The 576,716-nt window shown below is 34.0% G+C and overlaps 14 protein-coding genes and 1 long non-coding RNA gene across 23 annotated transcripts in view; 9 read left to right on the top strand and 6 right to left on the bottom strand.

Annotated features, from left to right (window-relative positions):
* The window catches only part of LOC128994438 (probable cytochrome P450 305a1), an 18,579-nt gene extending 1,086 nt beyond the window's left edge, over positions 1-17,493 (bottom strand). The window contains exons 1-8 of the mRNA XM_054419008.1: positions 17,228-17,493; positions 13,637-13,891; positions 8,886-9,004; positions 4,815-5,099; positions 4,519-4,630; positions 1,886-2,066; positions 1,263-1,380; positions 649-787 (exon numbers count right to left, since the gene is read on the bottom strand). Coding sequence (XP_054274983.1) covers positions 649-787; positions 1,263-1,380; positions 1,886-2,066; positions 4,519-4,630; positions 4,815-5,099; positions 8,886-9,004; positions 13,637-13,891; positions 17,228-17,324 — 1,306 coding nt within the window. The 5' untranslated portion in view covers positions 17,325-17,493. The remainder of the gene's footprint in view (positions 1-648; positions 788-1,262; positions 1,381-1,885; positions 2,067-4,518; positions 4,631-4,814; positions 5,100-8,885; positions 9,005-13,636; positions 13,892-17,227) is intronic.
* Positions 17,494-18,751: 1,258 nt separating this feature from the next.
* On the top strand, positions 18,752-55,904 carry LOC128995640 (small subunit processome component 20 homolog). Its single transcript, XM_054420656.1, has 37 exons — positions 18,752-18,796; positions 20,276-20,559; positions 21,503-21,836; positions 22,284-22,399; positions 23,401-23,503; positions 25,018-25,296; positions 27,095-27,327; positions 28,606-29,056; positions 29,499-29,883; positions 30,469-30,628; positions 30,756-30,980; positions 31,269-31,445; positions 32,095-32,220; positions 32,549-32,715; positions 32,975-33,119; positions 33,675-33,867; positions 37,342-37,439; positions 38,122-38,351; positions 38,978-39,347; positions 39,983-40,172; positions 40,739-40,930; positions 41,402-41,535; positions 41,944-42,082; positions 42,647-43,284; positions 43,678-43,933; positions 44,754-44,921; positions 45,440-45,680; positions 47,342-47,532; positions 48,116-48,286; positions 48,836-49,078; positions 49,606-49,755; positions 50,083-50,265; positions 51,590-51,881; positions 52,414-52,658; positions 53,703-53,852; positions 54,691-54,963; positions 55,703-55,904. The coding sequence occupies exons 1-37, from the start codon at positions 18,752-18,754 to the stop codon at positions 55,850-55,852; spliced, it is 8,127 nt and encodes a 2,708-aa protein (XP_054276631.1). The 3' UTR covers positions 55,853-55,904.
* Positions 55,905-56,696: 792 nt separating this feature from the next.
* Positions 56,697-71,873, bottom strand: LOC128994948 (longitudinals lacking protein, isoforms H/M/V-like). Of its 3 annotated transcripts, none has more exons than XM_054419798.1 (6): positions 71,782-71,873; positions 64,463-64,633; positions 61,608-61,748; positions 58,740-59,411; positions 58,331-58,379; positions 56,697-57,937 (listed from the first exon to the last, which is right to left on the bottom strand). In XM_054419798.1, the coding sequence occupies exons 2-6, from the start codon at positions 64,631-64,633 to the stop codon at positions 57,672-57,674; spliced, it is 1,299 nt and encodes a 432-aa protein (XP_054275773.1). In that variant the 5' UTR covers positions 71,782-71,873; the 3' UTR covers positions 56,697-57,671. The 3 variants fall into 3 exon arrangements, with proteins under 3 accessions (XP_054275773.1, XP_054275775.1, XP_054275774.1); XM_054419800.1 differs by having other exon boundaries at positions 71,707-71,835; XM_054419799.1 differs by lacking the exon at positions 71,782-71,873 and adding an exon at positions 71,522-71,571.
* A 3,856-nt stretch (positions 71,874-75,729) lies between these two features.
* On the top strand, positions 75,730-83,667 carry LOC128995969 (uncharacterized). The gene is made up of 4 exons (XR_008490999.1): positions 75,730-76,230; positions 77,786-78,014; positions 80,017-80,153; positions 83,171-83,667. It is a non-coding gene; the product is annotated as an uncharacterized LOC128995969 (long non-coding RNA).
* Positions 83,668-110,096: 26,429 nt separating this feature from the next.
* On the top strand, positions 110,097-117,076 carry LOC128994370 (L-xylulose reductase-like). Of its 3 annotated transcripts, none has more exons than XM_054418901.1 (6): positions 110,097-110,262; positions 112,367-112,413; positions 112,662-112,870; positions 113,601-113,715; positions 115,409-115,616; positions 116,692-117,076. In XM_054418901.1, exons 1-6 carry the CDS (start codon positions 110,211-110,213, stop codon positions 116,793-116,795), a joined length of 735 nt encoding a protein of 244 aa, XP_054274876.1. In that variant the 5' UTR covers positions 110,097-110,210; the 3' UTR covers positions 116,796-117,076. The 3 variants fall into 3 exon arrangements, with proteins under 3 accessions (XP_054274876.1, XP_054274874.1, XP_054274875.1); XM_054418899.1 differs by having other exon boundaries at positions 110,260-110,332; XM_054418900.1 differs by lacking the exon at positions 110,097-110,262 and adding an exon at positions 111,049-111,121.
* Positions 117,077-120,527: 3,451 nt separating this feature from the next.
* LOC128995639 (N-acetylgalactosamine kinase-like) lies at positions 120,528-134,223 on the top strand. The gene is made up of 10 exons (XM_054420655.1): positions 120,528-120,601; positions 121,865-122,204; positions 122,733-122,931; positions 124,657-124,765; positions 125,235-125,392; positions 128,256-128,384; positions 128,609-128,749; positions 129,564-129,678; positions 130,593-130,782; positions 132,560-134,223. The coding sequence occupies exons 2-10, from the start codon at positions 121,873-121,875 to the stop codon at positions 132,747-132,749; spliced, it is 1,563 nt and encodes a 520-aa protein (XP_054276630.1). The 5' UTR covers positions 120,528-120,601; positions 121,865-121,872; the 3' UTR covers positions 132,750-134,223.
* A 14,270-nt stretch (positions 134,224-148,493) lies between these two features.
* LOC128994030 (RNA-binding protein Raly-like) lies at positions 148,494-483,202 on the top strand. Of its 3 annotated transcripts, none has more exons than XM_054418230.1 (13): positions 148,494-148,600; positions 161,570-161,604; positions 201,055-201,093; positions 259,067-259,115; positions 279,306-279,456; positions 327,864-327,971; positions 384,626-384,704; positions 426,363-426,380; positions 476,562-476,737; positions 477,915-478,049; positions 478,866-479,056; positions 482,199-482,315; positions 483,063-483,202. In XM_054418230.1, the coding sequence occupies exons 5-13, from the start codon at positions 279,312-279,314 to the stop codon at positions 483,138-483,140; spliced, it is 1,047 nt and encodes a 348-aa protein (XP_054274205.1). In that variant the 5' UTR covers positions 148,494-148,600; positions 161,570-161,604; positions 201,055-201,093; positions 259,067-259,115; positions 279,306-279,311; the 3' UTR covers positions 483,141-483,202. The 3 variants fall into 3 exon arrangements, with proteins under 3 accessions (XP_054274205.1, XP_054274207.1, XP_054274206.1); XM_054418231.1 differs by lacking the exon at positions 148,494-148,600 and adding an exon at positions 148,976-148,999; XM_054418232.1 differs by lacking the exon at positions 201,055-201,093.
* Positions 187,642-192,969, top strand: LOC128995637 (uncharacterized). Its single transcript, XM_054420654.1, has 2 exons — positions 187,642-188,740; positions 189,488-192,969. Exons 1-2 carry the CDS (start codon positions 187,642-187,644, stop codon positions 192,967-192,969), a joined length of 4,581 nt encoding a protein of 1,526 aa, XP_054276629.1.
* LOC128995636 (mucin-2-like) lies at positions 225,976-227,091 on the bottom strand. Its single transcript, XM_054420653.1, has one exon. It carries the CDS (start codon positions 227,089-227,091, stop codon positions 225,976-225,978), a length of 1,116 nt encoding a protein of 371 aa, XP_054276628.1.
* An 18,391-nt stretch (positions 483,203-501,593) lies between the features above and the next one.
* LOC128993873 (insulin-like growth factor 2 mRNA-binding protein 3-A) lies at positions 501,594-501,937 on the bottom strand. Its single transcript, XM_054417936.1, has one exon. The coding sequence runs from the start codon at positions 501,895-501,897 to the stop codon at positions 501,598-501,600; it is 300 nt and encodes a 99-aa protein (XP_054273911.1). The 5' UTR covers positions 501,898-501,937; the 3' UTR covers positions 501,594-501,597.
* Positions 501,938-503,743: 1,806 nt separating this feature from the next.
* Positions 503,744-504,106, bottom strand: LOC128995635 (octapeptide-repeat protein T2-like). Its single transcript, XM_054420652.1, has one exon. It carries the CDS (start codon positions 504,104-504,106, stop codon positions 503,744-503,746), a length of 363 nt encoding a protein of 120 aa, XP_054276627.1.
* Positions 504,107-512,772: 8,666 nt separating this feature from the next.
* LOC128994074 (protein henna-like) lies at positions 512,773-528,743 on the top strand. Of its 2 annotated transcripts, none has more exons than XM_054418310.1 (8): positions 512,773-512,864; positions 521,254-521,382; positions 522,188-522,362; positions 524,829-524,991; positions 525,658-525,854; positions 526,337-526,599; positions 527,379-527,608; positions 528,488-528,743. In XM_054418310.1, the coding sequence occupies exons 1-8, from the start codon at positions 512,838-512,840 to the stop codon at positions 528,648-528,650; spliced, it is 1,347 nt and encodes a 448-aa protein (XP_054274285.1). In that variant the 5' UTR covers positions 512,773-512,837; the 3' UTR covers positions 528,651-528,743. The 2 variants fall into 2 exon arrangements, with proteins under 2 accessions (XP_054274285.1, XP_054274283.1); XM_054418308.1 differs by lacking the exon at positions 512,773-512,864 and adding an exon at positions 519,008-519,109.
* Positions 528,744-529,090: 347 nt separating this feature from the next.
* Positions 529,091-556,057, bottom strand: LOC128994069 (circadian locomoter output cycles protein kaput-like). Its single transcript, XM_054418299.1, has 16 exons — positions 555,925-556,057; positions 555,212-555,256; positions 546,357-546,505; positions 545,881-546,062; positions 544,352-544,463; positions 543,880-543,975; positions 543,234-543,312; positions 542,032-542,163; positions 541,347-541,453; positions 540,046-540,193; positions 539,342-539,469; positions 538,326-538,456; positions 537,723-537,896; positions 536,884-537,057; positions 536,471-536,596; positions 529,091-533,720 (listed from the first exon to the last, which is right to left on the bottom strand). The coding sequence occupies exons 1-16, from the start codon at positions 555,978-555,980 to the stop codon at positions 533,592-533,594; spliced, it is 1,968 nt and encodes a 655-aa protein (XP_054274274.1). The 5' UTR covers positions 555,981-556,057; the 3' UTR covers positions 529,091-533,591.
* Positions 552,659-554,899, top strand: LOC128994070 (piggyBac transposable element-derived protein 4-like). Its single transcript, XM_054418300.1, has 2 exons — positions 552,659-552,663; positions 552,857-554,899. Exon 2 carries the CDS (start codon positions 553,275-553,277, stop codon positions 554,583-554,585), a length of 1,311 nt encoding a protein of 436 aa, XP_054274275.1. The 5' UTR covers positions 552,659-552,663; positions 552,857-553,274; the 3' UTR covers positions 554,586-554,899.
* A 3,052-nt stretch (positions 556,058-559,109) lies between the features above and the next one.
* On the top strand, positions 559,110-572,369 carry LOC128994972 (nitric oxide synthase-interacting protein homolog). Of its 2 annotated transcripts, none has more exons than XM_054419834.1 (8): positions 559,110-559,207; positions 563,379-563,567; positions 565,640-565,751; positions 566,225-566,330; positions 569,713-569,831; positions 570,233-570,420; positions 571,454-571,562; positions 572,242-572,369. In XM_054419834.1, the coding sequence occupies exons 2-8, from the start codon at positions 563,392-563,394 to the stop codon at positions 572,311-572,313; spliced, it is 882 nt and encodes a 293-aa protein (XP_054275809.1). In that variant the 5' UTR covers positions 559,110-559,207; positions 563,379-563,391; the 3' UTR covers positions 572,314-572,369. The 2 variants fall into 2 exon arrangements, with proteins under 2 accessions (XP_054275809.1, XP_054275810.1); XM_054419835.1 differs by having other exon boundaries at positions 559,140-559,207; positions 563,383-563,567.
* The last annotated feature ends 4,347 nt before the right edge of the window (positions 572,370-576,716 follow it).

The raw sequence follows: 576,716 nt of genomic DNA, 5'->3' as shown, positions 1-576,716 counted from the left end.
AATCAAATTGCTTGAAAAAATATCTTAAATTTATACTGTGTTCACTCCAATTTACTTCAAGAGAATACATTAAAACAAATAAAATATTATATAATATATAAAAAAAACTTTTGCAAAACTTATGACAGCTAGCCTGACCATACTACTGGACCAAATTACACACGGGTTGTAGGTACTAAAAGGAAGGTTATCGGTTCTATATGTGCAGGTTTTATTTGAACTCTTTAGAATAGAAGCAAAAGGAAACATTTTACTGTTGTACGTTCTTCTGATGTGAAATAAATTATTTGAACTCACAGATGCATTCATATAAGTGGCTTTGAAGGTGAAAGGTAACAGAATATGTCATCCTCCTGCTACTGTAGAAACATTAAAGTTGTTTCCTCTCACTTTTTCTATGCAATTGTAAAGTATATGAAAAAATAAGTTAAAAGTAAGAATAGGCCTCTGAAACTGAATGAATCTATTTTACTATTTTATCACCAATAATCTAGTGTACGTACATAAAAGTAAAATTAGTTGTTTATTGGTTATAAAGTGTAACATTTAAATATCCATGATGATATCCATTATTTCTCCTTTACATTGAAATGTGCACCTGCTTAGTTAATTTTGAGTAAACCTAATAAAAAAGTTGAAAAGACTCACCTATTCCAAATTGATACAGTTCGTCCATTAATTTTCTGTTCTCTTCCTTCAAGAAGCGATCAGGTTTGAACTCTTTTGGCTCTTCCCAGGTATTTTCATCATGGTGAATAGACTGTAAACTGAGCAACACTGTGGTATCCTGTAACAATGATATATCAACCACTTACAAAATTACAATCATAACAAATACAAACATTAACGTTAACTTTGTAAGCCCTTTACACAGTTTTAATAACTAGGAATGCCGTACCAACAGGATTACTGCCCAGTGTGATTAGTAACTTTGCTGCTGACATCCCAGGATTCTGAAAATGATTCTTGGGACAGTAGCTATAAAAAATCTTGCAAAATCAGTAAACTTGCTTAAATGTTTCTCCATAAAAAATTAAATTAAAACTACTTATGGTCCCCCATTATGGTTTGAATAACAGTACCACTAAGTACAAGACATGCAAGCATCACTGTTGGAAAACTAAAATTATGAAGCAATAAAAAAGTTGAGAAATAATGAGTATTTATAAATCTATTTCATTTTCTGTTCAAAATTAATAAGATTACAAATATTTTGCAACCCCTGCATTTTAGGGATAGTGTATATCGAGGTTTAAAATTACCTTTGGTATATGGTATTTTCCAAGCACTGTGTCCTTTAGAACTCTACGAGGACCAGCCACAGGCACCACATGAAGAAACCTCTGTGATTCTGCCAGCACTGCTTCTACATACGGTAATCTACAACAGTATATACAAACAGGTATGGGTTAATATTTTATCAACATATACTATAAATTCAGAAAATACACACCGACAAATTTAGAGAGCAAGCAATCAGTTTTTGCAGTGAGTTGCAAACAAAAGTTGTAAGTTAGTTTCTCTATTTGTGGTTGTTTTTCTTTACTTTGCTCAGTTTTTCATAATGGCCCCTATGATTCAGTAACCAGGCCCGAGTTTAGGGTAAATAGTGTTCTGGGTTGCAAACAGCTTTGGCTCCCCCACCACTATGATCTTAGGGCCTTCCTCTGGAAACTTATTAAAATGAAATAAAAAAGAAACATTTTGTAGAAATCAGCACACTTAAACTTAAGTGTTACCAAACAGAAAATCCTCATCAAAACAGACAACCTTCAAAATCTACACTAAAAGGTTAACCATAGTAATGAAATGAAATGAAATAATGGATTAATTGCATGAAATTAAATAATATTTTAGTAGCAACCAAAGTCAATCATGATGATACCTTGCTCTGTCTTCGAGTGATGGAATTGTTCTTTCTCCCAATGAACTTTTAATCTCAGAATAAACTCGCTCTTGTACATCTTGATTTTGGATCATGTGAAGGAAAGCAAAGGCTAAAGTGTTACTTGTTGTTTGGGAACCAGCAATGAAGAAATCAAGACAAACCATGATCAATTGATCCTCTGAAAAATAAAAAAACACATTGACATCATTAGTGTACAGTGTATATCTACAAATATGTGTGAAGGCCAAATACTAGGTTACTCCCGAACGCTCAAGGAATGTCAGTGTAAGATCTCAACTCTTTGGCATGGTGGTTCCACTTAATACATTTTCTGTGGTTTCGCCATGCACCTGAGAAAGAATCAGTTTTGAATGGAATATGTATATAGAGTCATAGGAAATTATTTGACACACTAAACCAATAGCAGAGCCATAGCATGACACTTTTACTGTTTTAAAATTTATGTTTGGGAGATATAGTTCTGCATTAGTCTCGATAGGTAGCAGCTCAGCTCATGGTAACAGGGCCCTGTACTGTCAGGGAAACAGTTGGAAAGAAAATAGGGATTATAGTTCCTTCCCTGCTTCACAGCACCCACAAAATGCAAACCAAGTGAAGAAGAAGAAATGAGAAGAATGTTTAGAATGTTTCGAGATTGATTTCACCTTCCTCCCAAACGACTTGAGACTGTAAATCCAACTTGGCACACTCCCTTCTTCCAATAAAACTCAATGCATCCCATAGCAGTGTGGAGCTTACCTATAAGCCTGCTGCAGTTTTGTATTTAACCAGCGATGAAATACTTTGTAAAACAAAAAAATTTAAGAAAATTTTACAAAAGAGCTGGGTAATAGGAAGCTGGTATTGACAATAAAAGCTATTTTTTAACACAATATGAGGTAAACATTTGTAGAACAACATTTTTAATGTACATTTTTTAGGGAAATAGCATGTAAAAACTATTTGTAATTTTAAACTTTTGTGAAAAACAACGTTAATTATCGTTGAAGATAAATATTACTTTTACATTTGACTTTGAGGAATAAAATTGAAGGTTGAGAATGCAAATTTATAGAGTACTGTAAGCAAAAAAGAATAGTTGGTTATTGATCTATTTCCCAAAAAATAGCCTATAGTAAAAAATCATTACAAAAGTAAGTTTGTAAATTATTAACTTTTGGAAAACAAGCCCAATCCACCAACAATACCTATTCAAAATACAGTGTGTCCACAAAAGATTAGTACAATTTCATATCTACGTCATTTAGTAATTTTTACCGTACGATGCTCTACCTGTGTGAGTCGTTTCGGCCACACACCACAATTTTGTTTTACACACAAAATTTTTGGCAAATTTGCTCGTCGGAAGAGATATTGTGACCTTAAATTTGAATTTTTTACTAGCAGGTATAGCTGAGGTTGGCAAACAAACTAACTTCCTTAATATCCTGACAGTACCCCTTATGACAGGGTTTACCCTTATTGTATGGTAAATAAGGGACATAGACTTCCAGACAAATTCTCAGTTGGTGAGTTTTTTTTTTCCTAGCACGCTGGGATTGTTTTTCACATTACTTCAGGCTAGACCTAGGGGTTGCGGCTTTATCACTTATTAGATAAAATCCATTGGTGACTTGGCAGGGATCGAACCCGGGATCACAGGAACAGAAGTCCCGCGCTCTAACCACTACGCCAGCTCGCTCCCCCAGTTGATCAGTTAAGGAAGACAATTATAAAAGCATTTCTCCAAGATTAAAACAAAATAAAAAAAACGATTTTTAAACGTGAATTTTAATGGTAATGGCGTTATTTGGAATCCTAGAGGAAGGCATTCATACTTATCCCTCTTAGTGCATCAACTGAGATGATTTTGATAATTAGACAATCCTTTATTTGCCCAATAAGGAGGAATCACACAGTGTGATGTCGAAAAAAACTAGAAATCCAGTATACCGACCTCATTCATTAAATGCTTGTCAACGTTTTCTATTTTAGGTCAAATACCTATTCGAATAAACAAATTCAGCAAAAAAATATCGTTAAAACTAAACGTTAGCATGTAACCGATACAACAAACAAATGTATAACATTGTGTGTTACAAAGTAACAGTGTACGGTAGCTAATGTATGGAATTGTACTAATCTTTTGTGGTCACCCTGTACTTACTACGATACTTTATTATATTGAATTTTAGCCTCCTTATCGCATTTAAATACTATAAATTGGTGTACCTGTATTTATGTGATCCAGTTTGTAGCTGTATGAGTTGACATATCTAGACATTATGCTCTCATACTTGATTGATCATTGATTGTCTGGGTAGTAGTCAAGTGGTTATAGTGCTCGCCTTCAAATCTGAAGGATGCTGGTTCGAATACAAGCAAGATCGTTTCCAGACCCAGATGCCATTTGCCATTGGGCAATGAATTAATGATGCTATCTAACAAAAAGGTCAACGTTAGATAGTCATGACCAGAGTTTGGACTGTTCCCTTTCAAAAAGTAAAAAATGCCACTGGCGTAAAGACACACAAAATAAAAATAAAAAATAAAATAAAAATACTCAGCTACAAACTGGATGGTATAAATGCAGGTATTTACAAGTTATAGTTCTAGGCCTACTTTAATACCTGAGAAGCTGGATGAATGATCATTTGATGAGCTTATCTCCTTCAGATAAGCATCAATAAAATCTCGCACATTATTATCTCCCATGTTATCCTTGTGCTCCATAATGGTTTTCTAGAAAAAAAGAAAATATCATTGCCATCAAATATCATTCAAATATTGTTTTAATGTATTTAAGAAGTATTTTTAAAGCTCCATTGTGGTTGTTTCTATCTTAAAACAAATAATAGATAAAACACTAGGTATTAAAGATTTGCTTGATAAAAGTGGTAGATCTATAAGAATTACGTAATTATACCTCTAAGAGCAACTTTAACTCGTTATTCAACGAGCAGATGAGGTTATATCCTGACCACTCGGGAGCGATGTAGGCCAAGAACGGAAGTTGACTGAGAATTCCACCGGCCATATCAAATGCTTTGCTTCGTAGAGCCATCAGCTCTAGTAGCCTTGTCAACTGAGGGTCGTCTGTAGAGAAGCGACTACCAGCTGTCATTGCCCACAACACGTTCAACACACAGGGAGCCAACAAACTGCTGAGAGGTGCACACGACCCTGCGTTGGTCAATAAGTTCAGCAAGTCCTGCAATAAAACGCAAAATTTAGTATGGTAAGCATCCAGGGCCGCAGCTATGAGGGACGTGTTTGCTGCGGGCGGAAAGTTTTGTGAGCGAGAAAATTGAGGTTGCTATATATAAAGTAAGAACGTATTTAAAAGTATTAATGTAATTTATTTTAACTTTACTATACAAAAAGTTTCTGCATACTAAAGTGGTCTAGCCAATACAATGAAAAGGGTTCTTTTCTTAAGTAAGAAAATATTTATATGATCCAGGTAGTGCAGGGATGGGAGCGGAGGACATGACTGCTCAAGGTCAAAGTCGTTCCCTGTATTTACAGGCGTGTGTAGAGTAGAGCGCCGCCGTCTGTGCCATCCAACCCCTGATCTACTCCTTGATTGACGTCTATATTTTTTATTAAATTGCTATAACTTCTATCTGAATTTGTGGAATTTTCTAAACCATCACAAGCAGAGGCAGATCCAGGAATTTTTTGTGTAAGAGACACACTTATATTTTTTATTGCTTTTTTATATCATCTATATAAATAAAATTAAAGTTTTGTCTGTACATTGCTCAGAATCATAAACTTTTAGGTTATTTTTATGTTTTATACATTAAAGAAACCGAAACAAGTCTCATCTAAATTTCTGTCTGTCTTCCTGTCTGTTACGGCCCAAGAGCCATTTTACGCGGCCTACTCCTGAAAAATGAGAGTACCTATCAAGTTCCAAATCATTTTAATGTATTCACTCGATTGGCGAGATTGTCTTTAGCCAATAAAATATGGCGTCACTACTTTGTAAATAAAATGACAGACGTTTAAAAACCCAATTCTGTGCGATTTTTTTAAAGTTTTCCCAATGTTCATCACATATTCATCTATGAAATAACAAACAGCTGTTCGAATCAAGATTATTTCTTCTAGCTGTCACTGATATGTTTACATTGAATGTTGTTTACAAATACCGCAACCAATTCCGATCACGTTTTGAAGACAAATCCACACCAAGTAAGATTAAAAACGTTTTTCCTTACATAAAGGATTTAATTAATCGCAAGTGCAATAACTTGTAGTGTATCCGTAAATGAAAATAGAGATTCTTTGTGTATAAAATTGTTCTTGAGTTTTGATAACCGGGGAAAAGACCTTGAATGAGTGTTGTATATGGCTGGGAAACTTACATTTTTTAAATAAACGTTTTCAGTCGAGACTCGGCACACGACCGACGCACGTCTATACATGTCCATAGTAAGAATAAAAGTTGGCATACCGTGTATTTATGTTTAACTAGCAGAGTACCCGTCCTTCGTACGGGGTTGGAATATAAGTATAAAATGCTTATTGCAGTTATACTCAAGCTTTGCGTTTGCAATAAGGGAGGACACAGTTTGATAAAATTTGTTTTTTTAAATTTACAGTATTCTATAGTAAAAATTACACATCTACCATAGCCATTAATGTTCTACCACTTCACCTAAACAATAGAGAAAAATAAATTATCAACAATTCGCAAAATATCACAAATTATTCATGACATGAAAAACATAAACATAACTGTAAACGATCCTACTTTGACGGTTCTCATTGCGAATCACAGTTTTTTGTTGCTGCTTAGTTCAAATTAGCTGTTTTCATAAATGCAAAAAAATATAGTGCTGCACCCTGTTGGTAAATCTTATAACTTTTTAATGCTTTTCCATATCATAGAACCAACTTTTTTAGTTGAAACAGCTGACTAAATTCTTTAATTCCCTTTAAATATGAATGCTCATAAGGTTAACATGGGGAATTACAGAGCCACTGGGGCGGAGCCCGAAAGGATTTTTGAGATAAGAATATGCCTATATGTTAATCGGGAATGTAAGCTATCATCATGCCAAATTTCAGCCCAATACGTCCAGTGGTTTATGCGTGATTGAACTTCAAACACACAAACAAACACACAAACTTTCACATTTATAATATTAGTAAGATTTGTCATGTGTATAAGTGTACAGTTCGTGTATGTGTTTCAAAAACTGAAAAACTCCAAAACGCACCTAATGGGGGGGGGGGGGGGGCTCAAGACCTTATATTAGGAATGCATCTCCTATTCTCCTGTAATCGGATACATTAGGATCGACCGGCGGACACAGGTAATTTAACCTTTTATTGATTGTCATACCGATCCGGACAACAACAAAAACAACATAAAATGATGTTATGTATAATAGTGTGGACAGCATATCTGAAAATGTGCAAACCAACTGCTGTTTTTATATATGAAAGTTTCAACTGAATAGTGAATACTAAAAGATCCTCGTGCGTAGAACGGGTACACAGCTAGTTTGAACTAAAGCAGCAACAAAAAACTGTGATTCGCAATGAGAACTGTCAAAGTAGGATTGTTTACAGTTATGTTTATGTTTTTCATTTCATGAATAATTTGTGATATTTTGCTAATTGTTGATAATTTATTTTTCTCTATTGTTTAGGTGAAGTGGTAGAACATTATGGCTATGGTAGATGCGTGTACTTTAGAATACTGTAAATTTAAAAAAGCAAATTTTATCAAACTGTGTCCTCCGGTGTCCTCCCTTATTGCAAACACAAAGCTTGAGTATTTTAACTGCAATAAGCATTTTATACATATATTCCAACCCCGTACGAAGGACGGGTACTCTGCTAGTACAGTATAAAAAAATTGGAATGAACTGTATAAGGGTTTAAATTAGCCCTATTTTTAAGGCTGGGTGTCGGTTTACTGGATTTTTTTTAACACCCAAAATTGAGGATTGGTAAAAAATGCCAGTGTTTGTTTATATTGGTTGTCACGCTACGATTTCGCCTCGGTCCTGGGTAACAAAACAACAAGTTTTTTGGTGTTCGCGACGATGTTCAAGATTCTGTCGCAATCGGGGGAGGTGATGATTACGTCTTGTCGATTGTGGTAATGTTCAGGATTTTGTTGAAATCGCGAGATAGAGGTAAGAACAGTGCCGAACTTACCACTAGACTGCAGCCTACAACAACTTTTTTAACACAACAAATTGTTTTCTAAAATTAATTAATGATTCGTCATACTTGTGAGTAACAATAACAATGTGCCTGTCATAGTGAGAAGTTATAGATTTTTCCGTGTTTGCAGTTAATGATAACGGTGTACTCGTGATGGCAGATGTTCACAATTTTCCGCCATTGCGGGGGATGATAACGATGTCCCCTTGATGGCAGGAAAGGTTGATGATTTTGCCGTGATCGAGGGTGACTTTAATCATGTTCACTTAAAACATGATTAGCGTCATGCAAGTGCAAGCATAGCTAAAAATCAGTTGGTAACTGGTAATGTTTGGTAGTCAGCTGAAGAACAGTGTCGATGATAATTAATAGGTATAGATGGAGGTCAACAATTTTATAAAGTAGCTAAAGTTTAGAAGTTAGCAAAAAATCAGTAAGTCCTGTAACAAGCTATAGATAGCTTTAGGTTACAATCTTCTTTTAAAGGCCCAGATGTGCATCTCAAGATGAATAAGTTAGTATCAAGTGCGATACAAGTACATTCTAGTATCACTTCGGTCACTCAATTATGGCATTACTTTTGTGTCTGAGCATTTCCAAAGTATTTTCTTGTTAGCAATTTGTTGTAGTTTGGGAGCTCCACTTATGTACTTTATGTAGGCCTACTTTGATTTATGTAATATCATTGACTTAGTAGTCAGGTACTATTCATAAATTATAAAGTTCATGAGTAGTGTAATAGTATATTTGAGCGTATTGATTTAGGTGTAAGTATTGCAGAAAAACTTGTTCCTTACTAATTTGTTACCTTAAGTTCCTCTACAATAAGAGATTCCATATGTGATTTTCCAAAACCAAGACTACGCAAATGTTTCACTGCGAAACTTCTCTGCTCCATCCACAAACTTCCATCGGTCATTGTTATTCCTGGAAAAGTATCCCGTTACAATATCATATTCGGTCAGTTCAACTGATTCTATAGTTATTTGTGCAACTAGTGAGAAAAGTGGGCAATTGACTCACTCGAGAGAAATCCTTACTCACGAGCCGTAGGCGAGTGAGGAATGGTTTCTCGAGTGAGGCAATTGTACTTTGAACTCGAGTTGCACATTATACTTTTCCTACAGTTACCATAAAACAAAAACATTTGTGAAGAAACATGAAGAAACATAACCTATTTTTACACAGAAGTTAACTTTTAAGAGCCGGCTGGAGCCAGCGAAAATTTCGCCTTTTGGCAGCGCCTGCAATACGTGAGATGCGGTAGCGCCACTATCGGTGGCCACTAGGGGAGTTACGTGCTCTAGCTCTATTGACAGAACTAAACCTAGGCTTCGAGAACAACAGACAGTGTAAACAAAACACTGAATAACCGCAAGGAACCGAGCAAGATAGTAACGTAGCCCTTCCTCGACATCATTATAAATCATAACAGCTGAATGTTTGTCGGGTTTGGTCGGGTCTGACCTGACCTATAGCTTGCTATGCCACATTGAAACAATTGTAGTACAAGTCATTGATATAACTTTGATAATACAAGATTGAATTATTTTAAAACCATTTTTAACAATGTTTAGATATAAGTTTTATTACAGTTATCGTTATGTATTTAAAAATCTGTTTGAAGCTTTTTCCTAAGAATGTTTGTTTGAGCGATTAAAATTTTATCAAAGATCCTAATAATTATATCAACCATTTTTAAAATCTAAGATTTGACTAACATACGTTTCAAAACAGTTTTAACAAAATAGTCTTTCTAAACAACACATGAACAGTTTTAACATTTGGTAAGTAGCTAGTCTTTCAATTGCTTTAAAGAGTTTTAAAAATAATTTCCTAAAATGTAAATACGACTAAACCGATATGTACTAACGTAAGTTACAACAAGTTTGACTAATCTTTAAACTAATTTTTAAATATAATTGATATTAAACGACTTGTCTGTCTAAGATTGTATAAAAGAACAGTTCATGTAATAAAAACGGTATGTACGTTGAACGATTTCAACACGTGTTGTTTAGTAAATTGTATTGTATTAAAGTGGGTAAGTATTTTTGTATCCATGAGTTAAATGTTATTTTAATCAAATTCGTTACAAATATGTCCTAATGTGAGGCATACTCGTATTCATTTTATTTTTAGTAAACCACATTATCATTCGTCACTAACGGATGATAGGGCAGGCCCAGCAGGTAGTCCCATTGTGTCCGTGCGAGTGAGTGGGTAAAGGGTCGCCTATTTTGTAACTTTCACATTTTTGCCAAACTGTACAGGCGTGTCTAGGAATCGAACGCTTCCTCTATTCGCATTGTACTAAAGCGAGCGCGGTCCAAGTATGACAAAATAGCCTATCTGTAGAACCCCATACAGGCAATAATGTCAGTAAATTCGTCTTGTACAGTAAAAACATATCAACATATTCAAATCCTTCGAAGAACCATCTCGCAAGGCATACTGCTGAAACTATAACAATGTTGTCTGTTTACACAACTGGTTTTTATTTTTAAAGTATACAAAAAATGCCACATCAGCCTAAAAAATGCTGTTCTCTTCTTGGCTTTTCCTTGAGCCTCCAAAATGTATCCAGGATTTCTATATTTTTTTATAATATTCATATTATATTATATTATTATATTATAATTTTTATAATCGGCATAGTCCTACTGTTTCGAGGCTCTATTATTTCTGGGAGGACGCAGTTCTAGACTAAACAATGCTACCTGCTAACAACCACAAAGACAATCGCCGAGATAGGGTAAGGAGGAAATCTATAAACAAATACAGATATTCTCTTGCACCTTTCCTGGAACTCCTCATTCCTACTGTCGGGGGAAAAGGTTAGACACTCGAGTTTCAAGCTCTACAGAAAAGTAACCAACTAACTTAGAAAAGCACGTAGTATATGTAAATTTTCGTTGTTTTATTCCCTGTGAAAACACAAATTTCTTAGCTTGTTTAGGAAATTTTTATGAAAGTCGGAAGGTAAAAACTGCCTGTTTTTAGAGTACCAAAAACCATCTTATGACTTTGAAAATTCGCACAATGTAAACTAAACGGCAGAACTTTATCAAACTTTAATACAATATGGAAACATGTAATTAATTCGTGTAGTTTCAGAATTTTTACTCGACCCAAAAAGTTTTTGTTGTAACTTTTGTAAATCAACTTTTTCTAAAAAACGGCAAACGCTAGAAAAAAAATTAAAAGCTTGTTTCGAAGGTGATTGTTTTTGTATTTGAAATACTGATACTGCTCAACCAAATTGTTACGCATGTTATCTATATAAATTAACAAAAAACTGGATGATCTCGCGCCTGCAAGGGGTGCAGACGGCATCGCCCGCTCAGGAATCCAGTGCAGTGTTGCCACGATGGACCTTGACCGAGCGTAAGGTGATTCACGCAGTGTGTGTCACTGACTGACTCACAGGAAATATCATGCTTTGCATTATTCTAAAGGGTCGAAAGTATTACCACCCCAATATAGGTGTTAAATCTGTTCAGTTTTGACCCAACAGTTCGCAGCCCATCTCTGCTCAGTGTCCAGGTGTTCAATTTGGCAACACTGTACGGGGTATGCGCCCAGTCAGAGCCGGTGGCGGTCTGGAAGTGCCGTATTCGGCCTCTGCACTATCCAAATTAAATGTTAACTTAATATGCGAAACAATTTGGTTGAGCAGTAGTAATATTTCAAATACAAAACCAATCACCTCCAAAACAAGCTTTTAATTTTTTTTCTAGCGTTTGCCGTTTTTGAGAAAAAGTTAATTTACAAAAGTTACAACAAAAACTTTTTTGGTAGAGTAAAAATTCTGAAACTACACAAATAAATTCATTATATATGTGCCTATATTGTATTGAAGTTTGATAAAGTTCTGACGTTTAGTTTACATTGTGCGAATTTTCAAAGTCATAAGATGGTTTTTGATACTGTAAAACAGGGAGTTTTTACCTTCCGACTGTCATACAAAATTTCCTAAACGAGCTAAATTTTTTTTGTTTTCACAGGAATACGAAGGATAAAACAACAAAAATTTATAGTATTGACTAGTATTGACATAGTATTGACTAAGATATGGAGGTAAAAAGTATAATTATTTTTAATTATAGTTCAATTACTTTATACTTTTATACTTTCTTATGAAATGGCGACCAGTTTTGCCCTATAGACGTAGAGACAAATTGAACTGAACTTGTACAATTTCAGTTTGCATCCGCTTCAGCAAAAGTGATTGGAATATCTGTCTCTGTCATGCTTGGGGTGTTTAGTTTCTCAAGACTGTGCGACGCTAGTGCACCCTAGCGTAAGACCGCTGAACTACCTCAGTCGCTTGTCCGTGTGCTGCGGGACCCTTGATGACAAAGGTTTTTTAAAACGATCAAATTAATTACTCAGAGATTTTATTTTTTAGATGTGGTACACTCAAACAAAAACTGAAATATTGTAGTTTGTGATGGTACCAATTTCAATTACAAATATTAAAATATATGTTAGTTACAGTTGAACTAATTTACCGATATCCTTATGGGAAATCAAATTACGTATTTCATGAATATAAAATTAAAAAACAACTTTATAATGGTTTATTATACTTTATATAGTAGGATATGTAGTGACAAACATTACTAGTGTTCCTTTTTTTTAGTAAATGTCTATATATTTCCTGAGATAAGTAAAATGTGTCGCCGCTCCATGTTAAACTAGCGGGCAGCGCTGAGCTCGGGCGAGCTGGCTCCCGCCGCCTCTTAATATAACATTTAATGTGAAGTGACAAATACAACAGTACAACAGCTGACCAGCTGATTTACAGCCAGTGCTGCCAACGTATTTCGCGCGCATACGACGTTGCCTGCATGTTACGCGCTCACTATTTCGTGCCTTCACGTTGCAAATCTGGAGTGAGACAATGTTAACATTGTCTCACTGGTGAGCGAATTGGCCACTTTGCTTTCTCAAATCAGTGAGAGAACATATACATTGTTAGGTAACTGTAGGAAAATTAATTTTCACTGCATATTTTTTTTATTGTCTTGCACAGAAAAAGAGGATCCAGAGAACACTTTCCTATGAAGTAGTTTATGCCACAATTGTTACATACAGCACCAAAGATCGTGCGCTCTCAAATACGCAAAAAGGGGAAGAACGGCAATGTGAGCCAGGAGAACGGAAGGAAAAGTCTCTGTTAATTGCTATAGCTGATTAAAAATTGTTACCGTATATAGAAAATTGGTATATTAACAATTTTTTTTAACAATGGCATAAAACTTTGCTTCTTCAAGTAGCAAGAGATGCCAAGCAAGAACTCTTAATTTTCTTCCGAAAGAGTCCCACTGTTTTTTTAATAAGTAATACATTTTTTAACATATTTAATTAAAGTAATGGTCACTAATAAACATTTTAGAAAATTCAATAGTCATACCTATAGGAATACCAACGTTAGGAGTGTGCTATATTCAGAAAGTAACAATTTCCATCTGGCTCTGGGATTTATTCTGTCAGCAAATTACCCCATCCAACTTACAGTTTTAATAAAAATGTTAAAGAAAGACACCACAATACCTTTTCTACTGCCCATGGTGCGAAGTCTGATGAAATAACTGTCTGGCCTGGCTTGAAATTCATCCCTTGTAAACACTTGCTTTACCAAATCTTTTGAGAACACCACAACAAACAAATCACTTCCTAGCTTGAGACCAAGAATTGGGGTTTTATACTTTTTTGATAAATAATTCAAAGCGTTGTGAAAGCCACCATGGAGAATACTCAGTTGCTTAATTAAAGATGAGTTTCCTGCCAATGGTAACCATGATGGCCCTGCAAGGATATGGAGCGTTATCGCTTATCAGACTAAATTATAATAATTAGGGTGAAATCTAATGATTTGTATTGTGATAGGATATTTAAAATAGGCTAGTTTAAAAATTAAATCTAAGTTTTTATTTACTTTTCCATGGTACCTTAAAAACATTTATTCAACTATAGTGCGTTCAAACAGCCGTGGCACCTGAGGGATTAGGAGACCCCAAGGGTTTCCAAGAGGTCTCCTAATCCGTCAGGTGCTACGGCTGATTAAACGCACTATAGTGTAGCCTACTCAACACCTGGATATACTGCATAAATTGACTGAGACGGTATGGCGTTGTCCTGTAATCCAGCAACTACTAGCTGTGTGATAGGTATGTGGATGCGATACTCTCTGGTGTGGATTAATGTCCGCATTAGTGAGTACTATGACTATCCGCAGTACTATCCTGATAATTTGACCAATTCGTTAATACCAAGGCAAAAATTTGGTTCGGATTCCGCTATAAACTGTACCCTTAGTTGGCTCACATCAACTATGACAATTTTGTTTGAAAACCGGTGACAGCTTTAAAGGGGCCCCCGCCTATCTATCCCATTTTAATTTTTTAAACCTAAAAGGTACATTTTTCTAAAAAAAGTATTAGAGTTAGGGATCTAACTTTGGTGTTACTGAAAATAGTGTATGTTAATGAGTAATTAATTACAGCTTATTATAATATCAATTGTGTAATTTTTAATTTTATTTTTAAACAGCTGTTTTTAATCAATCAAATCAAAATATAGTAGAACCTCTTTAATCCGAACCCCTGTAATCCGAACGTCCACTAATCCGAACGCCTCATTGCTGTACTCTATACACAGTACAGTAGTTCTTTATTGTATACTGTGTTTATTTATATACGTACCGTAATTATTTTAATTGTAATGTACAGTACCGTCCATTCCCTATGTTTACTACTGTATTAAATGAACACTGTATTTTACTTTATAAAGCATTTTTTACTTTTCCCTAGCTATTGTTATGTATAAACAACAATACAGGGGCGTCGCCTTGGGGGGGGTAGGGGGGGGAGCCTCCCCCCCCTAGAATCTGGGAAAGAGAAAAGTTGGGAATTTCCTTGCCACGAGTTGGGACAGTTGGGAAGTCAGATACAAGAAAAATATATTTTTAAACTAAACAAAATTTAAATATTTGCGAAAGGAAATCCATCAAAGATAAAAATGTCTTTGATTTGGACAAATAAACTTGACGCTTCTTTGATTTCATTTAACTTTGATTAAACAAGGGTAAACCATGGCTAAACACGCCTTATTTTAAGAAATCAATAATCAATTAGTGGTATAGCTTGTTGGAATTTCGTTTACGAGAAATTTTATTCCTTATTGGACGTATGTTGGCTACCTTGATCCTGTTCTGTGTTGATGATTCTGAATGATTCGTCTGCGAGTTTGAATTTTGAAATTGCAAGCGATTGTAGCTCTTCAGTTCAATTATGTTGTTTGTTACTGTTAACAAGAAATTCAAAAATATTTTTCACGTCAGTCACATGAAATATATTTTATACCTTTTTTGTGGTATTTGGAGCAGGCTAACTGACCGGAGTACTTGCTAATAAGCAGATTAAAATAACATTAAAGATAGGTTTTGTGTATCGATTAGGCCTACCTTTAAAACTCTTATTTTTTAATAGCCTAAATGAAATATTTATTCTCTGAATATATTTAAAAAAATCTACACAAGTTATTTATCATTCCTAATTAAGGATTTACACAAATGAATCAACTAATCACTCTGAAACAGATCTACGTGGACAAAACATAACCTAAAATTTGATGTTTGACTTTCACTCTAAGTTTGATTTTTGTCTAAATTCTAGTTTGATGAAGATGAAGGTTAACATTTTTATTGTATGTATAAGTTTATTATCAACCAAGTAGGACGTTTTTATTTTATACAAGTCTTATTTTAGGTTTATTCTTTTCTAGACTAGAATAATATTATTCACAACACTGATATTAATATTTCACATTACAAACTTGTTTAGGCCTAGGTACCCTAGTTGTAAGTTTTACGAAAGTTAAAATGTTGATCTTAACTTCTAAAAGTATTTTAATTTCATTATTTTGTACTAAATATTTTTTCAATACTAATTTGTACTAGGCTTATTTTATATCCCTAAAATTTTACACTGCTACGTCTGCTACCACAATGGTTTGTAAAGTTTTTTGGATTTGAAACATTACTTGTTCAAGTTTTTTGAAGTAATAAAATTTCATTATGAATTGGTAGAAGTTTTAGAAATTGAGTAATTTTGTATATATGTAAATAAAAACTAGCTATGTTTTGTTAATGCAAGTTTATAAATACTGAATTGAGTGTGACTGCAGTGTAGTATAATAATTTGTAGATTTTTAAAAATAGTACAGAAATTGATTTATAAAAAAAAAAATAGTTGGGAAATCTATGTTAAGCAGTTGGGAAATTTGAGGCTTCTCCCCCCCCCCTGGAATTTAACCAAGCAACGCCACTGCAACAATATGTTCTGTAATCCGAACTATTCAATAGTCCGAACTACCCCCGGTCCCAATTAGTTCGGATTAAAGAGTTTTTACTGTATTCTTTATTTGTAGTTTCGTCAAGAAATTACAATGGCGTCATACAATAATATAACTTAAAACTAGTAAGTTTACATTACATGGAATTTTATGGCTTAGTAGGCCTACATGGATGGATTGTGAAATTGCAAGAAACAGTGTTTAAGAGAAGACTGTGAAAAATTGTTATTTTAATGCAAGTGTTAAACAATATGCTGTGAAATTCAGTGCAAGTTATTTATTGATGTAGATGGGATTCGAGGAATTCCTTCAAGGAGTAAGCAGGTCTGTCTATCAGTCGCTTGTGAAGCTGTGTTTTCAGCGGTTTTTCCTTCAGTGACTGTGGTAGGACCTTTTTCTACTTTAAAGTGATTTTAATACAAGGAATGTGAGTACACAACCAACAGGTTTGAATGTGGATAGTGAGTTGCATAATAATAATAATAACAAATCAAGAATGATAGAAATAATGTCAGTAATTTAGATAAGTCTGATGCTCTGCTTGAATTACATTAAACAAGAGATAATTTAATGTTATCCTATACAAATATTAACTATAGTTTTAACAGTATATTTGAACAAAATACCAAATACTGTACCATTACATAATTCACATGGATGATAATATATGGTTATATATTTTAGCCTATTTTCAGTTTTAGAGAACTGAAATAGGCTACTACCAATAAATTTAGTGCAAAGTAGCCCTAACTGATTAAAACGAAATAAAACTATAAAAGAATTACGTACCTGGAGGAAACATAGGTGGTCTTGTTTTTCCTATTATTATGTAAAGAAGAAGTAGACAGCATAGTAATATTACTAGAAAAAGTGACATCCCAGGCATAATTGAAAACTAATCTGTACAAATATATTAATATAATACATTAACTTACACTCTGAAAATATATTTAATTTACAACAAATTAATTTTTTAAATTCAAAACATAACCTGATCACAGAGGAAGCGGAAAATTATATAATACAGTTCATAAGACCTTTGGTTGTCTGATATCACAGAGCTGCACAAGTGAGACAGCTGACTTGGATAACTAACTAGAGGCAGAGAAACAGGAGGAATGAGAATGTGGTCGAAATATCAATGAACTTCATCCTTTCATTGTTGGATCACAAATAGATCACGTGATCTCGAAGGTCTGACAAAGAGTATGCAAAAAGTACAAGAGTATAACATTATGTTGAAGTACCAGTATATATATTTCAAACTTTATACCTTGTGTATCATATAATATGAACTATTTATTTTTTGCTCCAATACATTTAATCATAGACTAACCAAACACAAGTAGACTTCTCATCCCATTGTAAATTTTGAAGCACGTTTTTCGTGTCTAGTTCATGTACGTGACACAAAGGCGCTAGTGTCGATGAAACTTTGTTTCCATTATTTTAGGGTTAATTTCTTGATTTGTGCTTTACTGTTTGGTTATATAACTAGGGGACAAGTTATTGTTTATGATTAGATCGTATTATTTGGTTAAACGAGGTTTTAAATGGCTGTAATAACGGGAAACAAATTGTAAACAAAACACGACCTCTACATAAACCGTACATGAACTAACAATAAAATTGTCTTCAGCTGTTCCATAAGGATGAGAAATCTACTAAGGGAGTATGGTTTTATCTATGATTTAATCTACGACACTACCACTACCACTACCACTAGTAAATACCGCGAATAAAAAAACATACTCCATCAATGATTTGTCATCTTTGGATCAAGTGGACACTTGTGACTTATGGTATTTTTATGTCTGGTTTGCAAGTGATTTTTTATATTTATTTGTTTGGCTATTTAACAAAATCAGAAGAATCATCTATAACATAATACTTTTTGTTTTCTACAAAGGTAAAAAATTCTGTTTCTGAACGACATGCTTTTAGGCGAAGTGTTATTTATTCACGAAGATTAGTGTGGGCTTTACTCACCTTTATTTTTGTCTTTGATGTCCGGGACTCGTCAAAACACACACACACATATATATATACAAAAAAATCGTCCACGGCATCAAAAGTCCGACGTTTCGCGTTGTAATAAGGTGTGTAGTATTACATTGACTACATAAATGTCATTTTACGTGGTGTTCCACAGTGTTCCATACTCAACGCTGCATGACACTCTCACTTATGCAGCTCCATGTTTAGTAAACATAGCTTGCTAAAAAGTAAATATACAATACAATACAGCAGCTGCGTCTGCAAGTGCGAGCTGCAGCGCTGCAGCAGGTTTATAGGTATAGGTTAGGTTAAGACATGTGTGATGTGTGTGTACTCAACTCGGCTCGGCAGTGTGAAAATGTCAGGTTAAAATTAAAAGGGATTTAAGTTACATATTGTCATTTTACTTAATTTTAACAAAATTAAGTTGGACAGCTTTAGAAATTATTATTTATTTTATAAATGTAAAGGGTTGCCAAAAACTGAATGACAGTTCAATAGGCTATAAAAATGAAGAACAAACCACTACGTCATAAGGATTCGAACACGTTTAAGGCAAGTTTATGTTATTTTCAAAAATATTAAGATAATTTTGATAGCAATTCAATTAAGAATATAGTTGGCAAAATTCGATATACCTAGGGGGTACAGGCGCAATTGATTCATCGGTTTAAGTTAGGCCTACTGTACCTTAAGTATAGGCTACTTATTTAAGTTTGATATTTTCATTCGGTTGTTTGGGATACCGCCTATGAAAGTCTACCAAAAAGAATACTTTTATATTTTGCTAATCGGCGTCGTGTATCAGCGTTTTTCCAAATTTAATCTAAAAAAACTTATTCAATTTTATTGATTTTGAGTTTGAATTAAACTTTATTGGAGAGGTAAGTTAACAAGTATAGGCCTAAGTTATTGATTCTATCAATAACCAACCTTAATTTTACCAAACGCAAAGGATACGCGTCCGGTAACCGTGCATTAGGCGTCTGGCAGTTACTGTCATAACCTAACCAACAAAACTTGCTGATAATGAAAAAATTGAATGAAGGTTAAATTCTGTTCATAAAATAAAATTATGCAAAAAATTCTAACAAAAGGTGTAGGCCTACAGTTAAGAAATTTAAAGCAAAATCTTTGACAAAAAGTTAAAGTTACCAATGGGATTCGAACCAGGGACCACTTGCATATCAGCCGAGCACTCTATCCACTACACCACGAACACTGATGGATGTACATCGTATCGTTGTGAAAATGCCGTTTTGGAGCCCCCACAACCCGGTGACGTCATTGCCGGACGCCTAATCCACGTCCGATTACCGGACGCGTATCCTCTGTACCAAAAGCCATACTTGGCACCCCCAAAACCATAATCCTCTTGGATCCTCTTGACGTACAATGGTCAGTCCATAATAATAAAATAATAACATGCTCAAACACCATGCAGAATAACACTATTACATACGGTATATAAAAATAAGTAAAAAAACATTTATAACTTAAGATAGGCCTATCAATTATAATTATCAATAACACAATTGGGTACGGTATGAAAGTTTTGCTGTTTAATTTTGCTAGCACCAAAATTGATAAGTCGCCTTAACTTTACAAATCAAAACAGTTTTTGCTGTTTTGTCTTTCTGTGCATGATTTAACTTTAAATCAAACTAGTCTTTATAATAAAAACTTAAAAAGATAAGTAGGCATCATTAGGACCTTTAACTTACAAGACATCATTTCATATGCCTGTTACGGAAATTTTCCCATTTAAACTACAAACAAGTTAGGCCTAAGTAGTACGGTTATTAAAAACATTATTTTTTATTGCTTTTTCCTTTTCAGTTCCAGCCATTCTCCGAACGGATAGCCAGCATTGATGTTGATGTATTTCACCGTGTGGGTCATTTGAATGAAACTGACGAAGAAGACAGTGTAACACATTTTCAAAAAACATTGCAAAAATGCAATGACCTCAACCTTGCTAAAAGCTATGAAGCTTTGAAGAAGAAAATTGGATATGACGTGCAAACTTTGCCTCAGTTATTGGCTCAGAAAGAGAGGATTGTTTCAGTTTTATCTGAATCACTAGAACAGGCTGATTCATTTTCCTTACAACCATGTCTTGAGTGAGTACTTGTCACAGTACAACTTATAATACTTAAAGTTCTTCCCTAAGCAGTTTAACACCTAGGATCATTAGGCCTTGGTTTACTATGTTAAATTAGAGATTTTGAATTTTTAAAATAACATTGAGTTTTCTAACCATAACTTATACTTGCCTGTATGGTTTACAATTTTATTTCCAAAATAATTTCAGACTACTTTTACAAATAGCCTTATAGCATAAGTATAGATCATACTCTGTGTTGCTGGTGTTAAAACAAATAATTGTTGATAATGGTAGATTTAACTCTGCTGCCTTGTTTATAAGTATAGATTATTATTATTAACAGTCGTGATGGGGATACAACCTAGGTGCGTATTTTAACCCAAACATGTGTGAAGGATGAGTGTAGAATGAAGTGAGATGCCTTGTGCAGCTTTGTTACTGACTAAAGATCAGCTGTTTCATTAGCCAGGACCATTCATTAAAAGACCAACGATCAAGCACAGCAGGGCTCATTGTATTGTAAGCTAACAGCTCTATTGAGTATTATTGTTAACTTTTTTAAGTAATTTTCAGTTACAGTTTTTCCACTAGTTAGCATGAGATTCCCTTAAAAATTTTGTGCGAAAGAGAATAGAAGAACAGATGGACTGGTACTATTCTTCAGAATTGAATCACTCAACAGAACATCAGTCACCGTTTTTAAAGCAGAGTTAATACTGTACACATGCCTAGATAGTCAACATACCCAAAGAATAGCAACATCACAGAATCTAAATGACCTCCTGCTCCTCTTACGTAGGCACACTTAACTTATTAAGTGTTCTAGTCAGTTTTACCATTGCACGTGCCTCATTGCAATCATAATAGTGCCACATGATATTTTATTTGATTTTTTATAGGTACTAGGAGAATCTCAAGCTCTATTAAATGTGTTTAAAGTTGATTTTATTATGTTTCAGATTGATTGTGGCTCTAGCACAGGACTTGAGACAAGAGTTTTATCCATTTTACTCAAATTTGCTCACAAAAATATTGAATCTTTTGAATACCAAAGACACCGACCAACTTGAATGGACTTTTACTTGTCTTGCATATTTATTTAAATATCTTTGGAGGTTCTTAGTTAGAGATTTGAATATTGTTTTTGAGCAACTCCTTCCTCTTCTGAGCTCTTCAAGGCCCCAGTGTATAAACAACTTTGCTGCTGAAAGTTTCGCTTATGTTGCAAGAAAAGTGAAGGATAAGAGAAACTTCTTAAAACTTGTGTTGAAATCAGTTATCAAATCTAATGACGTGAGTATCTCCCCAAGAACTTATTGTGTAGGCTATTCTATTTCATTGAGATTATCCAGCCTACAGAATATTTGAAGAGTAGACAATTTTTCTACTTTTTACACAATTTTTCAGTTTTCCAATCAGTCAATCAAGTCATTATGGTAAAGAGCTTTGCATATAATTATATGTAAAAAGTTTGGCTACATAACTTTACCTAAACATAGATGTTGTTCAAAGGTTTATTGCGGACATTTTCCATCACGAAAGTGAAACTTTCAAGAGTGTGTTCTCACGAAGTTTCACTTTCGTGATGGAAAATGTCTGCAATAAACCTTTGAACAACATTAACTCACCATCACCAACAATGAACTTCAAATAAACATAGATCTTTGGAAAAACATGCTCTAAGTAAATGGTTTTTGATAAATCTTTCTGCTCACAAAATCTTCATTATTGTTTTTCCAGGGGGTTCCTGGCTGTGGTAAGCTTCTGTTTGAGGTGGTCAAAGGTGTCCAGGGTCAGTTCCATAACTGTGCTCAGTCCTGGCTGCAGTTTCTGCTTCAGTCCCTGGAGGATGATGGGTAATTCATTAGGATTATTGCACACATCAAGCTTTTATGATGTCGTACAAATCCTGTAAAGATTAAGCAATTAATATTTTATTTGGAATCTTCATCTTTTTCTTCCCTTTTTTGTGATTGACAAAGTGTTCAGAGACCATAAAATATTTCAATTTTGGGTATGTATATCAATATGTTTTTTTATTGAAAAGACACCCACTGTAGGACTACATGTAAGCCTGCTCTGCATATAAAAAAATCTACTCTAGCCTAGAGCCCTGTATCAAGAATACGGTACCTAATCTTTCATCTAGTTTAGATTTTAAAAATGCACACCTAAGTTACCAATACAAGTTTAAATGCGGTTTTTCTTATTTATTTTAACTTTGGTTTTGTTGTGAACTGAAATCAAGATTAATGATTATCTTCTCTACATTCAAGCAAACACGATCATGAACTTTATTGTTGTATCAAAAAAGTTTGTGCTTCAACAACAGGGTAAAGATTATTTGTTTGGCCTTGTCTTGGACAATCACACTCTTTTATCTGTCAGGTTTACCCACTAAGGTCCAGTGCTCTTTTATTATTAAATGCATTGAATAACTTAAGATACATTTTTTGGAGACTGTTCCTATTTTTTGGCAAAACTTTAAAATTTATTCCAATACAAAATATCTCTATTTAAGCCTTACTAAAAGTATGCCATAGACTTTTTCATAGGCACTGTTCTAAAATTAAATATCTGTGAAATTTGTATGATTACTAAATTGGCGATCCACAATTATATGAAGGACTTAATTTTCAGTAGACAAATATTTTAAATATTTAAAAGACATTTAAATGTTAACCAATACATAATGTCTTGAGAATAACTTTTTTACAGTTACAAAGTGATTATAAAAAATAAAATGGAAACAATGGAATACTTTCTTTATTTTACCAGATATTTGTAAAGTAGGCTATTAAGATCAAAGACACCGTATAATGTCAATGGAATATGATCTTGACTGTTATTTCAACAGATTACCTTCACAAGTGCTGGTTGATATTCTGTCCGAAATGTTCACATGCATCGCAACTGGAATCCTCACTAAGTACAGCAAGATGTTTTGGGACAGTTTACAGGTATTCCTCAATTCATTTTATCATAGTACAGTCCACGAGAGTCTGCAGTTGAGGGAGGAGCCTATTTACCACGTGACTTCGAAGGAGCCAATGAGGATCTCTCGTTGTTGCTAAATCTAATAATACCAGCAGCTGATTTTAAAATATTGTTTAGTAAATTTTAATTAGTGTCGTCAACAGGCGATATGGCAACGTCACATTAGCCCTGTCTTATCATTGGCTGACGCCAACTGCAGACTCTCGTGGACCCTTAATTCCTCTCAATTCCTCTCAATACCTTTTAGTAATGTCTTTACCATTTATTAAATTTCTTCCAATGTTTCATATAGGCCTACAATTAAAAATTTTAAATCCTTTAAGCCCTAAGGCTCATATATCGACCATTTTCACTTGGCATAACTTAACAAAAGTGGCTGAAAACTGCACCACGTGCAGCTTCCTTGGAGAAAAGACTTATTTACAATAGGTTATGTACCTTTGTACGTACAGTAGTTTGGGGATTACTAGTTCCGGGTCATCCTGAGTAATCCGCAAACTAGACCTACTGTTTTAAGACTGATGACAGACAAAGGTACGTAACTTATCATATATTCATTTGTACAGTCATTAGTCAGTCATGGTGACAAGAATGTTTGAAAAAAATAAAGAAAACATAAAATCACTACACTAGGATGTACAAATTTAAATTGTCATTATCACAATAGACCGTTTGGTCTAATCATTTTCATAGGGTCAAAGACTACAGTCAGTTTTGGTTAGGTCATAGAATATCTGTCTTGGACAGGTTAGGTGTTCAAGTCATGATGAGACCCACCTTAAGTAAATAAACAGTGGATGGGTTAGTTGAAAGTCAATGATATGAGTGGATTCTTTGAGATGCACATCCAAACAGGCATTTTACTACTTTATGCTTATCCCTATTCACAAAAAATTGATCGATAAGAATATATGGATTTAGGTTGTCATAAGATGAAGATGTGTGATAGGCATGTTATAATCAATAAATGAGTTTGGGGCACACATCTTTAATCCTCAAAGGATTTTAGAAAGGCAGTTTTTTCACCTTAAAATCAACTAAAGAAGTAACTTAGGTCTGCGGCTTGCAATAAAATACTGTCGTACATTTTTAAAGAGATGAGACTAAGTTTCTAATGTTTAATAATGGTTTAATTTACCTCTGTCAATATGGTCCTTGCGTAGTTTGTCACTACTGCAGTTTCGTGCTCGTGGAGCACATCATCAGGTGAAGGTCACAAAAAGTTAAAACATTTTCCTTACGTGAAGGTCGTCAATTTAACACACCGAAACTGCAGTAGTGACAAACTACGCAAGGACCATATTGACAGAGGTAAATTAAACCATTATTATTGTTGCTGTATGGTCCAGAGGCTACCCATCATTCTAATGTTTGTTTCTAAACCACTCTACGTCCCTCATTTCCCCAATGATTAAATTTTTCAATAACAACAATCAGTGATGTTTACAACAACATATAGGGTTTTTTTCGGTTTCAGGAAAATATTAAAAGACAAGTATTAAAATTGTCAGAGGAGATAAGTGAAAAATGTTTGAATACTTTGAAGAACCTGTTACAACTCACTCTAGTTGTATTGAACTACAAAAACTGTGTTTTTCTGCTGAATCCTGCAGAATTTGTGAAGACAGTGACCCTGATTATTTCAGACAACTGTCCCTTGGATATTATGATGAAGTTAGTGGATGTTTCAAGAAATGTCCTTCTGTCTCCGAGAATCAGTTTGCCTCAAGATGTGAGCGTTGCGTTGATTCAAAAGGTAAGTTAAATTGTCTGCTAAACATTTTTTTAATAGTTATTTTTCACCCTAGGCATTGTGCAACTCAGTTTTGGAAGACTGTTCCAGATTAAACTGATTAAAAACATTTGACATTCTTGTAATAGAAGACTTACAAAAAGTTTTCCATGTCGTAAATCCATTTTTTCTACAGATAGACTACCTGACAAAGTGGGCTTTCTTGCACTGGTTTTAGCATGCAAAGTCACTGATTCATTTAACTTTGTAACACTCATTTTACTTTCCCGCATTCCAGTATTTTAACGAAACAACACAAAATAGTAGGGTTGTATTAGGCCTGAATATTGTATGCTTGGAAACATATGGGCAACACTGTTAAATCGATCAGCTGGTGCAGTGTTTATTTCTTATTCCATTTGACTATTTTCTAGGGATGGACGAGATTGGATTTTTAGTTCGAGACGAGACGAGACGAGATTTTTTATTTCTCATAAAATTTCGAGACGAGATCGAGACGGGATTTCCCTTCTCATACACAACGGGAAATGCACGTTCAAAATTTTTACCTGATTTTGTAACATTGTTAGATGAATGTTTAAATACAAAAATAATGTTAATAGGCAAGAATATTTACAATCTTTTATTAAAAAACATCAGCATAACATTTTTTTATTAATCACGCCTAACTTATTAATAATGCCTACGATTAGGAAACATAGTGATATCAGTTAGGATAGAGTTCAACTTATCCTAAAATAAAATAAATCATAAAATAAAAGCAATATTAATTTTTCTAAAATAGTTACTACTTGTTTTGACTTTTTATAGTAATAAAACATTCCTCACACTGCTTACACTTAACAAAACTTCTCATAAAGTAATATTATTAAAATAATTAAAGTAATATTTACATTTAAAGAATTAATTGAATAAGAACGCCTTCGCAAAGGAAACGCAACTACAACACGCTCCTGTATTGCGGGTATTGCATTGACTTTCTGCAGGCGTTTTTAATTTTTTTTTTTTTTTTTTTTTTTTTTATTCTCGTCTCGATAAAAATCTCGGACAAAAAGAAATCTCGTCTCGTGTAACGAGATTTAAAATTTCCCGAAAATTTCCCGAAATTTCGAGACTTGACCATCCCTACTATTTTCTTCTTTTTATGCCAGTGGCATTTTACGAGACGCCAACGAGAGATATAAAAAAAAAATGGTAAATGTTTAGTGGATGTGCCGGGAATTAAACCATTGATACAATGACTTAACCTATAAACCTTTTAGGTAGATTTACCAAAAGCTGACAGTATAAGGCTCTCTTGCCATTAATAATTATTAAATCTGTTAGGCTAATAGTAATAATAATCTTCTTGAATTCAGTTTTATTGAATCATTTGTTTAAACAAAATTATAATCCAATAGTTACAAAAATTACAAAAAGCTGACAGACATTAATTCAATGTTATTGTAAGCTAAGGTAAGTTAGTGTATTTGTATAATAGTATGGGGAAATTTAAAGGCAGACAGGTTTTATGGGGAAAATGGCATTTTACTAGATAAACTAAATTCATTTTAAAAATAGGCTAGGCTTCGACAGAAGTTTTGTCATGTTGTTTCAGTTCTAAGACAAGACGTTCTTTGGACACGTTTTCTTGTTCGGATTGGGAATCCGGCTTTTTCTCATGTTAAAACCGAGTTTAGGCCTACTAGAAAATTTTCCTCTTCCTTGGTGAAGATAGATTCTCTGCAAATTCTTCAACATACATAACATTTAATTGTTCCTTGATTTGTTTTACTGTAACCGAACATTTATACTGTTTTAGATCATATCTTCTGGAAACTGGGAAGCTGTTGTATCATTTACGAGTGGAATGTTACCTTACTCCGGTTTTGACAGTCTCATCCTTCCGTCTTTTCTCAAACATTGCCAGGATCAGAATTTTGATCAAGTGCTTCTGGAGTTAACAAGAATAGTTTTAAACAAAACACCACCATCAAAGTCATTTTCAGAGTTAAAAAACACGAGGCATTATCCTTTGCCATGTTCATTGAAGTGGTAGGTTGATTTTTCTAAGTGTTTTTTTTTTTTTATGATGTTACAAAAAAATGTAATTGAAAATTTGATTTATTAATGAATTAGTGCAGTAGTGTCAATCTAAATTTAGATTTTAATAGACTTGATATTGGCCTACTCTAATTTGTCTTTATAACATTTACAAGAAAGCACATTTAATAGCATCCCTAAGATGTGATGAATAATAATTATATATTAATTCTATTTGTACGTGGGTTATCCAGAAAGTAAAGAACGTTTCGCTATGACGCCTCTAGGCGCGCGCCGATCTCGTACATTTTGGTATGTGCGTACTCGGCAACTCAGTCGGCATCCAGCCGTGACAATTGGAGCATTCTAGCGCTGCCCGTTTTTTCACAATTTCAACTTAAGATGAGCGCTGCAATAAAAAATCCCGCCAGTTAAGGGGTGCGGTGAGTGATACGGTTTGTGTTGGCATTAAACTTAAAATCGATAGACATTTATCGCCAAGGGTATGAAGTTCAAGGAAAAAAACGTAATGATTGAAAGTTCTGAGAAAATGGTGCATTCAGATTAAAAATGTCCGATCTGACGCTCATGAGTCATGACGAAGCGAAGGGCGGACGCCGAGCATTGTGACTGATGGAACTGGTCACTAAAGTTGATGAAAAGGTTCGCAAAAACCGCCGATTTCCGATAACGGGTCTTTCGCTTTGTTGCGTGACAATTTTAAACAACAAAGTCCGTGAAAATTTAGGAAAAGTTTCGGTTTTAGGTGTTTTCCAACAAAAACCGTATCACTGACCGCACCCCTTAACTGGCGGGATTTTTGATTGCAGCGCTCATCTTAAGTTGAAATTGTGAAAAAACGGGCAGCGCTAGAATGCTCCAATTGTCACGGCTGGATGCCGACTGAGTTGCCGAGTACGCACATACCAAAATGTACGAGATCGGCGCGCGCCTAGCGGCGTCATAACGAAACGTTCTTTACTTTCTGGATCGCCTAAGTATATTGATAATGATAAAGACTAGATTTTCTGGGTGTATTTTTCTCTTTGTTTAGTTGTATTTTTCATAAGTAGACAGAGGTTCCTGTAGCTGTGCCAAATAATATTTCACAAGAAAAATGTACAACAACCTTTATTTAAGTAACGGGGTAAATTGAAATATCAACAACAAACAATAACCATAACATGTGTTAACACATTAAATACAGTTAATAAGCCAGCTGTCACTACAGTTCCTAACATGGAAGCTTTTGAGTACCCACCCATTATTCATTATGTGTTTTTTTTACAGGAGAGAAGCTATTACCCAAGAACTCTTAAACATTTTAAAATGTGTAAATCAAGCAGATATTGATACAAACTTGGAAAAACTCATCCAAGCTGTTACGGTTCTTCCTAACATGGCAAGGGATAGTCCAACTATGTCAAAAGAAGTGATCAACTTGGCATCCAAATTAACTAATAAATTAGTCGACTCGTTGAAATCTACCAGCTCTCCATCCAAAATTCTGTTTCTCATGCATCAGACTTTAAGTGCCATTTTTCTATTATCTAATAAGGGAGCTGTGGATTTGGAATTGGGCAATGTCCATGAGGTTCTACTTCCTATGATAAACACCAGTGTTTTGGCTCTTCAGACACTTGAAATCTACGTAAATATTGTCAAGCTGGGTGTGTATGAGAAGGATAGGGATAAAATGAAGTGCCAGCTTACTGAAAATCTCACCTCCCCTTTTCACCAGGTTCGTATCTTTTTTCTTACAAATTAAATTTTGTCTCTTAGATCTAGTGTCTGATTATTTTGCGGTTGGTAGTTGAAGTGAGGGATTGGATACAGTCTACTGCCAATGGTTTTTAGTTTTGTGCACACCTTATCAACATTTGCCCACAACAACAGTTGTGTGTAACCTTTATATAATTTTACAAACGTGTGAATCTCATTGGCAAAGAGAACTGTATGGACAGTTTCTATTTCATTAATTCTATACAGTTTCAGAATTAACGGTCTTGCTTTATGCTTTATTATTGTTTAGTAAGAGAAATAGTAATGATTTGATTGCCTAATATTTCTATTATGGAAGAATACAACAACCACAATTAGTTAGTTCATAAACTCTCAAATTATTAGTCATCAAAAATTATACACCAATACCATAAAATGTTTCAACAGTAACCATTTTTCAGATCCGATCCCTAAGTGCCAGTCTCTTGTTGTTTCTTGAACCAAGTAATGAGAGTGAAGTTCACAAGATATTGTCAACCATTGTAAAGGCAGAAGACATTGGAGCTACCATTCATGAGTACCGCGACAAACTTCGCCAACTTCAGATGTTGGAGTGCTCGGACGATACAACACGTCAGACAGAGTTTAGAATACCAGTCAACTACTTGCTCGGCAATCTCCACATCAACTTCAAGTTGTTGTGGGAACCTGTATCCAAGCTAATTGTGTCATATGCCAAGTTGATTCCATCAGCTGAGTTTTGGCCTGTGTTTCTAAATCAGCTGAACCTCGCCGTTGCTCAAGTTCAAAATGGTGTTTCGACCCTTGATAAACATGATTACGAGTGTAAGTAATCTTGTGTTGTTTAGTAGATTGTAAGTTGTACCAAACACTCAATGACATATAAATCACAATATTAATTAGTCTGTTTGACTGGAATGTTTTTACTGTAAACAATGACCTATTTTCCCTTATTTAGTGCCATATAGGTTCTAAGCTGCTATCTTTTAAAAGGACATATTTTCATGACAAAGAGGTATAATTCTTTTATCATTAGGATACAAGTGTGATTTTTGTAATCAAGTTGACTGTTAAAACAAGAAAACTAATAGCTGTTTCTCAAGATTTTCTAGCCGAGTGTCTATAATATACAGATTGTATGAAAAAAAATCTTAAAAAATGTTACGTTTTAAAAACATAAAATAATGAACAGTTTGCAGGTTGATTAGTCAACGGTAGATTCTCTGTGAGTTTAGCGTAAATGAAGCATTCTGATAGTGTTTCCCAAAAATTTGTTTAATAAGAGATTTTATTTTTTAGGACCATAACATCTTTTTTCTGTCTGATCTTAAAATTAAAAGAAACCATCATTTTAGGCTAGTAAAATTTCACCAAAAATATGAAAGTTAAAGGGATATTGTGTATTTTTAGGTGAAGTGTTAGCGGAGGCCAGCAAGCAGTTAGCCTCAGTAGAAGAGCGTCCAGACGTCTTTAACAGACGCATACTGCTGTGGCAGTTGATGACCAACTTTCCTGAAGTTTGTGAAGAGAAAAACAGGGATATTGTGGTGCTGTTCCTAGATTTTCTTAAGTAAGTCACCATTAAACTGTGTATAAATTTTACTTTAAAGTAGGTGTGTATATCCAACAATTGTAATTGTCTCTTTATGTTTGAGAAATCTGGATATCTCTAAAATTTTTAATAATTTTGTTTCAAGAACTGAATACTTTCGGCTCAGTCCTGAGGATGCTACTTGCTGGAATATAAAACAAGGCAAAAGAAAGACAAACGATGATGTAGATAAAAAATCAACAAAAGAAGAAGATAGCATGGAAGTTGAAAACATAAATGGTGATTTAAATGAAATACAGGATTCAGACGATGATGATGAAGAAGAGGAAGTTAAGAATGAAACAATAACTCCTGGAAGAACTGCATCAAAGTAAGTATAGAAATTAAAAATTCATGGTTTTAAACTGATTGTAAAATCTTGGTTTATAATCACTGTAGGCTTACGTAAAAATCACTGTATTGATGGTTATTTTTTGTGTGTAACTCATCTTACTATATTTGTGCATTTAATGCATATTTACACCCATTTTGTAAGAGTACAAACCAAATCCTTATTGCTTTGCTATCTAACGTTCACTTTTATAAGAGTATCGTTAAATAGTCCAATTATCAGTCTATTGTGCGAAATATTTTATTGATTTCTAACTTTGTCTTTCAGGAGTTTGCTGGCTCATCTGACAGTATTCAGCAAGCTACGGAACCCTAGATCAATGTTTAAGGAGCCTGAACTATACAAAACATATCTTGATTTCCTAAGCCACAAGAATCCAGATGTGCAAAAAGCCGCTTTGGATTGTATTATGACATATAAGTTCAAGTATCTCACTCCGTACAAGTGAGTATTTAGTTCTTATAATATGTAGTCAACTCTCTCCCTAAAAGATATGTAATAGTCTAGAAAGGTCCCCCTTTTGTTAACGGAAGATTATAATGTGAGTAATGCATTTAGATTTTTACTCAATAATGGGGTTGCTAGTATTAAACTATATAGAACAGTTGTAAACTTTTTTAAGAAAACATAGGTGAATGAGCCTGTAACCAAATGTTCTACTATTGAAGTTCTATTTTTGCATGGTAAGTGACATAAAAGTTGTTACAGATAACAACAAGTTGATATTTCAGTTTGGCTGGATTGAATAGTTTGTGTATGAGAATGGAAACAGTTTTAAAGCAAAAACTAAGTCATCATTTTATTCTACAATTTACAGCTTTTTTTAGTGTCTTTAGACAATTTTTTTTGTTTAATTTTAATTTGGATATCACTAATTCTTTTGAGAGAAACAAAGAATAAAGGAAGAGAAACAAACCCATTACATTTTTGTGGATATATTGTGGTTTGAATCCGTCCCCCTCACACCAAAGTCCTTCACGCTAACCACTCAGCTAGCAATTCACCCAACCTAAACGTAAGTGAGTGTTTAAACAAAGGAGAGTCTATTTCACAGTCGTGAATCTGTAATTAAATATTGCATGGACTGTTTCAGGGAGCATTTGTATGGACTGATAGATGACAAAACATTCAAGGAAGAAGTGACACTTTTCAGAATCGATGCAGACAATGAAATCATCAGGCCTGAACACAGAGCTGATCTGATTCCTGTGGTCATGAGGTACCTTAATTTTATTCCTAGTTTTCAGTCATCAATAAATAGGTCTATGTTTAAAAAAAAATTATTTTTAAAACATATTTGTTAGTTATGGTGAAAACCTTTATAAAAGTTTATTCATATTCCTATAAGTGCGATGAACGATGTTATGGGTAGCTATTTGCCTAAAAATCACAAAAAACTATAAAAATATAGCTATGTAGATTAAAGGATTAACTAGCAGATGCTTAATACGTTGTATGATTAGTTAACACAAGATTTAACATACTGTAAGCTGTACTAGGGCTATTGTTAAACATGTTGTTTACAATTAGTTTTCCCAATTTTACAGGATTGTGTACAGCAAAATGTTGAACAGAAGTGGTGCCAGGACTGGAAGTAAATCAGCGAAGCAAGTTAGAAGATCAATTGTTTTCCGTTTCCTGGCAGGATGTAAACACGAAGAACTGTTATTCTACTTGAAGATGGCTTTTAGGCTATACGCTTCTACAGTTCAAGGTTAGGGTGAACACTAGAGGCATGTTTTTGAGCTATAAAGTGGAATTTGTGAAATTATTAGCATTGATATTTAAAGAGTGGTAATTTTCCATCATGATTAGTACAGAAATCAAGTTTTGGGATTTGGAATCTGGTCTTTTCCTCAGCTGAGAAAATGTCCTCAGTACCTAAAATTTAACAAGATTGGTACAAAATTCAAGATATTTTGCCAGCCAATCAATAATTAGTTTGATTCTTATATTGATATTTTTTCTTGCAGACGATGCAGCTGCCATGGTACAGTCAGTGCAGTCCACACTAGACCTGTCGGCCATGGTGCCACCCAAGCGACTATTGTCTACTGTCAACCTTTTGATGGTTGTTTTATCTCAATGTGGATCTCTGCTATCAGAGGAAGCCTTGCGGTAAATTTGTACAGAGTGTTTTTTCTGTGTGTATCTATTTATTTATGGCCTAACTGGGCTTTTCTATGGTAAGCTAGCCTAGAACCTTTACTCAATTAAAACCAGTGTGTTGACAAGTTACCTTCCAGACTTTTGGAAACTCTCTCTGTCTCTCTCTTCTTTCTCTTTTGGAACTGAAGTGTGTCTTGTGTCAGTTACTAGTGTTTTTAAACTTTACCAATCTTTATTTTATGGATTTAAGTACACAATACACCCATATTTTTTCTACCCAATATATCTTTGTTTGTTTAAATTCTTTAATTGTATCAATAATAAATATTGATTTACTTTCTTTAGGAACTCAGTTACCTTCTCTATTCGATTGAAATTAATTTTGAGTTTGCTCCGTAAGTCATCCAATTAATTAATGACAGTCACTAGGTATAATAATTCCTTGTGCTTAACCATACCTTCTACAGATTTTCTCTCAATGTAACAATTTAGAAATAAATTTATCAATATTGTCTTGATACACTTACCATTCACACTATTGTTATATTTGGTTGTCTGTGACAGTTTCTTACTCCGTGTGCTGCTGTGTGTGGGAGTGACAGTGTCGTCTGCGCTGTCTCAACGAGAGGTTGTCCATGCAGGATACTTCAACATTCTCAAGAACATCCGGACAGCAGCGTTTGGTGTAATCATCAAGTTCTTCAGTGCTTTTGAGACATTCCCTTGGACCAGCCAAGAGCTTGATGTAGTATATAATGTGAGTATTGGAGATAGTTTTAGTTCTCATGGAAGTTGTTGTCAAGTCTAAGAAAACTCATAGTAACTCTATGAGTTAGTTACTCTATGAGTTAGTAACTCTATGAGTAGTAACTCTATGGTTGAGCTAATATTTCCTAAACGATGGCTTGTATTACCTTTTTTTTATTAACATTTCCATGATTTGTTCTCACTCAAAAACATGGTTTGAAGACATATTATTTTTATAATTTTTATTTTGTAATCCAACTAACACAGACTAAAGAAGATAAATTCCAACTAACCTAACCTTTACAAACAAGAATGCCATGGAGCCACTATCACTTGTGTAATTTTTTTATTTCTTTTTGATTTATTTCAGACTTTTATCAAACTAAGACATTCTCAGATTTATGATCCGTAGTAATTATCTAAAGACAACTTTTAACTTTGCTTTTAGTTAGTGCTTGAATGAGTTAATCTCTTCTTTTTATTTCTAACTATTTGACTCTAAAGCTTATTGACTACAACAAAGTATTATGTTATAGAGATTATTATTATTTATTATTCTGTAAGGGTTATCTGTAGATGGTCCTGCTTCAGAAGAGTGGCATGCTATTGTATTTATCTTATTATGATTTTTAGATTTCTGGTTGAGCTGTTTATTTGGTAATTCACCTGGCCCTGACCGAGTGTTAATCAGAACTTTAAAGACATACAATTGTATCCCAACAATATGTAATCTTACAAATATTATGTTGAAATTTAATTTAGTCCCAGAAAGTTTTAGGGAAGCAAAAACTATTTTAATATATAAAGGGAATGATGCCGCTGATCCTGCTAATTGGAGACCAATTTCAGTCTGTTCAACTCTTAGAAGATTGATAGAGAGAGTGCTGGAGAAAAGAACAAGAAATTACATAGAACTTAATGTCAACCAAAGAGGGTTTGTAGCTCAACCTGGAGCCTTCATAAACCTAGCCCTGGTCAATGGATGTTTACAAGATGCAAAAACGAATAAAAAAGACTGTATGATTGCTATGTTAGATGTTTCAAAGGCATTTGATTGTATTGGTCACGCACATTTAAAAAGATGTCTCCAATCAACAGAAATGCCTTCAATATTAAAAAACTTATTAATAAATTTAATACAAGATAACTATACAAGAATTAGGATTAAAAATACCAAATCTGAAAAAATTTTATTGAAAAGAGGTGTTTTTCAAGGGTCTCCCCTTTCTCCAATCTTTTTTAATCTAGCTATAAATGATATCTTAAATACTATTTCAGAAAAAGAAGTATCTAACAAATTTGGATATAACATTAATTCTAATTTAGACAATATTAGCATCGCTGCCTTTGCAGATGACATAGTGTTATTCTCTAACACAGAAAAATCAATGTCTAAATTGATTAGGACAACAAAAGAACTACGTTCTCAAATTGACCTTGATATTAATATAAATAAATCAAAAATAATTAATATTAAGAAAGGTAAACTTGTTGAAGAGGACATCTACATTGAAAATGAACAAAATGTTATTAAATTCAATACTCTAAAACTTGGGGAAAAAATTAAATATCTTGGTGTAAATTTTGAAAATGAAATAGTTTTTGATAGGTGTGAAGTTATACAAAACTTTCAAAAAGATCTAGAAAGATTAGTTGGAACTAATGTTTTAGGACCAAATCAGAAATTGAATATCATAAATCAGTACCTCTGGCCTAGACTAACATATGTTTTGCAAGTAACACCAAACGAATTAATAAGTATTACATTTCTTGAGGACATCGATAAAATTATTAGAAGTGCAGTAAAAGAAATTCTCACTCTACCAAGTGACACACCCAATTCTTTCTTATATTCCCCTAAAAGATTCAAAGGTCTGGGAATAATTCGAGCAAAATGGGAAAGTTCTATACAGCATATAAATATGTGTGTAATTCTAAAAAACGTACAAAATAGCCATGTAAACGAGCTAATAAACATCCCCCAAAGAATTACCATGTCACTTCAAAAACTTCAAATAGAAATTGATGATATTTTTACACATGATTTTGAATTTAAAGAGAAAAAAAGAATTGGTTTAAATTTGAGATCAAAATTACAGTTAAAAGAATTTGAACTTTGGTCTAAATTACCATGTAAAGGTAGAGGAATAGAATTATTCAAAGAAGTGCCTAGTAGCAACACATGGATATATTTAAAAAATGGCCTTACTACAGGAGAATGGATCACTTCATTAAAAATGATATCTGGTGTTGTACCAGTACGCAGTGTACCAGGGCGAAGCCAGGATGGAACCCTTTGCAGACATTGCAAGGAGCCTGAAACCCTTCCGCATGTCCTTGGCTCTTGTCCCTTTGGTGCCTTACTGCGTAATGCAAGACACCATGCTGTAAGAGCAATGATCGCAGAAGAACTACGAAAAAAAGGCTGGCAAGTAGTAGAAGAAATACATTGCACTGAAGATGGTGGATCGAACAGAAGATTGGACATTTTAATTTATGATACAAAATCTAAAAGTGGAATTGTAATTGATCCAACAATAAGGTTCGAAACATCAACAAATCAACCCCTAGAAGTAGATGAAGAAAAGAGGAAAATCTATAGTAAATGTGAAACTTATTTAAGAAACAAATATAATCTAAATTCTATATCAGTAATTGGCATAATGATTGGTGCAAGAGGAACTATTACAAAATTTTTTGACGAATTTTTAAAAAAATATAATCTTCCATCAAAATTAAAAAATGAAATAGTCATAAAAGTGTTAAAAGAATCATGTAAAATCATTCAAAATCATTTATATGGACAACGTTATTAATCTATGTTACATGTTATTTATATCGTAAATTTAAGTTTTTTTTTACTGTGTCTAATAGGCAAAGTTTATTAATAAACTCAGTTTTCAAAAAAAAAAAAAAAAAATCTATTTGTAATCTAATGTCTGCTTGTTTTCTGGTACTATGATCAAATAGTAAATCACACAGTGAAACATTTTCTCTAAAATCAGAGAAAATATTTAGTTTGAAATGAAACCGGACATAAAACCCACATCCAAGCAAGTACTTGGGTTTTAATAGGGTGAAATGTATTTTTGCTGTAACGAACACACACATTGACATTGACATTAACATTAACCAATTAAAATCCTTAAGAAAAATGTGTTTGGATTTCACCCACTTTTTTGGCTGTTTCATCTAGTACTTGTTAGGTACAATGATAAATACTCAACTAGCCTAGATAGATATGAAGTCTTATAAAAATTGTGTGTATTTTATTCACTATACCCTTAAAGTTCTCAATATAAAATAGCAAAAAGTGAGCCAAGTCCACACAAATTTACCAATTAATCACACGTCACTTGAAAGAATACCATTTAAAAACGCAAATCTTTTCTCATACAAATTTGAATCTTATACTTTTTTTACCTTATACACACCTACCTTTATTTTTACCTTTTTTAGTGTGACATGAACATTATGTTTGCAGGTGTTTGTCTGGCCTTACCTACCCAAGCTGCCAGTAGAAGGCATCCATAGTCCTACACCTTTGATGAAGCTCTTCATGGCTTGGAGTCAACTTCCTAGGCAAGTCATTAGTACTCACAGTTTATATTTTTAATTTTCACAGCGATTGTATTTCTTATTAGAATATTATTGAGTGTGTATGTGGTGTTAAAGTTCTTCAATAAAATGCCTATATTACAACAAAATTAAAAACCCCTTCCATGCGGGATCAAAGTTTGTTAAACCTCTGTTCATCTACTTTAAAAAAAACGAAGACAATTTTATACAATAATTTATAAATATATTATTAAAGACTAAAGAGTCATTTTTGCTCTTGTGAACTATCCCTCAACCTCCTTATTGGCTTGAATTTTAGTATAAATTTAATTTCATTAACTGTTAGTCAATTAGCCTAAGTTAAGTTACATAAGGTTGCCACTACATGTACATAACATGGTTTAATGGTTGAGTAGCTAAGTGGAGAAAGTGCTCGCCTTATAATCAGAAGGCTTCTGATTCGGATAAGAGTCATCAATGTTTTGATGGTTTGAAACTGGTTCCAGCTGTCATCAATCATTGGAATGTAATAAATTACAGAAACTGCTGGTCTTAGTCAGTCAGTAACAAAGCTACAAAAGGCATTTCTATTCAAAACTACAGTAAACTCATGCAGTGTTCTGGTCCTGCCTCAATGACACGATTTACTGATGATATAATCATAATGTTTCATGAATTCAGATTATTTGATGCGGCATCTTTACAGGTATTTCCCTCTTCTTATAAAGTACCAGAAGGACTCACCAGAAGTGACTCCTCTACCTTTCATAATGACTCTACTAACCTCCACTAAGACCCATGGTTCGGTTGTCAACGCCATAATGGACATTGTAGACAAGCTTGTAAACTGGGAGGACAACATGGATGAAGATGTACCTCCAACCCCACCATTGCTTATTAACGACTTGCTTGACGTGGACAGTTATGATATTCAAGGTGGGTTGTGTTTTTGAATAAATATAGGCTAGCCTAAATTCCTAGCTAAGCTAGGAAGTCCTAGTTCCTATGTCAACTGTCAAATGGAGAGGTTTCTTTACATCTATAAACATAGTGTAGTTTAAAACACTAGTGACAGGAAAAGTCTTATCTATTTTACCTACAAATAAAATGTTAAAATTATGACCCTGTGAGTCACATGCCATTACACCATCAAAACTGGTTTGAATTACAGTAGAACCTCTTTAATCCGAACCCCTGTAATTTGAACGTCCACTAATCCGAACCCCTCATTGCTGTACTCTATACACAATACAGCAGATCTTTATTGTATACTGTATTTAATGTACAGTACTGTTTATTCACCATGTTTACTACTGTATGAAAGAAACACTGTATTTTAATTTATAAAACATTTTTTTCACTTTTCCCAAAATAATTTAGATAAATTTTAGCCATGTTTTAGCTATTGTTATGTAAAAACAACAATATGTTCTGTAATCCGAACTATTCACTAGTCCGAACTACCCCTGGTCCCAATTAGTTCGGATTAAAGAGGTTCTACTGTATTACTATTACAAATACTAACTAACTTGGGTATTTGATCAAATTCCACGTTGTTTTAGGTCATACAAACTTTGGCAGCAGAATCCTGTATCCTCACATTCCGGCGGTGTTGGAAAGAATGAAGAGGAAACTCAGCCGACCTAAAGCAACTCTGGGACATCGAGACTTGACGATTCTCTCTCACGTGACCAGTCTGGTCCATGACTCCGAGACTAGTGAAACGTTGCTCTCCCTGATGATTCCTGTGGTCGGACGCAAGGCAGGGGCAGGCGAGCATGTCATCTGCCCTCTCATCACCACTGTTACCAACCTGATCACCAACGTGACTCACCCGCGAGGATACATTCGCAGTTTGGCACCACTGTTCGGCTCTGTAGTCGGGGCTGAACCTCGTAGAATGCTGTCAGCTTTGGTTAAGAGCATTGATGGGTGAGTGAGTAGTTAAAAAATAAATGTATTTAGATAGTGATAACTTTTGCTGTGTTGGTGGATTAACTTGCTGAAACGTCTTTTGGTTTGGTTGAAATTCATTAAAAAACTGTGAGTCTAATGATTAAGAATTAAAAAGAAAAATCTGGTGATAATTAATTTTTTGTAGTGAGTTTGCTATTTAAGGGTTTTACAGGCACCAACCTCTAATCCTCTAATGTAAACAAATACATTTTTACAAAAACAAGAGTTTTTAAAATTCAAAATCAAAACTTTAAGGTTAGTTGTGTATTATTCATCTTCACAAAGTTTTATGTATCACTGTGTTTAAATGACTCTCTGAGGTCAGGACAACTCTTCGCCAGGAGGAATTGATTGGCAGGTTACAGGTATTCATCAAATGCTAGAATCTTTAAGGTCTAACTAAGGTTAAGGTTTAAATAAACAACTTATTAAGGTACACAATAATTTAACTAATTTGGATAAAGTGCTTTATGGCTTTGGCTTGCCCCTGCAAGATACCATTACATTACCATACCAACTACCATTACCAACTAGCGATCGTTGACCAGATGTCTGGATTGATCTTGTCAGATAAAATTTACTAAGATAAGAAGTGTTTAATTTGTTTACAGTGAGGAGAATGGCCTGAATGCTCAACTTTTAGCTGATTTAAATGCCTGGAATGCCAAATGGCTTGATCAGCCAGATTTTGAGCGCCGCTTGGATGCTTTCAAGATAATTAGTCAATTAAACTCTGATGGTAAAATAACCATTGAACAAGGCGTGATTATTATCTACACGTGTTTCCACTTCATTAGAACTGTAAGTATAAGAAATGAAATGATGTATTTTTGATAGGAAGGTTATATATGATTGTGATGTTTTGCAAATATACAGTAGCCAAGCCATTGTTCTGTTATCACAGCTCAAACTAACTACTCATAAGTGGTTCTTATTGTTGTTTTGCATACATTTCTAAGATTCGTGGGGGATAGTTGTGCTATTAAAATTAAATTACTGGAAACATATTTATTGTCATGAGGGTTAACTGCACTTATGAAAGTAATAAAGAGCATTACTGTATAGGCCTACTTCATTTTCTAACTTTATGCTTTTTGTTATTTGATATATTCACTTATTTATTTGGATATTTATTGTGCCTGGTATGTTCAAAATTAGTATAGTATGTACTAGGTAGGAAAAACAAAGTAAAAATATAAAGAGAATTTAATAGTTCCTGACGTTTTTAGAGAGAATAGTGTAGCAGTAACTGCCATTTGAAATACATGAACAGTAGAATTGCACAGTGAATGCAAAATTAACTACAGGACTGCATTTACGGAAACAATTCTTACTGAACTATTGTGTTTTTTTTTTTTTTTTATCAGGAAAAAGACATGTCGCTGAAGGACTGCGCTAGTCAGTGTCTTCACAAACTTTGTCCGAGCCTGTGCCAACAATATCCTGGAGAATTGGAGTTCCTTGTCAATAAAACAATTCTGGGGATCCTAGCGGCTGGTCTTAGAGATAAGAGAAGTGAAACTGTCCAACAGGAATCCATCACTCTTCTTGGATACATGGTTTGTAATATTTAGTTGGCAAGGTTCATTTTCCTACAGTGCCTTAACAAGTCACTATTTCTGCCTTGACTATAATATAAGCTAATCCGGCATCTGATGGTTTGGTACTTTCAGGATTCGGGTTTTGGTCTAAAGGTATAATATTTTTTAAGCAATAGTTTGGCTGCCAGAAACAATCATCAGATGTCAGGAGCAAGTGGCAGACAGTGGTTAGACTTAGCGAGGTCATAGAATTTTTCCATTAAGAAAATTTGAAGGTAATTTACATCAAAGCTTGATTCATTTATGTAGCAAATTATACTAAAAGAAAAGACCAATCGTAGTTGTAAATTAAATGTTCACCACTCCTATGACATTATATACAGTACAAGGAATTGAAATTATATAAATATAACAGTGGACCTGTATAAGAATTTGCCACATAAGGATGTTATTGTATTCCAATATTAACAGAAATTATATTTTTTTCAGGCTCGAGAATGCCCCCAAGTCCATCCGGTTCTCCGAGACTTGTCTTTGTTGGGGAATAAAATTGATATGGAAGTGGACTTTTTCGAAAATTTACAGCATTTGCAACTGCATCGTAAAGTTCGAGCCTTGTTGAAGTGAGTTGATTGTTGATTCATTAAATGGCAAATGGGTTAAACTGGTTCATCATTTGTTTACAGATAAAAATTATCAAACATGTTGTATAAAAACAAAACTGATAAAACTGTAATTGATTCTTATTAATTTAACAGCATAGTAAATTATGTATGTAAAGATTTGTTTGGTTTTCCAGGCAAATGTCCTTTTTTCAACTTATTTTAGCCCTTAAAAATTAATAACTGATTTTGTGTTGTTTGGATGGTCAAACCAAAACTCAAATCTCAAAACTACTAAAAATTTGGAAAAATGTTTTTTTTTTAATTCAATGGAGGAGTTTCAAAAGTCATAACTCTAAAACCATGGCACTTAACATAAACTTAAATTTTAATTCGGACTTGACGATATTAATTTGATTCTGTTCACAGATTTTGTGATGTCTGCAAAACACTGTCGAAGCCACTCAACACACGGACCCTGACTCAGTTTGTTCTACCAATAATCTCCAACTTCCTTTGTTCAGAAAAATACCAGAATAAAAACACCATTGTGGATGCTGCTATTGAGGTAACGTACTGTGGATGATTATCAAACAAAATTTAGAATTTTAGCATTTAGCATAAATATGTGTGAATATTAGTTGTATTAATTCTTAGCCGACAATGATGGATGGAGTGTCAATGGAAAAGATTTTCCTTAAGCAGAAACTATGGGACTTCTTTAGTTCTGGAAATATGAATCTAGTCACTATATACATCCTTTTTTACAAAATTCCCTATAGAAAGATAGCCTTAGTCTTACCATAGAATTCATGGTAAAATCTAGGTCCTGCTCCACATTTGAGATGAAATTTCAAATTAATTCATTAGTATTTAAATTGTTGTTATATCCTAGACAAAATATTCCTCTTAAAACAGTTATGAAACAATAGAACATTTTTTATTACCTTTTTAAATTACTCACCTTTTTGGTATGTTCTTTGACATTTTTGTTACCTGTTGAGAAGTAGTAGCTAAGTCTTTAAAATATTTTTGTTTCATTGTGAGGCAAAAATGTATCAGTCAATTGATGAACTATGCGAATACATTTTTTTAAATATTTTACAACTAGTAATCGTGTATCTATTTTCAGGTTTTAGGAACTGTGTGCAAAATGCTTCCATGGCATCAGTATGAATTAGTTCTTCGGTTTTACTTAGGCAAGCTAAAAAGTTCAGTGGAATACCAAAAACAGCTTGTTAGAATAATAGTCATAATCTTAAACGCCTTTCATTTTGACCTAAGCAATGCTGACTTAAAAGAAACACCTGTGATTGAAAACATTGTGAAAGATTCCAAACCGACAACTGATGAGAATAGTGAGGAAAATAAGGAAAATGAGGAAAACAAAGAAGAAGAAGATTCACAAGAAGACAAACCTAAAGAAGATGATTTAGAGGAATTGTTAGACAAAGACGAGTCAATGATGACACAAGATGACACAGAGGTAATGGAAGTCCAAGAAGAAGTTGTACCTGTGATTGAGAGACAGATCGTTCTGAACAAGTCTCTTGCGACGAGAGTTATCTACACGATAAGAACGATCCTGCTGCCTCAGCTTCACAGAACGATAACAGCTCGTACTCAGAGTGATGCGATGCACAAAGTGAATCGTAAGATGGCTGGGCCTGACCGGGACGAGGAAGACATTCTGCGTGTGCCGATAGGACTGGCCATGGTGAAACTGTTGCAGCGACTACCTGAAGAGGTGCTGCAACAGAACATCTGTGGGTAGGTGGACTAACTGTAGCCAGTGTATTTTCCAAAGAGTATTTTAGTTAGTTGTTTGTTGCTGTGATATAAACGTTTGCTGTGATATCGATATAAGTTGTCCTTTTAGTTTGGTTTAGGCTATCTACTCCTTCACATTAGTTTGACGAGCTTGCCTTGTCTAGCGTGAAAAGACACTGCTACGGTTTGACTGTACTGGTAAGCTGTAGAATCACTGTACTATTTAGAACTCGGACTGTATAAAACACTGTCCAATAGTTGCTTAATCTTTTGCATATTTTCATGAAAAAACGAAAAGAAAAAAAACAGATTGTAGGCCTATATATATTCCTCCTATTAATCAGAATCCTACTATATTTGATCTAAATCCCTTCAAAATTTCCATGTTGACAGAATCCTGATGAAGCTGTGCACTTTCCTCAAGTCTCGTCTGGACAGTGTGCGACGCATCACCAGGGAGACTCTGCAGAAGGTGATAGTTACCCTCGGACCCAAGTATCTGCTACAGCTGGCACAAGAGATGTCTACCATACTGACCCATGGCTTCCATGTCCACGTCATGGTGTACTCTCTACACAGTGTGTTAGTGGCGGTGAAAGGTCTGCTGCAACCGGGGGATATAGACCCGTGTGTCCCTATCATACTGCAGGTAACATGCTAAGTTCTGTTGATTGATTATCGTATGTAGATTTCTTATTGAATGTTACAATCTTAAGTCATTTTTATTTGCATTAATGCTACAATATACAACATGGTGAGTTTTGAGACAGAAACTGATCATATGATTGGGCTTTAAATTAACTAGCTGTTACCCACGGGCTTCACACCGTTTGACTTCATAAGTATTAATAAAACTATTGATTGGTTAAGGCTTAAATAAACAAAACAGAGTACAGTAATACAAACAAATAATCACACCTGATTTTAATCTAAATATTTAAAAGGAAAAGCCCTCACTGGCTCACTCACTCATCACTAATTCTCCCACTTCCCATTTACCTAGGAGGCTGAAATTCGGTACACCGGATTCTTTGGGCGTTAAATATGAAAACTAAGTAGTTTTTATTCAGATCGGGCTTTCGGGCTCCGCCCCAGTGGCTCTGGAGTTTCTCATGTTAATCTTATGATTTTTCACACCTTAAAAGGAATTAATGAATCTTTAGGAAGCATGTTAAGAGTCAAATGATTCTGAGTGTAAAATAGGGTCTTTAGATGCATAATGTGCTCTTATTTGGATACTTTTTTGTTACTGTAGTAAAGGTAAAATTCGGGAATCATAGCAAGTTTACTGCTTCTTATTTTAAAAAGATCATCAAACCTAAACTAAGATATATCATGTAGACATTTGTTTGTATTCTAGTCCAAAACGTTGACTTTTGTTTTCCAATGTTTTTTATAGTTGCAATATTTTTAAGACTTGTTACTAATGTTTTATCTCTGAGCACACTCTTTGTAACTCTTGATTGCAGGCTTGTAGGACAGATCTGTTTGGGAAGACTGCAGAAGAGAAAGAAGTTAAGCAGATCGCTGGCAACCTGATGGAGGCTCGAGCAAACCGCAGCTACGACATGTACCACATTCTGGCGGAGTTTGTGTCACAGAAGAGTCTTATAAACTTGATTGTTCCTTTGAAAGAGGTTAGTTATTGAGTTGTGTTTGTGGTCAAAAGTTTTTTTCAAATTTGGAAGAGTAAAGTTATTTTAAATACCTAATAAGCTATTGCAGTTTTAGTGTGATTCATTCAATATAACTTAATTACAACTAACTTTATAATATTGGGACAAAAAAAACCTCAGGAACCTTTCCTAAAGACCAGATAATGGCAGATATAATTAGTATGAGAGAGAATTGTGCATCGTGGTAAGTGTTAATGATAAGATCAGAGCAGAGACTGGCCAGAAGGAAGACACCCATTGGGAATTATTAAGGATGAGGTAGTAAAAATCGTGCAAAAATTATGTTACGTTGGTTTCAACATCTCGTTGATTGGAGTCTCAGAAAACAGAAGTTTTTTTTAGAGGCAACTGGTTGGTGAGGCCCGGAACTGATTTGCAAGGAGTACTCTAAAACTGTAAAATTTCTATCATAATTTTATTTTAATCACTTTTGCATCTATTGTAGTTAAATTTGGTTTTGAGTTGATGAATTGTTGCAGGAGGTAAGCCGTACCCTGTCTCACAAGTCCGTCAACAAAGCTAGAGAATGCTTGAGACACATTGTACTAGGTTTGGTGGACAACAAGTTTGTTACAACAGAGTCACTGTTGATCTTTGCCTACGGAACATCGTCTGAGAGTGTCCCGGCATTGTTTTCCAACCTCAAGAAGGACCAGAAAGCTGACAAACCAAAGACAAATCTCCTGGAAGAGAGGAAAGACGTATTTCTGATTCCAAGTGGTGAGTAGTTTCAATCGTGTGTTGGTGATACATTATTCTGTTAAGCATACAATTACATCATATTAAAATCAAAACTGGAACTACGTTGCTAAAGTGCCCAGTAAATGTTGTGAACAATGCTTTTTCAACATACAACACGCAAATATTATTATACTGTAATAACAGGTATTCAGTCCAGTTCTTTTTGGTAAAAACGCAATACATGCTGCTCTCTGTGTCCGAAGCAAGATACAATCCGTAATACATGCATGTAACTTATGTTCTAGATTTATGTAAATAAAAAAGTGCTATGGAAGTATTTACGATATCTCTCAGATTAGATTTATAATTTTTTTTAGCAAGTTTATACTGATAACTTTTTGTTCTGCAAACAGAAAAAATATGTTTTTAGAGGTTACATAAAAATATTTCGGCAACACAAAATTGTCAATATTAAAGATCTAATTAAAAAATAGGTATTTACCTTCGTCTACAGCTCAAACTGTTGTAACTTGAGTTACGGCCGTTTCGGCATTATAATGCCATCATCAGACGTTGAACATTCAGCTGAAGTAGCGTCGTCATAGTTGAAACACATAACACGAACACGAATAACATTTTACAAGTAACGAAAACACAACGAACAGGCCTGTCGCACACACGGTACCGGTTGACATTGCCGCGATCAGAACTGGATGCCGCTTAGAATCCTGCATCGTTCTTTGCGTAGTGGTGTTATCAGCTGACCTTTGTACTCCTGCCTTTTGTCTCTTGTCCTGGTCTAAAATACTATCGAATATGATGTGTGATTTATATTGTAGTTTGTCATTTAATATTGTGTCATCAAAATTATTTTCTGTATAGGCTCTGTAAATTTTGTATTCTTCTAGTGTGTCCAATTTATTTCCTTTCTTGCTTGTGTGGAGTATATCGAGGCCAGTGTTCAGATCATACATGTCATGATTCTTGTCAACCAGGTGTTGAGCAAAGGATGATTTTTGTTTGTCGGCTCTTGGACATGGGTGATGTTCTTTGTACCTGGTTCCGAATGTCCGTCCAGTTTTTCCTATGCAAAAGCTCGGGCAACTAGCACATTTAATTTCCCACACAGCTTGCTGACGATGGCATTATAATTCCGAAACGGCCGTAACTCAAGTTACAACAGTTTGAGCTGTAGACGAAGGTAAATACCTATTTTTAATTAATATCACAGCTCAGGGGCTTAAAATGGATTTTAATTAAAGATCTATCTCATTTTTACTTTAAAGATGCATTTGTGGACGAATGTTTGGATATTGGTGTCTTGGTTGCCCAAAAGATTCTGAATATGAAGCAGCAGCAATGTTATGGGCTTGTGCCCCAGTTCCACCACTAATATTTATCAGTTAAGAGTTCAGTACAGTATATATTTTTTTTAATCGATCAGTATCAGCTCACCCCTTGCTCTGCTTCGTACATTCCACATAACAGGCCTGAGACCCAGGTTAATGAGAGGTTAATGAGACATATGCAAGGTTAAAATATAGAAATAACGATAAAACAAATTTTTTTGACAACAAACATTTTTTTCCGTGTAGTTTTTTGTTTTTTGTTACCTTACTGTTATTTGCATGTTATTTAACATCCTTTTTTGTTTTATGGACGGGACATAAATAACTTTACTTATGAAACATTTCTTTCAGAGCCTAAAAGCCGGCCTAGTGCACAAACCAAGCATTGCGTCCACACTAACGCTCACATTTTTGTGGAGTTTGGACTGCTGCTCTACTACTTTCTGTTAAAACGAGAGAAAATCAAAGGAGCAGATTACAGGCCACACTTGGATCCGTTGGTTAAGGTTTTGTCAGATTGCCTCAAGTCTGAACATGTCAAGGTAACTGAGGGTTAAATTATCTATTTAAATACGGTATTTTAATTTTGTGATCACCGACTACTTTTTAGTCTCAGAGATGTAGAACACATTGGTGTCAACATAAAAAGTCGGAAACGACTTGGGTTACTGGAAATGTGTGCTGGTGCCTGCTCTTTTTAAAATCATAATAAAAACTCCAGTCTGGAATTCTCTTATACCTGGCTAAATTGTATAGTTAAATACATGGTTAGTGTGATATGTTGACCATCAGATTTATCCAAATAAAATAATGAAATTTTATACTTTTGTAAATTAGAATATGAATTATAGTTATCTAATGTACCGTATCCTAAATATACTTGAAATCCTTTAAAACTAGGCATATTTCAATAAATATTCAATAAATATCAATATTTGGTTTTCCTTTTTTTGCCAAAGGATTTGCAAGAATAAATTGAAACCCTGCCGTTTTGAACATTTTTGCTCTAAAGCTTACATACTTTTGTGACATTAGGCAAGAATTTACAAAACTGAAAAAGGTAAAGAATGGGAATGTTTTGGCTCAAGGACCGCAAGACTTTTTCATATCTAAATCTTGTTCCAGATCACATCAATATCGCTGCAATGCCTCTGTTGGGTTGTCAAGTTTGATCTGCCCACTTTAAAGACAAAGTTGGAAGATATAACTGACAGTGTGTTCAAACTGCTGCACAAGTACGCGGCCGCTGGACTCAGTAAGGGAGATAACTTTGATCTAGTCATGGCGGCTTTCAAGGTAAAATTTGCCTGATTAAATAGTTATTGAAATTTCATAGAAGGTGTAATAGTATCTGGCATTTGACATATTTTACCCAATATAAAGATAATATGCGAAGTATTTTACTGTCAGTTCTGCGATCTCCAAGGAATAAAATATCTAGGTATTGAAAAACCACTAGGATCCTGGGTTTCTTTCGAGGTCAAGCCAGATTATGGTTGGTTAATAATGTCAAGTTCATCGTGGATAATATTAATACTCTAGATTCAAAGGTTGAAATACTATTTGCAAATTGTCTAGAGATAAGAACACTTAATAGGCCTAGTTCAAACTGTCATTCAAATTTATGACATTTTTATCTTGCTCAGGGGATTCTATTTCATACTTGAGTCAACATGGAGCTAACTTTAGAAGCTTTGAATTAAGAATTTAAATAGTTAGGTTGTAATTGTTGCAACTTGACAAAATTGTTAAATACTTAGTAGGCAAAAAATTTTTTTTGTGATTTCATAATTTTACATGTACACATGAATCCCATTCAAGTTCAAAATAACCAAAATGCTTCAGGTTGTGGCAGTTATAGTCAGAGATGTTAAGCACCATCAACTTTCACCTCAGCAACAGAGGACGTTACTGCTGTACTGTGAACAAGACATCCACGACTACTCTCGTCAAACTATCGCGTTTTCTCTTTTAAAAGCCATCTTGGGCCGAAAACTTCGGCTCCCTGAACTAAATTCAGTGATGGAAAAGGTGGCCAAAATCAGCATAACAGCGGACATCGAACATATTCGCCTACAAGCTAGACAGGTGTGCCAAATCAATCTAAATGTCTAAAAACATTATGGTTCCCTACAAATTAACATATGGATTTTCCTAAAGGAATATCTCAAATAAAGAAAAAGTTCTTGTCAAAAAAAATTTTACTTAGATAGGATTAGAACCATCAAGTCACAGCATTATCACATATCTAAAACTGTTGATTGGTGGGAATCAAACTTCCACCATCCAGACAGAAGTCGTGTGCTCTAACAACGAAAAACAAAACTAGCTAGTCCACATTAGTGATAATGATTCTAGTTTATGCAGTAAAATCACTCGTATGAGTTGCAATAATGTTTTCACTATAGGAGAATCTCTATTCTATCCAGTACTTGTATGGAATTTAAAAGAGAACAGTACTTTCTCCATATACTGTGTATAGGGGGAGAAAGTAAAAAAATGGGTTGTCAAATTTAATAATTTTGATAATTTTTGTTGAAAATCATTATTTTACAGCAGAACGATCTATGGTTAGAAGTCACCTCAACCTTTGTCTATTTTATCACTCTTTTTAGGTTTTCCATCAGTATCTTATGGAATACGCTCTGGGGAAGAAATTTGAAAAACATCTGACATGGTATTTGCAACAGTTGGAGTATGAACTTCAACCAGGAAGAGAAAGTGCTTTGGAAATGATCAAAACTCTTATAATTACCTTACCTGCAGTGAGTAAATTAATCTTGGAACCAGTAATTTAATAAAATTATGATTACCCTATAAATGTCATTAATATTATCAAGATATGTTTTATTGCCATTAATTATAATTCAGGACATGAATTAATATCAAAGGTATTCTCAATTTTGTCTTTGCATCATGTGCCCCAATGAAGCTAAACAAATGGATTTATTTATTAATTGGGCTGGGTGAGCGATAATATCATACCGCCAAATCTATATTAGTCATTATTTAAATTTCCAAGTAAAAACAAAATCACAACTCATTTTTATTCTTTTCCAACACAGTTTTTTTCACACCAGTTTATTTTCCAGGATATTTTGAAGGAACAGAGTGGGTTTATTTTTGTGACCGTGGCTGCAAGACTAGTCAATGATGATGTGCCAGTGTGTCGCAAGATGGCCGCAGACATTGTCACACTTTTGCTCGAGAAGGTCAATAACAACGTGAGGGAAAGCTTGTTTGATATCGTACTTCTGTGGATGCAAGATAAAAAGGTACATGATTTAGTTGGTTTTAAAACCCCCATGTGAGTATGATCAAAATAGACAAAAAGAATTAAATATAGATCGTCAGCTGTACTGCGGTTACCATAGGTTCTGGCACACACCGCTGGGAGCGCCATGTAGTTACGGCCTATGCTCTACGTAACTACATGGCGCTCTCAGCAGTGTGCGCCAGAACCTATGGTAACCATGGTAACAACTGCACGACTGAAAGTCTATTTTTAATTATTCTTTTTGTCTATGGTATGATCAGATGGTAGATGTTTATTTTAGTCTTGTTCAACTAACTGATTACAGTCTTTGGACATTTATGTCACTTTCAAAGTCCAGCCAAATAATAAGAAAATTTATGGGTAAGACAAATCACTTTGTTTTCAGCAGCAAGCTGCTGGATTATTGAATTATATGTTTATTAAAACATAAAAATACTAAGATACAGTTGTGGTAATAGATGTAGGTGTAGACTTCAGTGGTGCCAACTGTTGACATATTAAGTTGGATAATTTCCTAGCTGTCTAATGCCATTTTGTAAATAGGGGATCGTACATTTGACATAAGTGTCCTTACGAATTACACACTCATTGCACACTTGCAGTGGCCTGTTCATTAAATGAATAAAAACTAATCATACATAAGAATTACTTAAAAATTTGTCTTTGTAAAGTATTTATTGTCAATTTCATCGTACAAACAAAATTGTAGACCATCTAGAAGTTAACATATATTTAGACTGGGACCATGACGTCATCCTGTAATCCAGCTACTTTGAGGTCACGAATTGTGGATATTTAGGATATTTAGGCATGATCTGTGGATGTGATACTCCCTGGTGTGGATTAAAGTCTGCGCTATAGTTCGGCCGCTTAGAAAACGACCTGCGCGCTAATGCTAAACCAATGCTGGAGGAGGTCGCTTTCTAAGCGGCCGAACTATAGTGAGTACTACGACTATCCGCAGTACTATCCTGATAGTTAGACCAATTTGTAAATTACAAGGCAAAAGTGGTTCAGATTCCACTATAAACTGTAGGTCCCTTAGTTGCAATTGGCTGTAAGGGCTAATAAGTAACAGTACTGCTAAGGAACGTGTCGGCCTTAGTCAGTAACATCAAGACTACAAGATCGCGCCTCTCATCCTACATTCATCTCCATTCATACTTGGCTTCAAATACCTACCTTTTTATGCGTATGGTCGCCATTTCAGTTCAAAGTAAAGTATTAAAAGAATAGAATACTGATAAAATATTTTACATAATCTATTTTTTCATTTTTAAACATGTTCTTTGAATTTTCATTTCACGAAAAATCTTTTTTAGCTGCTACATCGCCGACTCGCAGTTCAGCTTTGTGGGCTTTTCGCATCACAGGAGAAAAGTGGCTTTGACCAACGAATTGATAAAGTTCTTCCTCTCATAGTGGAGCTGATGAAAGTTGAAATCAAGGAATTCAAACCTCACGCAAAAACAGATGTTGAAAAATTTAATATCAAAGAACAGCTGAAGGACCATCACTTGTACCAATTGTTGCATTTGATTGTAAAACTAAGTTCTTTATGTCCTTCCATGTTGACTGATCAGACTAATATGAAAAATACTCAAATTTTAGCAGGTAACAAATTAATTTTTACATAAAATTAGAAAATTAGGATAAAAAGTTATAACTTGTAACTTAGAAGAATGTGTAATAGTTTTGCGTTCAGACTATTGTTGTTGAATGCTTACTAAACATCTATTATTCCTCACAATATCAAGTATTTCTTTTCACACTGAATTATGGATGAATTTTTATGCAACAATGTATTGATCCAATATTATTATTATTGATCAAAATAACTCATCATACTCATGTGTACTTAAAAAAAATATTTTGGCCTAACTCTAAATCATGCCATTAAATGCCTTTTGAATAGAAGCAACTTGTTCATTTTATCTAAACGAATACTAGCAAACACTTCCGCAGCATCGTGATAATTTTGCTACAGTTCTTGGTAAGCTTAAGCATTTTTTCCACAATAAATTTTTGCCCAACTTAAGACTTTGTAGCAACCTTATTTAAATTCATGAATTGCATAACAGCCAAGTCACAATACTGAATACTGTGGTATTGTGTTGCGAGACATAATTGCTCTCCTATGTTGCAGAAGGTGCACAGACGCTGCTGGCCTATCCTCACGAGTGGGTGAGACTGGCGGCATCTCAGTTCATAGGCAAGGTGTTGAGTGTGATGACACCTACCCAGGTGGCCGAGCTGGCCAACTCTCCGCAGCAAGAGAGAGGGTTCGGCTACCTTCGCTGTGACACACGCAACACTCTCAAGAGTCTCATACTGGACCTCTGCTCTCAGTTCACTCCTGGCATTGAGCTCAACGAGAAACTGCTCATGCAGGTCATTACACTGTCTATTGATAGAACTAGACATCCCAATTCTGTCTTAGTTGTTGACAGTTTTAGAATAGACATTTTTAGCACAAAACCTGTATAAGACGAATGCGACCTCTATAAGACGTATTTCTCATGATCTTAACCTCCATAGTACGTAGTTTTCAAAACAAACAGAAGTTTGTCTCAACATGAAACCCCCACCCATCCCTCTTCCTTCCTCAGTCATTGTTTGGCAGGTGCCTGTGCACTGTGCAGTGTCCAGTAACCATTCCCTTGTGTTTTCCCTTGTTTTAGAGTTGTGCGTATCTTAAGTGTAAAGTAATGGCAGGGAAAAAGTAAAAAACAGCGCTAACAGTAGAGGTTAAGCGTAATGTTTTGAAGCATATGGAAGAAAACCCAATGAAGAAGAAAATCACCATCGCTTAGGAGTTTAACATCTCTCCTACAATGATTGAAAAAATTATACATTTAAAAATAGCTTTAGTAGCGGTAACAATGATTCAGAGTTTGCCCATAAAAATCTTATTTCATAGACGTTATATCAGAACGAGGAGAAATCTCTATAAGACGAATAACAGCAGTATTAAACCTCGAAAAAACAAAACTCTTTATTAAGAATACCTCGATAATACAAATTTTTCCCCCACCCCTTGGAATTTGTCTTATAGAAGGTTGACTGTACCTCATCTTAATCATGGTATGAGATCTGTGTCATCATCTGCTCCATTACATTCCGTTGGCCGAGCCTACCCATTTGTGCCCCACAGTAAACAGTCCCAATTGACCAGCTATTTCCCAACTGATTTAGATTTTTAATAAGGCTTCAGTTTTACCAGGTTCCAGTTTAACAAAATGTTTTAATATGGGATTAAATATACCTACTGGTGCATCTTTTATGTCTCATTGTCTATTATAATAACAATTAACAAAAACTAACAGAGGAAATTTTATTTTATTTTTAGACTACCCAGTTCATGCAACTACTGTATATTCTTTGTTGCCTTGTCTCATCACTCCTTCAATTTCAACGTTTTCCTTTTATTTGTAGACAATGAAGAATTTGATTTTTCTGGCTGAAGTGGTCCAACATGTTCACAATGACAATGCAGCTCAACCCTTAACATTGCAGTGGCTTGTACGAAGAATCAGGAAAGTCATACACTCAGAGGTTGTTCATGCACCGAACTTCACAATTCTGGTAAGTTATTTCATTTGTACGTACACAAATTATAGATTTGTATTTTTCTGTTGTTTTGCATAAATGTAAGGTTGTACAAGTCTAATGTCATTTTTATATTTAGGTGTATATCATGATATTTTTGACCTTAAAAACTTTCTATATTTTAATAATCTTGTTGAATTAGTGCTAGGATTTAGTTCGTGCCTTTTAGATTGTTATATATACCTTAGTATGGTCGCCATTTCATTAAAAAGTATTCATAAGAATGATATACAACCCTTTAAGGCAGAATTTTGTTATGCCTGCTCGGCATAAGTGTTAGTGCTGGTCATGATTTAATAATCAAAATAGAATTCAAAAATAAAAGTACCATGGAATTATCAATGCTTTACCATCAGATCAGGGGTAAAACAAATTTTTTTTAAGAATGTTGCTTTTTAATTTTCTTAATTTAATTTGAATTACTTGTATACGACAAAAGTTTGCATGTAAAACCGAACTTTGTACCTGATGTACGCTGGATAAATAAAGACGTTATTTATCTACTTTTCGCTACACTACAACGACTAATTATTTTGTTGAACATTACAAAACTAATAGCATTTTTCAGGTTCTAGTGTCAATAACATTTAATATTGCCTTTGGTTGAAAAGTTTTGGTTGTTGAAAACTAGAACATCAAATTCCAAAAAAGATAGTAAACGTTACTTTCGCATAGTAAACATTCTTTTGCCGTGGTAAACAATGTAATGAAGAATTTTCGTAGGTGATAAACATGTAACGAAAACAAGTCATTTCAACGTAGTGTTGCAAAAAAGTAGTTTTTATAGTATTAAGTTTAATTTTGCAATGTTCAGCGCACCATGTGCTACAATTGGCTGGCAGCGTTGGTGGTCAAGTTGGCCTCTGATGCTTGGAAACCTCACCTGCCTCTGATAATGTCACCCATCGTACGAGAGCTGCACATCCCTGACGAGGAGGACAAGAAGTCTCTGAAAGAGGCAGCAAAGGAAACCGCCAACATTGTGAAGAAAAAAGTCGGATCTGAGGAATACAACAGACTTCTTAACTCATTGACGACAAAACTGCAAATTCAAAAGGCAGAACGAAAGAAGGAAAGAGCTCAACTGGTAATGACTTCTAAAATTATTTTCTTATCAGTCTTTTAATTGTAGAAACATCAATCAAAATTCAAGCTAAACCCAGATTGTAACTCAAGTTATCACTGCTCCGTGTTTTGGTGGGATGATGCTCTAATGCGGTGGAGCTAGTAGTAATGCTTATAAAGGGCAATTTTAATGTTGTGACTCTAAATCATTTCTGGTATGTAAGGCACATTGCTAATGGCTGATTTAGGCTCTTACCACACTTGAACTTCCTGGTGTTGGAAACTACTATAAACAGTTCAAACTAAGATAATAACTAGCAGACTAAAGTGTTTCAAGGATAATTTGATGAGACAGTGCATTTATATCAGTTGGAATTGAAGCCTGTTTGATACTACAAACCTGGAAACCTTATCCCCCATAATGATTGTTTATCGTGTATCATTTAGCCGTGAACCCCTGTAATGATGGAGAAATGCTTTTAGTCTTCAACTATCATTCAAAAAATAATTAATTCTCCATAAGTTGTATGTATAATACTACACATTTGATACATTACTTGCTTAAAAGGACAAGGATAGTTTGCCACTGAGCATGCATTTTAAGTATTTTCTAGAGTTTGTCCTATAAACCACCAAAATATGTTATTCTAAAACACTTAATCAAGCAATTTAAATACCACCATTGTGGCGTCTCAAGAATCATATTAAGACTCCAGGTTTTCTTCAAACAGTGTAAGTGTTAATGTTTACCTCTGTAATAGGCTGTCCGTGAACCTGAAAAAGCTGCCAAACGGAAAATCAGCAAACAATTGAAGAAGAAGGAGCAAAAGAAACGCAAGATAGAAGGGGCTAAAAAGGGAAAACTAAAAAGAAAACCAAAACTTAAAACGAATGGTTTTGACAGCCCATGATGTTATATTTGTGTAAATCTTACAACTGATGTAATGTATGTAAATATTTCTGTACATAAATATTTTTATCAATTTACAGTCTGTTTTTCCTCTCTAAAACCTTGCATTTCACAAATACATTTATATTCCTAAACCTTAGACGAGTTACTTTGAACCTTCAGTGAGTGTTGATGGAGTTTAGGCTATAAAATATACACACACTCCAAAAATTATGAATAAACTGTATTGATCCATGTAATATCACAAACATTTTGTGAAACTTATCTATTGAAAATGTACAAAAACTTAACTTTAAACAATAACAACTAGTATAAACGATAACAAATAAGTAGAGTATAACTTATACTATTACAATACTGAACTCAATACTATTTTAATTGCAAAAAACATTAATGATAATACAATTCCACTCTTCAATAAGCTGATTGTGAAATATAGTAAATGTATACATTTAGTATTAGCAAAATGTCTGAAGAAAAATACAAATTAAATGGATTTACTGAAATTAGATACATATGAAAATTCATTGAAAACGCTTTTTGAACAAGTTATAACTAGCTAAAAAAGGTACCGTACTATAAATTGAAAGGCACTTTCTTTGTACCGTTATAATTAGGGCTTACTGCATTCTGGAAATAACCGAAAAAGCAATAAATTAAATTAAACCATCAAGATAATATTGTTTCTTTAAAAAGGTCTTAAATACAAAAACTAACTTTAAACAATAACAACTAGTATAAAAGATAACAAATATGAAGAGTATAACTTATACTATTACAATACTGAACTCAATACTATTTTAATTGCAACAAATATTAATGATAATACAATTCCACTCTTCAACAAGCTGATTGTGAAATATAGTAATGTCTGAAGAAAAATACAAATTACATATATTGTATTTACTGAAATTAGATACATATGAAAATTCATTGAAAACACTTTTTGAACAAGTTATAACTAGCTAGAAAAGGTACCGTACTATAAATTGAAAGGCACTTTCTTTGTACCTTTATAAATAGGGCTTACTGCATTCTGGAAATAACCGAAAAAGCAAAAAATTAAATTAAACCATCAAGATAATATTGTTTCTTTAAAAAAAGTCTTGAATATTTGTAATCTTACAAGTCTAACCTATGCAGTAACATTAAAAATATTACTCAGCACAAAAAATTATTTGATCAAAGTAAGACAACTGAATGCGGTATTTAAAAGAGCAACCCAAAATGTTGTGTAGTGTGTATGAACAATCAACTCATATGTTCAAAGCTATGGTAGGCTAACAACTTTTATGGGTCAAATTACCTCTGAATAATATAAATTATTTTGTAGCAGTTTTTCGAAGTGCTAACTAAACCTATATATTTTATACTGTGTGTCTACTTTTCTCAGTAGGTACCGGTAGATCCGTAATGCACTACAATAGTACAATAGCAAACAATGAATCAGCATACCAAAAACAGCCTCTCTTTGAACTATTGTAATATTTACTTTTTTATTTAATAATTAACTTTATACGAGTGACAGTTGACCAAACTTTTTTCAGAATGTATACACCTAATTTAAAATGTATGAGCCTAATTTAGGAATTAGGCTAGGCTCATGACTTAAGACAACAAATGTGACTTTTCTGAAAAATACTTCATCCTGGACACCATCTCAAGTTCCAAAATAATCAAGTTTTCACTAAATCCTAAAAGTTTCACTAGCAAATCTATGAACAAGAAGCTCATAAAACAAAAACGTCCTCTTGAAGTAACAGTTTTGCAAACTTAATAATATTGTAAAAAACAATTCTGAGATTTCTAGGTTTGGGCACTTACGAAGAATCTGAATCCCAGTTGTAGTAATCCAGCTCTCCAGCTTGTTTCCTCCGTAACCCTTCAGGTTGAGGTCTTTTCGGTGGGTATCCTCGCTTTTTGTATTCCAACCACAAAGTACGGTTGTTAACTTTGAACGTTTTAGCTGCCTTACAGAATCCCAATTCTCCACATCTCACTGCTTCCAAGGCCAGGCGGAAGTCTGTACTATGCTGTATGGAACTGTCCCGTCTTATAATACGTCTCGGTCTCGGTCTAAGGGTCGCTGAGAAATCATATACATTTTCAGATATTCTTCCTTACAGGTTAGTATCACATCTGATGTTGACAAGTTAGTTTTAAGATTTTAGGTCATAACAATTCAATAAATTTCTGCCAGATTTAACTGAACAATGTAAGTTCGGATACTTGTTACAGCTATAAATTCTTAAATTACTGGTAAAATTATATTAATTTGAATATCAAAAGTCAAAAGTAAATGAACTGCATAGGGCTACTTTACATTCCAATATTGACCTTAGTAGAATCAATGTTTTTGCAGTTACCGTTGGATTATGTTAAAAAAATTCTCCTACATGCACTACATAATACACATAGGTTTTTCTTCCAACTAGTTGCTGGATCAAGGGATTGTGCACATTAAGCTTGTAAAACTTACCTTCATTTTCTGAAGTCCTTTGAATTGGAATCTCACCAGTCATCTGAAGCTAAGAAAAATTGAATTAGACCTATATTAACTTGTATTAGAAATAGTTATTTGTGCAACTAGTGAGCCAAGTGGAGAGAAAAACTTTGGCACACAAGACTTGCCAAATGTGTCAATGTTTATCGAGAAAACAAGTATACTATTTACCTGCAGTTATAAGTTCTTGGGATATTTTACCTGGTACCGGTACACTTATTTTCTGTATTTATTTTCATTTATTTTTTTGTATTTTATCGTTAATAGTTTTATTTAAGTCACTGCAAATTTTAAACACATTTTTGGTAATGTACATTAAGGATGGGCAGAGACATGCATTACACTTATTACTTAACTTATTAAATATAAGTTTAAAGTGACTTACCACCACAGCGGCATGCTTGATTGATTCAACCAGTTCACGGTTAAACATTGCAGCTCTCACAACTTTACGTCTGATGTAGTCCCTTTTGGGTAGATTTTTCATAGACTCTGTATCTGAGTCAGGAGGGAACTTGTTCTTCTGAATTTTTTTATATTCTTCCATGAAATAAACATCACTCTCGTTTCCAGAGCTATCACCTTCACAATCCATCAAATCTGGTTCATCAACATTCGTGGAACTATCTTTTTCAGAGTTTATGTTTATTGAATTCATTGGCTGATTTTCATTCAAAGATTCTTTTTCATTCTCCATGACAATAATTGGTACTAAGACGTTCATTGCTTCGGGTTCATTATCACTTGCAGGATTATTGTTTCTTTTGTCCGTGATCATACTTTGAGACTTGCTGTTCAAGGTGGACTGCTCTCTCTGTGAACTTTTAGATTCTTGGTCACTCTTGCTTTTGAGATCATTATTTGAATCAGAAACACCAGTTTTATTTGACCCATTCTCTTTTGATGAATTACTCTCTTTCTCCATAGTACTTCTTTGAGACATGACAGTAGTAACTGCTTGCCTTTTGTTCATTTCTTTTTCAGAATGCTGACCACACCTTTTCTTAATTTTCTTAACTGCATAAATGAGACTTGTAACATGTAGTGTTTCAGCAACCTAATGGGTAGAAAACAAAAAAGTTACCAGTATGCAATTTTCATACATGTTTAAATTCTATCAAAATAAACAATAATGCTTCTTCCCAAGTTCTCAAAAACCTTAACCTCAGTTCCAGATAAAAGCTTGTTTAATATAAAAACACCGAGGAAAAGCTATATACATTAAGGAAAATAACAACTTGACTCATAGTCATAACTCGTTTTAATAAATTTATTCCTGCTATTGAAATCAGTGAAAGGCTATTTTAAATAATCTGACACAATCAACTATAAAAACAATGAAGAGTATATTGCACTTACTGGACTTTATTATATAAATGGGTACAAAACAATATACAGGGTGCCCTGGAACTCTCTATCAATATTTTACGGCATTGTTCGGTAGTAAGAAACATATCTTAATATCATATTTAAACTGTCCAGAAGTCCTCAGTTACTCACACAGCCGGCATGTTGTTTTTTTCACTTAATTATTGTTTTTTAAAAAGTGGTTAAAAGATACAAAATTTAATAAACTAGTTTACCTTGTCAAGATTCTTGCCAGATTCTTGAAATGTGTAGATATCTTGCTCGATATACATTTCGCTACATGTGTAGCATCGTCAGGAGCACAGTTTGTCACATTAGGCTATTTAACACAAACACTATTTACAAATATTTACATTTTCGGTCGGATGACGATTTACGGTAAAGTCATAGGAACACAGCGCGCGAACGCGTGCGCGGACCGGAGGCACTACATGTGTTACTATTTGACTGACAACTGGCTTTGGCAACCACAACGTAAACTAGTTTATTAATCATTCGTTCTTGAAGCTGGAATAATACACAACAAAATTTAAACTTTGCACTAACATTTATGACAACTAGACAAAGCTACAAAAAAATTATAAACATTTTTCAAATTCATAAAACGGTAAAAAAATAATCATAATAATAACATTTATTTAATACATAAATAATTTTACATAAAAATAATTTATAAAAATCTACGGTTTTTGAGTTATTTAAGAAACAGCCACCATTTTGTTTCTTGAGTTTGAAAGTTTTTCATAATTTTTTAACAGCTTTGTTTAGTTGTCATTAATGTTTGTGCAAAGTTTCTTTTTGTATCTTTAACCACTTTTTAGGGAAAAATAAGTGAACAAACATAATGGCGGTTGTGTGAGTATCTAAGGACTTTCAGACAATTTAAATATGATATTTTGATATGTTTCTTACTCAGGAACAATGCCCTAAAATATTGGTAGAGAGTTCCAAGACACTCTGTATTTACACTGTCTAATATTTTTTTTTAAGTTAACTCAACATATTTTTACAGTTCACTTTTAAGTGAGCTCTTTACACAGAGAATTATTGAGAATACGAATAACAACAAATCAAGGAACCTACATGCAGAGAAATCACAAAGCATGAACAAGTACCTAATGCTATGTTTTTAAAATTCATAATTAATTGCGAAGTAGGCTATAACTTTTAATTTTAGGTTATGAACTTTTCCTGCATCAATTTTTTCTACTACACTACGTTTTGGGACGTACGGAAAATCTTCCTGTTTTCAAGTGACTATTAATCTACACAAGGTTACCAATCCAACCTAACCTACTTCAAGTTTTCTCTCGACATTGATTACATTTGATAACCTAAAAAACAGTAGACAAAAACATAATGAAACTAAAAAAGACTGACTTACTTTAGGTAAATTAGGCTATATAGGGTGGTTAGGTAAATTTAGATTAATAGTTAGGCATACTCTCTTGAAAACAAGAGGAGTTTCTTATACCTGCTGAAACGTAGTGTAGTCAAAGCAATTGGGAAAAGCCCACAAACTTGAAATTTTCAATTCTCTTCATTGAAAAAAGAAAAAGAAAAACGCTCAATGCTCCTGTTGAGTGGAATGGGACTTTGATTATTTGGAAAAGAAGGTCGTGTAATACATGCAAGTTAAGCCTATGTTTTTTTTTATTATTTTTTTTTTAGAAAAATTATGATTTTGGTGGATATAATGTGATAATGATATTGATGAATAGCTATCTAGTGTGATTACAAATAGTTATTAAGCATTTGAATTAACAAAATTGATTTTAACCAAGGAAATTGCTTCACAATAGTATGACAATGTTAATCCTAGCCTTACTACGAGTTCAGAAAATTATTCATAAGCATCAACAGATTAAATAAATTCATACTTTACCTCCAATACATCAGGTATTTGTTTGTTATGTAAGATGAGTTTACCATGATACATGAAATCAACAATCATCTTCAAAACTGGGAACTTAACATCACTTAGAATGACAAATGGATCTTGGCATGGATTTTCAGATAGAATTGTCTGAAACATTACAAGGAATATTAATGTTAACACATCAAATAATGACTAAATCGTCTGGATCAAGTGATCAAGATAAGGAGTTTTCGACTTTCGGGAAACGGACACTCTGCCAACGCTGCTTCCTATTGTTTGTTGTAGAGAATAGGATTTAGGAAGCAAGTACCTGACCTCAGCTTGTGCTTTACCCAATAAATCCAATAATCCCCCAGAAATACTCCTGGGGTGGTAGAAACGCCGGGACAATAACATTGGAGCCAAACCTTCTAAGAATATTACTATTTATTACTATGACTAGAAGACTACTCCAATCTTAAGCATTCACGACTCAGGAAGTGACAACGGGTTGAGAATATCCGCCCAAGTAAACCTTGTTTTGTTTCAAGATTAAAAAAATATACAAATGACTACATAAGCAAATTTTGTTACATTTTATACTTATTTATTTTAATACAATATTTGATAGTGATTTTCTAAGAAAAAAACTAATGTTAATAACTAACCGTACTTGGAGAAGTACAAAATTTTAATCATGCTTCTTCACAACGATGCACTGGGATAGATGTGATAAAAAAACCTGTCGTAAAACAATTATCAAACTCAATTTATTATAAAACACAAGTGAACTATCCTTGAGTGGGGCTTAAAAAAAATAGTCAGGGCTTTAAGTCGAGGACATCAACTACTGTAAATTATTTAAATATTAATATTCGTTAGTTCATGAATAGGCTCAACATAGTTCTGATTGGTTAAAATGCCAATGTTTTGATATTAATTATTTGTTGTGTTTATCTTTGCTGTAATTGAAGCTTGCTGTGTTGCACACAATTTATTACCCATACCATAGATAAAATATACTCCCTTAAGCTACGTTTCCATTACTACAAGTCGCACGCACAAGTCGCGGCACATGTCGAAGCCATGTCGCGGCACATTTAGCACGTAGTTTATCATGCTGTTTCCATTCCAGGCACAAGTTTCGCAACTACAACTGGCAGACACGGTAGTTGCTCTGTTATTGTCATGTAGTGAGGTTCGGTGGCTGATTTTTTGTGTCCTACAAATCGCCATGAATGACATAACAGCCTCTACTTTTTAATATATGGCTGATGCATACAATGAAGTTAGAAGAATAAGACGAAAACGACCTAGACGGTGGATAAGAAGTTTTGTTGTTGCTAAAATACCATTGGAAGGCGCATTTAATTCATTGACAAGAGATTTGCGCGTACTAAGTGGCTTCAAAAGTTTCCTCCAACAAACTCAACGAAATCTGAGGTTATAATTACCTGTCATCTATGAGCATGCGGGAGTTCAGAGGACCTGCGCATGCGCGAGTTGCAGCCCGGCCGTTTCCATTCCAACTGAGCACATGTGCCCGCGACTCGGGCACATGTTTTGTCGCGCAGTCGGCAGGCACAAATTTGTGCCGGACACTTGTGCCAGGCTATTTCCATTCCTACAAATTCGGAGATTTGCAGCGGGCACATGTGCCCGGCACAAATTTGTAGGAATGGAAACGTAGCTTTAGTAGATTTGTCATCCTTATGGAACAGCTGAAGCCAATTTTATTGTTAGTTCTGTACGTCCAACTTCTCCTAGTTATATAACCAAATAGTAAAGCACAAATCATTAAAATAACCCTAAAATAATAGAAACAAAATTTTGTCTATTCCAGCGATCAGTGTGGACGTACGTGAACTAGACATGAAAAACAAGCTTCAAAATTTACAATGCATCCCACTGTAAATTTTGAAGCTTGTGTCTACTTGAAGGAGTCTACTTGTGTTGCTAATAATTAAATTAATTATATTTTATTTTCCAGAATTAAAAAGTTATATTACTATTTTCTTCTTTATGTTTCAATATTTGTCTATGCCGTACTTCCCTCTTACCAACATTTTACAACTAGTGCACCTGTTGCTCGAATTCGAGCAATTGCAAACTATCACAGGCGTTATTTCAAAACGAATAACAGTCATAATTTACGATGACTAAAAAGAGTCAACTTAAAGATAATGTAATCAATCACTCCACTCCAGTTATCGAAACTGAAAACAAACTCACTCCGAAAACTAACGCTCTTGTGTGTATTATGTGTTAACCATGAATAGCTGTAATTAATACAAATTATTCGTCTGTTTAAGTAAACAAAATATTTTCTTCATAAGAAATACATTGGGATTTTGATGGCCTGAGGGGCGAAGCCCAAGGACTTTTATTGTAGGAATTGGTGAAAGGGGGCGTCTCCACAAAAAATACTTAATTTTGACACATTGTTTCACATTTATAATTTCTATATAGCCTACTATGGTGTATTATTTATTAATATTAATTACAGTAGCCCTACACGTGAACAATATCAAATATAAATCTATACAAAAAATTGAACGAATAGTGTTTTTGGCCTCTCGGTACATTAAAATGAAAAAGTATATTGGTCCCGGCTTCAGGTCTTACCGTGCCACCTACGGTAATAGCTACTTCCCGATAGGGAAATTCGTTAAAACTGATGTCAGATTAAGGTATATGTCTGCTATTTGATTAGATTAACACTAACTAACAACCAACACTAATTAACAACCAAACACACAGAAACTTGGAAGTTAATTATAATTTTGTTCTATTAGGCTACTCTCTATTGTCTAAAGGATATTTTCATAACATTTTCAAAAGCATATTCGTACAGGTACTGTTTAGCTGCACATTTTACAAACCTTGAAGAAGGGACTGCATGAAGAGAGAACTGCTCTATGAGCTCTGATAATTTTGCCATCGGCAGAAAGAGTAAGGTCTGTTAATGTATCACTATCCAAAGAAATTTTAAGAAAGGAAGTAACTGATGCATCATGCTCCTTCCATTGTATAGATATCATTGAGTTACTCATCTGAAACAAAAAATTTAAAAAATTATGTTTTATTAGTCTTAAAGTTAGTAAAATTGTGACCGTTGAAATATTATTTAAAGCCCCACCACTCACGATAGAATTTTTTTATAAGTATAGTATAGAGTTGAGGCTGCTCTAATCTCTTTGAGAATTACAAGATGGGACACCCATCTTTGGGCAATGCGGTAAATAGCTCCAACTCTTTCCCGGCACAGTCCATCCAATATTCATTGGTCAACGCAAAGACAACAAGTATACAAGTAAGTAAGAACAGTTTGCATATGTAGTCTGTAAACTGACTTTTTAAAGTGTGAAGCATCTTGAACAATGGTAACAAACAAATCTAAAAACACTGAAAACAATTTGCAAACATTGTTTTTGATATAGGTCTTTCAATTGTTTAGCATCCACACCACACCAGAATTAGACCTGTAATCCATACTCTGTCCGTGCTTCTAGCGATGCGGAGAAAAAAACGCAATTTGGCTTGTGCATGTTATTTTTCAATCAAGTGTATACTCTTACAAAGTAGAAATTAAGTGGATGAGGAAGTTGGGCTACAATGCTACGGCCGAAACCTACTTTCAGACCTCAGATTTTTTAATGAACAAGTTTTTTTTAGACCTAAGTTACTCACATGACCGGAGATATTTAAAAAAAATTTCTCAAAAGCGCCTAACTACCAATTGGTTAAACAGACACTATAATATAATTACAGAGCTTTAGTTTCAACCAACGATTTAACTTGCAGTGGCATTGTGGTTCTTAGCAAGACGTGATTACTATGCACAAAGATCCGAGTATTGCTCAGAAAGGCTCAACTCCAAAATACGTGGCTCTGAAACACATATTTGGGGTAGTGCACAATCCTTCAGAGCAGTGCTTGAGTGGTGCACTCTTTTTGGAGTTGTTATGCCTTTCCGAGAAGTTTCCTGGAGTCAGGAACTTTCTTTTATGGACAGTTATTTTCAGAGTAATGCCGACACTGATAACACAAACGGACAGTGGGGCCAGAGTGGTTTAGAACCGGTTTCCTACGGGCTTCAATACTACCCCCAGGCTTCACCAGGAAACGCACGAGCTCTTTAGCCAGAATCGGTGAGGGAGGGGTAAACCTAGTCCTGGGAGATCTTGAGAGAGAGACCGTTCACAATTTGCTATTGTTTAAACACTTTTCCAAACAAACTCTGGTTTTGGTTAACAGAAAGTTGCATAACAGAAAAAATAAATTGATTTAGCCCTAGATTTGGCGGTCATTTTACTCACCAGTAGCGGGTATACTTTGGCCCTTTTGTAGTGGTACCATATATTTTGCCACAGAACAGTTATTTGTGAAATATAAGTACACACATATATATATTTTCTGTTTCAGTGATAAATGTAGAGTATGATGATATGAAAATAATTGTTCCTAGCAATGGGTTCAGGCGTAGTAGCAAAATGTTTGCAAATTTTCAGATTAGGCAAGTTAGAAATTTCAAAAGCAACCCACAAGAAAACCACAAAATAATTTTTTTCATATTTGTTCTAAATGTAAAGGTTGTGTGAAATATGATTCCCAATGTACCGGTAGATGTTTTTGAAATACTCATAAAAATGAAATTATTTTTAATATCTACATTTTTTTAATTAGCCTACAAAATTGTTGTTGTCATAGCCCTATATATAAGAAATAAATTGAATACAACAGTAAATATACATGATACAGAATAGGCTAATAGAAAAAAAATTCTTTCTGAAAATTTATAGTTATGTTAAGTTGAATTATAAAGTTTCTGAGTAATTGACGCCAGAATGTAAAATTTTGAATTTTTTTACAAAAACACAATTTTTAAGGCATTTTTAAAACTAAGTTACATAAAATTTGTTCAACTAACCTCAGATTCGGAGTTATATAAATTGTAGGGAATGTATTGTAGTTTCAGAATTTGTAATAATATTGTAAACAATTGTCGACTCGCCAAAAACAGGTGTTTTGGTGGCCAGGTGATGAAAACTTTCCACCGCCAAAATATATTATGAACTCTCTATTGTTACAACCTATGTTTCTTGCTACATAACACTCGCTCAATTATGTTTTATAAATGAAAATGAATCCTCAGAATCTCATCTTCTTTCTAATGGTGGTGTAAAAATGTTTTCATATTTTAATAATAGTAAAACATGACCAGTGCCACCAGGACCCCCAATTCTCTGTGGTCCCTACGAGACCAACAACACATCTACCGGTATTATACATATCTTACAATAAGTATACACTAAATGTGGTTAATGTCGGAAAAACCCCTAGTCTAAAACTGTAGGTCTAAGTTAAACATCAATAATTTATAATAAAATGTGTCCATAGACAAGGAAACTACAACAACTTACTTATTGCCTATTCTCTAAGAAGTTAACATGGGAATTTAAATTTAAATTTTTTAGAATTTTTTTCTGCAGCTATCAATTTTACAAAATTACTTCAATATTTTTAACTAGGTGGCGTTCGCAGAGGCATCCACAAAATTGAGCGGAGTCATCAATGGTTCATATTATATTGTTTTTGTCAGTCTGCAGTAAAAACAGTAGTTTTTAATGCATGCGTTGCGGGTCTAAAGTAGCATTTTTATTCTTTAGGGAGTAAAAATCGTTTTTAGCCTCTATGGAGTAAAAATCAGTTGTTGTCAACTCAGTTGTAAATTTCAATTGTAAACGATTGCATGTATCTAAAATATGTATCGATTCGAGCTTAGTAATCATTTTAACCTACAAAGTCTACAGTATCTTCCCATAGCATTTTGTATTGCACATACCGTACATTAATAAATTCCCACACTCAACATTGCTCACCTTTACTACTTCCTTCACCACCCCCTACGTCGTGGACCTGTTTCCCTCTCTTCCCATTGCATTTTAGGATTGCAGATACATCAATTGCATGTAATTGCCAAAGACGGTTCCCACACTCTGCACTGCTAGCCTTACTAATTGCTTCACCATTTCCTACGTCATAGACCTGTTTCCTTCCCTTCTCATAACATTAAGAATACAGATACATTTATCTAACTGCCCACACGGTTCCCCCACTCTGCACTGCCAACCTTTAATACTTCCTTCACCACGTCCTCCGTCGTGGGGCCTATTTCCTTGTCTTCTCATAGCATTTTAGGATTGAAGATACATTAATCTAACTGCCACAGACGATTCTCACACTATGCTCATACTTTACTATTTCCTAAGCCACTTCCTACGTCGTGGACCTGTTTTCATCACTTTCCATGTCATTTTAGTATTTTAGATACGTTAATCTAATTACCACAAACATTCCCCACACTCTGCACTGCTAGCCTTTACTACTTCTTTCACCATTTCCTATGTCGTGGGCATGCTTCCATCCCTTCTCATGGCATTTTAGCTTTGCAGATACATTAATCTAAATGCTACAAACGGTTTCCAGTTAACGGTACCTTAATCTAATCGTCATAAACATTTCCCACACTCCGGACAGCTCGCCTCGACTACTTCCTTCACCACTTCCTACGTCTCGGACCTGTTTTCCTCCCTTCCCATAGCATTTTAGGATTGCAGATCTCTTAATATACCCGTCATAAACAGTTCCCACACTCCGGACTGCTTGCCTTTACTACTTCCTTCACCACTTCCTACGTCACGGACCTGTTTCCCTCCCTTCCCATAGAATTTTAGGATTGCAGATACCTTAATCTAATCGTCATAAAAAGTTTCCATACTCCAGACTGCTCGCCTTTACTACTTCCTTCACTACCTCCTACGTCACGGACCTGTTTCCCTCTCTTTCCATAGCATTTTAGGATTGCAGATGCCTTGATCTAATCGTCATAAACAGTTCCCACACTCCAGATAGCTCGCCTTTACTACTTTCTTCACCACTTCCTACGTCACGGGACCTGTTTTCATCCCTTCCCATAGCATTTCAGGATTGCAGATGCCTTAATCTAATCGTCATAAACAGTTTCCACACTCCGGAAAGCTCGCCTTGACTACTTCCTTCACCACTTCCTACGTCGCGGACCTGGTTCCCTCCCTTCCCATAGCATTTTAGGATTGCAGATACCTTAATTTAATCGTCACAAACAGTTTCCACAGTCCAGTCCGAACTGCTTGCCTTTACTACTTCCTTCACCACTTCCTACAGTTACCCACCCCCCCTTCCCTGTTTCCCTCCCTTCCCATAGCATCATAGATTTGCAGATACCTTAATCTAATGGTCATATACAGATCCCACGCCCCGAACAGCTCGCCTTTACTACTTCCTTCACCACTCCCTACATCGCGGACCTGTTTCCTTCCTTTCCAATAGCATTTTAGGATTGCAGATGCCTCAATCTAATCGTCATAAACCTTTCCCACACTCCGGACAGCTCTCATTGACTACTTCCTTCACCACTTCCTACGTCGTGGACCTGTTTTCATCCCTTCCCATAGAATTTTAGGAATGCATATACCTTAATCTAATCGTCATAAACAGTTTCCACACTCCAGACTGCTAACCTTTACTACTTCCTTCACCACTTCCTACGTCACGGACCTCAAGCTAGTGTAGTCATTTGATTATATTTATGATCCATACCGTTTCTGTTCTAATATCTGTGGAATAATGCTATCTCTTTATTTACTGCATTCAAAAACAGCTGATCATATGTTTTTGTTTATGTGTCAAATACTGCTTCCATAAGGATTACATTGAATCTTTGAGACCCAGTGGGGCGGATTCCTGAGAGACTTTTTTAACGCCATATAGATGTTGGCACTCACCGATATGGTCTTTATCACCATGCAAAATTTGAAAACGATTGATTCAGCCGTCTAGGAGGAGTTTGCGTATTACGAAATGCATAAGAGTCAACGTATAAGAGCTTCGCTCGCTTCGCTCAATAATTTGTTTTTAAGCTCTACAAAGCATTTTAACAAAGAAATTGGAAAATTCTCTGTTTAGAGGGTCAAAAACAATACAAAACCTATTTTAACCTCAATCCAATGGTTCTATTAAGCTGGTTCTGGAACTTGTTTTAATACACTTGTTTGTTAAAAAACACTTATGTTTGAAACAAGTTTGTGCAAAATTTCACCAGTTACTGTGCTAACAGACACAAATGTGTATATACTTTCCTTGTTTCGTTATGAATTGAATGTTGCCAGATGAGTCATTCTTTTGCACATCAAATCGCCTTCAGGTAGGTTAGGCCAAGGTCAGGTCGCCTATTAATGATAACCCAACCTGACAAAACCGTAGCAGCGGGCTGTATACCTACAGTCAGTCAATTAACACATTCGCTGCTGACGACTCCGATCGGAGTCATGCCTTACTGGCACAGCGTACGTAGGACTCCGGTCGGAGTCACGGTGCTGTGTTATACAAGTTGGTCTACTGTGAGCTCCGCATTTATCGGGTATCAACAAAACTATGTCAGCATGTTGTGCTGGTCCTATATACTTTAATTTGGTGTAGGTTGGGTTTAGGTTGGTAGTGAAATTTCCCGTAAAAGTCTTGTTTTCAGGGATTTTCTCTCTTCGAGCCACATTACAAAGACATTGGCTACGGATCCAGGCAGTGCTGCTATCTGTGAGTTTTTCAGTGAACTACGACCACTCACGGGTTAACACAGCACCATTACCACTGCTATTTTGCCGCTGTCAAGCAGAAATATTTTGATGCTATTGCGTTTGCTGAATCACTGGCGCGCCGAGGCTCCGTCACATTTCCAACCGTCCCGCCAAAGGGATTCTCGCAGCGAATGTGTTAAAGTATGTTCTTTCCAATTATGTTGTTATTATTGGCCTCCGGTAAAAAATCTCTCAAAATAGGTTGCCTCCAAGTAATACCAAAGTAAGTTACCCTATTTTTTGGTGAGTTTAATGATAGGCCTATTTTATTACTTTTTAATTTTTCTTTGGTTGTCTAATAATTGTTGCATTGTTATTTAACCTAACTTATTTGTTGTTAGTTAGTAAGGCCTATGACTGTTTAGTTGATTCTTTACAAATGTTTCTAGACCTGTATAAATAAAAATAATTCAAAATAAAGCTGTCTGTAGAGAATCTCTTCATTGCGCTAACTTATTTCAAAGTTTTACCATGCATTTTGATACACTCTAAGTATTTTAACACCGCAGTCATCACCACAGACCAAGGTATACAAATTTGAATCTTACACATAGACCGGTTGTCACTTGGACCATGCACAACGCAGTTGTGCGACAGATATCTCTGTAGACCACAGCAGGGAATTTAGTGCCTTCAAATAGACCAAGCATTTTAATAACATTAGAACCCTGACGCAAATATGCGACGGCAGTCTATGGGTGGAAACCGGCCGTCGCATAGGCCTATGTGCGTCGCTGGTCCATGTGAATGAAAAATTTCGTACTAAGTTATTGCAGTAGGTAGTGAACGTGTTAAAGTCCAAGCAGAAGGCACAACTTGAAAAACTCAGTTATTCAAAGTTTTGTAGAAAACACTCAGTATTCGAGGGGAGAAATTCCTTCCTGTCATAACAGAAACTATTTGTATACTTATAGCATAGTAAGTTACCTAGTTTGTCTTAAAAACATGACAAGTTAACTTTTCACTTAAATAAATCTTGTAAGTTAAGTACATCTAATTATACGAAATAATTCAGAATCAAACCAAAATTAAAATGTTTTTTTATGTTAAAAGTAACTTAGGCCTGCGCAATAGGCTACATCTTCAGGCTTCTACTGTCTAAACAATGGACCATTTTCACTAGGTGCATGCGTTTAAGGGAGTCTTTTAGATGTGGTGTTATTTAAGTTAATGAGTGGTGGACGACCAATTGAACTTAGGGCCTATAAGATACAAATTGACAAACCAATACCTAGCCTTCAGTTCAAGGCAGTGAGAACCACTTACTTTCAAATAATTATAAGCTTAACACCAAATAACTCGCCACTTAAGACTCCTGTACCACTAAAACTAAATTAGAATCAAACTTAAATGGAAAATGTTCAGTAACGTTAGTATGGTGCAATCTTAGCTAATAAACACGCGTGTGAAAACTATAATCAACATGAACTTGTCTTGAAGCTCACACGTACCTACTGAGTACAAAAACAAAACAATGGAACCTACAACAGCCACAGTATAAAAATCATCAAAACAATACAACCTACCTCAAAAATAGAAAAATTGGACAATATTAACAAACAAAAACCGAGGACAAGGTACTAAAGTTAAATTACCACGGGGGCACGGAATACGGAATAGTGATGTGCGATACGTATCGTATCGTATCGGAATATCGCGATACGCGAGGGACGATACGATATTTCGATACGATATTTGAAAAACGATACGTATCGTATCGCCTAAAACGATATTTGTATTTATATCGGCACATAGAGCGATACGATTCATGTCAAAACGATATTTTTATGCTTTTTTGCGCAGGCCGAGCAAACTTCAAAATCTGTACTCTGTGGATGTGTAGTTTGAAATAGGAGTTTTTGACGTCTGTATTTTTGGTTTTTACTTGATAATGTACCAGTCCCATCCCAGTCCAGTCCATTTCCACTAGCGTGCTATCTAGCACTAGCAGTGCAGAGTGTGGGAACTGTCTGTGGCAATTACATTAATGTATCTCCAATCCTAAAATGCTATGGGAAGGATAGGGAAACAGGTCCAAGACGTAAGGAGTTGTAAAGGAAGTAGTAAAGGCGAGCAGTGTGGAGTGTGGAAATGGATTAATGTATCTGCAATACTAAAACTGTTTTCAGAGTAAACTAATGATTTTCCCCGAGCAAAGCTTGGTCCCCAGGTACTTATATACATTGCCGTTTCTAGGTTAGGTAGGGGAGGGGGGGAAACGATACGATACGTATCGTTTTTCGATATTTTTGACGATACGATTCGCGTATCGCGATACAGACGCCCGATTCGATACGGCGATACGATATTTTTTTCCGATGCGTATCGTATCGCTGTATCGCGATACGCGTCCGTATCGCCCATCACTAATACGGAATCACGTGTCTTTTTGTTTTGAATTTGTATGTAAACAAAGCATTAGATCCTCTCGATCCTCGCCTGGACAGTCCTCCTCAGTCCTCCTATCCAATCCAATCCAATGTGAGTGAATTTTGAATTGTGAAATGAGCTTGTGCTTGGTGCTGTGCTTGTAGGTTATCTGGCTGGAGATAGCAAAATGGCACTGGATTTCAAACATTAATTTTATCCATTTCATACTATGTATAGGGTAGGGGAGAAAGTACAAGTATTTATAATCTATAGTAAAAATGAGCCTTGGTTGGTAGTACCGTCGTAAGAAGTCAATTGCTTTTAGTTAAAAAAGTTAAGTTGCAATTTTTACCATGTTAACACGTTTTTAGCGAATTAATTTGAAGTATCTTAACAGGATGGTATTGGCATAGATAAAACATACTCCTGGACAGTCTATTTAGGGTAAGTCCGTGACGCTACCGACTGAGCCACCGACTCACTAATTAAAACAACATGTTGTAGGTTGTTATCAGTAAAATCATGTTTTGGTTAGTCTATGGTAAAATCTTAATACTGTACTGAAGATTATTATGTGATAGTTTACCACTGCAGACATCTTAAAAAGTTTTCCACATTGTAACAACAGCGTAACAAAAGAAGAGAGTCTTAACTCCTTTTGCCAAATTTATTTGTCCACGTTCACTTCAAACAGCATGCCATTGTAAAATAAATTATTTAAAAAAGCAGTTTTTGGCGAAAAACATTATGGAGGTTGTTCTAGAGGGAGTAATTTTTGAAGCTCATGGTTAAAGGACAGTTAGAAAGTAAATTAATGCAAAAGCAAAAGGCAATTAAAACACAAAATTATATCGGGGTATCGGTATTTTAAGCCAAGTATGAACGGAGATGAGTGTAGGATGAGTGGAACTGGAACGATCTTATTCTTGTAATACTTAATACTTTTCAATGAAATTGCGACCATACAAAGTAGGTATTTTAAGTCAAGTATGAATGGAGATGAGTGTATAGGATGAGTGGTGCGATCTTGTAGTTTTCTTAGTGGAGTGACTATAGGTCCGACATATTCCTTAGACATAGATGTTAATTAATAGCCCATACAGTCAATGGAAACTAATAAGGAACCTACACAGTCTATAGGGGAATCCGAAACACATTTACCCGACTGCCCTGTAACTAACGAATTGGTGTAAATATCAGGATGGCAATGCGGATAGTCATAGTACTATAAGAGTCATAGTACTATATTTTATAGTGCGGACGTAAATCCAACTACCCTAACCACACCAGGGAGTTTGAGAAGTATCTTATCCACAGTGCATGCCTATAAATATCCACAATTTGTGACCTCAATCACGAACACTGATGTGATTGTGTTCTATAAGAAAGAACACCTTAACCTTTGGCCAAGAGTATTTTTTTGTTTGATTTTCAAGTCCGGCTCCAGCTAAAGGGAGGGAGGGAGGAGAAATTTTAGTGCCGCAATGGAAGTGGCTGAGTTAGATGACAATTTAAGATGAGAATTGTGTTAATACGTAGTGAATAGGAATGTAGGTGAAGATTGATATTGGTGTAGGGTCATTTTCATTAGAGTCAAAGTTTCCAAAATGTATTTTGAGGGATTGAGGGAAGTGTAAACATTTGTGTTGAAGTAAAGTATTACCTGCAACATGTTCTTATTTTCATACCAAAGACCACCCTGGCTGCCCTCTTCTGGAGTCAGAAAAGGAAAGGTGCAATCTGCCAATGTATATTATTGTAATAATGGTGTTTCCGTATGAAATAAAATAAATAACATTCAAATTATAACTAGGTGTGTTATTGTATGGATATTCTTCGCATGTTGTATTAATCCAAATTTCAGATAACTAACCAACAAAAATGTATCGTAAATCTATCCATTGATACTGTAGGCTCATGGTTCTGTAATCTGTCCCTCCCCAGGAGGTCCCTCCTCCATCTCTTCTTGAAAAAGATTACTAACCCCTTTTGGGGTCGAGTTACGGCAAGGCTCGTGCACGGTAATGCATGGTGTGTGCTTTTTTTAACTGCTTTTAGCGAATTTCCCTATAGGGAAGTAGCTATTACCGTAGGTCTCATGGTAAGACCTAGGCCCGGGACCGATTTACTTTTTCATTTTGATGTCCCCAGAGGCCAAAAACACCATTCGTTTAAATTTATATATATATATATGTGTGTGTGTGTGTGTGTGTGTGTGTGTGTGTGTGTGTCCATCCGCACGATCACTTGAGTAATTTTTGTCAGATTTTGATAAAATTTGGTTTGAAGGTGTAAGGCGGGATAAACTCGAACGAGTTCGCGAACCAGCATGATCGGACTATTGGAACGGGGGTTTACGGGGGGTTTTATTGGGTAAAAATAGGTTTTTCCCATTTTTGACCCAAAAAAAATAAAATTTTGCAAAATCTTTTCAAACCATTTTGTAGAGCTTAAAAAAACAAATAATTTAGTATATTAAAGTGTTACTATGCGCCTAATGGTTACGGAGAAAATTCCAAAAAAATGTAAATTTTAAATTCCCATGTTATTCTTATGGAGAATGAGTAAACTGTTGTAGTTTGCTTGTTTATGAACATATTTTGATCAAATTTGGAAAATGTTTTTATTTCTTACTAACTATTAACATTTTACAAAAAAAGTTTTACCCTCCCTGATGCAGCAAACCTAAGAACCTGTTAAAATAATTCTATTTAAATAGGAAATAAATTTTAAATTTTTAAGTAGACATTTTAGTGTAGATCCAATCAGACATATGGAAATTCGCTTAGTCTGCAGGTTTGCTGCGGCCGGGTATTTGATTTTTTCCTCCAAATGTGCATGGTTTTAATCTGATTTATTTTACTTTTTATTTTGTCTGCATTTGACTTAAGCATGGTTTGATTTTATTGTTAACCAATATCTGATGATGGTTTTATTTTTATTTTATTGAATTATGTATTGACATAGTCTATTATGTAATGTTTAATGGCCAAATAAACAATTTGAATTTTGAATTTGAATTTGAATGGGCTCCATGGTGAAATATGGGAACCGCACCTTCACTATAACGTCACGCTTGAAGGGGTGGGTTCCATAATATCGACAACCGTAGAAATTGATCGAAACTGAATTATTCCCAGTTTGTCGACACTGGAATATTCCCACTTAACCGACATCCCAAATAACCGACGTCGCAAATGATCGACACCACAAATTGTCGACATCCCATATTGTCGACAATGAAATAGTTTCATTTTGTCGACACTGAAATAGTCCCAGTATATCGACAAGCACCCGTTCTTCGGAGCTACTCTTGAAAAGGAGTTGTTCTAATTCATCGTTCAGTTCCTCAACTCACGAGTCGCAATATTTGATTCCGAATTCCGATTTCCGACGGACATTTCTACATTTTATTGACTAAGAACTTTTATGTTGTAAATATTTATCTTGTTTATTTCTTTCCTTGTTTACAAGAAAATAGATGACTCGAGTGTTACAAACTATAGTTTTTAAGGAATAATGTGAAATAAGTTAATTTTTATAGGATAAAAAACTTAATCAACATGATAACTTAATAACATTAGTCCTACCAGACACTAACTTAGGTAAGTCACCAACAAGAACCTAAGATACAGCTTTTTCGTAGGCTAATTCTGGATCATCAAGCAATATTGTAGCAAATGTTTGAATAGGCATTTACCCCTAGGGGGTACAGTTTCTTAACTGGGCTACGCTAATATTGATTGAAACTATCGATTCGATTAGTAAACCTTCATGCGATTTTTTCACCATCAGCAAGTTTGGTTGGTTAGGTTAGGTTATGATAGATTAATTTTATAATAGATATATTTTTAAATGTCGATTATTAATCAATATTTTCAATTCGATAGTTTCAATCAATATTAGCGTAGCCCAGTTAAGAAACTGTACTCTCCCTAGGCTATAGGATAGCCTCTTTGGGTACAGTTTCTTAACTGGGCTATGCTAATATCGATTGAAACTATCGAATTGAAAATAGAGATTGATTAATAATCGATATTTGTTAATATATTTATTATCAAATTAAACTATCTTAACCTAACCAACCAAACTTGCTGATGGTGAAAAAATCGCATGAAGGTTTACTAATCGAATCGATAGTTTCAATCAATATTAGCGTAGCCCAGTTAAGAAACTGTACCCCCTAGGGGTAAAACCTTCATGCGATTTTTTCACCATCAGCAAGTTTGGTTGGTTAGGTTAAGATAGTTTAATTTGATAATAAATATATTAACAAATATCGATTATTAATCAATCTCTATTTTCAATTCGATAGTTTCAATCGATATTAGCATAGCCCAGTTAAGAAGCTGTACCCGTCTCTTTCCCACTGACCCAGTGTCAACTTTAAGAATTTGTTTAAGTTATGTAAAAATATTTGGCTGCACTTATATCGCATGAAGGTTTACTAATCGAATCGATAGTTTCAATCTATACTTATTAGCATAGCCCAGCTAACAAACTCTACCCGTATTTTGAATATTTCATTCCTTTAGTTAGGTTAGGTTTTACCCTAACTAACCAAACTTGATATAGGCCTAGGCCTAAGTTTATCAAATGAAATAATCAACATGACTGGGACGGGTGGCGTCGTCCTGTAATCCAGCTACTAGGAGGTCACGAATTGTGGATATTTATAGGCATGCACTGTGGATTCGACACTCCCTGGTGTGGATTAACGTCCGCACGAGTGAGTACTTACTACGACTCTCCCCAGTACTATCCTGATAATTAGACCAATTCGTACTTATAGGCCTATACCAAGGCAATAACTTAATGTGGTTCGGATTCCACTATAAACTGTATGTCCCTTAGTTGCCATTAGCTGTTTGGGCTATTAATTAACAGCTGTGTCTAAGGAATGTCAGTCTTAGTCACTAACAAGACTACAAGATCGCTCCACTCATCCTACACTCATCTCCATTCATACTTGGCTTAAAATACCTACTTTGTATGGTCGCCAAGTAATAAGAAAGAAAGTAGGCCTATTAAAGAAATACATTCATTGGAATGAGTGTAGGACGTAAACTTAAGTGCTGTCAAATATTCTAGAGCTGTTTGTATTTGGTGTAAGACTAGACTTGGATTATATTCATTCATTGCTGATGACTTCATTGTTAGTTTTATAGATGATCCTGGAGCAAAGGCTGTAATTTAACCTGAACCCAAATTGGTCTCTGTTTTAAATATTGTCTTGAACCAATAAGTTAAGAGGACTAACTGTTCTGGACGACATTGCCATCGATATCACTGCAGATGAGAGAGAAAGAGAGACCAGAGTTGTGTACCCTGGAGGCAATTACCATACTGCTGTGATAATGTTCCTTGGTCTAACCATAACTTAAGTGAGGTGAGTCAATATTCTTTCCCCTTTGGGATAGATTCTAGGCTGTTTGTTAACTAAGTAATTCAAAGTCCAAATCGGTATTTTGGTAAGTATTATCCGGAGGCTCACCAAAGGACTTGTGTTTGTTGTGTAGGCTTGTGTTTGGAGGAGTATTATTGGAGGAGCGCTGTACAGCGCTTTGCGGCGGTTAAGTTATGTTAGGTTGGGTTATCTATCATGGAAAGAACATTTTTATGTCCTAGGCCTACTGTCCATATTTGGGTGGGTTTATTCTTAACTGTACAATATCTTTTGTTTGAATTTTTTGCGTTTATAAATTTATTTTATGGACAGAATTTAACCTTCATTCGATTTTTTTCATTATCAGCAAGTTTGGTTGGTTAGGTTAGGTTATGACAGTTAGGGTCCGGTTGCCGGACCCGTATCCTCTGCGTAGATTTTTACGTACTGAATCCAAAGACCACTATTTTTCACTGCAGATGAATATTAGCCTACTGAAACGGAATAAATCACCGCTCAAAATGTTTGAATAGTCAAGGTAGAGTGGATTACATTAACAAGTGGAATGAACTGTGGGTGAAGTAATTTAAGCCTACAGCTGATTGTTTTCAACACCAAGCAATTGGAAGTGACAACTTTATTTAATAAATATGATTCTGTCTTTGCTCATAGGCCTATTGACGTCACATCAATTGGCCCCGATTAATATTAATGGCTGATCATATTTATCGGCGTTCCAATGCTCTAAGTCATAGCCTCCTCTACGTATTTTATAGGCCTGCCTAATGCCTACAATTGACTAAATTCTTTACCCTAGGGGAGCGAGCAGAACTTCAGTACCGGGCTCAAATCCTGCCAGATCCAGATGACCAATGGATTTTATTTATTATTTTTATTATTATTTTTTTGTGAACACCACAGCCCTAGACCTAGGCTGAAGTGTGAAATGTGAATTAAAATTCCGGACTAGTGCCTGTAGCGTCCTAGGACAAAAAATGTGTGTATACAGTTATCACATTCGTTATAAACTAATAACTAGGCGGCCTGTGTGCAAAATTACACATTTTAACATGATAACAGTAATAATAAAAAGGTTGTTTAAGTCAGTCATTCAAAGTTTTCAAAATGAAGCGCATGTGAATTATTTTTCCAACTTTCACCTGACAAAGTGGCCTTCCTTGCACTTATTATAGCACAGAAAGTTGCTAATTGCTGCATTTACTTACTTTTACCGCGTTCTTTTTTTGCCGCACTCCTGTATTCCAACCAAACAACACAAAACAGCGTGGTTTTATTAGACACGTATAATACATACGTACACTTGAAAATAAGTTGGCTACCCATTCAAGATATTACGACTACGATCAACTGGTACAGCTTACCATTTCACCAATGTTTGGATTTAACCTAACCTATAAACGTGTTGAACAGAGTTTGAAAGACTAATTATTTATATGTTTTATAATAACTGTAAGAAAAATATAATTTCTAACACAAGTGCAAACTGCCTTTGCTGCACTCGAGATACTTTCCACACTCGCCTACGGCTCGTGCGTTTAAACATTTCTCTCATGTGTAGCAAAGTGCCACTTCGCCCACTAGTTACTATAGTTTTTGGTGGAACATGAGGATAATATATAATCTGTATGCAAATTTATAGTTTTTTATAACAATTTAAATCCAGGCCCCTACTTAAAATTTATTTGGATTACATCTCGAAACATGTTGTTTGGAAATTACTTATAATTAGGCTATAGCTTGCATTTTTGCAAATTGGGAAATAACAATGAATTAATATTTGAAGCAATTTATTTTGTCTAAACCAAATTATTGTTACAAATTCTAATATTTTGTACTAACTTGACCCAGATTTGCTCAAACATTTTCCTATTAGCTGTGTACCTATTTGAATATCGCAAATATAGAAAGGAGTGTACACACTTGTATTATTTGTTAGACTAAAATTATTTGTATAACACTATTTTTTTGCAATATTTCTGTACAGAGCTGAAGCCTACCAGTAAAATGGGGGTGTTGTAATTAATATCCTCCGACACTGGAGGATACAGGGGAGAGGTGTCAGAGGAAGAGGAGATGGAGGATGGGGCCAGTAAGACTAAGATTGAAGAAAACTAACTTATGGTAAGTTTTGCCATTTACTTAAATTTAATACTTATAAATCCAGGGCCGTGTCCATTGCCCCGAAGCCTATGTCGCATAACCCTCCTGAATTACTAGTATTTAACACATTGCCCGCTTAAGACGTCTTAAGACGTCCTCAACCCTATTAAGAAATAGCGGAGGACGTCCTAAGACGTCCTTGTGTAAGGTTAAGCAAATGGTGTTACAGTTGTCCCCGTTTTCAAACTAGGGAATTGAAACTCTGTCAGCCCTTGGGGGACATATTGAGTATTACGTCATTACCGCCGCTTGCAGATCCGCCGCTCCGGTTGGTGGCACTCGCGGCGGAATTTTTGAATTAATTGGCCGAACAAAAGCAGCCAGTATGAGTCTAGTGTTTGACGGTGAACGTTACTACTTGCTGAGCGTGGTCTGTAAACACAATAGAAATCTGTTTTTGCCGCCACTCCTTAGTTCGGGCGTGCTGCGATTTTTTGCGGATTTTTAAGTTCGCGTTTGTTTTTATGTAAGTTTGCGCTTGTGTTTAGTCGTGTTTGGACTTTTTTATGTATTACGTTCCAAGCAGTGCTGCTATCTGTGGGTGTTTAACGAACTACGTCGACTCTTGTAAAGCAGGACATCGCCGCACGTTCTTTGCTATTCTTCAGACCGAAATTGGAAAGCCAATCACTCGCGGCAATCGGGTTTGTTCGACGCTGAGGGCTGCGCCGCACTGGGTTACGCCCGCCCTTTGACGTGCCGCAGCGAATGTGTTAACCAGCATTTTAACTGGAGAGGTGCCCAAAAATTTGCTTTTGTTTTTTAGGAAATGTAGGCTATATTTTTTTACACCATACAGTAATTATAATTATTTTGAATATGTCATTGTGTTTACATTTGGTTAGTACTGAAACAGCAATAATTTTAAGACAAATGGAAAAGCCCTGTCAACAGAAGCAGTTGAAACAAGTAGAAAAATTCTCATACATCAATAAGGTATTTAGTACGAGCGTGGTTCAATAAGACCTTAGAAAAATATATAATAACACAATTTTTTGTGATAAATTTGATTTATTTTGTTATAATCTCCTTTTATTTAGCTCTATACACTTATCTTAAAGTTCCGCAAAACCTCCTTCAAATGCTGTCCAAATAAATAGCACCCTACAAACATGAAAAGCCTTCAAAATACTCTTCTTTTTCAGTGATGACCTCATCATTTGACATAAAACGTTGCCCACCAGGTCAATTTGTTATCTTAAGAAATAAAAAAGGTCATTCAGGGCGTTTGACAAACAAAATTATTCGACGGTTTTCTTTGCCACCCTGTCAAGTGAGTGAGTGTTGGAGGGTGGTGGGAATGGTGTCGTCCCGTTTGCGAACAGTCCCGTTTGCAAACAAATTTTTGGCTGTGGGGTGAGGTACCTGGGAAGGAGTCCCGTTTGCGAACAAGTTTCGTTCTACCCTCAGTCAGGTAGTCTCCCGCACGTTAATTGTTGTCTTTCTGCTTGTAGAATACAAAGCTAATATTCAAAGACATTATCAGAATATCTGCTTTTTAGGCCTACTTTTGAATATTGATTGTATAAATATTGGTTATTTCATCGGCAGGAAACAAGTACAATGAATCAATACGAGCAGGGACTATTCTTTTGATTAGATTCATTAACTGTCTGTAACGAATATAAATAAAATGTGACATGTTTATTTATTCTTATATTTGATGGTTCATTGATTATTGATTTTATGAAATAAGTGAGATTGTATATCTGTTGTTGTATCTAACCCTAATTAATTATTAAAAATTTCGCTAATGTGAATAATTGTATTGAAAGATTTTGGTGTAAAAAATAGTGAAATTATAAAGTTCACATTTACTTGAATCATTTTAAAATTTTTGAACAATTAACATGTGTTAAGAGTAGGGTACACACCTTAAAAATTGAAACTTTTTCTCAAGGAGATAATTGACAAACATGTATATTTTTGCCATTTTGAGAGAAATATTGTTTACACCATTTGCCTTTTCACAAATTTTTAAATCCTAATTTCATATTACTACCCATAGATTAGTTATGATGTTTTCTAATCCAGAGGTAGCTACTACCTATCTATATTATAACTTTTGACACTTTCTGTAAATTTCACATTCTATTCAATGAATTACTTTTTATGAGCGTTTCATGGTCATGATATGTATATTTTCAACCAAGTTCCTCTTAACTTAACCTACCCTCGACATAAACATTGTTTGATGACGTTAAATTTCCTAATTCTAAGCTGATATACAAATATTTCAATTTAAAAACAACAATAAAATACCCCCACTGCAGCAAACCTGCAGACTAAGCGAATTTCCATTTGACTGATTTGATTTACACTGAAATGTCTACTTACAAATATAACATTTATTCCCGATTTAAATAGAATTAGTTTAACAAGTACTTAGGTTTGCTGCATCAGGGAGGGTAAAACTGTTTTTTTGTAAAACGTTAATAGTTAGTAAAAAATAAAAACATTTTCCAAATTTGATAAAAATATGTTCATAAACAAGCAAACTACAACAGTTTACTTATTCTCCATAAGAATAACATGGGAATTTTAAATTTACAATTTTTTGGAATTTCCTCCGTAACCATAAGGCGCATAATAACGCTTCAATATACTAAGTTATTTGTTTTTTTAAGCTCTACAAAATGGTTTGGAAAGAAATTGCTAATTTTTATGTTTTTTGGGTCAAAAATGGGAAAAACCTATTTTTACCCCATAAAACCCCCCGTAAACCCCCGTTCCCATGGTCCGATCATGCTGGATCGCGAACTCGTTCAAATAATCGTAGGTTTACACGTTTGTGCCAAATTTCATCAAAATCGTTGTCGTTGTTATGGTTTGTTCGTTATGTAGAGGTAAAATATACATTGTGTCTAATGGAGAGTTCTAGGGGATTAAAAAAAATTTGTTTTATTAAGGAATTCGTTATATTGAGGTTCGTTATATCAAGGTTAGACTGTATTAATTTTTGTTCTGTTATATTCCAGGCCTGATGACAGGGTGGATGGCAATGGAGGCATGGAGGTTGGGGGAGAGAAGGCTGAAGAAGTGAAGACAAATCAGTTTAGATTCATTATAATGATTAGTTTAATATTTATTTTGAATACCAGTATACTTTTATTTAAATTTTTTCTCATTTAGATTATTTAATTAAGAAAATTTTATTATTTTTATAAAGATGTTTTCTTAAATTTTTAATATTTGTTTGTACTTCTGCCTGGTAAAAAACAAAACTGTTTATTATGTTTGTTAAAATGATTAGCCTACTTCCACTAATGGACCTTGTCTTGGGTGAAAAGAGATATCTTGATATTTAACTAGCAGGGTGCCTGTTCTATCTATGGGCGGGGATCGTATAAGTCAGTTGAATTGAAACCTTCTTATATTTCGATATTTGGTAAATTAATCATTTCCAACTTTATATAGTATAGATCGCTATTTCTGTATTGATGTACTGAAATGAATAAAATTATATGAAATTAAATGTTGTTTTTTTTATATATTCTGATGAAACACTATTGATAAGGCATAACAATATTCTAAAGTTTATAACAGCTGATGTTTGTGTTTTTATTAATGATTTATTGTATTGTGACTTTTGAGTGGTTGAAGGATTTGTGGTGATTTGGTTTTAAGGAGATTGATGTTCCTAATTTTTTAAAGTCTATCTATATCTATCTATCTATATCTATATCTATCTTCTATCTATCTATCTATATATTAATAGGCAAGCATGTTTCTTTAAAACCTTTTTTCTCAGGTCGTGTGCATCGCAGAGAAAATCTACGCATACTGTTGGAAAGATATTTTCCTGTAGATGTGCAGAATGCCTCTAAAAATTAAAATAGGCTAACAAATAAGCACAAAAAATTAATTTGAAAACTTCAACAAATTAACATGGAGCATATGGGTTGCCATGATGGTGACGAAATAACAACAAAATGTAAACAGAAAATCAAAACAAATGGAAGAAATTCAAATCACATGTGTTATTTACAGTGTGGGGAGAAAATAGAGAAGTCTGTACGAGTTTCGACCACAGGACGACCACTAGTACTTATTTAATACGCAAGCAGGATTTTTGTGACAATTACTCCTCCGAAACTACTGAACCGATTGACATGTTTTTGGTGTCATTGGAAAGAGCGTAACGTGAAGTTGTGCAGGAAACTTTCTTTTTATCGAAATAATTTGAGAGTGAGGCCCTGGGGCCCTTTAAAGTTTCATATTTCTCCATAAGGATAACATGGAGATAATTTTTATTTACAGAAACATATGTTTGTTACTTGAAAATAGTCAAAGTCTACTACATAATAATTGCTGTGTATTATGACTCTTAATGTATACTACATTTCAATCAAGGATTGAGTACCTTAAAGTTTACCCATAATGGATCTTACTAACTTACTTTATTTTAATGCTGGGAATGTTAAAATTTAGTTGAGAATAAGTTACCATGAATTAGAAAACTTTACTATAATAATTTATGTATTTAAATCACAAATCTTTGACATTATTAATTGATTTGAAACTAAACAGCTGATCGACAAATCAAACAAATCACCTTCTTCATGTGAATAATATTATTACACAAAAATAGTTTTTTTTTTTAACCAATAACTTGATTCTTTTTTACTTGTGGGTGTATTTTGAGTTTGCAGTTATGAAAGCACCAAGCCAAGTAACTTTTATCTCATTTTCTTTATAAACTAACAGTATTAATGAATTACTACATGAACTTGAAAAGTCAGGTAATTAATTGTTATGTATGCCAAGGGGAAGAAGACTGGGTCCTCGAAAACAGACGAAGGCGGAGACACCCATCTAGAAAATCCAACTGAGTTTTTAAATATAGAGGTTTGTGGATTGCCAAGCAAGACACAGATTATACTAATAAAAGGGGGCAGTGGTTTTATTGATGAGGAATATTAATACATCAAAAAGGGCCTCATTAATGGCACAAGGCTTCATGTGATCAGAACGGTTGACAACTTAATAGAATGTAAAGTCTTAACTGGAACAAGTGAGTGGGGACATATATTTATTTGGAGGATAAAAATGTGCCCGTCTGAAACAAACTTACCTTTTAAAATGGGAAGATGCTAATTTCTGTTATCTTTGGCATTTGCAGCACAACCACTTTAATTAAAGGGCACTTTTGGTTCTACTGGAGAGTACTTTTGGTTATACCCAGACCAATTTAAGTCACGAGCAACTATATTGTATCATTGACATATATACCTATAGGTAGTAGTATAGGTAGTATATACTGTAGGTATATATAGTCAATGATTATATGTTGTTTTAATGTAAGGCTACATCTTTTAATAGGATACGCGTATTCGTTACGGAAAACTCTCACCAGGGTAATCTTCCTGAAGGTAACTTTAGGACTAAAATCATAGTATTCAAGGAAGTGCTTTCGTGATAAAAATATTGTTTTTTTAGTGTTCATTTTTATTTTAATAGTGTGTTTTCTTCAAGCAGCATTTTTATGAAATATGCTACATAGGCCTATTGGTTTGATATAATAAAATGTTTTGTTAAATGTGTTTTTAAAATCTTTAAAAATATCTACCCTATAACCTTACTCGCTGCCTATAACATACTTCAACTTGAACACTTATTAGGCTAATTTTATAAATATAATACACATACAGCTAGAAAATGGCTGGACTGCTTCCCTTCTAAGGCTTTATTATTACTGTATTTCATTTTCGACGACGAGTCAATATACAGGGTGATTGATATAAGTGTGCCAGCCGTTTTATTCGAAAACCATAAGAGATATCAAAAAAAGTTAAATGGTAAGTGCCTTGGACTTTTTATTAAAAAAATTGTAGTAAAGTCGAAAAAATTATTTTAGCCGCCATTTTTCCAATATGGCAGCCAACTTTGATTTTTCTTATGGAACACCCTGTATTTTATGATGTATTCTGGTAGAAAATGTAATTTTAAGACGATTTTATTCTTGTATTTTTTTTCCTAAACCTAACCGTTTCAAAGATAATAATGGTTTAAGTTGTAAAATTTTGAATGGTTTTCGAATAAAACAGCTGGCATGCTTGCTTAGGCCTTTATCGAAACTCTTTCTCATGCAGAAATTTCAAAACTTTAACCATTATTATCTTTGAAACGGTTAGGTTTATGAAGAAAATCACAAGAATAAAATCGTCTTAAAATTACATTTTCTACCAGAATACATCATAAAATACAGGGTGTTCCATAATAAAAATCAAAGTTGGCGGCCATATTGGAAAAATGGCGGCTAAAATAATTTTTTTGACTTGACTAAAATTTTTTAAATAAAAAATCCAAGGCACTTACCATTTAACTTTTTCTGATATCTCTTATAGTTTTCGAATAAAACGGGTGGCACACTTATATCAATCACCCTGTATAACCCGATGAATTTGTTTTCTAAATACCTATCTTATTTTGCGGGGCATTGAGCCGCACAGGTTCACTAGTACTTATTTAATACGCAAGCAGGTTTTTTGTGACAATTACTCCTCCGAAACTACTGAACCGATTGACATGTTTTTGGTGTCATTGGAAAGAGCGTAACGTGAAGTTGTGCAGGAAACTTTCTTTTTAGGGAAATAATTAGAGAGTGAGGCACTGGGGCCCTTTTAAGTTTCATATCTAATATATAAAATTCTCGTGTCACAGTGTTTGTCTGCAAACTCCTCCGGAACGACTTCACCGATCGTTATGAAATTTGGTGTGTAAATTCTGTAGGTATGCGAAACGGACGTAAACTATTTCCCGTTTCGAAATTCTTAAACGGGCTCCGCCCCAGTGGCTCTGGAGTTTCCCATGTTAACCTTATGAGAAATGGAATTAATGAATCTTAACAGCTGTTTCAATTAAACTAGGCATGCGGCCTCAGGTCCGCCAATTGAGCGGAGTAAGCAAGCTTATATAAACAAATAACTTTAATTTGTTTTCATGATTCAAATTGAATACATGATGACGTCATCATAACAACAATCCAATTGAATTCTCGTGGTTGGTTGGAAGAGTTGAAAATATGAATCCAGTCAGCTGTTTCTATTAGGTCATTGATTTTTACTTGTATATATGAGTAATAGGTTAGTCTACGGTAATAGTAAAACTGTGTGTTTGTAATATCATGAAGATAAGTATTATTTTGTCAATATCCTAATGTTTGTTTAGCTCCCATTTATGTAATAGGCCTATAGGCTTCCTTCTCATTTTCTCCAACTAAAATATTTAGCCAATTAGTAAACTTTGCTCAGCGAACAGAATGACAGAAGAAGGTGACTATATATAGCAATACCATAGTAATTATAATAATTAGCAAGTAAGTAAGTAAGTATTCAAGTAAGTATTAAAATCAAATATAAAAGACGTTTTTATATTAGGCTATGGCAATTTAATTTGAGAACCTGCACTGTGTTGATGTAAAAGCCTATTTATTGGGTTGTACTAAATTTTCAACCTGACATAAAAATGCCAACATGCTGTTCTGTTAGCTGTAATAATTCACCTTATAGTATTACGGAAAAAATAAGAATATTATATCACGCTTAATTTATAACTGGACTCCCATACAGACCAAGCAGTCTAGGCTCTACTTTTTGTAATCATTACCTTATTATCTTCATCTTTTACCCAAAAGGGATTGATGGCGTCAGACTTTCAAATAAAAAATATATACATTTAAACAAACAGACATAAATTACTGAACATATATTTACAACATTGGCATGTGTAATTGTAACTGTGTCTGTATATCTGCACAGAGAAAATTATTTCCACACTTATAAGTTATAAATTGGACAACACAAGATAACAAGTTTCGTTAAATATTTAATTATAATAAATAGCTATAACTGAACTTCTGTATAGGCCTAGCAGTCTAGGCATTAGGCCTACGCATCGTAATCGTAACTGAACAAGCCTAACCAATTATTTACACGCCTTAGTTAAAGTGGACTTCTATAAAATCCTAGGTAATTATTTATTTATTGTAGTCGCAACTGGACTTTAGTGTGCAAGCCCAGCAAATCACTGTATTTATTTAGGATAGGCTACCGTTAATAATATTTGAAAATACTTAATTCCTGCTTCGGAAATACAGTTTCTATAGTTTTCAATTTGAATACTCTCTTTTACTGTTTATAAACTAAGTACCTGGAGACCGAGCTTTGCTCGGGGAAAATCATTCCCCCCACTCTGCGATGCCAGCCTTTACTACTTCCTTCACCATTTCCTACGTCATTGTTTCCTTCCCTTCTCATAGCATTTAAGTATTACAGATACATTAATCTAACTGCCACAAATGGTTCCCACACTTTGCGATTCTAAACTTTACTACTTCCTACGTCGTGGACATGTTGTCATCACTTTCCATTGCATTTTAGTATTTTAAATACATTAATCTAATCGCCAACAACATTTCCCACACTCCACACTGCTAGCATTTACTAATTCTTTAACCATTTCCTATGTCTTGGACATCTTTCCATCCCATCTCATAGCATTTCAGTATTTCAATTTCAGATACAGAAATCGAACTGTTACAATTGGTTTCCAGTTCCCAGACTCCACAGTGCTCGCCTTTACTACTTCCTTCACCTCTTCCTACGTCGCGGACCTGTTTCCCTCCCTTCCCATTGCATTTTAAGATTGCAGATACCTTAAACTAATCCTTATAAACAGTTCCCACACTCCGGACTGCTCGCCATGACTACTTCCTTTACCACTTCCTACGTTTCGGACCTGTTTTCCTCCCTTCTCATAGCATTTTAAGATTGTAGATACCTTAATCTAATCGTCGTTAACAGTTCCCACACTCCGGACTACTCGCCTTTACTACTTCCTTCGCCACTTCCTACGCCGCGGACCTATTTCCCTCCCTTCCCATAGCATTTTAAGATTGTGGATACCTTAATCTAATCGTCATAAACAGTTCCCACACTCCGGACCGCTCACCTTTACTGCTTCCACCACGACTTCCTACGTCACGGACCTGTGTCCCTCCCTTCCCATAGCATTTTAGGATAACAGATACCTTAATCTAATCGTCATTAACAGTTCCCACACTCCAGACCGCTCACCTTTACTGCTTCCATCACGACTTCCTACGTCACGGACCTGTGTCCCTCCCTTCCCATAGCATTTTAGGATAACAGATACCTTAATCTAATCGTCATCAATAGTTCCTACACTCCGGACTACTCGCCTTTACTACTTCCTTCACCACTTCCTACGCCGCGGACCTGTTTTCCTCCCTTTCCATAGCATTTTAGGATAACAGATACCTTAATCTAATCGTCATTAATAGTTCCCACACTCCGGATTACTCGCCTTTACCACTTCCTTCACCACTTCCTACGCCGCGGACCTGTTTTCCTCCCTTCCCATAGCATTTTAGGATTGTAGATACCTTAATCTAATCGTAATAAACATTTCCCACACTCTGGACTACTTACCTTTAATGCTTCCGTCACGACTTCCTACGTCGCGGACCTGTTTCCCTCCCTTCCCATAGCATTTTAGGATAACAGATACCTTAATCTAATCGTCATAAACAGTTACCACATTCCGGACTAATATTTACCACAAAACTAATAACAACAATTAAAAGAAATAATCTGCTTGGAATAATTCAGTAAGGCCGCCAGAAATTATGCGAATCGGTGTATTGTTAATCAACGCTTAATGGTATTCATCGGACTCCTTTTCTTTTGTACTGTCTTTTGTAAATAGGCCATATGTGCATGTGCAAGCTGAGGTGCCAGTGGGTACAGAATGTCGAGTCGCATACGCTACGATTCTTTGTTTACATCTACGTTGTTATCTCGTAACCATCATGGCAACTCATAAGACTCATGTTAAACATTGCAAATTTTATGTCAGTCTTAAATTGTAAAGGTATCATCAAATTGAAATTTGTTTGTTTCGAAACATCAAAAATATTTGTCGAAATACCCCTGGTAAGTTTGGATTCAATATGTTCAGCCGTTATTGAGTTAATTGATTACATAGTTTGCATAAGGCCCGATCTCAAAGAGCTTCGCTCGCTTCGCTCGCTCCGCTCAACAAGTTGGTTCTGTTCTATGATGTTCAATAGCATTAAAGTTACAAGGATTACCAACAGGGTGCAGCACTATTATTTCTTTTACATTTAATTTGCAACCAAAAGGTGAGTGAGCGTAGCGAACGAACTTCAACCTGGAGGCGAGTTAGCGTAGCGAACGAGCTAACCTGAAGGCAAGTGAGCGCAGCGAACGAGCTCCAACCTAAAGGTGAGTGAGCGTAGCGAACGAGCTCCAACCCAAAGGTGAGTGAGCGTAGCGAACGAACTTCAACCAGGACGTGATTGAGCGATGCGAACGAGATCATCTTGAAAATTAAACGTAACGGTACTTTCTTTCCATCGGTCTGTCTTAGGCCGGGGCCACACTCATCTTATCTCGCTGAATTTTTTCCACGGGCGTTACCCGTGGGTTTGAGAGATACATTACGGTATATGGAGCAGGCCACACTAGAGTAAAAACGTCCGTGAACGCGTTTGTCAGTCTCGCTGGTTTTAGCAGCGAGACTGACAAACGGAATTGCACGGGTATTCTCTACTAACATCCCACGGGCGTTGTACGTAAAACTAGTCGCGGGGCATTGCGGCTTATGGGAGTGAACACACTCATCCTATCTCGCTGAACTTTTTCCACGGACGTTTCTAGTTTTAACCTGCCTGTTTTAGTACGTGGAGGGGGGGAGGCGGAAGACGGACACGGACGATTTTTATTGCCAGTGTGGCATGCTCTATCAGTCTCACTGGTTTGCCCAAAAAACCTATCTCGTAAGGCCGGGGCCACACTTGTAATTTTCAACCAGCGAGACTGTTTTTTTTTCCGTTTTCACGTGCGACGCACGTGAAACAGTTTGCCCGTGGCCACACTCGTCTTACGAGATAGGTTTTTCGGGCAAACCAGCGAGACTGATAGAGCATGCCACACTGGCAATAAAAATCGTCCGTGTCCGTGATACGCACTCCCCCCCCCCTTCCACGCTCTCTGTACAGGTTAAAACTAGAAACGTCCGTGGAAAAAGTTCAGCGAGATAAGATGAGTGTGTTCACTCCCATAAGCCGCAATGCCCCGTGACTAGTTTTACGTGCAACGCCCGTGGGATGTTAGTAGAGAATACACGTGCAATTCCGTTTGTCAGTCTCGCTGGTAAAACCAGTGAGACTGACAAACGCGTTCACGGACGTTTTTACTCTAGTGTGGCCTGCCCCATATACCGTAATGTATCTCTCAAACCCACGGGTAACGCCCGTGGAAAAAATTCAGCGAGATAAGATGAGTGTGGCCCCGGCCTAAGACGAGTGTGGCCACGGTCAAACTTTTTCACGTGCGTAGCACGTGAAAACGGAAAAAAACAGTCTCGCTGGTTAAAAATTACAAGTGTGGCCCCGGCCTTAGGGGAAACCTATAACTTAGGCGATACGAAGTTCGCCGGGTCAGCTAGTTTCTCCATAAGATTAACATGGGAAACAAAAATTGTTATGAAACTCCAGCTGTTGTACGAAATTAAAAGTGAGAAGAAGAACATATATTTTAATTGTAAAAAGTCGATAATTTTGCTAATTTAACAGTTTGCTACAAATATTTACTGACTTCGTTGAAATGAAATATTTACTATTTGAGTTTGGGTTAGCGTAAATATTACAGTGGAAAAAAGTGAGAGTTTTTTTTTAATATCAATTTATCCAGGCTGGATAAATTGATATTAAAAAAAAAAACTGCATTAACACTGTGCTGCATTTTTTAGTAATCGTTGAAAGAGCCAATTTGCAAATCATGGAAACATAGGAAAGTCATAAAACACCACTAAGGAGAAGAATTAGAAATAATGTTTTTTTATTTTTTAATTTCCTAATTGTAGAAAACACTAAAAAACAAGATCAGCTTTTGAAAAATGATAAGATATTTACAAGAAATTTTGATTATATCCATCTGTTATGAACATTTGAGTATTTCCATAATCTTTGAGTCGAATCTTTTAAAGTCATCAGAAATTATGACTATTATTCGTTTTACAATAATGCCTGTAATTCTTGGCAATTGCTCGAATTCGAGCAACAGGGACACTAGTCTATTACTTATTTAATACGCAAGCAGGTTTTTTGTGACAATTACTCCTCCGACACTACTGAACTGATTTACATGTTTTTGGTGTCATTGGAAAGAGGGTAACGTGAAGTTGTGCAGGAAACTTTCTTTTTATGGAAATAATGAGAGATTGAGGCCCTGGAGCCCTTTAAAGTTTCGTATTTCTCCATAAGGATAACATGGGAGATAATTTTTATTTACAGAAACATGTGTTTGTTACTAGAAAATAGTCAAAGTCTACTACATAATAATTGCTGTGTGTTATGACTCTTAATGTATACCTACTACATTTCAATCATGGATTGTGTACCTTAAAGTTTACCCATAATGGATCTTACTACTTTATTTTAATGCTGGGAATAGTAAAATTTAGTGGAGAAGAAGTTACCATGATTTAGAAAACTTCACTATAATAATTTATGTATTTAAATCACAAATCTTTGACATTATTAATTCATTTGAAACTAAACAGCTGATCGACAAATCAAACAAATCATCTACTTTATGTGAATAATTTTATTATACAGACATAGTTTTTTTTAACCAATATCTTGATTTTTTTACTTGTGGGTGTATTTTGAGTTTGCAGTTATGAAAGCACCAAGCCAAGTAACTTTTATCAAATTTTCTTTATAAACTAACAGTATTAATGAATTACTACACGAACCTGACAAGTCATGTAATTAATTGTCAGTTTACCAAGGGGAAGAAGAGTGGGTCCTTGAAAACAGACGAAGGCGGAGACACCCATCTAGAAAATCCAACTGAGTTTTTAAATATAGAGGTCAGTGGATTGCCAAGACACAGATTAGACTAATAAAAGGGAGCATTGGTTTTATTGGTGAGGAATATTAATACATTAAAAAGGGCCTCATTAATAGCACAAGGCTTCATGTGATCAGAATGGTTAACAACTTAATAGAATGTAAAGTCTTAACTGGAACAAGTGAGTGGGGACATATTTTGATTTTGAGGATAAAAATTTACCCGTATGAAACAAACTTACCTTTTAAAATGGAAAGATGCTAATAACCTTTGACATTTGCAGCGCTGTTCTTACCCAGACCAATTTCAGTCATGAGCAACTATATTATATGTTGTTTTAAGTAAGGCTACATCTTTTAATAGGATAAGTATATTCGTTACGGAAAACTCTGATCAGGGTAATCTTCCTGAAGGTAACTTTAAGGCTAAAATCGTAGTATTCATGGAAGTGCTTTTGTGATAAAAATATTGTTTTTTTAGTGTTCATTTTTAAAAGTGTGTTTTCTTCATGCAGCATTTTTATGACCCTCATGCTACATAGGCCTATTGGTTTGATTTGGTAAAATGTTTTGTTAAATGTGTTATAAAAATCTTTAAAACATAACTACCCTATAACCTTGCTCGCTGCCTATAACATACTTGAACTTGAACACTTATGAATTTACTAAATATAATACACATACAGCTAGAAAATGGCTGGACTGCTTCCCTTCCAAGGCTTCATTATTACTGTATTTAATTTTGAAATCGAGTCAATATATAATACGATGAATTTGTTTTCTAAATTCATGTGTTATTTTGCGGGGCATTGAGCCGCACAGGTTCACTAGTACTTATTTAATACGCAAGCAGGTTTTTTGTGACAATTACTCCTCCGAAACTACTGAACCGATTTACATGTTCTTGGTGTCATTGGAAAGAGCGTAACGTGAAGTTGTGCAGGAAACTTTCTTTTTAGGGAAATAATTAGAGAGTGAGGCCCTGGGGCCCTTTAAAGTTTTGTATTTCTCCATAAGATTAACATGGGAAACAAACATTGTTTTGAAACTCCAGCTGTTGTAGAAATAGCATGAGAAAATTCACAATGTTTACATTTGCTTTGACATTTAAATGTAAACAACCAGAAATTAAAAGTGAGAAGAAGAACATATGTTAATTGTAAACAGGCAATAAGTTTGCTAATTTAACAGTTAGTTTGCCACAAACATTTACTTACTCGGTTGAAATGAAATAGTTACTATTTGGGTTAGCGTAATTATTACAATGGGAAAAAACGAGAGAGTCTGATTAAATTGATATACTAAAAAGAAAACTGAATTAACACTGTGCTGCATTTCTTAGTAATCATTAAAAGAGACGATTTGCAAACTATGGAAACATAGGAAAATCATAGAACACCACCAAGGGGAAGTAATAGAAATAATGTGTGTTATAAACACTAAAACAAAATCAGCTTTTGACAAATGATAAGATATTTCCAAGAAATGTTGATTATATCGATCTGTTATGTACATCTTGAGTATTCCATAATCTTTGAGTCGAATCTTTTAGTCATAAAAAAATATGACTGTTATTCGTTTTAAAATAACGCCTGTAATACTTAGCAATTGCTCGATTTCAAGCAACGATATTGATACCAACTTAATATAGACTAATATAAAGAAGAGTTAAATTTTAAAAAATTGTCATTTAAATCTAATAATTAGTTTTTTTGTTGAAAATGTCAATAATAAATTAAAAGATATATGTAACTAAAGGAGATGAAGGTAAATAATGTATTTCAAAGTTTTATTCGAGGATTTGGTCAGTTTTCCGCATATCAGCCAACACAAGATTTAAAATTAATCAAAACCAAAATGGTGGTATCCACTACTTACCAGATTTAAAAGTCATAACTTAAATGTTTCTAAACGTTGAATTTTGTTTCTAAAAGCGTTGGGGGATGTGTAACTATTATATGCAACAGATGTAAAGATTAAAATGTTTCTGTTCTGTATCCTCTTCCCGTTGCAAAGCACGGGTACAACAGCTAGTAGTCTATAGAATAATATGGAATAGTAATAAATAAATTTTATAAATATTACTCTTGAGCTACTTTACAAAAGAAGATTCTCCACACTTCCAGTTTGTTTAGAAGAATCCTTATAAATAAATCAGCTGATTGAATTACTTAAAATGTGAAGAATATTTGTTGGAGACCGTTCGGGGAAAATCATTAGTTTACTATAAAAGCAGTCTTAGTATTGCAGATATGAATCCATTCCCAGACACTCTGCACTGCTAGCCTTTACTAATTCTTTCACAATTTCCTGTGTCGTGGACATGTTTCCATCCCTTCTCATAGCATTTCAGTATTGCAAATACATTATTCTAACTGCTACAAACTGTTTCCAGTTCCCACACTCCACACTGCTCACCTTTTCTACATAGCATTTTAGGATTGCAGATACCTTAATATAATCGTCATAAACGGTTCCCACACTCCGGACTGCTCACCTAGACTACTTCCTTCACCACTTCCTACGTCGCGGACCTGTTTCCCTCCCTTACCATAGCATTTGAGGATTGAAGATACCTTAATCTAATCGTCATAAACAGTTCCCACACTCCGGACTGCTCGCCTTTACTATTTCCTTCACCACTTCCTAGTCGCTGACCTGTTTCCCTCCCTTTCCATGGCATTTAATGATTGCAGATACCACAATCTAATCGTCATAAACAGATCTCACACTCCACACTGCTACCCTTGACTACAATGTATCGAGTAATCTTCAGTATAATCTTTGCTTAATAGTAACAACTGATGTTTTTCCTTTTTTATTGTATTTTGTAATTGCTAGTACTGTGGATAGACTACTTACAAGTCTTTTGTTTACTTTTTCCTTGTTATTTAATTCAGCCAAGATGGTTACTAAGCAACCCATAAGACTAATGTTAAAAAAATGTGATTTTTCAGTTTCATTTTTCTACGTAGTTAGATTTTTGTTGGCAGTTCTAACTGCAGTAAACTCGTTTTTAGGCCAGTAATAAACTATTTACAACATTTGAAGAAAATCGTCGGAGCCGTTTTTGAGATCTTGGTGCAAGCATACATGTATACATACATACAAGCAAACATTGTTCATATTAGAGTATGTATAGGATAGGATATTGGTAAGAAACCTTGTACCATTATCTTATTTTAGTTTTTATTTTAGCTGTAGTTGTACTGACGTTTTCCAGTAATATAACTGCATTTTCAAAATGCCATTTTGTGGAAATAAAAGTTCTTGATTCTTGATTGCGGTTATAGACGAATCTAAACAGTCAATCAGTTTTGCTGGAAGAACAGAAAATTTCTGGGGTTTAAAGGAGAAATATTGAAAACAGGAGGAGGAGACAATTAATAGGAAATATTATACGTATTAGATGAGTAGAGGAGATGCCTGGTCTCACAGTAAATCCAGGTACACAATCATACTTCGGGAGATGAATAATTTTTGCCAGATATATTAAGCAACTTAAAAAAACCATGAAGATTAATATACACATCATGTTGTCACAGTGGTAACAATCTGTCACCAAGGTAATCTTTAGTAAACCTACCTAAAGTCAGATCAAATAAATACGCGCAAGAAATGTTTACTGCTGGTAACAGCTTTAATTCGGGAAACATTAGTGGAAAACACAAAAAAATAAGGCCGGGTCCAAAAAATGCTAAAATATTTTTACAAGAAGCGCTTATTATTTCAAAGCACTATTAAATATCGTGAGTCAAAGGTAATAGAGTAGGCCTAAACAAACAATAAATCTTCATAAATAAAATTAGAGTTTAGTCTGTACATTGCTCAGAATTATATATTTTTGATTATTTGTACATTTTATACATTAGAGAAGCCGAAACAACTCAAACAAGCCTTATCTCAATTGCTGTCTATCTCTCCAGCACTATACAATGCCCGAGCGGAAATACCATTTTGATATCATAAAAGCTCACCCAACGATGTGAGCGTGAGCCTCCCAACGGCGTACTGTACTTTTCTGTACTATTCAGTATATTATGTATATTCAGTACTGTACTATTCAAATTGTCTAGGTCTAGTAAGGACCGTTTCCCGACTGTACGCAGGATATGAGCATGTATTGTCATTGACTAGTCAATTGTATTGTATATATTTGTTCCCTCATCTTTTCCTTAAAATACTCACATATGGTGGCGTCGAAATAATAACTCTACTTCAGTAAAGAACAAATTTAATATTACACCCTACAATATGAAATATTTTGTCCAACTGAAAAGAAGAGTGATATAATTTCGAAACCCCTTAATAATTGTACATTTAAAATTCAGCAATACAATTATTATTATCAATTATCAATTACAACATATAATTAAAGCTCCATATAAAGAATTGTGTCAGTAAAAAGGTCAGGATGGGTTTATTCGCCAAATCAATAAAACACGCAGTTAACGTAATCTGTATTGCTTTCATTTAACAATATATAGTAAGTGTACTATTCCTCCTGTAGTTGCCCGATTGCACCTATGGTCAGGGATTAGTACCTACGATTGCACCGACAGCCCTTTTTTGGGGTACCCGTTAATACTAATGTTTGTATACTTTTAATCTTTAAGTACGGTATTTAAATTATCTAACGCGGTAAAACTTTGTTTATTTGTTAAATAACAAACATTGTCAAGGTTGATTATACATTGCATGAAAAATACATAGAACCTAAATTGCTTCTCGCCAAATACACACCAAGCTTATACACATGTCTGGAAATTCTGCGTCAGCGAACTATAGCCATAGATGAACTAATATTAAAATTAGTACCTATCCTTATTAAAATTGAAGGCCTTTTGGTTGAATAAGGCCTTCATCAGGGAATTTTGGGTAAATCACAGACTCCACATACAGGCGTACGTAAACAGAGAGCTTCTTTCTAATTTTTCTTCTGGTCCAAGAACTATAAGTTGAATGGCCTTTGTGAAAAACGCGTAATATATGAATATAATTTGAGTAAAACTTAAGTGTTAAATAGTCGATGGTGTTACGTTAATTCAACTTTACAACTATCCTACCATATAATGTATACCATATACGAGAGAGGTCGTTCAGTGGCCAAAAACTCGACCAAAATAATCTATAAGGTACAGAGTTCTATATTTCCATCCGCACTGTAAATAAAACATGCGATTGGAATTTCTTCCATTTGTTTTGATTTTCTGTTTATATTTCGTTGTTATTTCGTCACCAGCACGGCAAACCATATTATGGCCCATATGCAGTTTTTTACTTTATTTAATTTACAATCAGTTCAAGTTGAACAATAAGCAAATGATATAAATAATCTTACTAAATATTATAAACTAGCTGTTTGCCCGTTCTACGTACGGGAATCTTTGAAACCTTATATTCAGAACAGGAGTTGGTTTGCATATTTAGTGTTCATTTTTCCAGATATGCTGGCAAAACTATTACTGTATAGGAATACCTTTAAACCTTCGCAAATACAATATCTGACTTTACACAACTGTCCTTGAAGCACCGTCAATGAGTGGAAATCTTTTTTGTAAGCTTTGGTACGATGATTATAATGACGGTAGGACGATGACGGTAATGGATTGGCTAAGGCTAAATAATGATTTTAAATTCAATTCAGCGAGACTACGCCCCTGATTTCAACTTTCCTCCCGCAGCATGGCTACACTGCTAGGTAAATGCTGTGATGTAGTCAGTATGTTGGAACGAAATTTCCCGTTCGAGCCCGGCTTCCAATGCGATGACAAAACGCTAACTGTTTTGATGATAATTGGAAGTCCGGCTCAAATTATGGGGAAGATTAACTAACTATACTTGTAAAGATAGAAGTTTAAAAAAAAACTATACACATTTAGTGGTCAGTGAAGCTGAAGCACATTCTAACTTTAATTATCAGTTATCGATGATCAATTATTTAAGACGAGGAAGTCACTGTGCGTATTTTAATTTAACCCAAATATGAGTGTAGGAAGTGGCGCGATCTCGTAGTCTTGTCAATTACTAAAATGCCGACTTGTTCCTGTACCTCCATATTTTACTAAGAATTAAGTGGATGCACTGTTTTATGTCATAACTTAAACTCTTTTTTTAACTTTATTTTATTTTACAATCTGTTCAGTACAACTGTGAACAATTAGTAAAAAGCATAATATAAGTAAATGACTTGACCAAGAATCTCCCCAGTGAAAGATCTTGGAAAAATAAATAGTCATGTAACTAACTCACTTTATTTACCTTTTTTCAAAACATTGAATAACGAAAAAACATATGATTATAATTAACAGAATTTAACAGGTGTTATGGAATAAGCTGTTCTCACAACAGTTCCTAAAGAGACAGCTGTTGATTAATAGCCCATACAGCCAATGGCAACTATGGGACCCACCATTTATAGTGGAATCCACATTTTTCAGTAACTATCCGTCGTTTTAACAACTGTATATCAAATGTGGTAACCCCATGTTGCACGAAATAAAATATGCATGTATTTTATTATTTTGTTGTTTATTTGGGCAATATAAAAGGTAATTATACCACAATATTATAGTCAATATAGGCTTAACATACGTATTTATAAATTTAAATAATTTTATCGTTGACATGTATATAAATGACTGGCGGGTAATTTTCTGTCAAACATGGTAAAACTATGCAGTAGTCTAGGTGGTAGAAAGAAAAAAATTTGTTGTTACACAAAATGTAATACTGTACTATGCAGCAAAATGCGCTTAACCGGTATTACAACTTTTGCAACACTTGCTGCAATGAACATATATGGATCCATATCAAATGGGGCCTAACATCAGGGATGGATTTGTACAACTACTGTATGTACTTTCATGTCCAAGAATTGGTAAACGTTTCTGGTTAACGTTCTAATCTAACGTAATCTCTTATATTTCTAAAACATTTTTTAATGAAACTAAATGTTTCATGCATATTTGTTAGGCTTATTATGGGTTAAACCAATCAAATCTATAATTTATTCGAGTATTTATAATAGAGCGTTAATGGAGTTGTGAAACTTGTAGCATTAATAAAATCGTACTATTTTAGCTTGTAGCATATGTTCCCTATTTCCGATTTTGCCAGCTCTATACTTCCTTGCACTTTTTCAATTTTATTTTAATTTTTATTTAAATTTGCTAGTTATTTTTCATAGTGTTAACGTTATCCGCTGTGGCTTCCTGGTAAAATTATTTTTCTCCTCCTTTTGTAAATGCAACTTGTCTATGTAACAATGTTTCGACTATAGAATATGGATGGACTGATGTACTCGTTCCTCACGCACAGGCTTTGCCTATGTGGGGATCTTCCATTATTTTTAAGAATTATTGTAATTTCTGTAACCATTTAATTTTCATGGATTAAATGATATTTGATTTGATTTTATTTTGATTTGTAATACAAGGAGGCAAGCGTTGATAAATTGAAGACTGTTCTGAGCAAACGGATTCACTGATTATTATTAAATAAACTACTTAGCCAGGAGAAATACCACTAAATATCAATGGATATATTTTGATAAACACATTAGCTAGCTATGTAAATGAATTTAATAGAGTTTTCCATTTTACCATACCATACCCTTTGCCAAAAATGGCTGCTCTGAGTTCTCAATGTGGTTTCTTTAAAAGATATTGTAAAAAACATTTTGGTGACTGTTCCATATAGGTAATACGCTATTACCATATGCGAAAAAATCTCTCATGGTCTCATGGCAAAAATAATCCGATCTTGATGAAATTTGTACAAACGTGTCGTGAAAACCTACAACAAATGAGTCCGCGAACCAACACATTTGGAATACGTGAATGTGAACGGGAGTTTATGGAGGTACTGTAATAAGAATAAGAGGTAAAGATTTTTACATGAGCATAATGAGTGAATTTCAAAACAAAATGTAAAATGTTAACCAAATGTAAATAGCTTATGGCATGCAGGATAAGGAATTTTGTATATATTAGCGAATTTCCCTATAGGGAAGTAGCTATTACCTTAGGTCTCATGGTAAGACCTAGGCCCGGGACCGATCTACTTTTTCATTTTGACTACCCCAGAGGCCAAAAACACCATTATTATACTGTATTATAGTGTACCTATTACTGTATTACTATATACCTATAGACTGGGAAGGGTGGCGACTACGCACTATCCACAGTACTATCCTGATAATTAGACCAATTCGTATATACCAAAGGAAAAAAGTGGTTCGGATTCCACTACAAATCTGTAGGTCCCTTAGTCGCCATTAGCTGTTTAGGCTATTAATTAACAGCTGTGTCTAAGGAATATGTCGACCTTAGTCACTAACAAGACTACAAGATCGCGCCATTCATCATACACTCATCTCCGATCTCCATTCATACTTGGCTTAAAATACCTTCGTTGTATGGTCGCCATTTCAAAGAAAAGTATAAAGTATATGTAAAAGTGGTTTATTCAAAGTTTCAATATTATATTTAATAAGCTTCGATGGAATGTCATCCCATCCGGCAGCTTAATTGCCGCTTTATAGTTCTCACAACATCGCAGAGTTCTCGCTGACATGTCTCAGGGAGAAAACCTTATCTGTGGCGTAAATGGCGTCATCGACCTCGGCTGGCCCGTCCGTCTTAATTGTACTCGCAAGTTGCGCGCCAACTGAGGCAAAGTAGTTATTGAAATTATTGCTGACAATTTTTATTACGTCAGGTCACAGAAAACAGGTGTAGCTGAGTCACCGTGCGCGCAGAAACCCTCAACTGGGAAATTTTCCTTTCTACTTGGGCGGCCCGCGACCTCATTCACAATGTTCCAGAACTTTCTTGAGTCACCGTTAGCTTAATCAATTTTAGTGTTATATAACCTGTATTTAGCTTTCTTTATCAATTATATTAATATGTTCCGGTATCTAGTAAACCTTGTCCGCAATGCGTGTTGAAAGGATGATGTCGGAGCTGCTTACTTAACTTATCTCGATAGCGTACCGGTATTGACTTTAGGAGCCCATTTTTAGTTATCCATGGTTTTAATTTAGAGGCTTTGGCTGATTTATTTTCAGTATATTTATCTAAAATTTGCCCTATAATCTTATTAAACATTTCTGAAACTTCGTCCACGTCTACCGAATTTAATTCCCATTGTTCCAATTGGATGAATTTAGTTCCACGCCAATGCTTTGCCAATTGATTGTCTTTGAAGTAAAATTTTTTATTTCTATATTTTTCGACCTGATGCTTTGCAATTCCAGATAGGTTGTAAAATGATCTGTTATTTCTGTCTCCAACACAGCCGAGGAAGCTGTGAAAGATGGTGGCAAAGTTATGAAAAAATGGTCAATGCATGTCTTACTAGCAGGACGTGTTACTTTATCAATGCAAGCAATGAATCCTAAGTCGGACTCGGACAGGATATCGAGGTACCGCTCTTCTTGTGAGTTAAAATTAGTTTGAATAATATCGCAATTCAAATCCCCTGCGTAGACATTTATCTGAGAACTTGTGTTAAGTTCTAACAATTATTGTGTTAAGTTCTAAAAATGATTTCAAGTTGTCGTTAAAAAATCTGTAAATATGTATTCGGACTACGGTATACACAAAGCAGGTTACATGTAGCTCCGGCCCAGTCGAAGGTCAAGGACAAGCTCGTAGCCACGCCACCGATTAGCAGCTCACTGATAACGAGTCATCGATGTAGACAACGATACCGTCACTTTGATTCAGATTGTTATAGCTTCTGAAAGTATTATAACCATGCATAAGATCACCCTGATGATTCAACCATGCTTCCGTTAGAATAATACAATTAAATCTACATTTAATACCTTGTAATAAAACTAGAAATTCGTCAATGTTTTTACCATAACTTCTTATGTTTTGGTGTAATATTTTAAAATCATATATAGCATTACAGTTGTTTGGTTTAAATTATAAGAGTTGAAACAATCAACGTTAGTAACTACATTGCAATGTATGAAGGGGGTGGTTGCTTCGTCCATCAAAGCTAATTTATTTACTACATTTAATGGGTTATTGCCGTCCGACTAGCTTAAATTGTGTATTTAGTGTCAAAACATCAGCGTTAAGAGGAATTTAAACAATCTGTGTTTAGAGCGACATATAAGAGAGTGTGCCATGAGACAATAATCATCAATTATAAACATAGTAAAAAATGAGAATCGAAAAAGTATTCTATGAGCTAGATTATTAGCTAAAATTTAAAAATTCATTGTTGTTTATTGTCTAACTTAGCTTAGGCACTAAACAAACTTTGGTAAACGCAATCACATGATTATTACAATAAGTGTAAAACAATAGGTCAAGTTAATAGGTAAACGGTTCAAATAAGACATTACGGCAATAAATGTTTCATACAACAGTTGATCTTTAGATTTTTAAATAAAATAATCGAAATAGATTAACACTTTTAATTAATTTACATTTCCTAACAGGAACTCATATAGCCTATTCTAAGTCATTTGACAAACACTATTTATTTTTCGTTAAACCGTATATCATTCAATTAGTCACTTAAACGAGATTATTGAAGTCATAATAGCTGTAAATGATTAAATTAGGAAGTTTTCCAGTTACTCTCAGTTACCAATGACAAAGGGACAGGATGAATGGTCCAAGATGAACTGACACAATTAAAAGTAGTTGATCAATTTGTAATTAATCCTACTACATCGTTGAGCAAATGCAATGTGTTTTATTAGACAACTAGTTATAATTTTACCATAGAAGATTATGTTTTTCTACTGCAATTTTTACGGTAAGAGATAGAAACGGTAAGAGATAGAAACGGTAAGAGATAGAAAGAAAACTTAAATACGTAAAATGTTTGTTTAAAAAGGACATTTCACATTATATTTAACTACCTGGCCCGACAGACGTCGTCCTGTCCTAATGTGGTTTTATGTCAAATGCTCGTTCATTTTCAATATGAGCTCGTTCGCTGCGCTCACTTGCCTTTAGTTACATTTTTTTATCAGAATTTATTTTTCATCACTCCTTAACGAAAGTAACTATTTTCGATAACAGCTGATATCAATGAAATTAGTCGTTTCCCAAGCTCTAATTTAGGGCGAGGGAAAATCGATCAGCTGATTTCCCCTCGCTCTAATTTTACTTTCCCTCGCTCTCAATTAGTTCTCCATTTATTCACTACGCGCGCCAGTGTTTTGTTACGGTTTAATTTAATGATTTTAATAAGCTGTATGTATTTTTAAAAGTTGTGTTATTCTTTTATTTTGATGTTTAAATAAAATTTATTGAGAAATATACGTAGATTTCTTTTTAGAAGATTTTATTTTATTTTGATGTTCAATCAAATTAATTGAGAAATCAAATTGTTTTAATATACCGAGGTCTGCTATTCTGTGTTTGTGTATTTTTGCGTCGTGATGAAAAGTATCGTTCATAACTCGTACCGAAAGTTATTATCCGGCACTTGCTCCATTATTCCCGTCCTCGGCTTCGCCTCGTACGTGTAATTGGGGTTCCCTGTGTTCGGCTTCGCCTCACACAAAAACTTGGGCGCGCGACGGAAAATGCCACTTTCGGTCCTAGTAATGAAATATACTATTACAATCTGGTCAAACAAATATGAGAACAATAAGTAAAACATTTATCAAAACAATGTCAGGAAGCAAGCACCTGTTCATCAACAAGTCTTGCCAAAAATTGGATCAATCATAAATATTTACAGAAATCTGTAGCTTAGGTCCAGCACATGCACAACACTTTTTAATCTGGTAATGCACTGACTATTGTCCAGCAGATTAGCAGCAAGACTGTTCGGATGATATTCTAATTTGTCTTGATACTTTTTGCTAAGGTCTGTAATTTCTTCTTTCACTGATTTAATTTTGAAGTCATTCCTAATTGTAGTGTTGGATACGAACCAAGGTGCGCCAATTCTTCTCAGTGCCTTAGCCTGAAATCGTTCAAGAATTTCGATGTTGGATTTGCTCGAGGTCCCTTAAAGTTGAATTCCGTATGTCCAAATTGGTTTGATCATAATTTTATACAGTACAATTTTCTTAGCCAATGATAATTTTGAATTCGTACCTAGTTAGTAGCCAATTGAGTTTACAAATGTTTAATTCCATTTGCTGTCTCTTGCACCAGATATGAGATTTCCAATTTAATTTTTTGTCAAGAGTTAGACCTAAATATTTTACACTGTCTGCCTCCGTTAAGGCTACATATTATTAATGGTTACTGGAGGATTGTACTCTGTTCTCAGAGTAAAAACAATATGTTTGGACTTGTTTTCGTTGACTTTTATCCTCCACTTTTTAAGCCAATATTGGAGCTCAGTCAAGGCTTATAAGAGTTATAACAATCAACGTTAGTAATTACATTGCAATGTATGAAGGGGGTGGTTGCTTCCAGAATTGCCTCCAAGGAACAACATGTAATATTTAACAACATAATGTAATATTTTATGTTACATTTGACAACAAATATTCGTAAAAGACAAATGGAATAGAAACCTATTTGATAGCTCTCATTTTTTTATGCATAGATTTGTTTTAAAAAATTAGGTTATCATTACAACAGCTGTTTCCTTAATTTAATTTAATCAAGAAATGACAAACATGGCATAGTAAACAAAATAAAACATTCTTCCATAAGATTAACATGTAAACTGCAAAGGGCGCCTTAGGACGCTACCCTTAAGGGTTTTTGAAACGGAAACAGGCTATTATGTTATTATAGTACCTAAGGAATATCCCTGTAAATTTTCATGCCAATTTGTTCAGTAGTTTTCTAGTTATAAACGCTGTAACTAACACAACTTTCTTTTATATATTTCTAGTTGGCCCGACAGACGTCGTCCTGTCCTAATGTGGTTTTATGTCAAATATTCGTTCATTTTCAAGATGAGCATGTTCGCATGGCTCAATCACGTCTTGGTTGAAGTTCGTTCGCTACGCTCACTCACCTTTTGGTTGCAAATTAGCTGTTGTCATAAATTGAAAAAAATAATAGTGTTGCACCCTGTTGGTAAACCTATTAATTTCTTAATGCTAATGAACATCATAGAATTATAGTTCGGCCGCTTAGAAAACGACCTGCGCGCTAATGCTAAACCAATGCTGGAGGAGGTCGTTTTCTAAGCGGCCGGCCTATAAATTCTTTAGTTGAACCAGCTGTTAAGAATCTTTAATTCCATTTAAATATGAGTACTCATAAGGTTAACATGGGAAACTCCAGAGCCACTGGGGCGGAGCCCTTTTGACGGATCTGCACCAAACTTCACACAAACCATCCTTGAATAATGCTTAATAATAACTGAAAGTTTCATTACAATCTGTCGATCGGTTTCGGAGTCCATAAAGGACAAACAAACATACATTGGATTTTATATATATAGAAGATTTGTTATAGGCCTAGCTTGCTATTTAACAGTTTTGAGTTTTCAGCTTTCTTCTATTCTTCAAATTCGAGATTTTTTTATAATTAGAAAATAACATGGAAAATGCCCTTACTACAAGTTATCTTAAAGAGTAGCTCATGAATAGGCTTGGAAAGAAATTTGGCGCTGTTCCGTTCAGTAGTTAGGGTATTACGGTAGTCAACTTCAAAGTCCTTTTGTAAAACGTTTTGATCCACCCTGTAAATACGGTTAAAGATAATTAAATTTTTTTGCACAAAAATGATCGGGGTGATTAGACCTTTAAATTGATGTATCACACAACCCATGTTTAAATTTGAAAATTTCTCAAAAAGCACCCCTACCCCCCAAATTGGGCCCTTTTGGGACATTTTTCAAAATTAAAAATTATTTTATTGGATTTTGCATGTCCAAATTAGGGGGAAATAAGAACAAACAAGTGTAAAACGCCTTGCCTTTGCACACAACAGATATGGAAAGTTTTCAAATGAACACCTGTATATTTCAAATAAATTTATGATTGAAAACACTTTGGATGGATACCATAATCATCCTCAAGCTAAGTTTGGCCTAGGTAGCAAGTTTTAACTAGGTACCTTCTTACACGAAAAAAAAAACAGTATAATGAATCATAATACAAGTGTGACAAAATGTCAAATTATTGTAAAGCCTTCAAACGGCAGAACACATATTATATACACAAGATAGTTGATAATAGCATTGACAAATTTGAAGGAGACTGCAAGCGCCGTGAATAGAAGTCGTTCGGAGTTAAAAAAAGAACGACTCTCATTATACTCAACCGATCTGTTCAGCAAGAGCTGTTCACCTTCAATTTGAATCTCCCGCTCTTTGTCGATCTGTTTTGCTTGTCGACATTTTGCGTGTCGATAAAGTGGGAAAATTTACACAACCGTCCCACATAACAGACATCCCACATAACCGACATCCCACTTTACAGACATCCCATATTACCGACACTGTCGACATTTTGAGTTGTCGACATTATGGGACTATTTCAGTGTCGATCTTTTGGGATGTCGATAAACTGGGACCCCACGGCTTGAAGCGTCCCTCGAGCCTCGAGCCTTGCGAGTTGCGGGACGGGAACTTGACCCCGCCTCGCTGTCGTGGATAGCGCTGGGTTCACAACGATATGGTAGTCATACGGTTAAGTATCGATCGTCGTAGTATGAAAACAAATACTATCGAATATCGTAAATCGATTGGCTTCCATAGCGCCAACCAACCAACCAAAACGTAAACAAACAAGTTTAGCTGCTAACTCATGTTTTCCAATTTTTATTTTATTTATAAAAATGTCATCGTATTTACTTATTAATTGTTTAATGTAAAACAGATTGCAAATAACACTTTGTTAAAAATAACCAAACCAACCAACACCGACAGGCTGAATTTTTATCTCAGGATTAGTGTTGCCTACAGTATTATTTTGAGGCTTCTGATTGGCTGAGGGAACATCATTACCGCGACGATACGGATGATGCCATCGGCCTCGGTGGTGTAGTGGATAGAGTGCTGGGCTGATGATCCGAAGAACCCGGGTTCGAATCCCACCCGTAGCTTTATTTTTTTGTATTGCATTTTTTTCATTATCAACAAGTTTGGTTGGTTTGGTTAGGTTATGACGGTTTAATTTTATAATTAAAACATTATGAAATTGAATTTGACCCATTTATAGTTTTATTTTATGAACAGATTTTTTCGGTTAAACCTTCATTTGATTTTTCATTATAAGCAAGTCTGGTTAGTTTGGTTAGGTTATGATAGTTTAGTTTTAGAATAAAAAAATTATAAAATAGGATTTCAGGCATTTATAATTTTATTTTATGAACAGAACTATTTTTTCGATTAATAAACCTTCATTAGATTTTTTCATTGTCAGCACGTTTGGTTGGTTAGGTTAGGTTATGACAGTTTAATTTCATAAAAAAAATATAAAATTGAATTTGAGGCATTTATAATTTTATTCTATGAACAAAAAAATTTGTCAATTACTAAACCTTCGTTATAGTCAATCAGAAGCCTCTAAATGACACTGTTGGCAAAATTAATCCTGAAAAACAAATTGTGCCACCGACAGACAGAAGGAGAGAAGACAGAGACAACAAAAACTACTAGCACTAGCCTAAAAGGAGAGGAAAATATTTGATTTAATTATGTTATTTAATTTATTCCAACATTGTTCCTTTTGATCAGTTTCATGGTGCATAGCATGGTGGAAGGTGCATAGTGCATTATTATGGAGGAAATATGCAAAGGTCATCTAAACGCTTTTAAAAGTAAGGGGGTGGTCATTTATCTGGCGTTAATTGCACAAGATACTGGAATATTAATTTTAAAATTCCTCCGTAATTTAAGTTCTTATATATTCATCATGCTGGTTATCAGTCTTACTGTAATTGGATAATAAACATTTTCATTGACAAATTTTATGCCAGGTTCAGATATTATGTTGTACTTATTTATTTGCATTCACTCTCACTGCAATATTGTGAATAAAATTATGGCCTTCCGTCGTCAAGGCCACATTATGACGATTGACGACAGACATAGGAGCAGCTGCAGCAGAAGGCACCAAGGCAATAGTTTACTTCCACCATGACATGAGACAGCCGGTGAGCCAGAGCCCAGAGCCGATACTAAAAAGTCGATGTCTGTCATCCAGTACAAAACAAGCTCGATATTTAACCGAATGGCTGAATTTTTATTTCAGGATTAGTGTTGCCTACAGTATTATTTTGAGGCTTCTGATTGGCTGAGGGAACATCATTACCGCGACGATACGGTTTATGCCAACGGCCTCGGTGGTGAAGTGGATAGAGTGTTGGGCTGATGATCCGAAGAACCCGGGTTCGAATCCCAGCCGTAGCTCTATTTTTTTGTATTGGATTTTTTCATTATCAACAAGTTTGGTTGGTTTGGTTAGGTTATGATGGTTTAATTTTATAATTAAAACATTATGAAATTGAATTTGACCCATTTATAGTTTTATTTTATGAACAGAAATATTTTTTTCGGTTAAGCCTTCATTTGATTTTTCATTATTAGCAAGTCTGGTTAGGTTATGATAGTTTAATTTTAGAATAAAAAATTATAAAATAGGATTTGAGGCATTTATAATTTTATTTTATGAACAGAAATATTTTTTCGATTAATAAACCTTCATTAGATTTTTTTCATTGTCAGCACGTTTGGTTGGTTTGGTTAGGTTATGACGGTTTAATTTCATAATAAAAAAACATATAATTGTTTTTGAGGCATTTATAATTTTATTCTATGAACAAAAATAATTTTTCAATTACTAAACCTTCGTTATAGTCAATCAGAAGCCTCTAAATGATACTGTTGGCAAAATTAATCCTGAAAAACAAATTATGCAACCGAATGCCTACCATATCGTTGTGAACCCAGCGCTATCCCGCTGTCGTCGGTGATAATGTTATAGCTCAGTGGGTGAGAACAGAACTCAGAAGCAGAAGAAGTGTTATAGAACTAGAACAGAACGGAATCAGCGAATCAGCTGATTAACTAAGATTAACCTTCAAGCTTAAAAAAAAAATCAAAAATCAAAAGCATTTTATTTTAAAACTTCCAAATAATCATGTACCCTACTGACTGATAGCCTCATCAAATTCCTTAGTAATATTGGTGCAAATTCAATTAAATTATTTCGCGTTAAGATGGAGATTAATTTTAAAAATAAAAGAGTACTTGTAACGGGAGCAGGAAGAGGTAAAATCTATGATATGCCTAGGCCTAGTGTTAATTTCCAACCCTAGGCCTAACACTAAAAGCAATATACGTAAGTTATAGGCTGTCCGTTCAATATTGATTAATCTTCTCATCTCTAGAGAATACCAATGTAATAGCAGTCATGAACAAAATAATAGTCTAATAGGTAGGCCTAGCCCACGATTACTTCTAGTAATCGTGGCCTAGCCCAGCCTTGGCCTATTAAGAAATATTTAAGGAAAAACTTTGATTTAAGAAATAATTGCCAACCTTTTTCCATCAAGAATAGGCGTAGAGTAGTTAAAAAAAACAATGTTTTTTCAAGATGTTTTGGGTTCTGGAATCAACTGATCAATGTAGCCTAATCATTGTCAATCAACACATCCATCGACAAAAAGGGTTTGGAACTCTTTCCCATAAGTCGGAGGATACACGTCCGGTAACCGGGCGTGGATTAGGCCTAGGTGTCCGGCAGTTACTGTCATAACCTAATCTAACTAACCAAACTTGCTGATGATTAAAAAATCAAATGAAGGTTAAATTCTGTTCATAAAATAAAATTAGAAATGCCTTAAATACTAAGTTACAGTTAAGAAAAAATTGCATTCTAAGCAAATCTTTGACAAAAAGTTAGTGTCACCGTTGGAATTCGATCTAGCCTAGATAGGCTACCTCTTGTTCATCAGCCGAGTACTCTATCCACTACTGTACACCACAAACACCAATGGCTGTACATCGTATCGTTGTGGTAATGGTGTTACGGGCCCCCACAACCCGGCATTTCGCCTATTGGGTCTGATGATGATTGGAGTGTCCAATCAAAATCGATCACCACTTACCATCTTTTTTGTACCATCTTGTGAGTAACAGTATAAGCGTAAATATGTGTTTTAAGTTTTATTCAAGTGTTATAAGACGTTTCTTTTATTTACTTCCTGTAAATTTAATAACACCTACAATGCTGATCAAGAAGCTATTTAACTAAGTTAGATCACCTATCCGGTCACCTATGACTATGGATCATGCTTCTAGATGTCCAATGAGGCGATTAACACTGTTACTTAATTACATTTATTTATCACCATAACTTAAACATTTTGAAGAAATAAGTTTAAAATGTTCTATCTTGTGCAGGGCCTACATTAGATTAGCTTAACACGTTCGCTACTGCAATAGTACGAAATTTTCCATTCACATGGACCAGCGACGCACATATGCGACGGCCGGTTTCCACCCATAGACTGCCGTTGCATAGACGGCTAGTCACATTAAAATAGGCTGCCGACGCATATTTGCGTCGGGCTTCTAATGTTATCAAAATGCGTATATCTTTGTAGTGGTCTATTTGAACGCACTGAATTCCCTGCAGTGGTCTACAGAGATGTCTGACGCACAACTGCGTCGCTTGGTCTGTGGATATGATGATTGATGACGTCATATAATAGTTGGAAAAACTGGTCTTTACCTTTCTGCATCACTGTATGTATGTATGCAGTATGTATGCTGCATTATCCTATGTAGCTTTTATATTTATTCAGTTATAAACTGTTCTTGAATAATCTGTTTATTTTTTTAACTTACTTTCACCTTAAAACACAAAAAACGAACTGTCGCATATATGCGACGTTTAGTCTATTTCAAGAAAACTATGATAATTTTCACTATTGTCTTCGCTGTAGACCGGGTGTCGCAAATATGCGACATTACAAAAGGTTAGAAAAAATACAAAAAAACAAGAATAATTGATTTATAAACACGATTGTAGCGTATTACAATGTAAATGATCACTGTTTTACAGGTTTTCGCCCGTGGTCTATGTGTAGGCCTACTGTTAAAATCCAAGTGACAGCCGGTCTATGTGTAAGATTCAAATGTATACCTCGGTCTGTGGCAATGACCGCGGCGTCGCATATATGCGACGCTCAGTAGCGAACGTGTTAACCTAGGAAAAACAATCCCCATTTAACTTGCAGTAGGCCTACTGTACAACCTAGTTTTGTTTGTGGCCATGCCACAAAGGATTCCAATCAAATGATGTTGGTTCTGAAATTATTAATTAAATGTACGTCGAGTCAATTGACTTTTTCAACTTGTATGTTTGCAGGTATAGGACGGGAACTATGCAAAAGACTGGTTGTATGTGGAGCTAAGGTGTGTACTTAAAGCTATTGTTTTTATTTGCACATTTTAGTATGGGTTACAAAATATGCAATCCACAGTTTCCTAATTAAATACGGTGTTAAGTAAAACCTCCATTGAGTTGTTTTAACATATTAATTAACTACAGTTTTAGTCCAAGTAGATGTCTGTAGGAAGTAAGTTTATTTACAAAAAACAATCATGTAGGCTATATTGAATTTTATAAATATTATTTATGTTTGAACTGTATTTGTGTTCAGGTAGTTGCAGTATCCAAATCAAAAGAGCCTCTGGATTCTCTTGTAGAAGAATGTCCATCAATTGAGGCTGTGCTGTTAGATATTGGCGCTGATTGGCACAAAACAGCTGAAGTGATTGAAAAACTAGGAACTTTCGACTGCCTTGTGAACAACGCTGCGGTGGCAATATGTTCTCCTTTCCTTGAAGTGAAACCAGAGGAAATTGATGAGTAATTGTTGATTGATTAAATACTAATATCTCTTCTACCTTAACTTAAGTTAGTGAGCTTTAAGTTAGTAACATCAACCCTGCCTCAGGACGAGCTCCTGAACAAGAAGCTGTGGTTCATATAGTAACTCAAGTTTGACAGGCTCTGAGGTAGGCCTGCCTACTAAACAAGGAGCATTAAAAAACCTACATGTGGCAGACTTGCCAATTTATTTCAATTCAATGGGTTAATTATTCCCCCAGTACAGTTTTTGCTAGTCAATATTACTCTGCACCATTTGTTGTGTTCTTGTTCCAGTAGCGATTAACAGAAAAATCAACACTCCCGTGAAGGGTGAATTTTGTTTTGCGATGTGGTTTTTTTGGTAAATCTAAACTGAAATCCATTTTCATTATATGAACATATAGACTTTTAATGTGAGCTTGTGGAGAAAGTCATTTAAGAGTGAGCATTGCAAGTGGTCGATGACCGACCAGAAAACTTCTTGAAGAAATAAAATGATTAGTGATCAGGCATCATGTGCGAATGAGTGTGTACGCATTCCCTCCCAGTTGTCACACTCCTCTGTCCAGCACCATGAAAGAGTTAAAAATCTCTGTTAACTTACCTTAGACCCATAAATTATGTTTAACACTAAATTTGAATTTTAATTCTGTATTTACATAAATTTCAAAACTAAGCTGCCACAACATAGAATAATCATCTCTAATCCTGTGTAATTTACTTTTAGAATGTTTAAAGTAAATGTGAAAGCTGTGATTAATGTAACTCAAGCGGTAACAAAAGGCATGGTCAAAGCTGGTAAAGCAGGCAGCATTGTTAATGTGTCTTCACAAGCTTCCAAGGTAGGCTTTTAAGTTAAAAATTTTTAGTTTTACAACAGGTCTATGTGATGGAGTCCTTTAAATATATATATATATACTAGCTGACCCCGCGAACTTCGTATCGCCTAAGTTATAGGTTTCCCCTAAGACAGACCGATGGAAAGAAAGTACCGTTACGTTTAATTTTCAAGATGATCTCGTTCGCATCGCTCAATCACGTCCTGGTTGAAGTTCGTTCGCTACGCTCACTCACCTTTGGGTTGGAGCTCGTTCGCTACGCTCACTCACCTTTAGGTTGGAGCTCGTTCGCTGCGCTCACTTGCCTTTAGGTTAGCTCGTTCGCTACGCTCACTCGCCTCCAGGTTGAAGTTCGTTCGCTACGCTCACTCACCTTTTGGTTGCAAATTAGCTATTGTCATAAATGTAAAAGAAATAATAGTGCTGCACCCTGTTGGTAATCCTTGTAACTTTAATGCCATTGAACATCATAGAACAGAACCAACTTGTTTAATTGAAACAGCTGTTAAGATTCATTAATTCCATTTCCCATAAGGTTAACATGGGAAACTCCAGAGCCACTGGGGCGGAGCCCTTTTAGGAATTTCGAAACGGGAAATAGTTTACTTCCTATTCGCATACCTACAGAATTTACACACCAAATTTCATAACGATCGGTGAAGTCGTTCCGGAGGAGTTTGCAGACAAACACTGTGACACGAGAATTTTATATATTAGATATATATTTTAATGAGAACTTACATTCTAGAGTTTTTGGAATATTTATATCTTTGATATTGAAAATGTTCACTGCGAGCAACAATGGTGACACATGTTTCTGGCTACTACATGGCTACTCGTCAGAACGCTTATTTTCTATAGAACTGAAGGAACAATTCTGTGGAACAATGCTGTGTTGACCTGTTTAAGAGATGCAATGAGACTGTAAAAGACTGGAAATGAGGGGTGGGCAGAAATCAGTATTTCCGATTCAGTTACTTAATCATATATAATGTAGGTATTAATCACCAAGCCATAATTTAAGTAATTTACCATGAGTGGCCAATTTTACTTGAAACTTAAAAAAAGCATAGTACACTTACTCTTTAATTCAGCATTATCAAAGTGACCCTTACGCATAAATATTCATTTGTGTCATACTGCAGAAAAAACCGCCGTTATTAATGCATGCATTGCGGGTCTAAAGTTCTATTTTCTAGACCCTATGAAGAAAAAAATCAGCTGTTATCAACTGAGTTGCTAGTTTCGATTGCAAACACTTGCATGTATCGATTTTAGTCAATTGTTGCCTTATTGTAAATAGTTTGACATATTGATAGTATAATGTGCATTAACACAATCGTAATAGATGAAACGATTAAATCACTTACTAAACAGCCAGCTGCTTGTTTTCATTAGCAAATTAAATTGAAAAACTATAAGAAGTAGTTTTGAGAGGTTATCTTTAAATGGAAATTATTTTAATTTTAGTTTTGTAACATAGTTTTTAAAATAATTGTGCAATATGACAAAAAATATAGGTAGTTCATTACACGGGACAGGCTAAAAGTGTCTTTTCAACTCGCTCATTTTGCGACCTCGGCTTTGCCTCGTTCGTAAGACTCAGGTCGAAAAGAGTCACTTTAGACCCTAGTGATGAAATACTACGGTATCTATTAGTTTAAATGGCTAAAATTTATATTCATTTTAAATGTAGGCAGCCTTGAAGAATCATACGGTTTACTGTGGTACAAAGGGAGCTCTGGACGCCATTTCTGGTGTGATGGCACTAGAACTGGGGACTTACGGTATCCGGGTCAATTGTGTAAACCCTACCGTGGTGTTGACGGACATGGGCCGTGAACACTGGACAGACAAAAAGGCTGAGGAAATGCTTGATAAGATACCACTCCACAGGTTTGCAGGTAAAGTATGCTAATATAACGCATCATTATCACATGTATAGTTTGTGACAGCAACAGTCGAACATTTATATTTTCTGTGTTCTGCCTCAAAACCACCTTGTGCCACTCTTGAGTTGTTTAGCTTACAAAGATTGGGTATAGAAGAGTTTTATCGTTTAACTCAGGATTTAATGATCAATTAATATTGGCGTTACTAAACAGATGATTGTGTCATTGAAACCCCCTTCTACTGGTTATGTATAACTTCCCCTTCTGTAATGAACTGAATTTCCTTATGAAATGAATACAAACCCTTTAAGAAAAGCAATGCCTTTGTTAAAAATTCAGTCTGAGAATAATTGAATTTTGGATAGTCCTTGCTGCGGCCGCTAGGTAGATTATCGGGAGCGTGTGTCCAAGTCAGCTGACTGAGTGAGAGATAGTGAGACAAAGAATTGAATTAGAGAGAGATAGAGTAGCGCGGCTGCTGCGCGAAGCTCATTTCGGCAGCAAAATTCCAGTCTATAACTATTCTCCATGAGCATTTTGCTTCTTAAAGCATTTGTATTCATTGGTATAACTGAACTAAGCTATCTTTAATTGTTTTACTCCCTAGGATGGTACCTACTAACTGTTTCTCATTCCCTAAACATGTTGGCCCAAAAGACTTTCTTGTTTGGTTTGGCTTCAGATGTTTCTGACGGCCAACTCAGTATCACATACATGCTTTAACTGCAAAGTTTTTAGCTACATAGCTACATAGAAACAGTTTTTTGCTTGTTTGCCCAGCGCTGTTCATTGTACACCGTACTGATGTTATGGGTTTATTTCCTCATTGTTGAGTCCCACTCCACAACTGAACTGCCCACTGCTATTATCTTGTTTACAAAACTACCCAGCTTTCAGAATTTTTGGTTTGGACAAGGGTGTGGTCCTGAAGTGTCTGACTGCATTAAGGTTTCCTGTGGTCTCTAAAGAAAAGTGCTGAAAACTTATTGACTCTTACCTAGTAAGTCATTGAGATAGGTTTTAATATTCTTGAAAACAAATTGGAATTCTTATCATATTCTTGAAATGTTGCCTTCAACTGTTTCAGAGGTGTCTGAGGTAGTAAATACCATAATTTTCCTCCTGAGTGATGTTGCTCCAATGGTGAACGCTGTCACACTTCCTGTAGACGGAGGCTTCCTGGCTTGCTAACAATACTTATGTTCACAAATACTCATATTGAACAATCAAGTCTTCCACTACGTTCTATTGATCATCAACTATTAGTGATTTTAATGCTTTTCCAGCATATTTAGATGGATAAAGTGTTAAATTTGGATTAGTAATCTCGGTAGAAAACCATAGTGTGATAAAAAGTATTTTGGTGCCTGTTAACTTCAAATATATTTTTGTCATGTATCAGTTACCAAAATGTAATTTTTCATGAATCTATTTTTATTATATTTTTTTATTAAAGAACATACTTGTCTTTTTCTTGATAGTTTTATTTTTTAACCTTGTGTGTGGTAAATACTCTAGAAGTCGTCAAACCCGGTACCGGTACTGGTACCTATATTATAAGTGTCAGGATTAGAAAATCAGATCAAGTGTGACATCATATAGACTCCAGAAAGTTAAGTTTTTAGTGTCATTGTTCAATCCAACTTCTTCAGCTGAACAAGTGAAGTCTGCATAAACCTTACACCAAAGATCTGGAAGTGCGGTATCTTTGACTGTATGTAGTAGACAAACCTTTTGATATATTGAGCTATTTTACTAGGCATTAACATTCAGACTAAAACAGTTACTGTTAGTCTAAGACCATTTTAAAGCATCTTACTTTCTAGGAATCTTTGATTTTAACTTGGTCTATAAATTTTCCCACGCAATGCCAATGTATACTTTAATTGGCATTGCCAGTAAGAAAGTGGTAAGTTAGAAACTCTTCAATTCAGTTTTAAGTCATGTTAGTTTCTTTTGACATTTTCATCCGAGGGAGGAGGGGGGTTCAAGGATAAATGTTATATATTTGGTAGTTGAGTTGTTATGGTGCTCACCGAGTACCGGTAATCCAAAGGTCTTCAGTTTGATCCTCAGAAATGTAGTACTAAGTAGCTGAAACTAGACCAATACAAGACTATAAGCTGTCCTGTCCTAGATCATTGGGCTTTTAATAAATGGCCTTGGCTAGTCACTTACTAGTCAGTAACAATTAAAGCTAAACACCGCATTTGTAGTTTATCCCTGAGGGTAGTCCCGGGCCTACCCAAAATTTGGTAGATATTTCAAAATTATAAAAAGAAATTTTATTATATGTAAATAAAGTGAAAGCATTAAACCCCATGATTTTGCATTCAAATTTTGAAATCACACCCTTTTTGCTCCACAAAGCCCCTCAATCAGTCAGGCCTACACCAAAAAAAATTCCTGGAGCCACCCCTGGTTCATTCATACACTCATCCTCCACTCATATTTGGGTTAGAATAGGAAAAAGCGCCCTCTTCTCAATTTACGAGCAATATCAACCCCAAACTTACACAAGGGGGTATTTTTAATACATGTAAGAGTTTTACACTGCTTTCATTACAGTCATTATATTCAATATAAATGCTGTTCCTGTTTTTTTATATTTTTTAATATCCGTCTTAGAAATCAAACAATCCACCATACTAGAGAGTAAGAAACAGACAATAAACCTTTATGTTAGATTTTATCTGAAAGTATGGTTGGTGAGTTTGGTAAACCAGTTTGTTTGAGCCCCAGGTAGTTTTACACATTCATTTTCATTATACAGTAGATTCTTTTTTTAATAACGGATAAAAGATTCTAAAAAAATACTTTTTAAGCACAACTAAATAGATATGGATAAATTAAGGATTTTTTAATACATGGCTAAGTTTATCATATATTAATATAGATCGAGATACCCCATGCCCACGGCCATGACTACGCCCTTTAACTACAGCCATAGACTAACCAACACAAATAGACTTCTCATCCCATTGTAAATTTTGAAGCACGTTTTTCGTGTCTAGTTCATGTACGGTGACACTGGGCGCTATTGTCGATGAAATTTTGTTTCTATTATTTTAGGGTTAATTTCTTGATTTGTGCTTTACTGTTTGGTTATATAACTAGGGGACAAGTTATTGTTTATGATTAGATCGTATTATTTGGTTAAACGAGGTTTTAAATGGCTGTAATAACGGGAAACAAATTGTAAACAAAACACGACCTCTACAGAAAAACGGACAGAACTAACAATAAAATTGGCTTCAGCTGTTCCATAAGGATGGGAAATCTACTAAGGGAGTATGTTTTATCTATGCTACAGCACAGCCACCTCTAATACAGTATTAGTGGTGGCTGTGCTACAGGCCGTGGCCTGGTAGAATTGGCAACGTCGCAAGTGGTGTTGTTTAGTGACAGACGTCCCATAAGATAACATGGCAGACAGGTGACATCAGCTTACTATTTCGCACCCACTTTATTGATTTAAATTTATGAACATAAATGTATTAAAATATCGAAAATAAAGCATACAGAATTGAAAACCGAAACAATATGAATTAAAAATCTATATATGTACATTTTAAGCGGAGTCAATATTGTCGTAAATAGGTACACAAATACCATTAGCTGCTTCCAAGCAAAACAGCTGTTACAACACCACTTGCGACGTTGCCACTTTGAAGGCCGCGGCCTAGAGTTAAAAGCGGCCGTGCCCACTGCCCATGCCCCATATCGGAAGATATATAATCAATGGTTTTACGCTCCTTAGGTTTTAGAGATTGAGTTGGTCACTTGGCTTGGAAAAAAGTAATTTTTGTAGAAGTAAAAGAACTTCGACGACGTCAACATGAGATAAGTGAGGAGGTTTAATTTTAAACGTCAACTTGAAACGTCGTCAACATCAACAAAACAAAAAAGGGGTAATTAATTAATTTATTTGTTTACGGTTACACCATTTTTCAGAGTTGACATGCTGATATTATATACGCGGTGTGGTTGGGCAATGGTAGGATTTGATTTAGGATTTATTTAGTTTCACTAACTTAGGCATATAAAATTGACTTAAAAAGATTAGAACCGGTATTATCTTTGATAATTGCATCTTTAGAAAACCATCGCTCCATGATAGCCTTTAGGCTAGGCCAAGGCCACACTAAAATACCCCCGCCGCAGCAAACCTGCAGACTAAGCGAATTTCCATTTGACTGATTGGATTTACACTAAAATGTCTACTTAAAAATATAACATTTATTCTTGATTTAAATAGAATTAGTTTAACAAGTACTTAGGTTTGCTGCATCAGGGAGGGTAAAACTGTTTTTTTTTTTGTAAAATGTGAATAGTTAGTAAGAAATAAAAACATTTTCCAAATTTGATCAAAATATGTTCACGAACAAGCAAACTACAACAGTTTACTTATTCTCCATAAGAATAACATGGGAATTTTAAATTTACAATTTTTTGGAATTTTCTCCGTAACCATTAGGCGCATAATAACGCTTCAATATACTAAATTATTTGTTTTTTTAAGCTCTACAAAATGGTTTGGAAAGAAATTGCTAAATTTTATGTTTTTTGGGTCAAAAATGGGAAAAACCTATTTTTACCCCATAAAACCCCCCGTAAACCCCTGTTCCCATGGTCCGATCATGCTGGATCGCGAACTCGTTCGAATAAACGTATGTTTACACGTTTGTACCAAATTTCATCAAAATCTGATCATTTTTGCTCGAGTTATCGTGCTGACGGACACATATATATATATATATATAAATATATAAATATATATATATATATGAATTTGAACGGATGGTGTTTTTGGCCTCTAGGGACCTCAAAACGAAAAAAAAAATCGGTCCCGCGTCCAGGTCTTACCATGAGTACTACGGTAATAGCTTATTCCCTATATGGGAAATTCGCTAAAAACGCTAGGCCTAGTCTATTGATAACTTAAAGACTATGCTTTTTATAGTGTGAAAATTTAAGAATCAGGTTGCTAAAGCTAGGTAAGTTAGGTTATGAATTACCTATTATTATTAATACTAATACTATTACATTCATTCATTGGTAAAGCATTGCGTACAGTAAAAAAGGTTGGTTCAAAGTCACCAAGTTAAGTAGTTCATGGGAAACCAAGAAAATAGTTTTTAAGAAAAGCTTGCATTCTGATGTTTAAATTAGGCTAATTTACATTTAACATTAGCCTGAACCATAATCTTCTTAAATTTAAGCTTAGCTTTCAGGAATAAGTAGGCCTAGGCCCTACCTACTAAGGATTTTTTCTCAATATGGGGTTTAACCAGTAATACAATTCAACATAGCCTAAAATGTACTCATTTTTATGTAAGTTAGGCCTGTAGGTACCCTAACTTATGCGATATTAGCCTATTGGAAGTCTTGTCATCAGGAGATGTATGTAGGGCCTAGGCCCAAGTAAACAGGCACTGTTGATCTTATAGGCTAATTTTATTTTTTTCAACGTTTACTTGATGCGTGCAGCACAATTTTGATTTCAGCTGCAGTCTTTTGATATGCACAAAATGAAAGCGTTCTATAGGCTGTCATGGCGTGACATCACTCTCTTCTCTTGAGGGAACATTATTAAGTTACTGCAAAAATACGAAGTGCAGCCATCGGTGATCGTGGTGTGCTGAATAGAGTAGGCCTACTTGGCTGATGTACAAGAAGTAGCCAGATTCAATCCCACCGGTGACACTAACTTACTGTCGAAGATTTTGCTTACAATGCGATTACTTCTTAACTGTACATCTTTTGTTAGCATTTGAGGCATTTATAATTTTATTTTATGAACACAACTATTTTTTCAATTAAGTTTAAGTTTAGTAAACCTACATTTGATTTTTTTCATTATAAGCAAGTTTGGTTAGTTAGGTTCTGTTATGACAGTTTTATAGACCTAATTGATGTAGTTAACAATATCCATTATTTAAATCTAACTAAGTCAACAAACAACAAAGAGTGACGTCTCAACCCTCAAGAGAAGAGAGTGACGTCATTGTACATAAAAGTATCAATTTGACTGATAACCAAACTTAAGTTAGCTTAATTTAACCAAAAACTAATCTTCTAAGCCTAAGTTAAGTTATATTGATTGTAACAATCGATAACTAATATATGATGGAGTAGGCTAAAATAAGCCTATGATCTAAGCTGTGCCAAAAAATCGACTAGGCCTAGTAATGATAAATTCATACATTAGGCCTAATCTAAATTAACTTAGGTAGGCCTATCATTTTTAATGATTTTAGCAGCCTCAATGGAGAAGCTCGGAAATGGAAATTGTGAACATGAAGTGCCGACATTAAATGATTTTCCTGAAGAATCAAGCCTAAGAAATCGTCTTCACCTGCTCAGGGAGAAGTTTTCTTGCAAATTTAAAGCTAAACCATCGTTATATCTACGAGTACCAGGGAGAGTCAATCTTATTGGAGAACACATAGACTATTGTGGTTACTCTGTATGTCCGCTGGCTCTGGAACAAGACATTCTTGTGGCTTTCTGTCCTTCAGTCCACGGACAGTTCCTCTCCATATACAATCAGGATGAAGAAAATTACAAGGAATATTCCACTGATACATTTGATTTCAAGTGAGTTGATTAAATTTCAGTAAGATTAAGTTTTTTTTTTTTTTTTTTTTTTTTTAATTTATTAGATTCCATAAAATTTTACTAGCTGCTCACAAGTACCTAATCAGAGAATGTTATAATAGGCCTACAAGTAGTAATTATCTATCTATATGTAAGCTGATAGACAGTAACTTACTGGTTTGAGACTAGCCTCTAGCCTTCTGCACTTCTGGATTTGTATGGGTGGGCTAACCTATTTTCTTTTTTAGGGTTGTGTTTACCCCAAAGGCATTTTTACTTATTTTCTTTAAGGGAATGGTCATACCAAAACACAACTTACCCAATCTAACCAAACATAAATCACCCTTAGAGGTGTCTAGATGCGATGTAGGGCTGATAGGCAATTTGTTAATGTAAGTTTGACTTACCACAACAGAAATGTTGGTGACCTAACCTTACTTATCCATTGTCAAAATAGGTGACTTACATTACTCTAACAAACTAACTCATCCATTATTTTTGTCTGATAATATCCCTGTTGATTCACAGGTTCAGTCTACCCACCACAGGATGGGCAAGCTATGTGTTGTGTGGAGTTAAGAAAGTGATCGAGCTGTTGGTGAGCCAGGGCAAGACTCCGGTCTCAATACAGATGGCTGTGGCAGGCAACATCCCTCCTGGGTCTGGATTGTCCAGCTCCAGCGCCCTTGTGTGTGCAGGGGCAATGGTGACAGCGCTAGCTAACAAGGTTACCTACCTTTACCACAGAGAAGTAAGGTATGGTACAGAGGAAACATCCAATGGGAACACCCCATAAGCAAGTTTAATCTGTGCCTTACTTCTCTGTGCCTTTACTTATCTTTGTAGTATTAGAAAAAGATACCTACCGGTAATACCAACCATGCCAAGGTCATCATGCTAGGAATTAAAAAAAAAACCATTGTTGCAGTCGATGTTTTTAACTAACAAGTACCTATCCAAAAACTATTGCTATCATGAGGAACTTCCTGCTAAGAGGAACCGATATACTGTAGCGAGAAAAAAAAATCAACACCTCGCCAAGTAGGCCTGTAAATCACGTGTGAGTACTTATCCAGTTTAACATCAACTGAATGTTTTGGCAATTTTTAAATTTTTGATTAGTTACAAAATATAAATTCCTATAGAACATAGCCGAAATAACAGTGATCGAAGTTAGTTTATTTATCTTTATATATTGGTTGGTGTATTTATAAAAAAGTTTATCACTACGTACACACTGAAAGATATCATCTAAATATATTAGAAATGGTGTTTGAAAATACTTTTTAGTTTCAAATATGTAGTCAAACCTAGAACTGTCATAGGCTAGGTCGTTGACCTCCAAGGGTCAATTACACTGATAAAGGATTCAGTCATTATGTAATCATATCTTTGAAACAACTCTGTCCTCTACAAAACATTCAGGAAGTTAATAAACTCTCCTACACACACAATTTTATATAATTGACAGAGGAAAACACATTAAACTAGCTCTGTTTGAATTCTCATACCAATGAGTTTCAATACCTGTAGATTTGTAATGAAAAACTGTCCAACTTTGGAAAGCAATAAGCTCTTTAACAAGTCTAGTTTACTGTTATCTTATCTTAATACTAGGTTACTGAAGATGGCAATGACAGTTATTTCAAGGCCGTTCGTTCAAGGCAATTGACATGAAAACCATGAAGTAAATAACTTGCTAGATAATAAAAAAGTAAATAACCGATGAAGATTCTAAGATGATCAGCAATATGTATTTGAGATTTTCTATCTAGTTGAAGAACTTTAAAGATGTTTGTATTTTTATTACAATTTTATTTTTAAATTTATTTGCTGAGTAAAAAAAATATCTCCTAATTAAAATAATATACTATAGGTGATAATTTTGAAATAACGACAATATTATCTAACCAAGATCTATTTTACTCCAAAAATTGTTAATGAAGCTTATGAAGTTGAAGTTTACCACTCTACGAATTGAATGTTGACAACCTATGCTGATAATTTCTCTTACAAATAAAGCCCATTTTTGTATTTACTTTTTAAACACTCCAAAGATATGGATCTACTCCCAATCAGATTTGTTTTGCCACTACTCTGATTTGAAACATATATATTCTCGTTGAAAACTTTTATTGCATTAGTGTACCATTCTTAAGTTATGTTGTAGGCTAGATGAATTAAATTGTTCTAAAATAGATTCCTAAAATTAACTTTTGGCTAAATATTTACTTTTGGACAAATATTTCTCGTTATAAAAATGTTTGAGGAATATTTCTCGCTATTAAATGTTGAAACCGAACAACTAATAACATACATAATGTAATTTTTGGATGCACAAACATGTGTCCATAAGTGAAACCAAAAATATGAGTCCCGACTATCCTAATACCACCGTACTATTTGTATTGAATGGTTTTTTTTGTTAACTGGATTTTACTGTTCCAAACAGTTGAACCTTTCCAGAACGGAGCTAGCAGCTCTAAGTGCAGAGGCCGAACATTATATTGGCACTGTAGGAGGAGGAATGGACCAGGCTATCATTTTTTTGGCCTCTGAAGGTAATTTTCTTGTTTGATTTATACATTTTAGAGGTTAAATATTTGTTTCTTAATCACACAATATCTACCTACCACCTACCAAAATTCATATTGTCAACAACTTATTTCATGCCGTTTTCCAATTATTGAAAATGCCTGATGCTAGGAGAGGCAAAATGAGACATAACTTAGGCACCCAAGTACACTTTATTGCTCACTAGATCTAGTCATGACTTGGCAAGGGTGTAGACTATACTATAGCCTTAGCAATCAGACCAGAGCACCAAATTTACTAAAATCTGTATTTTAACCTCCAAATAGTGTTAAAAATAGTTTTCAGCTTATTTAATTTTAAAAATTTTACAAGTTTTTTTTTGAGTCTGGACTCCATTTTCTGCAAGGGGCTTTCCATACCCCCAGCCCAGGCATGTGTGATAGACTACTCTAGAATCTTGTAATAAACTTGGGTGATAATGGTTTTTACTTGCAGGAAATGCCAAGCTGATAGAGTTCTCCCCGCTGAGAACAAGGGATGTAACTCTGCCAGTCGGGGCTGTGTTTGTGGTCGCCCATAGCTTGGCTGTCAAGAACAAAGCAGCCAGTAACGACTTTAACACTCGAGTAGTCGAGTGTAGGCTTGCTGCTCAGGTGAGATCAACATAGCTTTTGTGGCTTGGTTGTCATTTTGAGCAAAATTATAGGCTACTCGACAGTTATTGTTCAAATAATGGTGAATTAGTTCATTTAGACATAAAACCACTATACTGTCATCTAATTTTTAATCCAGTAGTAATCTTGTTTAAAAGTAGACTCTTGAATCTATAGATCTGACAGTACCGTCTTACTGTAAATGCTGAATTATTGAAAATTGTCTCCACTCAAATACTGAGTTACAAGGGCTATATCAGCCATTTTTATAATTCTAATGTGATTTGCCGTACCTACTGAATATGCCCAATCTCCGCTAAAGTTCTATAAACTCTACTATTTATACGTTACCAAAATCTGTCGAATGATTTTGGAATTCTTATTCAGACCCATCAAATGCGTGATTGTTGAATATGACCAAATATTAGATACTAGAATAGCAGAGCTATTCCAGTTGTAATATACAGTTGTGAAAATCTGGTGTGAAGTGTTTATTGCTGTAAGTTACTGTTTGATCAAAAATGTATAGTGTTATAAATGTTGTATAGTGTTATAGTGTTAAAATGTATGAATAGGACAATTCTTATTGCCTAAAATTCTTATGTGTTATGGTATTTACTTGGGGTGAATCAGTTTTTGAAGTTGGTTGTCGGTTTTACATGACATTCAGCAGAAATTTATCCATGGGATTTTGATCTTAGAATCACATTGTAAAGGTATCATCAACAATAATTGACTTAATTATTATGATGGAAAGAAAATGTCACCTTGATGTTATGACTAAAAAAAGCCCATTTTGTCACTTATAACAAGGAGTTGTTTTCAAATGTCTATTACATTTCTTATAGAGATGGACAGTTATCAAGTGTTTGAGATTTGAAAATATCGTTAGTTCCAGCGAGAAAGACTTCTCTCCAAGACTTTTTCAAACAAGATTATAAAAAAAAAAAAAAAAAAAATTAAGAGCGCCTTTGCAAAAGAAATGAACAACAGGACATTCCTATTGCGGGCATTTTATAGATTTTCTGAAGGCATTTTTAACTGTGTACATCTCAAAAATCGGTTATTCTGGTAGTATTTTTTTTATCCGTTATAACCCTGGTCCCATCTTTACCGGTTTTCTCATTTTTGACCCTCAAAACACAAAATTTCCCAATTTATCTCTAAACCATTTTAAAGAGCTTAAAAAAAAAACTCATAATTTAAATTTAGTATACCAAAGTGTTTTTGTACGGTTATTAGTTACGGGGAAAATTAAAAAAAATTGAAAATTTAAAATTCCCATGCTCTTAAGGAGAATATTCTAAAATGTTGTAGTTTGCTTGTTTATCGGAATATTTTGATCAAACTTGGCAAATATATTTATTTTATACTAAGCTATTAATATCTTATTAAAAAACTCAATTTTTAACCTCCCTGTAGCAGCAAACCTAGGCACTCTTTAAACCTAATGTTATTTAAATAGAATTAATTTAAAATCAATTCAGGCAAATGGAAATTCACTTAGTCTGCAGGTTTGCTGCGGGGGGGGTATATTTTTAATGTGAGATTTTCATAACCATTTAAGTTCCTGTAAACCTTTTTGTTATTTCGTACTCTCTGTTTGTATCAACCTTTGTAATAAATAATTAGTTATTGTACTTTAGTTGTTGTTTTATTAATATACAAATGCTTTCTTGTTATTTTTTTGCCATATTGTAAAACTGCTCACTTGAGTAATCTCATCTCGATTTATGATGAGAAAAAGAATCTTGTCTCAAATTTAAAACACAGTCTCGTCCATCCCTAATTACATATTATTAACCCTTTGCCCTCGAATTGCCAACAGTGCTGGCCTCAGCTGTTTCTGAGTCAGCTTGTCATTGTTTACGCAGCGCCGTGCCTCTCTGGTTGTACGGCCAGCCCTACTGGCCATTGTTGTTTCTCTTTAGGCTGGTCACCATTCTGCCAACCCAGCTACACCAGCTTGTATCAAGTATTTTGTTTTTGTCAACTATGGTAAGGGCTTAGGTTTTACACATTGAAACTAAAAATCAATTAAAATAAATCTAATATTTTTATGTTTTATTGAAAGCTAATGAAATAAGAAATAAAACTAAAATCAAAGTTTACTGCTTAAGTTCATACATAAAATATTTAATTTTAAAATTTGTCAAAAGAACTACTGTTGCTATTGAAACTATGTACGATTTCCCTTTCTTTCCCTATGAAACTAGGCCTTGAACTTATATTAACATTATTTATAAACATTTCTTATATTAACAGGTTAGTCCAAAAACCATTTCTAGTCATCCTACAGTTACACAATTAATAATATTTTATCCTGGTAAATGTAATCTCACATCACAGTTTCACATGGCAACAACACACTGACAGTTGAGGTTATTTTACAGTGAAAATGGCGTAATACAGAGCTGCAAACCTTACAAACTAAAATTTTAATATTCTGTGAATTGAGGTACAATCTCTGTTTAGTGCTGCAGCCTACAGGAGAACTAATAAACAATGTTAAAAAAAGTGTGTTGGATAGCCACCTATACTGGCCGGACAAGCTGACGGGGAAATTGGCTGTACGACCTGTGAGGCACTGTGCCGTGTAAACATGACAAGCTGATATAGAACGTAGCCGTGTCCAGCGGGGCTGGCCATTCAAGTTGAGAGGCACTTTTCTAAAATGGCTATGAGACCGCAAAGGGTTAATATTGATAGTAATTAATTCATTATTTGGGATTTTTTTATCTGTATGATTTGGGTAGTTATATATCCCACTAAAACTGTTAGTCAAATTTGGTATAGCATTTATCATTAATTTTTATGAGAAGTAGCACTGCATTATAATTTACATTACTTAGACATGTTTCAGGTTCTTGCCAAAATAAGAGGTTTGCCCTGGAAAAAATGCTTAAGACTTGTTGATATTCAAACTTCTGCAAAATTAACTCTCGGCGAATGCGCTAAGATGGTAAAAGAGCTTCTCCATAAAAATCCGTATACTTTTTTTTTTTTTTTTTTTGTCCTAGGACGCTAGGCACGAGCCTGGAATTGTTTTTCACATTACTTCAGGCTAGACCTAGGGGTTGCGGCATTATCACTTAGATAAAATCCATTGGTGACTTGGCGGGGATCGAACCCGGGACCTCAGGGACTGAAGTCCCGTGCTCTAACCACTACGCCAGCTCGCTCCCCAACATGAAATATTACTTAGACATGTTTCAGGTTCTTGCCAAAATAAGAGGTTTGCCCTGGAAAAAATGCTTAAGACTTGTTGATATTCAAACTTCTGCAAAATTAACTCTTGGCGAATGCGCTAAGATGGTAAAAGAGCTTCTCCATAAAAATCCGTATACTAAAATTGAGGTAAGTGACAAATTTCTTAAAAAGGTAAAACTAATTGAACTATTCCGATCAAATCTATTTCAAAACAAAAAAATACTTGGGAAATTTATTAAGGTATGTTGCTTTTTAACACATTTGCTGCAGTTGCGTAATGGCTGGTCACGGCCAGGAGAGAAACAGCCAATACGATGTGTAGATGAGTGTGTGGAAAATATTAAATTCAGTTTCATCCAATATAAAAGCCACAGTATAGCAAGTACTAGCAAACTTACTATGTTCCAATGTTTTTGGCCATAGTTGTACAAGAATCTAATCTAACAGATAGTAGCACTGAATAACATTTCTAACTGGCCCTCAGTACTGACTAATGCAGGGAAAAGGCTGGGGACAAATACCCAGACACACCACAAACAAAGCAAAGCCATACACTCGTAACCTCAAAATGGGAGCATATCCCATCCTTCTAGCATGAGTAGCTAGGCCAAACTAACCTATAGAAGTTTGCATTGCTCTGCCAATGGGCCAGTATACGACCCCCACTGGTGAACATGCCACACGCAATGTAGAAATATATGTAACGAAGCTGTGTGTGATAAGCTACAGTAAATGTAGCAAAGACTGCTTGGTTATCGATTCAAAAAATAATAGTCGATCGATCTAACAAAGCCAGTCATTCTAAATTACTAGTTCTAGGCAGTCTCCTTGACTGCTGCCATGTCAGTTGCAGTCTTTGGTCAGTTTAGAATTGATGCTTGCTATATATTTTTTACTTATCATGTTAGATCAATGATATGCAGTGCTTCAAAGAGTTAAGACAACATTAATTGTGTTACAGCTGTGCAAAATATTGGATGTGACAGAAAAGGAGTTGAATGAAATCACTCTGACCTCAAACACCGAACATGTTCAGCATTTCAAACTATTCCAAAGAGCACTGCATGTATTCCAAGGTAAGATTTCTCTGAATTTTTGTGTTTTAGAGAATTTTTGCAATATTAGTTGTGTTTCCTAAAGAAATCTAGATTAAGTTTTCATTTTGTAACATTTATTTGTCTTGCAAGAGTAGTTAGATTGTCCATGATGCATTTTTTTCTTTAAATCTTGTCCTATAAACATATAGGTAATATATCTGATGCATAGGTTACTTATGTTATTCTAATTTCATAGTTTTGAAGCTGAATGGATAGTGTTTGCACTTTTGCTTTGGTAATTTTGTTTAGGCAAACAAATATTACTTTCTTTACTAATTGAAACAAGGAGACATGCAAGGTTGTCTAAACTAGATTGTTCCTAACTTAATCAAATTAAAAGTGTTTTTTAAAAGCAGTTGAGAGCCTGGTTAAATGGGTAGTTTCACTTCTAATGCAAATACTAGAATACAAATACTTAAATTTTAAGCTTGGCATAGTGTCTCAATATACTGTATAGTTATCTACTAGGACAATATTTGTGTGTCATGGATAATATACCCGAATGGTGTTTTGCCATGACCTAAGAAATAATAATAATTTGTTTATTTTGAGTAGTTGTTCAACATCTTGCATTATTCTTGATGAGAAACTATGTTGGTATCCTCCACCAACACTCATTCATATATACATATTTATATATATTATTAAGACATCTAATAAACCTTGAATTCTGTGACAATCTTATAGTCAATACATTTATCTTCTTTTTGGTTTGGCCCTTCAAAATATTTTGTAGAATAATAAACTAACCCACCTAAAAATTTTACAATCGTAAAAATCAGACAAATAGCATAGGAGAGATATACAGCATTAAAGGTGTTAGTTCCCCAACCTATCTAAAAAGTGTAGAAAAAACCCCCGTAGTCAATATTGATTGCTGTGTGTTGATGAAGAGGCTCAAAGAGTGGCTGAGTTTGAGGCGGGCTGCAGAGATGGCTGTTCACTAGCCGAGCTCGGCCACCTGATGTCGGAGAGTCACGTGAGTCTACGTGACCTGTACGAGTGTAGTCACGTACAACTAGACAGACTAGTCTCGGTGGCCATGGCTGCAGGGGCTCTAGGTGCTCGTCTGACCGGGGCTGGGTGAGTTTGTGGTTTTACATTTAAAATTTTTCGCTCCACTAATTTTTACAGTAACAAATTTTCTAAAAAGGATTTAAACCTCAACATCTTTATAACACAATTTCACAACACCTATCATATTATGTTGCATTTCATGTTTGAAAAACAATGAGTTTGTTTTTAAAATGACTGAAAACCATATTAATCCAAGTTTCCAATAAGTTTTAGAAAAATTCAGTACTCCAAAGCTCCATTTTAATTCTGTAATTTTCTCCTCCAGCCTGAGGGTCGGTATGGTTGGCTGAAATATATTCCTCTGATTTGCTTTGTTTTAGAATATAATCTAGATGCTTTATCATCCTAACCAACACAGTAGACTTCTCATCGCATTGTAAAATATACTTAAGATTAGTTTAATGTCTAGTTCATGTTGGAGTGCTAGTGTTAGCAAAATTGTGCTTCTTATATTTTATGGTTAATTTTATGGTTTTTGCTTTACTGTTTGATTACCTATACAATTTGGGGGCGAGCTATTGTTTATGATTCGATTGTGTTATTTGATTAAGTTTAATTGAGGTTATAAATTACTAAAATAACAAAAACTGTCTAGCTGATACATAAGGATGACGAATCTACTAAGGAAGTATGTTTAATCTATGAGTATTGTATGGTATGACTGAGTATGGGAGTGTGGTGTGACGTACTGTACTAAGTTTATGTTTTTTGGCCTGAAATTTGAAGCCACTGTACAATGGCCATGCTTTGTATCAGAGATATTCTACGGGTTAGTTTGTTTTGTTTCTTTAATACTTTAATCTGAAATGGTGACCATCAATCCCAGTCCCAAAAACGTGAGCTCGCTATTTAATTTGATGTATATAATTCCTAATATAGTGACTTAAATTCCTAATATAGTAGTATTTTGTTAAGACCAGAACCAAGTAAATTCTTCAAAAAACTTGCAATTATACAATTTGTGGCATGGTATCCAAGTGATACTAGTGTCTAGACTGCCAGTGCAAGTCCCAGGAACGGCCGATCGGAGGATCGTGGATCAGATCATACCGGTGCATCAGCATAGCTTATCTAACTGTTCGCGGAAAATTGTTATATGTATCACTGTCGCTGTCGAAACGTATAATTTGTAGATTAAATTTGAATTAAATATAATTAAACTATCATAACCTAACCAAACTAACCAAACTTGCTGATAATGATAAACTCGAATGAAGGTTTACTAATCGAAAAATAGCTCTGTTCTAAAAATAAAATTATAAATGTCTCAAATTCAATTTTACAATCTTTTAATTATAAAATTAAACTGTCATAACCTAACCAAACCAACCAAACTTGCTGATATGAAAAAAATTGTTGACAAAAAGTTAGTGCTCCCAGTGGGATTCGAACCCGGCACCATCAGATTATCAGCCCGACACGCTATCCACTACACCACAAAGGCTCATGACTCAGTTCAGTATCGTTGCAGTAATGGTTGACGTCACGCCACGCCATCGGCACTGAGCGGTGGTGGGGGGTTTTTCGATCTGATCCACGATCCTACCGATCGGCCGATCGTAGGAGTTGCACTGGCAGTCTAGATGCTTATGCAATGAACATGTAGGCCCCATATAGTTTTTTATTTTTATAAAGGTAAATGTAAGAAAGTAACTAGTATCCACCACAGAAAGTTAGGGTTACTTTATGCAGGTATTTGGACCATCTTATGTAAAAGTGTGAAGTGTTTTAATGTGCCAGATCTGAAACTAGATGGTAACATATTGTGTAATGTAACTTTCAGCTGGGGAGGTTGTATTGTGGCGCTGACCACTGAGGATCATGTGGGAAAGTTCATTGACACTGTTAAACAACAGTTTTACGCAGACAACCCCCAAGTGGAGGGGCGGAAAACGGAAAATCTCATTTTTGCCACTCAACCAGGAAGAGGCGTTCAGGTCTTCAGACCTGAAGAGAACGAATTAGTTCACTAGTCAAAACACTCAGAGAAACAAATAATGGTGCCTTTCTTGTCTTTTCAGTCATTTTAGTTTATAGTATCACTGTTAGAAAACATTTTGTAGCTACATACTTAATAGGTTAGTTTATATGATGTCATTGAAAAAATTGTTTAGTGATAGTGTGACTATACTCCGTTCACAAAATTTAGGCGGTTTTAGGGAAATAAATCTATCCCCTCCACTTGAACCTACCTTTGAAAATAATAACTCAACAGCTGAGGTTTGCCAAAATATAAATCAGCTGTCCTATATTCAGTAAAAAAGTTGTGGGATAACTTTCCCTCAAACTACGTGTAAGCATTGACTATTGGATATCAATAGTCAAAAGTATAAGATAAATGAGGAAAAAAAATTAAAATTTTGTCAATAGATGAATTCATGTCCTGTTTATGTGTTCCTCAAAAGAGGTATCTAAGGAATGGCACAATTAGATATTTGCTGTATATAAGGTAATAGCAATCTGTCCCTCAACAAAATGCTACCACTATTACATCACGATTTATTCTCTATTGTCTTTCTTCAAATTTCAAGGCGAATTTAATTTGCTATTCAACCATCAAATCAAAGCTTTATATTGGAGTTCAATAAAGGCTGCCAATTTGGCTGCCTTTAAAAAAAAAATTCTCTTTAAAGTACCTTAAATCCTGCATTTCCTCGAGTAAGGAAAGGCATTTAAATATAACTTATAAGTAATTCAAACCTTATCAGTTTATTTTAATTTATCCACTTCAAGGTGTAAACACTTCAGTCTTGAGTACATTCTGTAGGTGCAAAATCCTTGTAATGGTGGAAGGTGTAAGTAAACATGACGTTTTATTATTTTTCTACCTCCAGTGAAAATGTTCAATATGCTAGCTCTGTTACTATCATATGTTCATAGGTCCATAACAATTTTTGGTTCTACAATTTCCACCTTCTTTAGCAGTATTGATGGAGTTTTTGCAGTGACTGCTTAACAGATTGTAGGCCTAACAGTAATAACTGGCTTTTAAGTTGAATTTTGAAGAAGTTGGAATGTTAATTAACTAATCTAAATACTAGAGTTTTTACTGACAGTCTTGTTTTCTATTCACGGTAACTTTTTAAACAGTAAATCGGTGCATTTTGTCTGAAGTTTCAATAGTTTTATGCGTCACTTCACTACTAAAAATCAAGGGAAACAAATATTACTCTACTCTGTCAGGCAAAACATTTTGCTCTAGTGGTAAAAACATCACAAGTATTGCTATTAGTCTTTCACTGGAGTCTTACAAGGTGAAGTCACAAAGTTCACTAACTATAGTGATTAATCGTGAACTCTGCATTCCTTAATTCCCTTTCATGCCACAATTGAGTGAAAATAGCCACTGTACAAGTATAATTTAGACATTCCATTAGCTTTATAGTTATAATAGCTTAATTTATATACATATCATTGATTGTGCCAAATTTGGAAAAAATCTGACTCTTTAAGTTTATTGTAATGCAATGAAGAGTATTTCTGAACTGTCTAGTCTTTTCTTTTAAACCTTCCTAAACCATTCTTACGATGCTAACAAACAATAAAATACTGCAATACTGTATAGTTACTATTACTATGGCAAGACCTAGACCCGGGACCGATTTACTTGCTTAATACTTTTATCTGAAATGGTAAGGTCCACCATTTTGTAAAACTAGTGCATTTATTCTGTACCGCATTGATATAGTGTAGTATCTAAAATTCTGTAAACCAAAAGCAGCTTTAAAGCTATTATTTTCATAATCCTTTGCTAATAAACCATTTCAAACCACAGTAAAGAATTCTAGCTAAATATATAGCTCCGAAGAAAGAAATTATTAAAAATATATATGAGATGTATGTCTAAGTACAAATAAATATCATTTCCATAATACAGGCAATATCAATTCCTTTTAGCACATAGTCTGTATCAGTCATGCGAGTATCCAAGTATATGATTAAGCCCATTAAACCCCTCATTACTCTCAAGACTTGCTTGCTATTCCTGGTTCATTATAGGCTCATTATCCAACATATCAAAGACACTATTCAATCTCTCTTGTATCCCACTTTATGTCAATTACCTACAATACTGCTTTAAGCCAAGTGTAGCTCCAAAGGCGCTTAGAATATGTTTATTCAACTGTTGTGGAACTTTGTAATTTTGATTGAGCATTTTTTAGCTCAAAACTGAAGATTTTCCATGATGAAACTGAAAAAAATAAATATGTCTAGTGTACTTTGATGTATTTTTTAACAGGGTGAATAAATAGTCAAGACACCCCATTTAATATTTTAAGTCTTAACTCCCTTCAAGTGACACCTTATTTTGAAGTGGATACTGCTTTTTATAATCCTGCTTGTTTTTAAACAGTAACCATTCAATCAATCTCATCAAGAAATGCGAGGAAAACTTAAAAAAAATATCTTCACATATTTAAGAATGACATGTGCATAATAATTGAAACTACACTATATAATTTGTTAATTTTAATTTCCTTCATAAGAGTCTAAAATGAAGCTACGTTTTGGATCTTTTAATATACAAGTAAGTTCAAAATATACTTCTTTAACTCATGAATACAAAAATTATAAACTGTATCAGCCATCTGACACATCATTTCTCCCATTAGATTGTCGAAAACCCTTGTGGGAATAACTATAAGATATTATGGGGAAAATCACAAAATTTGTAATGTAAAAAGTTTGAACATAATTTTTACAGCAAAAGGGGTTCAACTGTTTTGTTCAGAGTTCAAAAGAGCACTAAATATAATTCTAAATTGGTCAAGCTATTAAAAAAAACCGATTTGCCCGTTATTATTGGGTTTCTTATGGGAAAATAACATAGGTTGCAATAACTTTGGAAGTGTAATTTTTTACAGGAATGGGGGTTAAAGTACTGTTTTGTTAAGAACTACAAGGACTAAACATGAATTTTTTTAATTTAAAATGATTTTAAAATTAATATTAAACTTTAATCAAAATTATTTGATCAGTTTTTAACATTTTTTTGTCTTATGAGGAAACTACTATTAAAAATCAAAATTACACACACACCAAATTTCATCAAGTCGGTCCAAAGATGTGGTCTGTAGCTGTGTATACACCTAAACAATACACATACAGAAACAAACACACAAATATCACTTTCTAAAAGATGGAAAAACATTTTGGGTTCATGAAAGGGATACATCCGCTCAACCTCGAACATTTTGATGAAAACAATACTTTCTCCATATACGGGGAGAAAGTAAAAAATGTGTGTTAATCTAATTAATGTTCATTCAATAAAGCAGAAACCATCCTTGTAAAATAGCCATAGTTTTATCTAATAACTCATAATGAAGATATTGAGTAATACATTCTAATATAGTGAGTCGGTGGCTCAGTCGGTAGCGTCACAGACTTCGGGCCCAAGGCAGCGATGTGGGTTCAGATTCTGGTCAATGCCGAAAACATTTTATCAGTACAGATCACCTTTGTACTTTACCGGCTCACTCCTTGCTTTGCTGTATACAATCCACGCACGGGCGGTTAGTCTATGTGGAAGGGCAAATGCAAAGTTAAAAGAGGCCGCCAAACTCTTAAAAAACCCTCTTAAAAAAATTCAGAATAAAACATTTTTCACCTTAAGAAGTAGACATGCATATTTAAAAAATTGTATTATAGTAAGCTCAAGACAAGTAAAAAAGAAATTGTTGAAGCATCAATAACAAATTTTATTAAAACACAACTACTGGTACCAAAAACTTAATTTTACTCCCAAAAACATTAAAATCAACCAAAATAAACATTTACTACTGGTGTTTTTACTACACGCCAATTATGATAATTACAAAATGAAAATTCCCATTAACTTTTACACCATTAATCAATTGATTGCCAAAATCGCTAATGAGGGTAGCTTATTGTATTGATGCAGTTTAATTATGCTCTGTGGATGGGGAGGGGAGGTTTAAATGTCACACAGCAGCATTGCTCTTTGGTCTAACATTTGACAAAATGTCAGTAGACAAAGAGGCATTAGCCAGCCAAGTGGTCATTTGACCCGGAATATCACCTATTGTCATGTTTATGTTTTTTAATTTGAAAATGATTGCTCTCAGCATAACTCTTAGGATTTAAGAAGTCATTAAACACAGCCTTGCCATTACTGAATTATATTATGGTTTTTTTTTACCCCAATGAACAATTATAGTCAAAACAGTAGGATGTTTTGAAAATGATCTTTTTAGCAAACAGATGAGATCTACTTACAGTACTAAGCACTACAGTATTAAAGTACTTTGCAAAGATTTAAGTTATGATGCTACAAAACTAACATAAGTCCTTGCTAAAAAAACAGTATTACTATAGACTAATCAACACAAGTAGACTTCTCATCTCATTGTAAATTTTGAAGCTAAGTTTTTTTATTTACTTTTTTTGTGTTGACGTCCCCAGAGGCTTTAAAACCATCTGCATCCGTTCCAATTTGTTTTTACAGTATACAGGGTGTCCCGGAACTCTCTACCAATATTTTAGGACATTGCTCCTGGGTAAGAAACATACCTAAATATCATATTTAAATTATCCGGAAGTCCTTAGTTACTCACACAGCCGCCATTTTGTTTTTTTCAGTTATTATTTTTTTCTAAAGAATGGTTAAACATACGAAATGGAAACTTTGCACAAACATTTATGACAACTAGACAAAGCTACAAAAAAATATGACGATTTTTCAAACTCACAAAACAAAATGGCGGCCATTTAAAATTTTTACAAAATCAACGGTTTTTGAGTTAATTAAGAAACAAAATTTTAAATTGCCGCCATTTTGTTTTATGAATTTGAAAAATCGTCATAATTTTTTTGTAGCTTTGTCTAGTTGTTATTAATGTTTGTGCAAAGATACCATTTCGTATGTTAAACCATTCTTTAGAAAAAAATCAATAACTGAAAAAAACAAAATGGCGGCTGTGTGAGTAACTAAGGACTTCCGGACAATTTAAATATGATATTTAGGTATGTTTCTTACCCAGGAGCAATGCCCTAAAATATTGGTAGAGAGTTCCGGGACACCCTATATGTCTCTTAACTCGATGACTTGAGCAAAAATCAACCGATTTCAATTAAATTTGGTACAAACTTGTAAATCTATGTCTATTCAAACGAGTTCAACAACCAGCATGATCAGGCCATCGGACCGAGGTTTTATGAGGTAAAAATGGGTGTTTCCCATTTTTGACCCTCAAAACTCAAAGATTTCCCTATTTCTCTTTAAACCATTTTAAAAGCTTAAAAAACCACATAATTAAGTAGGCTACCTATATTGAAGTGTTTTTGTTCAGTTATTGGGTGCCGAGAGAGAGAAAAAAAAAATAATTTAAAATTACCCTGTGAATAAGTAAACTGTTGTAGTTTGCTTTTTTATGGATATACCAGCTTTATACTTTTTGATCCATCTTGGCAAATTTATTTATTTTGTACTAAGCTATATTTTACTAAAAAACACACTTTATTACCCTCCATGTAGCAGCAAACATAAGTATGTTAATCCTAATGTTATTTAAATATATTCAAGTGTAAATAAAATCAGGCAAATGAAATTCGCTTAGTCTGCAGGTTTGCTGTAGCAGGGTATTAATATATAAAAAGTAAACAATAAATTCTTTTTATAATTTTATTATTGTTTTCTGAACCCAGATGCCATTTTGTTATTGGTTTAAAATACATTATTGGTGCTATAAGGTGCTATCTAATAAACGAGTTAGATGGTAACTAAGTCCAGGGATTAGTACTTTTTCTTTGGGGAAAATTCAATGGTGTAATACGAACAAATCACAAAACAACAATAAAAATAAATAAATAAAAAAGTGAATTTGTAAGTTGAGGTTAGTAAGATTCTTTATGAATTTCAAGATCTAAAATCAAATAAAATCCTTCATATGTACAGTTTTTGATAGTTTCATGGTAATATACAGGGTGTCCCGGAACTCTTTACCAATATTGTAGGTCATTGTTCCTGGGTAAGAAACTAATCTAAATATAAAATTTAAATTGTCTGTAACGGTAGGTCCATTCGGGAGTCCTTAGTCACTCATACACCCGGCATTTAGTTTTTTTCACTTATTATTTTTTTCCAAAAAAATGCTTAAAGGTAGGAAATTAAAACTTTGCAGAAACATTCATGACAACTAGACAAAGCTACAAAAATTTAGAATAAGTTACCAAATTCATAAAACAAAATGGCGGCCATTTACAATTTTGTTTCAAAAATAACTCAAAAACTGTTGATTTTCCAAAAATGATATTTTATGGCAGCCATTTTGTTTTATGAATTTGAAAAATTCTCATAATTTTTATTGTAGCTTTGTCTAGTTGTCCTAAATGTTTCATTTTCATATGTTTAAAATTTGTTTATACAAAAATAATAAGTAAAAAAATAATAATAATAATAAGGCAAAAATAATAATAAGGCAAAAAAAAATAATAAGTGAAACAAAACAAAATGGCGGCTGTGTGAGTAACTAAGGACTTTCAGACAGTTTAAATATGTAACAATGCCCTAAAATATTGGTAGAGAGTTCCGGGACACCTTGTATATAATTAAAAAATTCAATTGATTTTATACAAAACTCACTAAAGCAAAGGGGTGACATTTTGTTGGAAAGTTATATTGGCATCTGTCAAGTGTCAGGTGGACGGTGGATATATCGAGACCAATCAACGGTTCAACAGACAAGAGTAGTGAAGACGGATGCCGTGATCGGCTCACCAGATGAATTAAACATCAGTGGTAAATAATTCCATCAGTGATCCATCTGAGATGGACAGAGGACACCCCACAAGCTGAACATCACAGCCTGCTGATACATCCGTTACTGATGTTGAGGTTAAGGTTGTATTGCATGTTAAGCTGCCACTAGTGTTTAACTAAAAAACATTGAATATTTATTATTACCGGTATTAATTTTTAATGTCCTCCCTTAACGTTTACACGCTAACATAACCCTTTTAGGTTTGCGCTGGCGTTGAACCTTTTTACATATTTATTCAGGTTAGGTCAAGAGGGTTGGCTATTGATTAATAATTGGTGATTGGCAGGATTTCAACTCAGGATTTTAGGGATCGTATATAGTATACACTTGACAGTGGCTGTCCCAGAATTTTATTTCGGGGGGGGGGAGTGGAAGTGACCACCGGGGGGGGGGGGGGGTCGGGGGGTATGGATATACCTCAGAAAAAGTGGGGTCCAGGGAAAAAATGTGGAATTAAAAGCCTAAAAACATACTTTTATACTTAGCTAATAGTATTTATGTTAGCAAAAAAAAAAAAATTCAAGGTGGGATATATCCCTCCCCCCCCTGGGACCGCCACTGATGCTCCGACAACTAGACCCCCACTAAAACCACTGAACTAAAATAAATAAAATGTGCATATTGATCACACATTTCTGAGTACAGTGACGGTTTTGTAGGATAACTATTAAATTTGTCATAAAAGTACACACTACTGTATACATATACTATGCTACACCCGTTATTCCTAATAAAACGCTAATTTTTAATTCAATAAAACTTTAAATATAAGCATTGACTATTGGGTAAAGAAGTTGTTGTATTAATAGTCAAAGATATAAGACAGTATGTAAACGTGGGTTTCAAATCAAAGTTCACAGGGGAAATATTTTTTCAGAATTATTTGTTCGTTACAGTTTTTAAAACGGGGTTGAAGAGGGGTGATATGCTGAGGGGAGGGAGCCCTTTGACGGGACTGTACCTGACATTATAATGGCCAGACTGTACGTAGTCAAGATTAGCAGCTAACAGTATCCTGCTTTGTGAAAAAATGTCCTCAAAGGCATACAGTCAATAACAAGCAGTGGAACCTTCTCATTAATTAATTTTCTTATTTACGGGTTTAGCTTAGTTAATTATTAGCTCAGAATAATTAAGTCTGTTTTGACACAATTGAAACGACATTGTCTTCAGTGTCTTAACCATTTATACAAATTTCCTATGATAAAAATTACGGTTCAAAACTTATTGTAACTCATGTTATTTTCCCATAAAACCCATAAAATTAAAAAAAATGGGATTTTTGGAGAAAAGCTGGTTTTGATCAAAATTAGTATAGTGTAGTCCTTATAATTCTAAAAAAATAGTACAACACCCCATTGCTGTAACAATTACGGTTCAAAAGTTATTGCAACTGTTGTGGTTTTTAACTATAAAATATCATGCTGTATTAACTCTCGCCGCTTATCCATGATAAAGGTTGTTGACGAGCTTATGGGAGAAAGTATGTGTCAGAATGCTGATACCGTTTATTTACTACCTAATCTTAATTTAAAATGTCCCAAATAATCTCATAAATATTTTATTATTGTTAGTTTTATAACAGTATACTTGGAAACGTATTACCAACATTCTATAAGTTTATAGCTAAGTCTCATAACATGGTAACGTTGAGTAATCCTGGTTGATATAGAAACGGGAACAAGATACAAAACTCTCCTGCAAACATAGCGCAATTGCTCAGTTTTGCGGAAAAGCGTTAATGCATAAAGAACAAACATACAGATTTAATTTGGCATGCATTTTGAAGATGTAATGAGTATGTTCGGTATTTACTCAGGGGAGGTATAGAAGAGGCTACGATGACAGCTGAGGGCTTCTTATTATCTGAGGGAACGCCATTAACGTAACAAAACGATCTTTAGCCATCGGCTTCGGTGGTCCAATGGTTAGCGTGCCGGCCTGGTTTACTGTAGGTCCCGGGTTCGAATCCCGCTGGTAGCATTAACTTTTTGTCCAAGATTTTTTTATTATCAGCAAGTTTGGTTGGTTTGGTTTGGTTATTACGGTTTAATTTTATTATTAAGTCATTATAAAATTTTAATTGAGCAATTTCTAGTTTTATTTAATAAACAGAATTATTTTTCCGATTACTAAACTTTTGTTATATTATTTCTTTATCAGCAAGTTTGGTTAGTTCGGTTAGGTTATGATAGTTTAATTTTATAATTAAAAATAGTAAAATTGAATTTGAGGCATTTATAATTTTATTTTATGAACAGAACTATTTTTGCGATTAGTATTAGTAAACCTTCATTGCCAAAGTGCTGTCTACTACAGCGCTGTTCACGGAGGAATTTTGAACTAAATGCCTCATTTGTACCTCCCCTAAGTCAGACCCGAGTATGTTCACTATGTTCTCAAAATGGAGAATTTAAAGAAGCATTTTTTTAAAATCGTGTCCTCCCCCATTGCAAACGCAAAGCTAGAGTAACTGCAATAAGCATTTTATACTTATATGCCAATCCCGTACGAAAGACGGGTACTCTGCTAGTTAATCATATTTTCAAGGATCAAGATATGTACTTTAACAATATTAATGTACGTACCTATAATAATATACAGTTTTTGTTCACTTACAATAAGAAAATTCCAAGAGGCAAAAAATGGTTGACAAAAACAACAAAGAAGTAAAGACCTAGTGATGGACTGAGTGGCGTAATTAATTGTCTCAAGTGACACTTAATTACCTCAGCGCCAAAAGAGCACGTCAAAAATTCAACAACAATGTAATCTAGCGAACCTTGCACCATTAGACTGGCTTAGTTAAGTGGAAAGTAAGTTTATTATCGGTATCAACTTCCTCATAATAAATCGGAAGAACGTCCTTTATATTATTGTTGTTTTAATATTTCCATATAAGTTATATTCCCTAAATCTAACTAGGATAAACATCTATCAAATGGAAGACCATGGCCATGAAACCGGGTACTGGTATAACGTGACATGAAGTGTATCAATTTGTTCGCTGAGGTAATTATTACAAAAACTGGATGATCAAAAGAAAGATACTGTATTTATAAAGTGTAACAAAAATGGTGTTAATTTTTTATGTTAAAAAAAATATTTTACGGGGTTTTTAACTAAAGACATAACATTTTTAATTAGGAGCCTCTAGTTAAAGACGGGAAAGAACGGTCGTGTATTAATTGTGCCAAAGAGTTCCTTAATTGCGCCAAGCCCTCAAAGGGTACCAAAAAATGTTCCTTAGCTGCGATAAGCCTAAGCCAGGCAGGGGAGATGCCGGCAGGACGAATTCGTTCTGCCATTAATTGCCATTAATGTCCTTGTTTACGTGTCATCCTAACCTAACCTAACCTACTCGATTATACAGTCAAAGACGGTTGCCACTTGGAACGTATCGGGTGGCTCCCTGGAGTAGTTGGCGCAATTCAGGAATACCCGACTACCTGACTCAGGTCAGTTGGCGCAATTAATGCCCGCCCGAAAGAACAGTCAGTGGTTGGGGAAATGGGTGTTGTCATGAAAGTCTACCTTTTATATCCTAAACGGAAATCCAATCTAGGGGTTCTCTACAGAAAGTAAAATACTTTCACTTAAGCATTTCTTACATAAATATAAGCTGAATGTGTTTAGGCATAATAGCTAGGGAATAATTAAATTGTCAGTGCATTTTAGCAAATTTCCCATACAGGGAATAACCTATTACCGTAGGCCTCATGGTAAGACCTGGATTTACATTTCGTTTTAATACCAGCAGAGGCCAAAAACGCCACCCGTTCAAATTCCTCATAGTATACTATTAACATCTAACAATAAAACACTTCATTAATTTCCCTGTAGCAGCAAACCTAAGTACCACTTGTTAACCCAATTTATTTTTAAATCTAGGGAATAAATATGACATTTTTATTAGGAGGTAAGAAATAAAATTAAAAATTCCAAAAATTAAACTAAAAATTACCATGTTATTCTTACGGGGGATAAGTAAACTGTTGTAGTTTGCTTTTTATGGATATATTTTGACCAAACTTGGCAAATTTATTTATTTTATACTAAGCTAATATTTTATGAAAAACTAACTTTATTAACCTCCCTGTAGCAGCAAACCTACTTACTCCTTTAAACGTCATGTTATTGAAATGGATTTAATCGAAAATCAAATAAGGAAAATGGTAGTTCGCTTAGTCGGCAGGTTTGCTGCGTTAGGGATATTGATACAATATTTAGCATTTCTCTGCCCCGAAAAATCTATTGAGAATTAAAACATTGAAAAGTAATGTTATAGTAATCCTACTCGTCTGGGTCCAAACAATACTTAGCTGTATTCATTTCGTTAAGTTGATTCAACTTATCAGCTGATGATTCATTGTTGCTAAGACGCAATCAAAACTGTATACTGCATAGTTAGTTCCTGTGGATTCTTGTCTCTGCGCGTAGGGAAGCAATGTTACAACCGATTTACTTGTAGTTTTGTTGTCTTACTAGTCACTTTAATGTTGTAGTACTTCTTTAAACGAAAGTTGATTGTTCCGTCCATGCAGTTTGCCATGGATTAAAATTGAATGAAAACTGTAAGTTGTGAAATTTTACATTTAACAGTAGTGATTTGTATTTAGATACTACAATCTAATCATAATTTAATAATTTTTAACTGCTTATAAATAATATATTGACGACGAACGCGTAAAATAATTATGATGGACAAGAACGTAATGGGAAGTAGATAATTAAAAACTGATGACCTCCTGTGACAGATTTTACGTCTTCCTGCTTGAAACTTACGTCATAAGCGTCGAAATCGGCCACCATATACACAACTTACACGACTTTACACGACTTTCGGATTACTTGGACAGAAAAAGGTAACTAAACCTCTTGTAGGAAAATAATAAATTGTGGACACGGACCGAACAAAAATAATTGTTCTCAATCTTATATATTTAAAAAATTGGTTTTTCTTTTCCTGGTTCGTTTGGCTTTTCTACTGGGCCGATTTTCATGATTGAGGTCTCTAAGTGAAGGTATGCACAGATTTTACATCAAACATAGACATATACAGTATATTTATCTACAGTCCCACTCGGATTATACGTAAACGAAATTGGCTCCCCATGTATTTCTTAAGGAAGTTAAATTTAAGTTTTCTTTTTCGAGTTCGTTTGGCTCTTCTGACCAACCGATTTTCATTATTGAGGTCTCAAAGTGGAGGTATGCACGCACAGATTTCACATAAAGAATAGGCATATATTTATCTACAGTCCCACTCGGCTTATACGTTAACGATATTTGCTCCCCATGTATTTCTTATGGGAGTTAAATTTAGGTTTTCTTTTCCGAGTTCGTTTGGCTCTTCTACCCAACCGATTTTCATGATTGAGGTCTCAAATTGAAGGTATGCACGCACAGATTTCACATCAAGAATATGGATATATTTATATACAGTCCCACCCCACTAATCTTATACGTAACGACGTACTGTATTGCTAAATAAAAAATCATAAATTTGGTTATTTATCGGGATAAAATTTATTTAAATGCGGTGGAGCAGCTTGGGTCCCGTAGTTTCAATTTATTAATTTCTTCAAATAAAATTTATAATTACATGGCCATTAGAGGTCGAGCCCTCATACACTGAGACATATCTTGTCTGAGAAACTTGTCATTCTTCTTTTTCTACATCTATGATAACATATTGATTATGTCTACCATGTAATGATTTTAAAATACACCTTCTGTCCTTTTTGGAGACTGGAAATCTTATAAGTGTCGAAGTATTGAAAAGATATAGATTATAGATATAGATATAGATTATTAAAACAAATATATGACACGCGAATTTTGTTTGTACGTCAACTGTAGTGTGACTAAATGTTGCATTGAATAGGAAATATTAATTCTAAAATATACCCTACACAGAAAACTTGCAGACTAAACGAATTTCCATTATCGGGGTGGATTTATCCTGATAATTAGACCAATTCGTATATACCAAGGCAAAAATGTGGTTCGGATTCCACAATAAACTGTAGGTCCCTTAGTTGCCATTTGCTGTATGGGCTATCAATTAACAACTGTGTCTAAGGAATATGTCGGCCTTAGTCACTAACAAGACTACAAGATCGCGCCACTCATCCTACACTCATCTCCATTCATACTTGGCTTAAAATGCCTACGTTGTATGGTCGCCATTTAATAAGAAATTATTAAGTATAAGTATTAAGTATTCCTACTAAAATATTCTCTTTAAACTGTCAGATCTATTTCCTATTTGAATAACATTAACTTCAATGAATACTAAGATTTGCTGCTGCAGGGAAGGTAATGAGGTGTGTTTGTTATCCAAATGCTGATAGCCCAGTATGAAATAAACAAAATTGCTAAATTTTATTAGATCCATAAACAAGCAAACTACAACAGTTTATTTATTCCCCATAAGTAACATGGGAATTTTAAATTTGAAGTTTGTCTGTGGATAGCAAACATTGTAACTTTCTATTACACGTAGGTATGAAACGCATTGGGAAGAGATCAAGTACAAACGTTAACACTTAACACCTACAGCAGCCACTTGTACTTGCTGATGAGGTCGGCGCACTTTTGTTTTATTATCATAATCGGCTCAGTGGGAGGTCCGGACCGAGACCTAACCCGCTTACTACCTCTCACCTTTTTAATCCTTGCTCGTTACAAATTTCTCCGCTGCGATGCTATATCCAGCTTAACACTCCCTTCCCCAGCTCAAGTTTCATTATACAGCATCATTCCGGTAGCCTAAGTTAGTTGTTGTCACATGTATGTAACAGTCAACTCAGCTTTTATAATTAAAAAAAGTTTGTTGATTATATCACCGAATATTAATTTAATTTTCATGATGGCATATCAAGAAATAATGGTGGCGTTAAAAATTTTAAGGGGCTTATTTATCCTGAACGGTATGAATGCCCTTAGCCCGGATTGATTTTCACATTACTTCACCCTAGGCCTAGGGGTTGTGGAATTATCACTTAGATAAAATGCATTGGTAATTGGTGGGATTTAAACCCGGGACCTCAGGAACCGAAGCCCCGCACTGTACCACTAGACCAGCTCGCTCCCAACAAATTTGCATAATGCATAGTAGTGCTAAATACGTTTGATGGATAGCATTGGTATTTTAACGATGTAAATGTTTTATTTTTATATGAGTATACACTCATATAGCAAAAAACATTACCGGAATTATTATGTTACAAGAAAAGATTAAGTCATGACCTTAAATAGTTTACTGAAATCTGCTTATAGGCCCAGACTTAAGCTTAGTTTTATCCCAGCATTAGGATTTTAATAAACATGTTTTACAATAGTGGCGTAACAAATCATGACCACATCTTTGAAAATTTACTTTTAGATGGGACCCCTGTTGGCCCAATAAAAAACATACATATGCAATTTGAATTTGTCTATTTGTTTATTTAGTGTGTTGCCTTTGGAGTTTTTTTTATGTTTTTTTTTATCAGACTGTTCAAAACCTTTCAAAAACGTAAATAGTTAATGCTTCAGAACTCAATATTAGATGAGAAGTCTAAACTATTCAAAGTCGATTGTGTAAGTAATCTGGTATTTTCATTTCATACTAATTTTTTTAAATATTTAAAGTCAATGTTACTGTTGTGATGCTTTTGCTAAACGTATCTTAAAAGATAATGCTTATTGGAGTTATGTCTATTATTTTCGTTAAGTATCGGAACTCTGTCCTAAAAGACTGTGTTTTAATGAGTCACAAAAATAAACATAATCACAGTTCTGTAAGTTCCACCAATTTCTGTATAGAATCTTTTCACCACCAAAGAAATCCCCTAGAAGTGATACGGTTAAGAGACGCAGGGCTGTAAGTGAGGATAACCACGGTTGGCAGTTGATGGTTGAAAGCGCTGTTCCAGAAGCTAATTATCAGCTGGGAGCAGTCACAGTCAGAACCATAATCCTCCATTGATTGGGCACGACAGTGATCCGGTCATTGTAGGGCTGCAGCGCTGCGGCACAAGCTTACCTTCTCTAATGTCATTGTAATGACGGCTCGTAGATATCATTACAATGAAGCCCGATATTTGATTAACGTCATAATCGCGTTTTAGTTTCAGGTCAATCCAGAACTGGTCGTTTTGCGTTATGAAATTTCTCCGTCATTGTCGTATTAATCGTGACATTGGTTCCAAACCGTGATTTTGGGTGAAGTATTAGTTTTTTCAGAGTTGTTTTCAAGTTTTATAACCTGAATCAATTTTTTACTATAAATGAATGATCTGCATTTAAGTTATTCATAAATTATTTTAATGTACACCTAATACTTTACTTGGGGTTTTATAACCTTGGATCATATTTCATAATATGCAAATCTCATTAAATCAGTTGTATATAATGTTTTACTTTTGTAAATCCTTTGCAAATATATGACTAAAAATCACCGTTTTTTCTGTAACCTGTACCTTCATTAAATTTATCAATTGAATAAAACAGTCATGTGACTGTTTGAGAGCTCACGGCTATATTCACCTTATAATATCTGTGAGTAATTGGACATAAACATAACATTCACATAAATTGATACAATAAATTGACGTTTTACTCAACCATATATATTTGTTAGTTAGTGAGTTTACCCATACCAACAGTATGTTAGGAAACTAATTGTTTTATTCACAGCTGGGAAGCTAGTTAGATCGCTAACTCTCGCGAATGTTACTGCGGTCGGACCCGGGAGAGTTAACTTTAAACAATCGTAAATCGGATTGTATCCGAGCCCGACCAATTCGCGGTTTATAAACACGCGATAGCTGTAATAAACAAACTCCAAAGTCCGAAACCCGCCTCCGACCCCGCGACGCCTGCGCCGAAGTGGTCCGAGTGTTGCCGACTGTGGCCGAGCGGGAGCGGCGTCGCGACGCGTTAGTTGGCCGCTAGAGCCCGACGTCGGTACGCGTACCTTTTATCGTGTGTTTCGCGAGTGACTCGTACTTACGTGCGATCTTTGAAAATCTCCTGGGTGAGATATTTTGTAGGTAAGAAACAAAAAGTAGTTTAACTTTAAATACAAAAATTTAATTCATCGGGAAATGTTGAATTGATAGCATTAATTAGCCCTGCCACATTCCTTTAGTATTTTTAGTGATTCTGCCGTAATGGATCGGCAGAGCGCCAGAAGTGGCGGACGCGCAAATTAATTGACTGCTGAAAGAAAGATGGCACTAGAGGGGAACCTCCTTCGGAATTCTGGTTGCGTAGGTCATACAAGACCATGTCGTTGTATTAACTGTAAAATGCATATTTAAGGTTGCTTGACAGTGTGGGACTTTTGGCTGAGAACTCTCGTATATCTTGCTTGACCGGACAGATTATGTGACGCATTTTGGAACGAACCGTGTGAAACTGGCTATGATTTCCGCAAGTTTACATTCAAGGTTGTTTATTTTGGAACTATGTTAATTGAAGCTAAGTAGGTGTAAAGCGAGTGTTGGGAAATGAACGTTCAACATAGAAGATTCCTTTGCCTGAAATTATAAACTCTTGGAGACAAGTTGTAGATCGTAAAATAATTAATCTCCATTGCCTAAAATAATTCAACTACACATTTCCATTTAAAACATGCGAAAGTCTTAAATCTATATCATGTATATAACTGTCGTAAACAGTTCTTTTACAGTTGAATTGCTCTTAAGTTTTACGCAAGTTAAAAGTGTTTCAATTTTATCAATAAGCAATTGTGAAGTATACATTTCTTAAAGGTACTTAACTGAATGATTTACTAAGACATTTACTAAATTTCTAGCATTTTACTGCGAAGAGACCGGAGGAAGTAGTAATTTACAATAATTAGTTCAAGTCCAGGCATTGAGAGCATATTGTTAAACAAGTTTCTTAAATCTATTTAGCTGATTTTGACCAATAAAATCTTAGTGTATTGAAAATCATGCATTCGAAGGTTCAAATAGACTAAAAAGTAAAGTAAAAACAAATTTCCTCTAACCATATAAGTAAACTAAGCATTTAAAACACAATAATCTTCAAAAAAGATACACATGTAAAGTACTGTAGTTCTGTTTGATATGAGCTAAAATGTAATTTTAAAAATAAGTGAAAGTTATGTATATAAAAATGTTCCGATGCTAAACTATACACTGAAAAGGCTATTCAGGACTTAATAAACAAAGGAAAATAGAAAATGTGCACGTAAAAGATAATTGGGATATATTGTTATACAAAAAGTTTCAGTAATTTCCACTTTAAAGAAGAAGAAACGCCTTATATCTAGCATTTACAGAGGAAGAGATACCATAAATTAAAAGGCTGCAACATCAAATTTCCTATTGATTAGAAGAAATATTCACTGCACATAAAAAACACAACTACCGTTAAAAATAGGTAAAAAAATTATATTTCCAGTATCGAAAGTCAATAGCTTGTGGCTGAACTGACTAAAATGTGGTTTTTGGTTTTAAGTGTGTCCGGTTTATAAAGAACTCTGTTTTGACTCAAATGTGTTGAGTAACGGTCTCTTTCAATATCTGTTTTTTTTTTTCATAACAATAATTTGGTACGACAAATCTTGAGTGTCCGACTGACTCTCTAGTTAAGAATGTATATTTCTTTGAATGACTTGCCACTATTAATGGTCTCTTGTTCTGTGATGTAGCAAGAGAAAATTTCTTTAGTTAGGATGGTTAAGAAAATCTATTTAGAAATTACAACGAATAATAATTAGTTTGATGAATATCTATGATAATTTTGTTATTAGTCTGAATTTGATGTAAAACCAAGACCTAAGTAAGTATCTTCCAGTAGACATTGTTTATGCCCCTTATCCTGTGGTGAGGCTAGTTTTGGTAAATCTTAGACAAATTAAAAAAGTAATTAATTATGTAATATTTTAGTCAGTATGGCTAAGAATATTTATCGAGAAATCACAATGATTTATAGGCTTCGTTAACATTTTATATACATATGAAAAATAGACATGAGACCTAAGCCCTAAAGAATTATCGTCCAGTAACTGATACATCTAAAATTATTGTCATTGCCCAAATAACATATAAAATAAAATACAGCAGACGGACTTTTCAAAGGCATTTTAAACGTTTAAACCGATAATTTTTATTTTTAAACATTTATGTTCTATACCTTTTATTTAATTTACTGTCATATAAAATTTAACTATCATCATATTTACCCTGATAAAACCAAGTTTTTATTTAAAACTTACTGTGGATTTTTATAAAAGAAATTCAATTCTATTCAAGAACAAACAAAACACTATAATTACTTTTAAGTTTAACTAGTTTTAAATAAACCCTAACCTTGTCATAAAATTGTTTAAGATTCAAAATTGTTTAAGACTTGGGCACGTACAGCCAGCATATGTCCTGTTTCTAGTAATTAACTAATAACAAGATCTCCATAGCTGTGCTTGCTTTTTTACTGCCAATAACAACGATATGGAAACTGAATTACCTTATTATTATATACTTTATTAAGTACACATATGTTTATTGTATTCATTACTTTGTTGGTTATAGCCTCTTTATCCATATGTCTGCTTAGCGTATTTCAATGTTTCATGGAATAATTTCTTCAGAATATAAATTCCCCATGTTTAACTAATCGACGTTTGAGAACTAATTAAATAATCAATAATAACTGTTACGTTGATGCAGGTTGCTATTATAAAATGAGGGAAATACGTCATAAGTCATCAATTCAAAATAATTGCATAAGTCAAATTAATTGCAAAAACACAAAAACGTAGTGCTTAAACAAATTGTGTACAAGCAGAACATGTGGCGGAGCTCTAGTGGCTATCACATTAGCATGTGTGTCCAGGATGGAATTGTTTCATCCCATATTTACATTCCACGGCTGTTTGCACTAATTTGTCAACACTTGATTTTGGCTTATGTTTCTGAAAGAGGTTGTCCTGTGATTTATCACTGCGTTACAGCATGTTTTCATTCACTGAGAGGTTAATAAATTAGACAAAAATATAGTGTGCTAATGAGTCATAATTTTATGTAGTTTACTACGTGTATTGCCCAGTGATTCTCTGGGTGCAGTTAAGTCAAAATGTCCGTTAATCTATGTATACAATTACAAGCTAGGGGTTTGTTTTACAAAGTAAATGTAATACAATGTCGGAAGGATTCCAGTTACTATTTGTGTACATTATTGTCTTTTACAAAAAAAAAAAAATCTTCACCCTATGTAACATTTTTATCTGGCATGAGTCTTAAACTAGCTATTTTAGGTAAAAGAGCAAAGTGCTTGTTCTACAATTCAAAGTATTCAGATTGATTCCGATGAAAATCTGTCAGCTTTTGGTCTAATTGTCATCTGACATTGTTCATTTACTATAAATAACAGGACAATCATTGGGACGAAACAAGGTCTTGGTTGTAAAACAAATATTTAAATATAATATTTTACGACTTTGCGAATATAACAATTTAACAAAAACAAGCTTAAAAACCAATTGAAAATCCACCCAATCACCTTGCAATAGCACATATAAAAATAGTAGAGCTTAAAAGCTATTTTATAAATTTATAAAAAAGTGATTACTTTTTAAAAAAGTAATCTGGTTGTAACCATTATTGTACAAATATATATTGCTACCAGTTTAAGAAATGTGTTTTTAAGCTGTTTACTTGTTATTACATAACAAAAAAATACTGTATAACGATTCGGTAAAATATAATGTTATTGCAAAATACATAATTTACAATATATAAAAAAAATTGATCTATGATCAGCGTCAATGCAACGGGATTTGTAAATTTCCGATTTGTGCTAAACATGTGTCAATGTTTGTCATACGAAATTGATTTAAACCAAAACGCTTACGTGTGACGTCTGGAGATGAAGAAGAAGAAATTATGACCGGAAATTGGACGAATTCGACAACAATATGACTGTGACGGTTTACATGATGTTTGCGGCGGGAAATGGAAAAGCATTTTGTCGACTGAGTGAAGGAATTATGTGGTTTGGATTGGATTTTCTGATTTAAACCCATTCAAACATTGTTGTTTCAATTCCAAACTAAGTAGATTGTATACATACATCTTACACAGTCCCAAGCTTGCGAGTAGTTTATCGCGGAATCTTGAAACACTATATTCTAATTTTTAGTAATGTTAGTGTCATAGCATTTTTGTGTGACATTCCATAACCACAGGTGACTTAAACGGTAAAACCCTACTAATGAGGGGAACAACAACACGTTATTGACAAACGCAAATAAGTAAAAAATATCAACCATGGAATATAAACAATACTTATTAGAAACTTACATACGTTCACAAGCTATTTTGGTAAAAAATAAAATATTTACTTGTTAACAAATATAAAAAACTTTATACTATTTTTAACTAATAAATCTTACAATTCAAACGATACATTTTAAATTTATATTCGACAGCTAATAAATCATTGAAGGAGTTAATGCAAATTTTAATAAAGGCGTGATATTGATTTGGGATTCTAGAGAAAACACTTTTAACTATTCCGCTTTACTTTGAAATGAATATACCTGCAATTAAATAGGCACTTGGTCAACAAAGTTTAACATATCTATCAAATGGACGGAATTTCATAAAATAATTTTGCTCAGCTGCAAATTGAAACGGATTGTGAAAGGTTACATATATTTGCGTAATTTACCTACAGGTCGAAAAAAAAATAGTGACCACCGTCACAGTATTGCATGTAAGGCTACAAATGATTTCATGTAAACGAGAAAGTTACATACTCCTGATACGAATTCCTCATTTTAAAGTTTTCCCATGAACATAGATAATAAAAGAACACCGTTTCTATTTTAATATTTTAGTGGTTTACAAACGAAACATCTGCTCCCTCCCCCAATGAGCGCACTGCGTCACATGTTGTCATTTAATAAATTAAAGCTCATTTACATTCTGTGATCATTGAATTATCTCTGTTTTGAACAACGCCTTCATTACTAAAAATTTGCAACATTAAACAATATTAGCGAATTACTCGTTGAGGTTGGGGCAGTAATCATAATTACCAGGTTTGCCAGTGTTTCATTTGTTGCCAAATATAGTTGTCATTTTATAATTCGAGAATTTAAAACACAATAAAACATCATCCTTTTAGTTGTGTATTTTTATCACCCAGTACTTTCTATAAGCAAAAATTGGGCGCGGATAGTGGCAAAAACATTCTGCATCAGTCCTGCTGGCCGGCCAATTACCAATGCTTTAGGTTATGTAATAAACTGTAATAAATTACACCTGGTGGTTCGGTACCTACCATATTTTAGGACCCTATCTATAAAAAGGTACAGGTTTTAGAGGTGAGGATAACATTCTTCTGTATCAGAGGATTCGGTTTGTTAACAATACGATAGTACGACATGATAATAATAGATTTACAGTATTTTAGATACCCAATTTTAATGTATCTCTGAACATAATATTCAAGCATATAAGTAACCAAGCACATTTGAATTATATCCTCGTGGACAATGTTTTCAATAATCAATTCTTACTGATTAAGAACTTGGGCTATAAATAAGTTATTCATTGTTACAAAAACTATAGATCTATCTATCAGGTAAAAATAGGTATGTCACTTTCCACAAAGCGGTAATTTAATTCACCGAAAAATAGGTCCAGGATACAAGTGACGCTTTGTGTAGCTATTTAAATATGTTCGTTCACCTCTAAGCTAATGATAACAATAACTAAACATAATTAAATCTAAATTATCACTAATTAAATGGCGATTTCAACATTCAAATAGAGAAAGATTATGCTATTACGGCATACAGAAACATAGTTTTCTTGTTGGCGAACAAAGTCAAATTAAAGTTAGCTCGGTCTCTTGGGACCAATTCCTATCCAGGATCATTAATTAAACATCCAATGACGAAGGTAAAGTTTAGTTCTATTTCTTTAAAGATCGTCTTAGGGAAAACGTAATACACCCATCACACTCTATCCAGCTATCCTTTAAAATCTATTCAAATACAGTCCAATATATTGATAAAGACAGACCTAGCTCTAGTACTTAGACCTAGCCGTTATAGGATTTGTTTGGTGGACAGAATGAACAGCAGGCTCACCTTATTGATGAAATTAGTTTATAAGTGCAGTATTTGTTCATTCTTATTTTTGGCTGTTAGCCTTTTTGGTCGTAGGAAGGAGCAAGAAAAAAAGCTAGACATCAAAAATTGAATTAACAGCCTTGGTAAGTTCCCTCTTCTTACAACTAGAATAGCTTACAACAATGCAAATACTGTAAAACTGACGTTATTAGTTTCAAAAATTCGTCGTTTTATGTTTTATAATCACTTTTAACTATTTTATTAGCTTGGTTAGTCTGGTGTTTATCCAATCCACAACATAATCATTTCTGAAACAAAAAATCATGTAGATTTTCGACCAGACCAACATAAAGACGGTAAACGAAATCACAGCTTTAGCAGCTATCACTATTACTGAAGCCCCTCATGACTAAGGGAGGTTGTAGGGTGTCCGATTTGTTGTTGTCAGCGGGCCTATGTGTGGTGTGAGGGGTGCGTGGCCCAGGGATACTTTTACTACTTTACTACCACTTAATACTTTCTACTTACTATTAAGTAGCTAAGTGTACTCTGATGGCGTAACGTTCATCGTCAACACATTAAGATGAATTCAGCTTAAAATTGATACAGGTTCAGTTTAATAGATGTTTAAACTAAGTGATGTTATAGACTGTTTCTTGGTAAATAATTCACGTGGTGTTTTTTCAGTATTGAGGGTGGTATACATAGGTTGTGGCAATCCCTTGCTGAAAATTGGGCGGTTACAATGTTTTATCGCCAAAGACCCAATATTAAAATGTGAATACAACCATAAATTAAGCCATATTATATGTGAGGATTGTATCTGTTATGTTCTGTCTTTCTGTATGCCTTACTATTAGGCCTATTGACAATTTGTGCCGGTTTGGCTTTTCATCATGCCAAAATGATGTGACCAAATTAATACGATATTTGAACTGAAATCTACGTATTAGAATTAATAGGACTTCGGTCCGATATCGACTTTGCCTTTGCCTCCCGGACCATCAATTTTACTATGTTAGATTATACAATATTAAAACTATTTAATTGAATGGTTCCAATGGAAAATTATTCAACTGAAACCATGGGACGGTATATCTATTTACGTAGTCTCTCTTTACATTTTAAAACAATAATTTATTCTGAAACACTGACAAATAATGTTAAGTAATGAGAATATTTCCCTTTAGTAATTAGTGGTAAAATCGAGATTCTTTAAGTATAGATTGTACTGTATTAAAAATGTTAATACTGTACATTACTTAAGAATTAATTATGTTTTTCCTTTTTGTATTCACCACGTAGCGAATCAATTGCAAGGTTACTAGATTTGTATAAATTTCAATGTGTACCAATCAATTGTCATTTACTTATAGTAACATGAAAATTTAACATGTCCTACGTTATTAGGGAATGCAAAAATAAATAAACCAATAACAAATTACCTCTTTACTGATTTTAACTAAACTGGGGATTAAATACAAGATATTATCGGGCAAGGGAGATATGATCAGAAAATAAATGAAACCGAAGAGCTAAGCGGCGGCTATGAGCCATTGATGTGTTTGGCTGAGCAGTTTAATTAAATTCGAGAGGGAACATGATTTACGTCAACTTTTCCAATATATTTAAGCTCGATGTTAAACCGATCATAATGCAACTTGTAAAAATATTTTTTTTAATTCGATGTTGATATTATATACAGAATAGTTTCTTTCAAAAAGTAGGTGACAGCTATTTGTTTTCTAATAGATGGTGAAGATTGTTTTTGAACTTCTGGGTCATTATCAAAATTGTAACACACAAATTGGTGGAATTTGAGGACTGAATACAATCACAAAACTAACAAGTGCAGTAATCACAAAACTATATTATAGTTATTCAATGGTTATTTTCATTTGGCGGTTTACCACACATTTAAATATATCAACTTATTTCACAAGAATTTGTATCTAAAAATAAATTTACTGTAGATTTTAATGACTACGTGGTTGATAATTTACAGAGATTTATTCCCTAAAATTAGGAAATAATTACCTAAACCACTTTTTTCCTTTCACCGACTCATTTTTCAAAAAATGGCTGTAAAAGATAAATTGGTTTCAAGCAAAAGCTTTTTAGGACAGGAAATTTCTGCGTTCAAGGAAATGAAAGACAGTAAAACTCTCTTTTACCACTGCCGTGCTTAAATAATGATTCGTTTGACGACAAGGATGAGTTTACTTGCACACTAATATCTGGTTACCGGGATATGCATGCACTATTGTTTTGTTAGGAAGTAACAAGTACTTTTAACAATACAAACGAGTAGCTTGGTCGAAGCATTGACTGTAGATCCATTGCTGTAAAGTATTTATTAAATTATCATGTTAAAGAATTTATTCCGCTCTCATGTTAAAGAAGAAGAAAGAACTTATTTCAAGTGAGTATGCACTTCGCCAAAAGCAAAAGGTAACTTTTTTGTAAAGTTGTATTTCCGTATAAAATATCATAGGGTGAAAAACTAGAGAAAGAGTTTAATTTTAATAGGAAATCACACTAAGAGAGCTCCTTCAATTTTTCTTTTATCTTTCACTATATTGTGATGTTTCTATCTATTTTGAAATATCGAGTATTATAGGGTACTTCCATATTTATCCATAAGGTCTTCATGGTCTATTAGTAATTAATAAATTCCATACAACTGTTCCTGAAAATGAGCATAAAAATATTTCTATTTGCACAATCCCCCATTTAGGCACAGAGAATACCTTTAAACTGTCTTCAAATGAAAGTACAACTAAACAATACGGTTTGGTGAAAAAATAATGGAAACACTCCATGCAGCTTGACACTAAATTCTTCTACAGAGCTCAAACATTAGCATTTATAATAAAAGTATAATTTGAATTTATACCTGAAAATCTTGTGGTTGGCTTACCTTCCGCAATTGAATTCAGGTTACATTTTTCAACTTTTTTGTCCTGTTCATTTTTATCCAGATTGTAAGCTGGATAAAAACCTGAATATCTTGCTTGTAACAGTAGTTACAAGCAATATTATCCCACAAACATGCAGTATGTAGTTTCCAGTATTGGTAGTTTAAGTATTAAACGAGTATTATCCACCAAGTGTTATAATCATAAAAGAATAAGTGAAAAATATGCATGTAGTCATTAAAAATTCATGACCTTACACAGCAAAGCAAGATGAATAAACAGTTTCCTTGTTGAGGACTTAAGACTCCTCTCTACACATTTTTTATTGTTGTATTCTCATAAACCGTCTTGTTGTGGACAGCCGTGCGTTTTTATCCAGGTTTACATTTATGTCTCACAGTAAAACACTTTGGTATAAAATGACAACTTTTATAATAAAATATTGTACATTTCAGTTTTAAACCTTAGCTGAAATGAATACTAAGTAGGTCTTTGTTTTGCTATATTATAATTTGCTGTGATATATATTGTGTATGGTATAATTTTTGTATATTATTCTAGTCAATAATGCTACTTATTGTGTATTAATGTGTAGTAATATATTTTTGCATTGCATTTAAACAGTTTTTAGAATTTATAAAACGCGTACTTTCTGTCACTTCTACCTTTAATAGTAAAATTTGTCGTTAAAACAGCAATAGCACGTTTTACTACACTGACTACTTAACTTTTGAGTTTGTATGTTGTCGCTTGTATTGCATGATGACTGAATTTCAGGATATTTCTTTAGGATGATTTAAGTTAGTTAAGTAGTATGTTGGTTTCATATAAATGCCAAATTCGTACTTTTCATCCAAACCAATGGGCCTATTTAACAATAATTAGCTACAGTATAAAGAAAATTTGTTCAAAACATCAAACAGTGTGTTCTTTGACCAAGAAACTGGCTAAAGTTGTATACCAAATTATTATCTAATTCAGTATTCAAAGTTCATAGTTATCTAAAAAAATTACCTTCGATGACTCAATCCGACTGTGTTAGTCAATATAATACAATAATAATATGTTATAGCTACTAATTTAACTGAGATTTGCAAAATACACTCTGGCGCTTCGATAATTTAGTTATAATTGTATTGCATTCGACATTTGTTTGAAGGTTGTAGATTTAGGTCAGCTGTTAATCATTTTAGTTCTAGAAAACGGTGCTTGGTGAAATGCTTGTGGCACTAGTAGGTGAAAAAGTAACAAAAGTCAAGTGAACAATTAATTAAGCCCTTAAATTAATTAATTTTCAGGGAAAATCTACGTACTCCTCATTTTTAATAATGATACACACAACAATGCTATTCTATAAAGGCTAACTGATGTTATGCAATATAAGTTACACCGTTGTACAGTCTAATGTTGTAGGGTTGAAGACATGTATTCAAGGTGTCATTACCTTGAACTATATGTTAATTATATTTGGAAGAGGGTTTAATAACTCTACAGTACCAATAACAACAGCTTCCTTGACAAAAATGGACAGAGAAAGATATTGTGTTTAAATACTCATCAACTAGAGACTGAGGCAAGGAGGACTGCGTTGAATACTGTGTGCGTGTTAGTTACACATCAAGTCTGTATAATGTAAATTTCATTATTGGTGTCATGCGAAGTAGTAAACCTATAAACCTAGATAAAGACATACTGTATTGTTAGCAGCTCTCTGCTGATGAAGGTGTTCAGGTGTTAAAATATCATTGTTTTGAGAAGTTTTTTAATGTAGAAATTTGAATGAAACTATAGATTTTTCACCACACTATGATGTTTTTGGCTGTATTAAATGCGTTAATTGGTGGCTACTAGTTACGTTTTGCTGGCGATGCCAGCTGTCATCGTAATTTGGGGACCGAGCTGGTTTTTACAGCCCGGGGCCGCAAAATCAGCTGTCCGCTTACTTACTTAAACATGAATGCATTTTAAATACACAATCAAAATCCATAGCATTGCAATAGAATTGTGTTATTGTCACCGTTGCCTAGCAACTATTTATTTTGATTTTTGCTGATTCCTGAAATTATTTCTTCACATAACCTTAAAGTTGTAGTTGTGTTGACTATCAGTGTGCATTATTATAGTGGCGAATAGTGTATTGTGGTATAGTGTGGTGAAAAATAGCGTTCGTACCACGGACCGAAATGGTTTTGCAGCTCTCGATCGATTTAAGTTCTCGACTTCGTCTAGAAACTATCTCGAGCTGGCAAAACCTCATTTTCGGCCCTAGGTACGAAATATACTTTCATAAGAAAGTATAAAAGTTAAAGTATAAGTACTATTTATTTGATTGAGTAAGAGAAGTAATAATGTGATCTTTTCAAAGTAAGGTTTGAAGATGAATTACTTTTTACCATGCCATAGTAACAGTTTGTATCTATAATAATAGATCCTGGTCAGAGAAACATCTGTTCGTAGTCAGCAGCACGGCTACTTATCAGATAATTCCTAATTCTTCATAAAAACTAATTGTAGAAGCAGTGCATTCAATGAGTGGCTTATTCTACTTAAAATAGATTGGCTACAGGGATATAGATGTGTATGCTTTGTTAACCAAAATGCAATAATTTGACGTAAAATAAGTGCCTACATTTGTATTTGGTGTTAATGTTTCAATAGTAAAATAACTAAGCAGGACGATTACTGAAACTGAAAACATCTACATAATGTACATAATCCTTTAAAATTTCTTACGTTAAAACCATACTATAACAGGTGGTAGATTCTGTAGTGACAGCTGGTTCATTGCATTTAGTTTTTTAACACATTGATTGTTGTTTGTTGTTATTATATTTGTTTTACCTAGTTACTTTAATAATGGTTGTTGTGCATTTTTATTGTATATGATTTGGTACCGCTAAAGTTTCCTGGGGATAGTAGCATCTTTCACCAATTTTGATCGTTGATTCCTTTTGCAGGTATAAATTTTCTTGAATGGGACAAACATTTGACAAACTCAACTTTAAATAGATGATGAGGGGAAAATAAAAATAGTTCATGTAATTGTAATCTCTATTATTTGCACAGTTGTTGACCAATTTAATAATTAATTAATCTGAGTGATTCAGCGTTTTGGTTCCTTCAACGGAAAAGTTTACGATAACTAATCTATTGTTGGCATCTTTCCTCACTTTTAATTTGGCTTGTTCGTGCCAGAAAAGTAAATAGTCTCCAACGTAAGATGAAATTAATGGCAAACAACCCAATGAAGTCTAAACAAACTCCCCCCTTGGGATATATTTTAAGTCTATTAATAACACAATATTACATAACACGATTTATTTTACAAGCAAAGTTTTCACGCTCAGAATGTTCAACGCGATTTACGTAAAACAAGATACATCGCGTGTAGGGTAACAAGCACCCTTAAACTTGATCAAATTGGCTTTATAATTTATCGTCCAGGGAATCCCGCAGCGCTTCTAGTGTGTTGTCCTGCAGCGATTAAAAAGTTGCAGATTTAAAGTAAATATTATACTTTCATTTTTTAATTTCCAAAAACATTCAACCTAGTAACCTTAGTAGCTTTTATAGCCCTGAAACCTATATTATTACGAAATAGTATAAATAGTGCCTAATTTATAACTGTAATTTGTGATTGTAAAATGTGATTCACTAGATATATCGATATCAAACAAACTTCAAACTCGTCCCTGTTGTAATAATAATGATCGCATGATTTTTAGAGGAGGAAGTTTATTAAAATAGACCGTTGTCGTCCTGTTCTTGGACTTACCCTTTTTATTTTTAAAATAAGAATGATTACAAATAAGGTGAGATACGAACTATCGTGTCACAGTATTTTCAGCCAAGTTAAAATCCGATTTGTGGATAAAGGACAAAGGAGGAGTGCTCGTTCTAGTCAATAAACCATACCATTCATGGTGTAATTTGATAAAATTAGTTTTTAGAAAATGCTTGTAGAGTTTAATTTTGTTTTTTGGTTTCAGATAATACGAGAAATTAAATCTCCTGCACTCATAAGGTAAGCAAATTAACCATCTTAACAGCGAGGTTATATTTAATACAGTTGGGTAACATTCGATATTACTTACATCATAAAGGATGGCAAACATTTTGCTACTAAAGCTGTGTAGTTATTTTTAGGGGTTTTTTGTGCTAAATAACCTAATACTTTCCCCAAAACAATTAGACGTTAACTAGATTATAAATATATTTTTGTTTACTAAAAGAAAGAAAACTTAAACGCTCAAAGGAAATTGGACAAAACAGCCAAAGTTCGTGTAGGCCTATATTTCATTACGGTGTCTAATCCCATCACTGGGTTAGGTCTGCAACTTACCCAAACCTTACTCGTAGCTCATATTTTAAGCAACAAAAGTTAATGTTTCAGTTATTAAAAATTTTATCCAAAATTTATTTATTTATTTGTTTTATTTTTACTGAAAAAATTAACTACTTACAGAGGTAAGTTAATAAATTACTTTAGAGTGTAACCTCCCAAAAACGAAGTCAGATTCAAGTTTTCAGTTCGATACAGTCCACAATCGAAGGCATGCTCCAATGCACATTCTAAACAATGGCTAGATATCACAACAGTTGTATTGTGACACTTCACCACACAGAGTCCGTATTGTGTACCTTATCTGTGGTGTTTGTCTTTGGCCAGCTATTGTAATTTTGTCGTGGACACTTCGTTTCCCTCTTTGATAACTCTGTATTCCACAGCTCGTTTTTAGATTGGGAATGTATTTGTTGGGTTATACTGTTGAGATTTTTCTCTTTTTCGTGTGTTGTTTGGTATGATTTATTATTTCATGTCCTAAATAGGTCATTGACGCGGCTGTTATATTTAGATAATCTGTAAAAACTGATTTTTGAATATCCCAAGTAGACGTATTTTCCTATTGAAAACTTTAAGTTAATTTTATTATAATATGATTAGTAATGTCTGTTGGTGTACAGACAATAGCTCTGTTTATTTTTATTTTTACAAATGTAATGTTTGTCTTTCCATTCTCTACAACAACACAAAAACTATGAGTCTCTTTCTCAATAAAAAACCTTATTTGTACGGTACTTTGTAGCCTATAGTCACATTTTTATGTTACCCTTTTTGCTATACGATATTAGGTTCAACATTTTTATTGCAGTTTTTTTTAGTTCTTATTATTTTAGCTATGATATTCATCTGAGTTAGTTTTTCTCGTAACGGATTTCAACTTTTGAGCTATGGTCGTTTATTCCCTTGAAGATTTTTTCTACGGGGAACTGGTTTGTTCGACACACAATCTATTGCAGGTTGTAGGATACAAAATGTAAAACACAGATGTAGTGATAATTTTACGCATGGAAATAGTAAATAGACAAAGTGATCGTTACCAACGTATACAATGAAATAAACTTGTTATTCTACCTAATATATTACAACCCCTTAGTAGGGCATAGAGATGAGTCGGTTGGTAGACCTGCGTGTCCAACAAGACAGTGCTGCCATCTTGCAGCGATAAATTCCCTCGTTGTGGTAATCACGCTACGGCTACAACGCTTGGCCTAAATGATGTTTAGGTATGAAATACATTTCTATACATAGGCCTATGATATGTATTTGAACACAGAACTTCCAGAAAGGAATCAGATATTTTAATATCACATGGCTACTTCATTCTTATTCTTATATCTTATACGTTAGTAGGCTATTAACAAGATGTAATATGTTTCATGTAAGTATTGTAAATAAATTATGCATGCTACGAAAGTATAATTTATTGCATATGGAATGGGTTTTTAGGTTTTTAGTTGCCAGCCCATTATCTTGATTACATTATCGGTCTTCATATATTCATTATTGTTGCTGCTAATATTTATTAGATTCCATTCACTTACATATAATCCATATATTTCAATTCCTCATTGTAAATAACGTTTGCTATTGAGAATATGCCTGAATAAATTAAGAAAATCAATAATTGCTAAATATGCATAAAATCTTAAAACCATACAATCCAAAATAAAACTGATAACATACAAATATGAAAAATTTACAAATTTTAAAAACACAATTTTAAGTATATGTATATTGTCCTTTTGCACATTGAACACATATACAAATTAAATTATTATTGTTACCTTACAATATCCGTTTAGTGTTGGTAGATAAACAACTACATGTTTCGTGGCGACTGCCACATCCTCAGGTTATTCTCTTCTTAGATTCGTCATCAATTTAAAACATAAAACACAGAACACACGTAGAAAAACACATTACATTAAACATTTATTTTGATACCGTCACGTTGCGTGCACGCGTTTGGTGGTAACAATAATAATTTAATTAATATAAAGCAATATCCAGAAGTAGGACAATGAATTCTGACATATACAAAATACCTAAGTTTGATTTAAAACCGTAGTACAGTAAAAATGCTAAATTTTGCAAATACTCGTTTATTATATGTTTTTTTTTAGCTATAACCATTAAAATCCTTTTAGGAAACGAACTATATGACAAATTGGATTTGTTATGCTTGTTTTTAAAGAAACAAAATGTTTATTATAATGTCCGGTGTTTAGGCAGTTTAATTGAAATGGCTAGTGCAGCCTGGAACTGTTCCAGTGTACTAAACTAATGTCAGTGTACGATTTGTAGTCATTTGTGTTAAATGTATCATTAACGGCCGCCGCGTCACACACTAATGATACATTAATACTCAACAATGAGCTAATGGCCGCCGAATTCCACTGAATTAAACCATTATTCTTCCGTAATTAGTAATGTTTTCCGTTTTTTGTTCAGCACCATTTTTGGGAATTCCTCATTTATTACCAGACGCTGGGACGAGAGTATTAAGACATTTTCCACCAGTCGTTAGGTCTACACAATAAATAAATAAATAAAGTTATATAATTAGTAAAGTAAATATATTTAAATAACATTTGAAGAAACACGTAAACTATCTATGGTTATTTTTTATTTATGTTTTGACTCATTCTACGCTTGTAAATGGAAAATATTTACAATTAAGTAATAATTGATTAAAACTTGGCAAAGGGATAAAGCACTGGCGTACTGTCGTAAAACGAAGTCTATTAAATACACATACATTATTTTGAAAGTAAATCTATCTCAACGTAACATTGAATCTTTACATAAATACGTTGACATAATTACTACATAAAAGTCCGTTGCTATCTTTTTACATTTAACTAGTCGAAAAATAAATCTTTTGTCTAACTTCTCTAACAATGTAACAAAGTAATTTGTATTTCTGTGATTTCGTTTTTTGTTGTTGAGGTTTGTTCGGATATTAGTGTTGTCTTGAGCCAGTTTGAAACACTTGTAATAATGACAGACACTCGCGAATGCAGACATTTTATTTTTAATTTTATTTGTACTTTTATGCGTCTTTGATGTTTTTAACGTTTTTATAAGAGAAAGGTCCAAACACTGGTCTTTTAACAACTATCTAATGTCGACCTTTGTTAATTAATTCCCCCAATTACAGATGGTATCTGGGTCCAGAATTGAAACCACTTCGGATAGATCTAGTGACTCTCAAAATTGAAGATAAGCATTGTAACCACTCACCTACCCAGATTTATATTTATTAACTTCATCGGGTTAAAACACAAATTTACTGAATGGAGAAAATGAGATATCTTTTGGTGGATGAAGAATATGGTAGAGATGTTTACAGTTTACAGTAATAACAGGGTGTTAGAGGTTTACACACAGGGGTTGTGGGAGGGGGTGTCACGTATGGGGGAGGGGGGGGGGAATGACGGTTGATATCTGACACGGCACACCTGTCAAGTAACAAACTCCTCAAACATAAAGTGCAGCATGAATATGAGCAGGGTTAAGTTAATGTCATTGCTCTTTATGTAGTGATGCATTTTGATAAACCATGCTGTGAAAAAAGTTGATTGTGTGGTAAACTGTAAAATTTGCTACGTCCAAACTAAACTAACAAATGTGTGACGGTAAATATATTAACCAATTAAATAAACAAGTTTTAAAACTGTTAGATCTAAATAGTTATCGTATACTAATAAGATGTAGGTGAATAGAGTTGTACACGAGTGCGCCTTCAAGCCGAGTTATGTGATATAGATACAGCTACTGTTTTGCGTCACAGCGTATACAGGCACTGCTTAAGAATGTGTACAACGTTACAGTATAATAATGTTGATTTTTAACTCATTGTGCGCCGAAATGAAGCTTGTAACTAACGTGAAATAGTCTATAGCATTTATATCACTTATTTATGTTCAGCTGAATTTCTTGCAGGATGAATTTTAGGCGTAGAGACCGCTGCGCTTTTTCGTCTTAGGGTCAAAACACATTACAAATTATACGTAAGCATGTATGTTTGTTTACGTTTCTATGAGAACTATAAGTATCGTAAACAATTATAGTTTTGATAATAGACTACATATTATGTAACATATACTGTATATTTCAATGTGTTTGCGAACCATCCAGTTAGACGGGTTTGACGGTGGGAGGGTTTGTAAAATCGATAATATGTTCATTTATTTATTGCTGTAGATTGATTTTCATTAATATGTATCTACGCAATTTGGAACTTTTCGTATTGAAAGCTTAGATTTGTTTCTAAACTTTATCGCAGGCCTCTAAAATTAAGTTGAAACTTCAATATTGTGTTCCTAGTATCCATCCTAAGCTTTAGACCGTGTTATATGAAAATCTCTCCGGAAACTCCGTAGTCATGTTCATGTTCCTTAAGTCAAAACAAACAAAAAATTTCGCATAAACATATGCCCTATGTCGCTTCGTTTTCCCTCTGTCGGTGTTTATGTATTTTTTATATAACTTTGGAACCACTGGAGGTACCAGCTTCAAACTTGGTACGGGTTTTCTACTTTATCAGTTGAGGGATTTCTAAATGTTTAAATTTGCAATGTTTTTCATCAACTATAAGGCTAGCCAGATCGTTATATACCATACTAGCGTAGCTAGCAGCTACGATAGCGTGCAGCTAGGTAGGGGTTGTTTACACCCTCATTGACCCGCCCCGTCTATATGTCTATCTTGATGATCTCATCATATAATGGTCAGTGTTTCAACACCACCATTGAAAAAAAATAGTTTCTATTAGACAACTGATGGTACGGGGGAAAACTTCTACAACATTTGATAAATTTGGTAGTGAATTAGGCTTCCAGTTTCATAAAAATTGTTGAATGTGAAAATTATATTTTTGAAAAGAAATCTGAAACAAGACTTGAAAAATATGGAGATTTATATGACTGTACAGTCAATAGTTTGCAAAATCACATAGCTTCTACTGAAAGTAATTATCCAATACCGATACAATGAAAGTTTTCCTTACTTGAGAAGTATATCCTGTTTTGGTGGATGGACCTTATTACGTTGGGCTAAGTATCACAAGGTAAAGTTTATTACATAGCTATTAGCACGGATTAAAGATTAGACTGAGTAGAGATAGATTAGAGTGTCTTCTCTTAATGTGCTATTGGAAATTGGCGATTGACAGGATATAAACCTTGGCGTCACGCGCTCTAACGTTTATATGTACTAGTAGAGCTTTCGTAGCTTAACTTGTACCGCAGTTAAACCGTCGATAAGTCAATTCAGAAAGAAATAGCGACATCAATACATTCCTATTAACAATCGGAGTTATTTGCATTTCGTGTTAAATCAATAAATATTGAATATGCCTATATAGGTTTCGTTTAGAATGCAGGAAAATTGCTAATTTACCGTAATAAATCAGTTGTATTTAGGTCAATGGAGTTCAAGAATGGTTGAAACAATATAGTAACCGGTTCTTCAAATGACTATGCTTATAGGCCTACATCATATTCGATGTAATAATGTTTTATCCTTTAACGGTATAAACAAATTTAAGTTACGCTATTTATTATAATAGTTTAAATTCACTTCTAACTTGCTTGCTGGATTTATACATAATCCATCCAACAAATGTTAAAAAGTCCCATTCAAATGAATTGGCTGTATAGTTGTTCTAAATATTAACTACTGGTTGCTAATCCCTCCACAACACAATAATTGAGAGATTAGTGATCGGCGAGTGGTGCAGATAGATAACAACACGGTTTGTGATATCACGCCGGGCTCGTATCAGCTTATCAGTAAAACTCAGCCATCCGTCCTTCCTGATCCGCCCTTATCTAGGCATCTGTGGAAAATCGTGCGTCAAAATTGAAACTGTACCGTTGGTTCTATGGAAGGGTAGTTAGGGGTGGGACAAAGAAAGGGTAGTTTTGTTTTGTGTTGTAAGTACCTCTTGATCTGTGTTTTGGGTGTTTACAGGGGTTTTCAAAAGTTCATAATGAGCAAAATTACACCTGGAACTTTTATACTTAACTCAAATTAAATTTTCATCCAAACCTATAGCTTGACAAATAGACGTGAAAATTTCAGGTTGAAAGAGATTGCAAACCGCCAACTCAACCTATCACCCAAAACCTAGTACTAATGAGACCTAGGGGAAAAGTGTCACAATCATTACAATTCGTTCGTAAGCCTAAGCAGTATTTATGGTTGCCTGCCATGCTAAACTCAACAATAAACATGACAGGTTTTTTACTTTCAACATTATTATAAACATTTATATTAACATTTTCCTTATATTTTTTGCATCATCACGTTTGACGCTATGATGTATGTTACTGAACGTACACAATTTTAAACTGATACATTTTAAACTGCTGAAACGTAGTTTAAAATATAAATTTTAAATGCAAAGACTTTTTTGGAACAAAGTACAATGTTAAACAATAAAACGAGAAAGTGGTGCAGCCATGACGTGATTGCCGCAATAAGGTAGATTTATTGTTGCAAGATGGCAAGACTGTCTGGCCGGACACGCAGGTCTACCAACCGAATCACTTAATGCGCTATTTTCTACGCTAAAACTAATATTTTTTTAGTTAAGGAAGTGCAGATATATTCTCTGTACGGTCAACATCGAAACTAAACATTATAAAACATTAAAAAAAATATAAAACCGGGTTTCGATGCAAAGATGAAGGTAAGTAACATAACATGATTGGCTACACATTAAATGTTTGAAACGCAAAAAACATAACTTTAGATTGCAAACATACTCATGTATATAATGTTATACTTGCATCTATTAATAGTCAGTATAATACCCAACCAAGACCACCTCATACCATAATGACTTCTACTCCCCCCTCCACCCCCCCGGATGAGTCAGGACATGCACACGCCTCTGGTCGTCTCCCCAGACACTAAATTATAAAGCCAATTTGATCGAGTTTTAAGCAGCTTGTTAGTCGGATCACGCGATTCGTCTTTCACAGCCATAAATCTTCGCTAATGTCTCTTTGTAAAATCCTACTATTTATGGTAGTAATGCAGCTTTGTTGGGATAAGACAAAAGTTTGGCATTTTAATTCTTATAACGCAAACGCGTTTGAAGTCTAACGATAATTTTAGGGCGAGCGTTAATTGCTCCAACTGACCTGAGTACAGGTAGTCGGGTATTCCTGAATTGCGCCAACTACTCCAGGGAGCCAACCGATACGTTCTTTAACTGCACCAAGTAGCGGCCCTCTTTGACTTATTATTGAGTAGGTTAGGTTAGGTTAGGTTAGGATAGGTTAAGATTAAACGTAAAAAAGGACATTTCTTCTTACCCGCACCTGGTTTGGGCTTGGCGCAACTAAGGAACATTTGTGGGGAGCCTTTAAGGGTTTGGCGCAATTAAGGAACTTTTTGACGCAATTAATGCACGACCTAGTTTTATTGACTGAAATTTAGTGGGTTTGCAATTTTATTCAACAAAGGTATGCAGGATTTTAATTAGTACCTAACTATGGGATTTATAATAATTAGACTGTAGTTGTATTAGGAGAAATTTTCCATCAACAATGTCAGCTTCTCGAGATGATAGAGAGGTCTGTTCTGACAACAGAGATCTACTGAAGTGATCAAAGGGTCTGACTGTTTGTTGGCTTCAATTGTTATAATTTTCAACTGATAAACATCTTTGGGACAGTACAAAATTGTCACTTGTTACACTCAACCTTGTGTAACACTTTGGAAAACCACTCAAAAAGTTTGATTTAGGTATCTTCGTGGCAAAGTTATCCAGAAACACGATTCAATAATAATTATTGATCAACCATCGCATTAAAGCCTTTCATTATACACCACAGTGCATTCCCACGAAAATGTTCTAGTTAACATTAATCTATGTATTATTTGTTTATGTACTATGGAAGTGGATAGGGACATAGGTATACTCATAGTAGCCAATTTCATTTTGGTATAAGAAAAGGTTGGTATATAAAAAGAAATGGTAATTTACAACACAAAAAAAAAACTGTCTACAACTCGAATACTTATAGGAATGGGGCACGGGATTCTAGTTCAGAATAAAGTGCATACTGACACGAGTTTTATGTTTACCTTTCAGTACAGGTTCTCCTTTCAATACCAATTAAAACTTTCCTGTGTAACCGAGTTCCTTGCGAAAATAGTTATTAATTAGATTAGCTGTTACCTAGAATAATAGTCCTGAATTCATAGGTTATTTTTACTAATCTGTATATTTTCTTCATTTATAGTTTCATCTCACAAGATTCCAAGTAGGCCTAACTATGTATAATGTAAGATAGCGTGCGGCTAGGTAGGGGATGTTTACACCCTCATTGACCCGCCCCGTCTATATGTCTGCTTTGATTATCTCACTATCATTTTAGAAAATGTATATTGAATTTGCTTTATAGAAGTATTGAATTTGCTTTATAGAAGTACAATTTTGATATTAAAAAACTATATGGCAATGTTAATGTATTGTATAATATACAGTAATTACCATACTGTACTGTACTGTACTGCACTGTACTGTACTGTACTGCACTGTACTGTACTGTACTGTACTGTACTGTACTGCACTGTACTGTACTGTACTGTACTGTTATCCTGGAGGCAAAGATGAATTAATTACCATAAAAAAGTGATGATGGTATATCGAGATATGTATTACTTATGACTTTTAAGCAAGTTTAGAAAAATCTACATTTAGTTGTTATTTTATTAGACAATTTTGACTTCGGATTAAATACTGTAGTAAAAAACTTGATTAAGAAAATAAAATAGCATCAAGTGCTACGTTTTTCCGTTTTGGTTTTAGACGGAAAAAGTTCTTTCTTTAAAAATATTACATACATTTTGAAATCCCGCAAACATTTTTATTTGATTTGGCTGTTTTTATTCTATAACTGTGACTTTCTATTATTTTCCTAGAATAATTTATGCAACTTGTCCGAAAACTCACAGTACAATCACTCTTGCCATTGAGTATACACGTCTATACTCAATTCTCTTACTTAATTTGATTATATCAAATTCGTATTTTCATAAAAAAAACAACCCTATGGAACCATTTTTACGAGCTTCTAAAGTGACTTCATGAATATCACTAAATATGTGTACTATATTTAAAATCCTAAATATAAATAGAAACTCAATAAATGTGGTGAATAGTACCCGCTAGATCATAATTCTTTGCAACGATGCTAAAAAGCATATGAGGGAACGCTGGGTCGTTCCTTTACATCTTGCAGTTTCCGAACCTCTCTGTGTATGAAACCGCGTTGCATTACAGGTAATGGACTCAGTTTTAGTTGGTAAACTGACGTAGTTGCAATAGCGTGATTGCACCTTGCACCGCGTGTTGATAAGTCACCACAACTTGGCAACATTGTCTAGTCCGACACGCAGACACTGCCAACAATATACTTACAAGTTATGTGAATCACTATGATAACCTACTTACACCTATTACCATTGCCTTTACCTTTAACATTGTCTAGTCCGACACGCAGACACTACCAACAATATACTTACAAGTTATGTGAATCACTATGATAACCTACTTACACCTATTACCATTGCCTTTACCTTTAACATTGTCTAGTCCGACACGCAGACACTACCAACAATATACTTACAAGTTATGTGAATCACTATGATAACCTACTTACACCTATTACCATTGCCTTTACCTTTAACATTGTCTAGTCCGACACGCAGACACTACCAACAATATACTTACAAGTTATGTGAATCGCTATGATAACCTACTTACACATTTACCATTGCCTTAACCTTTAACATTGTCTAGTCCGACACGCAGACACTACCAACAATATACTTACAAGTTATGTGAATCACTATGATAACCTACTTACACCTTTACTATTGCCTTTTCCTTTAACATTGTCTAGTCCGACACGCAGACACTGCCAACAATATACTTACAAGTTATGTGAATCACTATGATAACCTACTTACACCTTTACCATTGCCTTTACCTTTAACATTGTCTAGTCCGACACGCAGACACTGCCAACAATATACTTACAAGTTATGTGAATCACTATGATAACCTACTTACACCTTTACCATTGCCTTTACCTTTAACATTGTCTAGTCCGACACGCAGACACTACCAACAATATACTTACAAGTTATGTGAATCACTATGATAACCTACTTACACCTTTACCATTGCCTTTACCTTTAACATTGTCTAGTCCGACACGCAGACACTACCAACAATATACTTACAAGTTATGTGAATCACTATGATAACCTACTTACACCTTTACCATTGCCTTTACCTTTAACATTGTCTAGTCCGACACGCAGACACTACCAACAATATACTTACAAGTTATGTGAATCACTATGATAACCTACTTACACCTTTACCATTGCCTTTACCTTTAACATTGTCTAGTCCGACACGCAGACACTACCAACAATATACTTACAAGTTATGTGAATCACTATGATAACCTACTTACACCTTTACCATTGTCTTTACCTTTAACATTATCTAGTCCGACACGCAGACACTACCAACAATATACTTACAAGTTATGTGAATCACTATGATAACCTACTTACACCTTTACCATTGTCTTTACCTTTAACATTGTCTAGTCCGACACGCAGACACTACCAACAATATACTTACAAGTTATGTGAATCACTATGATAACCTACTTACACCTTTACCATTGTCTTTACCTTTAACATTGTCTAGTCCGACACGCAGACACTACCAACAATATACTTACAAGTTATGTGAATCACTATGATAACCTACTTACACCTATTACCATTGCCTTTACCTTTAACATTGTCTAGTCCGACACGCAGACACTACCAACAATATACTTACAAGTTATGTGAATCGCTATGATAACCTACTTACACATTTACCATTGCCTTAACCTTTAACATTGTCTAGTCCGACACGCAGACACTACCAACAATATACTTACAAGTTATGTGAATCACTATGATAACCTACTTACACCTTTACTATTGCCTTTTCCTTTAACATTGTCTAGTCCGACACGCAGACACTACCAACAATATACTTACAAGTTATGTGAATCACTATGATAACCTACTTACACCTTTACCATTGCCTTTACCTTTAACATTGTCTAGTCCGACACGCAGACACTGCCAACAATATACTTACAAGTTATGTGAATCACTATGAACACCTACTTACACCTTTACCATTGCCTTTACCTTTAACATTGTCTAGTCCGACACGCAGACACTACCAACAATATACTTACAAGTTATGTGAATCACTATGATAACCTACTTACACCTTTACCATTGCCTTTACCTATAACATTGTCTAGTCCGACACGCAGACACTACCAACAATATACTTACAAGTTATGTGAATCACTATGATAACCTACTTACACCTTTACCATTGCCTTTACCTTTAACATTGTCTAGTCCGACACGCAGACACTACCAACAATATACTTACAAGTTATGTGAATCACTATGATAACCCACTTACACCTTTACCATTGCCTTTACCTTTAACATTGTCTAGTCCGACACGCAGACACTACCAACAATATACTTACAAGTTATGTGAATCACTATGATAACCTACTTACACCTTTACCATTGTCTTTACCTTTAACATTGTCTAGTCCGACACGCAGACACTACCAACAATATACTTACAAGTTATGTGAATCACTATGATAATCTACTTACACCTTTACTATTGCCTTTTCCTTTAACATTGTCTAGTCCGACACGCAGACACTGCCAACAATATACTTACAAGTTATGTGAATCACTATGATAACCTACTTACACCTATTACCATTGCCTTTACTTTTAACATTGTCTAGTCCGACACGCAGACACTACCAACAATATACTTACAAGTTATGTGAATCACTATGATAACCTACTTACACCTTTACCATTGTCTTTACCTTTAACATTGTCTAGTCCGACACGCAGATACTACCAACAATATACTTACAAGTTATGTGAATCACTATGATAACCTACTTACACCTTTACCATTGTCTTTACCTTTAACATTGTCTAGTCCGACACGCAGACACTACCAACAATATACTTACAAGTTATGTGAATCACTATGATAACCTACTTACACCTTTACCATTGCCTTTACCTTTAACATTGTCTAGTCCGACACGCAGACACTACCAACAATATACTTACAAGTTATGTGAATCACTATGATAACCTACTTACACCTTTACCATTGTCTTTACCTTTAACATTGTCTAGTCCGACACGCAGACACTACCAACAATATACTTACAAGTTATGTGAATCACTATGATAACCTACTTACACCTTTACCATAGCCTTTACCTTTAACATCGTCTAGTCCGACACGCAGACACTACCAACAATATACTTACAAGTTATGTGAATCACTATGATAACCTACTTACACCTTTACCATTGTCTTTACCTTTAACATTGTTTAGTCCGACACGCAGACACTACCAACAATATACTTACAAGTTATGTGAATCACTATGATAACCTACTTACACTTATTACCACTCTAACACTTCACCATTACGAAACGTACTCCTTTTTTAGAGTTATTGTCCTTGGAGATAACAATTTTAAGCTAGTTTCTGTAAATTAACGTTCTAGTGTGTTTACGTTTTTTATTAATTTAATAATATTTTACTATGTTAAATATTACTATATACATATAAGTAATCCGTATATTAAGTAAATTGCCAAGATTAAAATACTACGACAAAGCAACTCTTAGCATACTCTACCTACATACCCTTGAAAATCAGAAAAAGATAGACATTAAACACATGATGCTTGACTTAAATTTCACAGTAGGCTCTAATTGCAGTATCTTAGGCTTGTATGCATATTTTTATCCGGCTCAACTTTAAATCGGAAGTTTAACAGATTCGTTTCTGAAAAAAGGATGAACCATTAAGCTATGAAAAATGCAGCTTACCAACATATTGCCGTTTGGAAAGAAACCATACGCCGGTTTGGACAGATCCCCTGAACAAATGTCCGTAGTTTAGATGCAACCCATTACTGAATACTCAATACTGTAAAACACATTAATCAACAAAACGTAGCCAAGTTTTCATATAACTTAAATTACAAAGATTAAATGATTCAGACCTGAAAAAAACTCATCAGTAAATTAATGTAAATCAAACGGCATTTCTAACAGCAGATTGACGTAAGAAAGCAACAACACTAAGGTGTAGATGAAAAAATCTATAAATATCATGGACTTTTTGCTTCATACTACGTACAAACTTGAATTTACTTTCCTGTACTATCATTCTCTATTTAACAATATGTCTACACACTGATAATCACGACCTCACACTTCTACTATTTAATAAAATTTACTATAAATAATTACTACTTATAACAATACATCCTTAACAATCAAAAGCTCTAACTACCACTTACTACCATTAACTTTCGCATTTGTTACTCACTAACACTCAGTACCATCTACAACACACTATTATTACAGTCTCCAAAAACAATATTATCACCATTATTTGATGAGGCTAAGACAATAAACAATCATCAGTTGTTTATTATGAGAAGTGAAGTCTTACTTGTACAATGTATAACATAACGTAATGTTGTTAGCCATTGCGATGCCAAAAGAGCTTTCAGCAATAGTTATGCGCAGAAATATGAATGTTGATTATGTTTAGGTTTGCAAAATCTTTATTGTGAGGTATGTCGACGGTTATTGTGGACATTTATCTGTTGCAAATAATAGGTGTAGCTGTGCCAAATGTTCCATTTATAGTCCACTACTTCCACATGTGTGTGAGTTATACAGGGTAACTATACTCATTTTGGCCGGCTCTCATCCTCGGGTAAAATTTATTAAACTCATTAATGACGTTAAAGAGTTAACTGAATGTCTTTGTTGTAGGGAGGAAAATTACTAACATAACTTGTGTTCTTGTGTTGAAAGTTTACACAAGAATAAAGTATGGAATATATACACAAGATGGTATACATAACTGTAAGCGACGCAGTTTGTATCCATAACATTACGCACGTGGTTGATGAGCCACCATGGTGTATGTATTATTTACAATGTATTACATAATATATTTGACTCACACTGAACATTACACGTATGGTGAATTTTATGGAGATTATTTTTTTTATTATATCATTAATGGATTTTATCTAAGGACAGAGACATCAACCTAAATTTAAATCTTGTCATATGTACAGCAATTTGTTTGATAAAATAATCCTATCGAAGTAAATAAAAGAAACTGACAAAACTCATCACATTAAAGGGCATTTCTTTGCTTGAGACCAAATATGTTAGTGCTACAAGTGACAATAAAAAAGTATTTTAATTCTATGAAAAACTTAAAATCTTTATTTGAGCTTATACTAATTATATACGAACTAAGAGATAGTACCCACATTGACAAATCAGGCCCAGCATCAATCCAATGTAATATTCACTATTCTAGTAAATAAGCTTATATAGCCGGCCTGTTTACAGTAAGCCTACACAGTGGACTTATAGCGAATATTTATCATTGATATATTCAACGTAGCATATTGCCCTTTTACAAACAATATGTTTTTGCTGAAGTAAAATTACGTCTGTTGGTGCGGTGTTATTATAATGGCGGTATTTTTCATAATTTTTAAGAGAATTTTAATTTTTTAAACTGTATTTGATTCTGTTTAAATCCCCCAATTTTACATGCGTTCAGAAAATTCTAGCTGCAACCATTTTAGGGAAGCCAATGGACCAGAAATATTGGAAAACTTTGTAATGCGGGAAATAAACATCGACTACGCCCTTCCTAAAGTTTGAAACGAAATGACGTTATGCAGACATTTGTACTGATTGTTCATGATACATTTTATAAATTAGTTTTAGTTTTTTGAAGACAATAAAAAAGGCTAAAATATATTGACCTACCAAAGCTGTATTTATTTGTTATATTTCATTATAAAACCTTCACGGTGTGTATATTTTGCACTGGAAAATATCTGGGCTTGAATACCAGTATAATTAATGTATATTTCCGTGTAATTCTATATATTTTTATAGATTTTAAGATTTTTTTGTAATATTTATTATTTTTATTAGTATAAATTTTATTTTATGCTCAATTTGGCACTTTAACTAATTACGAGTTTTAAGCAAATATCAATACTTTTTAGTTATACAGTTTACGCTGTCATGGATTGTTCTTTTTATTTTTGGAATAAGTTCACACCTATTTCTCGCATTTATCACTGATGATTAAATCTATACCCTAAAATTAACACGACTGTTACTGCCAGGAATAAATTAAATTACTGTATACGCTTAAAACTAACAATTCTGGAATTGATTATACACTCCCTTATACTTGCCCATCATTGTTTTGATATGAATCCAAAAGTTCGGCTCGAAATAGCTATGTTACTGCAACAGTTATAAAACTTTGGAATATACAGTTCTAGAACGATAGCAGGCGGAATTTTTGTTAAGGTTTTAAAGAGACATTAGCGAAGATTTATGGCTCTGAAAGACGAATCGCGTGATCCGACTAACAAGCTGCTTAAAACTCGATCAAATTGGCTTTATAATTTAGTGTCTGGGGAGACGACCAGAGGCGTGTGCATGTCCTGACTCATCGGGGGGTGGGGAAGGGGAGAGGGAAATGGTTGGGAACAAGTCATTATGGTAGGGAATAATGGTTATCATTGTTATATCATACAATCGTTTGTATGTATTTGAAATACCATAATCATCCTTTGCATTGACCAAATCAGAGAAAACGGCAAAGTTACAAATAACTGCACGATGTAGATTAGCCGATAACTGTTGCGGTGCATTTAATAATTTAAATAGTAAAGTATTTGGTTTTATTTTAAAATCCAACATCCTTCTTCTCTCAACCAGAATGAATAGTATATATATACCCTTTAGGGAAAGTTCATGTCAATTACTTTATTCAAGATGATTTTTTGGCGATATTTTCTTGGCAAAATACTCAAAAATGTTGCACTAGGTTCCTACTTTTCTTACTACAAAATATCGAAACAGTTTCTAAACTAAGAAATATTAAATGCATTAAGTATCGTATTTCAAAAGATTATACTAGACTCCATTGTATTGCTTTGTCATTACGTAGCTTTAGCACGTGAGGTAGGCCTACATTTTGGCATTCCTGTTTGTAAGTAATCACCCAATTAAACAAGGATTATTACTCATAGCTTGCTTGGGATTAAGTGTAAATACTATGTTATATACTTGTTCATAACATCATTAGGTTATTGCTTTTGATACTAATGTACACAAGGACAACTAAAATGGATGAAAGAAGAAGTATTGAATTAAGAAACCATGCGGTTTCCTAAAACGTTGAATAAAGTGGGCACAAGCACTAGATTTTCCCTTTTAAAATATATACAATAATCAGTTCCTACATTATTTAGCTCCAGTCATATAAACCCCCTTTCTGTTATATTTGAAGTAGAGAAAGTGTATAGGCCCACCACTCAAAATTCTACAAAAGGTTTTCAATATATTTACTGTAAAAATCACAGTTGTACAGATATTCAGAGTTATTTCTTAACAGTTCTTTTTTGGTTTAATTTTGTACGTTGATTTTTATACTGTTTTCCCTAACTAGCAAACCATTAACACTTTTGTTGCATTGTGGCGTTTATGATTACCAATTACATTTAATGAGAAGATTTTTAATGTGAAATAAATCGCCTTTTTGAGATTGGAAAACATCTAATTGATTTCTTAGACGACTAAGGTATCTAATAGGATATTTGAGACCAAAAAGACAACCGAATGGATATCTTAGAACACTGAAATGATGAGTCAATCAAGGTAGTCATATAGACGGGGCGGGTCAATGAGGGTGTAAACAACTCCTACCTAGCCGCACGCTATCTTGCAATACACAAGATAAAGATCTGACTAGGTTCATGGGTAATGGTATGATTTAAAGATGTAGTTGTTTGATTATATGGTTCTGGATTAGAAATAATAACTATTTTGGGCAAAAACTGCTAGGAACAACTAAAAAAATACCGAAGATTAAATATCCTCACTTGTGCATCCAACAATAAAACCATTATGACGAAATGGAAAGATATATTATTAAACTACTGCTAGTTCCTTGGTATTCCAAGGAAATATCTTAAGGGAAATATCCGAGGTAATCCAAAGAGATATTAGTAAATTAAACCCTAAAATAAAATGGAAACATTAGTTATTTACAGTAGAGCGTTAGAAGGCGAGGAACACACACTGAAACAAGCTTAAGATTTTACAAAAAGTGTTGGTGTAAGCTTAAACGATGTTTTATATGATTTGTTTGGAGTCAATAATTAGACTTAAATGTTACAAATGATTCGCAATGACAAACATGTTTTGTCTTTATAATATATGAGACACATTTGGTGGAATACGTGACACTATATATATGAAAATGTTAAAACACAACGGTCATCTGCATTTCTTTTTTAATCTGAAATAATGATCGCATATATTTTTGGTTAATTAGTTAGAATTCGGCAGTTCAACCAGCTTTGTTTGTTATTTCATAATTTTATTGGTACATAAACAACTATCCTTCCAGAAAATACGGATTCGCTATTTTGTATGTACCCTGAGATGATCACACAACAAGAGGTTCAACAGCTGCATACATGCTACACAATTCAACGTAAACTGATCTTCCTGTCTTACTGCTAATCCAATTATATCAGCTGATCTGTCTGTATGCGTCGTCTGCTACGGGCTTATACACGATAATGAGTTGCCGTTTCAAAGCGCTGAATATTCTAAATTCAAACATAGGCACTTTGTGCAGTTAACGTTCTCAGCCAATTTATTTGTTTGTTAATAGTGTTAAGTTGTTAATCAGTGGATAACTGTTAGTTTTTTTCGTGAGAAAACATTTAAAACTAATTATTCAGATTTCTTTGCTTTAAACATCGACTAATTTAAAACGATTATTTGTAGCTTTGTAGGAAAAGGTAGCCAGTCTTCTTTATGAATTAATAACAATCTATACCATATTCATACCCTACTATTCAAGTAATTTTTGGAGTTGGTATCAATTCTATTAAAAGTTGTTAAAACGTTGAGGAAGAAACGAAATTTGGATGAGATGCGATTCAATGAAAACCTGTGTAAGTGAAATAAAATCTCGGCACTAAGAAGGTTTTCACTTAAAAGTCCAATAAAACGCAATGTTCTCTCAAACACCTCGGTTTATAGGCCTATTGATTTTATTCTTGATCAAACTTTCAGTTTCTACTTTACGCTGGATGGGCCGTGTAGGATTTCAAGGGATAATCAATTTGTAAAATGGTATAGTTTTAAAGTAGTTTTAAGTAAAATTGTGTGTAATAATGAGTAAACCCCTTTTTGATTCTAACTTTAAGACGTACATAATAATACGAACGTGTTAAAAATACAAGATAGTCAATACAAAAACAAGACATTTCACCGTTCCCGTTAATAATTTCATCCTTTCTTGGACTAGAATGTGTGAAGTAAGTGCCTGTATTTCATTTATATATTTTAAAGCTCTCGTGAATAGAAAAAAATGATTTGTGTTGTTCAATATCTTTTATAAGCGATCGAAATATCAGGACACTAATCCATCCAAGATATTTCTTCAGTTAAACATAATATACAACACACAATATCTATGTAAAATTTAAACTTGAACACAATATAACAACAATGATACAAGAAGACTTTTGGAGAAAACATTTTTATATTGTATATTAAAAGGATATAACGTAGTGAAATTGTCCGTAATACATATAATGGATTCCACTCACGATACTCATAGCGTGTTTCATTTCCACTGAAATATTACTGGCTTCGTGCTGCTTAACATGTGTTTTCCCTAATATAATTACTCATTATTAGTCTCAATGTAATCTAACATTAATATGAGTAAATTTTTCGACATGAAAGAATTTCCTGATAAAGTAATATGACACAACTCGAGTTGGGTTTGACTGTGAATACTGGGTTTTTAAGATTACAATTGCAAAGGATAATTATTTTAATTTTAGTTTATGAACATTTTTCTATGCTTATTTTTAGCGTGGAAAAAGTCCATCAGATAGAATTAAGACTGTGGATACTTATCATTCATGGTCAAGGGGTTTCCGTTCTATCTGACGTCACTCTGGTTCGTTCTGGTTATGTCGTCATTCTGTAAAAATCATATGTAAAAATATTTTGCCAACTAATTATTCTAGCCATATGAAACTAATATTTTAGATTTGGAGGAATGCCTTTTTATTTATATTTCCCTAAGTAAATGAGTAGTTTTATACCAACCAAGTAGGAAGAATGATTTTTTAAATATTAGAAGTTATAAGTAATACATTAGGAGAAATTATGTATTTTGTGCGAGACATTATTATACTACATAACGGGATTTATAATAATTTGTAAATTGTTACGTACATTTAGCGTTCAAGCGTGAAATCCAAGGAGTTTAAAGTAAGTTTATTAATTTACCTGAGTTCATTAAGGCAAAAGGCGCTTTACTTGTGATTAATGACAAAGGCATAACAGACTGTAATCAAACTGCTTCTGGAAGTATTTTTTACATATTCTTTCCACAAAGGAAACTTGCGATTCTTAATTGTTTATCTTTTTAAATATTGCATTACTGTAGTTTAAACATTGGAATCAGTAATCGCCTAAAAGGTAAAAACAGACAAAAACAGGTAAAAACTGATTTAGCTTTTTGAATCCATTACAAGTATCTATTAAACTAATTAGTGATAAACAGCATTATGACTAAACGTGTCATAAGTACTACTACTCTCATCTTAAGTAAAGTACAATACATATATCGGGCCTGATAAGTGGTTGGTACTAGTAGAGTTTCTTGTCGTGTTTATATGTGCTTAGTAAAAATATTAAATATCTGTTAATATAAAAAAAATATATAAAATGTAGTTTACTTGAAAAATAGTGTAGTGGAATCTTCCTATTGGAATTCCCTTTGCTGTCCTTCCAAGCATACGGAAAATCATTCTGTTATGATTTATGTATCAATAAAAAATAAATCCAAGATTAAATCGTTACTGTTTTATCTAGATAGTTTTATGAATACAAATACTTTCTACGAAAAAGTGAATTTTTCCTATGCAGAGCTTGTAACCCTAAAGCCAATTGAATAATCAATTAGAAGCTGGGATAGTAGGTGTTTAGTGCATTGGCAACTAATCCCCCAGCATCAGTTAAGGCCGAATGTGGTCTTTGTTTGTTGGATTGACCTCTGATCCCTCTAATGGATTATACACTCACGCGTGTCGTGGTTTGTAATTTTTAGAATATTTCAGATCAACGGCTCAATTGAGATTTTTTACTGAACACAATACAATAAGCTCTTAAATAAATACTTTGTGTAGTATGACAAAGAATGTTCACCGCACGGTAAAAAGCATTGCTTTTTAAATCCCACTAATTTTCTGCTTTCGGTTTTAACCTCACTCGCTATTCTATTGTTGAACCAACATGCGTAAGTGTTGGTCGTAGTAATCATACTAATATTATAAATGTGAAAGTTTGTGTGTTTGTTTGTTTGAAGTTCAATCACGCATTAACTACTGGTCGGATTGTGTTGGAATTTGGTATGATGATAGCTCACATTCCCGATTAACATAATTCATACCTCATAATTCAACATATTCTTACCTCAAAAATCCTTTCGGGCTCCGCCCCAGTGGCTCTAGAGTTTCCCATGTTAACCTTATGAGTATTCATATTTAAAAAGAAATAAATAATTTTGCCAGCTGTTTCAACTACACAATTTGTTTCTATGATATTCAATAGCATTAAAAGGTTATACGGTTTACCAACAGGGTGCAGCACCATTAGGTCTTTATACAATTTATGACAACATTTTGAACCAAGCAGCAACAAAAACCTGAGTGTGAGAACTTTACTTCTTTCTATTGTTAAGGTGAAGTGGTAGAACATTGTGGCTATGGTAGATATTCTATACCTATACTATAGTATACCGTAGATTATAGTAAACCAATTTTTCTCAAAACGTGTCCTCTCTCGTTGCAAATGCAAAGCACGAGTATTTAACTAGAATAAGCATTGTACGTATACCAACCCCGTACGAAGAACGGGTACTCACCTAGTTAAATATAATTTTTTTATGTGGATACGCCATTAGCATTTAACTTTAACTCGCCATTTAACTCTTTGTTTAAGAGGATAGTTCAAACCATGCCACGTTAGCTTTTTGTGATACATCATAATTAATTAATTTATTGCTCAATAAAAAAATTTTCATCAAAAGGCGATTCCTCTTGGGATCAAACCTAAAACCCTTAGATATGAAGGTGCGCTCTATATCCACTCGGGTATACGAATTTCATTGTCACAAGAGGAAATTAAATATGTACGTTATATGTTTATTTAAATTAAAGTTTTGTCTGAAAACAAACAAACAAAGTCTTCGATGTTACATTTAAAACGTCAGAGTTTTTTTATCAACGACGATGAAGCATGTGGCCTGTTTGAGCGTTTTTACACAGTTGTAAAAAAGTAAGCACCACACCCTCCTGGATATTGAGCCGGCTTGTGTGTTCTACACTCAGTCAGTCATATAGAAGCTGCACCCAGCTCAAAGTTGAAAACTAAACCAGGCCAGAACTGGATATCCTATTATTTGCTAGTGACCTAAATACGAGCAAATCATGTAACCAAAAGTAAAGCTGTTATGTATGTAAACTAATATATGTACCGAATTATGTCATGAATCAACGGTAGACGGTAAACATAACATGCTGTATGATTTATGTTTTAATACATTACATATACTATTACATGATAGACATTGGATACTGAAATATAAATCGAATCTATAATGTCCAGCTAGCTGTTTTTCACTAAAAAGAATAAGAAACGAATTCCATAATGGAATGGGGCTACTATTGAATCGGTTAACCTAGTTTTTCACACCTTGCTAGCTTAAAAGGGCTTTTAAAAGTCAAAAATAAGTTATCACTTTACGATAAAAAAAATTGGAATATAAATCTTGGGTTTTACCAGTCGCACGTTATTAAGTGCTCAATCTAACTAATTTCTTAATTATTTATAAACCGGCTACAAATTTAACATGGAAATGGAATGCATACGTCACGCCCTTGCCTGTGTATAGTGAAAGCTAGATGATAAACGTGTATATTTTGAACATACAGTTCAGAAGTACAAACTAAGCCCGTCATGGGACACATGTCAATCTAATATTATTACGTTAAACCCAGTTGGTAGTTCCGTTACCTACCTAGGGACTTGTTATGGTACCGTTGTATGATCGAATTACCTATATCAGTATATGCAACCATCTCTAATATATGAGTGAAACTTATTAGGAGGAAACAGTTGTACGTTTGTTTATACAGAGAACTTTTGATACGTTACACAAAGCATTAATTAGCATTTCATAAATTCATTTACTTTTTTATTCCTAAATAGTATCTCATAATTTATTTGTGCTTTCTCATACGTGGTGAGCGTTACATATGTGTTAACACGTTACAATCCACTATCATTGTCTGTGAATATGTTTGTTGATACAGCAGTTGGTTGTAAGTGAATGTGTTGATATATTTTACATTTCAATCGGTAAAAAATGAAGGTTTACTAATACCGTGTAAGAAAGAAATAAAGTAAAGCACTTAAATAAAAAAAAAAAATGCAAATGGACCCCTCACAAAACAATTTAAAACCAATTTCGATGTATAATTGGACTTACTATGTGTTTGAAGTTTATTTACGGAGAAAGTAAATAATTGTTGTTCATTAGCATTTTGATTGTACCCTCTAAGAGGACTTTTAACTGGCCATTAACAGCCTTCCTAAACCTCTCCGGTGTGCCAGAGGTGGGTCGACTTGATGGCTCGATTAACTGCCAATTTGAGGGAAACAAACATGTAACTGCTCTTTGGGCGCCTGTTAACGCTCATGGACCCTAAACGTGCCTGACGTGAACTATCGGCTACGTGGGAATTGATACTGACGGGCAAAGTGTTAAGGAGTATCGGCACATTTTTCTTTGTTCGACTGTTTAGTTTTTAAAATTGATAGCGGGGAATAGAGGGTAAACATATTATTTATGTTTCACAATAACACAATGAAACACACCCTTTTTTGACATAAAAATATCAATCCATGCCAAATAACAATATTTTACAAAAATAATGTTTCTTTCAACTTAAAGTGGGACGATGCTTCCACGTTGAGACTCCTTTGACAAAAACTTAAAAAATGAAACCCAAACAGTGTTCGCTACTACCATAATTTGTCAACAATATAAAATCCAACTTTATGGAACCTTATGAGGTCACTTCCTTGTTTATTGCAAGTTAAAAATTCGTGCTTTCGAAAAACCACCCAAGGACGTGAAAAGATAAAAATCCTTTTTGTTCCAAATACAAAATACTCCCGCCGCAGCAAACCTGCAGACTTAGCGAATTTCCATTTGCCTGATTGGATTTAAACTAAAATGTCTCCTTAAAAATATCACATTTATTCCCTATTTAAACAGAATTAGTTTAATGAGTACTTAGGTTTGCTGCAACAGGGAGGGTAAAAACGTTTTTTTTATGTAAAATGTTTAAAGGTACTGTGGTTTAGTAAGAAATTAATGAATTTTCCCAATTTGATCAAAATATGTTCATAAACAAGCAAACTACAACAGTTGACTTATTCTCCATAAGAATAACATAGGAATTTTAAAATTACAATTTTTTTGAATTTTCTCCGTAACAATTAGGCGCATAATAACGCTTCAATATACTAAATTATTTGTTTTTTTAAGTTCTACAAAATGGTTTAAAAAGAAATTGTGAAATTTTGTGTTTTTAGGGTAAAAAATGGGAAAAACCTATTTTTACCCCATAAAACCCCCCATAAACCCCCGTTCCCATAGTCCGATCATGCTGGTTCGCGAACTCATTCAAGTTTATCCTGCCTTACACCTTCAAACCAAATTTTATCAAAATCGGATAAAAATTACTCAAGTTATCGTGCGGATGGACACACACACACACACACACACACACACATATATATATATATATATATATATCTATATATAGATATATAAAAATTTGAACGAATGGTGTTTTTGGCCTCTTTGGACATCAAAATTAAAAAGTAAATCGGTCCTGGGCTTAGGTCTTACCATGAGACCTACGGTAATAGCTACTTCCCTATAGCGAAATTCGCTAAAAGGTTCTATTTGCTAGAAATCAAAATATACACCCACAAAATAAAAATAAAATATCCTATCTATGATCGTTGTTTAAATGATCAAAACAAATTGAAATATGTACTACAAAGTACTGCGCATCCAAGGGAGATGCCGATCAGATGAATAAACGATGTCATGTCATGTCAGAGTAACCGAGTTATGTCTATACTACATGTCTGACCAGGACCAGACATACGTGTGTTGTGACTACACCAGTCCCTTGGTATCTGCTGGCTATTCATATTTGTGGTTAAATTTTAATTCACATCTACCTGTTACTTGATGTAAATTCCGTTTATTTGAGTTATATTCATTTCTACATGTACATACAAAATATTTATCGAAATAACTATAAAATTTAAAATGTAAAATTTGCTTAACATGAAACGTTCTGGGGGAAGCGGTTTTTTAGTGGTAGAGCACGGGACTTCGGCTCTAAGGTCCAGGGTTCAAATCCCACAAAATAGCAAATGGATTTTATCATGTGATAATGCCACATTGTTATTCACATTGTTATTTTTCTGCAAGTTTTATCTGTTTTGTTTGTTCTGCCTCTTTTACTGAAGTTTCACTCGGCTTTACTGCATTGCATCATTATTGTTCCTATACTGGTTTTGTTTTTCGAATCTCTCGTTTTGTCAACTTGTTTAGATAGTTTGTTATTTATAGTTGTTACTTATAGTTTGTTATTCATAGTTTGTTATTTATAGTTTGTTATTTATAGTTGTTATTTATTTTTTTATGTCTTGGTATTGAAGTCTTGTTTTCCAGTTTTTTTTCACTACTATTGTACTGGCCTGTGATTTTTTTTCTGCTTCTTTTGTATGTAAGATTATTGTATTTTTCATGTAAAAATGGTGCAACCATTTACAAATAAATAAATAAATGCCGCAATCCCAAGGTCTAGCGTGACGTAATGTGAAAAACCTAAAGCAAAGTGTCCTAGGACATAATAAAACCATTTTATGGACCTTTCGTTTTAGACAAATATAAATAGGATATCCTTGACTTTTGCATATTATATTATTTAGCCCTTTTGTTGGAAATTAAATTGTTTTTTATATAATACAAATTTCAATATTAATCAACATCAAATATATTAATTTATTAGTCTTTGTTTTTATGAACAGATGGTTTATTTTAATTTATTTTAAACAATTGAGAAGAGTTGTGTTTTAAGAAAGTGGTCAAGAACATAACAATTTAGTTAAATAGAGAAATGTTATAAAATATTGTTATTTATCAGAATTAAATCAGTTCTTCATTAGATAATATTTTGTAAAGTTCTTTATTTCACACGAGTTCTAACATAGTGGCGACCGTGACAGGACATTTATAGTTAAAATTCAGAGTAGGACCAAGCTTATATTTTACTTACTATACAATGGATAAGCTGAGGTCATTAAAGACTGAAAGGACTCAACTAAGAAGAACTTTTACAAAGTGCAGAAATGAAATGGACAAATTACTGAATGAAGATAGTAAAGATGAAGTAATAATTAAAAGTAATTTAAACAAGCTGCAAGATAAAGCTGATAGGCTTTTTAAGCTAGATGAAGACATCAAGGAAGCCTTGTTGGAAGATCCTGCAACAAAAGAAGAGGACTTAGAAGATGAGTTTGATACTGCAGAATCTTACAGAGACATGTTATCTTCAATGAGAGCTAAGTATGACCATTTCATTATTCAGGTTGGCCTAAGCCAACAGTCAAGAAGTGAAGTCGGGGATACCGTTCACAGTCTTAAATTAGCATCTAAGAAGGGGTTAAGTCTACCTAATTTACAATTAAACCAGTTTGATGGAGATGTAAAAAATTGGATAGGGTTTTGGGGGCAGTTTAAGAAGGTCCATGAGGATCCTGATCTAGAACCTGAGGATAAGTTCCAATACCTCATCCAATCTTTAAAGCCAGGATCATCCCCTAGGGAATTAGTAGAAAGTTTTCCCCCATCTGGAACTAATTATGTAAAGGCCTTAGAACAATTAAAAGCAAGATTTGGTAGGGATGACTTTTTAATAGAAGTATATGTGAGGGAACTGCTGAGTTTAGTGCTCCAACAAGTAACGCTAGGTCCTAATACTAAACTGTGCCGACTGTATGACAAACTAGAAACACAGTTAAGGGCACTTGAAACTTTAGGAGTCACTTCAGACAAGTACGCTTCAATGCTGTATCCTCTGGTAGAATCTGCTTTGCCCGAAGAAACATTACGAGCCTGGGAGCGGCATCGTTCAAGTAAGTTACCACACACACCCTCGTCTTCTACATTGTCAGATGATAAATCAAGTAATTTTTTACAAGAACTTCTTGATTTTCTAAAGGCTGAGGTGGAGAGTGAAGAAAGGCTGGCTCTTGCTCGTTCGAGTTTTAAATCTGCCACTCCAGGAGAGAACAACAGCAAATGTAGCAGCCAAAAGAGAAGGTCAGCAGTTCACGAACCTCGTCAGGGTCAACCTACGGCAGCTGCTCTATTGACAACTGGTACAGATGGTCATAAAGGGTCGGTGAGTAACTGCATTTACTGTTCTAAGGGAGGTCATAATGCTCAAGATTGTTCCTCATTTCAACAATTGACATTAAATGAAAGGAAGGAACATCTAACTAAGAAAAACTGCTGCTTTGTATGCTTAAGACAAGGCCACGCAGCAAAAAGATGTAAGGTATTTGTAAAATGCCTCTTCTGTTGTAAAAGGCATTATGGAATCATGTGTAGGGACTTGTATGAAAGTAGATCTAAAATTGATGCTGATAAACCAGATTCAAATCTACAAAAGCAAAGTAGCCCTAAGCCTAAGTCAGAGGTTCTCAGCAATTTTGAAAATAGTAAAGGAGAAACTCTGTTACAGACTCTTTTAGTTAAGGTTGTGGATGATAAAGGTAAAGAATATTTGGGAAGAGCACTTTTGGATCCAGGTTCCCAGAGATCCTACATTACTAAAGACTGTGTCACCAAATTAGGTCTACAGGAAATAGGTAGCGAAGTAATAAACCATAGTCTGTTTGGCGGAGTAAATCTTAAACAAAAATCTCACAAAAATTACCTTGTTACTCTTCAAAATATAAATAGCTCTTTCAAGATCTCTATTCCTGTGACGGATCAAGAAACAATTTGCAACCATGTACCTAGGCTTAAGAGTGAACAGTATTTTGACATCTTGAAAGAAAAGAACATTATTTTAACTGATGTGGGTGAAAATGTACCAGATGTTAAAATTTTACTTGGTGCAGATGTACTAGTGGATTTGTACACAGGAACTATGCAGAAGATCGATGACAAACTAGTCGCTATCGAAACGTACCTTGGGTGGACCGTGATGGGGAAGCAGCCATGCAGAGGAAGTCGTAAAATGTCTCTGCTAACTCTATTTTGCCAGTCTAAATCTGAAATTAAAGATCTATGGAGCTTGGAGACAATCGGAATCAAGGACCCTATTGAGGTGAAGCAGAGAGACTCCATTGATGCAGAAGTATTTCAACATTTTAAAGAAAATGTAAGAGTGAATGTTGAGAATAGGTACGAAGTATGTTTGCCGTGGTTGGAGGGTCATCCTGAACTTCTAGACAATCATGAAATTGCAGAGAGACGTTTGATGTCATCAACTAGAAGATTAAATACCCTTAACAAATTCAACGACTATGATAAAGTCTTCAAAGAATGGTTAGAAGAAGGGATTATAGAAAATGTTCCAGAATCAGCAGAGTCAACAAAGGTCCATTACCTGCCGCATCACCCAGTCATAAAAGAGAGTAGCTTAACTACTAAAATACGTCCAGTGTTTGATGCGTCTACAAAGGACAGAAGAGGGCATTCTTTGAATGAATGTTTGGCTACAGGTCCAAATTTAGTAGAGTTGATTCCATCTCTTGTAATGAAATTCAGGAAGCACCAGATTGGAGTAACAGCAGACATAAAAAAGGCTTTTTTACAGATCAGTTTAGCTCCTCAAGACCGAGACTACCTTAGGTTCATTTGGTGGGAAGACTACAAGACTAGAAAATTGACAACTTTTAGACATTGCAGAGTTGTCTTTGGAATTACCTCCAGTCCCTTTCTGTTAGGAGCCACACTAAATCACCATTTGGATTACGCACCACTTCATCTACAAGAGACAGCTGCGAAATTGAAAGATGCCTTTTATGTTGATAATTGTATTGTTAGTGTTGACTCTGCAGTAGAACTAAAAAAGTTTGTAAATGAGTCCATGGAACTAATGAAGCTAGGACAGTTTGAATTAAGAGAATGGGCTAGCAACTATTCAGATGTCAGTAACCTTGAAAATGAGTTTTCAACAGAAAATATTGTACCATTACTGGGCATATTGTGGGACAGGGAAAAGGATGAGATTTTTTGTGACATACGATCCATTTCTATGCCAAACAAGAAGGTAACCAAACGAGATCTACTCTCAGTAGCCCAGCGAATTTTTGATGTGGTAGGTTTCACTTGTCCTGTGTCTTTATTACCTAAGTTACTCTTGCAGGAGACATGGCTGAAAAAACTGACGTGGGATGACGAACTTCCAAATGAAATATCATGCCAATTTTTAAAGTGGGTTGAAAATATTCATTGGTTGGAAAACTGTCGAATACCAAGAAGACTATTTCTGTTAGGGAGTCAGTCCGTAAACGAGACTAGTTTTCATATATTTTGCGATGCTAGTAAACTGGCTTATGCAGCTTGTCTTTTTATCAGAACCAAGTCTCAAAACAAGGTAGCTGTGCAGCTTATATATGCAAAATCTAGGATTGCCCCGAAGAATGCAACAATACCAAGATTGGAGCTGTTGGCCGCACTTATGGGAGCTCGGATCTACACACATGTTCAAAAGGCGTTGAAGATGTCATGTAAAACATATTTTTGGACAGACTCATCAATCGTACTGACATGGATCAAAGAGAAGGAAGATTGGGGAACTTTCGTTGGGACCAGGTGCAAGGAAATTTGTAACACTACTTCTAAAGATGATTGGCACCACATTTCAGGAGATCTTAACCCTGCTGATTTGCCTTCAAGAGGTTGCGGAGCTAAGACACTTTATGAATCTCAATGGTGGAAAGGACCGTATTGGCTTCAAAATGATGAGTCTCAGTGGCCAGTGTCGAGTCTTATGCTACCAGATTCAGAAGCATATACTGAACGGAAAAAGAAGATTATATCAGCAGTAACTACAGAAAAAAGTATTGATTTCTCAATGTCATTACTATACTTTTCAAGCTACCTAAAACTGTTAAGAATGGTAGCATGGATTTTACGATTTATTAGGAACTCAAGTCACAATCAAGAATCAAAAAGTGAAAGTTTAAGTAGTGAAGAGATTCAAATGGCTGAAGAGAAAGTTATCTTATGTATCCAAAAGAACTCGTTTGGAGAAAAATCAAAATTCCAGAAAAACTTGCCAGTTTTCTTCGATGACAAGGGTTTGTTAAGAGTGAAGACCAGACTAGTTCTGAATGACGACAGTGAAGATTTCAAATTGCCGATTCTTTTACCTTCAGGTCATCCTATCGTGACACGTATCATTATGGAACTTCATGTTGCTAATCAACACGCTGGACTTCAATCAATGTTAGTTATAGTCAGAGATAGGTTTTGGATTCTAAAGGGTAGAAAAACCATTCGTAATGTTTTATCTCACTGTGCCAAATGCAAGAGATTCAAGTCTAAAGCAGGAGAAGCACCAGTTGCTCCACTTCCCTTAGAACGGATCACAGAATGCAACGCTTTCCAGTCTACAGGCATTGATTTGGCAGGACCACTGTACCTAAGAAACGGGGAAAGAGCATGGGTGGTTTTATTCACATGTGCCGTGTACAGAGCTGTGCACTTAGAGCTGGTACAGTCTCTTTCAACGGAATCCTTCATATCTGCTTTACGACGATTTATATCCAGAAGAGGACGAATTTCACTAATTTACACAGACAATGGGACCAATTTTGTCGGTACAAATAATATCCTTAAGCGGTTGGATTGGAAAACCATTTCTCGGAAATTCGAGATCCAACAAATAACCTGGAAATTCAATCCTCCAAGTGCCCCATGGTGGGGAGGTATGTGGGAACGACTAGTGAGAATGGTCAAGGAACTGTTGAGGAGAAATCTAAGATTGGCAAAAGTAGATTATGAAGAATTAATGACTCTTTTATGTGATTTGGAATCTACCATCAACTCAAGGCCTTTGACCTATATGAGTGATGACTATGACACTCTACAACCTCTCACACCTTCAGTATTTCTACAACCAATTGTTAAGAGTGACGTTCATGATTTGGACATTGTCGACTCAACCACTCTAAACAAGCGAGTGAGGTATCTTCAAAGCTTAAGACAAAATTTGAGATCAAGATTTAAGAAAGAATACCTTGCGATGCTAGTACATAGATCTAAAGAAAACAGTGGTAAAGGAAGGAGGACAATAAGTACTGGTGATATTGTACTAATAGGTGACGATAATATCAAAAGAATAAATTGGCCACTAGCACTAGTGTTGGAGACAATACGAGGAAAGGATGGAGTCTGCAGAGTAGCCAAGTTAAAAACAGCAAAAGGAGAACTAACAAGACCCATCCAGAGACTTTACCCCATGGAAATAAATTCAAAGGACATGTCAAGGAAACAGGATGCACATATTGAAGTGGAAGATAAGTCATCAACACCAACAGAAACAAGAAGAGGGAGAAAGATAAAAATCCCTAGGAAAATGGACTTGTGAAAATATAAAAGAAACATGTAAATAGTTTTGTTTGAAATTTTTGATGACGTAAAGCAAAATTCCAAGGTGGGGAGGATGTTGGAAATTAAATTGTTTTTTATATAATACAAATTTCAATATTAATCAACATCAAATATATTAATTTATTAGTCTTTGTTTTTATGAACAGATGGTTTATTTTAATTTATTTTAAACAATTGAGAAGAGTTGTGTTTTAAGAAAGTGGTCAAGAACATAACAATTTAGTTAAATAGAGAAATGTTATAAAATATTGTTATTTATCAGAATTAAATCAGTTCTTCATTAGATAATATTTTGTAAAGTTCTTTATTTCACACGAGTTCTAACACCTTTGATAAATACATGCAATTTTTAATAGATTACATGGTTCATCATCTAATACTACTATTTTTTGCAAAATAGGACTTACAGATCAACATCTTAATAATAAGCATCTGTTTGCAATAAAAAATATTCAGCAACAAATTATTTAATAATGATGTTATTTATTGACATTACCGTTAAATATTAATTCGACAAATGATAGTTTCCTAAAAACAAACCTCTACTTTTCAAAAATCAAAAACAACTGCTTCGTATTATATTTTTTTAGAAATAGATTATATGTTTATGTTTTCGTAACACGATATTCACATAGAATACGGTTTAGTTTACAATATTCTGTAAGTAATCTATCTCTTACGCTATTTACAACAAGGTTTTGATTATTATTTAGAAGAAGCAAATATGTAACAATGACACGTTCAAATATAAAATGTGTATTACCTTTTCAGACATGCTCAGTAGTTTCTCATTTACATTTAATTGTATGGTATAATATTTACATTGTGTACAGCGTATAAGATATATTAAGGGTAAAACTAAGAACTTAGCTATATACATGCACAATCACAGATAAACCCGTCGTCAGTTAATAAACCAACCAGTAAACAACCCGCAGTTCAATTACTTATGAAAAATTACATAAAACGAGTTGAAACGGTCGGTTACCTTTAATCCATGATCAAAGATATTTAGAATGCACAGCCCAGTGTTACACAACGAGTGATGACCGATCGTCTGGCTAATCCATGTAATGGATTCACCACATGCCTTGGCGTGTTTTTATATCCACTCAAATATTACACACTTTGTATTAATAGACACGTGATGCTTTCAATTTTTTATCCAGGTTTCTGCCTATGCATACTACGTATGTGAAAACTGTATAAATGGACCTGACACGCGTGTACCTTTGTGATATATTTGTTATATATCTGCGGATACAGTAAAATAGCTGTAAATATAACTTTACTTTAAAAAAATAAAAATAAATAGTTTTAAAAATTTAACCATTATAAAAAAAACTTCCCACGAAGATTCTACCCTTTCAATAAAATTTCACACTTATGAGACTGAGTTTTTTTTTCGGAAAAAAAATATGCAAGATTAACCAATTGTAACTCAAAATGTGAAATAATTACGTACCCGAAGCATAGTTAAAGTCCATGATGAAACTACCCACTAAAATGAAAAAATATTAGGATCTCCTAATGATTGTTAGACTAGAAGATAAATAAATACCTTCGGCTCAACTAAATTTTACTGATAAAAATTAAACATTTCTTTGATTTCCTTTTCATACTGCATTGCTCACTTACTTTGTCAACGTTTAGAAACGCTTTTTAGGGTTTATTTAATTACACTTGATTAAATATATATGAAAATAATCGATAAAACTCAACAATCAAAAAGCAAAGAGCAGCAGCAGGTTTAGCATACATGATGATAGTGTCTTAAACACGTAGAACGAAGTTTATAAAGTTGGTGTAAAATGTGATGATATTGAACATTTCCTCCGCCACGTACGATCAGCTGACCGGTTGAATAAACGATGCCTTGTCAGTGTCAGAATAACCTGGTTACCTACACCTCACGTCTACATCCTGTCTGCTCTTGTGACTTCGACGATCCATCAATGTTTATAGGAACTTGCCACACGCTGAATTTTGTCAGCATCTGCATCATCGGTTTGCAATATTAAAATAATTCACTTGCAAGAACCTGATGGTAAAACAAATTATGGAATGTTTGTGAGTACATTGGTTGTCCATAGGGATGATTTACAAACTATAAATGGAGTTGATATATTTAACTAAGTTATTGCATTGAAACTGAATTATCTTTAGGTAAATGACTGCTTTTAGTATTACAACTATAAGCTAACGAAATCCCTTAAAAATGCACCCTAAGTAGCAAGAAGCACTGAGCTGACATAATTGCTATCAAGCATTGCAGAACATGAAACACATATAAAAACATCACATACATTTAACAGTGTAGAAAGTAGCTCTTGATTAACATTAAGAGCTAAATTATTTCCAGGGTTTTGTTTCTCAGACCAACAAAGTTGCAACGATAGTTTAAAATCGTTTAGTAGGGTGAAAGATAGATGGCCGTGTGACATTTGTTTGTATTGAAGGTGTCCAATATTGGGTATGTGAAGGTCGTGAGTACGTTTTTGATTGCAGCTCTTGAAAAACGCAAACTTGACGTGTAAACTTACAGTTGCCATGAATAAAATAAAGCTTAAACTTTTAAAACTGGCTAGCTTTACAATATGATAACCATAATCTTTCTGGATCCAAAATACAACGTAACAATTGTCTTAAATTCCTTACAAAAACTCATATAAGGACTAACATCAAGTAAGTCCTTTTTATATTTCAGCTAAACTATAAGTAATAGTCTGTTATGTTAAGTACAAGGTGCGTTGTAGTTTAGCTCATCCCTATCTACGTAAAGGGGATGATTAGGGAAGGGTAGGCCTACAGTACTGTCTGCGTGACTGACTAGACATTGCTGCCATCTCGTGGGGATATATCAACTTGGCTGTGGCAATCACGCTATAGCTAAGTTAGGTAACGATCAATAACCTGGTGGATTTTATCTCTTTCTTGTACGCTAATTTTTTACTTGAGCGTAGTAGGTAAGCGTTAGTAGGTTCAGTCTTGTGACAGTCAACTGTAAAAGTCCGATTGGGAAAAGTACTTAATTGATTTAAGAAGAGATGAATGAGAAATACACAGAGCAAGTGCCTATTGAAATCACAATAAATTTTAGGATGAGGTCTGAGTTTATTATCTGTTACTATCTAAATGATCAAATTTTCACCAGAATACTCTCTAGTATAATTTGCCATGGGGAGCGAGCTGGCGTAGTGGCTAGAGCGCGGGACTTCGGTCCGTGAGGTGCCGGGTTCGATCCCCGCCAAGTCACCAATGGATTTTATCTAAGTGATAATGCCGCAACCCCTAGGTCTAGCCTGAAGTAATGTGAAAAACAATCCCAGGCTCGTGCCTAGCGTCCTAGGACAAAAAAAAAAAAAGAAAGTATAATTTGCCATACAAGGACAACTTTGGGTTTGAAAGATGAGCTTTTTAACGACTTTGTTTCCAAATCCATCTAAGAGTATACAGTTATTAATCTGAACGATTTTTTTCAGGACTGGATATTATCATTCTGAATAATCAATGAGTAATTGATCAAAACGTTTTCACCAACCCCTTACATATTGTAATACATAATGCACACCTTTTATTCCGAACCATTTCATGGTCATGAAAGTTGTAAGATGATGTACACATGCAGATTTCAGAAAAATAGAATCACTTAAAGTGTGTTTATATGTGTTATTTTGTATTAAACCAAAAAGAGTGTTAGCTTTGGTGCAGATAAATCTATTGTACTCATGTTGTAACTTCTAGGCTAAAAGAAAAAAATCACACACCTCTCTTTTGACAAATGTTCTTGGGGATAGATACTTTAGAATACAATGCAATCACCAAAGTGGTTAAGTGGAATGCAGTTTCTGGGATATACCAAAAAAAGCAAAATACAACATTTAGGGGATGTGCTACACCCAGAGTTCGACGCCAAGTAATTAATTATTTTTGTAGTCAAGGATTACTTAATTAAAATACAGTAATTATGGTGGGAACATAGCAATACTTCTTTAGGAATTATCTGTCATAGAAATACAGTCTTCGGGTCTCAAACAGGACGACGCTAAGAAGATCCATCTGGGCAGCGATGTTTTAAATCGGCCATGACACTTCACTCCGTGAAACACATCAACTTAATTTACAACTCCCATACACATAAAATAATTAGATTAGATTAAAAACAATATCTATGACACATCAATATCAAAAGACACCACTCCCAAGCAATTGATGTAGCCTATACTCGTTAGAATAAGCTAACACATTTTAATATGTTCCAAATATACGTACCTGATTAAATGATTTTTAATTGTAAAATTTCCACGTACCAAGAAGCACGAGTGAGTGGTCCTTTTAACTCTGTTATTCCATTCATAAGGCCATGAGTATATTTTATCAGCTCCACAACAAGACCACTAGGCAGCTAAACCTTCTTACACTCTTGAATGAATTACGTTGTTGTTTTATCTTATAACTCAAGTCATTTTACAAATGCAATGCGGCATAGCGTTAAGTATGGCTGCCAGCGCTGTAGGAGTGCCAACATTCACTTAATCTTCTGCTCACATATTATTAAATTTAGTAAACTAAAAACTGTCCAATTCGCGTTATTTCTAAAAATACCAAAGACCTTGTGTTTGTATATGCGGAGAGATATTTTTATTTTTTACTTCTCGAGTCAGAACATAATTATAATGGGCATATGGTAATGGATTGGAATGTTTCGAAACGAAAATAAATCGATGTGATTAATAAAAAACTAATTTAAAAGATTATTGCGAGTATAAATATTTTCACTGATTGGGTAACCCAGAATGAAAACGCTGATTGTTTTAGCTAACTAGCAGTGGCCTACCAAAATGACCATGGATATTGTTTGGTACACAGTATCTTAATTATTATTTCCCCCCTTATGAACCTTTTTTAATTTGGTAAAATAAAACATTGCTGCAATATTTTTGTATACATACGTATGTTTTTTTTGTTATTTCAGTTTAATAACTTTAAGTTTCTTTCCTTTTTAAAATACATACAATAAAAATATCATTTTTTCTCAATACAGGTATTTACTCCAAGTTTTGATTCACTACACCGTTATTAAAGCCGTTATTGAATAAAACAAATTTTGCAAAAAAAAACAAAATGGCGGCTAATTGGTTAATTTTTGGGTCAAGAAGAGAACTAAATAAAATTATATAAATATGGTACAATAATAATTAAGATTTTCTTGAATTTAATCTAGTTCTTACAAAAAAGATCAATAGAATAAAACAAAAAGCCATCAACAATACCTTTATTAGTTTTCAGTGTTATCATTTTTAAGATTATTGATTGTACCACTTAAAATATTGGTTTTCTTTAACAAACGCCAAGCGCAGATGTTAAAACCTTAATTTTTATGTTTGGCTAGTAACATTTTATATAAAGAACGAGTACACCACCGTATTCATTCTTTATGAAATGTTTGATTCGGTGTCAGAAAAGTTGAGTTTGAATATAAAAGTTTCTCAATACATTCACCGTGTTCGCGGGTACAGGATATACTCGTAATGTTCTTCTGGATACTTCCCCAAGTTTCGCGTTTCATTTATAACTTATCTTATTATAAAAGTTCATACGTGGCATAATGTTCTGTCTTCTTCAAACAAAGGTTATGTATTACAACTCCCAAAATAATAGGTTATTAATGATGGTGGTTCTATTTTATAGGGACACTACTTTTATACAATATGAGCTAAAATGTATTCGAATCGACTTAAAATACACGCAGTAATACTAATTATATAACCCAACAATATCAGTACCTATGGATTAATTTTACCTTTATGTAATTGTAAAATATGTGCAAAGATTAGATTGTACAGTAGTTACAATTAAAACTCTAACTTTTCGTAATAGTCCTTTGGATATTCTTTTTGATGCACAAAATGTATTGGAGCTTTTGTAATTTTATGAATTTCAGTTTTAACAAAAGATAGTCGCAATTATTCAGCTTTTTCGTAACTGCACCAAACTGTAACTAATACGATGATTATTTTAAAAGCGAACTTCAAGTTCTGCTTAGACAGTTATTTAAAGTTTAGTATCCAACTAAGAACTATTTTAATTATAACGAAAATCTTTGTTAAAAGTAATTAAAAAACAAATTACTGACTATTTGAAAGGTGGTTGACTGTAAACACATAAGAAATATTACTCATTATTTTTGTTCACAAAATTCTTAGGCTGATGTAATTTAAGTACATAAAATATAATGTGAATGAAAATGTACTTGCCCTTAAAATTATTGAACAGGCGGTTTCATTATTTAATTTTATACAGTTAAAATAAGTAGTGTCCGAAAAAGAACCGAAACATTTTAAAGGCAAATACTGATACCAAATAAGATGTTATCTTTTATGTTTTATATATGTATTTAAAGCTTAAATTCTCAAGTTTTATGATATGAGCACCATTAGTGGCCCTGCATAAATCTAAGTGAAATTTGACCTCTTCCCAGGGTTTGGTCAGTAGTTGAGGGGATGTAAATGGTGTCATTTAATGTGACATGTTAGATGAGTATTTTTCCCATAGTTGGGTGACATTGAGATTGGGAATGGCCCTGTCTATTTTCAACACGATGGAGTGCCACCACACTATAGTTTGAGTGTGCGAGAAGCGCTGTATACTTGTTTCGGCTATTGGTAGATGGGCAGGGAAGGTCCCATCCAATGGCCTCCTAGGAGTCCAGATATTACTTCTTTGGACTTTTCCCTTTGGGGGCAGTAAAGAATGATGTCTACTCGGTGCAGATTTGGGATCTGAATAACTTCCGACTGAGAATAGTGGTGCAACATCCCTTGAAGTAGAAACCAATACCTGGGAAGAGGTCAAATTTCACTTAGATTTATCCCGCCGGGCCACTAATAGTGTTCATATCAAGTTATAATAAATTTCTAATAAAATTTTAGAATTTAAAATTAAATATTTACATACTTAAAACATTAAACATAGTCTCTTATTTGGTATCAGTATTTGGCTTTAAAATGTTTCAGTTCTTTTTCGGACACCCGGTATATAAATATCTCATTACACTTGTAGTAACTTTTTAATAAGTGCGTAAAACTACATTACGATTACATTGGACACATTGTTTGGATAGTTGGAATACATCCGGGTGAAATAATTTCAGTAAATATGTTAATATTGTCATTTATGCACTATGTCCACGCCACACTAAAGCCATAAAACTGAAACTAACATGACAAATGTTACAGTGGGACTCACCCGGTATGCTGTATTCTCTAGCAGACATGCACACATGTTTATGCCATGATAGTTTGATTTGCATAATGCAAATAAAAAATCTATGTTAGTATATTGATTTAATAAAAATGTGTACAACTAATATTTCTTTAGGTAGTGTATCGAGTTAGGTTAACAATCAACACTCTCTCATGTGAACATTACTCCAACACGTTATATAATTCATATAACTAATCCCGTATAGAACCATAAATTACATTTTACTTATGATGTTATCCATCAAACGTAATTATTACACTGCCAACTATAAAATGCAACTTAAGTTTTATGCCCGTTTGAAAACTAATGCCCCTAATTACCTCCGTTGCAGCAAACCTGTAGACGATGTGGATTTTGTTTAATCTGTAAACAAATCATTTTAAATATTTCCCACATAATAAAATGCAGTTTCCCCACGATACTTGCATATGAATACAATGCATTTATAAAAACATGTCTACATTTACATAATAATAATGATACCATACTAGATTTGATGGTAGTGGATACATCTTCTGCGTTTTGTGAATTTAACTATTTCAGGACACTATCTTGGGAAGATACATTTAATACTGCTAGGTACCTCCTTTGTATATTTGTTTTAAAACAAAGCCCACACAAAGTGACTACAAACCATAATACACTGTCGATCACGTGACTGGCTTTGTCCGTGACGTCAGGAGATGGGGAGTTGTTACGACTGTGTTTTATAATCCCCAATGAAAGTAGGTTTTTATGCAGCTTTAAACTTGTATATGGTTAATTGAAAATGCCTAACTGGGCGTGGTGTTTGCAGATTCTTCTTTTCTGGTCACTGGAAAATTATCGCTTGAAGGTAAGTGAGATAAGTTTTCCTGGGTTCATAGTTTCCAATATAAATGATTTTGGTTTGTTTGGCAAAAATATAATAGTACCGGAACTTGATATTTAAGTCTTTCTGTCAAATACTTGCAGGCAGTGAACTAGCTACAGTAACTATATGAATCAAAATGAATGTTTAATCGTTCGTATTTATTTTCAACTCAGAGAATTAAGATACAGACGGTTGTGGGACGACCGTATTTTGGGGGTCTTTCAGACCTGGTAAGTTAGGGTGGAAATATACTAGTGAAGAACAAGGGCCCGAACGAAAAGGGGGTCTTTACCTTAGGCACTAGCAAAGACGCTAGATAGTAGATACCACTATACCATTAAATTTTTCCTCTGTATCTTATTTATTTTTTTTAAGAGACCACTGCACAAAATAAAATACCCCCGCCGCAGCAAACCTGCAGACTAAGCGAATTTCCATTTGACTGATTGGATTTACACTGAAATGTCTACTTAAAAATATAACATTTATTCTTGATTTAAATAGAATTAGTTTAACAAGTACTTAGGTTTGCTGCATCAGGGAGGGTAAAACTGTTTTTTTTGTAAAATGTGAATAGTTAGTAAAAAATAAAAACATTTTCCAAATTTGATCAAAATATGTTCACAAACAAGCAAACTACAACAGTTTACTTATTCTCCATAAGAATAACATGGGAATTTTAAATTTACAATTTTTTGGAATTTTCTCCGTAACCATTAGGCGCATAATAACGCTTCAAAATACTAAATTATTTGTTTTTTTAAGCTCTACAAAATGGTTTGGAAAGAAATTGCTAAATTTTATGTTTTTTGGGTCAAAAATGGGAAAAACCTATTTTTACCCCATAAAACCCCCCGTAAACCCCCGTTCCCATGGTCCGATCATGCTGGATCGCGAACTCGTTCGAATAAACGTACGTTTACACGTTTTTACCAAATTTCATCAAAATCGGATCATTTTTGCTCGAGTTATCGTGCTGACGGACACACACACATATATATATAAATATATATATATATATGAATTTGAACGGATGGTGTTTTTGGCCTCTAGGGACCTCAAAACGAAAAAAAAATCGGTCCCGCGTCCAGGTCTTACCATGAGTACTACGGTAATAGCTTATTCCCTATATGGGAAATTCGCTAATAAAGTATTCTCTAGGTTATACGAAACTTTCATTGTGTATTCTTCTTGGACAAGCAATATAAAATACCTGAAAAAACAAACAAATTATAGTCTAATAACACTAGTAATATTATATTTACACTTATACTGTTGAATCACGAGACGGTAAATACATATGTAAGATGGTAAGTGGTGATCGATTTCGATGGCACACTCCAATCTTATCAGACCCAATAGGCGAATCTTTTGGGACATTCGCCTATTGGGCCTGATGATGATTGGAGTGTCCAATCGAATCAAAATCGATCACAACATACCATCTTTCATAATTTACCGTCTTGTGATTCAACAGTATAAGTGTAAATATATTATTACTAGCGTTATTAGTCATATAATTTTTTTCAGGTAATTTAATAACACGTAAGATGCTGATAAATAAGTTATTTAATATAAAATACAACAAAATTTAAATCAAATCCATTTATTGCCATCAACATTATAAATACATGTATAGCAACGTCATACAATTTCATCACAGTATATCCAATTAACCTATTTTATATGTTCTACCAATTCGTTGACCTTATACACACATAAATCACACAAAATCTTTCTAATAGTAAATTTAATTGTTGTATTTCAAGACATTTAATGTGAGCAGGTAACATATTATACAATCTTTTGCCAAATTCACTGAAGTTATTGATTGTGGTCATAAAATTACATTGGTTTGGACGGAGAAAAGTGTCCACACATAATTACACATAAAGTGCACATAGTTACACATAATAGCACATAATTATTTACGTAAATTAGTAACTTTAAGGTTTATTTATTGCTCATTTGGTTGTAACGTGTGGGAAATAATTCATTTTTTAATGTAATTGTTTGATAGTTCATTTTACTAAGAAAAAGAAATGTTATTTTATTCAAATTTACATATTACTTTATCATTTTTTGGTTGTGTAACCTAGCTTTTTATTCGTGTTGGTGGGAAAACCAGTTGGTAATCCCTTTTTTTCGAAAAAGTCTTAGTATGGAATCAGCCTGTGAGTTTTATTGAGTGGGAACTCTAATGAAAGATTCAGTCCTGCTCTCCTGCCTCATGAAAGATTCATCAGAGACCACCTGTGGATTTTTGGCAACCCTTCTAACCAATAATAAAATCGACTCTGTTACAAATGTAAAATACTAGTAAACACCAAAATATGCTCACCTATAACGTTCGTCTGTTTTGCTGATTTGGCAAAATAATATAAATTAATCTAATTACATTTACTATGTTTAGTTTGCTAAAAAAAATAAATTTCATGGATTTGAATTTCCATAAACATTTTAATGTTCTTCAAAATTTACGATTTGGCCACGTTCTTGTCCTGAAAAATATTTCAAGAATTTACATATTCGCATAAAATTTGATAATATAGAGAGTTGAAATCCTCTCTGAGGTTAAACGAAACTTGGCAACCTTAAGGCCCCTGGCGCCACTGTTATTCCGTTTGTCGCAGTGCTCAGTTGTTTAAGTTTCGACTTGAGTTGTTTGGGTTTCATATAATTTAATTTTTTTTTAACTCATGTTTTTAATATTCAAGCAATTATAAAAGAAGAAGTCAGTGTTTTTCAAAGTAAAAATTATCTAGTAATTCAATGTAAAATGCTTTTTAAAGGTCTCTTAATTCCAGTTTATACAAAACACTAATGACTTTTTGAATAATATATACATGTCAATTTTGTTATATTTTATTTACTGAAAACATACATCAATAGACAACAAGTGATAACGCTTTACGTCAAATAATGGATGATGCTACAAATGAATCAGTGAGAGAGAAGATAACCTAATTTACAATTGAAATAGCTGATACATTATAATATAATTAACTCGTCCTCATATGGATTATCTATATCTAGAAGTATACATTTATCTTGCAACGAAGTTACAGAATTTATTGCGCTAGGGCGAGAAAGTTTTATTACGTAAAAGTTTCAAGGTACACCTTTAAAATCTGACAGCTAGGGGATGTAAGACACTGGAAAAAAGTTTACCTCTTGTTATCTTCTTGTTCAAAGCAAAGTTTAACATGAATACAGAGATCTCTTTACATGTATGTTCTTGTTTATGTTGTAGCTTTATCCGCTATATCCAACACAATAAATTGCGTAAGTGAATTCGCAAAGTGTGTCAATTTTCATAATTTGTATATGCGTTGTGAGTTTCCCTAATTTGTTTGACGTTCAGATAAACATTTTAAGTCTAAGTATATTATGATTTAAAAAGGATATAACAATTCTAATAACCTGCATTTTATCAAAGATATTTAACATGGCCATTACAAGATTGTAAAAAGAACTTTGAAATTTTTATCACGTTAGGTAATTTCTAATAGTACAATAACTCCCCATAAGATTTTGGTAATTTTTTTGAAGGGTTTTCTTAATTTATGTTAAAAAACCACATCTTTTATGAACAATTCATAGTTAACATCATTGTGAACAAGAATACACGCATTTCATCAATAGCGATGAATTATCACGAAAATCTATCTCTAGCAATTACTGTATATTTGTCTTAGCTGTTCCTAAAAATGGTGTAGTTTAAAAATATAAAAACGTAAACGTAGTACCGTATAAGAAATCTGCCAAAGAATTGAGCAAGAATTATTTTATACTAGGAATAAACTTGAACAATCAATAATCAAGAAAATGTGAGAACTGTTATCAATCCGATACTCAACAAAATCAGAGAGAAACACAATTTTGTAAACATCCACACAGCTAATATGTCGTGATGGAACAATAACGTAATAAACTGGACTCACACGTCAGTGCTACCTAGTGTTTGATGTTTTATGTTCCGTCACAGCTGTAACTGTAACAGCCACCGTGTGCTGGATTTATCTACTAAACCACTCTCAGTGATCAGATTGTATCACTAAGTAACTGTTACATTCTGTACCTGTGACACAGCTATGTAGTGATTGATGTTTTATGTTCCGTCACAGCTGTAACTGTAACAGCCACCGTGTGCTGGATTTATCTACTAAACCACTCTCAGTGATCAGATTGTATCACTAAGTAACTGTTACATTCTGTACCTGTGACACAGCTATGTAGTGATTGATGTTTTATGTTCCGTCACAGCTGTAACTGTAACAGCCACCGTGTGCTGGATTTATCTACTAAACCACTCTCAGTGATCAGGTTGTGTCACTAAGTAACTGTTACATTCTGTACCTGTGACACAGCTATGTAGTGTTTGATGTTTTATGTTCCGTCACAGCTGTAACTCTAACAGCCACCGTCTACTGGATTTATCTACTAAACCACTATCAGTTGGTTTAAGATCAGGTTGTGTCACTAAGTAACTGTTACATTCTGTACCTGTGACACAACTGTCTAGGGTTTGATGTTTTGTATTCCATTTTGGTTGCAACTGTAATAGCCACCGTGTGCTGGGTTTATCTACGATACCACTCTCGGTGATTAGGTTGTGTCACTGAACTGTTACATTCTGTACCTGTGACAAAGGTATAGTTTGATATTTTTAGTCCTGTTACGGTTGGAACTTAAATAGATTATTCATACAAATTAGTCCCTCTCTTTCATTTTGTACATTTCCACATTTTAATATTACACAACTTTGGTTCCTAGAGTAGAATAAACTGGTAATATCACAGTCTCGAATGAAAATTAAACTCCTGCAATTGCACTGTAGTAACAGGAAAGAAGTATGAATGGATTTGATATGTTTGCGATAAATTCGAAAGACAAATTACCCTTTTTGAAATGAAATAAAATTTTAGTGTTAAATTGAATCACGATATCTCTAAATCTATTATAATGTGTACGGTCTATGCGGGTCGGATTTAAAATACGGGCTCGTTTTGTTTAATTTAAACAATTGGAATAAAAGACAATAAGCGACCGCTTCGTGTGGTGGACTGATGTTTGTATGCGGGTGGAGTTTAGAGTGGTGCGTTCAAACTGAGTACAATAATCATTCATAAAATTACCGGTATTGCATTGATTATGAATTATGATTATGAATTAATTTGTCATAGTCCCCCAGTTTTGGGACTATCTTAAAAATGCAATAATGTGAATATTTCTGAAAATTTTTCAATTTAATTTATTTAGGATACAAGTTACGAATTAACATATTGGTTGTAGTTATCAATTCAAATTCAGTTTGAACAATTTAATAAATCTTATCTACGTGTGGGAATAGGGGTAGTATAATAGTATATCAAATTATTTGACATACTGGTAGTAAATTAAATATTTCTGGACATTATGAACGCCATAGTACCGTTTGAAATTTCGTGATAAAATCAGTTCCTTGTCAAAAACCTACAATTTGCCATTATTCCATTATTTACGTCTGAAATATGGCTTAACCAGAAGATCTTAAAAGTAAACATACGATATAAATAAAATTTAATTTTTACAATAAATTGGATGATAATACGAACCATTACAACTACAAGCGAGTGAATTACACCTGGTGAAATGCAATTAGTAACTAATCTGATAATGTGAGAAAGAGTTAAATCCAAGTGTAAATTTGTTTCTGAAAAAATAAATCTTTTGGAAACACATTTGAACATAGTTGATTTATCAAGTTGCTATTCAATATTTACATCCTAATGCCACTCAGGACTTTTGAAGCCCGAGATAACCTTAAACTGATATACAAGGGAATAGGACTATCATAGTTGAATTTGTACATAATTGTAGCCAGTATGGTTAGGTCATTTTTATGTCACGTAAATGAATTGTGTAACAGTATGGATTCAGAACTATTTATATACTGATATAAATGATCTAACCGATTATTGCAGACATTTTCCATCACGATTTCGGGATTAGGAATCTGTCTCTATCCTTAAGGCGAGAATGTATCATGTGCCGCATTTTTTTACCTCAGGATATAGGTTTAACTAAGACAATGTAAACTCGCCATCACCCAAAATTAGTTAAAATAGTAAGTGAATACAAAATTGTATTTCCATAAATAACTTCAACCGTTGCTAGTCAGTAATTACACAACGATTATCCTGATTGAGAGTCACAATGCATACGATTGTCTATTATATCTGACGATCTTTTGTCCAGAATCAATCAATTAACTGATCTGCATTCGACATACACAGTATTTTACCACATCTCTCTCGCCGGACCTGCCCAATGTTCAGTTAATACAAATAAAACTTATCTGTTTCACCAATCCATCAAAATGTCAGGATACATTCGTGGTTGAATTTAGTATTTGAATAAAAACCGTGTTTTCTATAATTAGTTTATACTCAATTACAGTTTTTCGTTATTAACTGTTAATATGAAATAATGGATGTACAGTGGCTTTTAATTATTTAATATTTAGCATGTTGTAACAGTGATTTTTACTCATTATAACAGAATTAACTATTCGTATGATGAATAATAGGGGAATTTGGAATATATATATACTGGTAAAAACATGTCCTAGACAATATAAATTGACAATAATAAAAAAATGAACTACAACCAAAGAGTAAATTGTTTTACGCAAAATATTTATCACGGGAACAATGTTTGGAAGTGTGTGAAGCATGTAAAAAGGTTTATGGTTTATAAAGTGTGTTATATCTTCTCTTATTAATTATCTACATAGGTTAAACAGTTAAATCTGTATTTACTATAGTTTATAATGGCCAGGTAAATCGAATGCCTTATTTTTATGCCTTACTGACACCAAAAGCACGCTGATTTAACATCGATGGATTTACCAGGATTGGATTTATTTCTGCCAGTCCAAAACGCTTTTAGGCATCTCACGCTATTGCTTGTCCCACTAGCTACACTTTGGGCCGAGCAATAAAAGTTGAATAGGGAGCAGAGTGCAGGCACATGTTCCTTTCCCCCAGTAACGTATTGCAATAACACAACGATGGCCTATTATTACCTCACTTGGGCTGTCTTATGATTGCGTATTTCAGGAATACTGTTATTAATGTTGTTCGTCATGATTTGTATTTTGCACTCAAAACCCACTGTTTTCTTACACAAGCGCTTTTCCTTTGGTCTAAAAAATTGAAAAATGTGATGTTTTCTGACAGTGTTGACTATATTTAGGTTTGTAAGTGTTAAAGTTTGTAGCAGGATTAAAGCCTTTATTTCCTTCATTGCCTTGTTGACAATAGCTCAAACACAGATATTAAATACAGATTTGCGTACGATGTATATATCTTTTTTTTGATTCAGCAACCGTACGTTTAAAATGAAAATTTAAGACATATGTGTATAGTTAGAAACTTTTTAAACCCCAAATTTACCATATTATTTTAATTTTTTTTAACGTATATGAATATTATGACAGAATATAAAAAAAACAAAAAAACATTTATACTGTCTCTTTTTCGTTCAGTAAAAATAACGATGGTTCATTAAACGGGTGGTGGATTTTGTGGTAACGGTGACCACACGGCGTGTGGTTAAAAATACATGAGCTTTAATATTACCGATGATGCTTCGGAAGTCACGCTTTTCTGTGGGTGGGGAGAGGGGGATCTGTAACGAGTGGGAAAAATACAGGCACATATCATATAACGGTATATTATATACTCCCATAAAACTGAACCGGTGTGATACATTATACATTTATCATACCAAGTGTAACAAATTATACTCATACTAAGTATAACTAACATCAAGTTTTTATAAATAATTTTAGAAGATAATTAAATAGTTGTATTGAGAATAGTACATACAGATTTAGAAATATAACGAAATTAAAAATACGAGTATTTAGTTGAAGCAGTAAACATTCTTAGTGTAAAAAAATTAAATATCTGTATAGCTTTGTCGAGGAGCCTATGTAGAGACGTTCTTCCTTGCCCAGATAAATATGACTGCTTCTTCATATGAGAACCTAGAAAGGACTTAGAGCTGGGTCATGGCACGATCACATGTCAATAAAGATAAAATTCTGAATGGATAAATTTACACCCGGTTCTTCAGGCGTCCATGAAGATATGCCCTATATTCATGACACTTTTCCCTAAAACATAAAATTAGATTATGAGTTCGTTCCATACCAACCCTGAAACTAATGATAAAACTTGAGCTCCCTGCAGTCATTTTACACATCAACCACATTTGTACTTATTAGGGACATTTTTAGTTTTAGGAGACATATATGAAAATAAACATGAGTTAATCCAGGTTTTACCTTAAACGGACAAACCGGATCAACAAGCCGTGGTCACGTGTTGTAAAACCTAGGTGAAACTATTGAATAACTAATCCATGTTGGTACTCTGCAACAAAGCCATAGTCATCGCCCAAATACCACAACACTACCTAAACGTATAGATTCGTACTTGAACAGGATTCTTTTTATCGAATACATATATTGTGTCGTAAAGAAGTTTACTCTTTACAAATTTTCCCACCTTTTCTCCCTTCTGACAAATGATCTCTGTGTTGAAGCTTGTGAAGGTAATCCAATCACCAAAGTGGCTGTTTTGGCGAGATTCAGTTGCTGAGGTTGAGTTACACCCTCATGCAACATGTAGGGGATGTTACATCCCTCCGCAATACTTGGTATACTCTGGCTTACACGAACAATACATTGCGTGGTCTTAATTGTTTGGAGATCATCTTGTAAGAATAAATAAAAGAAAACTGAATTATTTTGAGTTTGATCGTATTGTTTTACCATGAAATAATGAAATGAAGTTGAAAAAATTGCGTTTGAAATATACATTTTTAAACTATTTTTGCTCTCGGTTGAAAAGGTTTATCTATCTTACACATACATGAAACCTAGAGGAAAAATTTAAACATACTGTGGTATTATATTTTAAATTAATAATTATTTTAGGACTATTTTGATTTTATTTCTGAATTTATTATGATCCTAAATACCCACAAGATATTTCTCCTATAGTTTTTTTTCTGTGTAATATTTTATTATATTACAAAAATATAAAAAACGCTACTAATACCAATGCCTACAAATATATACCTCCATGTTTTATGTTGTTAATAGGTATTACAAAACTAATATACACAATTCTAGTAACTAGACAAATCTATATTCTACATCCACCTTATTATTTAAGACACCCCTTTCAAAGGAGGTTTCCTAAATGAAACCAATCACCTCCCAGAATATTTAGGTTATTTAGGTTATAGCATAAAGGTATTGACCTGGCCAATATCATCTTCTTCAAAAATTTTGGTAAATGTTAAACCCCTGTTTATTGATTCCTAAAACATTTAAAAAAGAAAATATAGGCATTCCTATAACGTTTTTGAAACAACATACAGTACTACTTTTTGACAAAGAATAAAATATCAAAAACTCATTGTAGAATATACAATTACATAAAACACATCTAAGCTTATAATCATGAATGCTCTTAACTTTCAACATGGTGAACATACGCGTTGAGAGTTTATCACCATCATACAGCCGCAACAATGCTCCCCTCCCCCCATTTCCGCCCCCACCCCTGCTCAGCTGTCGGGCCTGACGGATAGCGGAAAATCAGCGCTGCTCGTATCCCCTAACTGATACAAACTGTCGACACACCTACACCACTCACAACTTGGGCGCTACTCATCTTTATTACAAAGTTTTTCATATTAATTAACAGTTACTTAAGTGTGAAACAGGTGAAATGTTCGTGAATGTGATTTGGTGCCGTTGTTTACCTCGCGTATTATGTTTACATGTTCTGGTTGTGAAAATGATAAACGGAAATTTTATTTATAGTTAAGGTGATGGTTTTAAGGGTGTGTTGCTCACCTAGTGGTTAGCCTCTCACACTTAAGTGCAGGAGGGACTGGTTAGATTCCCGTCATATTCAAAGACAATTTTTGGTTTGGACCAGCGAGCACAAAATAGAAAAAAGTATTTGTGATACTTTACTAAATTGCTTCTAGCATAGACGATAAAAATACTTGATTAAAATACTATCAATATTTCTCATGTGAAATTTAAAGCTAAGAAGAAAATATTTATTTATTTAAAATATTAATCATCATAAATTAAGTGAAAAGTTCAATCTCGAATATAGAGTAACAAGGTAATAAAGTCACGTAACTCATCGAGACAAAATATTTTGAATTAACTATTAAACCTGTTAAATTATTTTTGATTCTTGTAATCCATTTTTAAGTTTTATAAATGACTAAAAACCTGAAAAGCCGAACTTAATGAATATAGATATTTGTATACCAATATATTTCCGTTTACAAAACAGAACCTCTCTTACTAACGAAGGCATTTCTGCAATATGAACCTACGAAATTTTACTTACCAATACAACCATGTACTGTGTTACTCATTTCCACAAAAATTGTCGAATCGCTCAATAGCTGAAAACCAGAAATAATATAACTAAAGATTTAACAATCCCTAATTTAATTTAACTATAAAGGCCAGAGCGTTTGTTTGTATTGATAAAGGCTGACAGGATGATGGATTAACAAGATTGATTAGTGTTCAACGTGTTGAAACAGCCTTACAAAGATCAGGTGTCAATAGCTGATTTGGGGTGTCACGACTATGCCCTCGAAAATCAGACATCGCGCTTCAAGCTAAATTACTAAATAATCTTTAAAATTGTTTCTTGTTGCCACATTTTCTTTTAAAACGTTTAAACGTCATTCACAAGTGGTAATAATTTTCCTTAATTTATAAAATAAATTTACCTACTTAAGTCATGTTTTAAATACTGTAACTGCAATCTCAAAGCAAACGAACTTCAACTACCATTGGTTTTATTTACATTGTAAATGTAGTTGAGCTTTTGACATTTGTACAGTATAAAAACCGCATCTTTGACCTGCCTATAGTCATGTCAGTTTGATCTAAGGTACAACACTAACTAGGTTTATTGGATTTTACAAGAGTGTTGGCTAACTCGTAAATGTTATTGAATCGATTTTTAAACAATGTAAAAATAATATATTCAGTTATCCGGTTTGGTTAGCAATTTCCTTCCACACTAAGACATTCTTGATTAGAATTTTTAATGCACTCATATTATATTTTGTTGAGTACATCTAAGTTTTATCCAAGTATGAAATGGGAGTTAGTAGGCATTTAGTGTGAACATAATTAAATATGTCTATTATTTCTGCGCAAAAAATGATTGTGGTGTTTTTTGTTACTGTTAAAAGTTCGTAATGATTTTGAAATATTATGTTTAGAAGTTACTGCATGGTTTTAGTATGGCTTGGGAATTTAAATATTGGCGTATTAAAATGTAATTAGTAATTTACTTTATCAATTTTCCATTACCATATTTACGTCAGTAAAATTATTTTAAAACTCTATTAAAATATCTTTACACGTATCATCAGTTAGGCTACCACATTTTTTAGAGAAATTTGAGAAAGAATAAACAGTAGTCAAATTAACTGCTTCAGTCAAACTTTATCCTTCAATTTGCAATTAAAATATTTTTACAGATTTAAAGAAATCTTACTGTATTTCCAAATTATAAACATAAACAAATTTTTAACGTTGGAAATCAACAAAATTCAAACTTGGACTTTCGAAATGTGAACTCATCAATGGTAATCTATCTATGGCACTCAACTGAAAACATGAAAGAGTCGACGATCTGTAAAAGCGATGATGTAAAATGAATATCGATGGTTACTGCTGATTTTAAATCGCAGTAAAACGATGATAAACAAGTGACAAAACTTTTCATATGTGTAAAGCTAGTTTCCATTTACTGTAAATGGATTTAGATAAACAGGAATAGTTGCCTGGATTGAAACATTTAGAAAAGTTCTGAACTGAGTATTGTTAACTTAACTATTTATCTGTTGCTTCAATTATAAAAAAAAGAAAACAAATACATTTATTTAATACAGTATTTTACATAATTTTATTCTTTAAAACCCCATACCTCATTATTTGCTCTTCTAGTAAATTGAAATAATCAGGCCTATTAATCTTTTTATAATCAATTTTATCAGTAAAGCAGAGTTGCCTCACTACTTCTCCTACGTCAGTTATCTTTTTCCAATGTTTACAAAGATTTATTTTTAATAACACAATAAACAAGAAAATTAACAACAAAGTAAAACCAGTTAAATGCTCAGTAACAATACACATACACACATTAAAATACCATAATTAAACATAGAATAGCAGAAAATCTTATATAAAATTATTCTACAGACGCCCCATCCGCATCACTGTATGTGATGTTACCTGTGGCTATACAGAGTTAATAGATCGTGAACACATTGTCCATCTCCACACACCAGAATAGCCAATAACAGACAATTGTGGACGCCACTGAGCAAGTGAATAGTATTAGCCGATACTGATACATAACACAGCCAATAGCCTGTAAACATTGTCTATCACCACACACCAGACAAGCTAATAGAACAAACATGACTGAACTAGTAAACATACCCATGTTACAGTTTTAAGAATATGTGAATAATATTCTATTAATACATCGCACAGCCGACTCAAATTTTCTGTCACCAAACACCAGACAACCCAATAGAAAATTTTGAATATCACTGAACAAGTGAACAGCCACACATTAAGAACACGTGAATATACTGTCTTTCACCAAACAACGAGCTTCTACTGATACACAATACAAGCAATACACAACCAATAGACTGTGACCACGTTGTCTACAGCAGAATGACTAATAGACAATGGTGAACATCACAGAACACGTGATAGCTGATACACAATACAAGCAATACACAACCAATAGACTGTGAACACATTGTCTACAGCAGAATGACTAATAGACAAATGTGAACATCACAGAACCCGTGATAGCTGATACACAATACAAGCAATACACAACCAATAAACTGTGAACACGTTGTCTACAGCAGAATGACTAATAGACAATGGTGAACATCACAGAACACGTGATAGCTGATACACAATACAAGCAATACACAACCAATAGACTGTGAACACATTGTCTACAGCAGAATGACTAATAGACAATTGTGAACATCACAGAACCCGTGATAGCTGATACACAATACAAGCAATACACAACCAATAGACTGTGAACACATTGTCTACAGCAGAATGACTAATAGACAATGGTGAAGAACATCACAGAACACGTGATAGCTGATACACCATACCACCAATACACAACCAATAGACTGTGAACACATTGTCTACAGCAGAATGACTAATAGACAATGGTGAACATCACAGAACACGTGATAGCTGATACACAATACAAGCAATACACAACCAATAGACTGTGACCACGTTGTCTACAGCAGAATGACTAATAGACAATGGTGAAGAACATCACAGAACACGTGATAGCTGATACACCATACCACCAATACACAACCAATAGACTGTGACCACGTTGTCTACAGCAGAATGACTAATAGACAATGGTGAACATCACAGAACACGTGATAGCTGATACACAATACAAGCAATACACAACCAATAGACTGTGACCACGTTGTCTAACGCAGAATGACTAATAGACAATGGTTAACATCACAGAACACTTGATAGCTGATACACAATACAAGCAATACACAACCAATAGACTGTGAACACATTGTCTACAGCAGAATGACTAATAGACAATGGTGAACATCACAGAACACGTGATAGCTGATACACAATACAAGCAATACACAACCAATAGACTGTGAACACATTGCCTACAGCAGAATGACTAATAGACAATGGTGAACATCACAGAACACGTGATAGCTGATACACAATACAAGCAATACACAACCAATAGACGGTGAACACATTGTCTACAGCAGAATGACTAATAGACAATGGTGAACATCACAGAACACGTGATAGCTGATACACAATACAAGCAATACACAACCAATAGACGGTGAACACATTGTCTACAGCAGAATGACTAATAGACAATGGTGAACATCACAGAACACGTGATAGCTGATACACAATACAAGCAATACACAACCAATAGACTGTGAAAACATTGTCTACAGCAGAATGACTAATAGACAATGGTGAACATCACAGAACACGTGATAGCTTATACACAATACAAGCAATACACAACCAATAGACTGTGAACACATTGTCTACAGCAGAATGACTTATAGACAATGGTGAACATCACAGAATACATGATAGCTGATACACAATACAAGCAATACACAACCAATAGAGTGTGAACACATTGTCTACAGCAGAATGACTAATAGACAATGGTGAACATCACAGAACACGTGATACTGTAGCCGATACACAATACAAGCAATACAAGCAATACACAACCAATATACTGTGAACATATTGTCTGCAGCAGAATGACTAATAGACAATGGTGAACATCACAGAACACGTGATACTGTAGCCGATACACAATACAAGCAATACAAGCAATACACAACCAATATAATGTGAACACATTGTCTACAGCAGAATGACTAATAGACAATGGTGATCATCACAGAACACGTGATAGCTGATACACAATACAAGCAATACACAACCAATATACTGTGAACATATTGTCCACAGCAGAATGACTAATCGACAATGGTGAACATCGCAGAACACGTGATACTGTAGCTGATATACAATACAAGCAATACATGCAATACACAACCAATATACTGTGAACATATTGTCTACAGCAGAGTGACTAATAGACAATGGTGAACATCACAGAACACGTGATAGCTGATACACAATACAAGCAATACACAACCAATATACTGTGAACACATTGTCTACAGCAGAATGACTAATAGACAATGGTGAGCACCAAAGAGCACGTGATAGCTGATACACAATACACGCAATACACAACCAACAGACTGTTAACACATTGCACATTATCTATCACCACACACCAGGCCAGCCAATAATGGACGTTATTGAACAAGTAAAAATAACAAACATATCAGGGGCTTAAGGGATACAGTATTTTCTTTTCGTCTACGAGCATAACATGTGCTTTGAGAATTGTATCCAAGTTCATATTTTCCGTTGTTTTAGTCTCTTAAACGTGCCACCTACACTTAGTATTGCCTTTTAAAAAGAATATTGGTTTCATATAAATTCATAAGGCAAAATACATCCAACAATTTAAACTGATTTAAATTTCAGATGACTTAGTTTGGTACATTATTCTACCAACATTTACCTTTGAACATATGACCAACACAATCATCAAAATACTCTACAACCTCAAGTCAAAAATAGTTTGTGGATTTTCATTCAATGTATTAGTATGGAGTTTTTGAATGCCTGGGGTGAAGTCCCAGACAAATCAAAACTTTTGCAGTATGGATTAGTTACCTATAAGAAAGCTTTGTTTAAAATTGATTGCATTGACATTTGTCCAGCAGTCAAGGAATAGTTATTTTTTCAATCCCTCATGGAATAGAAATGCCAAGCGCTCAATCGATTTCTTGCATGAAACAAAAACTAGCATAAAGGGGAAAATGCACATGTGGTTCCTTCATATTGATGAGTACGATTGGTTATAACGGACCAACAAATGGCTGAGATTTGTCAACAACACATATGGAATTAACATGCCTAACTCCCTGTTGTTTGTCAAGTAAGTAAAGTATTGTTAGCAAAAAAGGCTTTTACAAAATTGGCCCTTTTGAAATTATCACTCATAGCATGCGCACAAATTTGTCCAACAAAGTGGATGTGCAGGCAAATAAAAAGATTTACTTTGACGTGGAATTTGTTAGTTTTGTGATAATTCATTGTTAGAAGTTGAAATAATCGTTTGATCACAAAATGGTTTTGTAGCTAAAAATGTTTTACGATTTTATCATTAAGTTCAATTAAACTGAACAGTTACATTAAGTTTACTCATGATCTTTTTTGATCGTTGTATCTTCAGTTTAGTTTCAAAATGGTATATAATTTTATACAAACATGTATTTTATCAATTCTATTTTGAGGTATTCCCTATTTAGAGGGTTTTAGAGGATTTAGCTGGGCGAAATAAGAAAGAGGGGAGGGCAAAACAAGTGTCTTTACCCACTGTATAATTCCCTGTATACACAAGGGTACAATGGGCCGGCTCTACAGTAATGCATGCCGAATGAGCGCAGGATTACAACGGACCTTAATGAGTTTTTGATATTTCGATCTTTCATTGAAGTTGGATTTTTTCATAGTTTGCTATTTGGAAAATTACTGGAACATATATTTTGGTAGACCGAGTTTTAAAAAGTATCAGCACTATTTTTATCCTTAGAAAAAATTTAACAATTCTAAAGAGAATCTTTTATTAGATACTTTAGGAGCGCAATACTGCATGCGTGAATTTATTTCTGTATTTTAAAAATTTACTTGTCGCCAAAAGCATCTGAGCACTTGACATATGCATTGCTAGTAAATTTCAGTGCTTTTAGGTGACGCGATATCCAACATGATCATTTGGCCCACGTCTTGCAATTACGTAAATCTGGCTTGGAATTGCAAGTTATTTCAGGGTTATTTTTAACAAAGATATTTTATAAAGGCTAAAAAAAAAACACGTTGAAAAGTTAAAGTAAAACAGTCGCATGCGTTGAGTTGCCATTTTCAACGAATTACTTGTGTTAATTTGCACATTAATCTGCTCGTTAATGGTAAGTTATATAACTATGACGATATAATCAATAATAATAATAATGGTTAGATATGTTTTTGACTCAGACAGAAGTTTAGCTGTACATGATAATAGAAGTAAAATTAGCCTAGCACACAATGATCCAACATTTTTAACACAACAATTTTAAACACTAAATTATCGGACGGACACTAAATTATAGACGCCGACATTTTTTAAAATTGTCACTACACTTGGTGGCCAACACCTAATGGCACCTTTACAAAAATCTACTGCCGATCAGGCGGATTTAAACGAACATTATACAAAATAATTATTTACAAAGCAAAAGTATCCCACAAGAAAAGTTTACCTCTAAGCACGATTCTTTACAAACTGTAACGAGTTATTTTTCCTAGGGGGGTAATTATTTGCTATTTGGCCGCGCACCGATTGTTGAGGTAAGCAAGCGGCGGCGGCGGCGAACCTGGCTAGCGCCCTTTGACCCGGCTTATCAGTTCGGATAAGCTTGGGTATCCCGGGACTACTGGATAGCCGAGAAGGACATTCTAGTGGTGGATCCCGTACAGTGAAGAAGGCAGTGTTGGTGTCCAGTGGAGACGGACGGCGTACGTGGGTGGTACAGAGAAGTGTAGGTACGGTGTCGTGTGATATTGGTGCTCAAGGAGTGAGTGTCGGCATTCAAGTTGGGTAGTGAGTCAGTAACCCACTTGTGGTGAGTGGACGACGTTTTATTATATTTTGGTTTAAGAGAGTTAGAGAGTTAGAGTTGTAACCATGCTGGTCAAAGCCTGTCAGTAGTTAGGATTTATATTAGTCAGGAATAATATTAAAGTGTATTCCTGACGGTTCTGGGCAGGTGCTGGAGCGCAAATAATATAATTTATTTGACTGTAGCAGATATTATTTTGCGTTGTACCAAGAGTTAGTTATATTACTAATAACTCTGAGGCCCGACAAACCTAGGCTGCACGATTTAGCGTGCGTAGTTGGAAACACGTGGCCAGTAGGCTAGTAGCTAATATTATTGGCCTATTAACAGAAGCCCAGCTAAGTAACATAAAGTTGGTAGTAGCAGTAGCAGTAGTAGGGTTGTTATTGTTTATTCATTTGATTATTTTAATTTAACCTGAACAGCTTGCTTAGTAATCCAACACGTTAGCTTGGTAGCTTGGATAGCGGAGTACCGGCTATCAGATAATATATTTATCTAGTGTTTGGAACGCATTTAATATTTATTTAACTGCTACTAAGTAGCTCAATATTTAGTGCAATTGCCATTTAGTTTTGCTTGTTTGGCTTGGCATTTATTGAGACCAGCTACTAGTGGTGTAGTCACTCTACCTATAGTGTACTTGTATATTATTATGTGGTACGATTATTGAGTGAACTGTTTGATTCTTAGCTTGGGCATTAGAGTTGTGTATTGGATTGTAGTGGCCTAGTAGACCCCGCCTGGTGATAACACGCGTTGTGGTTTTTATTGGCAAGTCGTCGTGTAACTCACCGTGTTTTAGGCACTCGGGGCTTAACTATTGGATAGTTAGGACGAAGCCCGAGTTGCGTAGTCAGCAACGACCCCCTAGGAGTGTGGAGAATCGGCGTAGGCCTGGTAGTGATTATTGCACGTTTGTTTTGGTGACTTGTTTTGACTTGTTCACAGTGCCCGTGTATGAGCCAGTCCTATACCGGTTAGACCCGGCTTTTGGCCTAGTGGTTTCCCTGACCTTATCGCAGACCCTGGAATTTTACCCAGCCATTGTAGGCTGAGCTATCCCCGGCAAACGGTAGCGACTGACTGCACTTTTAATATTTTTTTTTCCAGTGCAGAAAATTCGTCGCAAGATGGCGCCTGCGAACAGGGACTGAGGTTGGCAGTGGTGCTGAGTTGCTGACGTATTAACGGCGCCCGAACAAAATAATTTTATTTGTGCAGATTTGCTGCGGACTTGTGCAGATTGGCTGCGGACCTGAGCTGTTGAGCAGAGTTATAGGCAGACCTGCTGTGATTTTATAGTCGGTTGGGTAGGCCTAACCTGTTTTCTGTTACAGCGTGGTGTGTTGTGAACCCTAATTTATTTAGTGGTTGTATACATAGATATTAGTTAGTAATTTTAATTTTGCCAATTAATTGAGCCTTATCATTGAATATTATTTGAGTGAGAACCCTTATTGTGTATTTGTGGTTTGACTTTCACACCCATAATTGGTTTGATTTATTATTTTGCTAATTAATTTAGCTTTATCATTGAATATTATTTGAGTGAGAACCCTTATTGTGTATTTGTGGTTTGACTTTCACACCTATAATTGGTTTGATTTATTATAACGGCGTTAAATATATTTTAATTTGTTTTGTTTTTTTTTGCGGATTAGTCGTGGTATTTGGATTTTAAATATGGTTGTGACTACGAGTACGACGTCTGTGCTGGGCGGTACGCCTATTACGTCTACTATTGCTACGACTAGTTCTGGGGTTAGCTCCGAACTGTCGGTGATGACGACATCGTCATTGTGGCCGGCGTCTTCGCCCGTTTGGCCGACAATTTCTTCGGTAGTGGCTACGACGGTGACAACTTCGTTGACCTATTCCGCGCCAGTGACTATGTGCTTGGGGTCGCAGCCCCGGGACGGTCGCGTGGGTTGGATCTATGACCTCTCGAAAGGGGAGCTCATGAGAACGATGGACCAGTATGGTTTGGTGACCACTGGTACTTCTGCGGAATTACGGCAGCGATTCTCGTCGTTTTGGAAGCAGCGGAATGCCCGTCGGTACAGCGATGATAGGCTGTGTACGGCTGGGGCTGCTGCACCGACATTTTTACCGCCGGCTACTACAACTGTGGAGCTTCCTGACCCCCCGAGAACCGTACCTCAGGTACTGGGTAGTATTGCATCGGGCCAAATAGAAATAGTGGAACTTAGCAGGGAGTTAGAGGCGGTCAAAGAGATCCTTGGGTTGTCTTCGGAGACTGATACCCGGACTCTTAGAGAACATCTGGCATTGGTGGTGCGGCAGACGAGAGGTTCGCCGAGTAATGATATCGGCTGTTGTGGCTGCTCCCTTGCCTATCTTTGGGTTACCTAGTAGACCCGAGGGATGGCAGCGGCCCAATGATAGTTCTGAGAGACCAGTCCGGCCTTCTAGCTTGGAGGTGCCACGAGGTTTGGCGATGCTTTCTAATGAGGCCAGCAGGGTGGAGCCGAAGGATAGCTCCAAGATATGCGACATGGTCCGGAAGTGGGGTTTAAAGTTTGATGGCCGTAGAGACCCTGTATCATTCCTGGAGCGTCTTGAAGAGCTGAGGGGGTCCTACTCTATATCATCAGAGGACCTGCTCAGAGCGCTGCCGGAGCTGCTGCAAGGCTCAGCGCTCCTATGGTACAGGAAATGTAAGGAGCTCCTGTATTCATTCGAAGCTTTCCGGCATCAGTTTGAAATCCAGTTCTTCCCACCGGGATATTGGAGGAACTTGGATGAGGAGATCCGGAAAAGGACACAGGGTGAAGGCGAACACTTTAGAGACTACGTCGTTGCCATAAGTACCTTGCTTAGGCGTAGCGGTACGTTGTCGGAGCATGGTAGATTGGACTTGGTCTACAACAATATGCGTCCCGAGTACAAGCTGTTGGTACGCCGGCGTGATTTCAGCAACCTGGCCGAGATGGTGGAGCTGGCTGAAGACTATGAGGCCTATCTGCGAGAGAAGGCGGCCTTCCGACCTCCTCCTTCACCAAATGTAGCGCTGGTTTTGGAAACCGCCTACGTTCCAAGGAAGAAAGCTGAAAAGAATCTTGAGACTGTCACGTTCGAAAGAGGTAGTTTTGAAAGACCGTCTCCTGAAGCCAAGTCAGTTGGGCAGCGGGTCGATCGAGGCTCGTGTACGAAGGCCCGCAATGACAAGGGAAGATGCTGATGGTGTGTGGTGCTTTAGGTGCCAGGATATTGGTCACCTTGCCAAAGGCTGTGGTAAGCCGAGGACCATCTCATGTTATGGATGTGGCAAACCTGGTTTGACGGTGAATCAGTGTGGATGTCGGGCGGGAAACGGCAGGCCAGCTCAGACATCAGGAGGTCAACTGGGCAAGGCCACCCAAAACGAACGACCTCAGATGAGTGGTCCGAGTGGCTCGGAAAACTAAACAGCCTGGTTGGTGGAGTAGACGAGGACCGGCTAACTTTGGACTCTAGGCCCTTCGTTGAAGTTGTACTGATGGGCAGCGTTTTTGTGGTGTTACTGGACACTGGGTCCGTCGTCAACTTGGTTGGGCGAGGAGTCGCCGAACATCTTCAACGCCTGGGGATAGAGCCTTGTAAGAAAACCACTCCTCTGAGGATGGCAGATGGGACACGGTCAATGGCCGAGTATTCGTTTCGGCTAGCAGGAGAAGCTGCGGGAAGACGGTGGATAGGAGATGCCTTGTACGTCCCCACTCTCACCACAGACATGATTCTGGGTATGGATGTCATCCAAAGACCTCGGATTGGTGACATGTGGGACAGAGGAAGTAAGAATGGGCGTGGGTGATGACTGTTCTGGCCAAGGTGGCCGCATAGACAGTGTCAAAATTGGTGACGAAGACCCCGAATGCCCTTGCAATGGAAATCCCCGTTTGGTTCCTGATGCCAAATCATTCAGCACCATGTTGGCTGGTAGTGGCTGGGAGAAGAGTTTTCTTTGTTTTGAGTTTGAGACCTGTGGTAAAGGATTCACCATTGGGTTAAGAGCCGGAGTATTTTGTTTTGGCCGGAGTTCAAAGATTTTTTTTTCTTTTGGCCGTTTTCTTTTTTTTATCCCGATGTAAGTGGGGGGTGTAACGAGTTATTTTTCCTAGGGGGGTAATTATTTGCTATTTGGCCGCGCACCGATTGTTGAGGTAAGCAAGCGGCGGCGGCGGCGAACCTGGCTAGCGCCCTTTGACCCGGCTTATCAGTTCGGATAAGCTTGGGTATCCCGGGACTACTGGATAGCCGAGAAGGACATTCTAGTGGTGGATCCCGTACAGTGAAGAAGGCAGTGTTGGTGTCCAGTGGAGACGGACGGCGTACGTGGGTGGTACAGAGAAGTGTACGGTGTCGTGTGATATTGGTGCTCAAGGAGTGAGTGTCGGCATTCAAGTTGGGTAGTGAGTCAGTAACCCACTTGTGGTGAGTGGACGACGTTTTATTATATTTTGGTTTAAGAGAGTTAGAGAGTTAGAGTTGTAACCGTGCTGGTCAAAGCCTGTCAGTAGTTAGGATTTATATTAGTCAGGAATAATATTAAAGTGTATTCCTGACGGTTCTGGGCAGGTGCTGGAGCGCAAATAATATAATTTATTTGACTGTAGCAGATATTATTTTGCGTTGTACCAAGAGTTAGTTATATTACTAATAACTCTGAGGCCCGACAAACCTAGGCTGCACGATTTAGCGTGCGTAGTTGGAAACACGTGGCCAGTAGGCTAGTAGCTAATATTATTGGCCTATTAACAGAAGCCCAGCTAAGTAACATAAAGTTGGTAGTAGCAGTAGCAGTAGTAGGGTTGTTATTGTTTATTCATTTGATTATTTTAATTTAACCTGAACAGCTTGCTTAGTAATCCAACACGTTAGCTTGGTAGCTTGGATAGCGGAGTACCGGCTATCAGATAATATATTTATCTAGTGTTTGGAACGCATTTAATATTTATTTAACTGCTACTAAGTAGCTCAATATTTTAATAGTGCAATTGCCATTTAGTTTTGCTTGTTTGGCTTGGTATTTATTGAGACCAGCTACTAGTGGTGTAGTCACTCTACCTATAGTGTACTTGTATATTATTATGTGGTACGATTATTGAGTGAACTGTTTGATTCTTAGCTTGGGCATTAGAGTTGTGTATTGGATTGTAGTGGCCTAGTAGACCCCGCCTGGTGATAACACGCGTTGTGGTTTTTATTGGCAAGTCGTCGTGTAACTCACCGTGTTTTAGGCACTCGGGGCTTAACTATTGGATAGTTAGGACGAAGCCCGAGTTGCGTAGTCAGCAACGACCCCCTAGGAGTGTGGAGAATCGGCGTAGGCCTGGTAGTGATTATTGCACGTTTGTTTTGGTGACTTGTTTTGACTTGTTCACAGTGCCCGTGTATGAGCCAGTCCTATACCGGTTAGACCCGGCTTTTGGCCTAGTGGTTTCCCTGACCTTATCGCAGACCCTGGAATTTTACCCAGCCATTGTAGGCTGAGCTATCCCCGGCAAACGGTTGCGACTGACTGCACTTTTAATATTTTTTTTCCAGTGCAGAAAATTCGTCGCAAAACAAATTATACATAACATAGAGATATATGAATATATTGTTTTGGCGCATAAGAAAATATCTTCTTCAGAAAACCATGTAACCCAGCACATTTAAATTTAACACTTATTTTTATCAAGACGACCACTTTAGTTAATTCTAAATGAAACGTAACAAGTCCTCTGGAAATAACATTTTTTCTTTTGAAACCAAAACAAAAAGCATCAGCTACTGCTGACACACAAGGGAGTCTGTTAATCTTAGTCATTTGGGGGTAGATTATGTACAAGGGTTGCAACTTACAGGACGATGTCACAACTGGTACATAACACATCTTCATTACAAACCTCTAATTATACACTCCTACGGCGCTGTTTTAGTACTATCAGCATGATATATTTTTTTAGGGATAATTAGTATTAATAATGACGATTGAAGTATATAAATGCACTTTAACGGGTAGAAAAATCACTTAATAATATTCATTAGTTTCTTTTGCAATAGTTTTCTAAGAGCTTTTAAAATTGAAGCTCAACTAAATTAGATAACATTTCTAATGACGTGTATCGCACTATACATATGTTTTTGCACATTTGTGGAACTGACGTAAACACGCTCTAATTCTGCTATTTTACAAACTTTAGAAATGTTGAAATCTCGTGGGTTAAAATTTCAAATAAGCCTATTAATATAAGAATAATTAAAATGAATGTTGGATTATAAATATTTATATTTGCATTGTATGATCATGTGGGTTGATTTTGAACAGTTAATACGTGAAAATATTAGTTTGATTCAAGTTGAACAAAAATAAATTGATACACTCAAACAGTGGTTGTGTTCTATTCCTACGTTTTACCATTGATTCGAATGGAATATCAGTTTTAAATAAAACCTTTTAAAAGCTAGTTTCACATAAACGTGTTCATCAATAGTAATCTGTCAATGACATTTAACTCGAAACATGAAAGAGGCGTCAATGGATGAGTGGAGCTGGGAAACCGACGCTATTGTTGTTGAACATTTGAAATTGTGGTGAAAAACCTGACTAATGTGCATCAATCAGTAGGTACAAACTACGCACAAACTAGGCAGAATATTCAGCACTGAGCAATGACGTAATAGCCACAATTACATGGCAATGGAGTTTGGTTTTAAATCCAAAATTTCTTACATAGTCTTTCTCTCTAGTTTTGTCGTATAGTACAGAATTTAGGATAATGCCCAACATAGAGTGACAGTAAGATTAGAACTAACTATTAAGCATTTCGGGTTGGTCTGTTAAAATACAGCAATTGAAAATATAACTATATAGGATAAATATATAGGTGATGTGGAGTGTTTGAGTAAATTAATGAAAATTAAGAGAGAAAAATAAAAGTCATGTTTTCAAGAAGAACAGAAAAATGAATCTTGTTTATTTGTACAGTAGGAATCATTTTTTAAATCATCAGCTGTTCTAAGTAAAGGCTAAAGAAAATTTTAGATAAAAGAACTGAACATACTCCCGGCCTTGAAGTGTCCTCACTTCAACAGTTAGTTTAGAACAAAACACATTACTTAACACAAAAGTTTGTTGTAGGCCGGCTATAGCATCTGTTTGCATTTTTCTACTTCTCTTTTCAACCTATACCATCTTTGCTGGGAAACACCTTAAAAACAGTTGCTAGAGACCACCGAAGTCCTAGCTCTTTGAAATGTTGATCATCAGAGTTTTGAAGGAACTTTGGTGTTTTATAATGAGATTGAGTAACAGAAGTGAACAAGTCTTGACAGTTCATAACACATTTCTTCAATTCAAAGCACTCTTGTTTCAATAATTCAACAAGTTGAGATTGGAGGATGAGCGCTTCCTCTGTAGTTTGTGATGAAGAGTAGCTATTGATTGGTCAGAGCTCCATCGGAAGATACAACCACTTGACTGGATTGCTTGACTGTCTTTACTGTAGTGGTTGCACTGTGGGTTGGGTTAACGGCAGCACTGTCTATCGTTTGGATAGCAGCCCGGCCAGTAGGATGGGTTTTATCAGTAGGGTTTATAACAGTACGGTCACTTGGTATGACAGCAAAGTTGGTAGGATGGATAGTAGCACTGTCACTTGTCAATGTAGTTGAGCTCACTGTTGTGTCTGTATTCATCGGTTGAGGTTTTGTCACTGTCACTGTGGTATTTCTAATTTTCGAGTTTGCGAACTTAGGCATAGTGTTTGCCACCAACCTCGTGATGAGTTTTGTTTCAGGTTGTATAAGCTGGATGCCTTTGGTTTTAAACTCACTTGATGGGTTTGGGTTGGTTACATTCATTACAATGGTTCTCGGAGGTTGAGCTGGACTTGATGAGTTCCGGTTGGTTACATTCATTGCAGTTGTTCTCGGAGGTTGAGCTGGACTTGATGAGTTTGAGTTGGTTACATTCATTGCAGTTGCTCTCGGAGGTTGAGCTGGACTTGATGAGTTTGAGTTGGTTACATTCATTGCAGTTGCTCTCGGAGGTTGAGCTGGACTTGATGAGTTTGAGTTGGTTACATTCATTGCAGTTGCTCTCGGAGGTTGAGCTGGACTTGATGAGTTCGGGTTGGTTACAATCACTGCAGTTGTTCTCGGAGGTTGAGCTGGACTTGATGAGTTCCGGTTGGTTACAATCATTGCAGTTGTTCTCGGAGGTTGAGCTGGACTTGATGAGTTTGAGTTGGTTACATTCATTGCAGTTGCTCTCGGAGGTTGAGCTGGACTTGATGAGTTCGGGTTGATTACATGCACTGCAGTAGTTTTATGAGGTTGAGCTGAACTGCAATTAACCTTGGCCAAATAAGGGTTAGATCCAATTTTTGAAAGCAGCACTTTAATGTAGCTGGTGATGTGGATGAATAGTTCACTGATTTGGTCTTCATCTTCAGCTAAAGTTTCAATGTTCAAATCATCTTCACTTGATGTTCTTACAATTCGATAAAAATAAGAATCAAAGTCTTCTTTCTTCTTCTGGGTTTCTTGCATGAGAGTCTTTAAGGCTTCGTGTTGCACAACTGTTAATGTTTCTTCTTGTTCAACATGTTGATCTAAGATGTTTCTTATTTCGTTGAGACGAGTTTTAATAAAAGACGTGAGTCGTGTATAAGTTTCAATTTTAAAATCACTATTTGGAGATGCCATTGTACAAGGATGATGAGATAAATGTAAAAAATTCAAAAAAGTGTAAATGAAAGAGTTAAACAGTTTCAATATGGAAATAAGAGTTCAATTAGGTAAGAGTTCAAAGGCACAGAAAACAATGGGTAAAATGAGGAAATATTGATATATGAAGAGTTTTGTGGTAGAAAGTAATTCCAAATCGCTTAAGTAATATCGTGGATCGAAGGACCATTAAATAATGTGGAGTGTTTGAGTAAATTAATGAAAATTAAGAGAGAAAAATATAAGTCATGTTTTCAAGAAGGACAGAAAAATGAATCTTGTTTATTTGTACAGTAGGAATCATTTTTTAAATCATCAGCTGTTCTAAGTAAAGGCTAAAGAAAATTTCTTACATAGTCTTTGGTTTTGTCGTATAGTACAGAATTTAGGATAATGCCCAAAATAGAGTGACAGTAAGATTAGAACTAACTATTAAGCATTTCGGGTCGGTCTGTTAAAATACAGCAATTGAAAATATAACCTAGATGTTTAGTTGTAAAATAAACACTCATCTGAAAACATTCAAAGCTATTAAATGATTTGGGTTCACGTAAACATAACATTTCTATTAAATATAATAAATAGGTTACATACCTTATAAATCCGACAAACAGCTCATTTAAATTGAAGGTCGTTTACATGTTTCGGCTTGTATCGGCCATTGTCAAAACGTTGCAGTTGGATGGTGAAATCCTTGTCATTGTTTTCTACTAAAAGTACATACACAAACACATACACACGGACGGGACGAAAACATTACGAAAAACGAATAAAACTTTAAATAGGCCTATTAAATACACGGGCAGGACGCACGCACACCGTTGTCAAGGTCAGGATGCAGACTGGACTAGTTGTGTCGGTGTTGTCTTATCAGCTGATGTGGACTGCTGACCAATGGGCGTCGAATTCTGCCTTTGTTTTAATATGCTATTGAAAATGTGATGGGATTTGAATTTAAGTTTTTCATTCAGAATTACGCTCTCAAAATTGTTGTTCTCATTAACCTGTGCCTTATAAATTTCGAATTCTTCGAGAGTGTTAAGTCTGCTTCCCTTTTGGCAAATATGTAGGATTTCAAGGCCTTTACTAATATCGTTCATATCATGGTTTTTATCGACCAAATGCTGAGCAAACGATGATTTTTGTTTTGTATTACGAGGATCTGGTCTATGCTCCTTGTATCTAGTATTGAAATCTCTACCTGTCTGCCCAGTATACGTGCTAGGACAACTGGCACAAGTTAATTTATATACCCCACATTTGTCATATTTATCACCACATCTGGTTGAATTGTTTAAAATATTTACGGAACGATTAGTTGTTCTGAAGGATAGATTTATACCATGTTTTTTCAATTGTTTGGATAGGCCGTTATGCAGAATGTTACTGTATTCAACGCAAACATACTTCTCATTGTCCTTTCTTGTGAACTCAGATTTACTGGCTTTTGATTTATGTTTGTGAATGAGCTTATCAATTAAATTAATATGGTAACCATTGGCTATGGCAGTGTGTTTTATTATGCCTAGTTCTTTCTCATAATTCGCAATAGACATGGGTATGTTCAAGAGCCTATGTACCATACTGTTGTAAGCGGCATGTTTCTGAGATGGCGGGTGGTAAGATGAGGCGTGGATTGTCATATCTGTTGTGGTTGGTTTCCTATAAACACTGTAATCAAATTTGTTGTTGATTTTCTCAATAGTGAGGTCTAAAAAGTTGATTTTATTGGCATTTTCAGTTTCCAGGGTGAATTTTAGCTTTGGATCAATGCTGTTTAAATATTTATGTAATATATCAAGTTGTCTAGCACTTCCATCAAACAACAGTATAGTGTCATCAACATAACGATGGTACATTAGTATTTTATTTTTGAGTTTATTTTTATCAGAAAATATATGTTCATTCTCAATGTGGTTAAGGTATATATCAGCCAAAATTCCAGATAATGGAGACCCCATGGCTAGGCCATCACATTGTTTGTAAAAGTTGTTGTTGAAAGTGAAATAGTTTTGATTAAGTATTTCCTTAAGTAGAACTATTATTTCATTTACTGCCTCTGGTAATAAATCGGAATCGGATAATAACTTGTTTTCAATGATGGTTAATGTTTTGTTGACAGGGACGTTGGTGTATAAATTTACAATGTCGAAAGATGCCAACGTTGAATGCATTTTTATGTTTGTATTTTTTGTCTTGTTGATAAAGTCGTAAGAATTAATTAAACTGTAGTTATTTAAAAACTTAAAGTACGTTTTCAAAATCTGTTCTAGCTTTTTAGCAACTTTGAAGGCTGGTGCTGTTGTGTAATTGACTAAAGGTCTGATTGGTACACCGCCCTTATGGACCTTAGGTAAGCCACGTAACGTAGGTGCAGAAGGGTTGATCATTCTCATGTTTTTTATTTCACCCTCAGTAAAAAGCAATTTACAACCATTTAGTATTTTCTTAATTTTCCTTTGAGAGGATTTAGTTGGATCATTATTCAATTTAACTATGCCGTTATCCCTAATAAAGTTGTTTACTTTTGTAATGTAATCAGTCCTTAGCAAGATAACAGTGGTGTTTCCTTTATCAGATTTACATAACACAGCATCGTTGTTTGAGAGCTTACGTTTGATGTTCTTCAATATAACCATTTCTTTCTTATGCATTGGAGAAACTTTACTTGTGTGGGACGGATTGTTGATCTTATTATTTAGACTCCTAGTTATGAGTACCCTAGCTGTGTTTTGGTCATCCTCATTAGGGATGGCTTTTATAGCACATTCGGCATTAATAAACTCGTCAAAAATGGCTTTGTTACCAAGTTTTGGGAGGTTATACTTTAGACCCTTTTCTAGTAATTTAGTTTCTTCGCAATCAAATACAATATTCGTGTTATTGATAACTCTAGGGTAAAAATCAAAATCAGATAAAATTATTGTCTCTTTATCTTTTTGTTCATTTATAAGGCGTGTTAGTTTATTTTTAATGGTAAGTTTTTTTCTTTCGGATGATTCTAGTCACACCTGATTCAAGGTTGTTTAGCAGACCTTCTAATTGAGCTGGATGAGTTTCATTTGAGAGCTCTAAATATTTGTTCAATAACAAAGAGTTTAGCATTGATTTCTTTTGGTATAAGGATTTAATTTCGTTACGAATCCAAATTTTTTCAGCAATTGATTTGGTTCTACGTGCTGCTTGTGACTGGTTGTTAATTCTTATTTGGACATAATTAGGCTTGATATCATATTTTAAACATGCTTTGTTAAAACGGATGTTGTGTACTGTGTTGAGCAGTTTAAGTTTAGTATTCTTGTACTGCAAAGCTAGGGATGCCTGTCTGGCTGAAGAATTAAAATTCATTTCCATTCTAGCTCCTGATATATTAAACAATTCAACCAGATGTGGTGATAAATATGACAAATGTGGGGTATATAAATTAACTTGTGCCAGTTGTCCTAGCACGTATACTGGGCAGACAGGTAGAGATTTCAATACTAGATACAAGGAGCATAGACCAGATCCTCGTAATACAAAACAAAAATCATCGTTTGCTCAGCATTTGGTCGATAAAAACCATGATATGAACGATATTAGTAAAGGCCTTGAAATCCTACATATTTGCCAAAAGGGAAGCAGACTTAACACTCTCGAAGAATTCGAAATTTATAAGGCACAGGTTAATGAGAACAACAATTTTGAGAGCGTAATTCTGAATGAAAAACTTAAATTCAAATCCCATCACATTTTCAATAGCATATTAAAACAAAGGCAGAATTCGACGCCCATTGGTCAGCAGTCCACATCAGCTGATAAGACAACACCGACACAACTAGTCCAGTCTGCATCCTGACCTTGACAACGGTGTGCGTGCGTCCTGCCCGTGTATTTAATAGGCCTATTTAAAGTTTTATTCGTTTTTCGTAATGTTTTCGTCCCGTCCGTGTGTATGTGTTTGTGTATGTACTTTTAGTAGAAAACAATGACAAGGATTTCACCATCCAACTGCAACGTTTTGACAATGGCCGATACAAGCCGAAACATGTAAACGACCTTCAATTTAAATGAGCTGTTTGTCGGATTTATAAGGTATGTAACCTATTTATTATATTGAATACAACAGCTCAGGAGCTAGAATGGAAATGAATTTTAATTCTTCAGCCAGACAGGCATCCCTAGCTTTGCAGTACAAGAATACTAAACTTAAACTGCTCAACACAGTACACAACATCCGTTTTAACAAAGCATGTTTAAAACATGACATCAAGCCTAATTATGTCCAAATAAGAATTAACAACCAGTCACAAGCAGCACGTAGAACCAAATCAATTGCTGATAAAATTTGGATTCGTAACGAAATTAAATCCTTATACCAAAAGAAATCAATGCTAAACTCTTTGTTATTGAACAAATATTTAGAGCTCTCAAATGAAACTCATCCAGCTCAATTAGAAGGTCTGCTAAACAACCTTGAATCAGGTGTGACTAGAATCATCCGAAAGAAAAAACTTACCATTAAAAATAAACTAACACGCCTTATAAATGAACAAAAAGATAAAGAGACAATAATTTTATCTGATTTTGATTTTTACCCTAGAGTTATCAATAACACGAATATTGTATTTGATTGCGAAGAAACTAAATTACTAGAAAAGGGTCTAAAGTATAACCTCCCAAAACTTGGTAACAAAGCCATTTTTGACGAGTTTATTAATGCCGAATGTGCTATAAAAGCCATCCCTAATGAGGATGACCAAAACACAGCTAGGGTACTCATAACTAGGAGTCTAAATAATAAGATCAACAATCCGTCCCACACAAGTAAAGTTTCTCCAATGCATAAGAAAGAAATGGTTATATTGAAGAACATCAAACGTAAGCTCTCAAACAACGATGCTGTGTTATGTAAATCTGATAAAGGAAACACCACTGTTATCTTGCTAAGGACTGATTACATTACAAAAGTAAACAACTTTATTAGGGATAACGGCATAGTTAAATTGAATAATGATCCAACTAAATCCTCTCAAAGGAAAATTAAGAAAATACTAAATGGTTGTAAATTGCTTTTTACTGAGGGTGAAATAAAAAACATGAGAATGATCAACCCTTCTGCACCTACGTTACGTGGCTTACCTAAGGTCCATAAGGACGGTGTACCAATCAGACCTTTAGTCAATTACACAACAGCACCAGCCTTCAAAGTTGCTAAAAAGCTAGAACAGATTTTGAAAACGTACTTTAAGTTTTTAAATAACTACAGTTTAATTAATTCTTACGACTTTATCAACAAGACAAAAAATACAAACATAAAAATGCATTCAACGTTGGCATCTTTCGACATTGTAAATTTATACACCAACGTCCCTGTCAACAAAACATTAACCATCATTGAAAACAAGTTATTATCCGATTCCGATTTATTACCAGAGGCAGTAAATGAAATAATAGTTTTACTTAAGGAAATACTTAATCAAAACTATTTCACTTTCAACAACAACTTTTACAAACAATGTGATGGCCTAGCCATGGGGTCTCCATTATCTGGAATTTTGGCTGATATATACCTTAACCACATTGAGAATGAACATATATTTTCTGATAAAAATAAACTCAAAAATAAAATACTAATGTACCATCGTTATGTTGATGACACTATACTGTTGTTTGATGGAAGTGCTAGACAACTTGATATATTACATAAATATTTAAACAGCATTGATCCAAAGCTAAAATTCACCCTGGAAACTGAAAATGCCAATAAAATCAACTTTTTAGACCTCACTATTGAGAAAATCAACAACAAATTTGATTACAGTGTTTATAGGAAACCAACCACAACAGATATGACAATCCACGCCTCATCTTACCACCCGCCATCTCAGAAACATGCCGCTTACAACAGTATGGTACATAGGCTCTTGAACATACCCATGTCTATTGCGAATTATGAGAAAGAACTAGGCATAATAAAACACACTGCCATAGCCAATGGTTACCATATTAATTTAATTGATAAGCTCATTCACAAACATAAATCAAAAGCCAGTAAATCTGAGTTCACAAGAAAGGACAATGAGAAGTATGTTTGCGTTGAATACAGTAACATTCTGCATAACGGCCTATCCAAACAATTGAAAAAACATGGTATAAATCTATCCTTCAGAACAACTAATCGTTCCGTAAATATTTTAAACAATTCAACCAGATGTGGTGATAAATATGACAAATGTGGGGTATATAAATTAACTTGTGCCAGTTGTCCTAGCACGTATACTGGGCAGACAGGTAGAGATTTCAATACTAGATACAAGGAGCATAGACCAGATCCTCGTAATACAAAACAAAAATCATCGTTTGCTCAGCATTTGGTCGATAAAAACCATGATATGAACGATATTAGTAAAGGCCTTGAAATCCTACATATTTGCCAAAAGGGAAGCAGACTTAACACTCTCGAAGAATTCGAAATTTATAAGGCACAGGTTAATGAGAACAACAATTTTGAGAGCGTAATTCTGAATGAAAAACTTAAATTCAAATCCCATCACATTTTCAATAGCATATTAAAACAAAGGCAGAATTCGACGCCCATTGGTCAGCAGTCCACATCAGCTGATAAGACAACACCGACACAACTAGTCCAGTCTGGATCCTGACCTTGACAACGGTGTGCGTGCGTCCTGCCCGTGTATTTAATAGGCCTATTTAAAGTTTTATTCGTTTTTCGTAATGTTTTCGTCCCGTCCGTGTGTATGTGTTTGTGTATGTACTTTTAGTAGAAAACAATGACAAGGATTTCACCATCCAACTGCAACGTTTTGACAATGGCCGATACAAGCCGAAACATGTAAACGACCTTCAATTTAAATGAGCTGTTTGTCGGATTTATAAGGTATGTAACCTATTTATTATATTGAATACAACAGCTCAGGAGCTAGAATGGAAATGAATTTTAATTATTTCTATTTACTTATTCGTGATAAAATTAACGTCCCATTGCAGAGTAAATGTATTGATGAATGGGAGAAGAAGTAACGAGAGATGAAAAGTCACGAAGATATATTGATGTCAAAATATAACAGCACTTCCAGTTCCACCTCTGACAATTTTAGTGACATTATGTAGCCAATCCAGGCCTTCATCCATTTCATAATTGATACCTTCTTAATTTGATCTTAATAATGTTTTTCTTTTACAGGTATGATTTAACTTGACGTTTATGATTTGAGATACCTGCAGTAAGTAATATTATAGTTTGTCTTGTGTTAATTCTGGTTAATAGTGTAGTACTAAATCATTTTTTTTAACTTGGTCATGTCACTGAAATATTACCCTTTCAACAAAATTGATGTTTCTTAATATTTATGGTGAATATTTTTCAAAATTTAATCAATCCAAAGTCCTTAATATTACAGTTGATGAAGCAGCCCAGGTATAAGTTTATAAAGTCGTGTTACTTGTAGTAAGACTTTTTAGTGTCATATTCCTAATGAACATAATGGGACTACTTTGAAATATGCAGAAACATGGATTAAAGAGAGTAGACCGACTACTGAAGTCTAACATCATTTAAGAACATCAAATGACAAATAGCTTTGAAATCACGATCTGCAGTTTGGTAATGAAAAAAGGCCTAGCAGTAGGAAATCCCTCATTTTAAACACTTTTGGTTCTTAGCTATTTATTATTCGGTCTTTTAAACTTGGTATGGTATCGTTTGATAAAAATTTCAAATTTAAATAACAGTGTTGTAGGAAGTTTTACATATAATCAGTAATTCATTCGTAATTTAAGTGATAAAAATTAAAATTTCCACCTTTTTGAAATTAAACTTTATTTTTATTAATTTTTTTCATTCATACAGATCACGACTTGATTCAACTACATACGAAATTTTAAAGATATATATTTTATAGTTTTTTTAGATATGAATAAATATATAATAAAAACATACAATGGCGTATATCTTGCTAACGAAGCATTTTAAGAAAGAATGTTATACTGGGTTTTCGTTTTGTTTTGGCCCATTAAACTTATTCCTGAACCTTTTTACTTACTTAGGGACACCTTTTATATAAGGGTTGCGTTCCACGTTATGTCTCCTTAAGTTTTTATTTGCCTTTAAATATGAAACATTCATATTAGAGAATAAATTTAAAATTCAATTAAGAGGCTTAGTTTTTCCGTTATAATGGCAACGTTATAAGCCTGTAGTTTTTATTGTGAGAATACAATTTCTTTAGCTAACAAAATAGTGGTTTATCTATATAATTTGTTTTCTGATGCAGATAATAATTTGTTGGGTGCTTATTTACGTACATTAGAACAAACAGCAACGGTGACGTAAACAATATTTATGTGGGTTGAAACAAATGTAATGACAAACAAGGATTTCAACTTGCACACTAATGCCAACTGCCCTGCCCAACATATCTTCGTTATAAATTACACGAGTACTTTACCTCCTACAGCATTCTCACATAAAATAATTTGTTGCCAAAAAGAAATTGTTCTGCTTTCATTTGAACGGAAACCGAAAAAAAGCAAATCTAGTTAAAAGTTTATTTTTTTCTCATAGTTGTGGCTCCCACAACATTCTTACAAAACTTTCATCGCAGCAAGCGTATTTAAACTTTTAAAACATTAACCCTTTGTGGTCTAAAGGCCACTTATAGCACCCAATGTTGTTTTGGCGTCAGGTGTGGTTTCGTATTGAACAGCTGTCCTCAGTAGGTATGGAAACTCGTTTGACAAAGATAGTCACTAGCTTGAATGACGCATTTGTAGTATGGTTAAAATTAACGTTGAGTAGAGTGCAGCACCTTCCAGAGAATGATAGTTTTTTTACACGCTAATTTATAGCCTGGGCACTATGAGTGGCCTCGAGACCGTTCGAGCATATCGCTAGTGGACACAATGAGTGGCCTAAACGTATCTGAGGGACAGACGCGGCGTGTAACCGCCAATACTTGACTGAGGAATGGCTCTGGGCACTATGAGTGGCCTAAGATACCTTAAAGGACACTAGGGAGGCACCATTACAGACTGCAAAGGGCTTTACAAATAGAACTTGATTATGATGTTTTGAGCTACAATCATATTTTAAAGTCTATATTTTAAGTCACATTTTAAATCAATATTTTTTTTACTCATTTTCTAAACCCTTTTCCTAGATCTAAACATTTTTGTACTTCCCGTAGTAATTGAACATGAGTTCAGGTAGGTTAAATAGGATTGCCTAAAGCCATTAGAGACATTGAATGGGTCAGAGTTGAAAGAGATGTCAATGCAACCCAACCTGTATGCTGGTGTCAAACGTTAGAATACATCACCTCTGATACTATGACTATCGGCTCATTCATTCACGTGTGTTCGACTTTAGTCTACCTCATTGTTATGGGTTATATGCAACCTTTGTCATGTAATGCTAATCATTATTCACTTGTAGATTATGTAATTAGGCAAGAAACCAGTGGTTCGGAACTCACTTAAAGCTGATGATACATCTTTATAGGAAAAAGGTTACAGGTCTTTCTAGTGAAGGAAATATTCTTTGGACCGAAGACGACAGACATGCGGTGATTTTAGTTTATACCACAAATCTATATCGTAAGAACAGTGGCAATACTTGCTATACAAAATAAGCTTGTAAATTGGTTTTGTTTTGATTTCCTTAGTATAACATTATGACTACGCATTTAAAGTTTTATTTAGGGATCAGTTGGGAAGTATTAATTTTAATGCTATGATTACAAAAAGGACAATATTGACTAAATTATTATAAAGTAACTGTTTTTGAGGTTTGTCTAAGTACACATATTAATTAGAAAAGTAACGCCAAAATAAGCAATATTTTGAGCCAGCTAAGTAGTGAATTGTACAAAACTACTGTACTAGGATGTGTAGAAAGTGTGGGTTAAAATTTCGTGGGAGAAAAAAGTAGTAATTACGAGAGAGTAACGTGAGATGTTGTGGCGTTAATATCCGTCCATCCCTCAACAAGATTGTACTTCAGGTTGAAGGTGAAACAGTTTTGTACCTTAGTTTTGCCTATTACCATGTCTTTGATAAAAAAAAAAACTAAAATGTAAAATGTGTTAAAATGTTCACATATAGGTTAAAAAATATGCGCAAATGAATACAGTATGAATAGAATAAGGTAATGGCAAAGACAAAATATCAAGCCCCGTAAAAAATTATTCTTGTTGTCACAGTCATAGTTGACATTTATAACATTCTTAAATTAAATATTTAAATTCCGTTGAGTATTATTCATAATTAAAGCTGTTCATAAAGTAATTCATCCCTAAATAAAACATTGTTCTTAGGGTTTGGGTAGGGTTTAACGCAAGGGTTTCAAATGAAAACCTTCTGACATATGGATAATGAGCGTAAGAATGTGATGTTTGATGTATGGTGTAATGATGTTAGATTTTTTGATTCTATTCTAAGTTTATCATCAAAATTTGAGCCTTTTCTTTGATTCTTTCGCAGATTAACAAACAACTTTAACTGGCAGAAAACATTAAGCTGAGAATTAAAAAAAAATGTGAATTTGGTTCTCCATCATATCTTTGCAAGTTTTCATTCAACTAATAGCCTATTATACAAGCTTTGTAACATTTTAACCTAAAGAACTATTATCACTAGTTATATTTAATATTTTATATTTAGAACAATATATTTAGAAGAATATTTAGAATTGATTAGTTACAGAATAATTAATTCAAAATATGCATCCCTAAACTCAAACCAACCCTATAAGTGTAGGAGGTAAAATAATAAAAAGTTCTATCTCGCATTCGATATATCCTTATTGTATTTATGTTGGTTTTAAAATGTTTTACGAGGTCGTAAGATATCTCACAAGACATGAGTCGTAAATGTCACAACATTGGAGGAAAGCCGCCCGATATGTCCTCCTGGCCGCGTCCCAAACTACTCGATAATCAATGTTTCAACGTACTAACGTAGATAAGGAGTAGAAAGGTACTAAGAACACTCTGTCGAGGGAGCAAGATTGTTTCAGACATTATTTTCCATATCAAAGGTTTAACATGTTGTAAATCTTTCAAATTAATTTAAAGAACTGTAATTTGATCTCTCAGAAATGTTTCAAGGGGTTTTCTGTAGGCTCATTATAGGTTTTGGATGTTATTGATACATGAGGATATATGATAATAGTTTTTACATAGTGATTTTCTCCACTGGTCATTAGGGGGGTAAGAGGTCCAAACCTCAGGGATGTCCACAACAAAGCAGAATCCGTGTGTAAATAACCAAGAGGACCAGCGTCGGTACTCATTACGTCACATCAAACGTTGTCTCAAACTCTGTCATTTGACCTAAAACCTGACAAAATTACAAGAATAGAAGTTGAAGATTATTATAGTGTTTTAATATTTTAATAAACGAAATAAATAGCGTGGTGAATACAATATCTATAAAATATTATTATAGAATAACGAATGTAAGTTACATTTATTGAAAGAACGTTTTAGAATTCATCCCCTATTTAATCGGTTAGGAATATTAGATTGTCATTAAAATGGAAGGTTTTTTACCCATAGTATGGTGTATGACATTCTCTTAGTTGATGATCATTGTAATAATCATAGCAAATAAGTTGTTAGTGCTCAAACATATTATAATTTAATAGTAGTAAACAAAAAATGTAAATATAAAATTACAGCTTTTAATAGCTACTACTAATTTGAAATAATCTATCTAACTATACATAAGTTGAAAACAAATATCTAATGACCTTTGGTTCACGAGGTCTTTCAACTTATTTAAAAATTTGTCACAAGATCTTATGGTACCTAAATTTATTCTATCTATTAGGAGACCATCCCTGATCCAAACCAACAGACTGCAATGAAGTTTAACTTGATAATCAAACAAACGACCAAAAGTAGCAAAAAAAAAAAAAATATATATATATATATATATATACTGATATTTAAAATTTTCATACACAGTTTCCTGTTGGAAAATATTTATTTTACAAACACCTGACCATGAATAACATCAAAGAAACACTTCTTATACCTTAATTATATTTTTACTAGTAATAAAAATGAGAGGACAAGGGCGAAGGGATGTAATTGAGTTTTAAGCCTATTGAGGGCGGAGGTTATATTCCCACGCCCCTGGGACTACCCTTACTACTGTTATACCAAGGGGTGTTTCATCTAATGGTAATCTGATTACTATGTAATGACAGTTTACATAAATACCAACCTTAATTACAAACAATATATTTTAAAATAATTCATAACAGGAACTTTAACAATTTAACTTTTAACAATAGTCATGGCAATTAATCTTGCTGTTTTCAAAGCCAATGAGGTAATTCGTTTAGGAGAAATGTGTACATTATATAAAACGTGAATAGTTAGTTACTAAAGTTTCCTGCCAGTATTTAATGGAATTTCGTATCATTCTAAAATAAACCTGCTCTTAAGTACTCATTTAGGATAGCAACATGAATACAAATTAATTTTACCCGTTATATTTTTTATCATATAGTTAAAGACAATTCGGTTTTAATGAGACAATGATATTTATTTATAAACACTAAACTTGAAGCTACTAAATGTTATTTAATTATAATAACTAGTACCGTATCTGAAATACTGTAACGCGTTTTGCATAGTGGTTGCCTTCCTATGCTTTGGAGAGGTGATTTGAACCTATAAAAACTTTGAATCTCCTGTATAGCCACTAAACAACAAGAATGTTAAAAACTCTATGTTGTTCGATTATTTTCATAGTTTCTATATTCAAAGGCATCACTTATAATAATATAATTAAGGGGTTTTACACAATTTTCTTTTTGAATACTGTCGAGTGACACTGTAAAGTAAATAGCTTTTAGACATGTAACTATGATTAGTAATCATTGTAAATTTCTCACAGTTCCCATAGAATTCAATCAACGAAATGATTCTCAACAACATAGTCTTGAAAGAGTATGGAGTCTTGTCCTCTCAATATTGAAATGAGAACAGGTTGGTAGAGTAACTGATTTATAGTGAAGCTTTAAAAGACTAAATACTCCCTTATGTGTCCAAAGGAATCGCAAAGCACGGGTAATACAAGAAGTGTTTACCATCAAAAATGATTAAGAACTCCAACGAGTATTTTCACACAAAAATATTCAGCATAACCTGACAACCTTGTATTAACAAAAATTAGGCTTGCACGTAAGGCTGGTTGAGTTTGCCAGGTATACATCTGTTACTTCTCCCACTGTATAATTCCCTGTATACACAAGGGTACAATGGCCCGGCTCTACAGTAATGCATGCCGAATGAGCGTAGGATTACAACGGACCTTAATGAGTTTTTGATACTAGGATTTCTCATGTCTTCTGGTAACATTCTTGAAACACTGACGAAGCTAAGATTCGTTTGTAGATTTCTTTGTTTTGAGCATATTATTGCAATAAAACTGGTTATATTTATTAGGTGGGGACGGCCGGTATAGTACGAAAGTACCTTAACGTTATACGCTGAAAACATTGTTAAATTTTTTTTATTAGTTGGTGAAAACAAGATTAAGTCAACAAGATTATATCATGATATTTTCTAACAGCGTACCACATCCATGGTGATCCCTTTTGTCTGTCCCTGAAAGATTTGCTTTTGCATATAGATTTTTCTAACTACCCAAAAGACTTAGTATTCATATAGAGAAAACAATCCATTAAATACCAAATAATTTTTCTGAAACTAAACTCAACTTTGTATTAGTGCAAAACTTCAATCATTGGTTTTATAATGATAGTTAACATTCCACCAACTTAATCATAATAATATTTATTAATCAGCTTGCACGACCTTTGTAGTCAACAATTGTTCATGCAAAATTCAGAATATTTACAAATTGACGAGAGTCATTCAGCCGCACAGTATGTCCTTATTGTATTTATGTTGGTTTTAAAATGTTTTACGAGGTCGTAAAATATCTCACAAGACATGAGTCGTAAATGTCACATTGGAGGAAAGCCGCCCGATATGTCCTCCTGGCCGCGTCCCAAACTACTCGATAATCAATGATTCGTACCGGAAAAACAAGAGAATTTTGTACTATTGAATCAGCCGTAAGCCAATTATTTTACTCAACGAAAATTTTTTATAGGTAATGAAAATAGTTTTTATTTTAATATAGATGTTTAGTGCAAACATGTTATATAATGATATATGTTTGAACACTTTAAAAGCGAGAATATTGTCGCTAAGACATGTTTATTTAAGGAATTTTCGTTGTTACTTTGGCCTATATTAGGAATACACATTTTTGAACTTTTATTTATTGTTAAATGTCTACTTAGTTGTTTGATTACTATTCTGGTGAATTTTACTAATTTTGTTGGTAAAACATTGGGAAATAATCATCGAGACTATCGACAGTTTCACTTTTATGTATGAAAAACAATACTCTTTCTTAAATAACTAGTTTGGGAAAATGAACACCCTAACAGGAGCACATTATAACACTTACGAAGAAAAGAGCCATATCGACTGCATATATGTAACCTTATATATGTGTATATAAGAACCATATGACTGCTGATGTTCGCTCTTTTGAATTCAACTTGAAAAGATGAAAGTGTTTCATGCTCAAGTGATTGAAATAACTGAGATGAAGAAGAGTGTAGCGAGGTATGTGAAAAGCTTCATTCACCTACGAGAAACCGAGCACTTCGAACTGGAAGTAGAGTGATTAGAGGAATTAGGCGGGTAGTACATTACTGGGCTAGGTGCATAATGATTGTTGAGTAAATACTAATAAGGCTATCGAAAATAAGTCAATAAATATAGAAAAATGTGTTCAAATAAATATAGCCTCGCCGCAGCAAACCTGTAGACTAAGCGAATTTCCTTTTGCCTGATTGGATTTACACCAAAATGTCTCCTTAAAAATATCACATTTATTCCCTAAATAGAATTAGTTTAAAAACTAGTACTCGGGTTTGCTGTAACAGGGAGGGTAAAAAAGTGTTTTTTTTTAATGTAAAAGTTTAGTAAGAAATAAATGAATCTTCAGAATTTGATCAAAATCCTATACTCTAATACGAGTAAAGTTTGCTTGTATGTATGTATGCTTGCACCAAGATCTCGAAAACGGCTCCAACGATTTTCTTCAAATGTTGTATATAGTTTATTTCTGGCCTGAAAACGAGTTTACTGCAATTAGAACTGCCAACAAAAATCTAATTACGTAGAAAAATGAAACTGAAAATCACATTTTTTTAACATTATTCTTATGGGTTGCTAGGTAACCATGTTGGCTGAATTAAATAACAAGGAAAAAGTAAACAAAAGACTTGTCTATCCACAGTATACTAGCAATACAAAATACAGTACAAAAGGAAAAAACATCAGTTGTTACTATTGAGCAAAGATTATACTGAAGATTACTCGATTCTATAGTCAAGGGCAGCAGTGTGGAGCGTGGGATCTGTTTATGGCAATTAGATTGCGGCATTACGGTATCTGCAAACCTTAAATGAAATGGAAAGGGAGGAAAACAGGTCCACGACATAGGAAGTGGTGAAGGAAGTAGTAAAGGTAAGCAGTCCAGAGTGTGGGAACTGTTTATGACGATTAAATTAAGAAATCTACAATCCTAAAATCTAATGGGAAGGGAGGAAAACAGGTCCATGACGTAGGAAATGGGGAAGGAAGTTGTAAGGCTAGCAGTGCAGAGTGTTGGAACCGTCTGTGGCATTTATGTATCTGCAATTCTAAAATAGTATAAGGAAGGAGGGCAAATAGGTCTACGACATAGGGAGTGCTGAAGGAAGTAGTAAGGGTGAGCAGTCCGGAGCGTTGGAATTGTTAATAACGATTAGATCAAGTTATCTACAATCCTAAAATGCTATGGGAAGGGAAAGAATCAGGTCCGCAATGTAGGAAGTGGTGAAAAAAGTAGTAAAGGCGAGCAGTCTGGAGTGTGAAAACTGTTTATGACGATTAGATTAAGGAATCTGCAATCCTAAATATGGTAAGGGAGGGAAACAGGTTCACGACGTAGGAAGTGGTGATGGAAGTAGTAAAGATGAGCAGTCTGGAGTGTGAAAACTGTTTATGACGATTAGATTAAGGAATCTGCAATCCTAAAATGCTATGGGAAGGGAAGAGGTCCACGACGTAGGAAGGGGTGAAGGAAGTAGTAAAGGCGAGCAGTCTGGAGTGTGAAAACTGTTTATGACGATTAGATTAAGGAATCTACAATCCTGAAATGCTATGGAAATGGAGGGAAACAGGTCCGCGACGTAGGAAGTGGTGAAGAAAGTAGTAAAGGCGAGCAGTCTGGAGTGTGAAAACTCTTTATGACGATTAGATTAAGGAATCTGCAATCCTAAAATCCTATGGGAAGGGATGGGAAGAGGTCCACGACGTAGGAAGTGGTGAAGGAAGTAGTAAAGGCGATTCGTCTGGAGTGTAAAAACTGTTTATGACGATTAGATTAAGGAATCTCTGCAATCCTAAAATGCTATGGTAAGGGAGGGAAACAGGTTCACGACGTAGGAAGTGGTGATGGAAGTAGTAAAGATGAGCAGTCGGTAAGGGGGGTAACTGTTAATAACGATTAGATCAAGTTATCTACAATCCTAAAATGCTATGGGAAGGGAGGGAATCAGGTCCGCGACGTAGGAAGTGGTGAAGGAAGTAGTAAAGGCGAGCAGTCTGGAGTGTGGAAACTGTTTATGACAATTAAATTAAGGAATCTACGATCCTTAAATCCTATGGGAAGGGATGGAAAGAGGTCCACGACATAGGAAGTGGTGAAGAAAGTAGTAAAGGTGAGCAGTCCGGAGTGTGGGAAATGCTTATGACGATTTGATTAAAGTATCTACAATCCTAAAATGCTATGGGAATGGAGGGAATCAGGTCTGCGACGTAGGAAGTGGTGAAGGGAGTAGTAAAGGCGAGTAGTCTGGAGCATGGAAACTGTTTATGACGATTAGATTAAGGAATCTACAATCCTAAAATCCTGTGGGAAGGGATGGAAAGAGGTCCACGACATAGGAAGTGGTGAAGGAAGTAGTAAAGGTAAGAAGTCCAGAGTGTGGGAAATGTTTATGACGATTAGATTAAGGTATCTACAATCCTAAAATGCTATGGGAATGGAGGGAATCAGGTCTGCGACGTAGGAAGTGGTGAAGGGAGTAGTAAAGGTGAGCAGTCTGGAGTGTGAAAACTGTTTATGACGATTAGATTAAGGAATCTACAATCCTGAAATGCTATGGGAATGGGGGGAAACAGGTCCGCGACATAGGAAGTGGTGAAGGAAGTAATAAAGGCGAGCAGTCTGGAGTGTGAAAACGGTTTATGACGATTAGATTAAGGAATCTGCAATCCTAAAATGCTATGGGAAGGGAAGGGAAGAGGTCCACGACGTAGAAAGTGGTGAAGGAAGTAGTAAAGGCGAGCGGTCTGGAGTGTAAAAACTGTTTATGACGATTAGATTAAGGAATCTGCAATCCTAAAATGCTATGGGAAGGGAGGAAAACAGGTCTACGACGTAGGAAGTGGTGATGGAAGTAGTAAAGATGAGCAGTCCGGAGTGTGGGAACTGTTAATAATGATTAGATCAAGTTATCTAATGCTATGGGAAGGCAGGCAATCAGGTCCGCGACGTAGGTAGTGGTGAAGGAAGTAGTAAAGGCGAGCAGTCTGGAGTGTGGAAACTGTTTATGACGATTAGATTAAGGAATCTACAATCCTAAAATCCTATGATGGGAAGGGATGGAAAGAGGTCTGCAACATAGGAAGTGGTGAAGGAAGTAGTAAAGGTGAGCAGTCCGGAGTGTGGGAAATGTTTATGACGATTAGATTAAGGTATCTACAATCCTAAAATGCTACGAGAAGGGAGGAAAACAGGTCCATGACGTAGGAAATGGTGTAGGAAGTAGTAATGCTAGCAGTTCAGAGTGTGGGAACTGTCTGTGGCATTTATGTATCTGCAATTCTAAAATGGTATAGGGAAGGAGGGCAAACAGGTCCACGGCGTAGGGAGTGGTGAAGTAAGTAGTGAAGGTGAGCTGTGTGGAGATTGGGAGTGGATTAATGTATCTGCAATACTTTTCAGAGTAAACTAATAATTTTCCCCTAGCAAAGCTCGATCCCCATGTACTCATATATATAATACGAGTAAAGTTTGAATACTTGTCAACTTGATCTGGGAATCGGCTCTAACAAAAACGTTTATATTTACGGAATAACTGAGTTCTGTGTCAAAAATAAGTTCTAGACCAGAGGTATAGCCAGGAAAATTCTATTTTCGCCATAATATGAGTACAAACTTTTGAAAATTTAACATGGGCCTTATGAGAAAATATTCCGCCATTGTTGTCATTTTGTTTACATTTTAATACATAACGAGACGTTCTGTACCCACGGGCATCTCAGCTTGCGCATGCTCAGAAAGCTCTTGAAGCACTTTCCGAGGATATGTAGCATATGTTTACACAGACCAAAGGAAATACAAATGTGTATATACAGAGCAAAAGAATGAACAATCAGATTATACCATTGAGCATATTATACTACAACTGAAAAACCAATTTCTGTCAATGTCGAGTACGGTAGTTAAATTAATGAGAGGATGGAATAATCTTTAATTAGCTTTAACTAATACACCTCCTTTTATATTTATTGGGTAGCAGATTTGTGCTTGATTTATTTTGATTAGATTAAGGTATCTGCAATCCTAAAATGCTATGGGAAGGGAGGAAAACGGGTCCACGACGTAGGAAGTGGTGAAGGAAGTAGTCAAGACGAGCTGTCCGGAGTGTGGGAACTATTTGTGACGATTAGATTAAGGTATTTCCAATCCTGAAATACTATGGGAAGGGAGGGATACAGGTCCATGACGTAGGAAGTGGTGAAGGAAGTAGTCAAGGTGAGCTGTCTGGAGTGTGGGAACTGTTAATGACGATTAGATTAATGTATTATCAATCCTAAAATGCTATGGGAGGGGAGGGAAACAGGTCCGCGACATAGGAAGTGGTGAAGGAAGTAGTAAAGGCGAGTAGTCTGGAGTGTGGGAACTGTTTATGACGATTAGATTAAGGTGTCTGCAATCCTGAAATGCTATGGGAAGGGTGGAAAACAGGTCCACTACGTAAGAAGTGGTGAAGGAAGTAGTAAGGCTAGCAGTGCAGAGTATGGGTCTGCTTAATTATGTATCTGCAATTCTAAGATGCAATGGGAAGGGGGAAACAGGTCCACGACGTTGGGAGTGTTGACGGAAGTAGTAAAGGCGAGCACTGCGGAGTTTGGGAATGGATTTATGTATCTGCAATACTAAGACTGCTTTCAGAGTAATCTAATGATTTTCCCCGAGCAAAGCTCGGTCCCCAGGTACTAAGTACATAAACAAGCAAACTACAACTGTTTACTTCAATAGAAGAACATGGGAATTTTTAATTTACAATCGTTTGGGATATTCTCCGTAATCATTAGACGCATAGTAACGCTTCAATAAGCCCTATACTAAATTATTTGTTTGAGTAATCTGGTAATAGTTTATTCCCTATATGGGAAAGCTAAAAAATAGGTGAAGTCTAAAGATATTATAAAATAAAACTGAGACAAATAAAAAAAGAAACATACAGGGTAAACAAGCATTTTAGGAATTAAAAAAGTGTGCCAAGCATAATTAAAAAAACCCAAATTATCAAGAAATGAAAGGTGATAACGATTCATTGTATTACCTGTTTAAGTTTCGGGAAAAATAAATGGAAAATCAAATTATTTAAAGAAAAATATAAATTAGACGAAACATAACAGATTTGTTTTCTTTACAGATAAACGTTTACATAAGAAATTCATTTTAAATCTCCTCTCCACGCAAAAAGAAATTTCTTATATCTTCTTGGCAATACATAAAAATGTACATCAGAAAATTACCCACATATTTTTTTAAATCCATAAAACCATGGACAATTATTAGTAAAAAATTATTTTGCGAACAATAAGAAAAAAATATAATAACTTTTAGTAACGGGTTTCCAAAGAAATAAATGATCAAGAAATTAATGAACACTTAGTGAATGTTTATTTTTGTCATTCTGTTACATTGCTACGGCTGAATCTGCATTACAAATATATTTTAATCAAAATGAAACTAAATAACAAACGTCAACAACTCTGAAAAACGTGTAAGTGTGAGACAATCGTTTTCTCGTTTCAACTAACGAGATCAGCTGACAACGAGAGCGGGTCTCGACACCTAATTAATTCTGTCTGTTCGGTTGTCACTCCTGTTTAAATATTACTAGTGTCTTCCTTTCTCTAACAGGCTAACAGATGACGTTCTTAAAAACATTAAGAATTGTATCTCCCTATTTGTTTATTAGGCCTAATGTGTAAAAGCAATCTACTTAACAATTTGTACCTGGTTGAGTACCTAATTTATCAGTTAGAGGGATGAGTAGAATATTGAATTAAAGAAAATTAGAAGCATATTTGTATTATGATAATATTCAAGAAGAATATTTGAAAAACTATTTAAAAAGGGGTGTTTAAATGTTCAGCTAACGATATTCTAAAAGCACAATGCTTACTTACATATTTGCTAATCTTGTTTGAAATAAAAAGGAGTTTGTTTTTGCAATAATTGAGCAGCGATACCATATACGATGGCTTTCTATGGGAAAAGCTTTTGCTATCATCCAGCACACATGTGAATTTTCATGATAGACGCCAAGAAGGGTTTCTTGTAGTGCAAGGATTACAAGAAGAAATAAAGGATTCCGATATTGGTAAATACGAAAAGAATCATAGTGACGTTTGAGATTAAATCCGCAGGATAGACCCAATAAACGAAAATAATTTCACATAATACTTGGGCTTTATATATAATTTATTGAATAACAAAAATTAACAGAACATTACCTACCATCACAAATCTTTTTGCAAGAAAATATACTCAAGCCATTAATAAATTAATTACAAAAACAAAAAAATACAGCTTCTGTCTTATTTATGATCTCTAGATATTTAAAGTAAGTTTTTTAACCACTAAAAACGCATTTTCTGTCCAAAACATTTAAATTTAATCAAAGTTTAAAACCAGACATTGAAGTTAGGGGAAAACTGTTTAATTAGAGGTCCTTGGAACAATCCACCCGCCATTGTCGTGTCTCTATGCCTTAAAACGTCGTGACACGAAATTGTTCTTGAACTCATTTGGAATTCCGACTCTGCTTGATTTTAATTTTCGAAAACAATTCAAACGAATTATCTGAATGAAATTGTCTATGCAATTAAAGGTTCATGTTTATAAAGATTAGTTTCTTTTAAATTTAGATGTATGGACGTGAATCCTCTCCAAAGGCATACCAACATATGTACCAACATGCCTTATGAAACTACCGTAAATGTATTTAGCACAAACTCATAGTAAATGAGCATATCCTTTTTTTTTTGTTATAAAAGCGGTGTAGAAATTGGAAAGAGAAGAAGTAATATTTGTAAAATGTTATCAAAATAACCGCTATACCGTCATAAGGGATAAATGACATATGTATATGGTATTTATTATTTAGAATAACGAGTTTTAAGAAAATGTGTTTATGTTCCGCAACGTGTGTATAACTACTCTGGATGAATAAATAAAAGATGTTTCATATAAAGTTATTAAATTAAATTATTTATAACATGTTATTAGTTATAGAGTTTTATTTTATATTAAGATAAACAAGATATAACCTTACATAATAAGAACATAACTAATAATATTTAACTCACCTTTTAAATATCACCCTTTAAAGTTTCTCAGTTCGTTAAAACATGTTTTAAAAGGCTTTTCAATTTGTCCTAGAAAATATTTAATTCATAAAACACGTTAAAACAATATTTGCAAAGTTAAAATCTTCCAGACACAATACCTATTCAGTTTATCCGAATGAGTGAAAGCGTAGCTCTAAAAAGGCGAACAAATTAAAGCAAAGCAAACAGAGTAAATTGAAAGTAAAGAGGGAACACCTTCCAGTCACTGGATTTCGAGTAACAAAGCAAATTATTTGTTCTGCGTTTAATATTTACAAGCAATTTATTCTTATTTTATCAAGGGTCCTGCTTTTTTCTCATAAATCGTTTATTTGTCTGAGCCTTGACACTACGTCTATTTGTGTATTATTGTCACATATAAGCTTGTTGTGACTGTTAAAGAGATTTTATATTTATTTAAATAATATACTTTATTAATGACGTGACATAAGCTAGATTAGGCTGATTATTTTTACGATAGTGGGGGAATATTTGAAAGCTGTTGCCTTTTGGCAGAATATTTCTGTCATAATTATTACCAAAAGTAGACTGAAATAAATTAATTTTCCGTATAATTTATCATTTTTTAAATAGATTGAAAGAAAATTTAAATTCAATCCCAGCAAATTTTAAAACTTACATTTATTGTAGGTTTAATTATTTTAATAATTAATTACAGTACTTATCATGGTATATCAACCACATGTTTTATATATATTTAAATGTTATATGTTGGCAAAAGGTGAAATATACATGTCTATCATTTGTTAATATTGTTAATAATTAGTATTGTTCAATCTTTTTACATAATTCTATTACATCTTGCTAAAAAATACACTTATTAAAAGGTGACTAAGGTTCATTAAAATGTTCGTAAAAGAGATTTTTAGGAAAAATACCATTTAAGAGCTAAGCAGCCAATGTAAGTAGTTACAAATGTAAGACATGTTAAAAAAAGATACAATTAAGCTTGTTACAGAATCAATGAATTTTTACAGTAAAAAGTTTGATATAAAACACATTTTTAGACGGATTTGTAAGCTTTGATGAGAAAAACACACAAATTTTCACCCCTTCTAGACATGAAGTGATAGCTTAGTGAGCATCCCGGTCAAAGCTGAACTGTTAATATATCACATCAAAAAGACCGCAAGAACTCAAACGGCACGAAAAGTTAATATTTGAAGTCCTACTTAAACCCTCTTTGAAGAGTATTGGTTTGAAATTGCTTTACTGCTGTATTTTCTAGTATCATTTTCTGGATTTTCTTACATTAAAAAGTCATAGTTTCAGGTCACTATTAATTATTGTATATGTAGTTTTATATTACCTCTTCTCTATTTATTTGAGATTCGTGTTGTTTCATAAAACTCCCATTTTTAAAGTCTACATATCTTTTAAGATCATACCACATCATCTTAAACATGCCAAGCTCGTTTAAATATTGTGGTAAATTATTGTAATAGATGTAGTGATGAGTTTGATGATTCGTGTGAACATTTTACAAATGTATTCAATTAGGCCTCCTGGGAAATCACAGATATGACTCATCAGCCACTAAAGTCTTCGTTCTTTTTCAGGTTATGTGTTTAGTTTGAATAGATACCTTTTACAACAATTAGAAAATATGAACAAAAAATAATAAAAGACTCTTATCTTTAAAAATATATTACGCATACAAAGACATTAGAGGAATTCATTCAAAGTTTTATATACAGTTGTCATTCGTCTAAATAAATTGTAATCTTTTCTATTCCATTGAAACCTTAAACTTGCATGTACTTATTAGCGATATCTTAAATCTATATTCTGTAGGTGAGGTCTACAGAAATAACTTATATTATTTTCTCCACGCTGTAATATTAATCCTCTAAGAATCTTAAGAATCCACTTTAAGGTGTTTATAAAATCCTCCCCCCAAATCCAATCACTGGGGGTCACGCAGGGGAAGTATGACGCGGGAATTTAATATCACCTCTCAGCAGACGTGAGGAGTGGGATATTAAGAGGTTATTTCCTGATAATCTCGGGAATAGTTAATATTTGTTGCCGTACTTATTTTATATGAAGAATTATAAATAATTGCAGATGTTTAATAGAGATTTTGCTTTAACAGATGGATGTTGGGGCTCAGTCAAATGCACATTGCTCCTCTACCTCTTGAACTACTGAACCCCTTTATTGATGTCACGTGGATATGAAATGTGTAAAAGGTGTCAACAGGTTTAAGAATTATTCTGTAATGAGGGATGCTAGAGCCGATAGCGTTCTAATGTCATCAGACCTTAATATTAACACTATGGACAGAACAAACTACTTGTACAGAAACTATGTTGCATTACAATTTGTGCAAATCACGCCAACACAATATGAAAAATGTTACTTTGGTTTACAATACTTGAGCAGTCTTTGAGTTATATCTGCTTTTAAATCATTGCTCCTTACATTCCTTTTCATAGGCTATTAAAAAAAAAAAAAAAATTCAGATGCGAAAGATTAATTGTAAACAAACATTTAATGAACGTAAAGTTTAAATGATAAAAGAAATGGTTCTTAGAATAATACTTTTAGAGCTACAAAAAGGAGTTCGAATAAATAAACAAAATATAATAATAATGTCTTATAAAAAATGATGTTTGCAAAATATATTTATATATATATATATGACAGACATTAGATTGAAAACTAGTTTTTAAGTAGATAGTGATAATAGTGTTCTTCCGTTCACTGTTAAAAAGGGATAACCCCATCTTCGTTCCCTAGAAGTTTTCGACAGCGACAATCTTATCTACCAGAAACACCTTTTTCACACTTGGTTTGTCGCCCCATGGATGTTTAAAGGTAATGTCACGGCTTCGCTAGAATAACCCATTGTTTCAATCCTAATTCGTTATGGAAACCTGCGTAAAATGATGGTGAATTTCTAATTCAAGCTCCCTATTTAGACCTGTACGATCTGTAATTCCTAATTTTGGCCCAATATGTTAATTTTCTATTTAAAATTTCGTTGCTGTAAACAGTATCAAAATATTCAAAAGCTTTGAAACATTTTCCGGTTGCTAATATACCCAATTGAAACATTTAACAAACCAAATATATATTTTTTAAGTTAAATAAGCTAATTGTGATACTGTCGAAAAGTAAATTTCACAGTGGAAAGTTGACAATTAGTTTAATAGATAAATAAATCTTACTATTTTCATGTAATATCCTAATAGTTTGAATTAGGCAATCTACTATACAAGAGCATTATGAAAATGAGGTGGAAAAAAATATCGAATAAATATTATAAAAGCTGAATAGTGTTTGAACAAACTATTGACTACCAAATAATCAACCATTAAAAATGTAATAGACAATAAGTGTCTTTTGAATTTTATCCTAGTGAATTCCTGTGGTAATATAAAAAGAAAATATGAAATCGGATGCATTTGATTGAATCTCCACCATACACCTACAAAACAAGAAGTATAAAAATTATTTTAATACTAGGCCTATAGTATCGTTGTTATTCTTTTTCGAGACTATTGCTCTTGAAAAATCACTCTGTAAAATGTGTTGTCGGCTCCACAAAGATGCTAAATATGTTTACGGTGTACGCCGTCATCCGTGGCGGCTTGCGGCAAAGGTTATAAAGTTTACAAAGTCAATGATGAATATTGCTAATGAGGCTGTCACTTCCATTAGCCTCACTTGTCTTCCATCAACTTAATTTAACAATTAACATAAGCAAAGAGATTGAACAAAGTTTAAGCTAATACTTTTACAAAAAGTGTATCTTAGGAAAGTGGCAACACACGCTGTTAGGTTGTAGTACAAACGAATGTTATATGCAAACCATGATGATTCTGGATATAGTTACTGGAATTTCTGATGGTGTGAGTTAGTATTAGTTTTATAATTCATTAAATCCATATAATTAAAAGCTATTTGCGATTCTTCTCCCTGACGATTAGTTGACGTGTTTTAAAATATTAAAGGCTTTAATAATTTATAAATAAAAACATTTAGTATTGTATTGGCCATTAATATAACAACAACAAAAAATATAAACATACCTTGTATGAGACCAGTCATAACAAGTTCTTTTACACAAAGAGAACATAATTTATAGAGTGTCTCTTAAATAATGTTTACAATTAAAGCTATATTTCATATTACAGCTTTATTTACTAAAATTGATGGGTGCATAAAACAATAAATCAGCCTTCAAGTTTGGCATTGCTGAAAAATGTTTGTGTATAAAGATAAAGGGCGTGAATGGGAATGCCCACCGATGTCCCTGATATAACGGTTCAATTTAACTAAAATATGAAGAACTGTGAAGAATGTTTCTGAAACCAATTCAATACTAAGAATTGAAATGGAATTTCAACCTCATCCTAGTGTATTCATATTCAACCCGTATTTAATTAATTATGTGAAAAAAAATACTTTTTTATAACACCGATAAGGTACTTTTTACCTTATTTGTTTTATAAAAAATAGTTATTATAAATAAAAGATCACGAAATAGTGTTTAGATAATTGGACAATCGAAACTTTTCTCTTGCTAAAACATTTATTTAAAATATATTTTGAGTATGGAAACAAATAGTAAACTTAATTGAAACAACCTTGGCGTTGAATGTAACAATAAGTGCAAAATGATGCTAAGTGTGTTTGCTAAAACAGAGTTTGTGAAAGATTGATAAAGTCAACGCCTAATTAATTAACAATGCAAATGACGCTGTCATCTCCATTAGCTGAGACTGACTTTTAACTTAAGCACTTTCAAGCGAAAAGTAATTCCACTTAATTTAAAATCTGCATTTTTACTTAAAAGTGGGGAAGTCAACAACATTTTACGATCGGCAATAGTAAATATCACCAACCGTTATTCCTCTCGAATGTTTCTGTGTTTCCCATATTTAACCATGAGTTATATCATCATGCAAAGGACACGTCATTAAAAAAATTATATGTCAAATTGACTTTAGTAAGTTAAGATTGGAAACATTATAAAATGTTAAATTTTATATTCTATTCTATAATGTTTTAGTTGAAACTTTGAAATTGTATTGACCAATAAACGGTAGTGCTTGATAAGGAATACTTTAAAATAAAGTACTGTAAGAGTACTCTGTACACAAACTAGTAAAAGTACCGGAAATAAGATTTATTTGACCACTTAAGAAATCAGCTAAAGCTTATTGCTTACGAGGCAAAATATGGCATTTCAATAGACAGCTTTGAGTATAAATCAAATTATAAGAAACTCATTTAAATACACCATATAGTCCCTATATAGTTGATGGAACAACAAGATACAGATTCATTTGACTTATACTTTGATTTAACAACTAAAAAGTCTACGATGCCCAATTAGTCGCAATGAAGTTGTATTTGGGTTCTGGTGATTGAGATTAAAAAAATTAAATGCATGCAAAAATGTGTAAAATTAAAAGTCCAAACTGAGTACCTATACCATATTTTAACCTATTTGATCGCGTAGGTAAAAATGAGAAACAAGACTAAGATATGTTACAGCATGGTATGCGCTTATGGTAAATTTGAATTTGAATATGAGAATGATATGAAACAGACACCGGTCAGTGTTGGATGTTAATGAAAGCAGAAGACAGGCAATGGTCCTTAAGATAAGGGTGGATTTACAGTCTGGTCACCAGCCTAATGCATATTAATGTGTAAGGGGTAGTCCTTAAACTGCCCTTTACAACCCTTTACTAACTGGCTCTCATAACATATTGTATGAATATGATTTCTAAGGAAATATTATAAAAAGTGTAGGGTGCTCAATAATTCAAACTTTTATAATAAATATTTTCACAAAATGTATACAATTTGTGTTTAACCTCCTAGTTATGCATTAGGCATTACAGATAATTTTAAGTCAAGTGATTATTCTGAAAAAAAACTTTCATGCACTATTTTTGGAGTGTACCAACGTCAATTTCTTTCATAATAATTCAGTCCAACTATGTGTGTTCAAGTGTGTTCCAACTATAATTATTTGCTATTGAACATAGAGGTATGGCTACAGTCCAAATCTGTATGTAACCGAACGTCCCTGAGCACGTCAGCTTGACATCTCAACACGATGTCAAAATAATCTGCTTCTAGGGATTTCTCCTTATGTCTCGAATGCACCGAGAAAATGAAAATAAATAATATACTATGTATATGCCTATACAAGTTAAATGTACATTGCTTCCTAAAGAATGCATCGCAGAATATAATGTCATACAACTTATTAAGGAACTGTTTTGATATTCGATCTTGAACACTAATTTATTATACGGTATAATTTTCAACTGTCCCATAATTAAATTTAGTACTTCATGGAACAATGAAAAATATTAAATTTTCAAAATAGAATATAGAATGCTATATTGGTCAAGCCTGTATAATTGGAATGTTAAATCACAAAGAGTGTAACTCTCCTCCCTCCGCTCTCAAACCCTCAAAGAGGCCCCCAAACTCTAAAAAAAAAATAAATAAATAACTGCATCTTGATGTTATTGCATTTAAATTATTGATTTCATACAACCATTAACATTGAAAACTTTCATATGAGTATTAATATATTCATATTTTAATAATAGTCTACCTAAATATACCAGATATTTGGAATAAACAAAGTTCAAAGCATGAATACAGAAAAAAGATTATGAATAAAATTATTAATTTTAATCCTTTAATCCTTTTATCAATGTGTCTTATTTATATCACAATTTTCAAAAAAACGATAAATTTATTTTGCAACGCAAAATAGGGTTACAGTTGTAAATTTTGATTGTATTTTACCTCTTACTAACATGTTAGGTATGCTATTTAAAGTCATTAGTACAAACACAGAAGTAAAGTGACCTCTGAGGAAGTAAGAGAGGGGAAAAGTTTCCAAGTTATAACTTCAGTCGAGACTAATGGTTCGGAAACAAAACCGGTGACAGATTCTGAGAACTTGACCTGACACTAGTACTTTCCTGTGGACTTAGTATTTCAACTTCTGTGCAAATATTTAACTTTTTCCATACATTTAGAAATATTTATTTTAATGTGCGTCACATATCTAAGGAAAATATCAAATGTTACATAACGTACGATTAAATTAGTAGGTACAATTGTTGGGGAGCTGATCTAGTAGTAGAACGCGGGAATTCGGTCCCAGTGATAGTGGGTTCAAATCCCGCAGATTGCCAATAGATTTTAGTGCTCGAGCCGCGATCAAGCTTGGTGTCGCAAACCATCGCCAAGTGATGCCGTGAGTATGTGGCCCTTTATAATAGTATCATGTCGTATTGGGAGAAAATCAATATGTAGTGACAGTGATAATTGTAAGTTATTCATGTTCAGAAATATCATAGATATGGGTATACGACGGCAAAAGAATTCGAAATTGACGTACAACTCATATTGTAAAATTTATAGTGAACGAATAGTATTAAGTTGTGGATTGAGAACAATACATCACTACTTTTGGTAAACTTACTTTCAAATTTTTTTAAAGAGCGCTACACAAAGTGCCCGTTCACAAGATATTGGTCCTAAAAATAACGAAATATCGTATCTTACTCGCTACATTCTGAATGAGTAAAAATTATAATTTTGACTTATGGCTAGCCAAGCATGAAAGGGTGTTCCTCGCAGATAAGCTAATGTTTAGGGTCGGCTACGGGCCGATGAATATTAACATTGCTTGGAGGAGAGGCAACAAGTAAACCAGTTCATTGCTTGTCACATGCGAAATTCCATTATATTCTTCAACTAATAACGATGGTGAAAAAAACATTTGATATTTTCTGAATATTAATTAGGCGTATAAATAGTATTTACTTTAGATTCACTGGCAACATCGTAGCATAGATTACGTGTATGGGGTTTGAATATGTTCAATGAGTAGTTTTGATAATACTAAATTTATTCAAATGATACTCAATACAATTTAAAAGAAAATGAACATAATTTATGATTTTGTTCCTTTTTATACTACAAAATATAAAATAAGATATTAAAAAATTAAACTGACTTTGGGTTAATGGATTTGCAAAATGGCTTTTCCAAACGCATTAGTGTAGCATTAACATTAATGCCTTAAGTTAAATTATTTGTTATTATGTTACTTATTATATTATTGCTTCATGATTGAATAACGTGATACATAAAATGTAAACGTACTATACCAACTTTACGTTAAGACTTGTCACGGGCGTTATGTATGTTTTTTCTGGGAGTAGACAAATAACCAACACAAATACAAATAAACAATACAAATAATACACAAATAATACAAATACAAATAACCAAAAACGTTTCGTTGATACAAATAATCAATTCGAAAGCATAAACACATTTTTCAAAGCTAAATTTACTTTACTCGCACTGCTGTATCCACTTGTTTGGAATAATTATATAATGACTTGTCTACATCACTTTACTGGAGTCTAAATGTGGATTCAGTCCAAAACATCGTGGTGACTCGAGCACCGAGTGGTATGACAGGGTGGTTGACAACTACATGCGACTGTTGAAATGGACTTGGTTACATTTAGTGGCAAGATTGTCAACAGAACATGGAAGTATGAAGACGTTCCCGAAATATGGGGTGACTAAATGTTACAGTTTGAGCTAAACAGTTCAGACCAGCTGATAGGAAAAAGTATGTTAGAAACAGCTTTTATAAGAAATGTAAGACAATAATTTTTTTTTCCTTATAGTCGTTGTCATGTATTCTAAAAGAAGACTGATATAAAGTGGTGCTGAATGTTCCATGTACCATTCTTAAGGTTTTTAATATCGATGTCTATAAAAGATGACGAAGGTACAGAAAAGTTGTACAAAATGAAATTTTTCCTAACTTTAGACTGAAAACCATAAATGTCATAGAACCATCACCCATTGAAACACCATGATAACTTCACCATCAACACAGCCTACGATTTACTATCACCTTTACGATCTATACTAGTTATTCTTGTCACACGTCAAATGTAATACAAAGAGCATATTTAGTGAAATGTGAGAACAAAGAGAACATTATGACAAGATAAATGATAGTATGACCCAAGAAAAGTCTCTATGATTTTTAAAAGCGTTTCTTAAAAAATAAACAAGAAGATGGTTTATATTATTTTGCAAGATTCAGTTTATGATATTTATTTTAATTTGATGTTTTCAATTTGTAACCTAGAATTTTTTGTTAAAACAAAATCGTAAATTAAAGTCAACTTTAAAACTCAATGTCAAGATTTACGAGTGTAAATTTGAGAGCGTTCCCCTTGAGGAAATGAGAGTGGCAAACTTTGTAGTTTTGACTCAAGGCTCGCCTAATGGTTCGGAAACAAACTGGAAGATAGATTTGTCCTTTCCCACCCCGCCTGCTGAAATAGCAAAGTCTTGTCAAAACTGTTACAAATGATTCCACTCATCAATTTAAAATGTGGACAAGGAGAAGAATATTTTTGGATAAACGCGCGGATGGAGAATATTATTAGTTTGGTGGTAAAGTTTTAATAAAACCTCGGTTAACAAGGCCAAATTCCAAGTTACTTTCGCAGATAATGGAATTACGGAGTTAGTCAGGTGCGGATAATGGACCCAAGTTTGTCTGTGTTTGTTGGAGTCCAACTCGTTACAAACAATCAGACTTGGTGGCCAACTTATTACGTCATTCTCAGAAACACCTAGCAAAGCTGTTTGGTCCACCTTAAATTGAGGCCAACTTTGTTTACTGTCCTGGCTGAACGATGCATATTTTAATTAGTTGTATTTCTGTCAGTGTTTTCGATAATGTCTATCCTCATCTATTAGTATTTTTTCTTCTTCTTTTTTCTACTTTCTTTTAAGTATTTTTTGACGATCTTAGGTATGGCACTTATTTGTTATCTACAAACTATTTCAAGCTTTTCTGTTAAGGCTGCATAAACCCTATAAAGCCAATTTAATCTTGTCTGCCTCAGTAAAACCCAAAACATATTATGTCACCGAGATACATAACTTATCTCTACATTTATTTTCAGGTTTAACCAAGCCGCAGCCATTGCTGACGCTGCAATACCAGAAATTAAGGTAAGAATTAATGCATAATTTCAAACATATCCAGCACATGTCGTAAAATTGGCTATTCGTATTGGGCATTTTGGTTCTGAAATATCTATGTATAAAGATATTTACTACTAATTAGTTATTCAAGGATTTATTAAATTGGAAACTTAAAAAAACCAAACATTTGAAAAAACACATTTATGGTCTACTTTATTTATCTAGAGTCTTAAATAAATAAAAAAAAAACATCCCAAACTGAAGATAATAATTTCAAACTCAAGTCTAGAAAATCTAGGTTTAATTTTGGATTCTTCACAACGACGGGCGCAATGAATACCCTTTCACTTCCAAATTAAAATTCTTGTCTTTCCCACGTTTAAGATTACAAGACGTAATCTCAGCAGTTTTATCTTCGCAGCATTTGTGTTCGCGACACCTCTGCTCATTTACAACATTCTATTAAACTTAGGCTTACTACCTGTTCTACATGCCTAAGATTATCTGTATTTGCTGGTAAAACTCAGTTTTTGGCTTAAAATTTGCTATTACGTTGCAGATCCTTGAAGGTGCTTCAAGAAAAAGCAAAATTAGTTAGAAGAATTTTAAATTCAAATTAATCTGATTTCTCCAAGGAATAAAGGTCAAACATTATTTCCAAAGGTTTAGTAAAGAATTAAACTAACCCCGTTAAACCATAGTATAAAAAATTCTGAAAAAAGAGCACTTCTCTTATCACTCATTATACCATTGTAGTGGGATCAAAATAATATGCAAGAGTACATAGGCTATGTTTGTATGCATGTCTTTCCTTGTTATAATGGGTTATATGGTCTCACTTAGTCGTATATAGGAACACAATACACTTTTTTTTACACAAACTGACCCAGGTAAACGTTTATAAAAACATAAATTTCCTAAATTCTCTTAGGTTGGTATGCAAATTAAAAAAATACAAATTTTGAAATCACATGTTTTTCCCGCAAAAAGAAGGTACTCGTAATATGACCAATAATGGGTACTCACTCAGTCAAGTATGAAAATATTAATTCTAAAAAACCCACTTTTATATATATTTAATAAGACAATTTAGCTGGTAGAATAAAACTTTTATGTTTGATAAGTTTGCAGTTGTTTATACGAGTAAATAAATTCATTGAATTACCTTAATTTTGTTCAATTTATGTAAAAACGCTGGAGTCAGGGTAATGAGAAAATAGTAGACTAGCGTTGTAGAGGGAGGCGATGATGCTTTTCGGATATGGCCAATCCACAGTAAGCACCACTTTGCCGTTGCAGGTCTTTTATTGTACAGAAGAAATTTGCAACTTGAAAACGTTGAGGTGTTTTTCGCTTAAGACAATAAAGCGTGATAATAAAAATAACATTGCTGTTATAAGATGTTTTCATTTTACTAATTTACATTAATCTTGTGTACAAATCAATACTTACTCTCCTTTTAAAGTTAAGTATCGTTACATAATAATTATTAATTAGGTTTTTAAAATAAAATTATATCCAGAAAAATTGTGTTACTGTATTGAAACTATCCCCTCACAGGGTTGTCCATGTTGTCCTGTAACAAAAATAACAATAGTTAATAGCATTAACTGGTGTAAAATACACTCACTGTACCCTTCTATGTAAGCTATCGTCTGTTTAATAAGCAGTAAACGTCAAACATTTGTTTAGTTACGTAATGAACTAAAATGAAGGACATATTTGACACATTAAACAGTATATTTATCATTGCAGCATGACGAAAGTCATGTTTAAGAAATTGAACATTGTATCTGATCCCAAAAGTAAATATTGTCAGTGGAGACCAACCCATTCTGAAGGTAAAGTGCTTGGTTAGGGACGGACATTATCTGAACGTCATTGACGCCTGTGTAATCTCCATTCTACACTTTACACTTTCACATAGTCCTGACGTCAGCGAAACGGACGCGTTGCAGAAAGTCAACAGTCCCGGAAGGTCAAATAATTTATACCTGTGCCGCTAGGTCAAAAACTACAATGTTTGCAGTGTCTGTAGATCAAAAATCCCAGTAAGTCAAATATTACAGTCCGAGCTAAAAACGTGGTCTATGTTAAAGCAATTGACTTATTGGGAATTTGACCTAATGCAACAGCAGTTTTAATATAACGAAATAAGATAAAAGTTCAGTTTCGCTGAGTCAACAGTGCCGGAAGGTCAAAAGTAGAATCTGTTAAAAACAACGATAGTCCTCTCGACGCATGACTTCAATAATTTCGTGTTTTGGTGTACTTAAAGTTGTGCTAAAATTTTGAAAATTGGCACAGAGCTTCTTGGTTAGTCCTACTCGATGACTATTTTGTTGGAACTTTAAACTATTTACCGATCTAATTAATAAAAATTGATATGTATGGTGAAATAGTTTTAAATCGTGATTTCTAACATGAAAAAGTTAGCATGCGAGATTTCTTTTTGTTTTTGGGTTAGAGAGGTTTCGTCAGTGGCAAAGTTGTAGCCAAAAGTGTGATGCGTAAAATATATTTTTTTGATTTTTTTACAATAAGTGGTTCAATAGATAACTTGGGTTGAAGAGGACGGCAAATTTAGCATTTCGCAACGCATGGAAAGAACTACATCGTACGATGCGACTGCTGAGTGGACTTTTAATTTACAGTTCTAAGAACAAGAAAAAGATAAATATACAGATCACCAGTACATTCATTATATTTATAAAACATCTTTCTGTATTACCAGCTTACATTTTTCACTTATACATCATAAACAGGGTGTTAAAAATAAGCGGGGAGATACTTTACCTAATAATTCCTTGGGTCAAAATAAACAGAAAATCAAGGATAACATTTTTTACGAAATAGTTTCGTTAACCAGATATCCACCATTTTGTATTTTTTACATACAAATATTTATCTTTGCACTTTTCCAACCGATGTTTATGAAACTTGGTATGTATGTTAAGGGAGGAGAGACCCATGTTATAAAAAATGATTCATCTCGATTCACCCTAAAATTTTAAAATTTAACACTTAACTACAATATAATATACTTTACTACACCACAATATTTACGTATCACCATAAATCTTTAACAAAATAAAACGTTAACATTTTCAAAATCCAAAGTAAATCAATATAATCTTTCTTTTTTGAAAAATATATTTTAAAAAATGCGATGGTAAAATAACGACAGGCGAGTTTCGATCTGGGTGTTTCAGGTTTGAATCTAGGAGGATTTAACATTAATTAGGTAACATTAATGTTTAATCCTCCTAGGTTTGAACTGATTGAGAGGAATAGATGAAACCGAAGGGGGGAGGTAGCAACAAGTGTACTAGTATTTACTAGTGTCCAATTACAATTTCATGGATTTAACCAAAACCTTTTCTATTTCACTTATTTTCAGCTGTTAAATTTCAAACGATACGTTTTAGCGACATCATTAACGTTATTATCATCATCATCGTTTGAGTTTGGGTTTGCGGCAATGTATTTTTATGAATAAAACCTTTAATTTGATACCAAACTTGACCTCTGCTGCTATTAATTGACTGTATGCACTATTAATTAACAGCTGTGTCTAAGGATTATGTCGGCCTTAGTCACAAACAGGACAACGAGATCGCTCCACTCATCCCACACTCAACTCCATTCATACTTGGCTTAAAATGCACACATTTGTATGGTCGCCATTTCAAAGCAACATGGCTACATTATCAATGACAAACGTGGAAAACCTTATACGAGTGTGAGTAAGTCCGGAAACAGAGTAAGTCCGAAAACAACTCTAAAAAACAATAAGAAATAAATTGCAAGAACCGTTGCTTATATCATTGGGTATACACGTATGTACTGACGTGTATACTCAATGCTTATATTGAACGAATGTACATCGTGAGAATTTCCATTAGTTGTTCCATTTAGTTGTGTGTCCATTAGTATAATAGTTTAGTTGACTCTTTTAAAGTCAGCGGAAATTGTGACTGTTATTACCCTTGAAATAATGTTTGTGTAGTACTTTGCAATCCTACCAATACTTATAGAATCATACGATTACAATTTTCTGGTTAGAATATGTCGCATAGAGTGGTGACTACTGTATCTTTTTGGTTTGCTTGTGAAACAGGATCAACAGAGATTTTCCATCGACTCAAACAATACGATACTCTCAAATTGTTCATTGCTATAACAAACTATCACACAGTTTGATGAATATTTGTGTGTAAACCAAATACAGTACACCTGTATTCTATCTATTTTCCTTTTATTTTTCCAAGACTTTATAGAAAATCACGCATTACGTGATCAGTGAAGAAAGGCTGTATCCCATGTGTTTTATAGGTAAAGAAGGAAAGAAGAACACTGCTTCAGGTCAGAGCATTCAGTTATCATCAGCAATTGTAATTCCCGAATCAGTAACTGAGTCAATAGTCAATTATGTTCGGGTTTGTTGATTATTTATAATGCACTTTACATGCTCCATTTGATAGTTTATAATAATTTACTCGGAATCTATAAGACACCTTTGGCTTGTATTAAATATTGGGTTGGGCCGTTTAGTATTTTGAATACAATAGGGGTACTCGTCAAACAGTTAAATATTATTATTTCTATGAATTTAATGGGTAACTTTAAAGATTAGGTGGAATTTATAACAATACTTCACCGTAATCAGCAGCAAACATACATAAGGAATTCCAGTTATTACAACAGACACTCTGACAGCCCGTCAACATAAGACCTGCAGACGGGTCAACGAATATGCTGAAAAAAATAACGAGATAAGTGAGTGTAAAGTGACTATTTATATCCGGTCGTCATACGCCACGAGACATTCCGTCAGTGAATGGGAGGCCCACACAAGGGTGAAGATCGATAACGCGCTGCATTTGGAATGGAAAAATTTGCACAGGTCCTCGAAAAGTACTAAATTCCCGAGTCCCGAAAAAGTCAAGTGCCCAGAATGTCTTATACACATACGGAAATTCAAGTCCTCAAAATATTGCAATAGTGTATTTTCGTATAAATTCTTGAGACCCGAAAAAGTCAAGTCCCCAAAATGTCTTATACACTTACATATATATGAATTTGAACGGATAGTGTTTTTGGCCTCTAGGGACTCAAAACGAAAAATTACATCGGTCCCGGGTCCAGGTGTTGCCATGAGTACTACGGTAATAGCTTATTCCCTATATGCGAAATTCGCTAAAAACCTAATAATTCTATAGACTAACTAGCTGTACCCGCTGGCTTTGCCCCGTTTAGCTAATTAATTTTCAAGATGAGCTCGTTCGCATGGCTCAATCACGTCCTGGTTGAAGTTCGTTCGCTACGCTCACTCATCTTTAGGTTGGAGCTCGTTCACTGAGCTCACTTGCCTTGGGGTTAACTCGCCTCCAGGTTGAAGTTCGTTCGAAACGCTCACTCAGCTTTTGGTTGCAAATTAGCTGTTGTCATAAATTGTTTAATTGACACAGCTGTTAAGATTCATTAATTCCTTTTAAATATGAAAAATCATAAGGTTAACATGGGAAACTCCAGAGCCCCTGGGGCGAAGCTCGAATGCCCTATCATAATAAAAATTACTCAGTTTTCCTATTTAATGCCCAAAGAATCGGTGTATCGAATTTCAGCCTCCTAGGTAAATGAGAAGTGGGATACAGGCGGAACTTCAGGGACCCCTCCGGTGACGTTTCTCACTGTGAGCTGCGACCTGCCGCAAAACGGCCTTTTACAAGGCCACCCCGATGCGCCCGCTGCTTTGCCTTCTGGCTCTGCAGCCCTGCCTCGCGCGTCGGGCCCGACTACGACCCTGCAATCGCCCACGGACTCGACTTCGGATACGGACCGACCCCCAGCTTCTGTGTGGAGCTTCGCTTCACAACCACCCGCGGACCAGGAAAACGGCCTTAGTCAAGGCCACCAGATGTCTCCAGCCCCCGGCGGAGACCACCCCGGCCTAGCCGCCGCACGGCCCTCTGACTCTATCGCCGCCCGGCCCAGCAACTCCACCCCCCCGGGACTTCCCCTCACGGGGACGGAGACCAGTGCCTGGGGGAAGACCGCTGCTGCGGTGACCCGAGCGGGTGTCGACCAACGGTGCGCCACTGCCACCCCTGGCGGAGGCCCGTTCGTCTTCACTGGCGGCGAGGGGAACAGTTGCCAGGCGAACCCCTGCCCGTCGTCTGGAGAAAACGGCGTTTATCAAGGCCACCAGACCACCAACAAGAGGCGAGCGTCCCCGACTCCTCCTGCCGAGCGGAAGGCCCGCAAAACCGGCCAAGACACCTTCCAGACGCCCGCTGACTCCGACATGGAGGATGATCCGGCCCCGACGCGGAACGAGCCACGGCCTCCGCCTATCCTCCTGGACATGCCGCGGAGCTGGCCTGCCCACGCCGTCGCCATCGGCCAACTGGTTGGTGGCCAATTCGACGCCTCATGCACGGGGAAAAATCTGCGGATCAGAGTGGACACTGTGCCCCACTTCCGTGCCGTCCAGCGGTATCTGCAGCAAGAGCGAGTACCGTTCCACACCTTCGCCCTGCGCACCGAGCGGCTGCTCAAGGTGGTGGTGAAGGGCCTGCCGCCGACGCTAGCACCAGATGAGATTATGGCGGAATTTCACGACTTCGACATATCCGAAGTGAAAATGATGAAGACTCGTCGAGGAATGCCGACTGGTCTCTGGCTCCTCACGATCCGCAGGACGGAAGGATACTCCCTGCCGTCCACTGTTTATGAAATAAGGCGAGCCTTTTACTGCAAGGTGGAAGTACGGCAGTACAAGCGGCCCAACGGACCCATTCAATGCCACCGTTGCCAGGGCTTCGGCCACGGATCGGGCCAGTGCCACCGCCAGGTCCGCTGTGTCCGCTGCGGTGACACCCATCCAGCGACCGAGTGCCCCAAGGAGCCAGCAGCCCAGGCGAAGTGCTGCAACTGTGGTGAGGCCCATACTGCCAACTACAGGGGCTGCACTTGCTTCAAGAATCTGCAACGGGCTTCGTACGCGGCTGCGGCGAAATCGTCCACGGCACCGTCGGGCCGTCAACCGCGCCGGGTCGACCCACCTGCTCCAAGACCTGACCCTGTGGACGCCGAGGTGCCGGGGGCTCCCGAGGTTGATGACGAGGGTTTCCGGACTCAGCGGAGAAGACGTCGTCGAGCTCCTCGGAACCCGGACAACCGCGGCAGAGCTTCCGGCCCGAGACCCCGAACACCCACCCCTCCTGTGGAGCGGTCCGCCGCCCCGGCTGAGACCCCGAACCCTCGAGTGAGGCGAACTCCCCGCCCTCGCCTGGAAGTCCCTCCTCGCCAGCCCAGCGGCCCTGCCCGGCAGCCCAGCAGCCCAGCCCCGCAGCCCAGCAGCCCAGCCCCGCAGCCCAGCAGCCCTGCCCCGCAGCCCAGCCGCCCTGCCCAGCCTATCGAGCCGGCCTCAACCCCGGCCCAGTCGTCCAAGAGCCCGTCGCAGCAGTCTGAGCTGGCTCAACTCATCTCCACGCTGAGGAGCATGTTGGTCGTCGTCGAGCGACTTGTTGACCAGTTGACCCAACATCATGCGTAGACTTCGCATCCTCACGTGGAACGCCGACGGGCTTGCCGACAGACGCCATGAGCTGACACAACTCCTCACTGACATGGACGTTGACGTTGCCCTCATCCAGGAGACGCATCTGCGCGGTGGGGACAGGTTCAACGTCCGAAACTACTACACTCACCGGACAGACAGGCCTCTGCAACAACGTGCCAGTGGTGGCTCGGCGATACTGGTTCATCGTCGGGTCACCCACAGACCGATCGTCAGGAACCTCCCGCCTGGCATCGAGGTGACGACCATCGCCCTCCAGCACGACGGTGCAGAGCTGGAAATCTCCTCTGCCTACAACCCCCCCGGGAGACGCCTTGATCCCGGACTCCTGGACCAACTGCTGCCCCCCGACACCCCGGCGCTTCTGGCAGGCGACCTCAATGCCAAACACCTGGACTGGGGTTGCAGGAGAGGAAACTTCACTGGAGCTGCTCTCAGGCGCTACCTCACCGCCCACCCTCACATCAACGTGGTTGCCCCGGCCGACCCCACACACTACTCCCGTGCTGGACACCCGCCCGACATCCTGGACATCGGACTGGCTGGCTCGTTCGATGGCCCGATTGAAGTCTTCGTCGTCTCCGACCTCTCTTCTGACCACGTCCCGGTGATCTTCGATCTGCCACAGGGAGGAGTCCCCGACCGCCCTCCGGTCCGCAGGAAGAGGGTGAACTGGGCGAAGTTCGCCAACCTCCTGGCCAACGCCCCTCGACCGCCTCCCCCGCCACCTGAGACGGCAGAGGAGCTCGACCAGCAAGTCCTGGACCTGTCAACGCTGCTGCAGGACACTGTGGTTGCCGCCAGCTCTGACGTTGACCCGCGGGCCCCCCCACCACTTCCCCAGGGGCTGCGGGAGGAGATCGCCCTGCGACGTCGCCTGAGGAGGGCGTACCAACAGTCCCGCTGCCCTCGAGCGAAGGCGGACTTCAACCGGCAGGCCAGGAGGTGCTCCCGTCTGCTGGCTGAGCATCGGTCCCAGGAGTGGGAGGACTTCGTCGAGGGACAGGCTGACACCAACGACGGGATCTGGAAGATCGCCAAGGCTCTGCGCGGCACGAAGACCCACAACAGGCCGCTGCATGGGGGACGCGGGCTCGTCTACTCGCCCGAAGACCGTGCAGAAACCTTCGCAGACTCGCTGGAAGACCAGTTTTCCCCACACCCGGACGTCTACGACGAAGACTTCTGCGAGGTTGTTGACGACTTCGTAGAGACCTACGAGCCGGACTCCGACGAAGAGGACATCCCCCACGTGACCGTCAGCGAGGTGAAGGGCCACATCGCTCGACTCCGTCCGAAGAAGGCCCCTGGACCGGACTCCCTCGGGACTCCAGCACTGAAGAACCTGCCGGCTTGGGTGATTGTTGTCATCACCTGCCTCTTCAACTCCTGCGTGAGGCTGGCCCACTTCCCCGACACCTGGAAGCTGGCAAATGTCATACTCATCCCCAAGCCCGGCAAGGACCACATCTTCCCCGAGAACCACAGGCCGATCTCCCTCCTGCCTGTGCTCTCCAAGATGCTGGAGCGAATCGTCCTGGCGAGATTCCCCGAGGAGTTCTTCACTTCGATCAGGACCGAGCAGTACGGCTTCAGGCGGGGCCACTCCACCACCCTCCAGCTGCGGCGGGTCCTCAACACCATCGCTGGAGCGATGGAGCGGAAGCACCACTCGACCTCAGTCCTGATCGACGTGAGCAAAGCCTTCGACCGGGTCTGGCACGAGGGGCTTCTCTACAAGCTGGCGTCCTCCCCTCTACCCGGCTCGATCTACAGGCTCGTCAAGAGCTACCTGACCGCTCGCCGCTTCAAGGTCTCCGTTGGACGGGCGACTTCCACACCACGGCCAGTCTCTTCGGGTGTGCCACAGGGGTCGGTTCTCGGGCCGATACTCTACCTGTGGTACACCAACGACATACCCCTGGCGCCGAGAGTGCAGCTCTCGCTCTATGCAGATGACGCGCTCTTCACTGCCACCTCCGCCAACCTGAGGATGTCCAGGGTGTATGTCCAGCGACAGCTGGACCTGTTGCTGCCGTGGCTGACGAAGTGGCGAGTCAAAGTCAACGCTGACAAGAGTGAGGCCATCTCCTTCACGAGGTCGAGGAGGCAGGACGATGGTCAACACCTCCACCTAGACGGGGCCGACATCCCATGGAAGCGCCGGGTGAAGTACCTCGGCGTCCTGCTGGATCAGCGACTCACCCTGACTCCCCACGTCGAGAGGGTCTGCGACCTCGCCAGGAAAGGTCTTGGCGCCATCCGCCCGCTGCTCAAGTCACGGAAGTTGTCGACGGCTGCAAGAGTCCGACTCTACACGGCCCTGCTTCGACCTGTCCTCACGTACGCAGCCCCTGCATGGTACCACCTCACCTGCAGAACCGCTAGACGGAGGCTGCTCGTCGTCCAGAGCAAGGCTCTCCGGCAGGCGACAGATTCACCCTGGTACGTGAGGAATTCCGTCATCAGGGACTCCACAGCAGTGACAACTCTCCGAGACTTCGTCGACGGCCTTCGAGCGAGACTTGAAGAGACGGCGGATGACTCTCCGTGGGAACATATCAGGGACCTGGTCGCTGAGGATGTTCCGCAGCTCCGCCCCCGGATCGACGACTAACTCCCAGAACGACGTTGACGTCTACAGGTAGCTGAGCTACCAGGGCTTGGACCCACAGCAGACCGGAAGTATATGCTCCCAGCGAGCAGGCACTTCCCCCAGACGTGGCGCTAGTCGCCACAATCATATACACTTGGACTTGGACTTGGAGAAGTGGGAGAATTAGTGATGATGAGTGAGTGAGAGTGAGTGTGTCAGTGAGGGCTTTGCCTTTTATAAGTATACATAGCACATTCAACCAGCTGTTAGTTAAAACAAATTATATTGGACTAAAACAAATCGATGATTACAAAGAATACTTTAAAAAATAATTTGAACATCCTACTACTGTATTTTACTATGCATATTTAATTAATCTGCCATCCTCGTACCGAAGAATTAAATGTATCAATGGTCAGCATTACACATAGTATAAAATAAGCCAACCATAAGTATGTATTTGAATTTTCTTCCAAATGCTGAATTTGTGTCACAAATGCTGAATGTTACAGCTGTTACGTTAAGCAAATTATATTGTACTAAAAGCTAGCTAGAAGCATTGACTTATTGGAGAAGGTTAGCATCGGCTGCTAGACTTTTTAAAAACTAAAACTTAATTTATAAAAACTGGGACACAAATTTTAAATTATGGCTTTGAAATTCCCTAGTTCTCAAAATTGTCTTTCTTTCAAAACAAAACTAATGAAAATCCATCGTCCGGTTGATTCTGAATCTTGAAAAACCCCCATTTACGGTTTAATAATATATATGATAGTTTGGACAGATTTCAACCCTTCCGAGGCGTAATACATTTACACAGTTTATATGTAGACTACATTATAACTTATAAAATAGTTCTACAATTAATTAGATCTCCTTTTACAAACGTATATAATAACCAGAAATTTTCAGATCGTCCTTGCGGGTATTTTATGCCACAAATTTTGACGAAAGGCTATACCTATTTACAGTGTTGACCAAACAGTTGGCAAGAAGCTTTAATAGATAAGCTATGTACCAAATATGATATTTTTAGCTCAATTCTAATTATGACAAAACACGAAGTAACTAAAAGCGAGTTTTGTTGGTGTAGTAAGCGTTGCAGGAGGTCTACTTTACACTGAATCGACGTTCACTTTTATTGCTTTTGATCTTCTGGCACTGTTGACTCAGCGAAACTGAACTTGTATTTTACCGTATTACGTTATATTAAAACTGCTGTTGCATTAGGTCAAATTCCCAATAAGTCAATTGCTTTAACATAGACCACGTTTTTAGCTCGGACTGTATTATTTGACTTACTGGGACTTTTGATCTACAGACACTGCAAACATTGTAGTTTTTGACCTAGCGGCATAGGTATAAATTATTTGATCTTCCGGGACTGTTGACTTCCAGCAACATTCCCCAGCGAAACTCTGCGATTCCTTAAGTTACTCTATCAAATTAGATTAAAGACTTTATTGAAGCCTATTTCATGTGATTTAACAACTAGCGTGGGTCTCGACTTGAATTAATTTGCATTTCTTTACTCCACAACAAAAAAATACCCCCGCCGCAGCAAACCTGCAGACTAAGTGAATTTCAACTTGTCTGATTACATTTTTACTAAAATATTTCCATAAGACATATTTATTCCCAATTTAAATAACATTAGATTTAACGAGTGTTTAGGTTTTCTGCTACAGGGAAGGTAAAAAGTGTTTTTTGACCATACGTCAATAGTATAGGATGAAATAAATAAATTTGCCAAATTTGATCAATATATATCTATAAACAAGCAAACTACAACAATTTTAATTTTCTCCATAAGAATAACATGAGAATTTTAAATTACACCATTTTTGAATTTTCTCCGTGACCGTTAGGCATACAACAGTGCTTCAATATACTAATTTATTTCTTTTTTTAAGCTCTACAAAACGGTTAAAAATAAATTGCAAAATTTTTTTGTTTTTAGGGTCTAAAATGGGAAAACCACATATATGAATGAAGTTGAACGGATGGTTGTTTTGGCTTCTAGGGACCTCAAAATGAAAAAAAATAAATCGGTCCCGGTCCAGGTCTTACTATGAGTACTACGGTAATAGCTTATTCCCTATATGGGAAATTCGCTAATAGGTTTTTATTTTGACGAAAACATGTTTTTCTTCTTAAATAATAGTTGGTATTATAGCTTAATCAAAAACACAGTTGCACATTGTGATACATCATTGTTTCTTCTTGATTGAGTATCCTAATTGCTTACAATATATCTATAAAGTGTGGTGTCTAATATTAGAAAATTATACGAGATAAAATAGTTAATTTGGAATCCAATAGTTTTAACTATCGGGATGGTTAAAGTACGCATCAGCGAAACGTTAATAAACACACGTAAGTAAAGGTCCCTAATTTTCAAAATATTTTATATCAACAAACTAAACATCCATCAATAGGTTTTTCTTTAAGTTTAAAAGTAAAATTAGTAACTAATTTCAATACAAAAATATCAGTTAGCTAAATGATTGATTACCAAAACTATTTGTGTTTATATTCATCATTAATGTTTATTTACGATTAATGACAGGTTTAAAAGAACCTTAACCAAATGATTCCAGATAATGGCAAAAACAAGAACAAAATGTTACAAACACTATATTGTTGCATTATATTTGTCAAACGAAAATAATTCAGAGGTATACAACCACAATAGAGGCTGATTACAAAAACGGTTTCAAGTGAAAATGGGATTGTTGACAGATAAAATAACCTTCTGTTTTCACAAATGTCGAGTTAAGTAGCTAAATACCACGACTCTCGGCTTCTAGAGGGTCATAAGTTCAACCCATGGGACTCAAGGGTGTTAACACTCCCCAACTTTATAACCTCAATCCCAAGCCCCTTCTTTGCACTGCAGTAAGTTTTAATTTCCCTGTTTCTGGGAGCTACTACGTGGCTTAGTATAATACGAGGCATAAAGTTACAATTTTCAATATATATTATTCATAAAATGTTAAGGTTTATATGTTGTGCATTGTTTTCTAGCTTAGATTAATTTACAACTACCATCCTAAACTTGTTAAATTGCTTGCACTTATAGTTTGAATTCAATCACCTTATTATCTTACTTGTGTATTAAAAGGCATAAACGTTTGTAATTCGTTTAATTTGATTGATATACAACCACTGATGAACCAAGAAGCAAGAATTATATACACTGTACTATACACAGTAAAAGTGGTACACTACTAACATACCACATAAAAAATGGCATCAACAAAATTATAAAACAACAGTAAAGTTAAACAGGCATTAAAGCATGGCTTGTTGAAAATTAAATAGAGAGAATTTAATGTTAAAAGAATGTGAGAATATCAAAAATCTGTTTCCATGAAATAATTATTTTTAAACTCTGAAGAACACACCTTTTCATTATTAGAACCAAATGATCAAGTGATAATTCTCTTTTCCAAAAACAAAGGACGTGTATCATAAGATTTTCTGCTTTTATTTTTTAATCTTAAAATAAACTCCACGGCACTATAAGTACCGGGAATTTCAATTTAGATAAGGAAACAAATTGCGCAATTCAAGCAAGAAGGGATGAGAATTTGTTCATTATTTTAAAGCACTTATTTACAGTAAGACATTTCGAGTTTTTCCTACTTTTGAGGTCAATTCCACGGATACTTGTCAACAGTTTAAATTCTGAATTAATCTAATTTACTCCTATAAATTAGTCACTCACCAGCTTTACCAGGTTTTATTTAATTTACTTACTCATGACTTAAATAAATCGATGTAAGGCACTTTACATAGGTAAAACTTTAGTATCGACGTGCAAGCAAAGAAACAAATAGCCGATATGTTTTAGAAAACTAAAATATCTAAATATCTAATTTAATGCTTGTAAATTATATATTAACATTATGTTTTTCTTTTGATAAATAAAAATAAGACACACGTAAGGTTCTGCGTAATGACTAAGAGTAACCTCAACATTTAAGATCTAAAAAAAAAATCTGAGCGTATCCAAATTTACAGTATACAAAAATGTATATTATTTATTGCTATGAACATATGACTGTTATTCTTATTTACTCCTAATAGTAGTGTATTTCCATTAAACAAAGGACTAGTATTTATAAAAAATATATAAGCAATAGTGCACCTATTTGACTTGTATTAACGAAGTTAAAAACCTTTTTTAACCGTTGAATTTTCCCATTTTCCAGCTATGATAAAGTAATTAGCAATTACTACGTACATTTCATAATAACTACTCTTATGATTGTCTTCAATCTTTTTATGACAGTTTTAAATCATTTAAATGGTTTACAAACTAAACTTTGAATACAATTATTTTACCAAACATAATTTTTTAGATTCTAAAATGAAGCTAATAATCTTATTGAAGCTGCTAATAATACAATCGAATTATAAACAGCATAGTAAACAACTGTTTACGTCGGATCTTTTACCATGTAAGGAAAATGGATCTAAAATATTTTACCTTGTACAAACAGTAAAAAAACTAATTTTGTGAGTCTAGCTGTTTTTCTGAAATAATGAACCTTACTTAAATAACATAATGATCAAACTACTAATTTAACAACAAATATAATACGATTAGCTTGCAATCGTTAGCAACAGAACCGCAGTTTTCTTCTCCCCTTACCACACAGCCCTAGCAGGAAAGGTTTTAACAACGTTATGAAATTAAATTCAACGTGTAATTGTAGTTTGATAGCTCTCTTTGTAAGGTAAGTCCAAGGTAGATGTGACGTCACCCGCAGCTATCAGCAACACAAAGGACTCAGCGAGCTGAGATAACGGGGCTTAGAGAAAACACAAACAGTGGACCTCTTCTAGTAAAAAAAAACTTAGAAATTTAGATTAAATTCAAGTCCACTGAAGCTTAATCAAATCATTCAGTGGATTTAGTTTAATTAGCCGATGAGATTTAGATGCCTCACATAGATAATAGAATCCTATACAATGGAAAAGGTCCGTGAAAATTCAATTAATGACTGTTAGTGTGTTCTATTGAGTATTGAATTTACCGGTATACAGGTGTTTGATTATCTAAAAAATGTGTGCTAAGTTATATGGTTACAAAATCTTAAGTCTCACTGCAAAACTTTGTAAATAACAAGCAAATGATACAGTTGGCTAAAAGAACAAAATTATACTTTGTAAGCAGTTCATAGAGTAATAAGATTCGACTGTACACGTACATTTGGAATGTACATAAATACGGTAATTTCTGTTAATTAATTAAATGTACAGAATTTTCTTAAATATTAAAATCTAACGTATATTATTTTAAATCATCCAACGGAAAAAATCAATTAGTATGCTGAAAACGCTACCAGAAAAGGTAAGAAGGTATCACATAAAAAGATAATCTAAATAAACAAAACTCTAAAATAATATTTACACGTTTGTATCAGCTTAGTGGGATAAACCTGTGGTGGTATGAGGTGTCAATGACGCCATTTTATGTCCAATCTTGCATAAGTAGATCTCGTGTCTTGCATGTTTGATCATGTTTTGCAGTAAATGCAAATTTTGCATTACGCTTTGGGGAATAAATGTCATCTTTAGTCAAATCTTATGAATCCTTCTATAAATTGAGCGTATTGAGGTACATTTTATTAATTGAGATGGGCACGCCACCTAAGTGCGTACTTTAACCGAATTATGAGTGAAGAGCGAGATGCCTTGTGTAGCTTTGTTACTGAATAAGAACAGGTGTTTCATTAGTCAGGTACTTTTATTAAAAACAAAATAATTAAGGATAGCTCGTCCAGTTTAGAACCATAAAAGGCGACTTTTTATTTCTATGCGAGCACTTTAACCACTCAGCTATCCAGCTGGAGAAAATAGTAAAATAGTATAAAGTACAGCTTTGAGATGATTACCTTCCAGAGCTACAAATGAAATCATGTTTACAGTATCTTTTTCTCAATCCCTTCTGCAGTGAAAAAGGTAAAGGCGAGTACTTGATGGCAACAGGACTTAAATATTTTTTTCAACTGGTATTTTAATATCTTATATGAAAAGCATTATATTGTATTAACCTTTCCAACATATTATATTCAACGCTATGGGACTGTATCACGCTGAGGATCTTTTTTTTGGATTCAAATACATTGGTTTCTTATTCTGTTTGAGTGTTATGAGTCACGTGTCATTATCCGCTGTTTTGCTGTTGATAGATCCCTCGACGCAGTTTCTATCTTGCTAAGCACATTAGTTAACCATTGATCAAAACATACGAGAAGATTTCTTTTGTCCTAGGACCCTAGGCACGAGCCCGGGATTGTTTTTCACATTACTTCAGGCTAGACCTAAGGGTTGTGGCAACATCACTTAGATAAAATCCATTGGTGGTTTGGCGGGATTTAAACCCGGGACCTCATGGACCAAAGTCCTGCGCTCTAACCAGTAGACCAGCTCGCTCCCCTGATATGAGATGATTACATGTTGTTAGTAATTCTCGTTTGACGTCATAAAATATGTGGTAGTGGTATGATCTTTGACATTTATCAGTGATTTCATTCCAATAGTGTACAACCATAAATAATATGTCAACATACACGAGTTACAACGCTGTTTGTCGTTTGTCGTTATCGTATGACTTCATGGCGTTTCTAAGACATCTTGGACATCATTCAGTGGATCATTTCCAACAATGTATTATCATTCATCAAAACACAGAAGTTTATAATTTGTCTGTCTTTTTCGTTTGAAGTCATCAAGTAAGTCCATAGAGAGTCGTGGTTAATAATCTTTGATTTTCTGACAATAGTTGTATTTTGATGTTGTACAACTATTACATGTGATTAAGACGTTATTTGTAGTTTTACATTAACAATGTACAACCACCGCTCAGCATAATATATGAGTTTGTGTTTATAATGACGTACATTCCCTGTAGAATCAATCATAAAAATTATTTCAGTTTTTTTTTTTAATTTCCAGCAATGCCCAGTCAGCACTAGCAACTACAGTCATTGGTCAATATACACGATGGTATACATTGTTACGTGTATAAGTTGTTTGTGTTGTTCTCGTATGACGTCATCAAGTAAGTTCCAAAGGGAGTTGTGGTTTAATCAGTAATGCACAACAAACGGGCATCCTGGACGTCCTGTCAGTGGTTTCCTGTCTCCTGTTCAACATCCGCAGCCTGCCATCCTGACGACATACTTACCTGGCATCCTGACGACATACTTACCTGCCATCCTGACGTCATACTTACCTGCCATACTAATGTTAAATCATTTCTGCTTACTTATCATTAATTTTGTATTGTCGGTTCCTTATTGAATTATTATTTACAAACCATTAGTGTAATGAAAGTGGTACAACATGAACCTATGTTTATTTTAATCAAGGAATTCAAGGGAAAAAATATTTGCGAGTTACATAAACGCATACATTATCCTTAACCTAAAGTATAAAAATGCAAATACCTTAAAAATATTATTTATTAAATATGTAAATTATCGTATAAAAATACAAGTTCTGTATTTAGAGCAAGACACAACATACCGTCCGTTAATCCAATGGAATGGGTAAATTAATTAACTGTTTGTCTATAATAAAAATAAAGCAATCGAAGTTCAAATTACAATTTTTAATCGAGTTTTTGACACAATAATACAAGATGGCAAATATACAGTAAGCTTACACACCTTATTTTTTATACAAATTACGCTATGGTACTGTCTAACCGACGTATTTATTTCTTATCTCAACACGCTATATTTAAGTTTAGAGTAAATATAAATATTATAAAGGCAATTCCATAAAAAATAAACAAAATTAAAAATTATAGGAAGTAGTAATTGTAACAATCAATTACAAATACACCTAAAACCGTTACTTAAAAGTGATATTTTTGAGTCAAAATTAAAATCATCAATCGACAACCCAAAAATTAAAACTAGTCCACAAGATTTAATAAAATGTATGTTTTTATGAAACGGATTGAAATAAAAAGACTTATTCAGATATTTTCCATGTTACGAATTTACAAACAACTCATCTCTTGGCAATCAGAATCGAGAAAACGAATTAAAATCCATTACGGTGTGTATTTACACAACTACGTATGTTTTTAAATATCTCTAAACAGTTTTTAATCACAGAAGAGGTCCACAAACAGTGTTTTCTCTAAGCCCCGTTATCTCAGCTCGCTGAGTCCTTTGTGTTGCTGATAGCTGCAGGTGACGTCACATCTACCTTGGACTTACCTTACAAAGAGAGCTATCAAACTCTTATAACCATTGGCCGTAAATCTTTAAATGTACAGCAGTTGGAACTTTGAAAACACATTTTATTCACGCGGAATATTTTTATGTCTCGAAAATACAAATATCCACGGTTACGTTTGACTATTTTTTTATTTGTCATTTACAAATTTACTCTGTAAATAATTCACGGAAATAGAATACCATTTGTAAATATTCCTATGAACAACATACCTATAGATATTAAGAATTATTACCAATAGAATTATACAATCTATGACAGATAGATTCAATTCCAAAATCATAACTTTGTCTAAGATTTTTATTAAAATATTGTTACATAGTGCTTCTTGTGAGAAGATTCTCAGTACAAATATATCTCCTAACTCCTCTCACTTTTACTTGATGGAAGTCATACAGCTTAAGAAGATTTTGAACCACTAGCACACGACAATATAAATTTATTAACATATTTTTATAACTTAACAATAAAACATAACTGCTGCCGATATTTAAAAAAAGTTGAAATTGCCATAACATAAATCCACAATGATGAATCTCTTTCATAATATTTTACCATAATACATCTCTTACCATCTCTTTGTTCTCATAATACCAAGGTTAGTATTTAGAATACAACTAACTTACAAAAAGGTAAATGTTCTTAAAGGTACGCGCTATGAAAATTAAATAGCGTCTCCGAGGAAGAGTCTATAAAGTGAGGGAATTCTTAAACAAGAAAGGGTTGTTTTTACGCTGTCTTAACAAATCCTATTAAAGCATTTAAACAGTCACACAGTGTTCTTGACGACGGCTTTACTTTAATAAACTCTTTGTAAGCTTTCAAAAGTCTTCTTGGATCCAAGCACAACAGCTGTTTACTTTGCTTGCTTTGATTATGATTTCAAAGCTAATTTTGCTCGTAAGTTTTATGCCGGAGTAAATATGAAAATTCTGGTTTGCAAAACACCATTATGTACTTAGTTGGTGAAATAGTATGGCAGTTGGAGAGAAACGTAATTCATTCGCTTAGTTCCATCTAAAATGCCAAAATATAGTTGTTACTGCATTATAATAAAAGTAGTAAATTTATCAAACCTGAACAGTTAACAACTATTATATATTTTTACATAAATTTTCATATTCACTCATGAAATTTATTCACAATTACTATCTATAGCCTCATACTTTCCACCAATGGCTAGCAAAATTTACCACTATGTCCTTCACTGATTTTAAAAACTGTTATACAGTGTTCAATGGAAACTACCATTATGTCTCTGTCCCGAAAAACCAGTCGGTTAAGCTTTTACCGGATTGTACTGATTTACTATTGATTTACTGGTTTCCTAATAACTTGGCCTTTTACAAGGGTGTGACTTGCACCTTTTCATGTAACCTACCACTTAAACTATTTCTCCTAGTTTTCGTTACCTGTTGTAGTCGAACACTCATAATGTTTCTCGAATGTGGAAGACTACTTTCTCTAGCCATTTCAAAAAATGCCATCCATCTACGAGTTATTCGTAGCACTACACCAAGCTGTATCCTACCATTAACAATTTTGTCATTAACGTTCACAATATGGTATATAAAATACTTTATCCAGCGTAAAAAGTGTTTGAATAAACTAATAGTTAATGAAATAGTACACTATTCATATATTTGGATACCCTAAACTGTTCATAGCATTTACACATTCTAAAGTATATGTTTAATGTTATTATCCTTTCTATTTTTCCTACAAAGTATCCAGCTATCCACAGTAAATATGGTTTCTTCTCATGTTCCAGGGCATAATGAAGATGAGTAAGGTGGGTAACCAGACCAACTCGCAGGACCCTCAAGCTGTCAATTCCAGAGTGTTTGTGGGGAACCTCAACACCTTCCAATGCAGCAAGACGGACGTGGAGAGGATGTTCCAGAGATATGGACGCCTTGCTGGTAAGCCTTCCCTACGAATACCCTCTAGTAGCTTGTATATTAAAAAATAATTATAACTAATTAGTATGTTTAAGAGTCCGTTTAGTGGATTAACTCTGGTTCATCGTTTTGAGGAACGAAATCATAGGTTGAAAATTCTAGTTGTAGGTAATATCTAGGTACATGAAAATGTAAATGCAAGATGTAAAGGTAAATATATTTATTTAATTTTCGGTACTTTTGCGAATATATATTAAGGGAAATATAGGACAACCTAAAATTGGAGTAGTAGTCACCACAAATAAATAATGCAATAGCCCCGTTTTTACAATAGGTTTAAGCTCTTAAGGAAACACCGTTCGTTTAAATTGCTAAGATGCAATTGTACACCTATAGATCGAATAAAAATGTTAACTCCACCTTCTGTTAAATTTAGATTTACTCATTGAACCAATGTTATTTATGAAATACTGATCATGAATCTAATTCTAACATTCATTTTAATTCCAAATTGTTAGTATTGAATCATGCAGGAACAGATTTTCAGGTTTCCTTTGAGGGATAACAAACAAATATTAAGGCAGGGTTTTTAAATAGTAATCGAAGACTTGCATCATGCAAAGCCAATGATATTTTTGTTCCTCTAATCGAGTAAAAAAAATCTTGTACTGTACCTTACATAGGTTTTATAGCAAAAAAGAAATGAAAAACGAATTATCAGGTTAGTAGACTACCCCTGGAGTGCGTAAATAGAAGATGAAAGCTGATGGAATGATGAAGAAGCCATGAAATTAGTAGGGAGTTACCCTTTAGATCGTCCAGAATGAAAATAAGTGGTTGGCAGTTGCAGCAAGTTAGCGTTTAATGGGTCATTAGACATCTCATCAACTGTATCAATCATATGATGAGAAGTACGTTGGATTTTACGCTAGTTTGGCATGAAATCTTCATGAATGGCAACCCTGCTTATATTTATAAATACTATGACGGATGTATACAAAAGTTCGATTGGCTAACTTTCATGTTATACTTTTACAAACATTGGAATTTATGGTTATATCGTATTGTTCACTCGAAGAATTTCTATGTCAAAATGCATTTAGTAACAACTGCTTTGTATACAGTTTATCTAAACTTACAAGAATATATAGCGTAATTTCACTGTGTACGGTAAAATCAATAGTATATTTTCAACTGCTTTGGCTAGAGATTTGCCTTTTGTAATAGCCAAATGTAAGTGTAAGAATGAAGTAAATATAACCCTATTTTATTAAGTTCCAGTACAGCACAAAGTAAAATGTGCAAATAAGACTAACATTTCTACAATGTTGAATTGTTGACTATTCTAGAGTCGATTACTGAATGGTCTAAAACCAGGAACAGGAATAAAAATTATATGTGAACTACTTTTGACTCTGAGTTATGTTAATTTTATTATTTGTTTAATGCAAACATAATAATTATTATGTAAGAGCTCATTCTTGTCTGAATTTCAAATTCTCGTATAGCATACGATTTATCCCTAGCTTTCGAAGCATTCACACGTTTGCCATAACTTAAGTAACCTATTAGTCATTCATATACCCCCCCCCCTTTATATCCTACTAACAGTTTTGATTCAATTAAGTTTCGTCAACGACGTTCCCAAAATCACAATCGGAGCTTTAGAAACTCTATTAAAACACTCTAAATAAAATACAAGGTTCGTTAAATATTCCCAGCTCGGTTAAGCGGCATTATAAACACAAACGGTTATCATCCGCAATTCATTCACACCTCCCGGAAGCGCCGCTCAAATCCCGGCGTGTTTAAAACAGCTTAGCGCCTTAGTCACACGTCCCGTCTGCTTTGAAATAACATTCGACGTTCCCGTCTGTCTCGGCTGTTTGAAATATAAATAAGCGACTGGAACAGAATCGTGCTGATTAGTCAGTTTGTTTGGGCTACGTCAGATTTTGTTTTTTTTTGCGGCCCGTTTTTTTTTTTGTGAATTAATTTACAATTAACGATTGACGATTGAATACATTTTGATTGGGAAGCTTATGACAACCGTTTTTAGATATTTAGTTTAGCATGATGTCTAGCATTATAGAAGGAAACGATTAGACATATGCTAAGACTTTTTGAAGAGCTTTTATTAGGTATAGTGCCTAAATGTTTTAAGAGTCGAATGAAGTTTCCTAGCTAATACCTAGATGCAATTTATCATTGATACAGTATTTGTTGGTCCCTTGAAAAATAATGATTTCCTACAAAACTTAAGTAGAGAATGATTTTTTCACCTTAACAATAATTGCCACACAAAGTAAAGGATTAAGGATACACAAATGGTTGAGCGATCATTTAATATAAATGGTTTAGGTTACCTTGCTTCGTCAAGTGGTCCTTTTTCAGTAGTACACTACAAGCCATCATCAGAAGTTCGAAACTAATAGTAGTGTACTACTAAAAAAGGACCACTCGACGAAGCAAGGTAACCCGTAACCATCTATTTAGCTTAAATTTAGCCATCCAGAGGCTACTATACCGTTAGAATATTTAATATTTTTTATATAATCATTCATCTAACTTGTTGAGATGGCACATTATAAGTTTCACATTATATGTGAAATATAAACAAAATACATCCAGCACTTTGAGATTTTCAAATAATTTGTTTTATGGACATTCAATCACACATCTAAACAAGTTCAACACAATTTGATAAATTCACATACAAAATGTTTCAATTAACTCGATCATTGAGTGTGAGAAAATATCTTACCAACAATATGAATAATTCGAAGACAACAACTTGGAGTTAAATAGGGGAATTTAGAACAAAGATAACCCACCACCTTTGTTTTTTTAATTGAATTAAAATTAATACATCGACTAAACACGACGGGTTCTGGAGCTTAAGAAGTTTCGCTGGATAAGCGGCGGACAATGATCTGAGCTTTTGAGGGGGATGGCGGCATTGTGTCTTCTACTCTCGGAAACAAAACTTCTTCTTAATCTCTCCGTCCTATCCACTTCAGGACTGAATCATCTAGTGCAATTTTCATAACGCTACGGTATACAAAATATTATTAATGTAAAGTTAATTTGCAGCCTGAATACGCTAGCTTAAGTAAATGATTCGAGAAGCAAAAACCACTAGACAAATATATCGACTAGTAAATATATATTTTTAAAAATACTCCGTAATTGTTAACTTTCATCATAGAATAGGTTGATAATTGTGAGTAGGTAATAATTTATCATTCAAAAAGAGGAAGTGGGTAGTTGCAGGTGCGTATTTAGATAGCCAGTAAAAAAATGTGATTAATATTTGATGGATAAAGTAAAGAGCAAACAGAATAAATGGGTGAAAAAAAACTTTAGCATATTATAATGATAAATTTGGCACACTACTCAAATATATTTTCCTTCTTCAAAACACGATTTGTACTATATTAGATAAGAGTTTTGACTCAATGATAAATTTACAATCATCAAATGTACAAATGTTGTTGCAGTGGTTAAAGTAATCCAACTAGTTTCTTCAAATAGAACGCTATAAAGTGGCAAAAGCGAATATATCGTCGTAGCTTATAAACTCATACACTCCTAGTTATATAGGTTTCTGACGAATGGCTAATGTGGTTTACATTTGCCAGTGAAATACCAATAAACTCACATAATCAACACGTACACCTGCGGCTGTTAAAATAGCTTTACGGCTTAGTCACTCCTTCATCCGAATTCAAAATAACTCCGCGGGTCCAGCTGAACGGGTTGTTTTTAATCAAAACCCATCAGATTTAGTTTACGGACTTTGTCTTTAAACGTGATTTTAATTTCATCTAGGCTAGTTATGCTACGTCGGCCGTTTTTGTGTGAACTTTAACACCACTTTTTGAAATATGTGTTGGACAATTAATTGTATTTGGTGCAAACCTTTTACCACTTATTTTTTAAATATGAAGACATTTAAGAATTATGATTACATAAGGAATTTCAAAATTTTAGACAATTAATATTATTGCTTAAAACTTTGATGATTATTTTTCGTAGGTACTTTGTTGTGTATGTTTTTTATTTGCCTAGTCCTCTTTTTGGTGTGGCGGTATAATAATATATTATATCGTTGTTTTGCAGTTGTTTTGGTTTAGTCTATTGTGTCTATCGTTTTCCACTCTTATAGACAGTAGAGAAAAAACATATTATTATGATAATTTTGTTCCATATTTATGTTTCTCAATTCTTTTAATATCACATCACACAGCATGGCCATTTTTACCTACATTTAATTGCACTCAATATGATGCTTAATCAATCGAGAGCATTTTCAGTAAAATAGAATATATTTTTAAAACGGTTGTCGATGGATCTCAATTCCTAATAAGCATAAATCACATTCTTATTGTTTGGAGTGTATATCTATTTTCAACTTAATCCTTAGAAATCACATTTTCTGGCTGCCTTTGACGTTTGGTTATTTTTTGGTTACTTCTAATTTTATTTATTTTTCAATCAAACAGTTTTCATGGACAAAATGTCATATACATAAATCCCAAGTGGTATAGTTTAAATTTAGATAAGGAATGGTTTCAAACCTAAACGGAGAGAGCCAAATTAGGTAACAGACTGAAGACAGCAAGACATTGGTAGAGACAGTTCGTGTTACGTGTGTGGACAGCACCCCGGGGCGATCCGATACGTCAACAGCACAACACACATACACACACATACACACATACACACACACACACACGCATGCACACAGAGCGGTATTTATTTCTCCTATGTAGCAAGAGGTTTCGTTCGTTTGCTCCATTATGTTCCTAGTCTTTGTTTTACATTTAAGTTAAACATACAAGAATAGTTTGGTACCGATTAAATGGACCTTTTCCGTTAATTCACTGCTTGGAATTTGGTTGGGTTAGGTTAGGTTAGGATAGGTTTTCTAACTCTATACTAACCTAACCCAACCAAAGTTTAATTAATGATTGCTCTAGAACTAGTGGTAGTGAATTAACAGAAAATTTCCCGATTATATCAATTACATTACCATTATGAAATTCAGACTTTTTAGCGGTTGATTCACAACTCTTAACTTCACGAGTCTCACTAATACTAAAATAAAATAACAACTTAAAGATACTTAAACTGTTATTAATTTGGTTTACCCTAATGCGTAGTCAATTCAATTACAGCCATTGTCACCTATGCATGCAATAACAACTGGTACCAGCAAAATTAAACATTTTTCTCCCATTAACTTTAAATTTAAACTGAACATCGTAAAAATTTCTAGAAGATATCCCAGATTCTAAATTTACCCACAAATCAGTTCCATGCATTATTTTCAGGTATAACAGACTGAATGGTGGTAGGCCTACTTAAATAACTCGAAATGCGCAGATTATAGGTAGTCCCCTTTCGGACCCGTAAAAATCAATTAGAGAAATGTTTAAAATTAACTATGTTAAAAATAAGTCACGTGCGTTCCAGAGCCATTGAGTGGAAGCAGAAGTAGGTATGTGAGGTCAGAACGGGCGAAGACGTCTGCCAAGATGTCGCTTTGATGGCTCTATTCATTCTTCCATTGTGTTTAAATATTCACTTGTCATAATTAAAGTGTAAATATTGCCCGGATGACAATACCGTTACTTTATCACGTTGTAACGCACTTACCTGTTTCATTATTACTCTGTGCGTATATTAACGATGTTAGGCCTTTTCCAATACTTTTTTTTGCATGGTTATTTTATTGCTATACTAGGTTTGATAGGTTAGTAACTAAACCATAAGTGTAAAGTGTGTACAGAGTGTGTGCTTTTATAATACACGTATTCAGTGGATTTATCTGTTTTAAGTACACTTTTTTGGTTGGTGGATCTTTTAACCTTGAATTTTGTAGCGGTTGATGAGGGTTGGTGGGTAATTGTAGGAAACTGTAGAGAATATAGGGAATTATGAAGGGAATATTGGGCTGATGCTGAGGGATTGAGGATTGCTATATCTGGACTAAAGCGTGCTGAATCTGCTACCAATAATTTAGTTAAAATGGAGGTTACTGGGGACCTGAAGGACGGGGATCTTTTACCCAGACCAGAACACTCTTGCCTAGCCAGCTTTGATTTATGGTAATTGATTTAATTTACTTAAGCTATCCTTCCAAACAATACAGTACAAGAGTGAAGTGCACTGATAAAATAGCAGTAGCAAATACCAAGATCCGAACTGACGACATCGCTGCCTTGGACCCGAAGTCCGTGTCACCACGGTCACCACCGACTCACCTCACATTATAAATTATGCATTTCTATGTTACTTTTTTATACTTGTAAAAATTTAAAAATTCAAATTTTCCCAATTTAACAGTTTATTTAATTAAATGAACTTAGTCATAACCAATTCCGTTCGGTCGGGACATATTCACAGGGGCTTTCAGTGTAGATAGAGCTAATTTAATTCAACATCCTAAAATTTAAGTCAATAATGTCTCGTAAAATGTTTAATAAACACTTAAAACACTTTTATCTCTCCTTTTCACTGTCTTGAAACGTGAAATAAATGAAAAAGTAGCTAAATGGTATTTGGAAATAAACAATCAAGGATAATACCTATCTATATTTATGGATACAGATAGGAACATCCGTTTTTAAACACTTTTTATTCTATGGCCCTCAGCATTATTACCATTCAAATTCAAATATATTTATTATGGAAATTACAACAGCTTGGCCTCACCAAGTTTAAAAAACTTGTCGGCGAGGTCCAATTGATGCATAAGGCTAACAAACATATAGTTTACATTTTTTTTTAGAACAAAGTTATTTTAATATACTATTTTTCTACGGCGGTTTGTGGCAGGCACTTTACCCTTACCATTACCATAGATATTAGTTTTATCTTGTAGGCATTTTTCTAACTGTTAGCGTTCAGAATGTGTCAAAATGATATATCTTACAACCTCGGAATATACAAACATTTGAAGAGATCGTATAGCTTTGCTTCAAAAGCAAAGTTTTCTCCCTTAAAAAACACCACTGGCTTTGAAACTAAATAAAAGTACAAACACAAATTGAGCTATTTACCTAGCAAACGTCGAATGTTGAATCTGGTGGAAACATTGAAAGTTATAATTCAAAAACGTGGTCTCGATTCACTGGAGGAGAAAGAACAAGTTCGACAACAGATAATTTAAAAGAACAAAGTACGTTCCAACTCATTCGTGTGGAATGGAGATTATACGCGGAACAACTCTTTGCCTCTTTGTACGAGTACCAAGATCCATTAGTTCCATCCATTTGTGTAATAGTTGTATTTTATTGGAAAACAATTGACCACAACGAGCGTAATAATTTGTAAAAGCCTAAGTTCACTTGTACACTCTAGGTTTAAACAGTTAGTAAATAATTTTAGTATAATACCATTTAATGAAATGTCAAATAAAACTGCATAAAAATATTATTTATTTAAGAGATCAGCTCCTACACAAATAAAACATTGATTTATGGAATTTAGTTTTCCCGAACGTGCTACATGTCTGCGTTTTGTACAGTTTTTTCATAATAGGCGTTTACCACACTCCATTGATGAGTAAAAATTAATTTCGTATTTTCAAATGAACCTGTTTTTTCAGGTGACCATTAGTTTAGAGTCTACAGGTTCATTATCAAGTTTTATTATCATTTATTCATTATCATTACCAAGGTAAAAAGAAAAGCCCTCTTTAAAACATAAGACTTTAAATCACATATAGTAAACACGGGCAATATAAAATTTTATGTAAAATAAAAATCATTAGTACGGATGCAGATACGTGGTGTTGTTATGGTGAGTTATGACATGAACAACACCCAGCGTTGTTGTATGTTGAGGTGTTATATGATGGTAATCATAAGCTAACTTAGTTGCTTGTCTATTGTTTTCAAACGGGTTAGTTGTGTTCCTCATTAGTTGTAAAGGGTTAGTCAAGCATTTGAGCTACAAATTCCAAATTGGTATAACGTAAAAATACATACATTGTTACATATTTATAAATTTAAGAGCGTATTTTCTTGATGCATTAGTTATGAAGTCCAAAACATAATATTTAAAGGATCATTTTCATTAAATGGTGAGTTTTTATTTGAGCCTGAGGATTAACAATATAACATTTTTCCGCAACCCTGCAACAAATAATTATATGCTACGTTATTTTACGTAAACTTACTTTAAATATTAACACACTCAATGAATTGTTTTTTTAAATACCATACATCGCACAGGAATAACAAATATAGAAATAAACACAACTATGAGTGCGTGAAATGAGGAGCATATTGCGGCTTGAATCACAAGATTAAAAATACCTCGGCTGGCACTGCCCACGCTGTGACCTCTTTATTTGGCAGAGAGATTAAATCTATCTGCAACCTGCCGACGTATTTTTACAAATTGTTATGGCCGTTAAGAACATTTTATAGGGAATATATTGGTGTTTGTGAAAGTGTGGTTTGCCACTAAATATCAAAGACTAGTAATAAATCGAAGGTAGGTGGGAGGTGCGACAAACTTAGCTGCGCCGCGCAGTGTTTGGACGACTGCCCGATGTTTACCTTTGATTCTTGCGAAAATCTTTTACACCGTCTTTAGACGAACTTCGGTTTTCCGTGGCTCAAGTTTTCTCAGGGAAATTAACCGTGGCTAAACACCGGAGCTCATTATGAGCTCTTAACTAAGTCTTAACGCTTTTCGCGTTGTAATCAGGAGTTCTTGTTGGGTAAATGTCAGTTCTGGAGGAAAATGGTAAAACTTTAAATATTTTGAAAAATACGAAATTTTTTTGTATTTATGAAATTTTCATTATTAAAACCAAAATAATGTGTTCCTGGGTAAGACATACTTTTTTAATTTCTAAGGAGTTCTACAAATATTTTTATGGCGTTACTTCTAGTAGAGGGTGCTGTCCAGTATATGTATAAAAATTACTCCCAATCCGAGAGTACTATAATTATGTTCTAGATTATTTGGGAGCCTAGGTGGCAACACTATGACTTTGCTAAAGCCCTGTATGTCGTTATCGTGAACCGATTCCTCCAGGACCAAAGTTAGTGCCCTTAGCCATCAGTGTCCCAATAAGACTAATTTAAAGACTGGTAATTTTTTTGTAATAATTTGGATTCACCAGCAAATAGACAAAGGGAAATTATGTAGTAACTGCATTATAATTGATAACCCAAGACAGACTTTATATGTTTTCTCTCTGTGCCAGAGAATGCGACGAAGCATATGGTTGGCCATTGTTACATGTAAGTTATTGTAGTGCACATGTCAAAGGACGCCTTGTTCACAACAGTATTTATTGGCGTTGAAAGGGTGATGACAGTGGCTGTTGCTGCTTTTTGATTCATATTTATAATCCATATTGGCACCGTCACATGGAAATATTTACACGAATGTTTGTTGTTGTTAGTGATTTTGGTTTTTGGTCATTGTATCCTTCGAGTAGAGCCATACAACACATTGAGTTGCAATTTAAAAATAAATTACCTTTGTGAGAAAATTATTTGAAAGTTAACCGGTATTTACGTATCCATCTATCTACACATTCACCGTATAATGTAAGGGTCTATCAATGTGTAAGACTAAAGATCTCTGTGTGTGTTGTGAGTTCTTTTAAATAACTAACAATAAAAAACTATTAGAAAAATAAACTTAAAGGAAATAATGGAAAAAAGTTAATAAACCTAAGATTTGTAGAATGAAACATCGGTCTTTGGTTCTCAAATACAAGTTAGGGGTTTTTCTCAATTAAACTGCGTCCCTACTGAAACGTCCAAAAACTGTATAAATATTTTATCATAGTTTTTTTTTCACCCTCTAGTGTAAAACGTGATGATTTATATAAATTTAATACCGATAAAGCAAATAGCTTATTAAATTGAAACACACCAACTCTAATATTATATTAATTTTTATTTTTGTATTCTGAAAACTGTTTAAATCAACTATCTAAACCAAATTTCAATAACATAATTTTAACACAAACACAACATACTTTTAAATGTATTTACAAGTAAATGAATGCCCTCGCCAAAATTCCCACATCACAGGATACCAAACAATATACTATATATCACCACTCAAAACTGTCATCCATCTACTAAACTTGAAAGTTCGATGCCAAAACGATTATAGAGAACAATTACTCCCCAAACTATCAATTTTAAGAGCGTAGGTTTTTCTGAAAGGCGTTTCAATTGTATTTGGTGCCACGATTACTCATCAAAGTAGGAGGTAGCCAGCCCGGTAAACAATGGATATACTGTTCCAAATTTACAATCAATCGACACGGTGGCGGCGTGGGGTTCTGGCAAACCTTCCCCACTTACCTGGACTGTGTAAATATTGGCTACAACTCATATACAAGCCTAATGTCTCCACGAATACCCTGTGGCCTGGAGCGTGGCGGGAGGTCGCACACCAGCTGGTGTATAACATCACTTTATACGTCATGAGAGTATTTAAACATCCAGTAAAAAGTAAACAACTTCAAACATTGACAAAGGTACACTTACTTTGTATTCCAGCCTAACTATTACAATGGCATAATAGGAACTATACTAAAACTGTAGTGGAAAGGATCAGTGAAAAATGTAACACTTTTAACGCCAGAGATTATTCAGTGGTTTTATATATGTCAACCTATCATAATAAGCGAAAAGTGAACTTTGCCTTTAACAAAGAATTCTTCCATTCAATAAACTTCAACCCTATTTGTCCATAGTTTAAAACTTGACTCCTATGGGGAAAAACAAATTCTCAGGCATGAATTCCGAAAACTAGACGCTAATCGTTTATGTTTTACCATGTAGCTTGTAAAGGGAAGTGTATTTATGTTAACCGATATACTGTATAGGTATTTCAAGTTAAAAGAGGTAAATACGATACATTTTTGAAAAATAATTTATAAGCAACTCAGTTGCCAAAGAACATATCTTTTTATATTATAGTTTATACTAAAGTAGAGTTATACGACTGCTTCTGGCATTGTAGGATTGGAATGTAAAGTTTTCACGAATGAAATGGATATATTGTCTTTGCATTAAAGTCAAGACCATTTAACGTATGGTTTCGGAAGGATTAAACGGTTCATCGCTATAGTTATCAATTCATGAAATACTCAAAGATTAATTGACACGCATAACTTAGATTATCCTTAACAGCCCAAATCGTATAGATGTTCGCTATCGGTAGACACTTGTACAGCCTGTCTTTCCCCGATTTATCGGAGCTTTTGGGAACTTTTAACGGCTTTGCAAAGAACTTCCTTAAAAGTTTCGTCGCTCGAAATAGCTCCCAAAGCTTAGCGAAAAGTCAAACAATCAACTTAGGAACGGTTATATTTTTGATATAGAAAGTGTTTTTGCCTTCAGTGCATCAAGTTAGAATGGTATGAATAGTATTTTATTTTCTAAGTATGAGTTTGTGGACACGTACTTCTGGATATATGAATTATTTATTTTATTTATTAATTGTATGCTTAAAATACTAAAATCAAAATTTTGCAGCCTTTGAAGAAATAAAAGTTTATTATTATTACTAATATTGGCTGCTAGTTAAAAGGAATTCACGCTAAAGTATTTATTTTATAGACATGTGATATTCATTTATGCTAATCACACCATTAAAAGGTTTCAAAAAAGTTTTTGTAAATTGTAATTAAACATATTAGATAGAATAGGTCAGATTTATAGTACGAAGGGAAACTTATTTAGGAGTAGCTTTTCTGGCCCTGATAAATCACTTAGTATAAGTTAATTTACTGTACTATAAAACAATTCGATGTTTTAAGAAAAGCTCCCATAATACTTACAGTATTTTACAATTCTTCGTGCTGATTAAGAGGATTATGATGTTTAAATAGCCAATCATAAAAAAACCACGTATAAAAGCTTAGATTAAAGAGGCGAAGTTATGCATTCTATATACATATAGCTAACTAGCAGAGTACCCGTCCTTCGTACGGGATTGGCATATAAGTATAAAATGCTTATTGCAGTTATACTCAAGCTTTGCGTTTGGAATGGGGGAGGACACGATTTGATAAAATTTACTTCTTTAAACTTACGGCATACTAGAGTATTACACATCAACCATAATATTCGACCAGTTCACCTAAACAATAGAGAAAAATAAATTGTCAAGGATTCGCAAAATATCACAAATGATTCATGAAATTAAAAACGTAAAAGTAACTGTAAACAATCCTCCTTTGGCAGTTCTCATTGCATATAATAGTTTTTTGTTGTTGCTTAGTTCAAATTAGATGTTTCCATAAATGCAAAAAAGTAATAGTGCTGCACCCTGTTGGTAAATCTTATAACTTACTTTTGCATACCATAGAGCCTACTTTTTAAGTTGAAACAGGTCTCTTAATTATTTTATTCCCTTTAAATATGAATACTCCTAAGATTAGCATGGGGAACTCCAGAGCCACTGGGGCGGAGCCCGAAAGGATTTTTGAGATAAGAATATGCCTATATTTCAATCGGGAATGTTAGCCAAATTCGAAATAAAAAAAAAATTCGAAAGTCAAATTTGAAATCGGGAAATCATGCCAAATTTCAGCCCAGTCCGTCCAGTAGTTAATGTGTGATTGAACTTCAAACAAACAAACAAACTTTCACATTTATAATATTAGTAAGATAAGATTAGAAAGATTAGTCCATACTTTACTGCAAATTATTGTGACAAAGTCCTGGATTCAAATGTCTTTCCTAACATCCAAAGTAATTCTTGTCTACTTTCTTAACTTAAAATACTAGTTTGGAAATTAGCGGCCAATATAAAAACTCAAGGGATTAAAGTTATCTTGTTTAATGTGTCCGGCGCTTCCAAACGCAACATTTGAGACAGTTGAAGCACTCTGAATCTTGTTGGGTTTTCCCTTCTACTATAAATTGTATTTAATCAGTCAATAAAGTGTTGTAACTAATGTAGTTTGGCTACGACTGAGCAACTAACAACACTGACCTATGCACTCTGCCAAACCCTGCGTTAAAATAGCTTCTCTAAATGGGACCGATTATCTAGCATTTAAGAACAGTCGTTAACGTAATTCTTCTAGACATAGGTAAACATTGTACTGATAGATCTTAAATATTTTTAGGAGATGCTTTTTGTAAAACAAATAGCCACAAATTTAAAGTTTATTTTGAATCTCAAATTATACACTCATAAACTCTTAGTATGAAGCATCTTACAATGTTTGTACTATTGACCCCTTGATTAGGAGACAAATAATTGTCACAATGAATACATATTTTATGAATGCAATTTAGATACGTGGTAGTAGATACAAAAAGCTTTTTTTACAATATCTAGAATGGAAAAAAGTGACTTTCCAATAAATTATTGAATGGTGAGATTTTGTTGTAGTAGTCCTGTTTATTTTCGTAGATTCCGTTGCCACTTGATCTTTACAATGTGGTTATTCGAGCTTAAATTTTCTTGAGTAACATATACTAATGCTTACCTATTGAAATAATACAATTATACTATATCTTTCTCAAATATCTGTTATTTTATCTACCACAAACCCATAGGAAACCACTAACTCTTGCACACAACCCAATTAATAATTTTAAACTTGATCTCGGGAAATATTTTCTACACCACGTTTTTTGTTTTGTGTAGAGTAAAGAATATAATTTGAAATGTCTCCCAAAGAGGTCGTTACTTAGTTTTAGCCTAGCTGGGAAAGTAGAATGTACACTGTAATTCCCTCGGAGATCCGGCAATCAGAACTTACTGCGCGACAATCCCTGGATAAAGACAGGATCCCATTTCATCCTTAGGAAGGACACAACGAGTGGCAACTCCACAGCTTCTTATACCGAAGAGAAGTCAGTTACCTCAAGACAAGTTTGCTTATTTATTTGTTTATATATTTTTTTCAAATTTTTACAAAAAAAAAATAAAAAATACCCATTAGGCCCTATCTGAAAAAACGTTACTTGAAATTTGGAGGGAAAATATCTTGAAGAGATTCACAATTTTACGTTAAAAATCATTTTGGAATTTTACAAGAGGGGGTCCACAATATTTTTGATGCTGAATTAGGCATTTATCTATACTGAACCAGGTGGTCGCAAACCTTTCTATTGTTCAAAAAGAGCATTGCCTCTCTTAGATATACTAATTTAGAATTATATTTTGTTTGCTTTGTTGCTGGTAATTTATTTTAAGTTATTTTTATCCTAAACTTGACCACACGTAAACGTTGGAGTTGACTGCTTCTGGTTCTGATTCGTCAGTAGCAACATCAAGTTGATTTTGTTTTAAAACAATGTTCCAACATTTTTTTACTGCACCTCTTGTAACTAATGTTTACATGTAGTTTGATTTGGCACTTACTTGATTTACCATCCTTTTCCTATTACGAAACAGCAGCAATTCGTTAGTAAAGTACAGTACATATCCTATAGTTTAAGCGGAAACTTGGTCAAAAACCGAGGCAAAGAAACTGGAGATTGTTTCGCTCAGAGGTTGAACCTGAGCGAATCATGCGTAACAACCAACCGTTTAAAAATTAAATTTGCTGGCCATTTTAACAAACTCGAAATATAACAGAGAAACACTCTTTACAATAGTAATATTTCAGTCCTACTTAACGAAAACTAAGCAAAAGCAATAGTTTACAATCATTAAACCACAAGTTTACACTTTGTCGAGGAGAGTATACTCACGACTAAACTAGGTGGCAGACACTTTTGACAGTCAGCTGTTTAGCCACTTACTCACAATAACAGCTGACCCTCCACTCCCGCCAAACAATCTGTCAGCTGTTCTGCTTTGATGCCGAGCTTACACAGTTTACTGTTTGACTAATTTTTCATAAAACAAACCATCCAAACGACGCTACGCATTTTGTATGCTCCTTAGGTTTCATTTTTATATGGTATTGTACGGAAGGTTGTACGGAGTTTCCTTAATTAAAATGGTTTGCATATTTAATTACAGAAGTTTAAAGTAAAAGTATTTAAATTTATTGTACTAGTATGCTGTAACTAACTATATTGTTAATATTTAGGTTCTAAATCTAGGTAATGTCTTATTTGCACCATAATGTTAAAAACCCTAATCTAATTGGTCTTAAATGGGTCTTCTTGAGTCTCTACTGACTCCATACTCGACTAAGTCCTTCTAAGCCATAGATAGTAAATCCAGAACTACATTTATCCACTACTTTACCACCTTAATCCCACCAGGAGGTCACGAATTAAGGATATTTATAGACATGCACTGTGGATACGATGCTCCCTGGTGTGGATTAACGTCCGCACTAGTGAGTACTACGACGATCCGCAGTACTATCCTGATAATTAGACCAATTCGCAAAATTACAAGGAGAAAATGTGGTTCGGATTCCACTTTAAGCGGTAGGCCCCTTAGTTGCCATTGGCTGTATGGGCTATTAATTAACAGCTGTGTCCAAAGAATATGTCGGCTTTATCACTAACAAGACTATAAGATCACGCCACTCATCCTACACTCACTCTTCACTCATATTTGGGTTTACATACGCACATAGTGGCATACCCCTCCTATATAATAGATATATAAATTTATACATAAGATTCAATGCCCACAGAATATTTTGTGCCTATTTTTCTTATACTACATTTTCAATAAATTTTAAGAGTTATGTATTAATTCTGAAAAGGTTGAAATAGCGGGCGAAATATTTTTATAATGTTTTTGTTCGTGTCTTGGTGTGCCTGTATGTGGTTTTTGATGAAATTTCAAAAAAGAATGAAGAGAGCATTAACCACAAACGTGATTCATAATACAGATTTTAAAAATTGATTTTTGCATAAGTAGCCTACCACATGCATATACAAGTTAATAAATCTTACCATACATTTCTGTTTTATATCTTACTTGTCTATCTTACTACGGGTGTATAACGATAACAATATGATTTTAAAACCTTGAGTCAAGATTATAACACTATAAAACAAAATTTTTGAAAAAATATGACATTTTCTCACTTGAGTTTGTAATTTCCGCAGATATTTCAGCTATTATTGCGGCCAAGTCTGGAGGAATGTGGGCAGAACCAGACCGCGTGAAATGGAGTCCGTCTCCAGAGAATGACTGCGCTCCTGAAGGAATGCGAATCAAATGTCACCCGCTCGTGGACGGCTACCGTAACGTTATATTAGATTTGGAAATGTTTAATAGTCATTCCTATGACGCATTTTGATGGAAAAGATAAGAATGCAGAAGAGTAAAGTGTAGCCGACATTTTATGTTTTGGAAGTAAAATCATTTGGAATTCTAAACGAAAATATGTGTCTTAGATCAGATACAGTCGAACAAATTTGCTAGAGAGGGTTTTAAATTATTATGTAAATGAGCCTATCTTGCAGATTTCGAATTATGTTTACCAGATCTGTAATGATTCATGTAAATATATTTTATAAACATGACGCAAATGCACATTTCATGAACATATATTGAACGGCAATTTTTAGTTACAAAAAGCTTTTTAATTTTTAAATAAGCTTTTTGTTCAACAAGGCACGTTTTATGTACGAAATATTTTTTTTTCTTGTACATAGTAAAGTTGAAAGACAATTAGTTTTTACCTCATCGGTTAGTGACATTAATAATGTCTGGCAAATATAAGCGAGATATACTGTCATATGTTATATAATTAGCTGTGTGGTATGATGTATTGACATAAATTAATGACGTTATAAATTACCGCCAACTTCAATAAAAATGAACTGTTAAAAATTAGTGTATGGCTAGTTGAAAATTACTCTTAATTCGTTTTTAGAATAAACGTAAAGTGAAACTGCATACTCGCCATTTTATCCACGCAAGTAATCTCTTACATTAAAATCCAGATAAACAATTAATATCAGTTTATTCAAATTATTTACAGTGTATGCTGATCACTTAAGTAGTCATAAATTAAAAATAAATAACGGCTACCTTAATCCTACGAGCGGTCTTTAAATAAAGATGATGAAGGAGGTTTTAATCCCTTCATTTTGTGCGGACGTTGTCGTGGAGGATTAAAAAGTAATAAACTCTCCCGTGCCGAAGCGGGACGGCATCCCTCTAAATAACACTCGTTTTGCAAGGAAATTACTATCACTATGTAAAATCACTCTGATAAATATGTAAAATCTAAATAGTAACTTTTAAAACCGAATGTATCTAACTTACAAAGTTGATGCAATTTAGAGGTTTTGTGTAGCAACTGAAACATGCAACTGTTGATTATTGGTTATATTCCTAGATATCTGGACTCAATTGTACAACATAAAGATATTATTATAGTAATTGAAAAAAGTGATTTTTGACAATACAATTCGTTATCCAAGTTTTTCGGAATAATTTGCAGCTTTAAGATTAACTTGCCAAAGCTTTACAGCATATTCACCAAGCATGGCCCAATCGATGTACAACGTAGTAAGGTAGTACTGTCAAGGTCTGTCTGATTATTTTGGCACAAATATGAGATTCCTTGTGTAGCTTTGTTACTAGGACTTTTTATTAAAAGCCCAAAGATCATTTCCCATGACGTGGTACGTATTTGTATGTCACCCTACACAAATATTTAAGAAAGATGTACCGCTTATTCAATATTGAAAATCCGTGGAAAAAGTTACTTAGAATTTCCGTCAGAGGCGTTATTTTAAAATAAACGTTATAATGGGGCAGATTCAAGATCAAAGAGTGGCTCATTAACGATGAAACTAATTACAGAGGTGATGCAGCTCTTTAGAAGAGTAGCCAATTACATCACGTCTAGTTACCGTAGTACCGTGAGCGCCGAGCGGGTGAACTTCCTTCTCAAACACCTTCTGTCCCGTCATCTGCTTAAAATATAAAATATTGCAACTAATAGTGAGTTAAAAGACAAAAATTAATTCAATCTGCTGCTGTGGAGGTTATTGAAAACACGCATAAGTTTATGGGACGCATTAGCTCAGGATATACGTTTGATGAACAATTTTACAATACGAAAGTAAAAGCGTCAAACTTTTCCTATACGATACTTTTCCGTAATACGATCCAAAACTCTTTTAAACAATGTCGTAAGCTTAAGAACTTTTCGTCGTTTGCATGTAGTTTTTTTGTTTAGTAGACGTACAATGAAGAATATGCGGGATTTATTCTTGTTTTTATTTAAAATAATTTCTTGTATTAGCTAAGCCTTAATGATTCTTCTAAACATATTAAGTTATGTTAATGTAGGTAACGAATTAATAGTGTTCATTAATGCATATAGTTTTTATAACAGATCAAACGTTTCTGATCTGCGTAGAAAATGTGAAATAGGGAATATTTTTTAAAAACACTTTCAACGAAATGACATTATAAAAAATATTGTGATGCAACCTTATTTAAAACCTTTAGTTCTAAGACATTTCCTTGACTGTGCCATGCATGTAAACCAGTGTAACGGCAATAAAGCATTCTTATTCTTATTTGTATCAATAATAACAATGTTATTCAATACAGAAAAAGTTTCCATTGTCTAAAAGACCCATGCCTATGTGGATTACAGATAGGTGAATAAATATCTTAAGGGGGATCCCAAAATTCCTTTTTGCTTGATGTGGATTTGAGCCTTAAAACTCCATCTGACCATTAGACCAGACTTTTAACCACAGACAATGGAATAAAAGTATTATATTGTCTGTGCTTTTAACCATAAATCAGTAGGTTAAATAGATAAAAAATTCGTGATGTTATATCTAAGGAAACTATTACTCGATAATAATACCGAAAACGCTTTCGAGTTATCTTCCCCTTATTTACCGCGGTATTAAATCGCTTCTCCCGGTCCGAGTAAATGATTTCCAAGTGACAGGTGATAAGGGGCAGCGTTATCAGATGAGCGGCACGAACCGCTTATCTAGTCTACGGTAACTCACCGCTTATTGGTCGGTTATCTGACCTGAACACCTTCCTTGGTGTTCTACAAGGCTGTAAAAAGCCTTATCGCCAAACAAAAATTATGTTTTATAATCAAGTTATGAAATGTCATAATCGCGAACTGCTGTAAGTCACGTTAAATGCATGATTGTTGTAAATATGTAGTGAATTTCACGGATAACTATCGATTCATTGATGCTAATATGTGGTTTTAGTTTTTGCCTTATAAGAAAGTCGCCGGTTTGAACCTATCAAGGCAGTAGCTGTCTCATCGTTCCAAACTTTCCACTTGCTAGGGGGGTTCCCGTGTGCATTTTATGTATAGAAAAACACCCTAAGGGATCATGTAGGTACTATGTGGGTTATCATTTTTCACGTGGGTGCCAGCTTGGCAGAGTGGGCATAACATCAGAATCAGCCATTTTAAAATTGATGGCGGCATTTATTACATGCAACTCATCGGGAGCTTATATCTCGAAAACGGTAATATATAGCGAGTTACTTTTATTACAATAAATGTTGCTTACACAATAAGGAACAACTTTTGTATTTACAAAAATGCCCTAAATATAACTATTTAGGAGTAGTTGAGCAATTTATGCTAATGTAACCTATAAATTTTTACTTTGTTTGACAAAAAACTCTAATATCTTAAAAAAAAACTGTTCTTTTTAATTTGGCACATAGCACTAATAGCTCTTTACATCTAAGGTCTAAATACCCCCACCGCAGCAAACCTGCAGAATTAGCAAACATTTACCTGGCTGCATTTCTACTAAAATATTAAAATTGACAGAGTGATTTCCTATTTAAATGACATTGATTTGTAATGAGTACTTAAGTTTGCTGCTTCAAGAAAGGTATTGAGGTGTTTTTTTTTTATATTTTTATTGAAATGTTGATAGCTTTGTATGAATGAAACAACGTTTATAAATAATTTGATTATAATATATCCATAAACAAGGAAACTAAAACATTTATTCTCCATAAGAATAACATGGGAATTTTAAATTAAATTTTTTTTTTCTCCGTAACTGTTGGGCATACAAAAACGCTTCAATATACAAAATTATTTCTTTTTTGAGCTCTACAAATGGTTTGGTTCATTTTTAAATTTCGTGTTTTTAGGGTTGAAAATCAGAAAAATCTATTTTTACCCCATAAAACCCCTTAAACCCCCGTTCCCGTAGTCCGATCGTGATGGTTTAATAGTCTAAACTCGTCTGAAAACGTAGGTTTACACGTTTGTGATAAATTTCATTAAAATTGGATCATTTTTGCTCGAGTTATCAAATTAAGTCGTGGTTTTGTCTTCGGATACAGGATGTCGTAATGTTGGCTTTACACTTTATGAATGGATTCTCTTCGGAAGGTTTGCAGGAATTGTGGATGCGACTTGGTTCAGTCAGAACTTCATGATACGTACTAGTTCACATTATAGCAAACAGGCTTGGAAGTAACCTTTGCTCAGTTCTCCTAACACTCCATATTTTAACGGGCTGTGACTTTGCCAGCAAATTTGGAACAAAGCGTGCTACCCTAAAATGTAATCCAAGTACTTTGCTAACGGACTTTGGAAAAGATTGGGAGGAAGGGATAGAAAAAGTTTGAAAAACACAGAGAAGTATTTAGTTCGCATTAAAAAATGGATCGTCAGTGTGAAGCTATGAATGATCTAACTATGAATGATCTAAGACACTGGATCACTGTCACTGTACTGGAGTCTGTTGTACTGTCACTGTACAACGAATACTCTTAACGAACTGCATCCGTTGCTCGTGAAGAAATTCTGTCTAGTAGAGCTACTAGACAGCATATCTTACGTGCTTTTTATTGTACATACATCCAAATCCATTGCTTGGAAGAACGCGTTTTTCAACTCGATCCTTTAAAATTTGGATACAGTGATGGTGGTTACTCTTTGTTGGTTTTTGGTCAAAATTTGATTTCCAGCTTTGCCCAAGTGATCTATTAGACGGCTGAAACTGCAAAACCTGTCCCAATCAAAGCTGCTCGTGTGTACGAAACTAGCTGGCATAACCGTGTTGTCCTTTTTTAAATGTAGAAGTGTTCCTATAGTTGACTGCCGCAATGCACACAAGTATATTGTGAACAGTTTCATTTTCTGATGACTATAAAAGGGAACAGATATTCCTCTTAACCTAAAAGGCTTTTAATTTAGATCCAATAACTGCGCTCAAATTTAATGATCCACGAAACTAGTTCAATATCAATACAATCAGTCCGAAGCAGCCTACCACCAATGTCAAGGTACTGGTTGTGTTAACGAGACGTCAATGCTTGGCCGATGCACCAACTTTGCCGCCGGTCCCGTTCCCGCTCCATCGCCGTTTTAATAATAAATGTTATGAATTATAACAATAATTTCTGTTACATCCGTAGATTTATTATTTGTAATAATAAAAATTCATCATATAGAAAGGTCTATATTTCTTTTAAAATTTGTATGTATCATGTAATAACAAAAAAATAATTTTAAAATATTTTATATCATTTTAATAACTTATATATCTGTCAGAAGTTTCTCGAATGTTTTTTGCAGGTATTTTACCTTAAATGAGAAGAAAAATTAGTGCTATGTGCTAAATTACAAAATAACAGCTTTTTTATAATTATTAGATTTTTTTGGCAACAGAAATAAAATTTATAGGTTAAATATGACAATTTTAATATTTTAGTAGAAATGCAGCCAGGTAAATGTTTGCTAATTCTGCAGGTTTGCTGCGGTGGGGGTATTTAGACCTTAGATGTAAAGAGCAATTAGTGCTGTGTGCCAAATTAAAAAGAACAGTTTTTTTTAAAGACATTAGAATTTTTTGTCAAACAGAGTAAAAATTTATAGGTTACATTAGCATAAATTGCTCAACTACTCCTAAATAGTTATATTTAGGGCATTTTTGTAAATACAAAAGTTGTTCCTTATTGTGTAAGCAACATTTATTGTAATAAAAGCAACTCGCTATATATTACCGTTTTCGAGATATAAGCTCCCGATGAGTTTCATGCAATAAATGCCGCCGCCATTTTTAAAATGGTGGATTCTGAGGTTATGCCCACTCTGCCAAGCTGGCACCCACGTGAAAAATGATAACCCACATAGTACCTACATGGCCCCTTAGGGTGTTTTTCTATACATAAAATGCACACGGGAACCCCCCTAGCAAGTGGATTTTCCAGTTGTCGTAGGTCTTGGTTAAGAAACATCTGGTTATAAAGAAAGCCACACAGGTCATCTCATTTTATTCTAAGCTATCTTTACATTTATACGCAACTTAAAAATAAACAACCTATGTAAAGTTGCCCTTAAAGTTGATTGATTGAATTTTGATACTCTTTTATGGGGCTTCTACCATTTTACTTATGAAGTATTGTTTTTCCTTTCTTGTCTTGCATAAACATTATTGATAGGGACTTAAGTACTTACAAAACGTCGTCCTTTTCTTTTGATAGTGTTAAACGGTTGGTGTATGGATGGCACAGGATTATACAGCAAAACCTTCTATAATTGGCTTAATAAGGTTCTCTTATTATAAGGGGACAACAATCTTAATGGAATGGTCAAATTTACTGTAACAAGTTTTGACGAAACTTTTTTTTTACATAGCCTTATAGTGTATTCAAGTAGGTTATGCATGGCTAACGTATTTATCTCATTAATAACAATGACTGGATACGAAATAGAATTTAAATTTTGCTACACCGGTTTCAAAACCTCATAAAATAAACTACCTTACTCCTACAGAAACATGCATGATTATGTTTATAAGAATTTGTAATAAACGAGGAAAATATTATTTTACTAGAACTAATTACTTGGAAAAGTTGCAACAAATAGCTTTTGAACGCAAATACCTAATTTTTAACTGACATATTTTAATTGCATGAATAAATAATAAATGCGTGAAGAAATGGAAAGTATGTCACATGAGGAGCCGGATCGTATGAAATAAAACGGGGTCGTCCATGGAGATGATTACGGACCTTGAGGAATTCGAATTAAATACCACACACTCCTGGGTGTAACGCACAACACTCTTGCTCTACTTCACTGAATTGGCAAACACGATTTACAAACATCTTAAGTTCTCTGTATCATGATGTAGGCCTAAACGAATCCCACCATTGCCCGGCCAAATAATTATTCTTTATTATAATTCCGCGATCTTTATGCTTAGCCTGGATTAATGTGTTAAATGGTCTTGGTATAGAGCTTAATACCTTAGGATGTAAAGGAAGGACTTTTTTGAAAAAAAAATCAAAATCATTAAAAAAATACCACCCCTTTTTGTTTAGATATAAAAGATTACGTACTCAACAACCACGTTTCCGCAAAAAAACACACGATTGAATTAGTGTCTACTTCTAAAATAATCTAAATCTTATAGTCAGTCCTCGTAACACAAAACACAAACTAAAAATGACGGACCAAACGTCATAAATATTTTGACAGTCAGCTGTTAGCTAACTCACTCACACCAGCTGACTCTTTGCTACAACCAAACAAACTGTCAGCTGTTTGCTTTGATGCGCAACAGTTTGTGTTTGGACGGACTTTTATGGCTTTTCGACTGACTATTGAAGATTAGACTATACTTTGTACTAGATCTAGTAATTTGTTTTGCACACGTTAGAAGTAACAGTTCTCGACAACTCTAAGTTATTTGCATAGTTTAAAGAGACTTGTTGGTATGATTGATTCATCTTAATTGATCGATAAACATTTTATACTACCAAAATGTTAGATTCGTTTTTTTTTTCAAAACAAACTCTTTCTGTCGATATCAATATTATCAATATGTTTGAGCATTAGCTTACACAAATAAAGGATAAATACTTTAGATTAATTAAATATTTATCTTGGAAATGCGTTATATTATTACAGGTAGTTAATTTATCAATAGCCTTCAACATATACATTTTTGAGGGTTAAATTCGCTATATTATTACACTTTGGAAATTGGTTGCATTGTTTTTTAAAGATAGTATAAGAAGGATGAATAATATGCATTCCATATACAGTATATCTAAACAAAGCATTTTATTATCACAGGTAAGCAAAGAAAACGAATACTTTAGTTTTACAAATTTTTTAGTTAAAATATGTATTGTAAAATCACCTACAGAGATTTAGAGATTAGTCAGACTCACAACAAGGTAACCTGACAAGACGGTAACAGCCATGCCTAGATAATTACTTGTACATCAATCACTGATAAGGACATCAGCTGTTTGTTATCAGTTAATCATCACGTGACCAGAGTTACCTCAGAGGGGTCGGAGAATCTTGCACGAAAATGCAAGGTTGTTACTACACTTAATAGTATACAAGGGATAGTAAAGGTAGTAAGATAGAGTACAAGTTTAATGTCATGTCTAAACTTAAGAGTTTATCTATTACACTTGTTTGTTTAGGTGATAGTTAAACCATGATTAATGTATAAATTACATGATTCCATGTAATAATGTACTGTACTTAAAAAGAATAACCAATATCCATTGCCAAACAACGAGTTATCATACAGATAATTGACTGAAACGGAATAGTTATTGTGAAAAATTTTAGTCATTTTTAAGCTAGTAATTTTGTTTGCAGATTTTGCATGATGCCTACACAATATAATATACAATAAAATACAATAATCATCAAAAAATAACTAAAGAGAAGAGTTAATCCTAACAACCGCATTAAACTTATTTGAAACACAAATCAACACCTATTTTTACTCGCAAAAAAATCAATTAATAAATCATTTGTAATCACATTTTTTAGACCACTGCAAATTGAATTTGTGACACGGAATGAGAGAGAATGACCTCATGAACACTCCGGATTGTGTGGTATTTAATTTGAATTCCTCAGCGAGTACGTTTGGTTCTTAGAGTGCTCATCTTTTTAGCTCGAGACCACCTTGTGTATCACATCTCATTGAAATCCCATTGAAATAAAAATATAATCATGATTACCGTTGCAAGTACTGCTTTTATTTTTTACATGAACAGTGTTGAATGCATTTAATTTTAGTTGTTAAGTTAACTATCAAATGTTTGATTTGAGCTATGATTTAATAAAGGATACTTTGTCTTTCCACGTTTGGCACAGTATATTACATAGCTAATGCAAGATATAATTTCGAATAATTTTAACTTTTGGACTCAAATATGTATACTCCAAATAAAAAAAACTTTTAGTAAAATCTGGAAAATATTGTTTAATGTTTCCATTCAAAGAAGGGAAAATGTGATTGTGTGAAACTTGTAAAGACGAACACATCTTGTCCCTGCGCCAGTTAGAAAAGCTAAATATAATTCTTCCACTTGGCATCAGTACCTCAGTCACTTTTTAACCTTTTAGGGAAGATTTATCTTAATTCATCTCAACTTAATTAAAGACCCATTCAATCCAAAGTGCACTTTAAGTAAACTCAATTGTTTGACATAACATCTTCCTGAAAATGTACACGCTGAAACATATTTCCATACGCTTCCTATGATATAGTTTCCCGTAATTACTGTACAATATAGATCTATACGTTACATTATTATTTTGCCCAGAGGCTGATAATATCATAAATCATTAAACACGCTTCGTTTTAACACATTTGGAGAACATTATAAGAGAATGTGTAAAACGTTAACTCATGTAAGCGTGTTCTAAATAACTTTTCTACCTTATTCTGTACAAAACATTGATTCTGAAAATCAATCTTACAACATTTTAATAAGTTAAATTTTCATTGAAAAATAAATAAATAAATAACTATAAGCAGTGGAACTATAAGCATTGTAGTCTGCAATCAATAAGATTTAACAATTGTAGCTTCTATTTATGGTCATAAATATTTCAATATATTAGAATACAAAACAGTGATTTATTTATGAACAGAAAGCTTGTAAAGAACACTCTTGTACGGATATTTGATCGCGTAGAGCTTTCGTATTAATTAGTCTTATTTAATTGCCTACTTCAGAAGAAAAACCTTGTTCTTTAGGTTTTGACGTTCTTTAATCCAAAGAAAAATTCTTCAGGGTTGTATAGAAAAGGAATAAAGAGTGCAATCAAAACAAATCCCAAGCAGTAAGGTTTTAGAAAAAAATATACAGATTGTTCAAAATATTTACTTATATATTCTGTCTAGTTGAAATAATAGTAAACAATTGACTGGGCGATTTTAACTAAAATATCTCCTCTACATACATGATACAAATTTTCCCACTAAAATCAGTTAACACGTACAAATATATCGTTATCAGTTTTTGTTAAGAATCGTTATTAAAGGGGATATTTGAAAGAAGGAACTATTATGCAGTCGTCTTTCAATAAACCAGAAGCTAGTTAGTCGTTTGGACGTTTTGGCAACATGATCAATCGTAGAGGAGACGCTGCGGTAGACCAGCTGATTAATGACGTCACACGTGTGTTGGTATCACTGACTGAGCGGAACCGACGTCATGTAAATCGTGTTCTTTGGAAAGAAATGTTGTAACCAGATTTGCAGCACTCTACAGAAACTGGATACAGTAGCCTCTTCCGATACGTTGTATTAGTACCCAACACAACTAAAATTTGGTTAAGTTTATGAACTAATATAATAATAGAACTTTAAAATATTTCATCTTACTAATATTATAAATGTGAAAGTTTGTGTGTTTGTTTGTTTGTTTGTTTGTGTGTTTGAAGTTCAATCACGCATAAACCACTGGACAGATTGGGCTGAAATTTCGCATGATGATAGCTCACATTCCCGATTAACATATAGGCATATTCTTATATCAAAAATCCTTTCGGGTTCCGCCCCAGTGGCTCTGGAGTTCCCCATGTTAACCTTATGAGTATTCATATTTAGAGGGAACTAGCTGTAACCCGCGGGCTTTGCCCCGTTTAACTTCTTAATTTTCAAGATGATCTCGTTCGCATGGCTCAATCACGTCCTGGTTGAAGTTCGTTCGCTACGCTCACTCACCTTTAGGTTGGAGCTCGTTCGCTACGCTCACTCACCTTTAAATTGGAGCTCGTTCGCTGCGCTCACTTGCCTTCAGGTTAGCTCGTTCGCTACGCTCACTTGCCTTCAGGTTAGCTCGTTCGCTACGCTCACTTGCCTTCAGGTTAGCTCGTTCGCTACGCTAACTCGCCTCCAGGTTGAAGTTCGTTCGCTACGCTCACTCACCTTTTGGTTGCAAATTAGCTGTTGTCATAAATGTAAAAGAAATAATAGTGCTGCACCCTGTTGGTAATCCTTGTAACTTTAATGCTATTGAACATCATAGAACAGAACCAACTTGTTTAATTGAAACAGCTGTTAAGATTCATTAATTAATTCTATTTCTCATAAGGTTAACATGGGAAACTCCAGAGCCACTGGGGCAGAGCCGATTGGACGGATCACGAAATTGATGGTGTATAAACCTATTCCATGAAATTCTACACGTATGTACCAAGTTTCGTGGCAATCGGTTTAGCGGTGTCTGAGTTTATCACTGCCAAACAAATATATATATATATATACAAACATCCTCTTTTATATATTTAGAGGGAACTAGCTGTAACCCGCGGGCTATGCCCCGTTTAACTTCTTAATTTTCAAGATGATCTCGTTCGCATGGCTCAATCACGTCCTGGTTGAAGTTCGTTCGCTACGCTCACTTACCTTTAGGTTGGAGCTCGTTCGCTACGCTCACTCACCTTTAGGTTGGAGCTCGTTCGCTGCGCTCACTTGCCTTCAGGTTAGCTCGTTCGCTACGCTAACTCGCCTCCAGGTTGAAGTTCGTTCGCTAAGCTCACTCACCTTTTGGTTGCAAATTAGCTGTTGTCATAAATGTAAAAGAAATAATAGTGCTGCACCCTGTTGGTAATCCTTGTAACTTTAATGCTATTGAACATCATAGAACAGAACCAACTTGTTTAATTGAAACAGCTTAATTCCATTTCTCATAAGGTTAACATGGGAAACTCCAGAGCCACTGGGGCGCCGATTGGACGGATCACGAAATTTATGGTGTACAAACCTATTCCATGAAATTCTACACGTATGTACCAAGTTTCGTGGCAATCGGTTCAGCGGTGTCTGAGTTTATCACTGCCAAACAAATATCTATTCTATATATAATTCAGTTTTAAAAATCTTTGTACAACTAAATCTAGAGTTCTACTGGACCGATTTTATTAACTAATGGGTCGTTGGAAAGCTTAAGTCGTGTAGATTTGCAAATAATTATGAAAGTTTGTTTTTGTTATGATTTATGGTGAAAATTAAAAATAAACATGTTTTCCATAAGAAATACATTGAAAACGGTGTTTTGCACACTTTTTATTTGGGTGCGACTTTTTGCGGCCTTTTTTGAGTGTTTCCAAGAAGTGTATGGTATCAATTTGTAGGAAATTTTATTCTCTTTCAGAATATCACCTTCCACTTTAGTCGATTTCCTCACCATTTAAAAGTTATTTGCAAAAAAGCTAAGCAACCTCCGAATTTATAGTAAAGAGAAAATACTGAGTTAGGGATATTTTTGTTAAACTTTGTACAACTAAATCTAGACTTCTACTGGACCGATTTTGTTAATTAATGGTTCATTGGAAAGCCCAACTCATGTAGATTTGCAAATAATTATGAAAGTATGATTTTATTATATCTTTGTGGTAAAAAAGTAAAAATAACAAAAATGCATTAAAAACTGCTTTTTCAAGTTTCTGTTTTCAAGTTTCTATTTGTAGCCAGCTTTTGGCTGCCTTTATTAAGCATTTACAAGAAATGCATAGTAGTTGTTTGTAGTAAATTTTATTCTCTTTCAGAATATTCCATCCACGTTGGTCGATTTCCCCAACATTTAAAAGTTATTGGCAATAATCTAAGTGATCTCCAAATTTATAGTAGTGAGAAAATACTGAATTAGATATATTTTTGTTAAACTTTGTACAACTAAATCTAGACTTCTACCGGACCGATTTTGTTACTTAATGGGTCGTTGGAAAGCCTAATTTGTGTAGATTTTCAAATAATTATGAAAGTTTGATTTTATTAGATATTTGAGGTGAAAAAATAAAAATAAACAATAACACATTTAAAACTCATTTTTTTCCAAGTTTATATTTCCAAGTTTATATTTGTAGCCAACTTTAGGCTGCCTTTATTGAGTATTTTCAAAAAACACATAAACATAATTTGTAGGAAATTTTATTCTCTTTCAGAATATCACCTTCCACTTTGGTCGATTTCCTCACCGTTTCAAAGTTATTTCCATTCTGTACAAAATGTGCAATATGAATAAAGTTATTTTGATTGATTGATTGATTGATTTGCAAAAACGTTAAGCAACCTTCCAATTTATAGTGGTGAGAAAATACTGAATTAGAGATGTTGTTGTTAAACTTTGTACAATTAAATCTACAGTTCTACTGAACCGATTTTATTAAATAATAGGTCATTGGAAAGCCTAATTTGTGTGGATTTGCAAATAATCATAAAAGTTTGATTTTTTTAAAAGATTTACTAGGTTAAACCCGTCATAGTCGACAGTTACTGTTGAGGTTGCAAGCAAGATCGTTTGACTATAAATCAATGATAAATAACTAAATTTGTTGAAAAATTTGTGTTGTACGTCATTTAGCTGTGTGCTTTAGGTACGTCCGATTTTAATAATCTATAAATCAAATGGATGCTGGTATTTCACAGAAGGTTCTTAGGTCAAAACAAATAGAATAACGTAATTAGAATTAAGTAAATATATCTAAAACTAAATTCCATATCCAAGATATAATCAAATTTATATTTTCTGTTTGAGCGATACAGTATCTTAAACATAACTGTTTAAAACCATCAATATCTCAAGTGAAAGCCTATGAAGTATTTTAAGACCAAGACATATTAAAATAACTTAAATAAAAATAGTTACGTATCATTGATTGCAGATAAGTACTAAAACGATTGTAATTATGTTGATTTGTGATTCAGCAGTGTGTTTTAGGTAGTCCGATCTTAATAATCAATAGTTCAAATGAAAGCTGGTATTTCACTAAAGGTTTTTAGACCAAAACATATAGGGGTAACATATAGAACTGCTGGAATACAACTTTAATTGAAGTGAAAAATAAAAAGAAATAAAATTTAAATTCTTTCAAAATATACGTCAAAATGAATGCTGATGCTTTATGGCAAATCTGTGGTACGTCCATACCTTTAGTTTAAGGTCAAAATTATGAAAATCGGTTGGGTAAAAGAGCTAACCTGACTCGGAAAAGAAAAACCAATAATTTTTATAGATGACAATAATTGGTTTACCAGTATGCATAATATAATTATCTAATATTATGTGCTTTATCTGTACCAATAATATTAGTGAGTAAAGTGGTGTATGGATTTTATAACCATTATTTTACTACGGACCGTTGTATTTAACCACAACGGGCACTGTTGCTAGTATATATATACAAACATCCTCTTTTATATTAAAGAATTTAGTCAGCTGTTTCAACTAAAAAAGTTGGTTCTATGATATACAAAAGCATTAAAAAGTTATAAGAATTACCAACAGGGTGCAGCAGTATATATTTTTGCATTTATGTAAACAGCTAATTTGAATTAAGCAGCAACAAAAAACTGTGATACGCAATGAGAACTGTCAAAGTAGGATTGTTTATAGTTATGTTTATGTTTTTAATGTTTGCGAATTTTTAATAATTTATTATTTGCTTTGTTGTTTAGGGGAAGTGGTAGAACATTATGGCTTTGGTAGATGTGTAATACCATAGTATACCGTCAATTTAAAGAAGCAAATTTTATCAAACTTTGTCCTCCCCATTGCAAACGCAAAGCTTGAGTATAACTGCAATAAGCATTTTAAACTTATATGCCAACCCTGTACGAAGGACGGGTACTCTGCCAGTTTTAACTATTTTTATGATGTTGCTTTGGCATCATTGTTCGAGTTTATAGGTTGATTTATAGAAAGACATACATCTCACTAATAATTGTTTTAGTAGTTAATCGGCAGTGTCTTTTAACTCTGCATATAATATAAATAACAAACGACCGAAGGGGCTTAACATTTCATTTCACTTTAGAATCTTATTAGCGAGGTAAAATGAGTGTTTACGGGTAATTTTGTTGTAAATTTAGATTCAATATACTTTCTAATGGTACATACGGTAATGAATCGTTTTAAGTAGCAGTATTTACCTTACGTTTTTATGGCACTAGTTCCATTTTGACATTTAAAATTCAGACTTTAGTTAATTGTTTTGTTAGAAAGGTTAGGCAGTTGACTACCTTGTGTAAGATGTGTTATTATAAATGAAGTGCCGTATTCTGGCGGACACTTGGAAAAGACCAAAACATGAAAGAGGAACGCTAGAATGGTCTAGAGCTAAATATACTGTCTCCTACTTGGCAACCACTCGTTCGACAATGTTTAACCTAATTGGGAATAGTTTTGTCAAATTACTTTTTCGCTAAACTAACTGTTTTGGTAGATATGTAGTTTTAGATACTTTTTAAAAAACATTTGTAAAAGTTAGCAATTTGTTAAAACAGTAATTTTGCAAAACCAGACTAAGCTGAAACAAAATATTTATCTTAGGTCTCAACACTGATGATAATATTTTTGTCCTAAGACGACAAAAATATCCAAAACGAGTCCAGGATTCTTTTCATATTACTTCAGTCTAGACCAGGGATTGCGGCATAGGATTTGAACCTCAGGCACTAAAATCCCGCAATCTAACACAAGACCAGCTCGCTCCCCACTGATGACAAAATTAAAACCGTTAATTTAACCTATCATCATACATAATAGTCTAATATGATTAACACCACATTAAAGAATAGTAAAACTAATTCAAAGTTTTAGTTTGTCATTATTAGTTAGTTCTATTACAAATAACATACGATTTATTGCAAGTACTCTAAGAGTCCTCTAAACACTACGTGTGTCACAGTCGCAGAAACACTTTATCGAGAAGTAACTTACCATTTATCGGCCTCTAGTTACAATACTCTTTAGTAGCTTGGATTAAATTACTCTTACACAAGTTTTAAGTTGTTTGATTACAAACCTGCTTATATGGCTTTTAGAGTTCAGAGTCTTTAGAAAAATCGGTGAACATAAGTCACATAAAACAACAACAAAGTTATTGTCAAGATCATTTGTATGAAACTGGTCTTTAGGTCGATGATTTTTTTAAATTCCTCCAGCTAAATTTGCTTTTTTTGGACATAACTTCAAATATCTTCTTTCTTTCTTTTGTTTGAGAAACCATACACCAAAGTCCTAAAAAAATCAACCGTTTCCCCTGTATACTTAAAAATTATTAAATATATCAAAGATGTCTACTGGCTCATCTGACGTAAACGTATATTTTTCAAAATTGTTTTTCTATCATTAACCATTATGCATTTTCAATTCAAGAACCCGACTTCAGGTTTCCACGAATATTATTACAGGCAACTTTACGATTTTACCTTATTCTTAAATATTTTATAGGCCTACATGTTTTTCAACATCCAAATAGATACATTAAAATGTTGAAGGTTATATTTTTAGAGGACCTGTAATTCCAAATCCAATACAAAATCATTATAATGACTTAATTCTAGAGTGAATTGGTTTTATATCAAGTTGAGTGAAATTATAATTGAACCGTTAGCTTCTCCACAATATTAAGGTGAGTGGCATGGGAGGGGAACCAGGAATGTCGGGGTGATGTCTGCCTGAAATTGACTCTTCTGAGAGAATTACGTCATTACGAAGCCATTTTAATGGTTGCAGGATAATTTGTTAAGGTTTTATAAGGCAGATAATTATTTATTTTTAATTTTTACAATAGAATTTCTTTAAAATGATTGGAATAAATTAGAAAAATAATGGAACCAACCTTAACTTGTCAAAGTGTTTGGAATGATACACTTAAAGATTCTGGATGGGTTCAATATTATGCAGTTTGTAGAGGTATATAAACAGAAAACGCGTTTTAGTATTGTTCTGTAACCTCATATGATAAACCTTTTACTATTGACCAATGTAAATAGTTATCTTTCAGTTTCCATAATTAAAATATGGTTCTCCTTGATTTATGTTCATGTCTGTATTATGAGCTTTGTGTAGAGCTTACATAGAGGCAACTGAATATATTTGTAACTTCTTTATTGTACTTTAGTTTATATCTTTCTGCAAAAGGTGTAATTCCTAACTATGAAGCGATGCAAACTAACTTTAAACGAGGTCGTGGTTATGAAAATAACCAAGTGAAATAAAAAATAACGTCTTCCAAACGACACGAAAATTGTTAACTGATAACAGTACTGTAGAAAGTTGGGACCTAGAAGTCCTTATCTGTTAAGACACCTTGTGAATTGAAATTGAGAATATTCAAGAAGGAAATTACCTTAAGTTAGTTCTTTGGTAAACGCGTCTTTTGAAGCTTATCTTGTCTTGTTCTAAAAGGCACATTTCCTTTCTCATATTCTTGAATAATACAGCTAGATAGGATTGAGGTTCCGTTCTAACTAAATGGCTTTGAATATGTCTTAAAAATTATTAGGTTTTTATTATTTGCTACAGAATACTGAAGCTCTGCTAACTTTTAGTAAGGAAAACGTTATTTAGGTTTTTAAACGGAATTAGTGGCCTGTAAGCGTGACCAATAATAAACTAACTGTATGGAAATGGGTATGATTAAAAAATACACATTTACTAACTTTTTGTAGTTTCCTTAATCATTTGTCCTCGATAAAATGGTCCAGGACTGCTAGTCCTGGACTACTAGTCTACTACTAGTCAGTAACATAGCTATACGCTCCAGTTCATCTCACTCCATTCTACACATACCCTGCATTTAAACTGAATTGTAATTACGCACGAAACTACGTCTTAGTCTCAATCTTTACCACTTCATTCATTGATATAAAATCCCAATCAATCTATGCATAGGATTATTACATTTACTAGGAAGTGGTATATTCAATTGTTGGTGATAATTACAAACATCTACACAATTCAAATAGGCACGAACGAAGGGTAACACTGGCACTTCATATTCAGTCATTAAAGTTAAGATGGTTCATAGTCATTCGTTAGGTCGGATTTATAAATGTTTTAATTGATTCAAAACACGTTTTGGATGATTTTTATACGGTTTACACATTTGAAATAAAATTAAAAGGTAATTTAACCAAAATTACTTACAAAAATTATTCTATATAATAAATTGGATAATTAGGGTTCCGGGATTAGTTAGCACAATGGAGGCGTACGTTGGTGGTTGCAGCGAATGGGGGGGGGGGGCACAGTCACAGTGAATCACCAAGGAACTGTGTGGGTTTGATAACACACCCCATTGTTGAGTGTATATAGCGTAATACCGTCCCTACTACTATGTTCAAGTTAAGGAAAAACTAAAAATAAACAAATGGAAAATTTTTTTCGATTCGCAAAGCTACACATGAGTAACAGTTTTAAATTATTACATTTTAATTGGTATTAGAATTAATAAAAGTGTTGAATCAAAAGATGGACACAACTGTTGAAATACCATTTTTTTTTTATATTTATATTTGTTACAAATACCAGAATATTAAGATCGTATGAGTATATGACATTTCACAACTAGATGAAAAAAGTTTTGTAAGCCACCTAAAGCCGCTTCGAAGTGGGTTTTATTGCACCTCGAAACAGTTTTTCGACATAAAAAACTAAGTTTTAACATAAATCTGGAAACAGACAAATGTATTAATTTTAAAAGTAGGTGGTTTAACTAATTATGCATTAAGCTTATCATTGAAATCGGTGATACAATTTACAGATACGTCATTTTTCCAGAAATCAGCAATAACAATTTAATAGCTCTTACATAAGGTAGAGATGTCATATAAATATTTTATTTAATCTTAAAATACTTGTTGTTTAAGAAATAACATGTTCGTGTATAAAATAACTATTCAAACTAGTAACCTTTGACTTGAAATTCCAGGATGGATTTTACTGTCATATCACTGAAAAAGTATAAATTTTTATTTGTAATTTTTATTCATATAAACTTAATTAAATTTGGTATTCCCAGCCTTTAAAGGGAACGATTTATTCAATACGTAAAAGGTTCGTATTGAGCCCTTTACTTGAAAGACGATTTCTTCTTTGTTTCTGTTTAGGTGAACCAACAGATAAAAGTGGGTTCCGAACCACAGGGTCTTCTCATAATCACACAAATATAAGCCATTAGTGATTTGTGTGATTTAAACCCGTAGTTTCAGGACAGAAGTCCTGCTTTTTAATACTACCTCATCGCCATCACCAAAGCCCTAACGTACTTTCAATAATAAAACCAATTTGCCAAGAACATCTTGATGGATTTTTCTTGAAGAATAGGGTATGCAGGGATATAAATATTGGACTATGACAATTTAAAAACACCACAGACGAGTTTCATTGCAGGTAATGTGCGTTATCTCAGGTGGAGGCACAATAATGCTGCTAAAATATGTTCACCACCTTGCACAGTAATGACCCGAGATAGCCGCCTATCACACACAAATGTGCTCACGAATTGGAACATATTATCATAATTTCCTCTCACCCAGTTTCGTTTTCCGAAATTACATTTTGATATTCTTAAGATCAGTTATGCAATTTTCCCTCCATCTTTTAACTTGTTTACTGAGTGTACGTACAGTAATAACCACAGTGAAATAGTAAGCTTGTCCTCTATTCAAATTTGAATTAATCTTCATCAAATTCAAATACTAATATTTTTGACTGAGTTTAGTGAAATAATAAAATCTAACTGAATCTTGTAAATAATTATAACTGCAAATTAAGTTCATAGGATCACATATACTACACTGTATAATATAGGAGTTATACATGTAAAATATACATGTACATTTTTATTTTTGACTAAAGTCCAGATTAAACAGAAGGATTTTACTCAAATATTCGGAAAGACCTAAAATTAATATACAGTTCAAAACTTTATTATAATATCGTTATATAAACAGACATATATAAATAATAGTGAGTTCTTTAACAACTTGTTACCAACCACTGACTATTTGCCCTTTATTACGCCTCCGCGATTTATAATACTTACTAAATCTCCTTATATTTTCCGTTAATGCAATACACCATATAATTTTAACGAAACAATGTAAAGTTTAAGTTGTACGATGTTATTGGTTCTAACCAATTTAAAATTACCTAATCCTACAAAGGATTATGAATAATTTTAACTTCTCAGTCTGAAATAATGAAATTGTAGTGAATTAACTGAACATGCAATCTGCTTATACAGGGTGACCCGTAAGTAACCTGCTAAATTCCGGAAAATGGTCCAATAGGTTAAAATAACAAGAAAATCTATAATATTTGTTCCAAAATCGTTTGATTAACCAGATATCCGCTATTTTGTATTTTTCACATAAACATTTTTATCTTTGGATTGTTCCAACCGATCTTTATGAATTTGGAATGTCTGTTGAGGTAAAGAGGAACAAAATCTCTATGTTAGAAAAAATGTATCTTTATCCAATTGAATGTTTTTAAGTAAAGGCCACTTTAATATTTTTGTTTTAAATTGTTAAAGGTGAGCAAGGTCCTACTATTGAGCCCAAAAATGGATCTTTCATGATGACTAGTCAACGTTACTTTTCGTCACGATGATAAAAATGACACAAAGCCTTTTGGGTTTTGGTTTGGACGAGCCTATAATTAATAAAATATTATTCAACAGTCTAGTAAGTTTCTTTAAAGTTGTCATGACGTTGGTTTGCAATTTATTTAAACCTATCTATTTGAAGAATATATCTCATAATCAAATAATGCGTACATTATTGTTCCTGTTTATATCTATTCCGTTTTATGTTTATGTCTATAGGGAAACTTTGTTTTGGATGGAAAGCAGTTTAATTCTGAAAGGTAGGCGTAACAGTTTTAAGCCAAGAAAAATCCTTTGTAAATAGAGGGATGAAAAATGTTTTAGTCTTTGTAAAGTTATTTAACAGTTGAAGTTGTATTCTCTATTAACTGCCCAATACAAGGATCGTCGGATCCGTATTAATCACGATGTCAGGAAGCGGCGAACAGGCTGCAAGATGTTTACGAAACTAAACATTTGTATTCAAACTTGGTGCGAGCTAAGTTAATTAATGGACGCCATATCATCGTCCTTCTGTAACTTGTGATTAATAGTCACTAGTCTGTATCACTGAAAAACCGTAAACACAGGAAATGGCGCTGTAAACTCATTTACATACATTCTGTCCCCAGGCTCGGGTAGCTACACCGACTTCTAAAACGTTACTGAAGGGGAATAAACAATATTTAATGCTACATGTTAAATATCCTTAGTTACAATAAAATAAATGCCCTGGAGGTATGTTGAAAGGCCAAGTCATTTAATCATAAATTTTACTTGGCCTTTTTCTTACCAGGGTATCATGAATTCAGTCAACTGAAAAATAATCTATTTTGGAATTTTAGTGAAAAGTTAAATACGATAACTACCCCTGCTGCAGAAAATTAATGTAAATTAAATGTTAATAAAAAATGAACCAAGTAATCGATCAAACACATATTTATTTTATTAAAACCATCTTCAAAAACGTGTTTAGTGATACACTAAATTCATTTATAAGTCCAGCATTGAGTGATCTGCATACCTCTAATTGATGGTTGATCTCGACCCATACGCAACATGGCTCATGTTACCGATGATATGCTTCATAAATCCTTTCCTTCATATAAGCACAAGCAGCATCACCAATCTTCAAGAACACGATGTTTGTTATGATGACTGGCATAATGACTGGCTCGGTTACTGAGTGGTTATGGTGCTCGCCTAGCAATTTAAAGGTTGCCTGATCGATCCCGTGAAAGGTCAGTAGCTTTTTGATGGTTCAAACTAAATATTTGGAGTATTTAAGTATTTGATAGTCATGGACAGCAATGAAACAGCGGTTTTCCAGGACAGTGTTACAAAACTATATGAGCCAAAAAAATACAGTGATACCAACCTAATTTTTCTACCTCACTTGGTCTTTTTTGAATAACTGTTCGAAAGTGCACCATTCATTTAGGAAACCCCTGTACTTATGTTTGCTGCTACAGGTAAGGCAATAACGCGGGTTTTAGTGACATGTAATAGCTGAGTATGAAACTAATAAATTTGACAAATTTTATTGAAATATAGGATATTGCCCGCCTTGAGGCTCTACAGTTAGTAGGACTGCTGTCGGTGGACACGGTCATACCGATGATGACTATAATAAATAAACTATATAGCGTATGCATATACAATTAAAAACGTGCACTATTTCACCTATGAATATTTGGCTTCTAGATTGTTACTGATTTAATTTGGAAGCTTTACCAGGGTCATGTATTACACTTTTTTTTTTTTTTTTAGGGAGAGGTGGGAAAATGCATTTATGCACACAGGTGGCTAGCCTGTAGTGTGGGACTCCAACGGGCTTAAGGCCCAGAGACTACCCACTAAAAACCTCCTCTACTCTTCGGACACTAGCCTGGGAACACTTGTCGCACTTCATCAGAACTAGGCCGAGTTTGCCTACGCCCGAGGGGCTTACGCCGTGTCTAGCCGTTTATTTCTTATAAAATCTAGACTGTGATCCGATCTAGATCGTTCTTTTTAGCTTGAATGACATTCCGGACAAAGTGCGACCAACAGTCTTAGTTGTCCTCACCCTTCAGCAAGGTCTCACAAATCGATTCAATCGACAGCACCCCAAGATGTTGAATGGCCTCCTGGCGAAGCATATCCCATTGTGGACAGCGGAAAAAAGTGTGTTCCACGTCGTCGGGAATGCATGGGCAGTAAATGCAGTCAGGTGAATTCATTTTGGCCATCAAGTGCAGGTACGACTGAAAATAGCCGTGACCTGACAAGAACTGCGTGAGGTAATAGTCAACCTCACCGTGCCGCCGTTCCACCCACGGTTGGACCTGTCTGGTGAGTCTGGCAGTCCAACGTCCTCGAGTCTCCCTTTCCCAGCTTTCTTGCCACATCTGAAAAGTGCGGGAGCGCTCTTCCGTTATTGCAGCGTCCTTTCCGATGTAGCCTTGTCTCTGGTAGATTGCCTTCCTCTCCGCTGCCAAGAGTTTGACAGGGATAACTCCGGCAATCACCAAAACGGCCGGTTCGGACGCCGTACGGTACGCCTGACGCTGCACTCGTGCGAGCCTCGACCTGTACGCCTCCTTGTTAAGCGCGTCTGCCCACACCTCAGAGCCGTAGAACCAGGTCATGTATTACACTGTAACTCACTTCAGTTAAAATAATAGTGATCACATAATACCTATAGAAAGTTTTTCCAATACTTGTAACAGTAAATTTGTCAATACAGTAGGTAGATTAATAACTTGGTCTACATAGCGTTTATATGTCGCGGGAGTGTATTGTAATGCATGCCTAATATTTGCTAGGGAAGTTTCTACAATTCTGGCTGGTCGTCTGCAGACTCGGAACGTAGCCCGGGCTTCGGATCACTACTAAGGCCAAGCACTTACGTTAGTAGTAGTTTTTTTTTTGTTCCGCCCTTACTAAATTTTACTCCTGACAACTATATAACATTGATCTGCAACAAATGAAATGTAAAACAGGTTGAATAATTCCAATGCTTGTTGGAGTAAGATATTAAATTTATCGAATTTACTTTGAGTTTCCTAAATAAATCATTTAATTCTATGTCAGAGTTTCCAAAAATAAGTTTGGAGTGAAGCATTGCATACCTCCTATGTGTATTCAACCATAGCCACCTCTAATACTTACATCTGTGTACTAGAGAAGGCTATTATTCAACACAACTAGGGTTCTAACATTAATATCCACGTTGTTAAATGCATGTTTAAGAGAAAAAAGTAGGATTACCAGAAACCTTTGACTGTAGACGTCCATTTCAAGGTGATTGAGGGCCTTGCCCCTCTCTGGCAAACACACTAAAGTCTTTGAAAATAATATATTTCATTACTATAACTGGAAGTGGCATTTTCCGGGACACTCTCAAGTTTCATGTGTGAGGCGCAGCCGAGTATGTAAGAATTATTTGAAATAATTGAATGCCGGAAAATCACTTCGGTGAACGACTTTTCATCACAACGCAAAAATACTTACATAGGTACAGAATAACAGACTCAGCAAAATAAGTTTTTTCTCCAAAGTAAAAAATAATTAAAAAATAAATAAAAAAGGTCGTAACAAACAACGAGAAAACTGGAAGTTCATGTTCAAGGTTATGTCCGTATGAACTAAAGATGCTATCTAATGACTGATCAACGTTAGATAATAACAATACCATAGTCTAGACTGTTCATCAACAAAAATACGTTTAAAATGTCAATGACGTATCTTACACAAACAAAATAAAATCCCTCTTGGGTGCAATTCATCACAGTACAAGTTCATTCAGTGTTGAGAAAAAATCAATCACTGAATAAGGAAAAGGAAATAAAACAACAATTTAAACTGAATTGTTTATTACATATTCACTAAACTGTGTAGATAATCTTTTCACTAGCTAGAAACAACCTTTCTTTTTTAACTGGATACAGCCTTTTTTCTTCTTCTGATCGACCTCCAACTCCAAGCCGCACTTGAACGTAATTTGATCGTCCCCATTAGGACACACCCAGCATCCCTGTGAGTTCTTACACTGTAGGACATTTAAGTTCAACGGGTCCCAGTTTCCACAGAGATAGGTCTTGGTAACTAAAATCAAGTTCAACGCGTTACAGTCACATTGGTAAAATTTATTATCTCGTAACACTAAGTCTGTTGAATATTATTTTTATCTAGCATAGCATAATTCATCTATGAATAGATTTTTTAAATTTTGTATTCGTTTGAATCACAATCAAAGATAGAGTAGGTCTTAATAATTAGTAATAAAAGAGCATATTTTTGGGTCGGTGGGACAAAGCGTTAAAGTGAGATCGGTGAGGTTATGTAGATGAGGCTAGGGTGTGTTGATAGCCTAGTGGTTACCGTCTCAGACATCGGCGTGAGAAGGATAAGTTCGTTTACCGGCACACCTACAAATCATAATGGTTTAAACCTCTTTAAAAAAAAAAAAAAAAAACTAAAAAAACGTTTGTGTATCTCCTCTTTCTTCCTTGGAAAATGCCCCATACAATGAAAAGGGTTAAATAATATTTGATACAAATATTTGTGACAAACAGACACAAATAAAGAGCCAAACAGACAAAAAATTTGAAAATTGCCGTCTTGGGCACCTCCGACAGACAGACACACACACACACACACACACACATAGTTGTAGTCTGGCAGTCGTGAGGAACGGACGGATTTTCCTTGTTCTGTTATCAGCATGAGTGACTGTGTGTCTTGTGGTGACCCGTTACCGGATACTGGTGATTTCGCCAAGTGCTCGATTTGTTCCGCTTTGTTGCATTTTGAGTGTTCGGCTGTACCGAAACTGCCACGACATTTTACGGTCATAATCTATACAGAAACTGCCACAGCGATGTACTTAAATTAGAATATGGGACACCTCAAGGAGGGGTTCTCGTTCTAGGGCCTGCAATTTTTATTATTTATGTAAATGATTTATTTAGTTTAAATTTAGATTCCCAAATGTTTGCTTATGCTGATGATACAGCACTTGTATGTCCTTCTTACAACAAGAATTCTTACAGGCTAAAAGTAAACAGAGATCTGGAAAAATTTCACAGTGGCTGGTGAGTAATAAACTAGTGACAGATACAGAAAAATCCAAATGCATATTGTTCTTTGACCAAAGTATTTCAAAAGAGTTTTTGACAAAACATTGCAATATCATGTGCCCTAAGCATCACTGCCTTTATGTCTGTAATTGTACTAGTATAGAAAGTCAGTAGTGTTAAGTATCTGGGGTTGCTTGTTAATGAATTTTTGAAATGGAGTACACAGATTAACCATTTATGTAGTAAACTAAGAAATATGGACTATGCTATGTAATTTTGAAAGATCATGTGAAAAGTACTTATTGAAAAATATTTTTTGTCATGGCTTAAAATTGTCTTAAGGTATGGAATAATTCATTTTGGTGCCACATACCCAACCCTTTTGAAATCTGTAATTATGTGTCAACGAAACGCCATACGCACAATATTTGTTAAGCGTTATGATAGCGAGTCTAACTTGTTTCTCGAGAATAATTTATTAACATTTAACCAATTGCATGTCTATAGCGTAATAATATATGTAAAAAAGTATATTTTTCTGTTTAATTCTAGACCAGTGGTTAGAGATACTCGTTCAGCGCAGTTAAATCTTTTTCAAGAGAGATTTTGTGCAAAAGAAATCAGTAGGCATAAATTCAGTGCTCTCAGGCCTAAATATTTCAATAATCTGGTAAACATGTTTGGAGTTCAAGTTTATGTAGACAGTAGGGAGTATTTAAGAAAATGGTTATAGAATTTGTCTTACAGTATGATAGGAATGAAGTTGAGCCATAATATATTAGCGTAAGGTAAGGCATGTTTCTATAACTCTAGAATTATTTGAAAAATGTGCAAATATGTCTTGAAATTATATGAGTGTATTTAAACGTATTTTTGGATAACTATATTGTGCATGTATTAAGCTGTTCTAGGAAAAAAAGATTTGTTCTAGATTTTTAAAAGCCAAAAAATTGATGTAACTTAACATTAACAAGAAGAAAAGAAAAATAGACACTATGAATTTTGACTGCCAGACAGCTATTCTGTACTTAAAAAAATTCCCGCACGAACCCTGCGTGGTTCATGGGAGTTATTTGTATATAAATCAAATGCAGAAAATAAAGATTTTTGAACTCTGATCTGTGAAATGTGAACACACACACACACACACGCGCGCGCGCCAAGACAGACTTAAATTTACGTAGTAAAAATTTGTGATGAAAAAATGCCAAAATAGCTGTGTTTTTACTTAAATGGATATCTGGTGTGACATTAAGTTATTTTACCAATGATTTATTTCAGATGGGCATTTTATGGTTGACTAACTTCTTAATCAGCAAGACACTTGTTATTTATTTCACGGAAATTAAATAAAAATACGTCTAAGAACATAACTTTACACTTATACTGTTTTAAACATAACTCTAAATAGGGTGAGTCTTCTAAGCTGTCCTAAACAGATTACAGACGAACGGATTGACATACTGAAATGAAACAAAACTTTTCCCCACTAATTCATACCCAAGGAACAACGTAAAAATGGTTTTACCATTTTTAAAATACAGGGTGATCAAGAAACTAGGGGTCATGGGCTCGAATCTCAGATTTTTCAAAAGTAAACATATGTCATGTTATGCATCATTTAAACTCACAGGAATTAGGAATTTTCAAACAGAAAGAAAATAAGTTTAGTGGTTTGCAAGATACAGGGTGTTCTGTAAATATCAACATTTTCCATAAAAATGGCCGCCATTTTGAAACGGACAAAGATAAATGAGTTCTGTTTCACTCAATTGTTTGTATAGTCTAGAGTTTTAAAATTATGCATAACATGACATATACGTTTGAAAACTCTGAGATTCGGACCCATTACCCCCAGTTTTTCGAACACCCTGTATTTAAAAAATGGTAAACACATTTTTACGTTGTTCCTTGGGTATGAATTAGTGGGGAAAAGGTTTGTTTCATCTCTGTATGTCAAGCCGTTCGTCTGTAATCTGTTTAGGACAGCTTAGAAGACTCACCCTGTATAAATAATGGTAATGGTGATAAATTTCGATTGAACACTCCAATCATCATGAAACCAAATTTTATAGTTATAACACGCTTTAGACACATACATTTATTTAAGCTACATTCATAATCAATCTCAAACTGGTTCAAACGCAATACGGTAAAGTTATATCTACTTACTATTATTATTAAATCAAAGAATACAGGTACTTACGAAAATTTGATATCTTGTTGGGCTTTTTTAGGCCCATCACATTAAGGTGTTCGGGTTGTGGAGCGATGCTCAAGCCCAAGCCTTTAACAACATGTTAACAGGAGTTAGAGTGTGATGTAAAAATTATTAAAACAATTTTAATTGATTTCTTTAGGTAAATATTTTGTTTCAAATTCTAGTGATTTGAAGCAAATGTAAACCATTATCAAAACACAATTGGTAATAAAATTTAAAAGTTAACATTTTCTAATGTATTCATTGTAATAAAAAAAAAAATACTTACAAGTCAACAAAATCACACTGCAAAATATTTCTTTGAACTTCATTATTCAAGGCAAATGTATGTAAGCTGTGATAGTGGATAACTAATGTACGTGAGTTGTGATATTGCAAGTGTGCGCCATATTATGTAGTTTGTGACAGGTGATTAATATGAACCATCAATCATCAAAAACACGTCTACCAGATAATTACGATCACGTGTAAAAGTGCAACGTGACAGATCTTCGTTGAGATCTAAAACTTTACATTTAACCAATAAATGTCAGAGAAGTCGGCTTCGCTAATGGAAGACAGCTGCACTTTGTATTCTCTATTCCAGCCAAATACTGTCATAAACTTGGCTAGAGCTTCATACCTTCACCATCACACAGTATGTCTTGTGTGCAGCTTGTCACTAGAGGTAATTGCCGAGGACATCAGTTCGGCTGAAACGCAGTGCGAATTGAGATTTCGGGTTAAATTGTGTTTGTGTTTCTACGTCATAACGAATCTTGCTTGGAATAGAACATTCACTTTTCAAGGTAAGCACTTTGACCACTCTACGGAGACAATTAAAAACCTTAATACGAAGAACCTTGGAGTAGATAGCTTCAGTAACACAAGTTTAAGACTCTAAAAACGGGTTGTATAACCGAAATCGACTAATTTAGATTTGTGTGTAGTATTGAAACAATTTAACATATAAAGGATAGGTAATTTAAATATACTTATGTCAGATAATTTTATAACCTACTATTCGGGTATAATACTATACTTTCAGAGATAATGTTGCCTTCTTCGCATTCTTGCTTAGGGTATCAAGCTTCTTCATGTTGAGGTTGTCAAAACATTAACAACGATAACTTGGACATATATTTTTTTACATGAAGTTTGTGGACAACTGTTGTAGCTGGCCAACAATATTTAATACAAAATTTAATGCAATAGTAGTTTACGCAACGATTGCGTAAAGATAGTGTTAACGACACGAGTAGACAATTTAAGGTACGAGACTGGGCGAGTGCCTTAAAAACTTCTACGAGTGTCATTAACACTCTTTACGCGAGTTGCGTACACTACTTTACCTACGATAGTGTTTTAATTACTAAAATTCACTAATCATAATTTCTAGGTATGTTTTCGTTTATAACCTCTCATTGCCAATGACAGTGATGCAAAGAAAGATTGTACCAAACACAAATTGCACCACTCAACAATTAAACTGGCCTGAACAGCTGATTAGTTAAAGTTAGAATCATAACAATTTTAATTCTTCTCTCTCAACCCTTGAACCTCATTGGTCAGTTACGCGTGTTGTTATGAGTAAAATTATGCTGTTGTGAAAGTAAACAATGCTGTTATGAGAAACTTTTCAATTCTAAGAACTGGACTGAAACGGCTACTTAAAAAACGGTCGTAGGTAAATATAACTTATGTAATGTCCTTTTGAGGTAAATTAGCTGGTATATCCTAGAACGGTTCAGAATTGGTCCTCAAAGTTTCTTATCTATTTTTTTATCCAGCAATTTTTAGATGAGAGATTTAGGATTTAGCTTGCTGTAAAACTACGTATTATTTCGTAAAATTAGCGAAATGGTTGAAATTTTGAAACCTAGGTTTCTCATCATAAAGCGATTATAACTTTTCCGAAAATTTTGCAAAATGTTAGCGTAACGAGGTCTAAATACTCAAATTGTGTTGAAAGTCTAAATGAATAAAAAAACTGCTACACCCCAATGTTTAATTATTATGACCAATGGTCGAAAACTCGACCAAAAATATGTTATGCATAGATCTAATTCCACCCCACACTGTAAATAAAACATGCGATTGGAATTTCTTCCACTTGTTTTAATTTTATGTTTATATTTCGTCACCAGCATGACGACCCATAAGGCCCAGGCTATTTTTTTAAATTTTAAATCCATTATTTGTATTTATTTTTGAGCCTGTTTTAATTTATATAGCGATTCTGCACATAAATTGGAAAATATCTTTCCAACAGTCTGCATAAAATTTCCCTGCGATGCACACGAGCTGAGAAAAAAGGTTTTAAAGAAACATGCTTGCCTAATTACTAAATCTTATAAATATAATATTTATGATCAATCTTAAGCATTCTCTTATTTTTCGCGAAAGACATATTTAGCCAAGAAATCGACGTATCTTGGAACGAACGGGGCTGTGTGATATAGAGGGTGAAGACGTATAGTCGATCACCTTGTGACTGAGTTATGAAAATTCACTTTCCACTCAATTCAAGATGACGTGACACCGATTTTCACATCAACGGCACGAACCTCCTTTCCCTATGTCAATATCCACCACCCTTCATATTTAAACTAATAAAAATATATCTGTTGGGTATAAATGACATAATAAGCGATACACTTTCCCAAATTAATGATGAAGGATATAGTGGTAGATTATGTTACTTATTATACAAAACGGTTACTATATATTGATAAAACCTATGAAAAGATATATTAATAATGAAAACCGGGTTTTAACTCACTGTACAACAAAACAAGAAATCAAATTTCTTCTTAATACCATGTTAAGATTAGTGCAAAGTAAGTTTGTGACACAGAATATCGGCAAACAGGTACTCATCAACAAACACGGTTACAATACCACGATAATCTCATGATTAGTCTAAATGTAGTATGCAATGTCAACAATCAATTCATATCTTATACCATCTCACACAGTATTATAAAAGTATGACAGTACATTAAGACGGTGGTCCGTCTTCTAATTGTAGTGAGTTGTTCTTGTAATCCATCTATAGAATCTGTCCCCTCATCCCTCTCAATGCAATGACGTCACAAGCTACAACATCTGTTGATAGATCGTGCGATGACGTTTGACGTTGAATGATTAGTCTAAGCCTCAACCTAAACCGCTCCCCCCCAACCTACAACGTCACAACCACAGCAGTAAACGCAGACGTTTGCTGACATACGTACATACACACCTGTCTAATTGAGGTGCTTAGAGACATACTGCCAACATAAGGTCAAAAACGTAAAAAATACCTAATACAGTATTTTCTGAGAGCATAATAAATTAACTTGATAAATCGCTCTTGAAACCCGAAACGATGGCGCATTGAATCTAACTAGTACTTTTCATATTTTAATGTATGAAGTGATATATTTTAATGATATGGCAACTTGGCTACTCAGACAATCCAGTTCAAGAAGATTCAATTCGAGCAGGTTTTGAAATGATTTAGATAGCGATAGTATTAGTGGAACAAGTGTAGAATGTAATGACATGATGGTTTTGGTAATGGTTGCTGCTGGTATTCTTTATATAAATAAATTCATAAAATCTAATAGGCTCAGTTTCGTACCACCATGGAGTTATTAGTATTACAGTACGTTAAGACGGAACCAGGAACCACCAGATAAAAATACCTTTTAGTTAGTTGGAAGATTCATAAATTTGTCAATTGCTTATTAAATAAATAAGCAATGAGAGTTGGATGGTATTCAAAAACAAATAATTTAAGAACAATTTGTTTTTTTTTATCACAATGCATTAAGTTACCCTATAAAAGTTCAAGCTACGACATTAATACGACGAGTTATTGAAAACTAGTGGTGAAGAAGTGGCAAAAAGAGTAATTGTATTTAAAAATGTTTAGAGAAGATAAATACTTCAATTAGTCGAGATTTTTTCGTTCGCTATAAAATATATAGCTGGAATTCGTGTTGTAACGACTGTGAATGCCACATTAGTCACTCAGTTTTAACACTTTCTAAATGAGCCAGTACAACTTTGGGAGTATTTATCGTGTAGCGAGGGATAAATTATTTTGAGGATGATCTTATCATTTCTCCTAACAACAATACGAGTTTGTAAAATTATTTTCGAGATTCATTTATCTTTAAAAAACTGAGATCTCTTAATTGTAATGGCTTCAAGCTGGAATTGATATTCTCATGTACATATTTGAATTAAACACATTGAAGAACATTAAAGACATTTACTATCCATGGCCGTAAATGAATTATTATTCAACCAAGTTCTGCAAAACTATTTTATTGTAATGATAAAATGCATTATTTATTTGGTCATTGGTTGTACTAGATAGAAAATTAAATTATTTAAACTTCTACTTAAAAACTACAGCTTTGTTTAAAATAGCGATTTTTGTTCTTCTGACAACAAGCAGAAGAATTACCACATATAAATTCTCGGTGAATATATATTCACGCACCAATATGTAACCTTCCAATGTATGCACAATGTATGACCCTCCTACAGTACTTTTTGTAATGCTATTTTGTAGTGTGGATGGACAAGGGTCTAAAAGCCTTTTTGTTCGCAGGGATTTCCATGCACAAGGGATACGCCTTTGTACAATTCACCAACCCCTTTGACGCCCGCAGTGCCTGTCTGGGGGAGGACGGACGAACCGTGCTGGGACAGACCTTAGGTGAGTCTTTTGTAGATTACTGAACATTCATTGCTGAAATTGGTAATTAATCTGGTAAAAACTAAAGCATCCTAAGCCATTTGGTTGAGGGAGCTCTTTAACACTCTTTGCTTAAGGAATGTTTTCCGGATGGATCTAGAATTAGATGTATTCTACACACCACCTCGAACATGATTAGTGATTAGGGGAAATCGAACTAGGATGTATGCATGGTAGAAGACCCGCGTTCTAATCACTAACCCAGTCGAGTTGATGAAATGCATTTTATTACTATATTTAATCCTAAAAAGAAGATGTTAGCAAAGCATATGATTAATCAGGCCATTTAGAAAATCTCATAATAGTTACGTAAATGTAGGTTTAGTTAAAAGGTTTTTATTTTTAGGAATAAAGTGAAACGAAAAAGACTTCAGAGAAAGCGATATTGCCCACAGGACGTAAAATATATGGGTGCAGGTGACTATTATATATTTTTTATGAATAGCTTTAAAATGTTAACGTATGTGCAGCTTTGTGCACCATTTGTTTTACATCTAATCCAACTTTTACACTAATCCATATTGCTAAATACACGTCGTTCTTCACGTTGTACACGTTGTAAAACGTTGTTCGTGTTGTATGTGGTTCTATTTATGCCTTTTAAATGGAGAAGATTTTGGGCAAGGGCCTCCTCGTAATTTAAATTTGACTCATGAACTCCCTGAAACATTAACATTTTTGTTATAATAAATTAAATCTTTTACGTAAATATTTTGATACAGCAAACCTGTATTTTAGACATCAATAATGTAAGCGAATGTTCTTGTTTTTGTGAGTATAAGCAAGTGGCATACATTCTCCAGTTTGCGTGGTAAGATCAAATTAACAACCCCTTCCTTAGGTTCGGTGCTCCTCCTTCGTAAAACTTTTATAAACATGGTTCTGGCTTCATCAAGTTGTTGCCATGTTACTGCCGTACTGATGAAATTGAAGACCTTGCATGCGATTAAATAAAAGTGAAAACTTTGTCATTATCAGGTGCATTCGATTTGTCCCGTTAAAATAACAACTAGGAGTCTTCGAATTTTAAAACTGTCTAATTTAAAAGATTTGTAATAAAAATTCAGTTGGTTTTTTACGGAGTTTGTTTTTCTCGTATTACAAAAAAAACGAGTTAGTGAAAAGTAACTCGTTTAAATCCAAGAAAAGAAAGATATTTCCGACCTTTTTTCGACGTTTCTGTACGAAGTCTCTGTGGTAAAACTTTTACATTTGCGTAATACATGGCTACATGGTCCATGTACATGGGTACATTTACATCCAGCTAGTTTCACTATACGAAGGTACGATTTACCCTGACAACTTTCTGATCCCAGAGACTAAAACTGCCACCTTAAACGATATATTGCTATATTACAAAGAAATATTGTCCCAAAGGTTATTTTAAACACATAATACAGACTTTTACGAAATATGAACTAAATACGCAAAACAGTTATTGTCACAGAATAAATCACAAAAATTCTTCGCGTTTAGCTTCTTTACATGATTTGTACATGATTTAACATCTAAATTTGTATAACATTATTTGGTGGGAGTTTTACAATATTAAGCAAGTTCAATCACTCGTAGCTATTTAACCTTTTAAGTTTTCTCAAAAGGTGGACGCACAGGTTAAGTTGGCCTCAAATCCATTGGATTATACTATTATTACAAAAATATAATTATATCATAGCTGCTAAAAAGTGGAATGTGTTACTAAAACACCTGTTGTGGTTGGCAGAATCGAACTTCTGGTCGCGCCAGGTTTCAAAAGATGTCACCGGATGGACTACGGGGTCAATTAAACCAATTATATTTAAACCCTAAAACTACAGAATTCAAATAAACTGTTGTATTTCCTTTTATTTTCAACCATGGCAGTAGTAATACGATTTATTTGCACGAGTAGTATTTATTTTTATGCTGATTTAACACGAAGTAAGACGTATTTGTCTTTGAGTTTATTTTTGCCCTTAAAAGAAATAAACTGGAAACTAAAACTAAATGCAGAATTGCATACATGCAACGATGCAACTGCAAGAAGCATATGTTTTTCAAGATCTCCCTCCATCGCGTGGTGAGAAGGCATAACGCTAACTGTTCGGTCGTCTCTTAGCGGTGCTTTGTTCTTTTATATAATACCGCTAGTTTTATTATTATGTCTGCATCAATCTTATATTTCTTTTGTTTCTTTCATAAAACGACTTAACCGCACTTTGAAATTATTACTGATAGTAAATTTTTATTAGAGGACGAATGAAACGTTGAATACATTTCTACTGTTTATGAAGTTTTCTTGACTGTTGAGGTCTTGGATTTTCTTGAAGTTACCTGTATCAAGTTATTTACTTTTATCAAAGGCGTTTTATAAGACTCGAATTCTTAGCTGAACCCCGATGCTTAATCATTTCTAATGTTGGGTTACTAATTACCCACAAGGTATATCGAGGTAATAGTGAGCTGAAATATGATTATATTATAGTCATGTTATAAATAAACTCTATTATAACAATATGATATCAACGTATCGCATACATTGGCATCGCAAATATAGACGATAGTGTGTTTTTCAATTAGTAAGCTCAGTTTCAACAAAATTACTGTTTGGACGCGTTTGATCTAATAAATGACACTAATTAATTGTTAAGAGACTCATACGATACGAAAGATCTGTTTAGTATTTGAAAACTAAATGAAATTGATTTAAGTATGCTAAGATTTTAAATTATCAAGAGGTTTACTCAGAAAATGGGTTTTTTAAATTTCCATTTATATTCAACAAATCAAAAGAATATGAAGATATATAAACATTCAATGAACTTGTATATAGACTTTTATGATATTTAAAACATTATTTACCATTCAATGTTGTATAGATCTTTGAAGTGGCATCCTTCAAAGCAACTGACATCCTTCTAGTGGCTAAGTTGAGACATTGTATAATACATGTTTTTAGATTAAAATATATTTTATAATTAGGTATTGTTTATTGACAATGGATTTCAAATTGAATTAATTTTCACTCAAGCTAATAGTTTCAAAGAGACTATTAAAAATCAGAGACATTTTTGAACAACTAAAAACCTCAACATCAAACAAAAAAAGGCTTTTATGCCTGCTAAGCTATGTAACATTTAATTACACGATTAAATGTTGCATTTGGTTCTATTTAGCTATCTGTTACTTTAAACGATATCGTTGGTTTGAACAATCGTACCTTGAAAATACTACTACTAAACTTAGCTATTATTTTTTATACAACTATAACGGAAATTTGAATTTATATCGAAATACCAAGTTTTATATGAAATTCCCAGTGTTTATTACAGAAAACAGAAGGAGAGTTATAGCCCCAAGAGTGATTGTTGTTACACAGAGCACGTACCATGGAGTTGCTACCACACTTCCAGCCTGACAATACTGCGTAACTCACGTAGTATGATTGTGGTCAATACATACTAAGATGAGTAACTCGCCAAGTATGATTGTTGGGCTCAATACATACTAAAATACTGAGTAACTAACTTAAAATTATTGTTGTGGCCAATACAAACTACAATACTACCACACTTCCAACCTGACAATACTGCGTAACTCACCTAGTATGATTGTTGTGGTCAATACATACTACAAAACTGTGAAACTCACCTAGTACTATTGTTGTATTCATATAAAACTTCACCTAGTACTATTGTTGTGGTCAATACATACCAAAATACTGTGCAACTCAGCTAGTATGATTGTTGTGGTCAATACATAATACAATACTGTGAAACTTGCCTGGTATGATTGTTGTGGTCAATGCACACCAAATTACTGAGTAACTAACTTAAAATTATTGCTGTGGCCAATACAAACCACAATACTGTGCAACTCAGCTAGTATGATTGTCGTGGTCAATACATACTGCAATTCTGTGTAACTCACCTAGTATGATTGTGGTCAACACATACTAAAATGCTGAGTAAATAACTTAAAATTATTGTTGTGGTAAAAACATACTACAAACCGGTGTAACTCACTTAGTGTGATTGTTGTGCTCAATACAAACTACAATACTGTGAAACTCACCTAGTATAATTGTTGTGGCCAATACATAATACAATACTGTGAAACTCACCTGGTATGATTGTTGGGGCCAATACATAATACAATACTATGAAACTCGCATGGTATGATTGTTGTGGCCAATGCATAATAGAATACTATGAAACTCGCCTGGTATGATTGTTGTGGCCAATACACAATACAATACTGTGAAACTCGCCTGGTATGATTGTTGTGGCCAATACATACTAACATACTGAGTAACTAACTTAAAATTATTGTTGTGGCCAAAACATACTACAAACCTCAGTAACTTACTTAGTGTGATTGTTGTGATCAATACAAACTACAAATACTGAGTACCTCACCTAATATAACTGTTGTGGTCAATACATACCAAAATATTGTGCAACTTACCTAGGATAATTAATTGTTGTGGTCGATACATACTACAATACTGTGGAATTCAGCTAGTATAATTGTCGTTGTCAATACATACTGCAATACTATGTAACTCACCTAGTATGATTGTTGAGGTCAATACATACCAAAAAACTGAGTAACTAACTTAAAATTATTGTTGTGGCCAAAACATACTACAAACCTGAGTACCTAGTGTGATTGTTGTGGTCAATACATACTAAAAAACTGTGAAACTCACCTAGTATTATTGTTGTGGTCAATACATACCAAAATACTGTGAAACTCACCTATTATAATTGTTGTGGTCAATACATACTACAATACTGTACCTCACCTAATATAATTGTTGTGGTTAATACATACCAAAATACTGTGCAACTCACCTAGGATAATTAATTGTTGTGCTCAATACATACTACAATACCGTGTAACTCATCTAGTTAGATTGTACTGACCAATACAAACTAAAGAAGTTTCTTTTCTCATCACACTAGTTCGAAATCTATTAGAATGCTATCTATCTATTAGGTCCACTTCTTGCGAGGAACGCAACGGGCACAAGACACAGTTTTGACTCTAGAACCATTCTTGTTATCAAAGTTTAAAACGGTCAAAGGTTTGTGTACCACATTATAAATATCGACATCGTAACGCCATAAAAGAGTAGTAGAGTAGGGAACATACTACCATTCAAAATACAGTTTTGTAAACAATATTTAAATGAAATTCAAGACCCAGTGCGCATTTTATAATAACCAAATCACGTATACTGCATTTTAAAAGAAGATACATCCCTTTGAGAGTGTTTGTAACTTAAGCTTTGTAGCATAACACCTTTGGAATTATAATTTAATTACGTATAATTGAAAATTGGAACTATACAGATAAAAAGTAAACATTAGCATCATTTTCCATTCCAGGAAAGACGAATAGTTCACTGTATTTTTACGTCCAATCAGCTAAATGCATTCTGCAATGCTATCTCACATGTAGCACGTGAAGCATGCTATGTGTCTTCTTAAAAAATGATCATACTGAAAGAAAGCTGCAAAACATGTATAATTCATAGAACCCTCTATCCTTCAAGTACATATAAAGTCCTTGTCATGTAAAACCATCGATATATAACACTAACGAGTTAGTTTTATGTATCGATGGTTAAAACGAAGGGTTGCTGTGAACGTTAGAAATAAAATAATTAAATATGTATTCTTGGAGTAGAAATACTGAACTTAACAATACTTAAATTTTTTTTAATTACTGAAATTTGTGTAAGTGTAAGTTTTTTTACCAAAAACTCGGTCAATTATTTTGCTTGAAAACTCAGTCTCCGTATGTCTACAAAATTAACAACTATTACGAGGAATCATAATTAACAAGTAATTAGTTTACGCAAAGATTGCGTAAAGATTGTGTTAACGACAAGAGTAGAAATTTTAACTCCTACGAGTTTCGTTAACACTTTTTACGAGTTGCGTACACTACTTTATCTACGACAGTATTTTAATTACTAAAATTCACGACTCACAACTAAGAGAGGTTATGTTTTCGTTTATAACCTCCCATTGCCACTGACAGTGATGCAACGAAATACCAGACACTAATTGCACGACTTAACAATTAAATTGGCCAGAACAACTAATTGGTTGAAGTTCGAATCTTTACAATTTTACTTCTTCGCTCTGAATCCTTGAACCTCATGGGTCCGTTAGCCTTGTTGTTTGTTTATTTATTTATTTATTTATTCATTTCGACGGCAATCGCCATTTTACAAAATAATCATTAGACAAGATTTACATGCAACAAGATATAATACAATAGAAAACATCAATAAATGAGTAAGAAGTTTGGTGGTGGTGGACAGTTTGAGTGAAATTGCAACAGTTACAACATTGTGAAAAAAGTAACAATAACAAGAAACAGTGTAAATAAATAACATCAATAACAATAACAAGAAACAGTGTAAATAATTAACATCAATAACAATAACAAGATAAAGTGTGAATAATAAACATTAATGACAATAACAAGAAAACAGTGTAAATAATTAACTACAATAACAATAAGTGTGAATAATAAATATTGTTATGAGTAAAACTAAAACTAAGAATAAAACTTCTATGAATATAAACAATGCTGTTATGAAAGACTTTTCAATTCTAAAAACTGAACGAAAACGGCTACTTAAAAAAATAGTCATAGGTAAAATAGTTAATGGTCGATGAGGGTAGCATTTTATCACAGCGTACAGTATTGTTTTACATTTGTATTGATATCTTTGAGGTATTATTATTACTGGAAGGAAGCACTACGCTGCCTACGTGAGCTGGGAGTCGATGTCACCAATAACTCACGGCCTCTTACGCCAAATTCAATTCTTAAAATACAACGAGGGATGTATATTGTATACATATCGTAATACTTGAACTAGTAGGCGGAGCTATTTGCTGCACCTATACCTTTTAAAAAGCTGACACCTTTTAATATTTCTTGGTAATCATGTCCACTTTGAAATAATTTTATTGAAACGTCTCGAGAGTAATAGTCATTTTGAAAAGAACCCTTTAAAATTTACCATAAGGTATTCACTTATCACATATCATATCACATATCACATATCATATCACATATCACATATCACATATCATATCACATATCACACCTTCACATAGTCTATCTGTCTCAGAAACTATAATTTATATTTGAATATTTATATAGGCAGCTGATAGAGAATCGATACCATACATACAGCATCCTTTTAAAATACGTTTATATACATTCTTGAAACGCGATTAAACTGTTTTTCTGTACGAAATAAAGATGATTTGATTTTATATACGATCCAACAGCAGCAATAATTATTGACATGCGGCTGGTTTTTAACTGATTTGTGAAGTTGTAACAGCTGGGAATAAACTGAGAACTGGTTTTGGCTTGGCCGTGTTAAAGTGGAACTGAAATCCGGACAATAATGTGTACTTCGCGAAACGTTTCCTGTAACAGGGGTGGGTTACTACGATTCCATGCTTCAGAAGAAGCAGTGATTATTTGCTTCATAAAGCTGAAAAAAACTGGTAATTTTTTTATTTCAATTATATAAATTTTTTGTTAGACAAAGATTAACATATACTACTACTTGGTTAGGGGTATTTAAAACTAAATTGACCTAGTTACAGGTACCAAACTATACGTAACTATAAATACCTATAACATTGAACAAAAATAGTTATGCCTTCGGTTAGAGAAGCACTAACCTCACAAATGTGATATGTAAATTAGCACAAGTAAACATAAGAGTACATATAGGCTGTGGTATATTTGGGTTTCATGGTCGGTTAAATGTGCACTCCGTTTGCAAATTAGACATTGCACTACAGATATGGCCAGAGTTGGGGTAGAGCAATACACCAGGCGGCTGGTACAGGGAGGCACGGCTTCGTACAAATTAATAACCTTACTACTAATATGCACGCACACCACGGCACCTGCAAGTTATTAAATGTAGAGGGGTCAGATCAATATTAAATTGAATATAACTGTACAGTAATTGTTTTTCTCCACTATAAGATGTTTCGGTTCGTAATTTTATAATCAAAAGAATTGTGTTTTGCAAATAAGATTTTTGAGATGTATTCTCTTAGTTTATAGCTTCATTGTTAAACTTCTTTCCTTTTTATTGTAAGGCCTACCTATAAATCAACCCTATTTTAATGGCGTGCTAAAAATTTTGATTCCAGGTTAGGTGAAATCGCTATGTGTGCAAACTTTTTTTTTATTATTAAGACATCGGACTTAATGGACTTGGACTTCTTCGAGCCTCAACATCACCTCTTGGTGCAAAACATATACTATAAAATACCATTCAAAGGTATATATTAGTATTACGATAAGTATATTTACCTACGACCATTTTTTTTTTAAGTAGCCGTTTCAGTTCAGTTATTAGAATTGTAAAGTTTCACATAACAGCATTGTTTACTTTCATAACAGCATAATTTTACTTACAACAACACGGGTAACGAACCAATGAGGATTAAGAGAGAAGAAGTAAAATTGTAATGATTCGAACTCTAATCACCTGTTCAGGCAAATTTAATTGTTGAGTGGTGCAACTAGTTTTTGGTGCAATGTTTCGTTGCAAACGAAACCATAACCTCTCTTAGAGGTTATGAGTTGTAATTTTTAGTAATTTAAACAAAGTCGTAGGTAAAGTAGTGTTCCAACTCGCGTATAATATAATAATGAGCATGCAACAAAAATCTATACGAATTCTGGCCACAACATCAAAACTGCTTAGTGTAAAATTTACACAGTCAATTCACAATTAAATATGCATTTTAATGTTTGTAAAAACAGTTACAGTCAAGACATAAATTGACGAATGCGATCAATTTTCTCTACACAATAAAGATATCAGAGTTTGGTGAATGGTGAATGCGACATCGCCAGACTGGGAACAGAATCACCTGTTGATCCGTAGCCACTGATGTAATAAGTGAATATTATTTTAACCTAGTCAGTTATTATTTTATTCACCTACCTTTCAGAATTGTGGGTTTTGGAATTGCGATTTCTATTACGAGAGGCTAACGTTGAACTATAAATCCAATGATTAGATTGAATGGCACTTCTAACAATAACAAATACTTAACAATAACAAATACCGTCGATACCAGTATTAACCAGTTCTTGTTATCATGAAAAATGCATCGGATTACTATAGATGACAAAAACGACTTTGATATAGTACTTATTGTCTAAATATTTGACCCACACCTCAACATCCAAAGTGAAAGTTAACTTGACTTCAAATCGTACAATGAGAATAATGATCGATCAAAAGTTACAACATTGCGTTGGTTTTAGGTGAAGGGGGTAAAAAATAAGTTGTTTTTATTTGTTTTTACGTCATGTTCTAAGAATATGATATTTAGTGCAAAATAGTTAAATATTCAAAATCCTAAACATAATCTACAATACTTTTAATTAGGAATGGTTCACTTAAATACATATAAGGTTATAAGTTACGTAACACTTTGAACACTAATATAGATACTATTTTCGTAAATATTATTTATCTATTAAGATGTTTGTAAGTGAGAGTAAATAAAGTTATCTATTAGATAACAAGGTTTTTACTCTAAGCCCACCTTTTCATAGGCTGCTATAAATCAATGTAAAGCTTAAGATGAGCAAAAACCATGGACTTAGTTAGCATTATCATACAAATACATTAACATATGCATTTATCATAGGTGGGATTTGGACCCGAGTGTAAAAAACATAATTCCCGTGGCTTGGTAACCAATCCATCCCAAAAAGCATCTTGACCAAGTGAGCTACGGTTTATGATTTGATATAGTTTACAAAACATAAAATATCAACATCATATTCGTTTAATAACTGCTTAAAAATAATACACTGTTTAGTTAAACATTTCATGCGCATACTTAAGAACTTCACTGGCAGTGCAGCCTTGCATACGTGTAGTTGACATAACATTTTTACAGAGCCCGCAAGGCCCAGCTTTGTGCTGTGATAAACTGAGATCAAAGAACCATCACCAACACCTGATCCGATTGAATTTTCCCCTTTTAAATTAAATTTTGTGACAACCTTATTTAGGCGACCTCTATACTGTGGAACGCTTAGTTAACGTATTATCAAGGTTTTTTTAAAGTATAGATGATCTTTTTTCGAATTCCATTGAAATAGTATGATGTGATGGTTTCCTCTTAGTGTGTTGAGGAATATTATGAAAATTTTTATGTCGCAATTTAAACTTCAGTGTTGATGTTATTAACCATTTAGATACTGCAATAACTGTCCTTCATCGGGCGTTTATTAAACGGCCCTGGCTATGGATCAGGTTTAAGTTTAGTTCGACAATAAGCTCTTATTTATTCAACATTATACTTTACGCATATTTGTCTTTAGATACGCACCATGAACCCCTTGATGTGTTGGTATTATAGAAGTATAATCCTATCCAACCAATCTACGCACAAAACTAGTAGTTTGTATAAAATCAAGGAAATATTCTCAACTTCTATTACATCCACATTTATCACCTACAATACATTAATAGTTTGTTTATTAAACATTGTTTATTACAGCAAACAAACATCCCCTCTAAGACCAGTGGTAGTAGGGCAATTACATTACAATCCCAATGATCAATGACACCCTGTTTCCGATTTTAGGACACGGAATCTCAGACACTGACTGATCTCATGGTTGAACCGGTTACCTACTGAACCCATTTACACAGTAATAACCATACCAAGCTTGCCATAAAGTAAGGAATTTTGTTTTAAAATTGTATTGATCTGATCCAAAAAAAGTGTACAAATTAAAATTCTGCAACAAAAACACCCTTTAGGTTTGATTAAATATATTTTAGTCCAAAAACGTTTGGCAAAGTAAATAGCCATTCGTATCTGGGTTTAGGTTCTTTAGGTATAAAATAGTATTGATGTCATTTATATGAAATTTGTATTTTTATCCCAATAATTTTGGTTTTTATTATCATTATTTACGGGTCGGGACATTAAAATTCCATGAACATAGCGTATCTAAGAACGATCCTGTTTTTTAATACGTCTTATTTAAGCGATAACGCTATGGACCCTCTCTAGCCAGAAGTTTTTATAAAACAGTCCTGGGCTAGAAGCTAGCGTCCAAGAATGTGAAGGTAGGGCATTAAATGAAATTTATTACATAATTACTTTAAAACAACAAAAGAACAATTTTTTTTGTAAAAATTTTAACTTAACAGGCAATTAATACCTTTTGAGTTTGGATTAATTCCAATTTTTAGGAATTGGTTTTCATAGCAAAATATGATAAATATGCTAACAAATTAAATAAGAACACGATTTAATTATTTATACATCAGTTTTTCTTATAATTAAACAGTGCAACAATACAGTCAGAAAAAGGTAGGATATAACTTAGATGATGAAAAGTAGTAAATGATAGGCATTTGTATGATAACCATTCTCGTATGAAACTGAGGCATGGGGTTGGTGTCCGATCTTAATAGCTTGTAACCACGCCACTAGAGTATGTGCAGTACACACACATACACACACGTACATACACACATTCATGCTTACATAACACATGAAAGAGGACGACATACATATGTTATTATGTTACAGTACTAAAGATGAAACCTAACCTTTTTTCAAAAGCTCTAACACGGATTAACGCGTGTATTAAAAATAAATTAAAATGTTCCTGATTCTCCTGAGAGCTTTTAATATTTTAGCTGCCCATCTTGATCAAATTATAAATTGTTTGGGTGGGATTAGAAAAAAAAATATTTTTCTGACTGAAGAACTTTGAGATTTTCTAAGAAGTTACTCTGGGTGTTAGGACTATAATTGTATGACTTCTTCTCGAAGAAGAACTCCAATAGGGAGTCAGCTTTCTTGTCTTAGGAGGCCTATCTTTTTTCGATGACAGGTTCATTTATTTGTATTCCTATTTAGTTTTTCTTTTTAAGGTAAACTGCAATCTATTCGGTCTTGGTATTATTGCATGCCAAAAACTCTATAAATGATTTTCAGGCTATGAACTTAACTTTAGATTAGAAATTTCGTGCTGTAGCCGCAATATTGTAGTCATATGACATATTTAGTATGTATCCTTAAAGGATAAACAAACTTATTTTGTCGTATAACCGTAAGTAGTTCAATTTTTTAGTAAGTAGTTAAGTAGTTCAGCTTTTAAATTGATACATTTAATGGCAAATTATCAAGTAATTAATGTTATGCAGTACTTTATAAGAGCCTTGATATAGTAAATTAATATTTACAAACAATCTACCAACCTTGGGTTAGGTGACATTAAAACTTTTCCCCCACGAGGTAAACCACAAATACCGCTCATTGTAAGTTTAAACCACGAAGCGGTTTTGGTTCTCTCAGAAATTACAGGCAAAAGTGAAAGTTGTCTTTAAAGACGATTAATTTGAAGTTTTAGTCTTAATGATTGTAAGCTGTAAATACATTAGTAAAATATATTTGCTATTTATTGTGTTCAATTATGTTAAGAGAAAAATTTAAAACTAACTAAAAACTCTTAGACTAACTTTTGCTCTCAGAGAATAATTTTTAATCCCTATAATATGAAAGTCCACAATATTTAAAATGTGAAAAAAACGTATTTATTCAGTACAAACAGTTTTACTGCAATACTGTTTTACCAGATTACTTTACGAAGAAAACTTTGACTATAAATAGGCTGAATTATTATAAAGATATGTTTCCCGAATCAAAAGGGTCGACTGAATGTATATCAAAGAGAAATATACCCGACAAAGAAGACAAAAACAAATCTGTTTGTTTATAAAGTCGTTGTTGCCGTATTTCCCGAGGGCACCTCCTTCACCACATGATTTCATTTTCACCGGTGAAAATTTGCTTACATTTTAGAGGGACTTTTTATACTCATTTTACAGCCTTTCTAAAAAAAAGTAACTAAACTCCAACATCCAAAAAGTATAGTAGTAGCAACCAAACTTATATTATTTTTTTATTTAGCTACATAATAAATCTACAACATATTGATAAATGTAAGTATTTGCTTACGGATTTAATTTATAAAAATACGGACTAAATCTAGCCTAAAATTATACTTAAACTTGTCATCTAAACTTTTTTTACAGTGGCTGCGTCTTTATTTTGAATCTTGCCTTTTTACCCGAAAAACCACTAAAAGGGATTTAGTCTAATCTTATTCCGATTTTCAATTCAATTTACTCTTGTAGTAAAACCTGATATTATTGCCCTAGAATCTTTCTCCGAACGTCAAAAAATATCCAATAGTTTAATGAAAATTAAATAGGTGAACTATTACATACTCCACATGCTGTTTTCTTATGAAACACTAAACCCGGTTAGTTTTATAATGAAGTAATTCGTGTAATTTATTTGTATTAAGCATATTTTTCTAGACGATGAAATATTTGAATCGTTATTGATCATTGATAACTTATTTAATAAGGGGTTGTTTTAATACTACGAGGAATTAGACTAAGATCAAGCAGTAGATGACGTTGTTTTGTCTCGGATAGTCTCAACCCCCCTCATTTTCTGTTGTAACTCCCCTCTCCCCCCTCATTTTCTGTTGTAACTCCCCTCTCTCCCCCCCCACAAGTAATTGTCCTTGCTGCTACCGTATAATTGCTGTTAACTGCAGATGCTCTCCAACCTGTCTTCGATCGACTAATGATCCTGTAAAGTTTAAGTGAATTAGTTGTTCCATAGAGGAGTAATCCACCATTCGTTGGCATCAGTGAAATCTTGATTGATTAAACATTATACTAACTACAGTATTTATTAGCCCATCAATGTGTCTCCTTTAGTTTTACATAGAAAAAAATATCCATTTTGTACAATTCAAAAAATGGCTAATATGAAATTAGAAGAATCTGAACTTAGCTTTACTTTTAAAAAAAGTCATAAGCTAACAATTAGGAAAAAATCGTGTGAATGAAAAGCGTAAAATAACTTCTTGAATAGCATTATGGGTTGCCATGTTGGTGACGAAATAACAACGAAATATAAACAGAAAATGAAAACAAATGGAAGAAATTCCAATCACATGTTTTATTCACAGCGTGGGGTGAAAATAGAGAAGTCTGTACATTACATATTTTGGTAGAGGTTTTGACCCCGGGACGACCTCTAGTGCGGAGTAAGATATCAAAACATATCTACTTTAAATTTTTTTTAAATAAATATATATATACATTTAAATTTTAGAGTGGATAAAAATCGCATAATAGAAACGAAAATTATTTTCACTAACAGTACAGCTTGTAATCTCGTGATTCATAATCATTTTAGACTTTTTTACCATTCCGTGATTTTATTGAATTTCAAATATAAATTGTAGGCTATTTGTTGTCATTGATAAATGATAAAATTTTACACTAAAATAAAAATTCAGGCCGATGGTAGTAGTTTGTTTAAAACTACATGTCTCTATGATAATTGGTTTTAGTTATCCAAATTAGTTTGAATCTTCAACGTATCCTTCGTGTAATCTAAACAGTTGGGAACTTGCAAGAAGCAAACAGAATCTCTAACTAAGTGGTTGGTAACGAATTAGCCTGTATTAGCTCTTTGACTTACATAATAAACAACAAAGACTTATATCTAGTTTACTACCAGGTAGTTAAAAAATGACACAGTCTGACCTCCTTGAATGTGTTTTAACTATTGAAATTAGTCTGGCACTGCCCGTGAGGAATTTTTAATTTATTACATGCGGATTACAAGAACCGTAACAGATCTGTCTTTTAGCTTACATTTTTATCAAGGTTGACAGGTAGTTGTTACATAACGTCATGTGGAGGTTTTTGAACGCATGTTTCTTTGAACGCATGTTTCTTTGACATCACAATGCAATAACCGTTGTTTTCACAATGCGTCGCGTGGTGAAAAGACATTTAACAAACTAGCTGGCTGACTCCCCGAGGTACATTTGTTCTTTTCATTACTCCCGGGTTTAAAATTTTGATTGTATTAGCTCCATACTAAATAGTCTATATAGTGACTTATTTGAGGTATTATGTTTTGTAAGTTGATCCTAATACTTGAGGACGATTTTGACACTTGCAGTTTTAACACAAGTGTTATCCCAATTTATAAATGACGTAGCAATTTAGTATTATCAGAGTTTTTTTTTTCATTTTTGTGCAAAACTAGAGATTTTAAGTGCCTAAAATAAAAAAAAGGTTCACATCTTCTGACGCAAATTCGCGTCGATACGTATTTTAAACTGTCAAATGCAAACTTTGTATGATGTTAAAGATGATGTTAACAAGTCTCGGAGAAATAAAGTGAAATGAAAATGCTTATTTATTGAGATACACTGAGGACCTCGTGGTGGTATCCTATACTTAGCTTCTCATACCTAACATCATGTGCGTAATAAATTCAGTTAATCAGAGCATTGGATGAGTATTAAATAGAAGGTGTGAGATATAGTATTTGTTATCTTTGGATTACTATTATGTCCAGGTATACTGCTACTTACTATTTTTTTTGTATTTCAATCATTTTACCGATTAAAAATAATAAGTTTTTGATTTGAAGTAAGCTTGAGATAAGTAATAAGCAAACTAACAACAAAATGTTATTAAAGGTTTAGCATTTAAAGGTTGGCATTTCTTCTGTCCAACGATGACTTCGTTAGATGATAATTAATTTTGTTGTACTATTTATAGGTAGCTGGGATTATTGGGCACTTTTGCATTAGAGGGATAAGTTAAGCATGAGCAATAACGATTGTAAAGGTTGTCATGACAGAAATAAACTGGTTTAAGATGACGGAACATTTTATTTTACTCTATTTAACTGTATTTAACCCGTTCTGAAATCGGCTTACCATTAAATCAACTACTTCGGTCAACTTATCTTGACAATTTAACAGCAATTCAGACTAAACGCTAAGAGTAGGCTAATTGTTCCAGTTCTACTCAATGTTGACCTGATTTTACTGTGAACTCCCCTGAACGATTTGTGCTGGATAAGATAGCACTTTAAATTACCTTACATTGACAAACAATGTAGCTGAAGCATCATTACAATTGCTTAAGGGTATTGAACTGTTGTTATTACATCTTGATATTTAAATATTTGTAACAGTATATTGTATTAGTTCGAAAACCTAATTAAAACCAAACATTAATTTTTATTTAAACTGTGAAATAAAGACAACAGGCCAACTTTTACCTTTTAACATATAAGGTAGGCCTACTATTGGGAGAAACATAAAATTGTATTCGTAGTCCTAAAATACTTGATTATCTTAACATGATAACTTGATTATCATAATTATAATTATTCCAATTATAATATCAATCTCTAATTATTATAATTATAATAAGATTATTAACTTAACATCTTATCTTGATTATCTAACTAGATGATAATTATATGATATTAAAAAATGAAGCGATCAAAACAACCAAAGAAAAATATGTTAATCTTTATTACTGATATAAAGTAGACTACAGGCACTGATTATATAAAAAAAAACTCAAGTGAATAAGTTATCTCGACGTGCACTATTTAATTTCTGAATCATCTCTTACTTTCCTAGTTTGTGGAAATTGAATCCTCTTAAGTGTTGAATTTGTCGTTTAAGTTTTAACCAAGACAACGTAATTTATGTTGTAATTTCGCCACAAGATCATAAATGAAGATAAACAAAATTGCGTTAAACTTGACATTTATGGAACTGAATGAAATAAACTAGTAATGAAGTAAGAGACTCGAGGGAAATCTAAGGACGCGACTTCGTAAAGGTCCTATTATTTTGGTACTGAATGACAAGGGTAGATTGTACGTGATTAACCTTCTTTCATAAAGCAACCCCTAACCAACGTAATTACTTTATGGCACATTTATAAGTGATTTACAATAAGTAAATAAGTGTTATTCGGTGAGAAAAATATAAGTGTCTTTCGTGAACTAGTAGACACCATCAACTATGATACTGAAGTTGACGGTTGGTTAGTGGTAATAGTTCTTTTTAGTATCATTTTATTGGAACATAGCTGTAAGTTTGATTTTCAGTTATATATTAGTGTGCATTGATTTCTGTTAGTTAGTTATGTATGTAGTTATAGGGGAAATACACGGGTTTCCCTTTGGTTTTATTCTATTATTTTGTGTGTTTTCTTCAAATTTATATAGCGTGTGATCAAAAACCTTTTCTAATTATTATATTTTTCATTATTTATCAAATATAAAAGGTTTCAATAAGTTATAAAATTGTCATTGGAAAAAGTAGGCACGTAACGGATTTCGACCGTTTTAATATAATATTCTTTTTTAAACCAGTTCCTGGCAAAAATATTGTTTAAAAAAACCCCGATTTATTTATTAATACTTAAAACGTCTTATTGAACTATGATCATAGTACCGATGGTTTCCATACGTAAAATGTGCTGTGAAATAAACAATATTTACTACCATCAAGCCAAATACTTTGAAAAATCATAATCCATTAAATATATGATTGTAAATGCTGGTAATTATAAACTTAGATAGTAAGAATGGGCATTTTTATTTGTGTAAAAAGTAAAATACTGGTACAAGCGTGCGTGCTGGTGTGAAAGCGAAAATAATTGAAATGCGAATGAAAGCAACAAGGGCGAATAACTGGAGTTGTATACGTGATCAATAACCAGTCAGTAATAAAGATATCCGGCGAACAAAACCTGACAGCCTGGGAAACAGTCATCTGTGGTATCTGACATCTGTTGCACCTGTCCTGTGTTTCTATGAAGAAAATACACGTTCGAATCAATAAACACTCTATATGAGTAAAGTATGAATTTGTCTTGGTTATTGAGGCTTAAATTAGCTCCATAATAAATCTATTTACTTATTTTTACCAAACATGTAGATGAAATTTAACTTTTTACTATATTTTATTTGAAATTTTATATTTAAGTTTTATTAAGTCATTTTATTTTGATTAATTTTTTACCGAGCTATATTGTGGTGAAAAGGAAAAGGAATTTAGTATAATATTTTACTATACTTACATCCCCATGACCAGACATTCTATCCCCGTAGAATACGTTGATAATAATAAGTTATAAGTTAGAATAAGTTTAAGTTGTTACCAGCTTTTAAATCAAAATCGTCGTAGTTAATGTGATCCACTGGCATATTATGCTGATCTAAATTATTAATATCTGGCGAATACAAGTAGTGGCGAACTACCGGTTTAACGCCACTTTCGGCATTTTTTGGTTCATTTTTAGAGGGCATAGAGACGTTTATAGGGGCACTGGAGACGTTTTAGAGGCTATATGTTGGCATTTTTGCACTTTTTCTACGAGAAAAATTGAGGATCATTTTTTGACCACTTTTTCAAAAATCCTGATCTTTGCCCACAAATCCCTATATAGTTGTAAAACCTTATTTCTTACTTATTACCTATATATATATTCGAAATCAAGCTTAAAAAGCAATTTCTTATATTTATTGACCCTTACAAGTGTAAATGTAAAGTAGTGGCGAACTACCGGTTTAACGCCACTTTAGGCACGTTTTCCCCATAAGAATAACATGGGGATCATTTTTTAGCCACTTTTTCAAAAATCCTTATCTTTGCCTGTACACCCCTATATAAATGTTCAATACCATTGTTCAACTTCATTACTATTTTAAATCCACATCTATTCACATGTATATTCTCAAAATTGAGCGAGGTTTGTACGCGAACTCGGACGCGCTCCCGGCTCATGGTGCGCTCCCTTTGACATCCTTTGCGGAAATCCATGAGTTCTGGCTACTTGGGAACCCAAGCCATTTGACATACAATAAATCACCCTTTCTCCTAATTACATTCTCTACCAAATACATGTCTTTATATTTGGTCTTTAACAACTCCTCTGTATAGAATCCTCCTCTGATTATATTGTCATTTTCATCTTTCAAGATATAAGTCACAGGCTTTGTATTCTTAACTTCTGCTATTGTAAATAGCTCCCCTGTCCAACTTGGGGTATATCCTTTACTAAAAACATGTTTATACTTGGAAATCCTTACGCTATCACCTACCTTATATCTTGGCTTTTTAACTTGCACTACTTTAGAAGTCAACCTCTAATGCACATATTTACTATTCTTAATATTCACTTGGTTAGGCTTCATAACTATAGATCTATGCACTTTATTATTATATTTTCGAATTAACTTTGGAAGTAAATCCAACCATTTATAACTCCCCTGAGCAATAAATTCCCTATATAGCCAATTCTTTAAAGTTCTCTGGAACCTCTCCACAATTGCAGCATTAGTTGTAGAAAATGTGTGATAGTGATTAATATTTAAGTTTTTCATTAGTTTGCTAAAATATTGATTAAAAAATTCTTTTCCATTGTCAGATTGAATGTTTTTAACCCCCTTTGGTAGAATGGTTTTAATGGCTTCTGTAACCACTAACCCTGTCTTATTCTTTAGTGGAGCAGCATAAGCTTTTTTAGAAAATGTATCTATTAAAGTTTAGATATATTTATTGCCAGACTTTTAACTATTTTGCCATATCTCAAGAAGTTTTCGATATAAAAGGATTTTAAAATAATATTATGGACTTAAAAAATTTCAAGGTGTGCAAAAATGTCAAAAAGTCTAGACTTTGAAAAATTTCGTGATAACCGTTATTTGTACCCATATAAAGTAATGTTGAATCTTTTTTTCGAATTTTTGATATTTTTATGTTGTATTATTGTTTATAATCAAAAGTTGATACCCATGTAGTGTACCAGAAATTTAACCGTTTTTCCGTATCTCAAGCTGTTTTCGAGATATAAGCATTTTAAAACAATATTATGGACTTAGAAAATTTAAAGGTGTGCAAAAATGTCAAAAAGTCTAGACTTTGAAAAATTTCGTGATAACTGTTATTTGTACCCATATAAAGTATTGTAAAATTTTTTTTTTCAAATTTTTGATATTTTTATGTTGTATTATTGTTTATAATCAAAAGTTGATACCCACATAGTGTACCAGAATTTTAACAGTTTTGCCGTATCTCAAGCCGTTTTCGAGATATAAGCATTTTAAAACAATATTATGGACTAAAAAAATCTCGTGGTGTGCAAAAAATGTTAAAAACTATAAATAAGAAAGTACTATCTTTTGATGATGACAAGAGGCTTATTTTGGAAGATGACATCAATACGCTCTTGGTCATTATAAAATTGATCAAACATAAATCTATATTTGACATTATTATTAAGCCTTTCTATGTCTATTATGAAAGAGCCATATTTAGTTTTATTCCTACTTTAGAGAAAGATATCGCTAAATTGGTTAAATGAAACGTCATTACCAACATGATTGTTATACACATTTTTTAAAACTTAAATCGTCTTGTTTGGATAATATTAGGAAATTTACATTATCACGTAAATGTTTGTGTACTTTGCTGCAAGATGTATACAAGTAAAAACAGTCAATATTTATATGTCGACCTTTTGACAAAAATTTTGTAATATTTGGACTATTCATGTCATTAAATACAACAACTGTGATGTGAATTTGTGTGTACTTGTGTACTTCATCAAACTAATTTCACACTATTTTCACAAATGTCACACGAATTGTGAATTTCACTGTCACTGTGACTGTGATGTGAATTTACAAGAATTTCGTCATACACATTTCACAGAATTTTTATAAATTTTACACAATTTTCACACAGTTTGTGAATTCGTGTGTACTTTATCACACACATTTCACAGGATTTTTAAAAATTTCACAGAATATTCACACAATTTGTGAAATTATGACACAAATTGTGTGAAAATTCTTTGAAATTTTTAAAAATCCTGTGAAAAGTGTGTGATAAAGTACACACGAATTCACAAACTGTGTGAAAATTGTGTAAAATTTATAAAAATTCTGTGAAATGTGTGTGACGAAATTCTTGTAAATTCACATCACAGTCACAGTGACAGTGAAATTCACAATTCTTGTGACATTTGTGAAAATAGTGTGAAATTAGTTTGATGAAGTACACAAGTACACACAAATTCACATCACAGTTGTTGTATTTAATGACATGAATAGTCCAAATATTACAAAATTTTTGTCAAAAGGTCGACATATAAATATTGACTGTTTTTACTTGTATACATCTTGCAGCAAAGTACACAAACATTTACGTGATAATGTAAATTTCCTAATATTATCCAAACAAGACGATTTAAGTTTTAAAAAATGTGTATAACAATCATGTTGGTAATGACGTTTCATTTAACCAATTTAGCGATATCTTTCTCTAAAGTAGGAATAAAACTAAATATGGCTTTTTCATAATAGACATAGAAAGGCTTAATAATAATGTCAAATATAGATTTATGTTTGATCAATTTTATAATGACCAAGAGCGTATTGATGTCATCTTCCAAAATAAGCCTCTTGTCATCATCAAAAGATAGTACTTTCTTATTTATAGTTTTTAACATTTTTTGCACACCACGAGATTTTTTTAGTCCATAATATTGTTTTAAAATGGCCTTAATAACTAAGACAAATTCACACTTTACCCAAATAGAGTGCTTATTGATTGAAACGTGTATTTTCTTCGTAGAAATACAGGACAGGTGCAACAGATGTCAGATACCACAGATGACTGTTTCCCAGGCTGTCAGGTTTTGTACGCCGGATATCTTTATTACTGACTGGTTATTGATCACTTATACAACTCCAGTTATTCGCCCTCGTTGCTTTCATTCGCATTTCAATTATTTTCGCTTTCACACCAACACGCACGCTGGTACCAGTGTTTTACTTTCTACACAAATAAAAATGCCCGTTCTTACTATCTAAGTTTATAATTACCAGCATTTACAATCATATTTTTACTGGATTATGATTTTTCAAAGTATTTAGCTTGATGGTAAAATTGTTTATTTCACAGAACATTTTACGCATGGAAACCATCGGTACTATATTCATAGTTCAATAAGACGTTTTAAGTACTACTAAATAAATCAGGGGTTTTTAACGATATTTTTGCCAGGAATATCAAACTAGTTTAAAGAAGAATATTATATTAAAACAGTCAAAATCCATTACGTGCCCACAACTCTGTTCTTTCCAATGGCAATTCTATAACTTATTGAAACCTTATATAATATATTCGTTAAATAATGAAAAATATAATAATTAGAAATTTTTTTTGATCACACGCATTATAAATTTGGGAAAAACACACAAAATAATAGAATGAAACCAAAGGGAAACCTGTGTATTTCCCCTATAACTACATACATAACTAACTAACAGAAATCAATGCACAAATATATAACTCATACTTAATAAGTTAAGTGAAAATCGTAATGAAAATCTTAATGAAAATCATACTTACAGCGATGTTAAAATAAAATGATCACAGTTGATAAAAAATATCAACAAAAAAAAACTATTACCACTAACCAACCATCAACTTAAAAGTATCATAGTTGATGGTGTCTACTAGTTCACGAAAGGCACTTATATTTTTCTCGCCGAATAACACTTATTTACGTATTGTAAATCACTTATAAATGTGCCGTAAAGTAAATACGTTGGTTAGGGGTTGTTGTATGAAAGAAGGTTAATCACCGAACAATCTACCCTTGTCATTCAGTATCAAAATAATAGGACCTTTACGAAGTCGCGTCCTTAGATTTCCCCCGAGTCTCTTACTTCATTACTAGTTTATTTCATTCAGTTCCCATAAATGTCAAGTTTAACACAATTTGTTTATCTTCATTTATGATCTTGTGGAGAAATTATAAGGTATATTACGTTGTCATAATTTCACAAATTGTGTGAATATTCTGTGAAATTTTTAAAAATCCTGTGAAATGTGTGTGATAAAGTACACACGAATTCACAAACTGTGTGAAAATTGTGTAAAATTTATAAAAATTCTGTGAAATGTGTATGACGAAATTCTTGTAAATTCACATCACAGTCACAGTGACAGTGAAATTCACAATTCGTGTGACATTTGTGAAAATAGTGTGAAATTAGTTTGATGAAGTACACAAGTACACACAAATTCACATCACAGTTGTTGTATTTAATGACATTAATAGTCCAAATATTACAAAATTTTTGTCAAAAGGTCGACATATAAATATTGACTGTTTTTACTTGTATACATCTTGCAGCAAAGTACACAAACATTTACGTGATAATATAAATTTCCTAATATTATCCAAACAAGACGATTTAAGTTTTAAAAAATGTGTATAACAATCATGTTGGTAATGACGTTTCATTTAACCAATTTAGCGATATCTTTCTCTAAAGTAGGAATAAAACTAAATATGGCTTTTTCATAATAGACATAGAAAGGCTTAATAATAATGTCAAATATAGATTTATGTTTGATCAATTTTATAATGACCAAGAGCGTATTGATGTCATCTTCCAAAATAAGCCTCTTGTCATCATCAAAAGATAGTACTTTCTTATTTATAGTTTTTAACATTGTTTGCACACCACGAGATTTTTTTAGTCCATAATATTGTTTTAAAATGCTTATATCTCGAAAACGGCTTGAGATACGGCAAAACTGTAAAAATTCTGGTACACTATGTGGGTATCAACTTTTGATTATAAACAATAATACAACATAAAAATATCAAAAATTCGAAAAAAAAGATTTAACATTACTTTATATGGGTACAAATAACAGTTATCACGAATTTTTTCAAAGTCTAGACTTTTTGACATTTTTGCACACCTTTAAATTTTCTAAGTCCATAATATTGTTTTAAAAAATGCTTATATCTCGAAAACAGCTTGAGATACGGAAAAACGGTTAAATTTCTGGTACACTACATGGGTATCAACTTTTGATTATAAACAATAATACAACATAAAAATATCAAAAATTCGAAAAAAAGATTTAACATTACTTTATATGGGTACAAATAACGGTTATCACGAAATTTTTCAAAGTCTAGACTTTTTGACATTTTTGCACACCTTGAAATTTTTTAAGTCCATAATATTATTTTAAAATCCTTTTATATCGAAAACTTCTTGAGATATGGCAAAATAGTTAAAAGTCTGGCAATAAATATATCTAAACTTTAATAGATACATTTTCTAAAAAAGCTTATGCTGCTCCACTAAAGAATAAGACAGGGTTAGTGGTTACAGAAGCCATTAAAACCATTCTACCAAAGGGGGTTAAAAACATTCAATCTGACAATGGAAAAGAATTTTTTAATCAATATTTTAGCAAACTAATGAAAAACTTAAATATTAATCACTATCACACATTTTCTACAACTAATGCTGCAATTGTGGAGAGGTTCCAGAGAACTTTAAGGAATTGGCTATATAGGGAATTTAGTGCTCAGGGGAGTTATAAATGGTTGGATTTACTTCCAAAGTTAATTCGAAAATATAATAATAAAGTGCATAGATCTATAGGTATGAAGCCTAACCAAGTGAATATTAAGAATAGTAAATATGTGCATGAGAGGTTGACTTCTAAAGTAGTGCAAGTTAAAAAGCCAAGATATAAGGTAGGTGATAGCGTAAGGATTTCCAAGTATAAACATGTTTTTAGTAAAGGATATACCCCAAATTGGACAGGGGAGCTATTTACAATAGCAGAAGTTAAGAATACAAAGCCTGTGACTTATATCTTGAAAGATGAAAATGACAATATAATCAGAGGAGGATTCTATACAGAGGAGTTGTTAAAGACCAAATATAAAGACATGTATTTGGTAGAGAAGGTAATTAGGAGAAAGGGTGATTTATTGTATGTCAAATGGCTTGGGTTCCCAAGTAGCCAGAACTCATGGATTTCCGCAAAGGATGTCCAAGGGAGCGCACCATAAGCAGGAGCGCGTCCGAGTTCGCGTACAAACCTCGCTCGATTTTGAGAATATACATGTGAATAGATGTGGATTTAAAATAGTAATGAAGTTGTACAATGGTATTGAACATTTATATAGGGGTGTACAGGCAAAGATGAGGATTTTTGAAAAAGTGGCTAAAAAATGATCCCGATGTTATTCTTATGGGGAAAACGTGCCTAAAGTGGCGTTAAACCGGTAGTTCGCCACTACTTTACATTTACACTTGTAAGGGTCAATAAATATAAGAAATTGCTTTTTAAGCTTGATTTCGAATATATATATAGGGAATAAGTAAGAAATAAGGTTTTACAACTATATAGGGATTTGTGGGCAAAGATCAGGATTTTTGAAAAAGTGGTCAAAAAATGATCCTCAATTTTTCTCGTAGAAAAAATGCAAAAATGCCAACATATAGCCTCTAAAACGTCTCCAGTGCCCCTATAAACGTCTCTATGCCCTCTAAAAATGAACCAAAAAATGCCGAAAGTGGCGTTAAACCGGTAGTTCGCCACTACTAATACATGAACCTTTTTCGCCAATTCAAACTAATGGTCCTGTATAACTTTTTTAATCTATGAATTGTGATCTAAAGCAACTGTTATGGCAACTCAAATTAGACAGAAACAAAAATAAGGTGAAACATAGAATGTTTGACATTCGTGCATTCTGTGACGGTTTCACACAACTAAGCTGTTTTTTAACAAAAGATTGCGACAGCTGTTCCATATAAAATGGGATGTCTTCTTAAGTATCCAATAGTGGGTGAATGGTGTAATGTAACTTCTAAACTATTTAAAAGGACAAAGGCATATTTTAATTGAAATCGTACTCTTAGGGTTTACATTCATGTCGTATTTATGTTATGAAAAAATGTTTCTCCAGAGCTTTAATAAAAGATTGCGACAGCTGTTCCATATAAAATGGGATGTCTTCTTTTAGTATCAAATAGTTTACGAATGGTGTAATGTAACTTCTAAACTATTTAAAAGGACAAAGGCATATTTTAATTGAAATCATACTCTTAGGGTTTACATTCATGTCGTCTTTATGTTTTGAAAAAAATGCTTCTCTAGATGATTTTAATAAAATATGGAACGTTCCAAACCAAAACATGCGTACTAATAACAAGTTGGTAACTTTAGAAAATTGTTTGAGTTAAGTGATTCAGTTTTTACTGATTTTCAATATTGTGTAACTGAACCCCCCTTCGCTCAGCCCCCTTCTATTTTCAATAGCTTGATGGCGGCGCTAGTCACAGGGGGTGCGTGCACATTAACAGACGTTATTAATTTGTACCGTGTAGCCGTACCGGCCCGTGCCTGCCTACTGGCGGCGTATTGTAATGTCTGCAGTGGCATGAAACCTAGGTTACATGGTAATAATCATATCAACATAATCATCATTGATATTGGTCATTCGTTCTTAGTTATTCCATTAAAATTCCATTAAAATTCCATTAAACAGGGTTATATTCAAAATCCGTAAGTTTTAAATGATATTTTTCCATGGATTATATAAGAAAGGTAGACAACAGGAAACTGTATCTGTAAAACCATAGGTAGGTTTTTCTCTAGATGGATTATTTTTCTAAAGTAATGATGCTAGTAAGCTAAGAACGGTTGTCTAATACTGTTCTTTAGCAATACACAGAGAATAAACATTTCAAAATGTAAACAAAAGTTATTTTTAGAATTAGCCTATCCTAAGTTATTTAGGGACGCCTGTAAGCTATTTCTATAGTTTACTATCGTCTATATATATTGTCATTCAATTGTTTTATTCTCATTTATCTGCAATACTTTTGAAATGATTACTTCCTTATGCCAATACATATTATGTATTAGTATTATTCAGTTAGTTTCTTTGTTTATAACTATTCAGTCTATTTATAAAAGATTTATATGTGTAAATTTTCTTTCATTTAAGTAAATGATATATTTTTACAAATAGAGAAATTGTACAGTGTTAACATTGCTTGGTCATAACTGCATGGTCTCCCAACAACATTTCAAATACAGTATATTGAACCCTTGAATATATTCAATTTGACTACATGCTTGTATTTGTTGATAGCAAATTTTTGACTACTATTGAAGTAGATTTTTAACTGGTGACTTTTAATTTTCATTGTTACTTTTGAGAACTTCATTGTTACTTTTTCATCGTTACTTCATTTATGTTCTTGAGAGATTTTTGTGGTAATTTTTCATACATGACTAGACATGTTTACACAGTGTAGGACAACTGTTTTAATTGTATACAGTAAATAAGAAAAGAAAATATCTTAAAAACTTCTTCAAACAACATACCTTCTCCGTTATTCAGTTGAGTTACTCTATTTTCCTTACGCTAAATGAAAATAATTAATTGAAACCATTTTCCTTAAGTAAGATTGAGTCAGTAGATGATTAATGACAGAAATGTCATTAACTAATTATGCTGCCAGCTGCTACCTTATCAACCATCGGGGTCAAAACAGAGACCCAAGGACAGGCTCAGTTTAACTCCTAAGATATCTTAGCTGTAAGAAGAGAAACCGGTTGTTATTATGTAGAAAACTTACTTTCGTTACATAATTGTCTGAAAATATACCCAACTGGCAAAATTTTACTTTAATAAATCTGACTTTTCCAACTGAAATCCTGTAAAGTTCAATTTGATTGTAAAATTTCTGAACCAGCGTCATTATGAGTTTTAAAAACTTTGGTAAAATTAGTTTTCTAATATGTGGGCTTCATTATAATACCTCAACCCTACCTTAAAAAATATGAATTATATGATGTTCAAAGAATGAGCTAGTTTGTATTATACATTATTGCACTTTGACCCTTATGATTTAATTTAACTACATGAAACTTAACTAACCTCGTTCAGTCCTTAAAATATAAGTTTAATAGCATTATTTAATTGCAATTTGATTATCTCTTTATTTAATTATAATTCATACTTTCCTTTGTTCTACGAACTGTTTATAAAAATATTGAAGAAGTCGTACCTGTAAAGTATTTCCGTTAAATCGATTTTACCGAAATCATTATCTGTACATGCTTTTATTTTAACCAGGTTTATTTAAGGACAAACATAATTACACTGTTTATAACGATACGTTATTTTATGTTTGTCACTTCCCGCAAATGTAATAACACATACAATGATGTTCATGAAGTAATTTAAATATTTGTTTGAGAAACTAAATGAAATATTCCGGCATATCACTTAAAATTTGATGTTTTAAACTTGAAATAAATAACAACTAATGTCGGTAACTGTTGAAACAAAACAACCCTTCTCAATCAATCAAAATGCAATTGCAAGTAACGAAATCACTCCACGTTCCAAAGATTTCCCCTGCGTTTCTCTTTTCATTACTTTTTTATTACCTCAGAAACCTCAACTTAGATTTACTTCCCAGGGTATCGGTGAACATCATTCAGTGTGTTTTGACGATCATTATTGTAAATTGATAAGAAATTGGAATTGAAACTTGAAACATATTTGCTTTTTTTTAAGAGGTCGCGTTTTGGTCGTACAATGACCCCATCTCTCTGAACTCTCAATATGTAAGTTTCACTTCGCCAAGACATTGGCCAATACAAACTTTGCCCAAAACCGACCACGGGACATTGCTGATTCCGTTAGATAGACAAGTTTCAAACTTGTATCTCATCGTGTTATTAATCATCCCGACTAATCCTTCAATTCAGCAGTAGAGGTTTAGATTAAAATGAAAGCTTTTATTTGGTTCGCCGTTTCTTTCCTTATTGTAATCTCATATTTTTACTCCTATTCGTTAACCTAAATTTAGTCGGATGAAATAGTCAGAAGTGAATGCAGCTTTTACAACTTAAGTATTTTCCATGGACATGTGAACAAAATTCTACAGAGTTAAACCAACAACATCATTGTAGCCTCCGATTCGATAAACTGCCCTAGAAGTAGTACTAATGAACTTTTTTAATTATGTAATTTTTAAACTAACTGTATTTTTAACTGATAACTTTTCTAGAAAAAATTTCGAAGTTTTTTTAAGAGCTCAAAAGGCAACACTGATGTAAAGAATTATATACCTTCAAAGTAATAATGAGTTACATGCTAACGAGTTAAATATTACAATGCTTGTTTTAAACTCGTAAAACAAATAATATTCAACTACTTCTAATATTTTAACATAATCACGGGCCTTAATACGTTCTCTATGATTTAAATTCCTTAATTCCTAAAACCGTTACATTAATTAACAGATAAAGCAATTTCGTATATAATTTAAAAACTTCAAGATATTTTTACTTGTTTAGGAAAATAACAGAAATACTTAATTTAATATTATGTATTTACAACAGTGGTACCAGGTAGCGATATTGGAGGCTGTTTTCAATACCTTTTCACCTTATAGCAGTCCAAGACAGTAGTTCTCGTAATTACACAGACAATTACCAACAATTACAGAAGGTAGCATGAGACAATTACGCCCCGTCTTATTGGAAGGGGTAAGCGAGGGATATGGAAGGTTAAATTAAGGTTTTAGTTCTACAGGAAAGTAAAAAATCTAAAGTAATAACAAATACAATTTGTTGTGCGATCAACGTTAGAATTATGTATAATTACTTATAATTTTACCAGTATTCAAATTAATATGTGAAATGATTTACGTAATGTAATTTTGTATTTAGAAATGAAAATGTCAAATTTATACCTTAATTGGTTTGTTATTAATAGTTTTTGGGTATTTTCGAAAGAATCAAAATGTATATAAATTGGTTGTTATTTTCATCTTTCTCACAATTTTCCTGCTTTTGGATAATTTCAAACAAATGCTGAACAATTATTTATCGCCCATAAATATGTTTTTGAACACTAAAGTGATTATAATTTTGAAATTATAAATGATCTTTGTAGTTTTAAATTGTTCTCCGAGGGAATACATGGAAGCGATTGATTGATAATTTAAAGCTATCTTGGGTTAGCCCGCCATAAAAGCGATGTTAATTTCGTTCATTTCAAACAGCCACTGAAGAGTTATTTACAATCTCAAAATATTATTTTTTTTAACCAGAGTGATTGTAATTTTAAATATCTAGTATACTGTGAGATCAGAAATTATCTGTGTAGTACTTAAACTGTTTTACAATTTAGAACGTCTAGTCTTCTAAAACTCTTTTTTAAATTCAATTCGAGGATGAGTCATCATTTATGACGTTTGTCCCAACTCCCAGCAAGTCCCTAAATTTGGATTTAAGGGTCCCTTTGCTTTACAAGGCTTTTGCATTAGCATTTGGGGTATTTGGTGGAATAACTCGTCCCACCGGGAAAGTGTAAATAGCGTGACAACTTAATGTGCTAATGCTAATGAACTATGTGATGTATAGTAATTTTTCACTCGTATGAATAAGAGGTGGTTTTTTTACATCAATGATGTTGGACAGATATTAAATAGATCCTCAGAAACCGTTTGAAGCTTATAGGAATAGATTTATGAGAACATTGGGGTGTTATTAGTTGGATATCAATTAAGGGGTTGCAAACTGTGCTAAGCAATTCCTAGCATTAATTGACCTTTTAAGTGTCAGCTTTTGTAAAATCTTAGTAAAACGGACGCTTTCTAATAGTAAAGATAAAATCACTAAAATATTACATCTTTCTAGTTTAATGGATGTAATAATATATTACCATTGACTATGTACATAGTCAATGATATTACTTTCTTTATTTATAAACATTTATACGTTAAGACATTATTACTATAATAATTTAGTTTTAGTGATAGGTAGTAAAAAATGTAATCAAATGCTAGTATTGATGGAAAATGTGTTAAACTATTTTCTCGAATCAAACAACCGTATAGAAAAGTCGTAAACCTAGAAAAATTGGAATGACAAACCATTTGTATATCAAGTCAGTAGGAGTTTTCGTATTTCCCTTGAGGGTCCATTTGCGGTATGTGATTTTATTACTTGTTTTCACCTTTTAAGTCACCTTTTAAGAAGCTTACTTAACATTTTCGGTCATTAAATTTAAATCACCGTTGAGTAAAAAACATAATGCACATACAGGGTGAATTTTAAATGAGTTCCCCCCCTACTTTTTTCTACATTTCTTAAGATATAAACTTCGGACCACGTCAGATCATTGTAGTGTAGTAAGTACTTCATTTTGACTGGATAAACATTTTTGGCCGCCATCTTGGATCCGCCATATTGGATACAAAATTTGTTTTTCAAATGTAAAGGTAGGGTTGTGACCCATTGTTTCAAATTAGAATTTTACGCTGATTACAATGCCGCAATTAGTTTAAAAAAATCTTGATCCGTTCTAAAGTTATGAGGACTTTTTATAACTTTATTTTTAGCCCATTTTAACATTGTGCATTTACAAACTAAGACCATAATCTCAAAATAGTGCTAGATAAAGATAAGTATACACCACCAATCATTGTCGACCTATTATCACTTGGTTATGACGGATGTATTTTTTTGGCCGCCATCTTGGATCTGCCATTTTGAAATGTGATAAATTAATTTAAAAATGAAGGTGGTGTTGTGACCCACCATTTCAAACTACTTTTTTATGCTGAATTTAATGCCGCAATCCGTTTTGCATTTTCATATTTGTTTTTTTGAAATATTGGAAATTTAAGTAAGATAATTTTAATATTTCATCAAGAAAGCCTGAGAAACAAAAACGGATTGCGGCATTGAGTTCAGCATAAAAAAGTAGTTCAAAATGATGGGTCACAACACCACCTTCATATTTAAATTAATTTATCACATCTCAAAATGGCAGATCCAAGATGGCGGCCGAAAAAAATTAATCTGTCATAACCAAGTGATAATAGGTCGACAATGAATGGTGGTGTATACTTATCTTTATCTAGCACTATTTTGAGATTATGGTCTTAGTTTGTAAATGCATAATGTTAAAATGGGCTAAAAATAAAGTTATAAAACGTCCTCATAACTTTAGAACGGATCAAGACTTTTAAAAACTAATTGTGGCAGTGTAATCAGCGTAAAATTCTAGTTTGAAACAATGGGTCACAACCCTACCTTTACATTTGAAAAACAAATTTTGTATCCAATATGGCGGATCCAAGATGGCGGCTAAAAATGTTTATCCAGTCAAAATGAAGTACTTACTACACTACAATGATCTGACATGGTCCGAAATTTATATCTTAAGAAATGTAGAAAAAAGTAGGGGGTGGGAACTCATTTAAAATTCACCCTGTATTTTTGTTAATTCATATATTTTAATTTTTTTGCATAGTATAACACAACAACTTATACGGAACGATTAAGTATAAAATGTAACATTTTGTTATATATATGTTGTTACCTTTTTAAGTATAATATGTTTTTTTTCGATTCCCTTTAATTTCTTAGTCTAATTGAAGTTATGACAAACAACTTAGGATGACATGCATGATGCATTTTGCAAGAACATAATGAAATAAAATTTGAAACTAAATAGCCTTAGGAGATTTAAGCGCAATGAAAGGGAAAAATCAATTAATTAGCCTATGCAAAACCTATAACTTATAATACATAAACAATGCTATGTATTGAATAATTCAATTTATATTTATATAATAACCAATGCAATTTATTTCGGGGAGTTTTTTTATTTACTTGCATTAATTTTAATGCACTTAATAGTATTCGGACAGTGATTAAGACAGCTTCTGTAATTTAATACAGGAAATGTAAATTTCAAATGTTGTCACCTTAAATGTATTATCTTTTGATTGATGAAATATATGATAAATTTAAAATAATTGTTTTTTTGAATTATATCATCAAAGTAGGGCTTCAGCAAGTAGTAATGTTTAATTTATAAAACCGTTTTAGTCAGGCTGTAACAAACTACAACACTTTGATTACAAAGGAAAGTTAGAAAGCTTGTTGTCTGTTATCAAGTGCTTCCAGCCACGATAACAATTATTAAACCAAACCTTCTTTGAAAATTGCAAAAAACTTCGGGCCATTTAACAAAAGGTTTAATTCAAACTTATGACAAGATACCTCAACAAAACATTTTATTTTTGAACTTCTAAAACAGGTTTAGGAAAGAAGTGGAATGTATGTTCTGCCAAGTTGGAATTATATCGAGATCATCGCTACCATTTACAAAGAAAACTTTGATTTAATAAAACAAAAAACTTCTAAGAATTATTACCTTACAAACACTTGAAAGGACAATTCCACACCACTAATGTGGTATTTAAATTTAACTATTTTACTACTAAAATAGTGTTACTCTTACACGTAAATCAAACAACAAGTAAAATTCAAGTAGAGAGCCTAATTGATCCCATTTATTAGCTGATCGACGCAATGTTCGTGTTTAGAATTAATTACAGACCACTTGGCCTTCTTGGCTCTAGAGGTAGAGCCAGCTTGCAGTTCTACTTAGTTATATTGCACCATTCTTGTCTGTGTCCTCCTTTACCATGTTTGGTCTTGCAAAGATTTTCAATATTTGAAAGGTTAGAAACTACTAAATCCGATTTCACTAATTTTAAGTGAAACCACATCATTGATAAATATATTTATTATTTCACGTACATACATCGTCATAAGGGCCGATACTACAAAAGAGGTAATAAATATGGATTTTTACCAATTTAGTAGTATCATAGATAAAAGGAGTATAGACATCCGGTAAACACTTATTTTCAGGACTAGTAACGTAATATACTATTAAAATACAATAGTTTGGCATAGACCATACCATATTCTTTATCTGGTACACACATCTGCCTACAGAAAATATACAACTTACTTTCTGAAAAATATTGTTTGCAAAAAAAATTTTTACTCATGAATGAAGCATAGCCATTTTTATTTATCCAAATAGGAAGCTATTGATATAATTAATCAAAAATGTTAAAGGAAAAAATGTATTTTTTATCTCATTATTAAAGACCACAAAGGGAGGACCTATTGGCAGTTAACACGTTAAAACTAAAATAAACCAAGTGGTTTTTTTTTAAACCGTCCATCGCTTTAAACATAAGGTGCCTCGAAGGGTTTTTTTACATTTGATAGTTCGATAGAAGATAGTTAGATATTTATTATAAAAACTTCTGAATAGATAAAAGTTTACACAACCATAAAAAAGAGCATCGTTACAAACTGATTAAATTTATCAAATACCAAAATTTAGGGTAAATTGTACTTTTTATACTTTTAACTATTCTTACGTGCAATAAACACACGAAACAATAGCCACAAATATTCAATCTAAATAAAGGACACTTCTTCAGAACAACAAGTAAATGCGCTTGTAGAGGTTCTTTTGAAAGATCGCACCATGTATTGGTTGATCGTTGCAGTGTTCGTGTTTAGAATTAATTACAGACCAGTTGCCTTCCTATACTGATGAAAAAGGTCTTGCCTTCGCTTCAATTTCATAAAAAAGTCGCTTGTACCTTTTTTCAATACTTTAGATGTTCTATTTAGTACTGTTAAATAAACTGCAAATCAATAATGTTTTTGTGAGTTTGATGTTTTTCATGATGAACTTCTACAATAAATTTGGGTATTCTGAAAATAATTTGAATTTTGATTGTAACACTCTATATGTTACAGTTTCTACAGATTGTTATTGAAACCTGTAAGACCTGTGGTGGAATTAAAATAATAGTAATAACAATCTAAGAATACTATAAATGTAGCTTTAACAAAAAATAATAAATTATTATTTCATATTCTTATATGAGGGGGGATACGTTTAAACTTTAACAACAGTGTTATGTGTTTTCAGGTGAGTGGAGCAAAATAAGCATCCTAAATGTATCGTAAGGGATATGTAAGTATTCCTCTTTCAATTGCTCGCCATCCCAACAAGTGCACGTAATACATAGCCCCTATGACATTTTTTATTGTTATTTTAACTATTTTCACTATTTATGTTCAATTTGAAAATTGTTGTTACCTAATTTAGGAAACAGTTATGTTACAATATGACTTGTCTATTTTAGCAGTTAAGGTATTTCCAAGTGCTTGTAATTATTTTGTCCTAATCAAAAGAAAGCTAAATAAATCCTTAGTGTCAGAAGCTGTCGAAAGGTTTTACATAAATTACGCACCTGTCCTTGATTCAGGATTTCAAAGATGTTAGCCGAAGAAACAGCTACTATCACTAATTTACACTCGTAGGAACCAAACTCAAAGAGATAACAACATATTATAAGAACAGTTTAAACATCACACTCAATGAACAGATGCAGGTTTATGTAAACGTTGCACCCCTTGGAGTTTATTCTCACCATTTACTAGCCTCAACTAATGTTTATGTTTATAGTATAGTACAGCAGCAGATCATCAGTTGGTTGTTAAACCCTGCAACTAGGGTGGAACTAAGTACAACTACCAAACTATTACAACTGACAGCGCATTTGAAAGTGAAAGTATTTTTATCGTGTATGCCAGAATATTTGCAGTACAATATTGAGTTTTCAACAATTTATTAGCGCAGCTATCTTGGTTCTCTATAAACAATTCTTTTTGTTATAATAGAAATACTTCACCTGATATACCTATCTCAAGTTAACAGCTTTTGAAGTAAATACTTTCACTACTACTAGTCGTAAACATACTTTTCCACTTTTAAGCTACTGTGCTTTACATAATAAACCTTGAAATTTACCCTTGCAAATACAGAGTACAGGAACATAAAGAGTTTCGGATGAACCAGAATTTCAAGGTAGAGGGCAAAGGCAAAGGAAAGCTATTTAAAGCACATCCCGTGCGTGAACGAGATTGTGTACAAAATTGAGTAAAACCACAAAACTCGATTGTTAGGGTCGCTGTCTCCCGGGAGCGGGGAGGTGTTCCTAAATGTAATTTTATCCTTAATTACTTTAAAAGTCACAATGCCACGTGTGGTTTAACCTACAGTAGTTTTAGAGTGTTAAAAATGATTATATTAGCATAGAATAATAAACAACTAACTTGAATTAAAACACACACGATGAATGAACAGTATTCCTCTAAAATGATATTACTGTGTTTGTTTTATTTTTGATGGACGTGATTTTCTCACATGAACATTGCGGTTAAACTCCATTAAAACAATAAAGTGTAAATTTTATAATCACTCAAATTTATCTATTAAAACTGATTCGGTGACTTTCCTTGCCTTAATCGGGCATGAGAACATAGACGTAAAAGTTGTGATAAACAATATTAACAACCTCTTATTAGCTAATTCAAATCAAACACAAATTTTGCAGCAGTCTCAAAAATTCCAATTAAATAATTATGGTCTTACCTAAATAAGTGAAATAGAAGTTTGATAGGATGCAATTTTAATAAACAGGGATATTTTTCGTAGTATTTATGAGTAGATTAAATTTGAGACTATTCACCCAAATGTAGACTATAAACACCAATGTTGCATCACTTCAGCTAAGTTATAACATAAAAGATTCTAATTTTGGAACAACTAAGACGTATCAAAAATCTTAAAAAAAAAAATTTGAATGTATAAGACCTTATTTGCTTAAGACAATGTAAGTTACACAATAACTTGAAATTAAAATTTTATGACATTCATAGTAAAGGAGGACACAGACAAGAATGGTGCAATATATCTAAGTAGAACTGCAAGCTGGCTCTACCTCTAGAGCCAAGGAGGCCAACTGGTAATTAATTCTAAACACGAACATTGCGTCGATCAGCTAATAACAGGGATCAACTAGACTACAGTATCACCTTTGTACTTTTACTTTAACTTGTTGCCAAATGCAACGTTTGAATTCTATATTCTAAAAAAAAAACATGTGAACAATGAAATGATCGACCAATGATTCTGCTGTATTTTAGTGTGTTTGCTCGTTAATGAATTGTAAAACCTTTTTTTTTAGTATAAACTTTATGATTATTGTTTTAGTTGCTGTTAGAATCTGCTAAATGGACATGATAAACTTTCATTACATCCAGATTGATTATTTTGGAATGATTTCAAAATAGTGTTTAATCTAATACCAATATCCTTAACTAATGGCATATTAACTACTGTATATACCAAAATAAAGGTTTGTGTAAAATTATACTTTTAACCAAATTACCTTTCCGATAAAACCAACCGTCAAGCTTTATAATCTTATAAAATAATGCTCAACAACTTAATCGCAATTTGTATAACTTTTAGGCTCTTTAAAATTGTAGTACTGAGAAATTTAGTCTGTAGACAACATTTTTATGGTTACTAAACCAAATAAAACCTATCTACTTTTTATCTAACTTTGTGTTCAAATTCGTCTCCAAGCTCTCCTTTTAAGTTTTCGTCATACTCTTTACCATTGCCTTTTTACTTGCAAATCGAACTCGGAAACATGAAATAATACTTAATTGCGATTTATGATTTTTCTTCACATTAATAAAGAGTGTGAATGATTCAGCAATACTGATTAGTAGGTTGGGACTGGGTTTATAACTACATTCATGACGTCACAGCTGCAAAGGTCTTAAATCTGTTACTGTCAATAAACCTCTGAACATGTGTTGAGTACAGGCATGGCACAGAGAAACATTGGTGTATATCAAACGTAATTAATGCTTTGCTTTATGACTTAAAATTCTTAAAATTTGGATTTTTAAAGTTTTATTCGTTAAATAGTTGTGCTTTGAATTTAAAACTTGTTAAATAAACTCTTGAAAATAATGAACAATTCTGGCCAGTTCTTCTGTTGGGCCTTGCGGTAGGTAAATATGATAGTTTAAATATCACTCGTTTTGTATCACGTCATTCTATTTCTATATATATTTGTGCCAGTGGAATTAATTAAGTTCTTTTTAAGGGAACGGTCCAAACTGTGGCCTTGTCATTATCTAATCACTATGAACTCGCTTTAAATCTTTAGCAGATCTTCACCATGCATTGAGAAAATCATACCTTAAAATAATGTAAAAAAATTTAAAAGAGAGTTGGTGTAGAGGTTGGTTAGTGGAGTCTACGAGATTGCGGGATGATCAAACCCCACCAATAGCAAATCGCTTTAGCTATGTGATAAGACTGCAACCTTCAAGGCCCAGCTGAGGTTTATGTGTAAGTAGAGCCTATGTACCATCTAGGGATGTGAATAAAGAAATAAAAAAGTAACAATTATTAGGTTAGTAAGATTTAAGTTGTAAGTTGTTGATTAAATGAGAAAAACTTAAAGGATACCTTTAGATGTATATTTACAAAAAATACATCTTTTACCTTCAGAAACCTTTGTGAGGATCCAAAGTGATTTATGGACTTACATAATTTTATATTTGCATTGTTTCATTTCATATATTATTATTTTAACCGGTGCTGGTTGGGAACGTAATGAAATGTTTAGATCCTCTGCAGCCGCTGTGAGTGGGAGCGATAAACGGAGGATTATAGACTACAAATCGCACAGTCTCTCTAACCGCTGGTGTTGATAGCCGTTTAATGTCGTAATGTATGTCGATGGGAAAACATTATTTCCATTGTTTTTATTTATGACACTTCTCTCGAAACGGGCGAGACTCTTGCTTTAGTGGGTTTTAGTATGAAAAGACCATAAATATACCCGAGGCCGCTTTCCAGGTTGTGGTTAAGTACGAGTAAATACGTAAGTTAATAGATATTTTTATTAATTAATATTACGTTGGATGGCACAACGTAGACGCATCATTTTCTTGTATGTGATGAACGTTAGGTTGAATCGTTAAGCTTTATGCAAATATACCATTGAGGCTTCAGTAAAAAAAGTACAGTAATGAACTATTTAAAGGGTAAAATGCCCAATAATAAATTAATCTAAATTATAATCACGCGTCTACGTTGTGCCATCTAACGCGATATCAATTTGTTAAAATATCTCATTGGTCAATACATTTGTATTTATTCCCATTAAAAAACTTCTTACAGCACTTAATCAACTTCTTATGCGTATTTCATAGCATTGGAAGGGGATTGTTATAACGCTGTGCTTGGTTATGGTTATGTATAACATTTTATCTATTTATGGTAATCATCATAAATAAATGTTCAACGTCAAATATGTACTGGATCCAGAATGAATCCTTATGATCGGACCAGAGAACTTATATTTTAATAGCTTCCACAGTTTATTTATTTGATTTTATAATTAAACACCTACCTAATACTTTTGTAAACCAACCTAGCAAATTATAGTTCCTAACATCAAAAGCCTCAGTATGTTGAGATATTTTACTGTTTGAACACACCCCCCATTTCAGAATCGTTTTAATTATTTCCTATACGCGTACCTAACCAAAACAACAGTTTCATAATTCGTAAACATAATTTAGAATTTGTGACATCTTTCAAAATAGCTATTTTGAAAATATACACCATGCCTTGGGGTCGAGAAACCATCAGCATTCATCGATAATAGCTAAAATTTTTTTTAAATCTTTGAATAAAATTACTTTACGTTCAATGTAATGGTACTGTCTGCTGGTTATTTTTGTGAATTGTCTTCAGCGAGGCCAATATGTTGTTGGGAATCTTTATTGCCTTTGTTTCTGGTAACGGTTCCTTCATGGAAATACCGAGTTATTTATGACGTTTATGGTTACAACCTAAGAAAACATACGTGCTTAACATATATTAGAAATCAGTTACATTTACGTAAACGTTTATTGCATTCTGATGTAGTTTAGGATTTCTTAGGAAACCCCCATATAGGAATGTAACTTATGGACATAGCAATTACGTAATTGTGGAAGTTAATACAAATATAGCGTAGTATGTTTTATTATCAAAATCCATGATAAATCTGCATTTTACCCTAAACATAATGGGGTTGAAAATCGAAAAAAATCTCTATATTAATAGGCAATGTTACCTTAAAACCTATTTTCTTATACATCTCAAGGAAAATCTACGCATGCAGTTACAAATATGTTTTCCTGTAGATGTGCAGAATCTCGTTATAAATTAAAATAGGCTAAAAGATAAACACGAAAAACATATTTAAAAATTATAAAAAATTAACACGAGCATTATGGATTGCCATGCTGGTAACGAAATATGAACAAAAACACAAAACAAATGGAAGAAATTCCAATCACACGTTTTATTTAGAATGTGGGGTGAAAGTAGAGAAGTCTGTACATTAAACATTTTTGGTCGAGTTTTCGACCACTGGACGACCTCTAGTAACAATAAATGAACAGCTGTATCTGTGTATCTCAATAAGTTGTACTCAGGTTCCTGCATGTTTTTCAAAATTTATATGTTTTAATTGTGATTAATAAAATATTTTGAAGGCTTGCGTCTAAATAGCTTAGAACATAGCTCTGTTGCAAGGAAGTAATTAAATATTTGTGTAATATACTAATACGAGTTGAATGTTAGAATTCCACGAAAGAGCAACAGAGACATATGCCGCCTGTAAGTCTAGACAAGATCGTTATGCCTATTGGTCCAGACAAACGCCTTCCACCTACCATTTTGACGATTAACATCGTCCGAACCAAAAAGTAATGTCTACTTTCAAATACCACTTGATATAAAACATTTATTTGGTTAACCTGTTATTCCAATCCATCAATAAGGTCCATCAAGTAGGAACGAGCTTAAAAGAATTCTGAACGTAAAAAAATTACAGTGAATATCCTTATCATTAATACTAAAAGATACGTATTCAAAGCTAATCGTAAAATCAACCGAAGCTTCTATTGAACGAAAAGAAAACTGGAGTCTGGTATTGTGAGAACGTGCAGGCCTTACATAGGTTTTGCATTAGAGGAGTGCGAATCATTGACTTGGCTCTAACTAGAAAGATCCCACTTTCAGGCTTTTATTTTTTAAATTGTTAATGTTATAGTATTTTGGTGTAGAATAAAATCGTTCTAGAGTATTTTACAAACTTTTTACCATCATTTTAAACATCCAAAAAAATATATTACTTTGGACTACATGAATACAAATTCATGTTGTAAAACGTTTGATATTACAAACCAAATATCACAACAACAAAATATACGTATAAGGAACTGTATTACAATATTTGTAAATCTTGAGTCTAGCTTTGAAGAACGTAATATTTGAATGCTTTGGTGCTTAAAGTACTTAAGTGTAATTGAGCGGACCTGTTTATTTAAAAGTTGATACTCAATTAGCACTGACTATTTATTACATATTTTAAACTTTAAAAGGCTTTAAGTACTTTTAAATTGCTTAAAATTAAAGTATAAAATCAAGTAATCATAAATTGTTTTAATTTTGTTGCAGCAAAAAATACCCCTCAATAATTAACATATTTAATTTTAACGTATTTTTAAATTTTGGTAATTAAATTTAAGGCCCCCCAAGAATATTTTGACCGTCTAATAAGTAAATTAAAATATTATTTACCGTAAATATTATTTATTTGATCTGTTTTGCTTCTGCAACAATCATATGCTTGAACAGACCGCACTGTCCGCACTTAATTTTGATTATTATATTTTAAAACCTTTTCAAAGGTACAATAATAGATAATTATGAAAGATATAAATAAACGTAGCTCCTTACAGTTCTTCAGAACATGAGATCTGGAAAGCCTTTGAAGCTTAAAACCTCCACCAATCCACTCTAGAGGAATAAAACGGCGAGGAGGGTGAAGCTAAGGCTCGCATTTCTGAAGATAAGGTTTCAAGAATATCAGGGAAGCAGCTCAGTAACTGAATAGGGTTATGAGTTTTGAGTCCTTAAAGTAATTGATGAAATGCACAACTATTAATGTTAATTAATTCTTAGTTTATTTTTGAATGCAGGTTTTTGTATGTTTTCTTAATTAGTAAATATTTTGCCTTATCAATTTAGCACTACAAAGTGTAATTATGAGAACTAAAATTTTTATGGCAACATTTACCATGTTTCATGTTTTCTATTTAGTTTTTCATTTTCAACATTCTGCGTAGAGGTTTTATACTTATCCTAACTTACTTCTGTACTATCTGCACTTATACTTACTTAGTAAATATATACTTAATGTGGCGAATATTGTATTTTTAGTCCAAATAAATCTTTCAACCAATAGCAAATAAAACCCAACATGAATCATGTAGCTAATAGTTGGCAAGGTTTAAGGCCTCTGCAGGTGTAACGCCATGAATGTGACGATAAACCCAGGTTTACCACCTGATAATTTACTTATCAAAGATGGTTAAAACAGTATTCTTAAGGTTTCATTGTGTTTGGATTTAAACTTAAACCGGGCTACTTTAATTTAAAATTTAGCTTGAAACAAGTTTATTTTTAATAAAACCTTTTTTTCTCTAAATATGTGGCAATATTTTGATAAAACTTGCTTTAAGAGGAAAGTTAAATTACCCTTATGCCATTATCAGTAGTCTCCAGCTTTGGGCAAAGAATATTCTATAACCTCTCTTAGGGGCCTCTCTAATGATAAACTCAACTTGTATATCTATTTTTGAACAGTTTTAGAGCTGCTTTACCAATGGAAAATTAATTCTATTTTATAACTTATTACTGTAAATATTGGGAAATGTTCACAGAATTTATCATCGGCTTTTGTTTGAGGGTTATATCGAATTACATGATTCTAAATAATAAATGAGAAACTTACAACATAATACTAAATTATAGCCAAGTATGTGTTTTTTTAAGTGATAGTGATCATAATAAGATCCATGTTTTTGTAATATTCTAGTTTCTACAAATTTGCTGTTGGTTTTGTTGTGGTATTTAGTATTGGTTAAGAAATGGAGGGTGATGTTTTGATTTTTTAATAGAATGTGCTTCAAACATAAATAATATTGTCAAATTCTTTTTATTACTTTTTGAACCAAATTGATAATCACAATTCTGATGATTGATTTTTCAATGTAAAATGTTGAACTAAAATATATAATTAAACAATATGTTCACAATATTGGTATTTAAGTATTCTAGTGTAACCACATTTTAGTATACATATTTTTGTATATAACAAATATATTACAATCTATTTCAAATACGAAACATATGTAGTTTGGAAAGGGTCTGCAGTTTTTTGATGGGCGTGGGCCTAAGTCGTAAAACATGGCGCCTGTATGACTAGACACTAGACAGACCCCAGCAGTCAATATAGGGTGCTTTGGCTACTGAGATCTGACTTGAGCTAAAAGACATTTAAATTTGGTTAAACAAAATTATGAAATAATTTATTCGTATGTTCATTTAAAAATATATAGTTTACTTTTCTAAGATGTATAAAACGCGCTCTTGTTATCGTACAATGTAAAATATGAGATTAATTACACGAAATAGGCTATATGTGTAAAACGGAATTAGGTACCAATTACAATTTCTTAGAAAAAAAGTCTTCCATTTCAATTTCTTGGAAAGAGGAAGAATGTAAAGAACTAGATTAACATTTTTCTACTGAATTTTGGCAGATGAGTATTGTTAGTCCAACACCAGAAAAAAGATATGTTTTCAATATTGACATACATTTTTGATTTAGACTGATTTTTATAAAAAAGTGTATTTGTGTTTACCATGAAATCATTGTATACATTAAAACCCTTATTTTATTTATTTTAGGGAAAAATATGTTAAAAAGTTGCGATAGATTTGTTCAATGAACTATAAATAGTAAACTAATACATTTTCAGATTCTAAACATTTTATCTACCGCTCATAAGTATATAGAATTGATTTAGAGACAGTCTTTGATACAAAAAGTCAGTAGACATAGGCGTTCCATTAAACCATAGTAGTATTACGAATGCCTTGGTTTAAACAGTATCAATCGTAATGGATAAATCAGCCGAAGTAGAAAGACCGAGTCGTGCAGAATCAATTTGTCTTTGGTTCGCATCTGGTTTAAAAAGACATTTATATTTGAAGTTCTCATAGCTCATAACAAATCGTATATCGTTTTGTTTCCACTACGTACTCTCTTTTAAGTGGTAATTGTATTTCAGTTTTTAATATTATTGTAAGCTTTCCCTTATATTTTGATGTCCTTTCTTAATTTATAATTCATTAGAGATGAGGTAAAATAATTGCATTATTTTATCAAATGCATTTAGAAATGACTAAAGACTAGGTAAAAAATCTTTGACTGGTTGTAAAAATGCAGTGTTTTTTTCTTTTTTACGACGAATTTTAGGAATTCAGGAAATATTCAGCGTTTTATCTAATACGGGAAGAATTGTATAAAACACTTTTCACAAATATTTTATAATGATAAAATCAAGCAGCAATTTAATTTAGGATTATATAATTAAAGAATAATACCATTAATAACTACAGCTAAAGTAAAAGTTTCAAAATGGAAATGTTAAACAAAACTACAAAATTACTTAGTTTTTGTATGTACACATTGCAGATTTTCCTTGCACTATTTGGATAACTTTTGACTGAAGGGCTTTTAAAACCCTAACAAGTCATTTATAAATCTAGTAAAACCACAAAACTGATTGTTAGCGACGTTCCACTGGGACTATGCCACAGTATGGGTTCTTGGAGATAATATTGTAATGTTATCATTTTAAAAGTCACTAAAAATATCTTATGTCCCCCCCTTTTATTGCCATACTTGTATTTACTTAACTTATGTCTATTTCTCATCCTAAACCGTAGAATATCCTAGAATGTTATCTCAAAACGAATGTAGTTATAACAAATTGTTGACTTGAATAGTTTTCATCATTCATTTCATCATCATTCATATGGCTCTGTTTCACATGGTTTTTCATTTACTCAAGGATACAAAAACTGTTAAAATAAAATAATACATTAGTATACTAATAAATTCAATAAAGATTTAAAGTTTTATGGATAGTGGTGAAAGAAAATTTCTTGATGTGCCAGTGACTTTTGATACGTGGTCGGTTAAGGGACCCAATAAGCGTACTAAGATTTTTTCTGCCATTGCTTGCAGTAAATTTCATGCAAATTCTCTCAGACTTATTGTTTAGAGTAAGTATTAAAGGTACGTTTGGTATATATGATAACCGCTATATATTTTATCCTTATTGACCATTAGACAATTACAGAAATTATTTCTTTCGAGACTAGATGAGTTTATGGAAATTGGATCGTTGAAAAATTTAAAAAGGCATATTTTGTAAAATTTAGTTTTGGTGAATTAAAGGCCAAGTGTGAGAATATCCTGCATTCGATTGTGTAAAAGTCCTTCAGTAGATTTGGTGGGAACACGCAGGCCTTACATGATTCTCGCATTAGCTTGGACCCGTCCGACCGAAAGGGACTCAGCTACTTAGGCAATGGGTTTTTTTTTTGACGTTTTGTAGGTTTTAATTTATATGGCAAAAACTGTTCTGTGGTACTTCTTTTATTACCTAAAACCAAAATTTACATTTGATTAGGATTTATACCTTCTGTATTTAGTCATACAGTACAATATTTTTTATTGCTACAGGCTAAGATTAAGGATCCTCTAAATATTAAATGAATGTGATGATAAGAATTTAATATACTTTAACCAATGAGTTTCATGTTTTCATTCTCAGCGAATATTCTTACAAGGGAAGTATCTATTTTCATTTTAGTTTCATTCCATTTTGCTATTAGGTTTCCTTTCAGCTATGACAATTTTGATAGTTACAAAAGGCATTTAAAAGGTACGTTTACGAAAACTTACTACGGAATTCGGAAATTGGTAGAGTTTCCAAAATATCACCTTTCTTTAAGGAGATAGCTATACTTTTCTGACCATCTTGACTTGAACTAACTAATGAACTAACTAACTATCTAACTATCTAACGAACTAACTTAACTATCTTTTCTTTGTCCTTTTCCTTGATTTTTTTATGCTTAGAAAATTATTTAAGTAGCAAATCTCAAATTGTATCATTAATTTGTGGACTTAACACTTACATCCGAAGAGACTAACTATGTTTTAGTAACTCTCCAAAAGCAAATCTGCTTTAACTTACTTTTACTCGTAAGTATGACTCGTACCATTATGGTATACATCATACTCATCATAGTAAAACAAATGGATCGCATGTCCTATTCAATAATAACCTTGAATGTTTATGTTTCAACGCTTCACATATATATCGACTACCCTTGTAGAAGGGGTGAGCTGTGATCAAATCTACAGTTTACATCAGTTTGGACACAAGCAAGCTTGCACTTTCGTTACAATGTAAAGGAGGTTCGTTAATTAATTCTAAGCACGGATACAACATCGATTGGTGGTAACTGCGCCAAACTAGCTTGACCCTGGCTGAGAAATACTCTTAAATGCTTAAGGAGTTGTCATTTTGCATTTTCAAATTTCATTTTGTCTATGCTTGATGCATTATTGCATTATTGGGTAACATGTTTACAGAGCCTAGTTTGATTTGTTGGAAAAATTAGATTTGGGTTATTTTGATGGTGCCGTCATATTTTTTAGAAACTATTTTAATATTATTTCATCCAACATTCGTTTTATAACTAAACGTGAAGTGCTGGCTTGATTTTTATCAAAATTTAAAATTACGAATTCAAACGTGTCCATCTTGCTGTCACAGTAAAAATTATCAAACACGACTCTAGCCTGTGAAGGGTGGACAAGTTCGATGTCTCAAATTGCCTTAGTCACTGTATGACACAACAGTCCCTTTTTCTCCTTCCCGGATTGATTTTAAATATTGTCAAATGACCGTCAACTTTGTTTATGGTAAAATTCTCCGTATCTTAGTATCTTTTAAAATAATCCAATAATCCAATAAATAATAATAACTAGTGTATATGTTGCTCGAAATCGAGCAATTGCAAAGAAGTAAAGGAGTTATTTAAAAACAAATAACTTATTTAATAACAAATATAAGTCATAAATTCCGATGAGCTTAAAAGAGTCAACTCAAAGATTACGTAACTAATGATAATACTCACAATGTACTTAACAGTTCAATATAATCAACATTTCTTATAATTTTTGATAATTTTTCAAAAGCTGATCTGGCTTTTAGTGTATTGTAGAAAGGTTTCCCACTTATAGCCGCAATAGGTTGTCCATGTTGGTCTTTGTCAATGATAATGTAATCTGCATGGTATCACGCATTGTCGCCAGTACGTTTACAAATTTCAGTGTTTATTTTAATAGCACCAAATAACCATTAACTACCTGATTTTCTGAATAACCTCTCTGTCACAATTTTACAATTACAATGTTTGTTTCCCATGTTAATCTTATAGAGGAATACGAAACTTTAAAGGGCCCCAGGGCCTCACTCTCTAACTATTTCCTTAAAAAAAAGGTTTTTTGCACAACTTCACGTTACGTTCTTTTCAATGACGCCAAAAACATGTCAATCGGTTCAGTAGTTTCGGTGGAGTAATTGCCACAAAAACCCTGCTTGCGTATTAAATAAGTATATATTAATGAATCAAGAGTACCTCTTATCGCACCAATACATGTGGTTAGTTCAATATGTCATAATAATATTTACGGAATAATCTCCTTGCACGGGATCGTTGGTGGCATTTCTTATGTTTGCTAGTGTAGGTTACTATTTCAATTCTCATATGTTAACTATCCCGAAAATAGTCAGACTCTTTTTATGGATTGAAACTGTACCCAGCTGTGATGATTGTTGTCTTTTAATTGATCCTGGCTAATTAAGCAGCTGTTCTTATAAACAAAGCCAGGCAAGGTGGCTTACTCCATTCAACACTATCCTTAACTCACATTTGAGTTGACACAACTCCTAGTAGCGTCCAACAACTGCTATTTCGTGACACATAAGATCACTACACTATCCTCGTTTACGATTTAATATTGTTGCTGGCCTGGAAAACAGGCGGTCCTATTTTATGTTTGGACTTAATTATTATTCATATATTAAATCATATGGTAATTGTTAAGAATAATATTCTTAAAAACTGCTGATACAAAAAGGAACAATTACTTACATATTATAAGACAAATCATTATGACGCAGTACGAAATATGAAGCAAATAAATGATAAAGCCAACAAATGATAAAGCCTATTTACCACAGCAGTTTGCATGACAAAGTATTCTTTTACCTGACAGTCTAAAGTCCATCCGTCCTGAATAAATGATCTTCTACAGCGCCTTGCTGTTGCAAATTAAATTCCTCCTCAGGGGAGAGGCATTGCAGCATTTTATGCAATTACGAAGGTTAAAAACCTAACAGTCAGTTGTACATTCTGAAATGTATACTTTAATCATCTAAGGTTCCCACAAAACCTTTTATTTGTCTCAGGATTAATTTCTCTTTACATCTTTTTCTAGGAGTTTTTTTTTTACAGCTGTTATATATGGACGATATATGTAAATGTTTATACAATATGTACTGTAGTGGCTATACAACTAGTTTTAAAATAGGTTCTGAAAATAGTTTAGACATTCCTACAATGCTTTTTAAAGGGTAAAGTTTTTTTAGAACTTTTCGTCACCTTTCAGCACTTGGAGTCAGATAAGTTTATCGTAATCAAAAGGCCAATATATAATTTTATCATGGACAGCGGCTAACCTAAAAAACTATTTAGGATTTCCATGATTTTTCAGCTTCTGTATTACTTGTTCACATTTTAGTCCTCTTAAATCTTATAAACCCGGTGTAAATATTTACGTTTGGATATTTCTTTATGAAAAAATATTTTATTTATCTTTTATTCATTTTTTTTAGAAGTTGGTGGCCTTTTATTTATTTATTTATTTGGTGTTCAAATCCGTATGTTGTCTTTGTTTATAATTTATTCCTGTCTACTTCATGGAGTTTCAACGAAAAATGAATATTTTAAATTATCATAAGAGATTATTCCAACATATTATTATCCTGCTTATTTATACTTATTATTTGAATTCAGAACCTTTATTTTACTTATATTTATACTTTAAAAAACTAAATTTTGATTTTGTGATTTCATAAAAATACAATGTACAACCCGCTCTTCAATAATTAATTTTTGTGCATCCTTATCTCAAGAAATGCGTTTTAGACCCTCTAAACTTCCATTAAAAAACTAACACATTACATATTATTTTCTAATACTGTAATACAAAATGCTATCCATAAAAAATAAATTCAAACAATTAACGTAACTAACTAACTGTGTTGAACGTCATTTCTCATTCCCGGGGATTTCGCAATTAACAAGATGGAAACGTTTAACGGTAAGCCAAAGACTATTTTGTGTTTACTGTTTATGTTTGGAGGTAAAAGCGTTTTCAAGATCAAAGACACGATAGCAACTGCAGCCACGGATGAGTGGTCTCATACACTTTCATGAACACAAGATTGTACAAAGTAATGTAAGGGATTGGTTACTTCGGCCTTAATTTTTGTTTAATTGGAAAGTCTAACTGGACGAAATTAGCAAGCCTGTTTGGAGTGACTGGTTTGCATGTCTAACGAGGTAAATTAACACAATGCGTTGATGTGAAATCACGTATAAGTAAAGCCATGTTGTACGAAGAATTAGCAAAAATGTACATCACATATTTCTTTAACATCACTTTAACTTCTTTAACATAACATCTTTAACACTTCTTTAACATCATTTCATTACATCACATTTTTATAATAATACTACAATAATACCAATTTATTTATGCCAAAAAACGTGGTCATTGACAAAATTCTCTATTTTATTTGCAGGTGGTCTCTACGATAGTATGCAAATTTTAATATAATTTCTGGACTATGATTTTATAATATGAATAATTTAATGACATGTTAAGAGTTTTAACTTTATGATGGTTTTACACGCACAATCCGAAGTAGGTTATCTAGTGTTGACAGTTGAATGTGAATGAAACTTTATTAGTAAGTCCATAAAACATTTGTGGTCCAAAAACATGACTTGTGTTCCCTTGTATCGGTGAATAACACGCACTGATTTTAAAATATTGTGGTAAGTCTTATACAAAACTGATTTGTAGCAACATATCTCCATTCTTACAAATTATGCTGAAGATTTTTACTTTCTCCCCCTATACCATAGTATATGGAGAAAGTATTGTTTTCGTCAAAATTTTCGAGTTTGAGTTTTGAGTGGATATATTCGTTTTGGGTCCCCCTGGCCCCAAAAAAGTGGTTTTCGAAGTGATGTCTGTGTGTGTGTGTGTGTGTGTGTGTGTGTGTGTGTGTGTCTGTGTGTCTGGATGTGTACAGAGCTAGAGACCACACCTGTGGTCCGATTTCGATGAAATTTGGTATGCAGGTTCTAATCCATGGTATCTCCAGGCGTTTTTTTCATTTTTTTGAAATTTTGATTTTTAATGGGGATTTTCCCATAAAAACCCATAAAAAACCGGAAAAATCGGATTTTCTCAAAAATGGCCCGAACGATTTTGATAAAAATTTAGTATGTTGTAGCCCTTTAAATTCTGAATAAAATGGTACAAATTCCATATCTGTAAAAATTACGGTTCAAAAGTTATGGTCAAATATGTTATTTTCCCATAAAAACCCCATAAAATAACGAAAAATAGGATTTTAGAAAAAAATCCGGTTTTGACTTAACATAGTATGTTATGATCCTTACAGTTTTGATAGTTTTTTTAATTTTTTAGAATTTATTATTTTTAATGGGGATTTTCCCATAAAACCCCATAAAATAACGGAAAAATACGATTTTCCCAAAAATGGCCCGAACGATTTTGATAAAAATTGAGTATGTTATAGTCCTTTATATTCTGAACAAAATGGTACAAATCCCATTTCTGTAAAAATTACGGTTCAAAAGTTATTGTAAATTATGTCATTTTCCCATAAAACCCCCATAAAATAACAGAAAAATCGGATTTTCCCAAAAATGGCCCGAACGATTTTGATAAAAATTTAGCATGTTATAGCCCTTTAAATTCTGAACAAAATTGTACAAATCCCATTTGCGTATATTTACCCTCACCCCTTACACATGATAAAGGTTGTTGACAAACTTATGGGAGAAAGTATGTGTCAGAATGCTGATACCGTTTATTTTAACTAGTCATACTGTAGTCTCTGGTGTATAATTCCATTCCAGAGATACTAATACTTGGAAGATTGTAACATTATTGCATTTGACTGGGACGGGTGGCGTCGTCCTGTAATCCAGCTACTAGGAGGTCACGAATTGTGGATATTTATAGGGATTCGCTGTGGATTCGATGCTCCCTGGTGTGGATTAACGTCCGCACTAGTGAGTACTACGACTATCCGCAGTTCTATCCTAAAAATTAGACCAATTCGTTAATTACGAGGAAAAAATGTGTTTCGGATTCCACTACACACTGTAGGTCTCTTAGTTGCCATTAGCTGTATGGGCTATTAATTAACAGCTGTGTCTAAGGAACATGTCGGCCTTAGTCACTAACAAGACTACAAGATCGCGCCACTCATCCTACACTCATCCTTCACTCGTATTTGGGTTAAAATACGCACATAGTAGCTAGCGTCCCCATCTTAAATAATTGATAATTGATAATTCATAATTCATGATAAAAATAACTTATAACTATTAAAATAACGCTTATTTATATGCATTATTTAGATACTAATACCCAACGAAACACTTACTAGCCATGCACGCACTGTTCTATAAACGGATTTGTAAGCGAGTAGCCTTAAGCCAATCAGCTGACTGCATACTTGACAACTACGATAATTTACTTTAATTGTATCTCTGACCACAGCCGACACTTTGCACTTAGTTGTCCTTCCGCTGCTAACTTTTAATTGCTTCCACTAATTATAACTCTTATCGCTAATGGCTGTTTATCTTTAAATTTGTCACAAGTTTAATTAATAAGACTTTCCTGTTACGAGGTTTTCATGTAAACATGTTTAATTTCTATATTTCAGTAATTTAGCAAATTGTTTAAATAATGTTCTAGGCAATCTCTAATTTGTGGATTGCGTAACCTGCCTTAAGAAAATAACTTGAAATATGTTAACTTGATTTTTTAGTTGTTTTAATACAATTTTATATTTTTTTTTGATTTTCAAATGTGTGTAAAGATGGTTTAGGCTCTGCTCTATTTACGTCGACAATTTATTATATTTTATACTGACTCGAATGTCTATATGCAATTCTATCTGTCTTTAATGACATCTTCTTCAGGGCCTACCGAATGAATCTTTCTTAGGTATCATCTATTTATATTTATGTTTTTATTAGTTCATAACATGCTGTTTTATAAAGAATGTGTGATTTTAATTATTTTTTTTTTTTAGTAAAAATATAAGACATTTAGTGTTATAAAATGATTGGTAAACAAGGCAGATTGTTCACAGACGTATTAATAGGTGTACAATTACAAGGTGTACTGTGGTGATCCAAAATACTATTAAAGAACTATTTTGGTTATTATAAAAATCAAAATTATAATAAAAAAAAAATACCACGCGTTTATTTCAGTAACTAAGTAAGGTAATACGAAACTTGATTTATTTTCAGTTTTAACGTATTATGAATAAGGGTTATTCAAGTCTAAGCTATTAGCTTAAGTTCTAGTCCACAACTTTACAATTCTTACAAAAATATAAAGTAAAGTTAAAGACTGCACTGCCATCGCACCCCAACGAGATCTAGGGTAGATACAAGAAGCCACTAAATACGAAGCGTCGTGACACAAACTGTAGTAAACATGTCTTACAACGGGATCTTGATAGTGGATACGAACATCACGCACTGCTCTGCTGGGTTCTGATATAAAGATACAGAAATATACTGTAAATATACTTTAAATATTGGAAAACATAAACAAATTTAACTAAATTACTTAGTCTTAACTGATAAAAACTGCCAAAGGCTTACAAAATAAGTTTTTTTCATTAATTACCTATACTTTAATTGTTATTATTAAAACTAGACTTTCTTTAGTTAGTTACGTTAGTCTACAAATTGAATTTGTAGAAGAGAAAGATTACGTAGACAAGGCAAAGATTGAACAAAGTAAAGCGTGCCTTTACTTGTTTCCAATTAACGTTAAAACGTCTAATTAAAAACCTCTTCGGAATGTTTTCAGCTTGGTAAACACAGTGTGACTTTTAATTTAAACCTTGATAGAAAACGCTGATTTAAAACTCCCTACGTGTACAGTACCTTACCAAGTGTTTATCTTTGAAGTCAGGATGTATTTTGGTTTTAAATTATAGACTCATAAGAATAAACACCTAACGACTGTGGATCAGCTCCTTAAGCTACCCCTACTACTGTGTATAATGTAGCATTAAGATGACTATCATAGTCAGCCGCAATATTCAGTTGAAAAATATTATGCATAATTTTTAGTAATGAGTACCGGCCAGTATCTATTGTGAAAGACTATAGATAAAATATATGTATAAGTAAGATATTTTTTATAAATGACTTTACTTCATTAGAGACCTAAGCATCTTAGGATATTATAGTGCAGTAATATAGATATTGTATATTGTCGTCGTGTGTAAGTTTGTTTGATTTCTGGTTCAACTCGATTGTAACAGTAATTTTTAATGTATTTAAGGTACAGTAATCCAAAATGGGGAAATATTTAATGTTACTTTACCATACAAAATACAAAATGCTTCATTGACTTGTGACGTTGTATTTACAATTATTTACAAATTTAAAAAAAGTTCTAGCCAACCTTACTCTCAGCAAAGGCATACGTGTAAATATTGAACTAAAAAATTGTTAGATATTGTACTTGAATATTATTTTATAAAATGTCAAAGAAGTGTGTTATAACAGCATTTCTCTGATTAAACCTTCTAAATCTTTCCATAAACTTCCTTTTAGAATGTGAAAGTTCTTATATCTATCTATTGGTAAAATAGCGTTAGAGTATATCCTTAAAAACGAACACCTTCACATTGACAACAAGACTCTGTCAAATGTTTGATTATAATCCCTATGTTTGTCAGTTCTCAAAAATGTTTAAGTTTGCATGTTATTAAACAAAAAACTAAAGAGACATATCTAAAATTTAGGCTGTATAATAAACTGGTTAAGGATCTAAGTATGAAATAGAACTAATATTAAACCGAACAGGTTCTCTATGTTACTATACATAAGTGCTCAGATTACCAAGTATACATCGATGGGATTAAGGTTGGTCATAACTCTGAGGGCCTTATCTCGCAAAGAAATGTACTTACGTTGAAGGAAAATTAAATTCCTCACGAGGGGCGGAAAGATGCATTGCACCACTCACGCTAAAACACTGATGGAGTAGTTTTTTGCTTTGCAAAGGAATACAAATTTGTTCAAAAATATATTATTTTATCATTTTTAAAGCTATACATTTATTTAAATGAATATCAATAATTTATGCTTCAGGTGAAAAGGTTTTTGTTCAAGAATCGTTTGCCCGTAAACCAAATTACCATAATTTATAGTTTTACAGTTTGGATCAAAACATTGGCATTTTTTTAAACCCAATATAGCATTCATAATACATTTAAATAAATGTACACACACAACACATCTATATATATAATTCTGTAAGACCAAATTTTTACCAGAAAATTGTGGACGTCTGGTAAGTCGCAGAAAGGTGGGAGGGGTCTTAAATTAAAGGTCTTGACCCCAGGGACTCGGGAAAAATAGCAGAATTCCCATAAAGTTACCAGAAAACGAGATACAACGTAAAATGTTCTCCATAAGAATAGAATAAGAAGCCATTTACTGCTGATTTTTGTTTACTTCAATACAGCTGATCGTGATTTTGATTTATCACCAAACCGGTACGCAATGTTAAAATTTTGGATTAGGCCCTACTTATTTGCCAGTAAATTCTGCAATGTACTATATAAAACCAGGGATAACGTTACCTATAATAATTAAGACTTTTTAGTTACGTTATAGAATGTGAAAATAAATTAGTTTACTGTGACACTTTACAAATGTGTGTATTTTTTACGTTTAACATGAAATAACCACATTGACTAAATAATTAACTATTCCAGATTAAATGGAAAACTTTTGCTTTGTTTTTATTTTAAAACATATGTTCTAGATTTATTCTACACTTTTCTTTATTTTAAATTTGAGATTAATTGTAGTGTTTCAATATTTTGTATGAAGTGGAATAACCTCAACGGTTACTCTTAGAAAATAACCTGGGAATAAAGATGGAATAGGTTCGTACGGGAAATATATATTTGTTAATTAAGTAAGTACTATGACAAGTTCCAACGGGAGGAAAAACAATATTATTTGTAGATTTAAACAGGTACTGTCTGTTGCTCGCAAAAGAGTTCAGATTCATCCGATGATTAGGCCTAATTTGATAGAATATGTAACGTCAATCGCACCTTTAAGAGGAATACCACCACATAAACTTACTAATTATAGTTTTTTACGTTGATCAGAAAAAAAAAACTAGGGTTAAGATTGGACAATGGGATGCCTTTACTTTACCTTAATGTTGTTAAACATTAACAAAAGGAGTATAAACTTAAAAATATTAACTGGGTAGGGATGCTAATTTAGCGGGGTTGGCCAAGAAATAAACTTCCCTCAACACACCTTTATTTGCCTTTTCATATTTGACGAAGAGAATTTCCAAAATTCCAATCAGGGAAATCTGTTTCATCACTAAGACCAAAGCTACCTTAATAAACCAGTATCTATTCACAAACAATTATATGTTTGCTGCCTTCAGCATAGTTAAACCTATGTAGTGATTCGAATGATTTATTGAAAATGACATAAACAAAGGTAAACAAAGACAAACAACAAACTGTTTTTTTACACAAAAGATATGACGTACAGAAATATCTATTCTGACATATAGATGATATATTTCTTAGTTTGTTTGAATATTAGAATAATTTGTTTTACATTATTGAGCTGTTTAGGGACTTATGTCCCTAAGCCACTAGTAAACACATAAACATGTATATATACACATTTATATTAACATTTAAATCATGTTTGGTGGTATTTACATTATGACCAAAGCATTCTATTGGTTATTTTTATAAACTAGTTTTAAAGTGAAACATTGTTAGAAATTGAGTGGTTACTTCTGTTTTTTGCCAAAGGGAAAGTGGGTAAATGTCGCATGAACTAAGCAGCTTCTATGTTGAGGTAATTTATACTAAAAATGTTTAAGCTGTCAGTTGAGAAAAATAATAAATTACAGCTAAAAAAAGTAGTAAAACCTATAAAACTGCTTTTAAAACGTAAACTGTTGCTCGAGTTAATCATTTGCATTTAAATATCTTTGTTTATTAATATGATTTCTCTTTAGAGACTAGTTTTCAAATTAATTTCGTTACAGCTTAGAAAACCTTTGAAAGTACAATGTATGTTTAAGTATAAATTATTTCCTACAGTTCTTTCTAAATTTAATAATATTATACAATATAGTACTGAATCGAGGTTTATACTACAGTATTTGTTTATCAGTACTGCAAACCCTGATTAGTGTTTGTTAAAAGGACAAAAGCCAGTTAGCTATAATCTTTGAGCTTCAGTAATTTATTTATGCTCTAAGAATTAAAATTAAAGCTTGTTGCCCTTTTAAACAAATTAAGGCCCGCCTCGCTGTGCTTGCCGAGCGTTCACACAGAAGAGGTTTTTAATTAGACAGTTTAACGTTAATTAGCAAGCAGTATAAGCTGTCAGCGTAGTTCACAGAGTCTTGGTCAACCCGTTGCTGTGATTCAACAGCAGGCTGAAATCATTATAGTTAACTTATGACGTACACAAATGAGTTTTAGTACTTAAATAGTTTGAACATTAAACTTTTACAGATATTTTGTCCATTTAAACAAAGAATTTTAATTGATAATGCTACTAGTTTTGCACTCTATGATCAAATTGACCATAACAATGTAGAAAATGATACTTTTTGTTTCAGATGTCAACATGGTTGCAGAACCAAAACCACACCAAACCGGCAGAAAGAGACAAAACGTCGCAAAAACTGGAAATGACTGGTTAGTTTTTGTATTTTTCACATTTTCTCATATGTATTTTTATGTATGTTCAATTTTACCAGCTTATTTTTCTCTTTAGATACTGCTAGTCAATGTTCGATCATGCCTTCTTTTTTCAATATTTTTATAGTTTGTCCTATTTTTTATTTCCTTTGACATTTTTACATAGTAGATTACGTTTAGTAAAGGTTTACGTGTTCAATATTCATGCGCATATCGAATAGTTAAGATCCACTGATTAATAGCAAGCTTAATAATAAGCTGATTGCAATATACAAATACTTACCTTATGATCATATACATCACCCTCTAATTATATACCCTAAAACATTGTATAGCAGGAAGCAAAATCATAAGGTTCAATTTTTTTAAATCAAGCTAGCACTATTTGAATCCACTTACTGTTAGATAGCATCGACACATAAATAATGGATAATGAAAATGGTTGACCTTTATAGATAAAATAAAAATACATAGTCTACGTTTCGTGACCTCGTTGTCTATGTTTTTAACATAGATAACTACAAGTAATAATAATTTGTGTCAGAGAGAGTTGTGGTAATGTTTTACAACAGTATCATGAATAGTTTGATAACAGAACAGCCATCGACTAGGTATTCATAAACTAATTAACAAAACTTCTATCATTAGTTGAAAAAAACCTATTCCTACCAAATAAAATACTCACAACAGCACAATGTCTAATATATCAGCCAAGTTAATATACCTAACCCAACCTAAAACAGCATCTAATGCGGTAGAAGGTATAAAACAATGAGGTAAGAACGTTGTAGCGGCAGTGACGTTTAAAAATGAAGGAGAGGAGAAACAAGCGCGAACTCCTGGGAAATTACCGGCAATTGAAGCTGAGACTGCGCTATCAACTAGTTATGATTCCGCCCAATCGAGCAAAGACCTCGCGAATACGGTAGCTTGCTAAAGTGAGATTAAATCTCGTCTCAAACTTATACATGTCTAATTAGTTTTATTTGGTAAACTTAAGCGGTTCATGGATAAGTTGTTGTGTGGGTGTTGGTTAATTCATTTTGTAGAGCAAATGTGTTTTACAGAAATTAAATCACTATACGTCTAATAGCACTTGAAATGTATATTTACACGTATACTGTTGCCTCACTAGACGGTAAACACATAAGATGGTAAGAGTGGTGATCGATTTTGAATGGCCACTAATAATCATCAAATCCAAAATGCGAATGGTGTTAAGCATATCGGTAAAATAATTTCAGAAATTATTAGATTAAAGCTAAAATCCACGAGCATTTTCAAAAGATTTTGACACACACAGATATTATTGAAATTAATCTCTTAGACGAAATATCACTAACACCAATTAGATAGAGTATTTCGTATTAACTGTTTAAGTATCACAGTTTCTTAAGTTTAAGTATCTGTTTTCCTTAGTTTACGTTATCACTGTATTGAAATGTCCATTAACATATCTAACATATTAGATTGGTTTATTTAAAATATTCAAGCTCCCAATTAACCATTCAAATAGTATAAACGACTCCACAACTTTCCAACCCATCATCTCTCATCATCGCTCTGTGATCACAGAGTTGAAAACCTTTACTTTATCACTGGAGCTAACGGTTTCACAATACTTACCCATATCAGTTGTAACACAAACATTGTAACACAATGTTTTGTAATTGTAACACAAACATTGGATGCTGTATTCCGAATACAACTCAAAACTGTGATGACGTCTTCTTCGTTTCTAAATAATGTATGAGCAAGAAGTTGAGAGCATAAACCATATATATTATGTGTGATTCAGAGTGTTCCCTTTGCCCTGAAGTCTACACGGGCAATACCTAATGTCCCTATAACCAGAATACCAAAACGGTCATAACTCCCATGTTTTCCTTACCAAGTTGCAGCTGTATTTAGATTAGCTGTTTCCCGATGAACATGAGCCAATCTGAAGGGAACTGAACCAATTACAAGTTGGTCCATCACTTGACAACTTGATAATGCGATCAAACTCGTGGCTTCGATGATGGACTTTCCAAGCTTGCCGTTATTGACTAAGGCATGCTAAATAAGATTAAAAACTCGTATTGATTATTTAATGTTTGACATTTTTACATTCGTTATTTAGTTCCAGAAATGTATCATCCTGATTATCTTTTTGTCACAAATGGGGGAAAATAAAAATAATATTTTGCGGGGGTTTCTTAGTAAAGGAACGAGAAAAAGGTTCCTACCAAACATGAAGTGAATTACGAAAACGAATGGAAAGAATATTTTATCTTATTTCTTACGTGAAAGTGTTAAATCCCCAAACGGAAATGTGCATGACACAGATTGCAATTTCTATCTCAGGAAGTAAATAAATAGGTCTTGAGTTATAATGTTATAAATAACATATTTTTATTGTTAGTGTAACTTGTGAGCATTGAAAACCAATAGTTTTCGTAAACTAATTAGTATTTTAAGGACACCCTTAAACAAATTTGTGCCCAGATTCAGATTATAAAAACTTTCTCAATATCTAACGTGCTTGTCTGATATAATATTATAGAATGTCGAAATCTGACAAACTTAAAGTAAGCTGAAGAACAATACAAAGTTATATGAAGTCAGTGTAGGAGTAAAACATTTGCAGCAAAGTCTGCCGAGCATGACCCAAGTCTCGAGATATTTTTAATTAAAGTTAGATAAAACCTATGCATAACAATGACAAAAACGTCATTTGCACGAAACAAACTGCTCGAGTTGTAAATGTTTTGTTGAACAGTTGGCCTTATTAGTAATGCAGATCACGAGCCGAAAAGACAGCGCATTGTAACGTTGAGTTGGCTTCCGACTGGCTCACTTCTAGAAAGAAACTATCTTAGATATCACAAATAAGATACAGACAAACTTGCCGGGTAAAATGTCAGTATGTTTAGTCCATAAAGTATACATAAATAAATTACCTTTGTTGTGTTCATTTAAAGTATGCTACGTTAATCAAATTCTTTAGTCAGCTACAATTCCATATTAGCAATAAATTCATCGATACGTTCAAATATTATATAATATTATGAAGGTCATATTTTTCTTAAAAAACAACAACTACCCAGTAAACTGATAATCTTTCTTGAATTGACTCTCACTGCCGTGATGGTTATGTCTCGACAGAATCATGGTTGATTGACTTGCTCGTTACTTTTCTTCTTTCAAATTTCCCTTCAGGTTCTTAAGCCAAAATAAAGCATTTTTTAGTGAATTATATTCATTAGACCCCTTTTATACATTGGTTTTAAGCCAGTCTTGCAATAATTCCGTCTATACATTGTTAGATGACAGTAACGTTTTTCAAACCTAATTGGAATTTAATGACAATTGTTTATCTAGGCATTAAAAGCTAGGGCCAGATGGTCCTTTCTTCCAAAAAAACCTACATGTGCCTTAAATATGGGTTATATAGGTAGGTGTTTTAAAGCATTTAAAACATTTCAACTTCACCAAAACTTTAAAGTACTGTTCTTTACAAATTTATATGTACGCTTTGGCTGTATTTAAGTATACTCATACAATTGTTTTATTTTTTATTACTTTAGTTTACGTCTCAACCTTAACAGTAGTTAACAGCAAATCTCAACACTTCAAAAATAAAAATATTAAACCTTGTTCTTAAAATACAAAAATGATATAAAGTAGAAAGCAAGAGTAAGGACCTCCAGGGAAATCTGTGGCGAAGAAAATATTCCCAGCTCATTTAACCATGATTTGATCCAATCAAAACAATTTGAACCGCTCCAATTGACTTTAAGTGGCTTACTTTGAAAAGGATGGCTAATTTGTTAAACAGATCTTGGCTTTTATGCTACCACATTTTATTCCAACAAGTCTTGCAAAGAACTATAAGATTATTTTACCTTTATCAGATTTACATTTTTGAATTCTTACCATACTTTTTATCCTTTTGTAAAGACTACCTTATCTCCATATAATAACGAATTAGATTGGAGTTTTGTGTATTTTTTTATAGATAATGTCAATATGACTGTAGCTCATAGTACTTAAATCCTGAGACCACTGCTCAGGGGTCACTTACTGTCAATCACCAAAAACTTTCAAACACGGCAACTTTGTGGTTTTGAACATACTTGAAGCTATTGTTCAATGCATAATAGTCGAAAAACATAGGTATTACAGGTGATGAGTACTTTCTATGTATTGGAGAAAATTTCCCACTAAACATTTATCAATTTTTAATGCGGAATTTAGGGGAAGATTGATTGTCATTTCTGTACTACAAATCTATTTGTTTGGTTTGTTCATTACAATGCTTGACGCATCGACGCTTCTACCAACGGCTTGCAGCGATGTTGTATCGGTTTGTTACCTCGCTACTCTCTACAATCATTGAAACGTCTAGTTTTAAGTTGTTTAATATTTTTCTGCTTTAAAACTATTACTTTCACAATAATTTTTCTGCAATAAAAATCGCCAAAATCAATCCATGTCCATACGAATTGAGACCAAAATATTATTCAATACCTTAGTGATATCGATTTTAGTCCACTGATGCTACAGTTTTAACATTGACTTCAGTTTCCTTGAGGCTTAAAATGTTTTCTAACATAAGGATTTCGATATGATAGTCATTCAACAGTACTTAGTTTATCACTTAATATTGACCATTTTACAGATTTTTTACATAAATCATAATACACTATATTTCATATCTTAGTAGTATTGTGAAAATTTTATTTTTACCAATCTGTGAAAATAAGGAGTAGTTGGATATGTAATTCACAGGAAAAATAAGAACTATACACATTCAAATTCATTCAGGAGATCTTCAAGTTTTGACACATGTTTTTCTTTAAACATCATAAGAAATTATCAGTAAACAGCTATTCTAAAAGCTGTATTGAATTATCGAACAGTCCTTTATTTCCAAACGCATTTGTATGATACAATTTATTCGTCACAACTGACTCAAGCCACTAATATGATTAGTACTATGGAATTTAAGCTTGTAATCAAACGAGAGTGCCTTATTTAAGCCACAATCTATGTGTCCGTCTACAAAGCCATGGTACACTGCGGATTATGTAGCTTGGCGTCAGCTGATCAAAGCAGAACGTGCAATCGTCGTCGGACAATACATTGTTAATCTCCATGTAGTCGTGTATAGGCCGTTCTATGTGTCCGTCTACAAAGCCATGGCACACTGCGGATTATGTAGCTTGGCGTCAGCTGATCAAAGCAGAACGTCCAATCGTCGTCAGACAATACATTGTTAATCTACATGTAGTCGTGTATAGACCGTTCTATGTGTCCGTCTACAAAGCCATGGCACACTGCGGATTATGTAGCTTGGCGTCAGCTGATCAAAGCAGAACGTGCAATCGTCGTCGGACAATACATTGTTAATCTACATGTAGTCGTGTATAGACCGTTCTATGTGTCCGTCTACAAAGCCATGGCACACTGCGGATTATGTAGCTTGGCGTCAGCTGATCAAAGCAGAACGTCCAATCGTCGTCAGACAATACATTGTTAATCTACATGTAGTCGTGTATAGACCGTTCTATGTGTCCGTCTACAAAGCCATGGCACACTGCGGATTATGTAGCTTGGCGTCAGCTGATCAAAGCAGAACGTGCAATCGTCGTCGGACAATACATTGTTAATCTACATGTAGTCGTGTATAGACCGTTCTATGTGTCCGTCTACAAAGCCATGGCACACTGCGGATTATGTAGCTTGGCGTCAGCTGATCAAAGCAGAACGTGCAATCGTCGTCGGACAATACATTGTTAATCTACATGTAGTCGTGTATAGACCGTTCTATGTGTCCGTCTACAAAGCCATGGCACACTGCGGATTATGTAGCTTGGCGTCAGCTGATCAAAGCAGAACGTGCAATCGTCGTCGGACAATACATTGTTAATCTACATGTAGTCGTGTATAGACCGTTCTATGTGTCCGTCTACAAAGCCATGGCACACTGCGGATTATGTAGCTTGGCGTCAGCTGATCAAAGCAGAACGTCCAATCGTTGTCAGACAATACATTGTTAATCTACATGTAGTCGTGTATAGACCGTTCTATGTGTCCGTCTACAAAGCCATGGCACACTGCGGATTATGTAGCTTGGCATCAACTGATCAAAGCAGAACGTGCAATCGTCGTCGGACAATACATTGTTAATCTCCATGTAGTCGTGTATAGACCGTTTAAGCTTGTAATCAAACGAGAGTGCCTTATTTAAGCCATAATCTATGTGTCCGTCTACAAAGCCATGGCACACTGCGGATTATGTAGCTTGGCGTCAGCTGATCAAAGCAGAACGTGCAATCGTCGTCGGACAATACATTGTTAATCTCCATGTAGTGGTGTATAGGCCGTTCTATGTGTGTGTATACAAAGCCATGGCACACTGCGGATTATGTAGCTTGGCGTCAGCTGATCAAAGCAGGACGTCCAATCGTCGTCGGACAATACATTGTTAATCTCCATGTAGTCGTGTATAGGCCGTTCTATGTGTGTGTATACAAAGCCATGGCACACTGCGGATTATGTAGCTTGGCGTCAGCTGATCAAAGCAGAACGTGCAATCGTCGTCGGACAATACATTGTTAATCTCCATGTAGTCGTGTATAGGCCGTTCTATGTGTGTGTATACAAAGCCATGGCACACTGCGGATTATGTAGCTTGGCGTCAGCTGATCAAAGCAGAACGTGCAATCGTCGTCGGACAATACATTGTTAATCTCCATGTAGTCGTGTATAGGCCGTTCTATGTGTGTGTATACAAAGCCATGGCACACTGCGGATTATGTAGCTTGGCGTCAGCTGATCAAAGCAGAACGTGCAATCGTCGTCGGACAATACATTGTTAATCTCCATGTAGTCGTGTATAGGCCGTTCTATGTGTCCGTCTACAAAGCCATGGCACACTGCGGATTATGTAGCTTGGCGTCAGCTGATCAAAGCAGAACGTGCAATCGTCGTCGGACAATACATTGTTAATCTCCATGTAGTCGTGTATAGGCCGTTCTATGTGTGTGTATACAAAGCCATGGCACACTGCGGATTATGTAGCTTGGCGTCAGCTGATCAAAGCAGAACGTGCAATCGTCGTCGGACAATACATTGTTAATCTCCATGTAGTCGTGTATAGGCCGTTCTATGTGTGTGTATACAAAGCCATGGCACACTGCGGATTATGTAGCTTGGCGTCAGCTGATCAAAGCAGAACGTGCAATCGTCGTCGGACAATACATTGTTAATCTCCATGTAGTCGTGTATAGGCCGTTCTATGTGTGTGTATACAAAGCCATGGCACACTGCGGATTATGTAGCTTGGCGTCAGCTGATCAAAGCAGAACGTGCAATCGTCGTCGGACAATACATTGTTAATCTCCATGTAGTCGTGTATAGGCCGTTCTATGTGTGTGTATACAAAGCCATGGCACACTGCGGATTATGTAGCTTGGCGTCAGCTGATCAAAGCAGAACGTGCAATCGTCGTCGGACAATACATTGTTAATCTCCATGTAGTCGTGTATAGGCCGTTCTATGTGTCCGTCTACAAAGCCATGGCACACTGCGGATTATGTAGCTTGGCGTCAGCTGATCAAAGCAGAACGTGCAATCGTCGTCGGACAATACATTGTTAATCTCCATGTAGTCGTGTATAGGCCGTTCTATGTGTGTGTATACAAAGCCATGGCACACTGCGGATTATGTAGCTTGGCGTCAGCTGATCAAAGCAGAACGTGCAATCGTCGTCGGACAATACATTGTTAATCTCCATGTAGTCGTGTATAGGCCGTTCTATGTGTGTGTATACAAAGCCATGGCACACTGCGGATTATGTAGCTTGGCATCAACTGATCAAAGCAGAACGTGCAATCGTCGTCGGACAATACATTGTTAATCTCCATGTAGTCGTGTATAGACCGTTCTATGAGTGTGTATACAAAGCCATGGCACACTGCGGATTATGTAGCTTGGCATCAACTGATCAAAGCAGAACGTGCAATCGTCGTCGGACAAAACATTGTTAATCTCCATGTAGTTGTGTATAGACCGTTCTATGTGTGTGTGTTCACGTCTGACGTAACTTTCAATCTTTGACCATTATTGCTGAGGTATTCATTCAATACATTCTGCTTCTAGTTATTGTGTAATGTGGAACATTCTAATAACGGAACTAAACCAGTAACACATCGTGGTCAGTTACTAGACAAATGTTAATATTTTCCGTTAGAATTTATGTCACTGATCGTCGAAAAACTGCTTAAACGAGTGAACCATCGATTTGTTTGGGATGAAAAAAATTAAGATTATATGTACTCGTTAAGCGAAAATTGTGATTTATAAAAGTGTAAACCCCTATAATCTACAAAGAAAAAATATCTACGCTTAGACACATGAGTGAAAAAGAATAAGAACAATCTAATACAGCTAAATCAGGAAGTGGTAGGATTTCTCTCGGCTACTATATGTGTTGTACGTGAACCGAATCTTACCGTTTCTTCATTTGGGATGGGTTATTCTTTCCAACAAGGATTATAATTTCACTATCAATATTTCATCAGTAGGCCTATTCTGATATTATTTTTAATTTACAATAATGTGAATAATTGTCATAAACACGTTTCCAGTGCCAAAGGTTAGCAATATCTAGTTCTTTCTGATTATTAATCTTTATCTGGACGACCCAGCACTTTAAAAATGCTTCGCTCAGGTTTAGAGAGGAAGGATTAGTAAACATTTAACTAATTTATGGCCTTATCACATTTTCAATTCTCTACGATAAAAGTGATAGAGAGGCAAGACTTTGAAAAGATAATCCGTGGATATTCGTGGTAACATACCAATCCTAATAACTCTACGTCATAAACATTTGTTTGGTTTCAATGATTAGAGATTCAAGGAATGTCCAGTTCCAAAGAAGATGAAGAGGTGGACATGTATGTTGTGATTGAACATTCTCAGATATATCCATATTCTAAAACGTAAGGTTCATTTTCAACAGTTGGAGTTCATAGTCGAATACCAATAAAGGCTAGGATATGGTTACACATGCAGAGGTTGACGAATCTTAGAGGAATTGACGATATCTGCTTACTCCTAAACCCTAAAGAGGTATGGAGGCCAAATTCTATCGAAGACAAAAATGTATACATGTATCTGACAAGTTACTTACCCTATATGAATCTAATATGCATTTAGTTGTATTCTTAACGGTTATAAGTACAGGTAACAAGTTGAAGCAAACAAACGAACAAACAATGGCACATTCTGCAGCTGCAATCCTTTGACTGAAGAGGACAAAGTGATCTTCAACCACTTTAGGGTTCCGGCTCTCTGGAACTTAACGATCCCGTCATGACACACATTCTTGAGACCAAATTCTACAGAAGGCCAAAAGGTGATCCAATGTCTGTAGGTTTGACGAATTACATCCTAACCATTTGTTTCGCCGTCAAAGGTTAGGCCAAGTTCCACGAAAGGCCAAGAGGTTGGCAGATGTTTGGCGATTGACCAGTCTTTGATGAATTTATGTTCTAAACACTTGTCTCTAACACTCTCTCTGTGCTTGTCGAGAGGTCTCAATCCCGGGATCCCGGTCGGAGTTCGAGACCTAGAAATCCCGGGATTAACGTATTTTAATTACAAAACCTATATTTTTAGTTTTTTTTTCTATTATTTATTTCATTTGTTTATTTGATTGGTGTGACGATGATAGAACTATTTATTCCCTTGCTTATTGTTTAATTTATATAAGTTTGCACTATTGTTTTTCTATTTATTTAATGCCCGTTAGTTTGTATTGATAATTTGTTCATCTCTTTACTGTCATCATCCGTTAAATGATCTTGTAATAACCGTCATTGATCTGATGATAGTAGGCAATAAATATTAAATGTCAATAAGAGACTATAACAGTCTTAACATTTTTTCAAGTTTCTCAATTAGCTTTTGGTTGACCGTCATACAGTTGACCTAAAGCATGAATCATCCCGCTTATTTACTTGATATTCATGCCTTTTCTTGTAGATATACCTGCGATAAAATATGGAGATATTTTTTTAAAAACAATGTAACTCTATTTTTATAGCGTTAAAAACATATTTTTATGTCTAAGTGGAATAAAATATGAGCACAGCCATATTGGTACATACTAGTAAATAAATGTCCTCGTTCTAGGTGTGTTCATACTTTTTACATTTATTACCCTACTCGAATTTATGAAAATTTAAATACGACTTAATGCTAAAGTTTTTAAAAATTTATTTTAAAAGGTTACTTTTTCTATCTTAGTTACTTTTTTCATCTCATAATTTAAGACACAATACGTAGAACATCAAATCGATATTACCAATAATTAAGATATTAAATATTTAATTATCTAATCTTTACATTATTTTAATAGATTTTAAAACATTTCACAGGAATCAATAACAGTTTCAACACATTTCTTTTGCCAAACATAACAAAAATATGTATCTTACATATATTAAACTATGTAAGTGCATTCTATCATGCTCAGGAATTGAAAACTAATTTATATTTTAAATGGAACCTCTTAACCTTAACGTCTAAGACAAGACGGTTTTGATTTGATTGAATCATGCTTAATTGGGTTTGTGCAATAACTTCTTCACCCAAGATTTCCCTTAGGCTTCCTTCTCATTACTTATTTAAGGAGTGGGTTTCTTGTTCATCTTTAAATAACACCATTTCTCAGTGATTTTTTGGTTCCGTTTTTTTCCCTAATTTGTTTTTAATTTCGATGAGCGAATGATCATAACGAGAGCTCTACTATTAGTCTACATTAACAATCGTGAATTGATTTAGCCCTAAATACCGAATCGAACGTAATTATCTTGTATGTAGATACATGGGAGAGATGGACAGATGTTGGCTGGATACCAGCTGTTGATGAATGTACGGCATTACATCCAAGTAACCTCCCTATCTGGGACACACGAGCCAAAACACCGCCAAGGCCTTGTTAGAATACCTACCTTATTGACCGATGCCTGTTTGTAAAGTTTTAAATCTATTGACACCCTTGTGAAAATTCAAAATTGCAAGGAATAGAAAGCGGACCACAGATTGGTGCATCTAACACCCTAAATATGTTTGTATTTTGTATCTTAAATATTTGAAGCAGTTAGGGGTGGTGTGGTTGAACAGCTCAAAAAGATGAAGAAGTCACACATTTACACTATTTGAGTTTATACACATATTGATTATATGTTTATTTGTATTTTTGAGTCCGCTATTCTGATGGTTTATTCATTACACTATACATCGTCAGTGCAAAATGCAGAGTTTTACGGTTAAAATTACGGCTCCAATTACTGGGGAGCTGTAATTGGTTTTAAACTGACACATTGGTAGTACTAATAAACTAATGTTGGTGTAAACTGTAGAAGTGAAACTGGCGATAGTGCCACTGATAACTAGATAACAGTTAGTGTTAACTGATTCTATCTATCATAGAACTGGTACAATACCTCCTACCACCTATCTAATCGTCAAAGGACTCGCCACGCGTGCAACTGAGTATTGAAGGCTTAACATTGTATTGTCAGACGTTGATTAGACGTGGCTTTGACGTCACTAAGTCACATGGTGTCATTATTCAATGCCACATCGTGTATTCTGTTTTGTTCTCCAAATAATTTTTTGTAAAATTATTTATAGTAAGGCAAATCCTTTAGTGGTGGAGTTGTATTAAGTTTTCATGCGGCAGGTGAGTTACAACTAGGTAGAGTTTCATGTGGAATAAGGCCAGTTTTTAAATAATCTAGCTAACAAAAGTAAAACTATTAAAATAAGTTTCATCTCGGGTTAAATAATGGTATTTTTTCCATATTCCTTAAATATATAGCCAGTTTAAGTAGTTAAGAAAACGTCAAGTAAAAACATTTATCTCCTAATCTTCAAGGTTCCTAGTTTTGCTGACACTCGTCAAGTTAAATTGACCAAAAATACATATCTGGCTATACTTTTGTTACAAGTTCTAGATAGCCTTTGTTATGTGTACCTACAGTAAGTATCTAAGTTAATTTGTAAACACTGCAAAAACTAGAACCACCAAACAGAGACAAGCAGTTGCAAACAGTTTCACAACTAGGAATTGAATAGCTATAGTATCTATGGACGAATATGACAAAATCTGGATCCTAGGGTATCAATTTACCATATATACTTTTGTTCTAATATACTTTTAGGTAGTATATACTTTGTAAAATATTTTGCACTGTTACTAATATTAACATGTGATATCTACATGACTCAAATATTATACTGTCGATAATAATTGAGGATTGGTTCATTAGTATAGGTCCAAACATACGACACATAATTATAGATTCTAAAATGTTACATTTCCCATAATACAGACAGAGGTACCAGTATAGAAGGGCTGGTTTCCTCGGGCTACGGCACGTGACTCGCATATTGTATATTGTACACCAACAACTGTTCTGCTTGCGAACCTTAATCTATTCGGCAATCCTAATTAGTCATATTAAATTCGGGTATTGTTTAACAACTGTGTGGTTTCCCAGTATACCTTCCAATAGTTTTCATTTCAATATTTTTTGTTGATGTTTAACATCTCAAACATCATATTATTCATTCTGATAGCCCCAGGACTACGAATAATAGCTTTATAGGCTTACTGTTGGAATTTATTTATAATCTTGTTCCTCATTGCCTTCTTGGTACTAAGTTAGAAGCAGCTGTCATGTGTTAATTATATGCCATGTGATTGCTATGTTTATTATTTGTTGTAAATAAACATTACTTCAACTGTGGACTTTAGAAACCATTCTGTGTAGTCATTTTACTCCTATTATTATAAAGGAAAACCAATTATAAACAAGTGGTTATGGGCCCAGTTTCACTTTTATTGTAACATGTTGCTCTGTGGCCTATTTTGAACAGTTTAATTTTTGAAGAGAAGTGTTTAAGAAATATTATAGTAAATTTCATTGGATGAACACTTATTAATTACTATGATGGGAGACAAAGTTATATACTCCACATCAGCCCCTGGAATTTCCAAGTTGAAAGGGTCAGCCAACTATGCCAGTTGGAAATTTGACATGAAGATGGCTCTAAAGTATGAGGGATTGTGGAATTGCATTGAACCACGAAGGACTACTACAGAGACGACACCGCTAACTGTGGATCCAGACAAAGATGAGAGGGCACTCGCCAAGATTGCCATGCACCTGGAGGCAGCTCCAAAACTACATATCAGGACGTCCATATCAGCGAAGGAAGCTTGGGACATTTTAGCAAAGCAGTATGAAGTCAAGAGCACAAACAGGAGAATATTCCTGCTGGACCAGCTTTTAGATTTGAAATTGGAAGTATGTAACAGCATGAGTGAGTATATTTCTAAATTTCTTGACCTCAATGCTCAACTCGTTGACATAGAGAAACCCGTGGATGATGAAATGAAGGCGTGTCTACTTCTAAGAGGTTTGCCTGAGTCTTACAGGGCATTTAGGATGGCAGTCGAGAGTACAGATAAAGTAGAATATAGTAAAGTACTAGACAAATTAAATAGCATGGCTGAAAAGGATACCACTGAGTCCTCCGTAGTATTTTCAACTTTTAAAAGCAGTACTGGGAAGTCTTTTCTATCAAAATCAAATACTAATCAAGTTAATTCTAATAAAAGCTCAAAGACGAGGAAGCCTTTTATTCCTACTTGTTACAAATGTAGAAAGGCAGGCCATATGATAAGGGATTGTCCTGAAAATAATCAAGCTAATATTAGTAATAGCTCAAAGATAGGGTCAATTTCCAAAATTGGTAAGTCAGATGGTAAAAACAAAAATAAAAACGCAAGTTGGACAATTGCTCTGAATGTAAAGGTAGAACCTGAAAGCTGGTACTTAGACTCGTGTTGTTCTGATAATCTTTCTAAAAGTAAAGAAAGTTTTCAAACGTTTAACTCGAATGAGGGAGTTAAAGAGGTCACTGTCGCTAATAATACCAAAATTTACTCTGCGGGTTCTGGGAAAGTTTCTGTGAACCTTAAAAACTTTGGTGAGAGAGTGATATCGAATGTGACGTATGTACCAGATTTATCTACAAATTTGCTATCTGTGAGCAAAATAGCTAGTAAAGGGCAAGTTTTAGTTTTTGATGACAAAGGGTGTAATATTTACATAAAAGATGGGTTTTCAGTAAGAGGTGAAATTTGTGGAACTGGAACAAATGTAAACGGACTGTATCGGTTGGATACAGAGAGTAAATGCAACATTAATCCAAATGATGGAAATTTAGCTATGTCTACTCAAGTTGACCATCAGTCAGTTAGTGTGGACCTTCACAATTTATGGCACAGAAGGTTGGGTCACTTGAATCATGTTAGTATGGGTATTTTGAAAAAGGGGATGGCTTTGGGTGTTGATTTTCCTAGTCAGAGGCCAGAACCATGCATTCCCTGTGTGGAGGGGAAACACTCCAGAGAATCTTTCCCAACCACTCCAAGTAAGAGAGCTGAGACAAAACTAGAGCTAATCCATACGGATGTCTGTGGGCCTATGAATGTTCAGTCTCTTCAAGGTAATCGCTTCATGCTAATATTTGTTGATGACTTCACCAGAATGACCTTTGGTTATTTCTTGAAATCAAAGGATGAAGTAGTTGATTGTTTTCTCAAGTTTAAGACTTTAGTTGAAAATCAGACCAACCAGACTATAAAAACTGTAAGGTCAGATGAAGGCGGGGATTACATGAATGCGAGACTAGAAGAAGTGTGTAATAGATTTGGAATAAGGCACCAGGTTACTACTCGATATAGTCCTGAGCAGAATGGGGTAGCAGAGCGTGCAAATAGAACTATTATTGAAAAGGCTAGAAGCATGCTAAGTGACTCAAATTTGAGCAAGGATTACTGGCAGTATGCTGTGGAGGCAGCTATTTATCTTAAGAACCGAAGTCCTACAAAAGCTGTTTTTGGAGTCACGCCACAGGAGAAATGGACTGGATCGAAAGTGGACCTCAGTCACCTTAGAGTTTTCGGGTGCATAGGCTATGTGCATGTGCCTAAGGAGGGAAGGACCAAATTGGACTATAAGAGTGTTCCTCACATTTTTGTAGGTTACAGTGAGGATGTCAAAGGTTACAAATTGGTCGATCCTAAGTCCCGTAGATTGATTTATTCTAGAGATGTAAAGTTTTTTGAAAACTTATTTTATAATGGGCGTGAAGAAAATAATGGTGATGAAACTATACAACCAGTCGAGACCATAGTAAGCATCCAGACCGCCAAACTCGATGAACCCTGCAGGAATCCTGAGGCAGAAGAGGAGAGCTTCATTCTTGATAATATCGACATTGAGCAAGATGGTGACGATGTTGGAACTGGAGGATCCGCTGAAGGGGATTCGGGAAATGATGAGGAAGTTGTTGAAATCAATGTTGGGAGTAGGTACCCTCTAAGAGTAAGAAAACCTAAAATGTTTCCTGATTTTGTTACCTACATGGTTACCTGTGAGGATCTAGAGCCAAGTAGTTATCAAGAGGCAATAGAAGATCCGAATAAGAATTTGTGGAAGCATGCTGTGGAGGAGCAAGCTGATGAAGAACCTCTACATGGTTTTGTTGATGCCAGTCATGGAAACTACTTCGATGGGAAAAGTTGTACGGGACATGTTTTTAAACTGAGTGAAGGACCTGTGTCTTGGGGAAGTAAGAAACAGAGATGTATGCCTGATTCCTCAACAGAGTCAGAGTTTGTAGCAATGGTTCAGAAACATTTTGAGCATGTAAATTTGCATTGTGACAACATGCCAGCAATGAAGATTTTGCAGAAGAGAACCGTGAATACCAAGACCAAACATATAATTCGTAAACAGTTATTTGTCAGAAGAAAACTAGTTGTGCTGAATTACGTTCCAACTTCCAAGATGGTAGCGGACATTTTGACAAAATCACTTGGCAAAATCAAGCATGATGGTTTTATGACCGACCTTGGTCTTACCCCAATGAAGGATCAAGATTAAGGAGGGGTGTTGGAATTTATTTATAATCTTGTTCCTCATTGCCTTCTTGGTACTAAGTTAGAAGCAGCTGTCATGTGTTAATTATATGCCATGTGATTGCTATGTTTATTATTTGTTGTAAATAAACATTACTTCAACTGTGGACTTTAGAAACCATTCTGTGTAGTCATTTTACTCCTATTATTATAAAGGAAAACCAATTATAAACAAGTCTTACCTCCAACAGTAGTCCAAAATCGTGTCTTATTTCAACTAATGTTCAAAGCTGACATGTTTCGTTGCACTGCAACATCGTATTCTAAAAGCTGTATTGAATTATCGAACAGTCCTTTATTTCCAAACGCATTCCTATGACACAATTTATACGTCACAATTGACTCAAGCCACTAACATTATTAGTACTATGGAATTTAAGCTTGTAATCAAACGAGAGTGCCTTATTTAAGCCATAATCTATGTGTCCGTCTACAAAGCCATGGCACACTGCGGATTATGTAGCTTGGCGTCAGCTCATCAAAGCAGAACGTGCAATCGTCGTCGGACAATACATTGTTAATCTCCATGTAGTCGTGTATATACCGTTCTATGTGTGTGTGTTCACGTGTTAGTGGTCATATGGCCGTATAGCCTTCTCTGACGTAACTTTCAATCTTTGACCATTGATGGTAAGGTATTCATTCCATACATTCTGCATCTAGTTATTGTGTAATGCGAAACATTCTAATAACGGAATTTACCCAGTAACGAATCGTGGTCAGTTAATAGAAAAATTGTAATATTTTCCGTTATAATTTATGTCACCGATCGTCGAAAAAACTGTATAACGATTGTACCATGGAAATCGTTGGGACGAAAAAACAAAAATGTTACGTACTCGTTAAGTGAAATTACAATTGTGATTTAAAAAGTGTAAACCCCTATAATCTACGAAGAAAAATTATCTACGCTTGGACACATGAGTGAAAAAGAATAAGAACAATCTAATACAGCTAAATCAGAAAGTGGTAGGATTTCTCTCGGCTACTATATGTGTTCTACGTGAACCGAATCTTACCGTTTCTTCATTTGGGGTGGGTTATTCTTTCCAACAATGATTATAATTTCACTATCAATATTTCATCAGTAGGCCTATTCCGATATTTTTTTTAATTTACAATAAAGTAAATATTTGTCATAAACACTTTTCCAGTGCCAAAGGTTAGCAATATCTAGTTCTTTCTGATTATTAATCTTTATCTGGACGACTCAGCACCTTAAAAATGCTTCGCTCAGGATTAGAGAGGGAGGATTAGTAAACATTTAACTAATTTATGGCCTTATCACATTTTCAATTCTCTACGATAAAAGTGATAGAGAGGCCAAGACTTTGAAAAGTTAATACGTGGATGTTTGTGGTAATATACCAATCCTAATAATTCTACGTCATAAAAATTTGTTTGGTTTCAATGATTAGAGATCCAAGGAATGTCCAGTTCCACAGAAGATGAAGAGGTGGACATGACATGTATGTTGTGATTGAACATTCCCAGATATATCCTTATTCTAAAACGTGAGTTTCATTCTCAACAGTTGGAGTTCATAGGCGAATACCAATTAAGGCTAAGATATGGTTACACATGCATAGGTTGACGAATCCTTGAGGAATTGACGATATTTGCTTACTCGCAAACCCTAAAGAGGTATGGAGGCCAAATTCTATCGGATATAAAAATGGATACATGTATCTGACAAGTTACTTACCCTATATGAATCTAATATGCATTTAGTTTTATTCGTAAAGGTTATAAGTACAGGTAACAAGTTGAAGCAAACAAACGAACAAACAATGGCACCTTCTGCAGCTGCAATCCTTTACCTGACTGAAGGACAAAGTGATCTTCAACCACTGTAGGGTTCCAGCTCTCTGGAACTTAACGATCCCGTCATGACACACATTATTGAGACCAAATTCTACATAAGGCCAAAAGATGATCCGATGTATGTAGGCTTGACGAAATTACATCCTAACCATTTGTTTCGCCGTCAAAGGTTAGGCCAAGTTCCACGAAAGACCAAGAGGTTGTCAGATGTTTGGCGATTAACCAGCCTTTGATGAATTTATGTTCTAAACACTTGTCTCTAACACTCTCTCTGTGCTTGTCGAGAGGTCTCAATCCCGGGATGTGACTGGGCATCCCAATTATTTCGAGACCTAGGAATCCCGGGATTAACGTATTTCAATTACAAAACCTATATTTTTAGTTTTTTTTCTATTATTTATTTCATTTGTTTATTTTATTGGTGTGACGATGATGGAACTATTTATTTCCTTGCTTATTGTTTATGCATATAAGTTCACACTAATGATTTCCTATTTATTTAATGCCCGTTAGTTAATTTGTTCATCTCTTACTGTCATCACATGTTATATGATCTTGTAATTACCGCCATTAATCTGATGGCAGTAGGCAATAAAAATTAGATGTCAATAAAAGACTATAAAGGCTTAAAATTTTTGCAAGTTTCTCAATTAGCTTTTGGTTTACTGTCATACAGTTGACCCTAAAGCCTGAATAAACCCACTTATTTACTTGATAGTCATGCCTTTGCTTGTAGAGATACCTACGATAAAATATGGAGATATTTTTTTAAAACAATTTAACTCTATTTTTATAGCATTAAAACATATGTATGTCCAAGTGGAATAAAATATGAGCACAGCCATACTGGTACATACTAGTAAATAAATGTCCCCGTTCTAGGTGTGTTCATACTATTTACATTCATTACCCTACTCGAATTTATGAAAGTTTAAATACGACTTTACGCTAAAGTTTTTAAAAATGTATTTAAAAGGTTAATTTTTCAATCTTAGTTACTTTTTTCATCTCAGAATTTATGACACAATACGGAAAACATAAAATCGATATTACCAATAATTAAGATATTAAATATTTAATTATCTAATCTTTACATTATTTTAATAGATTTTAAAACATTTCACAGGAATCAATAACAGTTTCAACGCTTTTCTTTTGCCAAACATAACAAAAATATGTATCTTACATATATAAAACTATGTAGGTGCATTCTATCATGCTCAGGAATTGAAAACTAATTTATATTTTAAATTGAACCTCTTAACCTTAACGTCTAAGACAAGACGGGTTTGATTTGATTGAATCATGCTTAATTGGGTTTGTGCAATAACTTCTTCACCCAAGATTTCCCTTAGGCTTCCTTCTTATTACTTATTTAAGGAGTGGATTTCTTATTCATCTTTAAATAACACCATTTCTCAGCGATTTTTTGGTTCCGTTTTTTTTAATTAGTTTGTTATGTATTTCAATGAGCAAATGCTTATAAAGTAAGCTTTACTATTACCTTAAACAATCGTGAATTGATTTAGCCCTAAAATCCAAATCGAACGTAATTATCTTGTGTGAGACATGGGAGAGATGGACAGATGTTGGCTGGATACCAGCTGTTGATGAATGTACGGCATTACATCCAAGTAACCTCCCTATCTGGGACACAGGAGCCAAAACATCGCCAAGGCCTTGTTGGAATACCTACCTTATTGACCGATGCCTATTTGTAAAGTTTTAAATCTATTGACTTCCTCGTGAAAACTCCAAAATTCCAAAGAATAGGAAGCGAACCACAGATTGATGCATCTAACACCCTAAATATGTTTGTATTTTGTATCTTGACCTTTGAAGCAGTTAGGTTTATGGTGGCGTGGTTGAACAGCTCAAAAAATATGAAGAATTCACACATTTACACTCCTTACTATGAGTTCATACACATATTGATTATATGTTTATTTGTATTTTTGAGTCCGCTATTCTGATGGTTTATTCGTTACACTATACATTGTCAGTGCAAGATGCAGAGTTTTTGGGTTAACTGGGGAGATGTTAGTGATTTGAACTGACACATTGATAATACTAATGTTGGTGTAAACTGTAGATGTGAAACTGGCGATAGTGCCACTGATAACTAGATAACAGTTAGTGTTAACTGATTCCATCTATCATAGAACTGGTACAATACCTCGTCCACCTATCCCATCGTCAAAGGACTCGCTACGCGTGCAACAGAGTATTGAAGGTGTATTGTCAGACGTTGATTAGTCGAGGCTTTGACGTCACTAAGTCACGTGGTGTCATTATTCAATGCCACATCGTGTATTCTGTTTTGTTGTCCAAATCATTTTTTGTAAAATTATTTATAATAAGGCAAATCCTTTAGTGGTGAAGTTGCATTAAGTTTTCATGTGGCAGATGAGTTACAACTAGGCGGAGTTTCATGTGGAATAGGGCCAGTTTTTAAATAATGAGCTAGCAAATGTAAAACTATTAAAAGAAATAATTTTAATCTCGGGTTAAACAATGGTATTTTTTTCGTATTCCTTAAATATATAGCCAGTTTAAGCAGTTAAGAAAACGTCTAGTAAAAACATTTATCTCCTAATCTTCAAGGTACCTAGTTTTGTTGACACTCGTCAGTAGTGGTGAACCCACAATATGACCTCACTTTCGGCGTTTTAGAGGCACTTTTAGGGCACTTTTTATAGGGGAAAAATGAGAAAAAAATGGAAGAGCTTTTTTTGGCCACTTTTTTAAAGACCCAGCTCTCGACCTATACACCTCTATATAAATTTTCTACTTTTTTAATACTGAAAAACACGTCTGGAATATGGCTCATTTTTTTGGCCACTTTTTTAAAGACCCGGCTCTCGGCACGCGAACTCGGGCGTGCTCCCTTGGACATCCTTAGTGGAAATCCATGAGTTCTGGCTACTTGGGAACCCAAGCCATTTGACATACAACGAATTACCCTTTCTCCTAATTACCTTCTCTACCAAATACATGTCCTTATACTTGGTCTTTAACAACTCCTCTGTATAGAAGCCTCCCCTGATTATATTGCCATTTTCATCTTTCAAGATATAAGTTACAGGCTTTGTATTCTTAACTTCTGCTATTGTAAATAGTTCCCCTGTCCAATTTGGAGTATAACCTTTACTAAAAACATGTTTATACTTGGAAATCCTTATGCTATCACCTACCTTATATCTTGGCTTTTTAACTTGCACTACTTTAGAAGTCAACTTCTCATGCACATATTTACTATTCTTAACATTCACTTGGTTAGGCTTCATTCCTATAGATCTATGCACCTTATTATTATATTTTCGAATTAACTTTGGAAGTAAATCCAACCATTTATAACTCCCCTGAGCACTAAATTCCCTATATAGCCAATTCTTTAAAGTTCTCTGGAACCTCTCTACAATTGCAGCCTTAGTTGTAGAAAATGTGTGATAGTGATTAATATTTAATTTCTTCATTAGTTTGCTAAAATATTGATTAAAAAATTCTTTTCCATTGTCAGATTGAATGTTTTTAACCCCCTTTGGTAGAATGGTTTTAATGGCTTCTGTAACCACTAACCCTGTCTTATTCTTTAGTGGAGCAGCATAAGCTTTTTTAGAAAATGTATCTATTAAAGTTAAAATATATTTATTGCCAGAATTTTCTCTAGCATAGTTTTGCATATCAATTAAATCTATTTGTAAGGTTTCGTTTATACCCAATACTTTAAAAGACCTTCTAATGAAATTCTTTCTTGCAGGCTTATGAAGTTCGTATGCAATTTCATTCATTTTTTATAACATCATCCTTTCCTGTAACTCTAAATACATCACCATTAGCCCCAATCAATAGATTATCTTCCATTCTTTTAAATACATAGTTTTCTGGTATATATGGTCTATTATCTATATACTTAAATCCACTCAAAGATGTGGGGTCAGCAACTAATAAATCAGGATTATATTCCATCAAATTAAAAATTTTTTCTCCATATACAAATTTTGATCCATCGTAATGCATAGATTGTGACATTAGACAAATATCATCCGAATGTTCCCCCTCTGGTAGATTTCTTATAAATTGTTTTTTGGCATCCCAACATTTTTCTTTTTTATCAAAAGTTATAGTCTGTTCTTTTATAACACAGTCAGTGTCATCAATGGCAGGTTTGACACGTACTAACCTTTTACTATTAAAACTCCAATAGCCTGCTTCCATTTTTGGAACTTGTGAAACATTCACAGCATCTTTACTATCTGTACCTTCCATCAAATTACTAATTTTCTGTTTCTTTGCATTCCAAACACCATTCTCTGATTCTAAAAATTCATAATTATTATTGTCTTGTACAAATTTACCATCTTCTTTTCGTATTAAAGTCTGTTGTAAAGTGGGCACATCATCTAAACTTTCACCCTTTTCTACATTAGTAATTTTCTGTTTCTTAGCATTCCAAATACCATTCTCTGATTCTAAAAATTCATAATTATTATCGTCTTGTACAAATGTACCATCTTTTTTTCGTATTAAAGTCTGTTGTAAAGTGGGCACATCATCTAAACTTTCACCCTTTCCCACATTAGTAATTTTCTGTTTTTTAGCATTCCAATTTTTATTCTTAGATTCTAAAAACTCATATTTAGTTTTACCTTGTAAAAAGACATCACCTTTTCTAGTTAATGTCTGTCCCAAAGTTGATACATCATCTACAAACTCCCCATCTTTAACATTACCAATTTTACGGTTTAAACCATTCCAACTATCGTCTTGTAAATTTAAAGTAGGTTCACTACTAGCCCTGGGTTCTGCAGGCTTATTATATGGATTATATAAACGATAAAATTTATCTATAAACATATTTTTATTTAATAAATAATTCCACTTTCTCTCAATTCCTCAATAATGGAATCTATTTCATTATCCACTCCTGAGTTACCGGCTTGGCGACTTAGCCAAAGAAGTCTTAACCTATCTACAAGCTCATTAGGATCATCCCAATAAATATAGTCTATTTTATTACCAGTCACTTGTCTCAAACCTTCACCAACAGATTTAAAAAGAGGTTTAATTATATTAAGATATTTAGTATGTCTATTACTTGAAATTGGTGCACCATCTTTGTAACTCTTTAAATGTCCATTTGTAGCTTCCAAAATTTCTTTATAGTTTTGCAAATCAGCTGGAGTATAATCCTCAGGTTCTTTTAAAGTTAACAATTGCCACAAACCTTTTGTCCCCTTGTAGGTTTTATTTGCAATTGTAACATCATCATTGGCAATGTCAACTTCCTTATTTCCAATAAAAAATTTATTTGCTTCTCGTCTAATACCATATGTAGTGTCTGTCATACTACTTTTACTGAGGTAATTTCCTAAATAGTCTGATGCTAAAAGACCAAAATCTAATTTCTGTGGAGTAGATTGTTGTAATGGTTGCAATCTTGGTATTATTGGTATTCTAGATGGAGTCATTGGGAGAATCTCCATTCGAGGCCTCTCTGTTTTGGCAATTTTTTTTAATTCTTGTAATGGCTCTATTAAAGGTTGGAATGTTTGAAACCTCTCTTCAGCCTCTAGAAACTTGCCACGTTTTAAAGCTCTATATTTCTCTCGTATTTGATTTGCAGAGTCAACCAATTCTTGTTGAATGTTTTTCATCTTTTATTTACATTTTATTTATCTCATTTGACAAAGGATTGTACTCAAACACTTTATCATGTATTATCAAACAATATGCAGATGTATTTGCTGGTACATTTTCTGCAGTTTCAATCTCTAATTTAATATCAACAATTCCTTCCTTCACTGTTTCGTTCTGTCTAGAACAGTCTATTACAATTAGTGGATATTTCTTCATAAACTCAGCCCTACTAATCATAGGATCTGGGATAGTATTATAGTAAGTCTCTCTAAACCTCATAAACATCTCATAAGCTTTAGAGACATCTCCATTTTCAAAGTCGAGATTTAAATCACTATAAGGATAATATTCAGAGTTTAGAAATACTTTGAGATTTTTTAACTTACAGTGATCAAATTCATCAGTTCTTTTTCGTGCACTATTATCCCTAGCTGTTTGGAAACCAAATATAATATACCTAGGCTTCTCCAAACTTGAAGATGTCTTTACTGACCATGTATGTCTTGTAGTATTGGGATATGATGGAAGTTCATGCAACTCTAAGCTTCTAAATGCAATTTGCAAATTTTTATTTTGCAGTAACATCTTTTGTAATTGTAACTTCTCCCCATCTGATGGTATTACATGTGGCATCACCCATTGAATTGAGTTAAGTGTAATTTTAGGAATTGCATCAGCAGTACCACTGGCTGGAGCACTAGCGGTTGTTAATATACAATTCAAATCATTTTTGGATCTTTTCAACACCAATTCTTGTTTGACATTTACTAATACCTTATTAAAGTCCTCGAATACACCCATTAACAGCTCTAATGGCAAACATGTACTAAACTTGCCACCTTTATGGAACTCTTTCAAATTCGTGTCAGAATCAAATGCCACATTTGACAATTTAGTAGTTTTATTGTAAGAGCTCAATATTTTCATAAGACTAGAAATTCCTGGGTTTCTTACAATGTCTATTTCTTTACCTGCGACTTCATATCTAATTTCATCAAATAAGAATGCAAATGCATTATTTATAAAATGACCTTTATCATGATTTTCAATTTCTCCCTTAATATACAGATAACTCCTACATGGGAGAGTTAGCAAATCTTGATTATTAATACATATTCGAATTTCATCAGAATTATTTATTGCCAAAGTGTTGTGGGGAACATAGGAGTGATTTGTAATTTTAACCACACTATCGTCGAATTGGGATTTCCCTGTAACGTCTAGAAAATCTTCCATTTTTATTAATAGAAAATTTTAACTTTAGTCCTATTGACTTTAGGAACCTAGCATTTTGTGCACTTATAGATAAATTCTTATAAATTCTCATATCTTTTTTATATGACAAGTAATTGTAGTTTCTTCTCCGTTAAAGTCAATCGCCTTGTCGTGCTGATCGGCAAATGTAATACTGACAACATCTAAACTTCTCTTATTTACAGGAAAATATATAATATTTCTTGGAACTTCGATAATTTTGTAGCCAGGAGGAGCTTCTGGATAAAAGCTATGTATGGTGTGTGATTTGTTTCCGTTTAAATAGGACCCGTTTGCAATATTACATTTTACTCTAATCACATTTACATTATTAATGTTTATTTTATTTGTAGATTCAAACTGAACACCAGGAGTAGAAACACCTTTAAATCCCAATAAAACAGACCCTAAACATGGTTTTGTAAAATCAAACACGTGGCTAGAAAGTAATGTCGCTTTTTGTTTTTGAATTTCCTTTGCAAGCTCAACCACCTCATATGTTCCTTCAGAAATTTCTATTGTAACTGGAGCTTTGTGGTCATAATAGAAAACATCATCACCTTCTCCAATGGTTAATTTGTTGCCTTTAAGTTGATTTAATTTTGGAATAAGCCCTTTGAATAAAAGTTTGACTTTAGTATTAATTAATGCTTCTCCATTCTTATGTATTATAACTTTAAGTTTACCATCTAATAATTGGTTTAAATCATCAACTAAGATCTCTCCCTTTGGTAATGTTATTTTCTCTACTTTGTAATATGTTAAAGTATTTAGTGGTTTTTTAACATTAAATATAGAATTATAACTTTGAAAATCTACTAATCCAATTACATAATCATCATTTAATTCAATGGGAGGAAAGAACACTGACTTTAGCTCTGGCTCTGTACCCGAAAATGTTATGGTAAATGAATCCATTTTTATAAAGAAATATTTTTTATGAATGATAAACATAAAATTCCACAAATAGAACTATTTAAATCTTGTAATTGATCGGTTGTATAGAATATTTTATATCCCTCAAAATATTTAATTACTTCTTTTGGAGGTTGGATTCCAAATGGGTCAAAATAAATTACAATATCTTTATTTTTATGATATGCTGTCCAATGTGTGCCAGATGAACTGTCTAAATTAACTATTCCGCACTCTTTTACTCTTGGTGTTAGATTTTTTAGCTCGTTTTTTAGGTACACCCCCCGGAAGTGAGGCACGTCTTTTGCGGCCTCTAACAGCTGATAGTTGTCCATATTTTTTATTAAATTTTAATCCCATTCCCATCTTTGCTTTTGCCTTCATCAAATTTGTCACGGCATAAGCAGCTGCTCTTTCAGCAAGATTTGCATCCTTGGCCGTTACTCTAGTCCAAGCTAAGTCTGCTAATCTCATGTCTGCTTTGTTCCGAGCAGCGGTATCGGGATTATTCATGTAGAATATGTCATGCTCCTTACAATAAGAGTCTAGTTTATTTTTTGGAGGTACATTTTTAGCTAAATTCTCACGTATATTCGTTCCAGGTCCACAGTACCGATATGATGGTATGTGAAGTGGAAATGGAAGGTTATTTATAAGAGTATTCAATAACCCTCGACCCCTGTAAGGCTTTAGGAATAAACCTTTGCCCTTTTTACATGTTTTCTTATTATTTTTTACCATTTTTATTATATAAAAAATGTCTTTTATTCAACAAAAACACAAATTTAAAATAGTACATACTAAGGAAAATATACCAAAGAAGTTGGGTCTTTTTCCTACCAATATTCGATGTGTTATTTGTGGTCCAAGTGGAAGTGGGAAGACGGTTGTAATTTACAATTTAATTGTAAGAAAGGAAGGATTAAAATTTACAAACTTATATTTAATATCTAAATCTTTAGAACAAGAAAAATATAAAAAAATAATTGAAATATTTAGTTTGTGTGACGAAGTGAAATTACACACGTTTACTGACTGTGAAATCACACCAAATGATGTCGAATCACAGTCAGTTGTTGTATTTGATGACATAAATAGTCAAAATATTACACAATTTTTTTCAATGGGTCGACATAAAAATATTAACTGTTTTTACTTGTGTCAATCTTACAGCAAAGTACACAAACATTTACGTGATAATGTAAATTTCCTAATATTATTTAAACAAGATGATTTGAATTTAAAACATGTATATAACAATCATGTTGGTAATGATTTTTCATTTAACCAATTTAGAAATCTCTGTCATCAATGTTGGGATAAAACTAAATATGGCTTTTTTGTAATAGACAAAGAAAGGTTAAAGAATAATGGCAAATATAGATTTATGTTTGATCAATTTTATAATGACCAAGTGCAAGAGTATTGATACCATCTTCCAGAATAAACCTCTTGTCATCGTCAAACGATAGTACTTTCTTATTCATAGTTAAGGTTTGAAGATGATGATTTGTAGATTTAATTCTTGTCACATTCTCATAGTAATCTTGCCCAGTGGCAAGACAGTTCAAATAATGTTGATGTCTAAGGAGATGTTTAACTGTAGCACCATCAGCTCCTTTAGCTTTCTTCACCTCTAAAGCTTGTTTGTCTTCTTCATATAACCATTTTAGAGGAATATAAGAATATAACTTTGGTCTTAAACCACAATATTCATACATAATATGACCATCTAATTCGTCTTTAAACTTGCCAGTGACTTTTTTATTTTTATCAGAGTATAAGAAATGGTCTTTACTATATCCAGAGGTATCAAAATAGTGCAAGTCACATTCTATTTCCTTGTAAAAGTCCTCTGTAACTATAGAATACATTAAAGAATCTGTATCTGTCATAAGAAATCTTTTGTTCTTAAATTTTGACATATAATTATAGTGGAAATCGTACATTATTACTTTACTAATATCCAAAATGGTCATTCCCAAATATATCGGCTTATTAAACTTTACAACTAATTTATTTAAATGTATAGCATGTAAATTGTTATCGAACTTTTTGCTACAGTCGAACCTTGGATTAGTGACATATTTAGTTAATAGTGACTCATCCTTGAGATATATATCACGAAACTTGCGTTGGTTCATAATTGTTCGACCAAAGAGACTATTATTTAACAATTTGTAAAAGTCTTTTTCGAAATCATTTTTAGCACATTTGCGTTTTTCAATATTAAAATTAATATAGGGCGCAAGCCATTTGGACTGTCTAAATTTTAAAATTCTATGGTATTTTGTAGCAACCAAACCCAATTCCTCATATTTTTGTAATGCTTTATAATGTAAAATATATTTAGTTTTGTCATTTAAATTAGGTATTAATTTGCCATTCATTTTCTCAGGTGCTAATGGATAGTCATTATGTAAATCATGTAAGCTTTTATCATATTTTAAATCAACTTCTAAAATGTATCCAAACTCATCATTTTTATTATATTTGTAGTCTATCTCATTCGACCAACAAAATCCATCCATAGGTAGCGGCTCGCACATCGCTGTTGAGTATAGCGAGTTACAATCTAAATATATTAAATACACACTCTCTTGATTGGGACCATAGTGTTCGCCCATATATTTATTATTGGCTTTAGCGTAACGTGTGGAAATCATACTGACTCCTCCTCTGATTGCACTTTCTATGAACAAATGCATGTCAATATCTTGAAATAATTGTAATTTTATACCAGTCATTCTAAGACAGGCCTCCCATGTTAATCCAGGAAGTGAATACATATGTACGGGGTCAAGTTTATAATCTTTTAAACACAGGTCTCTAAATGTCTCAAACACATCAGCCAGTAGCAATACATCTGTTTTAAGATATAAATCATGATATTCTTGTAAATTGTTGATATTAAAATGGGTCCAGACATTTTTAGCATGTTCATATTCATTGGGAGAGATATGTTCTTTAGTTAAAGTACTGTAAAATTTTTCAATTGGAGGTAGAGACTCTGCAAACTTATCTGGTCCTGTCATATATTCATAGGGAAATACGCCTTTGCGTTGTAGTAGTGGATTGTCTATGAATCTAAATGTATTTAAATTGGAAGCTAATTTGTATAATGGAAGGGACAGAAAGTTATAGGAATCTAAAAATACTAAATCATCAACAGAGAATGAAATGTACTTTTCCATATCTTTTGCTATGCAATTTAATTTACGATTAAACTTTCCCAAGTGTTGCATTATTAAATGTCCATCGTAATTTTTCAAGTTATGGAAGAATACTGGTATTTTCTTTGTTACTTTATAGTTTAAATTGCAATCATTGTGGGAAGCTCCACGGTATTGGCCATTTGAATGACAATGTTCCCGTACCCTATGAAAATATAGGGGCTTTTCACAAATGTGACAATGTGTTGAGTTTTGGAAAGATGCCTCTTGCTCAGGAGTCATTACAAGGGGAATATATATCGCCATTTGACTTTTAATGAAGTCATAAGTCTCAAATAACCTTTTGAAAAACACGTCCATAACATTTTCGCCACTATATAACTCTTCAGAAATAATCTTTGAATCTTTTACTACAACAAATGCAAAACCCGATGGAATATGCTTGTTTGAGTTTATAAAGCACTCAAAATCAGCATAAATTACAAATGGGGCTTTAAGTTGATATTTATAATTTTTAAATTGTAATGTATCTTGTTTAGACATTTCCACTCGTTGGGCATCAAAGTTTTTACAATATGTTGCATGACGTTCTAATATATCATTAGTGTAAAAATGTTGTAAACACAACTTACAAAAATACTTCTTATGGTCATCTTTTGTAGACCGCAGCATTAACCTATTAAAATCACGAATTAAACAGTAATGTGATTTACGACCTTGTTGTAATAATAATAGATCTATATGAGTATTACTATTCAGTTTGGTTCTTCTTAATGGATATATAAATTTTCGGTCTTCAACTCCAAATACATTAACACTTATATTATTCTTTCTTTCAAATTGATCTATGTCAGATATTTTTACGGGATATTTTATGTTTGTCATATTTAACTGATTTTCATAGGGTGCATATTTCGATACCCTTTCAGCATTTTTAGCATTCCTTGGATGTAAAGCTGCTAAAATCGACCAAAGAAAGCATTTATTATCATAATTCTTTATATTTAAAACTGCTTTTGTCAATTTAATACTTTTTGGTGTGGGGATATATGACTTTGGAGTTAGGGGCTTATACTTGTAAACGTGCAACTGCCAATATTTAGTATAGTCATATATCCATCCACTACCCTCGGCTTGGTATTTGTGCATGGAAGTGTCAATCTTTAAAAGAGCATTTTCAATTTGATGCTTTAAATCTCTCTTCTCAATGGTTAGGAAAGTAAGGCTTCTAAAATCTGCAATACATTCTTTCTCATTAACTAATTTTCCGTTTTGATCCATTGAATATTTTATAAATTTGATTCTCCTTACTAAAGTCCATTTTATCGGTAGAGGACAAGACTGAAGAGTACTTTTAAGTTCAGTTTTAATCGATTCACCGACAAATTTAATCATTGTATATGGACATTTGTTACAAGAATTTACGTGTCTTTTAAAATGACCAACAACATTTCTTTTACAGAAATTACAAGTCTTATGAGTTTGTAATATATGAGATTTTAGAGCTATGTTACTATCACAGATTAAATCACAAACTTTGCACAGTTTCACCTTCATTTTATGTATTACCTTGTAGTGGCGAATAAGGTTGCTTTTTTTGGAGAGCGATGCAAAACAATGTTGACATGTGGTCTTCATTTTTATATATGAAATTAAAAAATAGGTTGGCATCTTCTATATAGCAGAACAATTTACAATTTAAATTAATGAGAAGTAATAATTCAAATCATAATTCTAAATTTTAATATTCAAAACAATTTTATACAATAATATTTGGCAATTAAAATTTTCTAAATCAAAACTAAATTCTAAATCTTAAATAAAAACTCTTTTTAGCAGAATGCTGAGTCTACATTTATACAGAGTTAGTGTTAGTTATATAGAGAAGACTACCTATGAAAAAATTATATAGAGATTGAGATTCGGCTAAGTTTTAAAAAAACAACTTGTACACTTTTGACTCAAAGTCCCCAGTGATTGAGATTCGGCTAAGTTTTAAAAAAATAACTTGTACACTTTTGACTCGCTTAAAAATAGTAATAACAAAATAAGGTTACATTTTAGATAGAGAAGCAGCATACAATTGACATATAACTAAAAAACTAGGTTGACATCTTCTATATATAGTAAAAATTACATTTTAAAAATTTCATTTAATAAAAATAATAATTTTGAATATTAATTTTATATTTTTAATATTCAAAATTATTTCACACAATTAGATTTGGCAATTATAATTTTCTAAATCAAAACTAAATTCAACTTAAAGAACTAAAAGAAACTAAACTTCAAACTAAAAGAAATACATAGTATGAGTACAAGCATCAATTGGTCACAACCAATTGATCCCATGACCCGACACACGACAATATATTAGGCCTACACTAGTCTAGCTTACATGTTAAAACAAGAAGATTCAGGTGATGAGCAAAGTGGTCCAGGCGGGTGAGGTGGTCCAGGCGGGCGAGGTAGTCCAGGCGGGCGAGGTAGTCCAGGCGGGTGAGGTGGTCCAGGCGGGTGAGGTGGTCCAGGCGAGCGAGGTAGTCCAGGCGGGCGTCCAGGCGGGTGAGGTAGTCCAGGCGGGTGAGGTGGTCCAGGCGGGTGAGGTAGTCCAGGCGGGCGAGGTAGTCCAGGCGGGTGAGGTGGTCCAGGCGGGTGAGGTGGTCCAGGCGGGCGAGGTAGTCCAGGTGGGTGAGGTGGTCCAGGCGGGCGAGGTAGTCCAGGCGGGCGAGGTAGTCCAGGCGGGCGAGGTAGTCCAGGCGGGCGAGGTAGTCCAGGCGGGCGAGGTAGTCCAGGCGGGCGAGGTAGTCCAGGCGGGCGAGGTAGTCCAGGCGGGCGAGGTAGTCCAGGCGGGCGAGGTGGTCCAGGCGGGTGAGGTAGTCCAGGCGGGCGAGGTAGTCCAGGCGGGTGAGGTGGTCCAGGCGGGTGAGGTGGTCCAGGCGAGCGAGGTAGTCCAGGCGGGTGAGGTGGTCTAGGCGGGTGAGGTAGTCCAGGCGGGCGAGGTAGTCCAGGCGAGCGAGGTAGTCCAGGCGGGCGAGGTAGTCCAGGCGGGCGAGGTAGTCCAGGCGGGCGAGGTAGTCCAGGCGGGTGAGGTGGTCCAGGTGGGCGAGGTGGTCCAGGCGGGCGAGGTGGTCCAGGCGGGTGAGGTGGTCCAGGCGGGCGAGGTGGTTCAGGCGGGCGAGGTAGTCCAGGCGGGCGAGGTAGTCCAGGCGGGTGAGGTAGTCCAGGCGGGTGAGGTAGTCCAGGCGGGTGAGGTAGTCCAGGCGGGCGAGGTGGTCCAGGCGGGTGAGGTGGTCCAGGCGGGCGAGGTGGTCCAAGTGAGTGAGGATACGATAGAATCTCCCCCTTTTATACCCAAAAATTGTCAAAAAACCTGCCCCAGACAGACTGGCGCCAGACAGGCAGAGAAAATTAACAATTAGTTTTGATTGAGGTCATTGGGTTACACTCAGTCATTCATTAGAGTCAGGAGCGGGAGCATGGTGCAGGAGCCCGACCATAGCATGGAGCACGCCATGGGTCAAGAGCATGCCGAGAGCACGCCCGCGACCGGGAGCACGCCATGGGTCGAGAGCATGCCTAGAGCACACCCGCGACCAGGAGCGCGCCCGAGTTCGCGTGCCGAGAGCCGGGTGGCCAAAAAAATGAGCCATATTCCAGACGTGTTTTTCAGTATTAAAAAAGTAGAAAATTTATATAGGGGTGTATAGTTCGAGAGCTGGGTCTTTAAAAAAGTGGCCAAAAAAAGCTCTTCCATTTTTTTCTCATTTTTCCCCTATAAAAAGTGCCCTAAAAGTGCCTCTAAAACGCCGAAAGTGAGGTCATATTGTGGGTTCACCACTACTCTCGTCAAGTTAAATGAACTAAAATACATATCTGGCTATACTTTTGTAACAAGTTCTGGATAGCCTTTGTTATGTGTACCTACAGTAAGTACTGTATCTAGGATAATTTGTAAACACTGCAAAAATTAGAACCATCAAACAGAGACAAGCAGTTGCACAACTAGGAATCGAATAGCTATAGTATGTATGAACGAATATAACAAAATCTGGATTCTAGGGTATTAATTTACCATGTATACTTTTGTTCTAATATACTTTTTGGTAGTGTTTTTTGTAAAATATTTTGCACTGTTTCTAATATTAACATGCGATATCTACATGACTCAAATATTATACTGTCGATAATAATTGAGGATTGGTTCATTAGTATAGGTCTAAACATACGGCACATCTATATATTAATTCGAAACTGTTTTTCTTTGTCACAGCTATTTTGAGAGAACGGCTGGGTGTAGAAACTCGGTATGGGTGTCTAAAGAAAGGTCTTGGTCTTTAGATGAGCCATCAAAAGAGAAACATGGTGAATTCCCTTGGGGCTCTGCCCCCGTGGCCTTTAAATTCCCATCCCATGATATTCTTATGGAGGAAAACGGGGTTTTTGTCACAGCTAATTTGAAAGAACGGCTGGGCGTAGAAACTTGGTAGGGGTCTCTAAAGAAAGGTCTTGGTCTGTAGATGAGCCATCAAAAGAGGAAAGAGGTAAATACCCTTGGGGCTCTGCCCCAGAAGCCTTTAAAGTTGCCTCTTCAGATTTGTTTACATTACGACCATATGCATAATTCTACACTACTTTCTAATGCAACAGCTGTTAATATTTAAATTGTGATTTATTGAATTTGTCAAAATGAAGTACAGTATTTGCAATGGATTTTTCTCATTTTAAAATTGATTTTCTTCTGCATCGTATCATGTTTTGCAATATAATGTTCTATTACCAAATCAGTGGAAAATCCTAATATCACAGTAACTTTTGAAATTATTTCTTATGGAGTTTAACTTATATGTATTGTGTTGGTTGGTTTTTGCCGTTTTTACCACTTCTTGGAGATTGTACGTAGGTGATATTCTTTGGCATATTGCATCTGTAGACGAAACTTGGGTTGGTGTAATTATTACAATGGAAATCCTGGACAATTTGATATAGTCCAAAAAACAAACTGAATTAACACTGTGCTATATTTCTTGAGCAATCATTGAAATAACCGATTCGCAAACAATGGAAACATAGAAAAAGTCATAGAACACAACCAAGTAGAAGAAATAGAAATAATTTTTTTTTACACTAAAAACACTAAAAAAAACAAGATCAGCTTTTTGAAAAAAGATAAGATATTTACAAAAGATTTTGAGTATATCTAACTGTTGTGTAGATCGTGAGTATTTCCATAATCTTTGAGTCGCCTGTAATGCTTTGCAATTGCTCGAATTCGAGCAACAGGTACACTAGTAATTATAGATTCTAAAATGTTACATTTCCCATAATACAGACAGAGGTACCAGTATAGAAGGGCTGGTTACCTCGGGCTACGGCACGTGACTCGCATATTGTATATTGTACACCAACAACTGTTCTGCTTGCGAACCTTAATGTATTCGGCAATCCTAATTAGTCATATTAATTTCGGGTATTGTTTAACAACTGTGTGGTTTCCCAGTATACTTTCCAATAGTTCTCGTTCCAATATTTTTCGTTGATGGTTAACATCTCGAACATCATATTATTCATTCTCATAGCTCCTGGACTACGAATAATAATTTTAATAGGCTTACCTCCGACTGTAGTCCAAAATTGTGTCATATTTCAACTAATGTTCAAAGCTGACATGTTTCAATGCACTGCAACATCGTATTCTAAAAGCTGTATTGGATTATCGAACAGTCATTTATTTCCAAACGCATTCCTATGACACAATTTATTCGTCAGAATTGACTCAAGCCACTAATATGATTAGTACTATGGAATTTAAGCTTGTAATCAAACGAGAGTGCCTTATTTAAGCCATAATCTCTATGTCCGTCTACAAAGCCATGACACACTGCGGATTATGTAGCTTGGCGTCAACTGATCAAAGCAGAACGTCCAATCGTCGTCGGACAATACATTGTTAATCTCCATGTAGTCGTGTATAGACAGTTCTATGTGTGTGTGTTCACGTGTTAGTGATCGTATGGCTGTATAGCCTTCTGTGACGTAACTTTCAATCTTCGACCATTGATGCTGAGGTATTCATTCCATACATTCTGCATCTAGTTATTGTGTAATGCGGAACATTCTAACAAAGGAATTAAACCAGTAACGCATCGTGGTCAGTTAATAGAAAAATTGTAATATTTTCCTTTAGAATTTATGTCACCGATCGTCGAAAAATTGGTGACACAGTACTCCCTATCCCGCCCATGTTAAATGAAAGTTTTTAGGTACACATAACTTTTACAAATATTAACCTATCAACTTGAATTTTTTTACAAAGTTTAATACATTATTACCAACAATAATATTAAGTAAAAAAGTTTTTGAGCAAAATAAAATTTGTTGGTATGATTTTAAAAATTGTATAAAATATTTTGTAATTTTTTAGCATAAAATATTTTTTTATTTCAAAGTTTTTTGGTTGTCATGGAAACTGATTCATATTATTGTTCCGTATCATATGAGGAACACACACACCAATTTTTATTGAAATTGGATTATAATTGAGGAAGAAAAGTGTACCTGACTAAAAACCACTCGACTTTCGAAAAAATGACAAAAGTACCCCCTGTCACGGGTGGCAGTAGGACCCTTGGGCATGCTAAAGTAAGAGTGTATAAAAGTCGCTGTATAACTTAAAATATTTTTTTCTTCCATAAAATTTGGTATGTACGTGTTCAGTAAAGTGTGTTCACAAAACTAAATAATAAAAAATGTTTACAAAACTTTTAATATTTGACGGCGTACCCTCTGCGTCATGATTAGTGTAGTAGGACCTTGGGCATGCTAAATTAGGCTGAAAGAGTTAACAAAAGTAGCTAAAAATTTAAAAAAATATTTTTTTTCTTAATTAATATTTATCTACGTCTTCAAAAAAGTCTGATCTACAAAACTAAACAATAAAAAAATTAAAATAATTAATATTTGAGGACTGTGTTACCTTAACGATTGTACCATGGAAATCGTTGGGACAAAAAAACAAAAAGTTTACGTTCTCGTTAAGTGAAATTACAATTGAGATTTAAAAAGTGTAAACCCCTATAATCTACGAAGAAAAAATATCTACGCTTAGACACATGAGTGAAAAAGAATAAGAACAATCTAATACAGCTAAATCAGGAAGTGGTAGGATTTCTCTCGGCTACTATATGTGTTGTACGTGAACCGAATCTAACTGTTTCTTTCCAACAAGGATTATAATTTCACTATCAATATTACATCATTTGGCCTCTTCTGATATTATTTTTAATTTACAATAAATAAATATTTGTCGTAAAAACGTTTTCAGTACCAAAGGCGAGCAATATCTAGTTCTTTCTGATTATTAATATTTATCTGGACGACCCAGCACTTTAAAAATGTTTCACTCAGGTTTAGAGAGGAAGGATTAGTAAACGTTTAATAAATAAATTAATTTATTGCCTTATCACATTTAAAAATTTTTACGATAAAAGTGATACAGAGGCCAAGACTTTGAAAAGTTAATACGTGGATATTTGTGCTAATATACCAATCCTAATAATTCTACGTCATAAACATTTGTTTGGTCTCAATGATTAGAGATCCGAGGAATGTCCAGTTCCAAAGAAGATGAAGAGGTGGACATGACATGTATGTAATGATTAAAGGCCAGATATATCGTTATTCTAAAACATGAATTTCATTCTCAACAGTGGGAGTCATAGGCGAATACCAATAAAGGCTAAGATACACATGCAGAGGTTGACGAATCTTAGAGGAATTAACGATATTGGCTTACTCCTAAACCCTAAAGAGGTATGGAGACCAAATTCTATCGAAGACAAAAATGTATACATGTATCTGACAAGTTCCTTACCCTATATGAATCTACTATGCATTTAGTTTTATTCGTAAAGGTATAAGTACAGGTAACAAGTTGAAGCAAACAAACGAACAAACAATGGCACCTTCTGCAGCTGCAATCCTTTCCCTGACTGAAGGACAAAGTGATCTTCAACCACTGTAGGGTTCCAGCTCTCTGGAACATAACGAGCCCGTCATGACACACATTCTTGAGACCAAATTCTACATAAGGCCAAAAGGTGATCCGATGTCTGTAGGTTTGACGAATGTACATCCTAACCATTTGTTTCGCCGTCAAAGGTTAGGCCAAGTTCCACGAAAGGCCAAGAGGTTGGCAGATGTTTGGCGATTGACCAATCTTTGATGAATTTATGTTCTAAACACTTGTCTCTAACACTCTCTCTGTTCTTGTCAAGAGGTCTCAATCCCGGGATCCCAGTCGGATTTCGATACCTAGAAATAACGGGACTAACGTATTTTAATTACAAAACCTATATTTTTAGGTTTTTTTCTATTATTTATTTCATTTGTTTATTTTATTGGTGTGACGATGATAGAACTATTTATTTCCTTGCTTATTGTTTATGCATATAAGTTCACACTATAATTTTCCTATTTATTTAATGCCCGTTAGTTTGTATTGATAATCTGTTCATCTCTTAACTGTCGTCACCTGTTATATGATCTTGTAATTACCGTCATTAATCTGATGGCAGTAGGCAATACAAATTAAATGTCAATAAAAGACTATAAAAGTTTAAAAATTTTTGCAAGTTTCTCAATTAGCTTTTGCTTTACTGTCATACAGTTGACCTAAAGCATGAATCAACCCACTTATTTACTTGATAGGCATGCCTTTGCTTGTACAGTTACCTACGATAAAATATAGAGATATTTTTTTTTTAACAATGTAATTCTATTTTTATAGCAAACATATTTGTATGTCCAAGTGGAATAAAATATGAGCACAGCCATATTGGTACATACTAGTAAATAAATGTCCTCGTTCTAGGTGTGTTCATACTATTTACATTTATTACCCTACTCGAATTTATGATAATTTATTTTTGTAAAAAAATACAACCGACTTCAAACGTTCTAAAAAGAATGAAATAATTTCAATAAAGTAAACTTTTGTATGAGTCAAGCTCACGTAGTTTAAGTCGGCGCTATGACGATTTTTGATACAAAATTGAAAGAGGATCTCTATATTGCAGGTGACTATCTATATAACTAAAGGTGTTAATCTGCATGTCTTTTTCATAGTTATGCGTTGGGTGTTATTTTAATACAGTAACCAAAGATCGGCGTTATATTGGTATTAACAGGTTACTTTTTCGATCTTAGTTACTTTTTTCATCTCAGAATTTATGACACAATACGTAAAACATAAAATCAATATTACCAATAATTAAGGTATTTAATTATCTAATATTTACATTATTTTAATTGATTTTAAAACCTTTCACAGGAATCAATAACAGTTTCAACGCTTTTCTTTTGCCAAACATAACAAAAATATGTATCTTACATATATAAAACTATGTAGGTGCATTCTATCATGCCCAGTAATTTAAAACTAATTTATATTTTAAATGGAACCTCTTAACCTTAACGTCTAAGACAAGACGGTTTTGATTTGATTGAATCATGCTTAATTGGGTTTGTGCAATGACTTCTTCACACCAAGATTTCCCTTAGGCTTCCTTCTTATTACTTATTTAAGGAGTGGGTTTCTTATTCATCTTTAAATAACACTATTTCTCAGTGATTTTTTTGTTCCGTTTTTTTTATTAATTTGTTATGTATTTCAATGAGGAAATGCTTATAAAGGGAGCTTTACTATTACCTTAAACAATCGTGAATTGATTTAGCCCTATAATCTAAATCGAACGTAAGTATCTTGTGTGTAGATACATGGGAGAGATGGACAGATGTTGGCTGGATACCAGCTGTTGATGAATGTACGGCATTACATCCAAGTAACCTCCCTATCTGGGACACAGGAGCCAAAACACCGCCAAGGCCTTGTTAGAATACGTACCTTATTGACCGGTGCCTATTTGTCAAGTTTTAAAACTATTGACAAACTTGTGAAAAATTCAAAATTCCAAGGAATAGGAAGTGGGCCACAGAATGATGCATCTAACACCCTAAATATGTTTGTAATTTGTATCTTAAATATTTTGAAGCATTAAATTCCATGTTGATGGCCCCTGGATTACTTTATATGACTATAATAATGGTACAATACCTCGTATTTACGGCGAAACATGTAGGTTGCTAACCTCAATCATCATTTGGACTACTTGACGAGGTGTTGTACCATTATTATAGTCATTTTGAAGCAGTTAGGGGTGATGTGGTTGAACAGCTCAAAAACGATGAAGAAGTCACACATTTACACTCCTTACTAGTTTATACACTACTACTACTACTACTACTAGTTTTACTTACTAGGTTTTTTAACTTACTAGTTGATTATATGTTTATTTGTATTTTTGAGTCCGCTATTCTGATGGTTTATTTATTACACTATACATTGTCAGTGCAAGATGCTGAGTTTTTAGGGTTAACTGGGGAGCTGTAATTTATTGGTAGTACTAATAATACTAATGTCGGTGTAAACTGTAGAAGTGAAGCTGGCGATAGTGCCTCTGATAACTAGATAGCAGTTAGTGTTAACTGATTCCATCTATCATAGAACTGGTACAATACCTCGTTCACCTATCCCATCGTCAAAGGACTCACCACGCGTGCACAGAGTATTGAAGGCTTAACATTGTATTGTCAGACGTTGATTAGCCGATGCTTTGACGTCACTAAGTCACATGGTGTCATTATTCAATGCCACATCGTGTATTCTGTTTTGTTGTCCGAATCATTTTTTGCAAAATTATTTATAGTAAGGCAAATCCTTTAATGGTGGAGTTGTATTAAGTTTTCATGCGGCAAGTGAGTTACAACTAGGTGGAGTTTCATGTGGAATAGGGCCAGTTTTTAAATAATGAGCTGGCAAAAGTAAAACTATTAAAATAAGTTTAATCTCGGGTTAAACAATGGTATTTCTTTCGCATCCTTAAATATATAGCTAGTTTAAGCAGTTGAGAAAACGTCTAGTCAAAACATTTATCTCCTAATCTTCAAGGTACCTAGTTTTGTTGACATCCAGCAAGTTAAATTAACTAAAATATATATCTATCTGGCTATAGCTTTGTAACACGTTCTCGATAGCCTTTGTTATGTGTACCTACAGTAAGTATCTAGGTTAATTTGTAAACACCGCAAAAATTAGAACCACCAAACGGAGACAAGTTACAAACAGCAAACAGTTACACAGCTAGGAATCAAATATCTATAGTATGTATACGACAAAATCTGGATCCTAGGATATTCATATACCATATATACTTTTGTTCTAATATACTTTTAGATAGTGTTCTTTGTAAAATATTTTGCACTGCTACTAATATTTACATGCGATATCTACATTACTCAAATATTATACTGTCGATAATAATTGAGAATTGGTTCATTAGTATAGGTCCAAACATACGGCACATAATTATAGATTCTAAAATGTTTCATTTCCCATAATACAGACAGAGTTACCAGTATAGAAGGGCTGGTTTCCTCGGGCTACGGCACGTGACTCGCATATTGAATATTGTACACCAACAACTGTTCTGCTTGCGAACCTTAATGTATTCGGTAATCCTAATTAGTCATATTAAATTCGGGTATTGTTTAACAACTGTGTGGTTTCCCAGTATACCTTCCAATAGTTCTCATTCCAATATTTTTTGTTGATGGTTAACATCTCAAACATCATATTATTAATTCTGATAGCCCCTGGACTAAGAATAATAGCTTTATAGGCTTACCTTAGTCCTAAATTATGTCTTATTTCAACTAATGTTCAAAGCTGACATGTTTCGTTGCACTGCAACATCGTCGGAGCTTTACGTCAAAAACATCAAATAATTTAAGCATTAAAGGCAGTCTACCGACAACCGCTGCCGTGCCGTGTCATGATAGCGCTATCGTGTTATTTAGTGTTTAAATGTTCCGTGTCCCGTGTTGTATTTTATTCTTAAATCATTTGATGTTTTTGACGTAAAGCTCCGACGATGTTGCAGCGCAACGAAACATGTCAGCTTTGAACATTAGTTCAAATAAGACATAATTTTGGACTACTGACAGGGAGGTAAGCCTATAAAGTCTCAAACATCATTGATAGGCCCACTACCGCTTACTTTTTCGTAGTATAGCTTGCAACATTTTCAAATATTTCTAACATTTTATGTAACAATAATTTGACTTATTACTCAAAATTGTTTTTGCACAAAAAACAGTGACTCGGGTATCTTTAGAAAACAAAGTAAGTGTTCGCAGTTGTTCAATCACTAAAGTTTTCGCGTAAAATGGAAAATATTTGGTTCGTTTACAAGTTTCACTGTCAATTTTAATGGTTGTAAATCACGCAAATGGGAAAAGTTTAATGGAGAAAGAACGAGGAGCGCGTTCACATAGGAATATCAACGAATGAAGAAAATGCAGCTTGAATTATAATGACAGAAATGTCACCTTCGTTTGTTATAAAATGAAAATGTGAGTAAATAATAAAACAATGAATGGCACTGAAATGTTCATCCTATTACAGAATGTATGTGCATGATTGTATTTGAGAAAAATCATTATCGAATTTACATATTCATGATCTGATTGCCTATAAAAAAAACTCCTAATTTTCTCTGTTGTGTAATAATTTAAATTACACTAAAGAACACAGTCTCTCAAATTCGTAACAAAAAAACATAATTTAATTTTGTTTGTAAATATCAAAGATTTCCTCTAAGTATTACTATAAATTATAAAACGCACATTACTAACATTATTGTTATATTTTAAATTTGTAATATTTTTCTGTTGCAGGGATTATTACTACGACAGGTGAGTACAGAGTCGAAATTCCTTGCATGAATGTGTACTTATAAGGTTTCAGATGGCAATCTGCGTGTTTTTTATTTATTTTTTTATTATTTATCAATTTGCAGATTAAAAAAGATCAATCTTGTAAAACCCTTGAATATCTTACTGCGATATTTTCCATAAAGATAACAGGCGTCATTCGTTAGTGTTGATTCGAGTGTTTTAGTAAGTCGATTTACTGCATGCATTTTCTTTCAAAAATCAATCTGACAAAAATATTATTTAATTTGTTTTTAAGAGAAAAATTTCTGTTTACTTTTGTACCAAACTGTGTTTAAAACAAAGTTAACAAATATTCACTATTAACTTTGCGAACATTACAAAAAAGAAAAATTTGACCTTCAAAAATAGTATAACTATTGTTTCCAAACGATAAATTCCTCAAATTCGGGGATGCATTTTTTGCGATCTCGCTCCTCAGTTATTTAAATTGGAACAGGCATTTAATTGTTGCAGTTGTAAACCTCAATTAAGACATTCCCTCAGGTTACGTATCTAAGTTAGCCGGGTTTATCACTAGAGCGCGCCACATTCTTGAGATTAAGCCTGAGATTGAGCTTGAGGGCGCGAAACAGCTGATGGGTGTGGAGGGTGGGATGTTGCCACTCAATTACCCGCCAAAATGTCGACACGTCACAGACACTCCCGCCGTTTTGTACACATTAGTCTCGATATGAAACGCCCCATTGAACTACGGTAACGAAATATATTTTAAACATTGATTTAAACTGTCAGATACGTCCATGAAACTTGAAACCGAGCCTAATGATTTACATTATTCTTAAGATAATTTTGGGGAGGTAATATAATAAGTTAAGAAAACATTTGTTCTCTTATTGGGTTTGAATACCTTTGATGGTTCACAGTATGAACAAGCTGCGTAAATACAAACAATATCAATATACTAAATGCAAACATTGCAGTAGGGTGGACCTTTAATAGTGATTTTCTTTATAACCCGTTACAACCACGTCTAGTGAGTAAGTTTAATAGTTTGTTTCAAAATATATTTATAGCTAATAATTTTAAAATGTGGAATAAGCAATTTATTATTTTTACATAGGTAAGTTGATTCATTTAAATTTGCTGTATATTTATGTCAAATGAAATGTTATTACTATTATTTAACATAACTTTTCTACATTTTCCCCCAAGTTGTTTTGCCACCAAAAACTTAAAACTACAATTTCATGAGTTGTTAAGACATTATACCACTAATATATACTAATTGGTCAGTTTTACTTGTATTTCAACCTACAACATTTTTCCTTTGCATGTTATAGTTTACATAGGAACCACACATTTTTCATATAGTATTTTTTTAGTATACTTATCATTCATAAATAAATAAATTAAATAAAATTACTTTTGTTTCCGAGCGTCTCTCAGTAAATATTGACTGTAACTCAGGTCAACAAAACTTAACATAATATATAACAATAATATGGTTATTACACAAAAATATTCGAACGTTACAAATTTCTTAATAGTTCATTTATTCAAACCATTATGTTTTATTTTAATGTTGAATAATTATTTTCCGCTCAGTAAAATGTAAGGCTGTAGGTATATAGTGGATGGGTTTCAGTAAAACCATATGATTTGGTTATGATACCCATATATCAATGTCGTCTCCTGGCGTATCAGGCTTGAGTAATGTTATTGCAATAAATAAAGGTTTAGCATCGAGTTTCTAAGGAAACATGTTTTAGTTTAGTTCCCATGAACTATTTTATTCTCAATTTTTATCGGGTTTTGCTTATTGTTTAACATCTATTTTGTTTAATTCTTAAACATTTGTTTGGCAAAAATATTTTAGTTTGCAAAATACAACGAAATGAAGCTTCATGTTCTCAACTAAAAATGTGACCGCTGACCTAACGGTTGTTCCTATCCAACAACTACAGAGCCTACTGGAAGTAGAGCATACTCTATTTAAACAGGAACATATCCTAAGAAACACTCAGGTCTTTTTTTAGCTTTAGTCTGATAAAAAAACGGAACGTGTAAGTAAATTATATATCTCGTCTTTAACTTAAATTAAAACGCAATTTAATTTGTTATCAGATTATTGGTTTTTAAATCTTTAATTTCATTTATGGCTTTTACTAGGGAAGATGACGAATTTAGACCAAGACCCCACCTTCCTATAACCCCGGTCTGACAAAAAATCTTCGAAAAACAAACTTTACGTCAACTCTCACGAATAATTTAAGTGCGAAACACCGTCATGCCACTGAAGTGTATAGACGCTTAATTAGTACAGAGGTATATAAACTCTCCAAGATATACGTAGCAGCCCTCATATGTTGGGCCAAGGTTTGATATTGCCCAGGTGTAGACATTACTCTGAGCCCCACAATGAACAATGCCCGCGCCCCGCTCTGCTTACTACTGTGAATTATAAATTCCTCACTCGCGCTACACCCTTCTTGGGATAATGCTAGTAATAATTACTTTTGTGATGTGTGTTTTCTGGTAGAACCAGACGTAATTAACTACTATTTGAGAGTTAAAAATGTCAGTAGTTATGTTTGGATACACATAGTCAAAATCGCAAACTAAAAATAATACATCTTGGAATTTTAAATTTTAAAAATGTATTTATTTATTTCAATATTAAACTTTGTAATATTATTTAGGTCAAAGTCATAAACCTCTGAAAACTGAAAGTTATCCTCTAAATTTCCAACAAACAAAAAAAACTGAAAAAAAACTTACACAGAACTATATTACCGTCCCCATTACCTTCCTATTCTTGCCTTGACTAAATATCTGGCACTGTTCTGTGTCATAGATGGCGTAAATTATAATGTACATTAAGAATGAAAACAAAATTATCAAAAACATGTATTAACTGAACAAATTATTTTTCATGATTCATTCTTTCCAATACTTGACAGCAGAAACCTATAGCAAATTGTACGTCTTTTCCACGCAATTAGAAAAAGGAACATCACTAACCTAAGGTAACTGCAATAAATGCGTTGTTTAATTACAATATACGTTTCCATTAGTGACAATATATTGGTTTGTCAAGTTAAAAGTGATGGAGCCAATAGCGGCAGGCCAAGTGATGCACGGCCTCAATATCACAACATTGAGCCGAACATGTTACAAGTGATGGCTGTATATGGGGACTGATTTATGGTAGTCCTACGCATGTATTGTACATTGATAGATTTAAATTATAAGTTTTTTATTATAATTTTTGAACAATTTTTTTAACAGGTTCCCTGGCACCTGTCAACTGCCTATGTGTAGACTAGTGACACTTGGGAGTGACTTAGTTAAATCATATTTTAATGGGCTCAACATACGTATTTATTGTACATTCAGCTCACATTAATGATTAGGTATTCGACATATTCTGGCTCAAATACAAAAAAAAAACTCGAACTTTCGTCATGTAGTTTGAGTTTCAATTCCGAAATTTCGAATTTGTTCTAAGTATCTGTTTGGAAATTGGCTACCTCAACCTAAATCATTACTTTTAAACGTATACAATTTTGTGTGAATATAAAAGTTAAGTTTTATGCTTAGTTTGGTTCTATATGTATTTAGGGTTATTGTAAAGTTTAATGTTAAGTTTAAAATCTTTGGGCGAGTTGTGCTTGTTATGACTTTATTTTTTTTTAAGTATTACGTACCTGGTTTGAAAAATAATAATTGAAAGTACTCATTGTATCCGCGATAGTTCCTGAAAAGCTTATTAATTACAAAAGTATTAGATTTCTAGTTAATTTAACGGATAACACTCTTTCAACTTAAAATACCTGACCTATACAATGAACTGTTGATAAATTAATAATTTAACTAAAACCAGATGTTGTCCAGCGACTAATTTGACAAAAGGGTAGAGCATGTAAGCGAACAATATATTCCGGATAGGAACAGTTATATTAAGAGTATAAGATACAACTCGATAATGACAACTACGAAAAAAATTACACAGAAGTTATAATAACGCCATACCTAATCAATTAAAGAACTAAACTTTTACGTCTTGCTAAATTGAAATATATCACTAAAAGGTTAATTTGACAAATGAACAGTATTTCTGTACAGTAACAGTAACACGAGCCCAGGTGCGGTGAAGAGTTAGGCGACCACAATGTGTAATAAGCCGACCCTACACTTGGCCCTCATCATGAATTATAAACATTCATTCCACCCTGGCGCTGCTAACTGTATTTGTACTGTTACCTTGGGATGGGGGCGTGTACACCACAATTAATTATGTATTCTTATAGCCCATGAATGGTACATAAAAATAAAACAATATATTTCAAAGAAATTTTCAAAAATATCTCATATAAAATTAAAAGGGAAAATCTAACCATGAAAATGCTATTAATCTATATCTGAATTCCCTACTTTGTAAAATACTTAAGCTCTCAATAAAATAATACATTACCTCACTTGACACAAGTGTAAGGGATTTCCTCCCTTCTATATAGTACCACCACTAAAGTGTGATACTTTAGCTATGTGATTTTCACTATTGTGAACTTTTAGAATGGAAGAATTAGGATAGTGTTGGTTAAGTGGTTGTGCTTTTTTTTTACTTTCTTAAGAAGCGTTGAACAATTTGAACTTAAATTGAATAAGCTTCAATGAAACAAGCTCAACGGTTTTGGCTCATGAAGGTAGGCATAATCTTTCAGGAAATGGCATTGAAAGACGGCAGCCATGAAGTAAATTACCCACTTTATCGAAGGAACCATTTACCTTCTGCAGTATGGATGAAGATTTTATTGGGCTGAAAATTAAATCGGAGGTAGAACCGATAAAACAAAGCCGATATCGATATAAGAGTGAGCGGCTACAACTGTTACAGACAGGTTTCGCAGACCTCTTGCTAAGTAATGTTACCTTGTTGTACAAAAAACATATTATTACATCACCGTACGAAATTTTTTTTATGTTTTGCACATAGAAGTCAACTTAAGGAGTGTAGTTATCAGGCCTATGTTGACAACACAGATTGAAAAGATGCAAATAATACACTACGCCTTTGACAATACAAAAGAAATACTAGGTAAATATTAAAACTTATTCAATAAAAGTTAACCTCCGATATTTTGTAGTTTTTAAAAACATAATCGTAAAACTACCATATAGCTGTAGAGCTTTCTTAGGTGGTTGAATACATAGCAAGTGTGGAAACACATTTTCTTTAAACATTACAAGCCTACCAACATTACGTATTCTTTAAACATTATATTCTTATATTCTTTAAACATTACGTATTCAATTAATACGTATAATATAAAAGAAGTAACAAAGAATATGTTGTTCAGAAGTTAAACAAATGATTTTCTATTTGTATGGGTAATTTTGTTGTTAAAATTTAAAAAAGATACTGTATAAAATTTTGTTTATTGTACTTACGTTTTACAAACATTTTCCCCTTTCGAGGTATTGATTTGTCCCAAAAACAGCTGTTTGATCCAGCCGCCCCAAAGTCTATCTGGGCAGACATCACACTGAATGTTGGCTTCTGTGACTATAATTACAGAACAACAATAGATGTTGAGTACAAAGGCTGACTAGATATTCTGTTGTTAAGGGTGATATTGTATAAAGTCGCTTCATATATATATTTTTTACTCTAATATTTTGTCATCATGAAAAAAAAGAACTTTAATATTAAATTTACATTTAAAAAACATAGTTTTTAGATTTTTACAATTTTATTATAGTCATGTACTTATAATCAACATTTTATTATTATAGGTCGTATGAAGTATTATCATTCGGAATGAAGTTAAAGTACATAATACAGGGTGTTTTTAAACACAATACAAATATTTACAACTACAGTACTTATAAGTCACTGTGGATAAAACAACAAAAAACTACCTAGCTCTTGATAGTAACCCTGTTTTCTTTACTTCATTTCCGATCAGCTAATATGCATTGTTTAAGTTATCTATAAGGTCTTATATTATTGATAGGTCATTGTAAATAAAACGTAATATGGTGTTTTCTTACACTCAAACAGAGCTTACGGAAGCGCCGAGTTGAGCAACAATGCATATCAGCTGATTAGCAAAAGTAAAAAATACTGGAATACGAAATGTTAGCTTGTTTTGCCGTTAAAGAGTTTATTTATGGGTATTGTAATTCGTTGTTCGTTAATAAACACCCTGTATTTTATTAACCCACATTATAAAATATTATAAGGTTTGTTAAAAGGATTATTTTTAAACACGGTTTCTTAGTGTACGTATTCACTGCATTTATATGAAAACTAGGCGCATTTGTTCTAATTTACAAACGAAATAAAACGTGAGAAAATAAAAACAAATTAAAAGTTTAACGTAGATTATACATGTAAAATTTAATATTGTCCATTCACACCTTATAATTAGCTTACAGAATTATCATGTAACCCAACATGCCTTAATTTTTATGTAATGTTTCTTAAAAAATAATAACTAAAGAAACCACTACAAATTAATTACATAACGTTTTTTTACATTACATGTACTGCATATGGTAGTTTTGTAGTATAGAGAACCCCTCAAGTCAAGTTCACACCAATTGTTTTACGGTTTCTAATCCCAAGGCTTTCTAAACACCGAGGTCGGGATTAATTACAACAGACGCGACTCCTGCACTACGGTCTGGAAATCATTGCTTTATCAACATCAGCCCAGTCTACAAACACCCTGACTGTAGTGTTGCTACTTGAAAGCTTACAAAGTAATAGCTTTATGGAATTTTTTAATTAGAATCACCAAGAGCACTGATAAACATTTAATTTGTCAAAAATCATTTGTTATAAGTTGTGAATCCTTGACATTTGCATTTTGACGATTATATCCTAAAATATATTTTATAAAAAGTCCCTATTAAAATTCCACCTAAATTTATGATACGTTGACACCGGATTCATCACCACAACAACATTTCAACAGTAATTTCAACATTGCAACATTTACTTTCATGACAGTAATATACATCAATGGATGTATTGTTTTACATCGATTTATGTCTTTGTCATTGCAACATTTTATTGTTTACATAGACAATAATCGATTATAGATAACCATTGTTAACAAAAATAAAAACATTCAATTTCGCTTTAGACGGGAGTAAAAAATATTTGTGTTCTCAGCAAACACACATACTTCAACGTTGCTGGTTCAAGAGACAATCTACTATTTTATCACCAAAGTCCACCAGGCATTGGCCCAAGTTCACTATTAGATATTCCGTACATATTTACTCAACATATGTAACAAAACATATGTGCGTAGTTGCTATGTCTTTAGTGTACAGTAAATACCAATAGTACCAAAACCACTGGCTGTTAAGGTTTAAAAAAAAAACATAAGATAAAAACGTAGCACGATTGAAACTACAAAGTACAATGGAACAAAGGAGGAGGTCGCTGATGATGACGATTGCTGTAGACAAAGAGAACCTCAGACAAGACAAAGGGTGACAGTGTCATTCCCACTGCATCAGATGTTGATGTTGTCATTATATATATACTGATAAACCACACCATTTTCGTGTAACAATCAAAGTATAAAATATTGTCTACTAATGGTAACAATTAATCATATGGAAACAGCTGGTGTATGCATTTACTTGTACACGTACTTTGCAAGTTACTTGTACTTGTAAAAAGTTGTACAATCATTTACTTAATTCAGTTGTTTTAATTGACTTTCATTCTTTAAAAAATCCACAAGCAATCACTTAACTGTAAACGAGTATCATAGTAACTGGTGTAATGGGGGGAGATTTCGCCAGAAGTCATCTTGTTTATGATAATTGACGGCTTGTTCATATTAAAACTCTGTAAGTCACTGCTTCCTGTTTACAGAACTGCCTGCTGCGGGGTTTATGATGGTTATTTCTAGAGTAGTGGTTTTATATCAAGAAGTCTGGACGTGGTCACCCTGCGTAAGTCAACTAAAATGACTTGCGTTCTTGGGTTTTTATAGTTTGGGTTAAATGTTGACTATGACATGAACCACTCAGTTCATTGTAGAAACAACAATGATTGGAATTTTACGAAAAAGCTCAAGCATTTTGCTCTTCTTGTTTTTGCTAACTAATTACTGTAAAATTCATTGGGAGTTTCAAAAAATCAATTAAAAATCAAGACTATAAGTAGTCTCAGCTTAATTGCATCGCATACATCTAGTGTATTTAGATAATTTATTTCTGTGCTCGTAGTTGCATATTTACTCATTCAGTTGAATTAGCTTAAACACGGTATATTGCCATACTTATTTCAAATTATTGACAACTAATCATTGAGTTTACATAATATATTATTGAATGCAAATATTATTTTATTAAAAATATCACAGTCGTGCAAGGAATAGTTATCGATTTAACCGGTAAATGGGTCAGTTGGTTGTAATATGGTTATTATGAGAAATTACATTGTTATGTAAAAATGATATAGTTAAAAATACAGCGCAAAGCATTATAAAAAACATAAATTATTTGTTGTAGGACGGTGTATTTATAACTTTACTGTTGTTTATCAAATATCACACACTAAGTTATGTGTACAATTTAAGTTCAATGTTTTCGGTTTTACATTCAAACTGTGCAAGATATTTCAATCTACTCTATTCTCGCTTGCGTCTCAAACTCAAGGCAAGAATGAGGCTTATTCAAACAATTAGCCAGGCTAACTTAGATACATTCACCTGCGGGATTAACCACAAAGCTATGTCGTCACTGTGAAATTGTTTACAACTGTTAGGCTTTATTACACTAACAAATTTGGTACGGAATCGTTCGTGAAAAGTCAGAGTAATACACATTCACTACGAAATGTATATAATGTATTGAATTGCTTCTGTTATTGCAGAACTTTTTGTTTACATTCAGGTAGAATATGTAGCATAAAATTCAGAAGAGGAGTCATTGAGTCTAATATTTTTTATTTATTATTGTATGGAAAATTATATAATAGCTGTTTTATTTATTAATCAGTTTTTTAACAATCTCTTATGACATTTTGAGATTATCTGTGACGTGTATAAATATAGTGTGCGGAAATAAATCACTTTACCAACCGAAAGAGCTTCAATACAAATTACCTCCTTTCATCCAATAATATAAACAGTTAGGGTATTGTACCACACTAAATACCTTGTGTAGTGTAACACACAGTATTGCTGACTGTAGCTTTATATTATTTCTTCTAGCTGACATCTCATTAATAGTATTTCAGCTAATCTCTGTGTTAAACTGGATCCGTTTTTTGCTTCTTTGGACATTCTTTCTTAGAACACACTCTTAAAAAGTTATGTAGTTATAGGTTTTGTTTTTATCTTCTGGCAATGGGTTAATAGATTTGAAAATGTGTTTTAGTTAATTGAAACTAGGCACAATTTATTTTGGTTTGGTGTAAATTAATAAATACTAATTTGAATTTAAAAATTATTTAATTTCTACATCTACTCAGAATATGTATTTCTGTGCTTTCAACATCAATTTTTTATTTTAATTATGAAGTTGTAATAATTATACTTATTGTAAATTGATTTGGAATTCATTTATGATAATGAATGACGTTATTGTTGTTACAATAAAATGATCTTTTTGTCCGAATCATCAGCATATACAGTATATTGATAGTACAACATCTAATGCAGTGGGAATGACACTGTCAGCCTTTGTCTTTGTCTGAGGTTCTCTTTGTCTGTCACAATCGTCATCATCAGCGACCTCCTTTGTTTCATTGTACTTTGTAGTTCAAACCTTGATAAGTTTTCATCTTATTCCGTTGTTTATTGAAAACCTTTAACCTTTATACCTATTGGTATATCCTTCACAGTAAATACTCTGATGAATGGTAAAGTAAAATAGTCAAGTGAATGGCCCATGGTGTTAAGAAATAGCGTTTGTTTTGAACCAGCATTGATTGTTTATATATTTTTTCGTGGTAATGTAATATAAGTGTTAATACATTTTAACTCAATTTACTTATTCATATGTGATTTAAGTCAAATTGTTATTTTGTTCCTGCTCATAAGTCAAAAATAGAATATTAAGCTAAAAGAATGTGATAATTCGTTCATCTGTTTTTCGGGTACATTTAGCGGATCCCCGTTGACTTTTGCATACGATTCCATGCTTTTCAGCTTTAATATTTAATAAGGGTAATTCATTGAAGTAGAAAAAAAATCATCAACTTTAGAATAACAACCATGATTTTTTTTGCAATTCACCCTTTTACCCTACCAACAACATAACAACATTTACCCTAAACTTATTAAACACTGCCGTTTATTTAGGTTGATTCCTTACATGTTGGTGAGTTTTCTAACTTATTAAATAAACAAATAAAAATTCTACTTTATGAGGTCATACAAAGAAACTATTGTGTGTATTATAAGATAACTACGTAAACTACAATAAACTAATTTTTTCATAAGGTTTTATGAAAATTGTCAACGTTCATTCCAAAGCTGAGTTTCAGCCGGTGTTCCTGCTATGGGTCAGAAGCTGGAATTAATTATTAGTCCCTTAGTTATTAAACCCTATGTAAAGAGGCAACGTCCCATGTTTGACAATATGCTTGTCTTTGATTTTATTTCTAAATGAGTTTGGGATTAAAATATGTTTAGTAAATTTGCCTGACATGCCAGTTGAATTGGCTTGAAATACTAATAGTGTTCAAGTATCAATTTAATAAAAATTTGAATTTACTTAACCGCTACATTCCAAACAATTTAAAGGAACAATTCTTTAAATCAAATAAAATAATAATGTGCAAATCGTTTTGAAGATGGTGGAATCACAAAGTTATATAATTAAATTGTTTAATCCATAATAATAACATTTCTGTCACAAACTTTAAGTGTTATATGTAATACACATATATAAACCCTAAAGACCAGCTACGGTGTTTATTATTTACATACCCATAGTGGGTATAATAATATAATAATAAAAACCCATTGTGTATGAATAGTGAATAACTAAAATTCATCAAACTTAATCTGAGACATTTTTTTCATTTTACCAATGAAACTAAAGGTGTGGATGAATCAACAAAGTAAGGAATGGGAACGTATTTTCTGTCTCTGACAGTGTGGGACTAAGCCGCTTATAAACGCCAGTGTCGGAAGTAACGTCGAAAGTAAATGTCCGCAGCCGTGAGTTTGCATAAAAAATAAATGGTTAAAATAATAAGAAATTTCATTGATTGTAAAAATATTGTTACACATCAATAACATACAGACTGTCCCAAAAGTCCCGGACCGGTTTAATATTTTCTAAACGACAACAGATAAATCAATAAGATTTGGTACATCAACACCACACCTAAAAATCTACTTTTTTAAGGAAATATCAATTTTCTGTCACATCATGGGGACGTCCCGCAAGGAGTCAGAAGGAAATCTTAAATAGAAGCATAGGTCGACATGTACATCAAATTAAAGGTCTTTACTAGCAGAATATAATGCTGCAAATTTGAACTCAAAGGGACAACCAAGTCAAGAATGACAGTGGTTCAAAGATTCATTTAATTTGCATTTGGGGGCACAGCCCTAGGAATTGGAAAAAAATTGTTAACGTAAGCATAGGTCGATATGCACATCAAATTAAAGGTCTTCACTAGTAAATTACAATGCCGTAAATTCTAGCTCAAAAGAACGCCTGAGTAAAAAATGGCAGTCGTTCAAAGATTCAAAATGGCAGGTTCAAGAAATCTTTGAACGGCCGCCATTTTGTAACGGGTGATCCTTTTGAGGCGCGGTTTCCGGCATTGAACTCTGCTAGCTAAGCCCTTTAAACTGATGTGCATATTGACCTATGCTCCTATTTAAGATTTCCTTCTGACTCCTTGTGGGACGTCCCCATGATATGACAGAAAATTGATAGTTCCTTAAAAAAGTAGATTTTTAAGTGTGGTGTTGATGTGCAAAATCTTATTGATTTATCTGTTGTCGTTTAGAAAATATTAAACCGGTCCGGGACTTTTGGGACAGTCTGTATGTTTCAAACCCACTAAACGTAAAATGTGTTTTTTCCATAGAAAAATCTATATCAAGCCAGTGGCCAAAAGCAACTAGTTTTTATTTTTTATCTGATGGATAAATCACAAGAAAGGCACAGTTCTATTCCTAAATTGTTTCACTTTAGCCAACTTACATGATCATCATAGGACCACATAAATCCAACTTGACCAATATAAAATACAGAAGTCGTGATTTTATAGCTGAAAAAATTTAGATTTTAATTAGTGTGGTACAAAATGGAAATAAAATTTTGCATGATATCAATATTTTAATTGCTTCAATACAATAACAAAATTTTAAACATTTTTTCCCCAATTTTTTGCTTATTATTAACATTGTGTGAATGGAAAATAAGCCTTACAAAATTAATCACACAGACTACTTGTGGGTTTATATTTCAAAGAAGTTAATTAGAGAGATAAGCAACAAAAGCAACATAAAAAATGAAACATGAGCCAAAGTCCAATTCGTTAATTACGACGTCAAAAGTAATTTCTAAAGAGAATATCATTTGGGGGATCTCTGCGCTGCGTTATCGTTTTTGTATCTTCTTTTGGTTTTTATCCCTTTTAATCTGTGGTTGCAGACGAATGGCAAAAGTAGCCTACGCATTATACTCGTACAAATGTTTTACTAGAATGTTTTTTGCATGTTTTTTTAGAAATGATTTGAGCCATCACATTTCTAATATTTTGATTAAACAAAAGGTTGCAGAACATTCTATGATCAAGCGAGAAGGGGGTTGGCGAGAGTGTTTGCATTTGTGTTATTTATTCAATAACACATGTATGCGGTGAAATAAGCTTGTTAACGTTACTCGTTTTGTTGTGAACCACTGAGCATGTTATACATTCTTAGGGGGATGAATATCGCTCTGGTTCAACTTTAAACAATTTTATCATACACCTTGCACCAGGTGTTATAGAAGTTAGTTCACGGGAAGAAGTTTTTAATTTGTTTGTATATTTTTATCATGATGTTCTGTTATTATTTAACAAAATTTGACGATAAGTAAGTTGAGCTATGATTGCACAAAACTTATTCTAGACGATCCAATAACTACAACATCTTTACATAGGACCTGCGTAATATAATTGGTTGAATAATAACGTTAAGTTTGCTACGAAGCTTTTATGAATAATGTTAAAATTTAAATAGATAATTGCTGTTTGTTATTGAGCTGGGTAAACTATCACCAAATTGTGTGGGCTTTTTGAAAATCCGTTCATAGTATGTCAATTTTAGCGTTCATACACATTTTGTGTTCTACGGATTATCTATTTACATATTACTGAACTGAGAAATTCCACTTCTGACAAAAACTATTTTGCACTTAATTCTGCCGCGCAGTGCTCTACACAAACGGAAACCTCAAATATTGACTGATACTGAAATATAGGCCTATATTATTAATTAATTTTTAGCGCCATATTAAATCTTGTACAGATAAATCAATTGAGAATCACAGGTGTTTCTTTCTTGCAACCTTTAAAGATTGTCTTGGTCACCTTAAAAGCCTATTCATTGCTAAACCTCTTACATGTTTGAGGTGAAATGCTACGTCATACGTTTGAAATACGATATTCATCTTAAGTTAAACACACTTTTCGTTTACCATTGGAAATTAAATACATTTTAAGAAAACGAAGACATAGAAAAAACAATTTTTTTTAACTGTAATTGTTTCTTAAATCGCGGAATTTATTGAAAATAGTTATTCTTAAATTTGTATTTCATTACGTTTCATACTTTTAACTTTAGTATGTTATTAGTATATCTTTACAAAAGTCAAAACTTATTATAACTTATAAAATTCTTGTTGAAAAAAATCTAATTTAGAATGACAGTAAAACTGATTAAAATAATTTTTTCCCCTGTCTAACTATTCTTTCGCATTTCGTATTTTAAAATATATAAATGAACTCTACGAATTTCAAGCAGAGTGAATTGCTTCCCTGTTTATTTCAAGCTATACCACTGACTCGTAGACATCTAATTTCACCTCCCCCTCCTGCCCCTTCATAACTCCGAGAATGGAGCGTATTCCAACAATTAGCTCAGCTAACTTAGATGTATTCACCTGAAGGCTTAACCTGCTTGTTGCTCGATTGCTAAATTGTTTACAACTTCTTAGCTGCGTTGAAACATAAAAACGAGATCGTCAGTTATGTTTCGCTAAGAAATATATAATATTGCTCTTAAATGTTACATTTAGGAAATATTATTAATCTATAAATCTTACTGATATTCTAACCATTGGTAAAATGTACTGACACCAGTTACCTATGCGAAACGTGTTTGTTATTTTTGATAATATTGCCATATGATAGAACAACAAAGGCAAAAAAAGAGCGTCCCAAACCCTCCAAAGTGTTAAAGATGAGTTAGTGATTAACAAGGCATTGGCCTGCCGAATTGTGAGATGATAACTACACGCACGCATATACCAGGAATGATAGTAATTTTCAAAATAATACATAAACTTAAAAAAACGCACATTGACAATTAATTGAAACTTGCTGTTTGTACATACAAAAAAATATGATCAATTGTTAAAATCTTTCATTTTCATTTTGTTATCATAAACTATAAATTCACTAAAGATTATTTAATTTATATAGCATTGCATCCTATATGTTACGTGTGTATTAAACTTTAAATTACTTATAAAGTGCTATTAAATTTTTTCGTCATAAAATACAAAGATTTGCCAATCGCAAAATAAACAGCTCTCTCAACATTTTCTCTCTCACTCACTCTCACAGGACGGGCAGTAAGCGGCTTAAAGGCATGGTTGTGTGAGTATTACCGCACTCGAGGAACACTTCAGCTGGAGGAATGTTATTTAAAATTGTATCATGACTTTTTTTATGAAAAGAGGTGTAGTAATTTATACGAATCGTACGGTATGCCTTGCTGAGCCATATCTACTAACCAAAACCACCAAGTGTTAAAAAATAAACTCAAAATCCTAATTATTCGGTAAGCATTGCACAAATATGCTCAACATGTGCAATAGTTATTTGTATTTTGAATTTTCGCCATTAAAAGGTCAAAGCCGTTTGTATTGTACTGTAAATCTTTGCATCGTGAATCAGAACTGTCGCCGGCAGGTCTGTATTTGTAGCCAATGGGGTTGAAGTAATGCAAGTTTACTGAACAAACGTCTTTTGAGCCAATTTACGGTCACGTTTTGTAAAATGTATAACCTGGAACAAAACTATTGTGGCTAATAAACAAACATAATGCTTACTAGAAGTTTGGTAGGGTACTATTACGTTAAGAAGTTTACTTTTTAAACGTTATCACAATTTTGGGTTTACGGTGATAAACAATAAAGCTAGGGTAAAATATAGGCCTACTTACGAATATAGTTTTTATATATTAATAAACTATCAAATTTAGTATAGAGTTATTGAACAAAAACTGTAGTTTATTTTAAATAAGCTGTTTTAAAGTTTATCTTATTGTTTTACGTTTTTTATTGGTCCAGAACATTAAAAAGTGTGTTCAAATAATTGTTTAAAAAACTTAATATTTAAAATCGATTACTCAAAAATACATTAGTCAAAAGAGGATATCACGGATCAACAGTCAAAAGTGTTCCAACGCTAGAAGAATGGCATGTAACACATAAATTTATTAACTTATTTAAACTTCTCATAAAAAATTAACAAAACAATATTGTGCAAAGCTTAAAATTAGTTAGAAAAGTGGTAATTGTATCTTTGGTTATTGGTTGTAATTAGTTAGTGTGCTACATAGCATATGCGAATAAAGCGATATGTATACAGGGTGTCCCGTAACTCTCTGGACATATGTGTATAGACCGTTATTGCTTAGGTCAATCCAAACACATTTCACCATAGGAACATGGGTATGTGGTGCCTAGTTTTCCGTCTGTCTGTATTTATGTGTGTTTTTTTTAATAACTCCTAAAAGGAAAATAAAACAAAAGGAAAACTAGGCACCACAGACCCATGTTCCAACGGTGAAATGTGGTTGTATTTACCTAAGCAATAACGCTATATACATATGTCCAGAGAGTTACTGGGCACCCTGTATAAAAAGATATGTAGTTAACCCTGCCCTACTGAGCCTTTAGTATATGGATGAATTAGAAAATTTAATTCGAAAATAAAACTTTAAACTGAATTAGGAATAAAGTTGTATATAATTAGAAATTTTGTTGTGTGTAGATGAAACAATTACCATGCTTAAATTTGGTGTTGAGTACAATGTCAAGACTAAAAAAAAAATAAATTGAATTGTAAGTGAAGCCTCCAGCGGTCCTATCAACTGATCAATGTGACACCTGTGGGTCTGCAGACCACTTGTTGACAACTACCAACTTTAAGTGTGTAAATCCGGGGCTGAAATCTCTCCCAGGAATTTCAAAGCATTCATTCTGTAACTTTCCTCAACCATTAATCATGTCAGTTTTTTTAATATTTTTATTTTTATGCTTCAACAGTAGAGTATTTTTTTAAAATATGTATGAATGAAAATCAGTTATGTTTTCGCATTTTAAACAAAGAGTAAGATTAATTTTAAAGATACGAAATTAATGTTTTCGGCTGCATTGTTAACGTTTTAGCATTTCCGTTCAGGTAAACCTTATCTTACACTCTATAAATAGTTATTACTATTTCCATTAGCAATAATTGTAGGAAAAAAGTTTAAAATTTAAATCAACAAATAGTTGTTTGGAAGTCGTCTCGCCGTCTGCCAGTAAACCATAAAATGCTGCAAAACTAAACATGTGTCTTTGATTAACAGCAGTTACTTCCAACAATGTAAAGAGCATGTTTGTAAGTTTTTGTTATGGTTATTTTTAGTCTTGGCTACTTAAGTAGCTGTAACAGAGTAGTTTATTTAATGTGCTTTACAAATTAAGGACAGGTGTTTCATTTCATCTACGACCTACAAATATTTTTTTCTTTCTTTTTAGTAACCATTGAACAAACAAGTCCAGCAAGACAAAACATAAAAATGAGAACAAATCTGTAATCATTATTTTTTTTATTGTATTATAAGCTGTTTTAATCAAAACAAACAGAAATCCCAATTTAGTTTTGCACCCTTATTGTTTAACCACCTGTATACACCCAAACGTGGGATGAAGAATAAAAATACTACTGAATTCTTGCCACTCAAAGCCCTCTGAAGAGTCGAAGTGGTGGAGTGGCGTTCGCAGCATGTTCATTATTCACCTTTACGGAGCTGTTCTCTTTAGTAATTGATTCACCTTTTCATGAACCCACTTAACCTTCACGGGAGATTGATTATAACTTCTCACAGCTATTCTCGTTCCTTCAAGGCAAAAAAAAAAGGTTTCTATAGAATTGTATATTTGTTTTCTATGCATCTCTAAAAGATTTTCTAATTTTCTCAATGCTTAACGTATGTTCACCAGAGTAGTAGAAACTTAGCTTTTTATGACGTATTTACAGCAAAACAGATTCGCTATAAAAATTTATGGAATTTGTTATTTTCATACCCAGTTAAATGAACAAAAATCAATTACATAATAATTTAGAAACCCTAAATTAAGTTGTATAATTTATCATTAAATTGCGTATTTCCTTGTTATAAGACGACTAAACAATCATTTAACGACTAATTGTACAAAAACAAACCATGAGTGAAACCTACAAGAATATTCTAATACATTTCTCTTAACTATTCTTGTCGACGTAAGTGTATTAGATAAGCCTAACCTATACTAATAAGGTAACCTATACTTGTATATTTTTATCATTACAATGAGATAAGAAAACTGTTGTTTTATTTTAAAATAAGTATGAGTGAAAGAAGACTGCGGAATGGCGTTACAGCTTCACAGTTAGTCACCATTAATTCAACATTTTAAAAGTAGTGTTGCTAAATATACCTAGATTTCAAACCGGATACCTTTTAGTTGAAAATCGTTAAAATTAACTCATCGTTTGACAAATTTGTATGTGTTTTTACATTTATCATACGAGTATAAATAAGTTAAAACAAGCAATAAATGTTGGACTCAATATTTTAATTACAATTTAAAGAAATATAACCTAACTGCACATAGAGGTAGGGATTAATCACAAAACAAAAAAGGCGCATTGTGTTATCCATGTGTGCTTGTTATATGAATGTCTGATGAAATATTACTTATTCAGCTCAATGTGTTTGTGGTGGGGTAAGCTTGTTTGCTTCTCAGCTTTATATTACCACCGCTAGTGTAATACAATCTCAAGCCCGGTTGTTGTTCTTCACTCTTGCTTTTTTTTTGTGGAATAATCTTTGAAGTTTTAAAACTTCATCTTTGTATGGACATTGGCTTTTGTATAAAAGAAAGGCTAAGTAACTTTTTAGGTATATTGATTGTTACTATTGTATATAATTTTTACAAAGATATTTTCAAAAACTTTAAGCCAAACTATTTTCTTCTATGCACCTGATATATCCTTGTACAAATTACATATAAGGTATCAATATAAGAAATGTTGAGCAAATTCTATATTTTCGTGTACTAGGATGGGCTTTTTACTTATGAATACAGTTTTTATTTGCAACACTAACTTTCACTAATCAGTGTAATCGAAACGTCTTGTAGTTCACATGTGTTATCAAACTTTTTTGAATATCGAAATAACCTTAAAGTAAAAATGTTTTCTACATGGTTTTCAGTTTATTAAACCTTTATTTTTAGCAGACATGAAATCCTTTTATAAAAACTCTACTCAGTTCTCAATTTATTTTACTCTTAACTCTGTTGAAAACAAATGCAGGTGAGAAGTATCGTAGCTTACCAACTAGTATTGCATGCATTTAGAAATTGCTGCAACTTATAACAATTTTACTCTGAATAGATAGCCATCTCAGTAGTAGGTTGATTCATAAAGAAGAAGATTCCTAAAGAATAAGACTTCTTCTTTATCTCCCCCATAGAGTAATCAGCTGAGTGGTTGGTCATCATAGCAGCAGAGCAGCAGCTTTTTGTCTACATCTATAATTCACTATCCTCTCTCAACAGAACTGTGTAAACATCTCGGTTTTATTGTTGCAAACGTATCCGGATTTGATGTAATGTAAGACCAAGAACAAAATAAGAATTTAATTACTCAATTCATGTGTTTTAAGGTTTTAGGAATAAGTGTCTTCATAGATTGTTTTTATACTATAAATTGTAAACATGTTTTTGTTTCTTCTAAAACGTCTTGAATCTGATCTGTATTATATTATCTCCCTTATTTCAAGTCTACAATGAACAATTTGCAATTTTACCCAATTTGCAATTTGTATTAATTTGTAATACAATTTTTTTGCAGTTGTGCACACAAAGCTTTAAAAGATAGTTTCAAAATATCTGTAACTGAAAACGCTTAAGACATATTTGAATCTTGTTGCAAAGGAAATAAAATACGTAAAGGTTAAACGTGGCTAACAGATGGAAGAATCAATTACCTTGAAGAGAATAATGTAGCAGAGGTGAATAATGTATGGAGAAGCGGCTGAATGATAAGGAGCCCAGCTTTTGTGTTTCTGCTGAAAAAAATATCAAAGGAATACATTTATGCATTCTATTTTAAAACCAATAATAAACATTGCTCACTTACAAATTAAAACGTCGGATTAAGTCTTAAGAAGTATCAATTCTGGTCCCCATTATTTACCAATAATGGTGTTTTCTAACTGCTAAACTTAGCCTATATAAAATCAATCACGATTTGGACTGTCTCTTGACAAACATTCCACAGACGTAAAACTCACACAAAATAATAACAGAATTAAAATATTTAAATTTTTTTAAACTGTTTATTGTGTATTTAAATTACTTTTACAATTTTCCACAATGAATTATACATGCAATGAACTTAGTATTTTATTTGTTTAATGTAGTCAAAACTATTCATTTTATTTATGTTTTTCTCTTAAACCTATCCCTAGAATAATTCGTTCAGCATATACTAAAAGTGTATTTTAAAACCACTTATTTATCCACGATTTCTTGTAAACTAAAATATTTAAGGTAAAATTCCACAAAAAATCTATTATATTAGATATTATTATTGTTTGCGAGTGTTAAGGTTTTCATCGTTTATTTATTTTATTGTCACTACTGTATTTGTTTCGGGTACGTTAGGCCAATGAAGGGGATTGTTAAATTGACATAACTTTTTGATTTAACATAGTGTATTCAAAGAAATGCAGCAAACCTTTCTACATGAAAAGGTCTTTGGATAGATAAACGTACATATGGAATATTCCAATATTCCCACGAGAACACAAACTAAGGGTGTCTAGGGGGTGTTTACGATACTCTTGGGGGGTTTGTTCCTTAACGACCACACAAATGCCCGGAACTGGTATCGGAACGTATACATAATATCGTTATCGGACGTAGCGAATACACGTAGGACACTGTAAAACACGTGCAAGAACAGTTTTCGTGCAAAATTTCGACATTTATATGGTTAAAAATGTTGTTCAAAATATTAAATACCTCACAATTCTTCAGCTCTCTGCCTCTTTATTTTTTATATCGTAGTTTTTTTTAAGATACTTGAAATATAAAGTACGTAATATTTAGTGGTTCAATGCAGGCCACAAAGTATAAAAACCCTTACATTTTGTAAAAAGAATCAAGCAGTTTAAGAGTAGTTTTCTATGGAAGGTGAATCTATATGAAAAATGTATTTTTTGTAAATTTCGCATTGACTATTTTGAGCATAACCATCAAGACATGTTTGGTATCATGTTATAGGAAATTTTAGTTAGATGAGCATTTTTTTAAATAAAATCCACAATCAGTATTTTCACCACATTGGCGTTTACAGGCTCCATTGTAGTCATATGAAGAAGTAAGATTTAAAAATCAGTAAGTATTCTAATGAATTTTCTCCTGAATTGAATTGAGCTTATAAATAATTCAAACAAGTATTTTAATAAACCTAGGGTTTATTTTTACTTATATCTTTTGCATTAGTGAATAATATCAATATTTTATGGTGCCTTACTCTTCTCGTGTATTTGTATTACTCAATTTCAAAAGAGCATCTCAGTCCTCACACATTTGAAAGATCACTTACTATTCACTACTTTTAAATCTATTCATCAGAGTACAATGAGTACATTGTATTTTTTGCTGTCCTAAAATAACTGTCCACAACTAATGGCTTGTTAGGGAGGTGTTTGTCCTAATTAGGACCCCTCAAGGCGTTTTGTCGCTTGTCTGCGTGATGGAAGACGTAATTTGTCATCCCTATTTTTCATTTACACCCTTCCCCTGAAAATAACAGTCTGTATGTATCAAGGCAAATAGCTATCCTACTCAATAATCAAAACATATTTTTCATAATGTCACTTATATTGACACAGTTTAGCAGAGATTATTTAGTTGTCATCGTTTATGATCATTAATACTTGTTACGTAATTATTATTATTTAAATATTTTCGATTCATTAAACACAGTTTTTTTATATTTTCAATACAGTAGGCCTACGTATAGTTCTAAATATAACTTTGCATGTGATTGAGATGACTGTGGCTCTGTCCGTAGTGCGGCGGACTATAATTGCTGCGTTTCGTGGGTTTTTGTTGTGGGTTCGCCTCACATTGTACCACGAACGTTCGGCGTTGCTTGATACGTTCCACCACAGACTATAGACCAACCTACAGGACTGAAGCTGCTGTTCACGGACCCTTACTGAAAGGAGGTCGTTAGCCTTAAATAACGATAGAAAATAGTGTGACGTTAGGTTAAAATACAAGACAAATAGTTTATTCAACATATTAGGTAGCAGTTATCTTTGGTAACTCTCAATCCAAGTCGTACGAAGTAAATACAAACTATATTTATTTACCATGGGAAGCCAGGTTCCCAAAGAGTTAACCATTAATACTAGGTGAAACCCGTCGAAATCGACGGTTACTTTCAAGGCTTCTAAATCATCTAACTGCGATAAATTGGGTGAAATATACATATTTTGAGCATTTAGCATTGTTTAAAGAGTAATAAGTGTAAAAACAATCATGATTTTAATTGCGTTAGTTGACACATTTAGTTGATCATTCAATGAATAAAATATTCCCCATACGTAGGCCTACTTCATCGGAGTTATTATTAGTATGTTATAAGGTATCTCTTCCTTTGGAAGAACCTTTAAATAGTATTGAAATGAACTCGGCAAAGAGAAACAAAATTTAACTCCCATAAGAAATACATGGGGAGCAAATTTCGTTTACGTAGAAATCACGTGGAATTATAGATACATTGATGCCGATGCTTGATGGCAAATCTGTACGTGCATACCTTCAATTCGAGACCTCAATCATGAAAATCGGTCGGGTAGAAGAGCCCAACGAACTCGGCAAAGAAACCCCAAATTTAACTCCCATAAGAAATACATGGGGAACAAATTTCGTTTACGTATAATCCGCGTGGGATTATAGATACATTGATGCCGATGCTTGATGGCAAATCTGTACGTGCATACCTTCAATTCGAGACCTCAATCATGAAAATCGGTCGGGTAGAAGAGCCAAACGAACTCGGCAAAGAAACCCCAAATTTAACTCCCATAAGAAATACATGGGGAACAAATTTCGTTTACGTATAATCCGCGTGGGATTATAGATACATTGATGCCGATGCTTGATGGCAAATCTGTACGTGCATACCTTCAATTCGAGACCTCAATCATGAAAATCGGTCGGGTAGAAGAGCCAAACGAACTCGGCAAAGAAACCCCAAATTTAACTCCCATAAGAAATACATGGGGAACAAATTTCGTTTACGTATAATCCGCGTGGGATTATAGATACATTTATGCCGATGCTTGATGGCAAATCTGTGCGTGCATAACTCCAATTTGAGACCTCAATCATGAAAATCGGTCGGGTAGAAGAGCCAATCGAACTCGGCAAAGATAAACCAAATTTAACTCCCATAAGAATAACATGGGGAGCAAATTTCTTTTACTTATAAGCCGAGTAGGATTATAGATAAATATATCCCGATGCTTGATGGCACATCTGTGCGTGCATACCTTCAATTTGAGACCTCAATCATGAAAATCGGTCAGGTAGAAGAGCCAATCGAACTCGGCAAAGATAAACCAAATTTAACACCCATAAGAATAACATGGGGAGCAAATTTCTTTTACGTATAAGCCGAGTAGTATTATAGATAACTATATTCCGATGCTTGATGGCAAATCTGTGCGTGCATACCTTCAATTTGAGACCTCAATCATGAAAATCGGTCGGGTAGAAGAGCCAGTCGAACTCGGCAAAGATAAACCAAATTTAACTCCCATAAGAATAACATGGGGAGCAAATTTCTTTTACGTATAAGCCGAGTAGGATTATAGATAAATATATGCCGATGCTTGATGGCAAATCTGAGCGTGCATACCTTCAATTTGAGACCTCAATCATGAAAATCGGTCGGGTAGAAGAGCCAAACGAACTCGGAAAAGAAAAACCAAATTTTTTTAATATATAAGATGAGCCGCTTCCCTATGCATTATTCACGTCAATAACATTATTCACGTCAGCAACATTACTCTTTTCAAGGTAATTGATTCTTCCATAAAACAATCAGAAGCCAAACAAGGTTTACTAATAGGTTATATTTGTATATAGCCTTTAATATATGTTATCTTTGCAAATTTATAATATTCTACCAATATCCAAGACCAGATGGACATTTCTAATGTAATGTCACGAATTATTACTTTTATTGATGGATTTATCGACGAACATATAGGTTTGGGTAGAAAATGCGTATATACATAAATCAGTCCCCATATACAGTCATCACATGTCACATGTTCGGCTCAATGTTGTGATATTGAGGCCGTGCATCACTTGGCGTCCGCTATTGGCTCCATCACTTTTAACTAATACATTGTCACTAATGCTGTTAGATAACAGTTAAACTACTTTGTAATCTCAGATTGGAGTACCGAAGAGTGTTGGTAAGAAAGCAAGTTGAAACCACATTTTAAACTGAACTTATCATCAGAGATGTAGTTTTCAGTTTTCAGCTCCACAGTAACTTACAAGGACCGAGGCATTAGCTTCTTCTGCTAATGTTGACTATAAACTGACTAGATGACAAGAGTCGACAGATCGTTGAGACAACATCTGTGTGGTTATTACGACGGTTCAGATTATCATCTGTTCCGATTGAGACAAATATTTCAGAGTGATATTTAGGAGTATTCTACACTTATAACACTAAAGTATGAGCCATTCACGCACTATCCACATTAACTTTGCTCACATTATTTATATCCCAAAGTGTGTTTTTTATCTTTTTTTCTGAACCTGTAGTAAAAACCATTTAAGTTATCGTTTGCGGTTCGTATATTATTATTAATGATTTTATTAACTTAATGCATCATAATCGTATATGAACTCAATTACTAAAACTTATAATCTAAGAACTATAAGTAAAATCGACGCTGAAACAATTATCATAGTATGGTGTTTGTTGGAGGGGTTTAGTCTGAAATCACTATTAAACGAATACTTGTTTAAATATAGTAAAATAGGTACATATTGTAATAAATCTGTATCAAGTTACCAGAAAGTATGGACTTATTCCCCAATTTACAGGAGTATAAATTTATTATTTGTACTTCAAAACCGATTCAACAATTTCAAGCCGGATATATTTACGAATTTACACATATACCTACTCCCTACATAAATACATGTAATCCAATTATTTGGTAGCTGTATCGTTTGGTAACTATATTCCCATCTAAAATTCACCTAGACTACTACATAAATTTTATAAACATCCAAACGTTCTGTAGATGTAAAACTGTACCACAAAATATATAAAACTATTAATATTGTTTAATACATTTCAAGGGTTAAATCTTAATCTTGCGACTAGATCATCCAAGCCAACAATAGCAATGCAATGTACAGTGTAGACGTGTAGACAGTGTGAGGCTTTGCCTTTGTCTGATGTCGCCATCTTTGTCAGCTACAATCATCAGCACACACTCGCCCATTGTTCTGTTTAGATACAAATTGACATGGTTCATACCCAACGCTACTGATTTCCTCAAGCATAAACCCCTTAGTTCTTTAACAAATTGTTGGGAATTCTTTCTTCAGAATAATTACTTAGTAGCATTTTAAGCTCATGCATACGTTTAATTAAGCTATTTAGACGGTTTAAATATGAGTCGTCTTTAGGTATGTGATGTGTATATCCGACAATTAAAATCATTATTCATGTTCCTATGTGTGTATCGTTGGGCAGTATGACAAACTTATGAAATGATGATGAATCAAAGATTAAATTACTGTATACTGCATTCTTCTTTGTGGAGTGGATTAAGAAAAAGCTTATAATTTCCTAAAGCACTTGGAATTTATTTTTTATAGATTAGTTGGCTCTAGAACAATAATTCACCGCATTATCCCATTTTTAGCGAATTTCCCTATAGGAAAGTAGCTATTACCGTAGGTGGCACGGTAAGACCTAGACCCGGGACCGATTTACTTTTTCATTTTGATGTCCCCAGAGGCCAAAAACACTATTCGTTCAAATTTTTATATATGTATATATATATATAGACATATATATATATATATATACGTCCGTGAACGCGATAACTTGAGTAATTTTTGTCCGATTTTGATGAAATTTGGTTTAAAGGTGTAAAGCGGGATAAACTTGAATGAGTTCGCGAACCAGCACGATCGGACCATGGGAACGGGGCTTTACGGGGGGTTTTATGGGGTAAAAATTGGTTTTTCTTACTTTTGACCCTCAAAACACAAAATTTCCCAATTTCTCTTTAGACCTTTTTAAAGAGCTTAAAAAAACAAATAATTTAGTATATAAAAGTATTTTTGTTCAAATATTAGTATCAAATATAATACGGAGAAAATTAAAAAAATTGTAAATTTAAAATTCCCATGTTATTCTTATGGAGAAAATTGTCAAATGTTGTAGTTTGCTTGTTTATGAATATATTTTGATCAAACTTGGCAAATTTATTTATTTTGTACTAAGCTATCAATATTTTACTCAAAAACACACTTTATTAGTTTCCTTGTAGCAGCAAACCTAGGTACTCGTTAAACCTAATGTTATTAATATATATTTAACTGAAAATCAATTCAGACAAATGGAAATTCGCTTAGTCAGCAGGTTTGCTGCGGCGGGGGTATTTACCTTAATAACGGTTTATAATCAGATTGCTTAAACTTTTGAAATAATCTAATCTTACTTTAACTATCAAAACTTAACTCATTGTTAGGGCGTAATTATTCCCAAGATTAAATGCTGTATTGGTTGTTTAAAATATGAATTCCACTAAAATCATTACAAGGAAGTTTATCGCACATACATCCTTGTAAAGTATGACAAAGATAATCAATAAAGGCCCCATAAGAGCAAAATGCCAAGCAACTTGGTCGTCATTTTTACCCTGGATAAGCTGGTAACCGTTTACTGATATGTCCTTCCATTATAGTATTCACTAGGAAGTAATAAACTGCAGATTCAAAAATGTGTTACGAAAAATATAAAACACATAATGTTGTGAAATATTTCATACAATCATTATCAGTTGTAAGGTGAATTAATTTTAAAAGAAAATGATAGTTACGATTATACAGTTATGCATGAGTCTTATTGGCAGTGCGACGTACTGTAGCGGGATTGAAATAGTCATTAGACCACTGTACTTCTATTTTGGAGGCCTGACTTCAAATTTCCCAAATCATTAACGGTATTTTGCTACGTGGTAATATCCTGACTACAGTTTTGAGTAAATCTTAAGCTTTAAGCCCATGTACAAAATATGCAAAATATAGTACAAAGCCTATCTAAAACTTTAAAAAATACGTCTCTCAGACTTAAATACATTTTTGGTACTTTGAACTACCTCCACCAAAAGCTAACCATTTTATGATTCAGTATTTCCAGTTATAATTCATAGAGAACGTTTGCAAGTAAAACGTAAGTCTTGGCATTAGGTATGCTTGCGTGTCGTAAGGAATAAACTGCTAAGACGCTCCCATGTTTGACGTCATAAATTTGGCAACTGTTTATCGTAAACTGTGGCGACAGACACACCTGCAGACCTTCCAGCCGATATATGCGTGTATGTTTAAGACGTGGCGCTTCATAGAGTAGGTGGGCATGGTAAATGTGGCTATTACAGTGAAAGCTTTAACAATTAATTGCTATAAAATGATGTAACATATCACCTTTTTAAATAACACTAGGTTTACCGAGTATTTTGGGTGTAAAAGCTAAGCATGAAATCAAGAATTTGTCCAAATTTGATCAAAATATATTCTTGGACAAGCAAAATACAACATTTTACTTTTTATCCATAAGGATAACGTAAAATGTTCAATTTACAGTTGTTGTGATTTTTCCCCCGTAACCGTTACAATTAACAGTCATTCAATATCTTAAATTAGTCTTTCCTCAAGCTACATGCTTCAAATAAGTATTATTTTCATGCTGTAAATAGTTCCAAAGCAATGTTTTGGTAAAAAAATTGTGTTTCAGTATGAAACAATTTATAATCTTGCTAACATACAAAGCTAGGCTACCTAACCTGTGTGTAAAAGTTGTAGCCACTCTGTCTGTAACAGTTGTAGCCGCTCACTCTTATACCGATATTGGCTTTGTTTTATCGGTTCTACCTCCGATTTAATTTTCAGCCCAATAAAATCCTCATCCATACTGCAGAAGGTAAATGGTTCCTTCGATAAAGTGGGTAATTTATTTCATGGCTGCCGTCTTTCAATGCCATTTCCTGAGTTAGTTTCACCTTGTGCCATAACCGTTCCACTTGTTTCATTAGGACTCGCTCATTTATGATTAACATTTATTTTAAGTACCTAAATAGTATGCTTGAATACTTTAATACTTGAATACTTGTAGTTTCGGACCGTAGTCCAGGGCAGGAATCGGACAGGTCAATAGGGTACATTAATATTAAAAATAACTTATAAAGAAAAATCACACTAGGCCAAAGGGCTATGTTTTGTAAAATTGGAAAATCTTCCATATCATAAAAACCATTTTTTGCCAGGAAATTCGTTGGACCATTTTTAAATTTTTTTTACATAAATTAGTAAATAATATTTGTAGTTATTATAAATACAGTACAGTTCGCACAACCTGCTTTATAGATCTTACTAATATTATAAATGTGAATGTTTGTGTGTTTGTTTGAAGTTCAATCACCCATTAAGTACTGGATGGATTAGGCTGAAATTTGGCATGATAATAGCTCACATTCTCGATTAGCATATAGGCATCTTCTTAGCTCAAAAATCCTTTCGGGCTCCGCCCCAGTGGCTCTGTAGTTCTCCATGTTAACCTTATGCGTATTCATATTTAAAGGTAATTAAATAATTTAGTCAGCTGTTTCAACTTAAAAAGTTATAAGATTTGTGTAGCACTATTATTATTTTTTGCATTTCATTTATGAAAACACCTAATTTGAACTAATCAGCAACAAAAAACTGTAATACGCAATGGGAACTGTCAAAGTAGGATTGTTTACAGTTATATTTTTAATTTCATGAATAATTTGTGATGTTTTGCAAATTTTTAATAATTTGTTTCATGATTGTTTACTGTTTAGGTGAAGTGGTAGAACATTATGGCTATGGTAGATGTGTAATACTATAGTATACCCTTAATTTAAAAGAAACAAATTTTATCAAACTGTGTCCATTGCTAACTCAATGTTTAAGTATAACTGCATTAAGCATTTTATACTTATATGCCAACCCCGTACGAAGGGCAGGTTCTCTGCTAGTGTTTCATCAAAATAAGCCATTGAGCTGTAATTGTGGTGTACACGCCACATCCCCAGGTAACAGTACAAATACAGTTAGCAGCGCCAGGGTGGAATGAATGTTTATAATTCATGATGAGGGCCAAGTGTATGGTCGGCTTATTACACATTGTGGTCGCCTAACTCTTCACCGCACCTGGGCTCGTGTTACTGTTACTGTACAGAAATACTGTTCATTTGTCAAATTAATCTTTTAGTGATATATTTGTATATTGGTTCAGCCATTTTATTATGATCTGTGTGAATGAGTTTTTTACACCAAATTGCAATGCATTAGATCATTTTTTGTTATTTTGTTAATGTCCACTCCAGTTGAACTTTGTGTGAATAAAACTAAACTAACGAGATTTAAATGAAAGTGGTTAGAGCCCTAAGCAATTTTTTGCATATAGCAAGAATCCAATCAGTATTTTGTACAACAAAAACAACAAAATTCTCAAGTGAATATGCTGCATAACCTTTATAAGATGTTTTGTCCTATCTTTTTTCTTTTCCCATCAAATGTACTCCAGTATACACATGGTACTCTTAAATTCCTAATAAAGTATCGTTTAAACATACTTAGCTGATTTCAAATAATTATACTGCCAATTCTTTAAGACTTACAACATTACTATTTATTCTATAAACAAAAACTCGCCAATGCCAATAAATGCATATACTGTATTTGAAACGTTCTTAAAACACAACCGATCTCTTTGTAAATGATTCATTTAAGTTGCAATCTATTTTTTTCTATCAAATCTAATCTTTTCTAACATATTCAAAACTTCATTGAGAATAGTGCTAACTTAACTCAAAACTTGTATGATAATTAAATATGAAGTATGTAAAGTTTTAACCGTTTGTTTCTAACTATAAAATACCCAGTTGATCCGCTAGAAAAGCTTTATTTGAATTCCAACAACGTTTAAGAAAAATGAACACTTTCCATTCGGGGAAACCCAATCTGTAAAGTGAGGAAACGATGGATTGTAAAGGGAAGTGAAAATTTATTCAAACAATTACTCACCGTGTCAAGCCAGGGTGTGTATTTATAGCCTAATAACAGCGACATTACCACGGTCCGGCATTCGGCAATCCCGTAACTATCACTTATCATATCTTGCATACCTCATAATGATGCTATATAATACGTTATTTTATGGAAATTGGGCACACCGAGAGCTATCCAACGCGTTTTTAGTTTTTTTTTCTTTTTTTCTATACTGCCCATTTTATAAGGAAATTTAATTTTTTTTTATATGTAACCAAAAAATATAATACAAATTTTAGCAAAATGTGTAAGTAAGATAAACTTGAATGAGTTCGTGGGCCAGCAATATCGAGTAATGGGAACGGGGTTTTAAAATTTAAAACCTCGTTCTCAATACAAAAATTTGATAAAAAATAACGTAAAAATTAAAACAATTTAATAGTTCAATTTTTTTTTGCTACCATACTTTAATAATTGAATACTTTAATCTGAAATGGCGACCATACAAAGTAAGTATTTTAAGCCAAGTATGAATGGAGATGAGTGTAGGATGAGTGGTGCGATCTTGTACTCAGGCCGGCATGCTCCTTAGACACAGCTGTTAATTAATAGCCCCTCCAGCCAATGGCAACTAAGTAACCTATAGTTTATAGTGGAATCCGAACCACACTTTTGCCTTGTAATTTAAGAATTGGTCTAGTTATCAGGATAGTACTGCGGATAGTCGTAGTACTCACCACTGCGGACGTTAATCCACACTAGGGATCGCATCCACAGTGCATGCTTATAAATAGGGAATACTCTTACTTGTTTTGCAAAGAAATTTTAGAGAAAAATCAAATTAGACCAATGTAAATTCGCTTAGTCTGTAATAGTATTTAGATCATGGTATAGATTCGGTTCTATGTCTTAGAAAAGTCAAAATAAGGTTTCGTTGCATTCAGACTTTAATCTATCGGAAGGTATTTATTTTAATATTTTGAATATGTCTTAAAGTGTGATTTTTTTACTTAAGAAATATTCGAGAAACCTATTGCTCATGATAGTAATAAAGACAATAAAGGAATATTTTAAATTTTACTATGAACATAATTTTGGGTGAACTTGAAATTAATTAAACCTCCTTAAATATACAATTCAATTGCCAACATATCACATATTTATCATCTATGTATTGCTCATTCACTTTTTGATGCTATGTGCCATTTTTTTATAACTATGAAACACGATCAAATATACAATTTAAAGCCACCACACTGTACAAGTTGGTTTCTGTCGTCAAGTTGTTGCCATTAACGCTAGGATTAGCTGTCATCAGGGAACTGTCCCCAACTCGACTAAGTCTCCGGCCCCAACTGTCACTTTGACGGATGAACAGGGCTAACGTCTAGCCAAATAATCCTTCTTCACTATGTAAATATTGCATCCATTGCTATAAAATTGGAACCTTGATGTGTAATAGTCATTTTTCTTATAATGCGTTAAGAACAAAATATTTTCGCACTGTTTGTTTACATTAATTGTTTTACAAAGATATGCCTTGTATTGTATTGAAGTTTTGAAATAAATTTACTATAATACCTACTAGTTTTTTTTTTCAAATACATTTTTATATGTCTCTATATTTGATTTCCACCACACAAATAAAGGCTACCACCTATAAAGCCCATTACTAACCAAATTATAATACAATTAATAACAGTTGTGTTTTTGTGATTTTTCATTGACATTGAATACTGTGAGTAGACATTTTATAATATTGCATAATCTGAAAACCAACATTAAACTGTGTTTCATCTATGAAAATTATTGAGTGCGTTCATTTCAACTATATGTAACTTATATTCGTATAATTATTACTTCATGTGTTTTTCTCTCCATTAGATAATTGTGCAACATACTATCAGCATAATGAAATAAGAGTTAATACCGTAAATGACATTACTTGCATTACTTGAAAATTAATAGCTACAAGTTGTTAATCCATTTATTTATATCCATAAACTATAATAATTTATAGAGACAATAAACATTGAATAATGTATGACTTTGACTCACAAAATACTTAGCCATTAGGTATTTCTTAAGCATTAGCAATTCAACACACTATCTCTTACTCTCGAACATATAGTTTATTACTTTTCACAGTAATAATTTCTGTTTGGATGATCTTATAAGTGATCCTTTCAAGATAGCGAGTAGAAGACAAGGGCAGTGCCACCGTGATGGCGAGAGGGTGCCAAGTTAGTGTTTACACAATGTGTTTGGTCTCAGTGATTCAATGTGTCAGGTGAACAGACTATGTTTACCCCTTAACTCTGAATACACATCATTCTTGTCAGTTTGTTATTATTCAACGCGCTTGTAACCGTACAGTACCAAGATGCACAGCAATATTATGTGTTGAATTCTTGTCACTTGATCTTTTGTGTTGTCAACTGTAATAGATATCATTTATACAAGCTGGAAATAGCTAACTTTCCTTTTGGACTGAAAACATTTCCTCTAGACAGGCTCGATGATATGAACATTCAAATTTTATGCAAGCAGGTCTAAAATTTAAGAAATACAACTGAATGGTGGACATTTATTTTTACTTAATGTAATTTAGTAAAAAATCAGATACTTTATGTTATACTTTCAATCAAGCAACATGAAATATATAATAAAGTGATATCTTTCTCAGTGACAATATTTATAGATGAACTCGAATCTTTGAAGACAAAGATATGACTGGCATTGAAGACAATTTGCTTTCAGTTTCATTCACGCAAAAGGCGGGTTTATTATATTCCGTTTGTAATCATCACATTTCCATTGACATTTGATTTGTAACAGTAACTGTTGCTTGTTTTGTCATGGTATTGTACCTATTATACATTTCCGCTGTTGTGGCGTATCGATTTGATTGAGTGAGATGTTCACATTCAATATCAATAAATGAAATTGAATGAATAAGCGAAAATAACCATTGACTATAACACTATATAGTGTCATATATTCAGTGATATAACGTTTTAAAAACTTTTAGTACTCTGAGGCTGATGATAATTGGCTACCATCTATTTATATGACAAATATTTACCAAGGGGAATTTACAGCTAACGAAATTGACATAACCAAATTTCTGAGGAAATGGCTGGTCATTTAATTTGGAAAAATTAAATCATTTTGATTGTTCTATATAAAAAATTCTGTGAATTGCTTTTTAACAGTTTTACTAACTAATAATACGAATAGGTTTATAAGGTATACTATTCGTTCGGTATTTTATATAAGACCACTGTTGTATCGTTCTTATGGCAGGCAAATTCCAAATCAGGCTATAGGAAGCAAAAAACCCACAACAAATAAACAATACAAATAAACTATGCAAAACGTATCAACTTCCAGGCTCGCTATAGGAAATACAATGTAGGAAATTGTACATCAAACTTCAAATACAAAACAGCTCCCTGCATAGTCCTTCATGGGACCCTTCATAGACGCCAGAAAATTTCTCTTGAAACAAGAACTAATTAAATCACGCCTGATCTTTTAATTCTTCCTCTATGCGATCGACTTGGCTATTCTGAGGGTTAATTAGTTTGCTGGCCAGAGAGAGGGGGGAAGGGGAGAGTTTCAAGAGTTAATTGTCAGTGACCGATGAGAGGTGACTGGAGATAGAGGAGGAGGGTTGACTGAAGTTGTCATCTCAGTCAGCTGGGCAAGTCAATGAGGGCCAGAAACAACCATCCTTCAAGTGGAAAAGTCAATTAAATAGTCACAATTTAGAGTGATTACTGACTTCAGCGTAACTGATTTAAAATTATTTCAAACCGTTGATGGATGAGCATAATTTGGAATCTAAAATCCACAAAATAAAAACTTCTTTGTATTTTGAATTGACTAGTCAATACCATACATTCATACAATTGAACAGCTTAGTATATTTAATTTGGATGGATTAGCCTCACAGCTATTTTTGATTTCTAGTTTAAGTAAGCTCTCGGAAAACCTATATAATTATTATGTCGGTTCTATATCAATTGTTCGTGGTGTATACTTCCAGTGAGTTTGATTCAGTACCATAGTCCTAGTTTTTTCCATTCAACATTTGTCCAAGGATGTAGTCAGTTGTACCTTAGAAACTATTAATAGATAGCACTTTTTGCATTAGGCCAGAGTGCTTAAAATAACGATACAATTTTGATAATGTTTTTAAGTTAACAATGACATTATATTTAAGTTTATAATACATAATGGTTTCAATGTGTTCATTCATGTTTCAGGTATGTAATCGAGCTTTAGGAAAACGCGTGAGTAAGATTGTTGCTAGCGTTTATAGCTTATTGGCTAGTATAAGCTGTACTTTGAAAAAATCTAAAAACAGCTAATTTCGACTTCTTAATCTTAACGTGCAATTTTGTTTGTTTGTAATTTTCCATTCAGTAAAAATCTATTGCTTATAAAATAATGCATGTTTTTCAACTTTATTTCTCTTAACTGGTTGAGAAGTTTACTTGCGTATAACCATATAAAAGTGCATTTATGGGGCACTCAACCCACACTTGTAAGGGTATTTTGTCACCAACTTTTAGTAATGTGAAGAACTTATAAAACGAACAATCCTATTCTGCAGCAGATTGTGTTGCTTATTTTTAAGTTTTCTAAATGACTATTTTGATATACATATTGAAGTCTGATGACCGTGATAATGGAAAGAAAAATAAAGAAGAATAACGGTGGTCGTAGCAGCAGGCTTATCGAGTGGAAAAATGGCAAGTCTGGTGTGGAAAAGCGTTTATGGTCCTTGCGGGAAAACGTTCAAGATTATATGATATCACCAGACATAATGCCCGCCATCGAGCTCCCATAGTTTGTGGATTTTAGCAAATAATCATGAAATCAAACATATCAAAAATATGCTCGAGTACTTAGCAAATTAAAAAAGTTATAAGCATTTGTTTTACCTGGGAAACCTACTTATACCACAGAGTAAATCAAAAGTCTTGTTTTGTGTTTATATGGATGGTAATTCCGGAGATGAGCTCCAATATTTTGTTCCTTTTGGAGTAAAAATGTTTTTTGTTTGTCAACAACTATACAGATTTCAAAAAAAATTTAACAATATTCTATTTCACTCTCACGTTCCGAATGTCATGTGTGTTTGTATCAGTAGCTTACGGTGTAGTATTATTTTCATCAGTTTATACTGGCTGAAAATATAAGATAAAATATGTGCTTTAAGTGCTATCTTTGACTTATATAAACCTACCCGTTCAATATGTTTTGACAATTTAGCTAGTTATTTTTCCTCAAAAAGATCAAATACAAACAGTAGTTGAAATAGGCCTGACACTTATTGCAATACTATTGAGGTTTGACTTTATGTTTTAGTTTTACATTTTTGATAGGTTTAGGTACATGGAAAATTCAAAATGTTACAATAAGTTGCCTTTCGATAAAAATTTAATTTATGGTGAAAGAAGTTTGTTTTAAGTTGGATACTGAAACTCTTGTCACTTTCCGTGTTAAACTAATATCGTGTATCGTGTTTCCAAATGTCTATCCTCGACGCCCATGCACTTTTCTGCATTGTAACTTCTCAAATCATTTATACATTAATTGGATAAATCGTAGGCTTCTCATTCGTTCTTAATAAAACCACACCTTCCTTGTAATCTTGTTACAACATTATTTCGTTAGATCTGCCACAATTTACGTGGGTTTTACAGCTGAGTTCCAGCTGTTGAAATGCAGGAATTCCGCGGTTTCAGTGTCGCTAATTATATAAACAACACTCGGACACCAAACAGCTGTTGTTTACTGTCACCTGACTGCACTGTGAACATTTGCGAGAGTCAGCTGTTATTTATGAAATGTTACGGAAACATTAAACATTCTATACCTCTTACTATTATTTCTTCAGGCCTGCTAGCTTTTTCTAAAATGTTTTTTTTTTGTTTTCAGAATAGTGTTTTCATATTGTATTGTATATAGCCTTTATGTTACAGTACAACTGACTTTAACCAATACTACAAGTTATTTTACAAATCTTTGGATATATACAATACTGGATTAATTACGTAAGCTGTAGCATTAGTTAGCTATTCTCCATAATTTTTATCAGAGTGATATTTTCCCTATAACTTTTGTTACCTTAGCCAAATCGTGTTAGCTATGATAGTAAAATTATCAATAATGACGGATTAAATTATTAATATACAACTTGCGATTGCGAATTTGATCATGTAAAATGCTTTAATTACAAAGCAGAAAAATTCATCTGGCCTTTAAGTAGAAATGTAATGGATTAAAAGGAATAAGCCCAATTGGATAATCGTAGCATTGCCAAAAGATCTAGAAAGAAAATATAATTCTAACTAAATTCAGTTTCTATAGATTAAATAAAGAGACAATTTTATATAAATCGGTAAATTATGTAAAAAACATCGAGTTGAAATAGTTACAGTCACATGTTTCAGTTAGGAAGGGATTTGTTGTAGGAAATATCAACTCATCAATGATCTCTAAAGACATGATACATGTTCTTGTAAAGTTTGTTTTGAAACAAAAAAATATAAAAATATAGCTTTGGAAGATAGCAATGAGTGGTGTCTAATAGTATACCTAATAATAAGTTCCTAATATTATACATATTTACTCATAAATACCACTATGTATTGTTTGAGGAATTATAAGAAGGTAGAGACCACATGATTGATTTTGATTTAAAACATTCTTAAACTTTTAGATGGAAAACTTAACAAAATCAATAGCATTACAATGGTACCGATGAGCGGTGAAGTTCCTAATAATATTGCTATTGCCTCATAAATACTCACTCCACGACTCTCCCCCGACGAATGAATTATGTCTTGATTAAATTTTCATTCGATGTTCCACTAGATTGCTTTTCGATATTGCAGTTTGCTTTGTTGAATTGACAATTCACTCGAATGTTTCCTTAGTGTTAGGGTTGAGGATGAAACGGTTTCTGTAAATGTAAAATAGTAGTTTATCTAGATATGAACAATGAACGTAACAATCGGTTGTTGTCTAGTATTACAGGTTCGATGCAATAACTGTGTAAGTGGCTTATTTAGTTAATTAACACCAGTTTTAAAACGTTCTATGGTTCCTAGAAGATTAAGGTATGTATAAAACGTACATACGGTATACAATTTTTTGCATGACTAAAACCCTACTTGATATAAATTGTTTGTCTACGTACAGAATATTCTCGAACTGTTAATCACTTTTGACTGTGCTAAAATGCATTCTTCATTAGTTATCTCTTATGATTCTTTCCAAGTCGAGGGCCACCACTCATTTACGCTGTTAGGTTTAGGTTAGCGGTTGGTTGAGTTTGGTTTAAGATAATGGCACATACAAAAAATAGTGATCTAACATATTTTTGTACCCTCTTTTTAACACTTCTAAAAAGTTTTTTTTATGATTCATCGTGTTTTTATTCCATTATTTTATCATTTTTGCCTCACACGGGTCTCCTGATGTTTAAAACAAACAAAATAGTAAGATTGTAAAACGAAGAGATACGTTTATTTGTCTAAGAGTTGATTAAATGAAATAATTAAAATTCCACGATCAATGCGAATACGAGCTGTTTTTTTTTTTTTTTTTTTTTTTTTTTTTTACCATTTAAAGGTCTGTGACAACATTTAATGTTTGTGTCGTGTTAAAAAGTACGGATAAATACATACAAAACGTAAAGTTGCTTGAGGTTTCGAGGCAAGTAGTTTTACAGTACACTCTATTTATTGAAGGCCCGTTTAATTCCTGTTTTATAAACGAATTACTGCAAAAATTTTAAATTTAGAGCACAGATGATCGAACCTCTCTTAAATCTCGTTGATAAGAGTCAAACTAATTGAGTTTAAACGTATATTGTTTAGCAAGAGGTCTGTAAAGCTCCAATTGAATGAAGGAGCTTAGCCGGGTAATATGTAGACAATGAACGGGGATCTTTACTTTCCCTTTCTTTCCAGCCTCTTTCTCAAATCTTCTTTTAGTGTGATCCGTTTACTCTCTTAAATTCAATTCTTCATTAGATAAAAAACCCGTATTTCATTTCGAGGGTAAATACACACATAAATAGTTCAGAAATAAGTAAAAAACTAGTTCAATGAATATAACATTTTATGCGAAATATTTGATTTATTTTACGGAACTTCAATATTATTTTTAATACTAAAATGTATTTCTAAGGTAATTTGAGTAGAGTATTTTTGGAATACTGTTAATGTCAATTTAAACTTTTCTCATAAAACTATTCTTTTAATTTGAAATGGATCGGTAAAAAAACGTTTTTAGCTCCTAGGGAGTAAACATTATTGACATAATATTCGGTTATCAATGATGTTTTATAGCTCATTAAACACCCTTACGTTTCCCCATACCAATTCAACCAGATTTGCAAGTCCATCAAACACAATGTCTACTCTCCCAGTTATGATGTTTTTTCTAAAATTATTTCAATTATTTAAGTGTATTATTATTAAATGTAAAATCCTCCATCCTTACACTGCCAAGCTATTTACGGCTTACAGTTTTAATTTAAATTTTTTTTCGTTCGACATAATATTGTTACAACTACTAAATGATTTCCGCATGAAATGTTTCATCAAGTTTTTCAAAGATTTTCATTTAATTTTCAATTTTTTATTGGATAGGGTATTTAAAAAATGTCATAGCAATTATAATTTGTTTTCCATTTTTCTGTGGATAAAACGCTTCGAATGGTACAATATGGTATAATATGGTAATATGGTATAATGGTATAATAACCTGTCGTGCCACATGGACTGCGTAAAAGAGGTTACTTCACTTCACTCTTCACAGTCATGGGGTGGACTTGAAGCTGACCCTTCCGTGAAGGGTGCTCAAGTGTCGCCCTCTAGGTTGTTTGCTTGTTGACTTTTCCACTAACGCACAATCAAACAATAGAGAATTTATTTTTGTCATTAAAGTGTAATTGGATCCACCCTTTAATGTCTTAACGTAGATATTGTAGAAATGTCTAAGGTTAGTCACTCTTTTTTGTAGCTAAATGATCCTATAATTTTTTTACAATTAAATTTTATTAGATAATACCATTGCATTTTGATAAATAAAATAGCATTATTCTGACATTGATTTGCCCATTAATTATGGGAATATTTGGTAAGCTGGAAGAGTGGAGTCTCCAATACTTCACTTTCAGATAATGCAAGGGTTTGTTTTCATAGTTTGCGGAAAAGAATCGTAAAATACCGCAGCAGATATTTTTAATAGAAAATTATTAATCATCAGGGTCTCCAGATTAGTTGCGTTAGCTAGTTGTGTAAGATTGCATTACGATTATTCACCGCATATTTAGTTCATAACAATTAGCTAATGGCAAACAGCGCAATCAATTGCTGAGAGGAGTGCAGGCTTATCACGTCGTAGATGCTGATCCCACAATATGATCACGTCTCAGACGAATAGCCTTAACGTATGCTGTTTGACCCTCAAAATTGACTATCAAACATAAATTGAAATAAAAATTACGATATTTCTTATTTATTTATATTTATAATCTAGCCTTGGTATACGTAAACAATAGGTAATTTATCCTAACAAACCTTAACCAAAACCTTACCAACACGTTTGACAGTGAGATAATAGCTATTTTTGTATTTTGAGCGCAAATTACGTCATTGCCACTCTTAAATCTCTACAGTTTTCAACCGGCAATGACGTATTTGCACTCTTACACAAATAAATATACAAATAGCAACTACATATTTCCTGCCTGCATATTTTGACCAAATTTAACAGGCTGCATTGGACAAATAGTAGGATAATACAATAAAGGGGGTATGGCCTAAGGTAGTAATCCTCAATGTTATCTACCTACTGATCATCACCACACGATAAAGGCTTGTTTTTCGGTGCAAAAATTGATAGGCCTTATCATGCATGTAAATGCCGAATAGGTTGAAGTTTTTCCACATGCATAACAAACATATTGAGACCATAAAATACTAGGAGTACGCTAATTTTACCCGTATAGGGACGAAACGAAAATAGTGAATAAGGCTACCAAACGTTCTCGTAACATGATATAAAATTATGTTACGCTAAAAATTTCGTTTCCGAAGGATAATATATTTAATATTCAAAACTGGTAAAAATGTCTTATAAATTAAATTAACCATTATTATTGCAGGAGTTTGTTTGTAGTAAACTGTAAATATGCGTTCTAGGTAAGATAGATTACGTACGTGTTAACGTAAGTATGTGGATACAAATTGCTGTAAGTGTAAGAGATAACTTGACGTAAAACATATAAGATTGATCACCTTCAAACTTCTGTGCTTGACATCCTTTATCTAAAGTTTTCCAATAATCGTTATTCTGTGCACAGTACACGTCTAGATCGAATATGGACTTGAGATTATAAATCCCAAAGATTGTAGGAAATGGAAGGAAATGAAAGGAAGTGAAAGGGGAAATAAAATAAAAGCCTTCGTTCATTGTCTTGGCATTACTTGAGTTAAGCAGCCTTCATTCAATTGCGATCTGGCGGTACTCTTCTTATGTTCTGCTCAAATTGGTAGCGGAAAATATTTTAGCCTAAGTGGGTTCTATAGTCCAATACTCTTTTTCATCATGTTTTACTATTTGCAACGTACTAATTTTAATTTTTATAGAAGACATACAATTATTTTATTACCCATTATTTTGTTTAATGATTCATCTATTTTTTTTAGTGAACTATTTGAAGTAATCACTTTGAAAAGACAATCTGCACATTCTGTACAGTATGATTATACAGGGGGACTGAAAAGTATGCACCCCTCCACCTGAACATTTAAATCATTTAAGTTATTTAAAATCAGTTTGTTGCAACCTTCATAGATACGAGGGGCTACAATAATGATGGTCGAGTTTGAACATTTTACCCTTAGGGGTAGTGGGGGTAAGGGGTAACTCAAAGATTTCAAATGGGAAGTTTGGTCGACTTTGATATCATTTTACAGGTCTTGACGAAACTAAACAATTAATTTAAAGAAAACCCAAATGTGACCTATAATAACAAAATGGCGCCCTAAAATTATTCAATTCCAATTAACCAAGTGGGTGGCTAAAAAGTAACTTGCACCCCCGTATTACCTTCTAACGATTTAAGATATTTTATATAGTTTGCGGCAACCTTCTTAGATATGACGGGCTATAGTAATGATGGTTAATTTTTAATATTTTGCTCTTAGGGGTAGTGAGGATAGGAGTTACCTCAAAGTTTTAAAATGAGAAGTAAAGTCGACTTATGTCGTTCACGACATCATTTTACAGGTCTCAAAGAAACTAAATAATTTGCATAAAGAAAATTTATACCGGACGACTAATAACGAAATATTTGCTAAAATTAATTTAAATGACCAGCGTCTTAAAACATTTTAGCTGTATTTTTGTTATTAGTGGTCTGATCATGTGTGTCAATTCTTTAGTTTCTTCTCTAATGCGAAAGTCGACTATACTTCCTATTTCATAATTTTGAGCTACCCCCCTACCACCACTAACCCTAAAGGCAAAATGTTAAAACTTAGCATCATTATTGTAGCTCTTCATATCCAAGAAGGTTGCTGCAAACCAATTTAAACGCAAACCACTAGGTTTTTATATTCTAAAATAAAATCGTTAAAATGTTAAGGGACAATTTTCAGCCACCATGTATACAGTTGTACTTTTTCCTAGTTTTGTATCCATAATAATTTCACTTCCATAATGGACTTGTTATATTGGCACAATCCACCTAATGGGCTGAGCAGACAGGGAACATGTTCCACCCGTCAATGGTAAACAACAGCTGTTGCTAAAGAAGTAAACAGCTGGTTTATGTTAGAGTCAGCTGTCTGTATAACTACCTGCCTAAATAATAATTAAATGCTGTGCACGGTGAAAGTGTGCCCATAAAACTAGCTTTTAATCTCAGTTAGATTTAGCAATTATCTTAATATAATATTCATTAATAGATTCTTACTTTTTACAGTATGTATAAAGTTTTTACCCACTTTAAAAATGTACAGGGTAGAGTCTAAAATACAAAAATTAAGCTATCTTGTCACCAAATACGTTAGTGTATTGTAATTATGACTAATTTATATTATTACATATCTTTTAGTTAACAATTTCCTTTCAATGGGGTATTTAGTAAAAGAACCCTTAAGTGGCTGAAGCTATAAGTAGTCTGCGTTAGGATGTATTAATCTTGGATGAGTAGTAGAATCTATCCGCCAAACGTAAAAAGATTATGTTAATCTTTGTCATCGTAATTGAATTATAACAAAATCTTTAGTAATGTAATTTGCAATGTCTTAAATGGAAAGAACAAATATTATTCTATAAACCAAATGTTTTACAAATTCTTCTTCTTTAAGACAGCATTAAACAATTAGAATAAAAAGAATTTCCTATAGTAAATGAAATAAAGTATAAAGTAGGTTAAGGTAAGATCAGTTTAATACATTTGCCGGTCGGCCGAGACAGTAATGATATTTGCGGCTCTGTTGGATCTCTGAGGGAAGGGAAAGATCTCATTGAACTAAGAGGCCCAATTGGATAAGTGAGACATTACCGATGAGACATCGCCGTATCGATATTGATATCTGGTTATTGATAACTGCTCCAGGCGATTATTCATGTAAAATGTATTACTGTAATCTTTGCCACTATTACCATCATGAAGTACCCTAGCCTACGGTTTTGAATCCATAACAACTTGTTGATATGATACAAATATATAGGCTACATCAATTTATGTGATAATATATTTTTACCTATTTAATAAAAAAAACTTATTTTTTACTATTTAGGTCACAAAAATATTGTAATAACGTGATTACAACATTCTCATACATTATGCTATATATTATTGCAATAAATCGATACAAGACGGTCTATAGCTAACTTTAGCTTTCTTCCCTTATAACTCAGTATTATTCAAAACAAATTAATAATAATTAAACATTGTCAACATATAGGTCGTTAGCCTACTGGGTGTGATGACTTAATCGAAATCGATCACCACTTACCACGTTTTATTTGTATTTGCCGTCTTGTGAGTCAACAGTATAAATATATGTATGTGTAAATATATGTTTCAAGTAGTGTTATTTGGTATGTACTTTTGGTAACTTTAATAGCACGTACACTGCTGATCAAGAAGATATAAAAGTTGTTTTTGTTATCTTCGTGGCCATTTTGATTAAGAGGATTTTGTACCAAAATATATCTTTTATATGTTTAACATATGAAAATACTCAAAATTTCTGTACTCGTATAAATTTAGTGTTATTTTAAAATAAAACAGTGCATGTATGCATGTATGTAGTGCCACGTACAGCTACGTAGTATGATACTACAGCTTTATGTATACTTGACTAGGCCTACGTCGAATCACTAATTAAAGAGTCCACCATTTACTTAGTAAAGAGTACTGCCCTGCTCTTTAGTCTATAGTTGAGTGAGATTTCTTTTATTGAGCTGACTGATTATTTAACTGAACCAGTTTTAACGAATGTTTCTCTATTCTCTAAAGGTTTTTTTATCAGGTAATTATACTTGTTATCGTGTTGAAACTCGACGACCAAATTCTAATATAAGTCTAGACTTTACCTCAGCCCGGTCACGATCGATTTTCAATGTCCCTTCGTGTGTTCGTGTTTTTTGTAATGTGTGTCCGTTCCGTGTATCGTGTTTTGTATATGTTTTATTTATTGAACTCTGTTAACAACCTTCGAATGAAGTGATCACATGACACCTTGAGGCCTGAAGATGGTTCAAAACAAGAACCGAAACTAGTTGCCTAAATCAGCAACAAAGGATTACTATATGCAGGTATTGTAAACCATTTTAAGTATAATACAGTAATCCGGAGGCTAAACAACTATTTTTTAAATCTAATATAAGGTTGTCCGTTGTACTTTTCATACGCAGCCAAGTTTCAGATTACATTGACACCTACCTATTACAAACCTAACTATTTTGTATAACTATTTTCAATCCATTGTTCCTTGAAACAATTTTAGCTGCGTTACACTAATTAATTACCAGTCACACTTTGAGATCTCCAATTCGTTGTCTCATTATTCAGATTGCTGAGTGGAAACTCGCTTTATATCAGTTTGAAACAATTACACGGCAGAAGACAGACGCCAAGTCAGTTACACTTCATCAACAATTCATCCCGCTGATATATTCTGTCATTAACAGCAAACAGTAACAATACCAAACGACTCGGCGTCTCAGCTGACGCTTTTAGCTTTCATCTGGTTGCGATTGCAACAGTTATTTGTGACTTGCTTAGCAAATATATTCTCGAATAGAAAATAATATTTTTTGTCCTACAGCAAAAACAGTCGTTTTAATACATGTGTTACAGGTATAAATAACGCTCTTTTTAGTCTCTACTGAGTAAAAGTCTGCGGTTGTAAACTACGATTATAAACAATCGCATGTATAGATCTTATTATAGATTGAGTCATAGTTCGATATATCGATGTTAAAATGAACACTATAACAGTCGTAAAAGACGAAATTATGGAATGTTATAATTTTTAGCATAAACAAAATTTAAAAAAATTCGGAATTCATATTTAGAGGTTATCATCACATAAAAAATGTTTTAGTTTTCTTACTTAGTTGTTTTTATCGCAATACTGTAAGACGAAAAATGTGGTTAATCACACGGGCAAAGTGCCCTTTCAGCCCTCACGCATTTTTAAACAGGAGCTCGGGTCACAATTTCTTTTGCTTATCTTATGCCAATTATATCCTTATTATTGAATTGATTTTGTATTTTATATGTACCTGGATTACCCAATAAACTGAAAACAGTTACAAACTTGCTGTGTAAGTGTGTTAAAGTGTTCGACAAGTGTTGTAAGTGCTACATGACAGACCTTAACGGCAACAACATAAGATTGATCACCTCCAAACATGTGCCTCCCAAAGTTTCTGGGAACTTTTCTGACACTACATTTGTCAACTTAAATTTTTTAAGAAAATATAAATACATTACTTAATAATTTGTTACTAATTAGGAGACGGTTTTTGATAATTTTGGCTTGCGACAAAAAAATACATGTAATAAATTGAAATCAAAGATTCCTCCCTAGTGGCAAAAACGATGATACGTTAACTAGAGATATTGGTTTGAGTTCAAGACGTATTTGGTAATTTGGAACGATCAAAAGGTAGCATTTACACCTAAGGTTTTTTCCATAATAGTAAATTAATATTTAAAAGTTATAAAATTAAATTTTTGCGAAATGTTCTTGATGTTTAATCTACGAAGTGTTTTTCATCGGTTTATTATATTTTCATTGTCATATAAAAAAATCCAACCGTGGTTAACAAATTACTTCTCAAAATTATACCAAAGCATTTTTTAACTATTTTGAAGGAAAATACATGGTCTGATGTTGTTTAAGAAACTTATATTTGATTTTGTATTGTAATCGTTATTTGGAACTATCTTTGTACAAAAACAAAAAATCTGACTTTAAAACAATATTGTGAAAAAATGTATACAAACGCATGAAATGTTATACTTTTTTGCTTTGACCAAACATACACAACTAACAGATCGTTTTTTATTCTTCAATTCTATATTTGGAATCATCAACATACGTGATTAGTAAGGAATAATCATTAGCCGACAGCTTGGCTCCCCCCGCCCCCCTACTGTGAACCAAATTGGAACACTTTGGAATGAAAAGAGAGGAAAACGAGGGGTTAATGAGCTCGTCGTGTAGGGGACTCTTAGGTCCTTGGACACTTAAACACGCCAACACTTGAAACCGGACAAGACCTGCTTCAAACCACGCAAAAGTGAAAAAGTGTTTGAAATAAAAACAATCGTTTCCAGTTCCTTAACAATGGTGTTAAATGCTCGTTCCTTTGCTATGTGGTACACGATATAAATGTAGGCCTACGCTTTCAAAATAGGAAAACATATGAAATAAAATTAAATTATACTCTTTCTATCGTCATGGAATTGACAATTTATTTAAATTGATTCAAGGTATTTACTTTAAAATTGAAACTTTTCCAGGTTTCAAAAGGTTTTTTGTTATTTTATTTATGTCATTTTAGTATTTTTAGTATGTCAATTTATTGTATACATTACAAAAGGTTAATAATCTTAGGACAAACCATAAAAATTTGTCAAACTACTGACAGAATTAATTCCACTCATCGACGCGCCAAGAACGTCTTCGAAAGTGTTTTTTCTGTTTCGTTCATCACAATATTTGTTTGTAAGAAATCTTCTCATACTCTGTATTCATAAAATTATCTTTATGTTAACACTAGTGGCACATATGTTAAATATGCAATTCAACATGTTGGTTAATCCTCATTTGGATAGTGAACATTTTGGGGATCAGTGACCAAATCATATTTTGACTTTGAAATTTTATAATATTAGCCATAAAACTATGATAAATAGAAGCTTAAAGTGCATGAAGTAGGCCTATCACTAATTGTTCCTAAATTTCCATTAGAGTGCCCTGGTTTCAATCGTAAAGGTTTTATACAGAAACAAATTATTATTAACCAATTTTATGACTGGAGTAGTTAAAAACGGTCATCTTCAACAAAGGAAAGTCACTAAAATAGTTAACAAATATTTGGCCAACATTTTTATCATTTAAAGTCAATTTGATGTTCAATTCAATCTGAAGTTGTGTTGTGACAAAAGTTAATCTTACGTTTGAGTGCGAAGAATCTTTGTTTGCACACTCACTAATTCAATCTGACAGTTACTGTAGTATGAGATCTGTTGTGTATGAAGTAATGCAGTGCAGCATCTCTGAAAGTCAACCCGTGATTAGATTACTTCAGTGTATCAAGCTTCAATCTTCCGCTCCTTCAGGGTTACAACCCCTTAACAGGCAATTTGTTGTTCATACGAGTAGAGGCATTTTTAGATGAAGGGAATGTGTAATTTTGCTAGAAGGTAAATTTATATACAAGTTTACATAGTTTTCACGCAAATTTTAAGGCGCAGAAAGTAAATCAAAATTGATCTAATTTCCTTACATTTAAATACAAATCGGTTGACCGGCTGGGTATCTGGGGTAGTGGTTATACTGATCGCCCAACAATCAAAGGGTCGCCGGATCGACTCTGAGAACAGTCGGTAGCTTTTTGATGGCCCGAAACTGGACCCAGCTGTCCCAGGGATAAATAAATGATCCCCTAGGCTTTAAATAAATGATCCTGGCTAATGAAACAGATAGTCAGCAACAAAACTACACAGATGTCTCATTTCACTTGTATTTGGGTTAAAATACTCACTTAAGTGACGTCCCCATCTCAATTAATAATGAAAATAATAATGATAATTTACAAATTTATAAAAATAAATGTAATGTTATTCAGTTGTTATGCATTTTAGTTATGTGGCTATGCATTCAGTTCTCCAGAAAGTAAAAGAAACTGATCCAAAGCTACACTGTGACTGGACTATGGTGTTCTGGGTTGCGATTGGCCTAGTGGTGTCATTGGTGCATCAAGAAAACAAGTAGTATTACTCTTTAGCTTATTCTATAAAAAAAATATAAGAGAATACGTTGATTCGAAACCAGATTGAAATTATTTATGAAAACAATTTAACGTAAAATATTTATAATTTGTCTTGGCACACAGTGTTAAACTGTTAACGACATCGTAAACCTCAGAGAATGACGGCTTACTTACAACAGAACAAGTGTTGAGTTCAGGAGCCAAGCCAAATCCCAGTTTACTGTTATTGTTGGATGTTTAATGCTCATGACAGAAAGGTTAAATACATTAGATTTCCTTTCTAAAATAGAGTAGTAAGAGCAAAGTCATGTCTATTGAACTACTGGGTCAAAGAGCTTACGGTGAAGCTTATTCAAAATTTAAAAAAACAGTAATTTTGGTCTTTTAAAACTTTAAGCCGAGCTATTTCACTAAAGTTAGATAATGAACATTAAAAACATATTATTTTGCTAAGGGTAAAGCTTATTTTAATGTGTACTTCATACTTAGTTGGATGTAAGTGTGCTGATGTAGACTTAATGTTTTTATCTCTTTAAAAAGAAACGTTTCAAGTCTATATACTTTTCTTATAATGCCTGAGGAAAATCAACGGTTTATAAATAGTGCTTTTATTAGTTGGAAATAGTTTTGAAGCTGGCAAAATAACAAGAAATAAATCGCAACATCAAAACGCACTCTACATACCAGGGACAGAAACTTGTCATAAATATTGTTTTGAGTTAATTTTCATAAGGTAAACTGACTGTATTTTTGTGAATTAATTGAAAGTGTTATTCAAAATGACCCCAAGTAATTTATTTGACTACCACTATATCGAATATTTACGGAATAAATTAGTGTTTTCTTGAATTAATTAGGCTTTCAGTGCAAACTCTTTTCTCACGTCATTCTTCTTCTTCGATTCAATGTAAACGAAAGTGAATCCATTGGAAAACTATGTATTTATGCAGTGAAATAGATTGGAAACAAACGATTCAACCGTTACTTTTGATACGACCGATTTCTTACAATGGATGTTAACATGTGAACAAAATGCACCGCTGACATCATCGTATCCATAGTGATTTTTACTTCCTGTCAAATAAATTTTATTTTTCACTACACTACCATGAGTTGAGCTGTTTTCGTTATGTGTTTACAACCTGCGAAACATCATATTTTCAACAGCTGTCTATTGTTTACTACCGAAAGTAATATTGTTTACAGACGAAAATATTTCACTGTCAACCACTTCAAATATTTCTTATTGTTTTATCAACTGTTTCAATTTTCAACAACTAAAGTAAATATTAAATTTAAATTGAAGGCTAACCTTAAACAAATTCTATGAGTTTTGTAATGAAGAAAATAATTATTCTTTATAGTGTATCAAAAAGTAACGTTCAAACACGAGTAAAAGTGGGTCGATACTTATTCTCGAGCATTTAAAGTGCTCGATAAATCTCACAGTTCAAACATGGTCTCAAATATGCAATGACTCACTTTCTAGTCTTGTTCTGAAATATACTATTTACTCCGTGTGAAAAGGAGTTTCTTTAAACCCGCAACACATGTATATAAATCAGCTGTTTTGCAAGTACGACGAAAAATTGTAATTATTGACAATATTGAGATGGTAATCCCCTTTTTCGCTACACTATAGTTAAATCATATGTTTTCATTATGTTAATCACATATGAAAATACATCATTACATTGTTGTTTTTTTTTTTACATAAACCTCAAACAGGTTTAATTTTTACAACTGTTTCAATTCTTAACAACCAAATATATGTAAATTTGAATTTTGTACTTGTAAATGTTCTTAACTGTGAAATAAGATATCAAATTTCTGTTTTGTTTCAAAAATAATTATTGGTCCTTGTAATGTAGCGAAAAGTAGTAGTCAACACACGAGTGAATCGCACATCAAACATAATATGGTCTATTATGATATGACTCACTTTCTACACCTGTTATGAAATATACTATCTTTCCTCACATTGATGTAGACGTGTATGTTTTACCCCTTTTTCTTTGTTTCAGTAAAATATTAATTATCCACATATTACAGCAAAATCAGCAGTTTTAAATACTTGCCTTGCGGAGTCTAAAGTTGCATTTGTACTCCTGGAGTAAAAATCTTTTTTAGTCCCTAGGGAGTAAAAGTCAGCTGTTGTAAATTTCGATTGTAAGAAATTGCATGGTTCAAAATTATTTATCGATGGATTTATTAGTTTAGGTTTTAGATTCTTGTTGTATTCTTGTCAATATGTCTACGTATTGATTGTATAATGTACAACACAATCGTAATAGACAAAATGATTGAATCGCTTTAATGATTGAAATAGCGCTGCTTATTTACATTAACAGAATTGAAAACAAACATTGAAGTCGTTTTAAGAGGTTATATTTACATGAAACGCATTTTCGTTTTCTGGCTTAGTTCAAGATGCAATATGACGAAAAATGTTATTCATGACACGGGGAAAAAGTGCCTTTTTAACACTCGCTCTTTTCCCAAGTGAAACTTGAGCTCCGGTTGTAAAGATTCACTTTACGCCCTTGTGATGAAATATACTATATTTAAATTTTAAAAGATATCATTTCAATTCACCCTAATAGTGTTGTGTAATTTAAATTCACACTCAACTTTCTAATTTACTGATAATTTTCAATTACAACCTTACTCAATTAAAAATCATCAGCTGGCAAAACCATTTTATCTTTGACCTATAAAACTCATTCATTGACGAGAACTTGTTTGTTGCAGTTACTACGCCTCCGCGCAGTTCCTAGCGCCTAGACTGGTGCCGCCCCTGAAGCGTCCTCGTCTGATGGGTGCAACCCCCGTGAGGGCGGCAGCGAAGGCGGCGGGGGCGGCACAGCACAAGCAGTCCAGCCCGCCGCCCCCGACCCCTCTACCTCTCGGCCAACTCAAGGTGTACAGTAAGTGTCAGATTGGTCCACCCTCTGCAACCCACAAACCCACTCAATCGATCCACCTTGCCTCCCTACCTCTACCTCTACCCACCTCTACCTCTACCCACCTTTACCTCTACCTACCCCAATGCGGTGGGCTTAACCATTAGTATACATCTATTTTTAAAGGTGACGATTTGATAACGGTGGTAATAAGAGTACAATACAAAATAGTTGAATTGTACTGAATTCCGCTTTATCATGAATGTACCACCACGCTACACAGTAATCAGTTTGTTTCTGTACTCTTTGTAGACAAGAAAGTAATTGTTTACTAAAAGGGGCTGCGGAAGTCAGCTAGACTCTAGTAAACTTACCGATCACGTTCTCGTGTGCATAAAAATTTTCCAAAATCCATAGTAGGCCTATGAGCTTTGTCAGTTGGCTATCAACGAAGCTAGCCAATAAATATTAGACAAAGTTTAAACACATTTAACGATTTTGTTAAAATGTTGTGTTAAAATAGTGTACTGTGTTTTAAACAGTGTTGTTGTTGTAGCCTACGCGTTGTGTTTTTAGATTCTTAAATGATGGTCACAAAAATGATGGACTTTGAATGTTAAGAAAGGAAGTTTTCCCATTATACCAATATGCTAAATGAATTCGAAATAAAGTGACGGATTTAATGGATTTCGAGAAACCTTCAGTTGACAAAAACAAATAAAAACGGCTCTTAGTTGATATTTTTGTGGCAGCTAGAAGCAAAGCTGATTCGTTCCAGCGGGCAATCAGATGCGTTCGTCCCACTAAGAATCCAGAAAAAATGGAGTCAAACAAAATAATCTGTTGTGATATTGAATTAATCATTAAAACAGTTGTTTGTTTAGTGGTTGTCTACTATTTTACAAAACCGACAAAAACAATCATTGTCCAAAAGTAAATACACTTTGAGAATGTGCACGCTTTTGTGTGGAGTTACTCTTACAAAATCCATAACATTTCAGATGACAATACATCTTTCAGATGAAGACCCTTTTCCCAGGACCTTGACAGAAAAAATTTAATTGGAGGATAATTGATCATATGAAATCTTTGGATACATTTAACCATTTCAAATCTCCTATAGCATTAAAGATCTTATGCGACTACATTATACTTGCAGTTTCCTACACAATTTGCAGGACTTGATGTGCTTGTGTTACAGGCAACCCTGACATCCTGATCTGCGGCAACTGCAGAGAGATGTTCACAGAGCTGCAAGAGTTGGTAGAACACAAGAAGACATACTGCAAACTGCGGTTCACCTGCAAATGTACCACCACCAACGGAGCGTATGCCAGTGAGTATCACATTTTATTTTGAACAAGTATACATTGGCACACACATCTTGGTTCCAACTGCAAAACCGAAAAAAGTCATTACTATTGGTCATGATTTTTGGATTAAAGACAATCCAGGCGTCTTGTCATGGCCTTTATAAACTTTATAGTTATTACGAATCCATTATATATGTCCGATAAAATGTAAAGTTAATGTACTGTATATTTTATGTTACAAGACTTCAACTACAAGTGTTAAAGTACAAGTTCATTATGCACAACATCATACATTGAAAGTCTAGATCAGGATCCAAGGTGGATACACTTTTTGAGACCTATTTTAACAAAATTAAGATGACAGTATTTATCTTTTTATCTTAAAAAAATAGGACCCTCTGCTTTTTACCATGTCTTTCTTTAACCAGATGTATTATAAAGCCTCAATCACCAAAGATAGCTGAGTCCAAATTAGAACCTAATTTTCCTCAGTTTTGTTTTACGCATTTACGATAACCACCCACGCTTTCAGTAAAAACATGAATGTTTCGTCATGTACAAAGCAGTGTTGAAATTAATTAGGAGATTATTGCAGAAATTTTCCATCACGGTTACTAAAACCAGAATATGATCCCGTATTCTGGATTTAGAACACCCCGTCTTCAGGTGAGATGGAATCTGATTTTCAAATAACATCATTGAGTAACATAAGATAACCATAACAAAAAATGACCTTCAAACCATTGGAATCTCTCATTTGAATCGTATTTCCTCACGAGTTTCCTATTCATTTTCTGAATAGAAAAAATATTAACTTCACAATATTCATGCATCTACAGAGTCACCGGGCCACGACACCGCAGCGCTGCTCTGTGTGCAATGCAAGGACTCCTTCCTGAGCGCCTGGGACCTGATGGAACATGTCCAGGCGGCGCACATGCTCAACATCTACGAGCTAGGGTCCTCCAAGAGTTCCAGACTGTCGCCCACCCTGGAGACTACACCACCTGTCTCACCCAACGGCAAGGAGGTAAGCTGGACCATCGGTGTGAACATGTTGGGGTATATTGTAAGGAGAAATGCAGAAACAAGAGGGATCGTGGAAAACTCTGTTGTAGTGAACGCATCACAATCATAATCTGTATAACTTCTGGAAATTCAATTGCGGACAGATACTAGATACAGAAACATGTGAGTATATTGTGAATGGCTTCTCTTTACGTGCACCAGGTCAGGTGGGTTGGCTGGACTCCACCGATCAGTTAAAGCAGTTTCAACTGAAAAGTCCTATTTGGTTTTTTAAGGACTGTCTAGATGTTAAATTGATAGTTTTTTTATTCAGATTTAGGCCTACTTTATTTCATATGCAACTTAGCCACAGATATTTTAAATGGCATAATTATGGTTGATAATTAAAACCTTTGTTTTTTACCAAATCCACGCACAAAAAAAATAATCAAAGTATACAAACGACAGTCAAAGGATACATGCTGCTTAGAAAGGGCATACTTACCGCGTAACTATACCTACTAGTAGGACTGGAAATTCTAACACTAAATTAGTGAATGTTAAATTAATTTACTTTATCACCAAATATGTGGTAATTTAAATTTTTCTTTAAAAAAAAAAAAAACTCAAATTGATAGGGCGAATAATGTGGATGTATCTAACTAAAACAGTCTACTGAATTGACGTGTCCATTATCACATTGCAGTATGACGAGTCTCTGATAACACATAATATAATGAATATTTGCTATCGTAGATGCAGAAAACCCCTTACTGTTAATTAAGAAGCATTGGCAAACAACTTGATTGCTGTAAATTAGCCAGAAAATTAATGAGATAAAAACAATGGTTTGGCTCTCTGCTGTTTGGTACACTTCTTTAAACATTGCCAAGTGAAGAACAAGCAGCTTATAGGTGAAATAACAGTTTAAATGCCTTTTCCCCTGCTGTTTCTCATAAACAATAGTTATTTGTGTAACTAGTGTGCGAAGTAGCACTTTTTACTGCACATGAGAGAACTGTTTTCGCACGAGCCGCAGGTGAGTGTGGAAAGTTTCTCGAGTTTCTTATTTTCCACACATTGATGGACATTACTGCTTTTAAAATAGTATCTGATTTTCGGATCTTGATTCTTGGGAAAGTAATTTTTTTTACAAAATAGATACTAAAAGCTCAAATGCTCGCGTTTGATTTTTTATTATGACTCACTGTATGCGTCCTTTAGAGGAGGTGGTGTATCATAGACTTGCAAATTAAATCCGATCTTTGAAAGATTGACATATTTCACGTGGTTGTCCGTTCAAACCGATGTCCCAGGTTCAAAACGCTTTGACCACAAATGGTTTTTAGCTATCTCATATAACCACGACCTTATAGCCCGAATTGAAATGGAACCTAGTATTTTAAGATGTGTAATTAGTGAATAGACAATATTTAAAAATCCCTCAGCCCTTAACACATGCCGAGTTACATTTCCGATAAGTTCGCCTAATGACGTATTATCGGGTTATCGTGTTATCAGTAGGGTGTGGCGGGGTGTGTCAGACCCGCCCTCATTGATTGACGGCCGAACGCCCCTTCATTTCACCCTTAGATCTGCTGTCCACATAATTGCTCATGACTGTCAACTTTTCATCAATCTGTATCTGATGGAAATCCCATCAAACGTCCGTGCCTTGTAACTATTTTGTAACGGGTTTTGGTGGATTTGTTAGTTTTCGTTGCAATCACGTTTTTCAAACTATGGATATAAGTGTGACCTATATAACTATTTAGGCTATTCAGTTTATTAGCTCACTTTCTTGTCTGTTCGGTACAAATTTTGCGATCGATTTTAAACTTACTTCCCGATGACCTAGAGACTTGAAACTTTAAACGTGGCTCACAAATGGGTGATAAAGCAATATTGAATTATTTTATTTATATAACATGATTTGTTCAATATTTTAATTTAAAACTCACAATTACCCAAAATGTAATTATAAAAACATTTGAACGTAAATATGAAACATCTGATTACAGATAAAATGGTTATGTATTAAGTTTACCGTATTAACGTATGGACGGTGTTATGCATAAAGGAACCTCGGCATGGGACATTTGATTTGCACCCATGCTTATAATTATATGTTTTGTAAACTGCCAAACAACTTTTTAGAGGATGTAAAATCTATTCCTGCCATTAAATATTTCCCACATGGCTCTGTCTTAATCTGATATAGATGCTTAAAATAGATTTAACATATTTACACATTAAAGACTAAATAGTAGAAAATAATTTTCTTTTTAAATCTTACAAGTATTTTCATAGCTACGACATATTTACAATCACAAATTGTCTAGACAATCCATATGTGGAGAGAATAAATTATTTAATTTAACTTTTAAGTCCGATTAAAAGCGTATTTTAAAAAGTATTTTTTTATTTATAAATTATGTTTTAATTCAAGCAAGAAGTTTATTAATTTTGTCCACAATTTCTGAAATGATGTCTAATATTCAAATGCTGTTTTGTTTTCAAGTACATATGTTTTCAAACAGCTCTATGGAAATACAATTTGTTTATACGATTCCATCAGATGTTGTATTTGAATTTTATATTATGCTCATATTCCACTCAAAGTCAAATATATCTTTGAAAGTTCACGTGATCCTGCTAGGATTATTTCCTTAAGTATCCGGGTTGCTCTGTTTGAAAACTATTCTGTATGGTTACAATTTCATTTTTTTTAATATAGATCATCAACATTCTAAAATAATTCAAAAGCAATTGCTGACTGTGACAGGAACTCTAAGACTCTATGAGATAGCAAACCAGAGAGTAAGAAAACTCAATACAAAAAAAAATCCAACGAAGCATATTTCGTGTTTCATGATCATTATACCCAGCCATTTCCATTTCCGCACTTAAGTACAGCAGTTGTAAATGTAAATTGACTACCAATAATTGGCGCCACTCCCAGGTAGTTTAACCTTGTGTTTACAGTCTTTAATCTCATATAATTAATCTGGTAAATCATCTTACTTAACCACGTTCATTTTGTACCCTATTTTTGCTGAAAGCGCGATATTTTGATGAATTTGGTAGCTAACACATTCAATGATGATTCAATTTTCCTTATTTGATGATTTTGGAACTACAGCTGGTTGTTTTACGTTCTACAGGACGACAAGTCAGTTGGGGACCAGGATGAGGTGATGACGTCACCCGTAGATATGGAGGATGAGCTTCTAGAAGTAGAGTCCACCGCGCAGGCCTGTATCATGCACGCCCTGCGTATTGTAAGTATTGTGGGGTAGTTTCTTTACAATGAAAATAGTTTACCAAACAATGTGGTAAAAGTTTTACATTTTTACCACATTAACGTCAAGAGAGTCAGTAAAAATTACTTTTTCACCACACTATGGTGTTTTTAGCAATTTTAGATACGTTAATTGGTGGTTGAAAGTTAAGTTTTGCTGGCCATGCCAGCTGTGATCGTCATTTGGCAACCGAGCAGGTTTTTACATCCCTAGGGTCGCAAAATCAACTGCCCGCTTACTTTCTTAAAACATGAATGCATATTTAATACACAATTAGTATCCATAGCATTGCAATAGAATTGTTTTATTGTCACCGCTGCCTAGCAACTATTTATTATTATTTTTGATGATTCCTCAAATTATTTATTTGCATAACCTTAAAGTAGTAGTTGTGTTGACTATCAGTGTGCATTATTATTGCAGTGAATAGTGGTAATAGTGTATAGTGCGGTGAAAAATAGCGTTCGTACCACGGACCGAAATGGTTATGCAGCTCTCGATCATAACTATCTCGAACCAGCCAAACCTCATTTTCGGCTCTAGGTACGAAATGCACTATTACGTGTGTGAAAATTAACTTTTTGAGAGTGAATACTACGGGCAAGGTTAGGTTTTCTACCTTCGACCTCTCTATTTAAACTTTCAACTGTATAACTGTGATCTATGCTCATATCTTGACTGGCCTACTTACTGACATTAGCTTTAAACCTCTTCTCCGTGTTCCAGGACTCTACCTCATCCATGATGGAAGGAGATCACATCATGAAACCCTTGATCAATGGGGAACTCAAGGCCCAAGAGTGAGCCGAGACTCATTTAGTCCTTCATCCAGTATTATACCCAATGTTTCTCCAGTTTTGTATAGAAAAATAAATAAAAAGGTCCATATCACTGTAAATCAGCAACTTTTTATATTCCTTCATTTGGAAGCGTAGTTTGATAGTCGGAGATCATGACTGTGGGCACCACTTTTTCAGGGCAGAAAGTCGTTAGTTTAAAGTTTGAAACTGCATGAAATAATATCTTATATAGCTAGCCAATTCTACTTTTGAAACTTATAAAAGATGGGGCCTACAGTCAGGGAACGCCCAAAATAAGGTGTTATCAATTTTAGCAAAGCTAATAATTTTGACAGTTATATTCATTTTCAGAGTGTTTTATCTTCAAGATATATTTTAGTTAGTTGATAACCCCAGAGGGTTTAGCATGATTTCAATATTTCCTTTTTTGAACACTGTTTGCTTACAGTTGTGTATATACAATTAAATAATATTTTTAGCATATTTGAACATGACTGTATACAGATTACACATAAAATGATTTGTTGATGAATGTATTGATTTAGATACGTTAAAAGTGTGAATGTTATTTAGTACGTAAGACTCATTTTGTATTTATACATTAAATATTAAGTATTCATATGAATACAGTAGTTAGACTCTATTAAGTTATTGAACATTTATTGTAACTATTTGATTCGTTAAATATATTTAATTAACCTTTACCAGTAAAAGTTAATTTCAATCATTGAAATTATTTATTATGATTACTTTTAGATTAGAATGGTTACAGTTTATAACAAAAACTGATTTGCCCTTTTAAAACGAAATTTCGCAAATCGAATGAGAAACATATCTGAACTTTCATATTTTGTTTTTATTTAAGTAACATCTCGTACTATTTGTTAGACTTAGTGATTGTTTTGAATGATGTTACAAAGAATATATTTTGAGTGTAGGAATAGTGTTGTTTTGTTTGTTGTTGGTTTTCGCTTGTTTCCACAGTTGGCCTATTTTAATACAATCTATTAATTTAGTGATAAAATGTAGTGAGTCAAATTTTCATATCGATTATTTTTAATATTGTAAGTACTAACTCTTACGTATGTATTCCCGATAGCGCTTTATACCGGGTGTACACAAAAGAAGTAAACAACTTTGTACGTTAATATAACAAAAACTACGTGTTCGACATCGCTGTGGTTGGTATCAATGTGTTGGAAAACACCTCAAGTTTTGTTCCACACAGCTGACTGTTGTCAACAATGCCAACAATGTGGCAAAAGTAGTCGTTTAGTGATTTCGTTGAAAATGGTCAATACTCTTACAGAAAAGTCGTTTTGTGTCCTGGAGTTTGAAAGAACTCGATCTGCTACCACTGTTCAGCGTCGTTTTCGGACACGATATCATAGAGACCCTCCAAATAGGAAATCAATCTACGATTGGCATCGGAAATTCAAGGCCACGGGTTGCATAAGAAAAGGAAAGAGCTCTGGAAGACCAGCGACGTCTGATGCTCAGGTTGAGTTAGTCCGTGCAACTGTTGTACACACTCCGAGGAAATCAACGCGGAAGATGAGTATGGAGCTTCAAATGCCGCATTCCACGATTTGGAAGGTTTTGAGAAAACGTCTGAAGATGTTTCCGTACAAACTGCAGTTGTTGCAAAGTCTGAACGATGGCGACAAAGTGAAACGCTTTGAGTTTTGTAGTGATCTGCAGGAACTGCAGGAAGAAGATGGTTTCTATGAAAGACTCATTTTTGGCGACGAATCAACGTTCCACATAAGTGGTAAAGTAAACAGACACAATGTAAGAATTTGGGGGACCGAAAATCCTCGAGAGTCTGTTGAACATGAGAGAGACTCACCTAAGCTGAACGTATTTTGTGCTGTATCAAAGAAGAAGGTGTATGGTCCATTTTTCTTTCAAGAAGCAACCGTCAGAGGAAATGCTTACTTAGACATGCTGAGTGAATGGTTGATGCCTCAACTCGAGGAAGACAGTGAAGACTTTGTTTGGGTGCAAGATGGTGCACCGCCACACTGGCTGCACGATGTAAGAGACTACCTTGACGAGAGTCTACCGCAGCGCTGGATTGGCCGTGCTGCTGACGACAACTTACACCTCTTACGTTGGCCTCCACGAAGCCCGGACTTAACCCCGTGTGATTTTTTTTTGTGGGGTTATGTGAAAGACAGAGTTTTTGTTCCTCCTTTGCCGTTGACTCTTTTGGAGCTCAGGAATCGCATTACTGCTGCAGTACAAAGTGTTAATGAAGCCACTCTTCAAAAGGTTTGGTCAGAATTTGATTTTAGAATAGATGTCTGCAAAGCAAGCCGAGGTTCACATATTGAACACTTGTAGTATATAGGAAAAAACTTGAGGTTTTTCTCTTTCTAATGGTGTATGTTAGTCTTTATAAGTTAGTAAAACTTCGCTATAATTTTAAAACAAAGTTGTTTACTTCTTTTGTGTACACCCGGTATAATATTTGTACCTAAACAGCCAACATATATTTGGACGTATATTTGATAGATGGTAAAGTTATGTTTTGATTTTAGATATAGCAGAGTTTTGTAGGATTTCAATTCCTTCAGTCACTAGTTTATATTTGCAAATAAATAGTTTTTCCATCACAAAGTAACACAAAGACGCGTTTCCCACCAGTTAGAGTTGACAACATTTCTAGTATGCCTGAGTTTAAGTTAATTTCAAACTCGGTCATTAAATACTCTTTCCATTCTGTAATATGTAATATTTATGCACACTAAGAAATAATACTGTTGTAACATTTTGCCATTCAGTTTTATTACTAAATCTTATTATATCGTTTTCTTACAAATCTCGAATCTTCCAGACTAGTAGACAACAGTAACTAATTTTAAGACCACATTCTTGTAAATAGGTACTTAAATTGAAAATATTTGTAATTTATTATAAATACAAGCATTGACACCTAACTTGATTATCATACATCTATTTATAGCTTATAACGTTTAGTTTAACATTTATCCGCTGTATAAAGCCACTGTGTTTATAAATGACTGTCACGGCAAATTATGTTGTAAATACAAAATGTAAAATAAAATCATAAAGTGTCTAACAACAATGATGATCTTTTATTGTAAAATACCTTTTATATTCATAAAAACTCATGATCTCTATGATTCTTTCATGTAAAACCACATATTTATTTTGTGAATGGTAAGCTAAGTATAATTTAGCATGGAGGCATTATGCCAGCTAATGGTATGTCAAAAGTAAGTGTTTTCTTTATACAATACTAGCTGCTGTACCCGTACTTTGCAACGGAGAGGACACTGAAGAGAAAATATTTATGTTTAAATCTGTTGTATGAAATAGTTACACAACCACCTTTGATTTCAGGAACAAAATTTCATTAGACCACTTAGTTTGAAAAAAAAATATCTTTCTTTCAAGGCTAACTTATAACTTAATGATAAGTTATAAGTTGTATATAACTTCCTAGTATAATAATAAGGCTTCCTAGTAAAAATTGATGGGTAAAAAAGAATTTCATATCATAGAGTACTGTATTAAATTTAAAAAAAAATATAATGATTTCACATCAAATAGATGGACTATGGTGTACACTACCTACTGAACTTTTGTCAGGAATCATTACCTGCAGCTCATTATGTAAATATCTCAGTAAGCAAAAATAAAATAACGGTAAACTTGTATTACATTTTGTAAGAAAGGCAACCACTATTATCGTAAATCAGGGCACAAATCTGATCAAAGAGCAGAGGTTAAGAGGTGCAGGTTCTGCTCACAAAATTCATAAGTTTTATGATTTTGAGAATACAATAGTTTTATCGGTATATTTTCATGGACACAGAAGAACAATGTATACATGTTTTGTAATTATTTTGTTACTGATAGGTAGCTGTTTGTTAACAAATTTGAACTGATTAACACGTCATGTTTGGATACAAATTTTAACTAAATGATTGTTTATAAACTAAATGAAAAAATTATATTTTTAATATTTAGGTGACTATTTACACTATTATTTGTTTTAATTCAATTTCCAAACCAACGTATATTTTTGTAAACAAACAACTCGTAACAAAAACATTTCAATGACAGTTATAAACCAGCTGTTAGTTAAACCAGCATTGAAAATACTTTAAATTGCTAGTGTCAGCTGCTAGACTTTTTAAAAATTAAAACTTAATTTCTAAAAAACTAAACCCTAAACTAAAATTATGGCTTCGACATTCCCTAGTTCTCAAAATTATCTTTCTTCCAACACAAAAATCATGAAAATCCGTCAAGTGGTTGATTTAGAATCGTGAAATAAAAAAACCCTGTTTCGTTTTAATATTATATAGAAGATTTATTTGTGTAACTGTCTATAAGCCCTCTGACATTTCAGTGTTTTTTTTTTTTTTTTAAGTAATTTGTTAGGTCCTAAACAAATTATTTACTAAATTATATTTTAGTTTCAGTTAAAGCATTTTTGCACATGGTTGTGAAAAAACAAGAAAAACACTTCTAAATCGCAGGCGACAAAGTGTGAAATATTCAACTTAATGGAACAGGAGCCGCGAATGTCGCTTCTCTTTTTAAATATTCACAAACCAATCAAGAAAGAAAATCGAAGCGAGATTTCCCACTTGATGCTGGATTTCTAAGGGTTTGGATTGATTTTTACTAGAATATGATGATACTTTAATAATATAAGGTGTATCAGGATTTTATTTGATTTTAGATATTGCAAGTAAATGTTTGATCGTATTATGATGTTGACCTTTTTGGCATGCGTTTCAAGTCCTAAAACGTTTGAAAGGGGTGATATCAACTAAATGTTCACTTTTTATTTTAGGGTACATTTTAAAGTGTGCCTGACCTTACCTTGCCTTTGATGATACTACTGGAGGCATAACTTAAGTTAATACATAGATAGTTTTATTTTGTTGATTTACTCCAAAAATTGATAAAATAACGATAAGGAATCTGAGAAGGCTCAGTAACTAGTTAAATCACTCGCCTTATAATCATATACGCTCACCGGTTCAGTCCTGAGGAAGGTCAGTTGGTTTTTAGTTAGTTTAAAACTAGACACATTCGTTCATGATTATTAGTTTTTATAGAGAAAATCTCGGATATTGGAACAGAAAACTGCATTGATTCGTGTAAACAAAATGACGTCACTGACCCGTATCTCATATTACTGTATTGACCGTAACATCTGGTTTGGACATCAAATTTTGACAGTCCCATTCAATTAATAATGCTATGTTAACTTGCGGTCATGTGATGTATTTTGTTTATGTTTATGATCATACCGCTTTATGTTCTAAAATCTGCGGAGAAATGAAGGAAATGTATTGTCATCACTCCGTAACGAAAGTAACTATTTTCGATAACAGCTGACATCAATGAAAGTAGTCGTTTCCCAAGCTCTAATTTAGGGCGAGGGGATATCGATCAGCTGATTTTCCTTCACTCTAAATTTACTTTCCCTTGCTCTCGATTAGTTCTCCATTTACTCACTACGCGCGCTAGTGTTTTGTTACAGTTTAATTTCATGATTTAAAACAGCTGTGTGTCTTGTTAAAAGTTGTTTTATTCTTTTACTAGCTGGCAGTACAAGCTGACAGACGTCGTCCTGTCCTAGTCCTAATGTGGTTTTATGTCAATGCTCGTTCATTTTCAAGATGAACTCGTTCGCATGGTTCAATCACGTCCAGGTTGAAGTTCGTTCGCTACGCTACCTCACCTCTAGGTTGAAGTTCGTTCGCTACGCTCACTCACCTTTTCGTTGCAAATTAGCTGTTGTCATAAATCTAAGAAAAAATAATAGTGCTGCACCCTGTTGGTAAACCTATTAACTTTTTAATGCTATTGAACATCACAGAATTAAATTGTTTAGTTGAACGAACCAGCTGTTAAGATTCTTTAATTCCATTTAAATATGAGTACTCATAAGGTTAACATGGGAAACTCCAGAGCCACTGGGGCGGAGCCCTTTTGACAGATCTGCACCAAACTTCACACAAACCATCCTTGAATATTGCTTAATAATGCCTGAAAGTTTCATTATAATCTGTCAAGCGGTTTCGGAGTCCATAAAGGACAAACAAACAAACAAACAAACAAACGAACAAACAAACAAACAAACATACATACATAAATACATTGGATTATATATATATATATAGATTTTGATGTTTAAAAACAATTTATTGAGAAATATACGTAGGTTTCTTTTAGAAGATTTTTATTTTATTTTGATGTTTAAAAAAATTAATTGAGAAATAAAATAGTGTTAATATTACTGCGGTCTGTTATTCTGTGTTTGTGTATTTTTGCATCGTGATGAAAAGTATCGTTCATAACTCGTACCGAAGGTTAATTTCCGGTACTTGCTCCATTATTCCCGTCCTCGGCTTCACCTCGTACGTAAAAATAGCTCTCACGTCATACTCAGCTTAAGCCTCGAACGTAAAAATTGGGGTTTCCTGTGTTCGGCTTCGCCGAAAACCTTGAGCGTACACCGGAAAATGCCACTTTCGGTCCTAGTAATGAAATATACTATTCTTTCGTTGAGTCTTAGCATATACTAACCAACCACAAGTAGACTTCTCATCCTATTGTACATTTTGAAGCTAGTTTTTCGTGTCTAGTTCATGTCACTTACACTTGGCACTTGGTGTTGTTACACACTTGGCATTAGTGTCAACGAAATTTTGTTTATTTTATTTTTGGGTTAATTTCATGATATAGAGTGCAAATCAGCTGTTATTATTAGATTTGATAGCCCCGCACTGGCCTCACTGGCTTCTTCAAAATCACGTGGTAAATAGGCTCTTCCCTCAACTGCAATTCTTAATGGGTTAATTTCATGATTTGTTCTTTACCTTTTGGTTATGTAACTAGGGTACGAGTTATTGTTTATGATTATATAGTTTTATTTTGCTGAGGTTTTAAATTAATGAAATAACAAGAAACAAATTGTAAACAAAACACGACCAACAGTGCACCTGACAGAACTAACAATAAAATTGGCTTCAGCTGTTCCATAAGGATGATAAATTTACTACCGGAGTATGTTTCATCTATGGTCTTAGCTAAACAAAGTCTGTAACAAAACCACTGGTTTAGCTCCGTTCTAATACTCTCCCTGAACGCATATTCCGTTTTAAATTCACTGACATGGTACTTTGTCATCATGATTTGACTTTCTTTATTAATCTTAAAGAGGTAAAGACATTTTATATAACAATACACACTGTATATCAGCGTGTATAGAAAATCCTAGACTTCCAGGACCTTTATGTTTTCACCGAACAAACAAACCATAAGACTATATTTTATTGATCCATATAGATGTAAAAACCCATAGATAATAAGTTTAACCATTAATTTTCACAGCGCACATGGACTTTTCGTCCTATTGTATAATATGAAGCCTGTTTTTATGTTTGTTTCAATTCTATACATTACAGTGAGCAGATGTCAATTACATCAAATGTGTTTCACAATGTCTAGGGTCGAGCATGCTTTACTCTATGGTTATAATACCACAGGACAGGCATAGATAACAACAAAGTTTAAATTTAGGTCAAATATTTTGAAAATATTAGGTAAATACTGTAGTGATGAATAAATGCCCGAATTCCACACCGGCCATACACCTCTAAATTGCCAGCTGATCCACATAAGTTGACAAACATTAGTTGACTATCTCAATAATGTTTAGTCTATTACTACAGAGTGATTTGCACTTTGACGTGACGTGATTTGATAGAATTCTGGGTAATATATTGTCGTTTGCTAATTGGCTATCACGGCAGAAGGGTTGGCCCCTCACCTCGGGGTAGTCTACTCCCTGCACGCTATGTCTTGTCTTGGCCCGCGAGGGCTTTACTTGTCTAACTTTGTCCACGATTTCCAAACTACCTTATCAAGATACCTTACTGCATTGCAGCTTTCAACTTTCTTCATGCTTCAGTGGGCGATCTTCGACTCCTTGGGGAATTGTGTGAAACTCGAATGTGGCACGCAAATGGTTCAGTATTTGAGAGCTTACAATTTGTTAAATGCTACAAATCATGTGAAATCTATTAAACAGTTATATGAATCATAGTTAGTTTTTAAAGCATATGTTCTTAGGACTGAATATTCAATGGTTTATGTTTTAGAACATTTATATCTAAAAAGATATGTACATTGTACAACCTTAATGTAACTAGACCATTCTTAATTCAATGCGTATTTCAAACCATTTAGCTAAAATTCGATGGATGATAATATTTTACCAATTTGTTTACATTTTTTAGATTAAAAAATATTTAAGCCGTGTTAACTACGGAGTTTGATACAAAATATGTTGGCAACCAGTGCTGTCGACAAAATGTTTTTGAACATTTTGTTGCTAGCACTGGTGTAAATTTCGCTTAAAATAATTCGTGTGAACAGATGTTTACAGACTCTTGATGAAAATAAATTTTCTGCTGACTAGGAGTTGAAGTGCATCAGTCATTGAAAAAACATATTTTGTTTTAAATGTATTTTGTGTTATATTATTTATGTATTTACCATACTATGTTATCCGCTGTGATACCCTGATTGTTTTAGTGCTGAATTTTATTAGTAAAATTAAATTTCTATTAGCTGTGACAGTAGTACTTTAATAAGTCAATACTCGAAAACCAAAAGATTTTTAACATTTTGGAAACTTTTAACCACCATTTATCGCATGAAACGCAAGAGTTTACGCAGGAAAGTGAAGACTTGAGATAAAACAAACTTTAACGTAACGCAATTTGGACATTTTAAGGGGAAGCTTCACAAATTAGCTTTGATAGCGGACCGGGATGATCAAAGAGTAGTGAGGTTATTTTCGCTCAAACGCCCCCCGGGTGTCAAAGACTAGTTCACTGGATAATGATTCTCTTTGTTGTTGCCGTAGATGAGTGAAATCCAATCTGAAAGATGCATTACAGATTGGTACGCAATGTTATTCGATGAGTTTTGGTTTAACTGCTGTTAGCACACACCATTTGGATGTTACAGCTCTCTCATTCAACGTTCCTCGGATAAGAATATTTACGGTGAGCCGCAATGTGTATTCATGCCTTATCACAAAACACATCATTTTAGTACATAAAGATAAAGATAATCTCTAAAAAATAATGCACAACTATTTACCAGTTAAATAATACTTTGCATGACTTCTTGAAGTTAAACAAACTCTGTGTTAAATTTAGAGAGGTATGCCTACTCTAAACAGCTTTAAAAAATAAAATAAGAATCGTTAACTTTCATTGTTGAAAATACATGGCTGTTTGAATACAAAATAATCAAGTAGGGAGAAAGGTTCAAGAGGATTCAGTAATTTAGTTACAATACATGGATAAACCTTTATTGTGCAACCATTTTGAAAAATATTCAAAAAATATGATTGAAACATTGCAACCAATTGTAATTAGCTTAGCAAAAAAGGCTTTGTAAAAATGTGATCTTTTTATAAAAAGATCTATATAGATTTTGAATACTAAGTTTTTTTTTCTCAGAACATTTTTACTTGAGTAGGCTAAATATTCAAACAGTGAAGGCAATAGCCAAACCAAATTAACAGTTTCCAATTTCTTTACATGAGCAGAGTATCAACTACTATATTCGATGTTGTGGGGAGCGAGATGGTCAAGTGCCAAAGCACGTGGCTTCGGTTTCAGATGTCCCGAGTTCAAATACCACCAATCCCAAATCGCCGACCACCTACGACTAGCCTGAATTAAAATGTCAATTTTCGAGCTAGAATCCTAGCGTCCAAGGATGTGGGACTAGACTCGTATTGGATGTTGATGGAAACATTCGAAAATTACTCCAGAACTATTGCGTCCAGTCCTCATGTAACTCATCAGGGCCTCATCCCCAACGAAATTCAATAACAAATGTCCACTGAAAAATCGATTAAAGAACGGATATTGTCCGAGCATGACGGCTCTTTCATATCCGGCGCATTGATACGTCATCATGGTCATTAACGTGCAATCAATGTGTAACTAGCTTACAAACCCCGTGGGCGAAATGTAAAATGCAAAACATGCAATAGGAAAATCAGGATAATCTAATTTAAAAGTATTAGTAGTTTTACTAGTATCTTTGGTTTGCAACAGGGTATGAGTATAGAGTAGAACAAGTTTGTCATTTGAAGGTATTGTTTGACAGGTGTAGTTTCAACATTGATAAAAATTTTTCGCGGTCCCTATAATCAATAGTCTAAATCTAAAAGATATAGGTTTTTGTTCTGTATCAGATCAGCTGCATTTTATTAGGAGAATTAAAGAAACGAAAACAAAACTCATTTCCCTACAGTCACCTGACAAAGAGGCCTTCCTTGCACTGATTATAGCAAAGAAAGTTGCTAATTGCTGCATCTACTTACTTTTGTTGCACACTTTTTACTTTTGCCGTACCGTTTTTTTATCTATTTTTTTATTGCCGCACACCAGTATTCCAACCAAACAACACAAAACAGCGTTCTTTTATTAGGCACGTAATATGTGTACGCTTGAAAATAAGTTGGCAACACTTAATGATATTACGACTACGATCAGCTGGTGCAGCGTTTCCCATTTCGTTCAAATTTTGGATTTAACCTAACCAAAAATCGTGTTGTACCGTGTTTGAAAGACAAAAGTATTTATGTGAAAAGCGAGTGCAAACTGCCTTTGCTACAATGCAGAATCTCTCGTAAACATTTCTCTCGTGTGCTGCAGAAGTGCCACTTCGCCCACTAGTTACACAAATAACTATATTACATCTTTTCTCAGACTTTGTTTCAAATGGTATTAAAGAAAGCAGCAATCGACAGCAGCACCTCTGCTTAGACTCAATTCATGCTCGATCTTGTTAATCTAAAGTATACCTCTTTAACAAGAGAATGGGATGTTTAGTGTGGTCCATGTCACAAGTGGTATTACATATTAATATTTTGTCATGAGTCAATCAGTTTCAATTCTCAAACCCCACCTCATTACTTTGAATGTCTGAGGAAACCCGTTGGGTCTAGATATCAAATCGGCAATATTTACATTATTTGCCTCGGTATGGTAAGAAACTTATGACATGGTGATCCAGTGTTAATGATATGACCTAATGGAATGACAAACGGACGACAGACACATATTATTTAGCTGCTAAAATTATTGAATAACATCAACGGCAACTTTGGAAAACAAAACGTTCCATACAGTCAGACAATCAGGTTTCGTATCACAATCTACTCTTCACCCCTGTAAAACTCAATCATAGGTTGACCAACAAAGAGTGATTAAAATACGGATATTATCCAACTGACTCATATCCGCAAAATATGTCCTGTTATTTTGATAAAAAATATTGTTTTTAATTCTTTAACATAGGTATCATCATTAGTAACACTACATAAGAGTTGAACTTTACTTCAGTTGAATGGATGGCTTATACACATAAACGGTTCAAAATCTAGCCTACTGGGTTGGTTTTTTATAAAAAATGAGGCTTATATTACCTTGTTTTTTTGTTTGAATCATCACTCGTACTTAATTACAAACATAACCATCTCTGCAGTTTTAGAGGCAAAATTTCTATGTATGTCTCACCATTAATCATAAAACTCAATTGTTTAGGCTTTGAATTTACAAAGTTAAACTTAATATGTGGCAAATGTTTACCCAACGATGGCGTAAAGACTATTTACGCGAGTTGCGAACACTTCTTTACCAACTACCGTGTTTAAATTACTAAATCACAACTCATAACTTCTAAGAGAAGTTATGTTTACGTTTATAACCTCTCAGTGCGACTGACAGTGATGCAACGAATCATTGTACCAAACACTCATTGCACCACTCATTAACAATTAAATTGGTCTTCAACAGCTGATAAGTTGATCTTTGAAGCCATTTTTTAGTTCTACTTCTTTACTCTCAATCCTTGAACATCATCGGTCACTTACAAGTGTTGTAAAGTAAAAAAGAAACAATGCCGTAAATTAAGTAAACAATGATGTAAATCAATTCTAAGAAGTGAATTGAAAAGGCTAGTATAAAAAATGGTCGTAGGTAAAATACAGGATGTAGTGCAGGCTCATTTGTAATAAAATAAAGATTCGTGTTTTTTGTTTGTTAAAGGCAAAAACTTAATATATTTGGAAAGAAGATATAGTAATCTCCAAAAAAAATTAGGGTGTCATTTTTTCCAATCCAAGATGGCGTCCAAAATGGCCGCTGTTAGGTACCATTTTTTGGTTTTTCCTAAATATCTCGAAAACTATCAACTTTTTGTATACTATACTAAATTAGGAAACTAAAGAAGATTAAATTTCCTACAAGAAAAGTATATAATGTAACTATTTCCGTTCAACCATTTACAAGATATAATAAATAACTTATTCAAATACTCCTTCCATAAGGAATACATGTAAATTTGTATGTATAATAAATGCTAAACGTGGCAAAACCTATCCACCTAAGGTCAATATAACCGATATTCTTGAAATATTGACAAATTGTTCAGCAATTTGACACTTTAATAATAAAAATTGGTCAAAAATTAAGGCGAGGGTGAGCACACAAAAATGTTGTAATTACTTAGGAAACTATTGCAAGTAATGCGGTTTTTGTGAGACCACCAACGCCTTAATTTTGGACTAATCTTTTGATTAAAGTGTTCAATTGCTGGAAATTTGGTCAAGATTTAACTATCAAATAAAAAACCAAATTAAAAAAAAATGAAATTACGTATGGACCAGTGTAGGCTCATTTGTAATGAAATAAAAATTCATGGATTTATTTAGTTAAAAGCAAAAGATTATTCTAGTAAAATATGATGTAAACATAAGGAAAAAATTAGGGCGTGATTTATTCGAATACCAGATGGCGTCCAAAATGGCCGCCGTTTAGCAATAATTTAATTTCTTCTGTAGCACACATGTAATTCAAATTATACTGGAATTGGAAATAAATGTACAAACATGAACAATTGTTAAATTACTATATTAGCCAATTAGTATAAATGATACAGTGTAATCTTTAAAATATAGTTTAACTATTTAAATCACGTTATTACTTAGTGTTCAGTGATGTATGACTGCTAAAATTCAAATAAACACTGTGTGATATGAGTAGCAATGGACATCAAATGTTTTCCCGCTCTTCTTATATTCCTGGTTGACTTGTTTTGTTGTTGCAAGTAAAAGCCCAACAACCACAGATTTCAGTACATGGGAGATTGTTTGTGCGACAAAAAATCGCAAAAATCGAAAAAATCACGCCCTAATTTTTTCCTTATGTTTACATCATATTTTAACAGAATAATCTTTTGCTTTTAACTAAATAAATTAATGAATTTTTATTTCATTACAAATGAGCCTACACAGGTCCATACGTAATTTCATTTATTTTTTTAAATTTGGTTTTTATTTGATAATGTTTAAATCTTGACAAAGTTATCGCAAAAATCGAAAAAATCACGCCCTAATTTTTTCCTTATGTTTACATCATATTTTAACAGAATAATCTTTTGCTTTTAACTAAATAAATTAATGAATTTTTATTTCATTACAAATGAGCCTACACAGGTCCATACGTAATTTCATTTATTTTTTTAAATTTGGTTTTTATTTGATAATGTTTAAATCTTGACAAAGTTTCCAGCAATTGAACACTTTAATCATAAAGATTAGTCCAAAATTAAGGCGTTGGCAGTCTCACAAAAACCGCATTATTTGCAATAGTTTCTTAAATAATTACAACTTTTTGTGTGCTCACCCTCGCCTTAATTTTTTACCAATTTTTATTATTAAAGTGTCAAATTGCTGGAAAATTTGTCAATATTTCATGAATATCGGTTATATTGACCTTAGGTGGATAGGTTTTGCCACGTTTCGCATTTATTATACATACAAATTTACATGTATTCCTTATGGAAGGAGTATTTGAATAAGTTATTTGTTATATCTTGTAAATGGTTGAACGGAAATAGTTACATAATATACTTTTCTTGTAGGAAATTTAATCTTCTTTAATTTCCTAATTTAGTATAGTATACAAAAAGTTGATAGTTTTCGAGATATTTAGGAAAAACCTAAAAATGGTACCTAACAGCGGCCATTTTGGACGCCATCTTGGATTGAAAAAAATGAAACCCTAATTTTTTTTGGAGTTTACTATATCTTCTTTAAAAATATATTAAGTTTTAAACTTTAACAAAAAAAAAAACGAAATTACATATTGGCCTACACTAATGAGGCAATAAGCACCGCAATTTATAAATAATTCAAATTCAATACTATTTACCCTATACATATAAATAGCACATCAAAACACAGCTTATTTTTGCCATTTTAACTTAACAAAGTCATTTTCTTACAGTTACCTAACAATGTACATGTTGTCTCACTGATTTGAGAAAGCAAAGTGGCCAATTCGCTCATCAGTGAGACAATGTTAACATTGTCTCACTCTAATTACTTTGTCTCACTCCAGATTTGCAACGCGAAGGCACGAAACAGTGAGCGCGTAACATGCAGGCAACGTCGTATGCGCACGAAATACGTTGGCAGCACTGGCTATAAATCAGCTGGTCAGCTGTTGTACTGTTGTATTTGTCACTTCACATTAAATTTTATATTAAAAGTTCACTTCTGTGTAAAAATAGGTTATGTTTCTTCACAAATTTATTTGTTTTATGGTAACTGTAGGAAAAGTATAATGTGCAACTCGAGTTCAAAGTACAATTGCCTCACTCGAAAAACCATTACTCACTCGCCTGAGTAAGGATTTCTCTCGAGTGAGTCAATTGCTCACTTTTCTCACTAGTTGCACAAATAACTATTTTCCATTCCTTCAAAACAAAATCCTTTAAAAGACGTCCTTTACCTACTTGACATTCCTTTTCAGCCACTTGAAAATGCCATTGAATACTCCTTGCAACATTTCTTCAGGAATCACTTTGGTGTCTTAGAATTTAAGAAAATCTCTAGGGCAACTTTGAAACCCCGTAAATTTCAAGTAGCTTATAGGGAGAACCCCCAAAGAAAGCAAAGAGACGACTTAAAGCTCCCAACAACGAAAGCATTCTGGCAAACCTCTTTAGACTTTGAGTTAACACGACTCACACTCTTTCAACATTTGCTGGTGTACCAAGCGTCTTGCGGAACCCACCAATTATTTTTATGGTTCAAGCTGTTATCCTAAATAATTTTACCTAGTTCCCTATTGTTTTCCAATCTGGAACAGTGCCATACTGTATTGACCAAGTATGGAATGTGGTCCAAAAAAAACTCTGGGTGTTTGAACTAGAATCACTATTTTAAAAATAGGTTTATATAATCAAAATCTCAGTGTTACAAGCCTCAGGCACAATGTTTACTAATATTGTTGATGTTATAAGCACAGCTGTTCATTCATTGTTGATTTACTTATAATGTGACAACGAAAGAAAATCGGGTTGCTCTCACTGCCTCACCCAGTACATGTTATAGGAGTTTACCGGACATGTGTGGACGTTCTCGTGCTAGACGAAGTCGAGTGCGGAATTACCATAAGAGTTCGGTAAACACATATATTGGACGAGTGACGTCCGATGTTTTACGCCATACTTCTCTAAGCTAACTCAACAATAAAAAAAATCTGTACAAATCCTTACATTCCCACCGACTAATCACTACTCATAATATGTTTTTGTTTATAATCACTCATTGCCAAACATAATCAGCTGGTTGGTGTCCGGTAAAAACTCATCACAGTACAGTAGTACGTAGTGAAACCACATTTGATTAAGCTGGCTACAAACAGCTGTTTTCTAGACTAAATCCCTACGTGGGAAGTTGGTTTAACGGTGTAGTATGGCGTAAAAATCTTTCCAAAATAAATAATGCTGATTAAGGCAAAAAATTTGTGTATTTTACAGAACCATAAAGAACGATCCATTACCTACTTTCTATGAAGTATCCCTTTATCGAACAATGAACTAAGTTCACGCAACAATGGAAAACATGGCCATTGACCACCATTGACCCTCTTAGTTATTTACGTTTGTCTTTTTATTCTATTTGATGTGAATACGGTTACAAACATTACTAACTCATTTTAGTGTTCATATTAAAATAACTGTTGTTCAAATCCACAAACACGTTATTTTGCATCTTTTAACGTACATAATCCGTCAATGTAAACATGATCAGAAAATATTTTAGTCCCTTCAATGTCGAACCAAAACGTTACAAAATCTAGAAATGGAACTATGAATATTTCAAATCAGTGATGTCTCGTAGCAGGTGAATTCTGATCGAAATGTCGAGTTCTTCTTAAACTTTTATAAGGTTTCCTCACAGGGGAATCTACCGAATGAGTAACAAATCTCGGAAGTGAGAGTTATAAAATATTATTTGTATCGTTCTGTACGTTTGGAAATTCGATCTATACGGTACAAATTTGCTATACGGTAGTAATGAAGGAAAGATGACCAAATACCCCCGCCGCAGCAAACCTGCCGACTAAGCGAATTTCCATTTGGCTGAATTGATTTTCAATTGATCTATTTAAATAACATTAGGTTTAACGAGTACCTAGGTTTGCTGCTACAAGGAAACTAATAAAGTGTGTTTTTAGTAAAATATTGATAGCTTACTATAAAATAAATAAATTTGCCAAGTTTGATCAAAATATATCCATAAACAAGCAAACTACAACATTTTACAATATTCTCTTTAACATGGGAATTTTAAATTTACAATTTTTTTAGTTTTCTCCAAAACACTTTGATATACTGAATTGTTTGTTTTTTAAGCTCTTTAAGGAGGTTTAGAGAAAAATTGGGAAATTTTGTGTTTTGAGGGTAAAAAGTGAGAAAAACCAATTTTTACCCCATAAAACCCCCCATAAAACCCTGTTCCCATGGTCCGATCATGCTGGATCGCGAACTCATTCAAGTTTATCCCGCCTTACACCTTCAAACCAAATTTCATCAAAATCGGATAAAAATTACTCAAGTTATCGTGTTCACGGACACATATATATATATAAATCTATATATATATATATACATATATAAAAATTTGAACGAATGGTGTTTTTGGCCTCTGGGGACATCAAAATGAAAAAGTAAATCGGTCCCGGGCCTAAGTCTTACCATGAGACCTACGGTAATAGCTACTTCCCCTATAGGGAAATTCGCTAACAAGCAAACTACAACATTTTGTACAATATTCTCCATTAGAATAACATGGGAATTTTAAATTTGTACAATTTTTTGAATTTTCTCCGTTAGGTACCAATAATTGTACAATAACAATTTGATAGGCTATACTAAATTATTTGTTTTTTAAGCTCTTTAAAAGGTCCAGAGAGAAGTTGGGAAATTTTGTGTTTTGAGGGTCGAAAATGAGGAAAACTAATTTTTAGCCCATAAAACCTCCCGTAAAACCCCGTTCCCATGGTCAGATCATGCTGGTTCGCAAACTCATTCGAGTTTATCCCGCCTTACACCTTTAAACCAAATAAAGTAATAGCTACTTCCCTATAGGAAAATTCGCTAAAGGGTGTTTTAATAGGCCTAGAACATGTAATTCTTAAGTACCTACGTAGAAAAGCATCTTCGTCTAAGAAACTTATCCTTTTACCGACAGGTGAAACTACAGCTTAAATAGAGCACTGAACCACAGGGTAAAGGCGAATAGCCCTTCTCTCTAAGATCTGCGATAATATTGTTTAAATCCACATATTGTTTTCAACACAAGCAATCAAACTCTGAAAATGAAACGAAATGACAAACAGGGAAAGAGTTGTTTGCTGCGTCGAATTTCAATTTTAAACACGACATCTCGTCACACCAGTAACAGAATGAACTGTGTTTGGATTGTGTTCCAAATTTAAAGTAATAATTGCCAACCAATCTTAAAATGTATTAATAGCTTTGATTATTGATAATAGTTATTAATAATAATGGTTAAAGACATTTTGGATTTTAAGATATACCTAGGCCTAAATAAACATAGACTTTGACACAATAAATATTTATGTTAATTTTGTTGCAATACCATAAAATGTGTTTTCTTAGGCTAAGTGCAATCAGGCACAACTGGAAAGTTTATCACCAATTGAGTCTTATGTCTTCTCTCATACGTTGGGTAATTGAACGGACATTCACGTAATTGTAGCACCAGGGGGTCATTAGGGCTATACACCCAGACAAACATCTCGGTGGCGCCGAACTTTGTTACAGAAATATCTACATTGTCTCACTCAAATTTAGAAGATGTTTCAGTTACCGGCAACTGAAAATTCAATATCGAGAATTCAAGCTAACACATCCATATTACAAATGGCGAAAATTTAACAGACACAACTATAAACCATATAAAATAACTATTATTTAAGTACATATTAATTCTAAATAACTGGCACTCATTCATTCGACTTACTTTCAATAGACTTTCTAGCACCAATGTTACAAAGTCATTTATCTTCATCTTCAATTGTTATTTCTACAAAATCATTGGTGTTTCCGGGTTTCTTTCCAGGAGTAGCAGCACCAACGACTGACGGTTCCACTTGGAGAGGCGTCCCGAAGAAGTTACATCCGTTGAATTTGTCGATAGCTTTGTCCGCAGTCGATTGGTCCATGCAGTCCACAAAGGCATAACCTCCTCGTTTTATCATGATCGCTCTGCAAGGAAGATTGTTTTCGACGAAAAGCTTCCTCAGCGTAGATTCACTGACGTCTGGTGGTAGATTTCCAATGTACAGCTTACTCATTGTACGACAAGATATAATTTTAACTTTTAAACGAAAATCAAACTTAAGAGAAGAGATGGTTGCAGTCTCAGTTGTTATTAACTTGTAAACAGACCAAGTTGTCAACAATAGATTTAAAGACAGCTGGCAGAACAACTTGATATTTTTAGAGCACGTGTTGTGGGAAAGTCTCTAAGCCATTGGTTATGGAATATACGAGTTAAACTATCTTTTGGGCAATATTATAAAAATGTATTACCTATCTTAAAAGTATTACAGGAAGTTATGCATGTAATTAATTGTACAAATGGAGATTTTGCCGTAAATAAATAAATAAATAAATAAATATACACCTCCTCTCACCAGTGTATATTTGTAAGGGAGGTATATATTACCTGCATCATGAGCATTGCACTGTTACATGTAGTAAGTACAGTAAGTATGGTTTCATTAACTGAAAATTAAACCGAAAACTGAAAGTTAATTTGTTAGTTTTTAGGTCACAAAAGCGAAAAAAATAAACCCATTCTTTTAATTTGTTTTGTTTGTTTTTCAGCCCCACATCAAACGGTTGGCATTAAGAATAGAAGCATTTTGTAGGTAATTAAATGCTCTATACATGTGATTAGGATACTTGTTATCCTAGAATATTTAATTACTGAATTACAGCGATCTAAAGAAAGAGATTTGGCAAAATAACAAAAAAAAATACGTTTTATTGTAAAATAATTTGAATATTTTCGTATCCATAAGTCTTAGAACCAAATTGTTATACTTATATTATAGGAAATTTAATTGTCTACAACATTGCAATTACATATTTTTCGCTAAAACGCGCCAAAACGGAGATATAGGTGAAAATCTCTAGAAAGTACCGATTGTTTCGATTTTTCAATATGGCGGCGGGCGCGGAGGGGGTAGAATTGTGCATTTTGCGGTTTTAACACCTACTTACCATCCTTGACAACATATAAAAAAATTAGACTTACCGGACCGTTTGTAAGTTAACCCCCTTATTTCTGTCTCTATTTACTGGACTAAAATGTAAACTTGCTTGTATTTATATACAAATAGTACTGTCAAACATTTGACAGCAAAAACATAGATTTCATTGCTGCACTGAATATTCTTACTCATAGCCAATGCAGGGCCGTTTGTATAGGAAACATTTTCAGTTTATGACGCTCGAAGGAGCAATACAATTCATAATTCAACAACTTCTGCATGGTCATATGAAAGATTACTACTGTATAGACGTTTATATACATTAAAATCATATAAAAAACACAACAAATATAATTCAGTTAATAAATGTTATCATGCTCAATAATTCAAGCTGATTATAAGTAAAATAACATTCCTTTGGCAAATTTTTGACTGTTTAGGAAAAATTCTTATTTACGAAGTAATTTTAATCCGTTTTAAAATGCATGCTGAAATAGCATATTTTGTAACACAAACAATCGTTAAATATTCTGAGCACAATAACCATTAGATCATTATGACAATACGTCAAAATAAGCAGACTGTAAAACGTGTGTGTAAACAAGACTTAACCTAAAGTGGAGTTAAATGTTTGACACATTTTCAAAAAGTTATTTAAGTTTTTATCAGCAAACCCCATGTTGTTAGTGCAGGATAAAAATAAATAACCTTGGCTCGGTGGGAAGAAGTGTGAATTAAACTTGGTTTGGGAGAATTGTTGAACTCTTGGGACACAACCGGCAACCTCAGTAATGGAATTTTTTATCACGGATAATGAAAGAGAAAATCTAATACATCATGCATTTGATCCACGCTAAGCAATAGCATTGACTTTCAACTAGGAGACTTCTCATTGTAACCTATACCGTTACTATACAGTATTTTATATTACTATAAGTCGTAATTGTGCTTTGTGACCCTCCAACCCTCCCTCCATCCTGTCCTCGAACCACCCCTCCCACAATACCTTTCTCCCTCCTTCAATCCCTTTCTTCCTTTTTTCTATCCGTGTCTCCATTCCTTTATCCCTATTTCCATCCCTCCATCCCTCCTTCCCTCCCTTTCGCCCTATTTCCCTTCCTCCATCCCTTTCTCCATCCCTCCCTCTCTCCCTCCATCCCTTTCTTCCTCTTTCTATCCCTCCATCCCTCTCTCGATCCCTTTCCACCTCCTTCCATCCCTGTCTCCCTGTATCCCTCCTTCCATCCCTTTCTCCCTCTTTCCATCCCTCCATCCCTTCCTCCATCCGGGCCTAGGTCTTAACATGCCACCTACGGCAATAGCTACTTCCCTATTGGGAAATTAGCTAAAAAAAACTGATAAATAATGTAATGTTTTGTTTTGTTGAAAAAGGTAAGAAATTGAAAGTAAACATTACCTTGTACGGCATACATTTATTCTCCTCTAAAAAAAAATATTAGCTTATCTTAAGTTCACTCATAAGGGTTGACTTAAATGAATAGACTGTTGATCGTGAATCGTTACTTGATGACGTATTTAAAAATGACACGTGTTAAACTTGTTACACCAACAATTGTTTCAACTGAACAAATGAAATTTAATTTAATTAATTAAAGCAATTAAACGAGACGAACCAAATGTTAAAGTTCCCTATACAGCAGCGTAATTGTTTTGTAAACTGTACTCAGCATGGGAGGCAAGGCGAGATAATTTAATTACCATGTTTCTGCAAGTATTGTTGCCCGACGCTCTTTGAAGTTTCTAGAGACGAGAAGCTTCTTTAACCACCTCAAATGTTGCTGTAAGACAGCAAAGTCTGTAGCAATTAGTTATGCAGACTCCAACGATATCATAAGTTTGTTTTAAGTTAGCTAGTTTCAACATTCGAAAAGTAAGAATGTATTTGTTTTATGAGTACAGTTATTCTAATCAAGTCTTCAAATAGGATGTTAAGATTTTAGAACTAGTGGTCGTCCAGTGGTCGAAAATTCGACCAAAAATATGTAGTGTGTACAGGCAGTCGAAGGTACAGGTTTCTCTATTTACCCCACGCTGTAAATAAAACATGTGATTGTAATTTCTTCCATTTGTTTTAATTTTCTGTTTATATTTTGTTGTTATTTCGTCACCAGCATGTCAACCCATGGGGACGATGTTAATTTTTTTATTTCAAATTCATTTTTGTGCTTTTTTTAGCCTGTTTATATTTGTAAAGGGATTATGTACATCTACAGGGTAATATCTTTCCAACTGTATGCGTATATTTTCCCTGCGATGCATAAGAGCTGAGAAAAAAGGTTTTAAAGAAACATGCTTGCCTGTTCGTGTCTGTGTAATCCAGGAGAGCTAAAAAACTACCTATTTTACAGCTACAAAATTATACAAAATTAATAGGTAAAATAGACCTGTTGACCCCCTATTTAATTTAAGTTGTACTCAAACATCAGAAGTTTCTAGTTGGTAACGAAATTGAATTGTTTATTTGGTTTAATTGGAAACAAAAATAGAAACAATGTTCACAAGTACATTATTTAGATTCTACCAGACTATTGATTGAGTTAAACCGATGTCAAATTAGACATTTACAGCTTTATGGAACACATAGAGGAATAATGTGTTTCAAGTAATTTAGCATCTCTATAACAGCTGAAATTAAGACAAAGCAATTATAAATCTGTTATATTGATACGCTTGTTCATTGTAATTGTATGCTGGTTCTCTGCACCTAAAACATAATCAAAAGCACAGAAAATATACTATGTGTCAAAAGTCATGTTGATATAATCATTGTCTGTTTTCTAACATTTTTTTCTTCATTTTCGAAAACATTTTATTGCGCTATTATACTTTCTTCATTCCAGAAACTACATTCTGCATTTCCCATTTGTCATGTTCGTGAGAATAAAAGGAGAATAATCCAACAGTAATCTCCAAAGAACAAAAAGCCATCTAATGAACAGTGGTAAGCAGAATGCGTTTCTGACAATGGCGGCGCTGTACAAAGACGCTACATTAATCCAGGTGACACCCATTGTATGCAAAACAGCTGAGCGCCTCCAGCTGTACCTACAACCATAGATTAAATACTATACCGACTTTGGATACTTCAAGGGATTCTGATCCTATTAACAAAGTCATTTGTTTTTATGTGTTCGGACACTATGATTAGGAAGGTAAAGTTGATGCTGCTAATTGTTGTTTATAGATTAACTTATCTAACAAGCTCGCTTGTGCTGTGGTAGAGTACGGCTGGGTTCAAATCACCAATTATTTTTAAACTACATGTTAATCTCGCAATATATAGGTCTAGTGTAAAGTTGTGTGTTAATTCATTGTAATGCAGTTCAGGGTTAGAACTCTGCTTTAATTAACAAAAGAAAAATAAGTAATGAAAGTTATTTGAGTAGGCCTAGGTAAATTATAGTTAAAAATCTTTACCTTTCTAATGGAGAAAATGCCTCTGCGGTCAATTCTACAAATGCTATTATTTATTGTAATCATTAAGTTTTTCTTTCGTGTATCTCAACAGCAATTTCATAGAGTAACAGACATTGAACTTACAAACTATTACAAAAGTAACAATTAAAACACTTCCTACTCGAGGTTGAATAATCTATGTTTCCTTTGTATAAAATACTGGCTACAGGTCTACGTATATGTCTTCAGTAGCCAAATATATACAACTAACTAGTGTTGTCTTACCTTGTGGTTGTCCCCGTACTTCCAGACAGGATATGGAGACATAATTTAAAAAATAACATTTTAATGCTACAACGAAAACATTTGTTACAATTTGCAGAACATAAGAAATGTCCTGTCATAAACTGTATCGTAAAATTACCAAATAACTTACTTCACTTCAACAACACTTATTCCATAATTGAATCTCTATTGGATCTCTTTTGCTGAACCTTATATTATAACTAGTTATTATTAAATTTTAAATTCCTCGTCCAGTTTTCGTTTTATTTGCTTCTAGCTCCAGCACAAGTCAATAAAGCTCAGGACTTAACGTTTGAACTCGACCGTCCGCAACCAAAATTCTCCCTAGAGAAGTTGAAACTTCCAGCAAGGGGTCCTCTAAGAATGTCATGTAATATATGGCAATGACTTTCCCTCTAGAGTCTGGGGTATGGGTAGTATGTATCGTTTGTGTTTAACGAAACTAACTACGCAATCGATAAAACTGTAATTCAATTTTTAACATGAAAAATGACAATACAAATTTCACACATTTAGCAATGTTTAAGTTTTCCAAGAAATTTGTTTGGATGTTTTGTACTGTAATTGCCTGTTTGGTGCTTTTACAAGGAAATGGAATACGTCTTCCAAACTATTGGATATGTTTATACTTGCAGTAATTTTTAAAATGTTTTAAATTGACATCACAATTTCAATCAGTTTGACTAGTCATACAGCCATAATTAGGCCTAATCAATTAATTGAGTTGAATACTGGTGGTAATAACGTTTTCGTACTAAACTTACATAGTAAAACTTTAGATGTATGAAGATATTGTTAAAAGTTTGTTAAGTAGTTTACATTAGTCTTAAGTCTACCTAAAGAGAAGTGTGTTTATTTTAAGTTTTTTTACGCTAGTTATAATTTTGAATAATCCACAGTTAATTGTATTTTTTACCTCTCAATCGGGATATAAAAACTAATGCAAAACATTGGGTTTTATTAAAATTTTTAATGTATGAATGTTTAAACGATATTTATGTGTATATATTCAATGTATTTATCCTTTAGAGCTATTAGTTTTGTCTTCATACAAGTACACTAATAAAATTGTCCTCTTCCTCAGAACTGTGTTACTTGGTTTTGTCTATTTGAAGAACCAGATTCAAATTTCTGGTTATTACAGCCAACTTGTAACTATATAAATAATCTTCAAACATATACATATGCTCTGTATACATTATGCCGTGTACTGTCTATGTTCGGTGACACATTTCGACGTGTGCATCTGTATTGGCGATGATAAGCGAGTTAGAGGAACACAAACATCAGCTGACTTCACACAAACATGTGCAACACGACGATAATTCACACAATATTTGTATCGTACTTGGTGGTTGAGTATGTACCACCGTATCATATGAGGTTTAATTGTTGTATTTTATGTAAAACTAGCTGGCCCGACAGACGTCGTCCTGTCCTAATGTGGTTTTATGTCAAATGCTTCGTTCATTTTCAATATGAGCTCGTTCATGATAATTGTGATAATGTGCACATGGCTCACATATTCACGTCCACATATTCATGGCTCACGTCCTGGTTGAAGTTCGTTCGCTACGCTCACTCACCTTTAGGTTAGCTCGTTCGCTACGCTACTCATCTCCAAGTTAAAGTTCGTTCGCTACGCTCACTCACCTTTAGGTTGCAAATTAGCTGTTGCATAAATAAAAAATATATAGTGCTGCACCCTGTTGGTAAACCTATTAACTTTTTAATGCTATTGAACATCACAGAATCAAATTGTTTAGTTGAATCAGCTGTTAAGATTCTTCCATTTAAATATGAGTTTTCATAAGGTTAACATGGGAAACTCCAGAGCCACTGAGGCGGAGCCGTTTAAACGGATCTGCACCAAACTACACACAAACCATCCTTGAATAATGCTTAATAATGCCTGAAAGTTTTATTACAATCTGTCGAGCGGTTTCGGAGTCCATAAAGGACAAACAAATAAACATACAAACAAAAATACATTGGTTTTCATATATATAGATTTGCTATTTAGATGTGTAGACGTTTGGTAGCTATGGACAATGCAGACGTTAATCCACACCAGGAAGCATCGTATCCACATTGCATGTCTATAATTATTCACAATTTTTTACCTCCTAGTTTAGCTGGATTACAGGACAACGCCACCGTCACAGCACGAATTCGAACCCTGACACATTAAAACCTATATAAACTTAAACACCCTACATTACCGGATATAAACATACCATGAATTGTCTTCAGCTTCTATCTATTGATATAAGGGAGTATATGTTACTAAAACTAACGTTAATTTAATGCCATGATTAGTAATTAATTTACCCATGTCTGATAACAAGAGTTAAGAGAATTGGTATTTATGTAATTTCTTCAAGAACGATGGTTTTATTTCCACACACATTGGAAACAATATATACAGTATAGGGCTTTAAATCACAAGACTGGGGGTGCTTAGGAGTTTAAACTGTTCGAAACCGGAAATCCCAAGGGAGGGATAAAAGATCACACTGAAGTTGGAGTCCTACTTACAAGTAGTCCCACTGTGTGACCTTTGTAAATTTATTGCGATTGACTAACACATTTATTAGTTCGTTATTGGCGTTCTTTGATGTAGATTTTATGTACATTTAATCACGAACTATTACAACACCATACTTATTGGAATTTATATTATTCAACTGAATAATATAAATTTTCAACTCTATCATGAGACGTCCATGTTTAAGATGTAAAATCATATTTTGCATTTCCATATGTGGTAGGCAATTATGAGCAAAGTATATTCGATCTTGTGTAGACTGAAGTTGTTTGAATTTTTCAAATTTAAGAAAATTACATAAGTCTGGTAATGAAAAAAGTGTCAAGAGCATTCAATGTAAAAAAAAATATACTTTTCACCATTTACGTGATTTTTTATGAAATCTCTTCTATAACCATTTGTACACATACTGTACTATTTGATACTGCCTGAAAACAAACTTAGATGATATCTTCACTTATGTGTTGAGAGTTGTCCTTGGGCCAAACGAAGGCGCAGTATGACTCTGACTAACCTCAAAAATACAAGAATGAAAGATAAAATATATTCCAAATATTTAAAATATTTATTTATATATCATCATTGTCATGATGCATATGTTCAAAATTATTTTAAGTTTTTTTCAGTCCGGTTTACTGTAAGTGGTGCACCTTTATGTTTATTTTTATGTCTTAACATTTTACTAATATTTAAATATTACAGCGAAATATAACGTTATAACTCTTTCCACTAATTTCCGTTAGTTGTTCTACGATTAAACAAACACACAGTGTAAAATGAACCTTTAAGAAATAAAATTAACAATTCTACCCGTATCGGTGAGGAGAACTTGGTATTCAAAATTGGCATTCCCTCTACTTGCTGATACGTGTGAACATTTAAATACCTCGTAACCTATTTAAGTCAATAAATAATTTTTAGTTCCAATTATTCAACTAATTGAAGTAGACCTAGGAAGTTATTGGTCTTAAAATGCGGGCAATAATACATTATGAGCCAAAATAAACCGTATGAAACGGAATAAAATATAGTGCTTGTTAATTTGGCGCATACTGTAAATATCTCGTTATAACTACGGTACTCAAATTATAGGAAGGCCTTGCGAATGAACACCAGGTGACAAAAACAATTGCTTTTTGTTTCATTGTGTACTTCCAGTTCTCGCCAAACCGGTACCAAGCTACAAGTCACTGACTTAACTTTTGTTGCAAATTCAAGGTTTCTGGTCCAGCCAAAACGTTGCGGTTTCAGTAAACAAATAAAGAGTACGTTTTTATCCTATATGTTACAGTATTAGGCAAGCATGCTTCTTTCTCAGTTCGAGTGCATCGCAGGAAAATCTACGCATGCTGTCGGAAAGATATTTTCCTGTAGATGTGCAGAATCCCTTTATAAATTAAAATAGACTAAAAAATAAACACAAAAAATGTATTTAAAATTTAAAAAAAAATAAGATGGGCCCTATGGGTTATGCTGGTGACGAAATACCAACGAAATATAAAAAGAAAATCAAGACAAATGGATTAAATTCCAATCACATGTTTTATTTACAGCGTAGGGTGAAAATAGAGAAGTTTGTACATTACATATTTTTGGTCGAGTTGTCGACCACTGGATGACCTCTAGTTTACTTGAATGAACAACACCCAAAATGTCCAATATTAGACTATTCTTCGGCCAATCTCACGGTAGCTGGTTCAATCCTAGGTCTTGTGGTAAGCTTAACACCGTTACCACATTTTCCAATATTAATTGACCCCAAAATAGAAAGTAATAGTAAACAGAACCGCATAAACTAGGTTATGGCCAATACTATAGACAAGCCCAGTCTTCATAAGGGTTTATCACAGCTGTGTCAATACACTATTAAGATACCGCAAAATAATGAGGCGTAATTTGGTGGTTTCTTGCATCAGCGATGTGTAATGACACATTTCCAAACACGTAGTAAACCTATATTACACGTTGGCTCGAAATCGAGCGTAGATGGGAATTCGATCTGAAGAAATGGTAACTAACGCAATTTAAATACGTTTCGACCGACAAATATAATTTCTGGAAGGGAAGTTTTACAGCACCACTCTACCCTATGTGTACTCTTTAACTTTGACTTTAAATATTTATGTAAGTTGTGATTATGTTCAAAATCACTAGATTTTATAGAAAATGACTAATTAACGAAGTAAAAACTCATTATCATAATAATGTAATGTACCACAAGGCATTAGTTTTGGTTGCTACAATTCATCTTTTTATCAATAAGTATAGGTGGCTTACTTCCTCAGGAAAATTAGATTTTTACATTAGATAAGTTGTGATAAAAATAGCACCCTACAACAAGCTATGTATATTGTTGAGTGTATTTACTGTCCTTGTTGTTGCGATATATTATTTAAACTAGTTAGTTATTTAATTCTGAGTTAATTTTCATAATTATGTCTTCTTTCACATAGGTCGCTATTCTAAATAATATTATTTAATTTATGTAATCCCTGCCAATAGCATTGATTGTTTATTTTAAATATTTTTCCTGAAAAAACCTGTATAAATTGTATAGTTTCTTTTACAATTTATAATGTTTAATGACGACAAAACAAAGATAGCAGTGAAAAAGATCGCGCAACACATTCTGAGAATCGATGCTCATAAATGTTTCGTTATTCTTATGACCTTAAGTAAACTGGATTTTTCACAAACATTGATTGTGGCGTTGAAATATAGTATCATTAATTTCAAAATATTACTCATGATTTCATGGGCGATTAAGGTTTAATAAGTTCAATAACTTTGGCAATGTTTTGAGATAGTTGAATGTAGAACACTTACTTGCTTGAAAACAATGTTTTTCATATGTTAAATGTACAAAATTTTAGAAAACAGACCTTAAAAGTACTGCATGGTGAGAACTATTTGTACAATTATCTCTAAGCAGGCAAGTCTAAAAAAAAATACATCTACTAATCATAATGATCTATGAAAAATAATTTTTACTTGAATTGCAAAATCTGGCCATGATTGAGAAAATGTCGATTGGTCGGGTTCAACCAGAACTGTGGGTCCACCAGATGACATTAGCAAGCAAACATGGAAAACATACTTAAAAAAGGATGTGTATGTAATGTCCTTAATCAACATACATAACCACATCTTTACGAATGAAACTGGTTTTAGATGTTAATACGTAGTTTCTCAGACAAACTGATAAGTTAAACTGATGAAATAGTTGTATTATATCTATAAACGTGGTTTTTATTAATTCATTAAAAATCACGAAACGTGATCGCTCCGCCGAACTGGCTTTCACTGCTATGAAATCAATCCTAGTATTTTTATTATCTAGTTAAAACATCATTTCTGTATCCAAACCCATCTGATAATATGGATATCCTACTTAAAAGTTAATTATTGACTGAAACCGGAACATCCTAAGTTTAACCTCGTCCATTCAATCGGAAACGTTTAATATTTTCAGATTAATCGCCGGATGTCCATAATTCAACAGTAAACAAATTTGAATTCGTCATCGCATTCGCAATACGACTTTGCTATCTGTGGATAGAGAAGACTTGTTTGTTTGGACCAATGCGGTCCATGCATCCTCCCCACCCATTAACGCAACCACAGCAATGTTATTTATACAGGCAGAGCAAAGTGTTTGTAGTCATAAGGTGTGTAGTAAATGTAGAGCGATTTATATTTACTGTAGTTACTGTATTTGCCGAGATTTCTGCCAGGCAAAGTCGTCATGGAGAACGGCATCTGTACAGATCAGGTAAGTAAAAGAGAGTTGCACCAAGTATTTAATCATCTAAAACAGTTTGAAAATACATAGTTGTTAAATTAATTGTACCAATTGAGTAAAAAATTGCTCATTAAACCAAAGAGAGATACACAATCTTACTTTCGATAAAATTTAAAAATTATTATTTTGGATCTTATTTTCTGGGACCTTTAACGTTTTTTTAGTCTTTTTTGATTAATTTAAGCTATTTATTTACATTTAAACTCCATACAACTAAGCAATAGTGAGTAAGTGGCTTTCAAACCAATCATAACCAGACATAGCTATCCTTGATCATCGGTCTGGATAAAGAGTCTCATCTTAGTATTAGAAATAAGGCTCTCTAATATTTTATTAATTATAAAAATAATCTATTTAAACACTTTTAACAAAAATACCCCCGCCGCAGCAAACCTGCAGACTAAGCGAATTTCCATTTGACTGATTGTATTTACACTGAAATGTCTACTTAAAAATATAACATTTATTCTTGATTTAAATAGAATTAGTTTAACAAGTACTTAGGTTTGCTGCATCAGGGAGGGTAAAACTGTTTTTTTTTGTAAAATGTGAATAGTTAGTAAGAAATAAAAACATTTTCCAAATTTGATCAAAATATGTTCACAAACAAGCAAACTACAACAGTTTACTTATTCTCCATAAGAATAATATGGGAATTTTAAATTTACAATTTTTTGGAATTTTCTCCGTAACCATTAGGCGCATAATAACGCTTCAATATACTAAATTATTTGTTTTTTTAAGCTCTACAAAATGGTTTGGAAAGAAATTGCTAAATTTTATGTTTTTTAGGTCAAAAATGGGAAAAACCTATTTTTACCCCATAAAACCCCCCGTAAACCCTCGTTCCCATGGTCCGATCATGCTGGATCGCGAACTCGTTCGAATAAACGTACATTTACACGTTTGTACCAAATTTCATCAAAATCGGATCATTTTTGCTCGAGTTATCGTGCTGACGGACACACATATATATATATATATATATATGTATATATATATATATATATATATATATATATGAATTTGAACGGATGGTGTTTTTGGCCTCTAGGGACCTCAAAACGAAAAAAAAAATCGGTCCCGCGTCCAGGTCTTACCATGAGTACTACGGTACCTAATAGCTTATTCCCTATATGGGAAATTCGCTAAAAAAAACGATATGGGCCTATTTCGACTTAAGCCTTCTTCAGGAACACAAAAAAATAACACAAAAATATAACAAAAAACTAAATAAAAATAATAATAATATTTTATGCAATAAGCGCCCTCTAATGTATTTTCGTCAAATGGATGTTATTAAAAACTGACTATTTGTATAGTAGTTTTCATTTTGAAAGTGACTTATTGCGGGGAGGGACTGCATTCACGCGCGAGGCGAAGCGGAGCGTAGAAAAATCTATCAAGCCCCAATGGCACTTTGAGACGAGGCTTGAACATAATTTTTCATTACGATATCAAAAAAACTTGTAAACAACATGAATATTTTTGTTTATTCAACTTAGTACATGGTGGGGCAATGAGAACGCCACAATTTGTTTTAGCTGTCACATGTTAATTGTTGCAACAACGAATGATCAGCTGTGCTTAAAACATCAATTAAACTATGCCATTTTAGTAGACTAAATATTATGTCCGAGGCTATTAACATTGAGATTTTGATGTGCAAACCTATTTTTAAAATAGTGGTTCTTGTGCAAAAACCCAGAGATTGTGTGGACCACATTCCATCCTTGGTCAACATACTGCGACTCTTTCAACATTTGCTGGTGTACAAAGAGTTTTGCGGCACCCACCGATTGTTTTTAAGGTTTAAGCGTTTATCCTAAATAATTTTACCCAGTTCACCATTGTTTTCCAATCTGGAACAGTGCCATGTTGACCAAGGATGGAATGTGGTCCACACAATCTCTGGGTTTTTGCACAAGAACCACTATTTTAAAAATAGGTTTGCACATCAAAATCTCAGTGTTAATAGCCTCGGGCATAATATTTACTAAAATGGCATAGTTTAATTGATGTTTTAAGCACAGCTGATCATTCGTTGTTGCAACAATTAACATGTGACAACTAAAACAAATTGTGGCGTTCTCATTGCCCCACCCTGTATAAAATAAATGAACTCATAACGCAGATTTTCTGTGCTTTTGTCGAGGTATGTACAACCTTTGTACAACACAATGCAACAGCTGATCGGTCTGCACCACAAATGCACAGAAAGTTAATGTTATCTAATTTTGCCGTGCAGCAGCGGGAATAACCTATTTTCTTAGCTCATTTAATGTTTAGAAAATGTACTTTCCTGTGTAGAGTTATGAAAATTATTTGTCATCATACTATGTCCGGAAAGCGCCCGTTATTATTTCTCGAATTCCGAAAATTCGTCGTTTTCGGGAAACTTCAAATAGGGAATAGAATAAACATATGGTAAATATTTCTGTTCGCTAACCGCTGCTAATCACACGATATTTAAAGTTATGTTTATAAACAACAGAAATGTAAACATTGATGACGACTTTGTATGACCTCAAATTAGGTGATAATTTTGTAACGATTAGAAGGTTATTTCCACAGTAGGCCCATGATGAAAATAGTTGTTCATCACACGGAACAAAAGTGTCTTTTTGGTACTTCGTATTTACAAGCTCGGCGCACAATCGCGTAAAAAAATAGCCACTTTCACTCCTAGAGATGAAAACTACTATTTTCTTTCAATGCTCAAAAGGTTTTACTACGAATACAAATTTATGGAAAAACTCGTCGACACTCTTAATTCATTGATTGAAACGTCTACTGTTCGAAAGAAATTTCAAAGGGTACAACAACGCTAATAATATAGGCTAATTTTTACTGTAGCATCGTAAATTTTAGACAACTACACCAATTGTGGCAAATATGTATTTGATAAGATCTGTTTGATGATTGATTGATCTCAAGAATCGATTGATGACAATTGAAAAGGTGCGAATATGAATGCATTTGCCGTCCATTGCACCTGTTCTCTTGCAAACGTTATGCGTCTAAATGGGCATAAAAAGTTACAAATACTTAGTGACAGTTACAAATATAGGTTCTCTGTTGCCTCAGTCTTTACTATAGCAGATTCAAACATTGGGAACGTTTCGGTATACGGTCAGAAACTAAATCCTTTTAAAAAAATATGTAGATCGTGTTCTAACAAATTTATCCAAATTACAGTTTCAACACAGGTTTATTGAAAAAAATCTAACCTATATTTAAATAGAAGACGTTTAAATATCTTATCAACTCCCTACAAGAAAATATCAGTAGAAACAGATTTCTGTAACCCATTCAGGCTATTTCATTGATATTTGAGAAAGCATTATAATCAATGGTGTTACTTCAAAGGATATCAGTCGTCGAAACAATCTACTCTATTTTCTCACAACGAGTCGGACTGTTTCTGTAAGCACTTTAAAATCGATTACTGGTCCTATAGATGTAATGTTCTGAACAAACAGTCCTCTATTATCTGATCTGTGTAACACAACTCTGTAGCTACCAGTGACTAGTCACATAGGCATAATGGCCACTACAGGCACAAATGGCTATCTCTACAACAAAGTAAGTAGAAACTTTGATCCAAGTTTTAAAACAATTTTTGGAATGTTGTAATACCTACTTTATATTTACGTCGTTATTCTGTCATTACAGCTTAATTTTAGCCAAATGTGTGAAATTTTTTCAAGTCGTCATCGTCAGCAGGTTTATGGTAGTAAAGTCATGAAGTAATCAGTCAAAGAACATCCTTGTGTAAACTTATGTAGCTTATAAACCTGCTGACAATGATATGATATCGAAATATTTACAAATTCAATTATATCTAAGCTGTACTGTGGAATAATTACGTAATAATATAGTGTTAGATAAAGTGTAAACTGAAATGTAAAATTAGATTATACCTTTATCATTTTGCTTTGATTTTAATTTCCAATTTGTTGTGGCATTTATCCTGCTGTTTTTAACTATTTCATTGTTTTATTTGGTTTGGTGACTTAAGCAGAACGTATTATGAATAAATAAATAAACACGATAAGATGAATGATTGCCTTTTGAGTTTCGTTTATGTACAAATTTCTCATTTTTACTAATTACAAAATGTATAGATTGCATACACAAAATGTTTAAGTATTAACATTTTAGGCTATTGTAAATTTATGTTTATTTAAGGAGTGTATGCCAAATTTATATCACTCAGTGTGGGTTAATGGGGTGCAAAACATTTGTAACTGTATTCGAATTTTAAAATGTAAAATAGTTGGTCTATTATTAAAACCCCGCTTGCCAAGTCACTGAATTAAATTCCTCAATTATTTTGGTATGGGTTAAATTTTGTATAATAAGATTTTCATGACAATGTGATTAGGTAGTTGTCCTATCCCGAAATAAATTTACACTAATGTTTAACAAAATTTTTTTAACATTGTTTGACAAAGGCATTTTGGAAATTTATTAACATTTCGAGAAAATTCAATTTAGAATTAAGAAAACTAAGAATGCAAATTGCTACCAACAGTTTTAGTAACTGCATATACGAGTAGATAAAGCTAATTAGATTTACTGCAACAAATCGTCCAAGAACACAAAAATAAATCATGTAATTTTAACTTTTCAATATAAAAACATCACTATTGAAAACGATTCGTTAGTTTATATAGGGACAGCTATGACGTAATTACTGTGACGTTTCAGCAACAACAATATCTACATAACATTTCTGGTTCACTTGGTAAATAATAATATTATCGCCACAGGAATGCAAACACGTTTATCTAGGAACATAGGAAGTAAACATCTAAACTCTTGTATTTGATGTTATCTTTATATGTTTGTATTCGATAAAACGTAAGTTTGAACTTAACGGGTCAAATATACTCTGATATTTATAATCCCTATGACGCTGTTTTGCGGAAAAATTATTCATGAAGTGATAAAAGTCATATTAAAAGCTTAACGCATAGATAAAACAAGGTTGGCGTCGTCCTGTAATCCAGCTACTGTACTAGGAGGTCACGCATTGTGGATATTTATAGGCATGCACTGTGGATGCGATGCTCCCTGGTGTGGATTAACGTCCGCACGAGTGAATACTACGACTATCCGCAGTACTATCCTGATAATTAGACCAATTCGTTAATTACAAGGAAAAATGTGGTTCGGATTCCACTATAAACTGTATGTCCCTTAGTTGCCATTAGCTGTATGGGCTTAATTAACAGCTGTGTCTAAGGAATATGTCGGCCTTAGTCACTAACAAGACAACAAGATCGCGCCACTCATTCTACACTCATCCTTCACTCATATTTGGGTTAAAATACGCACATAGTGGCGTCCCCATCTTAAATAATTGATTGATTGATTGATAATTGATTGGAACTATGCTAAGCTTAACGCAAAGTGTTAATACTGAAGTTTCTTGAGTGCAGCTTTGGTTTAAAACACATGCTGTACACTTCTGTGTGATCGCGGCTTTAATATTGACGTCGAACTCAAAACGTAAACAATAATAGTGTGGCAGCTGATTCACAAACATGTACAGCCAGCGTTGCAAAGTTGTTTATTCCAATTCTTGTACTTTACCGGCACACCTCTTGTTTTTTGATACGTTCCAAGTAAAAACCCCTACGCTCATGTGACGAGGGACTGTAAAAGAAGCCTTAAAACAAAAATCTACACGCAAGTAAAATCTGTATCCATCTGTATCCTCCACAAACTTGCACCTCGAAGCCAACTAGTCCGTAGGAATCTTTCCAACTAAAACAGTTATGAACCGCAAAATCACATAACATGCATTTTACATCAAAATACCATTTCGTCGACATTGTCCTCGGGTCCTTGGACATTATCCTTTGACGTCCAAGCAATCATCCATTGTTACCAGCAAAGTTGTTTACAATTAGGAAGCGCGAACTTAGTCGTTGCCCTTCAAGTCTCAACGTCTTGCCCTGGAGGAAATGTCTGTATAATTGTTGCCTTTGGCTGATGCAATGTCTGGACTGTGTTGCCCAGAAGTGAGCTACGGGCAAAAACTTGTTCTGCTACAATAGCTTGGCGTGCTCAGGGCGCATAAAACCGCGCGCGCCAGTCGAACAGCTGATTGTAGGATTGTGACAGCTGATTGCTAGATAGTGTAAGTAGCTTGTAGTGGCAGTGAGATGGGCCCGCAGGCGATTAAGAATGGAATGGAGGACGATGTAAGTAAACAAATACGTTAGGTGATTCAAACTTTGTAGTTGTAACATAATAGTGATTTAAAAATGCTATGATATTTTTATATACAAATATGGGATAGTTAGAGTTCTGAATCCTTATTTTTATTTTGAATTGAATAAATTTTTCCTGTTGTAAAATTGTTAATAAATAAAGTAGAGGTTAGTGTCAGAAATGTTCTCATATTTGTAGATAAAATCAAGCAACAGCATGATAACTATTAATTATATATTTTATGTTTTTAAAGCTGTTTGGTGACTTTTTAAAGCCATTTTTTAAATTGCTGTTTGTGTTAAAATATTAAGGAGACTCTTCCACTTCTACATACTTAAATATCCTGTAGTTTAACACCAGTGGCGGTTCCAGGAGGGGGGGGGGCTATAGGAGACCCCCATTGGACCCAATAAATATACATTTAACTACCTATATATTTTTTCATAAAAACGTAACAGAAGTTTTTTGACACAGTTCTATACAACTCTATATGAAACAAGAAGAAATTAAAATTCTGTAAAACCTATCAACTGAAAACCTCTTTGGGTAGTTTTAGTATCTAAAATATATAATAACATACATTGCATAAACTATATTAAAATTAAAGTCTCTTGTAAGATTTAGAATAATTATGATCTGTACTTAATTGAAAGTTATTTCCTAGAATTAGAATGGTAGTTTCTAAGAAGTAATTTGGGTAAATTAGTTTGACTATAAACCAAAAGTATGATCATGATTTGGTATTTAAAATAGCTTTAAACATTTGCTGTGAATGGGGTTAATTTCATACAGTATAAAAAAGTGTATTCCTTAATACGCTAAAACACAGAAGTTACGGGATTTGTGGCTGTGTAATTATTATGAGCTCTGTTCTTATGATAATTTGACAATGAATAAATGCACCTGACTAAATAAGTATTTTTTCTTAAAGTAACTGGATAATAAATACTCATACATTTAGAAAACGACGGACATAATTCAGACAATAATAGAATAACAACAATTGAGAAAAGTATATAGCTACACAAAGTATCTTATTACCAATTTTACACTAATTTTCTTTCCACATTTTAACATTAACACTTACAAACTTTAAATAAAGCTCATAGATCTAAACTAGGATTTCAGAAAGTATAGCAAGTGTTTTCAGAGTAACACAGTAAAGTTCAGTAATTTTTAAACAAATTATTAATCATATTTTGTTTATTATTATTATATTTTTTTAAAGATTACTATTGAAAATTCACAATAAAAATAGGATTAATATAACTAAAACTATCATTGTGGAGAATTTATTTTTATGAATTTGTAGGTAAAGCGTAACATGTTTACAGTTTTTTTTGCCAAATGTGCTATGTAAAGGAAGACATTCACCTTTCAGGAATCAACTTGAAGCAGGGAAGAGATTTTAAAAACATCCAGTCAAATTTCACTGGGCAATTTTAAACACCCTTGGAAGATTGTTATTTATCAAACTGGTTTTGAAGGTTTATATTTTGTTTTCAACAGTTGGACCTATTCCTAACTTGTGATTGGTAAATCGACTTATTTTTGAAGACAACAATTAATTATTACCCAGAAATTTGCATTGTAATGTCATGATGACAAATAAAGATGTAACAACATTACAATACAGACTAAGATAAAATAGGTATTGTATAAAATTTGCTAAAAATTCTTCTTAAAAATGCTTGATCAAGTCAGTTATATTAATTCAGATTCACATTCCCAGAACTTTTAAACACCAATAAATCAACTATCAATCATTAAAATGAGGCTGCCATCTAGGTGTGTATTTTAATCCAAATATGAGTGATGGCAAAGAGTGTAGAATGGTGTGAGATGATCTTTGTAGTTTTGTTACTGACTCAGATCAGCGTTTTAATTAGCCTGGATAATTTATTTAAAGCCCAATCATCAGGAACAGCTGGGTCCAGTTTCGAACCATCAAAAAGCTACTGACTTTTCTCAGGATCGAACCGGCAACCTTTTGATTGTTCTAGGATTAATAGAATATTTTAACCAGCAATGGTTTTACACACAAAACAAAGAGCTTAAAAGAAAAACAAAGGAATCGACTGCTTAAAATGTAAAGTTTTTTTTGTCACATTAATCATATTATTTTTGGTTTCAGCCTACCTTGATGTCAGGAGGCAACTACATCAAGGAGGGTTTGGATTCAGCCAAGAGTACTTGTCTGTTTTTCAGTCCAGCAAGTCAAGATGAGTGTGGAGTACTGGCATCGGCTTTGGAACTTTTTAAGGTAAATAAATATGAATTAATCAATACCTACGTCCTACTTCTTCTTGTAAAAAATTGCCTGAAAGGTACACAAAGTCGGCAAATGGAACCAAATTTATTGTTCTTTAGAAAGAACAGTCTTACCTGAATAGTAAAGAGATCACCTTGCACAAAAAGCATTACAACTTTAGAAACAAAAAAGGAAAACGTAACTCCCAGTATTTCAAACCAAAAATTGTTGAGCTTACAATAAATGGTCACATCTTTCTTTTCAAACCTTGTTCTTCTGGTGAAAAAAAAGCTATCGTAGACAGTAAAATATTCTAACAATCCTGTATACTGTATAGTTTTTGTGAACCAGGATTGACTATTCCCCATTCAGGTATTTTTAAGCTTCCAACAACAATTCTTAAAGCCATATGTAAGCCAATTCGTAAAGCCATAAAGCCTTGTTCCCAATATATATTAACACCACCAACCTCTAGTTGATTAATATGTTACTTTAGTTAGATAATTTATTTTAAATGTTTCCTACAAAATAAAAGTGCCCCTTACTAATCTACAACAAAACATGCATACACAATTGAATCTTTTAATTATTTTGCTATATCCTGTATACATTGATTTAGTGTTTTTGCCGTACATTTATACAACTATCATTCCCGCTTATTTATAAACAAATAAGTAAGCAAATAATTTTGCACTAAATTATAACTGCTTTTGTCTCTATAAGATCATGTAATAATTTTAATTTTCAGCTCAATGCACAATTTACCATTTACTCTTTTGATTACTGTCTATTTTAATTAATTATTAAATATTTTCAGCAAAACAAGGTGAACCTGATCCACATAGAGTCCCGTTCTTCAGCTCGTATACCAGGAGCCTATGAGTTTATGGTGGAATGTGCACCAGGGGGTAACTTAGGGGCTGTTGTTGACAACCTAAAGAAGTCTTCAGAATATTTCAGCATTATTTCTAGAAACCACAAAAACAACAAAGGTAAGAATGATTGTCTTAACAACTGTTATAGTTCTACCTCAAACTTGTATATTAAATAGCAATCAAATGACTTTTACATCAAATACCAATTCATTTGTTTTATGAATTAAGCTTTGTAGTTAATAGTTAATGTCACAGTTAAAGCTACATCAATGCATATGGGTTTGTAGACACTGTCCAAAGTTAGGTAGGTACAAATGAAAGGATTACATTTAGTTTGCTTTTACTAGATGAAAATGAATAATGCAAAGATCTGGGGCCAGTTATTTATTCTATAGTTCTGTCAATGCTGTCCTAATGTTATATAGTGTTCCCACCAAATTTTGATCACTTTGTAAACTAACTACAACATGGGCGCTCGCAGGTGCAAATACCCCCGCCGCAGCAAACCTGCAGACTAAGCAAATTTCCATTTGACTGATTTGATTTACACTGAAATGTCTACTTATAACATTTATTCCCGATTTAAATAGAATTAGTTTAGCAAGTACTTAGGTTTGCTGCATCAGGGGAGGATAAAACTTTTTTTTTTGTAAAATGTTAATAGTTAGTAAGAAATAAAAACATTTTCCAAATTTGATCAAAATATGTTCATAAACAAGCAAACTACAACAGTTTACTTATTCTCAATAAGAATAACATGGGAATTTTAAATTTACAATTTTTTGGAATTTTCTCTGTAACCATTAGGCGCATAATAACGCTTCAACATACTAAATTATTTGTTTTTTTAAGATCTACAAAATTGTTTGGAAAGAAATTGCTAAATTTTATGTTTTTTGGGTCAAAAATGGGAAAAACCTATTTTTACCCCATAAAACCCCCCGTAAACCCCCGTTCCCATGGTCCGATCATGCTGGATCGCGAACTCGTTCGAATAAACGTAGGTTTACACGTTTGTACCGAATTTCATCAAAATCGGATCATTTTTGCTCGAGTTATCGTGCTAACGGACACATATATATATATATAAATATATATATATATATGAATTTGAACGGATGGTGTTTTTGGCCTCTAGGGACCTCAAAACGAAAAAAAAATCGGTCCTGCGTCCAGGTCTTACCATGAGTACTACGGTAATAGCTTATTCCCTATATGGGAAATTCGCTAAAACTAAATTCACTATACTCTATGAGGTTTTAATAGTTGTTTACGCAACGATTGCGTTAAGTGAGTCTTTACGACACGAGTAGAAAATTTAAGGCACGAGCCTTGGCGAGTGCCTTAAAAACTTCTACGAGTGTCGTAAAGACTATTAACGCGAGTTGCGTACACTACTTTACCTACTACCGTTTTTTAATTACTATCAATCTGGATTTAATTACTAACAATAACTACTGATAACTTTTTAGAGAGGTTATGTTTTCGTGTATTGTCATTGCCACTGAAAGTGATGCAACGACTTGTTGTATAATCAGCTGATTTCCTGTAATTACGTGTTTGTTAAACTTCGTTAAATATTACATTGCTAGCAGCATTCTTACCATAAATAATATTGTATCAGGTACAATTCGGCAAATATTTAATTTATTTTTGGACTTCCACCAACTTAATTAAGAATACGCGAGTATCAACATGAACAAAGTCGGATCAACAATTAAATTGGTCAACTGATCAGCTGATCAGCTGATTAGTTGACGTTCGAAGCATTACAATTTTAATTCTTTTCTCTCAATACTTGAACCTCATTGGTCCGTTACCTGTGTGGATATGAGAAAACTATGCGGATATGAAATGAAACTATGCGGATATGAAAGTAAACAGCTGTAAAGTGAAACTTTTCAATTCTAAGAACTGGACTGAAATGGCTACTTTAAAAAACGGTCGTAGGTAATAGTATATTACGTTACTAGTCCTGAAAATAAGTGTTTACCGGACGAGTGTGGTCGTTCCCGTGCGAGACGAAGTCGAGTACGGGATTACCATACGAGTCCGGTACACACATTTTGGACGAGTGACGTACGATAGTTTACGCCATACTACTAAATCTGTACAAATCCTTATATATTTCCACCAACTAAAGGACTAAAAATCACTAGTCATTGAGAGGTTATGTTTTTGTTTATAACCATTCATTGCCACCTAAATACTAAATACAGTACAATCAGCTGATTGGTGTCCGGTAAAACTCATTGCAGCACAGTAGTACGCAATGAAACCCCATTTGAATAAGCTGGCGGCAAACAGCTGTTTTCTGGACTAAATACTTGCGTGGGAAGTTCGTCAAAATAATGTAGTGTGGCGTAAAAGGTTTTTTCATAAGGGTGATTTTGGATTTGACAGTCAAAAGTTATATTTTTACATTAAAGTTAAACTTTTTACATTAACTTGTTTGTGGAGGAACGCCTTTTCCTCCAAACCCCTTGGAACACCATAGTACATATATACAGATTTCTTCCTACTGCCATGTATTCATTAGCAATATTTTCGAGCCTGTTTTTACAACCAGTTGAATGGTTTCAGGAACCGTACCATGGTTTCCTCACAGAATACGTGAACTGGACAGGTTTGCCAACCAAATCCTCTCCTATGGTTCTGAGCTTGATGCTGACCATCCAGGCTTCACTGACCCTGTCTATAGAGCAAGAAGAAAGTATTTTGCTGATCTCGCTTACAACTACAAACAGTAAGTGATTTTATACCATAGAGTAAGTAAAAGTAATACATTCAAAATTAACCTACACCTTTCAACCAACATAATAATTACAGCTGAAAAGATTGAGACATTGTTTATCACATTATAAACTTACTTACCTACTCAACCAAAAAAGTAATTAAAATAAGCACCTTTGACTTTTTTTCAACCAAATTTTTCTCAACACAACCAATAAGCTACAGTAAAGTTCAATCCAAGACTAATCAAAAATGTTGTACTAGTATTCAAAAAGCAAAATACACCACTTAACATTAATAGGTATAGTGTTGTAGGTAGGTAGTCAAATATTCATTTAGCAAAATTTTGCATAAATTCGTAAACCATGTCTTGTGTTTTTTAAAGTGTTCTAAAAAGTTAGTACATATTATATTTTTGTGTTTCCCCTTTGAATTTACCTGTCATGTGGGATAGTACACCACTAGAAAGAGATGTCCTGAACCCACAACATTTTCATGGTAGTATTTAAAAGGCAATTTATATCCTGATAAATTATTGTACTTGGTACTTAATGAAGGTCTGACCCGTAAGACTCAATTCATCTAAAGGCACTACTTCTATACTGAAGCCCTGCACAATGCACATACCTGTGTCAACAATGTATTTGTATTATACTTGAGATGGACATGTATTGTCTAGTGGTGAACAGCTTCCTAGAGTCGACTACACGGCCGAGGAGACAGACACGTGGGGCAAAGTGTTCAGACAGTTGGTAGACCTGTACCCCACTCACGCGTGTAAGGAGTTCAACCATGTGTTCCCTCTACTGATAGAGAACTGTGGATACCGCGAGGACAACATCCCACAACTGGAGGACATCTCCAACTTCTTAAAAGGTAAAATTAATTTTTTTTGTTTTATTAGAAATATTAATGGTGCAAAGTAACACGAAACTACCAAGATTTGGTAGTACAAATTTTAAGTTACAGTAAAAGGAGAAGCAATTAGCGTAACTACTGTTGCGATCTAATACTAATTTTCATGTATCAGAGCTGTTTCTTTGAGAAGTAAAAGTTTGTAGCAAAGCGCTAAGTAACTGGACTAGGTAGTAGGATGAATGCACAAGATACTTACACATGCAAAACATTATTTAACCCCTACTATTTATTCATTCTTTCAATATTTAAATATATTTTCCAATATATAAATTATTACCAGAAAATATTTTGTTTCCATAGTCAATGTTCAAACAGTTAATTTAGGGTCAAATGAAAACCTGACTATTCACAATCCTTAGAACATCCTTAGCATTACGATTTACTAAGATCGAGTTATAACTATTTCAACGGTTACCAATCTAACCACACAATTCCCACAGACAGTACAGGATTCACGCTGAGGCCGGTGGCAGGTCTACTGTCCTCTAGAGACTTTCTCGCTGGTCTGGCGTTCCGTGTGTTCCACTCCACGCAGTACATCCGCCACCCCAGCATGCCCCTCTACACCCCGGAGCCCGACGTGTGTCATGAACTGCTCGGTCATGTTCCTCTGTTTGCCGACCCTGTGTTCGCTCAGTTCTCCCAGGAGATCGGCCTAGCCTCCCTCGGGGCTCCTGACGACTACGTTGAGAAGCTGGCCACAGTAAGTATTTAAGTATTTTGTTAGTGTTTTTAAATGCTGTTTACACTTTTTTCAAATTTTTGTGAGCATGGAATGGTTCAAATCTTGGCCTTCATACTATGTACGGTACCTAATGTAAACTTTTTGTCAGATGATCATTAATCGTTAGTCCAACAACAAATTGTTTCTGATTCAGAATTGTTCTGCTTGGGATTGGACCAGCAGCTTTCAATTTTGAAAGCAAGCTCTGAAGCACTACAAATGCTCCAAAACAATGTCCGTTGGTATTCTTTTTCTACAACTGGTATATTTAAAAGTTTATAGCAGCAAATCCTCATAACCTTGATTTTGTTACCGTAAACTTGTTGTACTTACTAACTATTAAAAGCAATTAACAGTTTAAGTTATCTTACACCCTTAACATACTCAATTGAACTTCAATAGTATTATTTAGAGATAGATTTCACTGTGTTAGGTGGTTTGCCAAGGAACAACACTAGCTTCCTTTGCTCTTCTAGTTTAGAAACCTTAGTTACAAAAAAAGGAAAAGTTAAAATATTCAAAGAATCTAGCTCAAACAAGAACAAAATTAATAATTCACTCAGGTAATAATCACTGAGTTAGGGAGTAGCACATCTGATGCGTTTCGTTTCCCTGATTGTATGGATCTAGGATAATTTCAGTTTCAGTAGAATCAATTCTCAAGAATCAACTTTTAAAAACTGAGTAGCCTAGGTTTTAATGGTTTTCTTACCTCTAAGGACTGTTGTTTTCCTAAAATTCCCCAATCTTCTGTCCAGTGCTACTGGTTCACAGTTGAGTTCGGCCTGTGCCGCCAAGATGGACAAGTGAAGGCGTTTGGAGCTGGTTTACTCTCCTCTTTTGGTGAGCTCAAGTATTGCCTGAGTGACAAGCCTGAACTGCGACCCTTCGACCCTCCCAAGACGGCGCTGCAGGCCTACCCCATCACAGAGTACCAGCCTATCTACTACGTGGCAGAGAGCTTTGATGATGCCAAGGAGAAAATGATGTAAGTAGTTTGTAGTATAGAGTTTTTTTTTAAATGTGAATGTGAAAATTAAGTACAGATGTGACGCAAGTTTTAACTTTGAATACAAAGGTTCATCCAGTGGCCAGATATCTGGTCTCCCATAAACCCCGTTCCGGTAATTCGATCATGCTGGTTCGCAAATTCGTTTGAATGTGGTTTTACATATTTGTACCAAAATTCATCAAAATTGGATGATTTTTACAAGAGTTTATAATGCTAATGGCCATATATACATATAGTATATGATTTTGAACGGATGATGTTTTTGGCCTGTGAGGACGCTTTTATAAACGGGCAGACTGGGAATATGCCCAGGGGCGCCAGTGGTTGAGTGGCGCCGTCTAACTACTGCCCACCCGCACTAGGATTATGGGGGGGCCTGCTTTTGTGTTTACGGCCCTGCTGAGGACATCAAAACAAAAATGTAAATCAGTACCGGTTCCAGATGATCAAGGTTTTACCATGAAACTACAGTTATTATAAACAATTACTTTATTCTCTACGTGTAAAATTCACTAAAAATAGGCTGCATTCCTTGTCATTGTTTATCCACTAGTTTTTTTGTTTTTTTTTTTTACTTCATTGCTTCATTTTCCAATCGATTATCTTAAACACTTTTTGTCAAAATTAATGTTTAAAATCATATAAAATAAAATGATAGGAAAGAAATTTTACAATAATTGTAAAATCATAATATAATTAGGTAGCGAAACAAAATGTAGCAAATGTAACTGGTCCAGAAGAGGTCCTTTTTGTAACAGATATTTTTCTAACACACAATAAGACTATTCATGGTATATTCCTTCTCATTTCATACATTGTAAACTAAACAGTCAACCAACATTTCTTATGTTACAGTAAGTATGCTCAAACGATACCCAGAGACTTTGGTGTGAGATACAACCCGTACACTCAGAGCGTTGAGATCCTCGACTCCAAACCTCAAATACAGGAACTCTTCCATGAGCTTTCCCATGACATCAACTTCCTAAGTGATGTTGTGCAGAAGATAGGAATGTAATCCTTAGTATTAGTACCTGATTGTGTATATGTTAGACTATTGTTATTTAGTCTGTGTAAGTTTTACTTTTAATTAAAATAATTAATTTAATTACATGTGACTTTGCTTATTCCTTGACAATGTCTTTAGGATTGTACATATTGGACAGAAGTGTTGTAACTAAAAACTGTAAGCCTAAAACTCTTGAATTATTTACGAGTGATTTTTTTTATTTATCGTCATGAACAATTAAACATGACTAATAGCACCAAGTACAGGTTTTTATTTTCTTAAATCACATTTTTCAGTGTTTAAAGAATTTGATCTGTTTTCTATAGCTAAAAAGGATGAGATATCTACCTGCAGATCCAAAGTCAATCGTGTAAGGCATTTTTAAGAATTGTCCTCTTATGATAAGACATTCAAATAAACTTTAATTCAAAAAGTATAACACAATTTATAACATATATTTCTTAAACATTTAAAAATAATCAATGAACTAACCAAACTATAAATTATAACAACAATTTACACATTTACTAATAATACCTAACGTTTACATCAACATAAAAGTAATGGAGCACAGTTTCTTAAATTATACGATTACAATAAAATTGGTAAATACAATTATATTTTTAAGATACACTATCCAGAATAAAGAATAAAAGTTTTGCACAAATGAAAAACCTGTGTGGAGCAAAGGGTAAAGATGGTTTCTTGTTATTACATACATCATTCCATTGGTTTACATTATAAATTCAGGTAACTTACAATGGCATGTTCATATTCATATTCTACATAGTAATTACAATTGACTTATGGAATGATCGCAAGGCATCACAAAATGTCCATATCACAGAAATATATGTATAGAAATGCATGATCAAGATTAAAAGAACAAATCTAGAAAGAATAAGAGTAGAAATTTACTAAAATGTTAGAAAACAAACAAAATTTAAATTTGCAATAGGCCTACTGGAATTTTTTAAAGAACAAATATAATATAGGGAGGTTTTTAATTGTAATTATGTACCTAGAATTTAGAATGACTGTTAAACACTAATGGCACAAAAGCGGCATATAAAATAAAAATAGCTTATTCCCTAAATGGGAAATTTGCCAAAAGGTCACGACAGAAGATTTTAACTTTATTTTTTCGTTTTATTTCACTTTAAAATCACTAAAAGGCAAAAACACACACCCTTACAGAACATATTAATAATAATCTATTAGGATGGGGTAAGATTTGCATATTGGAACTAACTTATAAATCACACAACTGGTAACTAGCAGATGACTAAAAACGTCTTTACAACCTTGTGTGTTACCTAGATTAGTTTTATCGAAAAAATATTTTAATAGGTGTAATGAAAATATACATTTTGAAAGCATAAGATAAAAGTAGAGTGCACACATATTTTGTAAAGATTACAAACTATCCTCTAAGGGCCGCTTTCCCCAAATCAAGTTTAACTCTGATCGCGGTTTAAACTCTAGTTTAACCTCAGATTCGCTTTCCCCAAAATAATTTCTCCGTTTAAACTAGGTTTAAGTTAACCCTAGGGGTGAGGCTGGTTTAACTGGCGATCCGTGGGTTAACCCAGGAGAGAAGAATAATAGCTTGATTTTGATTGGCTCTTGGCTGACTTGTTACGTTCGGCAGACGGCAATGGCAAATATCCTTGTTTGACATTCGTTAAACATAACCTAAAATAAATTGAACTGGAAATAAATTAAAAATAACAAACCAGAACCTATGTAGACAATTAATTGATGACTATTTCAAATTTAAAGATATAAGGCTACAGATATACAGTAATGGTTTTAAGGTTTTTAAATGCGTAGAGTAGGCCTAAATTATTATATTTTCGGTAGGTAGTATCGTAGTTGTGTACAATCGATAGGTTACCTTGTCCACAGCAACGCAACAGTGGTTGGAAAGTTTGCTCATAAGAAGCCTTTTGGTTTGATTTTATTTTAACACGAGTCTTATATTACACAAAAGTAAATATTAAACATTCGGGCCTAACCACTAGTCTATTATTATCATGTGTAAATTAACAACTACTGCAGTACGCCTAAAATTAAATTTAGTTTAGAAACATCGAACGTGTCTTAATGCTGAGTAGCCTAGGCCTGCTATTACAAAGGATAGGCTCTAGTTTTTAATCCACAAACATTAATTTTGCGTCTTTCCCAACATTTTATTTTCCCATGATTGTAAATGCTTTTATTTGATGCGTACAGTAGGCCTACTGTTTAATTAAGTTTGAGCTTAAATAAACACAATAAATGAAATGCTTATAAATTAGCATCAGTACAATTTATTAGCCTGCAAATAAAAATGTTTCTTTTTAATGTCAACAATTGGAGACAATGACACGAAACCTAATACAAATAACCAAAACACGAGAAAATTAATGACAGATATGTCATAGTGGGAAGTTAAACAGCTAATATTGCAGATAAAATTGCATAACAGTGTTGCCAACATTGTTGCTTGCAAAGAAAAGCTAGGTTAAACTAAACTTTCATGACAAAATAGTGGGGAAAGCCATCCTAAGTTTAACCCACAGATTAAAGTTAACCGAGATTAAGTTAAACTTGATTTGGGGAAAGCGGCCCTAAGTATATTCAATCGGCAAAAAGTATTTAATTCGTTAACAAAATTGTTTTACAAATAAATACCATTTTTTAAATATAGTTAACGATATATTAAATAATTATAAACAGCGAACATATATTTTATGTTCTTTACTTACTGATATTTGAATTAATGTGGAAATCTGTATTACCACATTTCTGCTGTAGAATACAATCACTTTAAATAAATCAATTGAATTAATGACCACCAATTCAATATCACACCAACATGTACACAATAACATTTTAAACACACATTTATTTATCATACTTTTCAGGAACAGAATGGTCAATTAAGAGTTTGTATTTATTTGATTTTATGTGATACAAAAAAGATTACACCAACACATTTAAAATCAATTAATAAAAATTAAACAGGACAAAAAGTTACATTAAAAACTGTATTAGTGGATTGTCAAACATAACCTCAAATTGATGATTTCCTAAGTTAAAGAGATCAACAGTTACTCTGCAGGGAAATTTGTGAAGGATTGATAGATCAAGCGAATAACTTAACTATAACATTGAACACAGTCAAACCTTGAAATTTTTGAATGGACTTGACAACATAGTTCTTTATATCAAGGATTTTTTACATTGACATTCGTTGTATTTAAAAGGGTTAGACAATACTTTACTAAAAGAGGTTCACATTATTATTTTTTATGTGATACATAAATATTACCTACTGAAGAACTAGAGGCTACAACAACAAAGGTAATCTGATACGGTTCAAGACACAAAGTTGATTTTTGTAAATTGCTATAACATACAAATACAAAATAAAATACTGGAATGTTTGCTTCAGAAAGGATGATTTCCAAAATGGAAGGTTTATATTTAAAAAATATATAGAGATAAACTTAACTGGTTAGAGTTTTGAAACATTTGTTTGTTTGTAGTAAAGATTGTATATTCTTATAGGCAGTTCACAGGGATTTTACAAATTGGTTACAATGACAATTTGTTATATTGAGGTCTTTTACATCAAGGAATTCATTATATCAAGGTTTGACTGTAAAACACTCTTTCACAAACAACTAAACACCTATAATTGTTGGTGTACAACAATACCTACAAATTAATCTAAAGATTATAATTAACTAACAACACACATACATATTTACACCAAAAGCAGGCATGAACTTAGACAGCCACATTCAATCAAATGATGATCTAAAATATACAAAATAACAAATAAAGAATCATTGTGAGGTCAAATTATGTGTTACGTATATGAAATTACGTACATCTACATTATTACATATTTTACAACATTGAGAAATGGTGTACTTGAGAAACATTAATTCTTTTCAGGGAAAAAATCTATTTTGTATTCATTCATACCACAGTTAGTAGGCCTATAGTTGAATGATAAAGATTATAATTAAGTAACAGGCAATAAACTAATCTTCTTAGTTCAATGTGTTTTCTTTTTGCTCTCACTAAATCTTTTCAAATTTTTTTAAAAATAAGCCACAAATACAGATGTACAAATTAATCAACTCTAATGAATTGTCTGTATTAAAAATCCCAAAGAGAGAGATAAAATGTACATAACTTAATACATTAAAAGGTTCTCCCATTAGGTTTTTTTTTACCACAAGTTAGATGATAATTTTTTAAACTCCAACCTCAGAGTAAAAAGTGGCTGGTAGCTCGATATTTAAAATGTTTCAACCAGCCTAAAAGTTTCACATTTATATATTTTTTTACCTATATAATAAGTATATTAAACAGCTCAAATAAGATATACTTTCATCTTTTAAGATATAAGAAAGAATAGCTCAAATAAGATATACTTTCTTCTCTTAGATATATTAGATTTATTTTCTACAGTATATGTTTAGAAAAATAGTTTCTCTGTTTAGCTGTTGGAATACGCACATAAAAATGTAGTTCATAAAAATATTACAGCAACGCTTTCTTCAGTAGTCTATTTAGAAAATAAATATACCATCAAGTAATTATTGTCTAATACCCTGTTTTGTTGGAAATGCATTCATATTTCTAGCACTTGTATTGTAATAGTTTCAAAAATAACGTCTATGTTATTTCATTTTGGCCCTTATGTAAAAATATTTTACAACTGAACTTAAAACCCACAAATCACATGACAAATCCTACTAAGACAGATTGAAATTAGTCTATGGTGGAGATATTACAATCTAATTACAGTAATTCAGTAATATTATGATGAAAACTATATGTAGAGTGAAAAGTTGTCATATTGGCCCATACTATGTTCTCCGCTGGCTACTACACTTTTCAAAATGTCTGAATGTTTAGATAACTTAAGTTTGCCCTTGCACCGCTAGTTTATTGACTGTGTTGGGTTGAGTTGGGAGAGTCCAGATTCTGAGAGAACAATAGTTGCTGCGCTTGCTGCACAGGAAACTGAAAGTGCTGCATTGCTTCATCAGATGACTGCGCTTGCTGATAGTTTACCTAGGAGTCAGCTTAGGTTAGATCTAGTGTATTTAACATACAATGTTCATCGTGGCGATATACCAGTGATGAATTATTGATATAAAAGCCAATTAATTCTTGTACAGTATTTTTCATTGTAGAACTGCACACTAGTCCTCTGATTAAATTCATTTATACTTTACTTTGAAACGAGGTGTTAGCCCGTCCTAGGTACGGGAATTCAGTAGTCAGTTAAAACCGTGTACAATTCAGATCAGCTAGTTTACACATATAAAGACAAAGTTTCTTGCAGTTTTAATGTGAAAAACCATCTTGTAAACAAATTTTGTGTGACCAAATATGTTTTTATTCCATCATAGGCCTATACGATATGCATTTTAAATCCGATAATTTTACAATAAAACACAAATTCTGCAATTTTTACGGTGTGAAAAGCGTTGAAGTAAGATTAGCAGCCTATTCGCACAGACGCACACTGATTATAAGTAGCCTACAGTAGAGAGAGTAATAGTCAATTGGGAAGTGTATAGACCTAGTCAACGATACCACCTTCCATAGCATACAGTACCTGCCTCTTCCATATTTATTATCACCACAATACAACTACTGTACTATACACAATAATTTCCAGTAGGTCTGAATAGAAACAACCTAAAATAAAACGATAATATCCAATAAAATTCATAGTACACTTAATTTAACTTTGGTGTCCTAACATCAAAACTAATCGTCACACCTATCCTTTATATCAATTTCACTGCATTAATTGCTAAATAAATAAGTGTAAACAAAGAAAAGTAAAAACAATAACAGTTTGTTTTGAAACAGCTGTTTGGTTCAAATAACATTCATTTAAAAAAAGAACTGGTCACATGTAGCAGGAATATAAAAAGTAAACACGCTAGTAAAGCTAATGACGTAATTGTCAAGGTTTATTATCCATACCGTTATCAGTTCCATCCTTGATAATTACCCACCCTCATTGAATTAATGTACACCGTAATTTCCCATATTAGTTAATTTAAACTACGATATATTCATAGTTGAAATTAAGTTATATTTTCACGTTTGGGGGCGCTGATATAGGCACCCCCAAACGTAACCACAACTGAACACGATTTCATAAAAGGATGGTTTGTGTAATTGCAGTAGGTATCCTAGGTCAATGTTGACGTTCTGTTCAATCTATGTCATCCATCTGTTTATCTTTTTATAAAACCCGGCTGAGGTTGTGGTGGTAATTTAAAATCGTGATTCATGATTATTATTGATCTTCTTTTTATGACATCAATATTTCCGGGCCTAATCCAAACAAAGTTAAAGCAGACAAACATTAATTGCAAACAAAAAGCTACCATGAAGAATTAAAACATGTAAACATTGTTATTTTTCTATTCTTTCCTCGAAAAGTGGAATAGTAAAATAATTTGCATTTATCCTTTTTTATTAAGACTCGTGTACAGAGCCTCGATTTGTAATGTGGTTTAATTAATTTTAGTCTAAACTATTTTAAACTGTGATCTAATTATCTCTACTAATCTTACTTATTTCCTATAATCAATGACAAAATAAGAGTAAATAAAATAACCTCATAGTTCCATAGTTTATATTTCACCAGCTGTTAGTTAAAACAAATTATATTGCTCTAAAACAAATCGAAGATTACAAAAATTGCTTTAAAAAAATAATTTTAACATCCTAGTATTTTACTATGTATAATTTAATTAATCTATCATCCTCTTACAGAAGAATTGAACGTATCAATGATTTGCATTACACATAGTATAAATAAGTCAACCCTAAGAATGTCTTTACATTTTTATCCAAATGCTGAATTTTTGACACAAAAGCTGAATGTTTACAGCTGTTATGTTAAGCAAATTATTTTATGCCAAAAGCTAGTTTAGAATCTTAACGTCGGCTGCTAGACTTTTTAAAAATTAAAACTTAATTTCTAAAAAACTGGGACTCTAAACTAAATTTATGGCTTCGACATTCCCTAGTTCTCAAAATTATTTTTCTTTCAACACAAAAATCATGAAAATCCGTCAAGTGGTTGATTCAGAATCGTGAAATAAAAAAACATTGTTTCGTTTTAATATTATAGATAACTATGTTAAGAACAAAATTAGGTTTAGTTTGAGTTATTTTTTTAAATAATATAATAATAAACAACCAAATTTAAAACGCGTAGAATACTTTTTAGTACTGTACACACCATAAAGTTACCATTCAAAATCCCCGTTTCAGTTGATGCCATGATATTATGACATTTATGCATTTATTGCACACATCTCTCATTCTAAGCTTATTTGTTCCATTACTTCATATTCAGTACCTACTAGTCAACGTGATTTGTTAGCATTGTTGACACAAACATCAACAAATTAGAGCACAGCTCAACATTTAGGGTTGTCTAAGTTGATGAACAGCAGAGGTAATTGGATTCAAAATCTTTGAAATCATACTCAAATTTATGAGTTTGATTCAAAATTTTCAAAACAAGATGGAATAATGTATGATGTTCAGGACCAACCCATTTCTTCAAGTTGGTGATAGTTTATTGGAAATAGTATAACATTAAACAGGAATCTTTTTGTGTACAACGTGCACAAAAAGCACTAACCGTGAACAAAATGCTATCACACAAGAAGTATTGTCCCCAACAATTTAGGCTGTTTGAAATTTAGTAGTTGCTATTTACACAATCTCTTAATTTTATATGGAGGAAACAATAATTTCCTACGTAATCAGCTGTTATCGCTTACCTGATGAGGATCAATCATGATGTGTGGCCGCTGCACAGGATGTCCAGGTACAAATATCTCTGCCGGAGTAGTGGCAGCAACAGTGAGGTGTGGTGCCGTGGCAGGAACTGTGTATGGCATGGTCACCTGTCCAGCACAGCACATGTGTTAGCGTCAAGAGATCTTAGGATCCCAACACATCACTTTAGACTAGGACCAGTGGTTGCGGCATCATCACTTTGATCAGATCCATTGGTAATTGGTGGGATTTGAACCCAGGACCTCAAGGATCAAAGTCTCACGTTCTAACACTAAACCAGCTCGCTCCTCAAAAGAAAGAGAATAGGATGCACAAACCCACAAACCTTTTTATTAGTTTCAGGCAGGTACTAAACTTTTTTTATAATAGAAACTTATCAAAACATTCAACTCACATTGATGAGAGGCTGCAGCAGACCATATCTGGCCATGAACAGCTGTTCTGAGACCCTCCTCAACTCTTCCTGCTGCTGCACTATCAGCTGCTGAAGCTGCTCATGCTTCTTCTGCAGCTGATCCTGAATCTGAGACTGAGAGGAGCTCATTACCAAGGGTTGTCTCAGAGGTACCTGTAAACAAACATAACAATTACTGTACTGTAATTACCAAACAACAATTAACATATAACTGGGTGTAGCTGAGGGGGTCATTGCAGTGCTTATCAATTAATTTGAAGGTAATTAGTTAGTTATAATCCAGCAAAAAGATAAGAAATAATTTTGACAATGTCAGCCCTTTACAAAGTAACCTGAGCTAAAAGTTGATCAAAAAAATCAAAGCCTTCAAGCAACTCATTCAACATTCATCTTTCAACCATATTTGCTTTAAAACACACAAGGTGAGTCACTTTCAAAGTACAAGAATCCAGGAATCCACTACTCATGTGTCTACTTGGCTCAGGCATAATTTAAGGTAGACGTATGAATCAATTATGAATGTGGAATGGGTGATATATATTGTCTAGGAGCTTAAACTAAACTTTCTGCGACTGATCTATGTGTGGTGATCTAAAGATAGTTAAGAGCTATAACAAAATAAGTTATACAGGGAAGCCAGTGGTGAATGCAGAGATAAGATGGATGATGCAAACAAATTTGGCTTACCAACTCAAGACAGATACAACTCTACTAATTTTTTTACATGCACATTTTGTGATTATTTGTTTTTTTATTTAACAATACAAATGTTTTTACTGCTGTGGCCTAGATCTCACATTAAGGTGTAAGTCGCCCACCTCAGACGTGGGCACTGTGGTGACTAAGGTGGTGGGGGCAGCGAAGGCGACAGGTTGAAGTGGAATGGCTGTCACTGCATATGTGGCTGGTGGCTCTATAAACTCGGGCACTGGTGTACTCTTTGTGGTCGGAGCAGCCATCTTGGAGCCAGTGGTGCTCACACATCGTGATCTCTGTATACAAATATTGGCTTACAGATCTCATAGAAATGTATGCACCGAATTAGCTAGTATCACCTTAGTAAAATGTTTCAACATAAAGATTATTTGTAATTTTACTAGAAATCTAGCAACATTGCAAATCTAATTCAGGAGACTATTCAATAAAACTGGGACTTAAGCTATATTTTAGGTGAATCAGAAACCAAACCTAATTTCATTAATGTTTAAGAGATTCAATGCTTTCATAAATGTTCGCAACTTTTTTAATTACTGGAAAGCTGCAAAATAAATTTATGTCAGTAAATAATTATTAATCTGGTGAAATAAGTGAAAACTGTTTAGTGCTGATTCTTTTTTATCCCAAATCTGGGAATTTACTCATAAAAATAATGGACTGAATTTTGAAAGTTTGCCTCATCTAAAGTCAATGTCACCACTCACCACACTTGGAGAAGTGATCTGAGAGTGTCTGGAAGCCACGGAGTCAGCTGACAAAGAAGTATCAGACTCTCCCCCACCTCTGCTAGGGGTGGGGAACCTCTTCATGTCATACTGCTGTGAGTTTTTGTTACCTGGCCACACAAACAATATCAAACTACTAAGTAAAACATAATGATAAACATTTATTAACTAAATTTGATGCTGATCCTTTGATTTACTGATGCATGTGAGGGAGGAGTTTAGTTGGTAGCATATGGTGGGTGTAATCTGGTGGTGTATTTGTGTTGGTGTAAGAGTGTTGGTGAAATGGAGTACTAGTGTTCGTACTTAGGTGCAAAAACTAGCTCTTTGGCTTATGGAATGTAACAATAACTTTTAAATACATCTGGTAATTGAACTGAGACTAGAGTCTTCTCCTGGGGAGTTACATTCCTTGACCAACGTTGTTGCAATAATTGACTAGAGAGGATTGGGTTCGGTCAACATTTTAGGATCCGGACCAAACATTTGCCCAAATTTAAATTTTTCCAGCGGAGGGGCGAAAGCCATTAGGCTTGTCCCCTGGTTATTTGTTCCTAGCTTAACATGTTAACCTATTCCTTATATCGGTAAACTTATCTTCATGGAAATTGAAATTGTGTGGGACAAGGCAGTGAAGCTGTGAGCGCGGGAGATTCTGGAGAAGACAGGGGAGAGTTCCGGAACAAAACCGTTGAGGTTCAAAGGGGCGAGCCCGAAAAAACAAACCAGTAAATGGCAGGCTCACGTGTCGCACCATGAAGCCTGTGGCGTCAAATTAATAGGCCTAATCCTTTCTCAGGCAGTCAGAAACTCAGAAGTAGGGGTAAATTTGAAATTTATCTTTTAGATGCTCACTACACTAGACGCTTTCTATTCCAGCACGATTGACAACTTTACATTTTTGAAAATACCGGATTACAAAAAGTTTGCTTACAAATATCCGGTGAGAAAAGTTCCTCGTGCATCATTCTGGGCCAGTTACTAGAGATACCTACCAGGTGATCTGCTATTGGATGCCCAGGGTGAAGACTCTCGCGGAGGTTCTCTGCTGAATGGAGCTTCTTGACTTTGTTCTGCAGATGAGTCTGGATCCTTCCGTAACTGCTTCACTACATTTATGTGGCTGCAACGGATAAAACAACATTGTGAGATGAAAACAGTGGTTAGGGGTCAATTCAATTTAGAATTAAATGGTTTTGGTTTCAGTTAAGTTTTTTAACTATATTCTCAGTTTTTGATTTATTGGTTTACAGGTCCCTGAGTTCCTGTAAAAAATATCTGTATAAATAATAACAAAAAATAGTTTCTAAATCAACTTTAAATTAAGGATTTTGAATTGAAAGTTAATATACTTTTATTACAATAATAATCCAAATTAAACAAGTTTTTTGTAATAAAAGACAAGCACAATTGAACAAATTATAATACACATGAAGGGTGGCCCTTGCAGTGTGCAGACCTCAGCAATTTGATCATGCAGGATTCAATCAGTACTCACTCTCTTTGAATGAGATAGCAACTAGAAACTAGAAAGTTAAGAAGTGGTGTTAAAGTGGCTAGTAGGCATTAGTTACAGAAAGATTACTTCTAACAACCATTAGGGGTTTACTTTAAAAACTACTTTGGGTACAAGATAAGATAACTCTGCAAGCAACCTCACAAATTTTAAAACTAAATCTGATTTGAACATTTAAGCTACCTGATCACTCTGTGGGTGCAGACGACAAACTCGGGTTTGGAGTTCCACTGATGATAAGTGATGTAGAACCGGGTCTGTAGCCAAATCCACTGTTGGCCTTTGGTCAGAAACCGGTAATAACAAGACGTGCCCTCTCCTTTCTGCATTACTACAAACAATATCCAAATATTCGTCAACATAGCATATAGTGATGGTCAAAACCAGAAATTTCGAATCTCAAAACCGAAACCGAAACTTTGAAAAATCAAATCCCGAATCTCGAATCTCAAAACCCTAAACGCGAAACTTTTTTACTTAGCTGGTTACAAAGGTCAAGGTTACAAAAAATACACATAATCATAAAATGTTAAGTATGCAATCAAAACTGAAAGAGATCGACTCCTCCTGACCGTGACACAACATAAATACAGTTTGTGAATGTGACTGATAATCTTAAAACCCAATACAACATAATTTTTTATAAACAACCAAAAAAACCAAAAAAAATTAATTAAACTTCTAACACCAACATAAACATGAATATTAGATTAATTAGAACATTTAGTGGTCAATATTTATTCTTTGTGTTTAGTAAATATTGATGTGAAACTGAATTGTACCAGTTAGGCCCTATAGTATTTATGATATACCTTTTGAAGTTCAGAATAAAATTTACTTGTTTCATTACTGTTAATGGTGATGTTTGCTCTGTTGCTACCAGCTTGTTTTGAAACAGTGTTAAAAACAATAACAATGGCACAAATAAATGTCAGCAGTTTCAAAAATAAAACTGCTAAAATCTTCAATTTCGAAACTTTTGAATCTCGAAACTTAGTGATCGAATCTCGAAACCGAAACTTTTCCTAAGTTTTGATGGTTTTGAGATTTGAGATTTGGTTTTGACACATCACTAATAGCACAATATTGTTTTGATGATATTACCTCCTATGTTACCACCATTATCACCTTTCAAAAGAGCACTGATACACAATCGAGTACAGTATAGTGATATAATAATAACTTTACAGTTAACTTATTTAGAAGACACAGATAATAGACAAATTACATGTCAAAATTCAGTGGTCTCGATCGTTGCACCTAAACCAGCAAGGGTCAGACAACACTGAATATATTTAACCCTATAGGCCTAGATAAGAACATAAAACAATAATGTTTCTCTATCTTATCACACCAATTCAAAGCTTTAAGACTGTTTTCCCTTAAAACCACTACCTTTTTCCCATATTAAAGCCGTTTTTACAAATAACATAAACAACAAGCCCATACGGGGACAAAATAAGAAGGTAACTTAGCAAACTTACAAGCTTCATGGCACATGATGACTTTGTCAAGATCGTCCACGTGATAGTAGTCGTATCCTGAAGTCCCAAGCACTTCAAAAGGAAGGTAACCAATTATTTGGGAAGCTCTGAAACAATTTTTTATTCATTTATTCAAAGACTTTAATACTTGTATTAACTTTTATTGCCCTAGCCTATTATCGAAAGTGTCAAATTATCAGATGACAGAATACCTTACCTTTGAGTATAGATCCTTTAGTCCTAGACTTTGACACAACCATGTAGTAAAAGTTATATTCTCATCTTAAATTGTAAGTAGTTTCAGAATAAAAAATAACTAGGTTCTATTGAGCCGCCGGGGGAGTATGCTGTTTGGAATACAATCTCCAATTGTAACTATAGCAGCTTTTATGTCCTAAACCAATTAAACGATTGATGAGTCAACTTATTATCATTTACTTGAATGACTTGAACAACCTTTTATCTATCTATATTCACATACATATTTTTTTACAGCAATTTATTTGCAGTCCATTCTTACATCTAGAATAATAGGAAAATATTCTATTAAGTTTTCATTTACTAGACCAACACAGAATATTTCATAAGCTAGAATCTCAGAAAAGTAGTTATTTTGGGATTTGGATGTTTAAACTTTCAAATTTTTTTAAAAATGTCAAAGCAGCCTGTTTTAAATTTTACTCACCTGTGGTCTAAGAATAGGAATTTCCACTCTAGACTATGCCTTGATGTAAATTCACTTTTAGATGAATCTACAATGGACATTTCTCTGATCAACTGGGGGGTCTGAAGACGGCCAGTTCCAACAAACACCAATCTGAAAAAAGTTTTTTAATAAGAAATTAAAGTACCTGTCAACTCTGAAATGTATGACCTCACAAGTATTTTACAAAAGCAGTTAGATTAATGTATCTGCAATGCTGAAATGCTATGAGAAGGGATGGAAGCATGCCCTCGACATAGAAAATAGTGAAAGAAGTAGTAAAGGCTAGCGTATCTAAAATACTAAAATGCTATGGAAAGTGATGAAAACAGGTCCACAATGTAGGAAGTATAGTAAAGTATGAGCATAGTGTGAGAACCGTCTGTGACAGTTAGATTAATGTATCTTCAATCCTAAAATGCTATGAGAAGGGAAAAAACAGGCCCCACGACGTAGGAAGTGGTGAAGGAAGTAGTAAAGACTGGCAGTGTAGAGTAGGGGAACTGTTTGGGCAGTTAGATAAATGTATCTAATACTTAAATGCTTTGAGAAGGGAAGGAAACAGGTCTAAGACATGGGAAATGGTGAAGGAAGTAGTGAGGCTTGCAGTGCAGAGTGTGGGAACTGTCTTTGGCAATTACATTAATGTATCTGCAATCCTAAAATGTTAGGATGAGAGGGAAACAGGCCCACGACGCACAGGATACCCTACATAACCTACAATATGCAGCCAATAAAGAAGGAGGAGGTCGTAGTTGTTAAAAAAGCTAAAAAAAGCCATAACTCATATTTGGATTAAAATAATTCCAGTTACATCCCTATCTCAAATAGTATTATAATGAGAGGTTAATTGTGTAGCCAGTTTCCATTTTTCACTTGGCTAACAATTAACGATACTATCTAACAATAGGTTGAATAAATAGTAGACAAGAGTTTGAAATTATTTCTTTACAGAAAAAATGAAATGTCAGTAGCGAGAGAACACACAAAGTAAAAAATAAAACTGAAATATGTCGTAAAAGTTATATTACCAATAATCATTGTCATTGAAAACGTAATTCCATAATTTATAAACAGTGAATAAAACAAAATTTTCTTGTTCCAGTTACAAAAGAGAGTGGAGACATGAATTCCTTCCGAGATATATCTTTGCAGCATTGAAAGTATTGAATCAATTGACAAACCTTGTGTCAGCTTCACCAGAGTATCCACTGTAACGGTTATTCCCTCCTCCATCTATCTGCAAAGATTCCATGTCTGCTCCTACAAACAAACAACAAAAATTAAAAACTTGGACTAAGTTTATCAATTTTAAAGAATCAAAGATTTTGTTCATTTAACAATCACGGGGGGACAGCAGATTTAGATATTTGCTATCTCCATTTTCTTCTATAATTTATCTTAACATTTTCTCTCTAACTTAACTTGCATAGCCTAACCTATTTATTTGACCTAGGAGGATTCATATATTTGTGTTTTGAAATCAGTTGTAAATAAAGAACCTGAAAAATATTCTGCCCCAACTTTAGGTGTAACCTGAAGTAATATATCAATTTCGCCTGTGTTCGAAAAAAAAACCACTTAAAAAATATTACACAGATAAAATGAAACCTAAAATTACATAATAATGTTTAAATTGTATCTATTTATGTACATTATTTTAAGAACAGAAATGCAACGTTAACTTGGCCTTGATGATGGAAAAAATATCAATAGAAAGTAGAAACTCATTTTATGATACTCTAGATTGAATCTCATGATCGTTTTTGCAGTGCCTGAATAACTGAGAAAGCATGATAAATTATAAACATGACAAAAGAAAATACTTACTAAAGTAACCGACAAATCGGACCAACTCATAAGTAACTTCTTCTGAAAAGTCTAGACTACCTCGCTTGCAATGGCACACAAACGCTACTTGATTATCTGAAACAAAAATTATTTGTTCTAAACATCGATGAAAGCATGTTAACCAGACAAGTGTTTTGGAAAATGATAGAATTGAGTTACAGATAGATTACATTAGGAATACAAGATGAATCCTTTAATAGGCTAAGCTTGGCCCATTGTTGGTTAGATAATATAGGGCATAGGGTAATTGTAAAAATGTTTAATATGCTACCAGAAAATACTCGACAAATGGAACAATTTTTTTTACAAATCGTAACGCAGATATTCACGACAATTTCTTAAATAAAGTAGCCTCTGAGGCTCTTAGTTGAACTACGGTTTACAACCCTATGTGAAATCATTACGGTACACAGAATACAAATAGCCTATATTAACAGGGGCCTTAGCTTACCTTTATTATTCTCATAGAGAACATTGGTAACAGGATTTAGAAACATGTTGTACAACTGTGACTGGTCCTCATCATACACAACATCATAGATTGTCATGTTTAACAGATCATTCTGAAACAAGAAGTAAGAGTTTCAGTTAGGAAAAGGAATGAATAAATGAAATAAAAACATTTGTCTGATAATAAAATAATAGCCTAAAGTAAAAACACCAAACACAATTGTCAGACAAATTCAGCAGACTTAACAAATTAATTTGCGAAAAGTTGCCTTGTATAATTTTTGTACCTACAGTAGAAATTCATATAAGGTAGACTCATCGGTAGACAGTGAAATAAACCAAGAAAACTATATCTAGTCATCCTGCAAAATGATTGCCCTTCTCACATTTAAGAAATCTTATACCTAACTTACATAAAAAAATATTGTTTTTCTTTTCCGAGTTTGTTTGTGTCTTCTACCCGACCGATTTTCATGATTGAGGTCTCAAATTGAAGGTATGCACGCACAGATTTCACATCAAACGTCAGCATATATTTATGTACAGTCACACTAGGCTTGGTACATGAACAAAATTTGCTCCCCATGTATTTCTTCTGGGAGTTAAATTTGGTTTTTCTTTTCCGAGTTTGTTTTGCTCTTCTACCCGACGGATTTTCTTGATTGAGGTCTCAAATTGAAGGTATGCACGCGCACAGATTTCATATCAAACATCGGCATATATTTATCTACTGTATTACTCGACCAAAAGAAACATATTTTATTTAATTTTGAATTCTTACTTCAATTTTAGATGTATTTCACCAGTTATAATTATATAATCCTACATAGTTTGGTCTAAGAACCTTCATTGAAATACCGGCTTTCATTTAAGGTATTAGTTATTCAAATCGGACGAGTTTCAAGCAAACGCAAGGTGAACAACCAACATGAACATTATTTTTATGCGAATTTTCTATGATTACCAATTAGTAGCTCCAGTATGGTTTATGTTTTTTTATAAGTTTTAGACTCAAAATAATCCGTAAACTATAGACTTCAATTTGGGTTATTGATTGTTTGAATCGGTTAAGATCAAGATACTGTGTTATACTCAATAAAAAATCATAAGTTTGATTATTATATCTCGGATCTGATATCTAGGCCTATTTCAAAGCTGCGGAGCAGAATAGTAACATATTAATTTGCTTTTGCTGTATTGTGTACTTTTAACTTTTTTATTTTAACAGTTTTGTAGCTGTGGTTGATTTGCATCACAGTTAATCCATTTTGTGTAAATGAGTCTACTCTACTACACTAAACATGTAAGACATAAGTTAATCCATTTACATTTTATGACAAGATAATAGACATTGAGTATTTGGAAAGTGTGAAATTGATTATAAGTATACCGTACACCTTTGAATAGGAAGCTAATCCATTCCACAAGGGAAATATTACCATTCATTGCGCTCCTTAAGCAGTTACTTTTATTAGACCTATTTGTTAAGTGTATTTCTAGTAAAATGTATGTTTTTAAGATTTCACTTACAGGAAGATGTCCTAGAAGAGCTGTGATACTTTCAGAAGCATAAAGAATCCTTCCAGAAGAAGAGAACACCATGATAAAACCGTCTAGTGCCTCCAAAATTAAGTGAGTAAATTCTTCATTTGAAAGAAAAGCTGGCTTCCATTCCTCTTGGATTTCATGCACTCTTGATCTAACAGCTAGATCTGTAAGTAAAAGTAACGGTTAATTACTGCATTAGGCTATCTTATAGCATGTTAGTCATAGTTGGAATATTAAATTGAAAATTGAAATGTTTAGAAAAAACATTTTAAAAATTTGTCAAAAGCAGAAACTTTTTTTAATTAAAATAGTCTAGGCTATATTTTTTTATGTTGTTAAATACAACAGTAGGCCTACTACGGACAACCGGTATAAAAACCCATGACATTGCTACCTTAGTTTCACAGTCTGTGACACAGAAAACCTACTCACCAAATCTTAAAAACCATGTATCTTACCATTGTGATTTTTTAGGAACGATATTGTTGATTTTAAAACTGTAGATTTGTCCATTTTCCTGCTGTTTGTAGAAACCATGGAAGAGAGTTCGTTTATAAGCAAATTGAATTGGTCTCGCCTCTTTTTCTCACTTAAATTGCGGGATTTCCTAAACAGAAAAGATCAAGTTATAAAAAAGTGACAAACTAAACCAACTACAAATTCTTTTAGAAATTATCTTTTGATGTATATTTCATAATGTATTAGAATGACGTTTTACAATGCCTTATGTACTAATTTAGGTTCTAAAGGAAATAAAATGGTCTTATGTCTTACGTTTATTTATTCTCCATTTAAGAATAACATGGGGATTGTAATTTACAATTTTTGTAATTAGCCTAGGCCTATATCCTTAACTTTTAGGCATACAACAAACACTTCAATACCTAGGCCTATAGGCCTACAGTTTTCTTTTAGCTCTACAACATTGTTCGGAAAGAAGTTGTGAAATTTTATGTTTTTAGAGTAAAAATAGCAAAAACTGGTTTTTACCCCATAAAACCCTTCATAAACACTCGTCCTGATTGCTGGTTTGTGAACTTGTTCAACTTAAGTTAAATGTAAGTTTACACATTTGTACCAAATTTCATCAAAATCAGATCATTTTTACTTGAGTTATCACGCTAACGAACACACACACAATATAGCCATGCCTAGATATATTACATGTGAATTTAATATATCCGGGATCCTATCTTACTGTTGACATTCCATTGTTCAAGAACCTTAAGCGGCCCACACACTAGCGCGCATGTGCCTTCCGTGGCTCGTGATGAGGTGACTGCGAGCGGCTCGAGGCACATGTGCGATTCAAATGGTAACCACACACTACAGACACATGCGCGCGCACCACCGTCTTTGACGATGATAATAGTGGGCTATAACAGCAAATCCAACAGTTATATTAAAACCATTCTAATAAACTCCATTGTATCTTCACCATGTTATTTTTTACTATTTGTTTTTCATTTTGTGTTTTTTAACAAGGACATTTTTTTTAATTGCAAGAAAAACTGGACTAAATTAGACTTTAGAGTATAAGGGTTATAGACTTAGCTTTAATAATTTTAATTAGTTCTAATTAATTGGTTCCCATCGTTATGAAGCTCTCAAAGAGTTAATTTTAGTCTTCACAAACTAAATCGTCAGTGGCACTCCTTTGCATTTTGTTATCAATAGCTCCTTAATATCTTTTCTCATTTATTTGTTTGAATAGCTAACACTTTTCACGTCCCAAGAACACGTTTGTGATCTATAAAGCTCAATAAATTCAGACCAAAACTTTCTTAAGTCATTAAAGGACATCTGAAGTCCATAACCAAACAAGGACAAATAAAACACAACACGGGGGGCAGTGAATGTTACTCTGTGCCACGCAGGCGCAGACCTTGTAGTTCCCGATTTACAGTATATGCAGCTATGGTTAGTACTGCTAGTTCGCGAACATGTGCCTCGGTTTCCTACAGACTGGCGCGCATCATAACCAGCTCGCGCACTTGTGACGATGCTCGAAGGTCCGGCGGCAGGCACCAGGCACCTCGCATGCGCGTCGCGAGCATGGGCACATTTACCCACACATTGAGGCGCATGTGCGTCGAGCTGTTCGCGCGTCACATATGCGCGCACAAGCGCCCTAGTGTGTGGGCCGCTTTAGACCTTTCAAAACTCTTTACAATGCTACAGTGCTAACTCCCAGTACAGTGTTCTCGGTTTATTACTTAAGTTAATGAAAATTCATAGCTCCATCCTATTGTTTTTGTTTAATTGTGAAAAATTTAAAATCAACGTTGACAGACCTAAGTTACATGTGGCACTGAACAAGACAGAGGACCAAAAAGAGTGGGAGGAAAACCAACGAGAGGATGGATTTCCTATGGGGAAAAATCTTGGTTTTTCAACTGTAAGTTAGTTTGATTTGCTAACCAAAGTAAAATGTATAAATTATAGAAATTTACCAGTGTAAATAACTAGGCATGCGGCCTCAGGTCCGCCAATTGAGCGGAGTAAGCAAGCTTTGATATAAACATATAACTTTAATTTGTTTTCATGATTCAAATTGAATACATGATTACGTCACTATAGCAACAATCCAATTGAATTCTCGTGGTTGGTTGGAAGAGTTGAAGGAAATATGAATCCAGTCAGCTGTTTCTATTAGGTCATTGATTTTTTATTGTATATATGAGTAATAGTAAAACTTTGTGTTTGTAATAGCATAAAGATAAGTATTATTTTTTCAATATCCTAATGTTTGTTTAGCTCCCATTTATGTAATAGGCCTATAGGCTTCCTTCTCATTTTCTCCAACTAAAACATTTAGCCAATTAGTAAACTTTGCTCAGCGAACAGAATGACAGAAGAAGGTGACTATATATAGCAATACCATAGTCAATGGTCACCACAGGAAATAAGGCGTGGCTAATTTCACGAGCTGATGATACCCTGAAAAAGATGGTGGTTGCCGCAACGCTTGTGGCATTGAATTGGTGACGTTTGCGCTAGCTCCGCCCCATTGCCAAAATATAGGCATACTGTATTTAATAAATAGATTAGATTTTAAAGACAGCACTGGATAGAGAATTGATGAATTAAACAAGAATATATTTATTCCTCATGCTAAATTACAGCATGATTAAGTAAAATACTGTATATGCATAATAAACTACTGTACAACAAAATTATTAAAATCAAATATAAAAGACGTTTTTATATTAGGCTATGGCAATTTAATTTGAGAACATGCACCGTGTTGATGTACCCTAAAGCCTATTTATAGGGTTGTACTAAATTTTCAACCTGACAAAAAATGCCAACATGCTGTTCTGTTAGCTGTAATAATTCATCTTATAGTATTACGGAAAAAAATAGGAATATTATATCACGCTTACTTTATAACTGGACTCCCGTACAAGCCAAGCAGTATAGGCTCTACTTTTTGTAATTATTACCTTATTATCTTCATCTTTTACCCAAAAGGGATTGATGGCGTCAGACTTTCAAATAAAAAAAATATACATTTAAATAAACAGACATAAATTACTGAACATATATTTACAACATTGGCATGTGTAATTGTAACTGTGTCCGTATATCTGCACAGAGAAAATTATTTCCACACTTATAAGTTATAAATTGGACAACACAAGTTAACAAGTATAGTTAAATATATTAAATATAAACATTTTAGGATTGTAGATACCTTAATCTAATCGTCATAAACAGTTCCCACTCTCCAGACTACCCACCTCTCCTACTTCCTTCACCACTTCCTACGTCGCGGACCTGTTTCCCTCCCTTCCCATAGCATTTTAAGATTGTAGATACCTTAATCTAATCGTCATAAACAGTTCCCACACTCCGGACCACTCACCTTTACTACTTCCTTCAGCACTTCCTACGTCGCAGACCTGTTTCCCTCCCTTCCCATAGCATTTTAGGATAACAGATACCTTAATCTAATCGTCATTAATAGTTCCCACACTCCGGACTACTCGCCTTTACTACTTCCTTCACCACTTCCTACGCCGTCGACGTTTTTCCTCCCTTCCCATAGCATTTTAGGATAACAGATACCATAATCTAATCGTCATTAATAGTTCCCACACTCCGGACTACTCACCTTTACTACTTCCTTCACCATTTCCTAAGTCGTGGACCTGTTTCCTTCCCTTCCCATAGCATTTTAGGATTGTAGATACCTTAATCTAATCGTCATAAACAGTTCCCACACTCCGGACCGCTCATCTTTACTGCTTCCTTCACGACTTCCTACGTCGCGGTCCTGTTTCCCTCCCTTCCCATAGCATTTTAGGATTGTAGATACCTTAATCTAATCGTCATAAACATTTCCCACACTCCGGACTACTCACCTTTACTACTTCCTTCACCATTTCCTTAGTCGTGGACCTGTTTCCTTCCCTTCCCATAGCATTTTAGGATTGTAGATACCTTAATCTAATCGTCATAAACAGTTCCCACACTCCGGACCGCTCATCTTTACTGCTTCCTTCACGACTTCCTACGTCGCGGTCCTGTTTCCCTCCCTTCCCATAGCATTTTAGGATTGTAGATACCTTAATCTAATCGTCATAAACATTTCCCACACTCCGGACTACTCACCTTTACTACTTCCTTCACCATTTCCTTAGTCGTGGACCTGTTTCCTTCCCTTCCCATAGCATTTTAGGATTGTAGATACCTTAATCTAATCGTCATAAACAGTTCCCACACTCCGGACCGCTCATCTTTACTGCTTCCTTCACGACTTCCTACGTCGCGGTCCTGTTTCCCTCCCTTCCCATAGCATTTTAGGATTGTAGATACCTTAATCTAATCGTCATAAACATTTCCCACACTCCGGACTACTCACCTTTACTACTTCCTTCACCATTTCCTTAGTCGTGGACCTGTTTCCTTCCCTTCCCATAGCATTTTAGGATTGTAGATACCTTAATCTAATCGTCATAAACAGTTCCCACACTCCGGACCGCTCATCTTTACTGCTTCCTTCACGACTTCCTACGTCGCGGTCCTGTTTCCCTCCCTTCCCATAGCATTTTAGGATAACAGATACCTTAATCTAATCGTCATAAAAAGTTACCACACTCCGGACTAATATTTACCACAAAACTAATAGCAATAACAACAATTAAAAGAAATAATCTGCTTGGAATAATTCAGTAAGGCCGCCAGAAATTATGCGAATCGGTGTATTGTTAATCAACGCTTAATGGTATTCATCGGACTCCTTTTCTGTTGTACTGTCTTTTGTAAATAGGCCATATGTGCATGTGCAAGCTGAGGTGCCCGTGGGTACAGAATGTCGAGTCGCATACGCTACGATTCTTTGTTTACATCTACGTTGTTATCTCGTAACCATCATGGCAACTCATAAGACTCATATTAAACATTGCAAATTTTATGTCAGTCTTAAATTGTACAGGTATCATCAAATTGAAATTTGTTTGTTTCGAAACATCAAAAATATTTGTCGAAATACCCCTGGTAAGTTTTGATTCAATATGTTCAGCCGTTATTGAGTTAATTGATTACATAGTTTGCATAAGGTCCGATCTCAAAGAGCTTCGCTCAATTAATTTATGATGATAAGTTAGTTTATTTTTATTTTTAACAGTTTGTTAAATCCACCATGAGATTTCTCGAAAAGATAACTTAGAGGTGTGTATAATTAGGGTGAGTCCTGAGTGCAGCCTCTCTACCAAGTTTTAACCCCTTCGCTTACAACGACGGCGATCCGCCGTCGCGCTCCCGTTAGCCATTGTGTGAAGCGACGGCGAATCGCCGTCCGCTATTAAAACCTGTTTGTGCCGAGTTAGTTCCCCAGAAATCCAATAGATCGCATATGCTTCTTGTTCTATGATTTCCAGGCTTTCTTTTGGTTATATTTTCGTCATCTCAGTCCAGTCCAATCGGCAAAAAAACTGAAGTTGAAATGGTGCAACTTAGCAGCTGACGACGTCTACACTGGTTTCACAGCTGATACGTTGTTGTGTTTACTTCGACGATGTAAACATTGTGTTAGAGCCTTGTTTTACCTTATTATTTTATTGAAAAGTGTAGTTATCTTATAAAATAAGTTATAGAATTTACTTAGTGTTAGTTTTTATCAGTATTTTACTTTTTCGTCGTTATAATGACTGAGTTATTAGGCCTATCATGTCGTGTTTCACTTCGTCGTGATAAAGATTGAGCTACAGTATCTTGTTTTACTATATTATTCAATTGAAAAGCTTTTGTATAATACGATGAGTCTTCAAAATAACTTGGTATTCGTGGATGAATGTGGAAAAGAGTTAGATGAAAGTGACATCATAAAACTTATAGGGGATTGTGACAGTGACAGTGATTGTGACTTGTTTGAGGAGAGTGGTTGGAGTGATGATGATGATTTGGAAGGGAGCAATATTCAAGTGAGTAATAAGTCTAATACGCCTATTGATTATGAGACCACAGTTTCCCCAGAACATAATACTAATTGTGTTAGGCCTAGGCCATTAGAAAGTGACCAGTTGTTGCTTGAACAGCCTTCTTGCAGCTATGCTAGGCCTATGACCCCTCCAGATGCCCTTACTGTCCAATATAATTCAGATTTGTCTAGTAGGCCTGAAATATTTGATCAGCATGTATCTTCTCCATCACGTGATGAAGAATTGCCTAAATCAGTCCAGTTTCTTGATCGGTTATACCGCGGTAGTATGAGCGCGCCTTCTCTCTCGCCTACACCGAGTGAGGAAGCTGACGACCCTGGTTTCCCTGACTCTAGGCCTATAAATGATATAGATAGTGGCAGGCATAGGCCTATGACCCCTCCAAATGTCCAATCTGATTTAGATTTGCCTATTAGGCCTGAATTATTTGACCAGCATGCATCTTCAATCGTGCCTGCCCTCTCACCTACACCGAGTGAGGAAGCTGACGACCCTAGCTTTCCTGACCCTAGGCCTAAAAGTAAACCTGTTAGGGGCAGGTCTAGAGGAAGAGGTAGGCCTATAGGAAAAAAAGCTATTTCACAACCATCTAAGCCTACTAAAAGGTCCAAAACTCAAACTAGTAACGATACAGCTCCACCAAAAAAGAAGAAAAAGGAGGGTTGGCAGTGGACCAGTACCATAGAAAGTAATATAATAAATAAAATCCCTTTTACTGGTTGTCCTGGTGTTAGAGCAAGTTTGGCTAGAAGTTTAGGCTCAGCTCCCTCTGAATTAGATGTTTTCAATGCGTTTCTTGATAATGACTTTTGGCAACATGTTGCAACAGAGACTAATAATTATGCCAAAGAAACAATTAAGAAAAAGAACGAAGCAGGCGGGGTAGGAAAAACTATATACTCAGAATGGTTTGACACAACTGCAGATGAGATGGCTTGTTTTTATACACTTTGTGTCCTTATGTCGCTAGTAAAAAAAAGAACTATACAATCATACTGGTCGCCTAATGCTGTAACTGAGACCCCTTTTTTTCGTAAAGTGATGCCATTCCGCCGTTTTTTGCTACTGTCCACATTTTTCCACCTTACAGACAATAATAGGAAACCTGTGAATGATAAACTGTGGAAGTTAAGGTACGTTATTGAGTACATGAACAGGAAGTTTTCCCATCTGTACATACCTGATGAAAACATAGCTGTCGATGAGAGTCTTATGAAGTTCCGAGGGAGGTTGGGCTATGTCCAATTTAATCCCAAGAAGAGAGCCAGATTTGGCATAAAGTTTTACAAGTGTTGTGAATCTGGAAGTGGTTATTGTTCTAAATTTAAGATCTATACTGGAGCTGAAGTCAAAGAAAATGTACCGGTTGAAGAAGGAAGTGGGGATTCTACACAGGAGGAAAAGCTGTTAACGAGTGAGGCGATAGTCGTTGAAATGACAAAAGATTTGGCAGGAAAAGGACATACTCTGACAATTGATAATTGGTACTCCTCACCTCTTCTCTTCTATAGACTTAAGCAAATAGGTTTCAATGTAATTGGAACAGCTAACTGGTGGAGATCAAACATGCCAGAGAGCTTCAAAGAGGGTAAACTTAAGTTGGGCGACTACGAGACAGCCTATAGCCACGATATGTTAGCAGTAAGGTGGCAGGACAAGAAGCAAGTTTGCATTTTGTCTACCTTTCATCAAAAAGCTGACAAAAGATCAACTGGCAAGAAAGACAGAGTTACCCAAGAAATTATAACAAAGCCAGAACCAGTGATCTACTATAATCGTTCAATGGGTGGAATTGACCGCGAGGATCAGCAATTAGCGTCGTTTCCTAGTATGAGGAGGTATGCTAAGGGATACAAGAAGATCTTCTTTTACATAATGGACATTGGCCTTTTTAACTCTTATGTAGTGTTCAAAAAATTAACCAGAAAAAAATTGGGGTTTAGTGAGTTCAAGGAGAGGTTTGTCAAGCAAATGTTTGAGTCGCGACAACTGCCACCGTACAATCGAAGAGGACGATCATCCAACTCAGAAACACCTCTGAGGCTCCAGGCAGCAACTTGGGGACATTTTCCTAGGCCTATTCCTCCAAATGAAGTCAAACAAACACCTTCAAGAAGATGTAAGGTGTGTAGTGCCCAGGGAAAGCGCAGTGACAGCCGATGGGAGTGTGAGCTCTGCCTTGTCGCACTTCACATGCCAGAGTGTTTCAAGGCATACCACACCAAAATGAACTTTGCTTGACATTTGGTGAGTTTTTATAAGTGTCATACAGTATTATAGACTAGTTCCAAAACATATATGAGCCCTATGTAGCTAAAAATTACCAATAAAAAAGTTTTTTTTAATTTTTTAATTTTTTTATTTTATTTTTATATGGTATAATAAAAAATTATAGTTATATTTTTTTGGGAAATATTTATATATTTTGAATCTACATTTAATTTTGAATAAGAAAATAATAATATCTTGCATATAAATAGTAAATGTTGCCTGAAAAAAAATTAAATCAGAAATGAATGAAACTAGCCACAACAAATTCGTTTGTTTTGGCCTAGGCGGGTAAAAAAAAAATCATAAGTGAATGGGTTAAGGCATCTATACCTACATTTTAGTGCATGATTCAATTACACCCCTTCGTCAAATTCAATTAATTGGTCCTTCAATTTTTAAGTCAATTAGTCAATTAAACATTTATTTCCATAAATTTAAGCCAGACAAAATGGAAATAGGGCTATTGGGAGGGGGTGGAAGTTGTACCACAAGATCTCAAAGAAGTAAGTAAGTTAACCCCAATTTTATAAAATAGGTAGGGCCTAACTTAGATATTTCAGGAGTCAGTAATTCCTGACTCCTGTTAGGGTACATACCGTTTTGTATCATCTTTATCATCTGTGTCATCATCCATTGTGTCTCTGAAAAAAGAATGATGACATATTGTGAAACATAACATTTTCATTAACAGCCTAAATCCAACATTGACCTGTGTTAGATTCCTCCTATTGAGTAGTTCTACAGAGAATCTACAATTAGGCCTACATTAACGGATGAAATATTTTTTCAATAACTTATAAACATTGATTAAAAATTTAGTCCTTCATAAACCTACCTAGGCTTGGCTTACTGTAGGTACAAATCTGCAGATATTAGGACTTAAGGTAGGCCTATGCTAAGAAATGGGGTAGACTTCCGAATCTGTTGGCACAAACAACCGAATGAAAATATCGATCGATATATTGATTGTTCGATATGTCTTTTGGTTAGTTAGGTAAGGTTTTAACCTAACCCAACAAACCAAACGATATATCGAATGAAACAATCGAATAATCAATATTTTCATTCGGTTGTTTCTGCCAACAGATACGGAAGTCTACCCAAGAAATGCCTAAAATAGCTTAAATTCACGGGGCTAAAGGAAAATGTAGCCTAGGCCTACCTTGGCCTAGCTTACAGACTGTTAGTAGGAAAATGTCAGCCCTTAGAAAACACTGTTAGTTGAAGGGTATTTGTTTTCTTTAACAAGATAATGAAATACTATTACGTAAATAGTCAGACTATGCTGTAGTGTTTAATAATTACTTACTCTGATCTTCTACCTCCAGTAGAACATCTACTCATTTGACTCATAAATCCTGACATTTTCAACTTGGTTACTGATTCATATGAAAATGCGTTATATTTTCAAGTTATATCTTCCAATCACTAATCAGAATATATTATACGTCAAAAACTGTCGTCAACAAAACAATAAACTTAATAATTTATAGAAGATAAACTAGATAATATTTATCTTTCTGCTCCTGCTTTCTGCTCTAAAAAACTAAAATTCTGACATCTTTATCTTCCGATGGGATACTGACAGTGACAGTTAGGGATGAGCGATAAATCACAGACTGTGATTTTGTCACCGATATTTTTAAGTCGCAGTCACAGTCTGTGACACGATATCAAAAGTAGCAGCTACCGGAGTCACAGTCTCTGTTCACCATTTGCAGTCGCAGTCGCAGCTTTTTAGTTCAAAATATCGACTGTAGAAGCGCGAGCAGCGCTGTGACTGAGCGAGTCACAGTCTCTGTTCCCCAGTCGCAGGCTTTTAGTTCAAAATATCGACTGTAGAAGCGCTGTGACTGGGCTGTATCCGCCGTCCTTGTAAGTGCTGCTCTCTGTATCCTTCTGATTTTGAGCGAACTACTGTACTTTGAGCGGGCTTGGCTTTGCACCCTATATCGTAAACAGCGCGAGATCACAGTAGCAGTCATTCGGGGTTTGGGTTTGGAGCAGTCACAGTCGCAGTCACAAGTAGCTGGTTAGCCGTTCGAGTGATGCACGCCAATGGCATCGTCACAGTTTCGTAGTTTTGAGTATCACCGCACGGAGCGCCACCGTAGCATATATCGCTGTGACTAGTCACCGATATTTTTAACCGATATTTCTTTGTCACAGTCACAGTTCCGAGTGATATTTTAAAGTCACTGATATTCTCATCCCTAGTGACAGTCTGACAGACGATTATCGGCGTGACAGGTTGACCAGCATAGTTTGAAAAAATTATGAACTCGTATTGTAGTATACCCATAAAAGTGCAGATGAAATAAAGAATCGAACGCATTTGTTCTCAATCCCCTCCAAACCCGGGAAGTAAAGCGGTTCCAAACAGTTCAGTTTATTTGTTTAATTATTTCAGCGGATACCTCAATATTTACATGTAACAAACCAAAGAAGTACAAAACTCAGAATGTCTGGTCATAAGTTATTTATTGGTCTTACATCAATGCTACCATGTTGCAATATGTTTGAAACTTTCCAGATTCACCTGCGGTTTAAATAACATTTTGTGTTTCTTTGAGCTTAAGCTGTTACTTAAGCTATACATCTAGCTTAAGCGGCGTTGGGGAAAGCGGCCCTTAAAGTCTTGCTTATATTATTGTTGTTCATATAAGTCGAGTTAAACAAACTTAAACTTAGGTAGTGTAGGGTGTCGCAAAAGAGAGAGCGAGCGGACTACATGATCACATGTGAGTGAGCTGTGTCGCTGTGTCATTGCAGTACAAACAGAGAAGTAAAGGTACAAAGGAAACTTGCTTATGCAACGACTTTTATTAAAAATTCTATTATTACTGTATCTTGCTATCATCTCATTATCATTATCAACAAGCACGGATAGCTCAGAGATAAGGTTAATGGGTCATAAAGCCAAAGTTACCAGGTTCGAGACCCGTCTGGACAAAAAATTGTATTATAGTTTTTTTAATGAAACTATTTAATCAATTTACTCAACTAATAATATTATGCTTTTCATATTTAATCTTTATTATTTTGTGTTTTTATGTTTAGGCCCCATGTGATGGCCCTTCGCGTTAAAAATTGGTTGGTTGGCCAACCGTAAGAGTGCCAAAACATACCGTTGGCCATAACCTTCGACAGAAACGTTAGGCCAACGATTTGCCAACAATTTTTGCTACTTGGACAGGTGCAAGAATTATAAAATAAACTGAATAAAATGGAATCCTGTTACACCACAATAGGTTACAGCGAGGTCAAAATGAACCAATCGTTTGGAAACGGACATGGTGCCTGCTCGATCCGCGCTGTAGAAGTTCACAGATAAATATTTGGTTATATGAGAGCCAAGGTTGTAGTACAATTTTTTCACAATTTTTATTAGGTATGCATCCTGCAACCACGGCCACCTTTAGCCGCGGCCTTCGAAGTAGCAACATCGCAAGTAGTGTTACAGTGTAACAGTGTAACAGCTGTTTTGTTTGGATGCAGCTATAATGGTATTTGTGTATTTTTTTAAATACGAAAGCTTAGTTGCTGGGCTATGAAAATATTAACTCCGCTTAAAATAATGTACAAAATAGATTTTTAATTTAAATATTGTTTTGGTTTTCAATTCTATGTTTTATTTTCAATCTTTTAATAAATTTATGTTCATAAATTTAATTTAAAATGAATAATACGCGAATGAATGAAATGGTGTCACCTGTCTGTCATGCTATTTTATGGGACGTCTGGCGCTAGACAACACTACTTGCAACGTTGCCAATTCTACCAGGCCGCAGCCTGAGTTAGAGGTGGCCGTGCTGGTATAAGTACACTACGGTGGCCGAGGACGCGGCTAGTCACCCACCTCAATGTGCACTGATCACGTAATCAACAAAAAAACATCAGTCTTCAGTGTGCCGATCGAATTTTGTTTGTCAATAATTGGGTTTGGTTTTACCTCTAAAACCACTTCAGTGCAGTTTATTTCCTTCTAAGATGCATAACGTTAGTGGTTAGGTAGCAGTGGCTTTTCTAGGACCTCTAAAAATGTGTATAAAGGCCCGATACGTTTTTAGGAAGAAATGTAGGGCCAATGTATAATTTATTTACAGGCTCCAAATGGGGCTGGCTTTAGTCCCTATAACCTCAATCTCTTTGGAGTCACCACTGGTAGTAGACAAAATAAAAGCAAGCACCTCAAGAAAATGCAAACGCAGTGAATAAGGTCAAAATCGCGATTTTGGACGGATGATTTTTTGGACGGGAAATTGCCATGAATCAAATCCACCAAACCTATGATTGCATCAGTGTAAAAATAAAAATAAAAGTAACTTCTTTGAACCGGGGGATAAACATGGGGGCAAATGTAATGTTTCTACCTGTTATGTAATATAAAAGAGTAGCTGCATGGTTGCTAAATCGATCTAGCCTTTGAAAGCAAACTAGATTATTAAAAAAAATAAAACCAAGTCAAGTAAGTACTAAACTGTCAGTGTCAAACTCAAACTGTCAATAATATTGTCACTGTGTGTAAAATTATTATAAAATTTCTTGGTTGTGTAAGAAAGTTTCGTGTTAGGCTAACTTAGGTGTTTAAGGTAATTCTACCACAATCTATAAGATTTTAAAAATTAAGAGAAATAACTAATGGCTTAACCCTAGGTAGAAAATTTTTTTGGTCTGATATTAACTTACTTTTAAGTTATTGGCTGTGTGTGTAGTGAGTAGCATCAACTCCTAACTTTAACAACTTTAAGTCTTTTGACTATTTTATTGTAACTTGTATTTGTTTATTTATTAGTTCTATGCTGGCATTAAATTCACCATAAAAAAGCTTTCTTAATATTTGAATGTCGTTTGGCTATTTTGCTTAAGCAGCTTCTTTGGATGCTTAGCTTTTGTTTTGCTCAGTTCCTTGAAATGAAGTTCAGTTTCTATTCATTGGTTAAACAAGAATGTTATTTTTTTATTAGTTTTATTACTTTTAAATTTTATTTGACACAGTCTAAGCCAACAAGTGTTGGGCAACGACATAGGAGTTGGCTTGAGCCAAAAGGAGTTTTCTGAACCTGAAGTAGACACTAAGTTTGGGAAATTATGCACTGGGCCGGATTTAGCATTTTGGCAACCCTAGGCCCAATAATGTTTTCACCCTGAGTCTGGTAAAAGTAACAGATAAGTTAGTAAGTTAGTGGTACTACAAACCTTTATCAAAAAATTATGTCAGGCCTTAACTTTTATTAATTTCTTTTAACACCACTCCACAACACAATTTTATCATTGCAGGTTTTTTGAAGAATTTACTTGATTCAGGGGTAGACTTCCGTAACTTATTTGTTGTCAAAAATAACTGAATAAAAATATCGATTACTGGTATTCAATTGTTTTGTTCGATATATCGACCGATATTCGGTTTTCATTTGATATATCGATCAATATTTTAATTCGGTTGTTTTTGACAGATACGGAAGTCTACCCTGATTCAGTCCAAAATGCCGTCTAAATAAACGTTTGCCTGAGGAACAATTATATCTATTAGCCTAAATAGTAAGCTCACATCCGTGACACTGAAACAAAACGATCCAACCCTCAGACTAGGGATCGCAGACATCCTCATTTTGCCGGACTCGTCCTCTTTTTGGGTAACTTACCTACTTAAACAACGTCGGTGGGGGAATTTGAGCAAAACCTTAAATTGTCCGGGATTTATACAAAAACAAAATTTTATTCCTGAACGCATAGTATTCCCCTCAGTAGTAGCATAGTATTGCCTTTGTTTTGTATTGCCTGAATGAAAATTAAAAGCAAATATTTTAGTGATAAAAATTAATTGGCAAGCAAATGGAAAATTCTAGTTTAAAATTTCAAAAGCTTACAATATAGCCTAGGCTATGTTTATAGGAATTGTCAGACAATATTCAGTTTAAAAACATTCCAAAATGTTGAAAGTTCTAGTACCTTTCTAAAACAGTCTAAACACTTTTTTAAAAGCCCTTAAAACACATAAAAGTAATTCTAAATTTAAAAAAAAGTAAGGTGACCCCCCCCCTCCAAGGTAGGCCTAAGTTCCGCGAGTCATAATTGTCCTCTTTTTTGATGGAGGGTCCCAGTGAACCCTACCTCAGACCATTAACAAAGGATGGGCCATTGCTGCTGCTGCCACAGTGGCTTCAAATATCATGAACTCTGTATGGTAGGTCAGGCTATAACTTACCATAGATTAAACATATGTTACTCCCTTAGTAGATTTGTTATCTTTATGGATCAACTGAAGACAATTGCTTTTATTTTAGTTAGGCCTAAATTTAAAACCTCGTTTAAAGAAATAAAACGCTGTAATCATAAACAATAGCTCGTCTTCTGGGTATATTGCAAGAAATTCAAATACAAATGATAAAATTAGGCCTAACCCTAAAATAGTGGAACAAAACTTTGTGAACACTAGTTGCCCGGTGTCACCAACATGAATTAGACATGAAAAACAATCTTTAGATTTAAACAACAATGTGATGAGAGGTCTGCTTGTGTTGGTTAATAGGCTACTATAGTGATCGGTGATACTGCATCTAGATTATGTTTGCAAATCAACGATACCGATCCTCAGGCCTGAGAAGAGAATGACGGCATTAAAATGGCGGTTTGAAGAAAATTATATTTTTTACAAAATCTATTGCAAAACTCTAATATGTTTTTTGGTAATAATTTTAAAGACAAACTCGTAGTTTTTTCTAACATCAATCTCAATATATTTTATATTTTAACTTGATCCTGCAAGAGCGATTGGGGTTTAATACATTTGGACTTATTCAAAAGTAAAATAGTTTTCTGTGCTGCACTCTGTAGAAACACTGTGGCACTATTTCAAATCATGACTAATGCTAATACAGAATGTTGTGATTATTCAAACCTACAAAATAGTTGGTGAAAGTAAACATCTGCTTTTAAATTATATTTATTTGTAAACATTGTGGATCAAAAAGTCTGACATTGGCCCACTTAAAACCCTCTAGGGCAGAGCCCTTTTGACGGATCTGCACCAAACTTCACTCGAACCATCCTTGAAAGATGCTTAACAATGCCTGAAAGTTTCATTACAATCTGTTGAGCGGTTTCGGAGTCCATAACATATACACACACACACACACATACGTACATAGTTCCTCTTTTATAGATATAGATTTTAACTTGATCCTGCAAGATTATAAGCTATCAAAAGATTGGTTAATAGCTTTTAATTTGTGAGGTGAGGGTAGTACAGTAGACTCCCTCTTATCCCGACACCTTTTAAACGGACAGACCACACTCTGTAGAAGTGACATCTCTTATCCGGATAATTTTTATCAGCACATTGGTTTAACCGGACTAGATCGGCAGGAAGTGGGTGGTACTGAAAAACAACTGTTCTCGTGGGAAAGATTCGAGACCAGTGATTACAAGTCTAAATGCAATGCTCTCCTAATTTTAAGTCAAATACTGTATAGAGTATGCATTTAAACGGTCCGTTTTAATAAGATTTTGGGTACGTCGGTTTAACCGGAAAACCGTTATCCAGACTGGCCTCGGTCCCGAGGAGTCCGGATAAGAAGGAGTCTACTGTAACAGTATTTTGACAATAACATTGGCATGCACCCCTGATCACTCCGAGCAGTAACAACGAGCCAGCTTAGTGGCTGTTCGCTGTTGTAATACGATGCGGCCGCTCAACATCATCCCTACAGCCTTTTCTTGTGTTTGAGACCAATGTTGTAATGAAGTTGATTCGTAATTTTGAAACTTAGTTTATAACTTTACGAACAATTATTTCTTCCAGCAAACTTCAACATAAGAATACAAAATATGTTACATCTATTTAATTTTATTTCTAGATATTTTTAAAATTTATTTTTTCCCAGCCGTACGCCCCCTGGGAGCTTGCGCCCATAGGCCCGGGCCTACTGAGCCTATTATGAAATCCAGCCCTGATAAATGCATAATAAGTTCTGGACATATGCTCACATACGAAATATTCTGAGACAGGCTGCGGGGCTAGGTCCCAATGTGGCGACTCTTGGAATAACCGGGTTGTTATTTTTGTAGCCATGTAGATTTATTTAGTCAAAATTTAAGATAATAGATCTTGAGCCTAGCGTATGGCAGAATGATAAGGAACATTTTTTGAAAATTGTCTGATGGCTATGTCTAACTGTCTGATCTACTCCCAGTGCAAGTTAGAATCAATTTATTCGTTACATACCAGTTTAATTCAGGCAATACATAAGTTGAAGTGCAAGGTATGGGTTAGCTTTGTCGATACTTGGTATCCCTGTTATTGCATTACAATACAGTAGGCTATTGCCTGTTTGCTTTGGTGAGTTTATAATGAATCACAGAAGTCCAACTAGGCCTAATTAACAACTTTGAAATTAATTTGGTCCATCATATTTCTTTTAACTTTGTAGGATGGACAGGAGGTGGCTAAATAAAAATTCATGGTGTTGCATTGTCTTTGCACAGTCATAAGAAATGTTGGCAATCCAAGCTTACCAATATTCAAGTAGGCTGAGGAATAGGCTACGGTACTCTAGAAATAAGCTAACTTATTAGACAACATTACACTACAACATGACCACTATGACAGATAACATAACATCTCTTCAAAACCATATTGTATAATGTATAAGTATATTTTCATAACCAATTTATTAAAATACATCTAAGCCTGTAAGTTAAGTTTTGTATTATATTTTATTCAACACCTAGCCTTAAAATTAATTTAATTTCCTTTGGCAGGTAGGTTGAAGCCATGACTCGCCATGCAAGGAATTGCACTGCTGGTGCAGTATACACTTACCATGAGAAGAAGAAAGACGCTGAAGCATCAGGTTATGGAACTCAAAACCAAAGAGTGGGCAAAGATTCTGTGAAGAATTTTGACTGTTGTTGTCTAACTCTTCAACCTTGCCGAGACCCTGTAGTCACGTAAGATACATCTTTACTCTTATATGAAGCCCAGATTGCCTTAAATCTTTTGACTCATAACTTAATGCCAGAAATTCATAGTAACATATTTTGAACACTTTGGGATTAAACCCTTGTCTGAACCATAAAAAGGCCAAACCATCTGAATCACCATAACAAGACCAAATCCTTTTTATAACCATGAAAATCAAGTGCACAAGATTAGAAACCTAATTAAGCAATAGCATTAGCATTATACTGTCCAGTACATCCCTAGACAAAGAGCTAGTGACTTGTTCATTGCGTGACTATAAACGAACCTGTGCTATAAACTATGTCGATGTAGTTTACAAAGATTTTGTAAACGATAAAGCATGACAAACGATATTTAATTTATCACATATTATATGCCATAAGTGTCCTTTTGACCCTCGCTCATTTCCCAACCTTGACTTTGCCTCAGTTGTTACTGTTAATTTGAGCTCATATCAAGAGCCACTTTTAAGCTCATGTTATCAAATGTAGAGCCTAATATTATAATGAATTTACACTATTAAAAAAAAAAATTCTTTAAGTATTGGTGTTCTCTGTTGTTTGATGTACTTTTTATACCATGTGGTAGTATGACAATATACCTATAGGTATACCACTTTCATGCAATTTTTTATATTTTTAGTGAATTTCCCTATAGGGGAAGTAGCTATTACCGTAGGTATCATGGCAAGACTTGAACCCGGGACCGATTTACTTTTTCATTTTAATGTCCTCAGAGGCAAAACACTATTCATTCAAATTTGTATAAACGTATGTATACATATATAGATATGGCTTGTGGAGAGACCATTCTACACAGTTGAGGAGTTCATAAACTAGTGAATATCACCTATGTTCCAGTGAGAACTAAACAACCCCCATAGTAATAACCATCACTACCGACAGCCCCTCAAAGCCCATCAACTTTATGCTGTTTTATATTTAAATCTCTGTAATGTTTGCTGCCTATTCTGTACTCTATGTTGTTATGTTCAAGAATAAAGTATTCTGATTCTAGCAGTTACCCGGCGCGCGTTGCTGCGTTAACAACTATTATTTTAAATTTGTTTGTATTTTTTGTATTATTTTGCATATTTGTGTCTGTTTCAGTAAGAGTGTGACGGCCTGGCATATATGCCTCATTTTGTTGTCATTTGTTAACTTTGAGCTTAAGCTGATTGGCCTTAAACCTGGCCCGTTGGCTATCACCGAATATTTGCTAGGTTGATGTGTCAACCGTATTTAGCAATATTGTATTTTATTGAACTTCATATAAGTCTCCAAGTGAACCTTAAAACTCATACTCCAATTCATTTCATTACTTTGTATCCCTACAATAATCCTAACCAGACGTCGTGGCTTGGCCGGATATACCCCGGAATGCGCTGACTTTGCAGTGCATGTGTGTCGCGATAAGCAATGTTACATTTCTAGACACGTTTCTCACTTCAATTAGTTTCATTAGCGCCTGTTGTAATCGTTTGGGCGCAGCACTAGACGGACAGTGAATCATGGACTGAGCGCTCAGCGTGCACTGATTGGCTGACGATGGTCATGTGATGCTTCAGATGCTTCCGCTCTGACAACGCCGAAGCCTCGCAGATCGCGCCGAGATGTAGGGTCCTAAGGTCTGGTCGGCGCTCGCGGTCTCACCCTTTCTTTTACTCTTACTCCTTTCTTCTAAGTCCGTGTATGTTCTAAATTCAGTATTGTAATTCGTAGTTTATTCGGTCGGTTGCGATTTGAATTGTAATGTGTTATCTTAATCGATGAAATTGTTAAAGCTTAATTTTTAAGTAATAAAGTGTTATCTGATCCCTCATCCACGAGTTAAATTGGTCTCCTGCTCCCAGCCGCTACAAAGACTACAAGAGATGGTGTCGACCTGTGACAAGAGTGTGATTTTACTTTCCCTTCAACAGTCCCTATGAGTGTTTAACGTTTTAGTTTACTTAGAGTTAAGCTCATTTTTGATGACCACACAACATTTCTCATTAAACATGAGCACGGTTATATTTTGTATTTGAGCAATGAAAGAGGATTTTAAATTTTTGTTACAGGTCAGAAGGATATTTGTTTGATAAAGAAGCTATTTTAGAATATATAGTGAGGAAGAAAAACGAAATAAGCAGAAAGACAAAAGAATATGAAAAGCAGAAGAAAAAGGAAGAGGTATCGTATGAATAATATTGTATGTTTTTCTGACCTGTTTGTATTTCATTTATTTATTTTTGGTCACTTAGGCCTAGACACTTTCAATGGAGCAAATTTAAATAAACTATTCAATTACAAAATAAAACCCTCCAAATAGTTTCTATAAAAAATCATTTAGGTTTAAATTTTACTATTTCTTTATAGATTTGTTAACCTTCATAAACTCTTAACACATGAACAGTCTATTTTTTTGCTAAATTCATAAATACCATACATTCTTTTACAAGAAAGGTAAACTGTGACTGTGGGCAAGTTAAAGTGTGTGTTTGACTATATTTAGAAAAAGAAGAAGTTAAGGGGAAGGAAAGCAAAGGTTTGGAGTAATAACTTTGAATAATGGCAAATGCCACTGTGCAAAGTAAACCAACAAACATTGATACACTAGCCTATAGGCCTACTGAATATTGCATGGATTTGTGTTATTTTTTCAGTCAGAACTGGCAGAGTTAGCTGCTGCTGAGAAGGCATCGAAGCTGAACAGCTTTGTGAAGTCTGAAAATAACATCGTTAGCTCTCCTAGAGATGTTTTTAAGAAAGGTAACTTTAGAATATCTTGTAAACTTAAAGTTAAGTTAAATTAATTGATACTGTATCTTCATTCCAGATGTGACATTGGTTTCAGACTGAATTCAGATACAATAAAAATATAAAAGCAGTTGAAAACTAACAATGAAGTCAGGGCCGGTTCTAGGAATTATTCAGAGTTAAGCGAACACCCGAATAAGCGCCACCTAGGATCCCCCCCACCCCACCACCAGGAACATAACTTAAACCCTATTTGTGATTTTTTTCCAAGAATTTTGGGAAGAACTTTTTTATGAGTTTAGGTTAGAAGAATACTTGCAATAATAGACTTTTTCAACTAAGTACTGTTTATTATTGACAGAAATGTAATATTTTTACAATTTACTCATCATATTTATGAGTGAAAATTTAAAAACGTACGTTTTCAGGAAAAGCACTTTGCAAATTCTTTTCCCCTTTTTTCAAAACTTTTATTATTATTTCTATTTCATTAACATTTGAAGTTTCATAAAATGTCCATGGTAACGCAATATCTTTGGTAGTTTCTTTTTAAAAGAGCATCTTTAGTGGAAAAACACAAAATCCTGTCACGACCATAACGGATGTTTAAATGAATATTAAAAATAGTTAATATTATTTTTATAACTATGTTTTGCTATAAACCTATTTACTTTTATGACCATTATACAATAAAAAGGTCACTGAGCTTTTGGTATATTTGGTTTTTCTGGGAAAAAATAAAAAAACTCAAAAAATTGAAAAAAGCCAATAAAATCTTGTTAAGTTTGTATAACTCCGAAAAAACTTACCTGAGACCCGAAAAATCGTTATGTTTGTATAGAGGTGTGCTTCTTTTGTGTATAAAACATTGAAATATGACGATATTTTAATTTTTGAATTTTTTATGATAGAAATCATAAACGTGATGGTCAGGGTCAAGCGGTACGGTCGTGAATTGTCTGGAATAATCTATATCTTTCTAAACAATCCTTCAATTATCCTGTTAGTTATAATAAAAATATGTGTTTCAATTGAACTAAACTGTTCAATTTACAATTATATTAAAGTTATTGTCACGACCAAACACACTATAATCCATAAGGCTGGATTGGTCGGTCGTGAAAAAACCCGCGATGGTCGTGAAACTTTGGTCGTGAAATTACGTGTTATTTGACTCTGTTCTGGCGGTAGCCCTGCACCTCATGTTCGAGGATACAAAGTGGACTTCTAGGTTAATCTAGCAATTGAAATATCTTATAAACAAAAATTAACACCATGTCTACTTCATCGAATGACTACATACGGTCATGGACACACCAAAATTACAAAAAACACAATCTTTCCCTTATTAATCTTGTAATTCCTCCTTTCAACTCAAAACGACCGGCACTACAATCCTGACATACACCCCGAACTAGTCTCTAAAACCAACTGACGCCAGGCTTGCCACTGTCGTGCTCCAAAGTTGAAAATTTTTCCCAAATGGTCGTGACGCCAAATCGAGGGACAGACTTATTTTGTCATGGTAGTCAGTTTTTAATGACAATAAAATTATAATATGCTCCTTTTTTGTAAGTTTAATAACCATTGATGACATAAAAATATGGCTTTATATATTTCGGCATGAATAATTAGTCTAAAAACAGCGTGAAAGTTGGTAAATGCACCCTAGGGACACGTCATGGTCGTGAATTTTGAGACTTTATAAATACGAAAAAAATACCTAGAACCTATTTAAAACCAAATAAATGTGTGTAACATGTTGCCCCCGTCCCAAAAAATATTAAAACACATAATAATAAACTACAAATCCAGTATCTACGAAGTAAAAGGCCAGGGACATGAAAACGTACGTTTTTAAATTTTCACTCTTATACACTTTAACAAAACCCAAAATTAACAGTTTATCTCTAAATGTGAAATAAATTTTTACAGGATAACTTGGATACGATATAGGTTTTTTTATAAAGCCTATTTAACAGGAGTAGGTATAGATGACAAGAGAGGAATTTTTAATTGAATATATTAATCATGTAGAAAACATGAAAAACCAAAATGTATTATACCTTCCCAAAAATAATACAGAATGTTCAATTTGAACAGTTCAAAAGTTCCTACCAGTTAAAAATTTGGGCCTACTCTCCTAGCTTTAATCTTGACAAATTCTTTAATTGCTGAGTCGGTATCAGCATAAGACACTCGTAATCATTCACTTATCAACAATCATCAAAACAATACCAATACGATACGGTATACAACTAAGAGTGCAATTGCAATACAACGTAACGTACTGCTCTGCTCTAGGAGGGGAGAGTGGTCAGGGGAAGAAGGGAGGGGGATGTTTCTTGTTGTGACAAGTGGCGCTGCGCGCTTATCTCGAGCATGAGTCAGAGTCATGAAATTAAACCATAGAGATAGAACCATAAACTCAGGCGCCGCGCTGTACGCTGCTGAGCCTCAGCTCACTTCAAATCGGAACTGAATTCAATGCCTTGCTTTGAGTTGAAGTTCTACATTGTACAAGTATATGCATTTTCTAGTGCTGTTGGTACAAACAGAATAGGGCCTAAATGCCTTTGGTGTGGTGTTTTGAATACTTGAACTCTGAGTGAAAACAAATTTAGTTGTTCACTTGTCAGTAAAGTTGTTTCCAATTTAGCCTTCTGAAAAAAAAATTGTGTCCCGTTAGCGCCACTTTTTCGTGGCGCCATATGCGACCGCGTAGTTCGCGTATGGGTTAAACCGGCCCTGAATGAAGTTTTATTACAGTAACAAAATCTTAAAAAATTCAATTAATAATTTATTTAGATTATTTATATTCAATTTAAAATTTCTGAATCTGAATACTTAAAATAAGGCATTACTGTAACTCAACATTTCAGGGCATTGTTTATCACTTTCTGAATGATTTAAATAGTTTTAGCTATTTTTTTGTAGGCAGAAATCTTACTCTATAATCATTTTTACGCTTAATTTGGAGTAATTGAAAATCAACAATCAAAGGGAAACTAAGATAAGATAAGATCTTTATTTCCATTAGATATTCTTTTAAATACATTGGATTTATCAGGATGTTGCCTCAAAAGAGGTAGATAGTATAATTTTTGCTATGGTTGCAAAATAATTTGGAATCGGTTTTAAATAGCAAATATCAAAGCAATAATTTACTATTTTTATTATTGATTTGCAGCTTCAGGAAACTTTTCTGTGTTGTTAAATAGTATAAAAGAAATATACATATAAATTGCTTTGGTTGATTATGACATTTATTAGCCTTAAAAAAGTTTTACTTTTTCTTCTGGTTGGCTGCCTAGAAAGTAAAACGAACTTTCTGTTATTTTTTAAATTGTAGCCTATAGCCTTTTTTAGTCCTTATAGAATTATTTTGTTTCAGAAAATGGTAATGATGGCCCATCAGTTTCAAACATGGCTGGGGGCAAAGCCAAACATTTACCTAGTTTTTGGATCCCATCAAAAACTCCAGAAGCACGCAAAACCAAAGTAGAAAAACCAGTAAGTTTATTTTTTGTTTGCTGTATATGGAACTCAATTCAACATTGTTGGTTCTGGATATAGTGTGAAATAAATTGATTAGGTACCATAAACGAGCCCTGTATTAGTGTTCCATGTTCCAGTTTCCCTTCCACGTTTCTATCGTGGAATTCCCCTAAAATCCCCACTTTTTGGGGGGCATTTAATAATTTCAAAATCATAAAATGAAACTTCCTGCCAAGTTTGCACAACCGCCAAAAGGACATCTTTGTATATTTACTTAGAAAAGTATTAGAGAGGAGGGTCTTGACTTTTTATTCACCCTGTAGATCATGAATACACTTTTGAATTCTTCTCAATATCGGTACCAGAAATATTTACAAAGCCTGAGCATTTATAAAATATAATTTGATTCATTACAGGACAAAAACGTGCTTTGTCCCATGACGGGTAAACCACTTAAGCTGAAAGATCTGATTGACGTCAAGTTTACGGAGGTGAAGGATCCGGATGACAAGAAGTCCCATCTGGTGAAGGAGAATCGTTACATGTGTGCGGTAACTCACGATGTGCTCAGTAATGCTGTACCCTGCGCCGTCCTTCGACCAACGTAAGTAATGTTGGCATTCTAGTTTTGTACTGGGTCGAGAGGTTCTGTTTTCAATGCTCAGTATGAATTCTGTTTGCTAAATGTAGAATTTGTCTATGTCATATTATAAGTGTAATTTAATGAAGTGTTGGATGCTCTAGGCCTACAGCTTCACAGAGAACCTACGATGTATTATTGGATGGAATTTTTATTTCATGTACATATCGATTAAAATATTTCATTCTACAGTATATAAATTTTAAATGTATTGATTTTCTGTTTTGTGCACTCTTTTACCCTAGAATTATGTACTTTAAAATGGCTAGGAGGAGCAGTGAAGGTGTATTAACAATACATCATTTTCAGATGATTGTAATCAATTATAGGCTACAAAATTTAAGTATACTGTACTATACTACCTTTTTGCCATAGTGACAAAATCTTGTTCATCTGCAGCAATCCTAAATCTTTAGTTTACTTTTTAGAGTTTAACTGAAATATACTTGAATTAGAATGAAAATTTTAAGAATACCAACAGGGTCCAGTGAGTAATAAATTAAAGAAGTGTAATGGTTTTAAAAACATTCACAAATGAATTATATGATACAAGAATTAATATTTTCCCCTTGGTACTAAAATGCAATGCTCTTGAATTACAGCCTGATAAGTGATGATAAAACATCAGATTGTTAAAAGCGCCTTACCACAAAAACTCAGTTAAAAATTAAAATAAGACACCTTTCACTTACTTAATCCTACCTCCTCTTCAAGCTTGGGGCCTTCAATGTGCCTTTTTACCTGATCTAGTAGCTTCTCTCTAAATTCCTTTTCATGTTATGTCTTCTGTCTTAACACCTCACTATCCTATTCCTTGTGTTTCTTGCTATTCCCACTTTCCTGCTCACAGCGAGGTTTACTCAATGCCTCCTTTGTTACACAAACTCTTCTGCAATGTGTGAGGAGGAAGGTCTATTCATTAAGTTTCTTATTTAACTGGAGCTTCATATACATAATTTTATTAATAAGTTTATTTTACTTCTTGTTTATTTTACAGGGGAGACGTTGTTACGATGGAATGTGTTGAAAAGTTAATAAAGAAAGATTGGATCCATCCCCTTACCAATGAGAAACTCACAGAGAAAGACATCATCCCTCTGCAAAGAGTAAGTCAATAGTTGTAAAATGGTTTCATCTAGGTCCTACACCTGTATTTTTGTAAGCCTTTCGATATGACAAAGGTAAATAAAGGAATATTCCTGTTTGGAATAGACTTTTTGTTAGGGTTGTGCAAATAGTAATTAAGGATCAAGCCATTCCAAAAAAATTTTTTAGGACGCTGAAGAGAAAAATGTGTGATTTAAATCTGTTGAAACACCAACACCAAATACATTACCTTTATAATTGAATGTCATTTTGTCTGACAGTATATAGAGTAAAATTAAGTATAAATTTGTAAATGATTTTATTAGGCTATCATCTCTCTCTATGTATAAAGTTAAAAAAGAACACAAAAACCCTTGAGAATACCATAAACCTCAAGCCTATCAACATCAACCACATTTTAATCACAAAGTTCCTGATGAGAAATTCCCAGCAATCAGATTTTTACTAAACCTCGTTCATACATGGCGATTTTACTCGGCTGTGACTAAGACTACAGTAGTGGCTACTTAAGCACAGGTCACACTAGGCTGGCATCAGCTGTGAATTAAAAGAAGCCGGTATCAAGGATACTGTCATCAAGGATCCTCAGACTAATATAGTGTTTTGAGCCATTTAATATGTAAGCTGATAACTCAAAAAGTAATCCTGAGAAAATTGTAATAAATGTATGTTTTACAGGGAGGAACAGGGTATTCCAAGACAAATGAAAACCTAGAAGGAAAGCATGAAAGACCTGTCTTGCAAGCCTAAACATTCATCATCTCTTATATTTATGAATTTGCTCCAAATAGAATATTTTTATGTACTATTGTGGTCTTATTCCCTGTCAAAATTATTACCCATTTTATTTAGCTGTCAAAACTTAAGGTAAATCACATTCATTTTATTGATTTTATGTTATTCCTTTTTTGTTTCTTTAGGGGTGTAGGCGTTTGTCATTACCCATGTCAAATGCCCCATTGCTCCCTCCCAGTAAATAAATCCTAAATAATATCAATGCAAACAGACTAGTGTACTAAATGTGTTCTACCCGACGCTAAGTAAAATAGCTTATTCCCAATATGGAAAATTTGTTGAAAGTCAGTAAGTATTAGGAGTCTGCGGGTCCCCAAATTTTTCGGTCAAATGAGAATTAAATATTAAGTATGTTAATGACGTTAAAAGACACAGCAGAGCAATTGCCGCAATGCCAGAGCCAGTCATCTACTGACAACAACCGTGCCACAGGAAACGCTAGTTCACCGATGATTCCTCACAAACAATCCAGTGGTGGGAGTATTTGAGGAGGGCCTCACCTCGCCTTGTGACGTCATCATCATTATTAAAAATTTTCATAGCCAAGCAACAATAAAATACAGCTTTGTGTCATAGTGTTGATTTAAAAAAATTATATAAGTATTGGTGATCTCCCTCTACTAAAAGCCATACATAATCTTTTTTTTTAATAACTAGACCTAGTGCCTATGCAATTATTATTTATATAACACTGTGCTGGTGTGATGTATACAATTCCATGTTGTTTACACTATAACAGAAGAATACCATTATTTATTTTTGTACAATATTTTAATGTATGTTTCAGTTAACAAAACACTTTATTCTTTGAAGGAAGTTAATTATAAAATTACTAAACTCTTAAAAAATAGTAACATATTGTTGTTTTGAAAGGATAGGCTAGGATTTTGAAAACAAATTCAAGTGTACTCTTCTCTTCAGCCAAGAGGCACTGCCTAATGAGAAATTAAAGCACAAAAATGATTTGATCTTAATCAAGCTGAATAATGTTACCTTACAATATTGCAATTACAGTCAGGGATGCCCAGGGGGGGGGGCAGTGGCAAAGGGGAATCTTAGGAAGGGAATTTAGTGATGGATTTTTACTTAACATATTGACATTAGTAATTTGTTGAGTTTTAATTTGTAGACCTATAATGTTTTTTTTTTTTTTTGTTAAATTTATACACCTTAACAGTTACAAAAAATTTAATTAAAAACAAGGTAAATAACTATTCTAATATAATATAATAAATACAATTTTGGAGATTCACATTTAAAATTTGTTCCTAGCATCAACTCTAAGTTTTCCCAACCGCGGGGGAAGGTATTTACATATACATATAGTATTGTAAATATATAGGCTATGTATAAATATATTGAAGGGAAGGACAATACCCAACAGCCATATATGTATATTTATGTATTTCTATGGCACTGTGAACGCCGGACTACCAAATTCTGAAGTTGACTCGCGTGTGACACCATCTTTAAGTAATTTTTGTATGTGCTGTCGCAAAATTTCTGTTTTGGGGGGTGAAAATTGGTAAGGTCTGCAACGTACTACATGGTCTGGTTTTATACTGATACGGTACTGAACTAGATTGGTCCTACCTAATGTTTTGGTAACTGTGTCTGGGAACTTGGACAACAACTTTTCTAACTTACACTTTTGTTCTGTATTGAAGTTAGTACCGAACTTGGGGGCTGGTGGCTCCTGTTTGTCGCTAGTTTGTTGCGGTTGACCTAATGATAGAACTAACGGCATGGTGTAGGGAAAAGTTATAGAATTTTGGGCTATATTTATTATTGCTTTAGTTAAATTTAAAAAATCTAGGCTTAATATGACGTCCACAGGAAGATGATTAGCGATGCAGAATTTTTTGGTCCATGCGAGGTAATTAACTTTGAAGTGTAGGTGTACGTAGTGTGTTAATTTTAGTGGAGTGGAGGATGCTGTTGTGACAGTAGCATTGACTTTGTGTATCTGTCCAACAAGAACACCCTGAATTGATTTGACTTTATTTAGTAATTTATTTGATATAATTGAGCATGAGGCTCCTGTGTCGATGAGTGCTGGTATTGAATGATTGGCTATCTTCACGTTTAAAAGTGCGGAATCATTTAGTGGTGCTGTTATAGATTTGATTTTAGGTAATGGTAGTTTTTCCTGAGGTTTGTAAGCTAAAGGGCGTCTATTATAGTAAATTGGTTTTTGGGGAATCAAGGTCCACCAAAAAAACTTGATTTTGTAATTCTCTTAACATTTGCAATTATATACTAGTTACACTCCTATTTAGTAGCACTATCTATCGTAGAGGGTCCGGCAACAATGTGGCGATTGTTGAAAATTGGTTTTTGGGAGATGAGGTCCACCAAAAAAAAACTTGATTTCTCAATCATCTTAACATATGAAATAATATACTCGTTACACTAGTCTTGAAAAGCATCAATTGTATTGGGTCCGGAAAGAATTTGGCGATTGTCGATAATTGGTTTTTGGGAGATCAAGGTCCACCGAAAAAACTTGATTTTGTAATCTTCTTAACATAATGCAATTATAATACTGTACTCATTACACTCGTCTTGACGAGCACTATCGATTGTATAGGGTCCGGAAATAATCTGTTGATAGTCAAAAATTGGTTTTTGGGAGATCAAGGTCCACTAAAAATACTCGATTTTGTAATCTCCTTAACGTATGCAATTATATACTCGTTACACTCGTCTTGACAAGCACTAGTTGTCGTCAACCGAAAAAACTCGATTTCGTAATCTTCTTTATATTTGCAATAATATACTCGTTAGTCACTACACTCGTCATGACGAGCACTATAGATTGTATAGGGTCCGGAAAGAATACTGTTTTGGTAATTTTTCTAAAATTCCTCAAAGAGATTTTTTTTTTTAAGAGGTTGGCGACTTCTTTTAACCTTGTATTTGCCCGTCCACATAGACTAAGCGCCCGTGCGTGGAACGTTTGGCTCCAGAGCCACTGGGGCGGAGCCCGAAAGGATTTTTGAAATAAGAATATGCCTATATGTTAATCGGGAATGTGAGCTATCATCATGCCAAAATTCAGCCCAATCCGACCAGTATTTTTCGCATTCACTTGTCACAAACATACATCCATACATCCAAACTTTCTCATTTATAATATTAGTAGGATATTTGGCAGTGATAAACTCAGACTCCGCTGAACCGATTGCCACGAAACTTGGTACATACGTGTAGAATTTCATGGAATAGGTTTATACACCATCAATTTCGTGATCCGTCCAATCGGCTCCGCCCCAGTGGCTCTGGAGTTTCCCATGTTAACCTTATGAGAAATGAAATTAATGAATCTTAACAGCTGTTTCAATAAAACAAGTTGGTTCTGTTCTATGATGTTCAATAGCATTAAAGTTACAAGGATTACCAACAGGGTGCAGCACTATTATTTCTTTTACATTTATGACAACAGCTAATTTGCAACCAAAAGGTGAGTGAGCATAGCGAACGAACTTCAACCTGGAGGCGAGTTAGCGTAGTGAACGAGCTAACCTGAAGGCAAGTGAGCGTAGCGAACGAGCTAACCTGAAGGCAAGTGAGCGCAGCGAACGAGCTCCAACCTAAAGGTGAGTGAGCATAGCGAACGAGCTCCAACCTAAAGGTGAGTGAGCGTAGCGAACGAACTTCAACCAGGACGTGATTGAGCCGAATAGAAAGACCAAAAATATTGTCTACTCACTAGCATTAATATAAGAGCAATAATAAAGAATCGGTTATCCTTTGTACTATATGTGTTTCAGTAGTTGTCGTACGTATTTTAATTTAGTTATAAGCACTTCATATACAATAAGACAATTAAACGTTACGGTACTTAAATTATAAATAGTCAAAGGCAAGACAACGTCTGCCGGGTTCAGCTAGTTCTCCATAAAAACAACATAGGGATTTGAAATTTTAGTTTTTTGGATTTTTCTCGGTAACCGTTAATCATACAACAATGTTTCAACGTACTTAATTATTTCTTTTCTCAAGCTCAACAAAATGGTTTAGAAAGATATACAAAAATTTATATTTTTATGGTAAAAAATGGAAAAAACCCCAATTTTTACCCCATAAGCCTCATTTCCCAACGTCCGATCATGCTGGTTTGCGAACTCGTTCAATAAAACGGATTGTAAAGAAATACAAAATTTTAAATTTTTTTGGTTAAAAATGGATAACCCAATTTTTATTCCATAAGACCCCGTTCCTATCGTCCGATAAATCTAGTTTGCGAACTCGTTTGAATACATGTAAGCTTACACGCTTTTACCAAATTTTATCAAAACAAAGAAAGTAAATCGGTCCTGGGACCTGGTCTTACCATTAGACCTACGGTAATAGCT

This window comes from Macrosteles quadrilineatus, unplaced genomic scaffold (genome assembly GCF_028750875.1).
Source record: "Macrosteles quadrilineatus isolate MER2022 unplaced genomic scaffold, UCM_ALF_1.0 Scaffold_5__1_contigs__length_97177068, whole genome shotgun sequence".
Taxonomy (NCBI): domain Eukaryota; kingdom Metazoa; phylum Arthropoda; class Insecta; order Hemiptera; family Cicadellidae; genus Macrosteles; species Macrosteles quadrilineatus.
Note: the sequence above shows the minus strand (reverse complement) of the source record. Positions and strands in the feature narration are given on the sequence as shown.

What these genes read in the sequence shown, in the direction of transcription:
- LOC128994370 (XM_054418899.1), top strand. Translation starts at nt 110,272, where the DNA reads ATGATATGCCTAGGCCTAGTGTTAATTTCCAACCCTAGGCCTAACACT. An exon ending in TGGTTGTATGTGGAGCTAAG is followed by an intron (nt 112,414 to 112,661) that starts GTGTGTACTTAA and finishes ATTTGTGTTCAG; the next exon opens with GTAGTTGCAGTATCCAAATC. An exon ending in TGTCTTCACAAGCTTCCAAG is followed by an intron (nt 113,716 to 115,408) that starts GTAGGCTTTTAA and finishes TTTTAAATGTAG; the next exon opens with GCAGCCTTGAAGAATCATAC.
- LOC128994972 (XM_054419834.1), top strand. Translation starts at nt 563,392, where the DNA reads ATGACTCGCCATGCAAGGAATTGCACTGCTGGTGCAGTATACACTTAC. An exon ending in TGCCGAGACCCTGTAGTCAC is followed by an intron (nt 563,568 to 565,639) that starts GTAAGATACATC and finishes TTTTTGTTACAG; the next exon opens with GTCAGAAGGATATTTGTTTG. An exon ending in AGCAGAAGAAAAAGGAAGAG is followed by an intron (nt 565,752 to 566,224) that starts GTATCGTATGAA and finishes TTATTTTTTCAG; the next exon opens with TCAGAACTGGCAGAGTTAGC.
- LOC128994070 (XM_054418300.1), top strand. Translation starts at nt 553,275, where the DNA reads ATGGCTTGTTTTTATACACTTTGTGTCCTTATGTCGCTAGTAAAAAAA.
- LOC128994030 (XM_054418232.1), top strand. Translation starts at nt 279,312, where the DNA reads ATGAAGATGAGTAAGGTGGGTAACCAGACCAACTCGCAGGACCCTCAA. An exon ending in GAGATATGGACGCCTTGCTG is followed by an intron (nt 279,457 to 327,863) that starts GTAAGCCTTCCC and finishes TTTTGTTCGCAG; the next exon opens with GGATTTCCATGCACAAGGGA. An exon ending in CACCAACGGAGCGTATGCCA is followed by an intron (nt 478,050 to 478,865) that starts GTGAGTATCACA and finishes ATGCATCTACAG; the next exon opens with AGTCACCGGGCCACGACACC.
- LOC128995637 (XM_054420654.1), top strand. Translation starts at nt 187,642, where the DNA reads ATGGATAAGCTGAGGTCATTAAAGACTGAAAGGACTCAACTAAGAAGA. An exon ending in AGCTGCTCTATTGACAACTG is followed by an intron (nt 188,741 to 189,487) that starts GTACAGATGGTC and finishes TACTTGGTGCAG; the next exon opens with ATGTACTAGTGGATTTGTAC.
- LOC128995640 (XM_054420656.1), top strand. Translation starts at nt 18,752, where the DNA reads ATGTGTGATGTGTGTGTACTCAACTCGGCTCGGCAGTGTGAAAAT. An exon ending in TGATAAACATGATTACGAGT is followed by an intron (nt 29,884 to 30,468) that starts GTAAGTAATCTT and finishes GTGTATTTTTAG; the next exon opens with GTGAAGTGTTAGCGGAGGCC. An exon ending in AGAAGGAAAGAGCTCAACTG is followed by an intron (nt 54,964 to 55,702) that starts GTAATGACTTCT and finishes CCTCTGTAATAG; the next exon opens with GCTGTCCGTGAACCTGAAAA.
- LOC128994074 (XM_054418308.1), top strand. Translation starts at nt 519,071, where the DNA reads ATGGGCCCGCAGGCGATTAAGAATGGAATGGAGGACGAT. An exon ending in CATCTCCAACTTCTTAAAAG is followed by an intron (nt 525,855 to 526,336) that starts GTAAAATTAATT and finishes CAATTCCCACAG; the next exon opens with ACAGTACAGGATTCACGCTG. An exon ending in GATGCCAAGGAGAAAATGAT is followed by an intron (nt 527,609 to 528,487) that starts GTAAGTAGTTTG and finishes CTTATGTTACAG; the next exon opens with TAAGTATGCTCAAACGATAC.
- LOC128995635 (XM_054420652.1), bottom strand. Translation starts at nt 504,106, where the DNA reads ATGGAGGAAGGGATGGAGGGATGGAAAGAGGGAGAAAGGGATGGAAGG.
- LOC128994069 (XM_054418299.1), bottom strand. Translation starts at nt 555,980, where the DNA reads ATGTCAGGATTTATGAGTCAAATGAGTAGATGTTCTACTGGAGGTAGA. An exon ending in TTCCTATTCTTAGACCACAG is followed by an intron (nt 541,454 to 542,031) that starts GTGAGTAAAATT and finishes AAATTGTTTCAG; the next exon opens with AGCTTCCCAAATAATTGGTT. An exon ending in AGATCACTTCTCCAAGTGTG is followed by an intron (nt 537,897 to 538,325) that starts GTGAGTGGTGAC and finishes ATTTGTATACAG; the next exon opens with AGATCACGATGTGTGAGCAC.
- LOC128995639 (XM_054420655.1), top strand. Translation starts at nt 121,873, where the DNA reads ATGGAGAAGCTCGGAAATGGAAATTGTGAACATGAAGTGCCGACATTA. An exon ending in TGACAGCGCTAGCTAACAAG is followed by an intron (nt 122,932 to 124,656) that starts GTTACCTACCTT and finishes TGTTCCAAACAG; the next exon opens with TTGAACCTTTCCAGAACGGA. An exon ending in ATCCGTATACTAAAATTGAG is followed by an intron (nt 128,750 to 129,563) that starts GTAAGTGACAAA and finishes ATTGTGTTACAG; the next exon opens with CTGTGCAAAATATTGGATGT.
- LOC128993873 (XM_054417936.1), bottom strand. Translation starts at nt 501,897, where the DNA reads ATGAGTAAGCTGTACATTGGAAATCTACCACCAGACGTCAGTGAATCT.
- LOC128994948 (XM_054419798.1), bottom strand. Translation starts at nt 64,633, where the DNA reads ATGAGTAACTCAATGATATCTATACAATGGAAGGAGCATGATGCATCA. An exon ending in CATGCAGTCCCTTCTTCAAG is followed by an intron (nt 61,749 to 64,462) that starts GTTTGTAAAATG and finishes GTAATGTTTCAG; the next exon opens with ACAATTCTATCTGAAAATCC. An exon ending in TCAAGCATGCCGCTGTGGTG is followed by an intron (nt 58,380 to 58,739) that starts GTAAGTCACTTT and finishes AATTTTTCTTAG; the next exon opens with CTTCAGATGACTGGTGAGAT.
- LOC128995636 (XM_054420653.1), bottom strand. Translation starts at nt 227,091, where the DNA reads ATGCAAGAAACCCAGAAGAAGAAAGAAGACTTTGATTCTTATTTTTAT.